The sequence below is a fragment of the Mustelus asterias genome, chromosome 29, assembly GCF_964213995.1.
Source record: "Mustelus asterias chromosome 29, sMusAst1.hap1.1, whole genome shotgun sequence".
Classification (NCBI taxonomy): domain Eukaryota; kingdom Metazoa; phylum Chordata; class Chondrichthyes; order Carcharhiniformes; family Triakidae; genus Mustelus; species Mustelus asterias.
This window is the reverse complement of record NC_135829.1, coordinates 23,893,854-24,414,839: the sequence shown is the minus strand read 5'-3', so window position 1 is coordinate 24,414,839 and position 520,986 is coordinate 23,893,854. Positions and strand designations below refer to the sequence as shown.

At 48.0% G+C, this 520,986-nt stretch overlaps 1 protein-coding gene and 1 pseudogene across 7 annotated transcripts; one reads left to right on the top strand and one right to left on the bottom strand.

Moving 5' to 3' along the window:
* The first annotated feature begins 52,398 nt into the window (after nt 1-52,398).
* On the top strand, nt 52,399-52,604 carry LOC144480609 (U2 spliceosomal RNA; annotated as a pseudogene).
* Nucleotides 52,605-79,883: 27,279 nt separating this feature from the next.
* LOC144480588 (talin-2) lies at nt 79,884-490,806 on the bottom strand. 7 transcript variants are annotated; one of them, XM_078200210.1, is made up of 58 exons: nt 490,675-490,806; nt 363,866-363,912; nt 304,565-304,736; nt 303,172-303,269; nt 289,670-289,799; nt 288,555-288,707; nt 287,068-287,210; nt 284,071-284,198; nt 283,061-283,124; nt 279,762-279,866; nt 271,155-271,310; nt 269,413-269,514; nt 268,401-268,477; nt 267,361-267,541; nt 266,913-267,026; nt 262,027-262,135; nt 261,339-261,547; nt 260,733-260,831; nt 251,654-251,821; nt 250,638-250,932; nt 249,036-249,202; nt 235,081-235,209; nt 232,520-232,633; nt 230,049-230,162; nt 228,379-228,513; nt 228,135-228,263; nt 219,810-219,912; nt 208,829-209,037; nt 197,474-197,593; nt 189,892-190,089; nt 181,586-181,725; nt 180,360-180,453; nt 178,452-178,541; nt 178,224-178,346; nt 176,039-176,182; nt 175,776-175,937; nt 174,042-174,182; nt 167,903-168,084; nt 164,365-164,497; nt 162,864-162,965; nt 161,489-161,659; nt 141,207-141,353; nt 139,265-139,366; nt 138,031-138,150; nt 131,963-132,109; nt 128,843-129,009; nt 124,759-124,942; nt 123,408-123,533; nt 122,739-122,855; nt 116,893-117,078; nt 116,016-116,123; nt 115,604-115,709; nt 96,212-96,336; nt 95,094-95,219; nt 94,927-94,989; nt 89,905-90,087; nt 88,516-88,641; nt 79,884-81,593 (listed from the first exon to the last, which is right to left on the bottom strand). In XM_078200210.1, the coding sequence occupies exons 3-58, from the start codon at nt 304,698-304,700 to the stop codon at nt 81,465-81,467; spliced, it is 7,629 nt and encodes a 2,542-aa protein (XP_078056336.1). In that variant the 5' UTR covers nt 304,701-304,736; nt 363,866-363,912; nt 490,675-490,806; the 3' UTR covers nt 79,884-81,464. The 7 variants fall into 7 exon arrangements, with proteins under 7 accessions (XP_078056336.1, XP_078056342.1, XP_078056340.1 ...); XM_078200216.1 differs by having other exon boundaries at nt 261,339-261,544; XM_078200214.1 differs by lacking the exon at nt 490,675-490,806 and adding an exon at nt 489,416-489,432.
* Nucleotides 490,807-520,986: the final 30,180 nt, after the last annotated feature.

Sequence of the window (520,986 nt, the reverse complement as noted above, 5' to 3'; positions counted from 1 at the left end):
CTTAAATAAAACAAATGTCATGTTATTTGGTCCACCCAAAGATGGAATCCAAGATATGCATTTCTCCATATTTAATCTTTGACATTAGTGAGTTTCTTCATAATGTTGAATTCCAATATATCAACGCTGGATTTGACCCGTAATCAATAACTAACAAGCTTTATACCGCTTGGTTTCTTCTTTAGACATGGCATCATCATTCTGTGATGTCCTAGGATGGGGTTAACCAGGATGGGAGTAACACACTTTAAATAGGGTTGTTGATTCAAATTTAATCCAGAACTATTCTACTTAATGTCAAAACTGCCATTTAAAAGAACCCCAGGAGCTTGACTTTCAATCTTAAATTCCACATTATTCTTACTAATAATACGTTTCTCAAATTCCACAGTATCCCTTGTTCTGATCTTAGAGTCATACAGTGCAGGAAAGGCCCTTCGGCCCATTGACAATATCTATCACTAAAGGCGTGCTAATCCCATTTTCCTGCAATTGTTCCATATCCTTGAATTTTATGATGTTTCAAGTTCTCATCCAAATATTTTTTAAAGGTTGTAAGGTTTCCTGCCTCCACTACCTTCCCAGGCAGTGCATTCCAGATTCCCACCACCCTCTGAGTGAAAAAATGTTTTCTCAAATCCCCTCTGAATCTCATGCCCCTCACGCTAAAACTATGCTCCCTCGTGATTGACCCCTCAACCAAGGGGAACAGCTGCTCCCTACTCATCCTGTCCAGACCCCTTATCTTGGGGGAGACTCGTAACTTTTAAAAAGAAATTTGAACTCCCAGTCACTAACTGAAAGAATTAGACCACAGGAGTTTCCATTTTGAACAAAAGATTGTTACTTATAGAATCATAGAATACCTACAGTGCAGAAGGAGGCCATTCGGCCCATCAAGTCTGCACTGAGCACAATCCACCCAGGCCCTATCCCTGCAAACCCATGTATTTACCCTGCTACTCCCCTGACACTAGGGTCAATTTAGCATGGCCAGTCAACCTAATCCGCACATCTTTGGACGGTGGGAGAAAACTGGAGCACCTGGAGGAAACCCATGCAGACATGGGGAGAACGTGTAGACTCGCACAGACAGTGACCCAAGGCCAGAATTGAACCCAGGTCCCTGGCGCTGTGAGGCAACAGTGCTAACCACTGTGTCACCGTGCCACCCACTGTACTGTACAAGAGTTAAACATAACAAGTACAACTAACATAACATCAAGTGAGCTCGGTCTTTTCTCCTTGGAGAGACGTAGGGTGAGAGGAGACCTAAGATAGGTATATAAGATGTTGAGAGGCATAGATCGGGTGGCCTCTCAGAGGCTTTTTCCCAGGGTGGAAATGGCTGCTACGAGAGGATACAGGTTGAAGGCTGGGGTGTAGGTGCAGGGGAAATGTTAGGGGGAAGTTTTTCACTTAGAGGGTGGTGGGCGAGTGGAATCAGCTGCTGTCAGTGGTGGTGGAGGCAAACTCAATAGGGTCTTTTAAGAGACTCCTGGATGAGTACATGGGACTTAATAGGATTGAGGGTTATAGGTAGGCCGAGAAGGTAGGGACATGTTCGGCACAACTTGTGGGGCCGAAGGGCCTGTTTTGTGCTGTAGTTTTTCTATGTTTCTTCTATGTTTCTATAACATCCGACTCCCCAGGGTCAGATTGCAAGGTGGGGGACATACCCAATGATATGCTGGGCAATCCTGCTCGGAACCTCACAGCTAGGTATTTGCATGGCAATTGTCCAGAAGCGCAAACTTTCCCTGAGCAATTGTCCTGAACTATCTGAAAATGTGATTTAAATCATAAACTTTGGCTGGTTCCCACAGGGTTACACCAAATTCTACCCAGACAAAGTTAGAAGAGTGAAGATCCCTCCTAATATCTGGCTAACTTTTGTAAAAACCCAGATGGCCCCCACCATGCGACTCCCCTAACCTCCCAACTGACCGACCGCCATGGTATTCCCCCGAACCCGCAACCCCCATGGGATTCACCCTAACCACACAGACTCCTCACTCTGTTCCCCCTTCTGCCCCCCCCCCCCCCCCCCCCACCCCGTAGGCCTGACTCTCACCCTCTAACCCAACTGGACACCTCCCCAATCCTTTTCTGTCCCCACTCAGCCTGATCCCACGCCTACCCTGCAGGCCCAAACTCACTCCCTGACTTGACCACACACCTGGCATGACCCCACCTCTGGCCCAGCCCCCGTTTCCTCCCTCTCGTGACCTGACCCATCCAACAAGATATCCACTGACCTACGAATCCCCACCCATATTCTGACTCCAACAAACCTCTGTTTCTAATCCCCATTGTATGGGCCCCTAAGCCCAAAACCCCACTAACCCTGACCTCCGACCCAACCACCAACCCCCTACCCCCTATCAACATGACTGAAAGATGGTGTGTTCCCTCCTTGGTGCCAGAGGCCAGGACATCATTGAACGGCTGCAGGGCATCCTAAAGAGGAAGGGTGATAAGGCAGAGATCATGATACATGTCGGCACCAATGACAAAGATAGAAAGACAGGTGAGGTCTTGCTTCAAGAGTTCAGGGATCTAATCAGTAGACTGAAAAGCAACGTCTCTCGAGTTTTAATCTCTGGATTAGTCCCAGTGCCATGTGCTAGTGAGCTCAGAAATCGGAGAGCAGTGCAGATTAATGCGTGGCTTAAGATTTGGCGCAGGAGGGTGGGTTTTAGATTCCTGGATCACTGGGCTATTTCTGGGGAAGGTGGGACCTGTACAGGTGGGACGGTCTACATCTGAACCAGAATGGGACTAACATCCTTGTGGGACATTTTGCTAATGCTGTTGGGAGGAGTTGAAACTAATTTAGCAAGGGGAGGGAGCACAGACTGTTAGCAGAATAAGGACATAGCTTCATACATTAAAAAATCAAGTCAGAAGGGGAGTAGCTGCTTAAAGTTTCAAGGGAGTAAGGCCAGGCTGGATGGCCTCTACTTTAATGCCATAAGTGTTGCAGGTAAAATGAATGAGTTAAGGCTGATGATTGACATGTGGAATTGGGATATCGTAGCCATCACAGAGACATGCTTGAGGGAGGGGTTAAATTGGCAGCTTAACATTCCGGAATATAGAATATTCAGGCGAGTTACTGCAGTAAGGCGAGATGATATCTTGGAGGGGGCATTGAATGAAGCTTTGTGGATAGAATTTAGGAATAAAAAAGGGGCAGCCACATTGTTCGGTGATAATTATAGACCTCCAGATAGTCAGCGGGAAATTGAGGAGCAAATATGTGCACAATTCATGGAGGTGTGTAAAAATATTAACAATTAGGCGATTTCAACTTTCCCAAACATGAAAGTATAAAGAAACTTAAGCAAGGAGTCAGGCGGGCTAAAAGGGTCACAAAGAATCATTGGCCAGCAGGATTAAGGAAAATCCCGAGGCTTTTTATACATATATAAAGAGCAAGAGGGTAGCCAGGGAGTGGGTCGGCCCACTCAAGGGCAGGGGTGGGAATCTATGTGTGGAGCCAGAGGAAATGGGCGAGGTATTAAATGAGTACTTTGCGTCAGTATTCCCCAAAGAGAAGGACTTGGTGGATGATGAGTCTGGGGAAGGGTGTGTAGATAGTTTGAGTCATGTTGAGATCAAAAAGGAGGAGGTATTGGGGTTCTTGAGAAACATTAAGGTGGTCAAGTCCCCAGGGCCTGATGGGATATATCCAACAATACTGAGAGGGGCAAGGGAGGAAATTGCTGGGGCCTTGAGAGAAATCTTTGTATCCTCACTGCCTACAGGGGAGGTCATGATGTGGAGATGCCGGCGTTGGACTGGGGTAAACACAGTAAGAGTTTTAACAGCACCAGGTTAAATCCAACAGGTTTATTTGGTAGCAAATACCATTAGCTTTCGGAGCGCTGCTCCTACCAAATAAACCTGTTGGACTTTAACCTGGTGTTGTTAAAACTCTTACAGGGGAGGTCCCAGAGTATTGGAGAATAGCCAATGTTGTCCCTTTGTTTAAGAAGGGTAACAAGGATAATCGAGATAATTACAGACCTGTGAGTCTTACATCAGTGGTAGGGAAATTATTGGAGAGGATTCTTCGAGACAGGATTTACTCCCACATGAAAATAAGTGGACGTATTAGCGAGAGGCAACATAATTCTGTGAAGGGGAGGTCGTGTCTCACTAACTTGATCTAGTTTTTCGAGGAAGTGACAAAGATGATTGATGAGGGTGGGGCAGTGGACTTCAGTAAGTCCATGTTTGACAAGGTCCCTCATGGCAGACTGGTACAGAACATGAAGTCGCAGAGGATCAAAGGTGAGCTGGCAAAGTGGATACAGAACTGGCTCGGTCATAGAAGAAAGAGGATAGCAGTGGAAGGGTGCGTTTCTGAATGGAGGGCTGTGACAAGTGGCGTTCCTCAGGGATCAGTGCTGGGACTTTGCTGTTTGTAATATACATAAACGATTTGGAGGAAAATGTAACTGATTTGATTAGTAAGTTTACGGACGACACAAAGGTTGGTGGAATTGCGGATAGCGATGAGGACTGTCAGAGAATACAGCAGGATATAGCACGGTTGGGGACTTGGGCGGAGAGATGGAGTTTAATCCGGACAAATGTGAGGTAATGCATTTTGGAAGGCCTAATACATTGGGAAATATACAGTAAATAGCAGAACCCGTAAGAGTATTGATAGGCAGAGGGATCTGGGTGTACAGGTACACAGGTCACTGAAAATGGCAATGCAGGTGAAGAAGGTAGTCAAGAAGGCATACGGCATGCTTGCATTCATCAGCCGGGGTATTGAGTTTAAAAATTGGCAAGTCATGTTGCAGCTTTATAGAACCTTAGTTTGGCCACACTTAGAATATAGTGTTCATTTCTGGTCGCCACACTACCAGAAGGATGTGGAGGCTTTGGAGAGGGTACAGAAAAGGTTTACCAGGATGTTGCCTGGTATGGAGGGCATTAGCTATGAGGAAGATTGGAGAAGCTTGGTTTGTTCTCACTGGAACCACGGAGGTTGAGAGGCGACTTGATGGAAGTCTACAAGATTATGGGGGGCATGGACAGAGTGGATAGTCAGAAGCTTTTTCCCAGGGTGGAAGAGCCAATTACTAGGGGGCACAGGTGCAAGGGGCAAGGGGCAAGGTTTAAAGGAGATGTACGAGGCAAGTTTTTTACACAGATGGTGGTGGGTGCCTGGAACTCGCTGCCAGGGTAAGTAGTGGAAGCAGATACATAGTGACTTTAAAGGGCATCGGGACAAATACATGAATAACAAAGAACAAAGAACAATACAGCACAGGAACGACACAAAGCCCTTTGGCCCTCCAAACCTGCGCTGCTCATGTGCCCAACTAGACCATTCATTTGTATCCCTCTATTCCCAGTCTGTTCATGTGGTTATCTAGATAAGTCTTAAACGATCCCAGCGTGTCCGCCTCAATCACCTTGCTTAGCAGTGCATTCCAGGCCCCCACCATCCTCTGTGTAAAATACGTCCCCCTGACATCTGTGTTGAAACTTGCCCCCCTCACCTTGAACCCGTGACCCCTTGTGTTCGACACCTCCGGCCTGGTAAAAAGCTTCCACTGTTCACTCTATCTATGCCCTTCATAATTTTATACACCTCTATTAGGTCGCCCCTCATCTTCCGTCTTTCCAGGGAGAACAACCCCAGTTTACCCAATCTCTCCTCATAGCTAAGACCCTCCATACCAGGCAACATCCTGGTAAACCTTTTCTGTACTCTCTCCAAAGCCTCCACATCCTTCTGGTAGTGTGGCGACCAGAACTGGACGCAGTATTCCAAATGTGGCCTAACCAACGTTCTATACAGCTGCAACATCATATGCCAACTTTTATCTTCTATGCCCCGTCCAATAAAGGCAAGCATGCCATATGCCTTCTTGACCACCCTCTCCACCTATGCTGCCACCTTTAAGGATCTGTGGACTTGTACACTCAGGTCCCTCTGTGTGTCTATACTCCTGATGGTTCTGCCATTTATTGTATAGCTCCCCCTTACATTAGATCTACCGAAATGCATCGCTTCGCATTTATCTGGATTAAATTCCATCTGCCATTTCTCCGCCCAATGTTCCAGCCTATCTATATCCTGCTGTATTCTCTGACAATGTTCATCACTATCCGCAACTCCAGCAATCTTTGTCTCATCCGCAAACTTACTGATCACACCAGCTACATCTTCCTCCAAATCATTTATATATATCACAAACACAGAGGTCCCAGTACAGAGCCCTGCGGAACACCACTAGTCATGATGTGGAGTTGCCGGCGTTGGACTGGGGTAAACACAGTAAGAGACTGAGGTAAACACAGTCGGACTGGGGTAAACCCAGTAAGATTTCCACTCCATCTGATGAAGGAGCAGCGCTCCGAAAGCTAATGGCATTTGCTACCAAATAAACCTGTTGGACTTTAACCTGGTGTTGTTAAACTTCTTACTGTGTTTACCCCAGTCCAACGCCGGCATCTCCACATCAACATCACTAGTCACAGACCTCCAACCGGAAAAAGACCCCTCCACTGTTACCTTCTGTCTTCTATGGCTAAGTAAGAAGTTTAACAACACCAGGTTAAAGTCCAACAGGTTTATTTGGCAGCAAAAGCCACACAAGCTTTCGGAGCCCCAAGCCCCTTCTTCAGGTGAGTGGGAATTCTGTTCACAAACAGGGCATGTAAAGACACAAACTCAATTTACATGAATAATGGTTGGAATGCGAATACTTACAGCTAATCAAGTCTTTAAGATACAAACAATGTGAGTGGAGAGAGCATCAAGACAGGCTAAAGAGATGTGTATTGCCTCCAGACAGGACAGCCAGTGAAACTCTGCAGGTCCAGGCAGGCTGTGGGGATTACAAATAGTGTGACATGAACCCAATATCCCGGTTGAGGCCGTCCTCATGTGTGCGGAACTTGGCTATCAGTTTCTGCTCAGCAACTCTGCGCCGTCGTGTGTTGTGAAGGCTGCCTTGGAGAATGCTTACCCGAATATCAGAGGCCGAATGCCCGTGACCGCTGAAGTGCTCCCCAACAGGAAGAGAACAGTCTTGCCTGGTGATTGTCGAGTGGTGTTCATTCATCCATTGTCGCAGCGTCTGCATGGTTTCCCCAATGTACCATGCCTCGGGACATCCTTTCCTGCAGCGTATCAGGTAGACAACGTTGGCCGAGTTGCAAGAGTATGTACCGTGTACCTGGTGGATGGTGTTCTCACGTGAGTTGATGGCATCTGTGTCGATGATCCGGCACGTCTTGCAGAGGTTGCTGTGGCAGGGTTGTGTGGTGTCGTGGTCACTGTTCTCCTGAAGGCTGGGTAGTTTGCTGCGGACAATGGTCTGTTTGAGGTTGTGCGGTTGTTTGAAGGCAAGAAGTGGGGGTGTGAGGATGGCCTTGGCGAGATGTTCGTCTTCATCAATGACATGTTGAAGGCTCCGGAGGAGATGCCGTAGCTTCTCCGCTCCGGGGAAGTACTGGACGACGAAGGGTACTCTGTCCACCGTGTCCCGTGTTTGTCTTCTGAGGAGGTCGATGGCTAAGCCAGTTCTCCAGCCATCTAGCTAGCTCACCTTTTATCCCGTGAGATTTAACCTTTTGCACCATCCTGCCATGAGGGACCTTGTCAAACGCTTCACTAAAATCCATATAGACGCCCTTCCGTCGTCAATCATTTTTGTCACCTCCTCCAAAAACTCAACCAAATTTGTGAGGCATGACCTCCCTCGTACAAAACCATGCTGTCTATCGCTAATGAGATTATTCAGTTCTAAATGCGCATATATCCTATCTCTAAGAATCTTGTCCAACAATTTACTTACCACGGACGTCAAGCTCACTGGCCTATAATTACCCGGGTTATCCTTGCTACCCTTCTTAAATAACGGGACCACATTTGCTATCCTCCAATCCTCTGGGACCTCACCTGTGTCCAGTGAAGAGACAAAGATTTCTGTTAGAGGCCCAGCAATTTCATCTCTTGCCTCCCTGAGGAGTCTAGGATAGATGCCATCTGGCCCTGGGGATTTGTCTGTCTTAATGTTTCCTAAAAAACCTAACACTTCCTCCCTTGTAATTGAGATTTTTTCTAACGGGTCAACACATCTCTCTGAGACATTACCAGTCAACATGTCCCTCTCCTTTGTGAATACTGATGCAAAGTATTCGTTTAGGATCTCACCTACTTCCTTTGGTTCTAAGCATAATTTCCCTCCTTTGTCCCCTGAGAGGTCCGATTCTTTCCCTAACAACCCTCTTGTTCCTAACGTATGTATAAAATGCCTTAGGATTCTCCTTAATCCTGTCTGCCAAGGACATTTCATGACCCCTTTTTGCCCTTCTAACTCCCTGTTTGAGTTCTTTTCTACTTTCTCTGTATTCCTCCAGTGCTCCATCTGTTTTTAGCTGCCTGGACCTCATGTATGCCTCTTTTTTCTTTTTGATTAGACCCACAATTTCACTGGTTATCCACGGCTCCCAAATCCTACCTTTCCTATCCTCCCTCTTTACAGGCACATGCCTGTCCTGTAGTCCTATCAACTGCTCCTTAAAAGATTCCCACATGCCAGATGTGGATTTACTCTCGAACAGCCTCTCCCAATCAACAGCCACCAAATCCTGCCTAATCCGGCTGTAGTTAGCCTGCCCCCAATTCATCACCTTACCCATAGGACAACATTCATCTTTTTCCATAAAGTTTACAGAATTGTGGTCACTATTTGCCACATATTCCCCGACTGAAACTTTGATGACCTGACCGGGCTCATTCTCCAGTACTAGAACAAAGAACAAGAACAAAGAACAATACAGCACAGGAACAGGCCCTTCGGCCCTCCAAGCCCGCGCCGCTCCCCGGTCCAGGATTGAATCCTGAATCCAGGATCCCCGCCCAATTTTCCAGCCTATCTACATCCTAATATCCTATCCACTGAGCTGTCCCTCACAGCTACGATGCTTTGTTCATCACAACCTATTAACTCACCCCCACCCCCCCATTCCAGACCATGTGATCTCCAGGGAGAGGCGAAAACCCAGAGTGAAAACCCCAGGGCCAATATGGGGAAAAAAAAAATCTGGGAAATTCCTCTCCGACCCCCTGAGGCGATCGAAACGAGTTCAGGAGATCACACTGGCCCTGATCAGAAAATGCTTCCCAACCCTATTCATTTCCACTTCTGCTTTACGAACACCATCTGAATTCCCTGCCCCTGAGACGGGTTCCCAACTATCCGCAGTCTCGCTCTGTACTGGCACCAGCAAGATGATCATAGAATGAAGCCTTGAAACGAGAAACAAAGAACAATTAGCCCGCGCCGCTCCCGAGTCCAAACTAGACCACTCTTTTGTATCCCTCCATTCCCACTCCGTTCATATAGCTGTCTAGATAAGTCTTAAACGTTCCCAGTGTGTCCGCCTCCACCACCTTGCCCGGCAACACATTCCAGGCCCCCACGACCCTCTGTGTAAAATATGTCCTTCTGATATCTGTGTTAAACCTCCCCCCCTTCACCTTGAACCTATGACCCCTCGTGAACGTCACCACCGACCCGGGGAAAAGCTTCCCACCGTTCATCCTATCTATGCCTTTCATAATTTTATACACCTCTATTAAGTCTCCCCTCATCCTCCGTCTTTCCAAGGAGAACAACCCCAGTTTCCCCAATCTCTCCTCATAACCAAGCCCCTCCATACCAGGCAACATCCTGGTAAACCTCCTCTGTACTCTCTCCAAAGCCTCCACGTCCTTCTGGTAGTGTGGCGACCAGAACTGGACGCAGTATTCCAAATGCGGCCGAACCAACGTTCTATACATCTGCAACATCAGACCCCAACTTTTATACTCTATGCCCCGTCCTATAAAGGCAAGCATGCCATATGCCTTCTTCACCAACTTCTCCACCTGTGACGTCACCTTCAAGGATCTGTGGACTTGCACACCCAAGTCCCTCTGCGTCACTACACCCTTTATGGTTCTTCCATTTATCGTGTAGCTCCTCCCTACATTATTCCCACCAAAATGCATCACTTCGCATTTATCAGGATTGAACTCCATCTGCCATTTCTTTGCCCAAATTTCCAGCCTATCTATATCCTTCTGTAGCCTCTGACAATGTTCCTCACTATCTGCAAGTCCTGCCAGTTTTGTGTCGTCCGCAAACTTACTGATCACCCCAGTTACTCCTTCTTCCAGATCATTTATATAAATCACAAACAGCAGAGGTCCCAATACAGAGCCCTGCGGAACACCACTAGTCACAGGCCTCCAGCCGGAAAAAGACCCTTCCACTACCACCCTCTGTCTTCTATGACCAAGCCAGTTCTCCACCCATCTAGCCACCTCCCCCTTTATCCCATGAGATCCAACCTTTTTCACTAGCCTACCATGAGGGACTTTGTCAAACGCTTTACTAAAGTCCATATAGACGACATCCACGGCCCTTCCTTCGTCAACCATTCTGGTCACTTCTTCAAAAAACACCACCAGGTTAGTGAGGCATGACCTCCCTCTCACAAAACCATGCTGACTATCGTTAATGAGTTTATTCCTTTCTAAATGCGCATACATCCTATCTCTAAGATTCTTCTCCAACAACTTCCCCACCACGGACGTCAAGCTCACCGGCCTATAATTACCCGGGTTATCCTTCCTACCCTTCTTAAATAACGGGACCACATTAGCTATCCTCCAATCCTCTGGGACCTCACCTGCGTCCAGTGACGAGACAAAGATTTGCGTCAGAGGCCCAACGATTTCACCTCTCGTCTCCCTGAGCAGCCTTGGATAGATTCCATCAGGCCCTGGGGATTTGTCAGTCTTTATATTCTCTAACAAATCTAACACTTCCTCCTTTGTAATGGAGATTTTCTCCAACGGTTCAACACTCCCCTCCGAGACACTCCCAGTCAACACATCCCTCTCCTTTGTGAATACCGACGCAAAGTATTCATTTAGGATCTCCCCTACTTCTTTGGGCTCCAAGCATAAGTCCCCACTTTTGTCCCTGAGAGGTCCGATTTTTTCCCTAACAACCCTTTTGTTCCTAACGTATGAATAAAATGCCTTGGGATTCTCCTTAATCCTGTCTGCCAAGAACATTTCGTGACCCCTTTTCGCTCTTCTAATTCCCCGTTTGAGTACTTTCCTACTTTCTTTGTACTCCTCCAGAGCTCCCTCCGTTTTTAGCTGCTTGGACCTAACATACGCCTCTCTTTTCTTTTTGACCAGTCCCTCCATTTCCCTGGTTATCCACGGTTCTCTAATCCTACCCTTCCTATCCTTTTTTACAGGCACATGCTTGTCCTGTAGCCCTAACAACCGTTCCTTAAAAGACTGCCACATACCAGATGTGGATTTACCCTCAAACAGCCTCTCCCAATCAAGAGCTGCCAATTTCTGCCTGATCCCACTAAAGTTAGCCTTCCCCCAAGACAACACCTTACCCTTGGGACACCACTCATCCTTTTCCATCACTATCCTAAAGCTAACAGAATTGTGGTCACTATTTGCCACATGTTCCCCTACCAAAACTTTGAAGACCTGACCGGGCTCATTCCCCAGTACCAGGTCCAGTATAGCCCCCTCTCTAGTCGGACTGTCTACATATTGTTCCAACGAACCCTCCTGTACACATTTTACAAATTCCTCCCCATCCAGAGTCCCTGCCCTCAGCGATTTCCAGTCTATACCAGGGAAATTGAAGTCTCCCACTACAACAACCCTATTTTTCCTGCACCTATCCAGTATCTCCTGATTCTTCCACTTCCCTTGGGCTGTTGGGGGGCCTGTAGTACACCCCCAACATAGTGACTGCGCCTTTCCTGTTTCTAAGCTCCACCCAGAGTGACTCGTTACACGACCCCTCTGAATTGTCCTCCCTCTGCACCGCTGTAATATGCTCTCCAACTAATACCGCTACTCCCCCACCTCTTTTGGCCTCTCCTCTGTCTCGCCTAAAACACTTGTACCCTGGAATATTCAGCTGCCAGTCCTGTCCCTCTTTCAACCAAGTCTCTGTCACCGCAACCACATCTAAATTCCTCGTGAGCATTAAGGCCCCAAGTTCGTCTGTCTTACCTGCTACGCTCCTTGCATTGAAGTATAAGCACTCCAGACCTCCAGGCCCAGTGAGGTCATCCTCCCCCAGAGTGCTCTTCTTCTTTGCCAGCCTTGTCCCAGCCCCAAGCTCGTCCCCAGCCTCCACATACTAGGAGCAGTATAGCCCCTCTCTAGTTGGACTGTCAACATATTGTTCCAAAGAACCTTCCTGTACGCATTTTATAAATTCTTCCCTGTCCAGGCCCCCAGCCCTAAGCGATTTCCAGTCTATACAAGGGAAATTAAAGTCTCCCACTACAACAACCCTATTTTTTCTGCACCTGTCTAGAATCTCCTTACATATTCGTTCCTCAACTTCCCGTGGGCTGTTGGGAGGCCTGTAGTATACCCCCAGCATAGTGACTGCGCCCTTCCTGTTTCTGAGCTCCACCCACAGTGACTCGTTACCTGACCCTTCCAAATTGTCCACCCTCTGTACCGCTGTAATATGCTCCCTAACCAGCATTGCGACTCCCCGACCACTCCTAGCCCCTCCTCTGTCTCGCCTAAAACACTTATACCCCGGAATATTCAGCTACCAGTCCTGTCCTTCTTTTAACCAAGTCTCCGTCACTGCAACCACATCCAAGTTCTGCGCAAGCATTAAGGCTCTAAGCTCGTCTGTCTTGCCCATGACGCTCCTTGCATTGAAGCAGATGCACTCCAGACTTCCAGGCCCACTGAGGTCATCCTCCCCCAGAATGCTCTTCCCCTTAGATAGCCTTGTCTTGGCCCCAACCTCGTCCCCAGCCCTTATGCTATTGACCTATTGTTCTGATCTCCACCCTCCTGCCACATTAGTTTAAACCCACCCGAACCACACTAGCAAAACTCCCAGCTCGGATATTCGTGCCCCTCCAGTTTAGGTGTAACCCGTCCTTCTTGTACAGGTGCCATCCTCTCTTGAAGACTTCCCAGTGATCCACGAATTTGAAACCCTCCCTCCTGCACCAGTCCTTTAGCCACACGTTCAGCTGTACAATCTCCCTGTTCCTAGCCTCAATAGAGGGTTATTGTCCCCAGAAGGGTAGAGGGTTTAGTTTAGATGGGCAGCATGGCTGGTGCTGGCTTGGAGGGCCGAAGGGCCTGTTCCTGTGCTGTAATTTTCTTTGTTCTTTGTTCTTATTAACTGGGACAGACATAGTATTTAGTGCTTGGATGGAGTGGGTTTCTTGAAATGTGTACGGGAATATTTTTTAGGTCAATATGTGGAAGATCCAATAAGGGAAGGAACAATGCTGGACCTTATTCTGGGGAATTAACCTGGACAGGTGGTTAAGGTGGTTTGGCAGGGGTGGCGGGGGGGGGGGGGCGGGGGGTGGGGGTGGGGGGGCACGGGGGTGGTGTGTGTTTTAGTGATAGCGATTACAACATGGTACAATTTAAACTTGTTATGGGTAAAGAAATAGAGTGGTCACAAGAACAAGTTTTGGAAATGAGGGGAGAGCGGAGTTTAATAAAATAAGGCAAGATCTGGCCAAAGTAGACTGGAAACAACTACTAGTGGGGAAGTCTACAGATGAGCAGTGGAGAGTATTTAAAAAGGAAATAGGGTGGGTACAGGCCCAGCAAGTTCCCCCCAGGGTGAAAGGAAGGAGTAACAAGCCCAGAGAACCATGGATGACCAGAGATCTACAGGATACAATGAAAAGGAAAAGCAAGGCAGGTACAAGGGGGGCGAATTAGCAGAGGGGTTTAATGAAGTACAGAAAGTGCGGGGTGGAAAATCCCAAGATATTCTATAAACATATCCATGAGAAGGGGATAACCAGGGAAAGAGTAGGGCCCATTTGGGAGCAAGGGGGCAATCTGTGGGTGGAGCCAGAGGACATTGGTAGAGTGTTGAATGAATGCTTCACTTCCGTCTTCACCCAAGAGAATGAAGATGAAGATATGGAGTTCAGGGAGAGAGACTGTGAGGTTCTTGAGCAAATTGATACAGGGAAGGACACGATATTGGAAGTGTTGGAAGGTTTAAAAGTGGACCAATCTCCAGGTCTGGATTGTGTCCCAGGCTACTGTGGGAGGCAAGAGAGGAGATTGCAGGAGCTCTGACCCAGAGTTTAATTCCTCACTGGCCACGGGGGAAATGCCAAAGGACTAGAGAACATCTACACAATTTAAGAAGGATTTCAGAGATAAACCGGGGAACTGCAGACCATTAAAGCTCACATCAGTGATAGAGAAACTAATTCAGAAAATTCTGAAAGAGAGTATCTATCTCCACTTGGAGAGGCAAGGCTTGATCAGGGATAATCAGCGTGGCTTCATCAGAGGGAGGTCATGCGTAACAAATTTGATTGAATTTTTTGAAGAGATGACCAGGTGTGTAGATGAGGATAGCACAGTTGATGTGGTTTATATGGGTTTCAGCAAAGCCTTTGACAAGGTCCCACATGGGAGACTTGTAAAGAAGGCAAATGCACATGGGATACAGGGTAAATTTGATAAACTGGAATTAAAATTGGCTCAGTTGGAGGAGACACTGGGTGATGACAGAAGGCTGCTTTAGTGATTGGAAAACAGTATCCAGTGGCGTACCACAGGGATCTGTGCTAGGACTCTATTATTCGTCATTTATATGGCATAGATGAATATGTGGGGGCAGGATTAGTAAGTTCGCGGATGACACAAAGATCAGCCGAGTGGTTAACAGTGAGGTTGAGTATCTTGGGCATATTGTTATAGATGGAACGGTCAAATGGGCAGATAAATGGCAGATGGAATTTAACCTTGAAAAGTGTGAGGTGATACACTTCGGAAGGAGTAATTTACCAAGGAGGTATTCAATGAATGGCATGACACTTGGAAGTTCTGAAGGACAAAGGGATCTTTGCGTGTTTATCCACAGATCTCTGAAGACAGAAGGGCATGTTAGTAAGGTGGTGAAAAAGGCATATGGGACACTTGCCTTTATCAATTGAAGCATAGATTCCAAAAGCAGGGAAGTCATGTTGGAGTTGTATAGAACTTTGGTGAGGCCACAGCTGGAGTACTGTGTGCAGTTCAGGTCGTCACGTTATAGGAAGGATGTGATTGCACTGGAGGGGTGCAGAGGAGATTCGCCAGGATGCTGCCTGGGATGGAATATTTAAGTTATGAAGAGAGGCTGAATAGGCTTGGGTTGTTTTCTCTGGAGCAGGGAAGATGAGGGGCGACCTGATCGAGGTGTACAAGATTATGAGGGACATGGACAGAATGGGTAAAGCGCTTGTTCCCCTTAGTTAAAGGATCAGTCATGAGGGGACATGGGTTCAAAATGAGGGGCAGGAGGTTTAGGGGGATGTGAGGAAAAGCCTTTTTACCCAGAGGATGGTGACAGTCTGGAATGCGCTGCCTGGGGTGGTGGTAGAGGTGGTTCATAGAATAGAATCCTTACAATGCAGAAGAGGCCATTTGGCCCATCGAGTCTGCACCAAAACTCTCACAGAGTATCTCACCCAGGTTATCGCCCCCGCCCTATCCTTTAACTCCACACATTTCCCATGGCTAATCCATCTAACCTACACATCTTGGGACTCTAAGGGGCAATCCACCCAACCCGTACATCTTTGCCTGTGGGAGGAAACTGGAGCACCCGGAGGAAACCCACACAGACACAGGGAGAATGTGCAAACTCCACACAGCTAGTGACTCAAGCCGGGAATCGAACCCGGGTCCCTGGTGCTGTGAGCCTGGGTAAGATGCTCTGTCGGAGATTTGGTGCAGACTTGATGGACCAAATGGCCTTCTTCTATACTGTGGGGATTCTATGATTCTAAATCGTTCTCCAGTTTTTCTGCTTCTAAATTAACCTTTGTTCATTGCATTCAGGGATAAATCTTCCCTCTCCACAAACACTTTACCAATTAATAAACCATTTTAACTTTTCAACAAATACAGTAAAAGTCATCATGAAATCTTAAGGTAACAAATCCCCATGTGCTCTCTCAGTCTGTGGATTCAAAATCCCAAAGTCCAGCTTTATTATGTTCCTGGTGATCTTCAAAGTTCTAGAAAATGCAGGTCCACTTCCCCAGCCTCTCTTCACAGTCCTGAGATCCCAGGAATAAGTCTGGTGAACCTTTGCTGCTCTCCCCCTATGGCAAGAATATCCTTCTAAGGTAAGGGTACCAAAACTGCACACAGTGCCCCAGGTGCGGTCTAACCAACTTTCTATGCAATTGAAGCAAGACTTTGCTACTCCTGTACTCAGTTCTTCTTGCACTAAATGCTAACATACCACTAACCTTCCTAATTGCTTGCTGCATCTGCATGTTAGCTTTCAGTGACTTATTGTTGAGGACACCCAGGTCCCTTTGTACATATATACCTTCGAATCTCTCACCATGCCTGACAACTTGAGAATGACCCATTTATCCCACCGCTGTTTTCTGCCTGTCAACCAATCCTTAATCCATGCCAGTATATTACCTTCTATCCCACGAGCTTTAATTTTGCTAACCAACCTCCTATGGGGATCTGGATCAAAAGCCTTTTTAAAATTTAAATATACTAAGTCCACTGACTCCCCTTTATCAATTCTGTGAGTAACATCCTGAAAAAACTCCAACAGCTTCGTCAAACTTGATCTCCCATTCATAAATCAATGTTGACTATGTGCAATTAAATCATTATTATCAAAGTGTCTGTTTATCACATTCTTTATAACAGAGTCCAGCACTTTCCCTATATTGATGTTAGACAAACAGGTTCCAGTTTGCTGTTTTCTCTCTCCCTCCCTTCTTAAATAGTGGGCTAACATTTTCCACCTTCCAATCTTTAGAATCTTTAGAATTTTGGAAGATGATCGCCAATGCATCCACTATCTCCAAACAATGTTTTCAACACTGTAGAATATCAAATCCCAGGGATTTATCAACCTTCAGTCCCATTAATTTCTCCAATACCACCTTCTTACTAATGCTAATTTCCTTCAATTCCTCATTCTTCCAAAGTCCTTGGGTTTCTAATATTGGGAGAATTCTTGTAGCTGCCTCAGTGAAGACAGTCACAAAGTCTGTTGCGGACAGGAGGGGGATTAATTTAAATAGCTCTTATTACTGACTATTATCTTATTATCTCACTACTTGTCTGCAAGGAGAAAGGTGCTTTTTGATTTCCCTGGTTATAAGTATTTTCCCCAACTCTTTAATTTGGAGCAATGCAATCACCAATCAATAACTTGCACAACAAACTGGAGATAAGATAAAATAAAAGGGTTGGTTTATTTCACACACATACAGCACACAGGAAAGGAGTTTTGTACATGTTGTACTCAAACAATAAGAAGGAAAAAGAAAGAAAGTGGTTCAGGGCCGGACCACAATAAAAATACACGTTATGGTTTACATGAGTCCAGAATCCAGAATCAAAAGTCTAATGGAGGGTTTCTTCCAAGGGCACGTTCGTTGTCTGTCCTAGGGTGATCTGTCTTTCCATAAGTGAAGACACCAATAGTTCACAGATGAAGGTCAGGCAATTGTACCTCGACAGAGCTCCTTCTGATGTTATCTGTTTGATGGTAAGATGTAGGCAGCACAAGCTGTTGCCTGGAGTCCTGTTCTCTTTGGAGCTTAAGATAAGATCCAACAGCTTTTAATTAAAGGAATTCAGGCAGCTCAAGTCTCAGTCATGTGACAGTGTGGTTTCAGGTTGACTGGCTGGCTGAAACACAGAGCAAAATGGAGAGCCATTAATTCCATATTGGATCTTTAGGAGTCACAAACAGCTGCCTTTGTCCTTGCAGATACAGTGGTGGCCAGAATTCTTCTATAGAAATGCAAAGAAGCTTTGTGCAGTTCCAGGGAGGGGCATCAGTGCCTTTTTTAAGGATAATGAGCTACTGGTTTGCCTGAAGGTCTGAAATTCCTCTGGTACGAGTCATGGCTAATGGGGTAAATTCTTGACCATGTTTAAAATTAGAATTGCTGATTTTACAGAGTAACCCAGTTGATGAAGATATGTATTTATTTTCCTTCCCGACTCAACTGGGACACAAATGAATAATTTAGCTTCTCTGCCATTTCTCCTGACTCTGTTTGCAATGGAATAAGCAAAATACTGCGGGTGCTGGAATCTGAAACAAGAACAGAGGATCCGGGAAAAACTCAGCAGGTCTGGCAGCATCCATAAGGAGAGAAAGCAGAATTAATATTTCAAGTTCTTCGGCTGTTCGTCAGAACCAAAGAGAGGGAGAATGTGTCCGAGCTGTTGCAACAAAATGTAGCAACGTGAAGAATAAAAATCAGATGGCTTGCTGGGAGGGGGAGGGGGGTTTACAGCAATACAAATAGATGAACAAAAGACTTTCAGGATTACTTTCCCAGGTGTGAAAGAGTCCACTCTAACATCTCTATCACCCAGTCACTCTTCAAAACCCTGAGCAACTAGTATTGTTTCAGACATTCTGCATGGACCTTTTCCGTACTGTCCTGCCCAGAACCACACAACATATTCTGAACTTTAAACTCATCTTATATTTTAAAAACTGGACACAAAAAGGCTGGAAAAGAGGCCACCTGACTTCTTTTGTGGATTAGAACCATTCCCCGACTCAAAGGGAACAAAAGAACATTCCAGACTGATGTGGGGCCATGTCCTTCCCTGAAATCAATCTGTAATAATTTAATTGTGGTGAACCATTGTTGGTTCCCACCAGGAGTGCTGAGCCATGGTCTGGCCAATACAATGAGTCTGTAGATATGTTACTGTTGGGGTTAGGGTTGGGCTGTTCTACCTGTTAATATAGTCCTTATGGTACACCCCAGTCGGCTCCGCCTCCTGGGAGAGGTATAAAGGTCACTGCTCTGCCTGGTGACCCTTTAGTCTGGGATCGTGTACTGTATATGGTAGCTCTGTTATTGTTGGCAATAAAAGCCTTTATTTCCCGAGTACATCCAGCCTCTCGTGTGTTATATCGCGCATCAATTTTATTGCCAACAAGTAAATTCTTTTTTTTTTGAAAAAAAACGACAAAGAAAACATGGAGCAAATGCTTAAACCCGAACGGCTTACGTTGGACCCACGAGCGGCGGGAGCATCGAACACTTTCGACCACTGGTTGAAGTGTTTGCAAGATTACCTCGACACCTCCACAGCGGTCACCGACGACGCCGACAGACTCTGGGTCCTCCACGCGAGGGTAAGCGACGCTGTATACCTAGCGATCCATGGGGCCACCGACTACAAAGGGGCCCTCGAGCTTCTCAAGAAGCGATACAACAAACCGCCGAATGAGATGCATGCTCGATACCTTCTAGCCACTCGACGGCGGCAGCCCGGCGAAACGACGGAACAGTACACGTGCGAGCTTCAGCAGCTAGCCAGAGCCTGCAACTGCAAGTCAGTGTCGGCAGACCAGTACATGAACGACCTTGCTCGAGATGCGTTCGTGGCGGGAATCGGCTCGTTGTACATCTGCCTTCGGCTGTTGGAGCAAGGTAACCTCAATCTCACTAAAACCATAGAGTTAGCTGATGCTCTAGAAACGGCCTCCAAAAGTCTGGCGATGTACCCCGACGACCACGTGGAGACAGCGTGGCAGAGGCAGTCGCAGACTCCACTTCATTCAGCGGGACCGATAAACTGCGCGATTGCGCTCCCAGCCTCGGACCTGACGACGGCAGCAGCTCCAGGTGGCCCGCAATCTGATTGACCATGTCAGATATGCGCGGGAGGGGATACGCATCCAGCTGCGTGTATCTGTTAATGGTCTGACTATAGTCTATGACCATCCGGGGTTTGTTCCCATTCTTAACCACCACGACTTGCGCTCTCCAAGGACTAGCGCTAGGTTGGATGATCCCTTCCTTGAGGAGCCGCTGAACTTCAGATCGAATGAAGATCCGATCCTCAGCGCTGTAACGCCTGCTCTTTGTTGCGATGGGCTTGCAGCCTGGCACGAGATTCTGGAATAGGGAGGGTGTGGTAATCCTAAGCGTTGAGAGACTACATGTGGAGCGTGTTGGGCAATTTAGAGGCTGCGGGTCTCCCACTGAAAGCGGAGGGAGTGGCCCATCGTACTACAGGGTTACACACAGTGGGTTCCCAATTACGCGGACAAAGCCGTCCGCTCATCAAGTCTACCTCTTTTCCCCTAGCAACAGAGGCTCGCTCAGCCTTTGCAAGAATAAAAGCCGACATCGCAAAAGCCACGATGCACGCTATCGATGAGTCCATCCCCTTCCAGGTGGAGAGTGATGCATCTGATTTTGCCCTGGCCACCACACTTAACCAGGCGGGCAGGCCCGTCGCCTTTTTCTCTCGCACCCTCCAAGGCCCTGAAATTCGACATTCGGCGGTGGAAAAGGAGGCCCAGGCCATTGTGGAGGCCGTCCGGCATTGGCGCCATTACTTGGCGGGAAAACGGTTCACTCTGCTCACGGACCAGCGGTCCGTGGCGTTCATGTTCAACAACACGTTACAGGGTAAGATCAAGAATGATAAGATCTTGAGGTGGAGAATCGAACTCTCCACCTACAATTATGATATCATGTATCGTCCAGGGAAGCTCAACGAGCCCTCGGATGCCCTGTCGCGTGGAACATGCGCTAGTATGCAGGAGAACCGATTGCAGGCTCTCCACAATGACCTCTGCCATCCGGGGGTCACTCGGCTCTTCCACTTCATAAAAGCCCGGAATCTACCCTACTCAGTGGAGGATGTCAGGTCCATAACCAGAAGCTGCCGGGTATGCGCGGAATGCAAACCGCACTTCTACCGACCTGACAGGGCACACCTCGTTAAGGCCACTCGTCCCTTCGAAAGACTGAGTGTGGACTTTAAGGGCCCCCTTCCCTCGACAGATCGGAACGTGTACTTCCTCAATGGGGTTGATGAGTTCTCACGATTCCCTTTTGTCATTCCCTGTTCTGATATGTCCGCTGCCACGGTTATCAAGGCATTTTGTGATCTTTTCACCCTGTTCGGTTACCCCTGTTATATCCACAGCGATAGGGGCTCGTCGTTCATGAGCGATGACTTGAGGCAATACCTGCTCTCATATGGGATTGCCTCTAGTAGAACCACGAGCTACAACCCAAGGGGTAACAGACAGGTCGAACGAGAGAATGCTACAGTCTGGAAGGCTGTCTTACTGGCGTTGAGGTCTAAAGGTCTTCCAGTCTCCCGTTGGCAAGAAGTACCCCCTGTTCTTATGAGGAGAACAGGATATGGGGCTCGACTCATCGATCAACAGTTCCGACGCGCCACAGCGAAAAACCACACCGACCTCCTCAGAAGACAAACACGGGACACGGTGGACAGAGTACCCTTTGTCGTCCAGTACTTCCCCGGAGCGGAGAAGCTACGGCATCTCCTCCGGAGCCTTCAACATGTCATTGATGAAGACGAACATCTCGCCAAGGCCATCCCCACACCCTTCAAACAACCATGCAACCTCAAACAGACCATTGTCCGCACAAACTACCCAGCCTTCAGGAGAACAGTGACCACAACACCACACAACCCTGCCACAGCAACCTCTGCAAGACGTGCCGGATCATCGACATGGATGCCATCATCTCACGTGAGAACACCATCTACCAGGTACACGGTACCTACTCTTGCAACTCGGCCAACGTTGTCTACCTGATACGCTGCAGGAAAGGATGTCCCGAGGCATGGTACATTGGGGAAACCATGTAGACGCTACGACAACGGATGAATGAACACCGCTCGACAATCACCAGGCAAAACTGTTCTCTTCCTGTGGGGGAGCACTTCAGCAGTCACGGGCATTCGGCCTTGGATCTTCGGGTGGGCGTTCTCCAGGGCGGCCTTCGCGACACATGGCGGCGCAGAGTCGCTGGGCGGAGACTGATGGCCAGGTTCCGCACACATGAGGACGGCCTGAACCGGGATGTTGGATTTATGTCACATTATCGGTAACCCCCACAGCTTGCCTCCTGGGCTTGTAGAATCTCACTCGCTGTTCTGTCTGGAGACAATACACATCTCTTTAACCTGTGTTGAATGCTCCCTCCACCCACATTATCTGTACCTTTAAGACCTGGCTGGCTGTAGAGATTTGCATTCTAATTAGTATTTTGTAACTTGATTTCTGTGTCTGTGCACTGTTGGAGAACAGATATTCACTCCATCTGACGAAGGAGCTGTGCTCCGAAAGCTTATGGTATTTGCTACCAAATAAACCTGTTGGACTTTAACCTGGTGTTGTGAGACTTCTTACTCTAGTTTTGGTGTCAGATAAGGACACCAAAACTGCACCCAATACTCCAGGTGTGGCCTCACCAATGCCCTGTGCAATTGCAGTAAAGCATCTCTATTCCTATACTCAAATCCTTTTGCTAAGCAGAACAACATGCCATTTGCCTTCTTTACTGCCTGCTGTACCAAGACACTTAGTTTATGTGACTGATGCATGAGGACACCAAGGTCTCTTTGAGTATCCACCTCTCTCAATTTACACCCATTCAAATAATAATCTGCATTCCTATTATTGCTACCAAAGTGGATAACCTCACATTTATCCACATTACACTGCATCTGCCATGCGTATGCCCACTCAATCAGCCTGTCCAAATCACGCTGAAACATCTCTGCATCCTCTTCACAGTTCACCCTTGCACTCAACTTTGTATCATCTGCAAATTTGGAGATAATACATTTAGTTCCCTCTTCCAAATCATGAATATAATAATCTGAACAGTTGGGGTCCTAGCACAGATCCCTGCGGAACCCCACTAGTCACTGCCTGCCAATCAGAAAAAGACCCATTTATGCCAACTCTTTGCTTCCTAAATGCTGATCAACTTTCTATTCATCTCAAGACATTACCCACAATCCCATGTGCTTTAACTTTAGATAGTAGTCTCTTATGTGAGACCTTGTTGAAAGCCTTCTGAAAATCCAAATAAACCACATCCATCAGTTTTCCTTGGTCAACTCTACTAGTTACATCCTCAAAGAATTCCAATAAATTCATCAAGCATGATTTCCCCTGTGTAAATCCATGTTGACTTTGTCTGATTATATCACTGCCTTCCAAATGCTGAGCTATGAAATCCTTAATAACGGACTCTAGACTTCAGGACAATACCAAATGAATGGCCAGGAGGGCAGATAAATGGCAAATGGAATTCAATTCAGAGAAGTGTGAAGTGTTGCATTTAGGGAGGTCAAACAAGGCAAAGGATTACACAATAAATCGCCAGAGTGTGGCGACTAGGCAATTTTCATAGTAAACTTTAAATGGGAGAATACTGAGGGGTTCAGACAGACGTTCGTGTGAATGTCCACAGATCCATGAAGGTAGCAGGCCAGGTCGGTAAGGAGGTTAAGAAGGCATTTAGAATCCTTTCAATTAATAGCTGAGGTATAGGATATAAGAACAGAGAGGTTATGCTGTAACAATATCAAACATTAGTTAGGCCACAACCTGAGCACTGTGTGCAGTTCTGGTCACCTCATTATGGAAAGGATGTAGTTGCATTAGTGAGGGTATAGAGGAGATTGACAAGAATGTGGCCAGGACTGGATAATTGTAGATATGAAGAAAGACTAGATAGTCTGGGATTGTTCTCCCTGGAACAGTGGAGATGGGAGATTTGATTGAAATTATGAGGGGCCTGGATAGAGTGGATGGGAAGAGTCTATTTACTTTAGCAGAGAGCTCAGTGACGAGGGGGTATAGATTTAAAGGGTTTGCTAGAATGATTAGGAGGGAGATGAAGAAAATTATTTTCACCCAGGTGTTGTGGGGGTCTGGAACTGTCCACCACCACTGTCTGAAAAGGATAGTAGAGCAGAAACCCTCAACTCATTTAAAGGGTGTCTGGATATGCATCTGAAGTTTTTAAAAAATTTTATTTATTAGTATCACAAAAAGGTTTACATTAACACTGCAATGAAGTTATTGTGAAAATCCCCTAGTCGCCACACTCTGGCACCTGTTCAGGTACACTGAGAGAGAATTTAGCATGACCAATGCACTTAACCAGCACGTCTTTCGGACTGTGGGAGGAAACCAGAGCACCCGGAAGAAACCCACGCAGCCACAGGGAGAATGTGCAGACTTCACACAGACAGTGACCCAACCCGGGAATTGAACCCGGGTCCCTGGCCCTGTGAGGCAGCAGTGCTGACCACTGTGCCACCATGCTGCCATTGGCATTGTCCTGTAAGCTGCAGGACTATGGACCAAATACTGGAAAGCGGGATTAGGCTGAGTGGCTTGTTTTCCAGCACAGACACGATTGGCCAAGTGGCCTCTTTCTGTGGATTCCATGATGCTAAATTACATCTAAAATGACTGAAGGCCCTGGGTATTGCAAAGGCCCTGATAACATTCCAGCAGGAGAACTGAAGACTTGTCCTTCAGAACAAGCCATGCCCCTTCCCAAAATGTACCATTACAACATTGTCATCTCCCTGACAATTACTATCACTGAAATCCCCTCTAGCTCAACACCATCCAGGACAAAGCGGCACTTGAGCGGCACCCCATCCACAAACAAAACTCCACCGGCAATGCAGCAGTGTGTACAATCTACAACATGCACTGCAGGGCAGCACAGTGGCATAGTGGTTAGCACTGCTGCTTCACAGCTCCAGGGACCTGGGTTCGATTCCCGGCTTGGGTCACTGTCTGTGTGGCGTTTGCACATTCTCCTCGTGTCTGCGTGGGTTTCCTCCGGGTGCTCCGGTTTCCTCCCACAGTCCAAAGATGTGCGGGTTAGTTTGATTGGCCACGCTAAAATTGCCCCTTAGTGTCCTGAGATGCGTAGGTTAGAGGGATTAGTGGGTAAATATGTAGGGATATCAGGGTAGGGCCTGGGTGAGATTGTGGTCGGTGCAGGCTCGATGGGCCGAATGGCCTCTTTCTGTGCTGTAGAGTTTCTATGATTCTATGAAACCCTGCTCAGGCAGCACCTTCCAAACCCACGACCGCTACAATCTAGACGGACAAGAGCAGCAGACAAATGGGAGCATCACCAACTGGAGGTTCTCCTTCAAACCCTCACCACCCTGATTTGGAAATACATCGCTGTTCCTTCACTGTTGCTGGGTCAAAATTCTGGAACTCCCTCCGTAACAGTGCTGTGGGTGTACCTACGCCACTGCAGTGGTTCAAGAAGGCAGCTCACCACCACCTTAAGAAAAATTAGGGATGGACTATAAATACTGCCCTCGTCAGCAACATCCAATACTGTGAATGAATTAAAAAAGAGATGAAAATCTCTCTGATGTTTTACAACCTCAGGACAGTTTAACAAGAAGTGAAGCTATAGAACTGACCAGGCAGGCTGAGGAGCAGAGGCAAAACAATGTCCTTGTAAGAGCTGTGAGGCCGAATAGCCCATTGAACTCATTCCGTTGGTGGGTTATAAAACTGAGAGTATAGAATCACAGAATCTCTACAGTGCAGAAGGAGGCCATTTGGCCCATTGAATCTGCACCAACCATAAATCCACCCAGGCCCTATTCCTGTAAACCCACACATTTACCCCGCTTATCCCCCTGACACGAAGGTCAATTTAGCATGGCCAATCAACCTAACCCGCACGTCCTTGGACTGTGGAAGGAAACCGGAACACCCGGAGGGAACCCACGCAGACACGGGGAGAACGTGCAGACTCCGCACAGATAGTGACCCTGGCCAGGAATCAAACTCAGGTGCCTGACACTGTGAGGCAGCAGTGCTAACCACTGTGCTACCGTGCCGCCCTAACAAGGCAGCAACCAGGAAAGTGCCCTGAAAAGGCAGCAACTTTTCCAATGTCCAAACTGTAGCAGGAAGGTCCACAGACCCAGAGAATACTCTGCCCAAATCACACAGTGACATGGCTGTGTCCAGATGGTAGTCATGATGTGGAGATGCCAGCGTTGGACTGGGGTAAACACAGTAAGAAGTTTAACAACACCAGGTTAAAGTCCAACAGGTTTATTTGGTAGCAAAAGCTACACAAGCTTTCGAGGCTCTGAGCCCCTTCTTCAGGTGAGTGGGAATTCTGTTCACAAACAGAACTTATAAAGACACAGACTCAATTTACATGAATAATGGTTGGAATGCGAATACTTACAACTAATCCAGTCTTTAAGAAACAAAACAATGGGAGTGGAGAGAGCATCAAGACAGGCTAAAAAGATGTGTATTGTCTCCAGACAAGACAGCCAGTGAAACTCTGCAGGTCCACGCAACTGTGGGAGTTACAAATAGTGTGACATGAACCCAATATCCCGGTTGAGGCCGTCCTTGTGTGTGCGGAACTTGGCTATCAGTTTCTGCTCAGCGACTCTGCGCTGTCGTGTGTCGCGTTGGCAAGAAGTACCCCCTGATGCCCACCACTCCATACGCTCACTCCTGTGTACGGCCAAGGCCATCCCCACACCCCCACTTCTTGCCTTCAAACAACCACGCAACCTCAAACAGACCATTGTCCGCAGCAAACTACCCAGCCTTCAGGAGAACAGTGACCACAACACCACATAACCCTGCCACAGCAACCTCTGCAAGACGTGCTGGATCATCGACACGGATGCCATCATCTCACGTGAGAACACCATCTACCAGGTACACGGTACCTACTCTTGCAACTCGGGCAACGTTGTCTACCTGATACGCTGCAGGAAAGGATCTCCCGAGGCATGGTACATTGGGGAAACCATGCAGACGCTACAACAATGGATGAATGAACACCGCTCGACAATCACCAGGCAAAACTGTTCTCTTCCTGTGGGGGAGCACTTCAGCAGTCACGGGCATTCGGCCTTGGATCTTCGGGTGGACGTTCTCCAGGGCGGCCTTCGCGACACACGGCGGCGCAGAGTCGCTGGGCGGAGACTGATGGCCAGGTTCCGCACACATGAGGACGGCCTGAACCGGGATGTTGGATTTATGTCACATTATCGGTAACCCCCACAGCTTGCCTCCTGGGCTTGTAGAATCTCACTCGCTGTTCTGTCTGGAGACAATACACATCTCTTTAACCTGTGTTGAATGCTCCCTCCACCCACATTATCTGTACCTTTAAGACCTGGCTGGCTGTAGAGATTAGCATTCTAATTAGTATTCTGTGACTTGATTTCTGTGTCTGTGCACTGTTGGAGAACAGATATTCACTCCATCTGAAGAAGGAGCTGTGCTCCGAAAGCTTATGGTATTTGCTACCAAATAAACCTGTTGGACTTTAACCTGGTGTTGTGAGACTTCTTACTGTGCTTACCCCAGTCCAACGCCGGCATCTCCACACCAAAACTAGAACCAGAGGGCACAACCTCAGACTAAAGGGACGATCCTTTAAAACAGAGATCAGGAGGAATTTCTTCAGCCAGAGAGTGGTAAATCTGTGGAACTCTTTGCTGCAGAAGGATGTCTTTGCTATAGAGGAAGTACAGCAAAGGTTTACTAGGCTGGTTCCTGGGATGGCAGGTCTGTCATATGAGCAGAGACTAAGTCAGTTAGGATTGTATTCACTGGAGTGAGAGAGGATCTCACAGAACCTTATAAAATTCTAACAGGATTAGAAAGGGTGGATTCAGACAGAATGTTCTTAATGGTGGGGGAGTCCAGAACTAGGGGTCGTAGTTTGAGGATAAGGGTTAAACCTTTTAGGACTGAGATGAGGAGAAATTTCTTCACCCGAATGGTGGTAAATCTGTGAAATTCGCTATCACAGAAAGTAGTTGAGGCCAAAATGTTGTGTGATTTCAAGAAGGAATAAGATATAATTCTTAGGGCTAAAGGGATCAAGGGATATGGAGGGAAGGTGGGATCGGAATATTGAATTTGATGATCAGCCATGATCATAATGAATGGCGGGGCAGGCTCAAAGGGATTAATTAACCTCAGGCTAAGGGGATGACCCTTTAAAACAGAGATGAGGAGGAATTGCTTCAGCCAGAGAGTGGTGAATCTGTGGAACTTTTTGCCGCAGAAGGCAGTGGAGGCCAAGTCATTGAGTGTCTTTAAGACAGAGATAGATAGGTTCTTGATTAGTAAGGGGATCAGGGGTTATGGGGAAAAGGCAGGAGAATGGGGAAGAGAAAAATATCAGCCACGATTGAATGGCAGAGCAGACTCGAAGGGCCGAGTGGCCTAATTCTGCTCCTATGTCTTATGGTCTTATGGTCTTATGAACATAAATTGAAACTTTACAAAATGTGTGCCCCAGAATCCCAGTCACACTGACCTTTTCAACCTTCACCTTTTTGGTTAATAAAGAAAATGGCTACCCATCAGGAAGGCTACCTGATCTATGCTTATGAGTGGTTAACACTCTGTCTTGTTTGCATCAGAAGGTCATGTGCACATAGTCCCACACCAGAGACCTGAGCACAAAATCTGGATTGACACTCCAGTCCAGTACTGATGGAGTGCTACACTGTTAGATGTACCATATTTCAGATGAGATGCTAAAATAAGGTGTTGTCTGCTCTCAAGTTTTGATTTGATTTATTATTGTTACATGTCTTGGAATACAGTGAAAAATATTGTTTATTGCGCAATATACAGACAAAACATATCGTTCATAGAGTACATAGGGGTGAGATGGAAAGGAGAGAGTGCAGAATGTAGTGCTACAATCAGAGCTAGGGTGGAGAGAAAGATCAACTTAATATATGGTAGGCCCATTCAAAAGTCTGATGGCAGCAGGGAAGAAGCTTTTCTTGAGTCGGTTGGTATGTTATCTCAGACATGTTTTTTGATTGTCACCGCATCCACCATCTTAAATATTCACTCCCTCCACCGGAGGGATGGACAGTAACAGCCGTGTGTACCATCTACAAGATGCACTGCAGGAACTCATTAATGCTCCTTCGACAGCACTTCCTGAAACTGTGGCCACTCTCATCCAGAAGGACGAGGTCAGTAAAGCCATGAGAACACTCACTCACCATCCTGACTTGGAAATATATCGGCCATTCCTTCACTGTCGCTGGGTCAAAATCCTGGAACTCCCTCCCTAACAGCATTGTGGATGTACCTACACTATAGGGACTGCAGCAATTCAAGAAGGCAACTTACCACCACCTTCTCAAGGGCAATAAATGTTGTCCTTGCCCATGATGCTCAGAAGAATTAAGGGATGAATTTTTAAAAAAATGAATTGGATATAGCTTAGAATAGATCTCAAATTGCCTCAGATTTAGATAATGTGGGAATGAGATGCAGCTGGAAGGTTTTTTTTTAATGATGTTGAAATCAGAATGAGGCCAATATTCAGAAATAAAATCAAAGCCATCATGCTCTCCCTGAAACCCTGCACTGATTTATATACTCTGGAATGCAGGAGACAACTTGGAGTCTGAGCTGAGAATACAGATGATTAAGTGAAGGTGCATCATGTTACAGTAAATGAGCTCAGCTCACTAAGATTGGGACTGAACTGGACACCTCAGCACATTGCACACCCACAGCCCCCACACTTCAAGCAGCAAGGAATAGTCGAGCTTAAACAGAGGGAAGAACTTGAATTCCGTTTCATGTGTTTTTTTGAAAGACCTATGCAGATAAAAGGGATTATGTTTCTAAAGGCAGTCTCTGGGCAGGCCCAGTATTTTGCTGGATGCAATCAAACTCCTGCTTTTCCCGGGGCTGTAACTTGTAGAAAATTTCACCTTTGTGATAAATTAAGATGTTCCCTAAATTAGCCGGAGCTGCAACTGGAAGACAAATTTAGAAAGGCTTCTCCATGCTGACTCAGAAACATCGAGTGTTCTCAAATGCCAGCACTCCTCTCCTTCTCTCTCACTTTTCTTTCTCTTTCTCTCTTTCTCTTTCCTTCACTCTTTCTCCTCTTCTCTCTTTCCCCTCTTCTCTCTTTCCCCTTCCCTCTCTCTGTTTCCCTTCTCTTTATCTTCTTTTCTCTCCGTCCCCTTCTCTCTCTTTCCCCTTTTATCCCCCTTCCCTTTCTCACTCCTCCGTGTCCCCTCTCTCCAATCACCCCTCTCCCTTCTTTCTCTCTACCTTTCTCTCTCTTTTTCTCCCTCTCTCTTCCCTTCTCCGTCTCTCCTTTTTTGTCTCTCTCTCTCCCCTTCTCTTCCCTTCCCTCCCCTTCTCGTCCTTTCTCTCTCTTTCTTTTTCTCCTTCCCTCTCTTTCTTTTCCCTTCCCTCTCTCTCTTCTTTCTTTATCCTCATGCTCTCCTTTTTTCTCCCCTTCTCTATCTCTCCTCCTTTCTCTCTTCCCCCCTTCCCTCTCTGTGACTTAACACACAAAAGGCTGAAGCCCGCAACTAAATTTCCAAAGACTGATGCAGAAAGTACGGTTAAGCGATTTGATCTCTATAAAGACAATGAGAGCGAAAGAGCAAGGGGACTGCGGCTAATTAGATAACTCTGAAAGAATCAGTTCAGAATGGATGGGCTGAATGGTCTGCTTCTGAGCTGCTTGATTCGATGACATGTGCAGCATGTGAAGAGTTAGATTACTCTTGTTACTTTCCTCTATTTATCTTGCTCGCTACAAATGTTGTTAAGCTAAAATAAAATCAGCAAATGCTGGAAATCCTCAGCAGGTCAGGGCAGCATCTATCTAGAAAGTTAATGTCTCAGGTTGATGACCTTCCATAGTATCCCTACAGTGCAGAAAGAGGCCATTCAGCCCATCCATCATGCACCAAGAACAATCCCACCCAGCCCCTACCCCGTAACCCTATTTACCCTATTGATCCCCCTGACACTAAGGGGCAATTTATCATGGTCAATCAGCCTATCCCACACATCTTTGGAGTGTGGGAGGAAACCGGAGCACCCGGAGGAAACTCACGCAGACACCAAGAGAACTTGCAAACGGACAGTGGTCCAAGCCGGGAATTGAACCTGGCGCTGTGAGGCAGCAGTGCTAACCACTGTGCCACCGTGCCACATCATTCATTCTCTTTACTGATGCTGCCTGACCTGCTGAGTATTTTCACCATTTTCTGTTTTTATTTCAAATTTCTAACATCTGCAATAACCAGGGCTTTAGAACCAGTGACGATCAATTCCTGACCCTTAACCATTGTCATGTTATAAATGAGAATGGTCCAGGATAACTCGCCCTCTGGTTTTCCTGGTAATTCTTGTGAACCAATTCAACAGCATCCATTCCTCTCACTTCTAGAGAACCCAGGTTCTATCACTCCATGGTCCGACTCGGTATCTACCCTCTTCACCACTGTGGCTGTGTCAAAATGACATACAGATTGCATTGCTGCAACTCACTGCGAAAGCAGCTCCCAACCATACACCTTGAGGGAGAATATGTTAATGCAGTGTGTGGTTAGGATGAGGAATAAACTACCTGAGCATGTGTTGGAGTAAGATTTGATCAAGGGAGAGAAAGAAATTGCAGGGTTTCAGGTCAGAGGCAGGGGAGTGGGAGCAGTTGAGTTGCTGTTATTGAGATTAGACACAATGGCCTCCCTCTGGACTGTGTTCTATGTTTCTAAATGGACAAGAGCAGCATTGTGGTGGTATTTAGCATGGCCAATCCACCTAACCTGCACTTCTTTGGAGTGTGGGAGGAAACCGGAGCACCCGGAGGAAACCCACACAGACAGTGACCCGAGGCTGGAATTGAACCCAGGTCCCTGGCGCTGTGAGGCAACAGTGCTAACCACTGTGCCACCATCCCGCTGGAGAACCAGGGGTCAACTTTTTAAAAATAGGGAGTCACTCATTTAAGACAGAGATCAGGAGAATTTTCTTTCTCAGAGGGTTGCGTGTCTCTGGAGCTCTCTTCCTCAAAAGGCAGTGGAAGCAGAGACTTTGAATATTTTCAAGGCAGAGCTAGATAGATTCTTGATTAACAAAGGGATGAAAGGTTATCAGGGGGTCAGCGGGATGCAGATTTATGGTTACTATCAGATTATCCATGATCTTATTGAATGGAGGAGCAGGAGACCCAGTGGCCTACTCTGCTCCTAATCTGTATGTTGGTATGGAGCACTTTGTATAGTTTTAACGTGCTGATTTGAAAAATATATATAATTGTGTTAGAGGCTGTCAGAGAAGATTCTCTCAACATATTCCTTAGATGAGGGGCTTATGAAGAAAGGTTGAGCAGGTTGGAGTTTAGAAGAATGAAATGTAACTTTATTGAAACACACAAGATCTTGAGGGGATTTGATGGGGCAGATACTGGGCAGATGTCTCCACTTGGGGGAGGGACTAGATCCAGGACTAGATGCATTTTGGTAGAACTAACGTAGGGGGGAGCTATACGATAACTGGCAGAACCATAAAGGGTGTAGATACGCAGAGGGACCTGGGTGTGCAAGTCCACTAGATCCTTGAAGGTGATGTCACAGGTGGAGAAGGTAGTGAATAAGGCATATGGCATGCTTGCCTTTATAGGACGGGGCATAGAGTATAAAAGTTGGGGTCTGATGTTGCAGTTGTATAGAACGTTGGTTCGGCCACATTTGGAATACTGCACCCAGTTCTGGTCGCCGCACTACCAGAAGGACGTGGAGGCTTTGGAGAGAGTGCAGAGGAGGTTTACCAGGATGTTGCCTGGTATGGAAGGGCTTAGTTATGAGGAGAGATTGGGTAAACTGGGGTTGTTCTCACTGGAAAGACGGAGGATGAGGGGTGACCTAATAGAGGTGTATAAAATTATGAAAGGCATAGATAGGGTGAACGGTGGGAAGCTTTTTCCCAGGTCGGTGGTGATGTTCACGAGGGGTCATAGGTTCAAGGTGAGGGGGGCGAGGTTTAACACGGATATCAGAAGGACGTGTTTTACACAGAGGGTGGTGGGGGCCTGGAATGTGCTGCCGGGCAAGGTGGTGGAGGCGGACACACTTGGAACGTTTAAGACTTATCTAGATAGCCACATGAATGGAGTGGGAATGGAGGGATACAAAAGAATGGTCTAGTTTGGACCAGGGAGCGGTGCGGGCTTGGAGGGCCGAAGGGCCTGTTCCTGTGCTGTATTGTTCTTTGTTCTTTGTTCAGGGGACACAGTTTTAACAAGAAGAGATGTAGAGATGAAGAGAATATTCATCTCTCAGAGGATCATTAGGCTGTTGCATTCTCTTCCCCAGAGGGCAGTGCAGGCTGCTCATTGACTTTATTCAAGATTGTGTTAGACAGGTTTATGATAGACAAAGGAGTCGTGAGGGGCAGACGGCAAAGTGGAGTTAAGCCCATAACCAGATCAGCCATGATCTTATTGAATGGTGGAACAGGGTTAGAGTCATAGAATCGTAGAGGTTTACAGCATGAAAACAGACCCTTCGGCCCAACTAGTCCATGCCACCCTTTTTTTTAAACCACTAAACTTGTCCCAATTGCCCGTGTTTGGCCCATATCCCTCAATAGTCATATTACTCATGTAAATGTCCAAACGCTTTTTAAAAGACAAAATTGTACCCGCCTCTACTACTGCCTCTGACAGCTTGTTCCAGGCACTCTGGCCTACTCCTGCTCTTGTCCAATATTAACGGCAGTGATAAGGTCAACATGATCTCATGGTCCTGTTGGGGTTTTCACGATAAAGGCTCCCTCAAGACAAGGGGCTGATATTTATGATACTTGGTCAAAAGAAAACAAGTGGGTGGGGCCTAAACACGCTGGTAAAGCCTCCTACACCGAGTTTATTAAAGGGTGCCCCAATCAGACAAAGAAATAACCTCCCGCCCACCCCACCACGGGGTACTCAGCGGTACCCCCCTCAACTCCCACCCACCCCGCGATCAACGGCAGCATCTCCTCTATCTACCCCCCCATCTGTGATCAATGCTGGCACCCCCTGCAATCAACATTGGCACCCCACCCCTGAACCTCCCCTCCCCCCACCAACAGTCAACACCAGCATCTTCTCATCTCCCTCTCTCCTCCCCACTACACACACACACACACACACACACACACATATGTCCTCTCCCCATCCTCCATCCATGAGATTCCCACTAGGGTCCGCCCTGGCATTGTTCCCAGCACAGATTGGCATTGCCAGGTTAGAATACGCATGGTGCCAACCTGGTAGTGCCAACCTGTGCCAGGGAGCTGTGACAAGTAACTGACCAGGCATGTCTCTCTCCCTTTGGGGGCTATACTCACCTTTTGATACACACACGTTTCCAGATTCTCTCTGGATTTTTGGCCCATGTTGCCGTTCTCTCTGACAAAAACATGGGTAAAAATTGCCCCCAAGGAATTTGGATATAAAAGAGAGGAGTTTTACCCTTTAACCTCTGGGTCATTTACCTCTGGTAAAACTGGTTTACTTTGCCGATGCCATTGACAAAACTCCCTACAGCCACTCCCTGATCTGACAAATCCCACAGCCACTGCTTCCTCACCCCAGAACCCGTTTCCATAATGCCCGTCTGCTTTGTCGCCACTTCCAACCCTTTGAAGCAACACACAAAATCTGGCCTTGGCTCCCACTCCCCAAATGCTGCCAGAGCCACACCAGCCAGGCCTGAATCTGATCGGGGAGGCTCATGGAAATCAATTCCTCAGCCAGTAGGATTCTGAACTTAAATGTCCAATGATTGGTTGAACAGCATAACTATTTTTTACTATCCTTGCTTGAGGGTTCAAACCTGGCTCTAAAGAGACCAACAACTGTTATTTGTCATTTATGTTAATGATTTGGATGAGAATATAGGAGGCATGGTTCATAAGTTTGCAGATGACATCAAGATTGGTGGCATAGTGGACAGTGAAGGAAGTTATCTCCAATTGCAACGGGATCTTGATCAATTGGGCCAGTGGATTGACGAATGGCAGATGGAGTTTAATTTAGATAAATGCGAGGTGATGCATTTTGGTAGATTGAACCAGGGCAGGACTTACTCAGTTAATGGTAGGGCATTGGGGAGAGCTACAGAACAAAGACATCTAGGGGTGATGCGCTATCAATAAGGCGAAAGACTACCGATATGCCAATATATGTGTAGGCTTTTATTCACAACAGAATCAGGAGCAGATCCCAACATATAACCAACCTAGACTGAACAAGGGGGAGGAGACAGCCACCTTTATACTAGGTGCCGAGGGGAGGAACCAAACTGGAAGGGGATGTGTCCAGGTATGACAAGCACACACAACGGTGGTCCATATAGGACAAAGGCACAACTGAGGTCCACCACAAGGGGTACATGTTCATAGTTCCTTGAAAGTGGAGTCACAGGTGGACAGAGTGGTGAAGAAGCCATTCGACATGTTTGGTTTCATCGGTCAGAACATTGAATACAGGAGTTGAAATGTTTTGTTGAAGTTGTACAAGACATTGGTAAGGCCACACTTGGAATACTGTGTGCAATTCCAGTCACCCAATTATAGAAAGGATATTATTAAACTAGAAAGAGTGCAGAAAAGATTTACTAGGATGCTACCAGGACTTGATGGATTGAGGTATAAGGAGAGGCTGGATAGACTGGGACTTTTTTCTCTGGAGCGTAGGAGGCTGAGGGGTGATCTTATAGAAATCTGTAAAATAATGAGGAGCACAGATCAGCTAGATAGTCAATATCTTTTTCCAAAGGTAGGGGAGTCTAAAACTAGAGGACATAGGTTTAAGGTGAGAGGGGAGAGATACAAAAGTGTCCAGAGGGGCAATTCTTTCACACAGAGGGTGGTGAGTGTCTGGAACAAGCTGCCAGAGGTAGTAGTAGAGGCGGGTACAGTTTTATCTTTTAAGAAGCATTTAGATAGTTACATGGGTACGATAAGTATAGAGGGATATGGGCCAAATGCGGGCAATTGGGATTAGCTTAGGGGTTTTTAAAAAAAGTGTGGCATGGACAAATTGGGCCAAAGGGCCTGTTTCCATGCTGTAAACCTCTATGATGCTATGACTCTATAACTCTCTGCTTTGCCAGTCACTGAGCTATTCTTTATGTGGCGGCCTCAGTAATGGTGCCCGCACATTCGGTGAAGGTAATATCCCAGGCTGACTTTTTGCATAATTCACCTAAAGATGCTGAGGCCTTGCAGCCTGCAGTCAGTTAACTGAACACAGAGCAGGGATTGAGCCCAGGGTTGTATCGGTCATTACGGTTTAATGCAGCGCATTACAATCGTTAAACAGGAGGCTTGTTAATCCTCAGCCTCACATTCCTCAAATAAGAGTGAGAGGGGAAATTCTCACAGCCCAGCTGGGCACACGGCTCATTCATAGTTGGAGCAAGGCTATTGTTACGAGCTCTGTAGAGACCCATAACTTTTAAAGAGAAATTCAAGCTTCCAATTATTAGCTAAAAATGGATACACAAGATATATGCAAAAGGACACCATTAGCTAGAATCATAGAGCAATACAGCACGGAAACAGGCCCTTCAGCCCCACCGGTCCATGCTGACCATGGTGCCCTCCCAGCTAGTCCCAATTGCCCACGTTTGGCCCATATCCCTCTAATGCTTTCCCATCCATGTACTTATCCAAATGCTTTTTAAATGTCGCTACTGTACCTGCCTCAACCACACTGGGCGGCACGGTAGCACAGTGGTTAGCATTGCTGCCTCACAGCTCCAGGGACCTGGGTTCGATTCCCAGCTTGGGTCACTGTCTGTGTGGAGTTTGCACATTCTCCTCGTGTCTGCATTGGGTTTCCTCCGGGTGCTCCTGTTTCCTCCCACAGTTCAAAGATGTGCGGGTTAGGTTGCTTGGCCATGCTAAAATTGCCCCTTAGTGTCCTGAGAGTGTAGGTTAGAGGGATTAGCGGGTAAATGTGTAGTGATATGGGGGTAGGGCCTGGGTGGGATTGTGGTCGGTGCAGACTCGATGGGCCGAATGGCCTATTTCTGCACTGTAGGGTTTCTATGATTTCTATGATTCTCTGACAGCTCACTTCATACACGCGCCACCCTCTGTGTGAAGAAGTTGCCCCTCAGGTCCCTTTTAAATCTTTCCCCTCTCACCTTAAACTTATAGAACATAGAACAGAGAAAGAAATACAGCACAAACAGGCCCTTTGGCCCACAAGTTGCGCCGGTCATGTCCCTACCTAGGCTTATATATAGGCTTACCTATAACCCTCAATCCTATTAAGTTCCATGTACATGTTCCATGTAAGAGAAGGTGTTACAGGCTAATAGGCTGGAGGAAGTAGATGTTCAGAGGGAGGATGTACTAGCAGTTTTGAATAAACTGAAGGTCAATAAGTCCCCTGGGCCTGATTAAATATATCCTAGGATTCTTTGGGAGGCAAGGGATGAGATTGCAGAGCCTTTGGCTTTGATCTTTGGGTCCTCATTGTCCACGGGGATGGTGCCAGAGGACTGGAGAGTGGCGAATGTTGTTCCTCTGTTTAAGAAAGGGAATAGAAATGACCCTGGTAATTATAGGCCGGTTAGTCTTACTTCGGTGGTTGATAAGTTGATGGAAAAGGTCCTTAGGGATGGGATTAACGACCATTTAGAAAGATGAGGATTAATCCGGGATAGTCAGCACGGATTCGTGAAGGGCAAGTCTTGCCTCACAAATTTGATTGAATTTTTTGAGGAGGTAACTAAGTGTGTTGATGAAGGTAGGGCAGTTGATGTCATATACATGGATTTTAGTAAGGTGTTTGATAAGGTCCCCCATGGTCGGCTTTTGATGAAAGTAAGGAGGTGTGGGATAGAGGGAAAGTTGGCTGATTGGATAGGTAACTGGCTATCTGATCAAAGACAGAGGGTGGTGGTGGATGGAAAATTTTCGGACTGAAGGCAGGTTGCTAGCAGAGTGCCACAGGGATCAGTGCTTGGTCCTCTGCTATTTGTGATTTTTATGAATGACTTAGAGGAGGGGGCTGAAGGGTGGATCAGTAAATTTGCTGATGACACCAAGATTGGTGGAGTAGTGGATGAGGTGGAGGGCTGTTGTAGACTGCAAAGAGACATAGATAGGATGCAAAGCTGGGGTGAAAAATGGCAAATGGAGTTTAACCCTGATAAATGTGAGGTGATCCATTTTGGTAGGACTAATTTAAATGTGGATTACAGAGTCAAAAGTAGGGTTCTGAAGACTGTGGAGGAACAGAGAGAGCTTGGGGTCCATATCCACAGATCTCTGAAGGTTGCCACTCAAGTGGATAGAGCTGTGAAGAAGGCCTATAGTGTGTTAGCGTTTATTATCTGGGGGTTGGAGTTTAAGAGCCGTGGGGTTATGCTGCAACTGTACAGGACCTTGGTGAGACCACATTTGGAATATTGTGTGCAGTTCTGGTCACCTCACTATAAGAAGGATGTGGAAGTGCTGGAAAGAGTGCAGAGGAGATTTACCAGGATGCTGCCTGGTTTGGAGGGTAGGTCTTACGAGGAAAGGTTGAGGGAGCTAGGGCTGTTCTCTCTGGAGCGGAGGAGGTTGAGGGGAGACTTAATAGAGGTTTATAAAATGATGAAGGGGATAGATAGAGTGAACGTTCAAAGACTATTTCCTCGGGTGGATGGAGCTATTACAAGGGGGCATAACTATAGGGTTCATGGTGGGAGATATAGGAAGGATGTCCGAGGTAGGTTCTTTACTCAGAGAGTGGTTGGGGTGTGAAATGGACTGCCTGCAGTGAAAGTGGAGTCAGACACTTTAGGAACATTTAAGTGGTTATTGGATAGGCACATGGAGCACACCAGGAGGGAAGTGGCAGGTTACAGAGGGACATAGATAGGCTGCAGAGCTGGGCTGAGAGGTGACAAATGGAGTTTAATGCGGAAAAGTGTGAGGTGATTCACTTTGGAAGGAGTAACAGGAATACAGAGTACTGGGCTAATGGTAAGTTACTTGGTAGTGTGGATGAACAGAGGGATCTGGGTGTCCATGTGCATAGATCCCTGAAAGTTGGCACCCAGGTTGATAGGGTTGTTAAGAAGGCGTACGGTGTGTTAGCTTTTATTGGTAGAGGGATTGAGTTTCGGAGCCAGGAGGTCATGCTGCAACTGTACAAAACTCTGGTGCGGCTGCATTTGGAGTACTGCGTACAGTTCAGGTCGCTGTATTATAGGAAAGATGTGGAAGTGTTGGAAAGGGTGCAGAGGAGATTTACCAGGATGTTGCCTGGTATGGTGGGAAAATCATATGAGGAAAGGCTGAGGGGCTTGAGGTTGTTTTCGTTAGAGAGATGAAGGTTAAGAGGTGACTTAATAGAGGCATACAAGATGATCAGAGGATTAGATAGGGTGGATAGTGAGAGCCTTTTTCCTCGGACGGTGTTGGCTAGCACGAGGGGACATAGCTTTAAATTGAGGGGTGAGAGATATAGGACAGATGTAAGAGGTAGGTTCTTTGCTCAGAGAGTAGTAAGAGCGTGGAATGCCCTGCCTGCAACAGTAGTGGAGTCGTCAACATTAAGAGCATTCAAATGGTTATTGGATAAACATATGGATGATATTGGAATAGTGTCGATTAGAGGGGCTTTAGATTGGTTCCACTGGTCGGCGCAGCATCGAGGGCCGAAGGGCCTGTACTGCGCTGTAATGTTCTATGTTCTATGTTCTATAGGGAGTGGGATAGCTTGATCTTGGTTTCAGATAAAGCTCGGCACAACATCGAGGGCCGAAGGGCCTGTTCTGTGCTGTACTGTTCTATGTTCTATATGTTCTATGTACTCATCCAGAGGTCTCTTAAAAGACCCTATCGAGTTTGCCTCTATCACCACTGATGGCAGCCGATTCCACTCACCCACCACCCTCTGAGTGAAAAACATCTCCTCTGTACCTACTCCCCAGCACCTTAAACCTGTGTCCTCTCGTAGCAGCCATTTCAGCCCTGGGAAAAAGCCTCCGAGAATCCACCCGATCTATACCTCTCAACATCTTGTACACCTCTATCAGGTCACCTCTCATCCTTCGTCTCTCCAAGGAGAAAAGACCGAACTCCCTCAACCTATCCTCATAAGGCATGCCAACCAATCCAGGCAACATTCTTGTAAATCTTCTCTGCACCCTTTCAATAATTTCCACATCCCTCCTGTAATGAGGCACCAGAACTGAGCACAGTACTCCAAGTGGGGTCTGACGAGGCTCTTATAAAGCTGCATCATTATCTCCCGACTCCTAAACTCAATCCCTCGATTGATGAAGGCCAGCACACCATACGCCTTCTTAACCACCTCCTCTACCTGTGAAGCCGATTTAAGAGTCCTATGGACCCGGATCCCAAGGTCCTTCTGATCCTCTACACTGCTAATAATCTTACCCTTGATATTATACTCCTTCATCCCATTTGACCTGCCAAAATGGACCACTACACATTTATCCGGGTTGAAGTCCATCTGCCACTTCTCTGCCCAGTCTTGCATCCTATCTATGTCACGCTGCAGCTTCTCACATCCCTCCAAACTATCCACAACACCACCAACCTTCTTGTCGTCGGCAAACCTACCAACCCATCCCTCCACTTCCTCATCCAAGTCATTTATGAAAATGACAAACAGCAAGGGTCCCAGAACAGATCCCTGGGGCACTCCACTGGTGACTGACCTTCATTCAGAAAAAGACCCATCTACAACCACTCTCTGCCTTCTGCAGGCAAGCCAGTTCTCAATCCACAAGGCAACAGCCCCTTGGATCCCATGCCCTCTCACTTTCTCGAGAAATCTTGCGTGGGGGACCTTATCGAACGCCTTGCTGAAGTCCATGTAAACCACATCTAATGCTTTTCCTTCGTCAATGTGTTTAGTCACATTTTCAAAGAACTCCACCAGGCTCGTAAGGCACGATTTGCCTTTGACAAAGCTGTGCTGACTACTTTTGAGCACACTAAACTTCTCTAAATGTTCATAAATCCTGTCCCTCAGGATCGTCTCCATCAACTTACCAACCACTGAGGTTAGACTCACCGGTCGGTAATTTCCTGGGCTATCCCTATTCCCTTTCTTGAATATAGGAACCACATCCGCAATCCTCCAATCCACCGGAACCTCTCCCGTCTCCATCCACGATGCAAAGATCATCGCCAGAGGCTCTGCAATCTCTTCCCTTGCCTCCCACAGTAACCTGGGGTACATCCCATCCGGTCCCGGCGGCTTATCTATCTTGATGCTATTCAAAATTTCCAACACATCCTCTTTCTTAATGTCCGCATACTCAATCTTTTCAGTCCACCTCAATCCTGTCGTACAACCACCAAGGTCTTTTTCCACCGTGAATACCGAGGTAAAATATTCATTAAGCACCTCTGCTATTTCTTCCGGTTCTGTACAGACTTTCTCACCTTCACATTTTATAGGTCCTGTTCCTTCACATCTCATCCTTTTACTCTTCACATATTTATAGAACGCCTTTGGGTTCTCCTGAATCCTACCTGCCAAGGCCTTCTCGTGTCCCCTTCTGGCTCTTCTAACTTCTTTCTTAAGTCCCTTCCTAAACGCCATACTTACCTAGATCCCTATCATCGCCTAGCTCTCTGAACCTTTTGTACGCTTTCCTTTTCTTTTTGACTAGGTTCAGCGCAGCTTTTGTGCACCACGGTTCCCATAACTTAGCTAAACCTCCCTGCCTCATCGGAACGTTATCATGCAGAACTCCAGACAAACATTCCGTGAAAATCCGCCACCTTACTTCGGTATTTTTCCTCGAGAATACCTCCTTCCAATTTATGCCTCTAATCTCCTGCCTGATGGCTTCATATTTCCCCTTACTCCAGGTAAACACTTTCCTGGCTTGCCTGATCCTATCTCTTTCCAATACAAGCATAAAGGAGATAGAGTTATGATCACTATCCCCAAGATGCTCCCCCACTGAGAGATCCGACACCTGTCCAGGCTCATTAGCCAGTACCAGATCGAGTACAGCCTCTCCTCTTGTAGGCTTATCCACGTGCTGTGTCAGGAAACCCTCCTCAACACACCTAACAAACTCCTCCCCATCCAAACCCCTTATCCTAGGGATATTCCAATCGATGTTTGGGAAATTAAAGCCTCCCATCACGACAACCCTGTTATTACTACATCTCTCCAGGATCTGTTTCCCTATCTGCTCCTCAACATCCCTGTTACTATTGGGCAGCCTGTAGAAAACACCTAGCAAAGTTATCGACCCCTTCCCGCTCCAAACTTCCACCCACAGAGACTCCGTAGACAATCCCTCCACGGCTTGCACCTTCTCTACAGCTGTGACACTATCCCTGATCAGCAGTGCGACTCCCCCCCCTCTTTTGCCTCCCTCTCTGTCCTTTCTGAAACATCTGAAACCCAGCACCTGAAGTATCCAGTCCTGTCCCTGTCCCCAAGTCTCCGTAATGGCCACCACATCACACTTCCAAGCATCGATCCACACTCTAAGCTTATCCACTTTATTCACGACACTCCCGGCGTTAAAATAGACACATCTCAATCTTTGGTCTGAGCTCTCCCCTTCTCCATCACCCGTCTATTCTCCCTCTTACAATGTGTACAATTCTCTATTTGCGGGCTAACTTCCTCACTCTCAGTCACCTCATCACGATTCCCTCCCCCCAACCTTTCTAGTTTAAAGTCTCCCCAGTAGCCTTAGCCAACCTTCCTGCCAGGATATTGGTCCCCCTGGGATTCAAGTGCCACCCGTCGTTTTTGTACAAGTCACACCTGCCCCTAAAGAGGTCCCAATGATCCAGGAACCTGAATCCCTGCCCCCTGCTCCAGTCCCTCAGCCACGCATTCATCCTCCACCTCACTCCATTGCTGCTCTCACTTTCCCGTGGCACAAGCAGCAATCCTGAGATTACTACCTTTGCGTTCCTCCTTCCCAACTGTCTACCTAACTCCCTATATTCTCTTTTCATGACCCCTTCCATCTTCCTACCAATGTCAGCGGTACCAATATGTACCACGACCTCTGGCTCCTCTCCCTCCCACCTCAGGATATCTGGGACGCGATCAGAGACATCCCGGATCCCGGCACCAGGGAGGCAGACCACCATCCGAGACTCCCGTCTGCCTCCGCAAAAACGCCTGTCCGACCCCCTTACTGTTGAGTCCCTGATTAATACTGCCTTCCTCCTCTTTTCCTTAGCCCTCTGAGTTACAGGGCCGGACTCTACTCCAGAGACATGGCCACTGCTGCTTCCCCCAGGCGGGCTGTACCCCCCAACAGTACTCAGACAGGAGTACTTATTGTGAAGGGGCACATCCACCGGGGTGCTCTCTATCACCCGAGCTTTCCCCTTCCTGGACGTTACCCACTTGTCTGCCTCCCGTGGCCCCGGTGTGACCACCTGCTGATAGCTCCTGTCTATCACCTCCTCATTTTCCCTAACCAGACGAAGATGCCCTCTAGTTTTCAATTCCGCTTCCCTGGGAAAAAGACAATAGGCGGGATTTTCCGGCCTCGCTCGAGCAAGACCGGAAATTCTTGCCCGAGGTCAACGGACATTTCCCATCCAGGCCTTATTCCCGTAACCTCACATATTTACCTTGCTAATCCCCCTGACACTAGGGTCAATTTAGCATAGCCAATCAACCTAACCCGCACATCTTTGGAATGTGGGAGGAAACCGGAGCACCCGGAGAAAATCCACACAGACACAGGGAGAACATGCACAGATAATGACCCGAGGCCGGAATTAAACCCGGGTCCCTGGCGCTGTGAGACAGCAGTGCTAACCACTGTGCCACTGTGCTGCCGTGTTAAAAGATTTGCAAGGGGTACATTTTTCACATAGAGAGTGGTGAATGCCTGGAACATGCTGCTGGAAGAGGTGGTGGAAGCAGATTCTATAACAGCATTCAAGAGGCATCTGGATAGATAAATGAATAGAGGGATATAGACCATGTAAAAGCAAGAAAATATTAGATTAGAGAGTTGGCACAGACTTGGTGGGCCGAAGGGCCTGCTCCTGTGCTATACTGTTCTTTGTTCTTGTCACCCCTCATTCCCCCATGTTCCAAGGAATAATGCTTGGTCTTGCCAACTGTTCCCTGTCACTCAGGGCCACTAGTCCTGGCAACATCCTCATAAATCTTCTCTGCACGCTTTCCAGTTTATCAATGTCTTTCCTATAACAGGGTGACCAAAACTGTACACAATACTCCAAGTGCGGCCTCACCAATGACTTATACAACTGTAACATAATGTCCCAACTCCGGTACTCAATGCCCTGACTGATGAAGGCCAGTGTGCTAAATACCTTCTTCACCACTCTGTCTACCTGTGACGCCGCTTTCAACTTGTACTCCTCAGTCCTTCTGTTCCTCAAGACTTCCCAGTTCCCTCCCATTCACTGTTTAAATCCTACCCTGATTTGACTTTCCAAAATGCAACACCTCACACCAATCTGTATTAAAATCCACTTGCCAATCCTCGACCCGCTTCCCTAACTGATCAAGTTCCCCTTGTAATTTTTGATAATCTTCTTCCCTATCAACTATACCTCCTAATTTAGTATCACCCACAAACTTACTAACCATGTCTTGTTTACTCACATCCAAATCATATAAATAACAAATAACAAGGATGCCGGCACACCATTAGTCACAGGCCTCCAGTCTGAGAAACAACCTTCAACCATCACCCTCTGCTTCCTGCCATCAAGGCAATTTTGAATCCAATTTGGCTCTCACTGGATCCCATGTACCCTAACCGCCCCCCCCCCCCCCCCCCAGACTAGCCTGCCATGTGGGACTTCATCAAAGGCCTTGCTAAAGTCCATACAAACAACATTTACTGCTCTACCCTCATCCATCTTCTTGGTTACCTCTTCGAAAAACAGTAAAAGATTCAGCAGACATGCACAAAGCCTTGCTGACTATTCCTAATCAGACCTTGACTATCCAAATGTTGGTAGATCCAGTCCCTCAGAATCCCATCCAGTAACTCACCCAACATTGATGTCAGGCTCACCGGCCTGTAATTCCCTACTTTGTCTTTGCTACCCTTCTGAAACAACAGAACATTAGTCACCCTCACTAGTGGAAAGAGATAAAGCAAATATCTCTGCAAGGGCCTCCACAATTTGTTCCCGAGCCTCCCACAAGATCCGAGGATGCACTTGATCGGGCCCAGGGGATTTATGCACCTTAATGCACTTTAAGGCTACAAATAACTCCTCCCTAGTAATATGCATGTTGCCCAAGACATCACCACTTCTTTCCCTTATTTCTTTAGCACCCATGATGTTCTCTGCAGTAAACACTGAGGAGAAATATTCATTAAAAATCTCACCCATCTCGTGTGGCTTCACACACAGACAGCCATGCTGATCTTTAAGGGGACCTATTCTCTCTCTAGCCACCCTTTTACTCTTAATATAGCTGTAGAACCTCTTGGGATTTTCCTGCCAGATTCATATCACACCCTCTTTTTGTCCTCCTGATTTTCCACTTTTTATAGTCATCGAGGGATTTATTTGTTCCCGATTGCCTTCTTTGATACCTTCTTTTGATACCGTCTACGATACCTTCTTTTTCCCAACCAGAGCCTCAATGTCTCTCATCAGCCAGGGATCCCTAAACTTGCCAGCCTTTCCCTTCACCCTAACAGGCTCTCTGTCCCTCTCATCCACCATGTTGTTTATCGTTAAGGGGTCTAATCATGGAGAATTCAAACACCCTTTCTGTTTCTGTCTTGTCAGAATTAGCAACTTCAGTGGATATTTCAAGACTGGATTCACACAATACAGACAGATCGGTATTTATATAATGGCTTCTGCAAATGCTGGTGAGCTCAGTACATGGGTATCTTAATGTTACAATAAGATAGAATCTGTATTCAGACAACTGTTACTTTCTGCATTGCTCTCTCTCATTCTCCCGACCTCTCTGTTACTCTGCATCTCTTCCTCTCTCTCTCTATCCCTCACATCCACCATGTTGTTTATCATTCAGGGGTCTAATCACGGAGAATGCAAACACTCTTTCTGTTTCTGTCTTGGCAGAATTGGCAACATTGGTGGATATAAAAAAACAAAGAACAAAGAACAATACAGCACAGGAACAGGCCCTTTGGCCCTCCAAGCCCGTGCCGCTCCCTGGTCCAAACTAGACCATTCTTTTGTATCCCTCCATTCCCACTCGGTTCATATGGCTGTCTAGATAAGTCTTAAACGTTCCCAGTGTGTCCGCCTCCACCACCTTGCCTGGCAGCGCATTCCAGGCCCCCACCACCCTCTGTGTAAAATATGTCCTTCTGATATCTGTGTTAAACCTCCCCTCCTTCACCTTGAACCTATGACCCCTCGTGAACGTCACCACCGACCTGGGGAAAAGCTTCCCACTGTTCACCCTATCTATGCCTTTCATAATTTTATACACCTCTCTTAAGTCTCCCCTCATCCTCCGTCTTTCCAGGGAGAACAACCCCAGTTTACCCAATCTCTCCTCATAACTAAGCCCCTCCATACCAGGCAACATCCTGGTAAACCTCCTCTGTACTCTCTCCAAAGCCTCCACGTCCTTCTGGTAGTGTGGCGACCAGAACTGGACGCAGTATTCCAAATGCGGCCGAACCAACGTTCTATACATCTGCAACATCAGACCCCAACTTTTATACTCTATGCCCCGTCCTATAAAGGCAAGCATGCCATATGCCTTCTTCACCACCTTCTCCACCTGTGACATCACCTTCAAGGATCTAGTGGACTTGCACACCCAGGTCCCTCTGCATATCTACACCCTTTATGGTTCTGCCATTTATCGTATAGCTCCTCCCTACATTATTTCTACCAAAATGCATCACTTCGCATTTATCAGGATTGAACTCCATCTGCCATTTCTTTGCCCAAATTTCCAGCCTATCTATATCCTTCTGTAGCTTCTGACAATGCTCCTCACTATCTGCAAGTCCTGCCAATTTTGTGTTGTCTGCAAACTTACTGATCACCCCAGTTACACCTTCTTCCAGATCGTTTATATAAATCACAAACAGCAGAGGTCCCAATACAGAGCCCTGCGGAACACCACTAGTCACAGGCCTCCAGCCGGAAAAAGACCCTTCCACTACCACCCTCTGTCTTCTGTGACCAAGCCAGTTTTCCACCCATCTAGCCACCTCCCCCTTTATCCCATGAGATCCAACCTTTTTCACCAGCCTACCATGAGGGACTTTGTCAAACGCTTTACTAAAGTCCATATAGATGACATCCACGGCCCTTCCCTCGTCAACCATTCTAGTCACTTCTTCAAAAAACTCCACCAGGTTAGTGAGGCATGACCTCCCTCTCACAAAACCATGCTGACTATCGTTAATGAGTTTATTCCTTTCTAAATGCGCATACATCCTCTCTCTAAGAATCTTCTCCAACAACTTCCCCACCACGGACATCAAGCTCACCGGCCTATAATTACCCGGGTTATCCTTCCTACCCTTCTTAAATAACGGGACCACATTAGCTATCCTCCAATCCTCTGGGACCTCACCTGCGTCCAGTGACGAGACAAAGATTTGTGTCAGAGGCCCAGCGATTTCATCCCTCGTCTCCCTGAGCAGCCTTGGATAGATTCCATCAGGCCCTGGGGATTTGTCAGTCTTTATATTCTCTAACAAACCTAACACTTCCTCCTTTGTAATGGAGATTTTCTCCAACGGTTCAACACTCCCCTCCGAGACACTCCCAGTCAACACATCCGTCTCCTTTGTGAATACCGATGCAAAGTATTCATTTAGGATCTCCCCTACTTCTTTGGGCTCCAAGCATAATTCCCCACTTTTGTCCCTGAGAGGTCCGATTTTTTCCCTGACAACCCTTTTGTTCCTAACGTATGAATAAAATGCCTTGGGATTCTCCTTAATCCTGTCTGCCAAGGACATTTCGTGACCCCTTTTTGCCCTTCTAATTCCCCGTTTGAGTTCTTTCCTACTTTCTTTGTACTCCTCCAGAGCTCCCTCCGTTTTTAGCTGCCTGGACCTAACATACGCCTCTCTTTTCTTTTTGACCAGTCCCTCAATTTCCCTGGTTATCCACCGTTCTCTAATCCTACCCTTCCTATCCCTCTTTTTTACAGGCACATGCCTGTCCTGTAGCCCTAACAACTGTTCCTTAAAAGACTCCCACATGCCAGATGTGGATTTACCCTCAAACAGCCTCTCCCAATCAAGAGCTGCCAATTTTTGCCTAATCCCACTAAAGTTAGCCTTCCCCCAATCCAACACCTTACCCTTGGGACACCACTCAATCTTTTCCATCACTATCCTAAAGCTAACAGAATTGTGGTCACTATTTGCCACATGTTCCCCTACCGAAACTTTGAAGACCTGACCGGGCTCATTCCCCAGTACTAGGTCCAGTATAGCCCCCTCTCGAGTCGGGCTATCTACATATTGTTCCAAAGAACCCTCCTGTACGCATTTTACAAATTCCTCCCCATTCAGAGTCCCAGCTCTCAGCAATTTCCCGTCTGTACCAGGGAAATTGAAGTCTCCCACTACAACAACCCTATTTTTCCTGCACCTATCCAGTATCTCAAGTTATTTCAAGACTGGATTCACACAATACAGACAGAACGCTGGTGAGCTCAGTACACGTGCTACCTGAATGTTACAATAAGATAGAATCTGTATTCAGACAACTGTCACCCCACAGGGTCCAAACTTCACCGTGTTAATTTGATTTGATTTGATTGATTTGTATTGGGATGCAGTGAAAAGTATTGTTTCTTGTGCGCTATACAGACAAAACATTCCGTACATAGAGTACACAGGGGAGAAGGAGAGGAAAGGGTGCAGAATATAGTGTTGCAGTTACCGATAGTGTGTAGAGAAAGATCAGCTTTATATATGGTAGGTCCATTTGAAAAGTTGACGTTCTGACTAAGCACTAAAGCTTTCCACAAAGCAAGGCTCACAAATTCAACACCAGTTTCCTTTGCCCGCTCTCCCATCATGCTGGTTGCTAGCGGAGTGCCACAGGGATCGGTGCTTGGTCCTCTGTTATTTGTGATTTTTATTAATGACTTAGAGGAGGAGGCTGAAGGGTGGATCAGTAAATTTGCTGATGACACCAAGATTGGTGGAGTAGTGGATGAGATGGAGGGCTGTTGTAGGCTGCAAAGAGACATAGATAGGATGCAAAGCTGGGCTGAAAAATGGCAGATGGAGTTGAACCCTGATAAATGTGAGGGTGATTCATTTGGTAGGACAAATTTAAATGTGGATTACAGGGTCAAAGGTAGGGTTCTGAAGAATGTGGAGGAACAGAGAGATCTTGGGGTCCATATCCACAGATCTCTGAAGGTTGCCACTCAAGTGGATAGAGCTGTGAAGAAGGCCTATAGTGTGTTAGCTTTTATTAACAGGGGGTTGGAGTTTAGAAACATAGAAACATAGAAAACTACAGCACGAAACAGGCCCTTCGGCCCCACAAGTTGCGCCAAACATATCCCTACCTTTTAGGCCTACCTATAACCCTCTATCCTATTAAGTCCCATGTACTCATCCAGGAGTCTCTTGAAAGACCCTATTGAGTTTGCCTCCACCACCACTGACGGCAGCCGAATCCACTCGCCCACCACCCTCTGTGTGAAAAACTTCCCCCGAACATTTCCCCAGTACCTACCCCCCAGCACCTTAAACCTGTGTCCTCTCGTAGCAGCATTCTCCACCCTGGGAAAAAGCCTCTGAGAGTCCACCCGATCTATGCCTCTCAACATCTTATATACCTCTATTAGGTCTCCTCTCACCCTACATCTCTCCAAGGAGAAAAGACTGAGCTCCCTCAGCCTATCCTCATAAGGCATGCCACTCAATCCAGGCAACATCCTTGTAAATCTCCTCTGCACCCTTTCAATCTTTTCCACATCCTTCCTGTAATGAGGCGACCAGAACTGAGCACAGTACTCCAAGTGGGGTCTGACGAGGGTCTTATATAGCTGCATCATTATCCCCGGACTCCTAAACTCAATCCCTCGATTGATAAAGGCCAGAACACCATACGCCTTCTTAACCACCTCCTCCACCTGCGGGGCCGATTTTAGAGTCCTATGGACCTGGACCCCAAGGTCCTTCTGATCCTCCACCGTACAAAGAGTCTTTCCCTTTATATTGTACTCCTTCATCCCATTTGACCTGCCAAAATGGACCACTATGCATTTATCTGGGTTGAAGAGCCGTGGGGTTATGCTGCAACTGTACAGGACCTTGGTGAGACCACATTTGGAATATTGTGTGCAGTTCTGGTCACCTCACTAGAAGAAGGATGTGGAAGCGCTGGAAGGAGTGCAAAGGAGATTTACCAGGATGCTGCCTGGTTTGGAAGGTAGGTCTTATGAGGAGAGGTTGAGGGAGCTGGGGCTGTTCTCTTTGGAGCGGAGGAGGTTGAGGGGAGACTTAATAGAGGTTTATAAAATGATGAAGGGTATAGATAGAGTGAACGTTCAAAGACTATTTCCTCGGGTGGATGGAGCTATTACAAGGGGGCATAACTATGGGGTTCATGGTGGGAGATATAGGAAGGATGTCCAAGGTAGGTTCTTTACTCAGAGAGTGGTTGGGGTGTGGAATGGACTGCCTGCAGTGATGGTGGAGTCAGACACTTTAGGAACATTTAAACGGTTATTGGATAGGCACCAGGATGATAGGGAGTGGGATAATTTGATCTTGGTTTCAGATAAAGCTTGGCACAACATCGTGGGCCGAAGGGCCTGTTCTGTGCTGTACTGTTCTATGTTCTATGAATATACTGCCCTGGACTCTTGACATTACATTTTTAAAAGCAGTAAGAAGTCTTACAACATCAGGTGAATGATGAAGGAGCAGTGTTCCGAAAGCTCGTGATTCCAAATAAACCTGTTGAACTCCAACCTGGTGTTGTGAGACTTCTTACTGTGCCCACTCCAGTCGAACACCAGCATCTCCACATCATGACTTTTAAAAGCCTCCTATTTGCCAGTCGTTCCTTTCCCTTCAAACAGATTCATCCAATCAATCTCTGTTAGATCCTGCTTAATGCTTCCAAAATTAACCATGCTCCAATTTAGGATCTTAACCTGTGGACCCCTCCTATCTTTTTCCATAACTATTTTAAAACTAACAGTGTTATGGTCACTGGACCCAAAGTGCTCCCCGACTAACACTTCAGTCACTTGTCCTACCTCGTGTCCTAAGAGGAGGTTGAGTGTTGCACCTTCCCAAGTAGGGCCCTTTATATATTGATCCAGGAAACTTTCTTGGACACATTTAACAAATTCCACCGTGCCCAGGCCCTTTGCACTCTGAGTGGCCCAGTCAATACTGGGGAAATTTAGATCTCCCACTCCCTATTATTCTGACAACTATCTGCAATCTCTCTATACATCTGCTCCTCCAGTTCCCACTGGCTATTGGGGGGTCTATTATACAGTCCCAATACAGTGATCATCCCTTTGTTGTTTCTACGTTCTGTCCATATGGCCTCATTTGATGAACCCCCAAGAATATCTTTATTTATTTATTAGTCACAAGCAAGTCTTACATTAACGCTGCAATGAAGTTACTGTGAAGTTCCCCTATCGTCTTTAAAACTAAAACACATTTTTATTTTGTAGGCAACTTATACTTTAAACAACTGAACAGAATGTGCCCCTTCTTCTGAACACTCCAGTTCTCTTTGGTTATTCGGTCTCTTAAGTAGACAGCTAATTTTCCTGGAACCAATCCCAAGCGATTTGCAACTCCCAATTGTTTTACTTCTGTTCTCTTCCCTTCCCAATACTATCTTCCACAGTTGTCCTCAGGATTCTCCCTCCAGCTAGATGACCCTCCTGCCTTTTAGAACTCCTCACAAACTCAGCCTTCAAACTGAGTGCAATCTCCCACCCGCATTGCTCATGGTGAATGATAGGGCCAGCATTTACTCTGCTTTAGGTGCAGGCCTGGCTGCTTCCATCTCTTTTTTCTCCCCTCCTCTCAATTGGCTGCAGGCTCCACAAATCCAAACTGCAGCTCACATTTCTGTGTGTATTATTTCTAGGTTTTTAGGAAGCCCGTAGCCTGATCTCAAAATGGCCACCTCTACCCTGTTTTCAATGACAATGGGAAACATATTAACATTGCTAGTTAGATGCAAGGCTATTCAACTACCTCTGATCATAACCACTTTCCATCTTAGAAATAAAGGGATAGTTTCCAGCCTAACTGTCTACAATTTGATACCTACAACATCTTTCTCAGACATTGAAGACTGATGGCCTGATATTCTGTACTGAGGAGTGTAGTTCAAGTCAGGATCTTTCCAAACTCACCTCGGTAAAATGGCTCTTGAATGTCACAGATTTTGCTCAACAAGTGTGGTGCGGGATAGAGTAAGGCCCGGCAAAAAGCAGCGTGTAGGCAGCCACAGGGTGGATCGGTCAATAGGCTAGTCAGTACTGTCTGTGTGAGGGTCTATCTCAGGCTGTTGGCTGGCAGGATCCTTACAGATCTTTGAGTTCATTTACAATATTTCAATGACCCTCACCAAGAGTGATCTCGGACAATGTCCTTTACAATGCAGAGAAGGGAGGCTCAGTGAGTCTGCACATTCAGCAATGCCACTGAGTGCAATACTGGTCATCGCTTCTCGGCCTTTTGGCTAAGATCAAGTGTAGTATGGTCGGCATCCCATGGTCGGCCGCACTTGGTCGAGGTCATTAGGTTACACTGAAGCTTCATATGTTTCATATGAAGCAATTTTTTAAAGCGGCATCTCGGCCTTTTGGCTAGGATGCAAATGAGCTCAAGTCTTGGAGGAGGAACCTCCCCCTTCTCCAATCAGCTTGGCTCATGTAGATCAGGCCCAGGACAGGGTGGTTTGGTCGCTCGCCCTGTCTTGTCAGCCTGGATCTGAAATGTCTCAACTTGTTGAGACTCTGAATTGGATTTGATTTGATTGAATTGGAAAAGTATTTAAAAAAACTGGTCACTGACTGGTCATGGATGAGAGGGGTGTGGAGGGATATGGTCCAAGTGCAGGTCAGTGGGACTAGGCATAAAATGGTTCGGCACAGACAAGAAGGGCTAAAAGGCCTGTTTCTGAGCTGTAATTTTCTATGGTTCTATGGACAGGAACACTTAATAATCAGTGCAGAAAAAAAACACAACATTGTCTCCTCCACAGTAATGAAATGTCTTTTATAGCCCATCTGTACAGTACCTGCTGCACTATTGAAAAGCTCCCTAACTGCATGGTCCGCACTGACACATTGGAAAAAACTGAACTACCACCTAATCACATCTGCGGCACTTGGCCCATAGCTCTGAATGTTATGATGTGCCAAGTACACATCCAGATACATTGTAAAGGATGTGAGGCATCCCGCCTCTACCACCCTCCCAGGCAGCGCATTCCAGACCGTCATTACCCTCTGGGTAAAAAAGCTCTTCCTCACATCCCCCCCTAAACCTCCTGCTCCTCATCTTGAACCTTTGTCCCCTTGTGACTGACCCTTCAAATAAGGGGAATGGCTGTTCCTTACTCACTCTGTCCATATTTCTCATAAACATGTACACATCGATCAGATTGCCCCTCAGTCTTCTCTGCTCCAATGAAAACAAGCCAAGCTTATCTCCTCTGCATCCCCTCCAGTGCAATCACATCCTTTCCATAATGTGGCAATCAGAACTGCACACAGTACTCCAAGTTTTGTACAACTCCAACGACTTCCCTGCTTTTGTAATCTATATCTTGATTGATAAAGGCAAGTGTTCCATATGCCTTTTCACCACCCTACTAGCATGCATTTCCACTTTCAGAGATCTGTAGACAAACACATCAAGGTCCCTTTGTTCCACAGAACTCCCTAGTGTCAAGCCATTCATTGAATACTTCCTTGTCAAATTACTCCTTCCAAAGTGTATCACCTCACACTTTTCAGGGTTAAATTCCATCTGCCAGTTATCTGCCCATTTGACCATTCCATCTATATCTTCTTGTAACCCACTGTTAACCACTCCACCTCACTGTTAATCACCCATCCAATCTTTGTGTCATCCGCAAACTTACTAATCCTATCCCCCCCCCCCGACATAGTCATCAATGTCATTTATATAAATGATGAATAACAGGGGACCCAACACAGATCCCTGTGGTACGCCACTGGACACTGGCTTCCAGTCACTAAAGCAGCCTTCTGTCATCACCCTCTGTCTCCTACAACTGAGCCAATTTTGAATCCACTTTATCAAATTACCCTGTATCCCATGTGAATTCACTTTCTTTATAAGTCTCCCATGTAGGACCTTGTCAAAGACTTTGCTGAAACCCATATAAACTACATCGACTGCACTACCCTCATCTACACACTTGATCACATCCTCAAAAAATTCAATCAAAGAACAAAGACAAAGGAAAGTACAATACAGGAACAGGCCCCTCGGCCCTCCAAGTCTGTGCCATCATGACGCTCTAACTAAAATAAAACCTTCTGCCTTTACTCGGTGCGTCTCCCTCTGTTCCTTCCCTATTCATGTACCCATCCAGATGCCTCTTAAATGTTGCTAATGTGCCTGCTTCCACCATCTCCTCTGGCAGCACGTTCCACGCATCCACCACTCTCTGCATGAAAAACATCCCCCACATATCTCCCTTAAACTTTCCCCCTCTCACCTTGAACCTGTGCCCCCTTATAATTGACATTTCCACCCTTGGGAAAAGCCTCTGACTATCCATCTTGTCTATGCCTCTCATCATTTTGTCGACCTCTATGAGGTCTCCCCTTTTCCAGTGAAAACAATCCTAGTTTATTCAACCTCTCAACTGCCAAGTAGGGTGGTGGAGGCAGGCACGCTGGCATCATTTAAGACTTACCTGGATAGTCACATGAGCAGTCTGGGAATGGAGGGATACAAACGAATGGTCTAGTTGGACCAATGAGCGGCACAGGCATGGAGGGCCGAAGGGCCTGTTTCCTGTGCTGTACTGTTCTTTGTTTTTTGTTCTTTGTTCTCGCCTCATAGCCAACACCCTCGAGACCAGACAACATCCTGGTGAACCTTCTTTGCACTCTCTCCAAAGCTTCCACATCTTTCTGATAATGTGGTGACTAGAACTGCACGCAATACTCCAAATGCGGCCTCACCAGGTTTTATATAGCTGCAACTTGATTTCCCAACTCTTGTACTCAATGGCCCGGCTGATGAAGGCAAGCATGCCATATGCCTTCTTAATCACCCTGGCCACCTGTGTTGCCACTTTTAGGGAACTGTGGACCTGCACGCCCAGATCCCTCTGTATGTTAATGTTCCTAAGGGTTCTGCCATTTACAGTATAATTCACACCTAAATTTGATCCTCCAAAATGCATCACCTTGCATTTGTCGGGTTAAACTCCATCTGCCATTTCTGTGCAGAAATCTCCAATCTATCTATATCCTGTTGTTTTTAACCACAAATCTGTTATAGCTTTTGGTTCCATAGACTTAAAGAAAGCTGTATGAAGCTGGGTTGGGAGAGAGAAAGAGGAGAGGGGAGGTGGGGTGGGGGGGCGGGGGCGGAGGGGGGACTGTGGGAGAGCCAGGTCATCGACATAAACAAAGAGGAAAAGAAGTGAAGGAGAAAACAGGGAGTCAGCGAAAGAGAGAGGAGCAGAGATAGAGTGATATCTGTTACCGTGAGTGTGCCTCGGCACCCCTTGGGTTCTTACTCTAGAAGAGATCTTGCTGGAGGCAATAGTCTTTGTTTGAGATTACTTTCTTTACATCTTGAACACTATATACGGTTGCAGAATATCAGGACATAGCTATAGCTCCTCACTATGGTGCTTCACACTGATTTTCCCTCAGTGTCATCACTAGGATGTAGTTCTTTCTGCATACTTTACTCCACATCTCCCTCTAAGTCTTTATCCCATACTATTATTTACACATCCTCCTGCATTCCTCTCCCCAAAGTCACTGCTTTCAAAGGGATAGACTGCTTGGTGATTTCAGCTGTCACCCTGAATGGGTGAGGTGCTAGTTCCCTCTGAGCTGGCTGGAAATCCATTTGCTCTGAGGTTGGTTCTTGGAGGTTGTCACTCCTGGTGTCCCTCATTCTGGTTCTGTAGATGTGACATTCTCCTGCTGTTCAGGATATGCAGATCATCTGCTAATGGTTTCCTGTTCATCAAAATCAGGGCAGTTCTGGTTCCTTTGAATGATTGTGACTGCGTCTTAATCAGACACGATCTTGGTTTCTGTAGCTTCGCTGTGACAATACCTTCTCGATGCTGCTATCCAATCCAACACCATCCCTCCCTTTTCAGAGTGGGAAGATTATGAGCCCTGTGTCTTTGGTTGAAAACACAGGTTTAACTTCCTCTATAGCCTTTCTTTTTTCTGGTCTTCCACCTTAACATTTGACATCAATGTGTGGGGAAGGAAAACAAATTGGGTTCTTAGCCTGTGGCCCATCAGAAACCCATGTGGGGCAAACCACTCTGCAACAGTGTAGACCAGAACTAGCTCAATCTCTTCATTTTATTCTTAGCAGTTGATGCAACCTCCTCTCTCAGCTTCTGCATGGGACCAAGAGGAATGTAGACAAATCCGTACTATGATGTGGAGGATTGGAAAAATGCCCTGGTGAACTGTACCCATTGTCAGAGATGGCAATGTCTGATGTTAACTCCAATAATATGGTGAAAACAATAAGTCTGAAACTTGTCTTTTAGCTTAAGCAAGTTTATTCTCAGAGCTGCAGTAGTGTGTTAGCCTCCTTTTCTTCCCCCAAACCCAACTCTTTCTTTCAGCTGTGTCCATTCATACACTTTCTGAACTGAATGAACCTGGGTCCAATTATAGTTGAGCCAATGATCATTGTCTGTCTTTAACAATGCAATTGGCTTAACAATGTCTTTGCCAGTTGTTGTTACATTGACAGATTTCCCTCTTTCTTGTAAATTAAGGCTTTAGAAATAAAATAAATTCAAGAAAATGTTATTTTTAACCCAGAAAAATGGTAACAAATGAGTGTGATGTAACATTGTAGAACCCACATTTCTTTTACCATATTTATTTATACACATAGTTACAAAGCAGGATTAGTTTTCCATTGCGTTCATAGAATCATAGAAACCCTACAGTGCAGAAGGAGGCCATTTGGCCCATCGAGTCTGCACCGACCACAATCTCACCCAGGCCCTACCCCCATATCCCTACATATTTACTAACTAATCCCTCTAACCTACGCATCTCATGACTCTAAGAGGCAATCTTTAGCATGGCCAATCAACCTGAACCGCTCATCTTTGGACTATAACATCTTTGTTGTTATAACACAAAGCACCTCTCACAATACATTGATGAATTTCTTGCAGCAGGCTTTTCTTTTGCGCAAACCAGTCCGACAATTGGTAACTTGTGTCAACTTATCGTATCTTCGAGATCTTCCTCCTCGCTAAAATTTCTTTATGCTAGCCAGGTCTAATCCTAGCCTTTTCTCAGTCACACTTTTCACTGTGTGGACATTATCCCACGGGGATTGTTTATTGCTCATAGGAGTTGTTAGGGCATGGAGCGTTAGGTTGCCAACTCTGATTGGGTGTATTCAAAGAACAAAGAACAGTAAGCACAGGAACAGGCTCTTCGGCCCACCAAGCCTGCGCTGACACATGACGCCTTTCTAAACTAAAGACCTTTTGCCCCTACGTGGTCCGTATCCCTCTATTCCCTGCCTATTCATGTATCTGTCAAGATGCCTCTTAAGCATTGCTATTGTATCTGCTTCTACCACCTCCTCTGGCAGTGCATTCCAGGCACTTATCACCCTATTGTTGAAGTCCAAGTTACGGAAAGGCCTGAGATTCTAATTCTGTTATCCTGCATCCAACTGATCAAGCTTTTTTTGGAGGGAAAGGGTTAAGGTTAATTCAAGGCAATCCAGCCTCAGTCTGTAAAAACACTCCAAAAATCTATTTCTATATTTATATCTATTTCCTTCCAAAAACTGGAACATAGCAACATGCAAACAGTGGCCTGTGCACAGCTACACACAGTCTGCTTGGACCCAGGCGAGCCAATGAGTACAGAAAAAAGCCAAATATGGTATTCATTAAAACAGAGGCTCACAGAAATTCAGAAGCTCAGCGTACTTGGGCCAAGTACCATTTCGAAATGTCAGCTGGGTCAGGAGGGAGGGAAGGAGGAAGGAGGATGCCGGTGGGTGAGGCAGCTCGAAGGGTAAGGGGTGCAGGATGGTGGGAAGGTGCTGCTAGGAGGGTTAAAGAGGGGGGTCCTTAACTGAGGGGGGAGAAAGCCACAGGAGAGGGGATGTGAGCAAGAACTGCAGGAAAAGGAGGAGGAAAATGGTGGTCAGAATTCAAGCTTCATTGCTGCCTCAAAATAAATTTGTAGAATCATATGTGGGCTGCATGGTGGCACAGTGGTTAGCATTGCTGCCCCACAGCGCCAGGGACCCGGGTTCAATTCTGGCCTCGGGTCACTGTCTGTGTGGAATTTGTATGTTTTCCCTGTGTCTGCATGGGTTTCCTCCGGGTGCTCCGGTTTCCTCCCACAGTCCAAAGATGTGCGGGTTAGGTTGATTGGCCATGTTAAATTGACCCTAGTGTCAGGGGATTAGCAGGGTAATTATGTGGGGTTATAGTGCCTGGATGGGATTGTGGTCGGTGCAGATTCGATGGGCTGAATGGCCTCCTTCCGCACTGTAGGGATTCAATGATTCTCTATAAGGTTCATTATACAGAATGAGGCCATTTGGCCCATTGGCTCTGTGCAACCAACAAAGCGCTATCCCACCTTCCTGCACTGGTTCTATAGCCCTGCAGGTCCCTGCTCCACAAAACACAGGCAGTGATTTAAAAAATGTTACGAGGGATTTTGCACCTGCGATTCTATCAGGTAAGTGAGTTCCGGGTCGCCACCACTCTCTGGGTGAAAAACTGCTTCCTTGTCCCCCTTGAACGCTTCGACCAATCACTTAACCCCTGGTTTTTGACCCCTCTGCTGATAGGTTGACCCTATTTGCTCTAACCAGGCCCCTGACAATTAAATTATTTCTCAGCCTTCCCTGCTCCAAAGTTTCATCTGCTACATCTGATATGATGGTGGGAATTCTCCGGCCGTTTGAATCCGGTGGGATTCGCTGGTCCCGCTGCAGTGAACGGAGATTTCATTGAGCACCAATTTCTCCGTCCTCGCTCACGGCGACAGCGGGGCGTGCATGGCTGGAAAATCCTGACTGATTTTACTGGTCGTAGCCGGGTTATTGCGGAGGTTGTACAGAGAAGAATGAGACAGAAAAAATATCTTAAAAGGGGATTTTTTTATCCTTTCATGGGATATGGGCATCCAGCATTTACTGCCCATCTCTAATCGCCCCTTGCAAAGGTGGCAGTGAGCTGCCTTTTGAACTGCTGCATGTGGTGTAGGTACACCCACAGTGCTATTAGGGAGGGAGTTCCAGGATTTTGACCCAGTGACAGTGAAGGAGAATCAAAGACAAAGGAGGAAGAAAATAATTTCGAGACGCAACATAACAATATTTCTACAACATGAAAATACTTCACAGGAACAATAATAAACAACATCTGTCACCAAAACACAGAAGGAGATAGCCGACAGGTGACCAAATATTTGGTCAGAGGGGTAGGTTTTAAGGAGGATCTTAAAGGAAGAGAAAGGTAGAGAGGAGGAAAGTTTTAGGGAGGAAATTCCAGAGCTCGGGCTCCAGGCAGATGAAAGCCCAGCAGACTGGGTGACCACTTTGCGGAACATCTTCACTCAGCCTCCAGGGAGGATCCCCAGCTGGCCTTTCGCTGCCATTTAAACTCAGCATCTTGCTCTCATGCACACGTGCGTCATTGTCCTGCTGCAATGTTCCAGTGAAGCCCAACACAAACTGGATCAGCAGCATCTCATAGAATCTTGGAATCATACAGCGCAGAAGAGGCCCATCGAGTCTTCACCAACATAGGGAGAAACACCTGACCTCCCACCTAATCCCATTTACTAGCACGTGGCCCATAGCTTTGAATGTTATGATGTGCCAAGTGCTCATCCAGGTACTTTCTAAAGGATGTGAGGCATCCCGCCTCCACCACCCTCCCAGACAGCACATTCCAGGCAGTCACCACCCTCTAGGTAAAAAAGGTTTTCCTCACATCCCCCCTAAACCTCCTGCCCCTCACCTTGAACCTATGTCCCCTCATAACTGACCCTTCAAATCAGGGAAACAGCTGCTCCTTATCTACTCTGTCCATGCCCCTCATAATCCTGTACACCTCAACCAGGTCGCCCCTCAGTCACCTCTGCTCCAACGAAAACAACCCAAGCCTATCCAACATCTCTTCATAACTTAGATGTTCCATCCCAGGCTGCATCCTGGTGAATCTCTTCTGCACCTCCTCCAGTGCAATCACATCCTTCCGATAATGTGGTGACCAGAACTGCACACAGTGCTCCAGCTGTGGCCTCACCAAAGTTCTACACAACTCCAACATGACTTCCCTGCTTTTGTAATCTATGCCTCGATTGATAAAGGCAAGTGTCAAATATGCATTTTTCACCACCTTACTTCTGTCTTCAGCGATCTATGGACAAACATACCAACTTCCTAGTGTCATGCTGTTCATTGAGTACTTTCGTGTCAAATTACTCCTTCCAAAGTGTATCACCTCACACTTTTCAGGGTTAAATTCCATTTGCCACTTATCTACCCAGTTGACCATCCTGTCTATATCTTCTTGTAGCCCAAGACACACAGCCTCACTGTTAACAACCCAGCCAACCTTTGTGACATCCACAAATTTACTAATCCTACCCCCCACATAGTCATCTGTGTTGTTTATATAAATGACAAATAATAGGGGGCCCAACACAGATCCTTGTGGTATGCCACTGGACACTGGCTTCCGGTCACTAAAGCAGCCTTCTCTCATCACCCTCTATCTCCTACAACTGAGCCAATTTTGAATCCACTTTATCAAATTACCCTGTATCCCATGTACATCCCATGTGCCTTTTTTGCAAGTCTCACATGTGGGACCTTGTCAAAGGCTTTGCTGAAATCCATATAAACCACACCAACCACACTACCCTCATCTACACACCTGGTCACCTCCTCAAAAAATTCAATCAAATTTGTTAGGCATGACCTCCCTCTGATGAAGCCATACTGACTATCCCTGACCAAGCTTTGCCTCTCCTTGATGCTCTCCTTCAGAAGTTTCTCCAATAGTTTCCCCACCACTGACGTGAGACTCACTGGTCTGTAGTTCCCTGGTTTATCTCTACAACCCTTCTTAAATAGTGGAACAACATTAGCTGTTCTCCAGTCGTCTGGCCCCTCTCTTGTCCCTCCCTATGTCAATTTACTCAAGAAACTCGCAGTCTTCCTGAATTCCATACCATAATTCCATAGTCCTCATTCTCTTGGGTGAAGTCAATGTGAAGTATTCATTCAACACTCTACCAATATCCTCTGGCTCCACCCACAGATTGCCTCCTTGGTCCCTAGTGGGCCCTACTCTTTCCCTGGTTTTCCTCTTCCCATTGATATATTTATAGAATATTTGGGATTTTCTCGACTTTTACCAGCCAGAGCACCTTGCAGCCCTCGCACAGCCCCTGCTCCCCCTCCCACACCATGCCATCTGTCTTTTGTTCTTAAAAGTTGCTAATTTTGTTGCAATCCCTCACAGTCACAGATTAATATCTTCAACATTCTCTTTCCCTTCAGTTCTGATAAAGAGCCAAAAGGACTCGTAACGTTAACTCTCTGTCCTAACGGATACTGTAAGAAGTCTAACAACACCAGGTTAAAGTCCAACAGGTTTATTTGGTAGTAAACGCCACTAGCTTTCGGAGCGCTTGCTGCTCCTTCGTCAGGTGGAATGGGAGATCCACATCCACATCATGACTTACGGATGCTGCCAGACTTGTAGCGTTTCCCAGTATCCTCTGTTCTTGACCAGTAAGATAATCTGATTCAATGTCAGAGCTCAGCAGACAACTTTGTCACTGTGGGGATGTCTTTCCTCTGTGATGTAGTCGCAATTGAGAACTTACCAAAAGGCGGGTGAGTGCAGGATATTTCATGGCCCAAGAGGTGTATGTTACTGTCTAATGACACAACCTGATGACGGGGTGGCACGGTGGCACAGTGGTTAAGCACTGCTGCCCCACAGCGCCAGGGACCCGGGTTCAATTCTGGCCTTGCTGAGTGTCTGTGTGGGTTTCCTCCGGGTGCTCTGGTTTCCTCCCACATTGTGAAGATGTGTGGGTTAGGTTGATTGGCCATGCTAAATTGACTCTTAAAAAGGAAAGTAGAGAGAAAATAGGGAATTATAGATCGGTAAACCTGACATGGATAGTGGGGAAAATTCTAGAATCCTTCAAAAATTTTATAGCAAATCACTTGGAAAACAATGGCAGGATTGGACAGAGTCAGCATGGGTTTATGAAAAGGAAGTCACACTTGACAAATTTACTGGAATTATTTGGGGATGTAGCCACTAGAGTTAGGGGAGCCAGTGGATGTGGTTTATTTGGGCTTTCAGAAGACCTTTGATAAGGTCCTAAATAAGAGGTTAGTGTATGAAATTAATGCTCCTGGGATTGGGGGTAGTGTATTGAGATGGACAGAAAACTGGTTGGCAGACAAAACGTAGGAGCAAACGGGTCTTTTTCCAAGTGGCAGGCAGTGACAGCAGGGGTAACACAGGGAGCATTGCTGGGATCCCAGCTATTCACAAAGTATATTAGGGAACTAAATGTAATATCTCCAAATTTGCAGATGACACAAAGCTGGGTGGGAGGGTGAGCTGTGAGGAGGATGCAGAGATCCTTCAGTGTGATTTGGACAGGTTGAGTGAGTGGGCAACTGTATGGCAGATGCAGTATGATGTGGATAAATGTGAGGTTATCCACTTTGGCAGCAAAAACAGGAAGGCAAATAATGATCTGAATGGCTACAGATGGAGAGAGGAGAATGTGCAATGAGACCTGGGTGTCCTCATACACCAGTCACAGCGAGAAGATTTGAGTACAGGAGCAGGGATGTCTTGCTGCAGTTATACAGGGCCTTGGTGAGGCCACACCTAGAATATTGTGTGCAGTTTTGGTGTCCTTATCTGAGAAAGGATGTTCTTGCCATAGAGGGAGTGTAGAGACGGTTTACCAGGCTGAATCCTGGGATGACAGCACTGATGTGTGAGGAGTGATTAAGTCAGTTAGGATTGTATTTGCTGGAGTTCAGAGGAATGGCGGAGGTGGGTGGGGTCTCATAGAGATCTATAAAATTCTAACAGGGCTAGACAGAGTAGATGCAGGAATGATGTTCCTAATGGTGGGGGTGTCCAGAACCAGGGGCCACAGTCTGAGGATACAGGGTTGACCATTTGGGACAGAGATGAGGAGAAATTTCTTCACCCAGAGAGTGGTCAGCCTGTGGAATTCACTACTGCAGAAAGCAGTTGAGACCAAAACATTGAACGTTTTTAAGAGGCAGTTAGATATAGCACTTGGGGTGAAGGGGATCAAAGGATATGAGAGGGGAAGGCGGGATCAGGCTATTGAGTTGGATGATCAGCCACAATCATGATGAAGGCGGAGCTGGTTGAAAGGGTCAAATGGTCTCCTCCTGCTCCTATTCTCTATGTTTCTATGTCTGTTTCTATGATACTACCTGCTTACACTACCTGATGGCGGAGCCTGTTGACATTACCTGATGACAGTTCCTGATTATGCTATCTGATGGTGTTATCTGATTACATTACCTGGGTACATTACCTGGCAACAGTATGTGCTGACACTGCCTGATGATGCTGCCCGCCGAGTGGGCCAAGGTTCATCTGGAGGCCAAAGAACTTCACTGGAGGCCAAGGCCCTTCACTGGAGGCCAAGGCTCTTCACTGGAGGCCAAGGTCCTTCACTGAAGGTCAGGGCTCTTCACTGGATGTCAAGGCCCTTCACTGGAGGTCAGGGCCCTTCACTGGAGGCCAAGGCCCTTCACTGGATGGCAAGGCCCTTCACTGGAGGTCAAGTCCTTCACTGGAGCCCAAGGAACTTCACTGGATGCCAAGGCCCTTCACTGGAGGCCAAGGCCCTTCACTGGATGTCAAGGCCCTTCACTGGAGGTCAGGGCCCTTCACTGGATGCCAAGGCCCTTCACTGGAGGTCAGGGCCCTTCACTGGATGTCAGGGTCCTTCACTGGAGGCCAAGGCCCTTCACTGGAGGTCAAGGCCCTTCACTGGATGCCAAGGCCCTTCACTGGAGGTCAGGGCCCTTCACTGGAGGTCAAGGCCCTTCACTGGAGGTCAAGGCCCTTCACTGGAGGTCAAGGCCCTTCACTGGAGGTCAAGGTCCTTCACTGGACGTCAGAGCCCATCATTGGTGGTCAGGGCCCTTCACTGGAGGTCAAGGCCCTTCACTGGAGGTCAAGGCCCTTCACTGGAGGTCAAGGCCCTTCACTGGAGGTCAGGGCCCTTCACTGGATGTCAGGGTCCTTCACTGGAGGCCAAGTCCCTTCACTGGTGGTCAAGGCACTTCACTGGATGCCAAGGCCCTTCACTGGAGGTCAAGACCCTTCACTGGAGGTCAAGGCCCTTCACTGGAGGTCAAGGCCCTTCACTGGAGGTCAAGGTCCTTCACTGGACGTCAGAGCCCATCACTGGAGGTCAGGGCCCTTCACTGGAGGCCAGGGCCCTTCACTGAAGGTCAAGACCCTTCACTGGATGCCAAGGCCCTTCACTGGAGGTCAGGGCCCTTCACTGGAGGCCAAAGCCATTCACTGGAGGTCAGGGCCCTTCACTGGAGGCCAAGCATCTTCACTGGAAGTCAGGGCCCTTCACTGGAGGCCAAAGTATTTGAAGATGTGTCGAGTGGACAGCACAGGGAAATTGCTGTTTGAGAAAAGGAGAAGCTGTAAACCCCTGAACCATATGGAAACACAGAGTCAGCAATACAGTAAATTGGACTCTTGCTGTGCTATAACTATCGCTTGGTTAGAAATCCATTGGCTCTGGAATTGTTGGGTGCTTGTATGGCTGCGCAGTAATTGTGAAGGTATCATCCAGACTGTTCGCAAGCTCTCTCCATTAAGATATTTTTAAAATGTAGAGGGAGTGCGCATTGTAATAAACAGCCCTGACACAAGACAGAACATTTCGAGGAATCATTACCCTCGAGTGAATGTTAATCTGGAGCTTGTGTCTCACCTGACAGTTATACTGACCCATTGACACAGATGCACATAGCTACAATCATAGAATTCCTACAGTACTGAAGGCCATTCAGCCCATCGTGGTAGTGCCTGCATTGTGAATGAGCAGCCAGTTAGTTCTACTGCCCCTACTCTTTCTTCATTGCCCTCATGTTTATCCAATTCCCTTTTGAAAGTTGCCACTGAATCTGATCCCACTGCCCTCTCAAGTCACAACACAATGGATAAAATACCTTCCCTCATCTTCCCTCCTGGTTCCTTTTGTCTATTCTCTTCCAAATGATGTCTTTGAGTTATTCGCTTTCACTGGACAGAGTTTTTCCGTATTTACTCTCTCAAACCCCCTCATGATTTGGCACTGGTCAGCACTGCTGCCTCACAACGGCAGGGACCCGGGTTCGATTCCCGGCTCAGGCTGTTGTCTGTGTGGTGTTTGCACGTTCTCCCCGTGTCTGCTTGGGTTTCCTCCGGGTGCTCCGGTTTCCTCCCACACTCCAAAGCTGTGCGGGTTATGTTGAGTGGCCATGCTAAATTGACCCTTAGTGTCAGGGGGACTAGCAGGGGATAGGACCTGGGTGGGATTGTTGTTGGTGCAGACTTAATGGGCCAAGTGGCCTCCTTCTGCATTGTAGGGATTCTATGATTTGAAGGGGGTTTGGAAGGGGGTCTGGTGGGCTCACAGGAATTTCCCAGACACTTCATTCTCTAAAGAGGCAGTTCCGTGGTGCCGAGTGTCAGTTAGCAGCCAATGGCAGTGGTGTGTGTAGACACTGTGCTGATTCTCCAGTTGTCACTTCAGTATCAAGGTGGGAGAATGAATGGTCTTTGAGAAGTCCTGCAGCAGCTACTAACTGAACGCTGGCTGCCCCTCTGTGGTGAACACAGACATATTTATACAGAGCATTTAGTAAAACAAAATGTCCCAAGGCAACCAGCGAGAGTGATAACCCATAAAAGACATTCCTGACACAGAGCCACATTCGGTCGGGTTACTGAACACTTGGTCAAAGACATGAAGCACAGCCTTAAACGGAAGGAAAGTTAGTAGCAGAGACGTTTAGGAAGGAAATTCCAGAACTTAAAGCCTTGACAGCTGCCAATGGTCAAAACTGGGCGGGGGGGCGGGGGGGGGGTGGTGCACAAGAGGCTGGAACGAGGGGCAGATGGACAGAGGAGGGGAGAAGACATGGAGAATTTGTAAAGGAATAAGAATTTTAAGATTGAAGATTGAAGTTGGATTGTGTTCGGGGAAGACACACACTGAGCACAACATAACAAGCTGAAGAGCCGTTGCCTGGTTACAGCGCAGGCCCTATCCCCGAAACCCCATTTATCTTAGCGAGTCCCCCTGACACTAAGGGGCAATATATCATGGCCAATTAACCTAACCTGCGCATCTTTGGACTGTGGGAGGAAACCGGAGCACCCGGAGGCAACCCACGCAGACACGGGGAGAATGTTATAGCCTAGTATTGTAGGTACAGCTCGTGGGTGGCACGGTGGCACAGTGGTTGGCACTGCTGCCTCACAATGCCAGGGACATGTGTTCAATTCCCGGCTTGGGTAACTGTCTGTGCAGAGTCTGCACGTTCTCCCTGTGTCTGCGTGGGTTTCCTCCGGTTTCCTCCCACAGTCCGAAAGACGTGCTGGTTGGGTGCATTGACCATGCTAAATTCTCCCTCAGTGTACCGGAACAGGCACCGGAGTGTGGTGACTCAGAGATTTTCACAGTAACTTCATTGCAGTGTTAGTGCAAGCCTACTTGTAACTAATACACTTTTAACTTTACAATAGAAAGCACAGTGCTGCTAAGTTCCTCATTCAAATATAGTTCAGGAGTTCTCCACTGCCTTTTGTAATTGTTCAGAGTCATGTCCAGCCAGACACCAGTGGGCGTTCCAATCATAACGATATTCCTGAATGCCAGGATTGGCTCATGTGTCACAGGGAGAGTTTCAGCCAGAGTTTTTATTCTGTCAGTTTCTCTGGTTATGGAGTGGCTCCATCCAGTGGAGCAGTGTGGAAGTGTAAGAAGTTACCATTTAATGAACTTTGTATCTGGGCATGTCCTGTGGTTAGGATTGCGATAATACCGGGCCATTCATGCTTAATGTTAAAGTTCCTCAAGTGAAACAATTTGCCCATGCGAGAAAAGCTTTAATTTCTAAAAGATTTTTAGGAGTGTTCATAGAACCATTGAATCACTGTACAGTGCAAAAAGAGGCCATTCGGCCCATTGAGTCTGCACTGACTCTCTGAAAGAGCATCCCACCAAAACCCCCCTTCCCCTCCCTTCCCATCACCGTAACCCCACCCATGGTCATTCCACCTAACCTACAGATCTTTGGACTGGGGGAGGAAACCGGAGCATCCGGAGGAAACCCACGCAGGCAAGGGGAGAACATGTAAACTCCACACTGACTGTCACCCGAAGCTGGAATTGAACCTGGGTCCCTGGCGTTGTGAGGCAACAGTGCTAACCACTAGGCTGCCGTGCCACCCATGACTGCATTTGTAAACACTCTCACTTCAGCCCACTCCAGAGATTTGAACACAAAATCTAAGCTAACGCTCCAGTGCAGGACTGATGGAATGCTACTCTGTTGGAGATGCTCTCTTTTGGGTAATATGTTAACCAGGTGATGACTGATCTCTCAGGTAGTTGTGAAAATTCCCATGGCACTATTCAAAGAGCAGGGCAGTTTTCCCTAATATCCTCCTGTCCAATCTCTATCCCTCAATCAACATCATAGAATCATAGAATCCTACAGTGCAGAAAGAGGCCATTCGGCCCATCGAGACTGCACCGACCACAATCCCACCCAGGCCCTATCTCCATATCCCCACGTCCCCACATATTTACCCACTAATCCCTCTAGCCTATGCATCCCGGGACACTAAGGGCAATTTAGAATGGCCAATCAACCTAGCCCGCACATCTTTGGACTGTGGGAGGAAACCGGAGCACCCGGAGGAAACCCACGCAGACACGGGGAGAATGTGCAAACTCCACACAGACAGTGAACCGAGCCGGGATTGCAAAGATGTGCGGGTTAGGTTGATTGGCCATGCTAAAATTTCCCTTTAGTGTCCTGAGAAGCGTAGGTTAGAGGGATTAGCGGGTAAATATGTAGGGATATGGGGGTAGGGCCTGAATGGGATTGTGGTCGGTGCAGACTCGATGGGCCGAATGGCCTCTTTCTGCACTGTAGGGTTTCTATATTCGAACCCAGGTCCCTGTAGCTGTGAAGCAGTAGTGCTAACCACTGTGCTACCGTGCCGCCCATCATAAAAACAGATTACCTCATCATTAATGCATCACCATTTGTGGGATCTTGCTGTGCACCAATTGTTTCCTACACTACCATAGTGAAGACACTGCAAGGTTACAAGGTGCTTTGAGTGGTCTTATGGTTAAGAAAGGTATTATTTAAAACAAGTATTTCTTTTTATTTTCTGTACACATTCCCTTCAAAAGGGAATTGGAGAATGTTTGAAATAGGGAGAGGTATTAATCTTGTAGCAAACTGACACAACGGGCTTCTGTGAGTTATCATTCTGTGATTTTTGCAGTTGGGGATCAGGACTCGGATTTTTACCTCCGGATTATTATTGATTAACAGGAAGTTCTCTGTCAGATTTAGAATAGAACTAGAAGATAATGGGACAAATCACCAGCTCCAATTCTGTCCTCTCGGGAAAGAAATCTGCCGTCCTTACCCAGTCTGGCCTACATGTGACTCCAGAGCCACAGCAATGTGGTTGACTCTCAACTGCTCTCGGGCAATTACGGGTGGGCAATAACTGCTGGCCAACCAGTGACACCCATGTCCCATGAATGAATAAAAAAAAATCAACATCCAACGTCTTATAAGCTGCAGCCTGACTTTTCTAGACAGGCTAAATATCTGAATATCTGAAAAATACAACAATTAGCAAAAGGAAGGAGACATTCACATTGACCAAACAGAACGATACCTGAACTTGCTGCTCTTTGACAATAGACATCAATAAATGAAACACAAAGTTCAGCGTTTTGTTATCATCAGACAAGTGCAAGCAGGCAGTGTAAGAATGTTGGGAGGAATAGCAATGTATCATGGGTGAAAAGTATTGTTTCTTGCGCGCCATACAGACAAAACATACCATTCACACAGAAGGAAACGAGAGAGTGCAGAATGTAGTGTTACAGTCATAGCTAGGGTGTAGAGAAAGGTGAATGCAAAGTAAGTCCATTCAAAAGTCTGACAGCAGCAGGGAAGAAGCTGTTCTTGAGTCGGTTGGTACGTGACCTCAGACTTTTGTATCTTTTTCCCGAAGGAAGAAGGTGGAAGAGAGAATGTGGGTGCGTGGGTCCTTAATTATGCTGGCTGCTTCGCCAAGGCAGCAGGAAGTGCAGACAGATTCAATGGACGGGAGGCTGGTTTGCGTGATGGATTGGGCTACATTCATGATCTTTTGTAGTTCCTTGCGGTCTTGGACAGAGCAGGAGCCATACCAAGCGGTGATACAACCAGAAAGAATGCTTTCTATGGTGCATCTGTAAAAGTTGGTGAGAGTCGTAGCTGACATGCCAAATTTCCTTAGTCTTCTGAGAAAGCTGGTGGGCTTTCTTAACTGTAGTGTCAGCATGGGGGAAACCAGGATACATTGTTGGTGATCTGGACACCTAAAAACTTGAAGCTCTCGACCCTTTGTACTTTGTCTCCATTGATGGAGACAGGGGCATGTCCTCCTTTATGCTTCCTGAAGTCGATAACAATCTCCTTCGTTTTGTTGACATTGAGGGAGATCATTATCCTAGAGTTGAAATGTCTAATACTCGGGGGGCATGCATTTAAGGTGAGGAGGAAAAGTTTAAAGGAGATGTGAGGGGCAAGTATTTTACACAGAGAGTGGTAGGTGTCTGGAACGCACTGCCAAGAATGGTGATGGAGGCAGATACGATAGGAGCATTTGAGGGGCTTTTAGAGAAGCAAAGAAATATACAAGGAGTAGAGGGATATGGACTAAGGGCAGGCAGAAGGGATTACTCTCCACACCTTAGCAACCACCCTCGCAATTGCTCTCCTGCCCTAAGAAATGCCCACCCTATCTATCAAAGAGCTACCTGTGGCTTGCGCTCCATGGTTTGGCCACTCTGTTATTGTATCCTTCACCAAGAGCTCGGGCACTTCAGATGCTGCCAATGAGTAGGGAGAAAGCAGTAAGATGCACATTTCACAAGCTCTGGACATCAGTAAATGAGTTACAGCTGATGAATTATTTTTAATACTGTTGTAATGTGGAAAATGTGACAAGTTTCGACAAACTGCAATATGATAATGTTCACATGGAATTATTTACTCAAGAGGCTGAATCGGCTTTCAGTTTAAAGATGGCACCTCTGACAGTGCAGCACTCCCTCATTACTGCACTGGCAGTGTCAGCTAGGTCCTGTGCTCCAGTCTCTGTCATGGGATTGAAACACTTGACCAATTCAGAGGCAGAGGTGTTACCCATTGACCCTCGCCTGACACTACCTGAAGGTTGAACAAGGGCGGCATGGTGGCACAGTGGTTAGCACTGCTGCTTCACAGCGCCAGGGACCCGGGTTCAATTCCGGCTTTGGGTAAACAAAGAACAAAGAAAATTACAGCACAGGAATAGGCCCTTCGGCCCTCCAAGCCTGCACCAACCATGCTGCCCCAGTGAACTAATACCTCCTACCCTTCTGGGGACTATATCCCTCTATTCCCACTCTATTCATGTATTTGCCAAGACGCCCCTTAAAAGTCACTATCGTATCTGCTTCCACTACCTTCCCGACAGCGAGTTCCAGGCACCCACCACCCACTGTGTAAAAAAAACTTACCTCGCACACCTCCTTTAAACATTGCCCCTCGCACCTTAAACCTATGCCCCCTAGTAATTGACTCTGCAACCCTGGGAAAAAGCTTCTGACTATCCATTCTGTCCATGCCCCTCATAATCTTGTAGACTTCTATCAGGTCGCCCCTCAACCTCCATGGTTCCAGTGAGAACAAACCAAGTTTCTCCAAGCTCTCCTCATAGCTAATGCCCTCCATACCAGGCAACATCCTGGTAAATCTTTTCTGTACCCTCTCCAAAGCCTCCACATCCTTCTGGTAGTGTGGCGACCAGAATTAAACACTATATTCCAAGTGCGGCCTAACTAAGGTTTTATAAAGCTGCAACATGACTTGCCAATTTTTAAACTCAATGCTCCGGCCGATGAAGGCAAGCATGCCTCATGCCTTCTTGGCTACCTTCTCCACCTGCGTTGCCACTTTCAATGACCAGTGTACCTGTACACCCAGACTCGTCTGCCTATCAATACTCTTCAGGATTCTGCCATTTACAGTATATTTCCCATCTGTATTAGACCTTCCAAAATGCATTACTTCACATTTGTCTGGATTAAACTCTATCTGCCACCTCTTCGTCCATGTCTCCAACCAAACTATATCGTGCTGTATCCTCTGATGGTCCTCATCGCTATCTGCAATTCCACCAACCTTTGTGTCATCCGCAACATTACTAGTCAAAACAGTTACATTTTCCCCAAAATCATATATATATATATATATTACAAACAGCAAAGGTCCCAGCACTGATCCCTGAGGAATGCCCCTAGTCACAGCTCTCCATTCAGAATCGCACTCTTCGACTGCTACTCTCTGTTTTCTATGACCGAGCCAGTCTTGTATCCATCTTGGTGACTGTGTGGAGTTTGCACATTCTCCCTGTGTCCGTGTGGGTTTCCCCCAGGTGTTCGGGTTTCCTCCCACACTCCAACGATGTGCGGGTTAGGTGAATTGGCCAGGATTAATGTGGGGGTTATGGGGTTAGGGTGGGGGATTGGGCCTAGGTAGGGTGCTCTTTCAGAGAGGCGGTGCAGACTCGATGGGCCGGATGGCCTCTTTCTGCACTGTAGGAAGTCTATGATTCTATAATTCTGTGAAGGTTAGGTATGGAAGCAAAAACAAGTCACAACACAAATGTGTGTTGGGTCGGGGTGGACAGTCTAAATTGTCTCTCCTCTGACACAAGGGAAAGAAGGCTTTGGATTCGATGGCACCTTTCACAACCAGCAGACATCTCAACATGTTTTACAGCAAATCAAATAATGATGTGTAGTCACTTTAATTTTGGAAATACAGCAGCCAGTTGGTGCACAGTAAGATCCCACAAACAGTGATGTGATAATGATTAGATTATGTGTTTCAGTGAAATTGGTTCAGGGATAAATATTGCCTTGGATACCGGGGATAACTCTCTGTAATGTGGGATTTTTTTACATCCATCTGAGAGAATGTGACCAGGTAGAACCTTGGTTTAATGGCACACAAAAGATGACAACTCTGACAATGCAGCACCCACTCAGTACTGCAATGGAGTGGAGACTTCATGTTACAATTATGAAGTTTATAAGATTATGTTTTAAAATTTTATCTCCTGGTTTGTCAGATTATATTTTGGGACTGTAGCTTTAAATGTAGGGTCATGTGACCTGGAATCTGTCTGCCTGCAATCCTGGGTGCTTTAGTTGTTAGAGATCAAAGGAAGACTCGGATCATTTTATTGAAAAGTGGTGCAAGGCACTTACACTTAATACCAACAGATATTGATTATACCACGAATAGTCTGTAAGTCTCCCAAAGTCCCAGAAAGATGTGTAAAGGGTGATAATATAAACTATCCTTTTACGTCTAAGATGAAAGTGAGTTGGGATTAAAAATAACTGTTAAAATTTCTTCTTAAATCGAAAGCTGTGTTTCCCATTGCCATGGGAAGCCATTTTGAGATCAGGTTACGGACTTCCCCATAAATCTGGGAATATTACAGACAGAAGGTGTTTCAGTTTGGACTACAGCCATCTGAGAGATGGAAAGAGCAGGAAATACAGTCAGCCAAGTAGGGAAAACTCTTATCTTTCACCATGCAGAATGTGGGTGGAAGCATGCACTCAGATTAAAGACCAAGTTTGCGAGGAGTTAAAGGAGGTTGGAAGATTTGCCTAGCTTGGAGCGAGAGGAAGGGATCTATCGCATCACTCTTACAGTAAAAGATGGTTCTCAGATTAGAGGTTACCTGAATGGTAACCAGGAAGGTAACCAGAAAGGAAAAACCCATTGGGGCGAGGGAGCAACTGTAAACTATAATTCTGTGGAGACAGATAAGTAATAAAGAACCATTTATTTCGACAGTTTAAAGTAAAAATTGCCGACAAAAGAAAATAATGTTTAGTCAAGAATGTTTTTTAGTTATTTGTTACAGTAAATGTTTTGAAAACCTGAAATTTTGATGTTATGCTGTCAGCTGTTAATTGGGAGTTTGAATTTCTCTTTAAAAGTTGTTGGGATCGTAATACTTGATTTTTATAAACTAGCCAGTCAAATGGCTCAAATGTTATTTAACAAATCACAGCTGAACAATCAAATAACATTTTAGATAGTTCACATAATCACAAAATGACACAGTGCAGAATAGGTCCGTTGGCCCATCGAGTCTGCCCTGACACATGGGAAACACCTGACCTCCCACCTAATGCCATTTACCAGCACTTGGCCCATAGCCCTGAATGTTATAATGTGCCAAGTGCTCATCCAGGTACTTTTTAAAGGATGTGAGGCAACCTGCCTCTACCACCTCCCAGGTAGCACATTCCAGACTGTCACCATCCTCTGGGTAACCTTTAAGCCTTCTATCCCTCACCTTGAATCTATGTCCCCTCTTGACTGACCCTTCAACTAAGGGGAACAGCTGTTCCTTATCCATTCTGTCCATGCCTCTCATAATCTTGTACACCTCAATCAGGTCGCCCCTCAGTCTTCTCTTCACCAACAAAAACAACCCAAGCCTACCCAACCTTTCTTCATAACTTAAATGTTCCGTCCCAGGCAGCATCCTGGTGAATCTCCTCTGCGCCATCTCCAGTGCAATCACATCCTTCCGATAATGTAGTGATCAGAACTGCACACAGTATTCTAGCTGTAGCCTCACCAAGGTTCTATGCAACTCCAACATGACTTAATCAGATGCAGTCACAGTTATTTGTGATTTGTAATTATTTGAAATTATTTGTGATTTATTTGTAATTTGTCGCATGAGGAACGGTTGGGGACTCTGGGTCTGTACTCGTTGGAGTTTAGAAGGATGAAGGGGGATCTTATTGAAACTTGCAGGATACTGCGAGGCCTGGATAGGGTGGATGTGGAGAGGACATTTCCACTAGTAGAAAAAACTAGAACCAGGGGGCACAACCTCAGGCTAAAAGGACGATCCTTTAAAACAGAGATGAGGAGGAATTTCTTCAGCCAGAGAGTGGTGAATCTGTGGAACTCTGCTGCAGAAGGCTGTGGAGGCCTGGTCATTGAGTGTCTTAGATAGATAGGTTCTTGATTAATAAGGGGAAAAGGGGTTATGGGGAAAAGGCAGGAGAATGGGGCTGAGAAAAATATCGGCCATGATTGAATGGTGGAGCAGACTCGATGGGCTGAGTGGCCTAATTCTGCTCCTATGTTTTATGGTCAACCACCTGTCTGGCTTCATTCTCCAGAATTAGGTCCAGCACAGCTGCTTCCCTTGTTTACATATTGGCCTAAGAAGTTCTCCTGCACACATTTCAAGAAATCCTTGTTCTTGAGTTTTCACACCATGCTTTAGTAACAAAATGAACATTTTTGTGACAGTCGGTGCCTGGGTTTAACCAGTGACAATAAAGAGAGGACCAAAGGGACCCAATGCCTGCAAATCAGAATTCACTTCAACAACTTGTATTTATATCATGTTTTTACTGAGGCAAAGTTTCCAGAGGTGTTCCACAGGAACCAGAGATAATATTTCCAAGTTTGCTGATGACATAAAACTTGGTGGGACTGAGTGGTGAGGAGGACGTTAACAGGCTTCAACGTGATTTAGACAAGTTGAGTGAGTGGGTGAACACATGACAGATGCAGCATAATGTGGATAAATGTTTAAAGGGAATATTAGGGGGGGCTTCTTCACGCAGAGAGTGGTGGGAGTGTGGAATGAGCTGCCGGATAAAGTGGTAAACTTTTAACATTTAAGAAAAACTTGGACGGGTTCATGGATGAGAGGGGTGTGGAGGGATATGGCCCAAGTGCAGGTCAGTGGGACTAGGCATAAAATGGTTCGGCACAGACAAGAAGGGCCAAAGGGCCTGTTTCTGAGCTGTAATTTTCTATGGTTCTATGTAAAGTTATCAATTTCGGACAGAGAAACAGATGGTGATAGACTGGGAAAGGTTGACGTACAAAGGGATCTGGGTGTCCTTGTACACCAGTCACTGAACGCAAGCATGCAGGTAAAGCAAGCAGTTAGGAATGCAAATAGTATGTTGGCCTTCATTGCAAGAGGACTTGAGTACAGGAGCAAGGATGTCTTACTGCTCTACAGGGCCTTGTTGAGATCACAGCTAGAATCTTGTGTGCAGTTTTGGTCTCCTTATCTAAGAAAGGATATAAAAATAATATACAGTAGAGGTTTACCAGGATGTTGTCTGGTATGGAGAGTATTAGCTATGAAGAGAGGTTGGATAAACTCGGTTTGTTCTCAATGGAATGATAGAGGTTAAGGGGTGACCTGATAGATGTTTACAAGATCATGAGGGGCATGGACAGAGTGGATAATCAGAAGCTTTTTCCCAGGGTGGAAGAGTCAATTACTAGAGGGCACAGGTTTAAGGTGCGTGGGACTAAATTTAGAAGAAATGCGCGAGGCAAGTTTTTTTTTTACACAGAGGCTGGTAAGTGTCTGGAAGTCATGATGTGGAGATGCTGGCGTTGGACTGGGGTGAATACAGTAAGAGTTTTAACAGCACCAAGTTAAAGTCCAACAGGTTTATTTGGTAGCAAATACCATTAGCTTTCGGAGCGCTGCTCCTTCGTCAGATGGAGTGGAAATGTGCTCTCAAACAGGGCACAGAGACACAAAAATCAAGTTACAGAATACTGATTAGAATGCGAATCCCTACAACCAGCCAGATCTTAAAGATACAGACAATGTGGGTGGAGGGAGCATTAAGCACAGGTTAAAGAGATGTGAATTGTCTCCAGACAGGACAGCCTGCAAGTCCAGGAGGCAAGCTGTGGGGGTTACTGACACACGACAGTTACTGACTCACGACACACGACAGCGCAGAGTCGCTGAGCAGAAACTGATAGCCAAGTTCCGCACATATGAGGACGGCCTAAACTGGGATGTTGGATTTATGTCACATTATCAGTAACCCCCACAGCTTGCCACCTGGACTTGCAGGCTGTCCTGTCTGGAGACAATACACATCTCTTTAACCTGTGCTTAATACTCCCTCCACCCACATTGTCTGTATCTTTAAGATCTGGCTGGTTGTAGGGATTCACATTCTAATCAGTATTCTGTAACTTGATTTTTATGTCTCTGTGCCCTGTTTGAGAGCACATTTCCACTTCATCTGACGAAGGAGCAGCACTCCGAAAGCTAATGGTATTTGCTACCAAATAAACCTGTTGGACTTTAACCTGAAGTGTCTGGAACGCACTGCCCGGGGAGGTGGTGGGAGCAGGTACGATAGCGGCATTTAAGGGGCAACTGGACGAATACATGAATAGGATAGGAATGGAAGGATACGGATTCTAAGTGTATGCGGTTTTAGTTTAGGCAGGCATCATGATCGACGCAGGCTTGGAGGGCCGAAGGGCCTGTTCCTGTGCTGTACTGTTCTTTGTTCTCTTTATACTTGTCACAGAGAGAGTGCAATGAAGGTTCACCAGACTGATCCCTGGGGTGGTGGGATTGTCGTATGAAGAGAGATTGAGTTGACTGGGCCTGTGTTTGCTGGGGTTTAGAAGAATGAGAGGGGATCTAATTGAAATGTACAAATTTCCAGACTTTAAATCTGTCAAGGGATATGGGGAGAGCGTGGGAGTATGGCATTGAGATATAAGATTGGCCATGATTATATCGAGTGGTGGAGCAGGCTCAAAGGGCCAAATGGTCTGCTCCTGATTTTATTTCCTTTGTTTCTATGTTATCAACATGCAAAGAGATGTGGTGACCAAAAGCTTAGTCAAGAGACCCATTTTAAGGAACATCTTAATGGAGGAAAGGGGAGAAGAGCTTTGGATTAGACTGCAACAGGAGTAAGCCATCAACCTTCAACATCCTAGGAATTTACCAGAAACTGAACTGGCTTATTCATATGAATGCTGTGGATATAGGAACGGGTCCGAGGCTGGGAATTCTATAAAGAGCAACTCACCTCCTGACCCATCCCAGTGCCTGTCCACAAGGCACAAGTCAGGAGTGTGATGGAATACTCTCCACTTGCCTGGATGGGTGCAGCTCCAATAAGATTTTAAAAAAACTCAACACCATCCAGGACAAAGCAGCCCGCTTGATTGGCACCTCATCCACAAACATTCATTCCCTCTACCACCAATGAACAGTGGCAGCAGTTTACATATTTTTTATTTGTTCCTGGGATGTGGGTGTCGCTGGCTGGGCCATCATTTATTGCTTATCCCTGAGGGCATTTAAGAGTCAACCACGTTGCTATGAGCCCAGAGTCATATGTAGGCCAGACCAGGTAAGGACGGCAGATTTCCTTCCCTAAAGAACATTAGTGAAGCAGATGGGTTTTTCCAACAATCGACAATGGTTTCATGGTCACTGGATCTTTAATTCCAGGTTTTTACTGAATTCAAATTCCACCATCTGCTGTGGTGGGATTTGAATCTGGGTCCCCAGAGGTGTTATCCTGGGTCTCTGGATTACTAGTCCAGTGAAAATATCATTACATCACTGCCTTCCCGTACCACCTACCTGCACTGCTGTAACTCACTAGATGCCCTTCGGCAGCACCTTCCAAACCTATGACCTCTACTATCTAAAAGGACAAGGGCAACAGACAACCAGGAACAGCACCCAAGTTCTCCCCCAAGTCACTCACCATCCTGGATTTGGAAATATATCACCGTTCCTTCACTGTCACTGGGTCAAAATCCTGGAATACCCTTCCTAATAGCACTGTGGGTGTACCTATAGCACACAGACTGCAGTGGTTCAAGAAGGTAGCTCACCACTACCTTCTCAAGAGACAATTTGGAATGGGTAATTAAATGCTGATCTAGTCAGTGACACCCACATCCCATGAACAAATAAAAATGAGCCCCTCAATCCTGTCCAACTATTCAGTAAGATTATGGTTGATCTGCGAGCTAGCCTCATGTATTCCACAAGAATTTTAGTATTTTTAGTTAACAAACTCTATTAATCTTAGACTTAAAATTAAGAATTGCTTGAGCATCAATTGTCACTTGGGAATGAAATTCCAGACTTCTACAGACACCGTGTACCAAATCCGGCACCCTCGGGATTTCAGATTTTCCCAGATTTTGGACGTCCAACCTGTACAGTAGCTGAATCTAATAACGACCGAGGCAAGTACTGAACAGATCGGGATCCAGGTTAGTCTGTAATTGCTGCTTCTATTCCTTGGCCCCCAGACCCTAACTTGTCAGAGGTCTGGAACTGCAAAGGAAGGGGTTGGTCCCAGGGCCCATTCACCCTCCCACTGCTGCAGACACTGATAGTCACCCTGTGACTGGAGGAACACCATTGCATTCGCCAGCGACACTACATTCCATTTTCCCCCCTTCGCCATCTACTCAGTCACATTTGATCGGTGCCTGGTTGCAAAGGACCAAGACCAAGGAAATCCCAGGAAAATGATTTCCCCTGGAGACAGGGAGAATGATAACAGGAACAAAAGGCAGAAGCACAACTTTCTGAAAGAGAAACAAACTGAACAATAGAGACATGAAGGAAGAGGAGCAGGAAAAATCTGAACAGGAGGATAATTACGAAGCACAGATCCTGAACAGTAGACCCCAAAACTAGAACAGAATCCAAAACCAGCACAGACTCCAAAACCAGCACAGACTCCAAAACCAGCACAGACTCCAAAACCAGCACAGACTCCAAAACCAGCACAGACTCTGAAACTAGAACAGACTCTGAAACTAGAACAGACTCTGAAACTAGAACAGACCCTGAAACTGGAAGACTCTGAAACTAGAACAGCACGTCATTTCAACACATTTGGTTTTCTGGATTTGAGGTACTCTACCTGTACTGTCCTTTGTGAATTGAAGTGCTTTTTAATTTCACTTTAATTTTCTTCCCCTTAGTCTTAGACTTTGCAAAGTAGTTGAATTACTTTATCTCTACCGTATCCTGTTGCTCTTATTAACCTGAAAACATTGATCAAGTCACAACTGAACTGTCTAAATTCCAGCGAATATAATCAGGCACAGAATTGCAGAGTGTGGGGCCCAGATAGCTGAAAGCATGGCCACCAATGGTGGAGAAATTAAAATCGAAGATGCTCAAACGGCCAGAATTGACGGAGGGCAGAGAGCTAGGGACACGGGTTCGATTCCCGGCTTGGATCACTGTCTGTGTGGAGTTTGCACATTCTCCCCATGTCTGCGTGGGTTTCCTCCAGTGCTCTGGTTTCCACCCACAGTCCAAAGATGTGCGGGTTAGGTTGATTGACTATGCTAAATTGCCCCTTAGTGTCAGGGGGACTAGCTGGGGTAAATGCGTGGGGTTATGGGGTTAGGGCCTGGGTGTGATTGTGTTGGGTGCAGACTTGATGGGCCGAGAGGCCTCCTTCTGCAGTGTAGGGATTCTATGTTGGGAGATTTGCACAGCAGCAGCAGGTAGGATTTGAAAATCGAGGCATTGTGGATGTCGTACAGGGGTGGTGGGTGAGTGGGATTCAGCACAGTAGATTTTAGAATGAGGTGAGTTTAGCGAGCGTAATTGATTCTGGAGCGAAGTTCCTATTCACGTGAACTTGCAGAAAATCCCGTGAGAGCTTTGACTTCCTTTGAAACCTTTTATTTGTGAATACAAAAAATAGTTTTTGTGGCCGATAAATTAGCAGTTTATGTTACATACAGTAATACATTCTGTCATGGCAGTTACACATGATGCTTCATTTAAACTTTGGGTGATAGGAAGTCAGGCAAGCTAACAGGAGCTTGCGTTAACCAACAATCTATTTTGCACGTGCACCTTTTCTATTTTGAACATACCATCTTAAAAACAGTTCAAACATGAAGGCCAGTATTAGAATATTACTCGCATAACTTCAATACATTAAGTTTCATTTTACTTTTCAAAAAAAAAATTCAAATGTCTCAGTGGTTTTGCAAAACAGACAGCTACATCAGGAACTTTCCAATACTCGTTTATAGACTAACAGGTCACCAGGAACCAGGCTGGGAGATGCAAGTCTGCCTTACTGAGGATTCAATGCATCTTGATGCAGGCCTGTGGAATGCAAATTTCCAAACGGAGAGGGGAGTCGAATCTGTTTTCAGCAGCCCGGGTGGTACAAATCCAAAAGGAAACCATACAAGGCAATTCTGGGGAAGCGCTGTTTCAATCAGTAACTCCCCCAGGCATTAAGACTTTGGGAACACTACTTAAATAGACATGTGAGGCAGGCAGTGGAGCTGGGTTTCGTCGAGTGGATTCAGTGAGACCAACAAAGGAAGAGTAACATAGCCAATAGAAAGGCAAATTAAACAAACAAATGCCAAAAGCAATTGTGCAGCTAATATGGCAAAATGTGAGAAACAGATGGGCCTGTGAAGAGGAACACTGGGGTGGGGAAGGACATCCATCAGCAGAAAATATTACAAGTATTTGGAAACTAAAGGCAGGGTCCCCTTTGAAATTTCCTTGCACCCTTTAATCGTGCCTTTTAGTGCGTGTCGATATTGAGGTTTGTGGAGCAGTCAGGTTTGTAAACACAACGTGGATTTTTTTTCTTTGTTCATGATTTAATTTTTGTTCAGAAACAGGTGATAGGGCAATAGTGAGTGAATGATCTATAACCATAACCCAGAACAGAACACAATCCCAGGTAAACTTACACAGCTTTCAGATGGGTTGGTGTTCATTCCCAAAGGGAAAGACACTGTTGCTCTGCACTCAGTCTTGGAGCAGGAAGGAACTCTTCGCAAACACACTGGATGAATCCTGCATACTTCAAAAAAAAAACAATCCTCTGCTCAGCCGACAGCTCCCCCCTCTATCAATCCTGGGTGCATTCACTCGATCGTCCCATCTTCCTACATCAACCTAGCTGGACAGACTCAGATCCTCTGTAACAATTCTGTACATGAACTTCTTCTTGTTGCACAGAGTGTCGTGTGGTCTGACCCCATTAATCTTTGTCTGTAAACTTCCCTGATATGTATTTAGTGCATGCAAGCCTTGGGAATACAGGAAGCCAATACTAAACTAACATATTCTGGACTATGATCTATAATTGGATAAATCCAAGTTCCACCTCTGTGGTATACAAAATGATCAGCTTTCCAATTGGAAGTAGCTCAAATTTTGAAAGGACTGAGAGATCCGTTTGATGCACAACCTGTTTGGTTAAAATCGTCCCGAGGATTAGCTTTCATCTTCCCGCAGTTCCGACGGCAGAAATTTGTACTGTTGCTGCCGAATCTGTGCCAGCTTCTTGCGAGCTTCTTCCAGCTCCTTCTCCTTCCTCAGCATTTCCTCTTGCGCTGCAATGATCTGCAGAAAAGCCAAAGATAGTCAACTGACTTCTACGCCAAAGTAAAGAGGTTTACAACAGCTCGCATCTACATCGTAAACGTAGTAAAAGCCTCCTGAGGAACGGCACCGGAACACTGGACGGCACAGTGGTTAGCATTGCTGCCTCACAGTGCCAGGGACCCGGGTTCAATTGCAGCCTCGGCTCACTGTTTGTGTGGAGTTTGCATATTCTCCCCATATCTGCGTGGGTTTCCTCCGGGTGCTCCGGTTTCCTCCCACACTCCAAAGATGTGCAGGTTAGGTGGATTGGCCATGCTAAATTGCCCCTTAGTGTCCCAAGATGTGTAGATTAGGGGGATTAGTGGGGTAGATACTTGGGGTTACGGGGAACAGGTCTGGGTGGGATTGCCTCTTAGTGTCAGGGGGATTACGTGGGGTTACAAGGATAGGGGCTGGGTGGGATTGTTGTCGGTGCAGACTCAATGGGCCGCATGGCCTCCTTCTGCACTGTAGGTATTCTATGATTCAACATAGTGCAACGGACAGTATATTAAATAATGAACAACTACATCGGGAGATATTTGGTTAGGTGGCCAATAGTTTGGTCAGAGGCAGGTTTGAAGGAGTGTCTTAACAGAGGAAAGAAAGTAACAGAGGCAGTGAGGAAAATTTCCGAGGATTTAGGGTCCAGGTAGCTAAAGAATGGTGGAGCGGGAAAAACCGAGGATGTTCAAGAGGCCAGAGTACTAGGTACAAGGACAACTGCGAGGCTATGGGCGGGATTTGAAATTAAAGATGAGACTTACAATTGAAGCATTCTTAACTGGGGGTCAATGGAGGTCAGCAGGAGCATTGACAATGGCAAGCTGTCCAATTACTGAGAGAATTAAAACTATTTTACACCCGATGTAATCTTAACCTCGCCTCACAGGTTTGTACAGTCAGGAGAATGCAAAGATCAAAAGGAAAAGGGGCTTCAGTAACCTGGGATCCAGTTGCTAAGGGACAAATTCTCTCCCTCTCTCTGGTGCCTGTAACCTTCTGGTGTTTGAGGCTGACTTGCCCTAGCGCCTGTGAATTCGGAGTCACTGTGCCAAATTTGTCAGAAGGTGGCAATTATTATCCAGAAAGGTTACTGGCCGTGGACTAAATGCAATCTGCAAACAGGTAACAGTACTGGATGCTCCTCAAAATTCAAAGCTTACACACATTAGGGAAACAGCAGTCAAAACAGCTGTTTATAGCGAAGAGGTAAACTGGTAAAGTTTATTTATTAGTCACAAGTAAGGCTTACACTAACACTGCAATGAAGTTACTGTGAAAATCCCCTAGTCGCCACACTCCGGCGCCTGTTCGGGTACAAAGAGGGAGAATTTAGCACGGCCAATGCACCTAACCAGCACGTCTTTCGGACTGTGGGAGGAAACCAGAGCACCCGGAGGAAACCCATGCAGACACGGGGAGAACGTGCAAACTCCACACAGACAGTGACCCAAGGTCGGCAATCGAACCCGGGTCCCTGGCGCTGTGAGGCAGCAGTGCTAACCACTGTGCTGCCGTGCCACGCAAACTGGACATGTCATTAGATCAAAGTCGATCTGTATCTCAAATTCACTTTCCTGCCTTTGTTCCAGATCCTTTCCAAAACCTCTGCACAATGCGAAGCAGCAGATCTCAGGCCCAAAAATACCGACTGACCCTCACTCTTTGGATTTCCAGCACTCCCCAAGTTAAACTGCTTTCCAATTTCATTCTGGGATGAGCTGAGCCGGATTTAAGATTGTTCTCCCCTTTTTCCCACTCGCTCATAGGGAAAATGGCTTCTCTATTTTATCCGAGTTTTATTAGATTAAGCAGCCCAGCTCGACCACCCTCAGCCTGTGAAACTCAGGACAAATCAGGTTTATGCAAGCTGTCTCCTGATAGAATTTGCCAAGCACTGCATCTTTTCTGGAACAGTTTCTGCTGTTAAGTGGCAGTCAACACCACAGAAATAATGAAGATCTTTTATAAATATCTAACACACTAACTAGATAGAACTATAGATTCTCCATATTAAATCAGTAGAGTCTGCAGCCAGAACAGAGATGGACTAAATTGTCCCTGAATGTGGAACGTTTGCGAGAAAATGGACTTCTTCTTAAAATTTTTCAGAATTAAATGAACACCGAAATGTCTGTGGATGCCACAACAGGAGATTCAGAGTATGAGAAAGAACCCACTTAGCATGAAGATTTCTCACACTGATGGACACAAAATCTCTCCTCACCATATTTCTTCCTCTGCCCCAAATGTCTGGAAGGAATGTCTTTATAAAGAGGATAAGTACTTGAAGGCATAGAATTTTCCGGATAGTCTGAACTTCAAAAGGACATTCGTGGATTGGGAAGATTAAGTTCATTACAGAGAAGTGTGAGGGGACAGATTTTGACAGGAAGAATATGGAGAGACCGTATAAAATAGTCTAAGACACTAGTTAGGCCTCATCTGGAGACTGCATCCAGTTCTGGGCACCATACAAGGATGCAAAGGCACTGGAGAGAGTACAGAGGAGATTCACGAGAACGATTCCAGGGATAAACAACTGTAGCTATGGGGATAGATTGGAGAGGTTGGGGCTGTTTTTCTTGGAGAAGCGAAGACTGAGAGGAGACTGTATAGAGATATTCAAGATCCTGAGGGGTATGGACAGGGAAAATAATGAGAAATTGTTCATATTTAAGAGAGCATCAAGAACTTGAGGGAACAGATTCAAAATAATTGGTAAAACGAATAGAAGTGATTGAGGAAAAATGTTTTCACCCAGAGGGTAATTGGAGTCTGGAACAAACTTCCTGAGAGGGTGGTGAAGGTTATTCTAATTGCGGTATTTAAAAGGGAATTGGATCGCTACCTGAAAAGAGAGAAAGTGCAGGGTTTACGGCGATAAGGCAAGGGAATGGGATTGGGTTGAGTGCTCTTTCAGAGAGCCAGTGCAGACTCAATGGGCCAAATGGCCTCCTCCTGCATTGTAATGATTCTGTGACAATGAGAAGAGAACAGGGAGTTTGGACGAATTGGATAGCATAGCCAAAGATGTGCGGGTTAGGTGGATTGGCCATGCTAAATTGACCCTAGTGTCCGGGGGATTAGCAGGGTAAATGTGTGAGGTTATGGGAAAAGGGTCTGGGTGCGATTGTGATCAGTGCAGACTCGATGGGCCAATGGTCTCCTTCTGCACTGTAGGGATTCTATCGATTCTATTCTATTGAGCTCTTTCAAAGAGCCAGCACACGCACAATGGGCTGAATGGCCTCCCTTTGTCCACATTAATCTATGATTGTAAGTAATATTTCGGGGACAGGGTTTGGATGAACTTGTATCTTAAATTATTACTTTAAATATCTCTATAGACATTAAATTGATGAAACTGTTCAGAAACGTGGGTCAGAGCTTCAAAGTTGCTCAGCAGGAGTTTACTGAAGTTGCAACATGAAAAGTTGTTCCTCATTCCTGGAACCTCCCTCGTGTTCCCCATGGCCACAGAATCCAGAGAAACATTCCTCACAATGAAGTGCACGCTCCCAGAAATCTAACACCCTCGCAGTTTTCCCAGAGGAAAAATTCACAGGGGCTATCACATGTCACTTAATTGGGAATTTCAGATCCTCCCTGACATTCGGAGCGAGCGGAATTCCTGGCCGGGATTCAAGATGAAAAAAAAACCTAGCTTCAGGTCCCGCAGGTCAACTTAACTCGAGTGAAAGGCAAGGCCTGCACTCGGAACAAGTCACTCAGTGTCAGAGTCACTCCCAAACACAGCAAAGATAGAGAAACAACAGAAACAGGGATACAGTCCTCATAGAGCAGAAATCAAATCAACTGCAGTGTGTGTCCCGTTTGCTGTATTCACTAGTAAAATCTAGTTTTCATAAAATAGAATCATAGAATCCCTACAGTGCAGAAGGAGGCCAGTTGCACCAACAACAATCCCACCCAGGTACTATCCCCGTAACCCCACATATATTTACCATCCTAATCCCCCTGACACTAAGGGGCAATTCAGCATGGCCCATCAACCTAACCCACACATCTTTGGACTGTGGGAGGAAACCGGAGCACCCGGAGGAAACCCACGCAGACACGGGGAGAATGTGCAAACTCCACACAGACGGTGACCCAAGCTGGGAATTGAACCCGGGTCCCTGGCGCTCTGAGGCAGCAGCGCTAACCACTGTGCCACCATGCTGCCCATGGAAGTTATTAAAAACATATCAATATTAATAGTCGGGAGGAAAACAATGAGCATTTATATAGTGTCTTTATCACACACCAAGCTCCTTTTGGACAACTTAGTACAGATAACTAAAAACGTGGTCAAAGAGGTTGGTTTTAAGGAATGTCTTGAAGGAAGCAGCTTTGATGAGGGGTGGTTTAGGGAGGGAATTCCAGAGATTAGTGCTCAAACAGCTGAAGATACAAAGCCAGAGTGATTTAAATGGAGCATGTTGAAGAGGTCGGAATGAGGTCAGCGCAGTTTGGGAGGGTTATGGAGCCAAGGGAGGTTATACAGATAGGGAGGGCTCAGATCACGGAAACAGAGATGAGAATTTTAAAATGGAAGCATTGCTAGTTTGGGAGCCAATGTAGGTCTCAGCGAGCAGAGGGGTAATGAATGAACACTTTTGGGGGCAACATTACTCAAGAACTCATCTGCACAGCGGCACTGCTGTCTCACAGCGCCAGGGACCCGGGTTCAATTCCCTGCTTGGGTCACTGTCTGTGCAGAGTCTGCACATTCTCCCTGTGTCTGCGTGGGTTTCCTCCGGGTGCTCCGGTTTCCTCCCACAGTCCGAAAAACATGCTGGTTAGGTGCATTGGCCGTGCTAAATTCTCCCTCAGTGTATCCGAACAGGCGCGACTAGGGGATTTTCACAGTAACTTCATTGCATTGTTAATGTAAACCTATATGAGACACGAATAAATATATTTTAACAACAGCATAAATTAATAGAGGTTTACAGCATGGAAACAGGCCCTTCAGCCCAACTTGTCCATGCCACCCTTTTTTTTTTAACCATTAAGCTAGTCCCAATTGCCCGCGTTTGGCCCATATCCCTCTATACCCATCGTACCCATGTAACTGTCTAAATGCTTTTAAAAGATAAAATTGTACTCACTGCTACTACTACCTCTAACATAGAACATTACAGCGCAGTACAGGCCCTTCAGCCCTCGATGTTGCGCCGACCTGTGAAACCAATCTAAAGCCCATCTAATCTACACTATTCCAATATCATCCATGTTTGTCCAATGACCATTTAAATGCCCTTAATGTTGGTGAGACAACTGCTGTTGCAGTAAGGGCATTCCACGTCCTTTCTACTCTCTGAGTAAAGAACCTACCTCTGACATCTGTCCTATATCTATCACCCCTCAATTTAAAGCTATGTCCCGTCGTGCTAGCCAACACCATCCGAGGAAAAAGGCTCTCACTGTTCACCCCATCTAATCCTCTGATAGATTAGGATAAATCCTCTGGCAGCTCGTTCCAGACACTCACCACCCTCTGTGTGAAAGTATTGTCCCTCTGGATCCTTTTGTATCCTTCCCCTCTCACTTAAACCTATGCCCTCTAGTTTTAGACTCCTCTCCCTTTGGGAAAAGATATTGACTATCTAGCTGCTCTATGCCCCTTATTATTTTATAGACCTCTATAAGATCACCCCCAAGTCTCCTACGCTCCAGGGAAAAAGGTCCTAATCTATCCAGCCTCTCCTTATAACTCAAACCATCAAGCCCGGTAGCATCCTAGTAAATCTTTTCAGCACTCTTTCTGGTTTAATTACATCCTTTCTATAATAGGGTGACCAGAACTGCACACAGTATACCAAGTGTGGTCTTACCAATGTCTTGTACAACTTCAACAAGACATCCCAACTCCTGCATTCAATGTTCTGACCAATGAAACCAAGCATGCTGAATGCCTTCTTCACCACTCTGTCCATCTGTGGCTCCACTTTCAAGGAGCTATGAACATGTACCCCTAGATCCCTTTGTTCTATAACTCTCCCCAACGCTTTACCATTAACTGAGTAAGTCCTGCCCTGGTTTTATCTATCAAAATGCATCACCTTGCATTTATCTAAATTAAACTCCATCTGCTGTTTGTCAGCCCACTAGCCCAATTGATCAAGATCCCATTGCAATCCAAGATAACCTTCTTTACTATCCACCATGCCACCAATCTGCAAACTTACTAACCATGCCTCCTAAATTCTCATCCAAATCATTAATATAAATGAAAAACAACAGTGGACCCAACACTGATCCCTGAGGCACACCGCTGGTCACAAGCCTCAAGTTTGAAAAACAACCCTCTGCAGCCACCCTCCGTCTTCTGATATCAAGCCAATTTTGTATCCATTTGGCTACCTCACCCTGGATCCCGTGAGATTTAACCTTATGCACCAACCTACCATTTACCAACCTTGTTAAAGTCCATGGAGACAACATCAACTGCATTGCCCTCATCTACCTTCTTGGTTACCCCTTCAGAAAATGCAATCAAATTTGAGACATGATTTTCCACTCACAAAGCCATGCTGACTGTCCCTAATCAGTCCTTCCCTCTCTAAATGCCTGTAGATCCTGTCTCTCTGAATACCTTCTAACAACTTACCCACTACAGATTTGAGGCTCACCAGCCTGTAGTTCCCAGGCTTTTCCCTGCAGCCCTTCTTAAACAAAGGCACAACATTTGCTACCCTCTAATCTTCAGCACCCCACCTGTGACTATCGATGATTCAAATATCTCTGCTGGGGGACCCACAATTTCCTCCCGAGCCTCCCACAATGTCCTGGGATTTGCTTAATCAGTTCCCGGGGATTTATCTACCTTGATGCGCTTTAAGACTTCCAGCACCACCTTCTCTGTAATATGAACATTATTAATACAAACCTGAGCAATTCCTCCAACGAATCGCGTTTTCACCACAATATTTTCCTCATCTGGTTTGTTGAATGCGGCCTTTTGAGCTGCTCTGACGAGATTGTCTGAGGCCCGTTTCACAGCATTTCCTGCAGTCTGGAAAACAAACAGGACAAAATATCGTCAGGCAGGATGTCTCCGGGGTCACCACCATCAGGCTGGCTGTCTCCGGGGTCACTGCCGTCAGGCCGTCCCGAGGTCACTGCCGTCAGGCTGTCTGTCTTGGGGTCACCGTCGTCAGGCCATCCCCGGGGTCACTGCCCTCAGGCCGTCCCCGGGGTCACCGTCATCAGGCTGTCCCCGGGGTCACCATCGTCAGGCCATCCCCGGGGTCTCTGCCATCAGGCCATCCCCGGGGTCACCGTCGTCAGGCCATCCCCGGGGTCACCGTCGTCAGGCCATCCCCGGGGTCACTGCCCTCAGGCCATCCCCGGGGTCACCGTCGTCAGGCCATCCCCGGGGTCACCGTCGTCAGGCCATCCCCGGGGTCACTGCCCTCAGGCCATCCCCGGGGTCACCGTCATCAGGCCATCCCCGGGGTCACCGTCATCAGGCCGTCCCTGGGGTCACCGTCATCAGGCTGTTCCCGGGGTCACCGCCGTCAGGCCATCCCCGGGGTCACCGTTGTCAGGCTGTCTGTCTTGGGATCACCGTCGTCAGGCTGTCTGTCCCCGGGGTCACCGCCGTCAGGCTGTCCCCGGGGTCACCGCCGTCAGGCCGTCCCCGGGGTCACCGCCGTCAGGCTGTCTGTCCCCGGGGTCACCGCCGTCAGGCTATCCCGGGGTCACCGCCATCAGGCTGTCTGTCCCCGGGGTCACCGTCGTCAGGCTGTCCCCGGGGTCACCGCCGTCAGGCCGTCCCCGGGGTCACCGCCGTCAGGCTGTCTGTCCCCGGGGTCACCGCCGTCAGGCTATCCCGGGGTCACCGCCATCAGGCTGTCTGTCCCCGGGGTCACCGTCGTCAGGCTGTCCCCAGGGTCACCACCATCAGGCTGTCTGTCTTGGGGCCACTGAAATGTATACACCAACATCATGCTGAGCAGAGCATATATAAACTGCATTCATTGTGGACCCAAATGTATGGATTTCATTTTTGATGAGACTTTGTAGAAATGGAATTGTCATCAGGCTGTTCCCGGTTGTCAGGTTGTCTGTCCCCAGGGTCACCGCCATCAGGTTCCCTCAATAACACTGGACTGAAACTGGCAATATCTGACACTCGCTGTCATTTGGATGATGGGATTGTATCCTTTCAGAATGAAGCATTATTTTTGTTTCAAGTCTCAGGAGGGGCCAGATCAGCTCTGAAATAGTGATCGAGTTGAAGCTGCCTCAGTAGTTTTGGAGAATTGTCCTGTACCTGAAGTCTCCGCATGGCCTCCGAGTCGGTGTCTGCCTTCACTTTACACGCGACCAGGAGTTGTGCTGTGGACGCTGCCACTTGCTTCGCCGAGGAAATGAGTTTCTCCTCACTGGCGTGTCCTTGGACTGATGCGTTTGCTGCCTCACACAAGTTGCTTGTTGCAGCTGCAACCATCCGGGCCTGGAGGGAGCGAGAGAGAGAGAGAGAGAGAGTGAGAGCTCACATCGCAGTGATAGTCTTCCAGCAAGGAGCTGGCTGGATCTCACTATCGCCCAGACAATCAATAACTATCCAGCGTTTAGAATCTTCTTGCATTGCTGAATTTAAGAATACGCCCACATCATTGAACTGTTCCTTAGATTTATCCCATCACTTTTTCAGATCGGATCTCCCAAAACTGAGATAAATGGGCATCTAACACGCGTCAAATTATCGCTCTCTCTGTAGTTTACCAAGCTGCATTAATACAATGGAATACGCAGCAAGCCCACGCGGCACAGCTTTGGTTCAGTGGGTAGCATGATTCCCTCGAAATCCAAAGATCTTCAGTTCAAATCCCACTCCAGAGACTTGAGCACCAATCCCAGACTGACACTCCCCCTGCAATAATGAAGGGGTGTTGCACTGTTCGAGGTGCTGTTTTACAAAAGTCTGGCCCCCATTTCCCCTCCCCCCCCCTCTCCCCAGCACTGGATGTAAAAGATCCCACGGCACTATTACTTTGGAGAAGAGGCAGGGGAGCTCTCTCGGGTGCCCTGATCAATATCTATCCCTCAACCAATATCACAAAAGGAGATGGTCCGGTCATTATCACAGTGCTGTTTGTGGGAGATTGCTGTGCACAAATTGGCTGAATATTTCCTACATTACAACAGTCACTGTATTCAAAAGTACTTCATTGACGGTGAGGTGGAATGGAACATCTTGGGCCTGTGAAAAACACAATACAAACAGTTTGCTTTCTAACAATAACACAAGGAATGAGAAAAGACCGAAGAGGTTGTCAGCCTGCTCCACCATTCAATATGGTCATGGCTGATTGTAGGCTTTAGCACCACGTTCCTGCGCACTCCCCATATCCCTCAATTCCCCGAGATACCAACAACCTATCCCAGCCTTAAATATAGTCAGCGACAGAGCAGCCATTAACCCTCTGGGGTTGAGAATTGTAAAGGTTCACAACTCTTCGAAGAAAATAATTTCTCCTCATCTCACTCCTAAATAATCAGCCCCTTATCCTGAGACCGTGCCCCCGTGTTTTAGATTGCCTGACACTGCAGAGTAACACTGAGACGCAGAGCTTACTCTGCAGAGTAACACTGAGACACAGAGCTTACTCTGCAGAGTAACACAGACACAGAGCTTACTCCACAGAGTAACACACTGAGACACAGAGCTTACTCTGCAGAGTAACACACTGAGACACAGAGCTTACTCTGCAGAGTAACACTGAGACACAGAGCTTACTCTGCAGAGTAACACAGACACAGAGCTTACTCTACAGAGTAACACACTGAGACACAGAGCTTACTCTGCAGAGTAACACACTGAGACACAGAGTTTACTCTGCAGAGTAACAGACACAGAGCTTACTCTGCAGAGTAACACAGACACAGAGCTTACTCTGCAGAGTAACACAGACACAGAGCTTACTCTGCAGAGTAACAGACACAGAGCTTACTCTGCAGAGTAACACAGACGCAGAGCTTACTCTGCAGAGTCACAGACACAGAGCTTACTCTGCAGAGTAACACACTGAGACATAGAGCTTACTCTGCAGAGTAACACAGACACAGAGCTTACTCTGCAGAGCAACACACTGAGACACAGAGCTTACTCTGCAGAGTAACACAGACACAGAGCTTACTCTGCAGAGTAACACACTGAGACACAGAGCTTACTCTGCAGAGTAACACACTGAGACACAGAGCTTACTCTGCAGAGTAACACAGACACAGAACTTACTCTGCAGAGTCACAGACACAGAGCTTACTCTGTAGAGTAACACAGACACAGAGCTTACTCTGCAGAGTAACACTGAGACACAGAGCTTACTCTGCAGAGTAACACACTGAGACACAGAGCTTACTCTGCAGAGTAACAGACACAGAGCTTACTCTGCAGAGTAACACTGAGACACAGAGCTTACTCTGCAGAGTAACACAGACACAGAGTTTACTCTGCAGAATAACACACTGAGACACAGAGCTTACTCTGCAGAATAACACACTGAGACACAGAGTTTACTCTGCAGAGTAACACACAGACACAGAGCTTACTCTGCAGAGTAACACTGAGACACAGAGCTTACTCTACAGAGTAACACTGAGACACAGAGCTTACTCTGCAGAGTAACACAGATGCAATTTACTCCGCAGAGCAACACACATACGCAGAGCTTACTCTGCAGAGTAACACACTGAGACACAGAGTTTACTCTGCAGAGTAACACAGACACAGAGCTTACTCTGCAGAGCAACACACTGAGACACAGAGCTTACTCTGCAGAGTAACACTGAGACACAGAGCTTACTCTGCAGAGTAACACAGACACAGAGCTTACTCTGCAGAGCAACACACTGAGACACAGAGCTTACTCTGCAGAGTAACACACTGAGACACAGAGCTTACTCTGCAGAGTAACACACAGATACAGAGCTTACTCTGCAGGGTAACACAGATGCAGAGTTTACTCTGCAGAGCAACACACTGAGACACAGAGCTTACTCTGCAGAGGAACTCAGAAAGAAGTTTAACAACACCAGGCAAAGTCCAACAGGTTTATTTGGTAGCAAAGGCCACACCTTTTGTGGCTTTTGCTACCAAATAAACCTGTTGGACTTTTAACCTGGTGTTGTTAAACTTCTTACTGTGTTTACCCTAGTCCAACCCCGGCATTTCCACATCATGAGGAACTCAAACACAGAGCTTACTCTGCAGAGTAACACTGAGACACAGAGCTTACTCTGCAGAGTAACACACTGAGACACAGAGCTTACTCTGCAGAGTAACAGACACAGAGCTTACTCTGCAGAGTAACACTGAGACACAGAGCTTACTCTGCAGAGTAACACAGACACAGAGTTTACTCTGCAGAATAACACACTGAGACACAGAGCTTACTCTGCAGAATAACACACTGAGACACAGAGTTTACTCTGCAGAGTAACACACAGACACAGAGCTTACTCTGCAGAGTAACACTGAGACACAGAGCTTACTCTACAGAGTAACACTGAGACACAGAGCTTACTCTGCAGAGTAACACAGATGCAATTTACTCCGCAGAGCAACACACATACGCAGAGCTTACTCTGCAGAGTAACACACTGAGACACAGAGTTTACTCTGCAGAGTAACACAGACACAGAGCTTACTCTGCAGAGCAACACACTGAGACACAGAGCTTACTCTGCAGAGTAACACTGAGACACAGAGCTTACTCTGCAGAGTAACACAGACACAGAGCTTACTCTGCAGAGCAACACACTGAGACACAGAGCTTACTCTGCAGAGTAACACACTGAGACACAGAGCTTACTCTGCAGAGTAACACACAGATACAGAGCTTACTCTGCAGGGTAACACAGATGCAGAGTTTACTCTGCAGAGCAACACACTGAGACACAGAGCTTACTCTGCAGAGGAACTCAGAAAGAAGTTTAACAACACCAGGCAAAGTCCAACAGGTTTATTTGGTAGCAAAGGCCACACCTTTTGTGGCTTTTGCTACCAAATAAACCTGTTGGACTTTTAACCTGGTGTTGTTAAACTTCTTACTGTGTTTACCCTAGTCCAACCCCGGCATTTCCACATCATGAGGAACTCAAACACAGAGCTTACTCTGCAGAGTAACACTGAGACACAGAGCTTACTCTGCAGAGTAACACTGAGACACAGAGCTTACTCTGCAGAGTAACACTGAGACACAGAGCTTACTCTGCAGAGTAACACACAAATACAGAGCTTACTCTGCAGAGTAATACACAAATACAGAGCTTACTCTGCAGAGTAACACACAAATACAGAGCTTACTCTGCAGAGTAACACTGATACATGAAGCTTCATAGAACCCCTACAGTGCAGAAAGAGGCTGGAAAAGTGGCAGTTACTGTAACAATCTCAAACAACAATGAGACAGTACAGGAATGAGATAGAGAATCTGGTGAGGCAACAATAATCTCTCCCTCAATGTCAACAAAACAAAGGAGATTGTCATCAACTTCAGGAAGCGTAAAGGAGAACATGCCCCTGTCTACATCAATGAGGACGAAGTAGAAAGGGTCAAGAGCTTCAGGTTTTTAAGTGTCCAGATCCCCAATAAACCTGCCCTGGTCCTTCCATGCCGACACTGTAGTTAAGGAAGCCCACCAACACCTCTACTTTCTCAGAAGACTAAGGAAATTTGGCATGTCAGCCAAGACTCTCACCACCTTTTCCAGATGCACCATAGAAAGCATTCTTTCTGGTTGTATCACAGCTTGGTATGGCTCCTGCTCTGCCCAAGACCACAAGGAACTACAAAATGTCGTGAATGTAGCCCAATTCATCACGCAAACCAGCCTCCCATTTATTGACTCTGTCTATACTTTCCACTGCCTCGGCAAAGCAGCCAGCATAATTAAGGACCCCACGCACCCCGGACATTCTCTCTTCCACCTTCTTCTGTCGGGAAAAAGATACAAAAGTCTGAGGTCACGTACCAACCAACTCAAGAACAGCTTCTTCCCTGCTGCTGTCAGACGTTTGAATGGACCTACCTTGCATTAAGTTGATCTTTCTCTACACCCGAGCTATGTTTGCAACACTACATTTTGCACTCTTTCCTTTCCTTCTCTATTTTCGGTACACTCTGTAGAGTGCGCAAATAACAATACTTTTCAAGGTGTACTAATACATGTGACAATAATAAATCAAATCAAATCAAATCAAAATCAATCATCTGATTGACAGCAGCTTAACATGAATGACACAAAGGCTCTTAATTCCCAATCTGTAATCCTTAAAACAAACACCTACTGCAGATATAAGACCTTGAGACCACTGTCCATCATCCACTGCATTCGCAAGGATGGCCCCAACCTGTTGATGGAGAAAAACACCCATTAGAGTTGTGGCAGAGAGGGTAAGAAGTCACTGAAATGTAGCTCAGATGCATTTTGGCCAGTAACAACTCTCCGGCTCACCTTTCCTTGGGCAACAAGCTCTCGCTGTGCAGCAGAGGCAGACTTTACCAGCGCACTGGTAGCAGCCGCAATCGATTTAGCAGCTTCCAGAATCTGTTCTTCAAAGTCAAGGGTCTCGTCCGCTTGCTACAGGGAAAGTAAAGACATTGTTAAAGGGTATAACGTAGCCCAGACACAACGCCCCAGACACAACGCCCCAGACACAACGCCCCAGACTCAATGTCCCAGACACAATGTCCCAGGCGCAACGTCCCAGACACATCAGGCAAGATTCTCCGGCCTCCTAGCCGCGTGTATTCTGCCGGCGGGAGTTGGCACGTTGTTTGCTAGCGGATGGTTTCCCTTGTCCCGCCGCTGTCAATGGGACTTCCAAATGATGTCACCCCACGCCGGCGGGGAACCCGTGGGCGGGGGTGCGCTGCCGAGGGGCTGGAGAATCCCGCCGCCGTGAACGGCCGGAGAATTCCAGACAATGTCCCAGACACAACATCTCGGGCAAGGTGCCCCATGCAAAGCACCCTTTGCACCTCACAAAGCTTATTGTACTGAACTAAAAACCTATCTTCCAACCAGAAAAAAACGCCAGTCCGTGACAGTTATTTTGCCACTTAATTCCCGTGTAAGCTATTGCAAAATTAAATGGAGCCTGGCGGTATAACGTGCAAAGCGGTTTCGCAGGAATCAGTGACCAATTACATTAGGTTTTCTTCTGTTCCAGAACCAATTCTTTTAATCCGTTATTGTTTTGCCTCCTATCGTAATAGCTCTTTAGCCTGTGATAAAATTTTGTACCCAGGAGACAGGGCAGGACACTATAGCAATATGTTTGATATATAGTTGACTTGAGTAACAACCTAATATATCAAACATATCACACAGCGTTCTGCAGGAAACATCCAGCTTGGATTCACTTCAAAAAGACAATAGTTCTTGGCCAATCCCCCAGACCAGCCAATAAGAGGAGAGCAATGGTTGAGACTACCTGAGATTGCTATAGCAACTAGAAGCATGGATGGTCTGGAGGTTCCTACTATGCTATGCAGGTTTAGATGGATCAGGATGAGGAAGCCGGTGCACGCAGCACTGGACTGCTCTCTGAGCCACTCTGTCTCACTCACCCTTGGTTTGGCTCTGGGTTTCAGCTGCTCCAGTTTCTTGGCTGCAGCCTCAATGGATGCTGCAGCTCCCAGCAGCTCTGCCTCCGCGATGACCGTCGGATCTTCTGGATCCACCCATTCCGTGCCTGAGGAAGTCAAAGTATTCCCTGTAAGCTCCCTGGGTGAATTCTCCAGCTCAATAATTAAACTGACTAATGAGAGGGAGATGCTGGGAGGGGGGGGGGGGGAAAGCAATGGGACATTGACTGAGGACAGGACAAGTCTCCTGTCTTCACTCAAAGATATTTCCACATCAGCTTGGGGAATGCAAAAGAGTGTTTCAAGCCTAGGCTGCAGAACTGTGGAAGATGTAATGGCTGACAGAAATACAAGCAGTGGCCAAGAATTCAATGGGAATGGGAGCTCTGATGTTTGGGCTTTATAAATAGAGATAAATCAAAGCAAGGAAATGTGTACAACCTTCACTAATCATTAGTTAGGCTTCAGTTGTAATACCATGACTGCTAATATCTGGAAGGGTAGCAGACACATGGGAACACCACCACCTGCAAGTTCTCCTTCAATCCACACACCATCCTGGCTTGGAAATATATCACTATTCCTTCACTGTTGCTGGGTCTAAATCGTGGAACTTCCTCCCTAACAGCACCGTGGGTGTACCTACACCACATGGACTGCGGTGGTTCAAGAAAGCAGCTCACCACCACCTTCTTAAAGGACAATTAAGAATGGGCAATAAATGCTGGACTAGCCAGCGACATCCACACCTCGTAAAATGGTTACTAAAGAAACAGTGCTCAATTTTGGGCAACACACCTTAGGATGTCAAGTTTCAGGGGAGATTTACTAGAATGGTGACGACCTTTCATCAGAATGACCCAAAACATTAACTGTTTCCGTCCACAGATGCTGCCCGACCTTCTGATTATTTCCAGCATTTTTAGTTTTTATTTCAGATTTCAAACATCGGCAGAATTTTACTTTTGTTTGATTGGAATGGTATCCGAGATAGGGAACTTAATTAGAGAATTGCTCTGATCTGGAACTCACTGCCTGAAAGTTTCCAAAGTAACTTCCAAATTAGAATGGAGAAATAACTGCAAAGGAAAAGGTGGACCTCAATCTCCTTTTTAAATTCATCCCATCCTTGACTGAGGTCGAAGCTCAAATGCAAAAGCTGCCTGACCAATCACCCGCCCGCCAACTATAAAAACAGAGGTAAAATTGCACTGAATTGGACCCTCAATGCGCTAAACTGCCGTCCCAGCAACAAGCACAATTCCAACTTTCGTGCACAATGACAGAGGGATATGCGGCCGGTGTCTTTTAATGTAATGTAAAATTCTGGCCAATATTTCTATGTTTGGGTGGAAATTAGAAATAGTAAGGAGAAAAAGTCACTGATAGGCGTAGTCTATAGGCCACCAAATAATATCATGGTGGGGCGAGAAATAAACAAAGAAATAACTGATGCATGTAAAACTGGTACAGCAATTATCATGGGGGATTTTAATTTACATATCAATTGGTCAAACCAGATCGGTCAAGGGAGCCTTGAGGAGGAGTTCATAGAATGTGTCCGCGATAACTTCCTTGAACAGTATGTAATGGAACCTACGAGGGAGCAAGCTATCCTAGATCTGGTCCTGTGTAATGATGTGGAGATGCCGGCGTTGGACTGGGGTAAACACAGTAAGGAGTCTAACAACGCCAGGTTAAAGTCTAACAGGTTTATTTGGTAGCAAACACCACTAGCTTTCGGAGCGCTGCTCCTTCGTCAGGTGAGTGGGAGATCTCCCACTCACCTGATGAAGGAGCAGCGCTCCGAAAGCTAGTGGCGTTTGCTATCAAATAAACCTGTTGGACTTTAACCTGGTCCTGTGTAATGATGATGTGGACATGCCGGCGTTGGACTGTGTTTACCCTGTGTAATGAGACAGGAATAATTAATGATCTTACAGTTAGGCATCCTCTCGGAAGAAACGATCACAGTATGGTTGAATTTAAAATACAGATGGAGCGTGAGAAGGTAAAATCCAATACCAGTGTCTTGTGCTTAAACAAAGGAGACTACAAAGGGATGAGGGAGGAGTTGGCTAAGGTAGACTGGGAGCAAAAACTTTATGGTGGGACAATTGAGGAACAGTGGAGGACTTTCAAAGTGATCTTTCACAGTGCTCAGCAAAACTATATACCAGTGATAAGGAAGGACTGTAGAAAAAGAGATAATCAGCCATGGATATCTAAGGAAATAAACGAGGGTATCAAATTGAAAGAAAATGCATTCAAAGTGGCAAAGATAGTGGGAAACTAGAGGATTGGGAAATCTTTAAAGATCAACAGAAAGCCACAAAAAAAGCTATAAAGAAAAGTAAGATGGATTATGAGAGTAAACTAGCTCAGACTTAAAAACAGATAGCAAAAGTTTCTACAAATATATAAAATGAAAAGGAGTGGCTAAAGTAAACATTGGTCCTTTAGAGGATGAGAAGGGGATGTAATAAAAATGGCTGAGGCATTGTTTCGGTCTTCACAGTGGAAGACACAAATAACATGCCAAAAATTGATGACAGGAAGGCTAGGGCAAGTGAGGATCTAGAAACTATCATTATCACGAAAGAGGTAGTGTTGGGCAAGCTAATGGGGTTAAAGGTAGACAAGTCTCCTGGCCCTGATGTAATGCATCCCAGGGTACTAAAAGAGATGGGGGGAAATAGCAAATGCACTCGTGGTAATTTACCAAAATTCGCTGGACTCTGGGGTGGTTCCCGCAGATTGGAAAATAGCAAATGTGACGCCACTGTTTAAAAAAGGAGGTAGACAAAAAGCGGGTAACTATAGGCCGGTTAGCTTAACTTCTGTAGTAGGGAAAATGCTTGAATCTATCATCAAGGAAGAAATAGCAAGACATCTGGATATAAATTGTCCCATTGATAAGACGCAGCATAGGTTCATGAAGGGTAGGTCATGTTTGATTAATTTGGTGGAATTCTTTGACATGTGCAGTGGACAATGGGGAACCTGTGGATGTGATGTATCTGGATTTCCAGAAGGCATTTGAAAAGGTGCCGCACCAAAGACTGCTGCATAAGATAAAGGTGTTACAGGTAATGTATTAGCATGGATAGAGGATTGGTTAACTAACAGAAAGCAAAGAGTGGGGTGAATGGGTGTTTTTCTGGTTGACTAGTGGTGTATCTCAGGGGTCAGTGTTGGGACCGCAATTGTTTACGATTTACATAGATGATTTGGAGTTGGGGACCAAGTGTAGTGTGTCAAAATTTGCAGATGACACTAAGATGGGTGGCAGAGCAAAGTGTGCAGAAGCCGCTGAAAGTCTGCAAAGGGTTATAGATAATCTAAGTGAATGGGCAAGGGTCTGGCAGATGGAGTACAATGTTGGCAAATGTGAGGTCATCCATTTTGGTAGGAATAACAGCAAAATGGACTATTATTTAAATGGTAACAAATTGTAGCATGCTGCTGTGCAGAGGGACCTGGGTGTCCTTGTGCAAGAATCACAAGGAGTTGGTTTGCAGGTGCAGCAGGTAATTAAGAAGGCAAATGGAATTTTGTCCTTCATTGCTAGAGGGATGGAGTTTAAAAACAGCGAGGTTCTGTTGCAGCTGTATAAGGTGCTGGGTGAGGCCACACCTGGAGTACTGTGTACAGTTTTGATCTCCTTACTTGAGAAAGGATACACTGGCACTGGAGGGGATGCAGAGGAGATTCACTAAGTTAATTCCGGAGCTGAGAGGGTTGGCTTATGAGGAGAGACTGAGTAGACTGGGGCTATACTCATTGGAATTCAGAAGAATGAGGGGAGATCTTATCGAAACATATAAGGGAATAGATAATAGATAAGCAGGGGAGTTGTTTCCACTGGCAGGTGAAACTAGAACTAGGGGGCATGGCCTCAAAATAAGGGGGAGCAGATTTAGGACTGAGTTGAGGAGGAACTTCTTCACACAAAGGATTATGAATCTGTGGAATTCCCTGCCCAGTGAAGCAGTTGAGGCTACCTCATTGAATGTTTTTAAGGCAAGGATAGATACATTTTTGAACAGTAAAGGAATTAAGGGTTATGGTGAGTGGGTGGGTAAGGGGAGCTGAGTCCACGAAAAGATCAGCCATGATCTTACTGAATGGCGGTACAGGCTCAAGGGGCCAGATGGCCTACTCCTGCTCCTAGTTCTTATGTTAAGAATCAATTGGCCTTGGTGGGGTTGGGGGGTGCAATACAGATTCAACTAAATGATTTAAAGATTTAAGTGACGAGGGCAGGGTGAATAATCTTGGTTTGTATTGGGTGTAGAAGATTGAACAATAATCTAATCGAAATGGTTAAAATGAGGAATTTGATGTGGGTGACAGGGAGAAAATCTCTCTCCGGGGGAATGACGAACGTTTTGGCAGAGAGGAATCAAAGGGTAGGAATTAGTGGGTCCATTTCAAATTAGCATGCAGTAACTAGTGGGGTGCCACAGGGATCAGTGCTGGGACCCCAGCTATTCACAATATATATTAATGATTTGGATGAGGGAACAAAATGTAACATCTCAAAGTTTGCATATGATACCAAGTTGGGTGGGAGGGTGAACTATGACAAGGACACAGAGATCCTTCAGAATGATCTGGACAGGTTGAATAAGTGGGCAAATCAATGGCAGATGCAGTATAATTTGGTTAAATGTGAGGATATTCACTTTGGAAGCAAAAACAAGAAGGCAGATTACTACCTGAATGGCTGTAAATTGGGAGAGGGGAGTGTGCAGCGGGACCTGGGTGTCCTTGTGCACCAGTCACTGAAGGTAAGCATGCAGGTGCAGCAGGCGGTAAAGAAGGCAAATGGCATGTTGGCCTTCATTGCGAGAGGATGAGTACGGGAGCAGGGATGTGTTGTTGCAATTATACAGGGCCTTGGTGAGGCCACACCTAGAGTATTGTGTGCAGTTTTGGTCTCCTTCTCTGAGGAAGGATGTTCTTGCTCTCGAGGGAGTGCAGCGAAGGTTTACCAGGCTGATTCCGGGGATGGAGGGACTGATGTATGAGGAGTGATTGACTAGGTTAAGATTGTTTTCGCGAATGACGAATGAGAGGGGATCTCACAGAGACTTATAAAATTCTGACAGGACTAGACAGAGTAGATGCAGGGAAGATGTTCCCGATGGTGGGGGACTCCAGAACCAGGGGTCACAGTCTGAGGATACAGGGACGGAGATGAGGAGACATTTCTTCACCCAAAGAATGGTGAGCCTGTGGAATTCATTACCACAGGAAGTAGTTGACGCCAAAACATTGAATGTATTCAAGAGGCGGCTGGATATAGCACTTGGGGCAAATGGGATCAAAGGTTATGGGGAGAAAGCAGGATTAGGCTACTGAAGTGGATGATCAGCCATGATCGTGATGAATGGTGGAGCAGGCTCGAAGGGCCAGATGGCCTCCTCCTGCTCCTGTCTTCTATGTTTCTGTGTAACAAAGGGGCACAATCTTAAAATTTGGGTTTGACCAGTTAGGGTTAAAATCAGAAAACTCGATTTCACATAAAGGAGCAATGGAAAGCTGAAAATTCTCTCCTTGCAAACGCTGTGGATGCTGGGATAGCCTGTGAGCTAAAGTTAGCGAATGATGTGGAGCTGTGGCAGATAAATGACACTGAGATGCAGATCGGAATGAGTGAATTGAATGGCAGAACAGGCTGGTGGGGCTGAATGGCCTCCGTTTGTTCCCATGTTCTTGCATAGTCAGAAAGTTCGGGGCTTTGCTTCCCAATCTGTGCTGAATTCGGCAATCCCAGCTCGGCTGCTGAGGAAGGACGAGTAGATTGTGTTGGGTATACGGAGGGGGCAGGAAATGGGGGCATGCAGTATAAACATTGGCCTCAGTGTCTCTGAGGTAGAGAGTGAACACATAATACAGAGATGGACCCTGGTCCCGATTAGAATTCGGATGGTCCTGCCGGAAACTCAGCACACATGGAGCAGTTGAACCAGGAGCACTCCTCGTCACAATGGATGTCTCGGCACTCTACACCAACATCCCTCACGATGATGGCATTGCTGCAACTGCCTCAGTACTCAACGCCCACAACTGCCAGTTTCCAGATGCAATTTTACAACTCATCCGCTTCATTCTGGACCATAACGTCTTCACCTTCAACAACCAGTTCTTCATCCAGACACACGGAACAGCCATGGGGACCAAATTCGCACCTCAATATGCCAACATCTTCATGCACAGGTTCGAACAAGACTTCTTCACCGCACAGGACCTTCAACCGATGCTATACACTAGATACATCGATGACATTTTCTTCCTTTGGACTCATGGTGAACAATCACTGAAACAACTATATGATGACATCAACAAGTTCCATCCCACCATCAGACTCACCATGGACTACTCTCCGGAATCGGTTGCATTCTTGGACACACGCATCTCCATTAAGGACGGTCACCTCAGCACCTCACTATACCGCAAGCCCACGGATAACCTCACGATGCTCCACTTCTCCAGCTTCCACCCGAAACACGTAAAAGAAGCCATCCCCTACGGACAAGCTCTCCGTATACACAGGATCTGCTCGGATGAGGAGGATCGCAACAGACACCTCCAGACACTGAAAGATGCCCTCATAAGAACAGGATATGGCGCTCGACTCATCGATCGACAGTTCCGACGCGCCACAGTGAAAATCCGCACCGACCTCCTCAGAAGACAAACATGGGACACAGTGGACAGAGTACCCTTCGTCGTCCAGTACTTCCCCGGAGCGGAGAAGCTACGACATCTCCTCCGGAGCCTTCAACATGTCATCGATGAAGACGAACATCTCGCCAAGGCCATCCCCACACACCCACTTCTTGCCTTCAAACAACCACGCAATCTCAAACAGACCATTGTCCGCAGCAAACTATCCAGCCTTCAGGAGGACAGTGGCCATGACACCACACAATCCTCCCTCAGCAACCTCTGCAAGATGTGCCGGATCATCGACACAGATGCCATCATCTCACGTGAGAACACCATCTACCAGGTACACGGTACCTACTCTTGCAACTCGGCCAACGTTGTCTACCTGATACGCTGCAGGAAAGGATGTCCCGAGGCATGGTACATTGGGGAAACCATGCAGACGCTACGACAATGGATGAATGAACACCGCTCGACAATCACCAGACAAGACTGTTCTCTTCCCGTTGGGGAGCACTTCAGCGGTCACGGGCATTCAGCCTCTGATCTTCGGGTAAGCGTTCTCCAAGGCGGCCTTCACGACACACGACACCGCAGGGTCGCTGAGCAGAAACTGATAGCCAAGTTCCGCACACATGAAGACGGCCTCAACCGGGATCTTGGGTTCACGTCACACATCTGTAACCCCCACAACTTGCCTGGACTTGCAACATCTCACTAGCTGTCCTGTCTGGAGACAATACACATCTCTTTAACCTGTGCTTAATGCTCTCTCCACTCACATTGTCTGTACCTTTAAGACTTGATTAGCTGTATTAGCATTGATTAGCTTGATTAGCATTCCAATCATTATTCTGTAAATTGAGTTTGTGTCTCTGTATGCCCTGTTTGTGAGCACATCTCCCACTCCACCTGACGAAGGAGCAGCACGCTCCGATAGATCGTGGCATTTGCTACCAAATAAACCTGTTGGACTTTAACCTGGTGTTGTTAGACCTCTTACTGTGTTTACCCCAGTCCAACGCCGGCATCTCCACATCATGACTACCATGGACACCGCAAACCGCCGGCTCCAAATGGAGAGGATCTCCAAGAAGATCGCGCATATCGACAGAGACATCAAGTTTCTACAAAGATGCAAGAAAGCAGACAAGATACCGAAAAGACTACAGATCACGAACCCACTCAGGTCAACCTATAACACAGACTACGCTGAGAGACTTTGCCGTCGAACCTCTCTCACCCTCCTCAACCACCTCATACACCAACTCTACAGCAAACGCCGCAGCCTGGAAACCAAGATAGAGTCCACATTCTCAACTTGCGCTCAGGACGCAGACCAGCGGCGAAACTCTGCCAAGCAGACGAGACAAAGGAACTACGCCATCTACATGCACACCAAGAACAGGAAACTTGTCCAAAGATGTGCGGGTTAGGTTGATTGGCCAGGTTAAAAATTGTCCCTTAGTGTCCTGAGATGTGTAGGTTAGAGGGATTAGTGGGTAAAATGTGTGGGGGTAGGGCCTGGTTGGGATTGTGGTCGGTGCAGACTCGATGGGCCGAATGGCCTCCTTCTGCACTGTAGGGTTTCTATGATTTCTATGAGTCTATGACTTGAGAAACTCGGCATCACCACCAGCAGCAACCAAGCCTCCCCCGGTACCACAGTAGAAAACAGTGCCACTACAGGGAAGTCGATTGTCAACTTGTCGGACTATACACTTCAACCAGATGAAATCGAAGTTCTCGGCCGAGGGCTCAATTTTGCTCCACCACCAAAATAGACCCCATCAGTCTCGCAGCAGACACAGAGGAATTCATCAGGCGAATGAGGCTGCATGAGTTCTTCCACAAACCCCAAGAGGCCAGCAGCGAACACAATGAGACAGCCAATGAATCGGAACAGCCGACAGAGAGATCCGCAGTGCATCTGAAGAGGAAAGAGTCGAATTGGACTCCTCCGGAAGGCCGCTGCCCTCGACTTGACATGTATGCCCAAGCCATCAGGAGGTGCGTCAACACCAAATTCATCAACCGCACTCACAAGACAGCCCCGAACATCACCCAAGCACAACGCAACACCATTCGCGCTCTCAAGACCAACCGCAACATTGTCATCAAACCAACAAAGGAGGGGCCATCGTCATACTGAACAGAACGGATTACTGCAAAGAAGTGTACCGACAACTGAACAACGAGGAACACTACATACAGTTACTGCAGATCCGACCAAAGAACACACCTGTCAACTCAACACACCGATCAAGACCTTTGATCCGGACCTTCAGAACACCCTCCGTGCTCTCATCTCACGTACTCCCCACGTTGGAGATCTCTACTGCCTCCCGAAGATACACAAGGCAAACACACCTGGCCGTCCCATCGTATCGGGCAATGGGACCCTGTGCGAGAACCTCTCTGGCTCTGTCGAGGGCATCCTGAAACCCATTGTACAAAGAACCCCCAGCTTTTGTTGCGACACGAAGGACTTCCTACAGAAACTCAGCACACATGGAGCAGTTGAACCAGGAGCACTCCTCGTCACAATGGATGTCTCGGCACTTTACACCAGCATCCCCCACGATGATGGCATTGCTGCAACGGCCTCAGTACTCAACGCCCACAACTGCCAGTTTCCAGATGCAATTTTACAACTCATCCGCTTCATCCTGGACCACAATGTCTTCACCTTCAACAACCAGTTCTTCATCCAGACACACGGAACAGCCATGGGGACCAAATTCGCACCTCAATATGCCAACATCTTCATGCACAGGTTCGAACAAGACTTCTTCACCGCACAGGACCTTCAACCGATGCTATACACTAGATACATTGATGACATTTTCTTCCTTTGGACTCATGGTGAACAATCACTGAAACAACTATATGATGACATCAACAAGTTCCATCCCACCATCAGACTCACCATGGACTACTCTCCGGAATCGGTTGCATTCTTGGACACACACATCTCCATTAAGGTCGGTCACCTCAGCACCTCACTGTACCGCAAGCCCACAGATAACCTCATGATGCTCCACTTCTCCAGCTTCCACCCTAAACACGTTAAAGAATCCATCCCATACGGACAAGCCCTCCGTATACACAGGATCTGCTCGGATGAGGAGGATCGCAACAGACACCTCCAGACACTGAAAGATGCCCTCATAAGAACAGGATATGGCGCTCGACTCATCGATCGACAGTTCTGACGCGCCACAGTGAAAAACCGCACCGACCTCCTCAGAAGACAAACACGGGACACGGTGGACAGAGTACCCTTCGTCGTCTAGTACTTCCCCGGAGCGGAGAAGCTACGACATCGCCTCCGGAGCCTTCAACATGTCATCGATGAAGACGAACATCTCGCCAAGGTCATCCCCACTTCTTGACTTCAAACAGCCGCACAACCTCAAACAGACCATTGTCCGCAGCAAACTACCCAGCCTTCAGGAGAACAGTGACCACGACACCACACAACCCTGCCACAGCAACCTCTGCAAGACGTGCCGGATTATTGACATGGATGCCATCATCTCACGTGAGAACACCATCCACCAGGTAAACGGTACATACACTTGCAACTCGGCCAACATTGTCTACCTGATACACTGCAGGAAAGGATGTCCTGAGGCATGGTACATTGGGGAAACCATGCAGACGCTATGTCAACGGATCAATGAACACCACTCGACAATCACCAGGCAAGACTGTTCTCTTCCCGTTGGGGAGCACTTCAGCGGTCACGGGCATTCAGCCTCTGATCTTCGGGTAAGCGTTCTCCAAGGCGGCCTTCACGACACACGACACCGCAGGGTCGCTGAGCAGAAACTGATAGCCATGTTCCACACACATGAGGACGGCCTCAACCGGGATCTTGGGTTCACGTCACACTATCTGTAACTCCCACAACTTGCCTGGACTTGCAAAATCTCAATCGCTGTCCTATCTGGAGACAATACACATCTCTTTAACCTGTGCTTAACACTCTCTCCACTCACACTGTCTGTACCTTTAAGGCTTGATTAGCTGTATTAGCATTGATTAGCTTGATTAGCATTCCAATCATTATTCTGTAAATTGAGTTTGTGTCTCTGTATGCCCTGTTTGTGAGCGCATCTCCCACTCCACCTGACGAAGGAGCAGCACGTTGCGAAAGCTAGTGGCATTTGGTACCAAATAAACCTGTTGGACTTTAACCTGGTGTTGTTAGACATCTTACTGTGGAAACTGAGAAGCCATGACAGTCCGGGCAGGAAAGGATTTGACTTAGAATCTAATGGGCAAGAACCAGTGTAACTGTGCTGCCTACAGTTGTTGAATAGCAAAAACGGTCAGGGGGGAAAAAAGAACAGAAATGAGGATTAATGGGCAACAAAAGACAGCAAAGAGATATTGATGGCTTTGATCATATTAAAATCAAAGCTCTTTGTGCTATGTATTTTCAGACTGTCTATCCTACAATGCACCATAGGCTCCATCACATTGCATTGCATGTAAAATACTCAGTGGCGGAGAAATGTAAAGTCATTTTTCTCCATTTATTATCAAATTCAGGCTTTAACATCTGTGTGATGCCTGGATTTGCAGTGAGGTTGTCCATTACACAATCAGAAGGTAATATCGATAATTTGATTGGGAACGGGGGGCGGGGGGGGGGGGGGAGTGATGTGGAGAATAAGAGGCATTTGGGGATTCAGGATTATGATGTCAAGGCAGCACCTCAAATGGACAAGGCGATTAAAAAAGCGAAAGACATACTGGCTTTCTAACAAGAGGGAAAGAATTGAAAAATCCAGATGTAATGGGGAATCTATTTGAACCTTAGTCCAGTGACAGTACAGGGTGCAGATCTGAGTTCAGGACTCTGTTGAGCTGGTGATTAGGAATATTATCTGTCACGAGAAAATACGACGACCGAGCTGGGAAAACTGCCCCCTTCATCAGGAGAGAGGAAATGATGGAGTGAGAATAAAATAGAGAGTTATTCAAAATGATCAAAGGATGGGAGAAAGATAGGAACAGACTGAGGGGCCAATCCTCTGGCCCCGTGCGCCCCGATCTAAATCGCATCATGGTGGAGAATCCAGCGAGATGGCCAAACGCGATTCGCGCCGGGCAGAAAGCTTTTTGGGATTCTCCGCCTCCCCCTACCCGCATGGCAACGTAATCTGCTTTAGACCCAGTGAGGGTGTGAACTAGATTAGCATACTGAAATCTTCATTTAAATATGCATTTCCAGGTTTTAGCCTGATTCACCGGTTCCCGTATTCACTGACCCACCAGCGCGACAGGAAGCCAGCGGGAATCGCGACAGGTCTCCACAGAGACCAGGCATGATGGCCATATTGGGGGCTCAGAGGCCATTGTTGCCCCCTGGCTGGGCAGTGTCCTGACATTACCTCCTGACACTGGCAAACAGTTGGCAAACACTGGCAAACACTATGATGGGGGAAGGGGTGGCACACCTTCATGGTGGGTGGTGGTGATCTGGACATTTTGTGAAGGAGTGGGTGCCCCTCCAGGGTCAAGGGTTGGGGTGCTCCCCAGGTCTGCGTGGTTTGCGATGTCCGTGGGTGGGAGTCGGATGGGGGAAGAGGGGGACCTTCAAATTTACTTCGAGATTGGGGCACTTTGAGGAGCCGGTCTTGCCGGTACCTTTCAATCCCACACATCTTTTTCCAAGGGGAATATCTCCCCCCAGGCTCCAAAAAAATGACTCAAGTTTGGGAGAATTGTGATGTGGATCCGGTGGAATATTCTCACCGCTTTTCCTGCCGGAGATGACACTTGGGTCATTTTTTGGGAGAATTCGGGTCCTGAATCTATCAGAAGAGGGGATATAGACCCAAGATTAAACAGATGTTTAGGACAGAGAGCTAATGAGCAGGAAAGAGATTGGGGATGAATGGATCATATCCAGGCTGGCAAACCAGGAACAGTGCTGGGGCCTCAACTCATTACCTTCAACTTACAACTGGGATGAAGGGACTGACTGTATTGTAGCCAAATCTGCTGACAATCAAAATATAGGTCGAAAGGTGAGTTGTGAGGAGGAAAGAGTCTGCAAAGGGATACAGATCGGTTAAGTGAGTGGGTGAATAATTGGCAGATGGATTATAATGTGGGAAAATATGAGGCTGCTCACTTTGGCAAGAAGAACAGAAACTGAGAGTATTATTTAAATGGAGAGGCTGCAGAATACTGCAGTATAGGAGGATCTGTGTGTCCTTGTACACGAATCATAAAAAGTTAGCACGCAGCAAGTAATTAAGGTAAATGGAACATTGGCCTTTGTTGCAAGGGGCTCTTAAAAGGTTCAAGAACAAGAGGGCACACATTTAAAGTGATTTGCAAGAGAAGCAAATGTAATGTGAGGGAAAAAAAAGAGTGGTTGGGGTCTGGAATGCGCTGCCTGGAAGTGTGGGGGAGGCAAGTTCAAGAGGCCATTAGATGATTATTTGAATAGAAACAATGTACAGGGAAAAGGCATGGGAACGGCATTAAGTCATGATGCTTGTTTGGAGAGCTGGTGCAGACACGATGGGCTGAATGGTCTCCTTCTACCCCTAACAATTCTGTGATAGAAGTAGGTAAGTCTTGGTACAGCTGTATAGGGAATTGGTAAGACTGTGTCTGGAGTATAGTGTACAGTTTTGGTCTCCTTACTTAAGGAAGGATATACTAGCATTGGGAGCTGTTCAGGGAAGATTTACTGGGCTGATTCCTGGGATGACGGGATTGTTTTACATAGAACATAGAACATTACAGTGCAGTACAGGCCCTTCGGCCCTCGATGTTGCGCCGACCAGTGAAACCAATCTAAAGCCCATCTAATCTACACTATTCCAATATCATCCATATGTTTATCCAATGACCATTTAAATGCCCTTAATGTTGGGGAGTCCACTACTGTTGCAGGCAGGGCATTCCACGCCCTTACTACTCTCTGATTAAAGAACCTACCTCTAACATCTGTCCTATATCTATCACCCCTCAATTTAAAGCTATGTCCCCTTTATGAGGAAAGACTGAGCAGGTTGGCCCTGTACCCACTGGAGTTGAGAAAAATTAACAGGTAAGATCCTGAGGGGGCGTGACAGGGTAGATGTTGAGAGGATGATTCCCCTCGTGGGGGAATCTAGAACGAGGGGACACAGTTTCAAAATAAGGGGCCTCCCACTTGAGACAGAGATGAGGAGGAATGTTTTTTTCAGTGGGTCATTAGTCTGTGCAATTCTCTCCCTCAGACAGCAGTGGAGGCTTCGGTCACTGAATATATTCAGGATGACAAATTTTTGATTGACAAGTGAAACAAGAGTTATGGGGGTGGGGGTGGGGCAGGGGGGGAGGGGAAGAGGGCAGACAGAAAAGTGGAGTCGAGGCACAATCAGATCGGCTTTGGTCTCAGCAGATGATGGAGCAGGCCTGAGGGGCCGAATGGCCCACGTTTGTATGTCCGCAGGAACTTTTTCATACAGAGGGTTGTGGGACAGTGGATCCTAGCAGAGATTATGTCAACAGGTTAGATGGTTGGCTGAATGAAATGAGAGGTTAAATGAATATGGAAATAGAGCAAGTGGGATTGGGACTACCGCTCCATTGGAGGGTAAACACCTCCATGACTGGTTGGACTTGTTGCAATCTTTGGGACTTCCGAAACAATGAGAAAAATCATGCAGGTGAGATCTCTTCAGAATGATTCACAAGAGCTTTGTGGATCGGTCACAGGGAATGTTTTTCTGTGGAATTACCAAGAAAATACAGCACAGGGGCGGCACGGTAGAACAGTGGTTAGCACTGCTGCTTCACAGCTCCAGGGACCTGGGTTCGATTCCCAGCTTGGGTCACTGTCTGTGTGGAGTTTGCACATTCTCCTCGTGTCTGCGTGGGTTTCCTCCAGGTGCTCTGGTTTCCTCCCACAGTCCAAAGATGTGCGGGTTAGGTTGATTGGCCATTCTAAAATTGCCCCTTAGTGTCCTGAGATGCGTAGGTTAGAGGGATTAGTGGGTAAATTCGTAGGGATATGGGGGTAGAGCCTGGGTGGGATTGTGGTCGGTGCAGACTCGATGGGCCGAATGGCCTCTTTCTGTACTGTGGGGTTTCTATGATTCTATGATGATTCTGTGATTCAGAAACAGGCCATATTAGTGTTTATGTTCCATACAAAGGCCTCCTCCCACCCCTTTTCACCAGCTCACCCTATCAGCAATCCTTTCTCCTTTGGGGTTATTTAGCTTCCCTCTAAACATAGCAGCTCTGTTCTCATCAACCACTACCTGTGGGCGCAGTGAGAAGTCTCACAACGCCAGCTTAAAATCCAACTGGTTTATTTAGAATCATGAGCTTTTGGAGCGCTGCTCCTTCATTATGGATTTACAAAAGGGAAATCATGCCTGATGAATCTATTGGAATTTTGAGGATGTAACTAGTAGAATTGACCGAGGAGAACTAGTAGATGTAGTTTATTTAGACTTTAAGAAGGCTTTTGATAAGGTCTCACATAACAGGCTACTATGTAAAGTTAAAGTAAATGGGATTGCAGGTAATGTCTTGATAAAAAGCTGGTTAGCAGATAGAAAGCAAAGAGTTGGCATAAATGAGTCATTTTCTGATTAGTAGGCAGTGACTAGTGGGGTTCTACAGGGATCTGTGCTCGGACCCCAACTGTTCACATTATATATTAATGATTTGAAAGAGGGAACTAAATGAATTATCTCCAAATTTGCAGATGATATAACGTTGGGTGCGAGGGTGAGCTGTGAGGAGGATGCAGAGATGCTTCAGAATGATTTGGACAGGCTGAGTGTGTGGGCATACACATAGCAGATGCAGTATAATGTGGATAAATGTGAGATTATCGCTTTGGTAGCAATAATAAGACGACAGATTATTACTTGAATGGGTGTAAATTGAGAGAGGTGGATATTCAGTGAGAACTTGGTGTCCTCGTATATCAGTCGCTGAAAGTAAGCGCGCAGGTACAACAGGCAGTAAAGAAGGCAATGATATGTTGGCCTTCATAGCGAGAGGATTTGAGTACAGGCCCTGTACAATTGATGTTTTACTGTAATTGTACAGGGCCATGGAGAGGCCACACCTGGAGCATTGTGTGCAGTTTTGGCATCCTTATCTGAGGAAGGATCGCTTGCTATAGAGGGAGTACAGCGAAGGTTTACCAGGCTGATTCCTGGGATGGCAGGTCTGTCGTCTGAGGAGGGACTAAGTCGGTTAGGATTATATTCACTGGAGTCCAGAACAATGAGAGGGGATCTCATAGAAACTTATAAAATTCTAACAGGGTTCGACAGGGTAAATTCAGAAAGAATGTTCCCAAAGGTGGGGGGGGGGGGGGGGGGGGGGCGGAGTCCAGAACTAGGGGTCATAATTTGAGGATTTGAGGTGAGGAGAAATTTCTTTACCCAGAGAGTGGTGAATGTGTGGAATTCACTACCACAGGAAGTAATTGAGGCCAAAATGTTTTGTGATTTTGAGAAGTAGATATAGCTCTTGGGGCGAAAGGGATCAAGGGATATGGGGGGGAAGGAGGGGGGGAACGGGAGATTGAATTTGATGAGGACCATGATCAAAATGAATGGCGGATCAGGCTCGAGGAGCCGAATGAACAGTGATAAGTTAGAAGTCAAATGTGGTTTCATAGAATCATAGAAACCCTACAGTGCAGAAACAGGCCATTCGGCCCATCAAGTCTGCACCAACCACAATCCCACTCCCATATCCCAACACATTTACCCACTAATCCCTCTAACCTACGCATCTCAGGACACTAAGGGGCAATTTTAGCATGGCCAATCAACCTAACCCGCACATCTTTGGACTGTGGGAGGAAACCGGAGCACCTGGAGGAAACCCACGCAGACACGAGGAGAATGTGCAAACTCCACACAGACAGTGACCCAAGCCGGGAATCGAACCCAGGTCCCTGGAGCTGTGAAGCAGCAGTGCTAACCACTGTGCTACCGTGCCACCCCATGTTCTTTTCATGTTTAAAGATTGTTGAATGGTTAAGAGTTAAACTGTTTCATGTTCAAGTTATACATAAACTGTGTTATGATTAAAGCTCATTTTGATAAAAAGATCCCTCATTTGTCAGTGAAACCGTCCATGAGACGAAGCATCCCTTCCTCACAGTTATGTCAAAATGGAGAAATTGTTGGGGTCTGGTCTGGCTTCATGATATAACTTGGGGGTTTCTGACCTGGCATCCTAACCCTTAAACTGTCAATGCTATTGCTGTAATCCACCAGCAATCAATAGATATCTTACGAAGCAACTTCAAGAACCTTGCCTCGAATAGTAAGTGAGGCAGCTCAGGGTGAAAAGAGACAGAATTGGATTTGCTCCTGATGTGATGTGTAGAGTTAAAAATCATCACATTATTAAATTGTGAAGTCGAAATGGGACAGGAAGGGTCATAAAAAAATCATGCAGAATCGGGATTTTGGCAGAACAAGTTTTGAAAGGATGAGTAATCGTGGGATTTAAAAAGAGTGAGGGGGAAAATGGGACTGTCTGAAGATAAGATTGTTGACATTGCAGAGATAGTTGAAAACAATGACAGACCAGACAGGGAAATCGCCTGAAATGGACGAAATGGTAAGTGAACAGAGAGAAAGACACAAATTAATAAAACTAAGTATGAGGGAGAAGCAGAGACTTCAGATACAGATAATCTATTGACTATCTTACCTCTGCATCTACTTCCTGTCAACATCGCCATTATCATTTCCTGTGTCGATGTTTATAATGGGAGGTGCCTGTGTAAACTTGTGGAGTGAATACTGACACCACTGGGTCACTGAATGATTCAGAAGCAGGGAGATTTTAATCTACAGGCTCTCCTAATTTACAGCAAACGGTTTCCTGACTACAGCAGAGGTACTCCAGTCAAAATGCAGTGAGTGAAATGGTGTGTATAAGATCAATCCCAGTCACTTAGAGGATGTTGTTCTCCAGGCGCGATGGACGGGAGAATTAGCTCCATTAGCTCCAAGGACGGCATGGTGGCACAGTGGTTGGCACTGCTGCCTCACACTGCCAGGGACCCGGGTTCAATTCAGGCCTCGGGTCACTGTCTGTGTGGAGTTTGCACGTTTTCACCGTGTCTGCGTGGGTTTCCTCCAGGTGCTCCGGTTTCCTCCCACACTCCAAAGATGTGCGGGTTAGGTTGATTGGCCATGCTAAGTTGACCCTAGTGTCAGGGGGAATAGTCGGGTAAATGAGGGGAATAGGGTCTGGGTGGGATTGTGGTTGGTGCAGACTCGATGGGCTGAATGGCCTCCTTATGCACTGTAGGGATTCTATGATTCTTCCCAGGACATGTGGTGTTATAAACACTGTGATAATCTTGGCCCCCATCCCAGCGAGGGGACTAGAGTAACACCACTGGCCAGAAGGCATAACTGCAGCACCATGAGTGCACATAGCCAAGCGTCCATTATAAATGTGGACACACAAATTTTTACTGAAGGCATAAAATATAAGGACAGACGTAGGGCATTCCGAATATAAACTGAAGCATATCTGTGAGCCCTAGTTCATCTCCCAGCCTGTAATCTCACTTCACCTGAAGGTTAGAGTTGATTTGCATGGACAACACAGTAGAGGATGTCCAATCTTCAGAAGGATAAGTTGGTAAATCTGTACAAATAGCATATGGGATCGTGGGTTTAATAAGCTGGTATGTAGAGTACAAAAGTAAATCGAGACAAATCAATTGTCAGGCTGTAGTTAAAATACTTGGGTCCAATCTTCAGCACCCCAGTTTGGAAAGTGAAGTATTGGATGCAGAATGAGAGGCTTCAGTGATGGGGAAGGATTTCATTAAGTGGAACTCTTTTAATTTGAACAAAGGAGATTAATTAAGGCAGCAGCTTGGGGTGACATGGTGGCACAGTGGTTAGCACTGCTGCCTCATAGCGCCAGGCACCTGGGTTCAATTCTGGCCTTGGGTGACAGTGTGGAGTTTGCATGTTCTCCCCGTGTCTGCATGGGTTTCCTCCGGGTGCTCTGGTTTCCTCCCACAGTCCAAGGATGTGCGGGTTAGGTGGATTGGCCATGTTAAATCGCCCCTTAGCGTCAGGGGGACGAGCTAGGGTAAATTTGTGGGGATGTGGCCTGGGTGGGATTGTGGTTGGTGCAGACCTGATGGGCCGAATGGCCTCCTTCTGCACTGCAGGTATTTCTAAAAAAAGGTGTTCAAAGTAATGAAAGGTTTTGATGGGGATAAATCAGGTATAATCATTTCCACTGGTTAGTGAGTCAGTAACTGGAAGGCATTAATTTAAGGTTATGACCAAAAGATTGCGGGGAGAGGCTGGAATAATAAATATCTTATTGTTGAAACTTGAAATATCCACTCAGAATCTGAGAGAAAAGCAAATTCCAGAATACCATTTCAAATTATGTGAATAACCATTGAAAAAGAAAATGCAAAAGGAATGGGGACAAAGGGATAGCTCTAATAGAACGCTGGCATAGATGGGCTGAATAGCCTCCTCCTGTAGTTCTTTGCAATGACAGTTTTTGAGGTTATCTGTTTCTGAGATCAACATCACATCTCCCAGGGGAACTGCTAAAGAATCTGGGAGTAAGGGGTGATTCTGGATCAGATGCTGGGAAGCTGGAGAGGCTGTGTGGACTATCACTGTGATGCTGCACTTTCATACTGACCTTTCATGGCTTCTGCTGCTTGGATCAGTTCAGTGACGGCAGCTGCCACGCGTTTGGAGTATCCGGATAGCTGCAGTTTCTGCTCAGCCGTGGGCTTCTGAACAATCTGTTTGGAAACAAAATGTGACATTCCAAAACGACCCAATGTTAAAAATGAACATGCACTGTGACAGCAACAGAAGATTCTTCATGTTTCCCAGAAAAGTTGGAAAATGCAATAAGTATCAAACAAAGTCACCACGGACTAGAATGATTATTGATTTCCAAATGCTCTGGATGTGAGAGAGGAATTGTTGGCAATCTGAGGCCCTATCATAATACTTCCAAAGATCTTCCCTCTCACCTGTTATTCACATGTAGTTTAATTCCACATATAACCAAAAGCTGTCTGCTAATATGAAGAGCCACTCACCACAAGGACATGTTCCAGCAATTCCATGTAGCCCACAGTGCACTCAGTAGCAAAGTGCAAGGCTCTGCTTCGTACCTCTTCACTCACTTCCGAATGGTATGCTGCTTGCTGCCCACACAAACACAAAGAACAAAGAAAATTACAGCACAGGAACAGGCCCTTCGGCCCTCCAAGCCTGCACCGACCATGCTGCCCGACTGAACTAAAACCCGCTACCCTTCCCAGGACCATATCCCTCTATCCCCAACTTATTCATGTATTTGTCAAGGCGCCCCTTAAAAGTCAATATCGAACCTGCTTCCACTAAAAAACTTGCCTCGCACACCTCCTTTAAACCTTGCCCCTCGCACCTTAAACCTATGCCCCCCGTAATTGACTCTTGTACCATAGGAAAAAGCTTCTGACTATCCACACATTCAAATTTCAGTGCTATGTGCCCACAAGACAAGACTTCAATGGCTAAAAGCAAATTACTGCGGATGCTGGAATGTGAAACCAAAAGAGAAAATGCTGGAAAATCTCAGCAGGTCTGGAAGGAGAGAAAAGAGCTGATGTTTCGAGTCCAGATGACCCTTTGTCAAAGCCAAAAGGCACAGACAGTGGGAGATATTTACACTGCAGAGTGAGGGAATGAAAGATGAGTCATAGCCATAGAAACCAGGGGAAAAGGCTGCTAATAGCTGTCCACGGAGAGAATAAAGGGTGTGAATGGCCAAACGGCAGAGAATCTGTAAACTGTGACAGATGAAGATGTTTGGGGTGGGGGGGGGGGGAAAGAGGAGGAGGAGTGGGGGGGGGGGGGGGGGGGTGCGAGGAGGGGGAGATGGGACAAAGACTTCAATGGCAGCTGGGTGACCGAACAGAAATCGACACATACCTTACAGGCTGTCAACATGTCAATGATTGCCTTGCGGCTGAGATTGGCTGTTGCGATCACGTCATCCTGACGACAAGAGTTTCCTGCTGCCACGGCCTTCGCGGTTGCTGTTGTGATGCCCTTTGTCATTCGAATGAATTCCTCTGGAGTGTAGGTCTTCGCTGGTACCTCCTTCGATTGGAAAACCTATAATTGGTATCAAAGCCAAGATAAGGGATTCAGATCATTAAAAGACATACAGTGAATCACAGAATGGTTACGGCACATTTGAGCCTTTGCAATTTAGTTAGATTCACTCGCTGTCATGTCTCTATTAGTACTGTCGTGGTTATATTACTGGCTAGACCAGCATTTATTGCCCATCCCTAATTTCCATTGAGAAGGTGGTGGCGAGCTGCCATCTTGAATCGCTGCAGTACCTGAGGTGTAGGTATGCCCACAGTGCTGTTAGGGGGGGAAGTTCCAGGATTTTGACCCAGCGGCAGTGAAGGAATGACCAATATATTTCCAAGTCAGGATGGTGAGAGCCTTGGATGGGAATTTGCAGGTGGTGATTCCCATATATCTACTGCCCTTCTCCTACACGGTAGAGATCGCAGGTTTGGAAGGTGCTGCCTAAGGACCCTTGGTGAGTTCCTGCAATGCATCTTGTAGATGGTACATATGGTTGCCATTGCGCATTGGTGGTGGAGGGAGTGAATGTTTGTAGATGTGGTTGCTTTGTCATGGACGGTATCAAGTTTCTTGAGTGTTGTTGGAGCTGCACCCATTTAGACAAGTGGGGAGTAGTCCAGCACACTCCTAACTTGTGCTTTGAAGATGGTGGACAGCCTTTGGGGGAAGTCAGGAGGTCAATTGCCGCAGAATTCCTAGCCTCTGACCTGCTTTTGTAACCACACACTATTTTATATGGCTAGTCAGTTTCTGGTCAATGGTAACCCACATCATGTTGAAAGTGGAGGATTCAGCAATGTTGACGCCATTGAATGTCAAGGGGTGATAGTTACATTATCTTGTTGGAGATGGCCATTGCCTGGCTTGTGTAGCACGAATATTACTTGCCACTTGTCAGCCCAAACCTAGATATCATCCAGATCCTGATTCATTTGGACATGGATTGCTTCAGTATCTGAGGAGTCGCGAATGATGCTGAACATTGTGCCACCATCGGCAAACATCCTCATTTCTGACCCTATGATGGAGGGAAGGTCATTGATGGAGCAGCTGAAGCTGGTCGAGCCTAAGACACTACCGTGGAATTCCTACAGAGATATCCTGGAGCTGAGATGATTAACCTCCAATCACCACAATCATCTCCCTTTGTGCCAGGTGTGACTCCAACCGGCAGAGAGTTTTCTCCCCGATTCCCATTGATTTCAGTTTTGCTAGGGCTAGTTGCTTGGCAAAGTCAAATGTGACCTTGATGTCAAGGGCTGTCACTCTCACTCCACCTCTGGCATTCAGCCCTTTTGTCCATGTCTGAACCAAGCTTGTGATGAGGTCAGGAGCTGACTGGCCCAGGCGGAAGCTAAACTGAGCATCAGTGAGCAGATTATTGCTAAGTGTTGCTTGATAGCGCTGTTGATGCCCCCATCCATTGTGATGGAAATACCCCAATAAATAGGAAAATTCTTGTATATTTAGGATATTATACTTTAGAAAATGGATATAGGTTAACATTTTACCCAGAGAATGGGCAACACCAGCCTTAGAACGAGACGTTAGTTCATTCATACCATCTCCCGCAAACCACCTTGTTCCTTTTTTGGAAATAACGAAAAGTTCAGTTGCCTTATTCACCAGCAAAAGAGTTTGGTTCCATAACCCTTATCTATTAGCAAGACATTCCTCAAACTTAGTTCAGTGAGTCTGAACTGGACATGATCAGATAACCCATTACAAAAATAAATAATATAGGAATAGAGCAAATGGGAGGGAAGAAAGCAACTTTTTAAAATCTCTATTTCTCTATTAAAAGTTTGAAATCACTTTATAAAAATATAGAATACAGTAATCAGGAGTCAGAACACATCAGCACACATTGACACATTTACGGGCGGCACGGTGGCACAGTGGTTAGCACTGCTGCTTCACAGCTCCAGGGACCTGGGTTCGATTCCCGGCTTGGGTCACTGTCTGTGTGGAGTTTGCACATTCTCCTCGTGTCTGCGTGGGTTTCCTCCGGGTGCTCCGGTTTCCTCCCACAGTCCAAAGATGTGCGGGTTAGGTTAATTGGCCATGCTAAAATTGCCCCTTGGTGTTCTGAGATGCGTAGGTTAGAGGGATTAGTGGGTAAAATATATGTAGGGATATGGGGGAGGATTGTGGTCGGTGCAGACTCGATGGGCCGCATGGCCTCTTTCTGTACTGTAGGGTTTCTATGATTCTATGACAGTTCTCTGCTCGCAAAGACAATGAGTCAGATTCTCTGACCTCGCTCATAGCTGGGATTCCCCAGTCTCTCTGCAGTGAACAGAGATTTGCCCAGCGTGAAATTCTCTGTTCTCTCTGGCAGTGGGGCGTGAACGACCGGAGAATTCCGGACAATAACATAACAACAGCTTCAACAATTAAACAAGAAATGGATTATACAAAGACTGACACAAAGGGAGGAGTTTAATCAAAGGTACAGTACCCAAAGTTGTCAATGATGCAATCCAGTTTTGAATCGTATAAACATATAGGTTTCTCTCTAAGAAATCAGAAGCATTGTAGAAGGTGTATTTTGAACCCTCCGATACTTGTTCGGTTGTAAGGGGACTGGATCTCTTAAAAGCTTTTCGTGTCCTGTTTCTCAATCGAAACACTTGGGGATCTAAGGTAAAACAAACCAAAAGAGAAAATGCTGGAAAATGTCAGCAGGCCTGGCAGCATCTGTAAGAAGAGAAAAGAGCTGACGTTTCGAGTCCAGATGACCCTTTGTTGAAGCTTTGACAAAGGGTCATCTGGACTCGAAACGTCAGCTCTTTTCTCTCCTTACAGATGCTGCCAGACCTGCTGACATTTTCCAACATTTTATCTTTTGGTTTCAGATTCCAGCATCCACAGTAATTTGCTTTTATTAAGGTAAAATAAATGCTGCTGCATAAGATATAGGTGCACGGTGTTACGGTTTATGTATTAGCATAGACAGGGGGTTGGTTAACTAACAGAAAGCAAAGAGTAGGGGTAAATGGGTGTTTTTCTGGTTGGTGATCAGTGACTAGTGGTTGTGGACCGCAAAGGTACTGTACCTTTGATTAAACTCCTCCCTTTGTGTCAGTCTTTGTATAATCCATTTCTTGTTTAATTGTTGAAGCTGTTGTTATGTTATTGTCTGGAATTCTCCGGCCGTTCACGCCCCACTGCCAGCGAGAACAGAGAATTTCACGCTAGGCAAATCTCTGTTCACTGCAGAGGGACTGGGGAATCCCAGCTATGACAGTGTTGGGACCGCAATGGTTTATGATTTACAGAGATGATTTGAAGTCGGGGACCAAGTGTAGTGTGTCAAAATTCGCAGATGATAATAAGATGAATGGCAGAGCAAAATGTGCAGAGGACTCTGAAAGACTGCAAAGGGATATAGATAGTCTAAGTGAGTGGGCAAGGGTCTGGCAGATGGAGTACAATGTTGGTAAATGTGAGTTCATCCATTTTGATAGGAATAACAGCAAAATGGACTATTATTTAAATGGTAAAAAATTGCAGCATGCGACTGTGCAGAGGGACCTGGGTGTCCTTGTGCATGAATCACAAAACGTTGCTTTGCAGGTGCAGCAGGTAATTAAGGCGGCAAATGGAATTTTGTCCTTCATTGCTAGAGGGATGGAGCTTAAAAACAGCAAGGTTATGTTGCAGGTGTATAAGGTGCTGGTGAGGCCACACCTGGAGTGAACAGTGCACAGTTTTGGACTTTTTCTTGAGAAAGGATATACTGGCACTGGAGCAGATGCAGCGGAGATTCACTAGGTTGATTCCGGAGCTGAGAGGGTTGGCTTATGAGGAGAGACTGACTAGGCTGGGGCTATACTCATTGGAATTCAAAAGAATGAGGGGAGATCTTATAGAAGCATACAAGATTATGAAGGGAATAGATAAGATAGAAGCAGGGAAGTTGTTTCCACTGGCGGGTGAAACTAGAACTAGAGGGCATAGCCTCAAAATAAGGGGAAACAGATTTAGGACTGAGTTGAGGAGGAACTTCTTCACCCAAAGGGTTGTGAATCTGTGGAATTCCCTGCCCAGTGAAGCAGCTGAGGCTACCTCATTGAATGTTTTTTAGGCAAGGATAGATACATTTTTGAACAGTAAAGGAATTAAGGGTTATGGTGAGCGGGCGGGTAAGTGGAGCTGAGTCCACAAAAAGATCAGCCATGATCTTATTGAATGGCGGAGCAGGCTCCAGGGGCCAGATGGCCTACTCCTGCTCCGAGTTCTTAGGTTCTTATTACATTGAATGATGGATATCCAGAACTGATTTTAGCTGTAGCACTAAAGTCTTTTCCAATGGATTCTCTATTAGAACTAAGACAACATTTTCCTAACCTTTGATAATCATTGATGCCGCAATGTACATATTCATTTTAAGTATATTGCAGGTTAAAGCTTTTTTAATAAATTGCAAATAAGTTAGCAATGTATAATGTCTCTTGTTTTACTGTGAGCAGTTTTGAGAACCCACCTCTCTTGTATTTTCTGAAAACGGGAAGATACAAATTTTTGAAAAGAGATTCCCCAGACCCTTATAATATTCGGGGCAATTATAACCTGACCATTACATCATGTAACTTAACAGGCTAAATAGAATCATAGAATCCCTACAGTGCAGAAGGAGGCCATTCGGCCCATCGATTCTGTACTGACAACAGCCCCACCTAGGCCCTATTCCTGTAATCCCACACATCTAGCCCAATAATCCCTCTAACCTACGCATCCCAGGACATTAAAGGGCAATTTAGCATGGCCAATGCACTAACCCGCACAGTTTTGGACTGTGGGAGGAAACAGGAGCACCCGGAGGAAACCCAGGCAGACAAGGGGAGAACTCCACACAGATAGTGACCCAAGCCGGGAGTCGGACCCAGGTCCCTGGAGCTGTGAGGCAACAGTGCTTTAACCACTGTGCCACCCTAGAAGAAGGTAATATGTTGCGATAGTCATCTTCCTTGTGGAAATAGTCATTCACTTTCAGACCCAAAGTAAGTATCTGTGTGAAGTGGCCGTTTTGAATGGAAGGGCGGGTGATTATTGAGAAATTGCTCCTGATCTAGGGTAGTTTCTATTGGGGCTCACGGTTATAATTCATTTCACCAGCTCGTCACTGATAATCGAGAGTAGGCTGATGGACGGTAACTGGCCGGGTTGGATTTGTCCTGTTCCTTGTGGACAGGACATACCTGTGCAATTTTCCACGTTGTCAGTTAGATGCCACTGCCGTAACTGTACTGGAACAGCTTGGCTAGAGACACAGCAAGTTCTGGAGCAATAACCTTTGTAAGTTGCATAGATATTGCACCTTTAACAGAGTAAAAGGACCCAAGCTGCTTCACAGGAGTGTTACCTGGCAACGTCAAGAAGTATTAGGGACGGCTGACTAAAATCTTGGTCAAAGAGATAAGTTTTAAAGAAGTTTCTGAAAGGAGGAGAGGGAGGCTGAGAACTTAGGGAGAGAATTCCAGAGCTTAGGAGCTCAGCAGCTGGAGTGGTTAAACTTGGGAATATGCCAGAAGCTGAGAGAAATAGAAAGTTGGGAAGTGAATCAGAGAAGATCACCAACAATAAATGTAGGACATTGCAGGTTTGCCGAGAATGGGGATCTATAGATTTGAATCAGGCCGTTGATTCAGTTGACTATCCTCACATACCGCCAGCTCCTGTTTGATGCTCTCTATTGTACCCTCGAGTGCCCTGGTGCCACGGGTCGCCTCATCCTCCACAGCTTTCACTGTTTTCAGTAGGGACGTGACGTTCGTAACCATCACCTGCAGGGGGGAGCCGGTGTGAGCGGAAGGGGAGTGGGGGAAGAGAAAAATGCCTTGTTATTCCATTGTAATAGAAACAGGAGACCATTCAGCCCCTTGAGCCTGCTTCACCCCCAGCAATATCAGGGCTGATCTGCATCTTAATTTCGTCTCCCCACCTCTTGTCCCTTCCCCTGCAAATATCCATCAATCTTCACTTCAAAACTTTCATTTCACCTCAACATCTGACCCCAGCTTCCAAATAGCATCTTGTCCATTCCCCTGTGAGTGAAGACAGACTGGCTGCAATTTGAAGGTTCTGTACCCCACCCCCTCTCCCACCCTGTACCCCACCCCCCCCACCCCTGTACTCCACCCCCCTCCCACCCCTGTACCCCACCCCCCTCCCACCCCTGTACTCCACCCCCCCCACCCCTGTACTCCACCCCCCTCCCACCCCTGTACCCCACCCCCCTCCCACCACTGTACTCCCCCACTCCCACTCCTGCCCTGTACCCCCCCATCCATTCCCAGTCCTGCCCCAGCCCCGTGCCCCCGCTCTCTCCGCTGCACCTTGGCCGCACTCTTCAGTTGGTACATGGATGGATCATCGGCAGGCTTTCCGGCTGCACATTTAGTCGCGCTGATGAGGTCAGTCAGAGCTTTCGCGACGTCCTTAACGGCGTTGATTAGCACCACCTGGAAAACAGCACGAACAGCCCTCACTCACTCAAGCACTGAACTCAGTCTGCAAACACAGCAAGCTCGAATGGTGCAGAGGTGTTAAAACGTACGGGCTGGGCTGAGATCGGAAAGATCCCAGCTCCTCCCCTGCTCTGCCCCCATTTAGCAGCAACTAATTTCCCCTGAGCTGCGGAAACTTCCCCGCGTGTGCTATGGTGGGGGGTTGGGGTGGGATATGGTGGGGGGTTCAGTGGTCACTGAGGGGAGTTCATGTGGTCAGTGCCAAGGGTTCCACTGAGTCTCCGGGGCAGTGGATGGGTGGGGGGAGTGTGGGGGTCCCGTGGGATGGTCATGTGGGTCAGTATTATAGTTACCATGTCTGGATAACTATTATTGTCAAATAATCTGAACCATGTGGAATGTGCGACTGAAATCACCTTCGCGGATGGTTCTCAGTGTGGGGGAATTGCCCAACAGAAATCTGCAACCCCCGGGGCAATTACCATGCAACACTTAACGGGGAACTTCCCGAGGGGGGAATGGGTGAGGAGGGGGAGTTCCCAAGTGTATTTCTGGGGCACTCCCTGATATAAACCCCCCCACCAAGAAAACAGAAGTTAATGGCCAAAAGAAATGATTGCCAGCAACTGACTCTCCAGTTGCTACACCATTCAACTCAAAAGAGCTGCACTTATGTAGCGCCTTTCTCAACCTCTGGACGGGCTTTACCACAAATGAAGAGGTTTTTAATTGTGCTGATGCAGGAAATACAGCAGCCACTTTGAGCACAGCAAGATCCCACAGGTGTGCTAATGAGCAGGAAATCTGCTTTTGTGACGTTCTTTGAGGGATAAATAGTCAGGGATAACTCCCCCACTCTTCAGAATTCTGTCACGGGATCTTTTACAGGATCTTGTATAATCCACCTGAGAGGGCAAATGATCGGCCTCTGGTACAACTATGGCAGGCAGTAAGAATGGGCAGAGCCTTGTGGCACCACTAAAGCTATAGTCTCTGGTGACAGACGAGTGGCTTGTTCCAGGAAACTAATGACAGAAACAGACAAACACATGTGCTTTATCTGTCTCATGTGTCCTTAAACATGGAAAAGCCACTAAGTCTACATCTGAACAACACACTTACAATTGAGTAAATTGCAAGTGGCAGGAATCACTCCCCTGTGTGCCTGATGCGCATCAGACTAATCCTACGCCTCTTGCTTGTGAACTATGTTCCTTACCTGGGTTTCGGGATCATTGGAGCCCAGGCTGGCAGCTCCCTGTTTCACCACCTCAGCCAGCTGGGTTATGGTACTAACAGAGGACTGTGCTGCCTGAGCTAGCTTCTCTTGGCTCGACGCAGCCCCAGACACCAGGAACTTGGTGTCTTCGACCAAAGCCTTTGCTGTCTTCAGGATGTTCTCCCTGTGTGAAGAAAACACATCGGAGAATGAAACAGAAAATGCTGGAAAATCTCAGCAAGTCTGACAGCACCTATGGAGAGAGAGAATAGAGCCAACGTTTCGAGTCAGAGCTCTGATGAAGGGTCATCCAGACTCGAAACGTTGGCTCTAGTATCTCGCCACAGATGCTGTCAGACTTGCTGAGATTTTCCAGCACCTTCTCTTTTTGTTTGAGATTCCAGCATCCGCAGTATTTAGCCTTTATCTTAGAAAAGAAACAGGTCGGCGAAGAAAATGAAGGAACCACAGGAGACATGTCTGCATTCAGTGAAGCAAAGTCATTAGGTTCATAAAAGGAATGAGCATTTTCAAAGCCGACAGCCTTGTACTGTTAAAGCATCTTAACCAATAAATATAGGTCTATTCTAAGTTAAACATCTGAAACAGCTCATCAGCTATTCCCATAATAAATTCCAATGTAAATATGTCACAGTGAGCTCTTCAACAAACTATTGCCAGAAAATGTACCGAGCAATAACTCAATTGTTTCTCGATTCCAGCCAAAAGCATTCTGTTTGACCCCTCAAGGACAGTCTTTCAAGCAATGCAGTATTTGTCTGAATCAAAACTGCTATCCCTCTTCCTTTCCTCCTTACCTGTCATTCCTGAATATCCAATTATAGAATATCCTACAGTGCAGAAGGAGGCCATTTGGCCCATCGAGTCTGCCCCGACAACAATCCCACCCAGGCCCTATCCCCATAACCCCATGCATTTACCCTCGCTAGTCCCCCTGACACTAAGGGTCAATTTAGCACGGCCAATCCACCTAACCTGCACACCATCATAGAATCATAGAAACCCTACAGTACAGAAAGAGGCCATTCGGCCCATCAAGTCTGCACCGACCACAATCCCACCCAGGCCCTACTCTCATATCCCTACATATTTACCCAACTAATCCCTCTCACCTATGCATCTCAGGACACTAAGGGCAATTTTTAGCATGGCCAATCAACCTAACCCGCACATCTTTGGAGTGTGGGAGGAAACCGGAGCACCCGGAGGAAACCCACGCAGACACGGGGAAAACGTGCAAACCTCGTACAGACAGTGGCCCGAGGCCGTAATTGAACCCGGGTCCCTGGCGCTGTGAAGCAGCAGTGCTAGCCACATTATACCCAGGAAAAGTAAATATTCAATCATCCCTGTGCCTGTATTTGGCACTGCATCAGTCGCCATGGGGCTGGTATTCCACCAACCTTCTGAACCACACTTGATGCATTTACACATATGCACTCCAAGGGTCACTTTGCCTTTATCTTTTCTATGATCGCAGCTAATTCTGTATCTCTAACTATAATTGATTCACCTATTCTTCCATGCACCTTCTACTTATTAATACAACATCTTGGTGCCCAAATCGCCGTCAAATTAGGTTAAATGCTTAAATTTAAGTTTATTATTCATTAGTCACAAGTAAGGCTTACATTAACACTGCAATGAAGTTACTGTGAAATTCCCCTAGTCGCCACACTCCGGCGCCTGTTCGGGTCAATGCACCCTAGCCAGCACGTCTTTGAGACTGTGGGAGGAAACCCACACAGTCACGGGGAGAATGTGCAAACTCCACACACCTGAAGAAGGGGCTCAGAGCCTCGAAAGCTTGTGTGGCTTTTGCTACCAAATAAACCTGTTGGACTTTAACCTGGTGTTGTTAAACTTCTTACTGTGCAAACTCCACACAGACAGTGACCCAAGCCGGGAATCGAACCCAGGTCCCTGGTGCTGTGCGGCAGCAGTGCTAACCACTGTGCTACCATGCCGCCCTCTTTCCCTTAGCACGAGTTAACCACCCCCCCACCCGCAAGGATTTTAGCCCCAACTCTATTCAGGTACAACATACCCAATTTGCAGAGCCTCTCCTGCCAAAGAGTTCACCCCAGTGCTCCAGGAATCTCAAACCCTCGCTCCTGCGCTGTATCTCCAGCCACATTATTAACCTGTCACATTCTGCTATTTCTACTCTCACTGGCCCAGGGCATTGGGAGTATTCAGAGATTACTACCTTCGACATGCTGCTGCCTCACAGCGCCAGGGGCCCGGGCTCGATTCCCGGCTTGGGTCACTATCTGTGCGGAGTTATACGTTCTTCTCGTCTCTACGTGGGTTTCCTCTGGGTGCTCCGGTTTCCTCCCACAGTCCAAGGATGTGCAGGTTAGGTGGATTGGCCATGCTAAATTGCCCCTTAGTGTCCGTAGATGTGTAAATCAGGGGGATTAACAGGGTAAATACTTGGGTTATGGGAAAGGGCGTGGGTGCTCTGTCAGAGTCAGTGCAGACTCGATGGGCCGAAATGCCTCCCTCTATACTGTAGGGATTCTATGATCTATGATCCTATCTTTGAACTTTCTCATCCTCCTTAAACTCTGACTTACAGGACCTCAACTCTCTTACTTCAGATGTTGCTGGTTCCAAGATGGACAATATCTCCACCTCTTAGAGGGATTAGTGGGTAAATATGTGGGGGTAGGGCCTGGGTGGGATTGTGGTCGGTGCAGACTCGATGGGCCGAATGGCCTCCTTCTGCACTGTAGGGTTTCTATGATTTCTCTTCCCCTTCCATTTTCAGTGTTCTGCACTCCCTCCAAGATGTTCCTTACCCTGGCACCGTGAGGAAGACATACTGGTCTCACGTTGGCAGGAGCAGAACCTCAGTTATTGCACGTTGCCACACTGAAGTCCTTTCCTCATGGTGCCAGGCTCACATTGCCCTCCTGCAAGCTGTCGGCACTCTGACAGGTATTCAATGCCAGTTGATTCCTGCAGCTATAGCAGAATCTATTACATCCATGATCTTCCCAATCTTCCTCAGCTCAAATCAAAACCACTGAGTCCTGATTTCAATCCAACCCGAGACAGGCAGGAAAATGGCGGCTTCATAGAATCCCTACAGTGCAGAAGGAGGCCATTCGGCCCATCAAGTCTGCACTGACCACAATCCCACCCAGCCCCATCCTCATAACCTTATTTATTTACCCTCCTAACCCCCTGACACGAGGGTCAATTTAGCATGGCCAATCAACCTAACCAGCACATCTTTAAAGTTTTGTTTTAAGTTTTAAAGTTTATTTATTAGTCACAAGTAGGCTTACATTAACACTGCAATGAAGTTACTGTGAAAATCCCCGAGTCGCCACACTCCGGTGCCTGCTCAGGTACACTGAGGGGTAATTTAGCATAGCCTATCCATCTAACCTGCACATCTTTGGACTGTGAGAGGAAACCAGAGCACCTGGAGGAAACCCACGCAGACATGGGGAGAATGTGCAAACTCCACACAGACAGTGACCCAAGCCGGGATTCGAACCCGGTCCCTGGCGCTGTGAAGCGGCAGTGCTAACCACTGTGCTACCGTGCCGCTCCCTCCGGCCCCTGCCCCATCAGAGATGTTGAACTCTCTTTAACCTGGGTCTTTACTAATTTCAATGGAGCTTAAATTAAGACAGGTTTCTGAGCCACCGGGTGGTGAGCTTCAAATTGGTGATGAAGAAATGGAAACGTTATATTTCCAAAGCTGAGAGGTGGTGCTTATTACAAAAGCTGCTCCCAGGCGACACTCCTGCACAGTGCTAAATCGAAACAAACCTGCAGAGTTTCCACCCCTCCCTTTCTCACTCTGTAGGCACTCTCCTCCAGCCCTATTTCCTCATGAAGCATTCTCTGGCTGACTCCAACCTGTTTTGCCATGACAGGGTCTTCAGCTGTCTTAACCCCACACTCTCCGTCATGAAACACCATTGCATTGTAAACTCATTCCCTCCTTCCTCATCAAAGCAGCCAGCATTTTGTCCAAGCTTTCTACCATTTTCCACAGCTGCTGCCATAAAATGAGTGGGTTGGAGGGGCTGAACCAACTAACCTGTGGTCCGCAAACGATTCGTCATTTTCTGCGTTGAGAGTGCCAGCTGTGGCGAACATGATTGTGGTGTCCAGATCACCGATGATGCCAGACACAGCACTGGCTGCAGTAATACAGGCCTGCGTCCCTCTGTTCCCCGCTTGTAGGGCAGACAGAACCAATGAAACCTGGGGAGAAAACAAGATCCATTTAGAACGAGGCAGCCAGAGTCTCGCTCGGACAGGCTTGACTGAGAAACTACACAGTGCAAACTAGTTCCTGCTTCGCTAGATCCATAATGTGGAATTGGGAAAACAATGAAGAGAAACTGAACCAATCATTACTCCTGGTTCAGGCTACCTCAGAGGCTCCGATTACTAACTGGAATTAATATCATAGAATCATAGAAGTCCTAGTGCAGAAGGAGGCCATTCGACCCATGGAGTCTGCACCGACAACAATCCCACCCTATCCCAGCATAGTTACCCTGCTAATCCCTCTAACCTATCACATCCTGGGACACTAAGGGTTAATTTAGCATGTCCAATCAACCCAATCTGCACACCTTTGTACTGTGGGAGGAAACTGGAGCACCCAGAAGAAACCCACACAGACACAGGGAGAATGTGCAAACTCCACACAGACAGTGACCCAAGTCGGGTATCGAACCCAGGTCCCTGGAGCTGTGAGGCAGCAGTGCTAACCACTGTGCTACCGTGCCACCCCTGTCTTGGACTCCTTTATGGGTCTTGTTGCAACATCAAATCTGATGAGGTAATATTAAAGATAACAGATAGGATGGATGAGAGAGAAATGGTTCACACACAAAGATGTTTGAAATTCCCTTCTGCAAATGGCAATTAGAATCACAGAATCATCACAGAATCCCTACAGTGCAGAAGGAGGCCATTCGACCCATCGAGTCTGCACCGACCACAATCCCACCCAGGCCCTATCCCCATAACCCCACTTATTTACCCTGCTAATCCCTAGACACTTGGGGTGAATTTAGCATGACCAATCAACCTAACCTACACATCTTTGGAGTGTGGGAGGAAACCGGAGCACCCGGAGGAAACCCACGCAGACACGGGGAAAGCGTGCAAACTCCACACAGACAGTGACCCAAGGCCAGAATTGAACCCGGGTTCCTGGAGCTGTGAAGCAGCAGTGCTAACCAGTGTGCCACCGTGCCGCAGAAGATAATTGATGGAAGATAAAAGCTTAAAGTTTTTTTTAAAGTTTATTTATTAGTGTCACAAGTAGGCTTACATTAACACTGCAATGCAGTTACTGTGAAAATCTCCTTGTTGCCACACTCGGGCGCCTCTTTGCGTACACTGAGGGAGAAGTTAGCATGGCAAATGCACCTAACCAGCATGTCTTTTGGACTGTGGGAGGAAACAGGAGCACCCGGAGGAAACCGACGCAGGCATGGGGAGAACTCTGCGCAGACTCTACGCCTAAGGCTGGAATCAAAGCCAGGTCCCTGACGCTGTGACGCAGCAGTGTTAATCACTGTGCTGCCCGATCCGTTATTACTTTTACATCTGATATGAAGGACTTTTGGGACTTTTGCTACAAATGGCAGAGATACAGAGTTAGGTCAGGGGTCAGGTGTGATCTCACTGAATAGTGCAACAGGATGGAGGGCAATTTGTCCTCCTTCCCGCCCTCTGCTCCTGTGTAACTAGCCAACACTTAATTCACTCCAGTTTTTGTAGCTGTGTTTTACAGTTCATATGGGCTCAGGGTTATGTATAGCGTTGATACACAACAGCAATATTCTGAGGGACAAACCTCTACGATCAGAGTTTATCACTCAGCAGATGGGCCAGGCTCCCTCTCATTGTGACATCTCAGAATGGAGACAGCATTGCAAATTGCTAAAAATGGTACAATATCAATCAGGACGGCAATCAAAGAGAAGGACGGCACGGTGGCACAGTGGTTAGCACTACTGCCTCAACAGCGCCAGGGACCTGGGCTCAATTCTGGCCTTGAACAGTGCGGAGTCTGCACGCTCTCCTGTGTCTGCGTGGGTTTCCTCCGGGTTCCTCCCACAGTCCAAACATGCGCAGCTTAGATTGATTGGCCATGCTAAATTGTGGCTTTTGTGTGGCTTTTGCTACCAAATAAACCTGTTGGACTTTAACCTGGTGTTGTTAAACTTCTTCCTGTGTTTACCCCAGTCCAACGCTGGCATCTCCACATCATGCTAAATTGCCCAGTGTCAGCGGGATTAGCAGGGTAAATATGTGGGGTTACATGGATAGGGCCTGGGTGGGATTGTTGTCCGTGCAGGCTTGATGGGCTGAATGCACTGTAGGGGTTTTATGATGATTCTACGATCCAATCCAAATCATTTTATAACGTATTCAAACTGTTCTAGCTTACTGGAGAAATGATCTTTCTTGTCAGGCTGGGTAAAGCTTGTGTCAAAGGTTTTTTCTGCAAGGTTAATTTTGCTGGCCAGCTTTTCTTTATACTGAAGGTGAATGCAATCGCCTAGTGGTATTATCACTAGGTTATTAATCCAGATACTCACCTAATGTTCTGGAGACCCTGGCTTGAAACCCGCCACGGCAGATGGTGGAAGTGAATTCAATGAAAGATATCTGGAATTAAGAATCTACTGATGACTATGAAACCATTGTCGATTGTCGGAAAAGCCCATCTTCCCTTGTGGGGAAGGAGGAAGACCTCCTCATGAACCTGCTCCTGGCCCTGGCAAAGCTTGCCATCTACAAGTCCAGGCAGTGGGCGACCGAGGGGGCCGTCCGACCCGACTGTCTGCCACTACCACGGCTACAGTCGCGGTCGGGTGTTCCTGGAGAGGGAGCATGCGGTGTCCGAGGGCACCGTTAATGCCTTCCGTGCCCGCTGGGCACCGCAGGGACTCGGGTGCATTACTGACTTTAGGGCAGGAAATCTGCCATCCTTACCTGGTCTGGCCTACATGTGACTCCAGAGCCACAGCAATGTGGTTGACTCTCAACTGCCCTCAGGCAACTAGGGATGGGCAATAAATGCTGGCCAGCCAGCGACACCCATGTCTCAGAAATTAATTTTTAAAAAGTATTAGCTGACAGTCTGTTCCTTCCAGGAACACAAGGATTGGAGACCCTGCTACTCTCTCACCTTCTCAGTCACAGCCCGGGCACACTCAATGAGCTCTCTCTTTGTAAAGCTGTCGGTGGGACTGATTTGAACCGCACCGGCTTTCTGGACCAGGAAGATGCAGCCGTGGCCAAGATCCTGCACTCGCGTCTTAATCTGGAATCCAATCTGCAGAGAAACGGTAGCAGGTTATTCACTGAAAGCTGATCAAAGAGCTGTGATCACACAGACAGCAGTTCACACAACACTGAGGGTGAGGATTGTTAGCTTGGGAATGGAAAACAGTGAGGTTTATCCAACTCTGCTCAGTGCACTTCTGCCTTGAGTTAATTGTATGTTCATTCGATTTAATTATTTGTAGGTTGGGGGCATTAATTAGGGCTACACTTAAGCACATATAAAGAGACACTGATTGAAGCTGAGGTGTGGTTGAGGTAGGAGGCATATGCGGATACACTTGGCAGAGGTCCCCAGTGGAGGTCCCTCTTCGGAGGGATCCTCCCTCACTATCTTGGGGACCTAGGGTGGAGGGTGGTGCACACAGCAGTTCCATACAATAAAAGGTTAAATTGGTTCACAGACTCTCAAGTGACCTGCCCTTTTTGTGGGGAAGGAGGAAGACCTCCTCATGAACCTGCTCCTGGCCCTGGCAAAGCTTCCAACTACAAGTCCAGGCAGTGGGCAACCGAGGGGGCCGTCTGACCCGACTGTCTACCACTACCATGGAGAGGGAGCATGCGGTGTCCGAGGGCACCGTTAATGCCTTCCGTGCCCGCTGGGCACCGCACGGACTGGGGTGCATGACTGATCCCTTTAATCACATTTTGATTTGATGTTTTAAGTTTCCTTTCCACTTTGCCTTTTGCTTCGGGCGGTTGCCCTCCTTCTGGGAGCTGCCCCTTTTAATTTATCCCCTCGTTAATTTGAATTAGTTTACTTGATTTGCCAAAAAGATTGGTAGGAGGCAAATGTTTGTAATATTTCACTCTGAAAATAAATGGAAAGTATCACCCGTTACCAACTGGGATTAGACACCTTACAGTCTTCCTGAATGGAACGTGGTCAAAATGTAGAGGGTGCCTGAATGACAATGAAGCTGCGAAATTGTCATTAAAAACTCAAACTTATCAATAATGGCCGGAACCTCCTTGCCGGGGGGGGGCGGTCTTTACAACAGTTGAGTGACTATTACTGTAACCCTGGTGGAAACATCCAAAGTTTGTGATTTTAAATGCATTTTCAGATGCTCCCAGCAGAGGGCAATTGTCCAGAGGAAGTTACCATCTTTGGACAATTGCTGTGCAAATGCTTACCGATAAAACTCTGTGTACATATTTCAGAGGAGGTGCTGGGAGTCTTAAAATGCATTAAGGTAGATAAATCTCCAGGACCTGATGAAGTGTATCCCAGGACGCTGTGGGAGGCTAGGGAGGAAATTGCGGGTCCCCTAGCAGATATTTGAATCATTGACAGCCACAGGAGAAGTGCCTGAAGATTGGAGGGTGGCAAATGGCATGTCTTTGTTTCAGAAGGGCTGAGGGAAAAGCCTGGGAACTACAGGCCGGTGAGCCTAATGTCTGTAATGGGTAAGTTGGTAGAAGGTATTTTGAGTGACAGGATCTACAGGCATTAAGAGAGGCAAGGACTGATTGGGGACAGTCAGCATGGCTTTGAGAGTGGAAAATCACGTCTCACGAATTTGATTGAGTTTTTTGAAGGGGTAACCAAGAAGGTAGATGAGGGCAGTGCAGTCGACGCTGTTTACATGGACTTTAGCAAGGCCTTTGACAAGGTACCACATGCTAGGTTGTTGTATAAGGTTAAATCTCACAGGATCCAGGGTGAGGTATCTAAGTGGATACAAAATTGGCTTGATGACAGAAGACAGAGGGTGGTTGTAGAGGGTTGCTTTTCAAACTGGAGGTCTGTGACCAGCGGTGTGCCTCAGGAATCGGTGCTGGGTCCACTGTTATTTGTCATTTATATTAATGATTTGAATGAGAATTTAGGGGGCATGGTTAGTAAGTTTGCAGATGACACCAAGATTGGTGGCACAGTGGACAGTGAAGGTGGTTATCTCGGATTGCAACAGGATCTTGATCAATTGGGCCAGTGGGCTGACGAATGGCAGATGGAGTTTAATTTAGATCAATGCGAGGTGATGCATTTTGGTAGATCGAATCAGGGAAGGACTTATTCAGTTAATGGTAGGGCATTGGGGAGAGTTGTAGAACAAAGAGATCTAGGGGAGGTTCATAGCTTCTTGAAAGTGGAGTCACAGGTGGACAGAGTGGTGAAGAAGGCATTTGGCATGCTTGGTTTTGTTGGTCAGAACATTGAATGTAGGAGTTGGGACATCTTGTTGAAGATTATAGATCAGAAGGAGGTCATTCGGCCCATCAGGTCTGCACCAATCACAATCCCACCCAGGCCCTATCCCCATAACCACATGTATTTACCCTTGCTAGTCCCCCTGACACTAAGGGACAATTTAATATTGCAAATCCACCTAACTCACAATCTTTGGACTGGGCGGAAACTGGAACACCCGGAGGAAACCCACGCAGACACGGGGAGAACATGCAGACTCTGCATAGACAGTGACCCAAGCAGCAGTTGAACCCAGGCCCCTGGCGTGTGGGGCAGCAGTGCTAACCACTGTGCCACCTCAGGAAGTTGTACAAGATATTGGTAAGGCTACACTTGGAATACTGTGTACAATTCTGGTCACCCCACTATAGAAAGGATATTATTAAACTAGAAAGAGTGCAGAAAAGATTTTTTAGGATGCTATGGACTTGATGGTTTGAGTTATAAGGAGAGGCTAAATAGACTGGGACTTTTTCCCCTGGAGCGTAGGAGGCTTAGGGGTGATCTTACAGAGGTCTATAAAATAATGAGAGGTACAGATCAGCCAGATAGTCAACATCTTTTCCTAAAGGTAGGGGCATCTAAAACGAGAGGGCATAGGTTTAATGTGAAACGAGAGACTCAAAAATGTCCAGAGGGGCAATTCTTTCACTCAGAGGGTGGTGAGTGAGTGGAACAAGCTGCCAGAGGTAGTAGTAGAGGCGGGTACAATTTTGTCTTTTAAAAAGAATTTAGACAGTTACATGGGTAAGATGGATATAGAGGGATGTGGGCCAAATGCGGGCCACTGGGATGAGCCTAATGGTAAAAACTGGGCGGCATGGACAACATGCAGGGCTTGTTTCCATGCTGTCAACCTCTATGACTCTATGAGAGTGATTTCACAATACACCCCAACGCAGCACAGAAACAGACCATTTGGCCCAACAGATATATGCCAGTATTCCTGGTCAAAGAACAAAGAACAATACAGCACAGGAACAGGCCCTTCGGCCCTCCAAGCCCGCGCCGCTCCCCGGTCCAGGATTGAATCCTGAATCCAGGATCCCCGCCCAATTTTCCAGCCTATCTATATACCAATATCCTATCCACCGAGCTGTCCCCCACAGCTACGATGCTTTGTTCATTACAACCTATTAACTCACCCCCACCCCCCCATTCCAGACCATGTGATCTCCAGGGAGAGGCGAAAACCCAGAGTGAAAAACCCCAGGGCCAATATGGGGAAAAAAAAATCTGGGAAATTCCTCTCCGACCCCCTGAGGCGATCGAAACGAGTCCAGGAGATCACAACGGCCCTGATCGGAAAATGCTTCCCAACCCTAGTCATTTCCACTTCCACGAGAAACAAGGAACAATTAGCCCGCGCCGCTCCCTGGTCCAAACTAGACCACTCTTTTGTATCCCTCCATTCCCACTCCGTTCATATAGCTGTCTAGATAAGTCTTAAACGTTCCCAGTGTGTCCGCCTCCACCACCTTGCCTGGCAACACATTCCAGGCCCCCACGACCCTCTGTGTGAAATATGTCCTTCTGATATCTGTGTTAAACCTCCCCCCCTTCACCTTGAACCTATGACCCCTCGTGAACGTCACCACCGACCCGGGGAAAAGCTTCCCACCGTTCACCCTATCTATGCCTTTCATAATTTTATACACCTCTATTAAGTCTCCCCTCATCCTCCGTCTTTCCAAGGAGAACAACCCCAGTTTCCCCAATCTCTCCTCATAACCAAGCCCCTCCATACCAGGCAACATCCTGGTAAACCTCCTCTGTACTCTCTCCAAAGCCTCCACGTCCTTCTGGTAGTGTGGCGACCAGAACTGGACGCAGTATTCCAAATGCGGCCGAACCAACGTTCTATACATCTGCAACATCAGACCCCAACTTTTATACTCTATGCCCCGTCCTATAAAGGCAAGCATGCCATATGCCTTCTTCACCACCTTCTCCACCTGTGACGTCACCTTCAAAGATCTGTGGACTTGCACACCCAGGTCCCTCTGCGTCTCCACACCCTTTATGGTTCTTCCATTTATCGTGTAGCTCCTCCTTACATTATTCCCACCAAAATGCATCACTTCGCATTTATCAGGATTGAACTCCATCTGCCATTTCCTTGCCCAAATTTCCAGCCTATCTATATCCTTCTGTAGCCTCTGACAATGTTCCTCACTATCTGCAAGTCCTGCCAGTTTTGTGTCGTCCGCAAACTTACTGATCACCGCAGTTACTCCTTCTTCCAGATCATTTATATAAATCACAAACAGCAGAGGTCCCAATACAGAGCCCTGCGGTACACCACTAGTCACAGGCCTCCAGCCGGAAAAAGACCCTTCCACTACCACCCTCTGTCTTCTATGACCAAGCCAGTTCTCCACCCATCTAGCCACCTCCCCCTTTATCCCATGGGATCCAACCTTTTTCACTAGCCTACCATGAGGGACTTTGTCAAACGCTTTACTAAAGTCCATATAGACAACATCCACGGCCCTTCCTTCGTCAACCATTTTGGTCACTTCTTCAAAAAACACCACCAGGTTAGTGAGGCATGACCTCCCTCTCACAAAACCATGTTGTACAAGATATTGGTAAGGCTACACTTGGAATACTGTGTACAATTCTGGTCACCCCACTATAGAAAGGATATTATTAAACTAGAAAGAGTGCAGAAAAGATTTTTTAGGATGCTATGGACTTGATGGTTTGAGTTATAGGTCAAAGGCTTTGTGGGGAAGTACCGATGGATTTGAGCTGAAACATGCAGAAGAATAGTAATTCAGAGATCTGGACTGATGATCTGGTCACATGAGTTCAAATCCCACCCTGGCAGTTAAGAGAATTTCTATCCAGTTCATTAAATAAATCTGAACCAAAAAGTAAGTTGCAACAATGGTGATCATGAAAGTACTAAATTGTCATAAAATCCATCTGATTTTGAGACCAACATCAAGGCGGCAGCTCACCACAACCTTCTTCACATAAACGTTGGTTAGGCCACATTGGGAATACTGCATCCAATCCTGGTCACCACACTGCCAGAAGGACGTGGAGGCTTTGGAGGGAGTGCAGAAAAGGTTTACCTGGATGTTGCCTGGTATGGAGGGTATTAGCTATGAGGAGGGATTGAATAAACTGGGATTGTTCTCCCTGGAAAGACGGAGGCTGCGGCCGATAGAACTTTATAAAATTATGAGGGGTATAGATAAGGTGAACAGTTGTAAGCTTTTTCTCAGGGCAGAAATGACAATTACAAGGAGGCACAAGTTCAAGGTAAGGGGGAAAAGGTTCATTTGAGATGTGCGGGGAGAGTTTTTTTTTACACAGAGGGTGATGGGGGCCTGGAATGCACTGCCAAGCGAGGTGGTTGAGACAGATACGTTAGTGACATTTAAGACTTATCTGGATAGACACATGAACAGGCGGTTGGTCTAAATAGGACAATGTGATCGGCGCAGGCTTGGAGGGCCGAAGGACCTGTTCCTGTGTTGAACTGTTCTTTGTTTCTTTGTGTTACAGGAGGCTGTTGGAAATTGAGCAGCTGAATGAACCTGGTTGACATTACGTTTCCCCCTGTGGATCAGATTTGTTCCAGCAGCAGATACAGCAACAGTTCCAGGAGAGTGAAGACCAACAACTGCTTCCCAGGGACAGCTGATGATGATGCAAAATATCAGCCTGACTAACGCGTCCCTACGGCAGATTAACCAATGACCTACCTCCTCAGTGTCCGCTGTGGCTGTAGCAAGTCGTCCTTGGTGAGCGAGGTGACCATAGTCAGTGGTCACCTGAGAGGCCAGGCCCCCCAGTTCTTCAGGGCTAGTGACAGATTTGGACATCTGTGGAGACAGCGAGTGAGGGGAGTCAATCAGCAAACTGAGTTGTCAGAAAGAGTTTTCAATAAGGCAGCTTGATTCGCAAAGGGGCTCCAACACCAACCGAATTTTAGCCAGGGGTGAAATCGCCACGCACATTGGACAAAAATCACTTTGCAAAGACACACACGTTAATCAGACTGAACTCTTATTAACATTTGAGAAGCTTGATTTCAGTCGACAGGTTTGTAATGCTGTAATAAACTTGTAATGCTAAAAATGTTACTTGCGACCATTATAGTCGTGTGCGTGTGTGTACGTGCGCAGCCTGTATATACGTGTGACTTGGTGTGCGCTTGTGCATGTGTGTGGCTTGATGTGCACCTGTGTAAATGTATGTGGTGTGTGCATGAATACGAGTAGGGTCTGGTGTACACTTGTGTCCATGTGTGTGGCATGGTGTGCTCCTGTATATGTGTGAGAGAGAGACATGGGAGGCGAATTTTCCCATTTTGTCCGCCATGGGAATCGGAGCGGGCGAGGGGCGGACCATGGAAAGGTCTGTTGACGTCGGATGGGATTTTGCGGTTTCGGGAAAAGCACGGCCAGAGAACCCTGCCCATGGTGTGGCCTGTGTGTGCCTGTATATGTGTGTGGCTGTATGTGTGTGTGCAGTGCATGGCTGTATACGTGTGTGGTGTGTGGCTGTATATCTGTGTGGCTGTGTGTGTGTGTGTGTGTGGCTGTATATGTGTGTTGTGTGTGGTGGTATGTGTGTGTGTGGCTGTGTGTGTGTGGCTGTGTGTGTGTGTGGCTGTGTGTGTGTGTGTGTGGCTGTGTGTGTGTGTGGCTGTGTGTGGCTGTGTGTGTGTGTGTGGGGGGGGGGGGGGGGGGGCATGTGCCTGTGTATGTGTGTGGTGTGTGGCTGTTTGTGTGTGGGGTGTGTGCCTGTATATGTACAGGGTCTGGTGTGTGCCTACGTGGTATGTGTGGTATGGTGTAGCTTGTATACATGTGTGAGATGTACACTTTTCTATGTGTGTGCACCTGTGTACATCCTGCACTGCAGCAGGCCAATCCGCGCGCGGTTCACAAAGCCGGTGTGACACTCCCATCAGGCTGTCCATGTCTTACTCACCATCTCCTGAGCCGTGACTGCAATGGCCTTGGAATATTTGACCATTGTGGTTTGATAATCCACAAAACTTCCTTCAGGCTCAGGGGGGGTGCCCTCATCAAGCTGCAAGACAGAACATGGAGGAAATAGGATAGCGTCAGCAAGGAATCCAATTATTAACACCCACTGACTGGCTAACAATGAGCTAGTAACAGGGAGTGAGAATGGTCTTTATCTGCTCGACACGATCGTTGGGACTAAAGGCAACAGAAAGAGGATCGAGTGTGGTGACCATTTTCTTGGTGTCGGCCTGAGGCTAATGGCCTGGGGCAGTTCCTGCCACAAGGCAATTGAATTTTCACTGCGCGCTCAAAGGCGGGGAGTGTGACAGAACGCGATGTGTCTTCATACTGTGAACACGCTGCTCAGGGAAAAAGGAAAAATCTCCACACCATGCACACACTGTCTGAAACAACAGCAGATGGAGTGAGTGACGCATCGAAACAGGACGCTGGGTGGATTCTATTTAGCACACTGATGAAGCAACAGGACAATGTGCTGACATTGCTGTTTATCGGCCGGCTGGAATTTGGAAAGTGCGGTTGGGATGACAGGAATATTACACAGTGCTGCTGGCCTCAATGCCACACTCCACTTACAACACCATTCTAATTACAACCCAAATCGCACTGAGTTACAATTAAAAGATCATTTGCAATTTCAGAGCCATGTTCAACCTGGAGCTGATCCCTCATTATGTCACGGAATATTGGAACACGTATTCAGTCTGATTTCTATACTTGGATTTCCAAATCTCTCTACGTCTCTGGTTTTGAGCTCCTCACCAATTAGATCTATCTCAGGCACCTTGGTGATATCCATCATCAAGGTCACTTGCTTTCCCCTCAAATACTGGCCTGTCTCTGCCCCTTATCTGTGCCTCTGATATCCCAGATGTGTTCTTCCCATCCTCCACTCTCCGAAGCCACTCACACCAAATCCCATTCCAATATCATTCCTCTACTCACTGACCCACACTGGCTCCCAGACCAGAAAAGATTCTCATCCTTGTTTTCAAATCCTCCATGGCTTCGCCCCTCCCTATCACTGTAACCTCCTCCAGCCCCACAATTCTCTGGAGAGTTCTGCACCACGGTGGCACAGTGGGTTAGCACTGCTGCCTCACGGTGCCAGGGACCCAGGTTCGATTCCCAGCTCGGGTCACTGTCTGTGCGGAGTCTGCACATTCTCCCCATGTCTACGTGGGTTTCCTCCAGGTGCTCCGGTTTCCACCCACAGTCCAAAAGACGTGCTGGTTAGGTGCATTGGCCGTGCTAAATTCTCCCTCAGTGTACCCGAACAGGTGCCAGAGTGTGGTGACCAGGGGAATTTCACTAACGTCATTGCAATGTTACTGTAAGCCTACTTGTGGCACGAATAAATAAACTTTAAACAACACTGATCTCTTCAACATCCCCAATGTCAGCTGTTCCATCATGAGTGGTTTTATCTTCAGTTTCCCTGGACCCACACTCTGGAATTCCAACCCTCAATCTCTTTTCTCTAAATATCTCGCCGCTCCTTTAAGACTCTCTTTATCTCTTTGACCGTATACTTTTGGTCATCTCTGAAACGTGGCTCAGAGTCTAATTGTGTCTGATGTCAAAATCAAATTGCTGCGGATGCTGGAATCTGAAACCAAAAGAGAAAATGCTGGAAAATCTCAGCAGGTCTGGCGGCATCTGTAAGGAGAGAAAAGAGCTGACGTTTTGATCCTTTGCCAAAGCTTTTTCCAATATTTTCTCTTTTGGTTTCTATCTGATGTTGTTCTTGAGGAGCACCTTGGGGAGTTTTCTATATTAAACTGCTAGATAGATGCAAGTTCAGGTTGCTAAAAGTTGGTCACTGAAAGTGGTGAATAAGAAGAACAATTTGTGCAGAAAAGGACATGAAAAGGACTCACTCTGTTCATTGCATCAGCGATGGCATCGACCATACCTCCCACCATCCCGATATCACTGGCAGCTTCATTCAGGGTCACCATGATGTCATCCACAGCTTCCTTCATTAGCTGAGCAGCCTCGGTAATGGCATCGTGCGTGTGTGCAGCCTGCAGAGTGATTGGTACACAACCGCGTTACTACTTGGGAGACACTGGCTCCAACATAAAATATCATATATTGCACAGCTAAATCCACTTGGCAAAATGCAACACACCAGGATGATAAGACTCACTCGGGTCATATCAGGGGCCTTCCACATTAGCACAAGTTCACACTATTCAACAGTAAGACAACCCACTCAAAAACACCTTCTTCCCTGCTGCCATCAGACTTTTGAAAGGACCTACCTTATATTAAGCTGATCTTTCTCTTCACCCTATCGATAACTGAAACAGTACATTTCTTTCCTTCTCCCTATAGACTCTATGAATAGTATGCTTTGTCTGTATAGCTCACAAGAAACAATACTTTTCACTTATACTAATACATGTGACAGTGGGCGGCACGGTGGCACAGTGGTTAGCACTGCTACCTCACGTTGCTAGGGACCTGGGTTTGATTCCCAGCTTGGGTCACTGTCTGTGCAGAGTTTGCATGTTCTCCCTGTGTCTGCGCAAGTTTCCTCCGGTTTCGTCCCACAGTCCGAAAGACGTGCTGGTTAGGTGCATTGACCATGCTAAATTGACCATGTTAAATTCCCCCTCAGTGTTACCCGAACAGGTGCTGGAGTGTGGCGACCAGGGGATTTTCACAGTAACTTCATTGCAGTGTTAACATAAACCTATTTGTGACAATAATAAATAAACCTAAAACCTAATAATAAATCAAATCAAATCAATTCAACTCAATTTAATAATGTCACTGGGTGAGCAGTGCTCCATATGTGGGACATCTAAGGAACCTGGTTCATCGCAATCCAGTCTCAATCTCTTAGCAAAGCACAAAACAACATAACAATGTTCGGTTATACTCACCGCAGGCAGGTCTCGCTGGTATCATGAATATCTAGTTTGTAGTTTACATGTTTTAGAATATAATCTGCAGTTCTGGGAACTGAGGTATTAAATGCAGATAAATGGGGACATCTAAATGAGAAATTAATAAGCAACCCTGAAATACATTGAACAAACCTGGACCTAATTACAATTAAAAGTGTATGTTGTGCCAGCAGACTGGGCACATCACGCCCACAGACTGGGCACGTCGTGCCCACAAACTGGGCACACGTCATGGCCACAGACTGGACACATCATGTCCACAGACTGGGCACACATCATGCCCACAGACTGGGCACACATCATGCCCACAGACTGGGCACACGCCATGCCCACAGACTGGGCACGTCAGCGGGGTTTAGTAGGTTGTGTGAAGTTAGAACATAGAAAGAACATAGAAAAACTACAGCAAACAGGCCCTTCGGCCCCACAAGTTGTGCCGAACACATCCCTACCTTCTAGGCCTACCTATAACCCTCCATCCTATTAAGTCCCATGTACTCATCCAGGAGTCTCTTAAAAGTCCCTATTGAGTTTGCCTCCACCACCACTGACGGCAGCCAATTCCACTCGCCCACCACCCTCTGTGTGAAAAGCTTCCCCCTAACATTTCCCCTGTACCTACCCCCCAGCACCTTAAACCTGTGTCCTCTCGTAGCAGCCATTTTCACCCTGGGAAAAAGCCAGGTACTGTGCATTTAAGAAATGTATTTGCCATGTTTCTGTGCACTCTTTTCCATTTTATTAGTGCCAATGGGTCAATATGTGGCAGCCCTGTATTGTTACTGCAGCTGCATAATTGCTAGAATGTTTGTTTTGATCTAGACTAATGCTGTTCTGTTTTTCTCAGTGTTCCCCTGGGGTTTTGCAGAATAGGGCTTGATTAGGATGATTAACAGGGAACAAATCATGTGACTGCGTGGAGCTAGGTTTACACAGAGAAATCAACTCAGTTACCTTTTGGAGCTCTGGAAGGAAGAAGTAGCCCTGAGTCTGTGAAGCCTGGAGACTGGGATCTGCCAGAGACTAGGTTTATTTCTCTGAAGTTCTGCTCCTTGAGGATATATATTTCTTGGACAGTCTGCTGTATGAGAGTCAGATGACAGGTGTCTGTCTGGATCTCTGTCCAGAGGTGTTAAAAGGCTGGAAATCTAGCATCCACGATAGTACATTTGTTTTTGATGTTAACTAATTCTGAAGGAGAGAGTTATGTCTATGGAATGTTGTGAAATTGGAACAAAAGAGATAGCTAGCTGTTAAGAATTATACTTTGTCATGTTTAAGTATTTTATTTGGTAAAAGTTATGCTAATTATTGTGTTATATTTTAACTGTGTTCTTAAATGGCGTTTTTTTTATTAAAAGCTTCCTAGTGGGTCACTTGAATCATACCTGGAGTGAAACACCTTCATAGAAATAGAAACCCTACAGTGCAGAAAGAGGCCACTATGCTCACCCGAATGCCAAAATCAAAAGTAAAAGATAGATTCTAGGCTAACTTCATAAAATACCTCAGAGTTTCTGATCTGGTCCCTAACAGTTGTGATTAAAAGGAGGTTTCTGTGCCCATGTTTGACCTGATGCCATGAGACTTTATATTGAGGACTCCCATGGCCACTCTCTCCCGACTGTATACCACTGTGCCGCCACTCCACCTCTGCTGGGTCTGTCCTGCCGGTGGGACAGGACATATCCAGGGATGGAAATGGTGGTGTCCCAGGTGTTATCTGTAAGGTATGATTCCGTGAGAATGACTATGTTGACTGGTCTGTGAGACAGCTCTCCCAATTTTGGCACTAGCCCCCAGATGTTGGTAAGGAGGACTTGCAGGGGCGTCAGGGCTGAGTTTGCCTTTGTCTTCTGTGGTTTTTCATCAGGTTTTATTCCTTTTTGACTTTTCTGTGGTGGTTTGGCAGAAGTGAATGGCCACTTCAGGGGCAGATGCTGGAAATCCAAAATTAGCAACAGAAAATGCTAGAACTCAGTAGGTCAGACGGCATCTGTGGAAAAGCCACAACCTGAAATGTTGACGAGGTTTTTTTCTCTCCGCAGATGCTGCCTGAGTTGCTGGCTAATTCTAGCATTTTCTGATTTTATATCGACCCATTTTTCCAGTTCTGTCTCTGACTTCATTGCCCCTCGAGAGCTTTCCTTCATGGTCTCCAACCTCACTGCTCCTCCACCCCATCCAGTTTCCTTCTCCCTCTTTCCCAAGTCCCTACCTCACTCATCAATACAGCCTGTTTCTGCTCCCATCTCCATTCCTGGAAGGGTGATCGGAAAATTCAATTCTCTGATAAGAGTGAGATGAGGAAAATAGGAACAGGAATGGGTCCTTCAGTCCCTTGAGCCTGCGCCACTTTTCAATTTGAGCAAGGCTGGCTGAATTTTAACCCCAGCTTCCCATTTGAGGTGCTTTGGGACTCCCTGAGGTTATGAAAGGCACTACAGAAATGCAGCCAGGGACCAGAGGTGCTGAAATCATGTTACCTGTGCACAGGAACACAAAAATGAGGAGCTTTGGCCCATCAGACCTGCTGTGCCATCCGATAAGAGCGTGCTGAACTGATTGCAATCTCAATCCCCTCCCACCCTATAATCCTCGATTCCTTTGTCAATCAAAAATCTACCTCATTTGGCCTTGAATAGATTCAATGACCCAGCTCCCACTGCTCTCTGAGGAAGAGGATCCATCGCGACCATCTGGGGAAAATGTCTCTCCTTACCTCAGTCTGAAATGGGAGAAGCCAATGTTTAAGCGTTGTTCCCATGGGGAACATCCTCTCAGTATCCACCCTGCCAGACCCTGATCAGTTTCAATAAGATCATTCTCATTCCTCTAAACCCCAATGGGTATAGGCCCAACTAGCTCAACCTTTCCCCGAAAGATAAGTCCTTCATTCCAGGACTCAGATGAGTGAACCTTCTCTGAATTACTAATGATACTAATAATATTTTCTTAAATAAGCAGACCAAAACTGGACAGGTGTGGTCATACTAGCACCCTGTACAACTGTAGCGAAACATCTAGACTTATATACTCGATTCAAAGAACAAAGAATACAGCACAGGAACAGGCCCTTTGGCCCTCCAAGCCCGCGCCGCTCCCTGGTCCAAACTAGACCATTCTTTTGTATCCCTCCATTCCCACTCCATTCATGTGGCTGTCTAGATAAGTCTTAAACATTCCCAGTGTGTCCGCCTCCACCACCTTGCTTGGCAGCGCATTTCAGGCCCCCACCACCCTCTGTGTACAATACGTCCTTCTGATATCCGTGTTAAACCGCTCCCCCCCCTCCCCACCTTCACCTTGAATCTATGACCCCTCGTGAACGTCACCACCGACCTGGGAAAAAGCTTCCCACCGTTCATCCTATCTATGCCTTTCATAATTTTATACACCTCTATTAGGTCACCCCTCATCCTCCGTCTTTCCAGTGAGAACAACCCCAGATTACCCAATCTCTCCTCATAACTAAGCCCCTCCATACCAGGCAACATCCTGGTAAACCTCCTCTGCACTCTCTCTAAAGCCTCCACGTCCTTCTGGTAGTGTGGCGAACAGAACTGGGCGCAGTATTCCAAATGCAGCCGAACCAACGTTCTATACAACTGCAACATCAGACCCCAACTTTTATACTCTATGCCCCGTCCTACAAAGGCAAGCATGCCATATGCCTTATTCACTACCTTCTCCACCTGTGATGTCACCTTCAAGGACCTGTGGACTTGCACACCCAGGTCCCTCTGCGTATCTACACCCTTTATGGTTCTGCCATTTATCGTATAGCTCCCCCCTACGTTAGTTCTACCAAAATGCATCACTTCGCATTGATCTGGATTGAACTCCATCTGCCATTTCTTTGCCCAAATTTCCAGCCTATCTATATCCTTCTGTAGCCTCTGACAATGTTCCTCACTATCTGCAAGTCCAGCCATTTTCGTGTCGTCCGCAAACTTACTGATCACCCCAGTTACACCTTCTTCCAGATCGTTTATATAAATCACAAACAGCAGAGGTCCCAATACAAAGCCCTGCGGAACACCACTAGTCACAGGCCTCCAGCCGGAAAAAGACCCTTCCACTACCACCCTCTGTCTTCTGTGACCAAGCCAGTTCTCTACCCATCTAGCCACCTCCCCCTTTATCCCATGAGATCCAACCTTTTGCACCAACCTACCATGAGGGACTTTGTCAAACGCTTTACTAAAGTCCATATAGACGACATCCACGGCCCTTCCCTCATCAACCATTCCAGTCACTTCTTCAAAAAACTCCACCAGGTTAGTGAGGTATGACCTCCCTCTCACAAAACCATGCTGACTATCGTTAATGAGTTTATTCCTTTCTAAATGCGCATACATCCTATCTCTAAGAATCCTCTCCAACAACTTCCCTACCACAGACGTCAAGCTCACCGGCCTATAATTTCCCAGGTTATCCTTCCTACCTTCTTAAATAACGGGACCACATTAGCTTTCCTCCAATCCTCTGGGACCTCACCTGTCTCCAGTGACGAGACAAAGATTTGCGTCAGAGGCCCAGCGATTTCATCTCTCGTCTCCCTGAGCAGCCTTGGATAGATTCCATCAGGCCCTGGGGATTTGTCAGTCTTTATATTCCCTAAAAAACCTAACACTTCCTCCCTTGTAATGGAGATTTTCTCTAACGGGCCAACACTCCCCTCCAAGACACTCCCAGTCAACACATCCCTCTCCTTTGTTAATACCGACGCAAAGTATTCATTTAGGATCTCCCCTACTTCTTTGGGCTCTAAGCATAATTCCACACTTTTGTCCCTGAGAGGTCCAATTTTTTCCCTAACAACCCTTTTGTTTCTAACGAAAGTGAGAGGGCATGGGATCCAAGGGGCTGTTGCCTTGTGGATCCAGAACTGGCTTGCCTGCAGAAGGCAGAGAGTGGCTGTGGAGGGGTCTTTCTCTGCATGGAGGTCAGTGACCAGTGGAGTGCCCCAGGGATCTGTTCTGGGACCCTTGCTGTTTGTCATTTTCATAAATGACCTGGATGAGGAAGTGGAGGGATGGGTTGGTAAGTTTGCTGACGACACCAAGGTAGGTGGTGTTGTGGATAGTTTGGAGGGATGTCAGAAGTTGCAGCGAGACATAGATAGAATGCAGGACTGGGCGGAGAAGTGGCAGATGGACTTCAACCCGGATAAGTGTGTGGTGATCCATTTTGGCAGATCCAATGGGATGGAGCAGCAGTATAAAATGAAGGGTACCATTCTTAGCAGTGTAGAGGATCAGAGGGACCTTGGGGTCCGGGTCCATAGGACTCTTAAATCGGCCTCGCAGGTGGAGGATGCGGTCAAGAAGGCGTATGGCGTACTAGCCTTCATTAATCGAGGGATTGAGTTTAGGAGTCGGGAGATAATGCTGCAGCTTTATAGGACCCTGGTTAGACCCCACTTGGAGTACTGCGCGCAGTTCTGGTCACCTCATTACAGGAAAGATGTTGAAGCCATTGAAAGGGTGCAGAGGAGATTTACAAGGATGTTGCCTGGATTGGGGGGCATGCCTTATGAGGATAGGTTGAGGGAGCTTGGTCTCTTCTCCCTGGAGAGACGAAGGATGAGAGGTGACCTGATAGAGGTTTACAAGATGTTGAGGGGTCTGGATAGGGTGGACTCTCAGAGGCTATTTCCAAGGGCTGAAATGGTTGCTACGAGAGGACACAGGTTTAAGGTGCTGGGGGGTAGGTACAGGGGGGATGTCAGGGGTAAGTTTTTCACTCAGAGGGTGGTGGGTGAGTGGAATAGGCTGACGTCGGTGGTGGTGGAGGCAAACTCGTTGGGGTCTTTTAAGAGACTTCTGGATGAGTACATGGGATTTAATGGGATTGAGGGCTATAGATAGGCCTAGAGGTGGGGATGTGATCGGCGCAACTTGTGGGCCGAAGGGCCTGTTTGTGCTGTGGCTTTCTATGTTCTATGTTCTATGTATGAATAAATTCCTCTTTCAATAAACACCAACATTCCAATAAAAGCAAAATACTGCCGATGCTGGAATCTGAAACAAAAACAAAAACAGAAAATGCTGAAAAATCTCAGCAGGTCTGACAGAATAGAGCCAACGTTTCGAGTCTGGATGTCCCTTCATCAGAACATTCTGTTGGCCTTCCTAATCACTTGCTGTACCTGCATCCTCGGTGGGGGGGGCGGGGGGGGGGGCGGGGGGGGGGGCGATTCTCCAAAACTTAGCTCTGTGGGCTGGGAGAATCATGTGTCGGCTGATTCGTGGGATTTGCACATGCATTCCCGCCACATGTGCATCTCCCAGCGCGGGATATCCGGCGCCATCTGATAAGCGCTGTAAACCGACGGGAACACCAGGTAAGTTATTTTAATTTAATTTAACTGTAATTTAAATGTGTTTAGCAGGCCCAGGACTGAATTCTCCAGGCCCGCTAGCATCTCCCACCCCGCCAGGAGTAAAGTTATTTATTGGTCACAAGTACGGCTCACATTAACACTGCAATGAAGTTACTGTGAAATTCCTCTAGTCGCCACAGTCCAGCGCTCGTTCGGGTCAATGCACCCTAACTAGCAGGTCTTTCAGACTGTGGGAGGAAACCGGAGCATCCGGAGGAAACCCACGCAGACACGGGGAGAACATGCAAACTCCACACAGACAGTGACCCAAGCTGGGAATTGAACTCTGGTCGCTGGCGCTGTGAGGCAGCAGTGCTGACCACTGTGCTACTGTGCCGTTCACTCCAGCGGGGTTCAGACTAGCTTCCCACTTTCAGGGAACTACGACCCTGCTGGAGTGAAGAGGGGGTAAACGGGGCCCTCCAGTGGGTTGGGCGACAGTGGGGAGGTAGCCCCTGGCAGTGCCCAAAGGGCAAAGTACCGATGACCAGGGGGCACCTTGGCACCACTCGTCAGGCATGGGGCAGTGCCAAGGGGTGGGGCCTAGGGATGATCAGGGTGGAGGTCCCGCTGCCACTCTGCCACTGCAATCGATCGAGGGGCTGGAGGGAGGCCAGTGATTGAGGTGGGCTGTGGGGACGGGATCCTGCCTCTGGAGGGGAGGGTGGGGGGGGGGGGGGGGGGGGGGGGCGGGGGGGAGGTTCGGGTTGGCCCGCGGATGGCTGGGAGGGGCTGCGATCAGGCTGTGGGGGGGGGCAGCACTGCGGGGATCCCAGTGATCGAGCTGCGGAGCGATCTGGAGGATGACAGTTTGGGGCCACTGCGCATTCGCAGAGGCCCTGAAATGTAATGATAATCACAGTGGTGGCCTCTGCATTGCACAGAGAGTGGGAGATTCTAGTGCGAACCCCCACAGGAAAAACCAGCGTGAATTACTCCAGTTTTCCCACAAATTCGACACTAAGAACTTTTTTGGGAGGATCCCAGCCCTAATCCTTTGTGATTTATATTGCAGCATACCTTCTTTACTGCCGGGTTCTGCCTTCTCTCACCATTTAAACAGTATACAACTTGTCTATTCTTCCCACCAAAGTGGACAAGTTCACATTTACCCACATTATACCCCAGCTGCCAACTTCTTGCTCACTCACTTCACCCATCTAAATCTTTCTGGAGATGTTGTGTCCTCTTGGCAACTTACTTTCCTGCATATCATGGTGTCATCAGCAAATTCGGCTGCCAAAACTTCAGCCCCTTCATCCAAGTCATTGATACAGATTGTAAATAGATGAGGCCCCAAGCTCTGATCCCTGTGACATGCCACTTGTAAAAATTTGCTAACTCGATAATCACCCATTTTTCCCTACTCTTTCCTTCCTGTTGGCTAACCAATCCTGTATGCATGCTAACATGTTACCAACTACACTACAAGCTCTTATTTTGAACAGTAACCTGTGATGTGGCACCTGGCTGAATGTCTTTTGGAAATCCAAGGACACCACATCCACACGTTCCCCTTTATCCACTTTGCTTGTTAGTTCCTCAAAGAGTTTTAATAAATTAGTCTCTTCATGTGTTGACTCTGTCAGATTGTATCATGATTTCTAAGTGTCCTGCTACTAGCTCCTTGATAATGGATTCCAGCATATTCCCCTTGACCAACATTAGGCTAATTGGCCGATAGCTTCCTGCTTTCCGTCTCCCTCCTTTCTTGAATAGAGATTTTACAAGAGTGATTTTGACGTTTTCAAGAATTTCAGGAAATTTGGAAGATTACCACTAGTGAATCATCGAATCATACAGTGCAGAAGAGGCCTCTTCAGCCCATCGAGTCTGCACTAACACGCAAGAAACACCTGACCTCCCACCTATCCCATCTACCAGCACTTGGCCCCTAGCCCTGAATGTTATGATGTGTCAAGTGCTCATCCAGGTACATTTTAAAGGATGTGAGGAGACCTGCCTCTACCACCCTCCCAGGCAGCACATTCCAGACTGTCATCCCCCTGAGTGAAAAAGCTTTTCCTCACATCCCCCTAAATCTCCTGCCCATCAGCTTGGACCCATGTCCCCTCAATAAGTCATGCAGATATCTGAGCACAAGTTGTCAGAGGGCCATCGTTTATCCTTCAGCAATCTCAAATCATCTGAAATGCCGCATCACAAAGCATTTTGGATCTTTTTGTTTGCATCACCCGACTGGAAATAATTAAAGACAGGAAGGATTGACTTGGCTATTTGTAACTCTCCCACATCGTGCTGCCTCATCACTGCCTGTGGTTAGTGTAATGACATAACGTCCTCATTGTAATGCTGACAATAGTGGGACACAGTTAATCCCGCAATAATGGCAGGCAGCGTGCTTCCACAAAGCAAACACTAAGCTGGAGCAGTCACAGGGCTTAACTCAGAAATGATGCCGAGAAGCTGCTCTCTGAGCTAGCAGCCTCAACACGGAGATCAGACATCCCCAACGTAGATTACTGATAACTCTGAGCCACGCTCTCACCAAATAACCCCCACTGCGCTCTCACCCCCCCGACACTCTCACCCGCATACCCCCCCCCCCCCTCCGACCCCGGCACTCTCACCCCACACTTTCACCTTCACCCTCAAGACCCCCCCTGGCACTCGCACACTCGACCAGTTGCCCCTGACTTTCTCACTCACTCAAGGCACCCCCCTCACCAATCCCCAGCACACACACATCCCTGGCACTGTCAGCAGCTGCAGCTATCCAAAACCATTGGAAGATTTAAGCAAGAGGAACAAAGTTGTTACTGAACCGTGAAAAAGTTCCAGCCAGACCAGAATTAGCCGGAGGCCAGGAAGCACCATTCAATCAACACTAAGAACACATTAGGAGCCAGCCAAGCAAATGTGAGCAGAGATACGGGGTAGAGAATAACCACACAAATGCAGCACACTCTGATATTCCCGTTCGGAGATCGCTTCCTGGCCCTTTCTCGCCTCCACGGTTGATAACATGCATAACCCGAACAACACACACTATCTCACATGGATATTAATTTGATTTAGTGTTTCTGTATAAAAATATCCCGAGCCAGCTTCAGCCATGATATGCAAGTTCGAAATACAGCAGTTTGTAAATCCATAAAGGCTTTCCTGGTGTTCACCACACTAGTTAGGGAAATCCTGAGGGGTTTGTGCGTATAACAGTATTTATTAACCTGTTTAGTGGCAACCCTGGGACACCTAGATAACAAAGACATTCTATGTCAGACTCCTATTTATTGACTACAGCTCAGCCTTCAACACCATTATTCCCACAAAACTCATCTCCAAACTCTGTGGCCTGGGACTCAGCACCTCCCTCTGCGACTGGATCCTAAACTTCCTAACGCACAGACCACAATCCATAAGGACAACACCTCCTCCATGATCATGCTCAACACTGGTGACCCTTCTGGTGTTCTCAGCCGCCTACTATATTCCTTATACACCTATGAATGTGGCCAAATTCCCCTCCAAGTCGATTTTCACATTTGCTGATGATACTGCCGTAGTGGGTCGGATTTTAAACAATGACGAGACAGAGCACAGGAATGAGATAGGGAATCTGGTGAACTGGTGCGGCAACAATAATCTCTCCCTCAATGTCAACAAAACAAAAGAGATAGTCATCAACTTCAGGAAACGTAGTGGAGGACATGCCCCTGTCTACATCAATGGGGCTGAAGTGAAAATGATTGAGAGCTTCAAGTTTCTGGGTATCCAGATCACCAAAAAACCTGTTCTGGTCCCTCCTCGCCAACGCTATAATTAAGAATACCGAACACCTCTACTTCTCTGGAGGCTAAGGAAATTTGGTATGTCTGCGACAACTCTCACCAACTTTTACAGATGCACCATAGAAAGCATTCTTTCCGGATGTATCACAGCTTGGTATGGCTCCTGCTCTGCCCAAGACCGCAAGGAACTACAAAAGGGTCATGAACGAAGCCAGGTCCATCACGCAAACCAGCCTCCCATCCATTGACTCTATCTACACTTCCCACTGCCTCAGGAAAGCAGCCAGTGTAATCAAGGACCCCACGCACCCCGGACATTCTCTCTTCCACCTTCTTCCGTCGGGAAAAAGGTACAAAGGTCTGAGGTCACGTACCAACCGACTCAAGAACAGCTTCTTCCCTGCTGCTGCTCAGACTTTTGAATGGACTTACCTCGCATTAAGTTGATCTTTCTCTACACCCTAGCTATGACTGTAACACTTCATTCTGCACTCTCTCCTTTCCTTCTGTATGAACGGTATGCTTTGTCTGTGTAGCATGCAAGAAACAATACTTTTCACTGTATAATAATACGTGACAATAATAAATCAAATCAGATCAAAATGGGAACCAAGATATGAACATTCACCAGAACATTCACATCATTCCTGCTCACAGTAATATTAAACAGAGAGGTTTAGCTTTAAAAATCATTGAGGGAAACACACACACAGTTAGTAAGAACACACATCGAGTTAGTAAGGCATTCATGGAAAAACTTGCAGCATACAGTAAGCCCGAATTTCCTAACAAAGTTCTGAGCTGCCGCTTTGGTACAATTCTCAGAGGCCACCAGACAGGGAGGAAACAAGAAAGATTATAAAGAGTGAGCACAAACCACCTCAAAACATTCATAATCAGTGTCCTGCCCACTGCCAAATGAATAATCCCACACACAGGAACACGGCAGGAAGAGCTGCATTAGACACACTGATTATGAGCCAAACTTAATATGACAAAAATACAATTCAAAGAGAATTTAAAAACAATAGCATACACACCAAGTGTTCATAAAAGGAAATCAGAAGTTAACTGTACAAAACGTTAATCAAACCCAATAATGATATACTCCACAAGTCCTGGTCTGGGAGCTGGTTAGTGGATGGATTTTTGGTTATTGAGTTAGTGAGTAGGAGCGAGCCATCATTTTGCCTAACTGACTGTTGTGAATCGTTTCTCCCAACACAACAACACAGGTGTGCTGATTAGGTTGACTGGCTAAAATTGCCCCTTAGTGCTCCTGGTCGCGTAGGTTAGAAGGATTAACAGGGTAAATATGTGGGGTTACGGGGATAGGGTGGGATTGTGGTCGGTGCAGACCCGATGGGCCGAAATGGCCTCCTTCTGCACTGTGGGGTATCCATGATTTCCATAAACACAACGGAATTGAAAAGTTAAAAAAAATGAAAGAAATTTATGTAATACTGTATCCTCACGGGAACTCCGGCACAAAGGGGAGCTCAGGACAGAGAGTTAGCCTCCTGTTGGTGAGGTAGGATTAACTCCAAAATCTCCACTGACTGTGATACAAACAGAGCTGCCATTCTGAATCGTTCACCTGAATTGGGATATAGTGGCACGGTGGCACAGCCTCATAGCGCCAGGGACCCGGGTTCAATTCCGGCCTTGGGTGACTGTGTAGAGTTTGCATGTTCTCCCCGTGTCTGCGTGGGTTTCCTCCGGGTGCTCCGGTTTCCTCCCACAGTCCGAAGATGCGTGGGTTAGGTTGATTGGCCATGCTAAATTGACCCTAATGTCAAGATGATTAGCAGTGTAAACGTGTGGGGTTATGGGAATAGAGCGTGGGTGGGTTGTGGTCGGCACAGACCCGATGGGCCGAATGGCCTCCTTCTGTACTGTAGGGATTCTATGAATGCAGAGCCAAAGCAGATTGCTGGCTGCGGGAATGTCAGCCCTGCTGCTGTATCAGTCCAACATTGACTGCTGACTGACTTTAGTGCCTGAAAACCGGTTGTCAGAACGCTAAGAAAAGGAGGTTTATTATTAATCTCAGTGGGAAAGGCTGCAGACTCAAAACTTACAAAACCTCCAGAGAAACAATGACATTGCTTCTTGCAAGATGCAATGGAATATCAAGCACAGGCTGACTGGAACAGTTCAACAGTTAAGTTCATGTTCTTATCTTAAATTGTCCCAATTTATCAGTAAGGGGTCTAACAACACCAGGTTTATCTTAAACCTGTTGGACTTTAACCTGGTGTTGTCAGACTCCTTACTGTGTTTACCACAGTCCAACGCTGGCATCTCCACATCAAGTTATCAGTGACAGGCTATTGAATTTGCCAGTTCTACAACCTGTGCCTGACTTTGCTAAACTCAGAGGATCAAACTGCTGTGAGGAAAGTGTCAGGAAGTGACCAGCGCAAAGCAATCCCACTGCAAATTCACACAAAGCAGCTGCCTAACAGGTGGAAAACAACACATACTCACAATCACTCCACTACGATCACAGCAAAGGGCAGTCATTTATACCGAGCCAAGTCGATAACACCTGGAGGACTTCTGGTTTCATTTAAAATAAGTGATGACATTCACAGCTCATTCTGCACCTGTGCTGCCGAGATTCCCTTTCAGAACCAGGCTGGTAAGGCAGGTTTACTCAGACTGGTAAGGCGAGTTTACCCAGGCTGGTAAGGTGAGTTTACCTAGACTGGTAAGGCGAGTTTACCCAGGCTGGTAAGGTGAGTTTACCTAGACTGGTAAGGCGAGTTTACCCAGGCTGGTAAGGTGAGTTTACCCAGGCTGGTAAGGTGAGTTTACCCAGACTGGTAAGGCGGGTTTACCCAGACTGGTAAGGTGAGTTTACCCAGGCTGGGAAGGCAGGTTTACCCAGGTTGGTAAGGCGGGTTTACCCAGACTGGTAAGGTGAGTTTACCTAGACTGGTAAGGCGGGTTTACCCAGGTTGGTAAGGCGGGTTTACCCAGACTGGTAAGGCGGGTTTACCCAGACTGGTAAGGTGAGTTTACCTAGACTGGTAAGGCGGGTTTACCCAGGTTGGTAAGGCGGGTTTACCCAGACTGGTAAGGCGGGTTTACCCAGGTTGGTAAGGCGGGTTTACCCAGGCTGGTAAGGCGGGTTTACCCAGACTGGTAAGGTGAGTTTACCTAGACTGGTAAGGCGGGTTTACCCAGGTTGGTAAGGCGGGTTTACCCAGACTGGTAAGGTGAGTTTACCTAGACTGGTAAGGCGGGTTTACCCAGGTTGGTAAGGCGGGTTTACCCAGACTGGTAATGCGAGTTTACCCAGACTGGTAATGCGAGTTTACCCAGGTTGGTAAGGTGAGTTTACCCAGGCTGGTAATGCGAGTTTACCCAGGCTGGTAAGGCGGGTTTACCCAGGTTGGTAATGCGAGTTTACCCAGGCTGGTAAGGCGGGTTTACCCAGGCTGGTAAGGCGGGTTTACCCAGGTTGGTAAGGTGAGTTTACCTAGACTGGTAAGGTGAGTTTACCCAGGCTGGTAAGGTGAGTTTACCCAGGCTGGTAAGGTGAGTTTACCCAGGCTGGTAAGGTGAGTTTACCCAGGCTGGTAAGGTGAGTTTACCCAGACTGGTAAGGTGAGTTTACCTAGACTGGTAAGGTGAGTTTACCCAGACTGGTAAGGTGAGTTTACCCAGGTTGGTAAGGTGAGTTTACCCAGACTGGTAAGGTGAGTTTACCCAGGCTGGTAAGGTGAGTTTACCCAGACTGGTAAGGTGAGTTTACCTAGACTGGTAAGGTGAGTTTACCCAGACTGGTAAGGTGAGTTTACCCAGGTTGGTAAGGTGAGTTTACCCAGACTGGTAAGGTGAGTTTACCCAGGCTGGTAAGGTGAGTTTACCCAGACTGGTAAGGTGAGTTTACCCAGGCTGGTAAGGTGAGTTTACCCAGACTGGTAAGGTGAGTTTACCCAGGCTGGTAAGGTGAGTTTACCCAGGCTGGTAAGGTGAGTTTACCCAGGTTGGTAAGGTGAGTTTACCCAGACTGGTAAGGTGAGTTTACCCAGGTTGGTAAGGTGAGTTTACCCAGGTTGGTAAGGTGAGTTTACCCAGACTGGTAAGGCGGGTTTACCCAGGTTGGTAAGGTGAGTTTACCCAGACTGGTAAGGCTAGTTTACCCATGCTGGTAAGGCGGGTTTACCCAGGCTGGTAACGCGAGTTTACCTAGACTGGTAAGGTGAGTTTACCCAGACTGGTAAGGTGAGTTTACCCAGACTGGTAAGGCGAGTTTACCCAGACTGGTAAGGCGAGTTTACCCAGGCTGGTAAGGTGAGTTTACCCAGACTGGTAAGGTGAGTTTACCCAGACTGGTAAGGTGAGTTTACCCAGGCTGGTAAGGCGGGTTTACCCAGGCTGGTAAGGTGAGTTTACCCAGACTGGTAAGGCGAGTTTACCCAGACTGGTAAGGCGAGTTTACCCAGGCTGGTAAGGCGAGTTTACCCAGGCTGGTAAGGTGACTTTACACAGACTGGTAAGGTGGGTTTACCCAGACTGGTAAGGCGGGTTTACCCAGGTCTTAAAAGGTACAGATAATGTGGTTGGAGGGAACATTAAACACAGGTTAAAGAGATGTGTATTGTCTCCAGACAGAACAGCTGGTGAGATTATGCAAGACCAGGGGCAAGCTATGGGGGTTACTGATAATGTGACATAAATCCAACATCCCGGTTTAGGCCGTCCTCATGTGTGCGGAACACGCATCTCCATTAAGGACGGTCGCCTCAGCACCTCACTGTACCGCAAGCCCACGGATAACCTCATGATGCTCCACTTCTCCAGCTTCCACCCTAAACACGTTAAAGAAGCCATCCCCTACGGACAAGCCCTCCGTATACACAGGATCTGCTCGGATGAGGAGGATCGCAACAGACACCTCCAGACGATGAAAGATGCCCTCATAAGAACAGGATATGGCGCTCGACTCATCGATCAACAGTTCCGACGCGCCACAGCGAAAAACCGCACCGACCTCCTCAGAAGACAAACATGGGACACGGTGGACAGAGTACCCTTCGTCGTCCAGTACTTCCCCGGAGCGGAGAAGCTACGACATCGCCTCCGGAGCCTTCAACATGTCATTGATGAAGACGAACATCTCGCCAAGGCCATCCCCACACCCCCACTTCTTGCCTTCAAACAACCATGCAACCTCAAACAGACCATTGTCCGCAGCAAACTATCCAGCCTTCAGGAGAACAGTGACCACAACACAACACAACCCTGCCACAGCAACCTCTGCAAGACGTGCCGGATCATCGACACGGATGCCATCATCTCACGTGAGAACACCATCTACCAGGTACACGGTACCTACTCTTGCAACTCGGCCAACGTTGTCTACCTGATACGCTGCAGGAAAGGATGTCCCGAGGCATGGTACATTGGGGAAACCATGCAGACGCTACGACAATGGATGAATGAACACCGCTCGACAATCACCAGGCAAGACTGTTCTCTTCCTGTGGGGGAGCACTTCAGCAATCACGGGCATTCAGCCTTGGATCTTCAGGTAAGCGTTCTCCAAGGCGGCCTTCGCGACACACGACGGCGCAGAGTCGCTGAGCAGAAACTGATAGCCAAGTTCCGCACACATGAGGACGGCCTAAACCGGGATGTTGGATTTATGTCACATTATCAGTAACCCCCACAGCTTGCCCCTGGTCTTGCATAATCTCACCAGCTGTTCTGTCTGGTGAAAATACACATCTCTTTAACCTGTGTTTAATGTTCCCTCCAACCACATTATCTGTACCTTTTAAGACCTGGCTGGCTGTAGAGATTTGCATTCTAATTAGTATTCTGTAACTTGATTTCTGTGTCTGTGCACTTTCGGAGAACAGAGACCACTCCATCTGACTAAGGAGCAGCAAGCTCGGAAAGCTTATGGTATTTGCTACCAAATAAACCTGTTGGACTTTAACCTGATGTTGTGAGACTTCTTACTGTGCTTACCCCAGTCCAACGCCAGCATCTCCACATCAAGGCTAGTTTACCCAGACTGGTAAGGTGAGTTTACCCAGACTGGTAAGGCGAGTTTGCCCAGACGGGTAAGGTGAGTTTACACAGTAAGAAGTTTAACAACACCAGGTTAAAGTCCAACAGGTTTATTTGGTAGCAAAAGCCACACAAGCTTTCGGAGCCCCAAGCCCCTTCTTCAGGTGAGTGGGAATTCTGTTCACAAACAGAGCATATAAAGACACAGACTCAATTTACATGAATAATGGTTGGAATGCGAATACTTACAACTAATCAAGTCTTTAAGAAACAAAACAACGTGACTGGAGAGAGCATCAAGACAGGCTAAAAAGATGTGTATTGTCTCCAGACAAGACAGCCAGTGAAACTCTGTGGGAGTTACAAATAGTGTGACATGAACCCAATATCCCGGTTGAGGCCGTCCTCGTGTGTGCGGAACTTGGCTATCAGTTTCTGCTCAGCAACTCTGCGCCGTCGTGTGTCGCGAAGGCCGCCTTGGAGAACGCTTACCCGAATATCAGAGGCCGAATGCCCGTGACCGCTGAAGTGCTCCCCAACAGGAAGAGAACAGTCTTGCCTGGTGATTGTCGAGCGGTGTTCATTCATCCGTTGTCGCAGCGTCTGCATAGTTTCCCCAATGTACCATGCCTCGGGACATCCTTTCTTGCAGCGTATCAGGTAGACAACGTTGGCCGAGTTGCAAGAGTATGTACCGTGTACCTGGTGGATGGTTTCTACAAAGTTTCTACAAAGATGCAAGACCAAGAAGATCGCGCATATCGACACAGACATCAAGTTTCTACAAAGATGCAAGAAATTTCCAAGAAGATCGCGCATGTCGACACAGACATCAAATTTCTACAAAGATGCAAGAAATTTCCATCCACCAGGTACACGGTACATACTCTTGCAACTCGGCCAACGTTGTCTCCCAGACTGGTAAGGCAAGTTTACCAAGACTGGTAAGGTGAGTTTACCGAGACTGGTAAGGCGAGTTTACCGAGACTGGTAAGGCGAGTTTACCCAGACTGGTAAGGCAAGTTTACCCAGACTGGTAAGGCAAGTTTACCCAGACTGGTAAGGCAAGTTTACCGAGACTGGTAAGGCTAGTTTACCCAGGCTGGTAAGGCTAGTTTACCCAGACTGGTAAGGCAAGTTTACCCAGACTGGTAAGGCAAGTTTACCCAGACTGGTAAGGCAAGTTTACCCAGACTGGTAAGGCAAGTTTACCCAGACTGGTAAGGCAAGTTTACCCAGGCTGGTAAGGCTAGTTTACCCAGACTGACAAGGTGAGTTTACCCAGACTGACAAGGTGAGTTTACCCAGACTGGTAAGGCGGGTTTACCCAGACTGGTAAGGCGGGTTTACCCAGACTGGTAAGGCGAGTTTACCCAGTCTGGTAAGGCTAGTTTATCCAGACTGGTAAGGCGAGTTTACCCAGACTGGCCAGGCGGGTTTACCCAGACTGGTAAGGCTAGTTTACCCAAATTGGTAAGGCAAGTTTACCCAGGCTGTTAAGGGTAGTTTACCCAGATTGGTAAGGGTAGCTTACCCAGACTGGTAAAATGGACAGTTTTCTTGCTCTTTCTTGTTTTTTCCTCCTGAAAGTGGCAACTCAGGTGGACAAGGTGGTCAAGAAGGTGTATGGCATGCTGGCCTTGATCGGTCGGGGCGCTGTGTATTGGAATTGGAAAATCATGTTGCAGCAATATAAGACTTTGGTTCGGCAGCATTTGGAGTATTGTGTACAATTCTGCTCGCCACACTACCGGAAGGATATTGATGCATTGGAAAGGGTGCAGAAGAGATTTACCAGGATGTTTCTTGGTTTGGAGGATATGGACTATGAAGAAAGGTTGAACAAACTTGGATTGTTTTCATTGGAGCGTCGGAGGATGAGGGAGGACCCTGATAAGGTTTACAAGATTATGACGGGCTTGGATAGAGCAGATAGTCAGTCTTTTTCCCAGGGTCGAAGGGTCAATTACTCAGGGGCACAGGTTGAGAGTGAGAGGGGGAAAGTTTAAAAGAGATGTAAGGGGCAAGTTTTTCATACAGAGGGTGGTGAATGCCTGGAACGCGCTGCCGGAGGAGGTGGTGGAATCAGAGTCAATAGTAACGTTCAAGAGGCATCTGGATAGATACATGAATAGGCAGCGAATAGAGGGATATGGACCACATAGAGGCAAGAAAATATTAGATTGGAGAGGCATCTGTGTCGGCACAGACTTGGTGGGCCGAATGGCCTGTTCCTGTGCTGTAGTGTTCTTTGTTCTTTTTCTTGTAAGTTGGGGCCTTTACACAGTTAAAGCAGCCAAAATGTTATCTTATAGTTTGCTGGTCACCAAAGCTGATCCATTCCTCTATGTGGAGTGAACCTGGCTCCCTCTGTGCCTCAGCCCTCCACCCCTCGCTGGCCCTCTCGTGCAGTGAAGATGGTGGCCCACCCACCCCCACCCAGGGGATGTCACCATGAGAGCAGCTCATTGGCTAATTCAGTCTCTGCTCATCTCTCATTACCTCAGCTACGTCTCTCCAGCCAGCATCTCCCTCACTGATAATCAGGAATGGGATATTCCCATTCCAAAATATTCCAGAATGGGATCTCATTCTGCCCCCATTCCTCGCTGGCAGCTCACTCGGATCTTCTAACAGCAGCTGCCAACTCTGATTGGGTGATTTGATCACATGGTCATCGCCAGGACCACTTACCATTGGCCACCCAAAGTACCCATTAACCCCAGCACCCATGTCAAATGGAGTTAAATCGCTCTTCATTACCCGGTGAGATTAAACGGTTTTCTTCCAGATCTGTCCGATAACCAGTACAGAAACAAAAACAAAACTCCTATTTTATTTCATGCCCCAATGATTTTTGTCCCAGTGACTGTCGTGGGGTCTCCTGGAGACTTGGCAACCCTGGCTGCAGTGTGCAGATAAACATACTGTCCTAATCTTCTGGAATCTGAACATCTCAGGTTAAAAAGCTGACGTAAAGTTATAGAAAAAGCAAAAAAGAAATCCTCCAAGTTAAATGAAAACTTGAGATAGTGTCAATATTTTGAAAAACTGTCCTCTGTGACACACCGTACCTTTGGATTGCCACCGCCTTCCTTGGCCGCATAGAGCATTTGCAACGCAGACTCTGCCAGAGTCTTGGTTTGGTCCAACACGGTCATCTGCTGCTGATGGTCAAGGAGCTTGGACGCCACCCCAATGGAGGCCAGGGTCAATGGTTCAAAGTAACTGGCCAGCTGAGTGACCTAGAGATGATAGAGTGAGAGAGAAATAAATATTCCTGCAAAGAGCAATTCCTCATTGGAAACAAGAGCACAAGGAGCTGGAACAAAGACCATCATTGATCCACTGATTCCACACGGGGACAACCTCAAGACATCAAGGATCTAGATCCGAGAGCCACACTTGGAATATTGTGCACAGTTCTGGTCACCCTATTATAGAAAGGATATTATTAAACTAGAAAGAGTGCAGAAAAGATTTACTAGGATGCTACTGGGATTTGATGGTTTGAGTTATAAAGAGAGGCTGAATAGACTGGGACTTTTTTCTCTGGAGCGTAGGAGGCTGAGGGGTGATCTTATAGAGGTCTATAAAATAATGAGGGACATAGATCAGCGAGACAGTCAATATCTTTTCCCAAAGGTAGAGGAGAATAAAACTAGAGGGTATAGGTTTAAAGTGCGAGGAGAGAGATACAAAAGTGTCCAGAGGCAATTATTTCACACACAGGGTGGTGAGTGTCTGGAACAAGCTGCCAGAGGTAGTAGTAGAGGCGGGTACAATCTTGTCTTGCCATGTAATTTGGACAGTTACATGGATAAGATGGGTATAGAGGGATATGGGCCAAATGCGGGCAATTGGGACTAGTTTAGTGGTAAATAAAAGGGCAGCATGGACAAGTTGGGCGAAAGGCCTGTTTCCATGCTGTAAACCTTTATGACTCTATGACAAGGGACCGATCATTTAGGACTGAGATGAGAAGAAATTACTTCACAGCAACCATAGAAAGGTCACAGCGCAGAAGAATTTGGCCCATCTTATCCATACCAGCCTGAGGACATCCAGGTGCCCTTGCTAATCCCATCTTCCTGCAACCGACCCATAGCCCTGTAGCTTACAGCACTTAAGGTTCAGATCCAGATCCTTTTTAAAAGAGTTTCAGGTCTCTGCCTCCACCACCATCTCAGGCAGCGAACTCCAGACATCCACTACTCTGTGTGTAAAAAAACATTCTTCCTCACGTCCCCTCTACACCTTCACTCAAAGGGTTGTGAATCTTTGGAATTCTCTACTCCACTCCATGACTGACCTTATTTAAGACAGATGTTTGATCTCTCAATGCATCAAGAGAATTGGGGAGTGGGCGGGAGAGAGACGTTCAGGTCAAAGATCATTCGTATAGCAGGTATGGCAGGCTCGAGGGGCCGAATGGCTCCTGTTTCTTACCTTGTGGCCAAGCTGAGCAGCCTCGCCTCGAGCAGCTGTGGTTATTGGGTCAATCAGGTGCCCTATTTCCTGCACAGTCGAGCTCATCTGTTCCTGCAAAGCCTGATGGACAGAGAACAATCCAGAAAAAAATCTTTAAAATAGGGAGCAGAAAAAAAGCCGCACAAATTCCAAATAGCAAAGTCTCCCCCCCACCCGCCCCTCAATCGCAAACTTCCTGAGCTCAGACGGGTTGTTTATAATCCTCAACATCCTGAGTTGAAACTTTAAACTCCAAATCTCACCATGGCTGCAGACCTGCACCTTCATAATGGCCCATTCCCCGGCCTCTGTCTGTCTGCTGCCAGTGTGAAGTACTACAGCGTTACAGATGCAATGTAATGCCAGAGGACCGGGACTCTGGGTAACCTCATGCAACAGAGACAAGTGGCTGTGTTTGTCTCCAGTGTGTTAGCATAAACTAAATGACATTACACCCTCTTGAGAAAGAGTGCCTAGCTACTGTCCTTGTCCGTTTTCTCCAAAGCGCCTGCGATGGATGTCACTGCATTTGGAGAGCTATCATTTGGAAGTGCAGTACAAGTCGGGGAAGGTGTAGATCGACAACATGGACTGCACTCAGAGAATGTGAAATGGGCGGCACGGTGGCATTGTGGTTAGTACTCACAGCGCCAGGGACCCGGTTCAGTTCCAGCCTCGGGTCACTGTCCGTGTGGAGCTTGCACGTTCTCCCCGTGTCTGTGTGGGTTTCCTCCGGTTGCTCCGGTTTTCTCCCACACTCCAAAGACGTGCGGGTTAGGTTGACTGGCCATGCTAAATTGCCCCTTAGTGTCAGAGGGATTAGCAGGGTAAATATGTGGGGTTATGGGAATAGGGCCTGGGTGGGATTGTGGTCCGTGCAGACATGATGGGCCAAATGGCCTCCTTCTGCACTGTAACGATTCTATGAATCATTGATTCTATTCAGTGAGAAGCAACAACTCAAAATGTTGCTCGACTCATCAGACCGGCAGGGATACTGAATCAGGCAGTCGAGCACCTTGCTCAGATCAAGCAAACTACACAACGAGATGCAACTCTCCAAGTGCTGCACATAGCTTATGATGAAAAGATGGCCAGGTAATGGCACTGTCTAACCACTCTGAGTAAATCCATTCTTTCTAACCAGCCCTTCAATTCATCGAATCAGAGTGGTTTAGGTGCCTCACAGACACACAAGACAAGAGTACCAAAATGTGGGATCTGGAACATCAGGACCGTCATGGACACGCTCGCAAGTGAACACCCAGAGCACCACCCACAAACTGGCAACATGACATTGACCTCACTGCTCTGAGAGAGACCCAGCGAGCTGGGGAGGGGGTGGCGCAAGGGCAGTTTCTTCTAGAAAGAGAAATCAGATGAGAGTTCTGTGGATGCCAATTACCTGGGATGGTTCCCTCGGCTATAGGAGAATATGGAGGCTGCACTCTGCTCTCTGCACAGACATTTTGTACTTTACCTCCAGTGAAATGTCATCTCTGGTTGGCAGATTCTGACTGACTGCTGCGAGGGAAGCTTGTTCTATCTCACGGATACACTTGTTGATGTTGTCGATCGAACAGTCACATTCTCGCTGGCCAGGAGCTTTGTCCCTTGGGCAGAAAGACAGACAATAATAGCTCATTCACACCTCCCAATATACACCTTCCTCAAGCTGCACCTTCAACACTGGCCAAGCTCCTCACAGTAAGAAGTTTAACAACACCAGGTTAAAGTCCAACAGGTTTATTTGGTAGCAAAAGCCACAAAAGATGTGGCTTTTGCTACCAAATAAACCTGTTGGACTTTAACCTGGTGTTGTTAAACTTCTTACTGTGTTTACCCCAGTCCAACGCCGGCATCTCCACATCACAAGCTCCTCACGACAGGGCCTGGGTTTTGGTTTGGACACACACAGCTTAACACAAATCAGAGTATTGCATTGTCAGAGGGGATTATTAATTACTGGTGCAGTACAAAGTCTAGACAGCTTTAAATTATGATAGGTACTAACTGGGTAAATGTAGCTTCTCTCCTGCCCATCTCAATGCATCAAAGGTGCTTCAATGAAAACCATTTTCACCTCTCCATTTAATCCCTACAGTGCAGAAGGAGGCCATTCAGCCCATTGGTTATAAAGGGTTTCATAGAATCCAACAGTGCAGAAGGAGGCTATTTGGCCCTTCGAGTCTGGACCGACCACAATCCCACCCAGGCCCTATCCCCGTCACCCGACATATTTACCCTGCTAATCCCCTACCACTAGGGTCGATTTAGCATGGCCAATCAACCTAACATCTTTGGAGTGTGGGAGGAAACTGGAGCATCTGGAGGAAACCCACGCAGACACGGGGAGAACGTGCAAACTCCACACAGACAGTGACCTCAGGCTGGAATTGAACCCGGGTCTCTGGCACCGTGAGGTAGCAATGCTAATCACTGTGCCACCGTGCCGCCTCCTGTGCACTAATTCTCCAAAAGAGCATCTTACCCAGCAACCGTCCCCATTCTATCCTGCATCCCCGCGCATTTACCACGGCCAAGCCACCTAACCCGCACATCTTTGGACTGTGGGAGGAAACCGGGATACAGGTTTCCTTTTCTTCCCTTGCCTCCCGCAATAGCTGGGGCCTTAACAGATATCTTGACATCCTCTTTGACAACAGGTGAGGTTCCAGAGGAGTGGAGAATAGCCAATATTGTTCCCTTGTTTAAGAAAGGAAGCAGGGATAATCCAAGAAATTATAGGCCAGTGAGCCTGACTTCAGTGATGGGGAAGCTTTTGGAGAAGATACTGAGGAACAGGATAAATGCACATTGGGAAAAAAATGGACTAGTTAGTGACAGGCAGCATGGTTTTGAACGGGGAAGGTCATTTCTCACCAACTTGATTGAGTTTTTTGAAAAGGTGACAAAGAAAATTGATGAAGGAAGGGCTGTGGATGTAGTTTATATGGACTTTAGTGAGGCATTTGAGAAGGTCCCACATGGCAGACCGGTACAAAAACTGAAATCACGTGGGATTCGGGGTGCGCTGGCTGGAGGGATACAGAACTGGCTTGGTTATAGAAGACAGAGAGTGGCGGTGGAAGGATATTTTACAGAATGGAGCTCTGTAGCTAGTGGTGATCCGCAGGGATCAGTGCTGGGACCTCTGTTGTTTGTAGTGTATATAAATGATCTGGAGGAAAATGTGGGTGGTCTGATTAGTAAGCTTACAGATGACATGAAGATTGGTGGAGTTGCTGATAGTGCCAAGGATTGTCAGAGGATACAACAGGATATAGATAGATTGGAAACTTGGGCACAGAAATGTCAGGTGGAGTTTTATCCGGACAAATGCGAGATGATGCCATTTGAAGGATCAAATTTAGATATGAATTATACTGTAAATGGCAGAACCGTTGGGAATAGTAACATCCAGAGGGATCTGGGCGTGCAGGTCCACAGTTCCCTAAAAGTGGCAACACAGGTGGCCAAGGTGATTCAGAAGGCATATGGCATGCTTGCCTTAATCAGCTGGGGTTTTGAGTATAAGAGTTGTGAAATCATGTTGCAGCTATATAAAATCTTGGTTAGGCTGCATTTGGAGTATTGCGTGCAGTGCTGGTCACCACACTACCAGGAGAACGTGGAAGGTTTGCAGCGAGTGCAAAGAAGGTTCACCAGGATGTTGTCTGGTCTCGAGGGTGTCGGATATGAGGAGAGGTTGAATAAACTCGGATTGTTTTCACTGGAAAGACGGTGGCTGAGGGGAGACCTAATAGAGGTCTACAAAATTATGAAAGGCATAGACAGGGTGGATAGTCAGAGGCTTTTTCCCAGGGTGGAAGTATCAATTACAAGGGGGCACAGGTTCAAGGTGAGGGGAGGAAAGTTTAAGGGAGACGTGGGGGGGATGTTTTTCATGTAGAGAGTGGTGGGTGCCTGGAACGCACTGCCAGAGGAGGTGGTGGAAGTAGGCACATTAGCAACATTTAAGGATGGGTACATGAATAGGGAGAGAGTAGAAGGATATGGACCGAGGAAGAGCAGAAGGATTTTTTTTAGTTTAGTTAGGACATCATGATTGGCACAGGCTTGGAGGGCTGAAGGGCCTGTTCCTGTGCTGTACTTTTCTTTGTTCTTTGTTCACCTGGAGGAAACCCACGCAGACATGGGGAGAATGTGCAACCTCCACACAGACAGTCACCTGAGGCTGGAATCGAACCCGGGTCCCTGGCGCTGTGAGGCAGCAGTGCTAAGCACTGTGCCACCGTGCCACCCCTCTGCTACGTACATACTGGGTTGTAGATTTACGATACAGGTAATACAAGGTGCTGGAGGGCAGTGTGAATGAACAGGGAGTGCTCCAAAACTCACTTAGCACACAAACAATTCTTCAGTTATACTTTCAATCACAGCAGCATCAAGCTAGGATGTCAAACGTCGAGTTCATTGCTGGACTGGACATTATTTTATCCAAGGGTCGGGGGCAGAACAGTCTCTCTTGTTTTCCCTTTTGTATGAGGTGGGAAGTGGCAGAGCCGAGTGTGAGAGGAAGAACCACCAAAGCTCGACACAAGACACTAACTTTCAAATATAGCTGGAAGCTACTCTGGAAACCATAGATTAGGAAACACGGATACAATTTTCATCCACAAGCAAATAAAGCAGGGCGGCATGGTGGTACAGTGGTTAGCACTGCTGCCTCACAGCGCCAGGGACCCAGGTTCAATTCCCAGCTTGGGTCACTGTGTGGAGTTTGCACATTCTCCTCGTGTTTGCGTGGGTTTCCTCCAGGTGCTCCAGGTTCCTCCCAATCACGATGTCTGAAAGACGTATTGGGTTAGGTGCATTGGCCATGCTAAATTCTCCCTCAGTGTACCCAAACAGGCGCTGGAGTGTGGCGACTAGGGGATTTTCACAGTAACTTCATTGCAGGGTTAATGTAAGCCTACATGTGACACTAATAAATAAACTTAAAATTTATAAAATTCTAAGCCAAATATTCCACAAAATAACCAATACTAACTCACCTGATAGAGGTAATGAGGCTCTTAATGGAGTCGGACACAGTACGGGAATGTCCTGCCAGGATGGACCAGGTTGGTGGGTCTTTTGGGTTGATTGCTAGCGATCGGGCGCTCTTGATGAGTGAGGATGAGCTGTCCAGCATGGATCGGGCAGCTGCAAGGATTGGTTCCTGGGCCTGGGCACCCTGCAGGAGGTAACAGGGAGTGTTAAAGACAGTTTTGGGATATAAGTCGACTGTAACAATAGAGAAACCTCATTCAGATCCTGTTGACTGCGTTGCAATGGTGAATCAATCATTCTACAAAATTCCCTGCTGCCCTGAGAACATTTCCCTCTATCAATGCTCGGACATTATCCCACATGGATTTTAGTCCGGCTCACACAGTTTGCCATCCAATAATACTGATCTACAGTTATCATGAAGGGCCACAGTCTGAGAGAGTCACCAATAAACCCAACAAGGAATTCAGTTCAAACCTCTACCCAGAAAGTGATGAGAATGTGGAATTGACTCCCACATGATATAATCAAAGTGAACAGCTCAGACATGTTTAAATTCGATAAACTGCAAGGGAGGAAGGAACAGAAGATCATGCTGATGGGGTGAGATGAGGATGAGTGTGAGGAGACGTTGTGAGGAGCATTAACACTGGCATGGCTTAACCGCAGTAAGAGTTTGAACAACACCAGGTTAAAGTCCAACAGGTTTATTTGGTAGCAAATACCATTAGCTTTCGGAGCGCTGCTCCTTCGTCAGATGGAGTTCAGCAAATTTGAAAATCGAATTGGAGGGGAATTTGGCTGCACAGTCATAGGTGTATAAGGAGTATAGTAAGGGGCTGAGAACACAACCTTGTGAGGCACCGGTGTTAAGGATGATCGTGGAGGAGGCGCTGTTGCCTATCTTTACTGATTGTGCTCTGAAAGTTAGGAAGTTCAGGATCCAGTCGCAGAGGGAGAAGCCGAGGCCCAGGCCATGGAGTTTGGAGATGCGTTTTGTGGGAATAATGGTGTTGAAGGCTGAGCTGTAGTCAATAAATAGGAGTCTGACATAGGTGTCTTTGCTATCTAGGTGTTCCAGGGTTGAGTGCAGGGCCAGGGAAACGGTTTCTGCTGTGGACCTGTTGCGGCGGTCGGTGAACTGTAGTGGATCCAGGTAGTCTGGGAGGCTGGAATTTATTTGTGCCATGACTAACCTTTCGAAGCATTTCATAATGGTGGATGCCACAGCCACTGGCCGATAGTCATTAAGACACGCTGCTTGGTTTTTCTTAGGTACCAGGGTGATGGTCGTCTTCTTAAAGCAGGTAGGGACCTCAGATTGTTGTCTGTGACGATGTCTGTGAATACCCCCGTCAGCTGATCCACGCAGGATCTGAGTGCTCGTCCAGGCCAGTCGCTTCCCGGGACGTTCGAGAAAGTTGCTCCGACATCTGCAATGGTGACTGCAGATACAGGTTCATCCAGGGCTTCCAGGGTGGATGGCAAGCCCTCGCTGACTTCGTGCTCAACAGGGGCGTAGAATGAGCTCATCAGGGAGGGGTGTGTTGGAGCTGGAGATTTTACATGCCTTCATCTTGTAGCCTGTTATGTCTTGCAGATGTTGCCATAGTCGGCGGGGGTCTGTGTGGCTAGCCTGGGACTCCAGCTTGGTCCGGTACGCTCTCTTTGCATCTTTGATGGATCTCCTTAGATCATATCTGGCTTTCTTGTATCGGTCAGGGTCGCCTGACTCGAATGCCTCAGACCTTCAGCAAGCAGTGGATATCGCTGAAATGTGTACGTTATATGTGGATGTCAGGGAAGGTCAGTAGGCAGTGATTAGGGAGGCAAATGGAATGTGTTGTTTATTGCAAGTGCAACCGAATACAAAAGCATGGATGTTTTTCTACAAGGATGTTGGTGAGACTACATCTGGAGTACTGTGTATAGTTTTGGCCTCCTTACTTAAGAATGTAACTACATTAGAAACAGTTCAGAGAAGATAAGCTCCTCCCCCCACCATGGACAACGGGAAGCCCCCCCCCTCGCGCGTGTGTGTGTGTGTGTGTGTGTATGCGCGCGCAGCGTGCACAAGTGTGCGTGCACAAGTGCGTGCGTATACGTGCTCAAATGCATGTGTGCGCGCGCACAAAGTGTGCGTGCGTATGCAGGTGTGTGTGCATTTGTGTGCGCAAGTATGTGTGCATGCACGCAAGTGTGTGCACGCGTGCAAGTGCGCGCCCATGCACAAGTGTGTGTGCATGCATGTGTACGTGTAAGGAAGCTGGTTCATAAGTTCATTCTTGATGGAGAATCCAGCTCCTGAACTCTGCGCTCATCTGATTTCTCTTTCTAGGAGAAACTGCCCTTGCGCCGCCGGGTCTCTCTCAGAGCAGTCAGGTCAATGTCATGTTGCCAGTTTGTGGGTGATGCTCTGGCTGTTCATTGCAAGTGTGTCCATGAAGGTCGTGATGTTCCAGACCACATACTTTAGTACTTTTGTCTTGTGTGTTTGTGCCACAGAAGGTGATCCCTCTGGACACAGCGATTCTGTCGAGAGCAGCGAGGCAGACTATCTTTCGGGGATCTTTTCTGGCCCCCTGCCCAATCAGGGTTGAGCAGAGTGAATCCTGACGAGGGTAACTCAATCACAACTGCCGCAAGTGCCTCATCTGAGTAGCTGCCAGACAATGACTAGAAGCTTCCAGACAACACAACCCTGCTCCCTGCAGAATCTGCTGGTTGTTGAAGTACTTGGGAGATGTGCTTGGAATGAAAGGTGCCTTTGTGCGTGACGTTTCTCAGTGTGGAGAAACCATGCACACCAGCGCCCACACAAATCCTGACCTAACAAAACCTTGGTCCAGTGGCAAGGAACCCAAGATAATTGGACATTTTGTTCTGCTGCAGCCTTAGTGCCACTGAGATATTCCAAATGGCATGTTGAGGGTTCCTAACAGGTCTCCATGGTAACCAAAGCAGCCCAGGACATTGGAGTGCCACCGTACATCACTCTGTTTGATTACCACCTTTCTAACTCAATGCCTGGGTTCTGCAGCAAGGACGAAGGGGTGAAAGAGGAAAGGATATCACAGAATTAGACCAGAAAAGCAGGATAAGATAACAAAGTTTCAAAAAACAGAAGATCGTGCACTCAGTTACAAGTGCAATAAACCTTCTGAGCTCCTCCAGCTTCAAGCTTTTAATATCATTGCAACTAATTAATGCATTGATTTTCATTTACTACACACACACACACACTTGCGCCGCACACGCGCGCACACACGCAAACACGCGTGCACAGCGTGTGTGCATGTCAGTGGGTGCGCGCACACATGCCGCACGTGCCCACTCATACACCCTGCGTGTACACACACCTGATTGGCTGTGACTGTGGAGCTGGCAGGGTCGGTGTTCCCTGATTGGCTGTGACTGTCGAGCTGGCAGGGTCGGTGTTCCCTGATTGGCTGTGACTGTCGAGCTGGCAGGGTCGGTGTTCCCTGATTGGCTGTGACTGTCGAGCTGGCAGGGTCGGTGTTCCCTGATTGGCTGTGACTGTCGAGCTGGCAGGGTCGGTGTTCCCTGATTGGCTGTGACTGTCGAGCTGGCAGGGTCGGTGTTCCCTGATTGGCTGTGACTGTGGAGCTGGCAGGGTCTGGGTTACCCGAGTTCAGGAAGGGGAGCACGAGGGTCATCACGGGGATGAGTGAGGGACACCTGATCAGAAATCCACTCCGTCCCCCTTGCTGTCCAGTGACCCAGGAACTGTTCCTTGTATTTTAACCCTTCGAGCCCCAGTCTGATTCTGGCTTTCCCACCAAGGTCAGTGTATCCTTCTGAGGATGTGAGGCCCAGAACTGTTCACAGTAATCACAGGAGTAACCAGGGATCTGTGTAGCTCAAACATGACCCCCTTGTATCCCTGCCCTCTCAATACAAAGCCCAGCCTTCCATTCAGACATCCTGATTAGATCCTGTACCCGTCCATGACATCTTAATGATCCCTGTATCTGGATCTCCATTGTTTCCAGCTCATCACCGTAACACCTTGACGTTGTGAGACAGCAGTGCTAACCCACTGTACTACTGTGCCTCTCTCTTCACCTCCTCTTCAGAAGGCATTCCTACATTCAGAGAGCAGTGAAACTTTGGAATTCTCTACCCCAGGGGGCTTTAGAAGCTCAGTCATTCAGTATATTCAAGACAGATTTCTAGATACGCGTGATTGAGTTCCAGTCGATGATCAGCCATGTTCTCACTGAATGGTGGGGCAGGCTGGAGGGGCTGAGTGGCCTGCTCCAGTGGGCACTCTTCTCAATGATCACACAGCCTCTCTTCATTCCAGCCTCCGCATCCTCTGCTCTGCTCACAGACACACCAATTGCTGGCCCTAATAGAGTATCAACACCCAAATGCCTCATACACTCATTCTGAACACATAAAAATTCATTCATGCCAAGTGGGTGGGAACACGGAGAAGGTTGCCCATCTCTAACTGCCCTCAAGAGGGTGATGGTGAGCTGTCTGCTTCAACTGTTGCAGCCCGTATGGTACAGGTGCACCCATAATGCTGATAAGGAAAGAGTTCTAGGATTTCTACTCAGAGACAATGAAGGAACGGCGATATATTTCCAAGTCAGGATGGTGTACGGCCTGTAGAGGAACCTGCAGGTGGTGGTGTTCCCATGTGTCTGCTGCCCCTGTCCTGTTACATGGGAGAGGCTATAGGTTTGGAAGGTGTTGATGAGTTTCTGCAGTGCAACTTGTATTTGGTACACACTGTGCGTCGATGGTGGAGGGAGTAAATGTTTAAGGTGCTGGATGGTGCGCCAGTCAAGCCCTGGATGGTGTCGAGCTTCTTGAGTGTTGGAGCTGCACCCATCCAGGCAAGTGGGGTGTATTCTAATACATTCCTGACCTTCGCTCTGTAGATACTGGATCTCTTCTTGTCCACCTGATCCTCAGGAGGGTAACTTCCTTTCACCTCTCTGTTAACTCCTGCCCACTCGATGACTATCCACCACCGGCCATTCTGTTTCAGCCTCAAATGCTTTGCTTAGGATAGATCTTGTCCCATTAGACAAATGCCAGTGACAAGGATAGCCACCCCGTTCCACTGTACACAACCGAGATTCTTAAACTGGACAATCAAATCAAATCCACAGACACGGAGCGGCACGGTAGCACAGTGGTTAGCACTGCTGCTTCACAGCTCCAGGGTCCCGGGTTCGATTCCCGGCTCGGGTCACTGTCTGTGTGGAGTTTGCACATTCTCCTCGTGTCTGCGTGGGTTTCCTCCGGGTGCTCCGGTTTCCTCCCACATCCAAAGATGTGCAGGTTAGGTTGATTGGCCAGGTTAAAAAAAAAAAATTGCCCCTTAGAATCCTGGGATGCGTAGATTAGTGGGTAAATATGTGGGGGTAGGGCCTGGGTGGGATTGTGGTCGGTGCAGACTCGATGGGCCGAATGGCCTCCTTCTGCACTGTAGGGTTTCTATGATTCTATGATTCTATGATTCAATATTTCAGTGAATGAGAGGTGAATCTATGGAACACACTCTGAGGGAGATGGTGGAGTGAAGTAGTGTTGACCTAACTGAACACAATTTAAATTAATTTAAATGCAGCTTAGTAGGATTGAACATGATCAATGTACGGGTTATGGGGACAGGGCAGGGGAGAGCCTGGGTAAGATGCTCGTGAGCAGGGTCAACACTGAATTGATGGCCGAATGGCCTCTTTCTGCACAGTAAGAGTTTTAACAACACTAGGTTAAACTTTTACTGTGTTTACCCCAGTCCAACGCTGACATCTCCACATCATCTCTTTCTGCACTGCAGGGATTTTATGGTTCCATGGATTCTAAGTGAACTGCTTTCAGAAAATAATATTTTGGAATCTAGTTTATGAGTAATTTGAGACACGATGCTTGTTTCGAGTAGAATAACTCAAGAGCAGCAGGTGACTTTGGGCCTATGGTTCCCAGAGTTCCGGCACATTCCATCACCTCAGCTCTGGGCCTGTAGACTCATTGATTGAGATTGATCCTTGTGATTGGTCAACAGCTTCATTACCATTGGATAATGTGACGTTAGAACCTTGCTCTGTGCTAATTTAACAATTCCCAGCCTGCTGTGTACAGATGTTTGAGATTATTTACCTCAGCGCCTATCTGTGCAGGGATGCTGACAAACTCCGGGTTGGAGGCAAATGCCGTCAGATTTTCCACTGCCTCGATTAAAGGAGAAGTGGCAGACCTGCATTTATCTCGATTCTCTTCAGAAAAGTCACCATCAAGAGCCTAAAGACAAAAGAACACGAGAAGTAAATCTTTCACCGGGTGGGTAATGACAGAGATACACACACATACGCTGGAACGACAGATACACACACACACACACACAGTCATGACAGATACACACACACACTGTAACGACAGGTATACACACACACACTGTAACGACAGGTATACACACACACACACACACAGTCATGACCGATACACACACTGTAACGTCAGATACACACACACACTGTAACGACAGATACACACACACATACACTGTAACGATACACACACACACACACACAGTAACGACAGATACACACACACACACTGTAACGACAGATACACACACACACACATACACTGTAACGATACACACACACACACACACACACTGTAATGACAGATACACACACACACTGTAACGATAGATACACACACACACACACAGTCATGACCGATACACACACACACACACACTGTAACGACAGATACACACACACACTGTAACGACAGATACACACACACACACACACACACTGTAACGATACACACAGTCATGACAGATACACACACACACACTGTAACGACAGATACACACACACACACACACAGTCATGACAGATACACACACTGTAACGACAGATACACACACACACTAACGACAGATACACACACACACACTGTAACGATACACACATACACACAGTCATGACAGATACACACACACACACACTGTAACAACAGATACACACACACACACACACACACTGTAATGACAGATACACACACATACACTGTAACGATACACACACAGTCATGACAGATACACACACACACACAGTCATGACCGATACACACACACACACTGTAACGACAGATACACACACACACACATACACTGTAACGATACACACACACACAGTCATGACAGATACACACACACACTGTAACGGCAGATATACACACACACACAGTCATGACCAATACACACACACTGTAACGACAGATACACACACACACACACACTGTAACGACAGATACACACACACACACTGTAACGACAGATACACACACACACACACACACACAGTAATGACAGATATAAATATACACATACACAGTAATGGTTGAACAATGAAAGATCCTCCTGAAAGCTCATTGCTTGGTCAAAGGTAAGAATATAGATCAAATACATCTTGAGCTATTGTGTTTTGAGCAGAGTACAAGTGTCCATTCATCAGGCGTTCCTGTTCCACATTGGACAGCAGGGTTTCACTCTCTCCCCTATAGAGAGATGCATCAAGAGACAACTCCCGTGTGGGAGACTGTTCTAGCCACGTTCTGGACCAAGGGAGGCTTCAGCTTCCCAGGAAATAAAAGAGAAAGTAATTTCAAATCAGAATCCAACTCGCTAAGAAAGCAATAGAAGGGCGAATTGAACTGGGGATATTTGGCCATTAAAAACACTACATTTCACCTAAACATTCAACTTATAAAGAAATATCTGCGATAGGATGAGGAACATTGTTTCATGTTAAACTCTTCACACATTGGAAGCCAGAGAGGCTCCTCACAAACTCCTCATTAACACACAGTGGGCGTTACCTTGATTGTCTTCACAAGGTTGGCAGTGCTATTGGCAACTTCCTTTGCCGACTGTACAAAGTGCCTCTTGGCGACAGGATTGGCGGTTTTGGAGGAGGCGATCCGGCACGCGTTACACAACGCAGAGGTATGTTTGGCGACGATGGTAGCAGCAGATAGTACCTGCACAGCGGGAGTCACACATCAGCACAGACATTATCCGCAATGACAGTCATTCAGAGTTATAAAGGAGCAATAGCTGAAGGTTTATCCAAACACCTCACCTGTGATGGGCTGCTTGCCGGATCCACCAGATTCTGACATGCCATCTGGATCGCTTGGTTAGCCCGAGCAAATTGGATGGGATCCACCAGCCCCTGGTGCCCAGCCTGGCTGTTGGGATCTGATATCCCAACCAGGTAACCAGCCTGCATGAACAGAAATGTAATTAAGAAGAGGGAATGGTGGTATCCAAGACTCACAGTTTGGGTTAAAAAGAGTTCTCAAGTGGGATAAAGGCAAAATACTGCAGATGTTGGAATCTGAAACAAAAACAGAAAAATGCTGGAAAATCTCAGCAGGTCTGGCAGCATCTGTGGAGAGAGAATAGAGCCAACGTTTCAAGTCTGGATGACCCTTCATCAGAGCTGAGAGGAAGGAAAGAGTCAGCAGATGAGGGTAGAGCAGAGATAATATAAATCTCTGCTGACTCGCTTTCCTCAGCTCTGACGAAGGGTCATCCAGACTCGAAACGTTGGTTCTATTCTCTCTCCACAGATGCTGCCAGACCTGCTGAGATTTTCCACCACTTTTCTATTCTTAAGTGGGAATTCCTCTCAGACTCTGTGAGTTACGTTTTTGGGTTGAAATAAATTCAGCTCTTGTATTTTAAGTGACTCACAGGGGTAAGTTCCAATTTCCTGAATCTCCGCGAGGGGCGAACGTAGCCCAAGCGAGCTGCTAAACTCTCCCAAGTACAATAGATGGAGGTTTCAAAACCAAATCTATCAAAACAACATTCCATCCTCATCAGTCACAGGTCAGTTATCAAAGGAAATGGGACAAAGCCAAGACATCCCATTGCAGGAATGGGATAATGAAAGGAACGGGAGGTGGTCTGTACTTCAGCGAGTTGCCAACTTGTGTGCTGAATGCCAATTGGCTGAATTCCTTCAAGAGGGAGTTAGGTGTGTTTCGTAGCTGGGACAGAAATCATCTCAAACAAGGGGCTAGTACCGTAGAACATTCAGCAGGGCCTGAATGGACTAGTTGCAATAACTTAAGGAGCGGGGTGGGGTGAGGAATTTCCCATCCCACGTGAGAGGCCCCGGCTTTTTGTCTGGTTTCCCACCTCTGCCAGGAGGCGAGACTGTTTTGGACCAGGTGGAGAGTGCATGTATTGTAAAACATGATGCTACCAGTTGTGTGAGGGAGGCTGAATAGATCAGTGGGTCTCCTGTCCCTCATTTCTTGGAAAAGATTAAGGGGAAAGAATTAATGGGAACCTGAGGAGCAACTTTTTTTACACAGAGGGTGGTACGTGTGTGGAATGAGCTGCCGGAGGAAGTGGTTGAGGCAGGGACATTGGCAACATTTGAAAGGCATTTGGATACATGGATAGGAAAGGTTTAGAGGGATATGGGCCAAATGCAGGCAAATGGGGTTAGCTTAGATGGACATTTTGGTCAGCATGGAGCAGTTTGGGCCGAAGGGCCTGTCTCCATGCCATAGATTCTATGATTCCACTTGATGTACATTGCTGGGCCAGCGTTACTGGAATATAACAAATGGCTCGATGCAGATTGAAGCCAAGTAAATTTTCGCAGGACCAGCACTTCAGAAGTAGATTTTTCTGAAGCCACAAAGTGGATTTTCCAAGAAGGGAGAAATTTTAAAAGATTCTTGTAAATAATAGAAATCATAGAAACCCTACAGTGCAGAAGGAGGCCATTCGGCCCATCGAGTCTGCACCGACCACAATCCCACCCAGGCCCTACCCCGCATATTTACCAACTAATCCCTCTAACCTACGCATCTCAGGACTCTAAGGGGCAATTTTTAACCTGGCCAATCAACCTAACCCACACATCTTTGGACTGTGGGAGGAAACCGGAGCACCTGGAGGAAACCCACGCAGACACGAGGAGAATGTGCAAACTCCACACAGACAGTGACCTGAGCCGGGACTTTTTGATTCTGGACATTTCTGTCCAGAATAATAAACTTTTTGCGGTAGAAAAACACATATTAATGAATTTTTCATCACATTACCAATGCGAAAGACCAGTTGACTCATCTTAGTACAAGAGGTTGCTCAAGCCCTGCCCAATGTTATATCCAATTGGCTTTGGAGCGATTCCTGGATTTCCCCTCAATTCCAGGTTTCATTGGAAGTTCCTCTCACAAAGGTGGGGACGAGAGCTACACTGCCCTCAGGGCTGAGGGTGAGCTTGGTAAATTGTTGCTCACCTGAGCTGCTGCTTCCGTTAGGCCACACAATGCCTTGGAGGCAACACCAACAGAATCTCCGAATGCTGGAAGGTCACCGGTCTTCGCTTTTTGAGAGATTCCCGTCATAGCCTCCCCGAGAACCTGGAGCAGTGGCGAGCACGCAAAGAAAATGGTGCTGTTAGAGAGGGCACACTGTGTCACAAAGCAAACTCTCCCAAATCGCTCCCAAAGAAACCTTAACCTTACCTTGGAATTCTCCATCACGCTCTCAATGCAGTCAAAGTAGGAGAGGTCGCTGACGGGGTCATTGGGATTATCGAGCATGCCTTTGACAGTCTGCAAACAGTTTCAAAATTACACACTGCTGAATTTTAACCAGGTTTTAACAACCAACGCCAGAACTAATTAACTAACTGACTCTCAGAAATTCTGGGCAAATTCTAGCTTGCACCCACAGAGAGTGAAGCAATATATTACTCGGCAGTTAATTAAAAGCAATCACAGCTTGTTTTTCATAGATTTGGAAAATGAAGGATTCTGTTAACTCCCAGGAGTAAAAAAAAAATCCAACAAAAGTGCGACAGAAATGTCCAGAATCAAACATTTCTTACCATCTGTCTGTGCACTGGGTGGGTAGATTTCAGATTTTCTTAGTTAATAGAACAATACAGCACGCAACAAGCCATCAACCCATTGTGTCAGTGTCACAGTACCACCATATCACTGCCTCCCCTTCAAAAATGTTTAGCATAAACTCCTTGCTTTTGCATCCTGCTTTTTGAACAGCACGGTGGCACAGCAGTTAGCACTGCTGCCTCACAGCGCCAGGGACCCAGGTTCAGTTCCAGCCTCGGGTGACTGTGCGGAGTTTGCACATTCTCCCCGTGTCTGCGTGGGTTTCCTCCGGATGTTCCGGTTTCCTCCCACACTCCAAAGATGTGCCACCGAATGAAACAGGAAGATTCACCACCACCATATCTCATGTTGCTGCTGCCATTCGGCCCTTCTCCTGTACTGCAGACTTCATTGTCCAATGGATATTCCATTGTCACGGGCAACATTCACTGCCTCTGGATTAACATCCAAAATGTAATCTCCATCTCGTTCGTTCATTATGGTGACTAGTTAGCCACTGTGATTTTGATGGTTGTTAAATTGACCATCTAAAATCCATCTCAGCCTCTTAGCATGCTGCATGTCAGAAACATCTTGCCTCCAGAATCTTGAGACATTTTTTGCTGCATCTAAAGCTCTTTAACTAAACTTGGAATTTTGCAAATTTATAAGACGATAAGATATAGGAGCAGAATTAAACCATTTGGCCCATTGAGTCTGCTCCGCCATTCAATCATGGCTGATACGTTTCTCAACCCCATTCACCCACCTTTTCCCCCCGTAACCTTTGATCTCCTTACCAACCAAGAACCTATCTATCTCTATTTTAAATTAACTCAATGACTTGGCCTCCACAGCCTTCTGTGGCAATGAATTTCACAGATTCACCACCCTGTGGCTGAAGAAATTCCTCCTCATCTCGGTTCCAAAGGGTCGTCGTCCCTTTACTCTGAGGCTGTGCCCTTGGATCCTAGTCTCTCCCACTCATGGGAACATCTTCCCCACGTCCACTCTATCCAATAACACTTTATGTTATTAAATTTACTCCAGACAGGTAGGTTCCTGGTGCCAAGTTAATTGGCCCTCCACTTTCACAGGAACGGTGTGTGGGTTAGGTGGATTGGCCATGCTAAATTGCCCCTTAGTGTCAGGATAGGGTAAGTGCATGGGGTTATGGGGATAGGGTCTGGGTGGGATTGTTATTGAACAAAGAAAAAAAACAAAGAACAGTACAGCACAGAAACAGGCCCTTCGGCCCTACAAGCCTGCGCCGATCATGATGCCTGCCTAAACTAAAACCGTATACACTTACGGAGTCCGTATCCTTCCATTCCCATCCTATTCATGTATTCGTCTAGATGCCCCTTAAATGCCGCTATCGTACCTGCTCCTACCACCTCCTTGGGCAGCGCGTATTGGTGCAGACTCGATGGGCCAAATGGCCTCCGTCTGCACTCAAGGGATTCTATGATTTTATGATTCTCTGAATGTGAACAAGCAAGATGGACGTGCTGTCAGAAGTTGGCTTCATCCTGTTACCTCAAGCTCTCGGAGAGCGTTGTCACATTCCTTCTGGCCAGGGGCCTGCTGGGTGCAGAGTGTAATCAGCTGGTTGATACTCTCAGTAACAGCTCTGTAAGACATTGGATACACTGGCTGTTAAATCAACACTTCAATAACTCTTCAACTCCTTCTGATTCATTGACTTAATTAGAAGATTTGAAGAAGGGCTTACACCTTTCATGCCCTCAGAGCGTCCCAAAGCGATTCACAGCCGGTGATGTACTTTCGAAATGCAGCCCTGTTGTAATGTTGGAAACGTGGCAGCCATTTTTGTACACAGCAAGCTCCCAATAAAGCAATGTAATAATGGTCAGATAATCTGTTTCTTTGAGTGGTGTTGGTTGACGGACAAATATTGGCCAGGTCACCTCTACTTTCTCAGAAGACTAAGGAAATTTGGCATGTCCGCTACGACTCTCAGCAACCTTTACAGATGCACCATAGAAAACATTCTTTCTGGTTGTATCACAGCTTGGTATGGCTCCTGCTCCGCCCAATACCGCAAGAAACTACAAAGTGTCGTGCATGAAGCCCAATCCATCACGCAGACCACCCTCCATCCATTGAATCTGTCTACCCTTCCCGCTGTCTCAGGAAAGCAGCCAACATAATTAAGGACCCCACGCACCGTGGACATTCTCTCTTTCACCTTCTTCCATCGGGAAAAAGATACAAAAGTCTGAGGGCAATTGACTCAAGAACAGCCTTTTCTCTGCTGCCATCAGACTTTTGAATGGACCTACCTCGTATTAACTTAATCTTTCTCTCCACCCTAACTATGACTGTAACACTACATTCTGCACTCTCTCCTTTCCTTCTCTGTGAATGGTATGCTTTGTCTGTATAGCGTGCAAGAAACAATACTTTTCACTATATACCAATACATGTGACAATAATAAATCAAATCAAATCAGGGAGGACATCCCTATTCTTCTTCCAAATTGTGACTGCGGAATCATTAACATCCACCTGAGGAAGCCGACAGCTTAACATTTTGCTCTGAAAGATGTCGCCAGGGACAGTGCAGGGCTCCCTCGGTACGGCACAGGAGGATTAACCTGGATTGGGTGCTCATGTCTCTGGAGTGGGACTTGAATACACGACCCTCTGTCTCAGAAACTACCCACCGAGCCACAGCCGACAGGGTGCTCAGACACTGGCCAACGTGAGGTTCCAGTATTGGTTAAGTACACAGTACTTACCGGGCAGCAGCTGCCAGGAGATTCTTGGCGTTGGGCGCAGCAGAATCAACAGATAGTGACTTGGCAGCGAGCAACAATTTGCTGGAAGCCATGGAGATATTCTTCAAGTTACCAATGACCTGGATCTGACCCTCCTTTGTCTGCGTGAAAACAAGCAAAACATTTCATGGTTTACGCTGTTGTTCTGAATCAGCTTTCTGTCTCTGACAATAACCCACTGTTCTATTCACACACAGTACGAGGCTGTGTCAAACTGCCCATTCTGTAGAAGCAGCCACAGAATGATAGAATCATACAGCACTGATGGCAGCCATTTGACCCATTGCATCTGTACTAGCCCTCTGAAAGAGCTTGCCAATCATTTCCCCACTACTGCTCTTTCCCCATGCCATATATGTTTAAGTAGCGATTCAATTCACTTTTGAAAGTTATTAATGACTCACATCCATCACCTACCTGTGGCTTATTACTGGACGTGTAGTACTGAGGCCTGAGCTAATGACCCAGTAACAAGAGTTCAAATTGTACCTCAACAATGGGCAAACTCAATATCAATTAATTAATAGATCCATAAAGCTAGTCTCAGCAGTGGTGACCCTGAAAGGATCACTGATTGTCATAAAAACCCATAAGACCATAAGAAATAGGAGCAGAATTAGGCCACTCGGCCCATCGAACCTGCTTCGCCATTCAATCATGGCTGATATTTTTCTCATCCCCATTCTCCTGCCTTTTCCCCATAACCCCTGATCCCCTTATTAATCAAGAACCTATCTATCTCTGTCTTAAAGACACTCAATGACCCGGCCTCCACAGCCTACTGCGGCAAAGAGTTCCATAGAATCACCACTCTCTGGCTGAAGAAACTCCTCCTCATCTCTGTTTTAAAGGATTGTCCCTTTAGCCTGAGGTCGTGCCCTCTGGTTCTAGTTTTTCCTACTGGTGGAAACACCCTCTCCACATCCATTCTATCCAGGCCTCGCAGTATCCTGTAAGTTTCAATAAGATCCCCCCTCATCCTTCTAAACTCCGAGTACAGACCCAGAGTCCTCAACCGTTCCTCATGCGACAAGCTCTTCATTCCAGGGATCATTCTTGTGAACCTCCTCTGGGCCCTTTCCAAGGCCAGCACATCCTTCCTTAGATGCGGGGCCCAAAACTGCTCACAATACTCCAAATGGGGTCTGACCAGAGCCTTATACAGCCTCAGAAGTACATCCCTGCAGGGCTAGAGGATGTATTCTAGTCCTCTCGACATGAATGCTAACATTGCATTTGCCTTCCTAACTGCCGACTGAACCTGCATGTTAACCCATCTGGTTCATTAATGTCCTTTTGGGAAGGAAATCTGCCGACCTTACCCGGTCTGGCCTACATGTGACTCCAGACTCACAGCAATGTGGTTAACTCTTAACTGCTCTCTGAAATGGCCAGCAAGCCACTCAGTTGTGAAGAAGGTGGCTCAATGCAACTTTCTTAAAGGCCATTAGGAACGAGCAATAACATTCTGCACCCTAATGTAAAAACTGGACACAACACTTCAGCTGACTTCAAATGTAAACAGAAAAGGCTCCACCAGCAACTACTTGCAATGTCAGAAACCTTTACAACATTGTGCAGCCTCGATGGACTAGATCATACCCACAACAGCTGGCCTCAATGGTAATCAGGAGCAGAGTTGGTCCCACAGATTCTCATGGTAGCCAGCCATCATCTTCAGAAAGTGACACGAACAGAGCCAGGGGATAGGGGTGCTTGTATCTAGAACCACTCAATGGCTAATTTCATGATCTGGTTCTCATGGGCGGCATGGTGGCACAGCGGTTAGCACTGCTGCCTCACAGCTCCAGAGACCCGGGTTCGATTCCCTGCTTGGGTCACTGCCTGTGCAGAGTCTGCACGTTCTCCCCGTGTCTGCATGGGTTTCCTCCGGGTGCTCCGGTTTCCTCCCACAGTCCAAAGATGTGCAGGTTAGGTTGATTGGTCATGCTATATTCTCCTTCCATGTACCCGAACAGGCGCCAGACTGTGGCAACCCAGGGATTTTCACAGTAACTTCATTGCAGTGTTAATGTAAGTCTTACTTGTGACTCTAATAATTAAACTTTAACTTTAAAATTTTCAAGTCACCAGGAAGGTGCCCGAGGCCAGAATTTTACGTTGTGCAAATGCACTCCTGACCTGGAAGCACATGAAATCGCTCAGGAAGACTTTGTCACACACTCGCACGCTATTTCAGTCAGTGGGCAAGCGTCAGAGTCAAAAGTGTAACCGCCAACAATCAAGCAGGCAACTTAGCCCATTGAGGGGCTAGCTAAATGCAATTTTACACGGCTTTTAAAGTCGGTGGGTGGCTGATTGGCCAGACGGACTTTACATTTCAGCTGTAACCTCGATTCAGTGAGGGGTGAACTGCCAGGCCTCAAATAAATTTTTTTTAAATGTCTGTACATTGAGGTTCTGTGGAAGGGTCATCGAGGCCCGAAACTTTAACTGTGTTTCTCTCTCCACAGATGCTGCCAGATTTGCTGAGTTTATCCAGCATTAGAGTCAGAGAGGATTACAGCATGGAAACAGGCCCTTCGGCCCAACCTGTCCATGCCGCTCTTTTTTTAAAAAACCACTAAGCTAATCCCAATTGCCCGCATTTGGCCCATATCCCTCTATACCCATCGTACCCATGAAACTATCTAAATGCTTTTTAAAAGACAAAATTGTACCCGCCTCTACTACTACCTCTGGCAGCTTGTTCCAGACACTCACCACCCTCTGTGTGAAATAATTGCCCCTCTGGACACTTTTATATCTCTCCCCTCTCACCTTAAACCTATGCCCTCTAGTTTTAGACTCCCCTACCTTTGGGAAAAGATATTGACTATCTAGCTGATCTATGCCCCTCATTATTTTATGGACCTCTATAAGATCACCCCTCAGCCTCCTACGCTCCAGAGAAAAAAGTCCCAGTCTATCCAGCCTCTCCTTATAACTCAATCCATCAAGTCCCGGTAGCATCCTAGTAAATCTTTTCTGCACTCTTTCTAGTTTAATAATATCCTTTCTATAATAGGGTGACCAGAATTGCACACAGTATTCCAAGTGTGGCCTTACCAATGTCTTGTATAACTTCAACAAGACGTCTCAACTCCTGTATTCAATGTTCTGACTGATGAAACCAAGCATGCCGAATGCCTTCTTCACCACTCTGTCCACCTGTGACTCCACTTTCAAGGAGCTATGAACATGTACCCCTAGATCTCTTTGTTCTGTAACTCTCCCCAACGCCCTACCATTAACTGAGTAAGTCCTGCCCTGGTTCAATCGACCAAAATGCATCACCTCCCATTTGTCTAAATTAAACTCCATCTGCCATTCATCAGCCCACTGGCCCAATTGATCAAAATCCTGTTGCAATTGGAGATAACTTTCTTCACTGTCCACAATGCCACCAATCTTGGTGTCATCTGCAAACTTATTAACCATGCCTCCTATATTCTCATCCAAATCATTAATATGAATGACAAATAACAGTGGACCCAGCACTGATCCCTGAGGCACACCGCTGGTCACAGGCCTCCAGTTTGAAAAACAACCCTCTACAACCACCCTCTGGCTTCTGTCAAGAAGCCAATTTTGTATCCATTTAGATACCTCACCCTGGATCCCGTGAGATTTAACTTTATGCAACAACCTACCATGCGGTGCCTTGTCAAAGGCCTTGCTAAAGTCCATTCTCGGTTTCCTTTTCAGATTTCCAGCATCTGCAGTATTTTGTTTTTATTTGACTGAGATTTGTGTTGGATTGTGCTGCCGAGTCACTCTTTGCAGCATTTATCCGTCACTGTTTATTTATTTTTACAGCTCCTGAGAGAGTTCTGTGGCAGCTGTCCCCCCGAGGGAGTGCATGAGAAGCGGCAGCCCACACTCTCCCTTTTCTCTGCCCCACACAGCGTTCCACACGGGCAGCACATTGATTGGCTAGCCGCTGTGAAATTGCCCAGGCTGGAAGCTTGTTTCGAGCCCATTTCTGGCCCAAGGGGTAAAATATTGAGGCTGGAATTCCCGCTGGAAATATCACCGCAAAAACCTGAAACGAGGTTTCAGCATCTTGACTGGGAGGGGGATGGGTAATGTGTGAGGGTAGCATGTGGGGGTGGTGTGTGGGGGAGGAACATAGAAGGGAAATTAGTCACAAGTTCCTGCTCACATTATCCAGCCAGTGAACAGTGTTGGAAAAGTGCCGACAAAGACAAGATCAAAGAATAAATTCCATTTCATCGAATCCTACAGTACAGAAGGAGGCCATTCAGCCCATCGAGTCTGCACTGCCCACAATCCCACGCAAGCCCTCTCCCCATAGTCCTATGCATTTACTCTAGCTAGTCCCCCTGACACTAAGGGGCAATTTAGCATGGCCAATCTACCTAACCGGCACATCGTTGGACTTTGTGTTACATTCCACATGATCCACAGGACCAAGTACCTCACATCCAATAAATTCAACTTTGCCAATGTCGTCTCTGTTATACTAAAGAACAAAGAACAGTACAGCACAGGAAGCAGGCCCTTCGGCCCTCCAGGCCTATGCCGCTCATTGGTCCAACTAGACCATTCATTTGTATCCCTCCATTCCCAGAATGCTCATGTGACTATCCAGGTAAGTCTTATACGATGTCAGCGTGTCTGCCTCCACCACCCTACTTGGCAGCGCATTCCAGGCCCCCACCACTCTCTGTGTAAAAAACGTCCCTCTGATATCTGAGTTATATCTCGCCCCTCTCACCTTGAGCCCGTGACCCCTCGTGATCGTCACCTCCGACCTGGGAAAAAGCTTCCCACTGTTCACCCTATTTATACCCTTCATAATTTTGTACACCTCTATTAGGTCTCCCCTCATTCTCCGTCTTTCCAGGGAGAACAAGCCCAGTCTACCCAATCTCTCCTCATAGCTAAGACCCTCCAGGCAACAACCTTCTCTGCACTCTCTCTAAAGCCTCCACGTCCTTCTGGTAGTGCGGCAACCAGAACTGGATGCAGTACTCCAAATGTGGCCTAACCAGCGTTCTATACAGTTGCAACATCAGACTCCAGCTTTTATACTCCATACCCCGTCCTATAAAGGCAAGCATACCTTATGCCTTCTTCACCACCTTCTCCACCTGTGCTGCCACCTTCAAGGATTTGTGGACTTGCACACCTAGGTCCCTCTGTGTTTCTATACTCTTGATGGCTCTGCCATTTATTGTATAACTCCCCCCTACATTAGTTCTTCCAAAATGCATCACTTCGCATTTATCTGGATTAAATTCCATCTGCCATTTCTCCGCCCAATTTTCCAGGCTATCTATATCCTGCTGTATTGTCCGACAATGTTCATCGCTATCCGCAAGTCCAGCCGTCTTCGTGTCATCCGCAAACTTGCTGATAACACCAGTTACAGCTTCTTCCAAATCATTTATATATATCACAAATAGCAGAGGTCCCAGTACAGAGCTATGCAGAACACCAGCCGGAAAAAGACCCTTCGACTGCTACCCTCTGTCTCCTGTGGCCAAGCCAGTTCTCTACCCATCTAGCCACCTCTCCTTGTATCCCATGAGCCTTAACCTTCTCAACCAACCTGCCATGTGGGACTTTGTCAAATGCCTTACTGAAATCCATATAGACGACATCCACGGCCCTTCCTTCATCAACCGTTTTTGTCACTTCCTCAAAAAACTCCACCAAATTTGTAATGTACGACCTCCCTCTTACAAAACCATGCTGACTGTCACTAATGAGATTGTTCCGTTCTAAATGCGCATACATCCTGTCTCTAAGAATCCTCTCCAACAACTTCCCTACCACGGACGTCAAGCTCACTGGCCTATAATTACCCGGGTTATCCCTGCTACCTTTCTTAAATAACGGTACCACATTCGCTATCCTCCAATCCTCAGGGACCTCACCCGTGTCCAATGAAGAGACAAAGATTTCCATCAGAGGCCCAGCAATTACATCTCTTGTCTCCCTGAGCATAGAACATAGAACATTACAGTGCAGTACAGTCCCTTCGGCCCTCGATGTTGCGCCGACCAGTGGAACCAATCTAAAGCCCCTCTAATCTACACTATTCCAATATCATCCATATGTTTATCCAATAACCATTTGAATGCTCTTAATGTTGACGAGGCCACTACTGCTGCAGGCAGGGCATTCCACGCCTTTACTACTCTCTGAGTAAAGAACCTACCTCTAACATCTGTCCTATATCTCTCACCCCTCAATTTAAAGCTATGTCCCCTCGTGCTTGCCAACACCATCCGAGGAAAAAGGCTCTCACTATCCACCCTATCTAATCCTCTGATCATCTTGTATGCCTCTATTAAGTCACCTCTTAACCTTCTCTCTAACGAAAACAACCTCAAGCCCCTGAGCAGTCTAGGATAGATGCCATCAGGCCTTGGGGATACTGTTACATGTCAGCCGATGTCACGGAATGTTCCAACACAGAAACAGACCACTCAGCCCATCAAATCCTCAACATTGCAATCCCATTCTCCTGCTTATTCCCTATATCCTTTAATATTCCTATTATCACCACATCAGCCAGATGAGCAGTTAGAAGCAGTTGCAGATGTGAGTCGGCAGTGAGAGTGCTCATGCTTCCCAATCCAGTAGCTTACCGCTTTGGAAATCTAACCCTGACAATCAGATTCACAGCGATGTAGTGAAAGGCAGTGATTAAATTCAGAGTCGTACTGAGTCAATGATAGCACAGGACCCTGGAAATCTGCTCAGTCCTTACCACAAGACAAAGGCTGGTCACAGGATCACAAAGGAGGCCATTCGGCCCAATGTGTCTACACCGGCTCTCCAAATGAGCATCAAGACTCAATGCCATCCCCCTGCCTTTTCCCTGTTCCCCAGCACATTGTTTCTATTCAAATAATCATCTAATGCCCTCTCGGATGCCTCAATTGAACCTGCCTCCACCACACTCCCAGGCCGTGCATTCTCGGCCCCAATCACTCGCTGGGTGAAAAAGCTTTTCTCACATCGCACTTGTTTATTTTGCAAAACAGTTTAAATTTGTGTCCCTCTCATTCTTCTATGAGTGCGAGCAGTTTCTCCCGGTCTACTCTGTCCAGTCCCGCATGATTGTGAACATGAAGGTTGTCGTTGCATATTGCCATTCTGTTCCTGAAGGAGTGAAGATAGTTGGAATGGAGATCAATGTCCATTTATATAGCACCTTTCACATCCCAGAAGGACCCATCGAAATTGACACCCAGTGAAATATTTTCAAAGTGTAATCACTGTTGTAATATAGGAAACAAAGCAGTCAATTTGAACACAGAAAGATCCCACATGCAGTAGTGTGATAATGGACAGATATTGGTTTTCAGTACTGACTGTGGGACAAATATTGCCAAGACGCCGGGGAGAATTCCCCGACTTTTCTTGGAAATAGTGCCATGAAATCTTTTACATCCACCCGAGATGGCACCTCTGATAGTGCAGTATGCCCTCAGAACGGCACAGGAACGGGGTCAGCCTGGATAATGCAACAAATTCTCAATAATGAGGCACTGGACTCAGGGAGTGAGCTCGCTCCCACTGACTCGCGCCTGACATTGTTAAAAGAAAAAAGTTGTGGATTTGAACCTTCCGAAATGTCCCTCCCCACACTCTACTCTGCCTCCATCCTCAGTGACTCAATAGAACATAGAAAGCCACAGCACAAACAGGCCCTTCGGCCCACAAGTTGCGCCGATCACATCCCCACCTCTAGGCCTATCTATAGCCCTCAATCCCATTAAATCCCATGTACTCATCCAGAAGTCTCTTAAAAGACCCCAACGAGTTTGCCTCCACCACCACCGACGTCAGCCGATTCCACTCACCCACCACCCTCTGAGTGAAAAACTTACCCCTGACATCTCCTCTGTACCTACCCCCCAGCACCTTAAACCTGTGTCCTCTCGTAGCAACCATTTCAGCCCTTGGAAATAGCCTCTGAGAGTCTACCCTATCCAGACCTCTCAACATCTTGTAAACCTCTATCAGGTCAATGTTCTATATCTCATCCCAAGTGATCAATGAAATAGCAGAGGGGACAGAGTGACAGGAATACTGAGTGCGTGTAGTCCTTGGGCTGGGAAACCCACATCTGAAGGCCATTAGTTGGGTTTTTATGATGCTAAGGCAATTTTATCTGCCAATTCAAATGTGACTACTTTTTAACCCAATTTTCTAGTTTGCCAGAGTGGGATTTGATCCCATGCCCCCCAGAGTGTGGGTTCCGTACTGGAATCACTAGGCCTTACCTGAGCCTGTCCGGCCATTTCGATGCCCGCGTCCAGAAACTCATCAAAGTCTTCACTGAATTTGCCAGAGGCAGCGGCCAATTGCCTGCTGGTTCCCCGAGACGCATGGACAACCTCCCCCGCTGACTGGTTCAGACCAGCGGCAGCTTGATTCAACTCGCTCTGTGCTTCCTGGAAACTCTTGGTGCTCGCTGGCAACTGTGGAAGAGATTGATAAAGAGAGAGAGAGAGAGAGAGATGCATTAATCCAACCAGGACATTTATCAGCTTCAACATCTCATACAATCCCTACAAAGCCATTCAGCCTATTAAGACTGCACTGCCTCTAACCAAGGCCCAACCCCCCCATTCCTGTCACCCCTTGCATTTACCATTGCCAATGCACCTAACCCGCACATCTTTGGACTGTGTGAGGAAATCGGAGCATCCGGAGGAAACCCACGCAGACACGGGGAGAACGTGCAGACTCCACACAGACAGTAACCCAAGCCGGGAATCGAACGCGGGTCCCTGACGCTGTGAGGCAGCCGTGCTAACCACTGTGCCACATCTGATGTTCACACTCATGCACGGAGACAAACATGCACAGGCTCACACTCACACACAGACACAGGCTCACACTCACACAGACTCACACACAGACACAGGCTCACACTCACACACAGACACAGGCTCACACTCACACACAGACACAGGCTCACACTCACACACAGACACAGGCTCACACACGCACACAGACACAGGCTCACACTCACACACAGACACAGGCTCACACTCACACACAGACACAGGCTCACACTCAGACACAGGCTCACACTCAGACACAGACACAGGCTCACACTCAGACACAGACACAGGCTCACACTCAGACACAGACACAGGCTCACACTCAAACACAGGCTCACACTCACACAGACAGAGGCTCACACTCATGCACAGACACAGGCTCACACTCACGCACAGACACAGGCTCACACTCACGCAGAGACACAGGCTCACACTCACACAGACACAGGCTCACACTCGCACAGACACAGGCTCACACTCGCACAGACACAGGCTCACACTCACGCACAGACACAGGCTCACACTCACGCACAGACACAGGCTCACACTCACGCACAGACACAGGCTCACACTCACGCACAGACACAGGCTCACACTCACACACAGACACAGGCTCACACTCACACACAGACACAGGCTCACACTCACACACAGGCTCACACTCACACACAGGCTCACACTCACACACAGACACAGGCTCACACTCACACACAGACACAGGCTCACACTCACACACAGACACAGGCTCACACTCACACACAGACACAGGCTCACACACACACAGACACAGGCTCACACTCTCACACAGACACAGGCTCACACTCACGCACAGACACAGGCTCACACTCACGCACAGACACAGGCTCACACTCACGCACAGACACAGGCTCACACTCACGCACAGACACAGGCTCACACTCACGCACAGACACAGGCTCACACTCACGCACAGACACAGGCTCACACTCACGCACAGACACAGGCTCACACTCACGCTCAGACACAGGCTCACATTCACGCACAGACACAGGCTCACACTCACACACAGACACAGGCTCACACTCACACACAGGCTCACACTCACACACAGACTCACACACAGACACAGGCTCACACTCACACACAGACACAGGCTCACACTCACACAGGCTCACACTCACGCACACACACAGGCTGTCACTCACGCACAGACACAGGCTCACACTCACGCACAGACACAGGCTCACACTCACGCACAGACACAGGCTCACACTCACGCACAGACACAGGCTCACACTCACGCACAGACACAGGCTCACACTCACACACAGACACAGGCTCACACTCACACACAGACACAGGCTCACACTCACGCACAGACACAGGCTCACACACACACATAGACACAGGCTCACACTCACACAGACACAGGCTCACACTCACACAGACACAGGCTCAGACTCACACACAGACACAGGCTCACACTCTCACACAGACACAGGCTCACACTCACGCACAGACACAGGCTCACACTCAGGCACAGACACAGGCTCACACTCAGGCACATACACAGGCTCACACTCAGGCACATACACAGGCTCACACTCAGGCACAGGCTCACGCACAGACACAGGCTGTCGCTCACGCACAGACACAGGCTCACACTCGCACAGACACAGGCTCACACTCACGCACAGACACAGGCTCACACTCACGCACAGACACAGGCTCACACTCACGCACAGACACAGGCTCACACTCACACAGACAAAGGCTCACACTCACACAGACTCACACTCACACAGACACAGGCTCACACTCAGACACAGGCTCACACTCAGACACAGACATAGGCTCACACTCACACACAGACACAGGCTCACACTCACACACAGACACAGGCTCACACTCACACACAGACACAGGCTCACACTCACGCACAGACACAGGCTCACACTCACACAGACAAAGGCTCACACTCACACAGACTCACACTCACACACAGACACAGGCTCACACTCACACACAGACACAGGCTCACACACAGACACAGGCTCACACTCACGCACGCACACAGGCTCACACTCACACAGACACAGGCTCACACTCACACAGACACAGGCTCACACTCACACAGACACAGACTCACCCTCACACAGACACAGGCTCACACTCACACTCAGACACAGGCTCACACTCACACACAGACACAGGCTCACACTCACGCACAGACACAGGCTCACACTCTCACACAGACACAGGCTCACACTCACGCACAGACACAGGCTCACACTCAGGCACAGACACAGGCTCACACTCAGGCACATACACAGGCTCACACTCAGGCACATACACAGGCTCACACTCAGGCACAGGCTCACGCACAGACACAGGCTGTCGCTCACGCACAGACACAGGCTCACACTCGCACAGACACAGGCTCACACTCACGCACAGACACAGGCTCACACTCACGCACAGACACAGGCTCACACTCACGCACAGACACAGGCTCACACTCACACAGACAAAGGCTCACACTCACACAGACTCACACTCACACAGACACAGGCTCACACTCAGACACAGGCTCACACTCAGACACAGACATAGGCTCACACTCAGACACAGACACAGGCTCACACTCACGCACAGACACAGGCTCACACTCGCACAGACACAGGCTCACACTCACGCACAGACACAGGCTCACACTCACGCACAGACACAGGCTCACACTCACACAGACAAAGGCTCACACTCACACAGACTCACACTCACACAGACCCAGGCTCACACTCAGACCCAGGCTCACACTCAGACACAGACATAGGCTCACACTCACACACAGACACAGGCTCACACTCACACACAGACACAGGCTCACACTCACACACAGACACAGGCTCACACTCACACACAGACACAGGCTCACACTCACGCACAGACACAGGCTCACACTCACACAGACAAAGGCTCACACTCACACAGACTCACACTCACACACAGACACAGGCTCACACTCACACACAGACACAGGCTCACACACAGACACAGACTCACACTCACACAGACACAGGCTCACACTCACACAGACACAGGCTCACACTCACACTGACACAGACTCACCCTCACACAGACACAGGCTCACACTCACACTCAGACACAGGCTCACACTCACACACAGACACAGGCTCACACTCACGCACAGACACAGGCTCACACTCACGCACAGACTCACACTCACGCACAGACACAGACTCACACTCACACAGACACAGGCTCACACTCAGACACAGGCTCACACTCACACACAGACACAGACTCACACTCACACAGACACAGGCTCACACTCAGACACAGGCTCATACTCACACAGACACAGGCTCACACTCACGCTCAGACACAGGCTCACACTCACACAGACACAGGCTCACACTCACACACAGACACAGGCTCACACTCACACAGACACAGGCTCACACTCACACACAGACACAGGCTCACACTCACACACAGGCTCACACACACACAGACACAGGCTCACATTCACTCACAGACACAGGCTCACACTCACACACAGACACAGGCTCACACTCACACACAGACACAGGCTCACACTCACACACAGACACAGGCTCACACTCACACACAGACACAGGCTCACACTCACACACAGGCTCACACTCACACACAGACACAGGCTCACACTCACGCACAGACACAGGCTCACACTCACACTCACGCACAGACTCACACTCACGCACAGACACAGGCTCACACTCACACACAGACACAGGCTCACACTCTCACACAGACACAGGCTCACACTCTCACACAGACACAGGCTCACACACAGGCTCACACTCACACACAGACACAGGCTCACACTCACACACAGACACAGGCTCACACTCTCACACAGACACAGGCTCACACTCACACACAGACACAGGCTCACACTCACGCACAGACACAGGCTCACACTCACGCACAGACACAGGCTCACACTCACGCACAGACACAGGCTCACACTCACGCACAGACACAGGCTCACACTCACGCACAGACACAGGCTCACACTCACACAGACACAGGCTCACACTCACGCACAGACACAGGCTCACACTCACACACAGACACAGGCTCACACTCACACACAGACACAGGCTCACACTCACACACAGACACAGGCTCACACTCACGCACAGACACAGGCTCACACTCACGCACAGACACAGGCTCACACTCACGCACAGACACAGTCTCACACTCACACAGACACAGGCTCACACTCACGCACAGACACAGGCTCACACTCACGCACAGACACAGGCTCACACTCACGCACAGACACAGGCTCACACTCACGCACAGACACAGGCTCACACTCACGCACAGACACAGGCTCACACTCACACACAGACACAGGCTCACACTCACACACAGACACAGGCTCACACAGACACAGGCTCACACTCACACAGACTCACACTCACACAGACTCACACTCACACAGACTCACACTCACACAGACTCACACTCACACAGACTCACACTCACACAGACTCACACTCACACAGACTCACACTCACACTCACACAGACTCACACTCACACAGACTCACACTCACACAGGCTCACACTCAGACACAGGCTCACACTCAGACACAGGCTCACACTCAGACACAGGCTCACACTCACGCACAGACACAGGCTCACACTCACGCACAGACACAGGCTCACACTCACGCACAGACACAGGCTCACACTCGCGCACAGACACAGGCTCACACTCACACACAGACACAGGCTCACACTCACACACAGACACAGGCTCACACTCACACAGACACAGGCTCACACTCACACACAGGCTCACACTCACACACAGACACAGGCTCACACTCACAGGCAAGGATACACACAGCTCACTTAGCAATCTTTGCCAGGTGTGTCAGACAGTTTGGATCTTATTATACACACGCTGCAGTGAGATATCATTCAACACCCACAGAGTGACAGACAGCCCTGCTGGAAATCAATTCCCTGCTGAAAATCGGCCCTGCTGGAAATCAATTACGCTACGACAACGGATAAATGAACACCGCTCGACAATCGCCAGGCAAGAGTGTTCTCTTCCTGTGGGGGAGCACTTCAGCGGTCATGGGCATTCGGCCTCTGATCTTCGGGTAAGCGTCCTCCAAGGCGGCCTTCACGACACACGACAGCACAGAGTCGCTGAGCAGAAACTGATAGCCAAGTTCCGCACACATGAGGACGGCCTCAACCGGGATCTTGGGTTCATGTCACACTATCTGTAGCCCCCACAACTTGCCTCGGTTTGCAAAATCTCACCAACTTTCCTGGCTGGAGACAATACACATCTCTTCAACCTGTGCTGAACCCTCTTTTCCACCCACATTAGAGTCATAGAGGATTACAGCATGGAAACAGGCCCCTCGGACCAACTTGTCCATGCCGCCCTTTTTTGAAAAAACCACTAAGCTAATCCCAATTGCCCGCATTTGGCCCATATCCCTCTATACCCATCGTACCCATGTAACTATCTAAATACTTTTTAAAAGATAAAATTGTACCCGCCTCTACTACTACCTCTGGCAGCTTGTTCCAGACACTCACCACCCTCTGTGTGAAAAAATTGCCCCTCTGGACACTTCTGTATCTCTCCCCCCTCACCTTAAACCTATGCCCTCTAGTTTTAGACTCCCCTACCTTTGGGAAAAGATATTGACTATCTAGCTGATCTGTGCCCCTCATTATTTTATAGACCTCTATAAGGTCAGCCCTCAGCCTCCTACGCTCCAGAGAAAAAAGTCCCAATCTATTCAGCCTCTCCTTATAACTCAATCCATCAAGTCCCGGTAGCATCCGAGTAAATCTCTTCTGCACTCTTTCTAGTTTAATAATATCCTTTCTATAATAGGGTGACCAGAATTGTACACAGTATTCCAAGTGTGGCCTTACCAATGTCTTGTACAACTTCAACAAGACGTCCCAACTCCTGTATTCAATGTTCTGACCGATGAAACCAAGCATGCCGAATGCCTTCTTCACCACTCTGTCCACCTGTGACTCCGCTTTCAAGGAGCTATGAACATGTACCCCTAGATCCCTTTGTTCTGTAACTCTCCCCAACACCCTACCATTAACTGAGTAAGTCCTGCCCTGGTTCAATCTACTAAAATGCATCATCTCGCATTTGTCTAAATTAAACTCCATCTGCCATTCGTCAGCCCACTGGCCCAATTGATCAAGATCCCATTGCAATTGGAGATAACTTTCTTCACGGTCCACTATGCCACCAATCTTGGTGTCATCTGCCAACTTACTAACCATGCTTCCTCTATTCTCATCCAAATCATTAATATAAATGACAAATAACAGTGGGCCCAGCACTGATCCCTGAGGCACACTGCTGGTCACATTGTCTGTACCTTTAAGACTTGATTACCTGTAAAGACTCGCATTCCAACCATTATTTTGTAAATTGAGTTTGTGTCTTTATATGCCCTGTTTGTGAACAGAACTCCCACTCACCTGATGAAGGAGCAGCGCTCCGAAAGCTAGTGGCTTGTGCCACCAAATAAACCTGTTGGGCTTTAACTTGGTGTTGAGAGACTCCTTACTGTGTTTACCCCAGTCCAACGCTGGCACCTCCACATCATGGAAATCAATTTGACAGGGATGGGAGGGTGGAGCAGGTGTAGTGACAGTACTGGTAAATGGACCTGATTTGGTCCATATTGAATGTGATTCTGACCCTGTGTTTGACGCATGGCCACGCGTTTGGTGCAGACACAAGGTCACTCAGCACAGTTAATCCCACACATTCAGCGCACACAGAACTGAAGCTTTCAGATTGCTGTAAACCGGTATGCAGGTGGATTTTACTGATGCTGAGTGAATGTAAGTCTCTGGTCTGGATAATTTCCCAGGTCTTTGCAGTTTGCGTGCTTTTTAAAAAGGTTGTACTCAGAATAGCTTGGCATCATGGTTCATTTTGAAAATCTTACCGAGTCAACCAGCAGCTTTTTACTGGATTCTCCGATGCTTTTCAAAGCCATATCCACATCCTTCTGCCCCGGCAAACAGTTCACACAGTTGTTCAGTGAGTGAGACACGGATTTCGCCACCTTTAAAAAGGAAGGGAACAATGCTGATACAACCATATTGACTAGAATTCACAGACACTGGCTCAATCAGTCCCATTCACACACACGCACTGGCTCAATCAGTCCATTCACTCACAGACACTGGCTCAATCAGTCCCATTCACTCACAGACACTGGCTCAATCAGTCCATTCACACACACGCACTGGCTCAATCAGTCCATTCACTCACAGACACTGGCTCAATCAGTCCATTCACACACAGACACTGGCTCAATCAGTCCATTCACACACACGCACTGGCTCAATCAGTCCATTCACACACACGCACTGGCTCAATCAGTCCATTCACTCACAGACACTGGCTCAATCAGTCCATTCACACACAGACACTGGCTCAATCAGTCCATTCACACACACGCACTGGCTCAATCAGTCCATTCACACACAGACACTGGCTCAATCAGTCCATTCACACACAGACACTGGCTCAATCAGTCCATTCACTCACAGACACTGGCTCAATCAGTCCATTCACACACACGCACTGGCTCAATCAGTCCCATTCACTCACAGACACTGGCTCAATCAGTCCATTCACTCACAGACACTGGCTCAATCAGTCCATTCACTCACAGACACCGGCTCATTCAGTCCATTCACACACGCACTGGCTCAATCAGTCCATTCACACACGCACTGGCTCAATCAGTCCATTCACACACACGCACTGGCTCAATCAGTCCATTCACACACACGCACTGGCTCAATCAGTCCATTCACTCACAGACACTGGCTCAATCAGTCCATTCACACACGCACTGGCTCAATCAGTCCATTCACACACACGCACTGGCTCAATCAGTCCATTCACACACACGCACTGGCTCAATCAGTCCATTCACTCACAGACACTGGCTCAATCAGTCCATTCACACACAGACACTGGCTCAATCAGTCCATTCACACACACGCACTGGCTCAATCAGTCCCATTCACACACAGACACTGGCTCAATCAGTCCCATTCACACACAGACACTGGCTCAATCAGTCCATTCACACACAGACACTGGCTCAATCAGTCCATTCACACACACGCACTGGCTCAATCAGTCCATTCACACACACGCACTGGCTCAATCAGTCCATTCACTCACAGACACTGGCTCAATCAGTCCATTCACACACGCACTGGCTCAATCAGTCCATTCACACACACGCACTGGCTCAATCAGTCCATTCACACACACGCACTGGCTCAATCAGTCCATTCACTCACAGACACTGGCTCAATCAGTCCATTCACACACAGACACTGGCTCAATCAGTCCATTCACACACAGACACTGGCTCAATCAGTCCATTCACACACAGACACTGGCTCAATCAGTCCCATTCCCACACAGACACTGGCTCAATCAGTCCATTCACACACAGACACTGGCTCAATCAGTCCATTCACACACAGACACTGGCTCAATCAGTCCATTCACACACAGACACTGGCTCAATCAGTCCATTCACACACAGACACTGGCTCAATCAGTCCCATTCACACACAGACACTGGCTCAATCAGTCCATTCACACACAGACACTGGCTCAATCAGTCCCATTCACACACACGCACTGGCTCAATCAGTCCCATTCACTCACACGCACTGGCTCAATCAGTCCATTCACACACAGACACTGGCTCAATCAGACCCATTCACAGACAGACACTGGCTCAATCAGTCCCAGTCACTCACACGCACTGGCTCAATCAGTCCCATTCACACACTGACACTGGCTCAATCAGTCCCAGTCACTCACACGCACTGGCTCAATCAGTCCCATTCACACACAGACACTGGCTCAATCAGTCCCAGTCACTCACACGCACTGGCTCAATCAGTCCCATTCACACACAGACACTGGCTCAATCAGTCCATTCACACACACGCACTGGCTCAATCAGTCCATTCACACACAGACACTGGCTCAATCAGTCCATTCACACACAGACACTGGCTCAATCAGTCCATTCACACACACGCACTGGCTCAATCAGTCCATTCACACACAGACACTGGCTCAATCAGTCCATTCACTCACAGACACTGGCTCAATCAGTCCATTCACACACACGCACTGGCTCAATCAGTCCATTAACACACACGCACTGGCTCAATCAGTCCATTCACACACAGACACTGGCTCAATCAGTCCATTCACTCACAGACACTGGCTCAATCAATCCATTCACACACAGACACTGGCTCAATCAGTCCATTCACACACACACGCTCTGGCTCAATCAGTCCATTCACTCACAGACACTGGCTCAATCAGTCCCATTCACACACACGCACTGGCTCAATCAGTCCCATTCACTCACACGCACTGGCTCAATCAGTCCATTCACACACAGACACTGGCTCAATCAGACCCATTCACAGACAGACACTGGCTCAATCAGTCCCAGTCACTCACACGCACTGGCTCAATCAGTCCCATTCACACACAGACACTGGCTCAATCAGTCCCAGTCACTCACACGCACTGGCTCAATCAGTCCCATTCACACACAGACACTGGCTCAATTAGTCCCAGTCACTCACACGCACTGGCTCAATCAGTCCATTCACACACAGACACTGGCTCAATCAGTCCATTCACACACACGCACTGGCTCAATCAGTCCATTCACACACAGACACTGGCTCAATCAGTCCATTCACACACAGACACTGGCTCAATCAGTCCATTCACACACAGACACTGGCTCAATCAGTCCATTCACACACACGCACTGGCTCAATCAGTCCATTCACACACAGACACTGGCTCAATCAGTCCATTCACACACAGACACTGGCTCAATCAGTCCCATTCACACACAGACACTGGCTCAATCAGTCCATTCACACACACGCACTGGCTCAATCAGTCCATTCACACACAGACACTGGCTCAATCAGTCCATTCACTCACAGACACTGGCTCAATCAGTCCATTCACTCACAGACACTGGCTCAATCAGTCCATTCACTCACAGACACTGGCTCAATCAGTCCTATTCACACACAGACACTGGCTCAATCAGTCCATTCACTCACAGACACTGGCTCAATCAGTCCTATTCACACACAGACACTGGCTCAATCAGTCCATTCACACACAGACACTGGCTCAATCAGTCCATTCACACACACACGCTCTGGCTCAATCAGTCCATTCACACACACGCACTGGCTCAATCAGTCCATTCACACACACGCACTGGCTCAATCAGTCCATTCACTCACAGACACTGGCTCAATCAGTCCTATTCACACACAGACACTGGCTCAATCAGTCCATTCACTCACAGACACTGGCTCAATCAGTCCATTCACTCACAGACACTGGCTCAATCAGTCCTATTCACACACAGACACTGGCTCAATCAGTCCATTCACACACACGCACTGGCTCAATCAGTCCATTCACTCACAGACACTGGCTCAATCAGTCCTATTCACACACAGACACTGGCTCAATCAGTCCTATTCACACACACACACTGGCTCAATCAGTCCCATTCACACACAGACACTGGCTCAATCAGTCCATTCACACACACGCACTGGCTCAATCAGTCCATTCACACACACGCACTGGCTCAATCAGTCCATTCACACACACGCACTGGCTCAATCAGTCCATTCACACACACACGCACTGGCTCAATCAGTCCATTCACTCACAGACACTGGCTCAATCAGTCCATTCACACACACGCACTGGCTCAATCAGTCCATTCACACACACGCACTGGCTCAATCAGTCCATTCACACACACGCACTGGCTCAATCAGTCCATTCACACACAGACACTGGCTCAATCAGTCCATTCACACACACGCACTGGCTCAATCAGTCCATTCACACACACGCACTGGCTCAATCAGTCCATTCACACACACACGCACTGGCTCAATCAGTCCATTCACTCACAGACACTGGCTCAATCAGTCCATTCACACACACGCACTGGCTCAATCAGTCCATTCACACACACGCACTGGCTCAATCAGTCCATTCACACACACGCACTGGCTCAATCAGTCCATTCACACACGCACTGGCTCAATCAGTCCATTCACTCACAGACACTGGCTCAATCAGACCCATTCACACACAGACACTGGCTCAATCAGTCCATTCACACACAGACACTGGCTCAATCAGTCCCATTCACACACAGACACTGGCTCAATCAGTCCATTCACTCACAGACACTGGCTCAATCAGTCCATTCACACACACGCACTGGCTCAATCAGTCCCATTCACACACACGCACTGGCTCAATCAGTCCCAGTCACTCACACGCATTGGCTCAATCAGTCCCATTCACTCACACGCACTGGCTCAATCAGTCCCATTCACACACAGACACTGGCTCAATCAGTCCCAGTCACACACACGCACTGGCTCAATCAGTCCCATTCACTCACACGCACTGGCTCAATCAGTCCATTCACACACAGACACTGGCTCAATCAGTCCCATTCACACACAGACACTGGCTCAATCAGTCCCATTCACACACACGCACTGGCTCAATCAGTCCCATTCACACACAGACACTGGCTCAATCAGTCCATTCACACACAGACACTGGCTCAATCAGTCCATTCACACACAGACACTGGCTCAATCAGTCCATTCACACACAGACCCTGGCTCAATCAGTCCATTCACACACAGACACTGGCTCAATCAGTCCCATTCACACACACGCACTGGCTCAATCAGTCCATTCACACACAGACACTGGCTCAATCAGTCCATTCACACACAGACACTGGCTCAATCAGTCCATTCACACACACGCATTGGCTCAATCAGTCCATTCACTCACAGACACTGGCTCAATCAGTCCATTCACTCACAGACACTGGTTCAATCAGTCCATTCACACACAGACACTGGCTCAATCAGTCCATTCACTCACAGACACTGGCTCAATCAGTCCATTCACACACAGACACTGGCTCAATCAGTCCATTCACACACAGACACTGGCTCAATCAGTCCCATTCACACACAGACACTGGCTCAATCAGTCCATTCACACACAGACACTGGCTCAATCAGTCCATTCACACACAGACACTGGCTCAATCAGTCCATTCACACACAGACACTGGCTCAATCAGTCCATTCACACACAGACACTGGCTCAATCAGTCCCATTCACACACAGACACTGGCTCAATCAGTCCATTCACACACAGACACTGGCTCAATCAGTCCATTCACTCACAGACACTGGCTCAATCAGTCCATTCACACACAGACACTGGCTCAATCAGTCCATTCACTCACAGACACTGGCTCAATCAGTCCATTCACACACAGACACTGGCTCAATCAGTCCATTCACACACAGACACTGGCTCAATCAGTCCATTCACACACAGACACTGGCTCAATCAGTCCATTCACACACAGACACTGGCTCAACGAGTCCCATTCACACACAGACACTGGCTCAATCAGTCCATTCACACACAGACACTGGCTCAACGAGTCCCATTCACACACAGACACTGGCTCAATCAGTCCCATTCACACACACGCACTGGCTCAATCAGTCCATTCACACACAGACACAGGATCAATCAGTCCCATTCACACACAGACACTGGCTCAATCAGTCCCATTCACACACACGCACTGGCTCAATCAGTCCCATTCACACACACGCACTGGCTCAATCAGTCAATTCACACACAGACACAGGATCAATCAGCCCCATTCACACACAGACACTGGCTCAATCAGTCCCATTCACACACAGACACTGGCTCAATCACTCCCAGTCACTCACACGCACTGGCTCAATCAGTCCCATTCACTCACACGCACTGGCTCAATCAGTCCCATTCACTCACACGCACTGGCTCAATCAGTCCCATTCACACACAGACACTGGCTCAATCAGTCCCAGTCACTCACACGCACTGGCTCAATCAATCCATTCACTCACACGCACTGGCTCAATCAGTCCATTCACACACAGACACTGGCTCAATCAGTCCATTCACACACAGACACTGGCTCAATCTGTCCATTCACTCACAGACACTGGCTCAATCAGTCCATTCACACACAGACACTGGCTCAATCAGTCCATTCACACACAGACACTGGCTCAATCAGTCCATTCACACACAGACACAGGCTCAATCAGTCCCATTCACACACAGACACTGGCTCAATCAGTCCATTCACTCACAGACACTGGCTCAATCAGTCCATTCACACACAGACACAGGCTCAATCAGTCCCATTCACACACAGACACTGGCTCAATCAGTCCCATTCACACACAGACACTGGCTCAATCAGTCCATTCACACACAGACACTGGCTCAATCAGTCCATTCACTCACAGACACTGGCTCAATCAGTCCATTCACTCACAGACACTGGCTCAATCAGTCCCATTCACACACAGACACTGGCTCAATCAGTCCATTCACACACACGCACTGGCTCAATCAGTCCCAGTCACTCACACGCACTGGCTCAATCAATCCCATTCACTCACACGCACTGGCTCAGTCAGTCCATTCACTCACAGACACTGGCTCAATCAGTCCCATTCACACACAGACACTGGCTCAATCAGTCCATTCACACACAGACACTGGCTCAATCAGTCCATTCACACACAGACACTGGCTCAATCAGTCCATTCACACACAGACACTGGCTCAATCAGTCCCATTCACTCACAGACACTGGCTCAATCAGTCCCATTCACTCACAGACACTGGCTCAATCAGTCCATTCACTCACACGCACTGGCTCAATCAGTCCATTCACTCACAGACACTGGCTCGATCAGTCCATTCACACACAGACACTGGCTCAATCAGTCCCATTCACTCACAGACACTGGCTCAATCAGTCCATTCACACACAGACACTGGCTCAATCAGTCCCATTCACACACAGACACTGGCTCAATCAGTCCATTCACACACAGACACTGGCTCAATCAGTCCATTCACACACAGACACTGGCTCAATCAGTCCATTCACACACAGACACTGGCTCAATCAGTCCATTCACACACAGACATTGGTTCAATCAGTCCCATTCCCACACACGCACTGGCTCAATCAGTCCCATTCACACACACGCACTGGCTCAATCAGTCCCATTCACACACAGACACTGGCTCAATCAGTCCATTCACACACACGCACTGGCTCAATCAGTCCATTCACACACAGACACTGGCTCAATCAGTCCATTCACTCACAGACACTGGCTCAATCAGTCCCATTCCCACACACGCACTGGCTCAATCAGTCCCATTCACACACAGACACTGGCTCAATCAGTCCATTCACACACAGACACTGGCTCAATCAGTCCATTCACTCACAGACACTGGCTCAATCAGTCCATTCACACACACGCACTGGCTCAATCAGTCCATTCACACACAGACACTGGCTCAATCAGTCCATTCACACACACGCACTGGCTCAATCAGTCCATTCACACACACGCACTGGCTCAATCAGTCCATTCACACACAGACACTGGCTCAATCAGTCCATTCACACACAGACACTGGCTCAATCAGTCCATTCACACACAGACACTGGCTCAATCAGTCCATTCACTCACACGCACTGGCTCAATCAGTCCATTCACACACAGACACTGGCTCAATCAGTCCATTCACACACAGACACTGGCTCAATCAGTCCATTCACACACAGACACTGGCTCAATCAGTCCCATTCACACACAGACACTGGCTCAATCAGTCCATTCACTCACAGACACTGGCTCAATCAGTCCATTCACACACAGACACTGGCTCAATCAGTCCATTCACACACGCACTGGCTCAATCAGTCCATTCACACACGCACTGGCTCAATCAGTCCATTCACACACGCACTGGCTCAATCAGTCCATTCACACACAGACACTGGCTCAATCAGTCCATTCACACACGCACTGGCTCAATCAGTCCATTCACACACGCACTGGCTCAATCAGTCCATTCACTCACAGACACTGGCTCAATCAGTCCATTCACTCATAGACACTGGCTCAATCAGTCCATTCACACACAGACACTGGCTCAATCAGTCCATTCACACACATGCACTGGCTCAATCAGTCCCATTCACTCACACGCACTGGCTCAATCAGTCCATTCACTCACAGACACTGGCTCAATCAGTCCATTCACTCACAGACACAGGCTCAATCAGTCCATTCACACACAGACACTGGCTCAATCAGTCCATTCACACACATGCACTGGCTCAATCAGTCCCAGTCACACACACGCACTGGCTCAATCAGTCCCATTCACACACAGACACTGGCTCAATCAGCCCCATTCACACACAGACACTGGCTCAATCAGTCCATTCACTGATTTGATTTATTGTAAGAATTCTCACAACACCGAGTTAAAGTCCAACAGGTTTGTTTGGTAGCAAAAGCCACTAGCTTTTGAAAGCTAGTGGCTTTTGCTACCAAATAAACCTGTTGGACTTTAACCTGGTGATGTGAGACTTCTTACTGTGCTTACCCCAGTCCAACGCCGGCATCTCCACATCTTGATTTATTGTCACATGCATTAGTAAACAGTGAAAAGTATTGTTTCTTGCATGCTATACTGACAAAGCATACCGTTCATAGAAAAAGAAACGAGAGAGTGCTGAATGTAGTGTCACAGTCATAGCTAGGGTGTAGAGAAAGATCAACTTAATGCAAGGTAGGTCCTTTGAAAAGTCTGATGGCAGCAGGGACGAAGCTGTTTTTGAGTCGATAGGTAAGTGATCTCAGACTTTTGTATCTTTTTCCCGGCGGAAGAGAGAATGTCCGGGGTGTGTGGGGTCATTAATTATGCTGGCTGCTTTTCCGAGGCAGCGGGAAGTGTCGACAGAGTCAATGGATGGGATGCTGGTTGCTATGATGGACTGGGCTTCATTCACAGATTATTGTATGATTGTTGATTGGTTCAATCACAGTCCGATTCACTGGATTATTGTATGATTAAAAGGCTGCGGGAAAGTCACCCTAGTCCCAGATGACCATAGGCTGTTCTCCCCTTTGAGCGGCGGAGAGAACTGACTGGTGGTGATTTAACCCGAGGGTCACCATACCTCAGGGCGAGGGGCAAGGTTGAGAAGGCTGGATAACCTCAGCCGGTACAGGAATCGAACCTGTGCTTAACGTGTCCCTTGTGGCTAAAACGATCAAGGGGTATGGAGAGAAAGCGGGAGTGGGATACTGAAAGTGCATGATCAACCATGATCATATTGAATGGTGGTGCAGGCTCGAAGGGCCGAATGGCCTACTCCTGCACCTATTTTCTATGTTGGCATCGCCCCGTATCACAAACTGGCACTGAGCTCTGTGGCATGGCAGTAACCGACACCAAAGCGACGTCCCTCTGAGCAGGAGGATAAACTGCATGATGGGAGGTGTCAATGGCAGCTGAAGATATGTGTGGACGTTGGGGGGTGGGGGGGCGGGGGGGGGTTGGTGGGGGTGGGGGGGGGGTTGGTGGGGGTGGGGGAGGTTGGTGGGGGTGGAGGTGGTGCGAACACACCTTTATTTGATCTTATTAGATGTCCAAGACATTTCACAACACCATTATTAAACCAAACACAGCCACACCTTAGACTGGGTGACCAAAATATTGGATAAGTTGGAAAATTTGAACTAGTTATGGGGAACAAGGAAATGGCAGAGGAGGTGAACAGATATTTTGCATCAGTCTTTATGGTGGAAGATACTTTGAACATCCCATTAATACCCAAGAATGTGCATCACCAGAGAAGTAGTATTAGACAAACTAATGGGGCTAAGTCCCCTGGCTCTGATGGCTTGTATCCAAGGAGCCTAAAAGAAGTAGCTACAGAGATAGTGGATGCTTTATCTGTAATTTTCCAAAAATCCCTGTAGTCTGGAGAAATACAGCAGCATTCGAAAACTGCCAATGTGACACCCCTATTCAAAAAGGGGAGGAGGTAAAGTGGGTAACTATTGGCCCATTAGCCTAACATCTATTGTTGGAAAAATGTTGGGACCAATTATTAAGGCATTAATAGCAACACATTTGGAAAGTCATAATCTAATCAAGCAGAGTCAGCAAGGCTTCATGACAGTGAAACCGTGTCCGACTAACTTATTAAGAGTTTTTTCAAGGAAGTCTCAACCTGAGTGGAGGTACTCAAAGTACTCTTCCACTGCTACTCTCTGCTTTCTATGCCCAAGCCAGTTTTATATCCATCTTACCAGCTTACGTCGGATTCCATATGACTTCACCTTCTCTATCAGCCTGCAATGAGGAACCTTATCGAAGGCTTTACTAAAGTCCATGTACACAACATCTGCTGCCCTGACCTGGTGAATTTTTTTTGTCACTTCCTCAAAGAACTCAATCAAGTTTGTGAGACACGGCCTCCCCTTCACAAAACCATGCTGCCTATCGCTAATTAACCTATTCTCTTCCAGATGTGAGTACATCTGTTCTGAAGAATCTACTCCAATAATTTCCCCACCACTGATGTGAGGCTCACAGGCTGTAATTCCCTGGATTGTCTCTTCTGCCCTTCTTAAACAGAGGAACAACGTTAGCTACTCTCCAATCCTCTGGTACCTCACCCGTGACTAAAGAGGAGACAAAGATTTTGGCCAAGGCCTCAGCAATCTCTTCCCTCATCTCTCTTAGTATTCTGGGAGTGACCCTATCTGTGGACTTGTCTACCTTAATGTTTTACAAAACCTCCAATATCTCCTCCCTTTTTATCTCAACTGGAAGGTTTATACAATATCATGGCTTTTTTTCCTTGTTTGTAACTGTAAAAGTTATTGCGAATTCTCTTTCTCTGTGTTAACTATATTCTTAATTAAACTTTGTTTGGTAAAAGCTCCCTAGCGGGTCATTTGAATCATACCTGGAGTGAAACATCTCATGCTCATCCGTGCCAAAATTCAAAGTGCAAAACTTATGACGTAGGCTGACTTCATAAAAGACTTGGGAGTTTCTGGCCTGAATTGTAACAGAGGGTAGCGGGCGAAGGTCATCCAGCACTATTGGGAATGTCAGCCTGGATGGCTGCTCAAACCTCTGGAGTGGGATTTGAACTCACAAACCTCGGACTCGGAGATGACACATTGGGATTTAGTATAACACACATATCGATGCTTTAATACAGGCCGAGGAACTGACCTGTGCCAGCCTCTGCTGACTCTCTGCATCTCCAGGTGAGGCCAGTGCGTTCTTGGCTTCCTGGATCAGCACGGCAGATCCATCCATCACATCCCGCGCCGTATCCAGCATGGAATTCTGAGCTGGAGAGTTATCGGTCGAGGCTGCCACCCCACGGGCAGCTGACGCCAGCGTTTTGAGAGCTTGCGCAGTTTCTCGTGCAGCGATACCTGAGAACAGAACAGAGTCTCGTCACACCGAACCGTACTGGCGCAATCCCATCACACCGAACCGTACTGGCACAATCCCATCACACCAAACCGTACTGGCACAATCCCATCACACCGAACCGTACTGGCACAATCCCATCACACCGAACCGTACTAGCACAATCCCGTCACACTGAACCGTACTGGCACAATCCCATCACACCGAACCGTACTGGCACAATCCCATCACACCGAACCGTACTGGCACAATCCCATCACACCGAACCGTACTGGCACAATCCCATCACACCGAACCGTACTGGCACAATCCCATCACACCGAACCGTACTAGCACAATCCCGTCACACTGAACCGTACTGGCACAATCCCATCACACCGAACCGTACTGGCACAATCCCATCACACTGAACCGTACTGGCACAATCCCATCACACCGAACCGTACTGGCACAATCCCATCACACCGAACCGTACTGGCACAATCCCATCACACTGAACCGTACTGGCACAATCCCATCACACTGAACCGTACTGGCACAATCCCATCACACTGAACCGTACTGGCACAATCCCATCACACCGAACCGTACTGGCACAATCCCATCACACCGAACCGTACTGGCACAATCCCATCACACCGAACCGTACTGGCACAATCCCATCACACTGAACCGTACTGGCACAATCCCATCACACCGAACCGTACTGGCACAATCCTTGGAGAGACGTAGGATGAGGTCAGGAGCTGAGTGACCCTGGCGAAACCCAAACTGGGCGCCACTGAGCAGGTGATTACTGAGCAGGTGCTGCTTTACTGCACTGTGATGACCCCTTCCATCACTTTACTGATGATCAAGAGTAGACTGATTGGGCGGCAATTGGCCGGGTTGGATTTGTGCTGCTTTTTGTGTACAGGACATACCTGGGCAATTTTCTAGATGGATGCCGGTCTTGTAGCTGTATTGGAACAGCTTGGCTAGGGGCGCAACAAGTTCTGGAGCACAGGCCTTCAGTGCTATTATCAGAATATTGTCAGGGCCCATTGCCTTTGCAGTATCCAGCACCTTCAGCCATTTCTTGGAGTGAATCAAATTGGCTGAAAACTGGCATCTGTGATGCTGGGGACCACTGGAGGAGGCCGAAATGGATCATCCACTCGGCATTATTGGCTGAAGATTGCTGCGAATGCTTCAGCCTTATCTTTTGCACTGATGTGCTGGGCTCCTCCATCATTGAGGATGGGGATATTTGTGGAGCCTCCTCCTCCAGTGAGTTGCTTAATTGTCCACCACCCTTCACGACAGGATATGGTAGGCTTGCAGATCTGATCCATTGGTTGTGGAATTGCTTAGCTCTGTCTACTGCATGTTAACGCTGTAGTTTCAAATGTGAGCAGTCCTGTGTTGTAGCTTCACCAGGCTGACACTTTATTTTTAGGTTTACCAGGTGCTGCTCCTGGCATGCCCTCCTGCACTCTCCATTGAACCAGGCTTGATCCCCTGGCTTGATGGTAATAGTCGAGGGGTATGGTAGAGGGGGTTGAGGATATGCCAGGCCATGAGGTTACAGATTGTGGTCGAGTACAATTCTGCTGCTAATGGCCCACAGTGTCTCATGGATGTGTAGTTTGAAGTTGCTCGATCTGTTCTGAATCGATCTCATTTAGTCCAATGGCAGTGAAACACAACATGATGGATAAAGAAGGGACTTCATCTCCACAAGGACAGTGCAGTGATCATTCCTAAACTACCCTAGAAATGATACCGAAGGTATCGGAAGAATTGTAAATGAATCTGTCAGAGGTCTAGATTAGAGACCATAAGACATAGGAGCAGAATCAGGCCACTCGGCCCATCGAGTCTGCTCCGCCATTCAATCATGGCTGATATTTTTCTCATCCCCATTCTCCTGCCTTTTCCCCATAACCCCGATCCCCTTATTAATCAAGAACCTATCTATCTCTGTCTTAAAGACACTCAATGACCTGGCCTCCACAGCCTTCTGCGGCCAAGAGTTCCACAGATTCACCACTCTCTGGCTGAAGAAATTCCTCCTCATCTCTGTTTTAAAGGATCATCCCTTTAGCCTGAGGTTGTTCCCTCTGGTTCTAGTTTTTCCTACTGGTGGAAACATCCTCTCCACTTCCTCTCTATCCAGGCCTCGCAGTATCCTGTAAGTTTCAATAAGATCCCCCCTCATCCTTCTAAACTCCAACGAGTACAGACCCAGAGTCCTCAACTGTTCTTCATACAACAAGCTCTTCATTCCAGGGATCATTCTTGTGAACCTCCTCTGAATCCATTCCAAGACCAGCGCATCCTTCCTTAGACATGGGGCCCAAAACTGCGCACAATACTCCAAATGGGGTCTGACCAGAGCCTTATACAGCCTCAGAAGTACATCCCTGCTCTTGTATTCTAGCCCTCTCGACACGAATGCTAACATTGCATTTGCCTTCCTAACTGCTGACTGAACCTGAACATTAAGAGAATCTTGGACAAGGACTCCCAAGTCTCTTTGTGCTTCTTATTTCCTAAGCATTTCCCCATTTAGAAAATAGTCTATGCCTCCATTCCTCCTTCCAAAGTGCATAACCTCACACTTTTCCACATTGTATTCCATTTGCCACTTCTTTGCCCACTCTCCTAACCTGTCCAAGTCCTTCTATAGACCTCCTGCTTCCTCTCCATATCTTTGTATCATCTGCAAACTTAGCAACAGTGCCTTCAGTTCCTTCCTCCAAATCATTAAGGTATAGTGAAAAGTTGTGGTCCCAGCACCGACCTGAGGCACAACCACTAGTGTGTGGCTGCCATCCTGAAAAAGACCCCTTTATCCCCATTCTGCCTTCTGCCAGTCAGCCAGCCAATCCGCTATCCACACCAGGATCTTACCCTTAACAACACGGGCTCTTGACTTATTTAACAGTCTCCTGTGCGGCACCTTGTCAAAGGCCTTTTGGAAATCTAAATAAATCACATCCACAGAAAGCATTGTATCTGTGAGCTCCGAGCAGCGTGAACTAGATTTATCACCATGTGCACTTTGCTTCTCATTGTAAACATTTGCTGCTTCTGTTATGGTTAATACAATCGAGGGCACTCCTTCCATGTTATCGTTGATTACTTATCACGTTTCGCTTTCCAAATTTGGAAAGTCCTGCCAAAGAATGAATTGGAACAGGAAACAATAAATCAAACTGAAAAATAATGGACTCTGTAAAAATGACTGGACTCGGAGGGCTGTATTATTGAAGAATATTGTTGGAAACATGGTCTCATTTTGGCACAGTAATGACCCACAAACAGCAATGTGACAATAACAAGATCATTAAAGCTAAAGTTTATTTATTCAGTGGCATAATTAGGCTTACATTAACACCGCAATGAAGTTACTGTGAAAATCACCAAGTCGCCACACTTCGGCGCCTGTACACTGAGGGAGAACTTAGCATGGCCAATGCACCTAACCAGCCCATCTTTCGGACTGTGGGAGGAAACCAGATCACCCGGAGGAAACCCACGCAGACACGGGGAGAACGTGCAAACCCCATTCTAATGAACACACTGCCCCATTGCACTAGATACTTGCTGTAAATGGACACACATATTTCTCTGCCCTTGGGGTGACATCTGAAATAAAAGTGAATCTGACTGGATATTTTGCCATTGATTTGGGAAATTATACCCGGGAGAAAGGTTTTCACATCGAGTTTTAAATCTTACACGAAGTACTTTGTACCTCCCTCTCCTCACTGCTGTCCCCCTGTCTCAATCCAGCCAATCAGCACTCACGGAGTGAGGCCATCCATTTTGATTGAGAAAAGACGCTTTGGACTATTTCCTGCCTCGCGATGCTCCAGGAGTTGTGGAGACAGAAAGGGATTGAGCTGTTCGTGTCGAAACATCACTTGAATCTTTGTGGTAGCTTTCTCTACCTGCCTGGTAGTTCTCACAATCTCAGCATTACAGGATTGTTATCGCACAGAAAGCTGCCATTCGGCCCATTGTGTCTGCACCAGGCAAAGAGTAACATGACTTAGATTTAAGGCCTTTATCTTAATGGGGCTGGAGTACAAACAGAACAAAGTGATGCTTCAGTTGCACAAAACCTTGGCCAGGTCCCATCTCAATAACCAATGCTGCATCTCAGACACAGACATATTTGCCTCTGAGTGGTTGTGCTTCACACTCAACAGCACAATCCCAGGCTCAAAGGGATAAATTATAAGGACAGGCTGGCACAAACTTGACTTATAGCTGATTGATTTTAGGATGTTATGGGTGATTTAATTGAAGGGTTTAAAATGATAAAAGGATTTTATGAAAGGTCACATACAGAGAACACATTTCCTCTAGCGACAGAATCCACAATAAAAGGTCAAAATCTAAAGATTCGAACAAAGTCATTAAGACACAAAGCCTTGAAGCTTTTCCTTTTCACATTCCATGCCCCATTCCCACTATTTTTCGCTGTGGCCCTGTTTGATTCTAGCCCTTGATTTCTCTACTTGCCCCTTTTCTTGTTCCTCCTTCTGTATTTCGTTCTTGTCCTTGAATCCCCCCCACCCCCAACACCTGTACCCATCTGTACGGTGCCCATTATACTGAACTGTACCCATCTGTACGGTGCCCATTATACTGAACTGTACCCATCTGTACGGTGCCCATTATACTGAACTGTACCCATCTGTACGGTGCCCATTATACTGAACTGTACCCATCTGTACAGTGCCCATTATACTGAACTGTACCCATCTGTACGGTGCCCATTATACTGAACTGTACCCATCTGTACACTGCCCATTATACTGAACTGTACCCATCTGTACGGTGCCCATTATACTGAACTGTACCCATCTGTACACTGCCCATTATATTTAACTGTACCCATCTGTACAGTGTCCATTATACTGAACTGTACCCACCTGTACGGTGTCCATTATACTGAACTGTACCCACCTGTATGGTGTCCATTATACTGAACTGTACCCACCTGTACGGTGTCCATTATACTGAACTGTACCCACCTGTATGGTGTCCATTATACTGAACTGTACCCACCTGTACGGTGCCCATTATACTGAACTGTACCCACCTGTATGGGGTCCATTATACTGAACTGTACCCACCTGTATGGGGTCCATTATACTGAACTGTACCCACCTGTATGGTGTCCATTATATTTAACTGTACCCACCTGTACGGTGCCCATTATACTGAACTGTACCCACCTGTACAGTGCCCATTATACTGAACTGTACCCACCTGTATGGTGTCCATTATATTTAACTGTACCCACCTGTACAGTGTCCATTATACTGAACTGTACCCACCTGTATGGTGTCCATTATATTTAACTGTACCCACCTGTACGGTGCCCATTATACTGAACTGTACCCACCTGTACGGTGCCCATTATACTGAACTGTACCCATCTGTACGGTGCCCATTATACTGAACTGTACCCATCTGTACGGTGCCCATTATACTGAACTGTACCCATCTGTACGGTGCCCATTATACTGAACTGTACCCATCTGTACGGTGTCCATTATACTGAACTGTACCCACCTGTATGGTGTCCATTATACTGAACTGTACCCATCTGTACGGTGTCCATTATACTGAACTGTACCCACCTGTACAGTGTCCATTATACTGAACTGTACCCACCTGTATGGTGTCCATTATACTGAACTGTACCCACCTGTACGGTGCCCATTATACTGAACTGTACCCATCTGTACGGTGCCCATTATACTGAACTGTACCCATCTGTACAGTGTCCATTATACTGAACTGTACCCACCTGTATGGTGTCCATTATACTGAACTGTACCCACCTGTACGGTGTCCATTATACTGAACTGTACCCACCTGTATGGTGTCCATTATACTGAACTGTACCCACCTGTACGGTGCCCATTATACTGAACTGTACCCATCTGTACGGTGCCCATTATACTGAACTGTACCCATCTGTACGGTGCCCATTATACTGAACTGTACCCATCTGTACACTGCCCATTATACTGAACTGTACCCATCTGTACGGTGCCCATTATACTGAACTGTACCCACCTGTACAGTGTCCATTATACTGAACTGTACCCACCTGTATGGTGCCCATTATACTGAACTGTACCCACCTGTACGGTGCCCATTATACTGAACTGTACCCACCTGTACGGTGCCCATTATACTGAACTGTACCCACCTGTACGGTGCCCATTATACTGAACTGTACCCACCTGTACGGTGCCCATTATACTGAACTGTACCCACCTGTACGGTGCCCATTATACTGAACTGTACCCACCTGTATGGGGTCCATTATACTGAACTGTACCCACCTGTATGGGGTCCATTATACTGAACTGTACCCACCTGTACAGTGTCCATTATACTGAACTGTACCCACCTGTATGGTGTCCATTATATTTAACTGTACCCACCTGTACAGTGTCCATTATACTGAACTGTACCCACCTGTACAGTGCCCATTATACTGAACTGTACCCACCTGTACAGTGTCCATTATACTGAACTGTACCCACCTGTACAGTGTCCATTATACTGAACTGTACCCACCTGTACGGTGCCCATTATACTGAACTGTACCCACCTGTACGGTGCCCATTATACTGAACTGTACCCACCTGTACGGTGCCCATTATACTGAACTGTACCCACCTGTACGGTGCCCATTATACTGAACTGTACCCACCTGTACAGTGCCCATTATACTGAACTGTACCCACCTGTACGGTGCCCATTATACTGAACTGTACCCACCTGTACGGTGCCCATTATACTGAACTGTACCCACCTGTATGGTGTCCATTATACTGAACTGTACCCACCTGTACAGTGTCCATTATACTGAACTGTACCCACCTGGAGGGTGCCCATTATACTGAACTGTACCCACCTTACGGTGCCCATTATACTGAACTGTACCCACCTGTACGGTGCCCATTATACTGAACTGTACCCACCTGTATGGTGTCCATTATACTGAACTGTACCCACCTGTACAGTGTCCATTATACTGAACTGTACCCACCTGTACGGTGCCCATTATACTGAACTGTACCCACCTGTATAGTGTCCATTATACTGAACTGTACCCACCTGTACGGTGCCCATTATACTGAACTGTACCCATCTGTACGGTGCCCATTATACTGAACTGTACCCATCTGTACGGTGCCCATTATACTGAACTGTACCCACCTGTACGGTGCCCATTATACTGAACTGTACCCACCTGTACGGTGCCCATTATACTGAACTGTACCCATCTGTACGGTGCCCATTATACTGAACTGTACCCACCTGTATGGTGTCCATTATACTGAACTGTACCCACCTGTACGGTGTCCATTATACTGAACTGTACCCACCTGTACGGTGCCCATTATACTGAACTGTACCCACCTGTACGGTGCCCATTATACTGAACTGTACCCACCTGTATGGTGTCCATTATACTGAACTGTACCCACCTGTACGGTGTCCATTATACTGAACTGTACCCACCTGTACAGTGTCCATTACACTGAACTGTACCCATCTGTACGGTGTCCATTATACTGAACTGTACCCACCTGTATGGTGTCCATTATACTGAACTGTACCCACCTGTATGGTGTCCATTATACTGAACTGTACCCACCTGTACAGTGCCCATTATACTGAACTGTACCCACCTGTATGGGGTCCATTATACTGAACTGTACCCACCTGTATGGTGTCCATTATACTGAACTGTACCCATCTGTACAGTGCCCATTATACTGAACTGTACCCACCTGTACAGTGTCCATTATACTGAACTGTACCCACCTGTATAGTGTCCATTATACTGAACTGTACCCACCTGTACGGTGCCCATTATACTGAACTGTACCCACCTGTACGGTGCCCATTATACTGAACTGTACCCACCTGTACAGTGTCCATTATACTGAACTGTACCCACCTGTACAGTGTCCATTATACTGAACTGTACCCATCTGTACGGTGTCCATTATACTGAACTGTACCCACCTGTATAGTGTCCATTATACTGAACTGTACCCACCTGTACAGTGCCCATTATACAGAACTGTACCCACCTGTACGGTGCCCATTATACTGAACTGTACCCACCTGTACGGTGCCCATTATACTGAACTGTACCCACCTGTACGGTGCCCATTATACTGAACTGTACCCACCTGTACGGTGCCCATTATACTGAACTGTACCCACCTGTACGGTGCCCATTATACTGAACTGTACCCACCTGTATGGTGTCCATTATACTGAACTGTACCCACCTGGAGGGTGCCCATTATACTGAACTGTACCCACCTTACGGTGCCCATTATACTGAACTGTACCCACCTGTACGGTGCCCATTATACTGAACTGTACCCACCTGTACGGTGCCCATTATACTGAACTGTACCCACCTGTACAGTGTCCATTATACTGAACTGTACCCATCTGTACGGTGCCCATTATACTGAACTGTACCCACCTGTACAGTGTCCATTATACTGAACTGTACCCATCTGTACGGTGCCCATTATACTGAACTGTACCCACCTGTACAGTGTCCATTACACTGAACTGTACCCATCTGTACAGTGTCCATTATACTGAACTGTACCCATCTGTACAGTGCCCATTATACTGAACTGTACCCACCTGTACAGTGTCCATTATACTGAACTGTACCCATCTGTACGGTGCCCATTATACTGAACTGTACCCACCTGTACAGTGTCCATTATACTGAACTGTACCCATCTGTACGGTGCCCATTATACTGAACTGTACCCACCTGTACAGTGTCCATTATACTGAACTGTACCCATCTGTACGGTGCCCATTATACTGAACTGTACCCACCTGTACAGTGTCCATTACACTGAACTGTACCCATCTGTACAGTGTCCATTATACTGAACTGTACCCATCTGTACGGTGCCCATTATACTGAACTGTACCCACCTGTACAGTGTCCATTATACTGAACTGTACCCACCTGTACAGTGTCCATTATACTGAACTGTACCCACCTGTACAGTGTCCATTACACTGAACTGTACCCATCTGTACAGTGTCCATTATACTGAACTGTACCCATCTGTACGGTGCCCATTATACTGAACTGTACCCATCTGTACAGTGTCCATTATACTGAACTGTACCCATCTGTACAGTGTCCATTATACTGAACTGTACCCATCTGTACGGTGCCCATTATACTGAACTGTACCCACCTGTACAGTGTCCATTACACTGAACTGTACCCATCTGTACAGTGTCCATTATACTGAACTGTACCCATCTGTACGGTGCCCATTATACTGAACTGTACCCATCTGTACAGTGTCCATTATACTGAACTGTACCCATCTGTACAGTGTCCATTATACTGAACTGTACCCATCTGTATGGTGTCCATTATACTGAACTGTACCCATCTGTACAGTGTCCATTATACTGAACTGTACCCACCTGTATGGTGTCCATTATACTGAACTGTACCCACCTGTATGGTGTCCATTATACTGAACTGTACCCACCTGTACAGTGCCCATTATACTGAACTGTACCCACCTGTATGGGGTCCATTATACTGAACTGTACCCACCTGTATGGTGTCCATTATATTTAACTGTACCCACCTGTACAGTGTCCATTATACTGAACTGTACCCATCTGTATAGTGTCCATTATACTGAACTGTACCCACCTGTACAGTGTCCATTATACTGAACTGTACCCACCTGTATAGTGTCCATTATACTGAACTGTACCCACCTGTACAGTGCCCATTATACTGAACTGTACCCACCGGTACAGTGTCCATTATACTGAACTGTACCCACCTGTACAGTGCCCATTATACTGAACTGTACCCACCCGTATGGGGTCCATTATACTGAACTGTACCCATCTGTACAGTGTCCATTATACTGAACTGTACCCATCTGTATGGTGTCCATTATACTGAACTGTACCCATCTGTACAGTGTCCATTATACTGAACTGTACCCACCTGTATGGTGTCCATTATACTGAACTGTACCCACCTGTATGGTGTCCATTATACTGAACTGTACCCACCTGTACAGTGCCCATTATACTGAACTGTACCCACCTGTATGGGGTCCATTATACTGAACTGTACCCACCTGTATGGTGTCCATTATATTTAACTGTACCCACCTGTACAGTGTCCATTATACTGAACTGTACCCACCTGTATAGTGTCCATTATACTGAACTGTACCCACCTGTACAGTGTCCATTATACTGAACTGTACCCACCTGTACAGTGTCCATTATACTGAACTGTACCCACCTGTACAGTGCCCATTATACTGAACTGTACCCACCTGTACGGTGCCCATTATACTGAACTGTACCCACCTGTACGGTGCCCATTATACTGAACTGTACCCACCTGTACGGTGCCCATTATACTGAACTGTACCCACCTGTACGGTGCCCATTATACTGAACTGTACCCACCTGTACGGTGCCCATTATACTGAACTGTACCCACCTGTACGGTGCCCATTATACTGAACTGTACCCACCTGTACAGTGTCCATTATACTGAACTGTACCCATCTGTACGGTGCCCATTATACTGAACTGTACCCACCTGTACAGTGTCCATTATACTGAACTGTACCCATCTGTACAGTGTCCATTATATTTAACTGTACCCACCTGTACAGTGTCCATTATATTTAACTGTACCCACCTGTATAGTGTTCGTTGCCTTGAGCTGCACAGGTTAGAAGCTGCGCCATTGAGGAACCAACAGCCTTTGATGTGCATCCCAGATCCTGAGCACATTTCTCCAGCTGAAAAGTTAGCAGGAGAAGAGTCCATTACTGTACACATCCAACATTGAAAAATCACCCAAACTGATCTCATCTTCAACCACGTTCATTCCTTCCAAATTTCAAACATCCATTTCATAAACTTGCTTCAGTCTACCATTGCCACTCCAACTCAGTCTTCGCTTAGAGTATTATATTCATTCTCAAGATGTGGGAATTGTCTGCAAGGCCGACAGGATCTCGCTCTGAACAGACAGCAGCAGAGGAAATAAGGTGCCTTGTTTGCCACTAGCTACTCACTCACTCATAGAATCACTACAGTGGAGAATGGGGCCATTCGGCCCATTGTATCTGCACCAACCCAGGCTTACATGTATTTATCCCTCTAATCCTCCTAATCTTGGAACTGTAAGGGGAAACGTACCATGGCCAATCAACCTAACCAGCACATGTTTGGACACTAAGGGGAAATTTAGCATGGCCAATCCACCTAAGGCAGTAATGTGGTACACACGATGCTGTGCATTGATCTTGATTCGTGGGACTTGAGGATGGAGATGAGAATATTGGTGGGAAACATTTCATGGAGTCAGTTCCATCGGATTTTCAGGGCTCTTATGCAAGTAAATGGTGTTGAAGTGATGATGCTTCCACCCCAATCTGTCATGTAACTGCAAAGGGCTATAAATAACTCCTGACTTTGAGGCGGCACGGTGGCACAGCGGTTAGCACTGCTGCCTCACAGCGCCAGGGGCCCGGGTTCAATTCCCGGTTTGGGTCACTGTGTGGAGTTTGCACGTTCTCCCTGTGTCTGCGTGGGTTTCTTCCGGTGCTCCGGTTTCCTCCCACTGCCCGAAAGACGTGCTGGTTAGGCGCATTGGCCATGCTAAATTCTCCCTCAGTGTACCCGAACAGCTGGAGTGTGGCGACTAGGGGACTTTCACAGTAATTTCATTGCAGTGTTAATGTAAGCCTACTTGTGACTAATAAATAAATAAACTTTAGGTGTGTATTTTGATTTCTATTGGTTTAGTTAAGCAACTGACTGGATGAAAGAAATGCTGTGATTTTATCCACCAGACCGAGTTAGTGCCTTGGTCTAATCCCCTTAATCCTTGAACCGACACACTTGAGACACCCAGGGTCCCTCATTATCCTTGTTTGCAAATGCATTTTGTTAACATTGCATATAGTAACACTGGAGGCCGTCCAAAGGAGATTCACCAGGCTAATTCCTGGGATGAGAGGGTTGTCCTATTAAGAGAGACTAAATAGTCTGGCTCTGTATTCCTTGGAGATTAGAAGAGTGAGGGGTGACCTTATTCAGACATGTAAGATCCTGAGGGGGCTTGAGAGGGTAGATGGTGAGATGTCTCTAGTGGGAGAGTGTTGAACGAGGGGACATAGCTACAAGATAATAGCTTATTATCCAGAGCGGGCAGAGAGGGGAGCGATTTTGGAGGGGAGAGCTGGAAGTTAAGCTGAGTTTATTTTCACTTACTTTTTTGGAGCTTTTTTTTTTAAAAAAGCAGCAGGAAACTGGAAACCGGAAGTCGGCCATGGGGAGACCTGGGTAATTTTGTTGTACCCAATAAATCTGAACAGTGAGGAAACCCGAGATGCTACACGTGTGGAATCTCCCACCCTCCCCCCTCCTCTAACCTTAAAAAAAGACCCGGAGTGAGAGCAGGTAAGCTCCTTTCTTTTTCTTGTTGTATCAGCAAGTTATCTGGAGGGAATGGAAGGGAAGGCAGTGCATTGTTCCTCTTGCAGAATGTTTGGGGTGAGGGACGCTGTCAGTGTCCCTGCTGATTTCACCTGTGGGAAGTGGACCCATCTGCAGCTCCTCAAAAACCGTGTTAGGGAACTGGAGCTGGAGCTGGACGAACTTCGGATCATTCGGGAGGCAGAGGAGTACATAGATAGAAGCTTCAGGGATGTAGTTACTCCGAAGAATGAAGATAGATGGGTGACGGTGAGAGGGGCTGGGAGGAAACAGTACCAATAACCAAATGCAACATGCACATGAAGGGGTTCTTAATTTGATTGCCATCGAGCTTGGACTGTTAAATGTTTTTCTTTCCCACAGGTAAGCTGCTTTAGTTTATATGTTAATACAAAACAAGTTAAATCATGCTTCCAGTTGTGGTCGTTCCCCTCGGCAACAAGTATTCCGCTTTGGATACAGTTGAGGGAGACGACCTACCAGTGGTAAGCCACAGTGACCGGATCTCCAGCACTGAGTCGGTCCCTGTGGCTCAGAAGGGAAAGGGGGAGAGCAGGAGAGCAATAGTTATTGGGGACTCGATAGTTAGAGGGACAGATAGGAGGTTCTGTGGCAGCTAAAGAGACTCACGGATGGTATGTTGCCTCCCGGGTGCCAGGGTCCGTGACGTCTCGGACCGTGTTTTCAGAAGCCTTAAGGGGGAGGGGGAACAGTCACAAGTCATGGTACACATCAGTACCAACGAGATAGGTAAGAGAAGGGACAGGGATTTAAAACAGGAATTTAGGGAGCTCGGGTGGAAGCTGAGAGCCAAGACAAACCATGTTGTCATCTCTGGTTTGTTGCCGGTGCCACATGATAGCGAGTTGAGGAACAGGGAGAGAGTGCAGATAAACACGTGGCTGCAGGGATGGTGTAGGAGGGAGGGTTTCAGCTACATGGATAATTGGAGCACATTCTGGGGAAGGTGGGACCTGTACAAACAGGACGGGGTGCACCTGAACCAGAGGGGCACCAACATTCTGGGAGGAAAATTTGCTGCGGCTCTTCGGGGGATTTAAACTAAGTTGTAAGGGGGATGGGAAAAGGAGCTGTAGTCCAGAAGCTAGTGTTGAGAGTCGTGAGGTACTGAGGAAGGTATCAAGGTCGTAGGAGTGTACTGGCAGACAGGAAGGTGGGTTGAAGTGTGTCTACTTCAATGCAAGGAGCATCCGGAATAAGGTAGATGAACTTGGAGCGTGGATTGGTACTTGGGACTACGATGTTGTGGACATCACGGAGACATGGTTAGAACAAGAATAGGAATGGTTGTTGGAAGTTCCAGGGTATAGATGTTTCAGTAAGAGTAGGGAAGGTGGTAAAAGAGGTGGTGGAGTAGCATTGTTAATCAAGGATAGTTTAGCGGCTGCTGAAAGGCAGTTCCAGGGGGATCTGCCTACTGAGGTAATATGGGCTGAAGTTAGAAATAGGAAAGGAGTGGTCACGTTGTTAGGAGTTTTTTATTGGCCCCCAAATAGTTATAGAGATGTGGAGGAAGAAATTGCAAAGCAGATTATGGATAGGCATGGAGGTCCCAGGATAGTTGTCGTGGGTGACTTTAACTTTCCAAATATTGATTGGAACCTTTACACATCGAATAGTCCGGATGGGGCATTTTTGTACAGTGTGCGCAGGAGGGTTTCCTGACACAATATGTGGATAGGCCGACAAGAGGTGAGGCCACATTGGATTTGGTACTGGGAAATGAACCGGGCCAAGTGTTAGATTTGGTTGTGAGGGAGCACTTTGGAGAAAGTGACCATAATTCGGTGTCTTTCATTATTGCAATGGAGAGGGAGAGGGCCATACGGCAGGGCAAGGTTTATAATTGGGGGAGAGGTAATTATGATCCGATTAGGTAAGAATTAGGGAGCATAAGATGGGAACAGAAACTGTCAGGGAAAGGCACAAATGAAAAGTGGAGCTTGTTAAAGGAACAAATACTGAGTGTCCTTGATAGGTATGTTCCTGTCAGGCAGGGAGGAAATGGCCGAGTGAGGGAACCATGGTTCACAAAAGAGGTTGAATGTCTTGTCAAGAGGAAAAAGGAAGTGTATGTAAGGATGAGAAAACAAGGTTCATTTGGGTCGATTGAGGGTTACAAGGTAGCAAGGAATGAGCTAAAAAAAGAGCTTAGGAGAGCCAGGAGGGGGCACGAGAAGTCCTTGGCGGGTCGGATCAAGGAAAACCCCAAGGCTTTTTACTCTTATGTGAGAAATAAAAGAATGACCAGGGTGAGGTTAGGGCCGGTCAAGGACAGTAGTGGGAACTTGTGCATGGAGTCAGAAGAGATAGGAGGTGATGAATGAATACTTTTCTTCAGTGTTCACCAAGGAGAGGGGCCATGTTTTTGAGGAAGAGAAGGTGTTACAGGCTGATAGGCTGGAGGAGGTAGATGTTCTGAGGGAAGATGTATTAGCGATTTTGAAAAACCTGAGGGTCGATAAGTCCCCTGGGCCTGATGAGATATATCCTAGGATTCTTTGGGAGTCAAGGGATGAGATTGCAGAACCTTTGGCTTTGATCTTTGGGTCCTCACTGTCCACGGGGATAGTGCCAAAGGACTGGAGAGTGGCGAATGTTGTTCCTCTGTTCAAGAAAGGAAATAGGAATGACCCTGGAAATTATAGGCCAGTTAGCATTACTTTGGTGGTCAGTAAGTTAATGGAAAAAGTCCTGAGGGATAGGATTTATGATCATTTAGAAAGATGCAGCTTAATCCGGGATAGTCAACACGGATTCGTGAAGGGTAAGTCTTGCCTCACAAATTTGATTGAATTCTTTGAGGAGGTAACTAAGTGTGTCGATGAAGGTAGAGCAGTTGATGTCGTATACATGGATTTTAGTAAGGCGTTTGATAAGGTTCCCCATGGTTGGCTTGTGAAGAAAGTAAGGAGGTGTGGGATAAAGGGAAAGTTGGCCGATTGGATAAGTAACTGGCTATCTCATAGAAGACAGAGGGTGGTGGTGGATGGAAAATTTTCAGACTGGAGACCAGTTACCAGCAGTGTACCACAGGGATCAGTGCTGGGTCTTCTACTATTTGTGATTTTTATCAATGACTTGGAGGAGGGGGCTTGAAGGGTGGATCAGTAAATTTGCTGATGACACCAAGATTGGTGGAGTAGTGGATGAGGTGGGAGGGGTGTTGTAGGCTGCAAAGAGACATTGATAGGATGCAGAGCTGGGCCGAAAAATGGCAGATGGAGTTTAACCCCGATGAGTGCGAGGTGATTCATTTTGGTAGGACAAATTTGAATGCGGATTACAGGGTCAACAGTAGGGTTCTGAGGAATGTAGAGGAACAGAGAGATCTTGGAGTTCATATCCACAGATCTCTGAAGGTTGCCACTCAAGTGGATAGAGCCGTGAAGAAGGCCTATAGTGTGTTAGCGTTTATTAACAGGGGGTTTGAGTTTAAGAGCAGTGGGGTTATGCTGCAACTGTACAGGACCTTGGTGAGACCACATTTGGAATATTGTGTGCGGTTCTGGTTCCACTAAAATCCACTATAAGAAGGATGTGGAAGCATTGGAGAGAGTGCAAAGGAGATTTACCAGCATGCTGCCTGGTTTGGAGGGTAGGTCTTATGAGGAAAGGTTGAGGGAGCTAGGGCTTTTCTCTTTAGAGCGGAGGAGGTAGAAAGGCGACTTAATAGAAGTTTATAAGATGATGAGGGGGATAGATAGAGTGGACGTTCAGAGACTATTTCCTCGGGTGGATGTAGCTGTTACTAGGGGGCATAACTATAAGGTTCACGGTGGGAGATATAGGAGGGATGTCCGAGGTAGGTTCTTTACTCAGAGAGTGGTTGGAGTGTGGAATGGACTGCCTGCTGTGATAGTGGAGTCGGACACTTTAGGAACTTTCAAGCGGTTATTGGGTAGACACATGGAGCACACCAGAATGACAGGGAGTGGGATAGCTTGATCTTGGTTTTGGACAAAGCTCGGCACAACATCGAGGGCCGAAGCGCCTGTACTGTTCTATGTTCTATGTTTCTATAAAGGGCCAGTCATTTAAAACTGAGGTGCATAGAAATTTCTTCCCGCAGAGGGTGGTGAATCTCTGGAATTCTCTGCCCCAAAGGATGGTGGAGGTTGGTTCATTAGGAATATTTAAAGTGGAGGTGGATAAATATTTGATAGGTCGAGGAATAGAGGGGAAAAGGCACAGAAACGGAGCTGGGGCTGGCACAGATCAGCCAGGCTGGTATTGAATGGTGGGGCAGGCTTGAAGGGCCTGGTGGCCCACTCCTGCTTCTACTTCTTGTGTTCCTGTGTTAATGTAACTTAGATTACAACCTTCAGAACATTAGACATAACGGAACAGCATCAACCTGCTGGAGCAAGTTAAAAGAAACTATTTTTCCAATAGACACTACGGGGTGTTACGGGTGAGGTACAAAACATAAACTTTCATACAACAAGAAGCTGCTTTTAGATAGCCCCTGTTGGAGAATACATTTGGCTTTGCAACAGATTTGTTCAAAGCCAGGTATCCGAAGATTGTACATCTGGACTGAACAACTGGACTTCAGCCCGTATTGGAGCAGGGCTGATAGAGCTCTGGTTAATGCTGTGTCGAGTCCAGTTAGAATGATAGAATCCCTATAGTGCGGAAGGAGGCCATTCGGCCCATCGAGTCTGCACGGACCACAATTCCACCCAGGCCCTGTATCCCCACATATTTACCCTGCTCATCTACCTGACACTAGGGTCAATTTAGCATGGCCAATAAACCTAACCTGCACGTATTTGGAGTGTGGGAAGAAATCGGAGCACCCGGAGGAAACCCACGCAGACACGGGGAGAACGTGCAAACTCCACACAGACAGTTACCTGAGACCAGGACTGAACCCGGGTCCCGGGCGCTGTGAGGCAGCAGTGTTAACCACTGTGCCGCCCCAGTAGTTCACATAGACAAATATATATACTTATATATATATATATATATATATACACACACACACATATACGACAGCAGAGCTGTGTGTGTGTGCTCTGCTCCAGGCGAAAGTGAAACCTGGATTACATGACACACTTCCCTTCTGGTGATGACGTGCGCTATCCCTTAAAGACACATTACAACAATTGATGTCTCATGAGTTAATCAGCATCTTTCATTTCGTAAAACGTCCCACAGTGCTTCAAACAATCACACTGACAGTCTGACCATCCACAACCCTTTCAAATTAAGATAATTAACTGCATCATCTTTTCATTTTGTTCTATTTTTAACACTTTGTCACAAGCAGCGATTATTCTAAGAACTGCACCCAATCAGGTGGACACAATTTGGATGCATTCTTGAACAACGATAAAAACTCCCTCCAAAACAGCCGGCCCTCAACTCAGTGCTCACACCGAGGGGTGGCACGGTAGCACAGTGGTTCGCACTGCTGCCTCACAGCGCCAGGGACCTGGGTTCAATCCCCGGCTTGTGTCACTGTCTGTGTGACGTTTGCACATTCTCCCCGTGTCTGCATGTGTTTCCTCCGGGTGCTCCGGTTTCCTCCCATACTTCAAAGATGTGCGGGTTAGGCGGACCGGCCATGATAAATTGGCCCTTAGTGTCAGGGGGACTAGCAGGGTAAATACGTGGAGGTATGAAGATGGGGTCTGAGTGGGATTGTGGTCAGTGCAGACTCGATGGGCCGAATGGCCTCCTCCTGCACTGTAGGGATTCTATGATTAACCATTTCACCCCCCGGCAGGACTCAGGACCAAAGGAGATTGGGGTGAATCATCCAGAGATAGTTCAGGGATATAGAGTCAGAGGTTTACAGCACGGAAACAGGCCCTTCGGCCCAACTTGTCCATGCCGCTCCCTTTCTTTAACCCCTAAACCCGCGTTTGGCCCATATCCCTCTATACCCATCTTACCCATGTAACTGTCCAAATGCTTTTTAAAAGGCAAAATTGTACCCGCCTCTACTACTACCTCTGGAAGCTTGTTCCAGACATTCACCACCCTCTGTGTGAAACAATTTCCCCACTGGACACTTTTGTATCTCTCCACTCTCACCATAAACCTATGCCCTCTAGTTTTAGACTCCCTGACCTTTGGGAAAAGATATTGACTATCTAGCTGATAGACCTCTATAAGATCACCCCTAAGCCTTCTATGCTCCAGAGGAAAAAGTCCCAGTCCATCCAGCCTCTCCAGTTAAGAGAATCACTGGTGGGGCGCCAGAGGACCAGGTGGGATGAAGGTGACCAAGTCTGTGCTGATGTTAGTCTTGCTCTGTGATAGCTCTGGGTTGGTTTTTTTGGGTTACGGTTACAAACAGAAACCACCGGCTTGTTTGAAGCAGAACACTCAGACTCCAAGAGCAGTGAACTGGACAAAACAAACCAGCCTGGTTTCTTCTCCCACAATTCTGGGCACAAGCCCGATTCTTAAAAACACATTCCAAAGGGGGTCTCAACCTCCAGTTGAGACGACGAGAATGGTTGGAAAAGGAAGTTCCTCTTACCGTCTCCCCTGGCAGCGGTTTCAGTTGGCCATCAGCCACTGCCATCTTGGCATCTTGGAGTTCATTCCTCAGAGTCTGTACTGAGTGTAAAGCAGAGTCGATTTCCATCGGTCCACACGCTTCATGAGCCTGTGTTCAAGAGAATCGCAAACTAATGCTTTAGATCATTTTTGGTCTGGTCTCTTCCACTCGCTCACACGCCAGAGATAAACAGCAGGATGTCGCTATTCCACCCATTACTGACCTTCTGTACGGAGGTTCGGAGCTCGGCTAGACTTGTGGCAAGGTTCTTGGCGCACTGGCCCAGCTGCATGGCAGCAGCCTGGTCAGTGACAGTCGGAACTGCAGCTTTAGCAGAAGAAACCATCTTACTTCCAGGCTGGAGAAACACAAGGGCAAGATTCAAAAACTGACATTTCTATAGAGCCTCAGACAACCTCACCAAGCCCGAAGGTTTTACAAGGAATGACGCACCACGCTGGAATGTAGGAAATGTTGCAGCCAATTTGCACAGCAAGATCCCAGCAACAGCAATGTGATAGTGATTAGATACCTGGTCTCAGCGACAGTGAGTATTGGCCAGGACACCACTACGCCATTGGATAATTTACATCCAGCTCACAGGATTGATGTGGCCTCATGTTTCATCGGGAAGATGTCACCTACGACAGTGCCGCACTCCCTCAGTACTGCCTCTGACAGTGCGGCACTCCCTCAGTACTGACCCTCTGACAGTGCCGCACTCTCTCAGTACTGACCCTCTGACAGTGCGGTACTCCCTCAGTACTGACCCTCTGACAGTGCGGCACTCCCTCAGTACTGACCCTCTGACAGTGCGGCACTCCCTCAGTACTGACCCTCTGACAGTGCGGCACTCCCTCAGTACTGACCCTCTGACAGTGCGGCACTCCCTCAGTACTGACCCTCTGACAGTGCGGCACTCCCTCAGTACTGACCCTCTGACAATGCGGCACTCCCTCAGTACTGACCCTCTGACAATGCGGCACTCCCTCAGTACTGACCCTCTTACAGTGCGGCACTCCCTCAGGACTGACCCTCTGACAGTGCAGCACTCCCTCAGCACTGACCCTCTGACAGTGCCGCACTCCCTCAGTACTGCCCCTCTGACAGTGCAGCACTCCCTCAGTACTGACCCTCTGACAGTGCCGCACTCCCTCAGTACTGACCCTCTGACAGTGCAGCACTCCCTCAGTACTGACCCTCTGACAGTGCAGCACTCCCCCAGTACTGACCCTCTGACAGTGCAGCACTCCCCCAGTACTGACCCTCTGACAGTGCAGCACTCCCTCAGAGAGAGTGGTGGGTGCCTGGAACATGCTGTCAGAGGTGGTGAGCAGGCCCGCACATGAACAACATTTAAGAGGTACCCAGTCTGGATGGGTACACGAATAGGGAGGGAATAGAGGGACTGAGGAAGGGTAGATGGTTTTACTTTAGTTTATTTAGGATATCGTGATCGGCACCGGCTTGGAGAGCTCAAGGGCCTGTTCCTGTATTGTACTTTTCTTTGTTCTTTGTGATATAGAGAGAGCGAGGGAGAGACCTAGAGTGAGCCAGAGGGGGAGGAGAAAGAGAGTGAGCAAGAAGGGGTGGAGAGAGAGACAGCGGACGGAGGGAGAGGGATGGCGGACAGAGGGGGCGGAGAGAGAGAGAGAGCGGGCGGAGGGGGCGGACAGAGAGAAAACGGGTGCTGGGAGATACGAAGAGAGAGAGAGCGGGCAGAGGGAGCGGAGAGAGAGAGAGAGAGAGGGAGCGGGCAGAGGGGGCGGAGAGAGAGAGAGAGAGGGAGCGTGCGGAGGGGGCTGGGAGGGATGAAGAGAGAGGGAGAGAGAGAGAAAGATAGAGAGAGAGAGAGAGGGACAGACAGGAAGAAAGAGGCAGACAGAGACATACCTGAAGGAAGTTTTGGCTGGCAATAATCAGAGCGAGTTGGGCACTCAGATTCTCCGGCTCAGCTTGACTTGCTCGGACACCTTGTACCAGCTGCGGGATATAGTCAGCGACAGCCTGAGAGCAGGAAACACAATGTGTGAGGAAACATCCTTCACACCGCCCCAGCCCCGCCGCCCCAGCCCCCAGTCCCGCCGCCCCAGTCCCGCCGCCCCAGCCCCCAGTCCCGCCGCCCCAGCCCCGCCGCCCCAGCCCCGCCGCCCCAGCCCCGCCGCCCCAGCCCCGCCGCCCCAGCCCCGCCGCCCCAGCCCCCAGTCCCGCCGCCCCAGTCCCCAGTCCCGCCGCCCCAGCCCCGCCGCCCCAGCCCCGCCGCCACAGTCCCGCCGCCCCACCGCCCCAGCCCCGCCGCCCCAGCCCCGCCGCCCCACTCCCGCCGCCCCAGTCCCGCCGCCCCAGCCTCGCCGCCCCAGCCCCGCCGCCCAGCCCCGCCGCCCCCAGCCCCGCCGCCCCAGCCCCGCCGCCCCCAGCCCCGCCGCCCCAGCCCCGCCGCCCCAGTCCAGCCACCCCAGCCCCGCCGCCCCAGCCCCGCCGCCCCAGTCCCGCCGCCCCCAGCCCCGCCGGCCCCAGCCTCGCCGCCCCAGTCCCATCGCCCCAGCCTCGCCGCCCCAGCCCCGCCCCCCCAGCCCCGCCCCCCCAGCCCCGCCCCCCCAGCCCCGCCGCCCCAGCCCCGCCGCCCCAGCCCCGCCGCAACAATGCTTCCTCCAGCTCCTCAACGCTGACTGGTTCCCCTCCACACTCACTGCCTCCCCTCACGCTCTCTCCCTCCCCCTGGACACTCCCTCCCTCCTCCCGCGACCCTCACGCCCTCTCCTCCCCGACGCTCCCTCCCTCCCCCTGGACACTCCCTCCCTCCTCCCGCGACCCTCACGCCCTCTCCTCCCCGACGCTCCCTCCCTCCGTTCCCCCGGCGCTCCCTCACTCCCTCTCCCCCTCGACCCTCACTCCCTCCCCCCCTCGACCCATACTCCCTCAACTCTCACACCCTCCCCTCCCCGATGCTCCCTCCCCTCCCCCGGCTCTCCCTCACTCCCTCCTCCCCTCGACCCTCACAGCCTCCCCTCTCCGACGCTCCCTCCCTCCCCTCCCCCGGCGCTCCCTCACTCCCTCCCCCCCTCGACCCTCATTCCCTCCCCCCTCGACCCTCACTCCCTCCCCCCTGACCCTCACTCCCTCCCCCCTCGACCCTCACTCCCTCCCCCCTCGACCCTCACTCCCTCCCCCCTCGACCCTCGCTCACTCCCCCTTGACCCTCGCTCCCTCCCCCCTCGACCCTCACGCCCTCCCCTCCCCGACACTCCCTCCCTCCCCTCCCCCAGCTCTCCCTCACTCCCTTTCCCCCTCGACCCTCACTCCCTCCCTTGACCCTCTCCCTCCCCCTCGACCCTCACCCCCTTCCCCCCTCCCTCCCCCTTGACTCTCACTCCCTCCCCCCTCGACCCTCACTCCCTCCCCCCTCGACCCTCACTCCCTCCCCCCTCGACCCTCACTCCCTCCCCCTTGACCCTCACTCCCTACCCCCCTCGACCCTCACTCCCTACCCCCCTCGACCCTCATTCCCTACCCCCCTCAACCCTCATTCCCTACCCCCTCAACCCTTATTCCCTCGACCCTCACCCCCTCCCCCCTCACTCCCTCGATGCTCTCTCTCTCTCCTCCACTGACACAGTGGTTGATGTGCACCACCCTACACATTTTTACCTCTCTTCAGCTCTGAAGAGTCATCCAGACTCGAAGGATAAATCTTTCCCTCTCTGCAGTTGCTGCCGGACCAGCTGAGTTGTTCCTATATTTGGTGTTTTTAGTTCAGATCTCCAGAATCTGCAGTATTTTGTTTTAAGTGGACCATTTGCGTGGGTTTCCTCCGGGTGCTCCGGTTTCCTTCCACACTCCAAAGATGTGCAGGTTAGATGGATTGGCCGTGCTAAATTACCCCTTAGTGTCAGGAGGATTGCCCCTTGGTGTTGCAAGATGTACAGGTTAGATGGTTTAGCCATGAGAAATGTGTGGGGTTACAGGGATGGGGCGAGGGGGGGGGGCCCTGGATAAGATACTCTGTCAGAGAGTCAGTGCAGACTCGATGGGCCGAATGGCCTCTTCTGCACAGCAGGGATTCAATGGGTTACACGATTAATTCACCAATTTCTGTTCCATTCCAGGACCCTCCAGCCAAAAGATTGAGCAAATTTTCATCCAATTAAATTTGGACCTTGATTTGGAACCGTGAGCCAGGGGTGAAAGGTCAGAGCCACATATCCCCCTGTTTGCCAGGGGTTGGTGAGCGGGGATGGTGAAAGTTTGAACGGGATTTGATCAGGAAATGTTCTCAATATTTATTCCTGTTAAAGAGCTACCCAGAAGAGAAACCAGCCTAGCTTCCGGCCAAACCCTTTGAAACTTTTCAGCTCAGTATTTACCTTACAGCTTTGGACCAATTGTTGATGTGCTGCTGTGTTCTTATTGGATGACGATGCATTCTGGGATGCGGCGATGGTTTGCGTCGCTGCGGCTGCTGCTTGCTTGGCTGCATTCTAATTTAGGACAGAGTCAACAGGGATACATTTCAAACAAGGTGGACATCAAATATATTTACTCCCGTAAGTATCACTGGGCAATTGGTCTGGACATTAACAAATTAAACTGGTTTCATAGACAATGCACTGAGTTTATTCAGCAAGTAGTTTGAGCCACACAGACTCTCAGCATCATTTCTTGAGCATCTTTTGCATGTTGTCATTTGCAGATGGCTTCCTCACAGACTCTGGTGGCACAGTGGTTAGCACAGCTACCTCACAGTACCAGGGACCCAGGTTTGATTCCCGGCTTGGGTCACTGTCATGTGGAGTCTGCACGTTCTCCCCGTGTCTGCGTGGGTTTCCTCCAGGTGCTCCGGTTTCCTCCCACAGTCCGAAAGGTGTGCTGGTTAGATGCATTGGCCGTGATAAACTCCCCCTCAGTGTGCCCGAACAGGCGCCGGAGTGTGGCGACTGGGGGATTTTCACAGTAACTTCATTGCAGTGTTAATGTAAGCCTACTTGAGACACTAATAAATAAACTTTAAACTTAAGACTTCTCCCTCCCCAACCCGTTTTACTCAGTTTTCTCGTGCCATCATAGGAACAACAGGAGGTTATATATCGTTCCACCATTTGTATCTTAACAGAAAGACAGCAGCTCGGTTAAGAGTTGGCTTTTAAGGAGCAAAGGGAGGTGGCGAGGTTTCAGCAGAAAATTGCAGACCCTGGACTGAGGCGGCTGGTGGTGGAATGATGCGAGTGGGGGATGGTGCGAGAGGTTAAAATAACTTGGCACAAAAACCAAATAGCCTCAAATTCTGTAGTGGAGGCTCCGTGTAGCTGACTCGTCGATGTGTAATAAAATGGGAGCAGGGAGCTGCTACATGTCATAGAAACAAAGAAAATAGGAGCAGGAGGAGGCCATTCGGCCCTTCAAGTCTGCTCCGCTATTTATTACAATCATGGCTGATCATCCAACTCAGTAACCTGTTCCCGTCTTCTCCCCTCATATCAAAGAGCAAAGAACAAAGAAAATTACAGCACAGGATCAGGCCCTTCGGCCCTCCAAGCCTGTACCGATCATGCTGCCCGACTGAACTAAAACCCCCTACCCTTCCGGGGACCATATCCCTCTATTCCCATCCTATTCATGTATTTGTCAAGACGCCCCTTAATAGTCATTACCGTATCCGCTTCCACTATCTCCCCCGGCAACGAGTTCCAGGCATCCACTACTCTCTGTGTAAAAAATCTGCCTCGTACATCTCCTTTAAACCTTTGATCCCTTTAGCCCCAAAGCTACATCTAACTCCTTCTTGAAAACATATAACGTTTTGGCCTCAACTACTTTCTGTGGTAGTGAATGCCACAGGCTGACCACTCTTTGGGTGAAGAAATGCCTCCTCATCTCAGTCCTAAATGGTCTCCCCTTAATCGTGAGACTGTGATCCCTGGGTCTGGACTCCCCACGATTGGGAACAGCCTTCCTGCATCGGCCCAGTCCAGTCCTGTTAGAGTTTTATAGGTTTCTATGAGATTCCCCCTCATTCTCCTAAATTCTAGCGAATACAATCCTAACCAACTCAATCTCTCCTCATATATCGGCCTCTTCATTCCCAGAATCAGCCTGGTGAACCTTCGCTGCACTTTTTTTGAGAGCAAGAACATCCTTCCTTGGATAAGGAGACCAAAACTGCACACGGTATTCCAGATATGTCTTCACCAAGGCCCTGAATAACTGCAGCAATACATCCCTGCTCCTGCACTCAAATTCTCTTGCTCTGAAGGCCAACATACCATTTGGTGTTCGCCCGCTGTGGAATGGTCAGCTCAAAGAATGCTAATAAGTTTCCCACAGGCAGGTCCATTGAGAGTTCTCTCTCTGCTGTAATGATTTATCTAAATTTAGATCCAGCTTTAGTATAAGCCCGCCTGTGATCAGGTCACAGGTCAACACATTCCTTACATTCCCAGCCTGATATTCCGATCAAAGTCACACTGGCCAAGTTCTATCAACCCCAGAGGTTTCACACTCATTTCGCATCAACTTGTCGGGGGTGAGCAACCCCACATTTCATTAAAAATATTCTGCATAAGAAATCCTTTCCCCAACAAGGGGGCATAGCTTTAGGGTGAGAGGTGGGAGATTCAGAGGGGGATTAGCAAAAACATTTTCCACTCAGAGGATGGTGGGAATTTGGAATGCACTGCCTGGGAAGGCAGTGGAGTCCGAAAACCTTTAAAAAATATTTGGATGAGCACTTGAAACATCAGGACATTCAAGGATATGGGACAAGTGCAAGGGAATGGGATTAGTGCACCTTTAGTGGTAGTTATTGTCAGTACAGATTCGATGGGCCAAAGGGCCTTTTCTGAGCACAGTTTGCAGGCTGTGAAATATCGTTTGATTACTGGAATGTAGCTAAAATAAAAGTTTATCTGAAAGAAGTGTCATCCCTTACCTCCAGCCGATTAATCAACTTCTTTTTGATGGCATTCTGAGCGGCTGAATTGGTGACAACTCGCAAACCCTCTGCTGCTTCCCGAAGCTTCTGCTGCTGGTCCTGGTTCTCGGGATTAGCAGCTGCACCCTGTAGAGGAGGAGCAAAGAGATTCCAGAGGGTTAGCCGCTGAGCACAAGGGGTTCGCTGGTTAGGACAGAGATTACTGAGATCCGCCCCGCCCCAATCTTCACCTGGTTAGGGGACAAAATAAAGCAATCTCAGAGATTCCTCAACTTGGCCAGGGATCACACCCGAAACAACCTGACATTGCGAATGAGGCAGAACATCTCAGGTGTGCGTAGCAACAGGGTTTGAACAGGTAAGAGCCTGTACCACTCAACAGTTCATTGACATTTGCTGCCTGCCTGCCTGTCCACACTGAAGGCTAGCCACTTGCTCAGGTACCAAGGGTATTGAAACCTTTGGAAAAGGACCACCTTATACCAGGGAAAGGAAATCCTACAGCAACAACTTACATAAAGAGAGGACAAAATATCCCAAGGTGCTTGACTGCAGTGTTACAGAGCAAAGATGTGCGGGTTAGGTTGATTGGCCATGTTCAATTGCCTGTTGTCAGGGAGATTAGGAGGGTAAATATGTGGGGTTATGGAGATAGGACCTGGGTGGGATTGTTGTCAGTGCAGGCTCGATGGGCCAAATGGCCTCCTTCAGCACTGTAGATTCTATGGTAAAATAAAACACTGAGGCGATATCGGGACAGAAGCCTGGGTGAAAGAGGTCAGCTTTATAGAGTGTTCTTTGAAAGTGAGGAAGAGCGAGGCGGAGATTCAGGGAGGGTATGAGAGAAGTTCAGGTCCGGCTAACTGAAGGCAAGTCCACCAATGGTAGAGCTATTAAAATTAGGGATGCACAAAAGGCCACAGAGAGATGCCTCAGAAGCTTGCGGTCTGGAGCAGATTGCAGAGAGGGGGAGGATGAGGTCTGGAGCAGATTGCAGAGAGGGGGAGGATGAGGTCTGGAGCAGATTGCAGAGAGGGGGAGGATGAGGTCTGGAGCAGATTGCAGAGGATGAGGCATTGGGGGGATTTCAAAACAAGACCCAGAATTATAAAATGAAGACGTTGTTTGACTGGGAGTCAGTGTAGGTCAGTGAGGCAGGGGTGAGAGGGTAAAGTTGAGAGTGCAATCTGGAGAGTTGCGTGCAGCAACAGAGATTACAATGCCCATTTTCCAGATGGCAAGGTCTGGTTCTCACCCAGTACAGAGCTGGCAGCCAGCCAGAGAGTGACGGAGATGCGAAGGGCAGAGCTCCAAACCTTATCTTGTTTCTGAGGCTGCAGCACTCCAGATAGACAGATTCCCACATTCCTAACATGACAACCATGATTAAACGCACACTCGAGAGACCCTGAATTAAACTACTTCAACAGATTCATCTGTACCATGCTGAGCACTCAAAGCTGAAATCGGCACCATTTCTGTCACTATCTTCACTTATATAGGATCTCGCCACCTTTTACAGATGCACCATAGAAAGCATTCTTTCTGGTTGTATCACAGGTTGGTATGGCTCCTGCTCTGCCCAAGACCGCAAGAAACTACAAAGGGTCATGAATGTAGCCCAATCCATCGTGCAAACCAGCCTCCCATCCATTGACTCCATCTTCCCGCTGCCTCGGAAAAGCAGCCAGCATCATTAAGGATCCCACCACTCCGGACATTCTCTCTTCCACCTTCTTCCGTCGGGAAACAAATCAAAAGTCTGGGGTCACATACTAACCGACTCAAGAACAGCTTCTTCCCTGCTGCCATCAGAGTTTTGAATGGACCTTCCTTGCATTAAGTTGATCTTTCTCTATACCCTAGCTATGACTGTAACACGACATTCTGCACTCTCTCCTTTCCTCCTCTATGAACGGTATGCTTTGCCTATATAGCGCGCAAGAAACAGTACTTTTCACTGTATACTAACGCATGTGACAATAATAAATCAAATCAAATCAGTGTGTCGAAACGCTCCCACAAACAGCAACGGGATAATGAGCAAATAGTTTAGTGATCTCATTCAATCCGTGAGCATTCAAATGGTTATTGGATAAACATATGGATGATATTGGAATAGTGTAGATTAGAGGGGCTTTAGATTGGTTCCACTGGTCGGCGCAACATCGAGGGCCGAAGGGCCTGTACTGCGCTGTAATGTTCTATGTTCTAATCCTAACCATTCTCTACGGTTCCTTCGATCAATATTTTCTGGCTTCAATAACCAGAAACTAGGGCCCCTAAATTCCCAGCTATGCACCCCCCGCAAAGATGTGCTGGGGTTCTCACCACCACTTCATACCCGCCAACCCCTCACACGCCGCCGCCGCTGCACCCCGCACCCACCCCCCCATGCCCACCAGGCGGCAGTCGGGAACAGTCACAGACAGTCCGGTCTGGAGATGATGCACCCGGGCTGAAGTGGATAACGTTACAGAGGGTGGTCATGGCTATGGCATGTTCTGAGGGCGTGAAAAGGTCTGCAAGGATACAAAGTTATTTCGTTCTCAGAATGCAGAGGATATGTTGCCGAAAGCTCAGCTCAGGGCTGAATCGTTTAGTTCAGTCTGGCAGAGTGAGCTGGGATCGCAGGCTGTAACCAGATCCATTCCCGACCAATAGGATCAAAGCTTTCTCTTCCCACCTTCCCCCCCTCCCGCGACAGACAGCATGTGTCCAGTGTGCGCAGACTGGGGGAATTCAGCCATGGGCTCAGGGTCAGTCACAGGTGATGCCACACTCTTCGATAGACAGTGGTCTTTGAAGGCTGGAAATTGCCGCCCTGTCTTCGGGACAGAGTTGTACTGTCCATAAGACATAGGAGCGGAAGTAAGGCCATTCGGTCCACCTAACCCCAGGGATACCCAAGCTCTGACAAATGGGCATGCAGGCCCGAAACGGTGGCTCTATTCCCTCTCCGCGGATGCTGTCAGACCTGCTGAGATTTTCCAGCGTTTCAGATTCCAGCATCTGCAGTAATTTGCTTTAACCAGCAATACTCCTGACCCCAGGGGCAAACCCTGGCCCAGCGCCAATAGGCTAAAGGTTAGGTGTGCTGTAAAAGTCAAACAAAAACAGACAACATAAGCTGGAATTAAGAATTTAAAAGTATCCATTAGCTGAATTAAAGCTTCCTGGTTTGATCCCCTTGAGTGAGTGGGAAAAACACAATCAATATTCACCACAGAACATCATCTCAACTCCAGTCAGGGATGACAGAGAAAAAGTCCGGATAATTGGGGAGGACCAGCAACAGAATTTCAGGAAAGTCTCCAATATTTGGGTAAGGGGTTTAGGTCAGGAGGGTGAGCCAGAGTAAGATGCTCTGCCAGAGTCGGTACAAACTCAATGGGCTGAATGGCCTCTTCTGCACTGTAGGGATTCTATGGTTTTCTACTTCTGGAAGGATAAATTGGCTCATTTTCCGCATTTGTTCTATCTGAATTGCTAACAAAGCATTGTATCAGCAAATCGGCTGCCAAAATAAACAACCCTCTGATAAAGCTTGGAGAATATCTCAAACTTCTCCCAAAAGTAAACTGCTCTAACCACATAAACCTTTGCAACTTTAAACAGAAACCTTGCAATGATTGATTTTGCTGCAAAGTGGGGCAGTTTAGTTCAGCAGGTTCCCTTGTGGACAAACACAAGACCAGGCAGCCCTGGGGAAGCACAACTTTCAGAACAAATCCGACACTCAGTTTGGTTTAAATCTCTCTGAAACACACAGAGTGACAAAATTAAATACCAGAGAAAGGTGCAGTTCCCTCTCGAGTGTTCAAGGGAAGGTTTAAGGTGGTGAAGCCCAGGACAGTGAGTATCCTTCCCGCCTTCCAGCACAGTTTGATCATTGTGGAGGAGAGGGAGTGGCCAAAATTACTGGCTCACAGGACAGATGGTGGTCATGGAAACCGTCCAGCCTTCCCTGGCCAGCCATCCGGAGCTCAATGTGTCACTGCTTGTTCCATGATTCCAGGAGCCACCGTCACCACATCAGAGAATGGTGGCTGATCATTCTTTACCCAAGTGTTAAATCTATCTCACCATTGCTGTGTATTCATGTTTGCTCCTAGTTGGAACAAGGTCACTTTCATAGGCCGATCATGTGATGTATTGATGATGTAATTGGCTGTTTGTATGGGCAAATGGGCAATCTATCCTAACAGCCTGTACAGTAAACATCCTTCCAACAAAACTCTTATTTGTCTGTATCTTCCTGGTCTGCAAGTCTACCCTTTGAAAAACACCATAATGGTGTCTTACCGTATGTACACTGTATTAACATTTTAAACAGGAGTTAGGACCAAAGGCTGAATATATACAAACCTTCGAAAGTGGCCATACAGGTTTAGTTTATTTACTAATGTCACAAGTAGGTTTATATTAACACTGCAGTGAAGTTACTGTGAAAATCCCTGAGTTGTCACACTCTGGCACCTGTTCGGGTACGCTGAGGGAGAATTTAGCCCGGCCAATGCACCTAACCAGCATGTCTTTCATACTGTGGGAGGAAACCGGAGCATCCGGAGGAAACCCACGCAGACACGGGGAGAACGCTCAGACTCCGCACAGACAGTGACCCAAGCCAGGAATCGAACCCAGGTCCCTGACTCTGTGAGGCAGCAGTGCTAACCACTGTGCTGCCATGCCGCCTATGATAAGGCAGTTCAAAAGCACATTGGAACCTCGGCTTTATTAATTCAGTAATAAAAATAAGAAAGATCTGGTAAAATGTGCACAATTACTAGTTAGGCCTAAACTGGAGTCGCGCATGAAATTTGGGGCACTTTATTTTGGGAGGGATGTCAAGGCTACAAGAGGGATTGACTGAAATGGGACCGGAGATGAGGAATTTCAGTGAAGGTGGAGGGGCTGGGATTCTCCTTTGAGCAGAGAGGTGTTGATGAGATTTAACAGAGACTTTCAACACCACGTTTTGATGGAGTAAATGCAGAGTAAATGCTGTCCAAAGATGTGCGGGTTAGTTTGATTGGCCATGCTAAAAATTGCCCTTAGTGTCCTGTAGGTTAGAGGGATTAGCTGGTAAATCTGTAGGGATATGGTGGTAGGGCCTGGGTGGGATTGTGGTCGGTGCAGACTCGATGGGCCGAATGGCCTCTTTCTGTACTGTAGGATTTCTATGATAGAATGATAGCAAGTGTTGCAAGTGAGAGAAGGATCAGTTACCAGTGGACACAAATTTAAGAAAATCACCAAAAAAAAATCAGGGACAGGATAAAGACTTAAAAAAAGTCTCAGCGAGTTGTTGTGAACTGGAAGGCGCTGCCTGAAAGGGCGGTGGAAGCAGAGTGAATCGGAACTTTCAAAAAAGATTCTGATAAATACCTGAAAGGAAGAACATTGCAGGACCCTGGGGAAAGCTGAATGGTTATTGGTTAGCTCTTTCAGAGAATGTGATTGGTCCAAACGGCTGTCCTGCTCCTTCCCAGAACCCCACCAATAGTTCTTCTTCAAAGAGCAAGCCAATCCTTCTGAAAGTTATGATGGAATCTGCTTCCTCCACCTTTCAGACAGTGCTATCGAGCTCACAACAACTTGCTGAGTCATCCTACTCCTGTTCTAAATGTGTAACTTTCTTTCTTTCCCCGGTCTCATCTGATTCTTTTGCCAATTCTTGTACACTTGTGTCCTCTGGTTTCCAACCTTCCGGTTTCGGTGAACTGCTCCTTCCTACTTGCTCTATCAAAATTCCTCATGATTTTCAACTCCTCAATTAAATCTTCCCTTGTCAACAAAACAAAGGAGATTGTCATCGACTTCAGGAAGCCTAGTGGAGGACATGCCCCTGTCTACATCAATGGTGACGAAGTAGAACTGGTCGAGAGCTTCACGTTTTTAGGTGTCTATATAACCTAGAATATGTCCTGGTCTCCCCATGCAGACACTATAGTTAAGAAAGCCCATCAACGCCTCTACTTTCTCAGAAGACTAAGGAAATTTGGCATATCCGCGACAACTCTCACTAACATTTACAGATACACCATAGGAAGCATTCTTTCTGGTTGTATCACAGCTTGGTATGGCTCCTGCTCTGCCCAAGACCGCAAGAAACTACAAAGGGTCATGAACAAAGTCCAGTCCATCACTCAAACCAGCCTCCCACTCACTGACACTGTCTACACTTCCCACTGCCTCAGAAAAGCAGCCAGCATAATCAAGGACCCCACGCACCCCGGACATTCTCTCTTCCACCTTCTTCCGTCAGGAAAAAGACACAAAAGTCTGAGGTTATATCCCAACCTACACAAGAACAGCTTCTTCCCTGCTGCCTTCAGACCTTTGAATGGACCTACCTTGCATTACACCCGAGCTATGACTGTAACACTACATTCTGAAGCCTCTTGTTTCCTTTTCTATGAATGGTATGCTTTGTCTGCACAGCGCTCAAGAAACAATGGTTTTCACTGTATACTAATGACAATAATAAATCAAATTAACCTTCTCTGCTCGAAGGAGAACACCCCAGCTTCTCCAGATTCACTGGAGTTCCTTAACCCTGGCCCCATTCCACTAAATCTGCTCTGCACTTCTCCCCAAGGCCAACTTCCTCTGAGAGTACCCAGAATTAGACACAATGTCCAGCTGAGGCCTAACCAGTGTTCCATAAAAGTTCATCACAACTAACTTGCTTTTGTTCTCTATTTATAAAGCCCAGGATCCCAGAAGTTTTTTTTAAACAGGGTTCTCAACTTGTTCTCCCACCTTTGAATGTTAAAGTTTCCATCACGACACACGACAGCGCAGAGTCGCTGAGCAGAAACTGATAGCCAAGTTCCGCACACATGAGGACGGCCTAAACCGGGATGTTGGATTTATGTCACATTATCAGTAACCCCCACAGCTTGCCCCTGGTCTTGCATAATCTCACCAGCTATTCTGTCTGGTGACAATACACATCTTTTTAACCTGTGTTTAATGTTCCCTCCAACCACATTATCTGTACCTTTTAAGACCTGGCTGACTGTAGAGATTTGCATTCTAATTAGTATTCTGTAACTTGATTTCTGTGTCTGTGCACTGTTGGAGAACAGAGACCACTCCATCTGAAGAAGGAGCTGTGCTCTGAAAGCTTATGGTATTTGCTACCAAATAAACCTGTTGGACTTTAACCTGGTGTTGTGAGACTTCTTACATTCTTCCAATCCAGAGTTGGCATTTTAAACAACAACCTGCAGGTGGCACGGTAGCACAGTGGTTAGCACTGCTGCCTCACAGCGCCAGGGACCCGGGTTCGATTCCCGGCTTGGGTCACCGTCTGTGTGGAGTCTGTACGTTCTCCTCATGTCTGCGTGGGTTTCCTCCGGGTGCTCCGGTTTCCTCCCACAGTCCAAAGATAAAGAACAAAAGAACAAAGAAAATTACAGCACAGGAACAGGCCCTTCGGCCCTCCAAGCCTGCACCGACCATGCTGCCCGACTGAACTAAAACCCCCCACCCTTCCGGGGACCATATCCCTCTATTCCCATTCTATTCATATATTTGATGCCCCTTAAAAGTCACTATCGTATCTGCTTCCACTACCTCCCTGGCACCCACAACTCTCTGTGTAAAAAACCTGCTTCGTACATCTCCTTTAAACCTCGCCCCTCGCAGCTTAAACCTATGCCCCCTGGTAATTGACTCTTCCACCCTGGGAAAAAGCTTCTGACTATCCACTCTGTCCATGCCCCTCATAATCTTGTAGATTTCTATCAGGTCGCCCCTCAACCTCCGTTGCTCCAGTGAGAACAAACCAAGTTTCTCCAACCTCTCCTCATAGCTAATGCCTTCCATACCAGGCAACATCATAGAAATCATAGAAACCCTACAGTACAGAAAGAGGCCATTCGGCCCATCGAGTCTGCACTGACCACAATCCCACCCAGGCCCTATCCCCATATCCCTACATATTTACCCGCTAATCCCTCTAACCTACGCATCTCAGGACACTTAAGGGCAATTTTTAGCACGGCCAATCAACCTAACTCGCACATCTTTGGACTGTGGGAGGAAACCGGAGCACCCGGAGGAAACCCATGCAGACACGGGGAGAATGTGCAAACTCCACACAGACAGTGACCCAAGCTGGGAATTGAACCCAGGTCCCTGGAGCTGTGCTACCGTGCCGCCCCAACATCATGGTAAATCTTTTCTGTACCCCCTCCAAAGCCTCCACATCCTTCTGGTAGCGTGGCAACCAGAATTGAACGTTATATTCCAAGTGCAGCCTCACTCAGGTTCCATAAAGCTGCAACATGACTTGTTAATTTTTAAACTCATTGCCCTGGCCGATGGAGGCAAGCATGCCATAAGCCTTCTTGACTACCTTCTCCACCTGCATTGCCACTTTCAGTGACCTGTGTACCTGTACACCCAGATCCTTCTGCCTATCAATACTCTTAAGGGTTCTGCCATTTACATGTGCAGGTTAGGTTGATTGGCCTTGATTGGCCATGCCAAATTGTCCCTTGGTGTCAGGGGGATTAGCAGATTAAATACGTGGGGTTACCGGAATAGGGCCTGGGTGGGATTGTTGTCAGATCCGGCTCGATGGGCCGAATGGCCTCCTTCTGCACTGTAGGGATTCTATGAAGCCTTAGTCACCATTTTGGTGGGAGGTGATGGTTTCCTGTATAATTCATACACAAGCTTTCTTTTCCCAGGCTTCCCTGTAGATGTGGAATTTCTCATTCCACCCCGAGCTTAGTCGGGACTCTGGTGTTCCGGTTGCATTGCTCACATTGTCCATCACAGCCTCATCGGATTTCTGATATTCACAGACAAACACAGCTCTTAGTGGTAGCTTGGGTTGGGGGAGGGGTTGAGGGTAACAGATCAGAAATAAAGTGGTGCGCATGGAAGTTTGAAATTCCCAGCGTTGCGTTTAAATCCCTCCATGGCCTCTCCATTCCCTATCTCTGTAATCTCCTCCAGCCTCCACCCATTCCCTATCTCTGTAATCTCCTCCAGTCCCCACTTATTCCCCATCTCTGTAATCTCCTCCAACCCCCACCCATTCCCTATCTCTGTAATCTCCTCTCGCTCCCACCCATTCCCTATCTCTGTAATCTCCTCTCGCTCCCACCCATTCCCTATCTCTGTAATCTCCTCTCGCTCCCACCCATTCCCTATCTCTGTAATCTCCTCTCGCTCCCATCCATTCCCTCTCTGTAATCACCTCCAACCCCCACCCATTCCCTATCTCTGTAATCTCCTCCAACCCCCACCCATTCCCCATCTCTGTAATCTCCTCTCGCTCCCACCCATTCCCTATCTCTGTAATCTTCTCCAGCCCCCATCCATTCCCTATCTCTGTAATCTTCTCCAGCCCCCATCCATTCCCCATCTCTGTAATTTCCTCCAGCCCCCATCCATTCCCCATCTCTGTAATCTTCTCCAGCCCCCATCCATTCCCTATCTCTGTAATCTTCTCCAGCCCCACCCATCGCCTATCTCTGTAATCTCCTCCAGCCCCACAACACTCTCAGATCTCTGAACTCCTCTAATTCTGGCCAATCCCAATTACAGACTGCAGCTCAGCTTTCAACACCATTATTTCTATGCGATTCATCTCCAAACTTCTGGGGCTTGGCTCCTCCCTCTGCAACTGGATCCTCAACTTCCTAACTCACAGACCACAGTCCGTAAGGATAGGCAACAACATCTCCTCCATGAAGTAATACTTTTCACTGTATACCAATACATGTGACAATAATAAATCAAATCAAAACCAATTAGCATTGTTCCAGCACTGGTGGCCTGGGCCCTATGCAATGGAATTCCTTCCCTAAACCTCCCCACACTCTCTGGTTTTGAGATGCTCCTTCTAACCTACTTTTTTGGTAAAGTGGCTCACTTTCTCAAAGGACAATTGAGGATGGGCAAAAACGTGCTGGCCTTGACACACACAAAGAAATGAAATAACCATATAACCAAAGCATGTGGCCTACCATCCCATGTGGCTCTGTGTCTGATTATTGCTTTGGTGAAGGAACTTGGTTTTCCTATGTTCAAGGTGCTAAATGAATGCAGCTTGTTGCCGTGGTGAATAGGCTTCAGGCCTTCAGCATGCTGCCTCAGGCTGGGGAGGGGGGGGGGGGTGCGTTGGCAGGGTGGTGTAGACAAAGAGCACAACCTGGCATCTTATCTGTCGAGTTCAGGAGGGCAAGGGACAATTCCATCGAGATGTTTCCATTATCAAAAGGATTTGACAGGGTCGGCACAGAGAAACTATTTCAATTGGGGGGAGGATTAAGAGCAATGGAGCATGGCCTTAAAGTCAGTAATTAAGAACAGAGAATTCTGCTATTATTCAGTAGGCCGGGCAACATCTGTGGAGAGAAATGGAATTCACGTTTTCGGTCTGGCTTTAATTTCACATTTCCAGCAGATGCATATTTTGCTTTCATCTTTATCATGTCTGAACTATGTTAGAGGTTGTGGGTTTTAAACAAAGAAGAAGATGATGTGTTTTGCACACGAAATAACAACACAGATTCGCTGCAGGGGCTATAAAATTAAAACAGGAGCCTATGAAACACCTCAATGACATAACCATCAAATCATGTGACCAGCTCTTAAAGCAATCATCCAACCACTTAAATATATAACAATCTTAAACTCAGAAGTCCAAAGAAGTCCAGGTTAGGTTGATTGGGCATGATAAATTGCTCCTTGGTGTCAGGGGGATTAGCAGGGTAAATACTTGAGGTTGCGGGGATAGGACCTGCTGGGATTGTTGTCGGTGCAGACTCGATGGACCGAATGGCCTCTTTCTGTGCTGTAGGGTTTCTAAGATTCTAAATTGCCCCTTCGTGTCCCAGAATGTGTAGGTTAGAAGGATTAGCAGGGTAAATATGTGGGGTTACGGGGGTAAAAATATGTGGGGTTATGAGGATAGGACCTGGTGGGATTGTTGTCGGTGCAGACTCGATGGGCTGAATGGCCTCCTTCTGCACTGTGGGGATTCTGTGATTCTAGAACTTGACCAATCAGGATTGAAAGCACACAATGCGCAATGGGAATCGGAATCCTTTTCTCCAGCAGGGCCGAGAATTGGAGCTTGTAAGAATGCGGTCAGGAGATTGTTTTGTTAGATTGAGGGATATGGAGTCAGTTGTGGTACAGCTCAACCATGATCCGATTGAATCAGAGAGCAGGCGTGAAGGGGCTGAATGGCCTCCCCACTGTCAAATGGTGCTGTGATGAAGAATGAGTTTGAGAGCAGCTGCAACCCAGCAGTCGCTCAGCAGGTATGAGTGAGAGAAATGAGCACTGATGAACATTCCCTGAAGGGCAGCCTGTAAGTGGGGTGAGGCTGCAGGTGGGACAGCACCGGAGGGGGACATGCCCATCCCATCTACATTCCAAACTGCAGCTTCTGATGAGATCTCTTTCTTTTAAATTACCCTTTTTATACCAGAGGCTTCGCAATAGGAGCGGTTCAAATATCAGCACTAATTAAAGAATTCAGCTCAAGGCAAATGATTCAGTCAGTCTCTCCAATCGTCACACCCTAACGACTGTCAGACTGTCTCTCTGTTTGCTACCCATCGCAGAAAGCACCGCACATCTGTCACTCATCCAGATGTTCAAAAGCCTCCTGAACAACAGAAGCAGTGATGCTTTAACCAACCTCACATCTGGTCCCACAGTTCCCTCATTTATTATTCAATCGACTGCAATAGGGTCTGCTGTATCCTAAATGGAATGAGCAGTGACAGCTCTTAATCAGGTGCCGGGGGGGGGAATTTCAAAGATTTACTGCAGAAATCATCCCTGACATCTTTCTAAATCTGACAGATAAGAATCGCAGAAAATCTGTAATCAACGTTCAGTTTTGACTCGGAATTCCATAGAATCCCTACAGTGCAGAAGGAGGCCATTCAGACCATTGAGCCTGCACTGACAACAATCCCACACAGGCTCCATCCCCATAACCCCATGTGTTTACCCTGGCTAGTCCTCCTGACACTAAGGGGCAATTTAGCATGGCCAATCCACCTAACCCGCACATCTTTGGACTGTGGTAGGAAACTGGAGCACTCGGAGGAAACCCACACAGACACGGGGAGAATGTGCAAATTCCACACAGACAGTGACCCAAGCCGGGAATTGAACCCGGGCCCCTGGCACTGTGAGGCAGCAGTGCTAACCACTGTGCCACCCCAATTTGTTGGATATGTTGAACATGGTGCCAATCTCCTGCTCCCCGGGGAGGGCTGGGAGGGGCACCAAGAGTCAGGCATTGGCCAGCCGATAGGGTGACAGCTTCTCCTGCCTTCTCTTCTTCAGAACATGGAGTAAACTAATTTTTGCGCCAATCCAGCAGATTTCAAGGTTATTTTTCTGAGCGCCAGCCAGCCCATTCATTGCAGATTTATTGAATTCAATTTCAAACGTTGCCTTGGGCTTTAAGCTGACACACTCTGACTTTGCAGGTCTAGTGTCACATGTACTCAGTCAAATTTGGAAAATAAGTCATCTGGCCTTTGAATTGTATTTTTTAGCCTGACAGAGTTTTGTCTTTAGTTTTGAAATGGCTGCTTTTGATTGGATCAGGAGACTTAGTGAGGTCCAACTTCAGAGACAGCTGCACATCTTCACCAACAGCACTGAGGAGATACATTCCCAGCATGCAGTTCTGTAGGAGACTGAAAACTCGCTGTTCACCAACCCAAGGTCAACCACACTTAACACAGGGCAGAAACACTGAGAAACATCATGAGGATTGATGCTCACCCAGCCACGCCTCAATGACACGGTAGCACAGTGGTTAGCACTGCTGCCTCACAGCGCCAGGGACCCAGGTTCAATTCCGGCCTTGGGTCACTGTCTGTGTGGAGTTTGCATGTTCTCCCCGTGTCTGCGTGGGTTTCCTCCGGGTGCTCCGGTTTCCTCCCACAGTGCAAAGAGTGTTAGGTGGATTGAGTCATAGAGTCATAGAGATTTACAGCATGGAAACAGGCCCTTCAGCCCAACTTGTCCACGCCACCCTTTTTTTTTAAACCTCTAAACTAATCCCAATTGCCCGCATTTCATAGAAACCCTACAATGCAGAAGGAGGCCATTCGGCCCATTGAGTCTGCACCGACCACAATCCCACCCAGACCCTACCCCCCTTTTCCCTACATATTTACCCGCTAATCCCTCTAACCTACGCATCCCAGGACACTAAGGGATTTTTTTTAGCATGGCCAATCAACCTAACCTGCACATCTTTGGACTGTGGGAGGAAACCGGAGCACCCGGAGGAAACCCACGCAGACACGGGGAGAACGTGCAGACTCCACACAGACAGTGTGGAGCGCTCCTCCCTCACAACCCGGTATTCCCACTGTCCCTTATTATTTGTGCCCAAATGAAACAATGCCCTTCGCCAGTGTATCCTGCCAATATAACTGACGTACCATTCACAGAGAGGTTGAGGGAGAAAATTCCAGAGCTTGGGGCCCAGGCAATTGAAAACACGGCCACCACTGGCGGGGTGATTAAAACAGGGAACTCTCCATAAGCCAGAATTCGAGGAGCGCAGAGATCGGGGAGGGTTGAGGCCATGGAGGCATTTCAAATTCAGGATGAGAACTTTCAACTAAAGATGTTGCTGTGCCAGGAGCCAGTGTAGATCAGTGAGCGCAGGGTGATGGAACAATGGGACTCAATGAGGGTTCGGATAGGGGTAGCCGAGTTTCACAGAATGTGGCAGATCAGCTGGAGGTGTTGGGACTGTCAAGCCTGGGGTAAAGAGTCCACATGAGTCTGAGCCAGGATATCAATTCGCTTTGTCACGGGAATAAAACTTGGCAAAAGACATGGACTCACCAGGTTTCCCACTCACTCAGGACATAAGGTTTTTAAACAGACAGGAAAGAGTTAAATAAAGGAAATACAGACAGAAGAGTATTCAATACCTTTGCAGCCTCCACCATTCTCGCTGTGGAATCGGCCAGGAGTTTGGCAGCGGCAAGCAGCTTCTTCGAGTTATCCACATCGCTCTCCGCCTCTGCATCCGATCTCATGGCATTCACCAAATCCGAGGTGGCCTGGGCGAGGACTCGAGCCTGCCGCACCATCTCACCTGTGGGTCACAGACGGCAAGTCACTCACTCAACTCTCCCCAACCAATCAAACCCATGGAGCTCACCACTTCCAAACCATGTGAACAACCCATGTGTTAACCACACCGCCCCCTCATGGTTGCTGATGAGCTGCTGCATTGTCTCCAGAAAACACCATGACCCCTTGTTCAACACCACCCAGGGTTACAGTGACTCAGCCACCCCCTCCTGGATTCACATTGCCTTCCAATCTGGTCCGTTGGGATGCTGAATCCAAGATATTCCCACAGAAAAGACCCCAAGAGGATTCCTAATTATCCTCTTGTGGCCATCCACACCCATCTTTGACATGGAGTTCCTCCCACTTTACCAAAGACTTTAATAGTTTCTAAATACAGCAGGACACGGGATTTTGCCCCATCAAATTGAGATAGCACTGTCCTGTAGAAAGGTCAGCCAAGTGTTAGCCACTTTGAAAGCGACTAGATTATTCTAATTAAACTTTCCCGCCTCCAGTTATTGCTGGAGGTGGATTGGGACAGTGGTCAAAATGATGAATGCTGAAACCTCCCCAATCTTCAATGACCCTTTATTTAAAAAAAATACTTCTCAGGTCAATGGCCTCAATTGTTCCCCCTGTTTCTCTCCCCTGAGTATTTTCAGTTTATATTTCAGAATTCCACCATCTGCAGCATTTATTGATAGGATTGAGGCTGAATCTTTCGATAGAAACCCTCGCCTCACACGTGCGACATGGCAACACAGTGGTTAGCACTGCTGCCTCACAGCGCCAGGGACCTGGGTTGGATTCCCGGGGGGGCACGGTGGCACAGTGGTTAGCACTGCTGCCTCACAGCGCCAGGGACCTGGGTTGGATTCCCGGGGACACGGTGGCACAGTGGTTAGCACTGCTGCCTCACAGCGCCAGGGACCTGGGTTCGATTCCCAGCTTGTGTCACTGTCTGTGTGGAGTTTGCACATTCTCCCCGTGTCTGCATGGGTTTCCTTCAGGTGCTCCGGTTTCCTCCCACAGTCCAAAGATGTGCAGGTTAGGTGCATTGGCCATGCTAAATTGCCCCTCCCAGGATGCACAGGTTAGACGGATTAGCAGGGTAAATATGTGGGGTCACGGCAATAGGGCCTTGGTGGGATTGTGGTCGGTGCAGACTCGATGAGCCAAATGGTCTCCTTCTGCACTGTAGGGATTCTATGATGATCTATGATTGTATGAAAGCTAGGTAAGTTACACCAGAAGCCCAGTCCTGAGGGACAGATACAAACTCAGCACTTGTGAAAAGCTGGGCCTTTCTCAGGCCTCCAATGCAGCCTGCAACCAGACCCAACCATCAATGTTCGGGGGCTCCTTGTCCAAAAAGTTTGGAAATCACTTCAACGTTCTTGCTCAGATCTCTTTCTCCGACATTGCGGATGCTTCTGGAAGCTGCTCCCACGTACCTGCATCACCCATTGAGCTGAAGATGCTCTCAGTAACGGTCATGATGGTGTCAGTAGCCTGGTCGTAGCGTCCAATGGGCTCCCCTCGGCTGGCATACTGACGCACATGCTGGAGGAGGTCGTTGAGGGCTTGGCTCACCACGCTGGCTGCAGCACTGACCTGTTTCAGGAGCTCAGTGTCATCCGTGGCTGCCTGGCAAGCTTTGACACAACCCTCCACCGAACGGTCTACCAGCTTCCCCGCCTCGACCAGCTGCTCCTGGCACACAGGGGAGCTGATGGTTGGACTGACAACCTGCATCAGACCACATGAGACGCTCATCAGGGGGGCAGAGGAACATCAAAGCAAACGGCTTTCAATGCGTCTCGAGTTACATTCAACGCAAGTTACCCAAATTCATCAGATATCAGCCAATCTTACAATACAGAGCAGGCCATTCACCACATCCCACCTCTTTGAAAGAACTATCCCAATTAATTTCATTAACGTATTTGCTCCCATAGCCCTGAAAATCTCCACCATTCAATGAATTTATCTATCAGTAGCAGCAGGTGATGAAGAACAATGTAATATTTGAGAAAAGGAAACCATAGAGTCACATCAGTCACTCATGATCAGTTAGAACACAATGAGATAGACAGCAAAGCTCCCCGTACTGTGACCCAACCTCACAAGAGTGCCTTAGCCCGTACGAGGGAGCAATCCTTCCAGTTCCACCAGTAGCACCATTCCAGCCTGCCCGAATAACACTGCCAATCTAGGCTGTTGCTCCAGGCCCTTGGCAAACGGTCCGAGATTTCCCCCAACTTGGCTTTCATCCATTCCAATTGGGCTGGCTCGGCCTGAGCATCCAGAAATCAGAGAAAAAGAGCCGACTGCAACACGCATTTGTAGCCCTGGGCAATCACAACAAAGACTGGAGCAAAATCAGAGCTCGGTGGCCGATGCAGTGTTCCTGTGGAACCATTGCCGAGTCCTGGGATCATCCCTCCTCCAGTTCCTGCCCTCCACTCACCTTTGCACAGGCAACCAGCTGGGACGTGGAGAGGGCACACTGTGTGGCTGCAGCAATCACCCGGTTTTGCAGGACAGTGTCTTCAGCCACCTGGGCCACATTCTTTGCTTTGAGAACCAACATGGCGGCTGCGTTCGCCACGGCCTTGGCCAAGCTCATTAGCACGTCCTGTCAGAGAGAGAGAGACAACAAGATGGTGGCTCAGTATTACCGACAGGAATTCACCTGCGGCTCAGTATTACTGACTGTCCACTGTGGCTGAGTATTACTGACCGTCCACTGTAGCTCAGTATTACCACAGGAGTTCACTGTGGCTCAGTATTACCAACAGGAATTCACCCGCGGCTCAGTATTACTGACTGTCCACTGTGGCTGAGTATTACTGACCGTCCACTGTAGCTCAGTATTACCACAGGAGTTCACTGTGGCTCAGTATTACTGACCATCCACTGTGGCTGAGTATTACTGACCGTCCACTGTGGCTCAGTATTACCACAGGAGTTCACTGTGGCTCAGTATTACTGACCATCCACTGTGGCTCAGTATTACTGACCATCCACTGTGGCTCAGTATTACTGACCGTCCACTGTGGCTCAGTATTACCACAGGAGTTCACTGTGGCTCAGTATTACTGATGAGAGTTCACCCCAATACAGAAATAGGCTGGCTTCAATTTGCTTTTCCATCTTGTCTCACCTGACACATTCACACAAACCAGCCTCCCATCCATTGACTCTGTCTACACTTCCCGCTGCCTCGGCAAAGCAGCCAGCATAATTAAGGACCCCACGCACCCCGGACATTCTCTCTTCCACCTTCTTCTGTCATGAAAAAGATACAAAAGTCTGAGGTCACGTACCAACCGATTCAAGAACAGCTTCTTTCCTGCTGCTGTCAGACTTTTGAATGGACCTACTTTGCATTAAGCTGATTTTTCTCTACACCCTAGCTATGACTGTAACACTACATTCTGCACTCTCTCATTTCCTTCTCTATGAGCGGTATGCTTTGTCTGTATAGCGCGCAAGAAACAATACTTTTCACTGTTTACTAATACATGTGACAATAATAAATCAAATCAAAATGAAAAGACAAATGATAGAATTATGTAGATATTAAGAAAGAGGATGTGTTGAAGCTTCTGAAAAGCATCAAGTTAGATAAGTCGCCGGGACCGGATGGGATGTACCCGAGGCTACTGTGGGAGGCGAGGGAGGAGATACCTGAGCCTCTGGCGATGATCTTTGCGTCATCAATGGAGACGGGAGAGGTTCCGGAGGATTGGAGGATTGCGGATGTTGTTCCTTTATTCAAGAAAGGGAGTAGAGATGGCCCTGGAAATTATAGACCAGTGAGTCTAACCTCAGTGGTTGGTAAGTTGATGGAGAAGATCCTGAGAGGCAGGATTTATGAATATTTGGAGAGGTATAATATGATTAAGAATAGTCAGCATGGCTTTGTCAAAGGCAGATCATGCCTTACGAGCCTGAATGAATTTTTTGAGGATGTGACTAAACACATTGATGAAGGAAGAACAGTAGATGTAGTATATATGGACTTCAGCAAGGCATTTGATAAGGTGCCCCATGCAAGGCTTATTGAGAAAGTGAGGGGGCATGGGATCCAAGGGGACATTGCTTTGTGGATCCAGAACTGGCTGCCCACAGAAGGCAAAGAGTGGTTATAGATGGGTCATATTCTGCATGGAGGTCGGTCACCAGTGGAGTGCCCCAGGGATCTGTTCTGGGACCCTTATTCTTTGTGATTTTTATAAATGACCCTGGATGAGGAAGTGGAGGGATGGGTTGGTAAGTTTGCTGATGACACAAAGGTCGGAGGTGCTGTGGATAGTGTGAAGGGATGTCAGAAGTTGCAGCGAGACATTGATAGGATGCAAGACTGGGCGGAGAAGTGGCAGATAGAGTTCAACCCAGATAAGTGTGAGGTGGTTCATTTTGGCTGGTCAAATAGGATGGCGGAATATAAAATTAATGGTAGGACTCTTGGCAGAGTGGAAGATCAGAAGGATCTTGGGGTCCGAGTTCATAGGTCGCTCAAAGCAGCTGTGCAGGTTGAGGCTGTGGTTCAGAAGGCGTATGGTGTACTGGCCTTCATCAATCGAGGAATTGAGTTGAGGAGTCATGAGATAATGCTGCAGCTATATAAGACCTTGGTCAGACCACACTTGGAGTACTGTGCTCAGTTCTGGTCGCCACATTACAGGAAGGATGTGGAAGCCATAGAAAGGGTGCAGAGGAGATTTACAAGGATGTTGCCTGGGTTGAGGAGCATGCCTTATGAGGATAGGTTGAGTGAGCTCGGCCTTTTCTCCTTGGAGAGCCGAAGGATGAGGGGTGACCTGATAGAGGTGTATAAGATGTTGAGAGGTATTGATCGAGTGGATAGTCAGAGGCTTTTTCCCAGGGCTGAAATGGTTGCCACAAGAGGACACAGGTTTAAGGTGCTGGGGAGTAGGTACAGAGGAGATGTCAGGGATAAGTTTTTCACTCAGAGGGTGGTGGGAGCGTGGAATGGGCTGCCAGCAACGGTGGTGGAGGCGGATTCAATAGGGTCTTTTAAGAGGCTTTTAGATAAGTACATGGAACTTAGTAAGATAGAGGGTTATAGGTAAGCCTAGTAATCGCTAAGGTAGGGACATATTCGGCACACCTTTGTGGACTGAAGGGCCTATATTGTGCTGTAATTTTTCTATGTTTCTATGTTTCTAAATACTGGCTGTCTGTTGGAAGGAGTTAAATCTGCAGATATTAAATGGTTTAAATTTCAACTCAGAAATCAATGACTGTATTATAAACCACAACCAATTACTAGTTAACAATTACCTAGCATCAGCACTCACTAATTACTGATTCCTAGTCAACAACACTGAGCACTAACAATAGTTTGTACTTAATTAGTGTCTTTAGCGTAATAAAATAATTCAAGGTGCCTCACAGGAAAGTTAGAAAGTAGAATTTGGCACTGGGGGTTAGAGAGCAGAATTTGGCACCGGGGTTTAGAGAGTAGAATTTGGCACCGGGGTTTAGAGAGCAGAATTTGGCATCGGGGTTTAGAGAGCAGAATTTGGCACCGGGGGTGAGAGAGCAGAATTTGGCACTGAGATTTGGGGGGTCTTGAGGAATCCACCTTGCCTGTGACCCCCTCGTCCTGTGTGACCACAGGCGGAGCAGCCTCCCCGCAGTGGGACAAAGTAAGCCAGCACTCTGAAGGCCACGTCAGAATGACAGCGAAGACAATCCAAGACAACAGGGACAACTGGTCAGCATGCTGCCTCCATCCCTGCTGCAGATGCTGGGGTCACATTGGGGAAGTGGTGGGAGCACAATGTTGAGACGCTTTGATTTCACAGGCCCATGATGCACCATGATTGTAAATCTAATGACACTTCCTGTAAATATATTCCATGTCACTTTAATCAGGTCAGCTGTAATTTATTTGTGATTTAGTCCTCAAATCAGTGCCTGTCCCCATCTTTAGAGGAACATCCCAGGTTGGGTCTATCTCACCCAGAATTATACCTGTACAGGGGAGGGAAGGTATTTGCCTGGGCCCTTGTCACCCATGTGTAAGGACTACACTGAACCTTCCATTTCACCCGCTCACTATTACACACTCACCTGTCCAATGCCCTAGCATTATCACGATTACACATTCACCAGTCGCAAAGCCCTAACATTGCCACTATTACACACCTGTATCCCCTCCAAAAACACTCAGCACTCCTTCAAACATCACTGCTGAACCCTCACCCCCCCACTGCTCCCTTCGACCCTCACTATCCCTTCCTATCACCAATCCTCTCCTTATGCCCCATAGCACTCATCAGCTGACACCATAAACCCCTCCCCCCACCCTCACCATGCCCGTTCACACCTGCACAACCCTCTCCTTGCTGCCCGCTCTCCAGCACAGCCCTTCCCACCCTCCTGCTCCAAACTATCTCATCAATCCATGACTCCTACACCATGTCTCTCCTCCCCTTACTGCCCCCAACATCCCCCGTTCCCCTCGAGGCTGCTAGACCCATCCCAACTCTTTGTTATTCCTCTAATCCTGATCTAATCTCCACACGCTCCCTCCCCCCCCTCAACCCCCCCCCACAACCCCAGCACAGACCCTCTCTGTCCAACAGTCCCTCCAGCACCTCAAAGATCCACATCCTGGAAGCTGCAGGGAGAGACTGATGTTCCAGCCAATGCTGCATGTGGCGTTCTGGGGTTCACAGCTGCTGGAGGCCTCCATCCTAAGGTTGCCCCAGGCCTTCCTGAGGTAAGTGCCGACATTCGCACCTCACATTGATCCAAACGTGTTCTGGAATGGTGTGAAAGCCCGCTGGCGTTGGGGGTGACGGGATGGGAGGGGGGGGGGGGGGGGGGGGAATTCCGGCTGGGCCTTCATTTACATCCCGTTGACAGGATTGAAAATGGTTTCACGCTAGCCTCTGGTGGGAAAGGCGACCCCCCCATGGCGGGTGGAGCACACATTCCTCCCATCACATTACACCGGTGAGAAACCAATTATTCAGCTCCTGCCATCCCCCGACCTCAAACCCCTCACCCCCCCTCCCCCCCCCATTAATGTGGGGCATATGGGTTTGAAAGGAAAATTTGGAATGAAGCCACATTCAGGCAGATGTCAAAATATATCTGACCAAAGAGAGAGGATTTAAGGAGGACAGTGAACTTGGGAGATGGATGACACGAGTTGGCTGTTTTATTATATTCAGGTGCTGACTGGAGATTTAATTGTGCGCCTGTACATGGGGGCAGTCCATCCGCACTTGCTGGGCACCGTGGAAACTGGGGTGATTTATCGACTCCTTTAGAATCATAGGATCATAGAAACCCTACAGCACAGAAAGAGGCCATTCGGCCCATCGAGTCTGCACCGACCACAATCCCACCCAGGTCCTACCCCCATACCCCTACATATTTTACCCACTAATCCCTCTAACCTACGCATCTCAGGACACTAAGGGCAATTTTATCATGGCCAATCAATCTAACCCGCACATCTTTGGAGTGTGGGAGGAAACCCACGCAGACACGAGGAGAATGTGCAAACTCCACACAGACAGTGACCCGAGCCGGGAATCGAACCCGGGTCCCTGGAGCTGTGAAGCAGCAGTGCTAACTACTGTTACCGTGCCGCCATAAACCCCTCCCTCTGTGACATTTAGTCACAATGTCATGTTTTATCTTTCCTTTGCAACTTATTTTTGTTTGATGCAGTATCTCTTTAAGGGGCAGTTATTTTGATTGATCCCATGGCTTGTTTAATTCAGTGTATTGATTTTTCATAGGAACAGGCCTTCCATACCTGCCGGGCACTGCTGGGACTGGGGTGCTTTACTGACCCCCGAGACCACATCTTCCTGTACACTTTTAAAAACTTCCTTGGTGTTTTTGTTCTTTGGTTACAATGCTCCTTGAACACGGGGTTATCCACTTTTATTAGTTGACTCAATCTTTTTTAATTTGTCCCCTTTATTTGTTTTAACTCAAGAGTAGATATAGGAGCAGAAAGGCCATGCTACTCTGTACCTATCCCATTCACCCATCTCCCTGACTGGCTCACAGTTAAAGCAGTGCCTTTGTCTTAAAATCCTCATCCTTGCCTGGCCTGTGGGGATTCGATGATTCTCTGCTATGACATGGGCGTCGCTGGCTGGGCCAGCATTTATTGCCCATCCCTAATTGCCCAAGGGTAGTTGAGAGTCAACCACATTGCTGTGGCTCTGGAGTTACATGTAGGCCAGACCGGGTAAGGACGGCAGATTTCCTTCCCTAAAGGACATTAATGAACCAGGATGTTTGCCAGGATGTTGCCTGGTCTGGAGGGTATTAGCTATGAGGAGAGGTTTGATAAACTCGGTTTGTTCTCACTGGAATGACAGAGGTTGAGGGGTGACCTGATAGAGGTTTACAAGATTATGAGTGGCATGGACAGAGTGGATAGTCAGGTGCTGTTTCCTAGGGTGGAAGAGTCAAGTACTCGGGGACACAGGTTTAAGATGCGTGGGGAAAAGTTTAGAGATGTGCGAGGCAAGTTTTTTTTTTACACAGAGGGTGATGAATGTCTGGATCGCACTGCCCGGGGAGGTGGTGGGAGCGGGTACGATAGCGGCATTTAAGGGGCAACCAGACGAATACAGGAACAGGGTGGGAATGGAAGGATACGGACAGTGTAAGTGCATACGGTTTTAGTTTAGGCAGGCATCATGATCGGCGCAGGCTTGAAGGGCCGAAGGGCCTGTCCCTGTGCTATACTGTTCTTTGTTCTTACTTTCAAATCCCTCCATAGTCTCACCCCACCCGATTATTGTCAATTGTCAGAAAAACCCACCTGGTTCACTAATGTCCTTTAGGGAAGTAGGCTTGACAAAGTTGAGGTGTGTGATATGTAATGTATCTTTGTGAATACAGGCTTGCAAACTAGACTCCAGATCAAGCCTCGACTGCCTGCCTGTCGGGACGGTAACAATGGAGAGGGTCAGGGAAGAATTTCCCAGCTTAGGGTCCTGACGGTAGACTCACCGATGGTGCAGCGATTACAAACGAGAATGCAAAAGAGGCCAGAATATTTTTTATTCATTGGTGGGACTGCACTGTGGCACAGTGGTTAGCACTGTTGCCTCACAGCGCCAGGGATCCGGGTTCAATTCCGGGCTCGGCTGACTGTCCGTGTGGAGTTTGCACGTTCTCCCCGTGGGTTTCCTCCGGGTGCTCCGGTTTCCTCCCACACTCCAAAGATGTGTGGGTTAGGTTGTTTGGCCATGATAAATTGCTCCTTAGGTGTCGGGGATTAACAGGTTAAATACGTGGGGTTACAGGGATAGGGCCTGAGTGGGATTGTTGAGATGCAGGCAAGATAGGCCGAATGGGCTCCTTCTGCACTGTGGGGATTCGATGATTCTCTGCTATGACATGGGCGTCGCTGGCTGGGCCAGCATTTATTGCCCATTCTTCGTTGCCTGAGGGCAGTTGAGAGTCAACCACATTGCTGTGAGTCTGGAGTCACATGGAGGCCAAACCAGGCAGATTTCCTTCCCGAAAGGACATCAATGGCCAGGTGGGTTTTTCTGACAATCGACAATGGTTTAATGGTCATCAATAGATTGTTAATTCCAGAAACTTTTTATTGAATTCAAATTCCATCATCTACCGTGGCGGGATTCGAACCCGGGTCTCCAGAACATTAGCGGAGTTTCTGGATTGATAATCTAGCGATAATAACACTAGGTCTTCACCTTCCAGGGGAGGGGCACAGATATCTGAGATGTTGGAGGAGATTAAAGGTCAGGAGGGCGGCGACGATGGAGGAATTTGGAAGTAAGGACGAGGATTTTAACACAGAGGCACTGCTTTAACTGTGAGCCAGTCAGGGTGATGGGTGAATGGGATAGGTACAAAGTAGCATGGCCTTTACCCAGGGTAGAACATCGGAAGCCGCCCAGGAGTGAGGTGGAATTAAGAAAAGGCCAGATGACGGTTTCAGCTGAGAGCAGGAGGAGAGCAGGGTGAGGTTACAGGGGTAGGGGGAGGGCAGAGTGAGGTTACAGGGGCAGGGGGAGAGCAGGGTGAGGTTACAGGGGCAGGGGGAGAGCAGGGTGAGGTTACAGGGGCAGGGGGAGAGCAGAGTGAGGTTACAGAGGCAGGGGGAGAGCAGGGTGAGGTTACAGGGGCAGGGGGAGAGCAGGGTGAGGTTACAGAGGCAGGGGGAGAGCAGGGTGAGGTTACAGGGGTAGGGGGAGAGCAGGGTGAGGTTACAGGGGTAGGGGGAGAGCAGGGTGAGGTTAGGGAGGCAGGGGGAGAGCAGGGTGAGGTTACAGGGGTAGGGGGAGAGCAGGGTGAGGTTACAGGGGCAGGGGGAGAGCAGGGTGAGGTTACAGAGGCAGGGGGAGAGCAGGGTGAGGTTACAGGGGCAGGGGGAGAGCAGGGTGAGGTTACAGAGGCAGGGGGAGAGCAGGGTGAGGTTACAGAGGCAGGGGGAGAGCAGGGTGAGGTTACAGAGGCAGGGGGAGAGCAGGGTGAGGTTAGGGAGGCAGGGGGAGAGCAGGGTGAGGTTACAGAGGCAGGGGGAGAGCAGGGTGAGGTTACAGGGGCAGGGGGAGAGCAGGGTGAGGTTACAGAGGCAGGGGGAGAGCAGGGTGAGGTTACAGGGGCAGGGGGAGAGCAGGGTGAGGTTACAGAGGCAGGGGGAGAGCAGGGTGAGGTTAGGGAGGCAGGGGGAGAGCAGGGTGAGGTTACAGAGGCAGGGGGAGAGCAGGGTGAGGTTACAGGGGCAGGGGGAGAGCAGGGTGAGGTTACAGAGGCAGGGGGAGAGCAGGGTGAGGTTAGGGAGGCAGGGGGAGAGCAGAGTGAGGTTACAGGGGCAGGGGGAGAGCAGGGTGAGGTTACAGAGGCAGGGGAGAGCAGGGTGAGGTTAGGGAGGCAGGGGGAGAGCAGGGTGAGGTTACAGAGGCAGGGGGAGAGCAGGGTGAGATTAGGGAGGCAGGGGGAGAGCAGGGTGAGGTTACAGAGGCAGGGGGAGAGCAGGGTGAGGTTACAGAGGCAGGGGGAGAGCAGGGTGAGGTTACAGAGGCAGGGGGAGAGCAGGGTGAGGTTACAGAGGCAGGGGGAGAGCAGGGTGAGGTTAGGGAGGTAGAAACAGGCAGTCTTAGCAACAATGCAGATGTGGAATTTCAATGATCGCTAAATCATAACACAGCAATATTGCTACTGTGTCCGAAAATTCAGCATTAACATTCCCTCACTAATGGGTTATCAATGAGAATAACGAGAATTAACATTCTCATATAACGGCAATGCCTCACATTTCTCAATCTGTGAGATTTAAACTAATGATTGGAAGCTTTTGGACCAAACATGAAACGTAGAACATGAAGCAATCTGATACCAGAGAGACAGAAAAAACTCAAACTTTTCAAAAACTAACATGTTTTGGGCCGGCAGATATGATGGGATCCTGCTCGAGGAAGCAGGAACACTCAGACAGTGCCCCTTCATCCCCACAGAAAGCGGCACGGCTTCCTGTTCAAACAGCCTCCTCTTCCTACCTGAAACCGCTCGTCCATTTCGCTCTCTCCAATGTGCCGCAGAAGGTCACCGCTGGCCTGCCCAATGCTTCCAGCTGCTGTCAGCACCGTCTGCCGTGTCTGCGGGCAAAACACACACCCGCTTTAGATAAAATGTACCTGCTTGAAACTGGCTCAGTGTCAACCGCGATGCACTGGGAAGCTCCCTGTTGAAGGGACAGCACAATAATTCCCAATACCCTGCTCTGAAGAGTTCGGCAAGAGTTTGCACCCACTGTGCAGTGACTGAGTCACACAACACAACCATTTTACACTGCCTTAAATGGAGGTAGAAGCAGATTGAATCAGAACTTTCAAAAGGGGAATTGGATGAATACTTGGACAGGAGCGATGGCCTATATGGAATAGATTCCACTTTCAATCAGCCAGCGCACACACAGTGGGCAGAAGATTCCATTCCACTCTCCCAACTTGATGTTGGTCTCTGAACCTTTTGATTCCGAAGCAGGATGAACAGACGTTCAACAGGAAACATTTCCTGCTGCCCTTCTCCCTGACCTCCACGCCACCGCCACCCCCCTCCCCTCCCCCCACCCCCCACCCCACCACACCAATTCCCCAGCTCACCTCCCCTGACGAAGGTTCGACTGCCTTCAGCAGATCAGACACGGCACCAGCCAATGTTCTAGCAGCACGCAGGAGGTCTTGTCCACTTCCTACATCATCGTCCATCAGGGCAGCCAGCATCTTCACCCCTTTGGACATTTCCGTTAGATTGGAAGATATGGTAGTGATGGCACAGCCCACGGCAGTGTAATCAGTGTCTGCGGGATCTCCTGGAGGGAAACATCAACTTTTACACACCCATTCTAGTATTCTGCTCAAAGCCTCACTGAAATGTCTCCAACCAGACATCCCTCCTCCCTCCAAGGCTCATGTTCTCCTCCTCCATGCCACAGCCATTCCTATTTGCTCCCAGCCCTATATAAAGAGGCAGCACCCTGGTCTGATTTCCCCTCTCCATTATCAGTGGGTGCAATGCACAGTACTACACAGACCCCCTCCCCACCCCACACCCAAGAACCTCGAGATGTTACGTGTACACATCCCCACGTTTCTACAGGAGTTAGATAACCACCACTGAACATCAAACCAATACAAAGCCATGGAAATATGAATGCTGGTCTCCAACTACACCAAGCAGCATCCTGCATGGCTCAGGATGGGGACACTGGAGGAGTGGTTCAGCTGACAGTCAAGTGGCAGTTGGTTTGGAAGATCCGGATTTTGTGCTCACACAACCTTCCCGACTCACCAGCTGTGAGATTGACCACGGACGCAGTCCCTGCAGTGATCGCATCCACCTGTGAATGAATCTCGTGCTTCGACTCATCCACCTTGTTCCGGACCCAGACCTTGGACGCCTGAGGGAAAGAGAAGGGAAAAGCAATTGTCAGAAAGCAAACCGTTCCCCTTCCTATAGTGTGTATTACAGAGAACATTAGCAAAACATTCACTACTCCAACCCATTCTCAAGTATATTGAGTCAAGCTCCCTTTACAATAACTGGATTATCTCTTTCCAATCGGACATGCCCCCTGGTCACAGACTTCTCACTCATTCTTTCTCCAGGAATATTTTCCAAGCTTTCAACCTGACAAACACACAAAGAACAAAGAACAATACAGCACAGGAACAGGCCCTTCGGCCCTCCAAGCCCACGCCGCTCCCTGGTCCAAACTAGACCATTCTTTTGTACCCCTCCATTCCCACTCCGTTCATATGGCTGTCTAGATAAGTCTTAAACGTTCCCAGTGTGTCCGCCTCCACCACCTTGCCTGGCAGCGCATTCCAGGCCCCCACCACCCTCTGTGTAAAATATGTCCTTCTGATATCCGTGTTAAACCTCCCCCCCTCACCTTGAACCTATGACCCCTCGTGAACGTCACCACCGACCTGGGGAAAAGCTTCCCACCGTTCACCCTATCTATGCCTTTCATAATTTTATACACCTCTATTAAGTCTCCCCTCATCCTCCGTCTTTCCAGGGAGAACAACCCCAGTTTACCCAATCTCTCCTCATAACTAAGCCCCTCCATACCAGGCAACATCCTGGTAAACCTCCTCTGTACTCTCTCCAAAGCCTCCACATCTTTCTGGTAGTGTGGCGACCAGAACTGGACGCAGTATTCCAAATGCGGCCGAACCAACGTTCTATACAACTGCAACATCAGACCCCAACTTTTATACTCTATGCCCCGTCCTATAAAGGCAAGCATGCCATATGCCTTCTTCATCACCTTCTCCACCTGTGACGTCACCTTCAAGGATCTGTGGACTTGCACACCCAGATCCCTCTGCGTATCTACACCCTTTATGGTTCTGCCATTTATCGTATAGCTCCTCCCTACATTATTTCTACCAAAATGCATCACTTCGCATTTATCAGGATTGAACTCCATCTGCCATTTCTTTGCCCAAATTTCCAGCCTATCTATATCCTTCTGTAGCTTCTGACAATGCTCCTCACTATCTGCAAGTCCTGCCAATTTTGTGTCGTCCACAAACTTACTGATCACCCCAGTTACACCTTCTTCCAGATTGTTTATCTAAATCACAAACAGCAGAGGTCCCAATACACAGCCCTGCGGAACACCACTAGTCACAGGCCTCCAGCCGGAAAAAGACCCTTCCACTACCACCCTCTGTCTTCTGTGACCAAGCCAGTTCTCCACCCATCTAGCCACCTCCCCCTTTATCCCATGAGATCCAACCTTTTTCACCAGCCTACCATGAGGGACTTTGTCAAATGCTTTACTAAAGTCCATATAGACGACATCCACGGCCCTTCCCTCGTCAACCATTCTGGTCACTTCTTCAAAAAACTCCACCAGGTTAGTGAGGCATGACCTCCCTCTCACAAAACCATGCTGACTATCGTTAATGAGTTTATTCCTTTCTAAATGCGCATACATCCTCTCTCTAAGAATCTTCTCCAACAACTTCCCCACCACGGACGTCAAGCTCACCGGCCTATAATTACCCGGGTTATCCTTCCTACCCTTCTTAAATAACGGGACCTCACCTGCGTCCAGTGATGAGACAAAGATTTGCGTCAGAGGCCCAGCGATTTCATCTCTCGTCTCCCTGAGCAGCCTTGGATAGATTCCATCAGGCCCTGGGGATTTGTCAGTCTTTATATTCTCTAACAAACCTAACACTTCCTCCCTTGTCATGGAGATTTTCTCCAACGGTTCAACACTCCCCTCCGAGACACTCCCAGTCAACACATCCCTCTCCTTTGTGAATACCGACGCAAAGTATTCATTTAGGATCTCCCCTACTTCTTTGGGCTCCAAGCATAATTCCCCACTTTTGTCCCTGAGAGGTCGATTTTTTCCCTGACAACCCTTTTGTTCCTAACGTATGAATAAAATGCCTTGGGATTTTCCTTAATCCTGTCTGCCAAGGACATTTCGTGACCCCTTTTTGCCCTTCTAATTCCCCGTTTGAGTTCTTTCCTACTTTCTTTGTACTCCTCCAGAGCTCCCTCCGTTTTTAGCTGCCTGGACCTAACATACGCCTCTCTTTTCTTTTTGACCAGTCCCTCAATTTCCCTGGTTATCCACGGTTCTCGAATCCTACCCTTCCTATCCTTCTTTTTTACAGGCACATGCTTGTCCTGTAGCCCTAACAACTGTTCCTTAAAAGACTCCCACATGCCAGATGTGGATTTATCCTCAATCAGCCTCTCCCAATCAAGAGCTGCCAATTCAACTTCCCGGTTACATCCCATCCAAGATGCCTGGGAATGTCGACTTCCCGGTTAGTGCAACTATCGGCATCTTTCGAGTGAGAAGGTACTGATACTGTCACCCTGCATTGATAAGTCTGGTATCTCCTTTTCCAGGACTTGTGAAGCAAGTCCCATTCTCAAACCTCACTGATTGAATTACTTGGAGTCTTTTCTCAGTGTTTTCATTCATTTACAGGATGTGGGCGTCGCTGGCTGGGCCAACATTTATTGCCCATCCCTAATTGCCCCTTGAGATGGTGGTGGTGAGCTACCTTCTTAGAACCATAGCACCACAGAAATGTTACCGCACAGGAGGGCCATTTGGCCCATCTTGTCCATGCCTGCCCAAGGATACCCAACTGCCCCTTCTAATCCCACCTTCCTGCACCCGGCCCATAGCCCTGTAGCTTACAGCACTTAAGATGCAGATCCAGGTACTTTTTAACAGAGTTTAGGGTCTCTCTGCCTCCACGACCAACTTGGGCAGTGAATTCCAGACACCTACCACCCTCTGCATGAAAATAGTTCTTCCTCATGTCCCGTCTACACCTAGTATAACTTATAGAACATAGAACATAGAAAAACTACAGCACAAGCAGGCCCTTCGGCCCACAAGTTGCGCCGGTCGTGTCCCTACCTACCTAGGCTTATAAATAGACTTACCTATAACCCGCAATCCTATTAAGTCCCATGTACTCATCCAGAAGTCTCTTAAAAGACCCTATCGAGTTTGCCTCCACCACCACTGACAGCAGCCGATTTCACTCACCCACCACCCTCTGAGTGAAACACTTACCCCTGACATCTCCTCTGTTCCTACTCCCCAGCACCTTAAACCTGTGTCCTCTCGTAGCAGCCATTTCAGCCCTGGGAAAAAGCCTCTGAGAATCCACCCGATCTATACCTCTCAACATCTTGTACACCTCTATCAGGTCACCTCTCATCCTTCGTCTCTCCAAGGAGAAAAGACCGAGCTCCCTCAACCTATCCTCATAAGGCATGCCACCCAATCCAGGCAACATCCTTGTAAATCTCCTCTGCACCCTTTCTATGGCTTCAACATCCTTTCTGTAATCAATGATTCATATCTTGAATCTATGTCCCCTGGTTCTAGAATTCTCCACCAAGGGAAACAATTTTATCCTGTCCACTCTATTTGTTCCCCTCATAATTTTGTACACTTCTATTAAGACACCCTTCTTTGTTCCAGGGAAAATAATGCCTACCTATCGAATCTCTCCTCATAGTTACACTTAATAGCCCTGGCAACATACTGATAAACCTCCTCTGCACTCTCTCCAGAACAATTATGTCCTTTCTGTAATATGGTGACCAGAACTGCACACAAGACTCCAGTTGTGATCTCACCAGTGTTTTATACAATTCCAACATTATATCTTTGCTTTTATATTCTATATCTTTGCCAGTGAAGGAGAGCATTCCATATGCCTTCTGTACAAGCTTGTCTATTTGAACTGCTGCCTTTAGGGACCTGTGTACTGGTACGCCAAGATCTCTCACTTCATCGACCCCTCTTCATGTATTCCCATTTATTGTGTATTCCCTAGAACAGTTTGACCTCCCTAAATGCATCACCTCACACTTATCTATGTTAAAATCCATCTGCCACTTTACCTCCCGCTCCACCAACCCATCAATATCGTTTTGGAGATTATAGCTATCCTCTACACTATCCACAACTTGGCCAATCTTTGTGTCATCTGCAAGATGTGTGTGTCATCTGGAGAGAGGTTTTCAAGTTTTTCCTTTTTATTTGTTTTTATTTTAATTGTTTGGGGGATGTGGGCATCACTGGCTGGCCAGCATTTATTGCCCGTCCCTAATTTTAAGAGTCAGCCACATTGCTGTGGCTCTGGAGTCACATGTAGGCCAGACTGGGTAAGGATGGCAGATTTCCTTCCCTAAAGGGCATCAGTGAACCAGATGGGTTTCTCCGACAATTGTTTCATGGTCATCAGTAGATTTTTAACTTCCAGATTTCAATTGGATTTAAATTTCACCATCTGCTGTGGTGGGATTGGAATCCGGGTCCCCAGAGCATTACCCTGGGTCTCTGGACCACTAGTCCATTGACAATACCATCTTCCCTGGTGTTGGTGACCACTGTGACCTCTTTATGGATACCAACAGGTTAGAATTCCCATTGAAATCCATGGCTTTGTAAAGAGGATGGGTGATATGCAAGATCAGTTTCCCCCCCCCAGGGGAGAGTAACAAGCTGTAAATCCACTGGTAATGTTCATTATAAATACAATTGAACAGAGAAAACAAATCACTGAACAGAAATTCAGACCCAACATGTTGCTATTATGAAAAGTTGAGAGAACAATGAACGTTTTAATCAAGGTGTGAGATGGAGAAACCTCAGCAGCCATCAAACTCACCATGTCTTGGCCCAGAGGGGGTAAATTATCAATCTCAGTGAGATCAGACTGGGCTTGTTGAACCGCCTGCATACTGGAGTTAATGGTTCCCATTAATGCTTGCTGTGCTGATGTCTGTTATGCAGAGCAAATTAGCAAAGCAGGTTAGAATAATGCAATACATTTCTTTCAAAACTAAAAGATGTGTATTAATCAACTTAAATCTGTGCATGAATCAACGGAGAAAACATTTTAAAAAAATAATTCAACACTCTTGAATTAAAAAAATGATAAAAGAGACTAAATCTAAAAGCAAATTAAAGAGTTTTAAAGAAATTGGTGCAATAGTTTTATTTTGGCGTTAATATTTTGATGCCAAACATGACTCAGTACAAACTGTGAAGTAAATCCTTATTGGTAGAAAAGTGAATATTGGGCACTTGTCCAGAAATGTAATTCCGACTCCTACCAGTGGGGGCATGTGGCCCCGGTGCATCTGCCCACTCAGGATCTGCTGCTGTGGAGCTGGCATTGTGCCCGTGTTAAAGCTCTCCGGCCCGCCCGCGCCTGGCCTCATCACAGCTGGCAGTGCCACCGACGCATGCTCGATCTTCCCGGTCTTATTAAATTGCTGCTGCAAGATGGTGGATCTGTGGGGCAGGGCAGAGGAGCAGAGTTGTTCATCAAGACTCACACTGGGGGCATCTGAGCCAACGTCAGAGAAAAAGCCCTTTATTTACATAGCGCCTCTCACCGGCTCAGGGCGTTCCCAAAACATTTCACAGCCAATGGCGCACTGTGCAGTTACTGCGTAACGTAGGTGACAGAGCAGCCAATTAGCACGCTCCCACAAACAGCAATCTGATAATGACCAGATGATCTTGCGATGTTGACTGAGGGATAAATGTTGATCAATATTGACAGCTTACCAGCACCTTCCCAAGTGCAGAAGAGGCCCTTCGGCCCATCAAGTGTGCACTGACACGCAAGACACACACAACCTCCCACCTAATCCCATTCCCAGGATGGGTCATAAATGTCGGCTGGAGCAGTGATGCCCACATCCCATTAAAGAAAGTGAAGCAAAAATGGACATTGGTGATAACATCCTGCTTTCCTTTGAAATAGTGCCATTGGATTCCCAGCGGAGAAGGAAGACAGAACCTCGGTTTGACCTCTCTCTCTTCAGAAAGACGCCACACTCCTTCTGCGCTGCTTTGGGATATCAGCTTGGGTGATGTGCTCAGGCTCCAGAGCGGGCCTTCAGACTCGGAGACGAGATTGCGACTGACTGAGCCGCGGCTGACACTCTCGCTGGGGGGAAACCAGGAATTCTGGAACTAAAGATGCATGAAGAATGGTTCATGGCAGCTTTAACATCGATGGGTAGCTGAGATTTCAGTGTATTCAGGACAATGATAGGTGGGCTAAATCTACACTTTGGTCAGGAGGAAGGTCTGGATTATCCTATTTATGGTTTCAGCAAAGCAAACAGTTTGGAATGTTTACTTCTTTGGGGAAACGGATTCTTCCAACATTGTTGACTCTTCATCTCCTTCGAGTCCAAACCGATCCTTACTTTGCTTCTACAATGAAACCAAAGAGAGAATGGATTAGAAACACAAAAACCTCACAAAGACAGGACACCAAGTCTGTGCAGCCGTCAGTCACAACATTATTCTTAAAATAATACCGGGAGTTGTCTGAGCCGCTCTCAGAATTACACAGAGCACAGAAACATGCCCCTTCAGCCCTATCAAACAATCTGTGGTAGCGTTTGGCTTGATCATAATCAACGTCACCCAGTGGCTAACAGCTGGAAAGTGGTGGAGGGTGATGGGCCAGCTAACCACTGGAGAACGAGGCAAGGTATTCCAGCTTGCTGATGGCCCACCCATTTCGACTTCGATCCAGCTGTTTAAGTGCTGGGCCAGAGCAGGGAGCTGATTGGAGAGCTTCCAAACACGGAGTTGTGGGAAAACTGGGTGCAGGTCTGAGAGGCAACTACATGGTCACAGGCTTTAGAAAGCAGAGTGGGCTTGGCATGGGACTGATAGCTCACAAGGGCAGAAAGTGAGGAAGCTACGGGGGAGGCAGGAGGGTGACTCAGAAAAAGGAGGGTGGCACAGTGGTTAGCACTGCTGCCTCACAGCGCCAGAGACCCAGGTTCAATTCCGGCCTCAGGTGACCGTCTGTGTGGAGTCTGCACGTTCTCCCCGTTTCTGCGTGGGTTTCCTCTGGGTGCTCCGGTTTCCTCCCACACTTCAAAGATGTGTGGGTTAGGTGGATTGACCACGATAAATTGCCCCTTAGTTTCAGGGGGACTAGCAGGGTAAATATGTGGGCTTATGGGGATAGGGCCTGGGTGGAATTGTTGTTGGTGCAGGCTCGATGGGCTGAATGGCCTCTTTCTGCACTGTAGGGATTCAATGATTCTATTCTATTCTATGAGAATGATGAGCTTGGATTGGCAAAATGACATTTTTGCTCCGATTTCCAACAGAATATTCAGTCGACTCACCTTCTTGAGAATGATGTCGATATAGCCAGCAATTAGCTGAGAGATCTGCTCCCCCTCTGTGGTCTGAACAGAATAGTAGCTCTCCTGATATTCTCCAAAGTCCTGCAGATGGAGAGAGAACCGGGTGAACATCCAATAATGGAAAGTACTTCGAAGAGTACCTACAACTCAAACTGGCTGTTTCCCACTCCCTGTCACCTTCCCACACGCTAGCTGAGTGAAAGGGGAAATGAGGTAACCCATTCCCCATATCACCTTCACACTGAGGAGGCCACACCACCAACTGGTCCCTCCCCTTGTTCCCCAAAAATTGTTTGCATTAATTCAGGGGACGAAACCTTCACCTAACCAGCTCTCAGCACGAGTTGGCACAAACCACCCGAGGTGAAACGCTGAAGTGAAAATCTATTCCTGCTCACTGCTCCTTTTAACCAAGTCCCAAAAGCCAGATTCTGTTAGTGTGCGCTCCCCACCATGCCCAGACATGGAACTGGGGGCAGACTCAGGAACAGCCCTGCTCTCCAGGGCGGCACGGTAGCACAGTGGTTAGCACCGCTGCTTCACAGCTCCAGGGACCCGGGTTCAATTCCCGCCTCGGGTCACTGTCTGTGTGGAGTTTGCACATTCTCCTCATGTCTGCGTGGGTTTCCTCCAGGTGCTCCGGTTTCCTCCCACAGTCCAAAGATGTGCGGGTTAGGTTGATTGGCCATGATAAAATTGCCCCTTAGTTTCCTGAGATGCGTAGGTTAGAGGGATTAGTGGATAAAATATGTAGGGATATGGGGGTAGGGCCTGGGTGGGATTGTGGTCGGTGCAAACTCGATGGGCAGAATGGCCTCTTTCTGCACTCTAGGGTTTCTATGATTTCCAATCACAGACAAACCTCCCACAACAGCTCCGATATCAGCTCCTACGTCACACCTGGTCATGGACAGCGACTGGGTGGATGTCCCTAAGTAACGGGGAGCCTTGCAAAAGCACACAAAGCATTCTGTTTGGCCTATGCAAATTGGTGTCCCTGTGGATAGGGGTAATGTTAATATGCTTGATAGTGGAAATAATATACAATCAAAGAGGGGGGGGCAGGGGGAGGGGACGGCACGGCGAGATGGCCTAGTGGTATTATTGCTAGACTATTCATCCAGAAACTCAGCTAATGTTCTGGGGACCCCGGTTCGAATCCCGCCACGGCAGATGGTGGAATTTGAATTCTTGAAACAATATCTGGAATTAAGAATCTACCGATGACCATGAAACCATTGTCAATTGTTGGAAAAACCCATCTGGTTCACTAATGCCCTTTAGGGAAGGAAATCTGCCACCCTTACCTGGTCTGGCCTTCATGCGACTCCAGAGCCACAGCAATGCGGTTGACTCTCAACTGCCCTCGGGCAACTCGGGATGGGCAATAAATGCTGGCCAGCCAGCGACGCCCATGTCCCATGGATGAATATATAAAAATAATCAAGGTGAGGACACAATTATTGGATCTTGGCAGTGGCTGGAGCTGATCAAACTCTCCTGGAGTCGGCGATTCCCCCTGACGCTGGGACTGAGTGTGGCCATTCTCAAAGCCAGGATTTGATAGCCCCTCCTGTGCAGTGGGATATCCCCTGACGGGTCAGAAAACCCTGACCCAGGAGTTTCTCAACTTTCAACATCTTTGTCCAAACAAATCAAGCAACAAGACAACATAGAACCGCAGAAACATAGGCTGTTTCCAACCCTTTCCAATCTCCTACCAGAGTGAAGCTCTTTGGAGAGGCAGCCCAGCGCTTCACGGTTGTGAGTGGCCACTCCTGCATCACCTCTTTGGTCTTTTCATCAACTCGCATAACTGAGTCCTTGGTAATCCCCAGAAGCCGGGGAACCAATTTGTTCTTCCCCTTCATTTTTTCCTGAGGAAGGAAACACCATTTATCAGGAACAATTCATCGAGGAAACCCCCAGCACCAAAGTGCTTCTGAAACCAATCTATCTCCAATCGATTTCCTTCCACTGCAGTGTTCAGTTTTTGATGTTTAATGATACACTTTGGTCTGAATCTTCCAAATCTCTGGTCAGAACCCTTGATCAGCCAATACAGACCCAGTTACCTTCCTCCGATATTCCTGGCCAATTCTCCGATGGAAGATCCTCGGGAAACCTCGGAGGGCGCATAGAAACTAGAAGCAGGAGTAGGCCATTCGGCCCTTCAAGCTTGTTCCGGCTTCATTTTGACCATGGCTGATCATCAAATTCAATATCCTGATCCCTGATGCTGGGCAGAACTTGTGCAGAAACCAGATCCATTATATTTTGGTAAGTGTTCACTAACAAACTGGAAAACACTTGGTGCATTAAACAGCTTTACAATGTGGCAGTGATCTGGGTGGGTGAGGTGAGTGGGTAAGAGGGTACGGGGGCAGCTGGGTAAGGCGATGGGGTCAGATCAGCTCAACTTGAGGGGGGGTGGGGAAGATGGGGGGAGGAGTCAGGTTGAGGGGGAAGTTTTGGGGGACGAGTCAGGAATGAGTCGGTTAGTGGGGACTGGTTAGGGCAGGTCGGGGTGAGGGAGGTGTTGCGGGGAGGGTGGAGGAGACCTGAACTCATGAGGTGGAACTGGGTGGAGGGGCTTAGTCAGGTTGGGTCGGCTCGGTGGATGGGAGTTGCGGGGGGCGTAGTCAGGTCAGGTCGGGGGTATGGGGAGTTGGGGGGGGGGTCAGAGCTGGTTGTTAGGGAGTCAAGAGAGAGTCAGGGCAGTCCATATACTGTTGTAATTCAGACAAATGCCAGTTTCCAGTCAGTAACACCCTTTATGGTGCACCAGAGGAAAAGGTCACTCCTGCGGCCTAGAGACAGGTAGTCTTCACCTGGGGACAATCAGGCTTAAAATCCTCTGCAGACTGCTCCCCATTGGGAGAATCCCCGCTCACTCAATAAGGCAGCTCATCCCCTGTGGCCTTGTGGTTCTGACAGGAGTTCAATTGGGAATTTCCTGTCTAAGATTCCAGGACAGTAAATCAGGACTAACTCTAACTCAGAGTTGGACACTTCCTCGCCGGGCCCGGGGAGCAGGGAAACTGTCCACTGGCCGTTCAGACTCCTCGGGCAATTCTCACGGAGGGCAGGGAATATTGGGAACACAAAGGGTAGAATATCTGGGGCGGGGGGGGGGGTTACGTTCAGTCTCAGGCTCTCTGGAAACTGGAAGGTTCGGGTCATTGTGCTGAAGAGAAACATACCGACTCTGAGAAAAATAGCAGCAAAACTGTCAACGACAAATCTGACTTTAACAAATGGTCAGGAGGCCGAGGGACACTCGGCACACAGTCCATGACAGCACAATCAGACACTGCCAGTGGATAATGACAGCACAATCAGACACTGCCAGTGGATAATGACAGCACAATCAGACACTGCCAGTGGATAATGACAGCACAATCAGACTCTGCCAGTGGATAATGACAGCACAATCAGACACTGCCAGTGGATAATGACAGCACAATCAGACACTGCCAGTGGATAATGACAGCACAATCAGACACTGCCAGTGGATAATGACAGCACAATCAGACACTGCCAGTGGATAATGACAGCACAATCAGACACTGCCAGTGGATAATGACAGCACAATCAGACACTGCCAGTGGATAATGACAGCACAATCAGACTCTGCCAGTGGATAATGACAGCACAATCAGACACTGCCAGTGGATAATGACAGCACAATCAGACACTGCCAGTGGATAATGACAGCACAATCAGACACTGCCAGTGGATAATGACAGCACAATCAGACACTGCCAGTGGATAATGACAGCACAATCAGACACTGCCAGTGGATAATGACAGCACAATCAGACACTGCCAGTGGATAATGACAGCACAATCAGACACTGCCAGCGGATAATGACAGCACAATCAGACACTGCCAGCGGATAATGACAGCACAATCAGACACTGCCAGCGGATAATGACAGCACAATCAGACACTGCCAGCGGATAATGACAGCACAATCAGACACTGCCAGCGGATAATGACAGCACAATCAGACACTGCCAGTGGATAATGACAGCACAATCAGACACTGCCAGCGGATAATGACAGCACAATCAGACACTGCCAGCGGATAATGACAGCACAATCAGACACTGCCAGCGGATAATGACAGCACAATCAGACACTGCCAGTGGATAATGACAGCACAATCAGACACTGCCAGTGGATAATGACAGCACAATCAGACACTGCCAGCGGATAATGACAGCACAATCAGACACTGCCAGCGGATAATGACAGCACAATCAGACACTGCCAGTGGATAATGACAGCACAATCAGACACTGCCAGCGGATAATGACAGCACAATCAGACACTGCCAGCGGATAATGACAGCACGATCAGACACTGCCAGTGGATAATGACAGCACAATCAGACACTGCCAGTGGATAATGACAGCACGATCAGACACTGCCAGCGGAAAACGACAGTGCGATCAGACACTGCCAGCAGATAACGACAGTGCCAGCGGATAATGATAACGTGATCAGACACTGCCAGTGGATAACGACGGTGCGATGAGACCTTGCCAGTGGGTAATGACAGTGCGATCGGACACTGCCAGTAGATAAGGACAATGTGATCAGACACTGCCAGTGGATAAGGACAATGCGATCAGACACTGCCAGTGGATAGCAATGGTGCGATCAGACACTGCCAGTGGATAACGACAGTGCAATCAGACACTGCCAGTGGATAACGACAGTGTGATCAGACACTGCCAGTGGATAACGACAGTGTGATCAGACACTGCGAGCAGATAACGACAGTGCGATCAGACATTGCCAGCGAATAAGGACAATGCGATCAGACACTGCCAATGGATAATGACAGTGCGATCAGGCACTGCCGGTGGATAAGGACAATGTGATCAGACTTCTCTATCAGCTCTGAGTGACCAAGTTGAGACACAGAAACATGCCGGTCAGGGGGATTGGCCGTGGTAAATGCGTGGCGTCACGGGGAGAAGGTGATGCACCTCAATGAGCACCCGGAAACAAGGCTTTAGAACTGAAGGCTTTAATACATTAACAATGAAACTACTAACACAAATTCACCCGTTCAGACTGAAGGGGTCCTGCCGGAGCAGGGGGTCTTATACCCTGCCACCGGAGGCGGGACCCCACTGGAGTGTGCCATGATAACACTTGGGACAGGTAAACACCCTATCCCAACAACATAGTACAACCCCCATAACAACAACAATAAGAACCCCAGTGGTGAACCAACGATGGTTCACCACATTCACCCCTCCTTTAGGAACCAAAGGTGGCGGGGTGGATGAAAACAGACAATGACAAAAAAAATAACAGGATTCACAAGTCCAGACGGTCTGGAGGACCACACCGACGCTGCGATCTTCTCAACACCGGTTGCGAAACCGGAGCAGGTGCTTGCGGTGGCTCTCTCAAAGCAACATCTGGCTGTCCCCTCAAAGACTCCCGGGCCGGCCGGCCCTGATGAGGCGATGGTGTAGGGGATCCTGGAACGTTTGGTGGTGGTGGTGGTGGTGATGATGGTGGCGCCGATCTCCGAGTCTCAGGCAAGCTGTACATGGGAGTAAAAGTGTTATGCACTGGTCCCGGTGCTGACCGCGCCACGTCTGGGGAAGTAATGAGGAGTAGTGGATCTGTGACTGGGGGAATAGGAGCGACAGGAGTTGCTACGTCCCCTGCGGGCGCCAGGTCTCTAATGGAGACAGTGTCCTCTCGCCCGTCAGGATATGCCACATAGGCATACTGAGGGTTGGCGTGGAGGAGTTGGACCGGTTCGACCAAGGGGTCGGACTTGCGAGCCCTCACATGGCGCCGCAGAAGGACGGGTCCTGGGTACGTCAACCAGGCTGGCAATGAGGTCCCCGAGGACGACTTCCGAGGGAATGAGAACATCCTCTCGTGGGGAGTAGCATTGGTTGCCGTACACAGGAGGGAGCGGATAGAATGGAGCGCAGTTGGAAGGACCTCCTGCCACCGGGAGACTGGAAGGCCCTTGGATTTCAGTGCCAGTAGGACAGCCTTCCAGACTGTAGCATTCTCCCTTTCCACCTGTCCGTTACCCCTAGGGTTGTAGCTCGTGGTTCTACTAGAGGCAATCCCGAATGAGAGCAGGAATTGCCTCAAGTCGTTGCTCATGAACGACGAGCCCCTGTCGCTATGAATATAGCAGGGGTACCCGAACAGGGTAAAAAGCTCACTGAATGCCTTGATGACGGTGGCAGTCGACGTGTCCGCACAGGGGAAAACAAACGGAAACCGGGAAAATTCGTCTATTATGTTAAGAAAATAGACATTCCGATCCGTTGAGGGAAGGGGGCCCTTAAAATCTACACTCAGCCTCTCAAAAGGGCGAGTGGCCTTGACCAAATGTGCCCGGTCTGGTCGATAAAAGTGTGGTTTGCATTCTGCGCAAATCCGACAACTTCTAGTAACTGACCTGACCTCCTCCACCGAGTAGGGTAGGTTGCGGGCTTTTATGAAGTGGTAGAGTCTGGTGACTCCAGGATGACACAGATCATTGTGGAGAGCCTTCAAGCGGTCCTCCTGCATGATGGCGCATGTTCCGCGCGAGAGGGCATCCGAGGGCTCATTGAGCTTCCCTGGACGATACATAATATCGTAATTATAGGTGGAGAGCTCAATTCTCCACCGCAAGATCTTATCGTTCTTGATCTTGCCCCTCTGCGTGTTACTGAACATAAACGCCACGGATCGTTGATCCGTGATCAGGGTGAACCGCTTACCTGCCAGGTAATGGCGCCAGTGTCTGACTGCCTCCACAATGGCCTGAGCCTCCTTTTCCACCGCTGAGTGCCGAATCTCTGGGCCTTGAAGGGTGCGGGAAAAAAACGCGACGGGCCTGCCTGCCTGGTTTAGTGTGGCGGCTAGGGCGAAGTCCGATGCATCACTCTCCACCTGGAAAGGGATGGATTCATCCACCGCGTGCATCGTGGCTTTCGAGATGTCGCTTTTCAAAACCTTGAAGGCCAATTGGGCCTCCGGCGTAAGTGGGAAGGTCGTGGACTTAATGAGCGGACGAGCTTTGTCCGCGTAGTTGGGGACCCACTGTGCATAATACGAAAAGAACCCGAGGCATCTCCTCAGTGCTTTCGTGCTAGCGGGCAAGGGAAGTTCAGTGAGTGGGCGCATACGGTCTGGATCAGGGCCAATGACCCCGTTTTCCACCACGTATCCGAGGATGGCTAACCTACGCGTACGGAATACGCACTTCTCCCTGTTATAGGTCAGATTCAGGCAAGATGCAGTGCGTAGAAAGTGTTGGAGATTCGTGTCGTGGTCCTGCTGGTCATGGCCGCAGATGGTGACGTTATCCAGGTACGGGAAGGTAGCCCGCAACCCGTTCTGGTCCACCATTCGGTCCATAGCACGCTGGAAGACCGAGACCCCATTGGTGACACCAAATGGAACCCTGAGGAATTGGTATAGACGACCATCCGCCTCAAAAGCCGTATATTGTCGGTCCTCTGGGCGGATGGGGAGTTGATGGTAGGCGGACTTAAGGTCTATGGTAGAAAACACTCGGTACTGCGCAATCTGATTGACCATATCAGAAATGCGCGGGAGAGGATACGCATCCAGCTGCGTGTATCTATTAATGGTCTGATTATAGTCGATGACCATCCGAGGTTTGTTCCCGCTTTTGACTACCACGACCTGCGCTCTCCACGGACTAGCACTGGCCTGTATGATCCCTTCCTTGAGGAGCCGCTGAACCTCAGATCTAATAAAGATCCGGTCCTCAGCGCTGTAACGCCTACTTTTAGTAGCGATGGGCTTGCAGCCAGGTACCAGATTTTTAAAAAGGGATGGTGTCGTGATCTTCAGGGTGGATAGATTGCACGCGGGGCGTTTTGGGCAATTTGGAGGCTGCGGCTGGCTCCCTACGGCCAGTGAAGGGAGTGGCCCACCGTACTGTAGGATCACACTCTTCATGTGGACCATAAAATTTAGTCCGAGGAGAATTGGCGCGCAAAGGTGAGGTAACACAAGGAGCCTGTATTGCTCGTAAACTGTGCCCTGTACCTCAAGAGTTACCATACATTGTCCTTGGATCGGTACAGACCGGGACTGTGATGCCATGGAAATGGTCTGCTTGGCAGGGAGAACCCGGAGTCCACACCTTTTAGCAGTTTCAGGGTGTATGAAACTTTCGGTGCTCCCACTGTCAAACAGACAATTTACAGTTCTGCCACTAACCTTTACCTCCATCATAGAATGTTCCAGTCTGAAATGCCTGGTCTGATCCAGAGAGATCGACGCCACCGTTGGCCCCTGGGCGTCACTGCATGCTGCCGATGTGGATGCTGAGGACCCCTGCTGGTCGCTGCTGCATGCTGCCGATGTGGATGCTGAGGACCCCTGCTGGTCGCTCCTAGTCGTCGTGGACCATGATGGCCGCCCCCATGAATCGCATGTGGCCGAGGGCTCCAAGCGCAGCGACTCCTGGTGGTCTTCCTCCTCCTCTGTTTGCCACGATGGCGCCGTCCTGAGATCGCACGTGGTCGGACCTCGTGGGTACTGCGACGCCGAAGGAGATTGTCTCCGTTCTGGAGGGTTACAAGCTGCACTGCCGTTTTTACGTTTGGACCTGCAGACTTTGCTGTAGTGGCCTTTTTTACCGCACTGGCTGCAGATTGCCGTTCTTGCCGGACACTGCTGCCGTGGATGCTTAGCCCCACCGCAAAAATAGCATCGCTGGCCCCCTGGAGCTGCCGCCGTCGTCGAATCGATCTGGGAGCGCGGGTTCGCGGGGCGAGGAGGGAGCAGAGCTTGCTCCAACCACGTTGACTGCACGTGGTCCTCGGGGTACAGCGCCAAGCTCTTCGACGCCGCCTCCAACCTCACGGCCATCCCCATTGCCTGGGTCAAGTTGAGTTTCCCCTTTTCTAATAATTTAAGTCTGATGTACGAGGACCCTACCCCTGCTACGAACGCGTCTCGGGCGAGGTCTTGCATGTACTGCTCGGCGGAGACATCCTTACAGTCACAACCCCTGGCAAGCTGCAGGAGTTCATTGGCGTAGTCTTCTATGGTCTCGCCCGACTGCCGACGTCGTGTAGCGAGGAGATAACGAGCGTGAATCTCGTTGGGTGGCGTAATGTACCTATTCTTTCGGAGCTCGACGGCACCCTGGTAAGTGGAAGCTGCACGAATGGCTAGGTAAATCGTGTCGCTTACCCTTGCGTGGAGGACCTGGAGTCTATCAGTGTCTGTAGTGATAGCTACCGAGGCTGCCAGGTAGTCCTCGAAGCACTTCCACCAATGTTCGAACGTGTTAGCTGCACCGACCGCACGTGGGTCCAGTGTCAGACGATCCGGTTTTAGGATCTGTTCCATATTCTCAGTTAATGTATTAAATTGATGCACCTCAATGAGCACCCGGAAACAAGGCTTTAGAACTGAAGGCTTTAATACATTAACAATGAAACTACTAACACAAATTCACCCGTTCAGACTGAAGGGGTCCTGCCGGAGCAGGGGGTCTTATACCCTGCCACCGGAGGCGGGACCCCACTGGAGTGTGCCATGATAACACTTGGGACAGGTAAACACCCTATCCCAACAACATAGTACAACCCCCATAACAACAACAATAACAACCCCAGTGGTGAACCAACGATGGTTCACCACAGAAGGGAGGACAGCCTGGGTAAGATGCTCTTTTGGAGAGTCAGCATTGACTCGATGGGCCGGATGGCCTCTTCCTGCACTGTAGGGATTGTATGGAGGCTTGTGAGGATGAGTGATGTGGGGAAAGGCGGAATGAGATTTAGCAGAGAGATTGACGAAGCACAGATTGAAGGAAGTCCATCGCCCAGCACGGACATCCCTGACCATCAAGTAAAATATTAAAATCAACGCCATTAAATAAGGCAGCTCAGTACAAGGCAAGGTCATGAATTAAATTGATGTTTACTATTGCTGACACACACACTTGTTTTTGAACAACTGACAATGGTTACAACTCAGAACTGGGCCCGTTTAATGTTTTCACCAAGTTGCTCAAACTAGACCTCAGTGTCAGCAATCAGTTAAAAAATGAGATTGTTTCTGAATTCGTATCCGATCACTGGTTATTCTCGGGAGAGGGAGATTCACAGCCAACAGCGGCTCTCCCTGTTCCAGCTCCCAACAAATCAATTAAAAAGCATCAAGTCCAGGAATGATAGTTTCAAATGTCGCTCAGGAAAGCGTCACTCACACAAATACAAACCACACCAATTCACTGTCTGAAGGCAAGTAAAATTTGGAACAGTGTGTAAACTGGGGTAAGAGGAGAAATTCTTACCTTCACCAGAAAGAATGACACCCCATAGGTTCGGAGGGAGCGAGCCAACTTCACGTATTTAACTTTTGCTTCAATTTCACTCATTTCCCCACAATTCTTGTGTTCCTAACGCAAGAAACCACAAAAAAAAAAGTTATTTCCTCGTCTGAAGTGTTATTTTTGTTCAATACCCGTTCTCCTGTGGCTGTTTCTGGTCACTTTCCAGCTCTCTACCTCTCCCCTCTTGACTCACAGAACCATAGAACTCCTGCAATGCGGAAGGACGCCATTCGGCCCATCAGGCCTGCAGCGACAACATTCCCAACCAGGCCCTATCCCTGTATTTAACCCTCGTATTTACCCTGCTTAATCCCACCGACACTAAGGGGCAATTTAGCATGGCCAATCAACATAACCCACACATCTTTGGAGTGTGGGAGGAAACAGGAGCACCCGGAGGAAACCCACGCAGACAACGTGCAAACTCCACACAGTCGCCCGAGGCTAGAATCGAACCCGGGTCCCTGGAGCTGTGTGGCAGCAGTGCTAACCACTGTGCCGCCCCTAAAGAGGGAGACAAGTGAGTGAAAGGACATTTGTGAACCAGATGGGTTATTACAACAATCGACAATGAATCATAGAATCCCTACAGTGCAGAAGGAGACCATTCGGCCCATCAAGTCTGCACAGACCACAACCCCACTTTATACCCGTAACCACACATATTTACCCTGCTAATCCCCCTGACACTAGTCAATTTAGCATGACCAAAAACCTAACCCGCACATCTTTAGTCTGTGGGAGGAAACCGGAGCACCCGGAGAAAACCCACGCAGAGACGGGGAGAACATGCAGACTCCACACAGACAGTGACCTGAGGCTGGAATTGAACCCGGGTCCCTGGCGCTGTGAGGCAGCAGCACTAACCACTGTGCTGCTTAGTTTCATAGGCATCAGTAGATTCTTAATTCCAGATTTTTATTGAATTCCACTTTTTGCCGTGGTGGGATTGGAACCCAGGTCATTCCCTGAGTCTCTGGATTACTAGTCCAGTGACAATACTACTATGCCTCCCATTAAATATGGACATGTATTTGGGAAGGAAGTGTTTAGAAAGATGCGGAAATGGGATTACAGTGGATAATTACAGGGTGAAATACTAGCACTGGCACAGATATGATGGGCTGAATGGCCTCCTTCAATGCTAAAATTGTTTCCAGATTTCGTTCTGCTCAATATTTCTCCTCTCCTGATGAGTTTCCTTGTCCCCTTGTCTCCTGATCTCCAGCTGTGGTTCCGATAATGGGGAGTTCTGCCGCCTCATCATGTCTTTGTTAAAGTTGAAAACAGTTGCATCTTATTCAGTGTAAACAATCTGCATTTATATAGCACCTTTAATTTAGCCAAATGTCCCAGAGCGTTATAAAATCATGGAATCCTACAGTGCAGAAGGAGGCCATTCAACCCATCTAGTCTGCACTGACCACAATCCACCCAACACCCTATCCCCATAACCCCATGCATTTACCCTAGCTAGTCCCCTTCCCACTAAGGGGCAATTTAGCATGGCCAATTCACCGAACCTGCACATCTTTGGACTGTGGGACGAAACCGGAGCACCAGGAGGAAACCCACGCAGGCACGGGGAGAACGTGCAAACTCCACACAGACAGTGACCTGAGAATCGAACCGAGGTCCCTGGCGCTGTGAAGCAGCAGTGCTAACCACTGTGCCACCTTACCACCCTAACAAACTGAGCTTGATTTAAGGGAATATTACGATAAGTGAGAGTCAAAGTGGGAGGTTCGAAAAGGAGGCCCTTACAGGGCAGAGAAGCTGTGAGGCAGAAGGTTTCGAGAGGGGGGGGGGGGTGGCGGCTCCATAGTTTATAGAGTCTTGGCTGCTGAAGGAAGGGCTACCAATGGCATGGCGGACAGGACACTTAACCCTGGGAATGAACAAGAGGCCAGAGATTCAGAAGAGTACACAGGTTTCTGTGGGTTATACAATCGAAAGAGGTTCGAGAGGTGGGAAGCATGAATTTACTCACAGTAAATGGGCATCGCTGGCTAGACCAGCATTTATTGCCCATCCCTAATTGCCCTTGAGAAGGTGGTGGTGAGCTGTCTCTTGAATCGCTGCAGTCTCTGAGGTGTAGGCACACTCACAGTTGGGGAGGGGAACTCCCAGGCGGTGGTGTTTCCAGATGTCTGCTGCCCTACTTGCTGGTAGAGGTCATGGGTTTGGAAGGTGCTGTTGAAGGAACCTTGGTGAGTTCCTGCAGTGCATCTTGTAGATGGTACACACAGCTGCCACTGTGTTGTAAAGGAGGGAGTGAGTGTTTGTGGATGTGGTGCCAATCAGGCAGGGTTGCTTTGTCCTGGATGCTGTCAAGCTCCTCGAGTGTTGTTGGAGCTGCACCCATCCAGGCAAGTGGGGAGTATTACATCACACTCCTGACTTGTAGATGGTGGACAGGCTTTGGGAAGTCAGGAGGTGAGTCACTGTCTTCATTACTGCTGAATGGGCTTTGACAAAGGAACCATCTCAGAGAGATCTTTTCCGTTATATTGTGATTGGGAAGCTTGTGAGGCCCTGAATAACTATTTCTTATATAATTTTGTTTATTTGTATCCAGCTGGGGTGGATAGAATTTGGGGTTTCACGAGTGAATATAAAGAGACAAATCGAAAGGTCTGAGTCCTTTGATCTCTCGGCCGTATCCTTGACATCTCTCAGCGGGACTAGGTCACCGTCTCCGAGATCCTGGAGTGTGCTCACTCCTGATGGAAAACACTCATTGCTAAACCAGTGATGGATAGTGGTTGTTTACCACAGGAATCTTCTGTACAGTGAACTGACCAGTGGATCCCGACCTCCTCAGCGTCCGTTTCTCTGTTACAGGTGAGATGTGAAGCTGGTGGACATTGACACTGGGAGCAGGTCACTGACAGCCGTGACCTCTGTTTGGAGCAGCACTGGAGGCGGCCAGCACCTGGATGAGAAGAGGGCCCCAGGGAAAAGGGTGGGGCCAGAGTGGGCAATACGAACACAGAGTGGACAACCATGTCACAAGACATCATCGAATGAGAGGGAAGGGAGCCACAACTGTAACTGTGGTGTAGCTGAGTTAGGAGGCGTACACTTGTAATGTTTCACTCTGTAAATTTATTTACAGAGTAAAGACTGCCTCCTGGACTATCCGTGACCAATTGGTGTTCCAGATATCAACCTCCGGTATTTTTTAAACTCTGTTTTAGCCTGAACGTAGAACCTGAACCAATGAACTATTTTCTACCGTGTTTAGGCAGCTTTCGTACCTGGAAAATCTTCTTCTCTGCGTTCCTCTGCTTAATGTACTCCTTTGGCAAGAACTCCTTCAGACTGGAACGCAGAGTGAAAGAGAAAGCATCAGTGCCACCAATCCCAGTCACACATCACACCGACCCCCAGGTCACAGCCCCACCCCCCGCACAGATCAAGGGTCCCCACTCCATTCCACTTCCCCCACACCCACAGTCACCTCCCCCCACACCTACAGCCCCGTCCCCCCACACTCACAGCCCCGTCCCCCCACACCCACAGTCACCTCCCCCCACACCTACAGCCACGCTTCCCCCACACCCACAGTCACGTCCCCCCCACACCCACAGCCACGTTCCCCCAACCCCCACAGTCACGTCCCCCCACACCCAGTCACCTCCCCCCACACCCACAGTCACCTCCCCCCCACACCCACAGTCACGTCCCCCCCACACCCACAGTCACGTCCCCCCCACACCCACAGCCACGTTCCCCCAACCCCCACAGTCACGTCCCCCCACACCCAGTCACCTCCCCCCACACCCACAGTCACCTCCCCCCCACACCCACAGTCACGTCCCCCCCACACCCACAGTCACGTCCCCCCCACACCCACAGTCACCTCCCCCCACACCCACAGTCACCTCCCCCCCACACCCACAGTCACCTTCCCCCACACCCACAGTCACCTTCCCCCACACCCACAGTCACGTCCCCCCACCCCCACAGTCACGTCCCCCCCACACCCACAGTCATGTTCCCCCCACACCCACAGTCACCTCCCCCCACACCCACGTCCCCCCACACCCACAGTCACCTTCCCCCACACCCACAGTCACGTCCCCCCACCCCCACAGTCACGTCCCCCCCACACCCACAGTCACGTTCCCCCCACACCCACAGTCACGTCCCCCCCACACCCACAGTCACGTCCCCCCACACCCACAGTCACGTCCCCCCCACACCCACAGTCACGTCCCCCCCACACCCAACATGCAGAACACTGTCAGGTAATGTGGGAACTCACTCGAGAAATCCAGGTTTGTGCTTGTGTTCCACATGGGGTCCAAACTGGATCTGAGCCTGAATGCCCCCGAATTCACACGCTTTATCAAAGGAAACCGGGTGTGATCCATTGAGAATATCATCCCGAGCCTTTAGACAACAAAATACCGTGAGGCACAAAACACCACGAGACCCAAAACAAATTCTCCGACTTCAACTTTACTTAAAGAATAAAGACACAATCACAGAGAGAGATGGAGAGAGACAGAGACTCTGACGTACACAAGCCCACACACATACACGCATTCACACACATGCACACGCACATGTACATGCACACATGCATACACATGCAAGCATACACGTACACAGACACATGCACACTCACGTACTCATGTACATACACGTGTACACATGCATGCACAAACACACAACAAAGTCAGCTGTCCCACAATGTAAAAGCAGAAGGTGCCATTTCCAACTGTAACAGACCCAACTCCATCAGTCCACATCCCATCAGCAATCAATCGTACAGCTTCCGGATTCACATGGAGCATTTGAATTCACCCCATGTGCCTGCTCTGGGACACTGGGATCCACTCCTTGCTGACTGAAGTTATGACAGACACACAGATTTGGACATCTTGTGTATTACCCGTGAGGTCAGACAGGTTTTTTGAGGAAGTGACAAAAACGGTTAACGAAGGAAGGGCCGTGGATGTCGTCTATATGGATTTCAGTAAGGCATTTGACAAAGTCCCTCATGGCAGGTTGGTTGAGAAGGTTAAGGCTCATGGAATACAAGGAGAGGTGGCTAGATGGGTGGAGAACTGGCTTGGCCACAGGAGACAGAGGGTAGCAGTTGAAGGGTCTTTTTCCGGCTGGAGGTCTGTGACCAGTGGTGTTCCGCAGGGCTCTGTACTGGAACCTCTGCCATTTGTGATATATATAAATGATTTGGAAGAAGGTGTAACTGGTGTTATCAGCAAGTTTGCGGATGACATGAAGATGGCTGGACTTGCGGAGAGCGATGAACATTGTCGGACAATACAGCAGGATATAGATAGCCTGGAAAATTGGGCGGAGAAATGGCAGATGGAATTTAATCCAGATAAATGCGAAGTGATGCATTTTGGAAGAACTAATGTAGGGGGGAGTTACACAATAAATGGCAGAGCCATCAAGAGTATAGAAACACAGAGGGACCTAGGTGTGCAAGTCCACAAATCCTTGAAGGTGGCAGCACAAGTGGAGAAGGTGGTGAAGAAGGCATCTAGAACAAAACATAGAACAGTACAGCACAGAACAGGCCCTTCGGCCCATGTTGTTGTGCCGAGCTCTGTCTGAAACCCAGATCAAGCTATTTCCTCCCTATCATCCCGAAGTACTCCATGTGCCTATCCAATAGCTTCTTAAATGTCCCTAAAGTTTCTGACTCCACTATCACTGCAGGCAGTCCATTCCACACCCCAACCACTCTCTGAGTAAAAAACCTACCTCGGACATCCTTCCTATATCTCCCACCATGAACCCTATAGTTATGCCCCCTAGTTACCACTCCATTCACCCGAGGAAATAGTCTTTGAACGTTCACTCTATCTATCCCCCTCATCATCTTATAAACCTCTATCAAATCTCCTCTCAACCTCCTCCGCTCCAAAGAGAAAAGCCCAAGTTCCCTCAACCTTTCCTCATAAGACCTACCCTCCAAACCAGGCAGCATCCTGGTAAATCTCCTTTGCACTCTTTCCAGTGTCTCCACATCCTTCTTATAGTGAGGTGACCAGAACTGCACACAATATTCCAAATGTGGTCTCACCAAGGTCCTGTCCAGTTGCAGCATAACCCCACGGCTCTTAAACTCAAACGCCCTGTTAATGAACGCCAACACACTATAGGCCTTCTTCAAGCATATGGTATGCTTGCCTTTATAGGACGGGGTATAGAGTATAAAAGCTGGAGTCTGATGTTGCAGCTGTATAGAACGCTGGTTAGGCCACATTTGGAGTACTGCGTCCAGTTCTGGTCGCCGCACTACCAGAAGTACGTGGAGTGCAGAGAAGGTTTACCAGGATGTTGCCTGGTGTGGAGGATCTTAGCTATGAGGAGAGATTGGGTAAACTGGGCTTGTTCTCCCTGGAAAGACGGAGAATGAAGGGAGACCTGATAGTGGTGTACAAAATTATGAAGGGGATAGATAGGGTGAACAGTGGGAAGCTTTTTCCCAGGTCGGAGGTGACGATCATGAGGGGTCACGGGCTCAAGGTGAGACGGGCGAGGTATAACTCAGATATCAGAGGGACGTTTTTTACACAGAGGGTGGTGGGGGCCTGGAATGCGCTGCCAAGTAGGGTGGTGGAGGCAGACACGCTGGCATCGTTTAAGACTTACCTGGATAATCACATGAGCAGTCTGGGAATGGAGGGATACAAACGAATGGTCTAGTTGGACCAATGAGCGGCACAGGCTTGGAGCCCCGAAGGGGCTGTTTCCTGTGCTGTACTGTTCTTTGTTCTTTGATCATAGACAATCTTTGGGGTCTTGACCAAGGATAGAGCAGGTCACTGACACGACTCGTCCGCCTCCCTCGCCTCCCTCACTTCCCCACCTCTCAAACTATCCAGATGGGGGTGTTTACTCAAAGAACATAAGGAGGGGGTTTACCAGAAAAAAATAATTGAAACTAAGACCAGTTTGTTTAATTGAATTTTTTTTTTGCAGTGGGTGCTGGAACTTCTAACTCTCTAAGCTGGTGGAGAGGCCTAGATACTGGCTGAAGCCTGAACTGGGACAGGATCCTAGTGAGGTATATCATGGCGCACAGAGGGGCCCGTGTACACCACCCACCATTCCGGATCTTTCTCTGCTCGCATCCACGCATAAAATGGGCCACAATCTGATAGGGATTGTAGGTCATGAACTCTATGCAGGAATTCCCCAAATTGCCAGTTCCCTCATCGAGCTCCACCCTGCATCTCCCCACAAGACAACTCCTCCATCAGTGAATGGAATGCTGTACCTGTACATACAGCAGATTAAGCTGCACTGGGTCTCGAGAGTCCACATTCTGGTCAGAGTAAAAAAACTTGCGTCTTAACAGCAGCGTTTCATTTTCATCAACTCCTTGTTCTCGGAAGGTTCGACTGTGATCCAACCAGTTCACTGTTGGAGAGACAAATATAGCCAAAATCCATCAGCATCCTCATCCTCCCCGTCTGGGAGTCCCAATCACCCACCCGCAAAACCACACCCACCCCACGCACTGGGTACAGCCCATCCAGAACATTACAGGCAGCACCTTCATGATCACACAATGACTCACAGAGAGGAGGCCATTGGGCCCATTGTGCCTATGCCAGCCCCTTAAAAGAGCAGTCCAACTGCTGGAGTTTCCAGAAAACAATCCAATGGAAATTGGCGTGATCGAGAGATTCCCATCCATTTACACAGCTCCAACACATCACATCTCCTGAAAATAAAGCTCCAGGAGGATCCTGGGAAATACCTGGGTGGCACAGTGGTTAGCACTGCTGTCTCACAGCGCCAGGAGCCCGGGTTCGATTCCCAGCTTAAGAACATCAGAACTAGGAGCAGGAGTAGGCCATCTGGCCCTTCGAGCCTGCTCCGCCATTCAATAAGATCATGGCTGATCTTTTTGTGGACTCAGCTCCACTTACCCGTCCGCTCACCATAACCCTTAATTCCTTTACTGTTCAAAAATTTATCTATCCTTGCCTTAAAAACATTCAATGAGGTAGCCTTAACTGCTTCACTGGGCAGGGAATTCCACAGATTCACAACCCTTTGTGTGAAGAAGTTCCTTCTCAACTCAGTCCTAAATCTGCTCCCCCCTATTTTGAGGCCATGCCCCCTAGTTCTTGTTTCATCCGCCAGTGGAAACAACTTCCCTGCTTCTATCTTATCTATTCCCTTCATAATCTCATATGTTTCCATAAGATCTCCCCTCATTTAAACAGTGGCTTGGGTCACTGTCTGAGCGGAGTTTGCATGTTCACCCCGTGTCTGCGTGGATTTCTTCCCACAGTCCAAAGATGTGTGGGTTAGGGGGATTAGTGGGATTTGAAGAGTAAAGGAATTAAGGGTTATGGTGAGTGGGTGGGTAAGTGGAGCTGAGTCCACGAAAAGATCAGCCATGATCTTACTGAATGGCGGAGCAGGCTCGAGGGACCAGATGGCCTACCCCTGCTCCTAGTTCTTATGTTCTTAAATATGTGGGCTTACAGGGATGGAGCCTGGGTAAGATAAAAAGGTGGGTTGGTGCAGACTTGAAGGGCTGAATGCCTCCTTCTGCACTGTAGGGATTCTATGGTAGAAATGTGTGAATCAGAAGGGACTCTGGGATTTGAGTATTCTTTTATTTGATTTCATGTTTAATTTCCCATGTGAAGATGTTGCTTTCTCAGGAATATTTGAAATTTATTGCAGATCCTATCACTGAGCGATGTTGATGCGGAGAGTCTCCATTCTAAACTGAGACAGGCTTACAATCATCATCAGTATGAAGCTTGGCTTTTAACTTCTCCATCTTTTTCTCATCGCGTAACAACGTTCTGTCTTTCTTCAGCGTAGCTGTCCCATCCTCCTTCTTCTCTTCAACCACATCTTGGATCAAAGAATATTCTTCATAATTCGTGATGCCTGAAATGAGAGAAATGTAACCAGGCGTTTATTGGGGCAAAAGTTTTCCACAGCAAACTGAGCTGAAGGCCCGTTGCCACGAACGATGTCACGAGGTGGATATGCTGCGGCTACACTGTGTCAGCTGTGAATCAGAGGGTAACTTCGCTGCCTTCCAGTCACAAAGCTTTGGGTTTGCATCACTCCAGAGACTTGAGCACTTTACCTTGGCTGGCCCTGCCGGGGGCACCTGCCCTGCCGAGGGCGCCTGCCCTGCTGGGGGCACCTGCCCTGCCGAGTGCTGCCCTGCCAGGGGCGCCCGCCCTGCCGAGTGCCACCCTGCCGGGGGCGCCTGCCTTGCCGGGGGCACCTGCCCTGCTAAGTGCCACCCTGCCGAGTGCCACCCTGCCGAGTGCCACCCTGCCGGGGGCGCACGCCCTGCCGAGTGCCACCCTGCCGAGTGCCACCCTGCCGAGTGCCACCTTGCCAGGGGCACCCGCCCTGCCAGACTCTCAGTCAATTTAAACAGCCTATCACTGTTATTTTACAGCCAGGCTGAAAACAACCAATGGGGATCAGGGAGAAAATCTTTTCCATTCTGCGTGAAAGAATCGACGCAGACATGGTTAGAATGCCCAACATGAACAGAACAAGCTGAAAACAGGTAGCAGTCAGTCTGTGAGGATGCCCAGGGATTTTCCTCTCCCCACACCTGCTTCTGGGTGTTTCCAGCTTCTTCTGATTCTGATTGGTTGTATTTCCTGTTTTCCACAAGTCTTGCCAAGGCTCTGAGTGGCGTACATCAGCACCGAGAATAAAACTCTGGGAGAATGTGAGTCCAGTGACTCCAAGCACTGGGTCAAAAAGATGGAGTTCGTCATTGTGAAACCTCTCACACAATAAACACCATCACAACACAATCCAATCGCAGCTCTTTCCCCGAACATGGCTGCTTTCTAACTGGTTAAATGACAGGCACCAACCTATCCGACTGCAGATGGGGACCAGCAGTTCACCAACAGTTTTGGAGTCGTCAATCATCACAGTCTTTACTGCTCCATCCAACATCCTTACTTTCTGCGGCCGCTGCTTTTTCTTATACTCCAGAATGTCCTAAAGAGGAGAGCACAGGACAAGTTCAATCACACAGGCCATTCGGTCCATCATTCACACCTGAATCCTGTTCCAAAAACTCAGGCTCTTGAAGCAAGCACGTGAACAAGAACTATAACTGGATTTCAATGCAAGAAGACATGAGGTCATCCACTTTTGACCAATAAAAGATAGAACAGGGGATTTTATAAATGGTAAAGAGGTCCAAAGAAATTTGAGGCTCAGGTCTAGAGGCGTAGACTGCGTTCTAGAGGTGTAGGCTACTTTCCAGAGGCGTAGGCTACTTTCCAGAGGCGTAGGCTACTTTCCAGAGGCGTAGGCTACTTTCCAGAGGCGTAGGCTACTTTCCAGAGGCGTAGGCTACTTTCCAGAGGCGTAGGCTACTTTCCAGAGGCGTAGGCTACTTTCCAGAGGCGTAGGCTACTTTCCAGAGGCGTAGGCTACTTTCCAGAGGCGTAGGCCACTTTCCAGAGGCGTAGGCCACTTTCCAGAGGCGTAGGCCACTTTCCAGAGGCGTAGGCTACTTTCCAGAGGCGTAGGCTACTTTCCAGAGGCGTAGGCTACTTTCCAGAGGTGTAGGCTACTTTCCAGAGGCGTAGGCTACTTTCCAGAGGCGTAGGCCACTTTCCAGAGGCGTAGGCTACTTTCCAGAGGCGTAGGCTACTTTCCAGAGGCGTAGGCCACTTTCCAGAGGCGTAGGCCACTTTCCAGAGGCGTAGGCTACTTTCCAGAGGCGTAGGCTACTTCCCAGAGGCGTAGACTACATTTTAGAGGCATAGACTATTTTCTAAATGGCGAGATAATTCAGAAACCGGAAGCACAAAGGGACTTGGGAGTCCTAGTTCAGGATTCTCTTCAGGTTAACTTGCAGGTTGAGTTGGTAGTTAGGAAGGCAAATGCAGTGTAAGCATTCATTTCGAAAGGACTAGAATACAAAAGCAGGGATGTACTGCTCTGTTCAGACCACATTGAGAATATTGTGGGCTACCGTATCTAAGAATATTTGGGCCCCGTATCTAAGGAAGGATATACTGGCCTTGGAGAGGGTCCAGAGGCGGTTCACAAGAAGGATCCCAGGAATGAAAAGCTTGATGTATAAGGAGCGTTTGAGGACTCTGGGTCTGTACTCGATGGAGTTTAGAAGGGTGAAGGGGGAATCTCATTGAAACTTACAGAATACTGAGAGGTCTAGATAGCGTGGATGGAGATTGGGGGGGGTGGGGGGGGGGGGGGGGGGGGGGGGGGAGATGGGCTTATAGGTACGCAGATCATTAAAATATCCTGAACAGGTACAGAAACTAATCAAGAAGATTAATGGAATGTTGGCCTTTATATCGAGAGGATTAGATCACGAGAGGGTAGAAATACTGTTTCAACTATACTGAGCTGGTTAGACCATCCTGGAGTTACTGTGAACGGCAACAGACACCTTGGGAAGGTTCCCGGAGAGAGCTGAGTGTAGATTTACTGGATTGATGCATGGATTCAGGGTTAAGTTACACAATACATTGCATTGCCCAGAGTTTGGAGGTTAAGGGAATATTTGATTAACATTTTCAAGATATTAAAGGCAGCAGATAGATTTCCCCTGGTTGGGGTAATCTAAGTGATAGGCTGGGTAACAGGGAAGGCCAATGGAACGTTGGCCTTTATTTCGAAGGGAATGGAGTATAAAAATAGGGAAGTCTTGCTAAAACCATACAAGGCACTGGTTAAGAACATAAGAACAAGGAGCAGGAGGAGGCCACCTGGTCCCTCGAGCCTGCTCCGCCATTCAATAAGATCATGGATGATCTTTTCGTGGACTCAGCTCCACTTACTCGCCTGCTCACCCTTAATTCCTTTACTGTTCAAAAATTTACCTATCCTTGCCTTAAAAACATTCAATGAGGTAGCCTCAACTGCTTCACTGGGCAGGGAATTCCACAGATTCACAACCCTTTGGGTGAAGAAGTTCCTCCTCAACTCAGCCCTAAATCTGCTCCCCCTTATTTTGAGGCTATGCCCCCTCGTTCTAGTTTCACCCACCAGTGGAAACAACTTCCCTGCTTCTATCTTATCTATTCCCTTCATAATCTTATAAGATCTCCCCTCATTCTTCTGAATTCCAGTGAGTATAGCCCCAGTCTACTCAGTCTCTCCTCATAAGCCAACCCTCTCAACTCCGGAATCAACCTAGTGAATCTCCTCTGCACCCCCTCCAGTGCCAGTGTATCCATTCTCAAGGATCCTTTAGGCTATACCTGGAATACTGTGAACAGTTTTGGTCCCCTTATCTAAGGAAAGATTTACTGGTAATTTGAATCATTGACTCTCCAACTACAATTACCCGGGAGATTCGATGGAATCCTTTATAATTTGGAAAAATCTGGATTGAATCTCTTCACCTTTCTGCACCAGTGGAAATACTCATCATATCATTATGTTCCATCCTAACAACTTCATCTGGAATGATCCAAAAAGCACAGGATCTGTGAAGTTGGAGAGTAATGATCTGCGTTGATGTTTAACCCTCTGCCTCAGATATTTTTGTTTGAAGCAGCTTTTTAAAGCAGCCCCATGTTCCACCATTAGTCACATCACTTCCCTGAAATCTATCCCATACTTACTTGACTCACTGTCGTCATGGTAACAATACATTGGCCCTCATGACTTCAGCCTACGGTCAGTCAGAGCAACAAGAAAATGTTCAGCTGAGTGACAACAAACACCTCCAGCACCGAAGGTGAATAACAAACATGTGGCACATCTGTAGCAATGCCAGGCTGCACCGGGAGCTGGGGACTGGCATAGGGCTCCATCAGGGGGGGCATGGCAACATGGAGAAGTCATGATGTGGCGATGCCGGTGTTGGACTGGGGTAAACACAGTAAGAAGTTTAACAACACCAGGTTAAAGTCCAACAGGTTTACTTGGTAGCAAAAGCCACACAAGCTTTCGGAGCTCTAAGCCCCTTCTTCAGGTGAGTGACCTATACTCACCTGAAGAAGGGGCTTAGAGCTCCGAAAGCTTGTGTGACTTTTGCTACCAAATAAACCTGTTGGACTTTAACCTGGTGTTGTTAAACTTCTTAACATGGAGAAGCCCACCTTTCACCCAAATCCTCCGCAGGAAACTCAGGGATCTCCAGTGTCTTTCTTTATTTGTATTAGTGTCACAAGTAGGCTCACATTAACACTGCAATGAAGTCACTGTGAAAATCCCCTAGTCGCCACACTCTGGCACCTGTTCAGGTACACTGAGGGAGAATTTAGCATGGCCAATGCACCTAACCAGCATGTCTTTCAGACTGTGGGAGGAAACTGGAGCACCCGGAGGAAACCCACGGAGACACGGGGAGAACGTGCATACTCCACACAGACAGTGACCCAAGCCACTGTTTGAATGAGGGGAGATCTTATAGAAACATATAAGATTATGAAGGGAATAGATAACATAGAAGCAAGGAGGTTGTTTCCACTGGCAGGTGAAACCAGAACCAGGGGGCATGGCCTCAAAATAAGGGGGAGATGATTTCGGATTGAGTTGAGGAGGAACTTCTTCACACAAAGGGTTGTGAATCTGTGGAATTCCCTGCCCAGTGAAGCAGTTGAGGCTACCTCATTGAATGTTTTTAAGACAAGAATAGATAATTTTTTCTACAGTAAAGTAATTAAGGGTGAGCGGGCGGGTAAGTGGCGCTGAGTCCACAAAAAAAATCATCCATGATCTTATTGAATGGCGGAGCAGGCTCAAGGGGCCAGATGGCCTACTCCTGCTCCTAGTTCTTATGATATGTTCTTAAGCTGGGAATCAAACCTGGGTCCCTGGCGCTGTGAGGCAGCAGTGCTAACCACTGTGCCACCGTGCCGCTATCCATTACTGCCTCACCCACTACTCCAGATAGCACACACCAGCCAGTGCCAGTGCACAATTAGGTGGCACCCCAACCCTCCCCGTTCCTCCTCCTCCCCTTCCCCACCAGAAAGGATCCTGGTAATGAAGCAGTGTGATCCTTCAAATCCTTGAAGGACCAAGGTGGACTGCGATGGTTCAAGGAGGCAGCTCACCGCCACCTTCTCAAGGGTAATTAGGGATGGACAATACAGCACCCATATCCCGTGAAAGATGAAAGAGAAAGAGATCCAGTCACCGTGATCCCCACTGGGAGCAACAACAAAGAGAAGAGCAGACATGCCCACCTTTGAAGAGCGTTCTTAGTTCGGGAAGTTAGCAGGGATGTCAGTGCGGGCAGTGCAATGTTCCTCCTGTGGGATGTTTGAGGTGAGGGACACCAGTGTCCCGGCTGAGTACACCTGTAGGAAGTGCACCCAATTCCAGCTCCTTGAAGACCGTGTGAGGGATCTGGAGCTGGAACTGGATGAACTCAGGATCATTCAGGAGGCAGAGGCAGCTATAGATAGAAGCTACAGGGAGGTAGCTACTCCTAGAAATGATGATACATGGGTGACAGCTAGAAGGGGTAAGAAGCAGTCAGAGCAGCGATCCCCTGGATCCCCTGTTCCTCTGTATAACAAGTATTCAGTTTTGGATACTGTTGGGGAGGGGTCTTAACAGGGGTAAGCCATGGGGTACAGGGCTCTGCCACAGAATCTGTCCTTGTTGCTCAGAAGGGAAGGGGGGGAGAGGACAAAGAACAAAGAACAATACAGCACAGGAACAGGCCCTTCGGCCCTCCAAGCCCGTGCCGCTCCCTGGTCCAAACTAGACCATTCTTTTGTATCCCTCCATTCCCACTCCGTTCATGTGGCTATCTAGATAAGTCTTAAACGTTCCCAGTGTGTCCGCCTCCACCACCTTGCCCGGCAGCGCATTCCAGGCCCCCACCACCCTCTGTGTAAAATACGTCCTTCTGATATCCGTGCTAAACCTCCCCCCCCCTCCCCACCTTGAACCTATGACCCCTCGTGAACGTCACCACCGACCTGGGAAAAAGCTTCCCACCGTTCACCCTATCTATGCCTTTCATAATTTTATACACACCTCTATTAGGTCACCCCTCATCCTCCGTCTTTCCAGTGAGAACAACCCCAGTTTACCCAATCTCTCCTCATAACTAAGCCCCTCCATACCAGGCAACATCCTGGTAAACCTCCTCTGCACTCTCTCTAGAGCCTCCACGTCCTTCTGGTAGTGTGGCAACCAGAACTGGGCGCAGTATTCGAAATGCGGCCGAACCAACGTTCTATACAACTGCAACATCAGACACCAACTTTTATACTTATGCCCCGTCCTACAAAGGCAAGCATGCCATATGCCTTATTCACTACCTTCTCCACCTGTGACGTCACCTTCAAGGATCTGTGGACTTGCACACCCAGGTCCCTCTGCGTATCTACACCCTTTATGATTCTGCCATTTATCGTATAGCTCCCCCCCTACGTTAGTTCTACCAAAATGCATCACTTCGCATTTATCTGGATTGAACTCCATCTGCCATTTCTTTGCCCAAATTTCCAGCCTATCTATATCCTTCTGTAGCCTCTGACAATGTTCCTCACTATCTGCAAGTCCAGCCATTTTCGTGTCGTCTGCAAACTTACTGATCACCCCAGTTACACCTTCTTCCAGATCGTTTATATAAATCACAAACAGCAGAGGTCCCAATACAGAGCCCTGCGGAACACCACTAGTCACAGGCATCCAGCCGGAAAAAGACCCTTCCACTACCACCCTCTGTCTTCTGTGACCAAGAGGAGTAGAGCATTAGTCATTGGGGACTCCATAGTTAGGGGGATAGATAGGAGATTCTGTGGGAGCGAGAGAGACTCGCGGTTGGTGTGTTGCCTCCCAGGTGCCGGAGTCCATGATGTCTCGGATCGTGTTTTCGGGATCCTTAAGGGGGAGGGGGACCAGCCCCAAGTTGTGGTTCACATCGGCACCCAAGACACAGGTAGGAAAAGGGATGGGGATGCAAGGCAGAAATTCAGGGAGTTAGGGTGGAAGCTTAGAGCTAGAACAAATAGAGTTGTTATCTCTGGTTTGTTACCCGTGCCACGTGCTAGCGAGGAGAGGAATAAGGAGAGAGAGCAGTTGAACACGTGGCTACAGGGATGGTGCAGGAGGGAGGGATTCAGATACCTGGACAATTGGGGCTCTTTCTGGGGTCGGTGGGACCTCTACAAACAGGATGGTCTGCATCTGAACCAGAGGGGTACCAATATCCTGGGGGGGAAATTTGCGAATGCTCTTCAGGAGGGTTTAAACTAATTCAGCAGGGGGATGGGAACCTGAATTGTAGCTCCAGTGTACAGGAGGTTGAGAGTAGTGAGGTCATGGATAAGGTGTCAAGGTCGCAGGAGTGTTCTGGCAGGCAGGAAGGTGGTTTGAAGTGTGTATACTTCAACGCCAGGAGCATCCGGAATAAGGTAGGTGAACTTGCAGCATGGGTTGGTAGCTGGGATTTCGTTGTTGTGGCCATCTCGGAGACATGGATAGAGCAGGGACGGGAATGGTTGTTGCAGGTTCCAGGGTTTAGATGTTTCAGTAAGAGCAGGGAAGGTGGTAAAAGAAGTGGAGGTGTGGCATTGTTAGTCAAGAACAGTATTACGGTGGCAGAAAGGACGTTTGATGAGGACTCGTCTACTGAGGTAGTATGGGCTGAGGTTAGAAACAGGAAAGGTGAGGTCACCCTGTTGGGAGCTTTCTATAGGCCTCCGAAAAGTTCCAGAGATGTAGAGGAAAGGATTGAAAAGGTGATTCTGGATAGGAGCGAAAGTAACAGGGTAGTTGTTATGGGGGACTTTAACTTTACAAATATTGACTGGAAAAGCTATAGTTCGAGTACTTTAGATGGGTCAGTTTTTGTCCAATGTGTGCAGGAGGGTTTCCTGTCACAGTATGTAGATAGGCCAACAAGAGGCGAGGCCACATTGGATTTGGTACTGGGTAATGAACCAGACCAGGTGTTAGATTTGGAGGTAGGTGAGAACTTTGGTGATAGTGACCACAATTCGGTTACGTTTACTTTAGTGATGGAGATAGGTATATACTGAAGAGCAAGAGTTATAGCTGGGGGAAAGGAAATTATGATGCGACGAGACGAGATTTAGGATGCATAGGTTGGGGAAGGAAACTCCAGGAGATGGGCACAATTGAAATGTGGAGCTTGTTCAAGGAACAGCTACTGGGTGTCCTTGATAAGTATGTACCTGTCAGGCAGGGAGGAAGGGAGGCAGGGAACCGTGGTTTACTAAAGAAGTTGAGTGTCTTGTGAAGAGGAAGAAGGAGACTTATCTAAAGATGAGATGTGAAGGCTCAGTTAGGGAGGTTGAGTGTTACAAGTTAGCCAGGAAGGACCTCAAGAGAGAGCTAAGAAGAGCCAGGAGGGGACATGAGAAGTCTTTGGCAGGGAGGATCAAGGAAAACCCTAAAGCTTTCTATAGGTATGTCAGGAACAAAAGAATGACTAGGGTAAGATTCGGGCCAGTCAAGGACAGTAGTGGGAAGTTGTGCGTGGAGTCTGAAGAGATAGGAGAGGTGCTAAATGAATATTTTTCGTCAGTATTCAAGCAGGAAAAAGACAATGTTGTCGAGGAGAAAACTGAGATACAGGCTATTGGACTAGACGGGACTGAGGTTAAGAAGGAGGAGGTGTTAGCAATTCTGGAAAGTGTGAAAATAGATAAGTCCCCTGGGCCGGATGGGATTTATCCTAGGTTTCTCTGGGAGGCTAGGGAGGAGATTGCAGAGCCTTTGGCTTTGATCTTTATGTCGTCATTGTCTACAGGAATAGTGCCAGAAGACTGGAGGATAGCAAATGTTGTCCCCTTGTTCAAGAAGGGGAGTAGAGACAACCCTGGTAATTATAGACCAGTGAGCCTTACTTCTGTTGTGGGCAAAGTTTTGGAAAGGATTATAAGAGTTAGGATTTATAATCATCTAGAAAGGAATAATTTGATTAGGGATAGTCAACACGGTTTTGTGAAGGGTAGGTCGTGCCTCACAAACCTTATTGAGTTCTTTGAGAAGGTGATCAAAGAGGTGGATGATGCAGTTGATGTGGTGTATATGGATTTCAGTAAAGCGTTTGATAAAGTTCCCCACGGTAAGCTATTGCAGAAAATACGGACACATGGGATTGAGGGTGATTTAGTGGTTTGGATCAGGAATTGGCTAGCTGTAAGAAGACAGAGGGTGGTGGTTGATTGGAAATATTCATCCTGGAGTTCAGTTACTAGTGGTGTACCGCAAGGATCTGTTTTGGGGCCACTGCTGTTTGTCATTTTTATAAATGACCTGGATGAGGGCGTAGAAGGATGGGTTAGTAAATTTGCGGATGACACTAAAGTCGGTGGAGTTGTGGACAGTGCGGAAGGATGTTGCAGGTTACAGAGGGACATAGATAAGCTGCAGAGCTGGGCTGAGAGGTGGCAAATGGAGTTTAATGCGGAAGGAGTAACAGGATTACAGAATACTGGGCTAATGGTAAGATACTTGGTAGTGTGAATGAGCAGAGAAATCTCTGTGTCCATGTGCATAGATCCCTGAAAGTTGGCACTCAGGTTGATAGGATTGTTAAGAAGGCGTACAGTGTGTTAGCTTTTATTGGTAGAGGGATTGAGTTTCGGAGCCAGGAGGTCATGTTGCAGCTGTACAAAACTCTGATGCGGCCGCACTTGGAGTATTGCGTACAGTTCTGGTCACCGCATTATAAGAAGGATGTGGAAGCATTGGAAAGGGTGCAGAGGAGATTTACCAGGATATTGCCTGGTACGGTGGGAAGGTCTTATGAGGAAAGGCTGAGGGACTTGAGGTTGTTTTCGTTAGAGAGAAGAAGGTTAAGAGGTGACTTAATAGAGGCATACAAGATGATCAGAGGATTAGATAGGGTGGATAGAGAGAGCCTTTTTCCTCGGATGGTGTTGGCTAGCACGAGGGGACATAGCTTTAAATTGAGGGGTGATAGATATAGGACAGATGTCAGAGGTAGGTTCTTTACTCAGAGAGTAGTAAGGGCGAGGAATGCCCTGCCTGCAGCAGTAGTGGACTCGTCAACATTAAGAGCATTCAAATGGTCATTGGATAAACATATGGATGATATTGGAATAGTGTAGATTAGATGGGCTTTAGATTGGTTTCACTGGTCGGCGCAACGTCGAGGGCCGAAGGGCCTGTACTGCGCTGTAATGTTCTATGTTCTAAGTAGCCCCGTTTATAATGTACAAGGAACTGTGAGTTCACAGGCAGCATCTTATGAATAATCTCTGGATTATTCCCTCAGCCACGTGTACATTGGAGTCGGGTTGAGCAGGTCGGGGAGATAAACATGTGTCTGGAGGAGTGGGGTAGGGAAGGAGAACTTCCATTGCTCGAGACATTGGCACCAGTACTGGGAACAGAAGGATTTGTACATTCGGAATGGGCTGACCCTGAACCAGACCTAGATCAGGGTTCCAATGGATGGATAAATAGGGAGAGGGGGGGATCCGGCGGCGAGGGGAGGTGGGGGGGGGGGGCAGATCCGGCAGCGCTGGGGGGGTAGGGGATCTGGCGCCAAAGGGGGTGGAGGGATCGGTGCCGCCGAAGAGGGGGGAAGGGACCCAGCGGCGAGGTTGGGGGGGGGGGGGGGGCGGGGGGAGATCTGGCACCGAAGGGTGGAGGTATCTGGCGGCGAGGCGGGGGGATCTGGGGGCGAGGGGCGGTGGGGGGAGATCTGGCACCGAAGGAGGGGGTTCTAGCGGCGAAGATGCTGTCAGTAACAGTCTGAAAACAAAATGAAAGGAAGGAGAGTTGAAAGTCGGTGAGAAGCTGTGTGTCAGGCAGGACAATTAAAGCAAAAACTCAGAGATATAAAATGATTAAACCGTAGAGAGAAATGAGAAACATGTGAGTGAATTATTCACGTCAGGAAGGCTGTCCAGCCAAAAGAAGCATTTTCACACAAACACACAGGACAAACAGGGGGAACAACCGCCACAGATTTAACTTAGTGATTTTTTATGAACGTGCAAGATTTGGGTGTTGTTGATATTTTACTCCCGAGCTCTGACTGCCCTCCAGGAGGTGGTGAGTCACAACAAGTGTCACCCGAACCATTTCCCAGGCGAGTGAAGAATCACTCAGTCGCCGACAAGGCGAATGTCACATTTCGGGCAGACTGGTTAAAGATTTCCTTCCCGAACTCACATTAGTGATCCTGACAGGACTTTACCATCAGGGTAAAGTGGTCACCATGGCTTTTTATTCCAGATCTATTTCATTAACTGACTCTAATTCCCCCCCGGCTACTGTGTGGTAACATTTACCGATACTATCATACCCCTAAATGGTGCATGGAGTTCGGCCGCAGGTTGACCATGCTCTGAGTGGACGGTTCAAGGGGCTAAACAGCCATCTCCTGCTCCTATTGTCATCGTAAGAAGGCCAATGGTCCCGACTGAGAAGGCTGGCATTAGTAACTGATCATTTTTGACTAACAGCAGTCCGGCTGTTTCGACAGGTAACTTGTTAAAAATAAGTTTTTTCCATTTGGATGACGATTTTTGCGGACAGCAGGAATTCCACGTTCCTGATCCAAATAACCAATCGTTTCTGTGGCTGGTTACACCCGAATCCAATTCAACGTCAGCCCTGGAGCCCGTTTCCAAGGTGATACACAGCGATATATTCCGGGAACCACACATATTTTGATCCGACCCTTTGAGGAACTCCTGGCCAAAGGTCAAACCCCTGCATCAACACCAAACAGAACCTCAACCTTCAGCTTGGAGCGGTGGCGAACTCACTGCATCATTGTCATTCAATTCCATCCCGCGAGGATCGCTGACTCGAGGTTACAGTTCGATTGGAACATTTCTCATCAATAATGTCCGTCACTCTCGAACCAATCACTCCACACACCAGCAATCTCCTGCTATCTGCTGCCTATCAGTCTGTTACAGCACTGTGACTGTTCTTAACAAATACCCCGGCATTCATAGAGTTTGAAATGATTTTTTAACACATTCTCCTCTTCTTTTAAACATTGTTAGCATTTTTCCAAAATATCTCTTTCAAAATATTAAATCTTCCTCCTGCAAATCCAAAATTTATTTCTTTAGCCTAAGTGGCCAACCTTCCTAACCTGCTTCCAAGTAACTCACTCCCTCACTCACTCCTTTCCTCACTCCTCCCTCCCAAACCATTAAACATCCACTTGCTCACCGCACCTCCCCAAACCATTAAACACGCACTCACTCCCTCCATCCCTCCTTCACTCCCTCTCTCCCAAACCATTAAACACGCACTCCCTCCCTCACTCCATCCATCCCTCCTTCACTCCCTCTCTCCCAAACCATTAAACACCCACTCACTCCCTCACTTCATCCCTCCTTCACTCCCTCTCTCCCAAACCATTAAACACGCAGTCACTCCCTCACTCTATCCATCTCTCCATAACTCCCTTCCTCACAAACCATTAAACACGCACTCCCTCCCTCCCTTAAACACCCTCCCATTAACTGACAGCCTCTCTCATCCTCAACATGCTTTGTCTGTTCCTGCTTCCTCACACATGTTCCTTGTCAGGAGAGAATTCTTTGTTCATTAAACTGCAAAGAAATTGTGGAAAGTTTTGTAAAGTTACTGGGCGAGGTTCCACGCAGTGACTCACAACATCTGGCAGCTTTACTCAAATTCAACCCTTTACACATCTTAGTGTCTCTCAGCCGGAACTGCTTCTCCCAAAGTTTGTGCAGCTCTGCTGGGAGAACGATGGTGAGAATGCGAGGCTCTGGAATGGGGGGCTGACTGGAGATTTAATTCAGATGGATAATGAGGGGCCTGAACCAGTGGGTAGAAAGGATCTGTTTCCATTAACTGAGCAGTCAGTAACCAGAGCCAGATCTCGCGGTCTCCCGAACGCCGACCCTTGCCGAGGTTTCCCAGCGGTGAGGGGTGCATTCAGCACGAAACCCCGCTTACAACAGAGCGAGCAGAAGGTCACGCCACTGGCCAATGGCAGGCCACCTCTGCTGCGGCAGCGTATTGCATGGAAAATGCCGTGGGGATTGTAGGATAGCTCAGGGTGGACATGGGGCTTTGAAGTGAGATTACCCAAAGATCTTCAGCACCAGAATTTCTCCATCCCATGTCTGGGTGTGTGTTAGTTTATTGATAAAGACTGATTGTGGCAATTAGCAAGTGTTGCAAAGTTGGTCTTTGTAAAATTAAAGCAAAAAATTATAAAATTGCACCGCCCCTTTAAAAGGTAGTTTTTTTTTAAAGAGAGTGAGAGAGACAGTAACTGCTTTCTGCCACAGCTAAGAGTGTTTAGCTCAAAGCCTTCACCTGAATAGAAAAGATACTGAAAGAAGCCAGAAATTCCAGAAAGAAGGCAGAAGATTTCAGAAGATAAAACCTGGTTGTATTTTGAGAGTGACTAAAAAATTCTATTTTTTTTGTTAATAAGTGGGAATTGTATTTATCTCGACAGCGTTCTATCAGAATAGTGTTATATTCGGCTTGTTAATGGTTTAATTAATGTGTTCACTGTTAGTTAGATAAGTAAAGTGTTACTTGTTGATTTTATAGAGAGTCTAAGAGCAGATTGTACTATCTCTCTCACACTTTTAACAGATCATAAAATAAGATATTCCTCTGAGTGGTTAGGTGTTAGCGCTCAGAGAGAGGATCAACCTCTGCTTCAGAACTGTCAGCAACTCTGTTATTATATCACATGCAAGTTCAGGATGGCAGAGGTTGAATGGGATTGGATTTGACCTTCTTGTGTCTTGCAATTTCTATGTTCACTCAAATGTGAAATGACTTGAGGGGGATAAAATGATCCAATGAGTTGCTGGCTTCTGGAATGTTCTACCTGAGGGGAAGATGGGAAGCAGATTCAACCGTAACTTTAAAAAGGGAGTTGGATAAATACTTGAAAAAGGAAAAATGTTGCGGGGCCTTGAGGCAAGAGCAGGTGGAACCAATTGGATTGTGCTTTCAAAGCGCCGGCACGGCCATGATGGAGCGAATGGCCTCCTTCTGTGTTCTATCACTCTATGATTCTATGTAAGGAAGACCAATAGCAAAACAGAAAATTCTAATAAAAGGCACTGAGGATAAACTGAACCAAGTTTCACACTGAAATGGCCACATGGATCCCCACCGCGTTCTCCCATCACCTTGTGATTGTTACAAACTCAACCCTGTCCCATCAGTGAAACTGCTCCCATTTCCACTCACATTAATCAAACATTATGTCAAACACTCACGAGGTAGAATGTTTAAAAGGAGGGTGATACTCAGAGAGTCAAAGTATCAAACAGCACAGAAAGAGGCTCTTCGGCCCATCGCGTCTGCTCCTGCTATCAAGTACCTATCTGTTCTGATCCTCAGGGAGATGAGAACTCGGCCAGAACTCACGCGATCATTGCTGCCACGGACTTACCCCATTGCGAAGCATGTAATAATCCAGAGTGCGGCCAGACTCCAGCCAAATCCCCTTCCTGGGATCATCATCAGACAGGAACAATCCATAATCAGAGGCTGCAAAACAGGAATGGAGAGTAACTGTTCTGCCTTCAATCAGCTCTTGGATCTAAGCATTTGGGATAGCTCAGTCGAAGGTGAAAAAATCAAATGTAAAAAACATCTTTGAATTTGAACATTTCCTCTTTCTCCCCCAGCAGGAATCAGATTCCAAAACCCAGCTCCAATCACAAGGCAGCCTGAAACTGACAGATGGCCCGTTCTCCTCTCTATCTCCCCCTTTCCTCCCCATCTTCCTGTGCCCATCCTGCACCTCCCCAGGCCCATTCCTCTACTCCCTGCCCGCTCCTTCTCCCCCTGCCCCGCTCCCTCCTCCCCCTGCCCCGCTCCCTCCTCTCCCTGCCCCGCTCTCTCCTCTCCCTCCTCCCCCCGCCCCGCTCCCTCCTCCCCCTGCCCCGCTCCCTCCTCCCCCTGCCCCGCTCCCTCCTCCCCCTGCCCCGCTCCCTCCTCCCCCGCTCCCTCTTCCCCTTCCCCACTCACTCCTCCGCCCCCTGCCTTGCTCCTCCACCCCTTGCCCGGCCCCTCCACTCCCCTCCCCTCCCTCCTTCCTCCTCCTCCCCCTGCCCCGCTCCCTTCTCCCCCTGCCCTGCTTCACAAAGTTCCTCAGAATTGTCCTTGAGCAGCGCGTGGGTTCAGGCCTGAGGGCCCTGACGGTTGGTGGTGAATAATGCTCTCTGAAGATATCTTATTCCAACTCCACGACAGCTGATTCACTCTCAGGTACTTATCCCAGTTTGGGTCATTTGTCTTCACACTGGTCTACATGGGCTCCAGATCACTAACACCTCCATTTTCAAATTCTCACCCTTCTCTTCAAATTCCTGCACGCCCTCACACCACGGAATCAGGAACAGTGCAGCACTGGCCCTTCGGCCCAGCAACCAGAATCTACTGGAATCTCCTCCCGTCCCACAGCTCTGGGAGAGATCTACGAGTATTCCCAGTTTCCTCTCTTCCACCAGTGACAGCCGTGCCAAGGCCCCAGTTCCGGAATTCCCTTCCCTCACCTCTCCCTCTTCAAAAATGTTCCTTAACAAACTACCTGTACCCTACCGTCCCCAAAATGGCACGCTGTGCGGTGTCAAAGTTTACCTGCTGGGCCTCTGGTCACGTGTCTGGGATCATGTGACAACATTAAAGTGTGTAATGCCAGCCGTTACTATAGTGATGCATAGGTAAACACGTTCACTTTTGCCCCTGGCACTTTATTCGAAGGAGTTTCTTTATTAAAATGAGATTGAGTAAGAGTCCTGTGTAAGAGAAGTTAAATAGTCAGTGCCCTGGGGTCTCACCTTGCCCAGTCTGAGCCTCGGGCACCCGCTCTCGGATTATGCGGCAGGCATCGTAAACCACCGTGGAAGGTTCAAATTGCATCGTCTTGACAACATTGCATTGGCGGACACAGATCTTCAGCGACAGGGCCACCATGGCAGCAAGCAGAGAGAGACCAGCCCCTCACCACACCTGGAGAAGAGAAAACCCAGAGAGTTCCTTCACTGGACAACACAAACCCATTCAGAATTCACTCACTGGACCTCAGCAGCACTAGCAACAGCACAAAACCAGAGGAAATAGCAACAGGAGTAGGCCATTCAGCCCTTCGGGTCTGCTCTGTCATTTACTAAGATCATGGCTGATTTAACACTCAGTCATTGCCCATCCCTAATTGCCCTCGAGAAGGTGGTGGCGAGCTGCCAACTGCTGCAGTGTGTATTGTATAGGTACACCCAGGGCGGCACGGTGGCACAGTGATTAGCACCCTTCGTCACAGCGCCAGGGACCCGGGTTCATTTCCCAGCTTGGGTCACTGTCTGTGTGGAGTTTGCACATTCTCTGGGTGGGTTTCCTCCGGGTGCTCCGGTTTCCTCCCACAGTTTGAAAGACGTGCTGGTTCGGGTGCATTGACCCGAATAAATGCCGGAGTGTGGCGACTGGGGGAATTTCACAGTAACTTCATTGCAGTGTTAATGTAAACCTACTTGTGATACTAATAAATAAACTTAAAACAAGGCGGCAGCTCACCATCACCTTCTCAAGGGCAACTAGGAATGGGCAATAAATGCTGACCAGCCAGCGACGCCCATGTCCCACGAATGAATAAAAAAGACATCGTGCTGTGAGGGAGGGAGTTTCAGAATTTTGTTCCACTGACGGTGAAGGAACGGCCATATATTTCCAAGTCAGGATGGTGAGTGATCTGGACGGGTTTCCAACTTTCCCATAGAATCCCTACAATGCAGAAGGAGGCCCTTCAACCCATCGAGACTGTACTGACCATCCAAAAGAGCATCTGACACAGGCCCACTCCCCACCCCGTCCTGTCCCTGTAACCCTCACATTTCCCATGTCTAATCCACTTAATCGCCACATCTCTGGACACTAAGGGTCAATTTAGCATGGCCAATCCAACTAACCTACACATCTTTGGTTTGTGGGAGGAAACCAGAGCACCCAGAGGAAACCCACGCAGACACGGGGAGAACGTGCAGACTCCATACAGAGTCACCTGAGGTTGGAATTGGGACCCTGGCGTTGTGAGGCAGCCGTGCTAACCACCATGCCACCGTCTCAGTTACCATGATGTGGTTACCAGTTACCATGAACAGCCCAGCCCTGCCTCCTCCGGCCTCTTGGTGTTAAAGCCTATGGTTCCTTCACCAACTCTGCTTTGGAACTCGGGCTGAAATCTGTGCCCCAGAGGGGTGGGATCTTTAACAAGGATCTCGCTTGGTGGCGCGCAAAGGCTGGGAGGCCCTGGAAGGTCAAACTGAACAAGGCCATTGAGGGAGCAGCGAACAAAGGCCTCAGGGCCAGAGGCAGGGAAATAAACAGGACTCTCTCCATGTCTGGGCAGAAGGACTGCCGCTTTGTCAGAAAATTCATCCTGGTTAATTACTGACACAATACCCTGAATAAAACAGAAAATCATGTCAAATACAGTGATAAAGGTTGATACTGATCCTTCAGGAAAGAGACTCACCGGACTGTCAGGAATGTTGCTGCGCTGGATTGATGTAAACTGCTGTAATCTATTGTCTGCATTCATCAAATCATATCATTTCTCAAAAGCTGAGCGTGGCGTGTCAGAAGGCAGAGAGAGTGAATGAATCAGTGTGACAGTGAATGTTGCTGATTCAGCATTTCCATCACTGAACTTCACTGAGTGACAGAGGCTGGAGAAAGCAGCAATATCACACACACTGACATCTCCAGTCAGCTACTAAACACCCTGACCACTTCACGGTGACCCGCGTGTGAATGGGGTGGGAGCTTCGTCATTCAAAAACAGGCTCAGAAATACTTCTCATTCCAGATTAGACGCCAGAGGAACAGGCTGATCGTTTCACTACAACACAAGTCACTTTGCACAAAAACCTTCCAAAATGAATTTAAAATCAATGCACAACCTCCGGTCTCAGTGAGGAGAACTCTCACCTCCGGGTCAGAGGTCGTGGGTTCAGCTCCAACTGCAGAGACTTAAGCATTGGATCCAGGCAGACATTTACAGCATACTACTGAGGGAACACCACACTGTCAGAGGGTCAGTACTGAGGGAGTGCCGCACTGTCGGAGGGTCAGTACTGAGAGAGTGCGGCACTGTCAGAGGGTCAGTACTGAGGGAGTGCGGCACTGTCAGAGGGTCAGCACTGGGGGAGTGCTGCACTGTCAGAGGGTCAGTACTGAGGGAGTGCCGCACTGTAAGAGGATCAGTACTGAGGGAGTGCCGCACTGTCGGAGGGTCAGTACTGAGAGAGTGTGGCACTGTAAGAGGGTCAGTACTGAGGGAGTGCCGCACTGTCAGAGGGTCAGTACTGAGGGAGTGCGGCACTGTCAGAGGGTCAGTACTGAGGGAGTGCCGCACTGTCAGAGGGTCAGTACTGAGGAAGTGCCGCACTGTCAGAGGGTCAGTACTGAGGGAGTGCCGCACTGTCAGAGGGTCAGTACTGAGGGAGTGCGGCACTGTCAGAGGGTCAGTACTGAGGGAGTGCCGCACTGTCAGAGGGTCAGTACTGAGGAAGTGCCGCACTGTCAGAGGGTCAATACTGAGGGAGTGCTCATGATAAGTTCTCAAAATAACCCTGTTGTGTGATTGGTAAACAGAGCCACATCAGTGCCTGGGGTGGCCGCCGGTACTTGTGACAATAGCCAGACTTCTATCTGCTCGAGTTCTGTAAGGATTCTCCACCTATCGATGGTGAGTACCTGTGTCACATTTTCAGACAGGCTTACCTTTGATGAAATGGATCAACAGTACAGTGTTTTCATTCATTAATTTACAGGATGCGGGCATTACTGGTCAGCCAGCATTTCATTTCCCCTCACACTGTGGCGGTGAGCTAACTTCTTGAACCACTGCAGTCTGTAAGTGGTAGGTACACCCACAGTGCGGATAGGGAAGGAGTGCCAGAATGTTGACCCAGCGCAGTGAAGGAAAGGCGATATATTTCCATGTCAGGATTCTGAGTTACTTGGAGTGGAACCTCCAGATGATGGTGTTCCCATGTATCTGCTGTCCTTCTAGACAGCAGTGGTTGTTGGTTTGGAAGGTGCTGTCAAAGGAACCTTGGTGAGTCGCTGCAGTGCATCTTGTAGATGGTACATACGGCTGCCATTGTGCGTTGGTGGCGGAGAGAATGGATGTTTGTGGATGGGATAGCAACCAAGTGGGGCTGCTTTGTCCTGGATAATGCCAAGTTTCTTGAGTGTTGTTGGAGCTGCACCCATCCAGGCAAGTGGAGAATATTCCATCACACTCCCAACTTATGCCTTGGAGATGTTGTGGAGATGCCGGCGTTGGACTGGGGTAAACACAGCAAGAAGTCTCACAACACCAGGTTAAAGTCCAACAGGTTTATTTGGTAGCAAAAGCCACTAGCTTTCGGAGCGCTGTCCCTTCATCAGGTGAGTGGGAGTTCTGTTCACAAACAGGGCATATAAAGACACAAACTCAATTTACAAAATAATGGTTGGAATGCGAGTCTTTACAGGTAATCAAGTCTTAAAGGTACAGACAATGTGAGTGGAGAGAGGGTTAAGCACAGGCTAAAGAGATGTATGTGTATTGTCTCCAGCCAGGACAGTTAGTGAGATTCTGCAAGCCCAGGCAAGTGGTGGGGGTTACAGATAGTATGACATGAACCCAGATCCTGGTTGAGGCCGTCCTCATGTGTGCGGAACTTGGCTATCAGTCTCTGCTCAGCGACTCTGCGTTGTCGTGTGTCGTGAAGGCCGCCTTGGAGAACGCTTACCCGAAGATCAGAGGCTGAATGCCCGTAACTGCTGAAGTGTTCCCCAACAGGAAGAGAACACTCTTGCCTGGTGATTGTCGAGCGGTGTCCATTCATCTGTTGTCGTAGCGTCTGCATGGACTCCCCAATATACCATGCCTCGGGACATCCTTTCCTGCAGCGTATCAGGTAGACAACGCTGGCCGAGTTGCAAGTGTATGTACCGTGTACCTGGACACAGGATCTGCTCGGATGAGGAGGATCGCAACAGAGACCTCCAGGCGATGAAAGATGCCCTCATAAGAACAGGATATGGCACTCGACTCATCGATCGACAGTTCTGATGCGCCACAACGAAAAACCGCACCGACCTCCTCAGAAGACACGACGGACAGACTACCCTTCGTCGTCCAGTACTTCCCCAGAGCGGAGAAGCTACGACATCTTCTCCGGAGCCTTCAACATGTCATTGATGAAGATAAACATCTCGCCAAGGCCATCCCCACACCCCCAATTCTTGCCTTCAAACAACCGCACAACCTCAAACAGACCACTGTCCGCAGCAAACTATCCAGCCTTCAGGAGAACAGTGACCACAACACCACACAACCCTGCCACAGCAACCTCTGCAAGATGAGCCGGATCATCAACACGGATGCCATCATCTCACGTGAGAACACCATCCACCAGGTACACGGTACATACACTTGCAACTCGGTCAACGTTGTCTACCTGATACGCTGCAGGAAAGGATGTCCCGAGGCATGGTACATTGGGGAGACCATGCAGACATTACGACAACGGATGAATGAACACCGCTCGACAATCACCAGGCAAGAGTGTTCTCTTCCTGTTGGGGAACACTTCAGCGGTCACGGGCATTCGGCCTCTGATTTTATGGGTCAGCGTTCTCCAAGGCAGCCTTCACGACACATAATGCAGACTCGCTGAGCAGAGACTGATAGCCAAGTTCCACACACATGAGGACGCCCTCAACCGGGATCTTGGGTTCATATCACACAATCCTCACGACTTGCCTGGGCTTGCAAAATCTCACTAACTGTCCTGGCTGGAGACAATACACATCTCTTTGACATGTGCTTAACGCTCTCTCCACTCACATTGTCTGTACCTTTAAGACTTGATTACCTGTAAAGACTCGCATTCCAACCATTATTTTGTAAATTGAGTTTGTGTCTTTCTCTGCCCTGTTTGTGAACAGAACTCCCACTCACCTGATGAAGGGGGAGCGCTCCGAAAGCTAATGGCTTGGGCTACCAAATAAACCTGTTGGACTTTAACCTGGTGTTGTGAGACTTCTTATTGTAGATGTTGGACAGGTTTTGGAGAGTCAGGAGGTGAGTTACTCGCCACAGAATTCCCAGCCTCTGACCTGCTCTGGTTGTATCAGTATTCATACGGATGGGTCCGGTTCAGTTTCTGGTCAATGGTGGTGTATGTCCCCCTCACTGTGTGGGTCCTGGGAAGGACTGAAGAATTAAGAAGTAAAGGAATGTGGATGGCCACACACACGCCTCAGGCAGAAACTGCCTTTGTGCCTCGAGGCTAGGATTTGAAATAATTAGTGTCAAACTCACACATGTCTGAGTGTAAGACAGGCCAGTGTTTGCAATCAGGAATATAAAAGGATTGAAATAACAATTAGGGTTCTTATCGATTGGCTCTTTTGAACATAGTTCCTGCAGACTTGGAGCCCACATGCAATTTCACAAGTTGCATCTGGAGCTAACACAGGCTAACACAGTGCATGGCTTTTGCAAAGCAGACCGGATCTATAAAAACATTGGGTCCAAAATAAAAGCAAAATACTGTGGATGCTGGAAAACTACAACAAAAACAGAAACTGCTGGAAAAACTCAGCAGGTCTGGCAGTGTCTGTGGAGAGAGAAACCGAGTTAACGTTTCGAGTGCTCTCTCTCTCTCTCTCTCCACAGATGCTGCCAGACCTGCTGAGTTTATCCAACACTTACTGTTTTTATTTTATAAATGTTGGCTTCAAAACTGGTTGTGAAGTGTGAAAAACAGAGAAGCAGTGAAAAATGTGATAGGGATTGTAACCGGCTGTGGTAAAGACAGAAACATTGAACCTAAGCTTCCTGGATCCTCATGGTCAGAAGTCTCATAACACCAGGTTGAAGTCCAACAGGTTCATTTAGAATCACGAGCTTTCGGAGCGCTGGACCACTCACCTGATGAAGGAGCAGCGCTCTGAAAGCTCGTGCTACCAAATAAACCTGTTGGACTTTAACCTGGTGTTGTGAGACTTCTTACTGTGCTTACCCCAGTCCAACGCCGGCATCTCCACATCATGGATATTCATGGATAGGGACAAGTAAGACTTGTTGCTCCTTCAGCGACTACATCACAAGTTAACAGATGTGTACGGCAGGCAGTTCCTCTAACGTGCTGAACCAGCTTTATCACCAGGGCCTTTGTTACTCTGAACACATGCTGGCCATTTCTTACTGAGCAACCGTAGTGCAGCTAGTTCACTTAGTATGACTTAGTATCGTTGACAGAATCTTTCCCAACACTGATCCTGACATTTCCTGACCAGTCTTGCCAGGGAGTGAGACACATTTAATTACCAGGGAGCTGGATGGACTGGTGTTAAATTCTGGACTGTTGCCACAACTTAATGAGGGGTTTCAACAGCCAATGTGGAAAGGCAATATTCTCTCTAATGTTTATATCCTCAACCAAAACCTCATCCTTGACCTTGTGCCTTTAAGATGCCAGTTAATGATAGGGCCACAGACTGAAGCCTTGGTTCAAGCAGCAACAGCTCAAGACTATCAATACGCACAGATCCAAAGGCCTAGACTTTAATGACCATTTCCATGTGGACAGTTGCACAAGACCTGAAAGTTGCTCATGTATCTGAACACGCAAAGGGTCTAAACTGCTGTATGTGAACACGCAAAGCACCTAAACTGCTGTATCTGAACACGCAAAGCACCTAAACTGCTGTATCTGAACACGCAAAGTGTCTAAACTGCTGTATCTGAACACGCAAAGCATCTAAACTGCTGTATCTGAACACGCAAAGCATCTAAACTGCTGTATCTGAACACGCAAAGCATCTAAACTGCTGTATCAGAACACGCAAACCGTCTAAACCGCTGTATCTGAACACGCAAAGCGTCTATACTGCTGTATCTGAACACGCAAAGCATCTAAACTGCTGTATCTGAACACGCAAAGCGTCTAAACTGCTGTATCTGAACACGCAAAGCACCTAAACTGCTGTATCTGAACACGCAAAGCACCTAAACTGCTGTATCTGAACACGCAAAGCATCTAAACTGCTGTATCTGAACACGCAAAGCGTCTAAACTGCTGTATCTGAACACGCAAAGAATCTAAACTGCTGTATCTGAACACGCAAAGCATCTAAACTGCTGTATCTGAACACGCAAAGCATCTAAACTGCTGTATCTGAACACGCAAAGTGTCTAAACTGCTGTATCTGAACACGCAAAGCACCTAAACTGCTGTATCTGAACACGCAAAGCACCTAAACTGCTGTATCTGAACACGCAAAGCACCTAAACTGCTGTATCTGAACACGCAAAGCACCTAAACTGCTGTATCTGAACACGCAAAGCACCTAAACTGCTGTATCTGAACACGCAAAGCATCTAAACTGCTGTATCTGAACACGCAAAGTGTCTAAACTGCTGTATCTGAACACGCAAAGCGTCTAAACTGCTGTATCTAAACACGCAAAGCATCTAAACTGCTGTATCTGAACACGCAAAGTGTCTAAACTGCTGTATCTGAACACGCAAAGCACCTAAACTGCTGTATCTGAACACGCAAAGCATCTAAACTGCTGTATCTGAACACGCAAAGTGTCTAAACTGCTGTATCTGAACACGCAAAGCGTCTATACTGCTGTACCTAAACACGCAAAGCGTCTAAACTGCTGTATCTGAACACGCAAAGTGTCTAAACTGCTGTATCTGAATTAAGTTGCCACTGAGCTGGAAAGGAGGAGTCCGATTAGCCTGATCCTGCCTTCCACATGGCACATGGCAGATGGAGTTTAATCCGGACAAATGTGAGGTAATGCATTTTGGAAGGTTTAATACAGACAGGAAATATACAGTAAATGGCAGAACCCTTAAGAGTATTGATAGGCAGAGGGATCTGGGTGTACAGATACACAGGTCACTGAAAGTGGCAATGCAGGTGGAGAAGGTAGTCAAGAAGGCATACGGCATGCTTGCATTCATCGGCCGGGGTATTGAGTTTAAAAATTGGCAAGTCATGTTGCAGCTTTACAGAACCTTAGTTAGGCTGCACTTGGAATATAGTGTTCAATTCTGGTCGCCACACTACCAGAAGGATGTAGAGGCTTTGGAGAGGGTACAGAAAAGATTTACCAGGATGTTGCCTGGTATGGAGGGCATTAGCTATGAGAAGAGGCTGGAGAAACTTGGTTTGTTCTCACTGGAACGACGGAGGTTGAGGGGCGACCTGATAGAAGTCTACAAGATTATGAGAGGCATGGACAGAGTAGATAGTCAGAAGCTTTTCCCAGTGTGGAAGAGTCAATTACTGGGGGGGCACAGGTTTAAGGTGCGAGGGGCAATGTTTAAAGGAGATGTACGAGGCAGATTTTTTACACAGAGAGTAGTGGGTGCCTGGAGCTCGTTGCTGGGGGAAGTAGTGGAAGCGGATACGTTAGTGAATTTTAAGGGGCGTCTTGACAAATACATGAATAGGATGGGAATAGAGGGATATGGTCCCTGGAAGCGTAGGGGGTTTTAGTTCAGTCAGGCAGCATGGTCGGTGCAGGCTTGGAGGGCCAAAGGGCCTGTTCCTGTGCTGTAATTTTCTTTGTTCTTTGTTCCCCCCATATCCCATGATCCCTTTAACAACAAGAGCTATATCCAATTGCTTCTAGATATCACACAATGTTTTGGCCACAACTGTAGGCTGATCCATCCGGTTTCAATTCTTTTTGTTTTCTTTGCAGCAGTTGGATACATCTGAATGTCGCGTTCAGCCATTTAAGAGGGTATTTAAAAGCCAACAACATTGCTGTAGGTCAGACCGGGTAAGGACAGCAGATTTCCTTCCCTAAAGAACATTAGGGAACCAGATGGGTTTCCCAGACACGGTAGCACAGTGGGGGCAGCACGGTAGCACAGTGGGGGCAGCACGGTAGCACAGTGGTTAGCACGGTAGCACAGTGGTTAGCACTGCTGCTTCACAGCTCCAGGGACCTGCGTTCAATTCCCGGCTTGGGTCACTGTCTGTGTGGAGTTTGCATATTCTCCTTGTGTCTGCGTGGGTTTCCTCCGGGTGCTCCGGTTTCCTCCCACAGTCCAAAGATGTGCGGGTTAGGTTGATTGACCATTCTAAATTGCCCCTTAGTGTCCTGAGATGCGTAGGTTAGAGGGATTAGCAGGATAAATGTATGGGCTTGTAGGGATAGGGCCTGGGGTGGGATTGTGGTCGGTGCAGACTCGATGGGCCGAATGGCCTCTTTCTGTGCTGTAGGGTTTCTATTCTATGATTTCTATGACAATCGACAATGGTTTCATGGTCAAAAATTAAGACATTAAATTCCAACATCTGCCGCAGTGGGATTTGAACCTGGGTCCCCAGAGCATGACCCTAGGTCTCTGGATTACGAGTGAAGGATAAAACCATTTGACCACTGCCTCCCCTCAAGTAGTGTTGATCCCTAGAGCCATGTTGTAGGTGAACTAGAAGCTAACAACCGTTGCTTTCGCCAGCAAGACTAACTCCTAACTTGGGAGATAGAAAGAAATGATTCCATTTTCAAACACACTCAGTTAGAATTTGCTTGTAAAACATGTTTCTAATTTCATTATTTGCACAATCGTTAATAACTGACTCAGTTTTCCTTCTTATCTGTTAATGTGTTGTTGAATTTAGATTTTCTCAGTAAAGCACAATAAAAAACAAACACTGGATTCAAAATCTGAATTTTAGGCAAACTAAAAACTGTACAAATGAATGGCTCACTTGGAAATAATTTTACTGGAATTGTTGAATGAGAGAAGTCCAAAGTTCACTTTCTATCATCCCACTAACCACATAATACAATGATTCTTGACCAAACGTAGTTGGTCAGACCTCAAACAATGGTGAAACAGAGTTCAGGAATGAGATAGAGAATCTGGTGAATTGGTGTGGCAACAATAATCTCTCCCTCAATGCCAGTAAAATGAAGGAGATTGTCATCGACTTCAGGAAACGTAGAGGAGAACATGCTCCTGTCTACATCAATGGGGATGAAGTAGAAAGGGTCGAGAGCTTCAAGGTTTTAGGTGTCCAGATCACCAACCTGTCCTGGTCCCACCATGCTGACACTATAGTTAAGAAAGCCCACCAATGCCTCTACTTTCTCAAAAGACTAAGGAAATTTGGCATGTCAGCTACCACTCTCACCAACTTTTACAGATGCACCATAGAAAGCATTCTTTCTGGTTGTACCACAGCTTGGTATGGCCCCTGCTCTGCCCAAGACCACAAGAAACTACAAAAGGTCGTGTAGCCCAATCCATCACACAAACCAGCCTCCCATCCATTCACTCGGTCTACACTTCCCACTGCCTTGGCAAAGCAGCCAGCATAATTAAGGACCCCATGCACTCCAGACATACTCTCTTCCACCTTCTTCCGTCGGGAAAAAGATACAAAAGGCTGAGGTCACGTTGGGTGGAAATTAGAAATACTAAGGAGAAAAAGTCACTGATAGGCGTAGTCTATTGGCCACCAAATAATAACATCATGGTGGGGCGAGAAATAAACAGAGAAATAACTGATGCATGTAAAAATGGTCTAGCAATTATCATGGGGGATTTTAATCTACATAGCAATTGGTCAAACCAGGTCGGTCAAGGCAGCCTTGAGGAGGAGTTCATAGAATGTATCCATGATAGCTTCCTTGAACAGTATGTAATGGAACCTACGAGGGAGCAAGCTATCCTAGATCTGGTCCTGTGTAATGAGACAGGAATAATTAATGATCTCACAGTTAGGGATCCTCTCGGAAGAAATGATCACAGTATGGTTGAATTTAAAATACAGATGGAGCGTGAGAAGGTAAAATCCAATACCAGTGTCTTGTGCTTAAACCAAGGAGATTATAAAGGGATGAGGGAGGAGTTGGCTAAGGTAGACTGGGAGCAAAAACTTTATGGTGGGACAATTGAGGAACAGTGGAGGACTTTCAAAGTGATCTTTCACAGTGCTCAGCAAAAGTATATACCAGTGATAAGGAAGGACTGTAGAAAAAGAGATAATCAGCCATGGATATCTAAGGAAATAAAGGAGGGGATCAAATTGAAAGAAAATGCACACAAAGTGGCAAAGATTAGTGGGAACCTCGAGGATTGGGAAATCTTTAAAGATCAACAGAAAGCCACGAAAAAAGCTCTAAAGATAAGATGGATTATGAGAGTGAACTAGCTCAGAATATAAAAACAGATAGCAAAAGTTTCTACAAATATATAAAATGAAAAAGAGTGGCTAAAATAAACATTGGTGCTTTAGAGGATGAGAAGGAGGATGTAATAACTGGAAATGAGAAAATGGCTGAGGCAGTGAACAGGTATTTTGTGTCGGTCTTCACAGAAGAAGACACAAATAACAGGCCAAAAATTAATGACAGGAAGGCTAGGGCAGGTGAGGATCTAGAAACTATCATTGGGCAAGCTAATGGGGCTAAAAGTAGACAAGTCTCCTGGTCCTGATGGAATGCATCCTAGGGTACTAAAAGAGATGGCGGGGGAAATAGCAAATGCACTCGTGGTAATTTACCAAAATTCGCTGGACTCTGGGGTGGTTCCCGCAGATTGGAAAACAGCAAATGTGACGCCACTGTTTAAAAAAGTAGGTAGACAAAAGGTGGGTAATTATCGGCCGGTTAGCTTAACTTCTGCAGTAGAGAAAATGCTTGAATTTATCATCAAGGCAGAAATAGCAAGACATTTGGATATAATTTGTCCCACTGGTAAGACGCAGCATGGGTTCATGAAGGGCAGGTCATGTTTGACTAATTTGGTGGAATTCTTTGAGAACATTACATGTACAGTGGACAATGGGGAACCTGTGGATGTGGTGTATCTGGATTCCCAGAAGGCATTTGACAAGGTGCCGCACCAAAGACTGCTGCATCAGATAAAGGTGCATGGTGTTACGGGTAATGTATTAGCATGGATAGAGGATTGGTTAACTAACAGAAAGCAAAGAGTGGGGGTAAATGGGTGTTTTTCTGGTTGGCGATCAGTGGTTACTGGTGTGCCTCAGGGATCAGTGTTGGGACCGCAATTGTTTACGATTTACATAGATAATTTGGAGTTGGGGACCAAGTGTAGTGTGTCAAAATTCACAGATGACACTAAGATGAGCGGCAGAGCAAAGTGTGCAGAGGACGCTGAAAGTCTGAAAAGGGATATAGATAGTCTAAGTGGGTGGGCGAGGGTCTGGCAGATGGAGTACAATGTTGGTAAATGTGAGGTCATCCATTTTAGTAGGAATAACAGCAAAATGGACTATTATTTAAATGGTAAAAAATTGCAGCATGCTGCTGTGCAGAGGGACCTGGGTGTCCTTGTGCAGGAATCACACAGAGTTGGTTTGCAGGTGCAGCGGGTAATTAAGAAGGCAAATGGAATTTTGTCCTTCATTGCGAGAGGGATGGAGTTTAAAAACAGCGAGATTATGTTGCAGCTGTATAAGGTGCTGGTGAGGCCACACCTGGAGTACTGTGTACAGTTTTGGTCTCCTTATTTGAGAAAGGATATACTGGCACTGGAGGGGGTGCAGAGGAGATTCATTAGGTTGATTCCGGAATTGAGAGGGTTGGCTTATGAGGAGAGACTGAGTAGACTGGGGCTATACTCATTGGAATTCAGAAGAATGAGGGGAGATCTTATAGAAACATATAAGATTATGAAGGGAATAGATAAGATAGAAGCAGGGAAGTTGTTTCCACTGGCGGGTGAAACTAGAACTAGAGGGCATAACCTCAAAATAAGGGGGAGCAGGTTTAGGACTGAGTTGAGGAGGAACTTCTTCACACAAAGAGTTGTGAATCTGTGGAATTCCCTGCCCAGTGAAGCAGTTGAGACTGCCTCATTGAATGTTTTTAAGGCAAGGATAGATAAATGTTTGAACAGTAAAGGAATTAAGGGTTATGGTGAGTGGGTGGGTCAGTGGAGCTGAGTCCACGAAAAGATCAGCCATGATCTTATTGAATGGCGGAGCAGGCTCAAGGAGCCAGATGGCCTATTCCTGCTCCTAGTTCTTATGTTACCATGTACCAACCGACTCAAGAAGAGCTTCTTCCTTGCTGCTGTCAGACTTTTGAATGGACTTACCTTGCATTAAGTTGATCTTTCTCTACACCCGAGCTATGACTCTAATAGTACATTGTGCACTCTCTCATTTCCTTCTCTATGAATGGTATGTTTTGTCAGTCTAGCACACAAGAAACAATACTTTTCACTGTATGTTAATACTTGTGACAATAATAAGTCAAATCAAATCAAAAGCACAGCGGTCCATCTCTATCAATGACCCAAGCACGAGAGGCCGATTTTCCTGCAGCAACTTGCAGATTCAGAGGAATTTTAATAACGGCACGCGGGACTTGGATCCAGAAAGCCTGCCTCCATTCCCACAAATCCTTTCTTATCTGGGTGGCATGGTGGAGTATTGGGGGCAGGGCTCAAGTCCCACATCTGGAAAACCGTACAAAAACAGAAAATGCTGGAAAATCTCAGCAGGTCTAACAGCATATGTGGGTAGAGAGAATAGAGCCAAAGTTTCGAGTCTGGATGACCCTTCATCAGAGCTGAGACCAAACAGAATCAGCAGAGATTTATACTATTAGCAGGAGGAAGGGAGAAATTGGATAATTGGATAAAGACAATGTAAATGAAGATACAGAAGGCTCAGAAGGTGTTCTGCCATTCTCACATTCTGATAACTTAATGTACACTCTTAGCACCTTCTCAGCCTTTTGTATCCTCATTTACATTCCCTTTGTCCAATTCCCCCTTCCCCTCACCTCAATAGTATAAATATCTGCTGATTCTCCTTGCTCTTAGCTCTGACGAAGGGTCATCTAGACTTGAAACGTTGGCTCTATTCTCTCTCCACAGACGCTGTCAGACCTACTGAAATTTTCCAGCATTTTCTGTTTTTGTTTCAGATTCCAGCATCCGCAGTATCTTGCCTTTACCTGGAAAACCATAGCTCAGCAAGTTAATTAATAGGGGCAGCACGGTCGCACAACAGTTAGCACTGCTGTACAGTGGTCAGCATTGCTGCCTCACAGATCTAGGGACCCAGGTTTGATTCCCGGCTTGGGTCACTGTGTGGAGTTTGCACATTCTCCCCATGTCTGTGTGGGTTTCCTCTGGGTGCTCCGGTTTCAAAGAACAAAGAACAATACAGCACAGCAACAGGCCCTTTGGCACTCCAAGCCCGCACCGCTCCCTGGTCCAAACTAGACCATTCTTTTGTATCCCTCCATTCCCACAGTCCAAAAGACATGCTGGTTAGTTGGATTGGCTATGCTAAATTCTCCCTCAGTGTACCCAAACAGGCACCGGAGTGTGGCGACCAGGGGATTTTCATAGTAATTTCATTGCAGTGTTAATGTGAGCCTACTTGTGACACTCGTAAATAAACATTAAACTTTAATTGGAATTCAGTGCTGATTCAAACAGATTATCCCAAAGTTTGCGAGTTAAGAATCTTTTGTGAAGATGTAAGCGCTCATGAAGGGTGAATCAAGTGTGTAGATAATAAGTGTCAAGTTTGTAAATGGCCACCCCCTTACCATTTTAGTTCAAACCTTCCCAAACCACTTGAGTAAAGATTCCCCCTAAAGAATCTAAAGAACATGCTGCATATGCCTGCTGCGCCTTTCATTTTGAACATGGTTGATCATCCAATTCAATAGCCTGATCCCACCTCCCCGCCGATATCCTTTTGATCCCCTTCACCCCAAATGCTAAATCTAACTGCTTCTTGAAAACATGCAATGTTTTGGCCTTAATGACTTGCTGAGGTAGCGAATCCCGGACTGGACACTCTCTGGGTGCAGAAATTTCTCCTCATTTCTGGCCGAAACCCTGTATTCTCAGACTGGAGTGTATATGGGATGGTTTTCTGGACCAATGGGTTGAGGAACAAATCAGACAGCAGACCATTCTAGACTGGGTATTGTGTAATGAGAAAGGAATTATTGGCAATCTAGTTGAGCGAGACCCCTTGGGGGTGATCGATCACAACAATGATAGAATTTTCCATCAAGGTGAAGAGTGACGTAGTTGATTCTGAGACGAGGGCCCTGAATTTGAATAAAGGAACCTACAATGATATGAGGCGTGAGTTAGCTATGATTGGGAAACGTTACCTATAGGGATGACAGTGCATAGGCAATGATAAACATTCAAGGAGCGCATAGGTGAACTGCAACAATTGTTAGTTCCTGTACGGCACAGAAGTAAAACTGGAAAGGGGCCAAACCATGGATTATGAGGGAAATTAGAGAGAGTATTATATCAAAGGGATTGGCATACAAATTGGACAAGAAAAACAACATGACTGACAGCTGTATCCTGTTATACAGTACAGTTAGCTGTATCCTGTTATACAGTGCTGTTAGCTGTTTCCTGTTACACAGTACTGTTAGCTGTATCCTGTTATACAGTACTGTTAGCTGAATCCTGTCATACAGTACAGTTAGCTGTATCCTGTTATACAGTACTGTTAGCTCAGTCCTGTTATACAGTACTGTTAGCTGTATCCTGTTATACAATACTGTTAGCTGTTTCCTGTTATACAGTACAGTTAGCTGTATCCTGTTATACAGTACAGTTCGCTGTATCCTGTTATACAGTACAGTTAGCTGTATCCTGTTATACAGTACTGTTAGCTCAGTCCTGTTATACAGTACTGTTAGCTGTATCCTGTTATACAGTACTGTTAGCTGTTTCCTGTTATACAGTACAGTTAGCTGTATCCTGTTATACAGTACTGTTAGCTGTATCCTGTTATACAGTACAGTTAGCTCTATCCTGTTATACAGTACTGTTAGCTCTATCCTGTTATACAGTACAGTTAGATGTATCCTGTTATACAATACAGTTAGATGTATCCTGTTATAAAGTACAGTTAGCTGTATCCTGTTATACAGTACAGTTAGCTGTTTCCTGTTATACAGTACAGTTAGCTGTATCCTGTTATACAGTACAGATAGCTGTATCCTGTTATACAGTACAGTTAGCTGTATCCTGTTATACAGTGCTGTTAGCTGTATCCTGTTATACAGTGCTGTTAGCTGTATCCTGTTATACAGTACAGTTAGCTCTATCCTGTTATACAGTACAGTTAGCTGTATCCTGTTATACAGTACAGTTAGCTCTATCCTGTTATACAGTACAGTTAGCTCTATCCTGTTATACAGTACAGTTAGCTGTATCCTGTTATACAGTGCAGTTAGCTGTATCCTGTTATACAGTACAGTTAGCTGTATCCTGTTATACAGTACAGTTAGCTGTATCCTGTTATACAGTACCGTTAGCTGTATCCTGTTATACAGTACAGTTAGCTGAATCCTGTTATACAGTGCTGTTAGCTCTATCCTGTTATACAGTACAGTTAGCTGTATCCTGTTATACAGTACTGGTAGCTGTATCCTGTTATACAGTACAGTTAGCTGTATCCTGTTATACAGTACAGTTAGCTGTATCCTGTTATACAGTAGTTAGCTCTATCCTGTTATACAGTACAGTTAGCTGTATCCTGTTATACAGTAGTTAGCTGTATCCTGTGATACAGTACAGTTAGCTGTGTCCTGTTATACAGTACAGTTAGCTGTATCCTGTTATACAGTAGTTAGCTGTATCCTGTTATACAGTAGTTAGCTGTATCCTGCTATACATTACTGTTAGCTGTATCCTGTTATACAGTACAGTTAGCTCTATCCTGTTATACAGTACAGTTAGCTCTATCCTGTTATACAGTACAGTTAGCTGTATCCTGTTATACAGTACAGTTAGCTCTATCCTGTTATATAGTGCAGTTAGCTGTATCCTGTTATACAGTACAGTTAGCTGTATCCTGTTATACAGTGCTGTTAGCTGTATCCTGTTAAACAGTACAGTTAGCTGTATCCTGTTATACAGTGCTGTTAGCTGTATCCTGTTATATAGTGCAGTTAGCTGTATCCTGTTATACAGTACAGTTAGCTGTATCCTGTTATACAGTGCTGTTAGCTGTATCCTGTTATATAGTGCAGTTAGCTGTATCCTGTTATACAGTACAGTTAGCTGTATCCTGTTATACAGTACAGTTAGCTGTATCCTGTTATACAGTAGTTAGCTGTATCCTGTTATACAGTGCTGTTAGCTCTATCCTGTTATACAGTACAGTTAGCTGTATCCTGTTATACAGTACTGTTAGCTGTTTCCTGTTATACAGTACAGTTAGCTGTATCCTGTTATACAGTGCTGTTAGCTGTATCCTGTTATATAGTGCAGTTAGCTGTATCCTGTTATACAGTACAGTTAGCTGTATCCTGTTATACAGTACAGTTAGCTGTATCCTGTTATACAGTGCTGTTAGCTGTATCCTGTTATATAGTGCAGTTAGCTGTATCCTGTTATACAGTACAGTTAGCTGTATCCTGTTATATAGTGCTGTTAGCTGTATCCTGTTATACAGTGCTGTTAGCTGTATCCTGTTATATAGTGCAGTTAGCTGTATCCTGTTATACAGTACAGTTAGCTGTATCCTGTTATACAGTGCTGTTAGCTGTATCCTGTTATACAGTACAGTTAGCTGTATCCTGTTATACAGTGCTGTTAGCTGTATCCTGTTATATAGTGCAGTTAGCTGTATCCTGTTATACAGTACAGTTAGCTGTATCCTGTTATACAGTGCTGTTAGCTGTATCCTGTTATATAGTGCAGTTAGCTGTATCCTGTTATACAGTACAGTTAGCTGTATCCTGTTATACAGTACAGTTAGCTGTATCCTGTTATACAGTGCTGTTAGCTGTATCCTGTTATACAGTACAGTTAGCTGTATCCTGTTATACAGTACTGTTAGCTGTTTCCTGTTATACAGTACAGTTAGCTGTATCCTGTTATACAGTGCTGTTAGCTGTATCCTGTTATATAGTGCAGTTAGCTGTATCCTGTTATACTGTACAGTTAGCTGTATCCTGTTATACAGTGCTGTTAGCTGTATCCTGTTATACAGTACAGTTAGCTGTATCCTGTTATACTGTACAGTTAGCTGTATCCTGTTATACTGTACAGTTAGCTGTATCCTGTTATACAGTGCTGTTAGCTGTATCCTGTTATACAGTACAGTTAGCTGTATCCTGTTATACTGTACAGTTAGCTGTATCCTGTTATACAGTACAGTTAGCTGTATCCTGTTATACAGTACAGTTAGCTGTATCCTGTTATACAGTGCTGTTAGCTGTATCCTGTTATACAGTGCTGTTAGCTGTATCCTGTTATACAGTACAGTTAGCTGTATCCTGTTATACTGTACAGTTAGCTGTATCCTGTTATACAGTGCTGTTAGCTGTATCCTGTTATATAGTGCAGTTAGCTGTATCCTGTTATACAGTGCTGTTAGCTGTATCCTGTTATACAGTGCTGTTAGCTGTATCCTGTTATACAGTACAGTTAGCTGTATCCTGTTATACAGTGCTGTTAGCTGTATCCTGTTATATAGTGCAGTAAGCTGTATCCTGTTATACAGTACAGTTAGCTGTATCCTGTTATACAGTGCTGTTAGCTGTATCCTGTTATATAGTGCAGTTAGCTGTATCCTGTTATACAGTACAGTTAGCTGTATCCTGTTATACAGTACAGTTAGCTGTATCCTGTTATACAGTGCTGTTAGCTGTATCCTGTTATACAGTGCTGTTAGCTCTATCCTGTTATACAGTACAAATAGCTGTATCCTGTTATACAGTACTGTTAGCTGTATCCTGTTATACAGTACAGTTAGCTGTTTCCTGTTATACAGTACAGTTAGCTGTATCCTGTTATACAGTGCTGTTAGCTGTATCCTGTTATATAGTGCAGTTAGCTGTATCCTGTTATACAGTACAGTTAGCTGTATCCTGTTATACAGTACAGTTAGCTGTATCCTGTTATACAGTGCTGTTAGCTGTATCCTGTTATATAGTGCAGTTAGCTGTATCCTGTTATACAGTACAGTTAGCTGTATCCTGTTATATAGTGCTGTTAGCTGTATCCTGTTATACAGTGCTGTTAGCTGTATCCTGTTATATAGTGCAGTTAGCTGTATCCTGTTATACAGTACAGTTAGCTGTATCCTGTTATACAGTGCTGTTAGCTGTATCCTGTTATACAGTACAGTTAGCTGTATCCTGTTATACAGTGCTGTTAGCTGTATCCTGTTATATAGTGCAGTTAGCTGTATCCTGTTATACAGTACAGTTAGCTGTATCCTGTTATACAGTGCTGTTAGCTGTATCCTGTTATATAGTGCAGTTAGCTGTATCCTGTTATACAGTACAGTTAGCTGTATCCTGTTATACAGTACAGTTAGCTGTATCCTGTTATACAGTGCTGTTAGCTGTATCCTGTTATACAGTACAGTTAGCTGTATCCTGTTATACAGTACTGTTAGCTGTTTCCTGTTATACAGTACAGTTAGCTGTATCCTGTTATACAGTGCTGTTAGCTGTATCCTGTTATATAGTGCAGTTAGCTGTATCCTGTTATACTGTACAGTTAGCTGTATCCTGTTATACAGTGCTGTTAGCTGTATCCTGTTATACAGTACAGTTAGCTGTATCCTGTTATACTGTACAGTTAGCTGTATCCTGTTATACTGTACAGTTAGCTGTATCCTGTTATACAGTGCTGTTAGCTGTATCCTGTTATACAGTATAGTTAGCTGTATCCTGTTATACTGTACAGTTAGCTGTATCCTGTTATACAGTACAGTTAGCTGTATCCTGTTATACAGTACAGTTAGCTCTATCCTGTTATACAGTGCTGTTAGCTGTATCCTGTTATACAGTGCTGTTAGCTGTATCCTGTTATACAGTACAGTTAGCTGTATCCTGTTATACTGTACAGTTAGCTGTATCCTGTTATACAGTGCTGTTAGCTGTATCCTGTTATATAGTGCAGTTAGCTGTATCCTGTTATACAGTAGTTAGCTGTATCCTGTTATACAGTGCTGTTAGCTGTATCCTGTTATACAGTACAGTTAGCTGTATCCTGTTATACAGTGCTGTTAGCTGTATCCTGTTATATAGTGCAGTAAGCTGTATCCTGTTATACAGTACAGTTAGCTGTATCCTGTTATACAGTGCTGTTAGCTGTATCCTGTTATATAGTGCAGTTAGCTGTATCCTGTTATACAGTACAGTTAGCTGTATCCTGTTATACAGTACAGTTAGCTGTATCCTGTTATACAGTACAGTTAGCTGTATCCTGTTATACAGTGCTGTTAGCTCTATCCTGTTATACAGTACAAATAGCTGTATCCTGTTATACAGTACTGTTAGCTGTATCCTGTTATACAGTACAGTTAGCTCTATCCTGTTATACAGTAGTTAGCTGTATCCTGTTATACAGTACAGTTAGCTGTGTCCTGTTATACAGTACAGTTAGCTGTATCCTGTTATACAGTACAGTTAGCTGTATCCTGTTATACAGTGCAGTTAGCTGTATCCTGCTATACATTACTGTTAGCTGTATCCTGTTATACAGTACTGTTAGCTGTATCCTGTTATACAGTACAGTTAGCTGTATCCTGTTATACAGTAGTTAGCTGTATCCTGTTATACAGTACAGTTAGCTGTGTCCTGTTATACAGTACAGTTAGCTGTATCCTGTTATACAGTACAGTTAGCTGTATCCTGTTATACAGTAGTTAGCTGTATCCTGCTATACATTACTGTTAGCTGTATCCTGTTATACAGTAGTTAGCTCTATCCTGTTATACAGTACAGTTAGCTGTATCCTGTTATACAGTAGTTAGCTCTATCCTGTTATACAGTACAGTTAGCTGTATCCTGTTATACAGTACAGTTAGCTGTATCCTGTTATACAGTGCAGTTAGCTGTATCCTGTTATACAGTGCAGTTAGCTGTATCCTGTTATACAGTACAGTTAGATGTATCCTGTTATACAGTACAGTTAGCTGTTTCCTGTTATACAGTAGTTAGCTCTATCCTGTTATACAGTACAGTTAGCTGTATCCTGTTATACAGTACAGTTAGCTGTTTCCTGTTATACAGTACTGTTAGCTGTATCCTGTTATACAGTAGTTAGCTGTATCCTGTTATACAGTACAGTTAGCTGTATCCTGTTATACAGTACTGTTAACTGTATCCTGTTATACAGTACAGTTAGCTGTATCCTGTTATACGGTACAGTTAGCTGTATCCTGTTATACAGTACAGTTAGCTGTATCCTGTTATACAGTAGTTAGCTGTATCCTGTTATACAGTACAGTTAGCTGTGCCCTGTTATACAGTACAGTTAGCTGTATCCTGTTATACAGTACAGTTAGCTGTATCCTGTTATACAGTAGTTAGCTCTATCCTGTTATACAGTACAGTTAGCTGTATCCTGTTATACAGTAGTTAGCTCTATCCTGTTATACAGTACAGTTAGCTGTATCCTGTTATACAGTACAGTTAGCTGTATCCTGTTATACAGTACCGTTAGCTGTATCCTGTTATACAGTAGTTAGCTCTATCCTGTTATACAGTACAGTTAGCTGTATCCTGTTATACAGTACTGTTAGCTGAATCCTGTTATACAGTACAGTTAGCTGTATCCTGTTATACAGTACAGTTAGCTCTATCCTGTTATACAGTACAGTTAGCTGTATCCTGTTATACAGTACAGTTAGCTGTATCCTGTTATACAGTACTGTTAGCTGTATCCTGTTATACAGTACAGTTAGCTGTATCCTGTTATACAGTAGTTAGCTGTATCCTGTTATACAGTACAGTTAGCTGTATCCTGTTATACAGTACAGTTAGCTGTATCCTGTTATACAGTAGTTAGCTGTATCCTGTTATACAGTACTGTTAGCTGTATCCTGTTATACAGTACAGTTAGATGTATCCTGTTATACAGTACAGTTAGATGTATCCTGTTATACAGTACAGTTAGCTGTATCCTGTTATACAGTGCTGTTAGCTGTATCCTGTTATACAGTACAGTTAGCTGTATCCTGTTGTACAGTACAGTTAGCTGCATCCTGTTATACAGTACAGTTAGCTGTATCCTGTTATACAGTGCTGTTAGCTGTATCCTGTTATACAGTGCTGTTAGCTGTATCCTGTTATACAGTGCTGTTAGCTGTATCCTGTTATACAGTACAGTTAGCTCTATCCTGTTATACAGTAGTTAGCTGTTTCCTGTTATACAGTACAGTTAGCTCTATCCTGTTATACAGTACAGTTAGCTGTATCCTGTTATACAGTGCTGTTAGCTGTATACTGTTATACAGTACTGTTAGCTGTATCCTGTTATACAGTACAGTTAGCTCTATCCTGTTATACAGTACAGTTAGCTGTATCCTGTTATACAGTACAGTTAGCTGTATCCTGTTATACAGTACTGTTAGCTGTATCCTGTTATACAGTACAGTTAGCTCTATCCTGTTATACAGTACAGTTAGCTGTATCCTGTTATACAGTGCAGGTAGCTGTATCCTGTTATACAGTGCAGTTAGCTGTATCCTGTTATACAGTACAGTTAGCTGTATCCTGTTATACAGTACAGTTAGCTGTATCCTGTTATACTGTACAGTTAGCTGTATCCTGTTATACAGTACAGTTAGCTCTATCCTGTTATACAGTGCAGTTAGCTGTATCGTGTTATACAGTGCTGTTAGCTGTATCCTGTTATATAGTGCAGTTAGCTGTATCCTGTTATACAGTACAGTTAGCTGTATCCTGTTATACAGTGCTGTTAGCTGTATCCTGTTATACAGTACAGTTAGCTCTATCCTGTTATATAGTGCAGTTAGCTGTACCCTGTTATACAGTGCTGTTAGCTGTATCCTGTTATACAGTACAGTTAGCTGTATCCTGTTATACAGTGCTGTTAGCTGTATCCTGTTATACAGTGCAGTTAGCTGTATCCTGTTATACAGTACAGTTAGCTGTATCCTGTTATACAGTGCTGTTAGCTGTATCCTGTTATACAGTGCAGTTAGCTGTATCCTGTTATACAGTACAGTTAGCTGTATCCTGTTATACAGTACAGTTAGCTGTATCCTGTTATACAGTGCTGTTAGCTGTATCCTGTTATACAGTACAGTTAGCTGTATCCTGTTATACAGTACAGTTAGCTGTATCCTGTTATACAGTACAGTTAGCTGTATCCTGTTATACAGTACAGTTAGCTGTATCCTGTTATACAGTACAGTTAGCTCTATCCTGTTATACAGTGCAGTTAGCTGTATCCTGTTATACAGTGCTGTTAGCTGTATCCTGTTATATAGTGCAGTTAGCTGTATCCTGTTATACAGTACAGTTAGCTGTATCCTGTTATACAGTGCTGTTAGCTGTATCCTGTTATACAGTACAGTTAGCTCTATCCTGTTATATAGTGCAGTTAGCTGTACCCTGTTATATAGTGCTGTTAGCTGTATCCTGTTATACAGTACAGTTAGCTGTATCCTGTTATACAGTGCTGTTAGCTGTATCCTGTTATACAGTGCAGTTAGCTGTATCCTGTTATACAGTACAGTTAGCTGTATCCTGTTATACAGTGCAGTTTGCTCTATCCTGTTATATAGTGCAGTTAGCTGTATCCTGTTATACTGTACAGTTAGCTGTATCCTGTTATACAGTGCTGTTAGCTGTATCCTGTTATACAGTGCAGTTAGCTGTATCCTGTTATCCAGTACAGTTAGCTGTATCCTGTTATACAGTGCAGTTAGCTGTATCCTGTTATACAGTGCAGTTTGCTCTATCCTGTTATACAGTGCTGTTAGCTGTATCCTGTTATATAGTGCAGTTAGCTGTATCCTGTTATACAGTACAGTTAGCTGTATCCTGTTATACAGTACAGTTAGCTGTATCCTGTTATACAGTACAGTTAGCTGTATCCTGTTATACAGTGCAGTTTGCTCTATCCTGTTATACAGTGCTGTTAGCTGTATCCTGTTATATAGTGCAGTTAGCTGTATCCTGTTATACAGTACAGTTAGCTGTATCCTGTTATACAGTGCTGTTAGCTGTATCCTGTTATACAGTGCAGTTAGCTGTATCCTGTTATACAGTACAGTTAGCTGTATCCTGTTATACAGTGCAGTTAGCTGTATCCTGTTATACAGTACAGTTAGCTGTATCTTGTTATACAGTACAGTTAGCTGTATCCTGTTATACAGTACTGTTAGCTGTATCCTGTTATACAGTACAGTTAGCTGTATCCTGTTATACAGTAGTTAGCTCTTTCCTGTTATACAGTACAGTTAGCTGTATCCTGTTATACAGTACAGTTAGCTCTATCCTGTTATACAGTACAGTTAGCTCTATCCTGTTATACAGTACAGTTAGCTCTATCCTGTTATACAGTACAGTTAGCTCTATCCTGTTATACAGTACTGTTAGTTGTATCCTGTTATACAGTACAGTTTGCTGTATCCTGTTATACAGTACAGTTAGCTGTATCCTGTTATACAGTACAGTTAGCTGTATCCTGTTATACAGTACAGTTAGCTGTATCCTGTTATACAGTGCAGTTAGCTGTATCCTGTTATACAGTACAGTTAGCTGTATCCTGTTATACAGTAGTTAGCTGGATCCTGTTATACAGTACAGTTAGCTGTATCCTGTTATACAGTGCAGTTAGCTGTATCCTGTTATACAGTACAGTTAGCTGTATCCTGTTATACAGTACAGTTAGCTGTATCCTGTTATACAGTGCTGTTAGCTGTATCCTGTTATACAGTACAGTTAGCTGTATCCTGTTATACAGTGCTGTTAGCTGTATCCTGTTATACAGTGCTGTTAGCTGTATCCTGTTATACAGTACAGTTAGCTCTATCCTGTTATACAGTACAGTTAGCTGTATCCTGTTATACAGTGCTGTTAGCTGTATCCTGTTATACAGTACAGTTAGCTCTATCCTGTTATACAGTACAGTTAGCTGTATCCTGTTATACAGTACTGTTAGCTGTATCCTGTTATACAGTACAGTTAGCTGTCTCCTGTTATACAGTCCTGTTAGCTGTATCCTGTTATACAGTACAGTTAGCTCTATCCTGTTATACAGTACAGTTAGCTGTATCCTGTTATACAGTACAGTTAGCTGTATCCTGTTATACAGTACTGTTAGCTGTATCCTGTTATACAGTGCAGGTAGCTGTATCCTGTTATACAGTACAGTTAGCTGTATCCTGTTATACAGTACAGTTAGCTGTATCCTGTTATACAGTGCAGTTAGCTGTATCCTGTTATACAGTACTGTTAGCTGTATCCTGTTGTACAGTACAGTTAGCTGTATCCTGTTATACAGTACTGTTAGCTGTATCCTGTTATACAGTACAGTTAGCTCTATCCTGTTATACAGTACAGTTAGCTGTATCCTGTTATACAGTACAGTTAGCTGTATCCTGTTATACAGTACTGTTAGCTGTATCCTGTTATACAGTACAGTTAGCTGTATCCTGTTATACAGTACAGTTAGCTGTATCCTGTTATACAGTACAGTTAGCTCTATCCTGTTATACAGTACAGTTAGCTGTATCCTGTTATACAGTACAGTTAGCTGTATCCTGTTATACAGTACTGTTAGCTGTATCCTGTTATACAGTACAGTTAGCTGTATCCTGTTATACAGTACAGTTAGCTGTATCCTGTTATACAGTACAGTTAGCTGTATCCTGTTATACAGTGCAGTTAGCTGTATCCTGTTATACAGTACAGTTAGCTGTATCCTGTTATACAGTACTGTTAGCTGTATCCTGTTATACAGTACAGTTAGCTGTATCCTGTTATACAGTACTGTTAGCTGTATCCTGTTATACAGTGCAGTTAGCTGTATCCGGTTATACAGTAGTTTGCTCTATCCTGTTATACAGTACAGTTAGCTGTATCCTGTTATATAGTACAGTTAGCTGTATCCTGTTATACAGTGCAGGTAGCTGTATCCTGTTATACAGTACAGTTAGCTGTATCCTGTTATACAGTACAGTTAGCTGTATCCTGTTATATAGTACAGTTAGCTGTATCCTGTTATACAGTGCAGGTAGCTGTATCCTGTTATACAGTACAGTTAGCTGTATCCTGTTATATAGTACAGTTAGCTGTATTCTGTTATACAGTGCAGGTAGCTGTATCCTGTTATACAGTACAGTTAGCTGTATCCTGTTATATAGTACAGTTAGCTGTATCCTGTTATACAGTGCAGGTAGCTGTATCCTGTTATACAGTACAGTTAGCTGTATCCTGTTATACAGTACAGTTAGCTGTATCCTGTTATACAGTGCAGGTAGCTGTATCCTGTTATACAGTACAGTTAGCTGTATCCTGTTATATAGTGCAGTTAGCTGTATCCTGTTATACAGTAGTTTGCTCTATCCTGTTATACAGTACAGTTAGCTGTATCCTGTTATACAGTGCAGGTAGCTGTTTCCTGTTATACAGTACAGTTAGCTCTATCCTGTATACAGTAGTTAGCTGTATCCTGTTATACAGTAGTTAGCTGTATCCTGTTATACAGTACAGTTAGCTGTATCCTGTTATACAGTACAGTTAGCTGTATCCTGTTATGCAGTGCAGTTTGCTCTATCCTGTTATACAGTACAGTTAGCTCCATCCTGTTATACAGTACAGTTAGCTGTATCCTGTTATACAGTAGTTAGCTGGATCCTGTTATACAGTACAGTTAGCTGTATCCTGTTATACAGTGCAGTTAGCTGTATCCTGTTATACAGTACAGTTAGCTGTATCCTGTTATACAGTACAGTTAGCTGTATCCTGTTATACAGTGCTGTTAGCTGTATCCTGTTATACAGTGCTGTTAGCTGTATCCTGTTATACAGTACAGTTAGCTCTATCCTGTTATACAGTACAGTTAGCTGTATCCTGTTATACAGTGCTGTTAGCTGTATCCTGTTATACAGTACAGTTAGCTGTATCCTGTTATACAGTACAGTTAGCTGTATCCTGTTATACAGTACTGTTAGCTGTATCCTGTTATACAGTACAGTTAGCTGTCTCCTGTTATACAGTCCTGTTAGCTGTATCCTGTTATATAGTACAGTTAGCTCTATCCTGTTATACAGTACAGTTAGCTGTATCCTGTTATACAGTACAGTTAGCTGTATCCTGTTATACAGTACTGTTAGCTGTATCCTGTTATACAGTGCAGGTAGCTGTATCCTGTTATACAGTACAGTTAGCTGTATCCTGTTATATAGTACAGTTAGCTGTATCCTGTTATACAGTGCAGTTTGCTCTATCCTGTTATACAGTACTGTTAGCTGTATCCTGTTATACAGTACAGTTAGCTGTATCCTGTTATACAGTACTGTTAGCTCTATCCTGTTATACAGTACAGTTAGCTGTATCCTGTTATACAGTACTGTTAGCTGTATCCTGTTATACAGTACAGTTAGCTGTCTCCTGTTATACAGTCCTGTTAGCTGTATCCTGTTATACAGTACAGTTAGCTCTATCCTGTTATACAGTACTGTTAGCTCTATCCTGTTATACAGTACAGTTAGCTGTATCCTGTTATACAGTACTGTTAGCTGTATCCTGTTATACAGTGCAGGTAGCTGTATCCTGTTATACAGTACAGTTAGCTGTATCCTGTTATACAGTACAGTTAGCTGTATCCTGTTATACAGTACTGTTAGCTGTATCCTGTTATACAGTACTGTTAGCTGTATCCTGTTATACAGTACTGTTAGCTCTATCCTGTTATACAGTACTGTTAGCTGTATCCTGTTATACAGTACAGTTAGCTGTATCCTGTTATACAGTACAGTTAGCTGTATCCTGTTATACAGTACAGTTAGCTGCAGTCCAATCTATGATTTTAATCTTTGTCAAATAGACATTTAATTTATGCAAGTCAGTCAAATAGCTAAATTTTGGCGACTGTTATCTAACCAAACGTCCACTCTGGACACTGCTCTCATTCTCAGAGGGGTTCAGTTTGACTGCAATACTGATACTCTTTATGTGCAGATCAGGGCTGGAGTTCAGTTCGTGCCGCAACCCATCAACAACCTTTCACGTCCCCACGTTGGCACAACAGGCCTGCACAAAGCTCAAGCAGGAGCTTCCATTCAAACTAGACAGCCAGAAACACTGAACATCCACCGACCGTTAACAAGCCTGAAATTATCACTGGACATGAAATGGTTTTGTTCCTTTCGGAGATGAAGAGTGCTGTAGTTGTGGGGGACACGCAAAACAAATGTCAAAGATTAAAACCGGAATGGGAATGGACTCTGTGAATGACAGGAGCAGCTACAGCGGGACCAATGCACACTGACCAGCATCACCAGCTCTGATTGGACATGGTCCTGGAGGTATCACATGACCTCTACCCTCACCCACCTCTCCTACCCACTCCATTGTTCATCTATCATATTGGCATGGGCGGCACAGTAGTTAGCACTGCTGCCTCACAGCGCCAGAGACCCAGGCTTGATTCCAGCCTTGGGTCATTGTCTGTGTGGAGTTTGCACGTTCTCCCCGTGTCTGCGTGGGTTCCCTCCAGGTGCTCCGGTTTCCTCCCACAGTCCGAAAGATGTGCAGGGTAGGTGGAATGGCCATGCTAAATTGTCCCTTAGTGTCCTGAGGTGCGTAGGTTAGGTGGAATGGCCATGCTACATTGTCCCTTAGTGTCCTGAGGTGTGTAGTTAGGTGGATTGGCCATGCTAAATTGTCCCTTCATGTCTCAAGGTGTGTGGAGTAGGGGTATTCGTGGGGTAAGTATGTGGGGTTATGGGATAGCGCCTGGGTGGGATGCTCTGTCGGCGGGTTAGTGCAGACCCAATGGGCCGAATGGTCTCTTATTGAACTGTAGGGATTCTGTGGTTCTGTGCCCACTTTCACAGCAGTGGAGAACGTGGCCCATCCATGGTGAGAATAACACAGCTGTAAAGTCTCACACACCAAGTATACGCTAAAGCATGAATTCTGGACTGTTAAAGTGATGGGTTATACACCGGATTGACTTATACGCCCTGAGCTATGATAAATACAAATAACTGTTGATGGAGGAAAAGCAGAGTGCGATGGAACGCAGAGACAAGAGGGAGCCTGGTGTCAAGTCGGTGGTGGGTGAGAATAAGTCAGCAACTCCGACAGCCTGGACTGATAGCAGATAAAAATAATGTGAAAATAATGCCAAAACTATCAGAGAAGGTGCAAAGGAACCACACAGCCACCAGAGTACAAAGCAATGAAAAGGAACGGGGCCACCTCCTCTCAACATGATAGAGGTATTAAAGATGATAAAATCACTTGGTAAGCTAGAAATAGATATACAGAAGATACTTTCACTTGTGGAAGAGCAAAGCTGGGAGCCATAAATAGAAGAATTGTTAATAAATTCAACATGGCGTTCAAAAACAGTTCGACAAAATCTAGTTGCTTTACGGCATTTTCCACATAATTCTGTGAATTAGGATTATAACAAAGACCCACACAACAGGATTCTCTCACACACACACTCCGAGATATATATATTACATATATTAACACACACACCCCAAGATAGAGATATACATGTATACACACATGCCAAAATATATACACACACTCGCTCAGATTCCCACACACACGTGCAGATTCTCACACACACAAACAAGCAGATTCTCACACACACGCTCAGATTCTCTCTCACACACACACAGATTCACACACACACACACTCAGATTCACACACACACTCACTCAGATTCTCACACACACTCAGATTCACACACACACACTCAGATTCACACACACACTCAGATTCACACACACACGCTCAGATTCTCACACACACACGCTCAGATTCTCACACACACACGCTCAGACACACACACGCTCAGATTCTCACACACACACGCTCAGATTCTCACACACACACGCTCAGATTCTCACACACAGATTCTCACACACAGAGATTCACACACACAGAGATTCACACACACAGAGATTCACACACACAGAGATTCACACACACAGAGATTCACACACACAGAGATTCACACACACAGAGATTCACACACACACACAGATTCACACACACACAGATTCACACACACACAGATTCACACACACACTCAGATTCACACACACACTCAGATTCACACACACACTCAGATTCACACACACACACACATGCTCAGATTCTCACACACACACACAGATTCACACACACAGATTCACACACACACACTCAGATTCACACACACACACTCAGATTCACACACACACTCAGATTCTCACACACACACACGCTCAGATTCACACACACACACATGCTCAGATTCACACACACACACATGCTCAGATTCTCACACACACACATGCTCAGATTCACGCACACACACACGCTCAGATTCTCACACACACACACGCTCAGATTCACACACACACACTCAGATTCTCACACACACACACGCTCAGATTCTCACACACACGCTCAGATTCACACACACACACTCAGATTCTCACACACACACGCTCAGATTCTCACACACACGCTCAGATTCACACACACACACACTCAGATTCTCACACACACACGCTCAGATTCTCACACACACACGCTCAGATTCTCACACACGCTCAGATTCTCACACACGCTCAGATTCTCACACACACACTCAGATTCACACACACACACACTCAGATTCACACACACACATGCTCAGATTCTCACACACACGCTCAGATTCACACACACACACACTCAGATTCTCACACACACACGCTCAGATTCTCACACGCACGCGCTCAGATTCTCACACGCGCACGCTCAGATTCTCACACGCGCACGCTCAGATTCTCACACGCACACGCTCAGATTCTCACACGCACACGCTCAGATTCTCTCACAGACACACACGCTCTGAGATTCTCCCCCACACACACACACGCTCTTAGATTCACACACACACACCCGCTCTGAGATTCACACACACACACACGCTCTGAGATTCACACACACACACACGCTCTGAGATTCACACACGCACACACGCTCTGAGATTCACACACACACACCCACTCTGAGATTCACACACACACACACGCTCTGAGATTCACACACACGCTCTGAGATTCACACACACGCTCTGAGATTCACACACACGCTCTGAGATTCACACACACGCTCTGAGATTCTCACACACACACTCAGATTCTCACACACACGCTCTGAGATTCACACACACACACACGCTCTGAGATTCACACACACTCAGATTCTCACACACACACGCGCTCTGAGATTCACACACACGCTCTGAGATTCTCACACACACACTCAGATTCTCACACACATGCTCTGAGATTCACACACACACACACGCTCTGAGATTCACACACACACACTGAGATTCTCACACGCACATTGAGATTCACATGCACTAACACTCCGAGATTCACGGACACGTACCTTGAATATCTGACTATTCTGGAGGCCTCTGTCTCACTAAAGCCTGAGGCTGGAGTATTCTCTGCCACAAATCGTCCATTTGCTCTACCTGCTGGTCACCATGGCAACAGCACACATCCTGTTCCACCAGTTTCTCTCCCCCACCCCGATGCTGACAGTAATAAATCTAACACAATTCATGTCCACAAGGTCTTCAGACCGAACCCTTCCTCACTTTTCCTGGCCTCAGTACCTTGCGGATGTTTCTGGAGTGTGTGCTCACAAACTCTGTGTGCTTTGTGGAAATGGATTCCGTTCCTTCATTAGTTTGAACTTCTCCATTCTGTTATTTAACTTCAAACTCTTGCACTTTGCTTTTCTGTCTCCCCGATCCTAAACCATTAAATCCCACCCTGGCTTTGTCGTTCTGTGCACTCCCACCCACTCCCGAGTGCAGAATTTCCACCACAGCCTCACTGGCTTCAGAATAATCTTCAGATAAATCTTCACATAAATCTGTCATCACGTTTTTTTCGAGCGGTCAATCACGACAATCTCTCTCACTCTCCACGGCTTTTCCAAAGACCTTTCCGTTTAAATCCACTGAGGGGGGTGCTGCACTGTCAGAGGTGACACCTTTCGGATCAGATTGAACGCGTGGCCCTGTCTGCCCCCCCGAACTTAAAAAGAGTGGTGTCACCTCCGACCCTGAAGCAGCCCCTCAGCTCTTCACTGGAGGGTTAGCCTGGACCCTGTACTCAAATTGTCAATTGAACCCACAACCATTGGCACAGTTGGGCTGACCTGGGTAAATTTATATTTATTAATGACTGATATTGCACATTGAAACGAAAGACGATTAACAGCAATTCAAAGAAGGCAAGTACTAATCCGGCAGAGGCAGCTGAGGGACTTCACTGGTGCATTCTGGGAGAAGTCGGACCAGCAACATTTACCAAGAAGTGGGAAACAGAAGATCTGGGTGTCAAGGTGCGGGAAACCCGAAACACTACATTAGTGTTTCCCCTCCCTCCCTCCTCCTCTAACCAAAAGAAAAGGCCACTGTGAGAAGGTAACAGTGAAGGTAAGAGTTTTATAATTTTTTTCAAATAATTTAATTGGTGCTTGAAATGTCGGTCAGTGGGGTTAAGTGTTGCACTTGTGAGATGTGGGAGATCCGCGACGCTTCCAGCGTCTTGGACGACTATGTCTGCAGGCAGTGCACCCAACTGCAGCTCCTTACAGACCGCATGGATAGGTTGGAGCAGCAGCTGGATGCACTTAGGAGCATGAAGGAGGCGGAAAGCATCACAGATAGGAGCTTTAGAGACGTGGTCACACCCAAGGTGCAGGCAGATAGATGGGTGACCGCAGGAAGGGGCAGGCAGTCAGCGCAGGAATCCCCTGTGGTCATCCCCCTCTCTAACAAGTATACCATTTTGGATACTGTTGGGGGAGATGGGCTATCAGGGGACACCAGCAGCAGCAGCCAAAGCAGTGATACCACGGCTGACTCTGTTGTTAAGCAGGGAGGGACAAAGGACTACAGCAATAGTTATAGGGCACTCTATAGTTAGGGGTACAGATAGGTGCTTCTGTGGACGTGACAGAGACTCCAGGATGGTATGTTGCCTCCCTGGTGCCAGGGAATCTATCCAAATCTTCATTTTGTTTGTAAAAAAATAGGAGTTTTCTTATTAAAACAGTCAAATTATGTCCATCACTGATAGAAAAATTTCCTCCTGGCTGGGCTAAGGAGACACAATGATCGAATTCACTTCGCTGAATCATATGTTGCTGTTTCCTGAACGGGCAGAAAGCATTCTGAAGGGAGAGGGTGAACAGCCAGAGGTCGTGGTACATATTGGTACTAACGACATAGGTAGGAAGAGTGAAGGTCCTGCAGCAGCAGTTTAGGGAGTTAGGTAGAAGGTTAAAAAGCAGGACCTCGAGGGTTGTAATCTCAGGATTACTCCCTATGCCACATGCCAGTGAGGCTAGAAATAGGACGATAGTACAGCTCAACAGGTGGCTAAACAGCTGGTGTAGGAGGGAGGGTTTCAGATATCTGGACCATTGGTCTCTTCCGGGGCAGATGGGACCTGCACAAGAAGGACGGGTTGCATCTAAACAGGAGGGGCACAAATATTCTGGCCGGGAGGTTCGCTCGTGTCACACGAGAGGATTTAAACTAGTTTGGCAGGGGGGTGGGAACCAAAGCAAAGGTGAATTAGCTGAAGGGGAATGAGAGAGTAGGGCCAGTAAGACTCAGAGAAACAGCAGGCAGGGTGGGATTGCTAATCAAAGAGGGTCTGGTGGACTGAAGCGCATTTGTTTCAATGCGAGAAGTGTAACAGGTAAGGCAGATGAACTTAGAGCTTGGATTAGTACTAGAAACTATGATGTAGTTGCCATTACAGAGACTTGGTTAAGGGAAGGACAGGATTGGCAGCTTAACATTCCAGGATATAGATGTTTCAGGCTGGATAGAGGGGGATGTAAAAGGGGTGGGGGAGTTGCACTACTGGTTAGGGAGAATCTCACAGCTGTACTCCGGGAAGACACCTCGGAGGGCTCATACAATGAGGCAATATGGGTAGAGCTCAGGAATAGGAACGGTGTAGTCACAATGTTGGGGGTTTACTGTAGGCCACCCAACTGCCAGCGGGAGATTGAGTAACAGATGTGTAGGCAGATTTTGGCACGGTGTAAAAGTAACAGGGTTGTTGTGGTGGGAGATTTTAATTTCCCCTATATTGACTGGGACTCACTTAGTGCTAGGGGTGTGGATGGGGCAGAGTTTGTAAGGAGCATCCAGGAGGGCTTCTTGAAACAGTATGTAGCTAGTCCAATTAGGGAAGGGGCCATACTCGACCTGATATTGGGGAATGAGCCCGGCCAGGTGGTCGATGTTTCAGTAGGGGAGCAGTTCGGGAACAGTGACCACAATTCAGTAAGCTTTAAGGTACTGATGGATAAAGGTAAGTGTAGTCCTCAAGTTAAGGTGCTAAATTGGGGGAAGGCTAATTACAACAATATTAGGCAGGAACTGAAGAACGTAGATTGGGGGCAGATGTTTGAGGGCAAATCAACATCTGGCATGTGGGAGGCTTTCAAGTGTAAGTTGATAGGGATTCAGGACCGGCACATTCCAGTAAGGATGAAGGATAAGTATGGCAAGTTTTGGGAACCTTGGATAACGAGAGATATTGTGAGCCTAGTCAAAGAGAAAAAGGAAGCATTTGTCAAAGCTAGGAGGCTGGGAACACACGAAGCAAGTGTGGAATACAAGGAAAGTAGAAAGAAACTTAAGCAAGGAGTAAGAAGGGCTAAAAGGGGTCATGAAAAAGCACTGGCCAGCAGGATTAAGGAAAATCCCAAGGCTTTTTACACATATATAAAGAGCAAGAGGGTAGCCAGGGAGAGGGTTGGCCCACTCAAGGAGAAGGGAGGGAATCTATGTGTGGAGCCAGAGGAAATGGGCGAGGTATTAAATGAGTACTTTGCCTCAGTATTCATCAAAGAGAAGGACTTGGTGGATGATGAGTCTGGGAAAGGATGTGTAGATAGTTCGAGTCATGTTGAGATCAAAAAGGAGGAGGTATTGGGATTCTTGAGAAACATCAAGGGCCTGATGGGATATCCCAGAATACTGAGAGGCAAGAGAGGAAATTGCTGGGGCCTTGAGAGAAATCTTTGTATCCTCACTGGCTACAGGGGAGGTCCCAGAGGATTGGAGAATAGCCAATGTTGTTCCTTTGTTTAAGAAGGGTAGCAAGAATAATCCAGGTAATTACAGGCCGGTGAGCCTTACATCAGTGGTAGGGAAATTATTGGTGAGGATTCTTCGAGACAGGATTTATTCCCACTTGGAAATAAGTGGACGTATTAGTGAGAGGCAACATGGCTTTGTGAAGGGGAGGTCGTATCTCACGAACTTGATCGAGTTTTTCGAGGAAGTGAGGAAGGTGATTGATGAGGGTAGGGCAGTGGATGTTGTCTACATGGACTTCAGTAAGGCCTTTGACAAGGTCCCTCATGGCAGACTGGTGCAGAAGGTGAGGTCGCATGGGATCAGAGGTGAGAAATCATAGAAATCATAGAAACCCTACAGTGCAGAAGGAGGCCATTCGGCCCATCGAGTCTGCACCGACCACAATCCCACCCAGGCCCTACCCCCACATATTTACCCACTAATCTATGCATCCCAGGATTCTAAGGGGCAATTTTTAACCTGGCCAATCAACCTAACCTGCACATCTTTGGATGTGGGAGGAAACCGGAGCACCCGGAGGAAACCCACGCAGACACGAGGAGAATGTGCAAACTCCACACAGAGCTGGCAAGGTGGATACAAAACTGGCTCGGTCAAAGAAGACAGAGGGTAGCAGTGGAAGGGTGCGTTTCTGAATGGAGGGCTGTGACAAGTGGTGTTCCTCAGGGATCAGTGCTGGGAGCTTTGCTTTTGTAATATAAATGATTTGGAGGAAAATGTAACTGGATTGATCAGTAAGTTTGCGGACGACACAAAGGTTGGTGGATTTGCGGATAGCGATGAGGACCATCAGAGGATACAGCAGGATATAGATCAGTTGGAGACTTGGGCGGAGAGATGGCAGATGGAGTTTAATCCGGATAAATGTGAGGTAATGCATTTTGGAAGGTCTAACACAGATAGGAAATATACAGTAAATGGCAGAACCCTGAGGAGTATTGATAGGCAAAGGGATCTGGGTGTACAGGTACACAGGTCACTGAAAGTGGCAATGCAGGTGGAGAAGGTAGTCAAGAAGGCATACGGAATGCTTGCCTTCATCGGCCGGGGTATTGAGTTTAAAAATTGGCAAGTCATGTTGACGCTTTATAGAACCTTGGTTAGGCCGCACTTGGAATATAGTGTTCAATTCTGGTCGCCACACTACCAGAGGGATGTGGAGGCTTTGGAGAGGGTACAGAAAAGATTTACCAGGATGTTGCCTGGTATGGAGGGCATTAGCTATGAGGAGAGGTTGGAGAAACTTGGTTTGTTCTCACTGGAGCGACAGTGGTTGAGGGGAGACCTGATAGAAGTCTACAAGATTATGAGAGGCATGGACAGAGTGGATAGTCAGAAGCTTTTTCCCAGGGTGGAAGAATCAATTACTAGGGGGCACAGGTTTAAGGTGCAAGGGGCAAAGTTCAAAAGGGATGTACGAGGCAGATTTTTTACACAGAGAGTGGTGGGTGCCTGGAACTCGTTGCCGGGGGAGGTAGTGGAAGTGGATACAGTAGTGACTTTTAAGGGGCGAATTGACAAGTACATGAATGAAATGGGAATAGAGGGATATGGTCCCCGGAAGGGTAGGGGGTTTTAGTTAAGTCGGGCAGCATGGTCGGTGCAGGCTTGGCGGGCCGAAGGGCCTGTGTAATTTTCTTTGTTCTAATATTATAAGTAGAGTGAGTACACCTGACTAATACAGAGGAGGCTTGGAGCAGACGTGGAGAGTGAAGAGATTGTCACAATCGACAATTACATCAGGATTCTTTGCTACAACTGTGCCAAAGAGGAATGGCTTTAGTGAAAGTCTTCAGAAGAAGAGCAGGAGAGTTCACACTGGGGTCGTGGGTTAGAATTTATCCTTAAACAACATCACATATTCATTCATGGGACACGGGCGTCGCTGGCTGACCAGCATTTTATTGTCCATCCCTAGTTGCTCAATGGCAATTGCTGTTGCTCTGGAGACGCATGTAAGCCAGACCGGGTAAGGACAGCAGATTTCTTTCCCTGAAGGACATTAATGACCCAGAGGGATTTTTCCAACAATCGACAATGGTTTCATGGTCATCAATAGATTCTTAGTTCTTTTAGATTTTTTTTATTGAATTCAAATTTGGGTGGCATGGTGGCACAGTGGTTAGCACTGCTGCCTCACAGCGCCAGGGACCCGGATTCAATTCCCGGCTTGGGTGACTGTCGGTGTGGAGGCTGCACGTTCTCCCAGTGTCTGCGTGGATTTCCTCCGGGTGCTCCGGTTTCCTCCCACTGTCCAAAGATGTGCGGATTAGATTGATTGGCTATGCTAAATTGCCTCTTAATGTCAGGGGGCTTAAGAGGGTAAATACGTGGGGTTACGGGGGGGGGGATCTGGGTGGGATTGTTGTTGATGCAGACTCGATGGGCCAAATGGCCTCATTCTGCACTGTAGATTCTATGATTCTATGACAATGGTTTCACGGTCATCAGTAGATTCTTAATTCCAGATATGGTTTATTGAATTCCAATTGCACCATCTGCTGTGGCAGGATTCAAACCCGGGCCCCCAGAACATTCGCTGAGCTTCTGGATTAGTCTAGCGATAATATCACGAGGCCATCACCAACCAGTTATCTGGTTGCTATCACGTTGCTGTTTGTGGGATCCTGATTTGCTGCATTCCTGACATTCCAACAGTATCTACTCTTCAAAAGTACCTCACTGTCTGTCGCGTTTCCACACATTCTCAGGCAGCAGCTACAGAAATGCAACTCTTTACTTTTATACCCTTTATCTAATCAGACAGCACTGTGGGCTGTGTTTAAAGTTCAAAGTTTATTTACTCTTTTCACAAGCAGGCTTACATTAACACTGCAATGAAGTTACTGTGAAAACCCCCCGAATCGCCACACTCCAGCGCCTGTTCGGGTCAACGCACCTAACCAGCAGGTCTTTTGGACTGTGGGAGGAAACCGAAGCATCCGGAGGAAACCCACACAGACACGGGGAGAATGTGCAGACTCTGCACAGACAGTCACCCAAGCTGGGAGTTGAACCCGGGTCCCTGGTGCTGTGAGGCAGCAGTGCTAACCACTGTGCCACCGTGCCACCTGTACTAACCTCGGTAGGATTTTGATCTACAATAACCTCCTGATCTACAATAACCTCAGCCCATATCTTGCAGCGTTACCTTCCCTCTCCTGTGATATAAAACCAATTTCACAACAATGTTTTATATTCCAAACGCCCATATATTTCAGTTTAACATGCAGAACTTTGACAAAAGCTTTATGAAAACATAAATGACCAGTTTCATCACAATCTTCAGCTTCTTTATTCCTGAAAGCTGCTCCTCAGATTGACCTTTATAAACCACCGTTTATTTCCTAACTGGTATACAGCTAGCCCTCAGCCAATGTTTTCTAACAATGTACCCTGACACTGATATCAGTCGCTGGGTCTGTACTCACTGGATCAGAGTGTCAACTCAATGGACTCCACGAATCATATTTCTATCAGGATCGCCTCCTGGTGTGACAGACTCCTTCAGGCTGACAGCCACCGGTTCCCAAGCCTCATTCAAGACCCTGACATGCACACGAGTTGGCCCAGGTGATTGGCTGCTCTTCAGTGACTCCAGCTTGCCAAGTACCTCAGTTACGCTGACCTTAGAGTCATGCTGGATATTTGATGTGTTGCAATAACTGGATTGGTTTAGCATTAACCCCTTCAGTCACTGCCTCCAGAAAATGTTACTTCACACCTTGAGTTAGTTTTTACTCATCAACTTGTTAAAGAACCTGTTGATCTTTTTTGGATTCTGGCAAACTCCTCAAAGCCTCCTCTGCTGCAATGAAACTGGAGGTGTGTTTTGGTATGTGACTATGTTCTGTCCTTAGTGTTTTACTAACTTCTAAATTATTTCCACACTCACTCTACAAAGAATCATAGAAAAGTTACAGTACAAAAGGAGGCCATTCAGCCCATTTTGTCCATGCCAGCCCAAGGACAGCCAGGTGCCCTTTCTAGTCCCACTCTCCTGCACCCAACCCATAGCCCTGTCACTAACAGCACTGAAAGTGCAGATCCAGGTACTTTTTAAAAGAGTTTAGGATCTCTGTCTCAGACACCGACCAGCTTCTGCATAAAAATATTCTTCCTCAGTCCCCTCGACACCTACTGCCACTTATCTTGAATCTATGTCCCCTGGTTCCAGAATTCTCCACCAAGGGAAACAATTTTATGCTGTTCACTCTATCTCTTCCCCTCATAGTATTGTCCTCTTCTCTCAAGTCATCCCCCCCCCGCCAGCCTTAGAAACCATAGAAACCCTACAGTGCAGAAGGAGGCCATTCGGCCCATCGAGTCTGCACTGACCACAATCCCACCCAGGCCCTACCCCCACATTTTTACCCGCTAATCCCTCTAACCTACGCAATTTAGGATTCTAAGGGGCAATTTTTAACCTGGCCAATCAACCTAACTCGCACATCTTTGGACTGTGGGAGGAAACCGGAGCACCCGGAGAAAACCCACGCAGACACGAGGAGAATGTGCAAACTCCACACAGACAGTGACCCGAGCCGGGAATCGAACCCGGGATCCTGGAGCTGTGAGGCAGCAGTGCTAACCACTGTGCTACTGTGCCGCCCCCAGCGCTACCGTGCCGCCCCCTTCTTTGTTCCAAGAAAAATAACCCCAACCAATCCAATCTCTCCTCATAGATACACCTTTAGCCCTGGCTTGTAAACCTCCTCCGCACTCTCTCCAGAACAATTATGTCCTTCCTGTAATATGGTGACCAGAACTGCACACGATGCTCCAGTTGTGACGTCACCAGTGTTTTATACAATTCCAACATTAAAGCCTTACTTTTATATTCTATACCTCTGCCAATGAAGGAGAGCATTCCATATGCCTTCTTTACAACCCTATCTACTTGAACTGCGGCACGGTGGCAAGCACTGTGACCTCACAGCGCCTGGGACCGAGGTTTAATTCCAGCCTGAGGTGACTGTCTGTGTGGAGTTTGCACGTCCTCCCCATGTCTGCGTGGGTTTCCTCCGGGTGCTCCGGTTTCTTCCCAAACTCCAAAGATGTGCGAGTTAGGCAATCAACCTATGTTAAATGAATCCTAGAGTTGGGGATTAGCAGGGTAAATATGTGGGGTTATGGGAATAGGGGTCTGGGTGAGATTATGGCCGTTGCAGACTCAATGGACCGAATGGCCTCCTTCTGCACTGTAGGGATTCTATGATTCTAATTCATCAGGAATAATTATATTTGCAGAAAATTAGAGTCCATGTTTGTAAAACTATATTTTCCATACCAGAGAGGCTGTTTCGTGGTAATTCTCAGATTACTAATTACTCAATTGTACCCGAAAGCTGTGTTTACTGAGGAGCTCGAGGGCAAGTACAGCTACCACATGCCCAACATGTATTTAAATTCGGGGTTAAATGGTGAGGTTTTTTTACAAACAGAAACTGTGACGGGCTCGGGAATCAACTTCAGATTTCTGCGGGTATTGGCACGTGTGTGAATTCTGGAAGTTACTGCTGATTTTCTCTATAGTAACACAGAGCCTCACCGATACTCTTCAAACAAGTGACAGACAGTCCACATCACAATCAGCAGGGCAGGAATCTAACACGGTGTTTGATCACTGTCTTCATCGTTCCTGGAATTAAGAGGTTAAGGGGAAATCGAATTGATGTATTCAAGGAAGGTGTCGAAGATTACGGAGGATTTGTCAAAGTCAATGAAGAGGAGGTAGCGGAAAAGGTGGGTAAGAGATATTCAAACTGGTAAAACAGTCAAATATCTAGAAGGAGGTGAGGAGAATTTTGACGTGCAAAAAATACAGACGCAAAAAAAACATGCATAAAAAAGACACGCAAAAAACAGGTTAAAACGTTATAAGTTTAGAAGTTTATTTATTAGTGTCACAAGTAGGCTTACATTAACACTGCAATGAAGTTACTGTGAAAATCCTCTAGTCGCCATACTCCGATGCCTGTTCGGGTACACTGAGGGAGAATTTAGCATGGCCAATGCATCCAACCAGCACGTCTTTCAGACTGTGGGAGGAAACCCACGCAGACACAGGGGGAACATGCAAACAACACACAGACAGTGACCCAAAGCCGAGAATCGAACCCAGGCCCCTGGCGTTGTGTGGCAGCAGTGCTAACCATTGTGCCACCTGCACACGCAAAAACAAATACACAGTTTCAGCATTAACTTTCATAACAGAATTGGGTAGGAACTTGAAAGGAAGTAATTTGCATGGGGGGGGGGGGGGGGAGGGGCGGGGGTGGTGGGGTGAGGGGACACCAATTGGACTTTGCAAGAGCTAGCACAGATGCAATGGGTCAAATGGCCTCTTGCTATGCTGTATGATTCCGATTCAACCTCTCCTGTTTTGATGCTCTGGGTTGTGCAGTTAGACTTTTCTCTTCCTATTTTGTAATTCTGTCCAATCTAACACATCTCATTAAGGTTCCCTTCCCTCCAAATACTGTGATCAAACCATTCACTGAAAATACCTTTTGGATCCTCTCTCTGTCTCTCCCGATTCTATTTTGGTCTCCACATTGGCCTAATCAGCAGCCCTTAAAAGGGACCGTCGAAGGTTGTGGAAAACATGATTAAGTCATTTTTTTGGACGGTATATTTATGTGGCGCTGGCAAGGAGAGGCAGGAGCGTGTGCTGGTTAATTCAAGCCAGACTACTTCATTTTGATTTGCCACAGGGACAATTTGCAAAGTAAAAAAAGCTTCAACTGCGGCCAATTCCGTCCTGATGGAACATCCCACAGATCGTCACACTCAATTTATCCTCATCAGCTGGGGTGGGGCGCGTTTCCCTGAACCTGGAGCATACTTTCCTGTTGCTTGTTGCCAATGGACAAGTGCCAGGAGTGAAGAAACAGTGAGAGTGTGATTCTGGTAGATCAATGGTTTCAGTACTAGGCTAACAGTGAGACAGAGAGTTCAAATCCAGCCAAGGCCCAATGGGAAAATGGACAGAGGAAAGCTGGTATCAGGAGACCTGTCCGATGGTCAGAAATTTCCAACTGATTAACCGAGGGAGGAGCTCACCTGGTCAGAATCTATATGTGACTCCAGCCCAGGTTAAATAGCTGACACAACATCCAACAAACAAGGATTACACACTCCAACTATTGGCAAGGCTGTTGGTGTCAGCTGTGGCTCAGTGCGTCACACCCTCACCCCTTGGGTCAGAGGTTATGAGTTCAACTTCCAACCCAGGTACTTGAACACTGGAAACTCTGATGCAGTACTGAGGGGGTGCCACACAGTCAGAGGGTCACTGCTGAGGAAGCGCCGCACTGTCAGAGAGGGTCAGTAGTGAGGGAGTGTCGCACTGTCAGAGGGGGTCAGTGTCATAGAAGCCCTACAGTGCAGAAGGAGACCATTCAGCCCATTGAGTCTGCACCGACCACAATCCCACTCAGGCCCCATTCCCACAACCCCTCATATTTACCTGTTACTCCCTCTAACCTATGCATCCCTGGACACTAAGAGGCAATTTGGCACGGCCAATCAACCTAACCCGCACATCTTTGGAGTGTCTGTGTGGGTTTCCTCCGGAGCACTCAGTGGAAACCCACACAGACACACAATCACCCAAGCAGGGAATTGAACCTGGGTCCCTGGAGCTGTGAGGCAGCAGTGCTAACCACTGTGAGGCAGCAGTGCTAACCACTGTGCCAACGTGCCGCCCGTAGAGAGGGAGTGCCGCACTGTCAGAGGGTCAGTACTGGGGGAGTGCTGCACTGTCAGAGGGTCAGTGCTGAGGGAGTGCTGCACTGTCAGAGGGTCAGTACTGGGAGAGTGCCGCACTGTCAGAGGGTCAGTACTGGGGGAGTGTCGCACTGTCAGAGGGTCAGTACTGGGGGAGTGCCGCACTTTCAGAGGGTCAGTACTGAGGGAGTGCCGCACTGTCAGAGGGTCAGTACTGAGGGAGTGTCGCACTGTCAGAGGGTCAGTACTGAGGGAGTGTCGCACTGTCAGAGGGTCAGTACTGGGGGAGTGCCGCACTTTCAGAGGGTCAGTACTGAGGGAGTGCTGCACTGTCAGAGGGTCAGTACTGGGGGAGTGCTGCACTGTCAGAGGGTCAGTACTGGGGGAGTGCCGCACTGTCAGAGGGTCAGTACTGGGGGAGTGCCGCACTGTCAGAGGGTCAGTACTGGGGGAGTGCCGCACTGTCAGAGGGTCAGTACTGGGGGAGTGCCGCACTTTCAGAGGGTCAGTACTGAGGGAGTGCCGCACTGTCAGAGGGTCAGTACTGAGGGAGGGCCGCACTGTCAGAGGGTCAGTACTGAGGGAGTGTCGCACTGTCAGAGGGTCAGTACTGAGGGAGTGCCGCACTTTCAGAGGGTCAGTACTGAGGGAGTGCTACACTGTCCAAGCTGCTGTTTTTCAAGAAGTGAATTTAAAAGATCCCAGCGTCCTATTTAAAGCAGTGCAGGGGCCTTCTCCCCAACGTCCTGCCCATTTTGTTTCTTCAACCTGCATCACTAAACACAAATGATCTCTTCATGTGCAAGTTAGATGGCTTAGCCATGGGAAATGTGTGGGGTAATGGGGATAGGGTGAGGGAATGGGCCTTGGGTAAGGGGCTCTGTCAGAGAGAGTCGGCGCAGACTCAATGGATCGAATGGCCTCCTTCTGCATTGCAGGGATTCCACTCTACGATTTGTCTCATTGCGGTTTTGGGATCTTGCTGTGCAGAAACCGGCAGCCAATTTTCTTACATTTCAACAGCGACAACACTTCAAAAGTGCTTCATTAGCTGTAAAGTATCCTAAGGCCGGAAAAGGTGCTACTTAAATGCACATCTTCCTGTTTCAGGACAGCTGGTGCGTGTGGAGTTCAATGTAAAGGGTCAGTGACCCCCGGACCCCGGTGGAATGGGTTTGGGGGTCAGTCAGAACTGTCAACTCCACATCCCCTCTGCTAATTAGCAACAGCATTTCAAAAATGTGTGAATAGCATAACTTCAGATAATCAAATAGTTTGCACTGGTGACACTAAATATAGATGTTATTTTTAACTCCTAAATTTGACAGCTCTGCATCACCTAACCAAAAAACATCAAACCAGGCCAGGCTCAGAGAGCAGAGTGAACACCCCTTTCCGCAAAGATTTGTTAGAGAATTAAAAAGTACACAACGTAGGGAAAAAACATTTCGACACATTGAGCGGATTTAGGAACTCTACCTCACCCGCCACGGAATCAACGCGGGGGAATTCTCCATTGACCTCGGGCAGGAATTTCCGGTCTCGCTCGAGCATAGAATCATAGAATCTATAGTCCAGAAAGGGGGCAATTTGGCCCATCAAGCCTGCGCCGACAACAGTCCCACCCAGGTCCGATCGCCGTAACCCTCCTAATCCCCCTGACACACTATGGGGCAATTTAGCATGGCCAATCAACCTTAACTCGCACATCTTTGCACTGTGGGAGGAAACCAGAGCACCCAGAGGAAATCCACGCAGACACGGGGAGAACATGCAAACTCCACACAGACAGTGACCCAAGCCAGGAATCAAACCCAGGTCCCTGGAGCTGTGAGACAGCTGCGCCACCGTGCCATCCCATAAGGCCATAAAATCCCACCCAGTTTTCTGTACTCATTCATGGAACATGGGCATCGCTGGCTGGCCAGCATTTATTGCCCATCCCCAGTTGCCCTAGGAGGGCAGTTGAGAGTCAACCATATTACTGTGACTCTGGAGTCACATGTAGGCCAGACCAGGTAAGGAAGGAAAAGGAAGATTTCCTTCCCTAAAGGGACATTAGTGAACCAGATGGTTTTTCGAACAATCAGCAATAGTTTCATGGTCATCAGTAGATTTTTAATTCCAGATATTTTTTTACTGAATTCAAATTCCACCATCTGCCATGGCGGGATTCGAACCCGGATCCCCAGAACATTAACTGAGTTTCTGGATTATTAGTCTAGCGATAATACCACTAGGCCATTGCCTCCCCACAGGAGATTTCACACATTTCACACAACATTAATGAAACCTAATGAACACAGCAATTCTCAAAACTTGAGGGCTGAATAAAAGTGGGGGTGGGCGAGGGGTTGGGCACCCTATTCCATGTGGAATATCTGGAATTTTATTTGGAGTTGAAAGCCGATGTCAGAAATGGTGACCATTTCTAAAAAAGTAAAGCCCCATCTGGTTCACTAATGTCCTTTAGGGAAGGGAATCTGCCGTCCTTACCGGGTCTGGCCTACATGTGACTCCAGAGCCACAGTAATGTGAGCGATGGCATCCATCTGTCTTGGGAAACGATGGACTGCACCCAGGGTCTGGGGTATATAGGGCAGCATGGTGGCACAGTGCTGCCTCACAGCACCAGGGTTCAATTCTGACCTCAGGTGACTGTGTGTGGAGTTTGCACGTTCTCCCCGCTTCTGCATGGGGTTTCCTCTGGGTGTTCCAGTTTCCTCCCACACTCCAAAGATGTACGAGTTCGGTGGATTAGCCATGCTAAATTGCTCATTAGTGTCAGGGGGCTGAGCAGGGTATATGTATATATGGGGTTGTTGTCAGTTCAGGCTCGATGGACCAAGCCTCCTTCTTCACTGCAGGGATTCTATGAACTCGGGGAATGAAGAGGTGTCGGGATAGTGTAGGCAGAATGAGGAGCAGCCATGATCTTATTGAATGGCAGAGCAGGCTTGAAGGGCTGACTGGCCTCCTACTGCTCCCATAATTGTCACAGAGGTAAAGACACATTACAATGCAGCTAGTTGTTGTGATCTGGAGTCCAGCGCCTGCAAGGGTGAAGAACGCTGCAAAGTGAAGTATCCTTCAATGGCACCTTCCAAACACACAAAGTTCTGAGAGAAACAAGTCTTAGTGAGGAGCTGAAGGAAATCAGCATTAGTAGAGAAATGGTTTTGAGGAAATTGATGGGATTGAAGTTAGATAAATCTCCGGGTGCTGATAATCTTCATCCCAGAGTACTTAAGGAAGTGGCCCTAAAAATAGTAGATCCATTGGTGGTTATTTTCCAAAATTCTTTGGACTCTGGACGGGTTCCTACAGATTGGAGGGTAGCTAATGTAAGCCCACTATTCAAAAAGGGAGGTAGAGAGAAAACAGGGAACTATAGACCAGTGAGCCTAACGTCGGTACTGGGGAAGTTGCTAGAGTCCATTATCAAGGATTTAATAACTCGGCATTTGGAAGGCAGTGGTATAATCTGACAAAGTCAGCATGGAGTTACAAAAGGGAAATCATGCTTGACAAATCTATTGGAATATTTGAGGATGTAATTGGTAGGGTTGACGAAGGAGAGCCAACGAATGTGGTTTATTTAGCCTTTCAGAAGGCTTTTGACAAGATCTCACATAGCAGATTACTATGTAAAGTTAAAGCACATGGGATTGCAGGTAATGTCTTGAGATGGATAGAAAGCTGGTTAGCAGATAGGAAGCAAAGAGTTGGCATAAATTTTCTGATTGGCAGTCAGTGACTAGTAGGGTTCCGCAGGGATCTGTGCTCGGACCCCAACAGTTCATATTATATATTCATGATTTGGAAAAGGGAACTAAATGTATTATCTTCAAATTTGCAGATGATACAAAGTTGGGTGGGAGGGTGAGCTGTGAGGAGGATGCAGAGATGCTTCAGCATGATTTGGACAGGCTGTGTGTGTGGGTATCTGCATGGCAGATGCTCTATAATGTGGATAAATGTGAGGTTATCCACTTTGGTAGCAATAATAGGAAGACAGATTATTACTTGAATGGGTGTAAATTGAGAGAGGTGAATACTCAACGAGACCTTGGAGTCCTCGTGCATCAGCCACTGAAAGTAAGCGCGCGGGTACAGCAGGCAGTAAAGAAGGCAATGGTATGTTGGCCTTCATAGCGAGAGGATTTGAATATAGGGATAGGGATGTTTTGCTGCAATTGTACAGGGCGTTGGTGAGGCCACACCTGGAGCAGCGTGTGCAGTTTTGGTGTCCTTATCTGAGGAAGGATGTCCTTGCTACTACAGAGGGAATGCAGCGAAGGTTTACCAGGCTGATTCCTGGGATGGCAGGTCTGTCATACGAGGAGAGACAAAGTCGGTTAGGATTATATTCACTGGAATTTAGGGGGTCACTAGAGTGAGGGGGGGGTCTCATAGAAACTTTTAAAATTCTAACAGGGTTAGACAGAGTAGGTTCAGAAAGAATGTTGCCAATGGTGGGGTGTCTGGAACACAGGGTCATAGTTTAAGGATAAGGGGTAAACCTTTTAGAACTGAGGCGAGGAGAAATTTCTTCACCCAGAGGGTGGTGAATGTGTGGAATTCACTAGCACAGAAAGTAATTGAGGCCAAAACATTGTCTGATTTCAAGAAGGAATTGGATATAGCTCTTGGGGCCGAAGGGATCAAGGGATATTGGGGTGGGGGAGAAATCAGGATATTGGATTTGATGATCAGCCATGATCAAAATGAATGGCGGAGCAGGCTCGAAGGGCTGAATGGCCTACTCCTGTTTCCAATTTCTATAACCACTTCCATCCAGAAGGGCAACGGCAGCAGGCACATCAGAACACCACCACCTGCAAGTTTCTCTCCAAGCCACTCGCCTCCCTGACTTGGAAATATATCGCTGTTCCTTCGCAGTTGCTGGGTCAAAATCCTGGAATGCCTTCTCTAACAGCACTGTGGGTGTACCTACACCACATGGACTGCAGCGGTCCAAGACAAATCGCTCACCACCACCTTCAAGGAGCAATTAGGGATGGGCAATAAATGCTGATCCAGCCAGCAATGCCCACATCCCGTGAAAGAATAAAAAATACTTTCAAAAGAGAATTCGGTCTAAAACGATGGGGTAAATGATGGGTAAAATTCTGTTGGGCAGCGAGAGAAGGAGCAGATGGCTCCTTTCACAGGGCCGGCACAGAGGCAAGGGGGCGAATGGACTTGTTCTGCTCGGTGAGGTTCTCTGATTTTATGACAATTCTACACTACTCGACTGCAGCAAACCTCACCACTAATCCGGTGCTTCACCGAAGCTCAGCCGTGTTATTTATTACCATTTCCCCATCCCGGCAGCAGCAAAGATATCAAACGCCTCCACTGAGCTGAGAGCAAATAGATTCAACCCAATAGAAGGCAGATTGGACCCGTTCCGATACTCTGCACAAATACACACGGACTCCACTCATGAAGCATTCTGCTGTTGAGTACACGAATGCTTTGTACAAATACTAAAGCTCTCTGCATGTCATTGCTGTGGCCTGACACAGTTATTTGACTGATTTTGTCTGGGCGATTAGAATTCCCTACTCTCTCGGGCACAAGGTTATGGGGATTTTCTGACCGCAATCGTCCCAAAGCTGGAAAATCCCGTCCAAGGTCAATGGACCTTTGCAGGGTCCGTGTCCCGCCCACTATGATTCCCATGGAGGGCGGGACAGGAAAACTTCACCCTCTGAGTTCAAGTCCCACTCCAGCACACACCTCCATAGTGCATTACTGCCGGAGTGCTGCACTGCCAGAGGTGCCATCTCTCAAATGAGACATTAAATTGAGACCTTGTCTGTCCTCTCAAGGTGGATGTAAAAGATGCCATACCCCTACTTCAGAGAAGAGCAGGGGAGTTATACTCAGTGAGGCCAATATTAACCCCCCAATCAAAATCGCTACAACAGGTGATCTGGTCATTATCATATTGCGGACTGTGGGAGTTTGCTGAGCACAAATTGATTGCCGTGTTTCCCACATTCCAACAGTAACCACGATGAGGGCGGCACGGTGGCACAGTGGTTAGCACTGCTGCTTCATAGCACCAGGGACCCGGGTTCGATTCCCGGCTTGGGTCACTGTCTGTGCAGAGTCTGCACGTTCTCCCTGTGTCTGTGTGGGTTTCCTCCGGGGGCTCTAGTTTCCTCCCACAGTCCGAAAGACAAAGAACAAAGAACAATACAGCACAGGAACAGGCCCTTCGGCCCTCCAAGCCCGCGCCGCTCCCTGGTCCAAACTAGACCATTCTTTTGTATCCCTCCATTCCCACTCCGTTCGTATGGCTGTCTAGATAAGTCTTAAACGTTCCCAGTGTGTCCGCCTCCACCACCTTGCCTGGCAGCGCATTCCAGGCCCCCACCACCCTCTGTGTAAAATATGTCCGTCTGATATCTGTGTTAAACCTCCCCCCCTTCACCTTGAACCTATGACCCCTCGTGAACGTCACCACCGACCTGGGGAAAAGCTTCCCACCGTTCACCCTATCTATGCCTTTCATAATTTTATACACCTCTATTAAGTCTCCCCTCATCCTCCGTCTTTCCAGGGAGAACAACCCCAGTTTCCCCAATCTCTCCTCATAACCAAGCCCCTCCATACCAGGTAACATCCTGGTAAACCTCCTCTGTACTCTCTCCAAAGCCTCCACGTCCTTCTGGTAGTGTGGCGACCAGAACTGGACGCAGTATTCCAAATGCAGCCGAACCAACGTTCTATACATCTGCAACATCAGACCCCAACTTTTATACTCTATGCCCCGTCCCATAAAGGCAAGCATGCCATATGCCTTCTTCACCGCCTTCTCCACCTGTGGCGTCACTTTCAAGGATCTGTGGACTTGCACACCCAGGTCCCTCTGCGTATCTACACCCTTTATGGTTCTGCCATTTATCATATAGCTCCTCCCTACATTATTTCTACCAAAATGCATCACTTCGCATTTATCAGGATTGAACTCCATCTGCCATTTCTTTGCCCAAATTTCCAGCCTATCTATATCCTTCTGTAGCTTCTGACAATGCTCCTCACTATCTGCAAGTCCTGCCAATTTTGTGTCGTCCGCAAACTTACTGATCACCCCAGTTACACCTTCTTCCAGATCATTTATATAAATGACAAACAGCAGAGGTCCCAATACAGAGCCCTGCGGAACACCACCATTCACAGGCCTCCAGCTGGAAAAAGACCCTTCCACTACCACCCTCTGTCTTCTGTGACCAAGCCAGTTCTCCACCCATCTAGCCACCTCCCCCTTTATCCCATGAGATCCAACCTTTTTCACCAGCCTACCATGAGGGACTTTGTCAAATGCTTTACTAAAGTCCATATAGACGACATCCATGGCCCTTCCCTCGTCAACCATTTTGGTCACTTCTTCAAAAAACTCCACCAGGTTAGTGAGGCATGACCTCCCTCTCACAAAACCATGCTGACTATCATTAATGAGTTTATTCCTTTCTTAATGCGCATACATCCTATCTCTAAGAATCTTCTCCATCAACTTCCCCACCACGGACGTCAAGCTCACCGGCCTATAATTACCCTGGTTATCCTTCCTACCCTTCTTAAATAACGGGACCACATTGGCTATCCTCCAATCCTCTGGGACCTCACCTGCGTCCAGTGACGAGACAAAGATTTGCGTCAGAGGTCCAGCGATTTCATCTCTCGTCTCCCTGAGCAGCCTTGGATAGATTCCATCAGGCCCTGGGGATTTGTCAGTCTTTAAATTCTCTAACAAACCTAACACTTCCTCCTTTGTAATGGAGATTTTCTCCAACGGTTCAACACTCCCCTCCGAGACACTCCCAGTCAACACATCCCTCTCCTTTGTGAATACCGACGCAAAGTATTCATTTAGGATCTCCCCTACTTCTTTGGGCTCCAAGCATAATTCCCCACTTTTGTCCCCGAGAGGTCCGATTTTTTCCCTGACAACCCTTTTGTTCCTAACCTATGAATAAAATGCCTTGGGATTCTCCTTAATCCTGTCTGCCAAGAACATTTCGTGACCCCTTTTTGCTCTTCTAATTCCCCGTTTGAGTTCTTTCCTACTTTCTTTGTACTCCTCCAGAGCTCCCTCCGTTTTTAGTTGCCTGGACCTACCATACGCCTCTCTTTTCTTTTTGACCAGTCCCTCAATTTCCCTGGTTATCCACGGTTCTTGAATCCTACCCTTCCTATCCTTCTTTTTAACAGGCACATGCCTGTCCTGTAGCCCTAACAACTGTTCCTTAAAAGACTCCCACATGCCAGATGTGGATTTACCCTCAAACAGCCTCTCACAATCAAGAGCTGCCAATTTCTGCCTAATCCCACTAAAGTTAGCCTTCCCCCAATCCAACACCTTACCCTTGGGACACCACTCATCCTTTTCCATCACTATCCTAAAGCGAACAGAATTGTGGTCACTATTTGCCACATGTTCCCCTATCGAAACTTTGAAGACCTGACCGGGCTCATTCCCCAGTACGAGGTCCAGTATAGCCCGCTCTCTAGTCGGGCTATCTACATATTGTTCCAAAGAACCCTCCTGTACGCATTTTACAAATTCCTCCCCATTCAGAGTCCCAGCTCTCAGCGCTTTCCAGTCTATACCAGGGAAATTGAAGTCTCCCACTACAACAACCCTATTTTTCCTGCACCTATCCAGTATCTCCTTACATATCCGTTCTTCCACTTCCCTTGGGCTGTTGGGGGGCCTGTAGTACACCCCCAACATAGTGACTGCGCCCTTCCTGTTTCTAAGCTCCACCCAGAGTGACTCGTTACACGACCCCTCTGAATTGTCCAGACGTGCTGGTTAGGTGCACTGGCCTTGCTAAATTCTCCCTCAGGAGGAATTTCTTCAGCCAGAGAGTGGTGAATCTGTGGAACTCTTTGCTGCAGAAGGCTGTGGAGGCCAGGTCATTGAGTATCTTTAAGACAGAGACAGATAGGTTCTTGATTAATAAGGGGTTCAGGGGTTATGGGGAAAAGGCAGGAGAATGGGGATGAGAAAAATATCAGCCATGATTGAATGGCGGAGCAGACACGATGGGCCGAGTGGCCTCATTCAGCTCCTATGTCTTATGGTCTTATGTACCTGAAAAGGTGCCGGAGTATGGCAACTAGGGGATTTTCACAGTCACTTCATTGCAGTGTTAATGTAAGCCTACTTATGACACTAATAAATAAAGTTTAAACGCTTCAGAATTGTTTCACTGGCTGTAGATGAGATGTTCAGACTGCGAAAGGCACTATATAAATGCAAGGGTTTCTCCCTTGTCAACAAACACCAAGACTGTTGTCAACACTGCATAGTTATTACTGTATACAATTAAATTCAACCGAGACTGGAATGAAAGTCAATGCCCCCTCTATGATTGTGCCCTCGAGTGCCCTTTACACAGTGAAAGGTGAATGCTTCCTCTCTCAGAATCAGGGCGAGAACACAATCTTGGGATATGTGGATGTTTGACGCCACATTAAACACTGATCCCAAGCGAATCACAACTTCCGGTCTCTTTGTTTCAGACAGATTCGGACTTACTGCTGTCCAATCACATTGCCTCAGCTATATTCAGACAACCCAATGAAGCAAGGTGCTGAGGCTATCAAATTCACAGCAAGAATACTGAGCCTGTAACCCTGCAAAACACCAACCATCCAGCCTCTCTCTGTCTCTCCCCCATCCCGGCTACTTTGTTTTCTGTTTTAAATCATATTCACTCCTCATTCTTCCACAAACCTTGGCAGAATTTATCAAGTTTTAAACTGAAGCTAGAGTCATAGAGCAATACAGCACGGAAACAGACCCTTCGGCCCAACTGGTCCATGCCAACCATGGTGCCCTCCCAGCTAGTCCCAATTGCCCGCGTTTGGCCCATGTCCCTCTAATCCTTTCCTATCCATGTACTGATCCAAATGCTTTTAAAATGTTGCTATTGAACCTGCCTCAACCACTTTCTCTGGCAGCTCATTCCATACACGCACTGCCCTCTGCGTGAAGTTGCCCCTCAGGTCCTTTTTAAATCTTTCCCCTCTCACCTTTAACCTATGACCTCTAGTTTTCAATTCCCCTACCCTGGGAAAAGGACTAAGGGCGGGATTTTCCGGCCCCGTTCGCCCCGAAACCGGAAAATCCCACCCAAGGTTAACGGACCTTTCCATGGTCTGCCCCTCGCCCGCTACGATTCCTGTGCCGGGCGCGATGGGAAAATTTGCCTCTATGTGCATTCATCCTATCGATGCCCCTCATGATTTTGTACACCTCAATAAGGTCACCCCTCATTCTTCGACGTTCCAAGGAATGAAACCTTGGCCTGGCCATCTGCTCTCTACAACTCAGGCCCACTACTCCTGGCAGCATCCTCGTGAATCTTCTTTGCACTCGTTCCAGTTTATCAATACCTTAAGATTGGCGAACACAGGTAAATCTAGAGTAACTTGCTCAACAATACTGGACCATCTTCAAAAGCTGACAATTAATTTTGCTGTACTGTGCACTATACCGAAAACTCCAATCGGACTAAGGTAAAGGGGGAACAGTGGGAAAGTAGTAACAAGGCTGAGCAAAGTAAGATTTAATGATCATATTTGGACTGTTGTAGACACAGATACCTGACAACATTGCAGCGTCAAAGAATACCAATGCACACCTTCAAGAGGTAATCTGCATTTACAACCTCAGAATGGTCCAAAGTGTTTTAGTCAGTGAATATGTTTGAAGTCTTGTGATGTAGAAAACACAGCAGCCAAAATGCGCACAGCAAGGTCACACAAAGTGTGCCATGATGATAACCAAACATCACAGCGGCACAGTGGGTTAGCACTGCTGCCTCACAGCACCAGGGACCCAGCTTCAATTCCCAGCTTGGGTCACTGTCTGTGTGGAGTCTGCATGTTCTCCCCGTATCTGTGTGGGTTTCCTCCGGGTGCTCCGGTTTCCCCTCTCAGTCTGAAAGACTTGCTGGTTAGGGTGCATTGGCCATGCTAAATTCTCCCTCAGTGCACCCGAACAGGCGCCGGAGTGTGGTGACTAGGGGATTTTCACAGTAACTTCATTGCAGTGTTAATGCAAGTCTACTTGTGACACCAATAAATTTTTTAAAATCTGTTGTTTAGAGAAATTAGTTGAGGAATAATTGAGAGCTTCTGGCGTCCCATGTCTCAAGCAAAAACCTAATTAAATATGGACATTCACAGCCATCCGGGGAATTCACACATCCCTTTGTTCAAGGAAGGATCAACCAAAAAAGGACTATAGAATTCAAGCTGGCCTGACACTCTGAAACACCCTGGGCAAAGGGGGACAGCAAAACTCAATGGCTGGAATTTTCCAAACTCACTCACCCCGTAACCAGAAAATCCCACCCAAGGTCAACAGACCTTTCCATAGTTCACCCCTCGCCCACTCAGATTCCAGTGGTGGGTGGGATGGTAAAATTCACCCCAATGTGTGGAAGACCGATGTGGCTGGGTCAACCTTTCATTGTGTTATGATAGTTTCCCTCATCTAAACTAGACTGGGTGAATCTCAAACTGTCAAACAACAACACAGGATCTCTGGAACAAACATACACACCAGCCTTCTGGTTAGCAAAAGGACTGAGTTAAAGTTTATTCATTAGTCACAAGTAAGGCTTACATTAACAGTGCAATGAAGTTACTGTGAAATTCCCCTAGTCACCACAGTCCAGCGCCTGTTCAGGTAAATGCACCTAACCAGCTTGTGGAAGTCACATGATGAGGGAATCATTTTTGAATTCTGATTTTAAAAATCAGCAAAACGCTGCTTGCAGACAGAGACTTCGACTGAAAACCATCAAATTAACTACAAGTTATCCGAGCAGCCAAGGTAATAAACAGCAAAACCTTGAAAGTGAGAGATTCAAACAGAGATGGACTCCCCAACCGGTTCCAAATTCCATTTTGCCCGAGAACCAACTTACCGGAAATTCAACTGCAAGAAACCTCAGTTTACAGAGAATTTTTCATTTGATCAGACCTTCATCTCAACTAAAGGATCTGTGAATCTACAGGCCTGTCACGCAAGAGACTGAGATAATTAGAAGCAGTGATAGTCTATTACTGTCATCTGCATCTTTTGCGAGAGAGACGGAGAGGCGGTGGTGTAATGGTAATGACAATGGACTGGTAATCCAGAGGCTCAGCTAATGATCTGGAGATACAGGTTCAAATCCCACAACAGCAGCTGGTGGAATTTAAATTCAGTTAATAAAATCTGGAATTAAAAAGCTAGTCTCAGTAACAGCGGCCTTGAAGCCATTGTTGTAAAAACCCACCTGGATCACGCAGTAACGACAAATGCAGCTGCAGGAATCGGGAGCTGTCTCACAGACAAGACAAGTAACAGCCTGATGTATTCACACTCCCAGCATCATAACCTCTCAGACACTGCCATCACCATCCCTGGCTATGTCCTGTTCCACCAACAGGACAGCTCCTGGACAGACACAGTAAGGTCGGGAAGGAGTTGCCCTGGGAATCCTCAACATTGACTCTGGACCCCATTAAGTCTCATGGCACCAGGTCAAACATAGGCAAGGATTCCTCCCGATTACCACGTACTGTCCCTCCTCAGCTGCTGAATTAGTACTCCTCCATGTTGAACATCACTTGGAGGAAGCACCGAGGGTGGCAAGGGCCACAGAATATACTCCAGGTGGGGCTTCAATGTCCATCACCAAGGCAAGTCTGTCACGCCACCACAGACCGAGCTGGTCGGGTCCAAAAGGGCACGGCTGCTAGACTGGAACTGCGGCTGGTAGGGATGGAACCAACAAGATGGAAAAACATCTGTTGCAAGAAACTACAAAAGGTTGTGAATGTCGCCCAATCCATCACGCAAACCAGCCTCCCATCCATTGACTCTGTCTACACTTCCCGCTGCCTCGGAAAAACTGCCAGCATAATCAAGGACCCCATGCACCCGGACATTCTCTCTTCCACCTTCTTCCGTCGGGAAAAAGATACAAAAGTCTGAGGTCACGTACCAACCGACTCAAGAACAGCTTCTTCCCTGCTGCTGTCAGACTTTTGAATGGACCTACCTCACATTAAGTTGATCTTTCTCCACACCCTAGCTATGACTAACATTACATTCTGCACTCTCTCCTTTCCTTCTCTATGAATGGTATGCTTTGTCTGTATAGCGTGTAAGAAACAATACTTTTCACTGTGTACTAATACATGTTACAATAATAAATCAAATCAAAAAACATACTTAGCCTCATCTTCACTAACCTGCCTGCCGCAGATACACCTGTCCATGACACTGCGTGGAGACAAAGTCTCATCTTCACGTTGAGGATACCTTCATCATGTTGTGTGCCACCACCACTGTGCTAAATGAGTTAGACTTGGTACAGATCTAGCAACTCAAGACCGGACATCCTTGCGGCGCTGTGGGCCATCAACAGCAGCAGAACTGTGCTCATATACAATCTATCACCTCATGGCCCAGCATATCCCTCATTCTGCCATTCCCACCAAGCCAGGGGATCAACCCAGGTTCAATGGAGAGTGCGGGAAGGCATTGCCAGGAGCAGCACCAGGGATACTTAATAATGAGGTGTCAGCCTGGTGAAGCGACCAAACAGCTTCATGTCAAACAGCATCTGATGAGCAGAGTTAAGCAATTCCACAACCAACAGATTAGATCTAAGCTCTGCAGTCCTGTCACATCCTGTCATGAATGATGTTGACAATTAAAGAGCTCACTGGAGGAAGCTCCACAAATATCCCCATCGTCAATGATGGAGGAGCCCAGCACTTCAGTGTAAAAGATAAGGCTGAAGCAATCTTCAGCCACAAGTGCTGAGTGGATGATCCATTTTCCGGCCATATTCCAGCAATCGAACTGAAGACTTGTGCTCCACAACTTGCTGCTCCCCAAGCCAACCTCTTCCAGTACAGTTACAACATTGGCATCTACCCAATAATATGGAAAATTGCCCATATATGCCCTGTGCACAAAAAAATAGGACAAATCCAACCCAGCCAATTACCCCATCAGTCTCCTCTCGATCATCAGTGAAGTGATGGAAGGGGTCATCAACAGTGCTATCAAGCAGCACCTGCTCAGCAATAACCTGCTCACTGACGTCCAGTTTGGGTTTCGCCAGGGTCACTCAGCTCCTGACCTCATTACAGCCTTGGTTCAAACATGGACAAAAGAGCTGAATTCCAGAGGTGAGATGAGAGTGACAGCCCTTGACATCAAGGCCGCATTCGACAGATTGTGGCATCAAGGAGCCCTAGCGAAACTGGAATCAATGGGAATTGGGGGCAAACTCTCCACTGGTTGGAGTCATACCGAGCACAAGGAGATGACTGTGGTTTTTGAAGGTCAATCATCTCAGCTCCAGGACATCTCTGCAGGAGTCCCTCAGGGTAGTGTCCTCGGCCCAACCATCTTCAGCTGCTTCATCAATGACCTTCCCTAGTGGAGATGTTCGCTGATGATTGCACAATGCTCAGCACCAACCCGACTCCTCAGATACTGAAGCCATCCATGTTCAAATGCAACAAGACTTGGACAATATCTAGGTTTGGGCTGACAAATGTCAAGTAACATTTGTGCCACACAAGTGCCAGGCAATGACCATCTCCAACAAGAGAGGATCTAACCTCAGTGGCACAGTGGTTAGCATTGTTACTTCACAGCGCCAGGAACCCGGGTTCAATTCCAGCCTCAGCTGATTGCCTGTGTGGAGTTTGCACGTTCTCCCCATGTCTGCCTGGGTTTCCTCCGGGTGCTCTGGTTTCCCCCCACAGTCCAAAGATGTGCAGGTTAGGTTAATTGGCCATGCTAAACTGATCCTTAGTTTGTCTACATCAATGGGGATGAAGTAGAAAGGGTTGAGAGCTTCAAGTTTTTAGGTGTCCAGATCACCAACCTGTCCTGGTCCCTCCATGCTGATGCTATAGTTAAGAAAGCCCACCAACCCCTCTACTTTCTCAAGAGACTAAGAAAATTTGGCATGTCCGTTATGACTTTCACCACCTTTTACAGAAAGCATTCTTTCTGGTTGTATCACAGCTTGGTATGGCTCCTGCTCTGTCCAAGACCGCAAGAAACTACAAAGGGTCATGAACGAAGCCCAGTCCATCACTCAAACCAGCCTCCCATCCATTTACTCTGTCTACACTTCCCACTGCCTCGGAAAAGCAGCCAGCATAATTAAGGACCCCACACACCCCGAACATTCTTTCTTCCACCTTCTTCCATCAGGAAAAAGATACAAAAGTCTGAGGTCACGTACCAACCGACTCAAGAACAGCTTCTTCCCTGCTGCTGTCAGACTTTTGAATGGAATTACCTTGCATTAAGTTGATCTTTCTCTACACCCTAGCTACGACTGTAACACTATATTCTGCACTCTCTCCTTTCCTTCTCTGTGAACGGTATGCTTTGTATAGCACGCAAGAAACAATACTTTTCACTGTATCCCAATACATGCGACAATAATAAATCAAATCAAAGGGAATGGGGAGAATCTGGGACTCACTTCCACAGCGAGTGAGATCATTAATCAGAGATCATTGAGTCCCTACAGTGCAGAAAGAGGCCATTCAGCCCATCGAGCCTGAAATGACGACAACAGTCCCACCCATCCCCATAACTGCACATACTTACCCTGCTAATCCCCCTGACATGAAGGGACGATTTAGCATGGCCAATCACCCTAACCTGCACATCTTTGGAGTGTGGGAGGAAACCGGAGCACCCGGAGGAAACCCACGCAGACACAGGGAGAACGTGCAAACTCCACACGGACAGTGACCCGAGCCGGGAATCGAACCTGGGTCCCTGGCGCTGTGAAGCAGCAGCGCTAACCACTGTGCCACCCGAGTGGGTGAAATGAGAAGTGAATGGACAGTTACGATGATTGATTGATCAGGAAAAATGCGACAAGATCCAAGATGAGCAGAGACTGGTTGGGCCGAATGGCCTGTTTCTGCGCCGTATATCTAACTGCTGGGTGGTTGAGGGAGATTTTAATGATGATTCACACTGAGCATGTGGCCAGTCATCACTCTTAGGCCTTGCATGAAGATTATTCAATTCCTAAAAATCTCCCCAACAAAGGTGGGGAACCAATGGAGATGTGGCCTTGCAGGCAGAGTATTGAATGTGAAGGGTAGATTAGAAAGAAGTCTCACCTCAATCCGGAGACGTTAATCCTTTGGCTTCTGTCCTGAGATCACAGCTGGAAGAAATGTTGAAAAAAGGCAGTGATTAATGATTTTATCCAGTGATTATTGATTGCTGTAAAACACGGTTTCTGCAACACTCAAGCAGGGAATTTGTGGAAATTATTATATCCTCGATGCAACTGCAATATTCCTAAATATCTCAGCCCAGAAAACAGAGAATGTGATAGGCCCTGGCTTCAATGGAGCAGGTCCAGCGATGCATCAGCTGGAATGTAGGGACCCAGAGAGGGAGAAGGTGAGGGAGAAGGCGAGGGACAGAGAGGGAGAAGGTGGGGGACCAGAGAGGGAGAAGGTGGGGGACCAGAGAGGGAGAAGGTGGGGGACCAGAGAGGGAGAAGGTGGGGGACCAGAGAGGGAGAAGGTGGGGGACCAGAGAGGGAGAAGGTGGGGGACCAGAGAGGGAGAAGGTGGGGGACCAGAGAGGGAGAAGGTGGGGGACCAGAGAGGGAGAAGGTGGGGGGCCAGCGAGGGAGAAGGTGGGGGACCAGCGAGGGAGAAGGTGGGGGACAGAGAGGGAGAAGGTGAGGGACAGAGAGGGAGAAGGTGAGGGACAGAGAGGGAGAAGGTGAGGGACAGAGAGGGAGAAGGTGAGGGACAGAGAGGGAGAAGGTGAGGGACAGAGAGGGAGAAGGTGAGGGACAGAGAGGGAGAAGGTGAGGGACAGAGAGGGAGAAGGCGGGGGACCAGAGAGGGAGAAGGTGAGGGACAGAGAGGGAGAAGGTGAGGGACAGAGAGGGAGAAGGTGAGGGACAGAGAGGGAGAAGGTGAGGGACAGAGAGGGAGAAGGAGGGGGACAGAGAGGGAGGAGATGAGGCAGAGATGAGGCAGGGTAGGAGGAGGTTCATGTGGAGTTTAAATGCTGGGGTGGACCCGTTGGGCCGAATGGCCTGTCTTGTGCTGAATTTTTTTTGTTCGTGTTTTACAGAAGAGGCAAACCCTTACCCAAGTGATTGGGGGATTTCCAGCTCTACGCTTCAGCAGCTGCTCAAGGATCCAAAGAGCCGGCTATTCGGCCCCTCTACCTGCTTCCCCATTCAATACAACCATGACCCATCTGATTGTGACCTCAACTCCATTCTCCTGCCTTCCCCACTCAACCCTCGACCCACTCATCATCAAAACTCTGTCTAACTCAGCCCTGAGTATATCCAATGACCCCGGCCTCCACTGCTCTCTGGGAAAAGAATTCCACAGACCAACCACCCTCAGAGAAAAACATTCTTCTCATCTCGGACTGAAATAGGAGAAATTTAATTTTTAATCTTTGTCCCTTCGTTCTAGTCTTTCCCACGAGGGGAAACATCCTTTCAACATTCACGCTATCAAATCCTTTCAAAAGCTTCTACGAATTATTGAATCCTGATAGTGCAGAGGAGGCCATTCGGCCCATCAAGCCTATACCAATAACAATCCCCCACAAGCCCTATTCCCGTAACTTCATATATTTACCCTGTTAATTCCCCTGACACTAAGGGTTAATTTATCAATGCCAATCCACCTAACCTGCACATCTTTGGACTGTGGGAGGAAACCAGAGCACCCGGAGGAAACCAACACAGACATGGGGAGAACAGAGGGTGGTGGTTGATAGTAAATATTCATCATGGAGTGCGGTTACAAGTGGTGTACCTCAGGGATCTGTTTTGGGGCCACTGCTGTTTGTAATATTTATTAATGATCTGGATGAGGGTATAGTTGGGTGGATTAGCAAATTTGCTGATGACACCAAAGTCGGTGGTGTGGTAGACAGTGAGGAAGGGTGTCGTAGTTTGCAGGAAGACTTAGACAGGTTGCAAAGTTGGGCCGAGAGGTGGCGGATGGAGTTTAATGCGGAGAAGTGTGAGGTAATTCACTTTGGTAGGAATAACAGATGTGTTGAGTATAGGGCTAACGGGAGGACTTTGAATAGTGTGGAGGAGCAGAGGGATCTAGGTGTATGTGTGCATAGATCCCTGAAAGTTGGGAATCAAGTAGATAAGGTTGTTAAGAAGGCATATGGTGTCTTGGCGTTTATTGGTAGGGGGATTGAATTTAGGAGTCGTAGCGTTATGTTGCAACTGTACACAACTCTGGTGCGGCCGCACTTGGAGTACTGTGTGCAGTTCTGGTCCCCACATTACAGGAAGGATGTGGAGGCTTTGGAGAGGGTGCAGAGGAGGTTTACCAGGATGTTGCCTGGTATGGAGGGGAGATCCTATGAGGAGAGGCTGAGGGATTTGGGATTGTTTTCGCTGGAAAGGCGGCGGCTAAGAGGGGATCTTATTGAAACATATAAGATGATTAGAGGTTTAGATAGGGTGGATAGTGATAGCCTTTTTCCTCTGATGGAGAAATCCAGCACGAGGGGGCATGGCTTTAAATTGAGGGGGGGTAGTTATAGAACCGATGTCAGGGGTAGGTTCTTTACCCAGAGGGTGGTGAGGGATTGGAATGCCCTGCCAGCATCAGTAGTAAATGCGCCTAGTTTGGGGGCGTTTAAGAGATCCGTAGATAGGTTCATGGACGAAAAGAAATTGGTTTAGGTTGGAGGGTCACAGTTTTTTTTTAACTGGTCGGTGCAACATCGTGGGCCGAAGGGCCTGTTCTGCGCTGTAATGTTCTATGTTCTATGTTCTATGTTCTACGTGCAAACTCCACACAGACAGTGGCCCAAGGCTGGAATTGAACCCGGGTCACTGGCGCTGTGCCACCCTCTATGTTTCAATATGATCACCAATCTTCTAAACTCCAGTGGACACAGGCTCAAACTTCTCAATCTTTCCTCATAAGGTACCCTTCATCCCAGGAATCGATCCAGTCTCAACATTCCCAGAGCTGTTGCTGATGTAAGTAAATCCTTTCCTAAATAAGGTGACCAAAACTCCACACCGTATTCCAGATGTGGTCTAAGGCCTTTCAATGTTTATTCATCATCCCAGCTGTTCAGTAGGTTTGCTGCTCAGATACTTATTTTCTTTATTCTTTCCTGGGATGTGGGTGTCACTGGCATGACCAGCGTTTATTACCCCTTGAACTGAGTGTCTCACTCACCCATTTCAGGGGTGGTTAAGAGCCAACCCCATTGCTGTGCATCTGGAGTCAAGTGTAGGCCAGACCAGGTAAGGCGCAGCATGGTGGCACAGTGGTTAGCACTGCTACCTCACAGCGCCAGGGACCCGGGTTCAATTCCAGCCTCAGGTCACTGTCTGTGTGGAGTTTGCATGTTCTCACCGTGTCTACGTGGGTTTCCTCCGGGTGCTCTGGTTTCCTCCCACAGACCGAAAGACGTGCTAGTTAGGTGGATTGGCCGTGCTAAATGTGAGCGATTACAGGTGTAGGGTGGGGGGTGGTGGGCCTGGGTAAGATGCTCTCTCAGAGAGTCAGTGCCAACTCGATAGGCCGAATGGCCTCTTCTACACTGTTAAAATCCTATGATTTCCTTCCCTAAAGGACATTAGTGAACCAGATGGGTTTTTGTGACAGGTGATGATTGTTTCAAGGTCACCATCACAGACTAGCTTTCAATTCCAGATTTTATTAATGGAATTTAAATTCCTCCAGCTGCTGTGGTGGGATTTGAACCCATGTCCCCAGAGTATCAGCCTGGGCCTCTGGAATCCAGAGACATTCCCGTTGTATCAAAAGCAGCAAGCTGCTGGTTGGAAATATCAGGAAAGCTAACACCCAGCCAACAGCGATTTATAAGCAGCAGCCGGTACAGATTAGTGGACGTCTCCAACATGCGTTCATCTTCCTAGCGCTGTCTTTGTGCCAGATGTGAATGCAACACGTTATAAATCCAGAGAATTTTCCAAAATTGCTTTCCTCTCGAGGTTTCATCACTGCTCCCGCATGCACAAGACATCCAGAAATCGCTCTCTTCCACAGCCTGACCCGTCAAACATGGGGAATCCCAAAGTATTAACCCTTCCCCTTCCCTCAGCAAATCAGTGTGGTGGATCAGGCACTGCTCTGTGCTACACTCAATACTCCCCACACAGCACAGAAAGCAGCCCAAAGCAAACACGTTTCAGTCATTGCTGCATTGTCAGTCTGAACTTGTATGGCATGTGAAACCCAAGACCCCAATCCCCGAGGGAAAGGGAGGGAAAGGGAGGGGGAGGAGGGAGGGAGGGGGGAGGAGGGAGGGAGGGGGGGGGGGGGGGAGGGGGAGGAGGGAATGGGAGGGGGGAGGGGGGCCGGGAGGAGGGCGGGGAGGAGGGGAGGAAGGAAGGGAGGGATGTCGCACCTTCCATAACTACCGGACATTTCAAAGTGCTTTACAGCGAACAGCGACACTTGAATTGCAGTTTTTGTTGGAATATAAAAATCCTCGCAACCAATCAGCACACAGTTAGGATCAGCAAGCAGCAACGAGCAGAGTTTCAGTGAGATTGTTGAGGACATTCTCCCAGAGCTCAAACCAGCACACTCCTCCCTCACCCGACAAAGCTTGGCCACATTAACAGTTGAATTCATTTGTTGTGCAAAGTGGATGGAACGACAATGCACCAAATGTCAGTCACTGGCTGTGACATGTGGAGGTGCTTTTTAAATTCCACTGCATCCATTCCCATGTTTCAGTGATTGTTCACCATGAGTCCAAAGGAAGAAAATGTCATCAATGTATCTAGTGTATAGCATCGGTTGAAGGTCCCGTGCGGTGAAGAAGTCTTGTTCGAACCTGTGCATGAAGATGTTGGCATATTGAGGTGCGAATTTGGTCCCCATGGCTGTTCCGTGTGTCTGGATGAAGAACTGGTTGTTGAAGGTGAAGACATTGTGGTCCAGGATGAAGCGGATGAGTTGTAAAATTGCATCTGGAAACTGGCAGTTGACGGCATTGAGTACTGAGGCCGTTGCAGCAATGCCATTATCGTGGGGGATGCTGGTGTAGAGTGTAGAGTACCGGTGAGCAATCACTGAAACAACTAAATGATGACATCAACAAGTTCCATCCCACCATCAGACTCACCATGGACTACTCTCCGGAATCGGTTGCATTCTTGGACACGCGCATCTCCATTAAGGACGGTCGCCTCAGCATCTCACTATACCGCAAGCCCACGGATAACCTCATGATGCTCCACTTCTCCAGCTTCCACCCTAAACACGTAAAAGAATCCATCCCCTACGGACAAGCCCTCCGTATACACAGGATCTGCTCGGATGAGGAGGATCGCAACAGACACCTCCAGACGCTGAAAGATGCCCTCATAAGAACAGGATATGGCGCTCGACTCATCGATCAACAGTTCCGACGTGCCACAACGAAAAACCGCACCGACCTCCTCAGAAGACAAACACGGGACACGGTGGACAGAGTACCCTTCGTCGTCCAGTACTTCCCCGGAGCGGAGAAGCTACGGCATCTCCTCCGGAGCCTTCAACATGTCATTGATGAAGACGAACATCTCGCCAAGGCCATCCCCACACCCCCCACTTCTTGCCTTCAAACAACCATGCAACCTCAAACAGACCATTGTCCGCAGCAAACTACCCAGCCTTCAGGAGAACAGTGACCATGACACCACACAACCCTGCCACAGCAACCTCTGCAAGACGTGCCGGATCATCGACACGGATGCCATCATCTCACGTGAGAACACCATCCACCAGGTACACGGTACATACTCTTGCAACTCGGCCAACGTTGTCTACCTGATACGCTGCAGGAAAGGATGTCCCGAGGCATGGTACATTGGGGAAACCATGCAGACGCTGCGACAACGGATGAATGAACACCGCTCGACAATCACCAGGCAAGACTGTTCTCTTCCTGTGGGGGAGCACTTCAGCAGTCACGGGCATTCAGCCTTGGATCTTCAGGTAAGCGTTCTCCAAGGCGGCCTTCACGACACACGACAGCACAGAGTCGCTGAGCAGAAACTGATAGCCAAGTTCCGCACACATGAGGACGGCCTAAACCGGGATGTTGGATTTATGTCACATTATCAGTAACCCCCACAGCTTGCCCCTGGTCTTGCATAATCTCACCAGCTGTTCTGTCTGGAGACAATACACATCTCTTTAACCTGTGTTTAATGTTCCCTCCTACCACATTATCTGTACCTTTTAAGACCTGGCTGACTGTAGAGATTTGCATTCTAATTAGTATTCTGTAACTTGATTTCTGTGTCTGTGCACTGTTGGAGAACAGAGACCACTCCATCTGACGAAGGAGCAGCAAGCTCCAAAAGCTTATGGTATTTGCTACCAAATAAACCTGTTGGACTTTAACCTGGTGTTGTGAGACTTCTTACTGTGCTGACCTGTCGTGCCCAGTCTCACGCTTCCTCGAATGGACGCCGCCCATGGTAACTAATAAGAGCTAGTCCGGACACAAGATCAGTGCAAACATCAAACTGGTACTGTCCCAGCCTCAATTCAGATTGGTACAGCCCAGCCTTTGGCCTGTGGTAATGCTGGAGGTAACAAAACATCCCACGAGCGACGTAAAGACTCGGAAAAGGCACTCCCGAGAGTGTTTCAAAACAGCCACAGGCTGGAATAATATCCCCCCCGCCGACCCCTACGTCAAATTCAAATCACACTTTGCACCATTCTGAGATTGCACCAATGTACACCTGGTTTCACAAGGAGCATACCTGGCGATGTGAACTCTGTGGGGAACTCAGCATTGAGTACACACAACCAAGTGCAACGTGAAGAGGGCGGGGGCGGGGTGGGTGGTGGCGGGCAGGTCAAGACAGCACAAACTGGAAGTTGTACGCAAACACCGAGTGGGGTGCAAAGGGAGGGGGGAATAAAGACAGTGGCGCGGATAATGGAAAAACATGTTAAAAGAAGTGAGGACTCTGCCGCAGCTGAGATCGTTTAGTTTGAGCTCAATTGACATGCTTGGACTCAGGCTCGTCAAACAATTGTGCCCACTCAAGCAACACTAATGTGTGTGAGTGCCAATGGCTGCTGCTCTGCACTTCAACTCTTGTGCACAGACTTCCAATCGAGCGAGTGCGACAGTTTTGTAGAAACATTGGGTGACTGGGCAAGCTCAAACATCCCCATGGAAAGGTGACCATGGAGAAATGACTGAAGGATGCATTCCTAATTCCCTGCTCGATGTTAAAATACCGATTGATAAGTAACCCTCATGGTCCAAGCAGAGCACAGATTCTATGCTGCATACAGCACTTGGGGCGAATGGGATCAAAGGTTATGGGGAGAAAGCAGGATCAGGCTATTGAGTTGGACGATCAGCCATGATCGTAATGAATGGCGGATCAGGCTCAAAGGGCCAAATGGCCTCCTTCTGCTCCCAGCTTCTACATTTCTACAAGTGCTGGAGTGTAGGTTAGGACGATGGCTTAACTTGGGATACAGGCGATTGGCCAAAACTGTTGCCACTCAGTCACGTGATGTGGGGTTTTGCTCAACCATCAGGTGAACAAAGCACTAGGCATTGTGGGGCCAGGACTCTGCAGCAAGTTGTAAGCAGCCTCGAGAGGCAGCTCCAGGCGATAATCTGACAAAGAGTGGGGCTTAGCAGAGCCTCACATCCCTCTCTTTGAGGCTGCAGTGAGGAGAGCACCAATAAGATGGAGTCTGGTGATCTCACTATCTGCCTCATTGCTTATCGGCCAGAGAGAAGAAGAAGAAAAGTGTCAGTGGCCCTAGGCCTGACATTGCAACTGGCTCTTGGGTGGAGCAGACCATAGAGATTCTGTATCGCAGAGAGCACACAGCGAGAATGAGGGAACTCTGTGATATCAGCCCAGGAGCCAGGACATTCTGATCAGTTCTATCGAGATACAGGGACAGCTGCTGTGTCCAGTGCCTGTGAAGGTAGAGCATCAGTGTGCGGGGAAACTTGTACATGCACAGGGAGGAGGCCCTGCACCAAGAACTCTGCCAGTATCTTGTGCAGGAACCAAGCTTTCATTTCAGACTGACAGGAACATAGCTCATCATAAGCAGGAGCCACCAACAGGGTGACATGGGTGGGAGTTTATTTACACTAATTAACATTTTGTACAAGTGATTAACACCCGTACCCATGTGGTGTCCATCTTAACCTTTCTAACCCTGCCGCTATGTCTTGCTGTACCCGCAGCATGCACAGCGGAGGTGGAGGCAGCCTGCGATCAGACATGCTCTGTTGTCTGTGAGGATTTTAGCGGGTGTCCTCTGGAGGGCTGCGACCTGGGAGTCCCTGGCCTGCTTTCGGGCTCTTGCTGTGTGGCAGTGCCACCCTCCTCAGCCTGTGGAGCTGAAGGGTTACAGGAAGAGGAGATCAGGATGGGCCAGATACTCCCACAGTCACCGGGGTGGTCGGCCCTGGGTTGTGGACCTGCTCACCCTCCCCCCGATGGGTGCCCGAGGGCCCCTAGCAGCCTCCAGCTGGAGTGAGCTCGAGAAGCCCCCAGCTTGAGCCTGATATCCCTAAACTTAGAGGAGAGCGTGGAGTCCCAACAGGAAAACCAAAACAGAAACTGTGATTCAGCGAGGACAGTGTTAGGGTACCAGGTCTGAAATGCCAAGGTATATAGTGAAGCCGGAATGGATCCCAGTAAGTTTCTATACTGCCAGTAGTGTGAGGATAAGGTGTTTCATTCCAGGTGTGATTCTACTGAAACTGGGAATTAATCAAAACAAACTTTATTTAATAACACAGTTTAACTATAACAAATGGTTTGCTTAACTTTTAACAATTGAACAATTCTTAAACATGACAAGATACAAGTCCTAACCTATCACTATGAGTTCCAACTCAAACAACATTCCTCTTATAAACTTAAACCTGCTCTTTATAATTAGTTAGGAAAACACAGGAATACTTGCTGCGACTTAAGTCACCAGACTTTGGAGCTTTCAGAAAGTCTCGAGAGAGATAGAGAAACACTGTTTTCCTCAAGCAGCCCAGGCAGCAACTGCTTGTATTTTTTTAAAATGAAACTTAAACAGTATTTCTTCCCTGCAAGTTTAGTTCCTCCCATTAACCACATGACTCTGTATACCAAGTTTGAAATCCCAAGACAAAACAAAAGGTCCATTAACTCTACATAGTTACACATTCCTATATAAAATCAGTTATTATCTATCCTGCATTCTCCTCATCTGCTACATGTTTTCCAAACAAATCCACTCATAACAAAACACTGCCTCTTCAAGCAGCCCCCAGTATCATCACAACAGGTGATCTGGTTCACATGAGAACCTTCAGGGACAACCCCAGATGGGTCTCTGGAATCATGAGGGAGAAAATGGGACCAGGATTTTACAAGGTCAAAGTTCAGGATAAAACCATAGAACCCTAGAACATTACAGCACAGCAACAGGCCTTTTGGCCCTTCTTGCCTGTGCCAAACCATTTTTGTGCCTAGTCTCACTGACCTGCACCTGGACCATATCCCTCCACACCCCTCTCATCCATGTACCTGTCCAAGTTTTTCTTAAATGTTAAAAGTGAACCCGCATTTACCACTTCATCCGGCAGCTCATTCCACACTCCCACCACTCTCTGCGTGAAGAAGCCCCCCCTAATATTCCCTTTAAACATTTCCCCCCTCACCCTTAACCCATGTCCTCTAGTTATTTTCTCCCCTAGCCTCAGTGGAAAAAGCCTGCTTGCATTCACTCTTTCTGTATCCATCATAATTTTATACACCTCTATCAAATTTCCCCTCATTCTTCTACGCTCCAGGGAATAAAGTCCTAACCTATTCAACCTTTCTCTGTAACTCCGTTTCTCAAGTCCCGGCAACATCCTTGTAAACCTTCTCTGCACTCTTTCAACCTTATTAATATCCTTCCTGTAATTAAGTGACCAAAACTGCACACAATACTCTAAATTCGGCCTCATCAATGTCTTATACAACCTCACCATAACATTGCAACTCCTATACTCAATACTTTGATTTATAAAGGCCAATGTACCAAAAGCACTCTTTACGACCCTATCTACCTGTGATGCCATTTTTAGGGAATTACGTATCTGTATTCCCAGATCCCTCTGTTCTACTGCACTCTTCAGTGTCCTACCATTTACCTTGTATGTTCTACCTTGGTTTGTCCTTCCAAAGTGCAATACCTCACACTTGTCTGCATTAAACTCTATCTGCCATTTTTCAGCCCATTTTTCTAGATGGTCCAAATCCCTCTGCAAACTTTGAAAACCTTCCTCACTGTGCACTACACCTCCAATCTTTGTATCATCAGCATATTTGCTGATCCAATTTACCACATTATCATCCAGATCATTGATATAGATGACAAACAACAATGGACCCAGCACTGATCCCTGTGGCACACCACTAGTCACAGGCCTCCACTCAGAGAAGCAATCCTCCACTACCACTCTCTGGCTTCTTCCATTGAGAAGTTTAACAACACCAGGTTAAAGTCCAACAGGTTTATTTGGTAGCAAAAGCCACACAAGCTTTCAGAGCTCCAAGCCCCTTCTTCAGGTGAGTCTTACTTTTTGAGCCTTTTTTAAACAACGGAACAACATGAGCTATCCTCCACTCACCTGAAAAAGAAGGGGCTTGGAGCTCCGAAAGCTTGTGTGGCTTTTGCTACCAAATAAACCTGTTGGACTTTAACCTGGTGTTGTTAAACTTCTTACTGTATTTACCCCAGTCCAACGCCAGCATCTCCACATCACGTTCTTCCATTGAGCCAATGTCTAATCCAATTTACGACCTCTCCATGTATACAAAAAACAAAGAACAATACAGCACAGGAACAGGCCCTTCGGCCCTCCAAGCCTGCGCCACTCATGTGCCCACTAGACCATTCTAACTATCCCACTATACCTAGCGACTGAACCTTCCTGACTAACCGCCCATGCGGGACCTTGTCAAAGGCCTCACTGAAGTCCATGTAGACAACATCCACTGCCTTCCCTTCATCCACTTTCCTGGTAATCTCCTCGAAAAACTCTAATAGATTGGTTAAACATGACCTACCACGCACAAAGCCATGTTGACTCTCCCTAATAAGTCCCTGTCTATCCAAATATTTGTAGATCCTATCTCTTAATACTCCTTCCAATAATTTACCTACTACTGACGTCAAACTTACCGGCCTATAATTTCCCGCATTACTTTTTGAGCCTTTTTTAAACAACAGAACAACATGAGCTATCCTCCAATCATCCGGCACCTCACCCGTGGATACCGACATTTTAAATATATCTGCCAGGGCCCCTGCAATTTGAACACTAGTCTCCTTCAAGGTCCAAGGGAATACCCTGTCCGGTCCTGGGGATTTATCTACTCTGATTTGCCTCAAGACAGCAAGCACCTCCTCCCCTTTAATCTGAATAGGTTCCATGATCTCCCTGCTTGTTTGCCTTATTTCCATAGACTCCATGCCAGTTTCCTTAGTAAATACGGATGCAAAAAACCCATTTAATATCTCCCCCATTTCTTTTGGTTCCATACATAGCCGACCACTCTGATCTTCAAGAGGACCAATTTTATCCCTTACTATCCTTTTGCTCTTAATATACCTGTAGAAGCTCTTAGGATTATCCTTCACCTTGTCTGCCAAAACAACCTCATGTCTTCTTTTAGCTCTCCTGATTTCTTTCTTAAGTAGTTTCTTGCACTTTTTATACTCCTCAAGCCTCTTATTTGCTCCCTGTTGCCGATACATGTCATACATCTCTCTCTTCTTCTTTATCAGAATTCCAATATCCCTCAAGAACCAAGGTTCCTTATTCTTATTCACTTTGCCTTTAATCCTGACAGGAACATACAAACTCTGCACTCTCAAAATTTCTCCTTTGAAGGCCTCCCACTTACCATTCACATCCTTGCCAGAGAACAGCCTGTCCCAATCCACGCTTTTTAGATCCTTTCTCATTTCTTCAAATTTGGCCTTTTTCCAGTTTAGAACCTCAACCCGAGGACCAGATCTATCTTTATCCATGATCAAGTTGAAACTAATGGCGTTATTATCACTGGAACCAAAGTGTTCCCCTACACACACTTCCGTCACTTGTCCTAACTAGTTTCCTAATAGGAGATCTAATATTGCATCCTGTCTAGTTGGTACCTCTATATATTGATTTAGAAAATTTTCCTGAACACATTTTACAAACTCTATCCCGTCTAGACCTTTAACAGTATGGGAGTCCCAATCTACATATGGAAAATTAAAATCCCCAACTATCACAACTTTATGTTTCCTGCAGTTGTCTGCTATCTCTCTGCAGATTTGCTCCTCCAATTCTCGCTGACTATTGGGTGGTCTATAATACACCCCCATTAATGGGGTCACACCTTTCCTGTTTCTCAGCTCCACCCATATGGCCTCTGTAGACAAGCCCTCGGTAGACAAGCCCCCGGTAAGACAAATCTTAAAGAAACACTCGGAGCATCTCAGAGCCAGGAGGTTCCTGCCTGAGGAGGAAGATAGTCGCTGCCAATGCCACCCCTCAACTCAAAACTCACTCTGCATTAGCCCCTCCGCATAGTGATGGTATGGACTCCAAGATGGAGGCGGAAGAAGTGGGTCTCTGGGCTGAAGCAGAACCAGAGGAGGAACCCGCATTTGTAACTCAGCAACACTCCCTCTGGAAAAGCAAGTCCCCTGTTTGTTTACACCACCTGACCCAGCCCCGCCTTTGACGGACCTCTGACTGAGCGCGAGTAACAGAAAGGACGTCCTCACAGTGGGGGTATTGGGAGTGACACGGACCTAAGGGGGAGGGATGTTATGACAGCCATGGGAGTGGGGATCATCAATAGATCTCCCCGTGGGGGAGCTGCCTTATTAAGTGAGTGGAGGCTCACCCAATGGGAAGCGGTCAGTTTTTGTTCATGAGAGACATGGACAGAGTGGATAGGGAGCAGCTGTTCCCCTTCATTGAAGGGTCAGTCACGAGGGGACACAAGTTCAAGGTGAGGGGCAGGAGGTTTAGGGGGGATGTGAGGAAAGATGTTTTTACCCAGAGGGTGGTGATGGTCTGGAATGCGCTGTCTGAGAGGGTGGTGGAGGCGGGTTGCCTCACATCCTTTAGAAAGTACTTGGATGAGCACTTGGCACATCATAACATTCAGGCCTAACCTGCAACTTGTTACTCGACCCAGATGGGGATTGCAGGCCCCGATGTGAAGACTATCCAGCTGTAAGCCACAGCTGTAAGCCCTGCTCTTTGGTGCAGAATAGAGTGTGTTGTTGACGGCAAACCGGCATGTGGCTCAATTACTACAGCCTCCTTCTGACCTCCCTCTGTGCAGTCACACCAAACTCAGATACAGCACACAAAACACAAGGCTCCATTCCCATCTCTCAGTTACTTCATAGAAACATCGAATCATACGGCGCAGAACAGGCCCTTCGGCCCATCGAGTCTGCACCAGCACGTGAGAAACACCTGACCACCCACCCAATCCCATCTACCAGCACTTGGCCCATTGCCCTGAATGTTATGATGTGCCAAGTGATCATCCAGGTACTTTTTAAAGCATGTGAGGCATCCCGCCTCCTCCACCCTCCCAGGCAGCGCATTCCAGACCCTCACCACCCTCTGGGTAAAAAGGTTTTTCCTCACATCCCCCCTAAACCTCCTGCCCCTCACATTGGACACATGTTCCCTGGTGACTGTCCCTTCAACTAAGGGGAACAGCTGCTCCTTATCCACTCTGTCCATGCCCCTCATAATCTTGTACACCTCAATCAGGTCACCCCTCAGTCTTCTCTGCTCCAACGAAAACAACCCAAGCCTACCCAACCTCTCTCCATAATTTAAATGCTCCATCCCAGGCAGCATCCTGGTGAATTTCCTCCACACCCCCTCCAGTGCAATCACATCCTTCCTATAATGTGGCAACCAGAACACTCTCAGTGCTCCAGCTGTGGCCTCACCAAAGTTCCATATAACTCCAACATGACTTCCGAAGCTTTGGGAATCTTTGCCTCGATTGATAAAGGCAAGTGTCCCATATCTTTTCCCAAAGGTAGGGAAGTCTAAAACTAGAGGGCATAGATTTAAGGTGAGAGGGGAGAGATACAAAAGTGCCCAGAGGGGCAATTTTTTTCATACACAGGGTGGTGAGTGTCTGGAACAAGCTGCCAGAGGTAGTAATAGAGGCAGGTAGAATTTTATCTTTTAAAAAGCATTTAGGTAGTTACATGGGTACGATGGGTATAGAGGGATATGGGCCAAATGCAGGCAATTGGGATTAGCTTAGAGGTTTTAAAAAAAAATGACGGCATGGACAAGTTGGGCCGAAGGGCCTGTTTCCACGCTGTAAACCTCTATGACTATGTGCTTTTTTCACTACCCTATTAACGTGCCCTTCTGCTTTCAGAGATCTGTGGACAAACACGCCAAAGTCCCTTTGTTCCTCAGAACTTCTCAGTGTCCTACCATTCATTGAATACTTCCTTGTCAAATTACTCCTTCCAAATTCAGGGTTAAATTCCATCTGCCACTCATCTGCCCATCTCATCTATATCTTCTTGTAGCCCAAGATTAACCACCCGGCCAATCTTTGTGTCATCCGTAAACTTACGAATCCTACCTCCCCACAGTCATTAATGTCATTTATATAAATAATGAATAATAGGGGGCCCAGCACAGATCCCTGTGGTACGCCACTAGACACTGGCTTCCAGCCACGAAAGCAGCCTTCTGTCATCACCCTCTGTCTCCTAAAACTGAGCCAATTTTGAATCCACTTTTATCATTTTACCCATATCCCACATGCGCTTGTCTTCTTTATAAGTTTCCATATGGGACCTTTTCAAAGGCTTTGCTGAAATCCATATAAACTACAGCGACTACAGTATCCTCGTCCACACACCTGGTCACCTCCTCAAAAAATTCCATCAAATTTGTTAGGCATGACCTCCCTCTGACAAAGCCATACTGACTATCCCTGATCAAGCTTTGCCTCCCCAAATGGAAATAGATTCTCTCCTTCAGAATTTCCTCCAATAGTTTTCCCTACCACTGGCGTGAGACTCACTGGTCTGTAGTTCCCTCATTTAATTGCTACAATCCTTCTTAAATAACAGAACCACGTTAGCTGTTCTCCAGTCCTCTGGCACCTCCCCTGAGCGAGTTTTAGCAACACCAGGTTAAAGTCCAACAGGTTTATTTGGTAGCAAATACCATTAGCTTTCGGAGCACTGCTCCTTCGACGAAGGAGTGCTCCTTCGTCAAAGGAGCAGCGCTCCGAAAGCTAATGGTATTTGCTACCAAATAAACCTGTTGGACTTTAACCTGGTGTTGTTAAAACTCTTACTGTATTTACCCCAGTCCAACGCCGGCATCTCCACATCATGACCTCCCCCGTGGCCAGAGAGTGGGATGAAAGATCTGGGTCAGAGCCCCTGCAATCTCCTCCCTTGCCTCCTGCAGCAGCCTTCCAAACAAATGCGTTCTTCAACCGAGAGGAGGTGAAACTACAAACAGCTGTGTTGTAATCGCGAGTCAGCGAAGAACCATCTTCCCCCCACCCCCATTCTGTCTCCTGTCTTGCCTTTCCCACAGGCAGAGGGGGAGGAGTGGATCAGGGAGTTTCTAGTCACGCTGTTCCAGACATCATGAGCACAGCTCACTGGCACAGCTGGGCTTTTTTGTGCTTGTCACTCTCAGAAGCTGGTGAGCAGTAATTAGCAATTTTAAAATTCCTGAATTTAAAAAAAGCAAAGCCGGCTTGCAGCTCATTCAAAAGCCAAACTTACATGTGTCAAACTAGCCGAGTCGGCTCCGAGAAGCAGCACTGCACACTTTGCAATCATCACTTTCACTGCCTTTGGCTGAATGACAACATTCTCCCGGCTCCTTTGCATAGGAGAGAAGGCAAAACCGCCATTGAGAAAATCTTCAAGCACCATTACCTTATTTGGCAGGGGGGGTCGCTGTGAAGGCTCAGCGAGCCAGAGTTAAATCCAGCAGCCAGAGTTAAATCCAGTGGGCTGGCCACTTGGTGAGAGAGAGCGTAGCTGTTCACAGCGAGCAATAAAGCAGGGATTAGTCACACCGCACCAGACCTGCTAACCTCCACCAATAATAAAACCAGACACACACACACACACGATAGGGACAAGACGCTGAGGCAATGGGTACATCATTAATTCAGACATAAAAATTATATAGATGCCCAAAATATAAAAATAGACCCCAGACCATAGATTAAACTGAAGACAAACTCCCACTAAAAATGCAATGACACAAGTTTCCAAAATGCCTGCACATGTAACGAACGTTAACTGCTGTGTATAGCGTGCCTTCCTCAGTATCTCCAGACATTTATCCGCTTCCCAACATTGCCTCAATCCCACTTTCTTTCCCAATAATCCTGCAAATTCATCCTCTTCAAGTTTGAGAATTTGATTTTTCACTCAGAGGGTGGTGGGAATCTGGAATGTGCTGCCTGGGAAGGTAGTGGAGACCGCAAATCTTACAACCTTTAAAAAAATATACTTGGATGAACGCTTGAAATATCAAAACTTTCAAGGATATGGGACAGGTGCTGGGAAATGGGATGGGCACGGCTTTAGTGGTAGTGACTGCCGGTGCAGATTCGATGGGCTGAAGGGCCCTTTCTGTGCTGTATGACTCTACAGTGGGATTTTCCAGCCGCGCTCACCCCAAGACTGGAGAATCCAGCCTGAGGTCCACGGACCTTTGCATGCTCCATGTCCCACCTGCTATGATTCCCATAGCGAGTGGGACGAGAAAATTCAGCCCTATAACTCTATTGCCCAATTACTTCAAGAGTTCCCACGGAATCTGTTTCCATCACCTTTTCAGGTATTGGATTCAAGAGCATAAAATCATAGGATCGTAGAATCCCTACAGTGCAGGAGGCGGCCATTTGGCCCATCGAGTCTGCAACGACCACAATCCCACCCAGGCCTGATCCCTGTAACCCCACATATTTACCCTACTAATCTCCCTGACACGACGGGGCAATTTAGCACGGCCAATGCACCTAACCAGCACGTCTTTCAGACTGTGGGAGGAAACCGGAGTACCTGGAGGAAACCCACGCAGACAAAGGGAGAACATGCAAACTCCACACAGACAGTGACCCACGCTGGGAATTGAACCCAAGATCTTAACAGCTTGTTGGGAAAAGAAATTGCTCATTCCCCACTCCAGCTCTTTCTCCAATTATTTAAAAGGTCTGGTCCCCTCGCAGAACAACAATCCCAGTTTCTTTAATCTCTTCATGTGTCTGAACTGGAGAGACAGGGACTGTAGCTGACATAAAAGGGAATGTCAAAGTCTTCTATAAATACATAAATAATACAAGGAGGAGTGGGGCCAATGAGGGGCTAAAAAAAGAGATTTACACAGAGACAGGGGGCAAAGCTGAGGTAATAAATGAAGGTGCTGCTCCCAGGGTATGGTCATTCAGACACTAGACAGGGTTAAAATTGATAAGGAGAAGGTTTTAGATAGGCTGGCTGTACTTTACAGTTGATAAGACACCAGGACTGGGTGAGATGTTTCCAAGACTACTGAAGGAAGAGTGGAAATTGTGGAGACACTGACTATAATTCTCCAGTCTTCCTTTGATTCAGGGCTGGTGCCGGAGGACTGGAGAATTGCAAATGTTACAGCCTTGCTCAGAGAAAGACTGTGAAGTCCAGCAACCACAACAAGGCAGTCAGTTGGTAGAAACACACAAATAGTAATTGTAGGCCATTCGGCCCTTCAAGTCTGCTCCGCCATTCATTATGATCATCCAACTCAATAGCCTGATCCTGCCTTCCCCCCATATCCTTCGATCCCCTTCACCTCAAGTGCTATATCTAACTGCCTCTTAAAAACACTCAGTGTTTTTGCCTCAACTGCTTTCTGTGGTAGTGAATTCCACAGGCTAATCACACTCTGGGTGAAGCAATTTCTCCTCATCTCCATCCTAAATGGTCTACCCGGAATCCTGTGACCCCTGGTTCTGGATCCCCCACCCTTAGGAACATCCTTCCTGTATCTACCCTGTCTAACCCTGTTAGAATTTTATGGGTTTCACTGTGATCTCCCCATTTTTCCGGTCTTGTGTCCAAGTCGGAATGTCGTGGGTTGAAGTTTCAATCCGGAGCTTTACTCTGGTCACAGTTCTGCGCTGCCTTGTCAGTGATGACTTCTTTCACACAAAACATTAACTTGCAGCTCAATCAAGGTGGATATAAAAGATCCGATAACATGATTTCAAAGAATAGGAGTGTTCTCCCTGGTGCCCTGTCAATCAGGGTCAAATACAGCACAGAAGGAGACCATTCAGCTCATCGAGTTCATGTCAGTTCTCCATGAAGGAATCCACTCACTCCCATTCCCCTGCTCTATTCCTGCTGCCAGCCTGTTTATTTCCTCCAAGGACCCATCCACCATCACCAAAACACGATCTGGGTCATCCTCACATTGTGCTTTTTTAATGCCGTTATTTACCCATATTTATTTTAACTCGAAGGTCAGATCCCTCCATTTGCCCACACACACCGCACGTCAATGGAAAACACACATTTCTGCATTTTCTTCCCTCAAAAATGTGTCACTTCACATTTCTCCATCTGTCCAATCCACTGCCTAAGTGTTTCTGAAATCTTTCACAATCTCACTTGCAAACCTTCCACTTCAGTCTCATTGTAAAAAACTGTATACATTTTAATCTGTATTCCTAAATCATATTGGCCGGGTGGTTAATAGCGAGGCGGAAATCTTAGAAACCCTACAGCACAGAAAAAGAGGCCATTCGGCCCATCGAGTCTGCACCGACCACAATCCCACCCAGGCCCTACCCCCATATCCCAACATATTTACCCACTAATTCCTCTAACCTACGCATCCCAGGACACGAAGGGCAATTTTAGAATGGCCAATCAACCTAACCCGCACATCTTTGGACTGTGGGAGGGAACCGGAGCACCCGGAGGAAACCCACGCAGACACGAGGAGAATGTGCAAACTCCACACAGACAGTGACCCAAGCCGGGAATTGAACCCAGGTCCCTGGAGCTGCGAAGCAGCAGTGCTAACCACTGTGCTACCGTGCCACGGAGTGTCTTGGGCTACAAGAAGATATAGACGGAATGGTCAAATGGGCAGATGGAATTTAACCCTGAAAATCTGAAGTGATACACTTTTGAAGGAATAATTTGGCAAGGAAATGTTCAATGAAAGATAGGATATTAGGAAGTTCTGAGGAACAAAGGGACCTGGTGTGTTTGTCCACAGATCTCTGAAAGCGGAAGGGCATGATAGTAAGGTGGTGAAAAAGGCATAGGGGACACTTGCCTTTATCAATCAAGCACAGAGTACAACAGCAGGGGAGTCATGTTGGAGTTGTGTAGAACTTTGGTGAGGCCACAGCTGGAGCACTGTGTGCAGTTCTGGCCGCCACATTATAGGAAGGATGTGATTTCACTGGAAGGGGTGCGGAGGAGATTCACCAGGATGCTGCCTGGGATGGAACATTTAAGTTATGGAGAGAGGTTGGAAAGGCTTGGGTTGTTTTCGTTGGAGCAGAGAAGACTGAGGGGTGACCTGATTGAGGTGTTCAAGATTATGAGGGGCGTAGACAGAGTGGATAAGGAGCAGCTATTCCCCTTAATTGATGTGGGAAACTAGGGAGCAATCCAGTCTCCCTGACAACTTTGTCTGCAGGAAGTGTCCAGTTGCAGCTCCTCACAAACCGCATTGTTCGGTTGGAGCAGCAGGTGGATGCACTGTGGAGCACACAGGAGGCAGAGAGTGTGATAGACACTAGTTACAGGGAGGTTGTCACACCACAGGTTCAGACAGGTAGATGGGTGACTGCCAGGAGAGGCAGGCAGGTAGTGCAGGAGTCTCCTGTGTCTATTCCCCTTTCAAGCAGGTATATCATTTTGGATGCTGTTGAGGGGGATAGCCTGTCAGGGGGAGATACCAGCAGTAGCCAGGCCTGTGACACCACAGCTGGTTCTGCTGTGGGACAGGGTCGGGCAAAGAGCAAGCGAGCAGTAGTAATAGGGGACTCGCTAGTTAGAGGCACAGACAGGCGTTTCTGTGGCCACAATCGAGACTCCAGGATGGTGTTGCCTCCCTGGTGCCAGGGTCAAGGACGTCTCTGAGCGATTGCAGGACATTCTTAAGGGGGAGGGTGAGCAGCCAGAGGTCGTTGTACATATTGGTACCAATGACATAGGTGGGAAAAGGGATGAGGTCCTGAAATGTGAATATAGAGAGTTAGGCAGAAGGCTAACGTGCAGGACCTCGAAGGTAGTAATTTCAGGACTATTACCGGTACCACGTGCTAGTGAGAGTAGGAATAGGAAGGTGAGGCAGATGAATGCCTGGCTTGAGAGCTGGTGCAGGGGGCAGGGATTTAGATTTTTGGATCATTCGGATCTTTTCTGGGGAAGGGCTGATCTGTTCAAGAGGGATGGGTTACATTTGAACTGGAGGGGGACTAACATCCTGGCAGGGAAATTTGCTCGAGCCACTTGGGAGGGTTTAAGCTAGTTTGGCAGGGGGGTGGGATCCAAAGCAGTAGGGAGACAGAAGAGAAGTTTGAGGACAGCACAGAAGTTAAAGAGAACACATTAATTAGTAAAGACAGTGTCAGTAATCCTAGTACCAGACAGATCAGGCAAAAGCAAGACAGAGAGCAAGGGAAGTCCAGATTAAACTGCATTTATTTCAATGCAAGAGGCCTGACGGGCAAGGCAGATGAACTCAGGGCATGGATGGGTACTTGGGACTGGGATATTATAGCAATTACTGAAACATGGCTAAGGGAGGGACAGGACTGGCAGCTCAATGTTCCAGGGTACAGATGCTATAGGAAAGATAGAACAGGAGGTAAGAGAGGAGAGGGAGTTGCACTTTTGATTAGGGAAAGCATCACGGCCGTACTGAGAGGGGATATATCCGAGGGTTCGGCCACTGAGTCTATATGGGTAGAACTGAGAAATAAGAAGGGGGAAATCACTTTGATAGGGTTGTACTATAGGCCCCCAAATAGTCAGCGGGAAATTGAGGAGCAAATATGTAAGGAGATTACAGATAGCTCCAAGAAAAATAGGGCGGTAATAGTCAGAGATTTTAACTTTCCCAACATTGACTGGGACAGCCAGAGTATTAGAGGGTTGGATGGAGAGAAATTTGTTGAGTGTATTCAGGAGGAATTTCTCATTCAGTTTGTGGATGGCCCGACTAGAGAGGGGGCAAAACTTGACCTCCTCTTGGGAAATAAGGAAGGGAAGGTGACAGAAGTGTTAGTGAGGGATCACTTTGGGACCAGTGACCATAATTCTATTGGTTTTAAGATCGCTATGGAGAATGATAGGTCTGGCCCAAAAGTTAAAATTCTAAATTGGGGCAAGGCCAATTTTGATGGTATCAGGCAGGAACTTTCAAAAGTTAATTGGGGGAGTCTGTGGGAAGGCAAAGGGACGTCTGGCAAGTGGGAGGCTTTCAAAAGAGTGTTAACCAGGGTTCAGGGTAAGCACATTCCTCTTAGAGTGAAGGGCAAGGCTGGCAGAAATTGGGAACCCTGGATGACTCGGGATATTGAGGCCCTGGTCAAGAAGAAGAAAGAGGCACATGATATGCTTAGGCAGCTGGGATCAAGTGAATCTCTTAAAGAGTATAGGGGGTGTAGGAGTAGAGTTAAGAGAGAAATCAGGAGGGCAAAAAGGAGACACAAAATTGTTTTGGCAGATAAGGCAAAGGAGAATCCAAAGAGCTTCTACAAATACATAAAGGGCTAAAGAGTAACAAGGGAGAGAGTAGGGCCTCTTAAGGATCAACAAGGTCATCTATGTGCGGATCCACAAGAGACGGGCGAGATCCTAAATGAGTATTTCTCATCAGTATTAACTGTTGAGAAAAGCATGGATGTTAGGGAACTTGGGGAAATAAATAGTGATGTCTTGACGAGTGTACATATTACAGAGAAGGAGGTGCTGGAAGTCTTAAAGCACGTCAAGATAGATAAATCCCCGGGACCTGATGAAGTATATCTCAGGACATTGTGGGAGGCTAGGGAGGAAATTGCGGGTCCCCTAGCCGAGATATTTGAATCATCGATAGTCACAGGTGAGGTGCCTGAAGATTGGAGAGCGGCAAATGTTGTGCCTTTGTTTAAAAAGGGCTGCAGGGAAAAGCCTGGGAACTACAGGCCAGTGAGTCTCACATCTGTGGTGGGTAAATTGTTGGAAGGTATTTTGAGAGACAGGATCTACAGGCATTTAGAGATGCAAGGACTGATTAGGGACAGTAAGCATGGCTTTGTGAGTGGAAAATCATGTCTCACAAATTTGATTGAGTTTTTTGAAACGGTAACCAAGAAGGTAGATGAGGTCAGTGCAGTTGATGTTGTCGACATGGACTTTAGCAAGGCCTTTGACAAGGTACCGCATGGTAGGTTGTTGCATAAAGTTAAATCTCACGGGATCCAGGGTGAGGTATCTAAATGGATACAAAATTGGCTTCTTGTAGAGAGTTGTTTTTCAAACTGGAGGCCTGTGACCAGCAGTGTGCCTCAGGGATCAGTGCTGGGTCCACTGTTATTTATCATTTATATTAATGATTTGGATGAGAATATAGGGGGCATGGTTAGTAAGTTTGCAGATGACACTAAGATTGGTGGCATAGTGGACAGTGAAGAAAGTTGTCTCCAATTGCAACGGGATCTTGATCAATTGGGCCGGTGGGCTGACGAATGGCAGATGGAGTTTAATTTAGACAAATGTGAGGTGATGCATTTTGGTCGATTGAACCAGGGCAGGACTTACTCAGTTAATGGTAGGGCGTTGGGGAGAGTTACAGAAGAAAGAGATCTAGGGATACATGTTCATAGCTCCTTGAAAAGTGGAGTCACAGGTGGACAGAGTGGTGAAGAAGGTATTCGGCATGCTTGGTTTCATCGGTCAGAACATTGAATACAGGAGTTGGAATGTTTTGTTGAAGTTGTACAAGACATTGGTAAGGCCACACTTGGAATACTGTGTGCAATTCTGGTCACCCTATTATAGAAAGGATATTATTAAACTAGAAAGAGTGCAGAAAAGATTTACTAGGATGCTACCGGGACTTGATGGTTTGAGTTATAAGGAGAGGCTGAATAGACTGGGACTTTTTTCTCTGCAGGGTAGGAGGCTGAGGGGTGACCTTATAGAAGTCTATAAAATAATGAGGGACATAGACAAGCTAGATAGTCAATATCATTTCCCAAAGGTAGGGGAGTCTAAAATTAGAGGGCATAGGTTTAAGGTGAGAGGGGAGAGATACAAAAGTGTCCAGAGGGGCAATTTTTTCACACAGAGGGTGGCGTGTGTCTGGAACAAGCTGCCAGAGGTAGTAGTAGAGGTGGGTACAATTTTATCTTTTAAAAAGCATTTAGATAGTTACATGGGTACGATGGGTATAGAGGGATATGGGCCAAATGAGGGCAATTGGGATTAGCCTAGGGGTTTAAAAAAAAAATTCGGCATGGACAAGTTGGGCCGAAGGGCCTGTTTCCATGCTGTAAACCTCTATGACTCTGTGAAGAGTTAGTCATGCAGGGACACAGGTTCAAGGCGAGGGTCAGAAGGTGTAGGGAGGATGTGAGGAAAAACCTTTTTACCCAGAGGGTGGTGATGGTCTGGAATGCGCTGCCTGGGAGGGTGGTGGAGGCGGGTTGCCTCACATCCTTTAAAAAGTACCTGGATGAGCACTTGGCACATCATAACATTCAGCGCGAGGGGCCAAGTGCTGGTGGATGGGATTAGGTGGGAGGTCAGGTGTTTCTCATGTTGGTGCAGACTCAATGGGCCAAAGGGCCTCTTCTGTACTGTATAATTCTATGATTCTATGATATAAATATACCCTGACAATATGCTAGCCCCCTGGTCGAACACTCCCAACAGTCCGAGCACTGCCCATTCACACAAATTCTGAATTGCCTCCAAACTAAAATCCTTTTATGGAGATCCTGCATTATCAAACTCTTCGGGTGTTTGAGGAAAGCTAACTCTTTAAGGGGACAGAGATTACTGAAGAGGCTGGAAGGGGATTCGATTGACGAACTCTGCTCTCAAAAAGAATTTTGATGAAACTAGTGTCAAAAACAATCGGAATCACCCTGGTCTCTCCCCGGGTAGAAGGCTACAATCCCAGCGGCACAGGACAAGTCCGCTCCTGAACTCGTCTGTCCCTTCTCTCTAAGAACTTTTAGCAGGAGTTCGATACGTGCGTGAGTCATTCAGGTTCATAGAATCCTTACAGTGCAGAAGGAGACCATTTGGCCCATTGAGTCTGCATCGACCACAATCCCACCCAGGCCCTATCCCCATAACCCCACATATTTACCCTGCTAATCCCCCTGACACTAATGGACAATTTAGCATGGCCAATCAACCTAGCCAGCACACCGGACTATGGGAGGAAACTGGTGCACCCAGAGGAAACCCACGCAGACATGGGAGAACATACAGACTCCACACAGACAGTGGCCCGAGGCCAGAATTGAACCTAGGTCCTTGGTGCTGTGAGGCAGCAGTGCCACCGTGCCATCCCTCGAACTGATTCACCAGCTAATTATTTTAATGAATTGTAACAGTTTTTAATACATATTTTTAAGTTAGATCTTTGCAATAGTTTAATTTTCACTTCTTATGTTATCATTTAAACTTTAAAAATATTTTATTTAATAGTCACAAGTAGGTTTACATTAACACTGCAATGAAGTTACTGTGAAAATCCCCTAGTCGCCACATTCCAGTAGCTGTTCGGGTACACTGAGGGAGAATTTAGTATGGACAATTCATCTAACCAGCACATCTTTCAGACTGTGGGAGGAAACCGGAACACCCGGAGGAAACACATGCAGACACGGGGAGAACGTGCAAACTCCACCCAGGCAGTGACCCAAGCCGGGAATAGAACCCAGTCCCTGGCGCTGTGAGGCAGCAGTGCTAACCACTGTGCCACCGTGTCCCCGGGAATCGAACCCGGGTCCCTGGCGCTGTGAGGCAGCAGTGCTAACCACTGTGCCACCGTGTCCCCGGGAATCGAACCTGGGTCCCTGGCGCTGTGAGGCAGCAGTGCTAACCACTGTGCCACCCTCGATGCGACTTTTAACAAATGGGCAATGTACCCTAACTGAATTTCTGCTTCAGACAATGAAGTGATTAATTGAATTAATAGATTCTCATTGATACAAAGTAAATTTAACAAACCCCGTGAGGGACATTACTAAAGTCTCCTGGAAATACAGACAGTGCAATAAATGGAATACACTGCGATATTTATTCTTTGACCACATTGTGCTGATATCTTTGACACCATGTATCTCAACATAGGCACAAAGAACAATCAACAGTACAGCACAGGAACAGCCCTTCGGCCCACCAAGCCTGCGCCAACACATGACACAAATCTAACCCAAATCACAGATTCCACAATCTATAATTTTCTTGGAGTCAGGTCAGATTTTTAAAGAGTTGTGGTTCACGCACCCTTACAGGAATCATGAACCCAAGCATACATGAGTGGACCTGAAGTTCAAAAGTTCCCCCTCATGTCAAGTTAAACCCACCTTCATGCTCCATCGCTCCCCCAATGCCAAGCTCTGCCCTTTCACCCACCTCCTGTGGCCCCTCATGTCCTCTTAATCAAACAATGGCACTTCCATGCTCATTGACCCACCATACACTTTCTGGAACAAATAAACACTGGAGTGTATACTAGGATGTCTGAAAAAAGTCTTTGTAAAAAAGTAATCCATTCATAACTTTCTTCTATGTTTGAAAAGTAAAATCTTCACTACAAGCTAATAAAAGTGCAGATCATCCAGGCTCTTTAAAGGAACCAAAAACTACAAGCCACAAACCTTTGAAGCCACTTAAACTATGTAAACAAACATTCTAAAATTGACTAGAGATCAGAGGGCCTGAGCTATCAAACAAACAATGTTTTCTCTCAGGAGCAGCTTTTTCAACAAATGTAATGGTTGCCTGGGCTCTCAGCCAAGCTGCATTACACACATTCACACAAACAAACCTCAGGTGTGGGGCCACTTAATTGTTTCAATAGGTGGTGGGGCGAGAGGGTCAAACATGAGCTTCTCTGCCCAGCACTCAACTCTGGTGGCGGTGGGGTCCCAGTCCCATCCTTCCCACCTCCAAACTCAGCACCAGCGACAGCAAAAGATTCCTGGCACTCTCACTCTGACAGGGAACTGGGATCACTGACTGGACGCTTCATCAGCACTGGCCAGTTTTTGGATTTCTCAATCCCGATTCAGAAAGGATTTCATGCACATGCTCAACAGCCTCTCGTTTCTCATCCTCAAACACGTACTTCCCCAGATATGAATCAGAAATCCTCTGGTATTGAAGAACACCGGATAACACTGGCTGCCAGGAATGAATCACACACTACCTGGCTGATAGTGGATCAGAGTTGAAATAACTCCCACAAGGCAGGTGTCCCTTCACAGAACGTAAACTTATCTACAATAGTTAGTGATGTTCAGACAGATACTTCCCAGTAACCCAGACACTCCATATTATATACCTCCGCAGGGCCCCCGGATTGGACAGCATTAACTGCCCCAACCAAATAAACAAAATCAAACTAACTCCGGGACTACTCAAAAAGGGGCAGCTTCCTAAAAGGAGGGGGAACCGCTCGAAACAAAAAACAAAAGAAAGGAAGCTTAATCAAATTAAAATGTGATTAAAGGGGTCAATAATACACCCCCGTCCCTGCGGTGCCCAGCGGGCACGGAAGGCATCAACTGTGCCCCCTGGACACCCCATGCTCCCATGCCAGGGACACCCAGCCGCGAATATAGCCACGGTGGAGGGGCAGACAGTCAGGGTGGGCGACCCCCTCGATCGCCCGCTGCCTGGATCTGTAGATGGCACACCTTGCCAGGCCCAGGTCCACGAAGAGGTCCTCCTCCCCTCCACACCAGATGCCCTTAGATCAGGAGCATGGGACTGAAGTGCAAACAGAACATCAATAAAAGGTTTTTCAGAAAACTGAAAAGGTTGTGCTGCCTGTAACACTGAACATAGACATGGTCCATGGACTCCTCAAGAGTGCAAAAAGGGAGCCCGTGAACCAGAAGAACCTACAATTGTACAGCACTGCTGCGTGCAGCACCCTCCACCCCAGGTCCCCGAGATAGTGGGGGGAGATCCCACCGTAGAGGGGCCTCCACTGTGGACATCCGCCGCCCGGCGGCAACAAGGTCTGCTAAGGTGTGTCCGGGCAACAGGCGAGGACGCGATAGTGGAAGGTGTGCAGCAGCAGCCCATACAGGAAACGCCTCAGTGCGGTAGCAAAGGGCACGGAGGGCATTTCCATGAGGTGGCACAAACTGTGGGGCGCCTGACCTGGGAGGGGCAGTCTAGGCTTGGGGACAATGTGAAATTCCATCCCAGCAGGGGCACGCTCGGGCAGGATCCTAATGCACAGTTGCGCCTCTGAGACCACACGTGCCCTCGGGTCCGAGGGGTTCAATCAGGGAGCTCGTATTCTAACAGATTCACCCCGTGGACCTCGTTAAAGTTCACAAGAGCGAACAGGACAAACAGTCTCCCATTTGCAGAAAGGAATCCATTGAAAGTTAGAGTGGTGTCACTCTGCTCCCCATTGGACGTGAATTTTCAGCACAAAACTGCCCCGACTCTGGCACCAATCAGCATCGGTTGCAGACCACATGATGCCCGATAAAGAGAAAGCAGAAATAACACAGCTCACACATTCACAGTCACTAACTCCTGTTTGTGTCCGAGGAATTGATCTGAAAGGACTGAGGCCTGTACCGGGGCAAGCAGCGGGCACACCTGGGGGCAAGCAGCGGGCACACCTGGGGGCAAGCAGCGGGCACACCCGGGGGCAAGCAGCGGGCACACCCGGGGGCAAGCAGCGGGCACACCCGGGGGGGCAGCAGCGGGCACACCGGGGGCAGCAACGGGGGCAGCAACGGGCACACCCGGGGGGGCAGCAACGGGCACACCCGGGGGGGGGCAGCAACGGGCACACCCGGGGGGGGCAGCAACGGGCACACCCGGGGGGGGCAGCAACGGGCACACCCGGGGGGGGCAGCAACGGGCACACCCGGGGGGGGCAGCAACGGGCACACCCGGGGGGGGCAGCAACGGGCACACCCGGGGGGGGCAGCAACGGGCACACCCGGGGGGGGCAGCAACGGGCACACCCGGGGGGGGGAGCAACGGGCACACCCGGGGGGGCAGCAACGGGCACACCCGGGGGGGGCAGCAACGGGCACACCCGGGGGGGGCAGCAACGGACACACCCGGGGGGGCAGCAACGGGCACACCCGGGGGGGCAGCAACGGGCACACCCGGGGGGGGCAGCAACGGGCACACCCGGGGGGGGCAGCAACGGGCACACCCGGGGGGGGCAGCAACGGGCACACCCGGGGGGGGCAGCAACGGGCACACCCGGGGGGGGCAGCAACGGGCACACCCGGGGGGGGCAGCAACGGGCACACCCGGGGGGGCAGCAACGGGCACACCCGGGGGGGGCAGCAACGGGCACACCCGGGGGGGGCAGCAACGGGCACACCCGGGGGGGGCAGCAACGGGCACACCCGGGGGGGGCAGCAACGGGCACACCCGGGGGGGGCAGCAACGGGCACACCCGGGGGGGGCAGCAACGGGCACACCCGGGGGGGGCAGCAACGGGCACACCCGGGGGGGCAGCAACGGGCACACCCGGGGGGGGGCAGCAACGGGCACACCGGGGGGGGCAGCAACGGGCACACCCGGGGGGGGCAGCAACGGGCACACCCGGGGGGGGCAGCAACGGGCACACCCGGGGGGGGCAGCAACGGGCACACCCGGGGGGGGCAGCAACGGGCACACCCGGGGGGGGCAGCAACGGGCACACCCGGGGGGGGGCAGCAACGGGCACACCCGGGGGGGGCAGCAACGGGCACACCCGGGGGGGGGCAGCAACGGGCACACCCGGGGGGGGGCAGCAACGGGCACACCCGGGGGGGGGCAGCAACGGGCACACCCGGGGGGGGGCAGCAACGGGCACACCCGGGGGGGGGCAGCAACGGGCACACCCGGGGGGGGGCAGCAACGGGCACACCCGGGGGGGGCAGCAACGGGCACACCCGGGGGGGGCAGCAACGGGCACACCCGGGGGGGGCAGCAACGGGCACACCCGGGGGGGGCAGCAACGGGCACACCCGGGGGGGGCAGCAACGGGCACACCCGGGGGGGGCAGCAACGGGCACACCCGGGGGGGGCAGCAACGGGCACACCCGGGGGGGGCAGCAACGGGCACACCCGGGGGGGGCAGCAACGGGCACACCCGGGGGGGGCAGCAACGGGCACACCCGGGGGGGGCAGCAACGGGCACACCCGGGGGGGGCAGCAACGGGCACACCCGGGGGGGGCAGCAACGGGCACACCCGGGGGGGGCAGCAACGGGCACACCCGGGGGGGGCAGCAACGGGCACACCCGGGGGGGCAGCAACGGGCACACCCGGGGGGGCAGCAACGGGCACACCCGGGGGGGGCAGCAACGGGCACACCCGGGGGGGGCAGCAACGGGCACACCCGGGGGGGCAGCAACGGGCACACCCGGGGGGGCAGCAACGGGCACACCCGGGGGGCAGCAACGGGCACACCCGGGGGGGGCAGCAACGGGCACACCCGGGGGGGGCAGCAACGGGCACACCCGGGGGGGCAGCAACGGGCACACCCGGGGGGGCAGCAACGGGCACACCCGGGGGGGGGCAGCAACGGGCACACCCGGGGGGGGCAGCAACGGGCACACCCGGGGGGGCAGCAACGGGCACACCCGGGGGGGGCAGCAACGGGCACACCCGGGGGGGGCAGCAACGGGCACACCCGGGGGGGGCAGCAACGGGCACACCCGGGGGGGGCAGCAACGGGCACACCCGGGGGGGGGCAGCAACGGGCACACCCGGGGGGGGGCAGCAACGGGCACACCCGGGGGGGGGCAGCAACGGGCACACCCGGGGGGGGGCAGCAACGGGCACACCCGGGGGGGGGCAGCAACGGGCACACCCGGGGGGGGGCAGCAACGGGCACACCCGGGGGGGGGCAGCAACGGGCACACCCGGGGGGGGGCAGCAACGGGCACACCCGGGGGGGGGGCAGCAACGGGCACACCCGGGGGGGGGCAGCAACGGGCACACCCGGGGGGGGGGCAGCAACGGGCACACCCGGGGGGGGGGCAGCAACGGGCACACCCGGGGGGGGGCAGCAACGGGCACACCCGGGGGGGGCAGCAACGGGCACACCCGGGGGGGGCAGCAACGGGCACACCCGGGGGGGGCAGCAACGGGCACACCCGGGGGGGGCAGCAACGGGCACACCCGGGGGGGGCAGCAACGGGCACACCCGGGGGGGGCAGCAACGGGCACACCCGGGGGGGGCAGCAACGGGCACACCCGGGGGGGGCAGCAACGGGCACACCCGGGGGGGGCAGCAACGGGCACACCCGGGGGGGGCAGCAACGGGCACACCCGGGGGGGGCAGCAACGGGCACACCCGGGGGGGGCAGCAACGGGCACACCCGGGGGGGGCAGCAACGGGCACACCCGGGGGGGGCAGCAACGGGCACACCCGGGGGGGGCAGCAACGGGCACACCCGGGGGGGGCAGCAACGGGCACACCCGGGGGGGGCAGCAACGGGCACACCCGGGGGGGGCAGCAACGGGCACACCCGGGGGGGGCAGCAACGGGCACACCCGGGGGGGGCAGCAACGGGCACACCCGGGGGGGCAGCAACGGGCACACCCGGGGGGGCAGCAACGGGCACACCCGGGGGGGGCAGCAACGGGCACACCCGGGGGGGGCAGCAACGGGCACACCCGGGGGGGGCAGCAACGGGCACACCCGGGGGGGCAGCAACGGGCACACCCGGGGGGGCAGCAACGGGCACACCCGGGGGGGGCAGCAACGGGCACACCCGGGGGGGGCAGCAACGGGCACACCCGGGGGGGGCAGCAACGGGCACACCCGGGGGGGGCAGCAACGGGCACACCCGGGGGGGGCAGCAACGGGCACACCCGGGGGGGGCAGCAACGGGCACACCCGGGGGGGGCAGCAACGGGCACACCCGGGGGGGGCAGCAACGGGCACACCCGGGGGGGGCAGCAACGGGCACACCCGGGGGGGGCAGCAACGGGCACACCCGGGGGGGCAGCAACGGGCACACCCGGGGGGGGCAGCAACGGGCACACCCGGGGGGGCAGCAACGGGCACACCCGGGGGGGGCAGCAACGGGCACACCCGGGGGGGGCAGCAACGGGCACACCCGGGGGGGGCAGCAACGGGCACACCCGGGGGGGGCAGCAACGGGCACACCCGGGGGGGGCAGCAACGGGCACACCCGGGGGGGCAGCAACGGGCACACCCGGGGGGGGCAGCAACGGGCACACCCGGGGGGGGCAGCAACGGGCACACCCGGGGGGGGGCAGCAACGGGCACACCGGGGGGGGCAGCAACGGGCACACCCGGGGGGGGGCAGCAACGGGCACACCCGGGGGGGGCAGCAACGGGCACACCCGGGGGGGGCAGCAACGGGCACACCCGGGGGGGGCAGCAACGGGCACACCCGGGGGGGGCAGCAACGGGCACACCCGGGGGGGGCAGCAACGGGCACACCCGGGGGGGGGCAGCAACGGGCACACCCGGGGGGGGCAGCAACGGGCACACCCGGGGGGGGCAGCAACGGGCACACCCGGGGGGGGCAGCAACGGGCACACCCGGGGGGGGCAGCAACGGGCACACCCGGGGGGGGCAGCAACGGGCACACCCGGGGGGGGCAGCAACGGGCACACCCGGGGGGGCAGCAACGGGCACACCCGGGGGGGGCAGCAACGGGCACACCCGGGGGGGCAGCAACGGGCACACCCGGGGGGGGCAGCAACGGGCACACCCGGGGGGGGCAGCAACGGGCACACCTGGGGGGGGCAGCAACGGGCACACCCGGGGGGGGCAGCAACGGGCACACCCGGGGGGGGGCAGCAACGGGCACACCCGGGGGGGGCAGCAACGGGCACACCCGGGGGGGGCAGCAACGGGCACACCCCGGGGGGCAGCAACGGGCACACCCGGGGGGGCAGCAACGGGCACACCCGGGGGGGCAGCAACGGGCACACCCGGGGGGGGCAGCAACGGGCACACCCGGGGGGGGCAGCAACGGGCACACCCGGGGGGGCAGCAACGGGCACACCCGGGGGGGCAGCAACGGGCACACCCGGGGGGGCAGCAACGGGCACACCCGGGGGGGCAGCAACGGGCACACCCGGGGGGGGCAGCAACGGGCACACCCGGGGGGGCAGCAACGGGCACACCCGGGGGGGCAGCAACGGGCACACCCGGGGGGGCAGCAACGGGCACACCCGGGGGGGCAGCAACGGGCACACCCGGGGGGGCAGCAACGGGCACACCCGGGGGGGGGCAGCAACGGGTACACCCGGGGGGGGCAGCAGCGCTGGGTTCTGTGAGTGAGTAAAGCTGACACTGGATGTGCTAAATAATACAAGTATTGGCAAGCCTGACCTCGTAAGAAGTCTAACAACACCAGGTCAAAGTCCAACAGGTTTATTTGGTCGCAAAAGCCACGAGCTTTTGGAACAGGCTGTCCCTTGGTCAGGTGGGTGGAAGGCAATCCTGACCTCGCTCAGTTCCACACTCAAAAATAAACTCTCGGAAAACCTGCGATTTCTAATGTAGAAATCTCAATCAATGCTTCTAAATTCAAAGCAAAATAAAGGCAGAAAATCAATCTCAATCTTCAAGTCAAACATTTCCTGTCAGAAAGAAAACCCAATGAGATGAAGGAGTCAAGGGGTCTGGGGTTGTTGGGATGAGCTGGGAATCTTCCTACTCAGTGATCTTCCCCCGCCCGACCCCAGCTCAAACTGACAGGGCCAACTGGTACTTGGCGAGAAGCCAGATACAAAGGCTTTTCTTCTCTCCCTCCTTCCTTCCCTCTATTCCCAATATATCCAAGTGCTCAGGATTCCTGGACGGTTTTGATTCTGTCAGAGTTGAAGGGCACACGCTGAAACATGAGGGGGTGAGTGGAGAGAGAATCCGTCAGTTCCTCCGTACGGTGACTAGTGTCTTGTGGAATGACTGTCAGCGAACCAGGGCACCTTCCTGTCGGAGATTCAAACATTAGCTCAAACTCGGGATTTCACTCACAAGAACAGCTGGCTCAGCCAGGGCTGGTCATTTTTACTGCACTGGCCACCTGTTGGTCCAGAATCCCGCTGAACCGGGCCGCATGGTTAATTCCATCTCTTTTTATGTAGATGGGCAGCTTTTCCCGATCATGTTCTCATTCAAGTGATCTGTGTGTGTACAATAAAAATAGCAAGACTTCCGATAACATCTTGGCCAACGGTGGGGGGAGGCCCAGATTAGCAACACTGGGACTAAACGCCAATTCTCAAAATAAACCTGTTCCATGCAGTGCTTGGAGAGCAACCAGTAACACGAGAGGGCAGAGTCTGAGCTCAAGATGCAGAGTGGGCAAGTGCAGAGTCAGATTTGGGGCACCCCGGGGGACCCGGGTACCCCCCTCCCCCGTACATCTCACTGCACTCCCAGCACCTCCGTACCCAGATCATAGAATCCTACAGTGCAGACTTTTGAATGGACCTACCTTGCATTAAATTGATCTTTCTCTACACCCTAGCTATGACTGTAACGCTACATTCTGTACTCTCTCCTTTCCTTCTCTATGAACAGTATGCTTTGTCTGTGTAGCATGCAAGAAACAATACTTTTCACTGTATACTAATACATATGAAAATATTATATCAAAAATCAAGAACGAGGCCATTCGGCCCATCATGTCCGCAACAACCACAATCCCACCCAGGCTCTATCCTCATAACCTCATGCATTTACCCTACCTAGTCCCCCTGACACGAAGGGACAATTTATCATGGCCAATCCACCTAACTTGCACACCTTTGGAGTGTGGGAGGAAACCGGAGCACCCGGAGGAAACCCACGCAGACACGGGGAGAATGTACAAACTCCACACAGACATCGACCCGAGGCCGGAATCGAACCCAGGTCCTTAGTGCTGTGAGGCAGCAGCGCTAACCACTGTGCCACCGTGCCGCCTGAGAGTTAAATTCCACAGCTTCTGGTCGTGTGCAGCTGCAATGAAAGACGGGAGTAGCATTTGAGGATTTGGGAAGCAGTGAACTCCGGAGACCTGCCCTGTGCCCATCCATCAATTCTCACTGGCTCAGCACTGCTGTGCTACACCCAGCCTCCCAGTTCCTGCTCCCTCTCAAACCCATCGAGCAAATCAATCAGGTATTTAAACACCAACGGTGACAGTGCGTTAGAGTGAGCAAAATGCTGCAATCCCAAGGGTAGGTCGGAGTGTTCTCCTCGGCTAAATATCTAACCCTCGTCAACACCACTGAGGCAGTCTGACCTGGAATTTCCATCAGCTTGCTCGGGTTTTTTTGACACGTGCCTCACATAATTGTGATGGTAAATTATGGTCTGTACAATACAATCTGCTGCAATATATTGGGCTGGTTTCAACAACATTCAACTCTAAGCAGGCCCCGCCCCACAACACTGCCCCCCCCGCCCCCCACAACACTGCCCCCCCCACAACACTGCCCCCCCCCCCACAACACTGCCCCCCCCCACCACAACACTGCCCCCCCCGCCCCCCACAACACTGCCCCCCCCCCACAACACTGCCCCCCCCACCACAACACTGCCCCCCCCCCACAACACTGCCCCCCCCCACAACACTGCCCCCCCCGCCCCCCACAACACTGCCCCCCCCGCCCCCCACAACACTGCCCCCCCCCCCACAACACTGCCCCCCCAACACTGCCCCCCCCCCACAACACTGCCCCCCCCCACAACACTGCCCCCCCCCACAACACTGCCCCCCCCCACAACACTGCCCCCCCCCACAACTCTGCCCCCCCACAACACTGCCCCCCCCCACAACACTGCCCCCCCCCACAACACTGCCCCCCCCCAACAACACTGCCCCCCCAACAACACTGCCCCCCCCCAACAACACTGCCCCCCCCCAACAACACTGCCCCCCCCACGCCCCACGACAATGGCCCCATCCCACGCCCCACGACAATGGCCCCCCACGACAATGGCCCCCCCACACCCCACGACAAACGACAATGGCCCCCCCCCGCACCCCACAACAATGCCCCCCCCCCGCACCCCACGACAACGGCCCCCCCCCGCACCCCACGACAACGGCCCCCCCGCACCCCACGACAACGCCCCCCCCGCACCCCACGACAACGGCCCCCCCCGCACCCCACGACAACGGCCCCCCCGCACCCCACGACAACGGCCCCCCCCGCACCCCACGACAACGGCCCCCCCGCACCCCACGACAACGGCCCCCCCCGCACCCCACGACAATGGCCCCCCCCCCCCCGCACCCCACGACAAAACATTTAAGAGGTATTCAAGAGGCGGCTAAATGTCGCACTTGGGGCGAAGAGGACCAAAGGTTATGGGGAGAAAGCAGGATTAGGCTATGAATAATCAGCCATGATTGTAATGCATGATGGAGCAGGTTGGAAGGGCCAAATGGCCTCCTCCTGCTCCTATCTTCCATGTTTCTTAAAGCAATCACCACCAGGAAGTCCCACTCAGATCATTCATTTACAAATCTTCAGGCAGATTCCAAACATCAAACTGAAGGACAGGTAACATCCCAGACACAGCTGCAAGGCGGGAAATGAAATGGAGGGATGAACTCAAAAATATTACAATCAGGAAAGTGGCACTCAGTAATTGTTGGAGTTTATGGTTTACAAATCCTCCAATCCTGATCAACTTAATCCTCAATTCTTAAAAGAAGCACCATTGACCAGAAACTCAACTGGACCCACCACATAAACACCGTGGCTACCAGAGCAGGTCAGAGGCTACGAACACTGCGTTGAGTAACTCACCTCCTGACTTCCCAAAGCCGTCCATCATCTACAAGGCACAAGTCAGGAGTGTGATAGAATATTCTCCACTTGCCTCGATGGGTGCAACTCCAACAACACTCAAGAAGCTTTGACACCATCCAAGACAAAGCAACCCACTTGATTGGCACCACATCTACAAACATCCACAATCCCTCCAACATCGACGCTCAGTAGCAGCAGTGTGTATCATCTACAAGATGCACTGCAGCAATTCACCAAAGATCCTTAGACAGCACCTTCCAAACCCACAACCACCTCCATCTAGGACAAGGGCAGCAGATATATGGGAACACCACCAAGTTCCCTCCAAGTCACTCACAATCCCGATTTGGAAACATATCGCCGTTCCTTTGCAGTCACTGGGTCAAAATCCTGGAATTCCCTCCTGAACGGCATTGTGGGTCAACCCACAGAACATGGACTGCAGCGATTCAAGAAGGCAGCTCACCACCACCTTCTCAAGGGCAACTAGGGATGGGCAATAAATCAGAATCCCTGCAGTGCAGAAGGAGGCCATTCGGCCCAATGAGTCTGTACCGACCACAATCCCAACCAGGCCCTATCCCCATAACCCCACACATTTACCCTGCGAATCTCCCTGATGCTAAGGGGCAATTTAGCATAAGAACATAAGAACATAAGAAATAGGAGCAGGAGAAGGCCATCTAGCCCCTCGAGCCTGCCCCGCCATTCAATAAGATCATGGCTGATCTGACGTGGATCAGTACCACTTACCCGCCTGATCCACATAACCCTTAATTCCCTTACCGATCAGGAATCCATCCATCCGCGCTTTAAACATATTCAGCGAGGTAGCCTCCACCACCTCAGTGGGCAGAGAATTCCAGAGATTCACCACCCTCTGGGAGAAGAAGTTCCTTCTCAACTCTGTCTTAAACCGACCCCCCTTTATTTTGAGGCTGTGTCCTCTAGTTTTAACTTCCTTACTAAGTGGAAAGAATCTCTCCGCCTCCACCCTATCCAGCCCCCGCATTATCTTATAAGTCTCCATAAGATCCCCCCTCATCCTTCTAAACTCCAACGAGTACAAACCCAATCTCCTCAGCCTCTCCTCATAATCCAAACCCCTCATCTCCGGTATCAACCTGGTGAACCTTCTCTGCACTCCCTCCAATGCCAATATATCCTTCCTCATATAAGGGGACCAATACTGCACACAGTATTCCAGCTGCGGCCTCACCAATGCCCTGTACAGGTGCATCAAGACATCCCTGCTTTTATATTCTATCCCCCTCGCGATATAGGCCAACATCCCATTTGCCTTCTTGATCACCTGTTGTACCTGCAGACTGGGCTTTTGCGTCTCATGCACAAGGACCCCCAGGTCCCTTTGCACGGTAGCATGTTTTAATTTGTTTCCATTGAGATAGTAATCCCATTTGTTATTATTTCCTCCAAAGTGTATAACCTCTAAGCATGACTAATCAACCTAACCCACACATCTTTGGACTGTGGGAGGAAACCGGAGCACCCAGCGGAAATCCGGGGAGAATGTGCAAACTCCACACAGACAGTGACCCGAGGCCAGAATTGAACCTAACAGCAGTGCTAACCACCGTGCCCCCCTGGCCAGCCAGCGACATCGATGTCCCATGATGAATGAAAAGGAAAGGTGGCTAATGAGGAAGTAGATACATTGGTTTTAATTTTTCAAAATCGCCTTCGATTCAGGGGTATCCCAGCTGGATGGTGACAAATCGAGGGATCTCGTCCAGGTCAACAACTTCTGGGGAACCTCACCTAGGACCTGGCTATAACACAAAGAATAAACACAATCTGGGGCAGACGTCCCAGACCAAAAATGATCCAGTTTCTCTATCTCTCGGGCAATAGTAATCCAGTTTCACTATCTCTCGGCCAATAGTAATCCAGTTTCACTAGCTCTCGGCCAATAGCAATCCAGTTTCACTAGCTCTCGGCCAATAGCAATCCAGTTTCACTATCTCTCGGCCAATAGCAATCCAGTTTCACTATCTCTCAGCCAATAGTCATCCAGTTCCATCATCTCTCAGCCAATTGTCATTAATTCACGGGAACCTTTGAAAGTTTGAAGGAGCAGCTGGAGGGCTGACCGTATAAAACTGCAGTTCCAGTTACTGTCTTTGTGTCGAATCGTTTCTCTCCGAGTTCCCACAGCAGCTGGTGAGATCAGCACTGCCCCCCACCCCCCTCGCCTCCTCTGCTGTCTCTTGTTCTATCTTTGGGCTTTGCCAAAGCGTTGGAACTCTCTCCCCTCACCAATCCAATCTGAAGCAGATGGAGAGAGCAGGCAATCTACATAAAACAGCCCATTTGTGAGACCATCCCAACAGCAATCTCCAACCCAACCAGCGAGGGAGAAAAAACTGTCCAAACAGGAGTGGCAGCTGCAGGCTCCCCACTTACCCCGGCCTGGAGAGTGACCTCGGAGCAGCAGAAACCATCTACAATGGAAGCCACATCTTGAAAAACAGTCATCGAAAAAGGGACTGTCACAGTCCTCATTTCCTCCGGAGATCTTCCCTCCACAACCCTCAGCCTCCCGCCCCTCCACTGCTCTCCCCCCCGCCCCTCAGCCTCCGTGCCCCACCATGTTTGTCTCAATAACTACTGGTCAGGAAATACACCTTCTGCTCTCCTTGGAAATTGAAAAAACACAATGCCAACTCACCACCGATTCACCCCCCCAACGGAAACAATCTCACACACTTCACCCTTTGTCAGATTTCATAGTCTTGAAAACCCTCGATGACCATTTCCTGTTTCACTAAACAAGATCCATTTCCAGCCACCCTCATCTCCCGGTTGGTGAATCCTCACTGTCTCCTTCACCAAGGATCCACTATCTGGAGCATAATGCGGGTGCCCAGCCTGATTCCCAACTGGTGCCCAACAAGTGCCTTGTGCAAATTGGCAAGCTGTCATTGACCCAATGCTTTATTGGTCAGAGAGATAAATGCCGAGTCAGTCATAGAGGTTTACAGCATAGAAACAGGCCCTTCGGCCCAACTTGTCCATGCTGCCCTTGTTTTTTAAACCACTAAACTAATCCCAATTGCCCGCGTTTGGCCCATATCCCTCTATACCCGTCTTACCCATGTAACTGTCGAAACGTTTTTTAAAAGACAAAATTGTACCCGCCTCTACTACTACCTCTGGCAGCTTGTTCCAGACACTCACCACCCTGTGTGTGAAAAAACTGCCCCTCTGGACCACTAGTTTTAGACTCCCCTACCTTTGGGAAAAGACACTGACTATCTAGCTGATCTGTGCCCCTCATTATTTTATAGACCTCTATAAGATCACCCCTCAACCTCCTATACTCCAGAGAAAAAGTCCCAGTCTATCCAGCCTCTCCTTGTAACTCAATCCATCAGGTCCCAGTAGCATCCTAGTAAATCTTTTCTACACTCTTTCTCGTTTAATAACATCCAAAAGTCAAAAGGCAAACTTTAGCAGAGACTTAGTGTGAAAGGAGATGGCTTGCTATGTAGGGACAGAAAGATAAACACCTCCCACATACCCAGATCTACTTACACCTAAGACAAAGTAACTGGGTGCCAGGCCACCATTAGACCAGGGGATAGGCCAAGATCCGGAGAGATTGATGTAGATTGGGAGGCCAATCTTTTTAATTGGGCTATTCAACTATAGCGATGGCTAATATAACAGTAGTTAGTACTGCTGCCTCACAGCGCCAGAGACCCGGGTTCAATTCCCGTTTTGGGTTATTGTCTGTGCGAAGTCTGCACTTTCTCCCCATATCTGCATGGGTTTCCCCTGGGTGCTCCGATTTCCTCCCACAGTCCAAAGACGTGTGGGTTAGGTGGATTCACCATGGTAAATGTGCAGTCGTATGGGGAGGGGGCGAACCTGGGTAAGATACGCTGTCAGAGAAAGGTGGTGCAAAATCATTGGGCTAAATGGCCTCCATCTGCATTGTTGGGATTCTAGGATTTCGAGGAAATAATTGGGTTAAAATCAGTCTCCATAAACTTAGCTGTGAACAGAAAACAGGGACAAAAACAGAAAATGCTAGAAAATCTCAGCAGGTCTGACAGCGTCTATGGGGAGCGAATAGAGCCAACATTTCGGGTCTAGATGACCCTTCGTCAGAGCTCTGATCGAGTCTGGTCCGGGTATGATGAGAATCATATCAGCCATGATTGAATGACAGAGCAGACTCGATGGGCCGAATGGCCTAATTCTGCTCCTATATCCGATTGTCCGGGACTCCTGTCCAGGAGGGGAGAAAAGGGAAGGGGAGGCCCGGGGAAATGGGCAGAGGGGAGTTGATGTGATGCCGGGGAGGGGGGGGGGCGGTTGTTTGGGGGTGAATCCCCCACTATCTAACCTCAGTGGTTGGTAAGCTGATGGAGAAGATCCTGAGGGACAAGATTTATGAGCATTTAGAGAAGTTTAGTATGCTCAAGAATACTCAGCATGGCTTTGTCAAAGGCAGATCGTGCCTTACGAGCCTGGTGGAGTTCTTCGAAAATGTGACTAAACACATTGACGAAGGGAAGGCGGTAGATGTGGTTTATATGGATTTCAGCAAGGCGTTCGATAAGGTCCCCCATGCAAGGCTTCTCGAAAAAGAGAGAGGGCATGGGATCCAAGGGGCTGCTGCCCTGTGGATCCAGAACTGGCTTGCCCAAAGGAGGCAGAGAGTGGGTACAGATGGGTCTTTTTCTAATTGGAGGTCGATCACCAGTGGTGTGCCCCAGGGATCTGTACTGGGACCCTTGCTGTTAGTCATTTTCATAAATGACCTGGATGAGGAAGTGGAGGGATGGGTTGGTAAGTTTGCCGACGACACGAAGGTTGGTGGGGTTGTGGATAGTCTGGAGGGATGTCAGAAGTTACAGAGGGACATAGATAGGATGCAAGACTGGGCGGAGAAGTGGCAGATGGACTTCAACCCAGATAAATGCATAGTGGTCCATTTTGGCAGGTCAAATGGGATGAAGGAGTACAATATAAAGGGAAAGACTCTTAGTACGGTAGAGGATCAGAAGGACCTTGGGGTCCGGGTCCATAGGACTCTAAAATCGGCCCCGCAGGTGGAGGAGGTGGTTAAGAAGGCATATGGTGTGCTGGCCTTTATCAATAGAGGGATTGAGTTTAGGAGTCCGGGGATAATGATGCAGCTATACAAGACCCTCGTCAGACCCCACTTGGAGTACTGTGCTCAGTTCTGGTCGCCTCATTACAGGAAGGATGTGGAAAAGATTGAAAGGATGCAGAGGAGATTTACAAGGATGTTGCCTGGATTGAGTGGCATGCCTTATGAGGATAGGCTGAGGGAGCTCGGTCTTTTCTCCTTGGAGAGGCGTAAGATGAGAGGAGACCTAATAGAGGTATATAAGATGTTGAGAGGCATAGATCGGGTGGACTCTCAGAGGCTTTTTCCCAGGGTGGAAATGTCTGCTACGAGAGGACACAGGTTTAAGGTGCTGGGGGGTAGGTACAGGAGAAATGTTAGGGGGAAGTTTTTCACACAGAGGGTGGTGGGCGAGTGGAATCGGCTGCCGTCAGTGGCGGTGGAGGCAAACTCAATAGGGTCTTTTAAGAGACTCCTGGATGAGTACATGGGACTTAATAGGATGGAGGGTTATAGGTAGGCCTAAAAGATAGGGATATGTTCAGCACAACTTGTGGGGCCAAAGGGCCTGTTTTGTGCTGTAGTTTTTCTATGTTTCTATCAATTTCCTGGGGGTTACCGTTGACCAAATGTTGAGCTGAACTAGCTATACGAATATTGCAACCACCAAAGCAGATCAGAGGCGAGGAATCCCGTGGAGAGTAATTCACTCCTCCTGACTCCCCAATCTACAAGGCACAAGTCAGGAGTGTGATGGAGTACTTGCCACTGTCACTGGATCAAACTCCTGAAACTCCCTCCCTAACAGCACAGTGTGTATACCTACACCGCATGGACTGCAGCAGTTCAAGAGGACAGCTCACCACCACCTTCTCATGGGCAATAAATGCTGGACTACCCAACGACGCCTGCATCCTGTGGAAGAATTATAAAAAGCCCTTGTTTTAATAATGAGCTCCTGGTCCTGGGGTCTGGGGCAGACCGTCTGGCAAACTGGGAAATACCTGGAGTTGGATAGAATTGGAGAATGGTTTGGTGTAGGAGACCACAATTCAGCCTATTGTCCCTGTGCCAATTCTTTGACTGAAGTCTCTCATTTTCCCCTTCAAATGCTTATCCAATTCCTTTTGACAGTTGAGATTGAATTTGCTTCCATGGCTCTTTCAGGCAGCACATTCCTGATGACAATGACTCACCGTGTTAAATAAACTCCTGTCTCGTGTTTGATGGGCAATTACCTTCAATCTGTGCCCTCTGGTTACCAATTCCTGCTGCCACTGGGCCAATTTCTCATCACTTACACAATCAAAGCCGCTTATGAATTTGAACAAACCGATTAAATCTCTCCTGGACCTTGTCTGCTCGAAGCAGATATCCCACCCTCTCTGGTCCTATCATTTAACGGTGATCTTTCACTCAGGAAGTAGCTAACTCTCCACTGCAAACTACACCAAGATCCCGACATCTTCCCTCAAGCGTGGTGCCTGGAACTGAACCCAATGCTGCAGCCAGGGCCTAACCAGCGGTTTATAGAAACGTTTAGCAATAACTTCCTTGCTTTTCAACTCGATGCCTCCAAGTGTTCTGCCACTTTCGAAGGTTTGCATTCATTTATCCCCAGCTCACACTGCTTTGCTTACACCTTTTCTCCTCATTCGTCCTTCCAAAGTGTATCTCTTCACATTGGTGAATTCTACCTCCCATGCGTATTTTAATTCCATTCAATTCAATTCACTCGTGGGACATGGGCGTCACTGACTGGCCAGCATTTCTTGATGTGGAGATGCCGGCGTTGGACTGGGGTAAACAGAGTAAGAAGCCTAACAACACCAGGTTAAAGTCCAACAGGTTTATTTGGTAGCAAACGCCACTAGCTTTCGGAGCGCTGCTCCTTCGTCAGGTGGACTCCACCACTCCACCTGATGAAGGGGCAGCGCTCCGAAAGCTAGTGGCGTTTGCTACCAAATAAACCTGTTGGACTTTAACCTGGTGTTAGACTTCTTACAGCATTTCTTGCCCATGATGTTAAGGGTAAGATCCTGGCATGGATAGAGGATTGGCTGAATGGCAGAAGGCAGAGAATGGGGATAAAGGGGTCTTTTTCAGGATGGCAGCCGGTGACTAGTGGTGTGCCTCAGGGGTCGGTGCTGGGACCACAACTTTTTACAATATACTATAACGATTTGGAGGAAGGAACTGAAGGCACTGTTGCTAAGTTTGCAGATGATACAAAGATATGTAGAGGGGCAGGTAGTATTGAGAAAGCAGGGGGGCTGCAGAAGGTTAGGAGAGTGGGCAAAGAAATGGTAGCTGGAATACAATGTGGAAAAGCGTCAGATTATGCACTTTGGAAGGAGGAATGGAGGCATAGACTATTTTCTAAATGGGAAAATGCTTAGGAAATCAGAAACACAAAAGGACTTGGGAGTCATTGCTCAAGATTCTCTTAAGGTTAACGTGCAGGTTCAGTCGGCAGTCAGGAAGGCAAATGCAACGTTAGCATTCATGTCGAGAGGGCGAGAATACAAGAGCAGGGATGTACTTCTGAGGCTGTATAAGGCTCTGGTCAGACCCCATTTCAAGTATTGTGAGCAGTTTTGGACCCCATATCTATCATCATAGATCATCATAGAAACCCTACAGTACAGAAAGAGGCCATTCGGCCCATCGAGTCTGCACCGACCACAATCCCACGCAGGCCCTACCCCCATATCCCTACATATTTTACCCACTAATCCCTCTAACCTACGCATCTCAGGACACTAAGGGGCAATTTTAGCATGGCCAATCAACCTAACCCGCACATCTTTGGACTGTGGGAGGAAACCGGAGCACCCAGAGGAAACCCACGCAGACACGAGGAGACTGTGCAAACTCCACACAGTGACCCAAGCCAGGAATCGAACCCAGGTCCCTGGAGCGGTGAAGCAGCAGTGCTAACCACTGTGCTACCGTGCCGCCACTAAGGAAGGATGCGCTGGCCTTGGAAGGGGCCCAGAGGAGGTTCACAAGAATGATCCCTGGAATGAAGAGCTTGTCATATGAGGAACGGTTGAGGACTCTGGGTCTGAACTCGTTGGAGTTTAGAAGGATGATGGGGGATTTTATTGAAACTTATGGGATAGTGCGAGGCCTGGATAGAGTGGATGTGGAGAGGATGTTTCCACTAGTAGGAAAAACTAGAATCAGAGGGCACGACCTCAGGCTGAAGTGATGTCCTTTAAAACAGAGATGAGGAGGAGTTTCTTCAGCCAGAGAGTGGTGAATCTGTGGAACTCTTTGCCGCAGAAAGCTGTGGAGGCCAGGTCATTGAGTGTCTTTAAGACAGAGACAGATAGGTTCTTGATTGATAAGGGGATCAGGGGTTATGGGGGAAAAGGCTGGAAAATGGGGATGAGAAAAAAAAAATTCAGCCATGATTGAATGGTGGAGCAGACTCAATGGGCCGAGTGGCCTAATTCTGCTCCTATGTCTTATGGTCTTATCCCGAGTTGCCCGAGGACAGTTGAGAGTCAACCACAATACTGTGGCTCTGGACTCACATGTCGGCCAGACCGGCTAAGGATGGCAAATTTCTTTCCCTAAAGGACATTAGTGAGCCAGATGAGTTTTTCCCGATAATCCACAATGGTTTCATGGTCATCAGTAGCTTCTTAATTCTAGATACTTTTTATTGAATTCAAATTCCACCATCTGCCGTGGCGGGATTCGAACCCAGGTCCCCTGAGTTTCTGGATTAATAGTCTGGCAATAAGACCACTTGGCCATCACCTACCTTGGCGTACGGCCATTTTGTCAGTCAATGTCCTTCCGAAACCGGTTACTCTCCTGTTTACAGCATTTGCTAGTTGTGTGTCATCTGGAAACTTTGCCGTGTATTCTGTTCTCTCAGGATCATGGTCAACTTGTTCCATTACTCTCAAACTTGTCCTTACCTTAACTGCCAATCAGAGTTCAGCACTGTCCAGCTAGGAGGGGCTAAGAGAGCCACGTCTGATTGTATTGGCCCAGCCTGTGCTGACCTTGTGTGAACACGAGGGGAGTTTGCCCAGTGATAACACAATGTTGACACAACAAGCACACTGTGCAGCGACAGTGAAAAGGCTGGCGAACCTTACACACTTCCTCAAGCCTTGGCACATCTTGCTCATGTTGACTCAACAATGATGATGAGTCAATTTCTGATGCACACTCTCCATATCCATTCACCACACATTCCAGAATAAACACTGACTGCCCAAATTATTTCCCTCAACATGTAAAGAACAATAAGACACAAATCCAGAGTGTTATCGGAATGTTCCCCACTTTCCTGTGGGAGTTGTTGCAGGGGACTTCTCTCATTCCCAGGACATTTCTGCAGGAGTTCCTCAGGGGAGTGTCCGAGGCCCAACCATCTTCAGCACTTCATCAATGACCTTCCCTCTGTCATAAGGTCAGCAGTGGGGATGTTCGCTAACGATTGCACCATGTTCAGCACCATTCGCCACTCCTCAGATACTGAAGCAGTCCATGTCCAAATGCAGCAAGACACGGACACGATCCCAGCTTGGGTTGACAAGTGGGAAATAGCAATCGCACCACACAAATACCAGGCAATGGCCATCACCAATAAGAGAGAATCTAACCATTGCCCCTTGACGTTCAAAGAACAAAGAACAAAGAACAGTACAGCACAGGAAACCGGCCCTTCGGCCCTCCAAGCCTGTGCCGCTCCTTGGTCCAACGAGACCAATCGTTTGTATCCCTCCATTCCCAGGCTGCTCATGTGACTATCCAGGTAAGTCTTAAACGATGTCAGCGTGCCTGCCTCCACCACCCTACTTGGCAGCGCATTCCAGGCCCCCACCACCCTCTGTGTAAAAAACGTCCCTCTGATATCTGAGTTATACTTCGCCCCTCTCACCTTGAGCCCATGACCCCTCGTGATCGTCACCCCCGACCTGGGAAAAAGCTTCCCACCGTTCACCCTATCTATCCCCTTCATAATCTTGTACACCTCTATTAGATCTCCCCTCATTCTCCGTCTTTCCAGGGAGAACAAGCCCAGTTTACCCAATCTCTCCTCATAGCTCAGACCCTCCATACCAGGCAACATCCTGGTAAACCTTCTCTGCACTCTCTCTAATGCCTCCACATCCTTCGGGTAGTGCGGCGACCAGAACTGGACGCAGTACTCCAAATGTGGCCTAACCAGCGTTCTATACAGCTGCATCATCAGACTCCAGCTTTTATACTCTATACCCCGTCCTATAAAGGCAAGCATACCATATGCCTTCTTCACCACCTTCTCCACCTGTGTTGCCACCTTCAAGGATTTGTGGTCTTGCACACCGAGGTTCCTCTGTGTTTCTATACTCCTGATGACTCTGCCATTTATTGTATAACTCCTCCCTACATTATTTCTTCCAAAATGCATCACTTTGCATTTATCCGGATTAAACTCCATCTGCCACCTCTCCGCCCAATTTTCCAGCCTATCTATATCCTGCTGTATTGCCCGACAATGCTCTTCGCTATCCGCAAGTCCAGCCATCTTCGTGTCATCCGCAAACTTGCTGATTACACCAGTTACACCTTCTTCCAAATCATTTATATATATCACAAATAGCAGAGGTCCCAGTACAGAGCCCTGCGGAACACCACTGGTCACAGACCTCCAGCCGGAAAAAGACCCTTCGACCACTACCCTCTGTCTCCTGTGGCCAAGCCAGTTCTCCACCCATCTAGCCACCTCTCCTTGTATCCCATGAGCCTTAACCTTCTTAACCATCACCATCACCGAATCCCCCATTATCAACATTTTAGGGGTTACTATTGACTGGAAACTAAGTGGATGAGTCACATGGACAGAAAGGATCGAGCATGTGGACATAAAGAAAGAGGATGTGTTGGAACGATTGAATGGCATCAAGGTTGGTAAGTCGCCGGGACCGGATGGGATGTACCCCAGGTTACTGTGGGAGGCGAGGGAGGAGATTGCGGAGCCTTTGGCGATGATCTTTGCATCGTCGATGGAGACGGGAGAGGTTCCGGAGGATTGGAGGATTGCAGATGTGGTCCCTATATTCAAGAAAGGGAACAGGGACAGCCCGGGAAATTACCGACCGGTGAGTCTAACCTCAGTGGTTGGTAAGTTGATGGAGAGGATCCTGAGAGACAGGATTTATGATCATCTAGAGAAGTTTAGTATGATCAAAAGTAGTCAGCACGGCTTTGTCAAGGGCAGGTCGTGCCTTACGAGCCTGGTTGAGTTCTTTGAAAATGTGACCAAACACATTGACGAAGGAAGAGCGGTGGATGTGGTCTATATGGACTTCAGCAAGGCGTTCGATAAGGTCCCCCATGCAAGACTTCTTGAGAAAGTGAGAGGGCATGGGATCCAAGGGGCTGTTGCCTTGTGGATCCAGAACTGGCTTGCCTGCAGAAGGCAGAGAGTGGCTGTGGAGGGGTCTTTCTCTGCATGGAGGTCAGTGACCAGTGGAGTGCCCCAGGGATCTGTTCTGGGACCCTTGCTGTTTGTCATTTTCATAAATGACCTGGATGAGGAAGTGGAGGGATGGGTTGGTAAGTTTGCTGACGACACGAAGGTTGGTGTTGTTGTGGATAGTTTGGACGGATGTCAGAAGCTGCAGCGTGACATAGATAGGATGCAAGACTGGGCGGAGAAGTGGCAGATGGACTTCAACCCGGATAAGTGTGTGGTGATCCATTTTGGCAGATCCAATGGGATGAAGCAGCAGTATAATATGAAGGGTACCATTCTTAGCAGTGTAGAGGATCAGAAGGACCTTGGGGTCCGGGTCCATAGGACTCTTAAATCGGCCTCGCAGGTGGAGGATGCGGTCAAGAAGGCGTACGGCGTACTGGCCTTCATTAATCGAGGGATTGAGTTTAGGAGTCGGGAGATAATGCTGCAGCTTTATAGGACCCTGGTTAGACCCCACTTGGAGTACTGCGCGCAGTTCTGGTCACCTCATTACAGGAAAGATGTTGAAGCCATTGAAAGGGTGCAGAGGAGATTTACAAGGATGTTGCCTGGATTGGGGGGCATGCCTTATGAGGATAGGTTGAGGGAGCTTGGTCTCTTCTCCCTGGAGAGACGAAGGATGAGAGGTGACCTGATAGAGGTTTACAAGATGTTGAGAAGTCTGGATAGGGTAGACTCTCAGAGGCTATTTCCAAGGGCTGAAATGGTTGCTACGAGAGGACACAGGTTTAAGGTGCTGGGGGGTAGGTACAGAGGAGATATCAGGGGTAAGTTTTTCACTCAGAGGGTGGTGGGTGAGTGGAATCGGCTGACGTCGGTGGTGGTGGAGGCAAACTCGTTGGGGTCTTTTAAGAGACTTCTGGATGAGTACATGGGATTTAATGGGATTGAGGGCTATAGATAGGCCTAGAGGTAGGGATGTGATCGGCGCAACTTGTGGGCCGAAGGGCCTGTTTGTGCTGTGGCTTTCTATGTTCTATGACTACTGTGCCTCCAAGAGGCTGTCAGCGGTTGGATATTCTGCGGAGTAACTCACCTTCTGACTGCCCAGAATTTGCCCACCATCTGCAAGGCACAAGTCAGGAGTGTGATGGAATACTCTCCACTTATAGAACATAGAACAGTACAGCACAGAACAGGCCCTTCAGCCCACGATGTTGTGCCGAGCTTTATCTGAAACCAAGATCAAGCTATCCCACTCCCTATCATCCTGGTGTGCTCCATGTGCCTATCCAATAACCGCTTAAATGTTCCTAAAGTGTCTGACTCCACTATCACTGCAGGCAGTCCATTCCACACCCCAACCACTCTCTGCGTAAAGAACCTACCTCTGATATCCTTCCTGTATCTCCCACCACGAACCCTATAGTTATGCCCCCTTGTAATAGCTCCATCCACCCGAGGAAATAGTCTTTGAACGTTCACTCTATCTATCCCCTTCATCATTTTATAAACCTCTATTAAGTCTCCCCTCAGCCGCCTCCGCTCCAGAGAGAACAGCCCTAGCTCCCGCAACCTTTCCTCATAAGACCTACCCTCCAAACCAGGCAGCATCCTGGTAAATCTCCTCTGCACTCTTTCCAGCGCTTCCACATCCTTCTTATAGTGAGGTGACCAGAACTGCACACAATATTCCATATGTGGTCTCACCAAGGTCCTGTACAGTTGCAGCATAACCCCACGGCTCTTAAACTCCAACCCCCTGTTAATAAAAGCTAACACACTATAGGCCTTCTTCACAGCTCTATCCACTTGAGTGGCAACCTTCAGAGATCTGTGGATATGGACCCCAAGATCTCTCTGTTCCTCCACAGTCTTCAGAACCCTACCTTTGACCCTGTAATCCACATTTAAATTAGTCCTACCAAAATGAATCACCTCACATTTATCAGGGTTAAACTCCATTTGCCATTTTTCAGCCCAGCTTTGCATCCTATCTATGTCTCTTTGCAGCCTACAACAGCCCTCCACCATATCCACTACTCCACCAATCTTGGTGTCATCAGCAAATTTACTGATCCACCCTTCAGCCCCCTCCTCTAAGTCATTAATAAAAATCACAAAGAGCAGAGGACCTGTGGCACTCTGGTGGCAACCTGCCTCCAATCCGAAAATTTTCCATCCACCACCACCCTCTGTCTTCGATCAGACAGCCAGTTACCTATCCAATCGGCCAACTTTCCCTCTATCCCACACCTCCTCACTTTCATCATAAGCCGACCATGGGGGACCTTATCAAACGCCTTACTAAAATCCATGTATATGACATCAACTGCCCTACCTTCATCAACACACTTAGTTACCTCCTCAAAAAATTCTATCAAATTTGTGAGGCACGACTTGCCCTTCACGAATCCGTGCTGACTATCCCGGATTAATCCGCATCTTTCTAAATGGTCGTAAATCCCATCCCCAAGGACCTTTTCCATCAATTTACCAACCACCGAAGTAAGACTAACCGGTCTATAATTACCAAGGTCATTTCTATTCCCTTTCTTAAACAGAGAACAACATTCGCCATTCTCCAGTCCTCTGGCACCATCCCCGTGGACAGCGAGGACCCAAAGATCAAAGCCAAAGGCTCTGCAATCTCATCCCTTGCCTCCCAAAGAATCCTAGGATACATTTCATCAGGCCCAGGGGACTTATCGACCTTCAGTTTATTCAAAACTGCCAGGACATCCTCCCTCCGAACATCTATTTCCTCCAGCCTATTAGCCTGTAACACCTTCCCTTCCTCAAAAACATGGCGCCTCTCCTTGGTGAACACTGAAGAAAAGTATTCATTCATCACCTCGCCTATCTTTACTGACTCCATACACAAGTTCCCACTACTGTCCTTGACCGGCCCTAAACTCACCCTGGTCATTCTTTTATTCCTCACATAAGAGTAAAAAGCCTTGGGGTTTTCCTTGATCCGACCCGCCAAGGACTTCTCATGTCCCCTTCTAGCTCTCCTAAGCCCCTTTTTCAGCTCATTCCTTGCTAACTTGTAACCCTCAATCGAGCCATCTGAACCTTGTTTCCTCATCCCTACATAAGCTTCCCTCTTCCTTTTTACAAGACATTCCACCTCTTTCGTGAACCATGGTTCCCTCACTCGGCCATTTCCTCCCTGCCTGACAGGGACATACCTATCAAGGACACCTAGTATTTGTTCCTTGAAAAAGTTCCACTTTTCATTAGTTCCTTTCCCTGACAGTTTCTGTTCCCAACTTATGCCCCCTAATTCTTGCCTAATCGCATCATAATTACCTCTCCCCCAATTGTAAACCTTGCCCTGCCGTACGGCCCTATCCCTCTCCATTGCAATAACAAAAGACACCGAATTGTGGTCACTATCTCCAAAGTGCTCTCCCACAACCAAATCTAACACTTGGCCCGGTTCATTTCCCAGTACCAAATCCAATGTGGCCTCACCTCTTGTCGGCCTATCCACATATTGTGTCAGGAAACCCTCCTGCACACACTGCACAAAAACTGCCCCATCCGAACTATTTGACCTACAAAGGTTCCAATCAATATTTGGAAAGTTAAAGTCCCCCATGACAACTACCCTGTGACCCCCACACATATCCATAATCTGCTTAGCAATTTCTTCCTCCACATCTCTATTACTATTTGGGGGCCTATAGTAAACTCCTAACAACGTGACCGCTCCTTTCCTATTTCTAACCTCAGCCTATATTACCTCAGTGTGCAGATCCCCCTCGAAGTGCCTTTCCGCAGCCGTTAAACTATCCTTGATTAACAATGCCACTCCTCCACCTCTTTTACCAGCTTCCCTACACTTACTGAAACATCTATACCCCGGAATGTCCAACAACCATTCCTGTCCTTGTTCTACCCACGTCTCCGTAATGGCCACAACATCGTAGTCCCAAGTACCAATCCATGCCCCAAGTTCATCTACCTTGTTCCGGATGCTCCTTGCATTGAAGTAGACACACTTCAACCCACCTTCCTGTCTACCGGTACCCACCCTTGACCCTAATACCTTCCCCAATACCTCACCACCCTCTCTGACTTCTGGACTACAACTCCTTTTCCCACTCCCCTGACAAATTAGTTTAAACCCCCCTGAAGAGCCGAATCAAATTTCCCTCCTAGGATATTGGTGCCCCTCTGGTTCAGGTGCACCCCGTCCTGTTTGTACAGGTCCCACCTTCCCCAGAATGTGTTCCAATTATCCACGTATCTGAAACCCTCCCTCCTACACCATCCCTGCAACCACATGTTTAACTGCACTCTCTCCCTGTTCCTCAACTCGCTATCACGTGGCACCGGCAACGTACCAGAGATGACCACATGTTTTGTCTTGGCTCTCAGCTTCCAGCCCAGCTCCAGAAATTCCTGCTTTAACTCCCCGTCCCTTCTCTTACCTATGTCGCTGGTACCAATGTGTACCACGACTTGTGACTGTTTCCCCTCCCCCTTCAGAATCCGGAAAACGTCCGGAAAACTGAGACGTCACGGACCTTGGCATCCGGTAGGCAACATACCATCCGTGAGTCTCTTTTGCTGCCACAGAACCTCCTTTCTATCCCTCTGGATCAGTTAGAATTCCAGTAACACTCAAGATGCTCAACACCATCCAGGATGAAGCAGCCCCACTTGATCAGCACCCAATCCACCACATTAAACATCCACTCGTTCTGCCAGTCAGACAGACAGAGAGTACTAAATACAAAGTTTACCATGGCAACATGCCAAGCCCCTTCGACAAGTTGACTGGGGGAGTCTGCTGGCAGGAAAAGGGACAGCTGGTAAGCAGGAGGCTTTCAAAGAGTGTTAACCAGGGTTCAGGAAAAGCACACTCTTTTCAGAGTGAAGGGCGAGGCTGGTAGAAGTAGGGAACCCTGGATGACTCGGGATATTGAGGCCCTGGTCAAGGATGAGGAGGAGGCATATGACATGCATAGGCAGCTGGGATCAAGTAGATCCCTTGAAGAGTGTAGTGGGTGTAGGAGTAGAGTTAAGAGAGAAATCAGGAGGGCAAAAAGGGGACTAGAGATTGCTATTGTAGATAAGGCAAAAGAGAATCTAAAGAGCTTTTACAAATACAAAGGGCAAAAGAGTAACAAGGAAGAGAGTAGAGCCTCTTGAGGATCAACAAGGTCATCTATGTGCGGATCCACAAGAGATGGGTGAGATCCTAAATGAATATTTCTCATCAGTATCTACTGTTGAGAAAGGCATGGATGTTAGGGAACTTGGGGGAATAAATAGTGATGTCTTGAGGAGTGTACATATAACAGAGGAGGTGGTGCTGGAAGTCTTAAAGTGCATCAAGATAGATGAATCCCCTGGACCTGAAGAAGTGTATCCCAGGACATTGTGGGAGGCTAGGGAGGAAATTGTGGGTCCCCGAGCAGAGATATTTGAATCGTCGACAGTCACAAGTGAGATGCCTGAAGATTGGAGAGTGGCAAATGGCGTGCCTTTCTTTAAGAAGTACTGCAGGGAAAAGCCTGGGAACTACAGGCCAGTGAGCCTCACATCTGTAGTGGGTTAGTTGTTGGAAGGTATTTTGAGAGACAGGATCTACAGGCATTAAGAGAGGCAAGGACTGATTAGGAACAGTCAGCATGGCTTTGAGTGGAAAACCACGTCTCACGAATTTGATTGCTTTTTCTGAAGAGGTAACCAAGAAGGTAGATGAGGGCAGTGCAGTTGATGTTGTCTACATGGACTTTAGCAACAAGGCCTTTGACAAGGTACCACATGCTAGGTTGTGGCATAAGGTTAAATCTCATGGGATCCAGGGTGAGATAGCCAATTGGATACAAAATTGGCTTGATGACAGAAGACAAAGGGTGGTTGTAGAGGGTTGCTTTTCAAACTGGAGGCCTGTGACCAGCAGTGTGCCTCAAGGATCGGTGCTGGGTCCACTGTTATTTGTCATTTATATTAACGAATTGAACGAGAATTTAGGAGGCATGGTTAGTAGGTTTGCAGATGACACCAAGATTGGTGGCATAGTGGACAGTGAAGAAGAGAATCTCGGACTGCAACAGGATCTTGATCAATTGGGCCAGTGGGCTGATGAATGGCAGATGGAGTTTAATTTAGATAAATGCGAGGTGATGCATTTTGGTAGATTGAACTAGGGCAGGATTTACACAGCTAATGGTAGAGCGTTGGGGAGAGTTACAGAACAAAGAGATCGAGGGGTACATGTTCATAGGTCTTTGAAAGTGAAGTCACAGATGGACAGAGTGGTGAAGAAGGCATTCGGCATGCTTGGTTTCATTGGTCAGAACATTGAATACAGGAGTTGGGATGTCTTATTGAAGTTGTACAAGACATTGGTAAGACCACACTTGGAATACTGTGTACAGTTCTGGTCACCCTATTATAGAAAGGAGATTATTAAACTAGAAAGAGTGCAGAAAAGATTTACTAGGATGCTACCGGGACTTGATGGTTTGAGTTATAAAGGAGAGGCTGAATAGACTGGGAATTTTTTTCTCTGGAGCGTAGGAGACTTTGAGATAATCTTATAGAACTCTACAAAATAATGAGGGGTATAGATCAGCTGGATAGTCAACATCTTTTCCCAAAGATAGGGGAGTCTAAAACTAGAGGGCATTGGTTTAAGGCGAGAGGGGAGAGATACAAAAGGGTCCAGAAGGGGAATTTTTTCACAAAGGGTGGCAAGTGTCTGGAACAAGCTGCCAGAAGTAGTAGTAGAGGCGGGTACAATTTTGCCTTTTAAAAAGCATTTAGATAGTTACATGGGTAAGATGGGTATAGAGGGATATGGGCCAAACACGGGCAATTGGGGCTAGCTTAATGGTTAACTTAGCGGCCTGGACAGGTTCAGCCGAAGGGCCTGTTTCCATGCTGTAAACGTCTTTGACTCTATAACTCTATGACAGCATCTTCGAAATCCGTGACCTACACCACCTAGAAAAACAAGGGCAGTAGATGAATGGGAATTACTACCTGCTGCAAGTGCCCTCCAAGTTACTCACCATCCTAACTTGGAACTATATCACCATTCCTCCCCTTTCTCTGGGTCATAATCCTGGAACTCCCTCCCTAACAGCACTGCGGATGTACCTACACCTCTTGGCCTTCAGCATTTCAAGATGGAAGCTCACCTTCAGCTTCTCAAGGGTAATTAGGGATGTTCAATAAATGTTGGCCTTGCCAGCGATGCCTACATCAAGAATTGCCCATCAGGATAAAGCAGTGCTCCGGATTGGTGCAAAAGTCAATATCCTCCACCAGAACGGTATGATTGAGACGTGTACAACCCACAGGATGCAATGTAACTCGCCGAGGTTATCTGAACAGAACCACCTTTCCACTGTGACCTCTGCCACCAAGACTGGAAACAATAGGATGCGAATGACATTGCCTCCAGTTAAGCGGTGTTCTTTCTGCCACTGAAATCTCCATTGTGCTGGGTTAATATTCCAGAATTCCCTAATTACATCATGAGGTGAACCTCCTCCATCATGAACTGCAGCCCATCAAGAAGGTCACCATCACCATGGCAACAGAGATGGACAATAAAAGCAGCCTTGCCAGACGTGCTTTCACACGGCGGGGAAAAAAAAAGGTTTGATGTTCTTATCGTGCCTGAATATTAAGGAGCCGCTCTCCTCTGACACTCGCCCGGAACTTGATCAAGAATTAAAATGTCTGCATCGCTTCAGTGAACATCAGGATTTGGACAATGAAGAAAAGGTTGAACAAACGTGGTTTTCATTGGAGCGTCGGAGGATGAGGGGGGACCTGATGGAGGTTTACAAGATTATGACAGGCTTGGACAGAGTGGATAGTCAGAGTCTTTTTCCCAGGGTTGAAGGGTCAATTCCTCGGGGGCACAGGTTGAGAGTGAGAGGGGGAAAGTTTGAAAGAGATGTAAGGGCAGTTTTTTCACACAGAGGATGGTGAATGCCTGGAACGCGCTGCCGGAGGAGGTGGTGGAAACAGATTCTATAACAATGTTCAAGAGGCATCTGGATAGATACATGAATAGGCAGCAAATAGAGGGATATGGACCACATAGAGGCAAGAAAATATTAGATTAGAGAGGCATCTGTGTCGGCACAGACTTGGTGGGCCGAAGGGCCTGTTCTTGTGCTGTACTGTTCTTTGTACATCCACAGTTTTGGAGAAGTTTGAAAAGCAAATGTAACTCAACATAACAACTCAACAGTGCTGAAGGAGGCCATTCAGCCCATCGAGTCTGTGCCAACCACAATCCCACCCAGGCTTACAGTCCAAAGATGTGCGGGTTAGATGATTGGCCATGCTAAAAATTGCCCTTAGTGTCCTGGGATGCGTAGGTTAGAGGGATTAGTGGGTAAAATATGAAGGGATATGGGGGTAGGGCCTGGGTGGGATTGTGGTCGGTGCAGACTCGATGGGCCAAATGGCCTCTTTCTGTGCTGTAGGGTTTCTAAGATTCTAAGACATTCACACTGCAATGAAGTTACTGTGAAATTCCCCTCGTCGCCACACTCCGGTGCCTATTCGGGTACATTGAGGGGGAATGGTCAAGGCACCTAACCAGCACGCCTTTCAGATTGTGGGAGGAAACCGGAGCACCCGGAGGAAACCCACGCAGACACGGGGAGAACATGCAGACTCCACACAGACAGTGACCGAAACCTGAAATCGAACCTGGATCCCTGGCGCTGTGAGGCCGCAGTGCTAACCACTGTGCCAAAGAAACAATACTTTTTGCTGTATCCGAATAAATGTGACAATAATGAATCAAATCAAAGCATGCTTACCCTATACTGTCTACTTCCGTATGATCCTGGCACTCAATTCTGAACTCCAGAACTACAGCAAGTTACTGTTCCTGGGGAAATAGATACTATAGATCGTAGAATACTACAATTCAGAAGGAGGCCATTTGACCCATCAAGTCTGTACCAACTATAATCCCACCCAGGCCCTATCCCCATAACTCCATGTATTTACCCTAGCTAGTTCCCCCAGACGCGAAGGGTCAATTTAGCATGGCCAATCCACCGAACCCACACACCTTTGGACAGATGGGACACTTCCAGACAGAACAGCGGCAATGCTGCATTGTAGGAGATGCCATCTTTTGTCGAATTAAGACCTAATCTGCCTGTTTAGATAGGTGAGATCCCACAGCACTATATCCAGAGGCTAATAGGGCTCGCTTCCCGTCAACATTCAAACACAATGAGGATCCTTCATTCATTCCGATAGTTAGAGGTGGGATCTTACTGTGTAGAAAATACCAGCCCCATTTCTCTTCAGAATAATATTGCTATTCTTCTAAAGGAAGTTATTTGGATGTAAAGTGCTGCGGGACATCCTGAGGCTGAGAAAGATATGTTTATCCACTTAACATCTCTTAAAGCCCTCTCCCTGTAAAACCCAGACTGATATTAATTACATTCCAAAACTAGATGAGCAAAAAAAACTTGGATTTGATATCCGGAAATATTATAATGTTTAATGAAACGATATTTCAGGCAGCTTTTATTAATGAACACGTTTCCTGCCTAGGCCCACACATTGTTTATCGGCTAAACTTGCCTGAATCAGACTCGCTCCCTTTAGCAACAAATAATAATGAATAACATCCAAGGACTCCGAGATTCTGACCTTCAAGCAGCAACTTAATCTCCAAACATTACTTGAAGAGGACACCAGCAAACACACAAATTAATATAACCAGTTAGGAATGGTCCTTTTCGAACCTGTTACACTCCGGCACAGTGGTTAGCACTGCTCCTCACAGCGCTAGGGACCTGGGTTCCATTCCCAGCTTGGGTGACTTTGTGTGGAGTTTGCACATTCTCCCCGTCTGCGTGGGTTTCCTCCGAGCGCTCCGGTTTCCTCCCACAGTCCGAAAGACATGTTGGTTAGGGTGCATTGACCCAAACAGGCGCTGGAGTGCGGTGACACGGGGATATTCACAGTAACTTCATTGCAGTGTTAATGTAAGCCTTACTTGTGACTAATAAATAAACTTTACTTTAAAAACAGAATCACACAGTGCCGGGAGAATTACACCCATCAGGAATATCCTGGAGTCTCAGGAATTGAAGATCAGGCTCCAGAACATGACTGCGAAGAAACCCCAGGAGACTATAACAGTGTTACACAAGAAATGTGCTTTGCATTTTCTCAATTAAATACAAGAATATCAGAGCTGATCAAAAGGTCTTTGTCTGAGCAACAGTTAAGAATCATCCAATTAGATCAAGAACAGCCTATCCAAATGACATGGGAAGGATGGGCATGTTGGACAGCCAATGCTTCAGGAGGGTGGGGGAAAGGGGATGGGAGGCAGCGGGTCATGTGATCAAGTTGGGGAGGCAGTGGAATTATCACTGGACTAGCAATCCAGAGAGCCAGGTTAATGCTCTGGGGACCCGGGTTCGATTCCCACCACGGCAATGTGGTCGACTCTCCAATGCCCTCGGGCAACTAGGGATGGGCAATAAACACTGGCCCAGCCAGCAGCGCCCACATCCCGTAAAAATGAATAAATTAAATCTCCAGGAGTACATCCAACCAGAGTCCATAGAATCCCTACAGTGCAGGAGGAGGCCATTCGGCCCACCAGCTCAGCATGTTACCCAGGCTCACACCACCCCAACGGGTCCCTGGCACTGTGAAGCAGCAGTGTCAACCACTGTGCCACCGTATTGACAATCACGGGTCGAGAGCTTTTCATTTCACAACAGAGAACAAGAAGCACGAACACTTTCCCATTTCTCACAAATACAGCCACAATTCACGATCCGTACCGTCTGTTCAAATGATCTCACATCTCCCTCAAAGGTATTTCACTACAATGTGCTTAAACCCGGCCCATTCTACTCAAGAAAAGACTTCCTCCCCTCCTCGGTATAGAGGGATGTGGGCCAAATGCAGGCAATTGGGACTAGCTTAGTGGTTAAGAAAAGGGTGACATGGACAAGTTGGGCCGAAGGGCCTGTTTCTATGCTGTAAACCTCTATGATTCTGTGCCTCTTTCTCCTATCCCAGCCTGCTGTCCAAGGACTGTGGCCAGTTCTCCTGCTCTGCTGGTGAATCCACGAGCCGGCTTCAAGTTTTACATTAGTACAAGCAAGTCATTTCTTCCGCTTTCCACCCCCAAAAGCATTAGACAGGAGGATTCAAATAAAGTATTGTTCAGTAATTCTCAAAGCACACAAAGCTACTTAAAACAGCAATCCTTTACGCAATGACTAATTAGCACAAAGACTTCATCAGGAACACCACTGCAGAGGATCAACCACATTGCTGTGGATCTGGACTCTCACTCTAGGGTGGTACGGTGCCACAGTGGCTAGCACTGCTGCCTCACAATACTTAGCACTGCTGCCTCACAACGCTAGGGACCCAGGTTTGATTCCCAGCTTGGGTCACTGTCTGTGCTGAATCTGCACGTGCTCTACGTGGATTTCCTCCAGTTTCCTCCTACAGTCCGAAAGATGTGCTGGTTAGGTGCATTGGCCATGCTAAATTCTCCCTCAGTGTACGCGAACAGGAGCCAGAGTGCAGCGAACAGGGGACTTGCACAGTAACTTCACTGCAGTGTAAACGTAAGCCTACCTGTGACACGAATAACAAAATAGTAAATAAATATTGATCACATGAGGCAAGAACAGCACATAGCCTTCACTGACAGACGTTAGTGAATGATATGGGTTCTTACGACAATCAATGATAGTTTCACGATTACCATTACTGATAAGTAATGAGTTGCTATAGTGGGATTTGAACCCATGTCCCCAGACCTTGGGTATCTGGATTACTGATCCAATGACATTACCACTACACCACTGTCTCCCCTTTGGCAAGAGCATCGAACAATGAGGAGAAGTCGGTCGAACAAAGACAGGCAAGGTGCAAATCAAGCACAACCTCACTCAGTGACCAAAACTGACCCAGAAAGTTTTGTTGTCTGATTAATTTTGCTTGTTGAAAGAAATTAATTTTCTATTTGAAAGAAAACCCTTTCCCAAAAAAAGGGCGACAAAAGTTATATTAGTAATTGGCTGCAAACTATAAAATCATTGCCAACTTGCGATACTTCAAGTGTATGCTTTGTAATCTCAGATGTAACGGTAAAAGGAACACCAACACCTTTCCTGAACAAACATTTCCACTGTGAGCAACTTCCCCGCTGTCGATTTCCCAACACAACCCCAGTGAATACACTTACCCATCACATCAAGGAGGGGCCGGACTTGCACAGACTGTTTGAACAGCAGCCTAACGGCTGTCCTCAAAACCAGGTAATAACAGGACAGCCACCGATAGAATCTTTCACAGAATTCAGCAGATCAACAATCTGTACAGAGCCTCCAACAGCCCAAACTGGGACAGGTGGGAGCTTTAACAAATGGGCATTTGGTCAAACAAAACTGCCCCAGTCTGTGGGCGGGACTTTACGGCCTTGCTTGTCCCGAAACGGCAAAATCCCGCCCAAGGTCAATGGATCTTTCCATGGCCCACCCCTCGCCCACTCCGGTTCCAGTGGTGAGCAGGGCAGTAAAATTCCAGTCTATGTGTCACCTTTTCACCCAATCCCAAAGCTCTTTTACTCCAAACGCAGATCCAATTCATCAAACTCATTAAAATATATTTTTATTGAAGATCCTTCCCCATTTTACAAACACTCGACAAACCCTCAGGAATTGGTAGATTACAGCATAATCATTGCTCCCCATATATAAATGGAGAGAGACAAACTTCACATAGATACCCGAGGCTGGAATTGAACCCGGGTCACTGTGAGGCAGCGGTGCTAACCACTGTGCCACCCTCTTTGAATACAGATTATTCATTACAAACAACATCTCCAAAGATGCAAACAATGAAAAGATGTTTCAGAGACTGGGCAGTACGACGGCACAGTGGTTAGCACAGCGCCAAGGATCCGGCTTCAATATTGATTCAAGAGCCCCCTCACTGACCAAGCCGCCATATTGAAGGCTCACCCCCAGCTCCCTGCCATCGAGGACTTTCATGACTTTACTCAGCACTTTGTCCCAAAGCTTAACCCAGAAATCTTCCAGGGACAGAATATGGAGTCTGCAGTCCAAGGTTTATGGGCTGTACATCGGGATTTTAAAAAAGGGTAAAAAGATGAGAAGTGCCAGAGCTCACGGAAACACAGCTGTTCCCGCGCTCACACCACGATCCCTTCCTTATTTACACCTTTTGCCTCAGTGGTTTTCTTTGGCCACCTGCCAAGTTTGAAGATCATCCACTTAAATTTGTTAACAATCTTTTTTTTTATTCATTTGTCAGATATGGGCGTCACTGGCTGGCCAGCATTTATTGCCCATCCCTAGTTGCCCTCGGAGGGCAGTTGAGTGTCAACCACATTGCTGAGGCTCTGGAGCCACATGTAGGCCAGACCAGGTAAGAACAGCAGATTTCCTTCCCTAAAGGACATTAGTGAACCAGATGGGTTTTTCCGACAATCGACAATGGTTTCATGGCCATCAGTAGATTCTTAATTCCAGATATTATTTGTTGAATTCAAATTCCACCATCTGCCGTGGCGGGATTCGAACCCGGGTCCTCAGAACATTAGCTGAGTTTCCGGATTAATAGTCTAGCGATAATACCACTAGGCCATCGCTTCCCCTTTTAATTTGAGGCCCTCTTTGCCATCGTGGGTGGGTGTAAAGATTCCACAGTACAGTGCGAGTGGTCGCCCTAGTCTTCAGGCCAATGTTCAACCCTCAATCACATTGCTGCCTGTGGGATCTTGCTTGGCACAAATTGGCTGCTGCGTTTGCTTCATGACTACTTCTTCAAAAGTACAGAACTGGCCGGAATGTACTTTGGGGCCTGAAGTCATCAGAGACACTGAGTATCCTTCCTCTTCCTTTTATCAGTTTGAATTTATCCGGATTAAATTCTTCAATCTCAGTCGGAATTTTGATCTCTTCTGTTTGGTCTTTTCCAACAAGAACCACATCAACATTCTTCAAGGCAGGTTGCTGAGATTCATTTTCCCACGGTAAGGATACAGGAGATTTCAGAGTTGTATTTCACAGCGCAGTGTATTAGCTTGGGTTTTAAGACACAAAGCATTAAGACAATGTTCTGTTATACACTCCAGTGTTTCAGTAAAGTGATTAGCTTTTGGATGCTCTTTCAGAGGACTGCTGCACACTCGATGGGCTGAATGGCCTCCTTCTGCACTGCAGGGGTTCTATGGTCCTCTGGTGAAATCATAACAGAACTTTATGAATCTAAAACCATTGGCTGACAGGAGACAAATGGATGGTATGTTTTATACTGGTTAGAGAATGAGCCACAAGAACTGCTTACAATCTGTTCCACAAACACATCCTAGCTCTCTCCTCACCAACATCCTGCTTTAATATAAAATGGACTGCAGCGATTCGAGAAGCAGCTCACCATCTCCTTCTCAAGAGCAATTAGGGATGGGCAATAAATGCTGGCCTCGCCAGCGATGCCCACATCCCATGAAAGAATAAAAATATCTTTAAAATGAGAAAACGCCCAGAATGTTTCATAGGGGAAGTATGAAACAACATTAGTCCATAGAATCCCTGCAGTGCAGAAGGCCATTCGGCCCATCAAGTCTGTACCAACCACAATCCCACCCAGGCCCTATTCCTGTAACCCCACACATATACCCTGCTAATCCCCCTGACATTCGGGTCAATTTTAGCATGGCCAATCAGCCTAACCCGCACACCTTACGTCACTGAATCATAGGAGGAGATATTGGGACAAATGATCAAAAATTTGATCAAAGAGATAGGTTTTATGAAGGATCTTAAAAGGAGAAAAAAGCCGACAGAGAGGACGAGGAAGGGAATTCCAAATTTCCACTGAACCTAACCGCCAATCGGCTACACGGAAACATCCTTTCCAATTGTTGAACATTACAGGTGACACGGTAGCACAATAGTTAGACCTGCTGCCTCACAGCGCCAGGGACCTGGGTTCAATTCCCAGCCTCGGGTCACTGTCTGTGTGGAGTTTGCACATTCTCCCCTGTGTCTGTGTGGGTTTCCTCCGGGTGCTCCAGTTTCCTCCCACAGTTCAAAGATGTGCGGGTCAGGTTGATTGGCCATGCTAAATTGTCCCTTAGGGGGACTGGCAGGATAAATACATGGGGCTACGGGTTAGGGGCTGGGTGGGATTGTGCTCAGTGCAGACACGATGGGTCGAATGGCCTCCTTCTGCACTGTAGGGCTTCTATGTTACTCTGATTTGACTGTCCAATCGCAGTCTGACCCATCCTCCTGAACGGAACCTCATTCCCAGCCAATTCCCATACTGTGGAGAAGATTGCTGACCTTGGTAATATCTTCCTCATTCCGCACTGAAGGCACATCGAGCTTCTTCCTGTTTTTCCCACGGGCTCCCAAAGGAGCTTCTACTCTTTCAGTAACAAGGGCCTGTCCATAGACCTCACCACCTATACAATCATTCCCAGTTCTATTTCTGTTCAAATTGGAAGGAGTTACAGTTTGTCCTGTTGTATCATTCCACAATGAAAAGAATTGTTTACACAATCCATGTTGACATGAAATTTAATCTGGTCTGAAATATGAGATGCCCGTTCATCATTGAAAACAGAAACCAGCTGCCATTTCAGAGAAAATACAGGTAACTGAGCCAAGAGCCAATCATCTCCCAGCTACTTGACCCATCAGCGACAGGAACACAACTTCCTGCTTCATGTTAAACTGCAAAGTTCATCATCCCATGCAAGACTTCTTGAGAAAGTGAGAGGGCATGGGATCCAAGGGGCTGTTGCCTTGTGGATCCAGAACTGGCTTGCCTGCAGAAGGCAGAGAGTGGCTGTGGAAGGGTCTTTCTCTGCATGGAGGTCAGTGACCAGTGGAGTGCCCCAGGGATCTGTTCTGGGACCCTTGCTGTTTGTCATTTTCATAAATGACCTGGATGAGGAAGTGGAGGGATGGGTTGGTAAGTTTGCTGACGACACCAAGGTAGGTGGTGTTGTGGATAGTTTGGAGGGATGTCAGAAGTTGCAGCGAGACATAGATGGAATGCAAGACTGGGCGGAGAAGTGGCAGATGGACTTCAACCCGGATAAGTGTGTAGTGATTCCATTTTGGTAGATCCAATGGGATGAAGCAGCAGTATAATATGAAGGGTACCATTCTTAGCAGTGTAGAGGATCAGAAGGACCTTGGGGTCCGGGTCCATAGGACTCTTAAATCGGCCTCGCAGGTGGAGGATGCGGTCAAGAAGGCGTACGGCGTACTGGCCTTCATTAATCGAGGGATTGAGTTTAGGAGTCGGGAGATAATGCTGCAGCTTTATAGGACCCTGGTTAGACCCCACTTGGAGTACTGCGCGCAGTTCTGGTCACCTCATTACAGGAAAGATGTTGAAGCCATTGAAAGGGTGCAGAGGAGATTTACAAGGATGTTGCCTGGATTGGGGGGCATGCCTTATGAGGATAGGTTGAGGGAGCTTGGTCTCTTCTCCCTGGAGAGACGAAGGATGAGAGGTGACCTGATAGAGGTTTACAAGATGTTGAGAGGTCTGGATAGGGTAGACTCTCAGAGGCTATTTCCAAGGGCTGAAATGGTTGCTACGAGAGGACACAGGTTTAAGGTGCTGGGGGGTAGGTACAGAGGAGATGTCAGGGGTAAGTTTTTCACTCAGAGGGTGGTGGGTGAGTGGAATCGGCTGATGTCGGTGGTGGTGGAGGCAAACTCGTTGGGGTCTTTTAAGAGACTTCTGGATGAGTACATGGGATTTAATGGGATTGAGGGCTATAGATAGGCCGAGAGGTGGGGATGTGATCGGCGCAACTTGTGGGCCGAAGGGCCTGTTTGTGCTGTGGCTTTCTATGTTCTATGTTCTATGTTCTATCCACTGAGAATGGCAACATTGCACAAAGTTCAAGACAAAGGAAGGAGAGTAAGTTATTGAGTGATGGAGGAAGCCGCTGATCTGAGCCATGTTGAGTGGAGGTTCGATCCCACACAACAGCTTTAGCTTCCCAGTGACAATACAAGAAAATTGCTACCTTAGTTCATCCTCAACATGAAGTTTCATGTCAGGCATTGCTACAACCAAAGGTTTGCCCAGGTATGTCCTGTTCACATAAAGCAGGACAAATCTGGACAATTCCCACCCTATCAGTCTACTCTCGATCATCAGTGAAGTGATGGAAGAGGTCACCAACAATGCTATCAAGCAACACCTGCTCAGCAATAACCTGGTGACAAGTCTCACAACACCAAGTTAAAGTCCAACAGGTTTATTTGGTAGCAAAAGCCACAAGCTTTCAGAGCCCCAAGCCCCTTCTTCAGGCGAGTGAGGACTCGTGTTCACAAACAGGGCATATAAAGACACAAACTCAATTTACAAGATAATGGTTGGAATGCGAGTCTTTACAGGTAAACAAGTCTTAAAGGTACAGACAATGTGAGTGGAGAGAGCATTAGGCACCGGTTAAAAAGATGTGTATTGCTTCCAGCCGGGACAGTTAGTGAGATTTTGCAAGCCCAGGCAAGTTGTGGGGATTACAGATAGTGTGACATGAACCCAAGATCCCGGTTGAGGCCGTCCTCATGTGTGCGGAGCTTGGCTATCAGTTTCTGTTCAGCGATTCTGCATTGTCGCTGAGCAGAGACTGATAGCCAAACTCTGCACACATGAGGACGGCCTCAACCGGGATCTTGGGTTCATGTCACACTATCTGTAACCCCCATGACCTGCCTGGACTTGCAAAATCTCACTAACTTTCCTGTCTGGAAACAATACACATCTCTTTAACCGGTGCCTAATGCTCTCTCCACTCACATTGTCTGTACCTTTAAGACTTGATTACCTGTAAAGACTCGCATTCCAACCATTATCTTGTAAATTGAGTGTATGTCTTTATATGCCCTGTTTGTGAACACGAGTCCTCACTCACCTGACGAAGGAGCAGCGCCCCAAAAGCTAGTGGCTTGTGCTACCAAATAAACCTGTTGGACTTTAACCTGGTGTTAGACTTCTTACTGTGTTTACCCCAGTCCAACACCGGCATCTCCACATCAGCAATAACCTGCTCAGTGATGCCCAGTTTGTGTTCTGACAGAGTCACTCAGCTCCTGAAATCATTACAACCTTGAATCAAACTTGGCAAAAGAGCTAAATTCCAGATGTGAGCTGAAAGTGGTGCCCTAGATATCCAGGGAACATCTGACTAAGTGTGGCAAAACTCAGGTCAATGGGAATTGGGGGAAACTCTTCACTGGCTGGAGTCATACCTGGCACAAAGGAAGATGGTTGTGGTATCGCAGTCCCAGGACATCTCTGCAGGAGTTCTTCAGGGTAGTGCCTAGGCCCAACCACCTTCAGCTGCTTCATCAATGACCTTCCATCCATCATAAAGGTCAGAAGTGGGGATGTTCGCAAATAACCTGTGTTCACTCTAAGCCACTTGCCTGCACAGCTGCACAACAGTGCTTCAAATGTCACGCACACCCTAATAGTTAAATGAGGTTCACTGCAACTCTCTCCCACAAGCAAAGAACTGGCAGACATGACCACAGCAGGAAATTAACAGATCACCAAGCCCAATTGGATTAAACAGGTGAGATTAACATTCAGAATCCACCCATGTCAGTTACTGGTGCCTATTACTCACCACTTGGCTTTCCTGCGGCCTTTAGTACAGAATTTGTGTATTGTTGAGAAAATAGACATGCTGGTGAAGCTTTACATCATGCACTCATCAGGACAGACACAGGAATGCCAAATTTCAAAGAGAACAATTTATATTGCATGAGAACATGGCGCTTATTGGTTGGCAATTCCACTCTGATTGGTCGAGCTGTTGTCATGGCAAAGGTACCAGAGAATTATTGCCTCCCATGGTACTCGGCACAACATCGTGGGCCGAAGGGCCTGTTCTGTGCTGTTCTATGTTCTATGGTTTTGTTTAATTCAACAAAGGCACAATGACTGGACATGTTCCTTTTGGCTGCAGAATACAGGAAAATAGACGTAGATTCTAGCAGACACAAGAGACATGTTCAGGTGCTGCGACTTTTTAAGAGTTAAACACAAGTGTGGGGGGAAAATAGTTCCCTGGTGCATTCTCCATGGCAACGCTTCGACCAAAGTCAAATTGCCAACCAGTCAGCACCCTTTTCGCAGACAGTATAAACTGCTACTCCCTTTGAAATTTGGCATTCTTGTGTCTGCGCTGATGAGTACAAGACAAAAAGATTAAACGGCATGCCTCTTTTCTGAGCAATACTCAAATTCTGTACTAACCACATGATAATTCATAGATTTTGAATCCAAAAAAAAAAAAGTAGGTGGAATTAATGCCATTAATTTCCCAAAAAACGACCCCGACAGTCAGTCATTCTCTCTCCTGGGATTCCGCGCCCTTGTCTCCACAATCAGTTCCTCAGTTCCCAAGTGTAGCTTCCACCTTCAACATTGGCCCAATTTGCAGTGACACAATGCCTGCAGTTCATTAGAGCCAAACCTCTCTCTCCAAATTCACAGAGACACTTTACCTCTGTCGATGTGAAGAAACTACTTCCCTCACCGTTCATCAGTTTTAAGTGAAGGAAAGACTCAACGAGCTGAACATAGAACAGTACAGCACAGAACAGGCCCTTCGGCCCACGATGTTGTGCCGAGCTTTATCTGAAACCAAGATCAAGCTATCCCACTCCCTATCATCCTGGTGTGCTCCATGTGCCTATCCAATAACCGCTTAAATGTTCCTAAAGTGTCTGACTCCACTATCACTGCAGGCAGTCCATTCCACACCCCAACCACTCTCTGCGTAAAGAACCTACCTCTGATATCCTTCCTATATCTCCCACCATGAACCCTATAGTTATGCCCCCTTGTAATAGCTCCATCCACCCGAGGAAATAGTCTTTGAACGTTCACTCTATCTATCCCCTTCATCATTTTATAAACCTCTATTAAGTCTCCCCTCAGCCTCCTCCACTCCAGAGAGAACAGCCCTAGCTCCCTCAACCTTTCCTCATAAGACCTACCCTCCAAACCAGGCAGCATCCTGGTAAATCTCCTCTGCACTCTTTCCAGCGCTTCCACATCCTTCTTATAGTGAGGTGACCAGAACTGCACACAATATTCCAAATGTGGTCTCACCAAGGTCCTGTACAGTTGCAGCATAACCCCACGGCTCTTAAACTCCAACCCCCTGTTAATAAAAGCTAACACACTATAGGCCTTCTTCACAGCTCTCTCCACTTGAGTGGCAACCTTCAGAGATCTGTGGATATGGACCCCAAGATCTCTCTGTTCCTCCACAGTCTTCAGAACCCTATCTTTGACCCTGTAATCCACATTTAAATTAGTCCTACCAAAATGAATCACCTCACATTTATCAGGGTTAAACTCCATTTACCATTTTTCAGCCCAGCTTTGCATCCTATCTATGTCTCTTTGCAGCCTACAACAGCCCTCCACCTCATCCACTACTCCACCAATCTTGGTGTCATCAGCAAATTTACTGATCCACCCTTCAGCCCCCTCCTCTAAGTCATTAATAAAAATCACAAAGAGCAGAGGACCAAGCACTGATCCCTGCGGCACTCCGCTAGCAACCTGCCTCCAATCCGAAAATTTTCCATCGACCACCACCCTCTGTCTTCGATCAGACAGCCAGTTACCTATCCAATCGGCCAACTTTCCCTCTATCCCACACCTCCTCACTTTCATCATAAGCCGACCATGGGGGACCTTATCAAACGCCTTACTAAAATCCATGTATATGACATCAACTGCCCTACCTTCATCAACACACTTAGTTACCTCCTCAAAAAATTCTATCAAATTTGTGAGGCACGACTTGCCCTTCACAAATCCGTGCTGACTATCCCGGATTAATCCGCATCTTTCTAAATGGTCGTAAATCCCATCTCTAAGGACCTTTTCCATCAATTTACCAACCACCGAAGTAAGACTAACCGGTCTATAATTACCAGGGTCATTTCTATTCCCTTTCTTAAATAGAGGAACAACATTCGCCATTCTCCAGTCCTCTGGCACCATCCCCGTGGACAGTGAGGATCCAAAGATCAAAGCCAAAGGCTCTGCAATCTCATCCCTTGCCTCCCAAAGAATCCTAGGATACATTTCATCAGGCCCAGGGGACTTATTGACCTTCAGTTTATTCAAAACTGCCAGGACATCCTCCCTCCGAACATCTATTTCCTCCAGCCTATTAGCCTGTAACACCTTCCCTTCCTCAAAAACATGGCGCCTCTCCTTGGTGAACACTGAAGAAAAGTATTCATTCATCACCTCGCCTATCTTTACTGACTCCATACACAAGTTCCCACTACTGTCCTTGACCGGCCCTAAACTCACCCTGGTCATTCTTTTATTCCTCACATAAGAGTAAAAAGCCTTGGGGTTTTCCTTGATCCGACCCGCCAAGGACTTCTCGTGTCCCCTCCTAGCTCTCCTAAGCCCCTTTTTCAGCTCATTCCTTGCTAACTTGTAACCCTCAATCGAGCCATCTGAACCTTGTTTCCTCATCCCTACATAAGCTTCCCTCTTCCTTTTCACAAGACATTCCCCTCTTTCGTGAACCATGGTTCCCTCACTCGGCCATTTCCTCCCTGCCTGACAGGGTGATGCGCGACAATCAAGCACGTGGAACAAGGCTTCAGTATTGAAGGCTTTTATTGTCAAACAATGGAACTAACTAACACGAATACACCAGTTCAGACTGAAGGGGTCCTGCCGGAGCAGAGGGTCTTATACCTCTCCTCCAGAGGCGGGGCTCCACCGGGATGTGCCATAATAACATTTGCAACAGGTAAACACCCTAACCCAACAACATTATACAACCCCCACAGTGACAACACCCTAACCCAACAGTAACATAAGAACAACCCCCAGTGGTAACCAACGATGGTTCACCACATTCACCCCTCCTTTAAAAACAAAGGCCAGCGGGGTGCAAAAAAACAGGTCATATGTACAAAATTCACAAGTCCAGACGTCTGGAGGACCGCACCGTCGCTGTGATCTCCTCAACACCGGTTGCGAAACCGGAGCAGGTGCTTGCGGTGGCGTTCTCTCCAAAACAGCGTCCGGCTGTCCCCTCAAGGACTCCCGGGCCGGTTGGCCCTGGTGAGGCGATGGTGCAGGGGATCCTGGAACCTTCGGTGGTGGCGCCGATCTCCGAGTCTCAGGCAAGCTGTACATGGGAGTATAACTGTTATGCACTGGTCCCGGTGCTGACCGCGCCACGTCTGGGGAAGAAATGAGTAGTAGGGGATTCGTGACAGGGGGTATGGCAGCGACAGGAGTTGCTACGTCCCCTGCGGGCGCCAGGTCTCGAATGGAGACAGTGTCCTCTCGCCCGTCAGGATATGCCACATAGGCATACTGAGGGTTAGCGTGGAGGAGTTGGACCGGTTCGACCAAGGGGTCGGACCTGCGAGCCCTCACATGTCGCCGCAGAAGGACGGGTCCTGGGTACGTCAACCAGGCTGGTAATGAGATCCCCGAGGACGACTTCCGAGGGAATGAGAACATCCTCTCGTGGGGAGTAGCATTGGTTGCCGTACACAGGAGGGAGCGGATAGAATGGAGCGCATTTGGAAGGACCTCCTGCCAACGGGAGACTGGAAGGCCCCTGGATTTCAGTGCCAGTAGGACAGCCTTCCAGACTGTAGCATTCTCCCTTTCCACCTGTCCGTTACCCCTAGGGTTGTAGCTCGTGGTTCTACTAGAGGCAATCCCGAATGAGAGCAGGAATTGCCTCAAGTCGTTGCTCATGAACGACGAGCCCCTGTCGCTATGAATGTAGCAGGGGTACCCGAACAGGGTAAAAAGCTCACTGAATGCCTTAATGACGGTGGCAGTCGACGTGTCCGCACAGGGGACAACAAACGGGAACCGGGAGTACTCGTCTATTATGTTGAGGAAATAGACGTTCCGGTCCGTTGAGGGAAGGGGGCCCTTAAAATCCACACTCAGCCTCTCAGAAGGGCGAGTGGCCTTGACCAATTGTGCCCGGTCTGGTCGATAAAAGTGCGGTTTGCATTCTGCGCAAATCCGACAGCTTCTCGTCACTGACCTGACATCCTCCACCGAGTAGGGCAGGTTGCGGGCTTTGACGAAATGGTAGAGTCAGGTGACTCCAGGATGACACAGGTCATTGTGGAGGGCCTTCAAGCGGTCCTCCTGCATGATGGCGCATGTTCCGCGCGAGAGGGCATCCGAGGGCTCATTGAGCTTCCCTGGACGATACATAATATCGTAATTATAGGTGGAGAGCTCAATTCTCCACCGCAAGATCTTATCGTTCTTGATCTTGCCCCTCTGCGTGTTACTGAACATAAACGCCACGGATCGTTGATCCGTGATCAGAGTGAACCGCTTCCCCGCCAGGTAATAGCGCCAGTGTCTGACTGCCTCCACGATGGCCTGAGCCTCCTTCTCCACCGCCGAGTGCCGAATTTCGGGGCCTTGAAGGGTGCGGGAAAAGAACGCGACGGGCCTGCCTGCCTGGTTTAGTGTGGCGGCTAGGGCGAAATCAGATGCATCACTCTCCACCTGGAAAGGGATGGATTCATCCACCGCGTGCATCGTGGCTTTCGAAATGTCGCTTTTCAAAGCCTTGAAAGCCAATTGGGCCTCCGGTGCGAGTGGGAAGGTCGTGGACTTGATGAGCGGACGAGCTTTGTCCGCGTAGTTGGGGACCCACTGCGCATAGTACGAAAAGAACCCGAGGCATCTCCTCAGTGCTTTCGTGCTAGCGGGCAAGGGAAGTTCAGTAAGGGGGCGCATACGGTCTGGATCAGGGCCAATGACCCCGTTTTCCACCACGTATCCGAGGATGGCTAACCTGCGCGTACGGAATACGCACTTCTCCCTGTTATTGGTCAGATTCAGGCGAGATGCAGTGCGCAGAAAGTGTTGGAGATTCGTGTCATGGTCCTGCTGGTCATGGCCGCAGATGGTGACGTTATCCAGGTACGGGAAGGTAGCCCGCAACCCGTTCTGGTCCACCATTCGGTCCATAGCACGCTGGAAGACCGAGACCCCATTGGTGACACCAAATGGAACCCTGAGGAAATGGTATAGACGACCATCCGCTTCAAAAGCCGTATATTGTCGGTCCTCTGGGCGGATGGGGAGTTGATGGTAGGCGGACTTAAGGTCTATGGTAGAGAACACTCGGTACTGCGCAATCTGATTGACCATATCAGAAATGCGCGGGAGAGGATACGCATCCAGCTGCGTATAACGGTTAATGGTCTGACTGTAGTCGATGACCATCCGAGGTTTGTTCCCGCTTTTGACTACCACGACCTGCGCTCTCCACGGACTAGCACTGGCCTGTATGATCCCTTCCTTGAGGAGCCGCTGAACCTCAGATCTAATAAAGATCCGGTCTTCAGCGCTGTAACGCCTACTCTTAGTAGCGATGTGCTTGCAGCCTGGTACCAGATTTTTAAATAGGGATGGTGTAGTGATTTTCAGAGTGGAAAGATTGCATGCGGGGCGCTTTGGGCAATTTGGAGGCTGCGGCTGATTCCCTACTGCCAGTGAAGGGAGTGGCCCACCGTACTGTAGGATCACACTCTTCATGTGGACCATAAAGTTTAGTCCGAGGAGAATTGGCGCGCAAAGGTGAGGTAACACAAGGAGCCTGTATTGCTCGTAAATTGTGCCCCGTACCTCTAGAGTTACCATACATCGTCCTTGGATCGGTACAGACCGGGACCGTGATGCCATGGAAATTGTCTGCTTGGCAGGTAGAACCCGGAGTCCACACCTTTTAGCAGTGTCAGGGTGTATGAAACTCTCGGTGCTCCCACTGTCAAACAGACAATTCACAGTACGACCATTTACCTTGATATCCATCATTGAATTCTCAAGCCTGTGGTGCTTTGTCTGGTCCAGGGAAATCGACGCCACCGTTGGCCCCTGGGCGTCACTGCATGCCGCCGATGTTGATGCTGAGGACCCCTGCTGGTCGCTCCTAGTCGTCGTGGACCATGATGGCCGCCCCCATGAATCGCACGTGGGCGAGGGCGCCAAACGCAGCGACTCCTGGTGGTCTTTCTCCTCCTCCGTCAGCCACGATGGCGCCGTCCTGGATTCGCACGTGGTCGGACCTCGTGGGTACTGCGACGCCGAAGGAGATTGTCTCCGCTCTGGAGGGTTACAAGCTGCACTGCCGTTTTTGGACTTCGACCTGCAAACTTTACCGTAGTGGCCTTTTTTACCGCACTGGCTGCAGATTGCCGTTCTTGCCGGACACTGTTGCCGTGGATGCTTGGCCCCACCGCAAAAATAGCATCGCTGGCCGCCTGGAGCTGCTGCCGTCGTCGGATCGATCTGGGAGCGCGAGTTTGCGGGGCGAGGAGGGATTTGAGCTTGCTCTTGCCACGTTGACTCCACGTGGTCCTCGGGGTACAGCGCCAAGCTTTTCGACGCCGCTTCCAGCATCTCAGCCATCTCCATCGCTTGGGTCAAGTCGAGGTTCCCTTTTTCCAGTAATTTAAGCCGGATGTACGAGGACCCTACCCCTGCTACGAACGCGTCTCGGGCAAGGTCGTACATGTATTGTTCGGCTGATACGTCTTTACAATCGCAACCCCTGGCAAGCTGCAGGAGCTCATTGGCGTAGTCCTCCATGGTTTCGCCCGACTGCCGACGTCATGTAGCGAGGAGGTAACGAGCGTGTATCTCGTTGGGTGGTTTCGTGTATCGTTTCTTCAAGAGCTCGACGGCCCTCGGGTAAGTGGTAGCCGCACGAATCGCGAGATAAATCGTGTCGCTTACCCTTGCGTGGAGGACTTGGAGTTTGTCGCTGTCTGTAGTAATAGCTACAGAGGCAGCCAGGTAGTCTTCGAAACACTTCCACCAGTGGTCGAAGGTGTTAGCGGCACCGACCGCACGTGGGTCCAACGCCAGACGATCTGGTTTCAAGATCTGTTCCATACTCTTTTTTTTTACAGCTGAGAGTTTTCTGTTTGACAATAAAATTGATGCGCGACAATCAAGCACGTGGAACAAGGCTTCAGTATTGAAGGCTTTTATTGTCAAACAATGGAACTAACTAACACGAATACACCAGTTCAGACTGAAGGGGTCCTGCCGGAGCAGAGGGTCTTATACCTCTCCTCCGGAGGCGGGGCCCCACCGGGATGTGCCATAATAACATTTGCAACAGGTAAACACCCTAACCCAACAACATTATACAACCCCCACAGTGACAACACCCTAACCCAACAGTAACATAAGAACAACCCCCAGTGGTAACCAACGATGGTTCACCACACAGGGACATACCTATCAAGGACATCCAGTATTTGTTCCTTGAAAAAGTTCCACTTTTCATTAGTTCCTTTCTCTGACAGTTTCTGTTCCCAACTTATGCCCCCTAATTCTTTTCTAAGTTGCCTTTTCCACATCTTCTATCAATAAAGAAAAGGGCAAACCTCTTTCTATTTCAAGTTTGTCAAAATGAAACAACAGACCTTTGTCTTGTCTTATCGGCACCAATTCAATTTTTCTTCCCTCCAGATGACGAAAAGTACAGGCTACAATATAAAAACTAACAAATACTTCTCTCATCTTATTATACTGGACTTCAAACCGAGAGGCTGAGAGTTCAAAAACTGACATGGTAAACTTACAATGGAATTCAGTAAACTTGGCCACTTGCGCACTAGCATGTGACCCTGTCAGTGGTCTGGAGGGATAGGGGATTACTTCATCTTGCTCCGTACCTATGCTAACTTTTCCACAATATCTACTGTTTTCAAGCGTTTTTGTTTCTCGTGGTGGTGCACATACACACATTACTTTGATATTGGTGCACAGAACAAAATTCATTCTAGATGGGAAAGATTAGAGAAAAACCAAGAGAGAAAATGCTGGAGAATCTCAGCAGGTCTGGCAGCATCTGCAAGTTTCAAGTCCAGATGACCCTTTGTCATTTTATCCAAGATTAGAGAGAATATTGCTGACGACAGCAGTGTTCACTCCAATTCATTACCTCTCGGTAGTGAAGCAGTCCATGCCCGCATGCAGCAAGACCTGGGCAATATACAAGCTTAGGCTGATAAGTGGCGAGTATCATCTGTGCCACGCAAATACCAGGCAACTGACAACATGACGCCAAGAGAGACGACATCAGAGAGGTCAGGTTGCATTGCACGAAGGGTGGCATCTACAGACTGGCAAGAGGATGTGGGTCTCTGAAAACTGGCAGGGTGCAATAGAATTGACAAACTTAAGGTAACAGAGTCACACAACACAGAGAAGGCCCTTCAGCCCATTGAGTCTGCACCAACAATATCTTTAAAGTTTATCTATTAGTCACAAGTAGGCTTATATTAACACTGCAATGAAGTTACTGTGAAAATCCCCTCGTTGCCACACTCCAACGCCTGTTCGGGTACACTCAGGGAGAATTTAGCACAGCCAATGCACCTAACCAGCAGGTCTTTCGGACTGTGGGAGGAAACCCATGCAGACACGGGGAGAATGTTCAAACTCCGCAGAGACCACTAAAGTCGCACTAATTCCATTTTCCTGCACTTGCCCCATATCCTTGAATATGATGGTATTTGAAATGCTCATCCAAATATTTTTATAAGGTTTCCAGCCTCCCATACCTTCCCAGGCAGTGCATTCCCACCACCCTGAGTGGAAAAATGTTAATTGAAAGCCCCTCTGAATCTCCTGCCCCTCACCCTCAAACTATGCCCCCTTGTGATTGACCCCTCAACTTCAGCGGCTTCCTATTCACACGGTCCAGACCCCTCATAATCTGATACACCTCAATCATGTCCCCCCTCAGCCTTCTCTGCTCTTGAGAAAACTATCCAAGCCTATCGAGTCTCTCCTTATAGCTCAAATACTCCATCCCAGGCAGCATCCTGCTGAATTTCCTCTGCACTCCCTCCAGAGCCCTCACATCCTTCCTATAGTGAGGTGACCAGAACTGGCAGGGTTTGAGGGGCTGGGGTTTGGCCTCAAGGGACTTGGCAGCTTTTTAATCGGCGGGGGGGGGGGGGGGGAAATGAATAGCAGACCTGTCAGCGACCTGACAAATCAACTTCAGGAAGCACAGTGGAGGACATGCCAGAGTCTACAGGGACGAAGTGGGAATGGTCGAGGGTTTCAAGTTTCTAGGTGTCCAGATCACCAACAACCTGCCCTGATCCCTCCATGCCGACGCTATAGTTAAGTGTGGTGATATAAACAGGACCTAGTTTTAAGGCTGATAAAATTGGATATCCTAAATTAAAGAATTAGGCACATTGAAATCAAACACAGTCACACCTCAGGCAGGCCAATTGTACAATACACAAATGTGTCTGGGCCTGACCCATCAACCACCCATCAAAGGTCGTTACACTCTACTTGAGACTTAGCAGGAGATCATGGCACCTCATTGAAATGCATCGGTCTATTGTTAGAAGCCCAGATCGGGCCAGACTTTCTGTCACCAAGAGATCCTGTAGAAACCTCACCTGATAACAAGTTTAACAACATGGAGATGGACACCTGGGGGGCGGACCCTGGTGTCCTGTCAGGCAGACATCAAGAAACCCACTGGGTATTGGAACCCCCTCCTGGGACCTCATTGGCCAGAAGCCAGAGAAGTTTCTGGAAAGGCAAGCAGGCTGGGGATAAAGGGACACACTCAGAGGCACACAGGCGCGAAGACTCGACAGGGGAGACAGCCGTGACCATTCGGAAGACTGACCAGACAAGGAAGGAAGGAAGAAGCGGCCATCGAGACTCACCTTTGTGACAACAGACCAGAGGGACTCAGAGAATCGGGCCTGCAGTTTAACCAAGCCATCTTTACGGGTAGTACACTTGAATCTGCTGGGGTATCCTCTTGTTTTATGTGGGTAATTTAAGGGTTAATAGTATTAATAAACTTGTTGAATCTTTACTTGTGTTTGTCCTTTGTCCACCTTGCAAATAAGGGCACCGGGGTAAAACCTTGGAGTAAGTAAACTGGTTGAAAGTATCTGAGAATTAACAGGTACAACATAAGAAAGCCCACCAACTTTCTCAGGGGGCTAAGGAAATTCAACATGACCACTACGACTCTCCCCAACTTTTACAGATGCACCATAGAAAGCATTCTTCCTGGTTGTATCACAGCTTGGTATGGGCTCCTGCTCTGCCCAAGACCGCAAGAAACTACAAAGGGTCGTGAATGTAGCCCAATCCATCACGCAAACCAGCCTCCCATCCATTGACTCTGTCTACACTTCCCGCTGCCTCGGGAAAGCAATCAGCATAATTAAGGACCCCACGCACCCCGGACATTCTCTCTTCCACCTTCTTCCATCGGGAAAAAGATACAAAAGTCTGAGGTCACTTACCAACCGACTCAAGAACAGCTTCTTCCCTGCTGCTGTCAGACTTTTGAATGGACCTACTTCGCATTAAGTTGATCTTTTTCTACACCCTAGCTATGACTGTAACACTGCATTCTGCACCCTCTCCTTTCCTTCTCTATAAACAGTATGCTTTATGTAGCGCACAAAAAACCATACTTTTCACCGTATAATACATGTTACAATAATAAATCAAATCAAAAATCGCAGTCCCATTTCCGGGAATTCTATTGTTAAGGCAAAGGACTGATTGTTACCTTTTGTCCTTGTTCAGCAATGCTTCAGCAAAGAGTTGTTCCCTGAGCAGCCAGTGTTGGCCCTGTATTATCCGCACAGGAGATAGATTGCTGTGTGACCCCTCATTCTTTCACATCTGCTGCAGCTGATTCGGACGGGAGACGGCTGCTGGAAGATTGATGTCAGAAACCTGGGCCACACCCATTCATCAGTTGCCCCAGAGAGAGGCTCGTGATATTTCTAAATTCTGTCAGGAGTTCACTGCTGTGTTACGAATGTCACAGGAACCATGTCTGATGGCTCTGGAATGCACCTTACCCATACTAGTGAGTCAACAGCCTCAAAACTCCTCACTCAAGGGTGGGGCACGGAAAGAACAACATGTGACCACATCTGTTGTACATTTATATCCCTTCAAGCGTATTTATTCTATCATTTCATTCTTGTTTTAACAACTAAAATCATTTCTTTCTAATGGTTCCTCCATTCAGATGGTTAGTAATGTCAAAGTATTCTCATTGCAAAGCAGCCAGTTTTCAGTTAGTAAAAGTTCATCTATTAGTATCACAAGAAAGCTTAAATTAACACCACAATGAAGTTACTGTGAAAATCCCCTAGTCGCCACACTCCGGCGCCTGTTCGGGTCCACTGAGGGAGAATTTAGCACAGCCAATGCACCTAACCAGCACATCTTTCGGACTGTGGGAGGAAACCGGGGCACCCGGAGGAAACCCACGCAGACACGGGGAGAATGTGCAAACTCCACACAGACAGTGACCCAAGCCGGGAATCGAACCTGGGTCCCTGGCGCTGTGAGGCAGCAGGGGCGGCACGGTAGCATAGTGGTTAGCACTGCTGCTTCACAGCTTCAGGGACCTGAGTTCGATTCCCGGCTTGGGTCACTGTCTGTGCGGAGTTTGCACATTCTCCGTGTGACTGCGTGGGTTTCCTCCGGGTGCTCCGGTTTCCTCCCACAGTCCAAAGATGTGCAGGTTAGGTTGATTGGCCAAGCTAAATTGCCCCTTAGTGTCCCGGGATGCATAGGTTAGAGGGATTAGCAGGTAAAATATGTAGGGATACGGGGATAGGGCCTGGGTGGGATTATTGTCGGTACAGACTCGATGGGCCGAATGGCCTTTTTCTGCACTGTAGGGTTTCTATGGTGCCAACCACTGTGCCACAGTGCCTCTGAAGTCTGTAAATACCCCACAGTCTATCCTACACTGATCATTCCCTTTAATAAGGGATTAGCAGGTAAAATATGTAGGGATACGGGGATAGGGCCTGGGTGGGATTGTGGTCGGTGCAGACTCGATGGGCTGAATGGCCTCTTTCTGTACTGTAGGGTTTCTATGATTCTATGATATCCTCCCCAGTCTAATCCTCATTCCCTTTAGTTATTCATTCATGGGACATGGGCATTGCTGCCCATCCCTAATTGCCCTTGAACTGAAGGGTTTGATCGGCCATTTCAGAGGGCATCTTCAGAGTCAGCCACATTGCTGTGGTTCTGGAGTCACATGTAGGCCAGACTGGGTAAGGACGGCAGATTTCCTTCCCTGAAGGGCATTAGTGAACCAGATGGGTTTTTACGACAATCGACAATGGTTTCATGGTCATCAGTAGACTTTTATTTCCAGATTTTTATTAAATTCAAATTTTACCACCTGCGGAGGTGGAATTCGAACCCAGATCTCCAAATATTACCCTGGCTCTCTCTGGATTACTAGTCCAGTGACAATACCATTGCACTCTTGCCTCCTCCTAGTCTAATCCCACTCTCTTGATTGTTCCTAATAACATTGTCTTTATTTTCAAACTACCTAATTTCCTTCGAAAATTAAATATAGTGAGGTACTGCATTTTGGAAGGTCCAATACAGATGGGAAATATACAGTAAATGGCTCCCTTAATACTCCCTTAAGAGTATTAATGGCAGAGAGATCTGGGTGTACAGATACACAGGTCATTGAGAGTGGCAACGCAGGTGGAGAAGGTAGTGAAAAAGGCATATGGCATGCTTGCCTTCATCGGTCGGGGCATTGAGTTTAAAAATTGGCAAGTCATGTTGCAGCTTTATAGAACCTTAGTTAGGCCGCACTTGGAATACAGTGTTCAATTCTAGTCGCCACACTACCAGAAGGATGTGGAGACTTGAAAGGGTACAGAAAAGATTTACCAGAATGTTGCCCGGTATGGAGGGCATTAGCTATGAGGAGAGGTTGGAGAAACTTTGTATTCACTGGAACAACACAGGTTGAGGGGCGACCTGATAGAATTTTACAAGATTATGAGAGGCATGGACAGAGTGGATAGTCAGAAACTTTTTCCCAGAGTGGAAGAGTCAATTACAAGGGGGCACAGGTTTAAGATGCGAGGGACAAGGTTTAAGGGAGATGTACGAGGCAAGCTTTTTACACAGAGGGTGGTGGGTGCCTGGAACCCGCTGCCAGGGGAGGTAGTGGAAGCAGATACGATAATGACTTTTAAGGGCGTCTTGACAAACACATAAATAGGATGGGAATCGAGGGATACGGTCCCCAGAAGGGTGGGGGGTTTTAGTTCAGTCAGGCAGCATGGTCGGTGCAGGCTTGGAGGGCCGAAGGGCCTGTTCCTGTGCTGTAATTTTCTTTGTGATGTTTAACCAGTTTGCAACACTGAATTCCACACTTTAACCATCCTGGGAACGTTCTTCTCTGACTTTCCCTTCATCTTTTTCTGGTCGTTTTAAATGTCCTCCATTCCTCACCATTTCACACAGGAAACATTGTCCACATTCATCTGGATGGCATGGGTTAATCCAGCTAATTCCAGACAGATAGTGAACAGGTTCTATTGGTCTTTTAATCATCAGCCTCTACATCTTTCCCTCGGATTTCAGTTAGTTATCCTATGTTACTGTGCTAGATCATTTTAGTTTATTAAAGAGGGTTAAAATTTTGCTTCTGTTGTTTGTAAGATTCAATGCCGGCCTCGAGTCACTGTCTCTGTGGAGTTTGCACGTTCCTCCCGTGTCTGCGTGGGTTTCCTCCGGGTGCTCCGGTTCCCTCCCACAGTCCAAAGATGTGCCGGTCAGATCATAGAAATCATAGAAACCCTACAGTGCAGGAGGCCATTCGGCCCATCGAGTCTGCACCGACCACAATCCCACCCAGGCCCTATCCCCACATATTTACCCACTAATCCCTCTAACCTACGCATCTCAGGACTCTAAGGGGCAATTTTTAACCTGGCCAATCAACCTAACCCGCACATCTTTGGACTGTGGGAGGAAACCAGAGCACCCGGAGGAAACCCACGCAGACACGAGGAGAATGTGCAAACTCCACACAGACAGTGACCCGGGCCGGGAATCGAATCCAGGACCCTGGAGCTGTGAAGCAGCAGTGCTAACCACTGTGCTACCGTGCCGCCCACGGTATGGATTGGCCATGGTCAATGTGTGGGGTTACAGGGATGGGCGGCCTTGGGAGAGTCAGTGCAGACTCAATGGGCTGAAAGGTCTCTTTGGTTCAAGATACAATCAGGAAAGACACTGCCACTGCTTTCGGAACACTTTGCTTTTTGAAGAGTTGATTGGAATGAAGCATTCATTCTCACATTTGGTCCTTTTTCTCTCCAGTATTTGGTCCAAGAGACCATTCCTGACCTTCGAGCCACACAAATCACCTCAACCCATCAGCACAAGGCTGACCTTGTGCACACGAGAGCTTGGGGCATCAGACTCAACTTGCTGTCATCTGCTATTCCCTTTTCTAAAGCTTGCTCCATCCTTGCTTCATACGAGACAATCGAACCATTATTAAATGGACAAACTTGGCAGATCATCAAAATCTATCAATACTCAGAAAATGCAACAGCAAATATTTATTCTCAGGATGCGAGTGTCATTGGCAAGTCCATCATTTCTTGCCCATTCCAAGCTGCCCTGACCTTTTGGGCCACTTTTAAAAATTCTTTCACACGATCTGACTAGGACAGCATTTACTGCCCATCCCTAATTGCCCGTGAGGTGGTGGTGGTGAGCTGCCTTCCTGAACCGCTGTAGTCCACGTAGTGTATGTACACCCACAGTGCTGTTAGGGAGGGAGCTTCTGGATTTTGATCCAGCGACAGTGAAGGAACAGTGATATATTTCCAAGTCAGGATGGTGAGTGGCTTGGAGGGGAACTTGCAGGTGTTGGTGTTCCCATGTGTCTACTGCCCTTGTCTTTCTAGGTGGTAGAGGGCACAGGTTTGGAATGTGCTGTCGATGGAGCCTTGGTGAGCCGCTGCACCGCATTTTGCAGATGGTACACACGACTGCCACATGTGGCGTGAATGTCACTTGCCGCTCATCAGCCCAAACCTGAATGTTGTCCAGATCTTGCTGCATTTGGACCTGGACTGCTTCAGTATCTGAGGAGCTGTGAATGGAGCTGAACACTGAATATCCCCACTCCTGACCTCATGGTCACTGATGAAGCAGTTGAAGATGGTTGAGCCTCGGACACTATCCTGAGAAACCCCTGCAGCTAAGACCAACCACCTTCTTACGTACCAGATATAACTCCAACCAGCAACCCCCCGATTCCCACTCACTCCAGTTTTCCTCAGGCTCCTTGAAGCCACACTCGGTCAAAGGCATGTCAAGGGCAGTCACTCTCACCTCAGTAGGGAATTAACAATCAATGAAATTAGTGTAGGCCAGACCAGGTAAGGATGTCAGATTTCCTTCCCTAAATGACATCAGTGAACCAGATGGATTTTTATGACAATCGACAACAGTTTCATGGTCTCCAGTAGACTATTAATTCATGGTCATCTGCCGTGGTGGGATTCGAACCCGGGTCCTCAGAATATTACCCTGGCTCCGTGGATTACTAGTCCAGTGACTATCCCACGACACTACTGCCTCCCCTGGAGTTCTGTGAAAGTTGTCAGTCAAAGGGTCAATTCTAACTGGCTCATCATTGTTACTGTAAGTTAATACTGAGCAGATCTTACCAGCTATGTACATTAGAGTGCAGAGTGTATACTTTAGGCTCAGATTCAGAATCAGAGTTTGCGTACCTTATTTGGTTTCACTTCAACATGAAGGGGAGATTCAAGGTTCAATATTTACATTGTTCCACATTCAGTTTACGCTGAAATGAGTGACAACTCATTTATGGAGAAGCATTTTCACCTGGTTACAATGCTTCCATTAGAAAACTCCAAGCGCACAGCTGAGAGAGGAATCACCAACGCCTTGGATTCTCATCTATAAATATTGGGTCCCATTGTAACTGTAAATATCAATCAATGTTTAAATCAGTCAGAATGCCCTCGCTAATATTTGGCCACCAGTGAGAACATCCACTTGCGGTGTAGGGTAATCCGTCTGGGATTCGGAGCTGCAGTTATGATAAGCTCTTTGACAAATTGGCAGTGAGATCTTTATCAAAGGTTTCCGCTCAATGACACTGAAGATTCATTCAAGGGATAAATCTCCAGTTCAGCTCAGCTGGACCATAGCCTGAACCATAAACATCTCCTCTGGGAGCCACAATTACTCCTATAATCTGTACAGAGAAACAGCAACCAAGGAGCTAACAGAGAGAGAGAGAGAGCTGCAAGCAGCCACCCGGAGAGTGTATAGAGAGGGGGCATAGGTTTAAAGTGCGAGAGGCAAGGTTTTTTTTAAACACAGAGGGTGGTGGGTGCCTGGAACTCGCTGCTGGGGGAGATTGTGGAAGCAGGTATGATAGTGACTTTTAAGGGGCATCTTGACAAATACATGAATAGGATAGGAATAGAAGGACATGGTCCCTGGAAGGGTAGGGGTTTTAGTTCAGTCAGGCAGCATGGTCAGTGTAGGCCTGAAGGGCCTGTTCCTGTGTTGTAATTTTCTTTGTAACAGAAAGAACTCTCATTCCCAATCGCACCTTACACATTCTCATGTCATCCCAAGCATGTTACAGCCAATGAGGTACTTTGACTGAAGCGGAAAGGTGGGAAATGCACCAGTTTGTGCAGGGCAAGCTCCCACAACAATCACTTAACCAGAAACCCGGTTTGACAGTAAAAAGAAGCATTTTGAACAAGTGTCCAGTCACTCATAAGACCAATCAATGTTTCTTCGGCGTACAAAGGTTACTCAGTCAATTAAATATTCGCTGATATGAAAAACTGCACACTCCAAAAAGTAAATACAACTTGAAAAGTTTTACTGAACCGAGGTGATTGGCCAAATCTCCCAACGTGAGCCCGGAGTGGAGTCCGATCCCGAACTGGATCAACGTGGACCCGGAGTGGAGTCCGAAACAGAACTGGATCAACGTGGACCCGGAGTGGAGTCCGATCCAGAACTGGATCAACGTGGACCCGGAGTGGAGTCCGATCCAGAACTGGATCAACGTGGACCCGGAGTGGAGTCTGATCCAGAACTGGATCAACGTGGACCCGGAGTGGAGTCTGATCCAGAACTGGATCAACCTGGACCCGGAGTGGAGTCTGATCCAGAACTGGGTCAACGTGGACCCGGAGTGGAGTCTGATCCAGAACTGGGTCAACGTGGACCCAGAGTGGAGTCTAATCCAGAACTGGATCAACGTGGACCCCGAGTGGAGTCTGATCCAGAACTGGATCAACGTGGACCCAGACCTTGAACCAATGGAAACCAGTCACATGGGGATAACTCAGTCACGTTAAGAACTCCCCGATATCTCGGGCTGGTTGGAGATTGATCTCATGTTGACATTACCTGACTGCCAACATCTCAGCCACTCTCTCCAACGGGTGAGTTGTAGCTGGAGAAGGTTGCTGGGTGGGGGAGGGGTTCAGCAGGTTCCTGATGCCGAGTCAGTGGACGTGGTATATATGGATTTTAGTAAGGCGTTTGATAAGGTTCACCATGGTAGGCTTCTGCAGAAAATGCAGATGTATGGGATTGGGGGTGATCTAGGAAATTGGATCAGGAATTGGCTAGCGGATAGGAAACAGAGGGTGGTGGTTGATAGTAAATATTCATCATGGAGTGCGGTTACAAGTGGTGTACCTCAGGGATCTGTTTTGGGGCCACTGCTGTTTGTAATATTTATTAATGATCTGGATGAGGGTATAGTTGGGTGGATTAGCAAATTTGCTGATGACACCAAAGTCGGTGGTGTGGTAGACAGTGAGGAAGGGTGTCGTAGTTTGCAGGAAGACTTAGACAGGTTGCAAAGTTGGGCCGAGAGGTGGCGGATGGAGTTTAATGCGGAGAAGTGTGAGGTAATTCACTTTGGTAGGAATAACAGATGTGTTGAGTATAGGGCTAACGGGAGGACTTTGAATAGTGTGGAGGAGCAGAGGGATCTAGGTGTATGTGTGCATAGATCCCTGAAAGTTGGGAATCAAGTAGATAAGGTTGTTAAGAAGGCATATGGTGTCTTGGCGTTTATTGGTAGGGGGATTGAATTTAGGAGTCGTAGCGTTATGTTGCAACTGTACACAACTCTGGTGCGGCCGCACTTGGAGTACTGTGTGCAGTTCTGGTCCCCACATTACAGGAAGGATGTGGAGGCTTTGGAGAGGGTGCAGAGGAGGTTTACCAGGATGTTGCCTGGTATGGAGGGGAGATCCTATGAGGAGAGGCTGAGGGATTTGGGATTGTTTTCGCTGGAAAGGCGGCGGCTAAGAGGGGATCTTATTGAAACATATAAGATGATTAGAGGTTTAGATAGGGTGGATAGTGATAGCCTTTTTCCTCTGATGGAGAAATCCAGCACGAGGGGGCATGGCTTTAAATTGAGGGGGGGTAGTTATAGAACCGATGTCAGGGGTAGGTTCTTTACCCAGAGGGTGGTGAGGGATTGGAATGCCCTGCCAGCATCAGTTGTAAATGCGCCTAGTTTGGGGGCGTTTAAGAGATCCGTAGATAGGTTCATGGACGAAAAGAAATTGGTTTAGGTTGGAGGGTCACAGTTTTTTTTTTTAACTGGTCGGTGCAACATCGTGGGCCGAAGGGCCTGTTCTGCGCTGTAATGTTCTATGTTCTATGTTCTATGAGTCCCTCAATCGGGCACTCAGTGCCACTGAGCGAGTGCGCCCAGTTGGTAAGCACTGGGGTAGAGTTTGCATTTTGTGCTGTGGGCACAGATTGCACAGACAGAGGCAGTGCGGCAAGGTCAGTAAGCTGACATCAATTACCCATGAAGGGCCTCAATTGAAGGCTGTCCACAGGCCTTTGGCCTGGATTGAATCGGGCTGGAGGGCAGTGACACCCCCCCACTCTGCTCCTCGATTAACTGTGCCCCATGCACAATCCGCCTCAGAGGAGGTTGTTGATTTCTGCCCAATGATCCTGCTCCCTTAATCCATCTCACTGAAAATTCTTATCCTCAGATTCTAATCCTTCAATAGCCTCACCCCTCCCTAAATCCCAAACTCCTCCAGCCTACCACCCTCCAAGATCTCTGTTTCTCCCTTTGCCAAAGCACTCATCTTCAACCCCCTATAACCAACTAAGTCTCTCCACCACACAGTGGCACAGTGGTTAGCACTGCTGCCTCACGACTCCAGGGATCTGGGTTCAATTCTAGGCATGGGTCACTGTCTGTGCGGAGTTTGCACATTCTCCCCGTGTCTGTGTGGGTTCCCTCCGGGTGCTCCAGTTTCCTCCCAACATTCCAAAGATGTGCGGGTTAGGTTGATTGGCCATGGCAAATTGCCCTTGTGTGTCAGGGGGTTTAGTAGAGGAAATCTATGCGGTTACAGGAGTAGGGCCTGGGTAGGATTGTTGTCAGTGCAGGCTCGATGGGCTGAATGGCCTCCTTCTGCACTGTAGAGATTCTATGAACTTTTTATAATTCTATGAACTTTCTAAAACCTACCTCACTATTGGTCAGTTCCCCTAATGTCTCCTTTTGTATCAACATTTTATCTGATCACAACCAGACAACATTTTTCGACAGAGGTTGTTCCTGTTATTTAGCACACTAATCCATGATTTCCTTGCCTTTTTCAATTTGATTGGTGAAACTATTCAGGTGTAATTGTAGTAAAGAATTGGTCCCAGGAAGTGCCAATTCCTTGACCCAGAGCATTCTGGGATTGGTTGGGAGCGTTGCCATGTTGTTGCTATGAGCACTCAAGGCAAAACTACTTGGTTTGAGTTTCCGAGTGTTCGGGTTTGGCATCAGTCAGATTGGTGTCTTTGCACAAACGTTTTTGAGTTGCTACTCTTTGCACCCAGTCAATGCTGGCTGCAATCAGTAAGGCTGTCGTTAAGACTGCAAAATGAACGAGTAAGTGTGCGTGTAAAATAAAGCTTCTCGGGATTTTATCCCTTGCTGTTACAGACACCCTCCCTCCAGTCCTACACTTGGCCAAAGGTCTAACTCTGAAGATATTACTGCTCTGGTTTTCAGAGGTGGTTTTTTGCTCGTTAAAGGTAACCAGCACGCCAACAGAATACCCAGTCTTTTCAATAAGTCATTAAACTGTGGCCCTGTGCACCTCTCAGGTGAATATCAAAGCTCCCATGGCATGATACGAGGAAGAATTGGAGGGTTCACCCAGGGCTGCTGGATAATAGTGGGCAGCACCGTGGCACAGTGGTTAGCAATGCTGCCTCACAGCACCAGGAACCCGGGTTCCATTCCTGGCTTGGGTCACTGTCTGTGTGGAGTCTGCACATTCTCCCCGTGTCTGTGTGGGTTTCCTCCGGATGCTCTGGTATCCTCCCACAGTCTGAAAGACGTGCTGGTTAGGTGCACTGGCCATGCTAAATTCACCCTCAATGTACTTGAACAGGCGCCGGAGTGTGGCGACTAGGGGATTTTCACAGTAGCTTCATTGCAGTGTTAATGTCAGCCTTACTTGTGACTAATAAATAAACTTTATTTTAATATTTCTCTCTCTGCCAATGTCACTGAAACAGATTTGTCTGTCGCACTGCCGTTTTGTGGGATCTTGCTGTGCATGAACTGGTTGCCTTTCACAACATCACTTCATTGGCTATGAAGCACATTGGGGTTTCTGAAGTGAGGGAAGATACTCGAAATGCAAATCTCTTTTCTGCTCTTAATGGACCTATCTCGCATGAAGCTGATCTTTCTCTACACCCCAACTATCATTGTAACAGGACATTCTACACCCTCTCTTTTCCTTCTCTTAACGTACTCTATGTACAGTACAGTTGGGGTGGCACAGTGGTTACCACCGCTGCCTCACAGTGCCATGGACCCGGATTCAATTCCCGGCTTGGGTCACTGTCTGTGTGGAATCTGCACATTCTCCCCGTAACTGCGTGGGTTTCCTCCGGGTGCTCCGGTTTCCTCCCACAGTCCAAAGGTATGTTGGTTCGGTGCATTGGCCACGCTAAATTCTCCCTTAGTGTACCTGAACAGGTGCCGGAGTGTGATGACGGGGGGATTTTCACAGTAACTTCATTGCGGTGTTAATGTAAGCCTACTTGTGACACTAATAAATGAACTTTAAACTTGAAAACAGTATGCTTTGTATGTATAGTGCGCAAGAAACAATACTTTTCACTGTATGCGAATATATGTGACAATAATAAATCAAATCAAAAATTAAGAGCTCTTTCATACCAACTCAAGTCTTTCAGATTGAGAAGACAATCATCGCAGAGAAATCGCTGCGAAGTCTATCATGGGATCTCACATACTGACAACAGCCAACAGCAGCCTCTTAACTCACATTCAATTCCCCCTCCAGAACATTCCACAAGCCTTGCTGCTTCACACGTTTCTGCACTGCTCCATACTCACACTGTAAAACTCAGTCAGAGAGCTGGAATCTCTCCCTGGACACAACACAAGAAGTCTCACAACACCAGGTTAAAGTCCAACAGGTTTATTTGGTAGCACAAGCCACAAGCTTTCGGAGCGCTGCTCCTTCGTCAGGTGAGTGAGAGTTCTGATCACAAACAGGGCAGATAAAGACACAAGCTCAATTTACAAGATAATGGTTGGAATGCGAGTCTTTACAGGTAATCAAGTCTTAAAGGTACAGACAATGTGAGTGGAGAGAGGGTTAAGCACAGGCTAAAGAGATGTGTATTGTCTCCAGCCGGGAGTGTTCTCTTCCCATCGGGGAGCACTTCAGCAGTTACGGCCATTCAGCCTCTGATCTTCGGGTAAGCGTTCTCCAAGACGGCCTTCACGACAACGCAGAATCGCTGAGCAGAAACTGATAATCAAGTTCCGCACACATGAGGACGGCCTCAACCGGGATCTTGGGTTCATGTCACACTGTCTGTAACCCCCACGACTTGCCTGGGCTTGCAAAATCTCACTAACTGTCCTGTCTGGAGACAATACACATCTCTTTAACCTGTGCTTAACCCTCTCTCCACTCACTTTGTCTGTGCCTTTAAGACTTGATTACCTATTAAGACTCGCATTCCAACCATTATTTTGTAAATTGAGCTTGTGTCTTTATCTGCCCTGTTTGTGAACAGAACTCCCACTTACCTGACGAAGGAGCAGCGCTCCGAAAGCTAGTGGCTTGTGCTACCAAATAAACCTGTTGGACTTTAACCTGGTGTTGTGAGACTTCTTACTGTGTTTACCCCAGTCCAACGCCGGCATCTCCACATCATCACAACACAAGACCCAGCTCCATTGCAGCAGAGCTGCCACACCTGTAGCAGCTGGCAAACAGAGAAATACATGCTTCAGAAAGATAAGACGGCAGAGAGACAGCCTCAGGTCACTGGCAGCAGAAACACCAAACTCCTGCCAAGTAGCGCAAGGCCCTCCGATAATACATTCTCCTTTTACACATCCCAATCATTGCAAACCTATGGACAGAGCCCAGAACTCAAACCACTCAGAGGGGGGCTGGGAAAACATTACAGCAGAGTTAGTAATTTTGGGAGAGTTACACAGTTAACACTGCATGACCCACGGACAGCCCATTTCAGCAACATCCAGAGAGGGGGTGGAGGGGGAATGTGCCACAGATAACATGCCCATCAGTCCCGTGACTTCCTGACTCCAGCACAGCTGCCTGATGCTCTGGCTGCTTCGTCGCAGTGAAATGAGGGAACGGGAATGAACAATGAGACAGAATGTCTGAGCACGTTATGGACTGAGTGAGTGGAGAAAGGGACGGGGAGCTCAAATCTGTCAGTGTTCTCTGCAGAATATCTTTCCTTGACTTGCAGAGATGAAGCATTCCATATTGATAGTGTCAGAGGCAGCGGACAGAATAAAGTTTGACGTTAAATCAAGTCGATGTCAGCTGTTGCTGGATGGAGGAATGTCTGTCCGCACAGCGCTGACGACACAGTCTTATTGTTGGTGCGGAAGAAAGAAAATCTTCCATTGACATCGTGCCTTTCACAACCTTAAAATGTCACAAGGCACTTTACAGCCAGACAAGTACAATAGTCTCTCTCTCAATGTCACTAAAACGAAGGAGATTGTCATCGACTTCAGGAAGCGTAGTGGAGAACATGCCCCTGTCTACATCGGCAGGGACGAAGTAGAAATGGTCGAGAGCTTCAAGTTTTTAGGTGTCCAGATCTCGAACAACCTGTCCTGGTCCCCCCATGCCGACACTATCGTTAAGAAAGCCCACCAACGCCTCTACTTTTTCAGGAGGCTAAGGAAATTCAGCATGTCCGCTACAACTCTCACCAATATCACTGCTTGGTACGGCTCCTGCTCTGACCAAGACCACAAGAAACTACAAAGGGTTGTGAACGTAGCCCAATCCATCACGCAAACCAGCCTCCCATTCTTTGACTCCATCTACACTTCCCGCTGCCTCGGAAAAGCAGCCTTAAGGACCCCACACACCCCAGACATTCTCTCTTCCACCTTCTTCCATTGGGAAAAAAGATACAAAAGTCTGAAGTCATGTACCAACCGACTCAAGAACAGCTTCTTCCCTGCTACTGTCAGACTTTTGAATGGACCTCTCATATATTAAGATGATCTTTCCCTACACCATAGCTATAAATGCAACAGTATATTCTGCACTCTCTCCTTTCCTTCTCCCCATGTACTCTATGAACAGTATGCTTTGTCTGTATAGCAGTGAAGAAACAATACTTTTCATTGTATAACAATAAATCAAATGTATTTGAGGTGGAGTTGACCATTACACTGGGAGAACTAATTCTTCACAATCGCAGCATTGCATCTTTCACATCTGCCTGACAGGGGAAAGTAGGACCTCAGTTTAAGGCCTCATCCTCCGACAGTGCAGCACTCTAAGTATTGCACTGGAGTGTCGACCTGGGGTGCTCGAAGATTTAACCTTCAGAAAGGAGTGTTTGTTACTCACTGAGCCAGGACTGACACTGGTCTGTTCAGTAAGAAGCCCAGGATCAAACTGAGAATCCAAAGAATAAGGGTGTCAAGATTTTCATTCTTTGCAAAAGGGAGTGATAACAATATTAGATTCCCAACCTACTCCAGTAGAATAACTGGGCGGCACGGTAGCACAGTGGTTAGCACTGCTGCTTCACAGTTCCAGGGACGTGGGTTCGATTCCCGGCTTGGGTCACTGTCTGTGTGGAGTTTGCACATTCTCCTCGTGTCTGCGTGGGTTTCCTCCGGGTGCTCTGGTTTCCTCCCACAGTCCAAAGATGTGCAGGTTAGGTTGATTGGCCATGCTAAATTTCCCCTTAGTGTCCTGAGATGGGTAAGTTAGAGGGATTAGCGGGTAAATATGTAGGGATAAGAGGGTAGGGCCTGGGTGGAATTGTGGTCGGTGCAGACTCGATGGGTCGAATGGCCTCTTTCTGCACTGTAGGGTTTCTATGATTTCTATGAATAACGCAACAGTATTTTACAACAATGTACTGATAACAGAAATATTGCTTATGAATGTCTTTCACAAGCAGCTTTACTGTATTTTATTACAGATGTTGTACCTGATAAGACAGCTATGTATTGAACTGTCTGCTTTAGTTCAAGGCAAATGGAGCCCTTTGAAGAGGAGGGGTTGGAACCTTCTACAGAATCTGCCCAGAGACAAACCATTAACACCCGTTTATTGTAGACACAAATATAGATGTTAATACCTACACCTGACCCACACTCATACACTACATACCCACACAGACACTTATCCCACACCAACACCCTACATCCCCACACCCTTACCCCACAAACGCTCACACCCACTTGCACCAGCAATCACACTCACCCCTGTTCTATGTAGAACATAGAACATTACAGCGCAGTACAGGCCCTTCGGCCCTCAATGTTGCGCCGACCTGTGAAACCAATCTAAAGCCCATCTAACCTACACTAGATAGATACCCTACAGTGCAGAAAGAGGCCCTTCGGCCCATCGAGTCTGCACCGACCACAATCCCACCCAGGCCCTATCCCCATATCCCTACATATTTTACCCACGAATCCCTCTAACCTACACATCTCATGACTCTAAGGGGCAATTTTAGCAACTATTCCAATATCATCCATATGTTTATCCAATTACCCTTTAAAATGTGTTGATATAACATTGTAAAAATGTTCCAAAGCTCTTCACAGGGGCAACATCAACAACATGCAAGACAGAAACACATGATGAGATATTAGGGCTGATTCGAGAAAGCATCTTAAAGTGGGGGAGAAAGAGAGGCAGGCAGAGAGTGAGTGGCAGAGAGAGAGAGAGAGAGAGAGTGGGTGGCAGAGAGAGAGAGAGAGTGTGGGTGGGTGGCAGAGAGAGAGAGAGAGAGAGAGATTTTGGGAGAGAATTCCAAAGTTTTGGACCTCAGCAGCTGAAGACATGATCCTCTGGCTATTAGATAATTAAGAATGGAAGCAGGAGAGAGCAGCTCCAGCCCCCAGCTGGGCGACAGCAGGGAGGGGGATGGGGTGGTCACCATGTCAGAGGCTGCAGGCAGAATGGAAGCCAAAGCTTTCCTTTGTCACACAGAATGTGACTGGTGTATTCATGCTGGCTGGAAATCTGATTGGAGGAATTCAAACAGCAGCACAGACTTGGGAAGCAAGAATCCAGCCAATGGCCTTGGATAATAGAGGGAAGGTCACAGGAGTCGAGGGTTGTTTCTCTGAGGAGATGGGAGAGAGGGAGAGTACCTGAAAGATGGGCATTAAGAATATAAGCTAAGGTATGGAGCCAGGTCTCACAGATAAGGTGTAGAGCGGGAATGAGAGGAGGCAAGAGAAAGAGAGCGAGGGAGGAAGATGTGAGTTTAGGGCTTGGGCAGGAGTGAGGCCCAGAGGGAGTTAAACCTGCCCGTGCAGGGCATAGACAGATCGGGAGAAACTGCTCCCCCTGATAAAAGGATCAAAACCGAGAGGCACAGATTTAAGATGATTTGCAAAATAAGCAAATATGATAAGAGAAAAATCTTTTTCACCCAACGAGCGGTTGGGATCTGGAATGTTCCGCCTGGAAGAGTGACCGGGGGGGCAGATTCTATCGAGGCATTCAAGAGGCCATTGGATGATTATTTGAATAGAAACAATGTGCAGAGGAATGGCATTAATGGGGGCACAGTGGGCTGGGAGACTCGGGTGCAGCCGATTGGCGTGACCACGTGCTGGGCACCCGGGCCTCTGCACATCTCCCAACGCCAGACTTCCAGCACCATCCGCTCTGCGCCCGAAATCGGTGCGGAGCTGCCCCATGTATGCAGCAGGTAATTTTAATATAATTCAAATCTTGTTAGCGGGCCTGGGACTGAAGTCTCCAGACCCGCTAGCCTCTCTCCTCTCACTGCCCCCCCCCCCCCCCCCCCCCCACCCCCCACCACCCACTTGCCCCCAACGAGGAGTATTTCACTCCAGCAGGGTTTACAATAGCTCCCCACTTTCGAGGAGCTGGCGGCCCGACCCCGCTGCAGTGAAGGGGGGACCAATCAAGGCCCTTCAGAGTGTCAGGCGCCCAGGGGAGATACCCTCTGGCATTGCCACCTTGGCAGTGCCAGCCTGGGTCCCCGGCACTGCCCAAGGGGGAAAGTGCCAATGCCCCAGGGGCACTTTGGCACTGCTCATTGGGCATTGAGCAGTGCCAGGGGGGCGGGGGCCCTGCTGCCACTCTGCATAGGGATTAGTGGGGGGAGGGGAGGGAAGCCAGCGATCGGGGGGCCGGCAGGGGCCACTGCGCATCCTTGGTTCTGACAGATGGGCACATGCGCAGTGGCTCACTCTGCACTACGCTGCCGGCCTCTCCAGCGGGAATAGGCCCCGCTCCCTGATTTGCAGCGGGATTCACGCTGAGGCACTCTGCTCTGCAGAGTGTGGGAGATTCATCCTGAAACTCCTGCCGAATAAACCAGCGGGATTTACTCCAGCTTTTAAGCAAATTCGACACGACAAATTTTTTTGGAGAATCCCACCCATGATGCTTGTTTGGGAAGCTGGGACAGACAGTGGGCCGAATGGCCTCCTTCTGAACCGTAACAATTCTGTGCACTCGTCCCCAGAATCTCTCAATTCTCAGCAGGAATTTGTGGAACATCTGAATGTAATGCTGAGGTTTTAAACTGTTGGCTGCAGGTTTTACTGGATATTAATGGACTGAATAAAACTCACTGCACGCGTCTGTCTCCCACAGGTCACAGGGTGAGCAGAATTCTGTGTCCAAAATAGCCTGTCACCTGGAACAATTTATCCTCCTTTTAGAAATATCAATGAAGGAAATGCGCAGATAAAAAGCAGGTCACAAATGAAAAATAATGCATCAGATCGAGTTGTCAGCACTTCAAAGGGAGTGAAATCAGCTCTTCAGAAATAATAATAAGAGGTAGGTATTGGAAACTCAGAAGCAAACAGCTCCGGGAGGAAGGGACTATTTTCAAACCACACCCTCACAAACCCTCAGCTCCAGCATTTCAGAAACAAACTCTCCAAGGACAGTCAATTCTCAAACAGCCCAAATTCAAAAGCATAGACACAAACTGATTCCAGATTTAACATCGCGGGAGCTGCTTCCACCGTCTTACTGGTGGTCCTGAACCCTGTCATGCGGTAAGAGAGCTCCAGGTATCTTTCACCCCAGGCTCCCCTCCTGCTGCGACCCTCTGGTTAGTTAACAGCTGCCATCAGTGCCCACAGCTCCAACCAAACCACAACTGGAAACATGGATAACCCTGCCTGACGGTGACGCTTGCCAGTGACCTGGGCTGTTCTCAGGCAGGGAAAAGTGAAGCATTTTAAAAGTAGGCTCTTTTCAAAACTCAGGAAATCTTGAAAGGTTTCAGGCTCTTTCGCTTTGGCCCAACACCCCTCCCCCCACCTTGCACTGCACACTGCACCCACCACCCTTCCCCCATTGCACCCCCACCCCCCCAAACACACACACACTGCACCCTACTCCAGACACACGCTGCACCCACCCCAACCCCCCCCGACACACACTGCACCCCACCCTTTCCCTGCTGCACCCCACCACCCTCCCAACACACGACGCCCCCACCCCACCCTTGCCCCACTGCACCCCACCCAGGACAAAGGGAATATTAATGTGGTCTTTTTGTCTGTGACATAGAAACCCTACAGTGCAGAAGGAGGCCTTTCGGCCCATTGAGTCTGCACTGACCACAATCCCACCCAGGTCCTATTCCTGTAACCCCACATACTTACCCTGCAAATCCCCCTGACACTGAGGGTCAATTTAGCATGGCCAATCACCCTAACCTGCACATCTTTGAAGTGTGGGAGGAAACCGGAGGAAACCCACGCAGACACAGGGAGAACGTACAAACTCCACACAGACAGTGACCCAAGCCGGGAATTGAACCCGGGTCCCCTGGCGCTGTGAGGCTGCAGTGCCAACCACTGTGCCACCCTACCCTCTGTCGTCTCCCCCAACCACTGGCTCTCTATCCAGCCCCCACATTTCCCTTCCCCCACCCCGCTTCAACACAACAGTATAAACCTCCTGCTATGTTCCATTGTTTTTAGCTCTGACAAAGGGTCATCCAGACTCGAAACGTTGGCTCGATTCTCTCCCCACGGAGGATGTCGGACCTGCTGAGATTTTCCAGCATTTTCTGTCTGTGTTCCTGTTGCGATTGGCTGGCGACAAGTGCACACAACGATCAAAATGCAACCACGACACCAACCCATTGATTGGCGCTCTCTCCCCCTGGTGATGACATTTTAGGTGTAATCAAAGCCCAACAATACATGAACGTGTCAGCAGATTCCCCTGTTGTAACATCCAGATTTCCTTCCTAAACGCTACATGGTTGCTCCTGGCAACACATCTCCTCTTTGGCCCATTTCTCCCAGTCAAACAATTTTATACTCAAATCATCAAACTGCATCTTGCACCTGCCAGCCAGAGAGGCCCGATAGTCTTCCTCCCCGCTTTCAGTAAGATTGTGACTCCATTCCACAAATTCCTCAATATCTTACTGCCCAAAAAATCTCGGCCTTGAATATATTCATGCCTGAATATCCATGGTCCTCGATGGTAAAGAATTCCCAAGGATCATAACTCGAGTGAAGATAGTCCTTCTTCAAAATGGCCTTGGGTGGCATAGTGGCACAGTGGTTAGCACTGCTGCCTCATAGATGGCCTTGGATGGCACCATAACACTGCTGCCTCAGTGATTTTCTATGGTTCTATAATGAGGGGAGATTTGATAGAGGTGTATCAGATTTTGATGGGTATAGATAGAGTGAATGCAGGCAGGCTTTTTCCACTGAGGCATGGGTTAAGAGTGAGGGGGGAAAAGTTTAAAGGGATTATTAGGGGGGGGCTTCTTCACGCAGAGAGTGGTGGGAGTGTGGAATGAGCTGTCGGATAAAGTGATAAATGCTTTTAACATTTAAGAAAAACTTCATAGAAATCATAGAAACCCTACAGTACAGAAAGAGGCCATTCGGCCCATCGAGTCTGCACCGACCACAATCCCACCCAGGCCCTATCCCCATATCCCTACATATTTTACCCACTAATCCCTCTAATCTACGCATCCCAGGACACTAAGGGGCAATTTTAGCATGGCCAATCAACCTAACCCGCACATCTTTGGACTGTGGGAGGAAAGCGGAGCACCCGGAGGAAACCCATGCAGACACGAGGAGAATGTGCAAACTCCACACAGACAGTGACCCAAGCCGGGAATCGAACCCAGGTCCCTGGGTTCACTTGGCACACTTGGACGGGTTCATGGATGAGAGGGGTGTGGAGGGATATGGTCCAAGTGCAGGTCGGTGGGACGAGGCAAAAAATGATTCGGCACAGACAAGAAGGGCCAAAAGGGCTGTTTCTGAGCTGTAATTTTCTATGGTTCACAGTGCCAGGGACCCGGGTTTGATTCCCGGCTTGGGTCACTGCCAATGGTGATGTACAAGAGGCCAGAATTAAGACAGTACAGATCTCAGAGGGTCAAGGGGCAAGAGGAGAGGCCTTGGAGATTCGGGTGGAATAGTCTTCATTGACCAACAGTACATCAGAGAGAAGGGAATTTAGCCCAGATTGCCCATGCAATCACAGTGTCCACACATCACTGGCTTTCAGACCGCCCGAGGTCAGAAATGGTGCTACCGAAATGAAAAGTATTTATTTTTTATTGCATAAAATCTCGAAAGCAAATCTCTCGGATTTTTGGCTGGAGGTTCACTGATTCTTACATGAAGCCAGTTTTACTCTCTGCTGGAAGATAGCTGTTCCATAAGAATAGAGAATCACTTCCAAAAGCAATCCGTTAAAGCAAAGGTTTAAAGCGACTCACTGAGGGAAATGAAATGGAGCGGAATAGTCTCCAAGCAAAACTCCAGCTAACCCAGCATGGCTCCATGAGTGTATTCATTACCCACGGGTCTGGAGATGCCACTGTTAGACTGGGGTGGACAAGAGGTCACATGATGCCAGGTTACAGTCCAACAGTTCTGTACTTATCCATTGCTATTCCTGATTACCTGTTAGTGTCGGGCTATCGTCACTCTGTGGCTGCGCACCTCACTCCACTTCACCTGACAAAGGAGCTCCGAAAGCTTGTGATTTCAAATAAACCTGTCGCACTATAACCTGGCGTCGTGTGAACTCTCATATTACCCGCTGCGACAGAGTGACAGAGAGAAGGTCAAAGGGCTGAGAGAAAGGGGGAAGAGAAGGGGATCCCCGAGGGAGAAGGGGGTGAGAAGGGAATGAATCAGCTGGAGCAGCAGAAAGTGTCTGTGGTCTGAGTCTCGCCAAGAAATTCTGTCGATACTTTCATAACCACTAATAGTTCAACTCATGCAGTGGGGCGGCACAGTGATTAGCACTGCTGCCTCACCGCGCCAGGGACCCGGGTTCCATTCCTGGGGGCACGGTGGCACAGTGATTAGCACTGCTGCCTCACCGCGCCAGGGACCCGGGTTCCATTCCTGGGGGCACGGTGGCACAGTGATTAGCACTGCTGCCTCACCGCGCCAGGGACCCGGGTTCCATTCCTGGGGGCACGGTGGCACAGTGATTAGCACTGCTGCCTCACCGCGCCAGGGACCCGGGTTCCATTCCTGGGGGCACGGTGGCACAGTGATTAGCACTGCTGCCTCACCGCGCCAGGGACCCGGGTTCCATTCCTGGGGGCACGGTGGCACAGTGATTAGCACTGCTGCCTCACCGCGCCAGGGACCCGGGTTCGATTCCCAGGGGCACGGCAGCACAGTGGTTAGCACTGCTGCCTCACCGCGCCAGGGACCCGGATTCGATTCCCGGGGGCACAGCGGGTAGCACTGCTGCCTCACAGTGCCAGGGATCCGGGTTCGATTCCCGGGGGCACAGCGGTTAGCACTGCTGCCTCATCTCGCCAGGGACCCAGGTTCCATTCCTGGGGGCACGGTGGCACAGTGGTTAGCACTGCTGCCTCATCTCGCCAGGGATCCGGGTTCGATTCCCGGTTTGGGTGACTTTGTGTGGAGTCTGCATGTTCTCCCCGTGTCTGCATGGGTTTCCTCCGGGTGCTCCGGTTTCCTCCCACAGTCCAAAAGACGTGCTGGTTAGGTGCATTGGCCATGTTAAATTCTCCCTCAGTGTACCCGAACAGGCGTTTGAGTGTGGTAACTAGGGGACTTTCAGAGTAACTTCATTGCAGTGTGAATGTAAGCCTATTTGTGACTAATAAATCAACTTTACTTTTTTACTTTACTGGTTATTCTGCAGACACCATATTTTCCCCGAGTTGAAGTGATTTTTCTCGCTTTCTCTCTGAAAGGGAGCTGCACATTTGTCCTGCTGCTGTTCTGGTCACTCTCTGACCTTTCAGCCAGCATTTCTCTGCTGTCTCTGCAATCTTCTCCAGCCCCATGTCCAATATCACCTCAAAAGTTAATGTTGTCAATGAAGTGGCAACCAAGTGCATGTTCTCATTGTGATTTACAAGAAGCGCTTTCCACCTGTGTGGGGATAACTACGTGGAAAGGAAAAGTAGTCAGCACTGATAGTTAATGTATAAACCCACGAGAGCGAAACTGGCTTCTTCCTTTGCTGGATAGTTATTCATCCACGGCTTATTCACTTCAGGGTGTGGGGTCTTTAAATCGATTGTTTGGTACGGCCGTTCACCCGTGTTAACTGGGAATTGTGCCCATCCTGCAAAGCCATGAGGGAACATCACCCACAATCTATGTGCCCAGATCACCAACAACCTGCCCTGGTCCCCCCATGCCGACACTATTGTTAAGAAAGCCCACCAACACCTCTAATTTCGCAGAAGACTAAGGAAATTTGGCATGTCCGCTACAACTCTCACTAACTTTTACAGATGCACCATGAGAAGCATCCTTTCCGGATGTATCACAGCTTGGTATGGGCTCCTGTTCTGACCAAGACTGCAAGAAACTACAAAGGGTCATGAACGAAGCCAGGTCCATCACGCAAACCAGCCTCCCATCCATTGACTCTGTCTACACTTCCCACTGCCTCAGGAAAGCAGCCAGCATAATTAAGGACCCCACGCACCCCGGACATTCTCTCTTCCACCTTCTTCCGTCGGGAAAAAGAAACAAAAGTCTGAGGTCACTTACCAACCGACTCAAGAACAGCTTCTTCCCTGCTGCTGTCAGACTTTTGAATGGACCTACCTTATATGGAAGCTGATCTTTCTCTGCACTCGCGCTATGATTGCAACGCTATGGGTGGGAGTTTAGGCCTTGCCCATCCTGAAACTGTAAAATCCCACCTGAAGTCAACGGACCTTCCCATGCTCCGCCTCTTGCGCGTTCCAATTCCCGAGGCAGGCGGGCCAGTAAAATTCCAGCTTATATGCTGTACCCTCTCTTTTTCTTCTCCCCTATTTTATGAACGCACTCTATGAACGGTATGCTTTGTCTGTATAGCGTGCAAGGAACAATACTTTCCACTGTATCCCAATACATGTGACAATAATAAATCAAACCAAATCCCCTGCAAACTCTCTATTCCTCCAATTATTGCCCATCGTAACCAATCCTGGCAGCCCCACTGTCAATCATTCCAGCTCTGGAATTCTGCACATTAATCCTCTCCAGCTCTCTCTCCTCCTTCAGGTGCACCTCAGAACTCGCTCTTCTCCCAGCACCTCTTCCTTCTGTTCTCCAGCAGTGTTTACCCGACTCCGCTCTGGTGAAGCAGCTTGTCTGAATTAAAGGCAATATGTTAATCGCAAGCTGTCACTGTGACAGTCACAATGTTAAGAACACAAGCAGCACTGCGACGCTGCACTGATAGGAACATAGGAGTAGGCCATTCAGCCCATCGAGCCTGCTCCATCATTCCTTACAATATGGCTGATGGGACACTTCAATGCCTTTCCCCCACACTATCCCCATTACCCCTTGTGTTCTTGTGAATCAGAAATCTCTCCATCTCTACTTTAAACACACTCAGTGACTGACTTTCCACAGCCCTCTGTGGTAGAGAACTCCAAAGATTCACAAAGACATCTAGAAACAAAGCAGGTGCAGGAGTAGGCCATTCGGCCCTTCAAGCCTGCTCCACCATTCAACATCATATTCGATCATGCAATCTCAGTATCGCACTCCTACTTTCTCTCCATACCCTTGATCCCTTTAGCCACATCCAGCTCCCTCTTGAACCTATCTAACCAACTGGCCCCAACAGCCTTCTGTGGGAGAGAATTCCACAGGTTCACAACTCTCCAAGTGAAAAGGTTCTTCCTCATCTCAGTCCTGAATGACTTACCCCTTATTCTTAGACTGTGACCCGTCGATCTGGACTTCTCCAATATTGGGCACATTCTTTCTGCATTTAGCCTGTCCAGTTCCATCAGGATTTTATATGTTTCAATGAGATCCCCTCTCATTTTCTAAATTCCAGTGCCCAGTTGATCTAGTGTCTACATGCGTCAGCCCTGCCATTCCAGGAATTGGTCTGGTGAACCTTCGTTGGACTTCCTCAATAGCAAGAATGCCCTTCCTCAGACTAAGAGACCAAAACTGCACACAATACTAGAGGTGTGGCCTCACCAAGACCCTGTATAACCTCATATTTCTCACCATCTTGGTCCTAAGTGGCATTCCCTGTTATTTTGATATTATGCCTCATGGTTCTAGACTCCCCAACCAGGGAAAACATCCACTCTGCGTCTAACGTTTGATAAGGTTCCCCATGGTAGGCTATTGCAGAAAATACGGAGGCATGGGATTGAGGGTGATTTTGTGGTTTGGATCAGAAATTGGCTAGCTGTAAGAAGACAGAGGGTGGTGGTTGATGGGAAATGTTCATCCTGGAGTTCAGTTACTAGTGGTGTACCACAAGGATCTGTTTTGGGGCCACTGCTGTTTGTCATTTTTATAAATGACCTGGAGGAGGGCGTAGAAGGATGGGTTAGTAAATTTGCGGATCACACTAAAGTCGGTGGAGTTGTGGACAGTGCGGAAGGATGTTGCAGGTTACAGAGGGACATAGATAAGCTGCAGAGCTGGGCTGAGAGGTGGCAAATGGAGTTCAATGCGGAAAAGTGTGAGGTGATTCACTTTGGAAGGAGTAACAAGAATATAGAGTACTGGACTAATGGTAAGATACTTGGTAGTGTGGATGAGCAGAGAGATCTCGGTGTCCTTGTGCATAGATCCCTGAGAGTTGGTACCCAGGTTGATAGGGTTGTTAAGAAGGCGTACGGTGTGTTAGCTTTTATTGGTAGAGGGATTGAGTTTGAGCCATGATGTCATGTTGCAGCTGTACAAAACTCTGGTGCTTGGAGTATTGCGTACAGTTCTGGCCGCCGCATTATAGGAAGGATGTGGATGTATTGGAAAGGGTGCAGAGGAGATTTGCCAGTATGTTGCCTGGTATGGTGGGAAGGTCTTATGAGGAAAGGCTGAGTGACTTGAGGCTGTTTTCATGAGAGAGAAGAAGAAGGTTAAGAGGTGACTTAATAGAGGCATACAAGATGATTAGAGGATTAGATAGGGTGGACAGTGAGAGCCTTTTTCCTCAGATGGTGATGGCTGGCACGAGGGGACATAGCTTTAAATTGAGGGGTGATAGATATAGGACTGATGTCAGAGGTAGGTTCTTTACTCAGAGTAGTAAGGGCGTGGAATGCCCTGCCTGCAACAGTAGTGGACTCGTCAACATTAAGGGCATTTAAAGGTTCATTGGATAAACATATGGATGATATTGGAATAGTGGAAGTTAGATGGGTTTTAGATTGGTTTCACAGGTCGACGCAACATCGAGGTCCGAAGGGCCTGTACTGTGCTGTAATGTTCTATGTTCTAACCTGCCTATCCCTGTAAATATTTTATAGACTTCAATGTGATCACCTCTCATTCTTCGAAACTCGAGAGACTACAGACCCTGTTTGCCCAATCTCTCTTCATAGGACAGTCCCTCCAATCTGGGAACAATGCAGCCGGTGGTCTCACCGCTCAGCTTTACATTATAAAAATGTAATAAATCTAATACTTTATCTGTGAAAAGTTTTTCTTCATTCAGGAAGGAGCTGAGGTCTACTCTCTTTGACATGATAATTAAAACAATGTCCCGAGCTTGGTGATGAGGGTGGGGCCTGCCTTGTTGCAAAGCTCCCAGCGTACACTTTCCAGAGCAAGTTCATTCAGTTCCAAGCCAACATCTGTTCCGCATTATAAAATCATCCCATCAACAAGGGAGAACAACATCTTCCAACCACAGTTTCACAAGAGAAAAATAAAGTCTTCTGTCTTCTTGAAGCACAAAGCTTCCCTCCCTCCCCACACTCAGCAGTCGAGCGGCAGAGATGAACTATTCCTTGCCAAGTTTCTTGATTCTAAAAACACTTCATGTCAAATATGTGATGTCAAGGACTCCGAGTGATTGGAGATTGGGATGTGAGAGAGAGAGAAAGAAATGCAATCAGGGAATCACACACACTAGATTCTGTATGAGGTGGAAGAAAGGGAATGATTTCGGTTTTAAGGCATTCGTAATGTGGATGAAATCCCGAGTGTGTACAAATGAGCTACTGGAATAAATCAAAAGCTGCTGGAATTAAAATCGAGAATGCTGGAGACACAGAGTCAGGCAGTTTCTACAGAGTGGATTCACGGACTTTTGACATAGGGTCCACCTCCAGAGACCCCCCCCCCTGTGCTCTCTCTACTGTTCCTGCCCACGCTGTGTCCCCCCCACCCCCCGTTGGTTGAGGTTTCCTGCAAGGAGTAGGGATTGGGAAAAGTTGCTCAGAAAACAAATGTGATGGCAGCATTATTCTGCGCAGTGCCAATCCACAATGAACACATATCCCGACTGGTTGAACACTCAGATTGCCTCTCGTCGAGGCCCACTGAACTGCTGGAATAGATAACTATCTGGCAGTGAGTCAACACAAGTACTTGACCCTTCCACAGCCACTCACCGTACCCAGTACATATCACACAACACCATACTCACCGTACCCAGTACATATCACACAACACCGTACTCACCGTACCCAGTACATATCCCACAACACCGTACTCACCGTACCCAGTACATATCACACAACACCGTACTCACCGTACCCAGTACATATCACACAACACCATACTCACCGTACCCAGTACATATCACACAACACCATACTCACCGTACCCAGTACATATCACACAACACCATACTCACCGTACCCAGTACATATCCCACAACACCGTACTCACCGTACCCAGTACATATCACACAACACCATACTCACCGTACCCAGTACATATCACACAACACCATACTCACCGTACCCAGTACATATCACACAACACCATACTCACCGTACCCAGTACATATCCCACAACACCGTACTCACCGTACCCAGTACATATCACACAACACCATACTCACCGTACCCAGTACATATCACACAACACCATACTCACCGTACCCAGTACATATCACACAACACCATACTCACCGTACCCAGTACATATCACACAACACCGTACTCACCGTACCCAGTACATATCACACAACACCGTACTCACCGTACCCAGTACATATCACACAACACCATACTCACCGTACCCAGTACATATCACACAACACCATACTCACCGTACCCAGTACATATCACACAACACCATACTCACCGTACCCAGTACATATCACACAACACCATACTCACCGTACCCAGTACATATCCCACAACACCGTACTCACCGTACCCAGTACATATCACACAACACCATACTCACCGTACCCAGTACATATCACACAACACCATACTCACCGTACCCAGTACATATCACACAACACCATACTCACCGTACCCAGTACATATCACACAACACCATACTCACCGTACCCAGTACATATCACACAACACCATACTCACCGTACCCAGTACATATCACACAACACCGTACTCACCGTACCCAGTACATATCCCACAACACCATACTCACCGTACCCAGTACATATCACACAACAGACCAAGCAAAGAAAGAAATTTCCAACGCTGCCTTTCCAGAGATTTCAAACCTCTTTCGCCAGCTCCCCAATGCTGTTCAACCAATCAGAAACCCTGCCGTACTCTCCACATTATCTATCACCTATAAATGAGAAGGATAATCTATCCCCCGACACCGCTCAAAGCTGATAGCCAATCAATTTCCCTGAGACAACAGGCAATGGGATGAAATTGAATGAAGGTTACACGGTTTACAATCTGTCAACTCCAAGCAGATCAGCAACAATCGATTCGGAGCCAAGATCAGATCAGACAATCTTCACCATCTCTATTTTTATTGGCCCACTGCCAGATCTCCGACAGGACTCCGAATCCAGAGGAGAAGCAGGGACGGGGTTAATGAACACCCCTGGAGATCACATGTGGCTGTGTCTGGACAGCTGGATAGGTACATAGATCAGAAGCTCAAAGTGTGAACACAGTGTGAGTGATTCCTGATAGTAATTTGCTGTATCAATCACCACCCACAGATTCATCCTGACTTCCTGAGAAAGGATAAAAGTGAAAGCTTTGAAAAGACAACACATCATAGCAGTTAATTCCACAGCGATCTGAACACAGAACTGAACCACTCGCCAAATGCCAGGCTCAATCCTTCTGGTACCAAGTCTCTCCCAGTGCCAACTTCAATGCAGCCAACAAAGAGCAGATTGTGCCCACATAGAATCATACCATGCAGAAGAGTCCCTTCAGCCCATTGCGCCTGTACCAACATGGGAGAAACACTGGAACTCCCACCTAATCCCATCTGCCAGCACTTGGCCCATAGCCTGGAATGTTATGATGTGCCAAGTGCTCATCCAGCTACTTTTTAAAGGATGTGAGGCAACTCACCTCCACCACCCTCCCAGGCAGCGCATTCCAGACCGTCACCACCCTCTGGGTAAAAATGTTTTTCCTCACATCCCCCCAAAAATTCCTATCCACCTTGAACCCATGCCCTTTGTATCTGACCCTTCAACTAAGGGGAACAGCTGCTCCTGCATCGAGTCTGCACCGACCACAATCCCACCCAGGCCCTACCCCCATACCCCTATATATTTTACCCACTAATCCCTCTAACCTACGCATCTCAGGACACTAAGGGCAATTTTAGCATGGCCAATCAAACTAACCCGCACATCTTCGGACCTTGAATTTTTCTTGAATTTTTCCAAGTGCCCTGCTATAACATCTTTAATAATGGCTTCTAATATTTTCCCCATGATAAAAACATAGAAAATAGGAGCATGAGGAGGCCATTCGGCCCTTTGAGCCTGCTCCACCATTCATGATCATCATGGTTGATCATCTCAGTGACCTGTTCCCATTTTCCCCCCCATATCTTTCGATCCCTTTAGCCCCAAGAGCTCCTAACTCCTTCTTGAAAACATGTAATGTTTTGGTTTCAACTACTTTCTGTGGCAGTGAATTCCACAGGCTGACCACTCTCTAGGTGAAGAAATGTCTCGCCATTTCAGTCCTAAAGGATCTACCATGTGTCCTCAGACTGTGACCCATGGTTCTGGACTCCCCCACCATCGGGAACATTCTTCCTGCTTCTACCCTGACTAGCCCCGTTAGAATTTTATCGGTTTCTATAAGAATCCCCCCCCCCCCCCCATTCTCCTGAACCCCAATGAATACAATCCAACCTGACTCAACCTCTCCTCATACATAGTCCTGTCATCCCAGGAATCAGTCTGATAAGCTTTCTCTGCACTCCCTCTATAGCAAGAACATCTTTCCTCAGATAAGGAGACTAAAACTGCACACAGTATCCCAGGTGTGGCCTCAAAAAGGCCCTGTATAATTGCAGCAAGGCATCCTGTTCCTGCACTCAAATCCTCTCTCTATGAGGGCCAACATGCCATTTGCCTTCTTCACTGCCTGCTGCACCTGCATGCTTACCTTCAGCGACTGGTGTACGAGGGCACCCAGGTCTTGTTGTACATTCCCCTCTCCTGGTGAATCGTAGAATTTCTGCTGTGCAGAAAGAGGCCATTCGGCCCATCAAGCCCGCACCGACAACAATCCCACCCAGGCCCTATCCCCATAACCCCATGTATTTAATCTACTAATTTCCCTGACACTAAGGAACAACTGAGCATGGCCAATCCACCTAACCTGCACATGTTTGGACAGGAGGAAGAAACCAGAGCAGCCAAAGAAAACCCGCATAGACATGGGGAGACTGTGCAGACTCCACACAAAGTTACCAGAGGCTGGAATTGAATCATGGTCCCTGACACTATGAGGCAATAATGCTAATTACTGTGCCACTGTGCCGCCCACTATAGCTGGGGTCCCAGCACTGATCCCTGTGGTACCCACTAGTCACTGCCTGCATCTGGAAACAGACGCATTTAATCCTACACTTTGTTCCTGTCTGCCAGCCAATTTTCTATCCATCTCAGTACACTACCCCCAATCCCAAAGGGTTTTAACTTTACACGCTAATCTCTTATGAGAGACTTTGTCAAAAGCCTTCCGAAAGTCCAAATAAACCACATCTACTAGCTCCCCCTGATCAACTCTGCTAGTTACATCCTCGAACAATTCCAGTAGATTTGTCAAGCATGATTTCCCCTCCATAAACCGATGCTGCCTCTCTCCAATCCTGTCAGTGTTTTCCAGGTGTTTTTCTATAAAATCCTCAATAATGGATTCTAGAATTTTCCCCACTACCAACGACAGGCTGACTGGTCTATAATTCCCTGTTTTCTCTCTACCTCCCTTGTTCAATAGTGGGGTTATATTAACTACCCTCCAGTCTGTAGGAACCATTCCAGAGTTTGTAGAATCTGTCTATAGACTGGCCTGTAGTTTCCTGTCTCCCTCCCTTTCTGAATAAAGGAGTTAGCATTTAATATCTTCCAATCTAATGGCATCTTCCCCAAATCCAAGGAATTTTAGAAAATTAAAGCCAATGCATCAGCGAGCTCACTAGACATTTCCTTTCAGACCTAGAAAGAAGTCCATCAGGACGTGGAATCTGTCAGCCCAAAGCCCCAACAATTTATCAATCTCACTTACTTCCTGGTGACTGCAATTTCCCCGAGTTCCTCCCTCCCTTCAATTCCCTGATTTACAGCTATTTCTGGGATGTTATTTGTATCCTCTACAGTGAGGATCGATGTAAAATACATGTTCAATTTATCTGCCAATCTCATTATATTCCGTCATGAATTGCCCAGACGCACTGACTATCGGGCCACTCACTTTTCTTATTTAAATATCTCTAGAAACTCTTGCTATCCGTCTTCATAGTTCTAGCCATCGTTCTCTCGTACCCTAATTTTTCCCTCTTCTTGTCATTATTTGCTGTTCTTTATATACAGGGAAGGCGATGGCCTACTGGTATTAACGCTCGACTTTCAATCAGAAACTCAGCTAATCATAGAAACCCTACAGTGCAGAAGGAGGCCATTCGGCCCATCGAGTCTGTACCGACCACAATCCCACCCTACCCCCACATATTTACCCGCTAACCTACGCATCTCAGGACTCTAAGGGGCAATTTTTAACCTGGCCAATCAACCTAACCTGCACATCTCATTCTAAATCTAATGTTCTGCGGACTCAGGTTCAAATCCCACCATGGCAGATGGTGGAATTTGAATTGAATAAAAAAGATCTGGAATTAAGAATCTGCTGATGATTTTGAAACCATTGTCGATTGTCAGAAAAACCCATCTGGTTCACTAATGTCCTTTGGGGAAGGAAATCTGCCACCCTTACATGGTTTGACTGACATGTGACTCCAGACTCACAGCAATGTGGTTGACTCTCAACTGTCCTCAGGCAACTAGGGATGGGCAATAAATGCTGGCCAGCCAGCGACGCCCATATCCTATGAATGACTAAAAAAATATTCTGTCCAATCTTCTGAATTACCAAATATCTTTGCACAAACTTTAAGTCTGATGCTACCTTTCACTTTTTTAGTTAACCACGATGATCGATCCTCCTCATGGATGTTTGCTATTTTGTTGGGACGTATCTATTCCGTTTATTCTGAAATACCCTCTTGACCTATCCCTTAACCTCATTCCCAGTTCACTTTAACTTGCTCTTCTCACATTCCCACATTATTGCTCTTAAGTTTAAAAATACTCAGTCTTGGACCCCCCTCTTCTCTCCTTTAACCGACTGTAAAATTCAATCATCTTATGATCTTCTCAATTCAGCAATGAGCCAACCTCCACAAATTCAACACTCCTCTTGTAATGAAGGAGGTCAAAACTCAACAAGGCCAGGTGGACAAAGCGTGTTTCCCAAGTGCCTCCAGCAGAGTGAAACACCCCGAGACACTTCAGAGGAACATCATTTGACACCAAATCACATCAGGAGATACAAGGACAGCTGACCAAACGCTTGGTGGGAGGTCAGTTTGAAAGAGGGGTGAAGCAAGGTCGCTCATGGTGGATTTCAACAAAGAGATCAGAATGAAACAAGCACAGATCTGAGAGGGTTGCATTAATGTTCCCTCTCAGTGGTCTGACCATGTAGCAACATAAAGGTCTCTGCACGAACCCTTCAATTTACCACTCAATCAAAGTTAAAGGGACCACTCACTCAAACAAAATCAGGTTAAAGTCCAGCAGGTTTATTTGGAATCATGAGCTTTTGGAGCACTGCTCCTTCATCAGGCGAGTCAAGGACTTCCTCACCTGAGGAAGGAGCAGTGCTCCGAAAGCTCGTGATTCCAAATAAACCTGTTGGACTTTAACCTGGTGTTGTGAGACTTCTTACTGTGCCCAACCCCAGTCCAACGCTGGCATCTCCACATCTTAAAACAAAATCGCCTGCCAACTTCCAAAAAAAACCCAGAGAGAACATTGTTTGCTGGGCTGGGAAATGACAGCGATGGTGAGGGGTTAAGACACTGAGGGTTTGGCACATAGCGATGGGAATTTTAACTCGGAGTTGATGGGAATTTTAACTCGGAGCCAGTGCAGATGAACAATCAAAGGATAGACAGGACATGGTGTGAATTAGGATCAGGGCAGAAGAGTTCGGGATATTCCATGGGGGATTAGGACATTCTAAATCTGAACAAGGGTTTCCATCAATGCTTAATCCCAAGCAGATGGCATTGTTTGCCTGTTGTAATGTGCTTTCTCACATGGTTACACTTCCAGTGTTGCCTCGCACAAGACATTCTGAGTGGGTTTTAATGCTTATGGCGGGAATCTTGCCTGCCGGTGGGAGCCCCTCAATGCCTCCTCCAAGGTGGCATTAAGTGTCTATCAGGCATTAATTGCTTGTTCAAGGGCCTCAATTAGCGTCCAGGCCTTCATGCCCTGGGTTTAAATTGGCAGAAAAGTGTCCACCCGCCCACTTCCAAACTCACCTCTGGTGAAGTGGGTCATTGAATTCTACTCTCTTTCCCTTAACTCTTTAGATGCTTGCTATATACAACAACAACAACAACTTGGATTTATTCTGACAAGGGGGCGACACGGAGGCACAGTGGTCAGCACTGCAGCCTCAGAGCGCCAGGGACCTGGGTTCAATTCCCGGCTTGGGTCACTGTCTGTGTGGAGTCTGCACGTTCTTCATGTCTGCGTGGGTTTCTTCCAGGTGCTCCTGTTTTCTCCCACACTCCAAACATATGCAGGTTATTTTCATTGGCCATGCTAAATTGCCCCTTAGTATCCCGGTTTGCATAGGTTAGAGGGATTAGCGGGGAAAATATGTGGGTTACGGGGTTAAGGCCTAAGTGGGATTGTTGTCAGTGCAGGCTCGATGGGCTGAATGGCCTCCTTCTGCACAGTAGGGTTTGTATGATCCTATGAACTTGTATTTAGCAGCTTTACCATGTTGAATGGCCGTTCACAAGAGTGCTATCAAATAGAATTTGACACCGGCTTCTGGGGCAGAGATCCAAAAGTTTGATCAGAGAGCAGCTGGAAGGGAGATGGGGAGGCAGAAAGGCTTCGAGAGGGAATTCCGAATTTCCACGCGCCTTAACCAGCAATAGGGAAGTGAATCGAATCAGAAATGCTCAACAGTCCAGAGCACTCAAGAGGTTGTGAGGCTGGAGGAGTTTGCAGAGATAGCGAATGAGGGAGGCCATGGAAGGATTTAGAAATAGGAGTAAGAATTTTAAAATAAAGGAGTGGCTTAACTGGGAGCCAATGTAGGTCAGAGAGCAGAGGGGTGAAAGGTTAATGCACTGGTTAATCGGTTATGAATAGAATTTCAATTAACTTCAAGAGTACATATGGAAGAAGATGAGACACCATTCAGGAGTGCTGCAGTTAAATGTCCCAAAGTAAGAAAGGACATTATCAAAGCAAACAGAAATTCAAAAATCCAATAAATATTCCCCATTATACAGAATTCCCAATGTCCGGGTACTTTTACATTTCGAAACATGTCACTACGACTCTCACCAATTTTTACAGATGCATCATAGAAAGCATCCTTTCTGCTTGTATCATAGTTTGGTATGGCTTCTGCTCTGTCCAAGACACAAGGAACTACAAAGGGTCGTGAATGAAGCCCAGTCCATCACTCAAACCAGCCTCCCATCCATTGACACTTCTCGCTGCCTCGGAAAAGCAGCCAGCATAATCAAGGACGCCATGCATCCCAGACATACTTTCTTCCACCTTCTTCTGTCGGGAAAAAGATACAAAAGTCTGAAAACACTTACCAAACGGCTCAAGAACAGCCTCTTCCCTGCTGCCATCAGACTTTGAATGGTGGTATCACATATTAAGCTGATCTTTCTCTACATCCTATTGGTAACTGCAACACCACATCCTGCATGCTCTCCTTTCCTTCTCCCCTATGTACTCTATGAACAGTACGATTTTTCTGTATCGTGCGCAAGAAACAGTACTTTGCACTTGATCCCAATTCATGTAACAATAATAAATCATATCAAATCAATTGTTAAGAAAAGAAAAACTTGCATTTCATACAATCATAGAATCCCTACAATGCAGAAGGAGGCCATTTGGCCCATCGAGCCTGCACCAGCAGCAATCCTACCCAGGCCCTATCTCCGTAACCCCATGTATTTACCCTGCTAATCCCTCTGACACTAAGCCACAATTTAGCATGGCCAATCCACCTAACCCACACGTCTTTTGGACTGAGAGATGAAACCGGAGAAACCCACGCACACATGGGGAGAACATTCAGACTGCACACAGGCAGTCACCCAAGGCCGGAATTGAACCCGGGTCTCTGGCGCAGTGAGGCAGCGGTGCTAACCACCGTGCCGTTATGCAGCACCTTTCGCAACCTCTGGACAAGGAAGTTATTTTGGAGGTGTAGTCACTGCTATTGTGTAGGGAACGCAACCAACAACTTGTGCACAGCAAGCTCCCACAAACAGAAACATGATCAGTTAATCCATTTTTAGCTTTGTCAATTGAGGAATAAATATAGGCCAGGACGCCTGGGAGGGAGGGCAGGTGGGAGCTCGGTTTAATATTTCACCCCAAAGGTTAACCAGCCTCTGGGTTGGAGGAGAAGATCTCCTGGCCTTTTTCAAGAAGAGAAAATTAATTTTCCTGGTGCTACTAAACATTTATTTCTCAATCTTCACCACAGAAACTCGGTTCACTGATCACATCCCTTGCCTGCTCTTTGTGAAATCTCATTCTCCACGTTTGGAGTCCTGATTTTGCTATCCGTTTTACAGGGATTGACATCAAAATTAGCCGTGAAGTTTAGACGGACATTGAAATAGTTGAGGGACAGTGACCAAGGGGTTGAGAAACGTATCAGCCATAACTGAATGGTGGGGCAGACTGGATGGGCCGAATGGCCTAATTCTGCTCCTATATCTTATGGTCTAAGTTCTGAGTTCTGACACACTCACCATAAGATACAGGAGCAGAATTGGGCCATTCGGCCCATCGAGTCTGCTCCGCCATTCAATCATGGTGACATGATTCTCATCCACATTTTCCTGCCTTCTCCCCACAACCCTTGATCTCCTTATTGATCAAGAACCTATCTATCTCCGTCTTAAAGACAGTGACCTGGCCTCCACAGCCCTCTGTGGCAATGAGTTCCACTGATTCACCACCTGAAGAAATTCCTCCTCATATACCCTAATGGCTGTAAATTGGGAGAGGGGAGTGTGCAGCGGGACCTGGGTGTCCTTGTGCACCAGTCGCTGCAGGTAAGCATGCAGGGGCAGCAGGCAGTAAAGGCGGCAAATGGCATGTTGGTTTTCATTGCGAGAGGTTTTGAGTACGGGAGCAGGGATGTGTTGTTGCAATTACAGTAAGAAGTCTCACAACATCAGGTTAAAGTCTAACGGGTTTATTTGCTACCAAATAAACCTGTTGGACTTTAACCTGGTGTTGTGAGACTTCTTACTGTGTTCACCCCAGTCCAACGCCGGCATCTCCACATCATTGTTGCAATTATACAGGGCCTTGGTGAGGCCACATCTAGAGTATTGTGTGCAGTTTTGGTCTCCTTTTCGGAGGAAGGATGTTCTTGCTCTCGAGGGAGTGCAGTGAAGGTTTACCAGGCTGATTCCGGGGATGGCGAATGTGTGAGAAGGAGATTGACTAGGTTAGGATTGTTTTTGCTGGAGTTCAGACGAATGAGGGGGATATCTCATAGAGACTTATAAAATTCTAACAGGACTAGACAGGGTAGATGCAGGGAGGATGTTCCCGATGGTCAGGGAGTCCAGAACCAGGGGTCACAGTCTGAGGATTCAGGGTAGACCATTTAGGACGGAGGTGAGGAGACATTTCTTCACCCAAAGAGCGGTGAGCCTGTGGAATTCATTACCACAGGAAGTAGTTGATGCCAAAACATTGAATGTATTCAAGAGGCGGCTGGATATAGCACTTGGGGCGAATGGTATCAAAGGTTATGGGGAGAAAGCAGGATTAGGCTATTGAGTTGGACGATCAGCCATGACTGTGATGAATGGGGGAGCAGACTTGAAGGGCCGAATGGCCTCCTCCTGCTCCTATCTGTTTCTATCTCAGTTTTAAAGGAGCGTCTCTTCACTCGGAGGTTGTGCCCTCGAGTTCTCGTCTCTCTCACTCGTGAAAACATCCTCTCTACATCCGTCCACTCCATCGAGTATTGACCCACCAATGGCTGCCCAGGACACCATCAAGAACTGGCTTGTATTCAGATAGCCGCATCTTCTAAATCGGTTCAAGGGGCAGATTGGAGGGGTGGGCGGGGAGGGGGGGGGGGGGGGGTCGTGGTTTCATTGAAAGACTGCAGCTGCAGCAGTGCAGAACTCCCTCGGCACTGGGCCCAGGGACTCGGCCTGGATTGTACGCCCAAATCCCTGCAGTTAGACAAGGAAAGGAAGAAACAATCCCTCTGAGATACTGTAGATTGCAAAACAATTAGTGGGGGAAGGGCACTCCAGCATTCCCCACAGCGCGGAGAACAGATGTGTGATGCTTTTCCTCTCTCTGTGGCCGATTTAGGAACATGCCACAGGAGATTTGTGGACCGCGCATCAAGTTTAAATCTTCTTCCCACGAATTTGCAGAAGTTCCAAGTGGTTGGCAGAAAAAGACCTTGATGCTAGGTTCACCCTCCCAGTGAAGAAACTGCCCGCTGCAAACAGATTCATTCTAAACAGGACAAACCAGCAAATCACAAAGGTGAAGGACATTCCTGAACAGACACAGTTCTGCGGAGCTCATTCATGTCTGTGTGCGCCACTCTGGACAGCCAGCTCAAAAGCTTTGCCCCTTTCATGCCATGGTTAGTTATACTGTGGGCAAAATCCATTCTCTGGCAAGAGGAGGGCTTGCGGTTCACCTGGAACTATCATCAGGAATGTTGCAGAACCACCCTGGGGTGTTCACACTTGCTGCAGCAACGCCAAGTAAAGACCAGAAGAACCTGAAAGTTTAGTCTAGCCGCTTTGTAACCACAAGAATGATGTGAAAGAATACTGCGCTGGATTATACTTTCATTCACAAAGCAGGCGGGATGATCAGAGGACGAGGTAGCACTGAACCAAGATACATGGCCCATTGCACCTTCTCTGTCTCTTGAATAAAGTTCTCCAATTCGCCTCAGTCCCCTGCTCCATCCCTGCAGTTGTTTCATTTCTGTAGCTATTGAATCTGTTTCCACCATCTTTTCAAGCAGAATGTGCCAGATCACAAACCACGCCTTAAAAATATTGTTCACATTACTCTGGATTCTATTGTCAATTATCTTAAATCCATGACCTCAGGTTATCAAATCTCCTGCCAGCAAATACTCCATAAAAAATACCTTTGGATTTTTGAACACCGATTAAATCTCCCCTAAAAACTCTCTCTCCACACAGAACCCCACATTCATATTCACCAGCCACCTGTCCTGGTCCCCGCCATGCCAACACTATAGTTAAGAAAGCTCACCAACGCCTCTACTTTCTCAGGAGGCTAAGGAAATTTGACATGTCCGCTATGTCTCTCACCAACTTTTACAGATGCCCCATTGAAAGCATCCTTTCTAGCGGCATGGTGGCACAGTGGTTAGCACTGCTGCCTCACAGCTCCAGGCACCCAGGTTCAATTCCCGGCTTGGACCACTGTCTGTGCGGAGTCTGCATGTTCTCCCCGTGTCTGCATGGGTTTCCTCCCACAGTCCAAAAGGCATGCTGGTTAGGCGCACTGGTCATGCTAAATTCTGTGTGTGTGCCCAAACAGGTGCCGGAGTGTGGCCTCTTTTAAGGGATTAGGGGATTTTCACAGTAACTTCATTGCAGTGTTAATGTAAGCCTACTTGTGACACTAGTAAAAAATAATACAACAAAAATGTATCACAGCTTGGTATGGCTCCTGCTCTGTCCCAGACCGCAAGAAACTACAAAGGGTTGTGCATGCAGCCCAGTCCATCATTCAAACCAGCCTCCCATCCATTGACTCCATCTACACTTCCTGCTGCCTTGGAAAAGCAGCCGGCATAATCAAGGACCCAACGCAACCTGGACATTCTCTCTTCCACCATCTTCTGTGAGGAAAAAGATACAAAAGTCTGAGGTCACGTATCAACCAACTCAAGAACAGCTTCTTCCCTGCTGCCGTCAGACTTTTGAATGGAACTACCTTATAGTAAGCAGATCTTTCTCGACACCCTAGCTATGACTGTGACACGACATTCTGCACTCCTTTCCTTCTCCCTCTGTACTCTATGAACGGTATGCTATGTCTGTATAGTGCGCAAGAAACAATACTTTTCACTGAATCCCAATACATGTGACAATAATAAAACCAAATCAAAAAATATTCTCCAGTCTCTCCATGTAGCTAATCCTTGGGACCTTTCGTATGAGTCTCCTCTGTACAATATCTCTCCAAGGTCTTGACGTCCTTCTTAACAGGCTATGCCCAGAATTGGACCCTTCTGATGAAAGGTGACTGACCGCCGATCGTGTCGGACCTGTTGAGCTTTTCCAGCATATTCTGTTCTTACTTCAGATTTGTGGTATTTTGCTTCCAAATCGTGTCTAGTTCAGTCAGAACCACAACCATTTTAGATTCTAACTGCCAAAGATCCTCATCCCTGCCTATCCCAGTGACAATGACCCTGCCTGATAGATTACATATCGGCACCCTTGGCCAAATGCCAAGGACCAAAACTGTTCTCCAACCAGATTCCGATGTTGCGGATAGCACTCAACTCAGAGGGGGAAGGTTGTGGGTTCAAATTCCACTGCAGGAACCCGGAGTTCAGTGCTGAGGGTGTGCTGCACTGTCAGAGATGCTGCCTTTCACACCAAATGTTAAACTGGCTTGCTGCTGGCTTACACGGATCCCATGAACACACGATTATTTCATGCTGAAATATTATCTGCCGATAGGTATTGCAGCATATTGTAGTAATCTGCACACTGATCCGTTATATTCTGATTTAAGAATACAATGTGCAAAGTCAAGGCAAACCTGGGCTGAAATGGGCTGCAATCGTCTCCACATCTCATTCTCTGGATCCCTCTGTTAAACAGTGTGTCTCCACTACCTCAGTTAACACACAGGGCATAAGGACAGAGCATGCCATTCTGCCCACTGTCTCCCTTTGAAGGATTCTCCTCTGGGCGGCACGGTAGCACAGTGGCTAGCACTGTTGCTTCACAGCTCCAGGGACCTGGGTTCGAATCCTGGCTTCGGTCACTGACTGTGTGGAGTTTGCACATTCTCCTCGTGTCTACGTGGGTTTCCTCCGGGTGCTCCGGTTTCCTCCCACAGTCCAAAGATGTGCGGGCTAGGTTGATTGGCTGTGCTAAATTGCCCCTTAGTGTCCTGGGATGCATAGGTTAGAGGGTAAATATGTAGGGATATGTGGATAGGGCCTGGGTGGGATTGTGGTTGGTGCAGACTCGATGAGCCGAATGGACTCTTTCTGCACTGTAGGATTCTATGATTCTTCCCCACTTGTGGGAGGTGAGTGCATAATTTCTAGGATGGGCTCCCGCCTGCCTCAGCCTCTCCACAATTTCATACCATTCCTGCCCCAATTCAGGCCCCTAAATGGCCATTTTTCAGGCTGGTGAGAAAAGTACCAAGGTATAGAGTCATAGAGGTTTACAGCATGGAAACAGGCTCTTCAGCCCAAACTGTCCATACCGCCTTTTTTTTTAAAACCCCTAAGCTAATCCCAATTGCCTGCGTTTGGCCCATATCCCTCTATACCCATCTTACCAATGTAACTGTCCAAATGCTTTTTAAAAGACAAAATTGTACCCGCCTCTACTACTACCTCTGGCAGCTCGTTCCAGCCACTCACCACCCTGTGTGAAAAAATTGCCCCTCTGGACCCTCTCACCTTAAACCTATGCCCTCTAGTTTTAGACTCCCCTACCCTTGGGAAAATATATTGACTATCTAGCTGATCTATGCCCCTCATTATTTTATAGACCTCAAAAGATCACCCCTCAGCCTCCTACGCTCCAGAGAACAAAGAACAATACAGCACAGGAACAGGCCCTTCGGCCCTCCAAGCCCGCGCTGCTCCCTGGTCCAAACTAGACCATTCTTTTGTATCCCTCCATTCCCACTCCGTTCATATGGCTGTCTAGATAAGTCTTAAACGTTCCCAGTGTGTCCGCCTCCACCACCTTGCCTGGCAGCGCATTCCAGGCCCCCACCACCCTCTGTGTAAAATATGTCCGTCTGATATCTGTGTTAAACCTCCCCCCCTTCACCTTGAACCTATGACCCCTCGTCAACGTCACCACCGACCTGGGGAAAAGCTTCCCACCGTTCACCCTATCTATGCCTTTCATAATTTTATACACCTCTATTAGGTCACCCCTCATCCTCCGTCTTTCCAGGGAGAACAACCCCAGAGGAAAAAGGTCCCAGTTTATCCAGCCTCTCCTTATAACTCAAACCATCAGGTCCCCGTAGCATCCTAGTAAATCTCTTCTGCACTCTTTCTAGTTTAATAATATCCTTTCTATAGTAGGGTGACCAGAACTGTACACAGTATTCCAAGTGTGGCCGTACCAATGTCTTGTACAACGTCAACAAGACGCTCCAACTCCTGTATTCAATGTTCTGGCCAATGAAATCAAGCATGCTGAATGTCTTCTTCACTACTCTGTCCACCTGTGACTCCACTTTCAAGGAGCTATGAACATGTACCCCTAGATCTCTTTGTTCTGTAACTCTCCCCAACGTCCTACCATTAACTGAGTAAGTCCTGCCCCGGTTCAATCTACCAAAATGCATCACCTCGCATTTATCTAAATTAAACTCCATCTGCCATTCGTCAGCTCACTGGCCCAATTGATCAAGATCCCATTGCAATCCGAGGAAGGCCAAAATTAAATTGGGTTAAGGTGCTTCCATTAGCAGCCCCCTTTTAACATCAGGTGCTCCCTCCATAAGATCCTATCACCACAGTCCCCCTCTGTGCACACCACACCCTGCAGGCCTCACCTATCCTCCCCACCCTGAGAACCCCAAACTTACCTGATCCTGGACTCCGGGGACTTGGATTCTGGGGAGTGCTTGCAGTTTCGGTGCGGTCGACTGCAGCTTCTGGCGCTGCAGGGGAGCAAGTGCTGTTGGCCAATCAGAATCCGTGTTGGGGCTTCGTTTTCACCCCCCCCGCAACCATGAGGGGTGGAAATCCCACCTCAGCCAATGAACGCTCGATGGATTGGCATCTACGTGATCCCCAACAATTCTCTGGACGGCAGGAAGGGTAACCCCACCATCTGAAAAGTCCTGGCCCCTAACTCTGAAACACACTAACTCTCTCACTGAGCTCCATCCCTGCCTTATCCAAACTGAACATGCCAACAAAACCACTCCCTTCAAATGACTGAATCTCCCATCGAAACCCAAGGGACTCCAGCTCCTCCAACATCCACAACACTCTTAATATCCCGGTCTCTACTTGTCCCAAACATTTACCATCTCACTAAAACAATTCTGCCAAATAGTTGCCTCTGACAGTTCCAGTTATTGTTATCTGGCCCAGATTTCATGGTGTTTTCTCAAACATTGTGATTTAATATTTTGTGGCCCACATTGAAGTCTTTCCTTCACTGTGGTGATCGGCCTTCTTCTTTGAAGGCCGTGTGGCTCAGACCTTTCCAATATTTCCTCACAGCTCATCTACTTCACATCAGGAATTATCATCGGCATTCTTCACACATTGACCAGCCACCCAGAATCCCTGAGGTCTGGTCACTCCGGTCCACTTCACCAAACACAAGCCACATGTCTCCCACTCGGTGTAATAGCCACCACCCACAAGGCACATGTGTGATGGAATACACTCCGTTTGATGAGTTCAGCTTCAACAACACTCAAGAAGCTCAACACCATCCAGGACAAAGCAGCCTGGCATGTTACCCACTAGCTTAAACATCCACTCCCTCCACCAGTGGCAGCCGTGTGTGCCACCTACAAGATGCACTGTAGAAGCTCAAGGTTCCTTTGACAACACCTTATAAATGCACAAACTCTACAGTCCAGAAGGGCAAGAGCAGCAGATACATGGGGACACCACCACCTTGAGGTTCCCCTCCAAGTCACTCACCATCCGGACTTAGAAATATATCGGCCGTCCCTTCACTGTCGCTCCCTCCCTAGCCGCATTGTGAGTGTAACGACACCTCCAGGGACTTCAGCAATTCAAGAAGGCAGCTCACCACCACCTTGTCAATGGCAATTAGGGATGGGAATTAAATGCTGGCCTAGCCAGCGACATCCACATCCCATGATTGAATTAATAAAATATGTCCCAAAAGAAATTGCCAGAAATACTCAGCAAGTCTGTGGAGAGAGAAAGAGTTGACATTCCAGGTCAGTAAACAACTTGTGCCAAGTTCTGATGAAACCTGAAGGTTAACACAGCTTCTCTCTCCACAGATGCTGCCAGACATGCTGAGTATTGTCAGCATTTTCGGTCTTTAGTTCCAATTGCTAGCATCCAGGATATTTTGCTTCATCGTTACCGATTGTTCAGGAGTTATTTCTACAGGCTGGAAAGCCAGATTGCGAGAAGCTTCCTCAGGTGCCCTGTCCTCAAACTCAAGCTTGTCCACAGAGTGGAAAGCACAGGCTCAAAATCAAATGAAGGGCTGAAAGGAAAGAGGCTCTTCACAGGATGGCCAACATGTTGAATGGAACACAAGAACTAGGAGCTGGAGTAGGCCATCAGGCCCCTCGAGCCTGCTCCGCCATTCAATAAGATCATGGCTGATCTTTTCGTGGACTCAGTTCCACTCACCCGCCTGCTCACCATAACCCTTAATTCCTTTACTGATCAAAAATCTGTTTATCTCTGCCTTAAAAACATTCAACAAGATAGCCTCAACTGCTTCACTAGGCATAGAATTCTACAGATTCACAACCGTGTGTGTGAAGAAGTTCCTCCTCAACTCAGACCTAAATCTGCTCCCTCTTATTTTGAGGCCATGCCCCCTAGTTCTAATTTCACCCGCCAGTGGAAAAAACCTCCCTGCTTCCATCTTATCTATTCCCTTCATAATGTTACTGTTCGAGGAAGCTATCGCGGATACATTCTATGAACTCTTCCTCAAGGCTGCCTCAATTGACCTGGTTTGACTAATCGACATGTAGATTAAAATCCCCCATGATAATTGCTGTACCAGTTTTACATGCATCAGTTATTTCTTTGTTTATTTCTCACCCCACCATGATGTCATTATTTGGTGGCCTCTAGACTACGCCTATCAGTGACTTTTTCTCCTTTACTATTTCTAATTTCCACCCAAATGGATTCAACCTTTTTCTCCATAGAACCTATATCATCTCTCTCTATCACCCTGGTGGAGCTGAGCAAGAAATTGGTGTCTGAAACTCTGGAATTATTTAAGTGGTTGGAGGTTCTCACTGGGAGTAATGACATAGATTAGATCAAATGGCACTCCTCCAAATTCTGAGCCAACCCTCCTTTGAAAGGGCTATTACCCAGATATCCCAATCGCAATGGGGGTAACTCTTGTCACCCACAAATCTGGTGGTTCTGTGTCTGTTTGGGTCCGCCAGTGCTTTTCCCACTAAACACCGTATCGAGGTACCCCTCCAGCCCTCATTAACCTGACAGAAATAGCCAATCCTTATCCACCTATACCCTTTATACACCTATGACTGTGCGGCCACATTCTCCTCCAACTCGATTTTCAAGTTGGCTGATGACGCCACCGTAGTGGGTCGGATCTCAAACAATGACGAGACAGAGTACAGGAAAGAAATAGAGAATCTGGTGAACTGGTGCGGCAACAATAATCTCTCCCTCAATGTCAACAAAATGAAGGAGATTGTCATCAACTTCAGGAAGCGTAGTAGAGGACATGCCCCTATCTATATCAGTGGGGAAGAGTAGAAATGGTCGAGAGCTTCATGTTTTAGGTGTCCAGATCACCAACCTGTCCTGATCCCCTCATGCCGACACTATAGTTAAGAAAGCCCACCAACACCTCTACTTTCTCAGAAGACTAAGGAAATTTGGCATGTCCGCTACCACTCTCACCAACATTTACAGATGCACATAGAAAGCATTCTTTCTGGTTGTATCACAGCTTGGTATGGCTCCTGCTCTGCCCAAGACCACAAGAAACTACAAAGGGTCGTGAATGAAGCCCAGTCCATCACGCAAACCAGCCTCCCATCCACTGAGTCTGTCTACACTTCCCGCTGCTTCAGCAAAGCAGCCAGCATAATTAAGGACCCCACGCACATGGACATTCTCTCTTCCACCTCCTTCCATCGGGAAAAAGATACAAAATTCTGAGATCACGTACCAACTGACTCAAGAACAGCTTCTTCCCTGATGCCATCAGACTTTGGATGGACCTACTTCGCATTAAGCTGATCTTTCTCTACACCTTAGCTATGATTGTAACACTACATTCTGCACCCTCATTTCCTTCTCTATGAACAGTATGTTTTGTCTGTATAGCGTGCAAGAAACAATACTTTTCACTGTATCGCAATACATCTGACCATAATAAATCAAGTCAAAATTGTACAGACAACGTGAGAGATTGCAATCTCACCCAATAGTCACTGACACAAACACCTTATTAAGAAACTTGTCGAGTGGCCAGCCAGAAATAAATGCAAAATTCAAAAATAAATGACCCATTGTGCTCAGAACCAATCATAGAGAATCTACAACCCAAAGCTGTTCGAGAGCAATCTGAAGATTCATCCAAGTGTTAGAAATTTCTCCGAGGCTAACATGAGATTGCCAGTCACAGCTCCTATATGGCACGGTAGCACAGTGGTTAGCACTGCTGCCTCACAGCGCCAGGGACCCAGATTCGATTCCCAGCTTGGATCATTGTCTGTGCAGAGTTTGCACATTTTCCCCCGTGTCTGCGTGGGTTTCCTCCGGGTGCTCCAGTTTCCTCCCACAGTCTGAAACACAAGCTGGTTAGGTGCATTGACCTGAACAGGCACCAGAGTGTGGCGACTAGAGGAATTTCACAGTAACTTCATTGCAGTGTTAATGTAAGCCTTACTTGTGACTAATAAACTTTTAAAACTTATACCCATTTGTCTGGTCTGATCTGAAGAGGGCTTGTTGCATCCCCCCCCCCCCGTCCTGAGCTGATGTGGCCTCAATGAGGGGTCGATGAGTGTGTGGGCGAGAGGCTCGTGTCACAAACAGTCACCAGAAAATGATACAGAATCAGTGCAGGAGAATGGCACGATCTCACTGCTACAATACAAAAAGGGTTTCATCGTATGGAATGTGACCCAGTTTAAACTGGAAACTTTGGACTGAAATGTGTAAAAGCAGCAGCATCAAATTCTGTTCATCGTACACACAGAATTCTTTCTTCTCCAACAATTCTGTAAAGTAATCTCCTCGGACAAACAGCATTTTAATATTGCTGCCGTTGATCATTGAATGCTGGAATCAGACTGCCTACCGATGGGTCAAATATTGATCCACCAACCAGAATCCTGCTTTGATTGTCCAATAGGAGGAGAGAGAATGTGGATCAACTGAGCTTCAACCTTCCTGTTGGGATTCAGGGATTCCATTAGCCACAAGGGCATACATACCTCCTATCCCATTCCCATCTCCACAATGCCAAAACCTCATCCCTCTCTCCCTCCAGTGGGGAAACCAGCCCTCAGGAGGGGGATCCTGACCATGCAAGGGCTGCAGCGTAGGCTGGTGAGCACAATGCTGTGCTCAAAGAGGTAAAGGGACAGTTTGGAGAAAGCTGGCATGCTTGCCTTTCATTTGGAAGGTTTGAAGTGTGACTGGATTGAGAGGTATTTAAGGAGAGAAATTATTTCCTCTAATGAAGGAAACCAGAAAAAAGAAGCACAATCTTAAAGTTCTCTTTAAAAACTGAATATATCATACAGCCTCAGAATCGTTACATTGCAGAAGGAGACCATTCAGCCCATCTGCACCGACTCACCAAACAAGAATCAGGACTCAATGCCATCCCCCTGCCTTTTCCCCATGCCCCTGCACATTGTTTCTATTCAAATAATCATCCAACACCCTCTTGAATGCCTCGATTGAACCTGCCGCCACCACACTTCCAGGGAGAGTATTTCAGACCCCAACCACTCGCTGGGTGAAAAAGCTTTTGTCACATCTGCTTCTTTTGCAAATCAGTTTAAATCTGTGCCGTCTCATTCTTGATCCTTTTGCGAGGGGGCACAGTTTCTCCCTGTCTACTATGTCCAGCCCAGGACATGTCTATCAAATCTCCTCTTAGCCTTCGCCTCTCCAAGGAGAACAGTCCCAACCTCTCCAATCTATCCTCAGAACTGTAATTTCACAAAATGGTGTGACAACAATCATCTCTCCCTCAATGTCAGTAAAATGGAGGAGATCGTAAGGAATAGAAGAGACACAATTACCCCGATCTATAGCAACAGTGATGAAGTAGAAATGGTTGAGAACTTCAAGTTTCTAGGTGTTCAGATCACCAACAACCTGGCCTGCTCCCTCCACACCGCTATAGTTAAGGATGCCCACTCATGCCTCTACTTTCTCAGGAGGCTGAGGAAATTCAGTATGTCCACTACGACTCCCACCACAGAAAGCATCCTTTCTGATTGTACCACAGCTTGGTCTGGCTCCTGCTCACTGACCATGCAGTGCAACAGTCGGACAAAGGATGCACAGGATTTTGAAAAATATTCAAGATTGAATGATTACAAGGAGCTGTTATATACTTTCTTAATCAAACATAAACCTTTGAAGAACTTGAGCGGCGCAGCTTGCATTTTCTCTTCTTCCAGGTAAGAAGCCCAGTTCCAGGTTTTCTTCTTGCCAGGAATAGCCAGGGCTTGTTTTAATAGACCGCAAGAAACTACAAAGGGTCGTGAACAAAGCCCAGTCCATCACGCAAACCAGCCTCCCATCCATTGACTCTGTCTACACTTCCCGCTGCCTCGGAAAAGCAGCCAGCATAATCAAGGACCCCACGCAGCCCGGACATTCTCTCTTCCACCTTCTTCCGTCGGGAAAAAGGTACAAAAGTCTGAAAATACATACCAACCAACTAAAGAACAGCTTCTTCCCTCTCAATTTAGACCTTTGAATTGACCTACCATATATTAGGGTGACAAGAAAGATCAGTTTATCTGTAACCGTAACACTACATTCTGCACCCTCTTCTTTCCTTCTCCGCTATGTACTCTATGAACAGTATATTTTGTCTGTATAGCACACAAGAAACAATGCTTTTCACTGTATGTTAACACACCTGACAATAATAAATCAAATCTCTTACGAAAAAAACTTGCATTTATAGAACACATTCAGCACAATGATATCAGGGAAAAAGAATTTTCCCCTCACCAAAATCCCTAAAAAGCTGTGGATGCCAGAGGAAGAATCAAAACCCTCAAAGTGGTGCTGGCTGGGCTGTGTTTCAATAGAGCAGGAGCAGGGAAATGGAGTTAAGATCCAGATCAGCAACGATCCAATGGGATGAACAGGCAATGGGATTGTAACATTCCTGAACAGATACATGTGAACTGGAGTTCCCGGGGGGGAGGTGGCGAGTACGTTCCCCTAGTGAAAGGCTCGGTGTCATTATTCACTTAGTGTTCAAAGAGAACCCAGACCCCTCTGTACCCATTGGGGAGGAGGCAGCTGGAATGGGGAAGGGGGAATGGGGGGTCAGTCCTCTCTGCTGCCAGCGCTGGGGCCGGCTGGGGAGGTCCCGCAGCTGGAAATGCCAGGCTGAGTGAGCCGTCCCCGCACACAGCTGCTGTACAAGCCTCACCCACAGCGGAGAGTAAAGACAGCGAATGGCAGCGCGATTTTAACCCGGGAGGGTCTCAGTCTTTAACCCGGGGGCGGTGGTTTGAACAGGATGATGTTAGCCCAATTTCACCCCCCACCCCCTCTCTACACACACAATGCGGTAATTACAGGATATAAACTTCACTCAATTCCCCCTCTTGCATCTGGTGCTGAGGAAGAAAAAAGGCGTCTCAAATATTCCCAGAAAAGATGCACTGGGAAATATGGCGGCTCCTTAAACACATTGCTATGGAGAGGTTAGAGAGAGAGAGATAAATCACATCGTGCAGAGAGGGGGAAGCAGAGAAGGAGCAGATACGCAGACACAGAGAGCAGCACATACAGACACAGGGAGAGAGAGAGAGAGAGCAAGAGACACAGACACAGAGGGAGCAGGGAGAGAGAGCAGCACATACAGACACAGGGAGAGAGAGAGAGCAAGAGACACAGACACAGAGGGAGAGAGAGCAAGAGACACAGACACAGAGGGAGCAGGGAGAGAGAGCAGCACATACAGACACAGGGAGAGAGAGAGAGCAAGAGACACAGACACAGAGGGAGAGAGAGCAAGAGACAGACACAGAGGGAGAGAGAGCAAGAGACACAGACACAGAGGGAGAGAGAGCAAGAGAGACAGACGGGGGGAGAGAGAGCAAGAGACACAGAGACAGAGCGAGCAGGGAGAGAGAGCAGCACATACAGACACAGGGAGAGAGAGAGAGAGCAAGAGACACAGAGAGAGAGAGCAAGAGAGACAGACGGGGGGAGAGAGAGCAAGAGACACAGAGACAGAGCGAGCAGGGAGAGTGAGCAAAGGACACAGAGGGAGAGAGAGAGCAGACACACAGGGAGAGCCGCGACTATGCACTCACACAGCAATCTGTATTTCCCAAAGCTTCAATGTGCTGCCGGCATCAAAGGAGAAAATCGTGTTCTCAATGCAGCACAGTATAGCACAGAATGAGAGCTCACTGATATCCGAATGGCAATGTCAGCTCGCACTCAGAGACTGGCTGCACCAGTTCCCCCAGACACATAAACCCACTCACACCCCCAAGTAACAAACCCATACCCCCCACACTCACAAACTATATTCCCACACTGACAATTCCACCTTCCCCACACTGTAAGCTGCAATAAGGACTAGCGCGCACACTGGGCACAGAGCAGCAATGTTCACTCTCACACGCCCTGGGCACAGAGCAGCAAAGCTCACTCTCACACACACACTGGGCACAGAGCAGCAATGTTCACACACACACTGGGCACAGAGCAGCAATGTTCACACACACACTGGGCACAGAGCAGCAAAGCTCACTCTCACACACACTGGGCACAGAGCAGCAAAGCTCACTCTCACACACACTGGGCACAGAGCAGCAAAGCTCACTCACACACACAGTGGGCAGAGCAGCAATGCTCACAAACTGTGCACTCACACACACACAGACTGGGTGCTGGGCAGCAATGATGTGGAGATGCCGGCGTTGGACTGGGGTAAACACAGTAAGAGTTTTAACAACGCCAGGTTAAAGTCCAACAGGTTTATTTGGTAGCTTATTTGAAAGCTAATGGCATTTGCCACCAAATAAACCTGTTGGACTTTAACCTGGTGTTGTTAAAACTCTCACTCACACACACAGACTGGGTGCTGGGCAGCAATGCTCACACACTGCACTCACACAGACTGGGTGCTGGGCAGCAATGCTCACACACACTGCACTCACACAGACTGGGTGCTGGGCAGCAATGCTCACACACACTGCACTCACACAGACTGGGTGCTGGGCAGCAATGCTCACACACTGTGCACACACACACACAGACTGGGTGCTGGGCAGCAATGCTCACACACTGTGCACACACACACACAGACTGGGTGCTGGGCAGCAATGCTCACACACACTGCACTCACACAGACTGGGTGCTGGGCAGCAATGCTCACACTGTACACTCACACACAGACTGGGCACAGAGCAGCAATGCTCACACACACTGCACTCACACAGACTGGGTGCTGGGCAGCAATGCTCACACACTGTGCACTCGCTCACACACAGACTGGGCACAGAGCAGCAATGCACACACACACAGACTGGGTGCTGGGCAGCCCGCACTCACTGAGATTTACCTGTAACATTGCCAGAGGTTGGCAGCTTCCACAGCAACAACAGCACAAACCCTCCTCAGCCCCAAATACAAAGATTCAGGAGCACTATGGCCGGAAAAGCGTCATCATTCCGGGACTACACATTTTTGCGGTGAAAGGTCACCTTCCCAAATCCTAAATAGTGGATGTGGATCCTGGGAAACCCAATCCCGGATCCTGCAAGTGGAGTTTCAGAGTGAAACCCGAGACTGGGCTCAGAGCAGAGTCAGGAGCGGAGAGAGAGGCAGCTGTCTGAAAATACACCGCACATAACACCCCCCTCCCCCCCATCCAAAATCCCCTCCCCTCCATCTAAACCCCTGTCCAAAATACATCCCCCTGTCCAAATCCTCAACTCCCCCAAACCCCCACCGCACAGTGCCAGGAGTGAGAGGCAGCTGTCCAAAATACCCACATAACCACCGCCCCCCCCCCTACTGTCCAACCCTCCCAACCAAACCCCCTCCCCACCTAAACCCCTGTCCAAAATACACCTCCACTGTCCAAACCACCAACTCCCCCACCCCACTGCACAGAGCCAGGACAGGCAGCACTTAGGCAGCTGTCCAAAATACCCACATAACCACCCCCCGCTACTGTCCAACCCTCCCATCCAAACCCCCTTCCCACCTAAACCCCTGACCAAAATACACCCCCACTGTCAAACCCCCCCCCCCCCCAATTTGGCCTTCTGTACTGAATGGCACAGTGGTTAGCACTGTTGCCTTGCAGTGACAAGGACCCGGGTTCAATTCCGGCCTCGGGTCACCGTGTGGGGTTTGCACGTTCTCCCCCTGTCTGCGTGGGTTTCCTCCGGGCGCTCCGGTTTTCTCTCTCAGTCCAAAGATGTGCGGGTTAGGTGGATTGGCCATGCTAAATTGCCCCTTAATGTCAGGCAGACTAGCTAGGGTAAATGCATGGGGGTTATGGTGATCGGGCCTGGGTGCGATTGTGGTTAGTGCAGACTCGATGGGCTGAATGGCCTCCTGCACGAAAGGATTCTAGAATCTAACCCCCTGAACAAAGTACACAGCCCAACCCCTCCTATCCAAATCCCACCGCATCCCGTTCACTGCACAGAGCGAGAGATAGCATGGAGCCAGCTATTTGAAAATACACCCCCCATCCAAACCCACCCCATCCAAACCCCCCCATCCAAACACCCCCATCCAAACACCCCCATCCAAACCCTGCCCATCCAAATCCGCCCATCCAAACCCCCCCATCCAAACCCCCCCATCCAAACCCCCCCATCCAAACCCCCCCATCCAAACCCCCCCATCCAAACCCCCCCATCCAAACCCCCCCATCCAAACCCACCCCATCCAAACCCCCCCATCCAAACTCCCCCATCCAAACCCCCCCATCCAAACCCACCCCATCCAAACCCCCCCATCCAAACTCCCCCATCCAAACCCCCCCATCCAAACCCCCCCATCCAAACCCCCCCATCCAAACCCCCCATCCAAACCCCCCCATCCAAACGCCCACATCCAAATCCGCCCCATCCAAACCCCCCCATCCAAACCCTCCCATCCAAACCCCCCATCCAAACCCCCCATCCAAACCCCCCCATCCAAACACCCCCCCCACCCAAACCCCCCCATCCAAACCCCCCCATTCAAACCCCCCCATCCAAACGCCCACATCCAAATCCGCCCCATCCAAACCCCCCCATCCAAACCCCCCCATCCAAACACCCCCATCCAAACACCCCCATCCAAACCCCCCATCCAAACTCCCCCATCCAAATCCGCCCAATCCATACACCCCCATCCAAACCCCCCATCCAAACACCCCCCATCCAAAGCCTGCCCATTCAAATCCCCCATCCAAACCCCCCCATCCAAACACCCCCATCCAAACCCCCCATCCAAACCCCCCCCATCCAAACACTCCCCCACCCAAACCCCCCATCCAAACCCCCCATCCAAACACCCCCCATCCAAACCCCGCGTTTAAACTCCCCCGTCCAAACACCCCCCACCCAAACCCCCCATCCAAATCCCCCATCCAACGCCCCCCCCATCCAAACACACCCCATCCAAACCCCCCCATCCAAACCCCCATCCAAACTCCCCCATCCAAACACCCCCATCCAAACCCCCCCATCCAAACCCTCCATCCAAACCCCCCCATCCAAACCCCCCCATCCAAACCCCCCCATCCAAACCCCCCCATCCAAACCCCCCCATCCAAACCCCCCCATCCAAACCCCACCATCCAAATCCGCCCCATCCAAACCCCCCCATCCAAACCCCCCCATCCAAACGCCCCCCATCCAAACCCCCCCATCCAAACCACCCCATCCAAACACCCCCCCACCCAAACACCCCCATCCAAACCCCCCCATCGAAAATCTGCCCATCCAAACCCCCCATCCAAACTCCTCCATCCAAACCCCCCCCATCCAAACCCCCCATCCAAACTCCCCCATCCAAACTCCCCCATACAAACCCCCCATCCAAACACCCCCATCCAAACCCCCATCCAAACCCCCCCATCCAAAACCCCCCCCATCCAAACACCCCCCCACCCAAACCCCCCCCATCCAAACCCCCCCATCCAAACTCCCCCATTCAAACCCCCCTCACCCAAACCACCCCATCCAAACCCCCCACTCAAACTCCCCCATCCAAACACCCCCCACCCAAACCCCCCCATCCAAACTCCCCATCCAAACCCCCCATTCAACCCCCCCATCCAAAGCCTGCCCATCCAAATCCGCCCCATCCAAACACCCCCATCTAAACACCCCCATTCAACCCCCCCATCCAAACACCCCCATCCAAACCCACCCCATCCAAAACCCCCATCCAAATCCCCCATCCAAACACCCCCCACCCAAACCCCCCCATCCAAGCACCCCATCCAAACACCCCCCCACCCAATCCCCCCCATCCAAACCCCCCCATCCAAACACCCCCCCACCCAAACCCCCCCATCCAACCCCCCCACCCAAACCCCCCATCCAAACCCCCCCCATCCAAACACCCCCCATCCAAACTCCCCCATCCAAACACCCCCCATCGAAACCGCCCCATCCGAACACCCCCCCATCCAGACCCCCCATCCAAACCCCCCCATCCAAACCTCCCCATCCAAACCCCCCATTCAACCCCCCATCCAAACCCCGCCATCCAAACCCCCTCCATCCAAAACCCCCCATCCAACCACCCTATCTAAACACTCCCCGTCCAAACCAAACCATCTAAACCCCCCCATCCAACCCCCCCAATCCAAACCCCCCCATCTAAACCCCCCCCATCCAAACCAAACCATCCAAACCCACCCATCTAAACCCCCCCCATCCAAACCCCCCAATCCAACCCCCCCAAACCCCCAATCCAACCCCCCCCAACCCCCCAATCCAACCCTCCCATCCAAACCCCCCCATCCAAACCCTCATCCACCCCCTCATCCGACCCCCCCATTCAAACCCCCCCATCCAAAACCCCCCATCCAAACCCCCTCCATCCAAAACCCCCCATCCAACCACCCCTTCTAAACACCCCCCATCCAAACCAAACCATCCAAATGCCCCCCATCCAAACCCCCCCATCCAAACCCCGCATCCAAACTCCCCCATCCAACCACCCCATCTAAACACCCCCCACCCAAACCAAACCATCCAAACCCCCACCATCCTACCTCCTCAATCCAAACCCCCCCCATCTAAATCCCCTCCATCTAAACCTGCCATCTAAACCCCCCATCCAAACCCCCCATCCAAACCCCCCTATCTAAACCCCCTCCATCCAAACCCCCCCATCCAACCAAACCATCAAAATCCACCCATACAAACCGCCCCCCCCATTCAAACCCCCCATCCAAAACCCCCCATTCAAACCCCTCATCCAAACCCCCTCCATCCAAAACCCCCCATCCAAACCAAACCATCCAAATGCCCCTCATCGAAGCCCCCCAATCCAAACCCCCCCATCTAAACCCCCTCCATCCGAACCCCTCCATCCAAACACCCCCCATCCATAAAAAACATCCAAACCCCCCCATCCAAACCCCCATCCAACGCCCCCCCATCCAAATCCCACCTCCAAATCCCCTCCATTCAAACCCTCCGATCCAAACCCTCCCCATCCAAACACCCCCATATAAACCCCCCTCATCCAAACCCACCCCATCCAAACCATCCAATCCAAACTCCATCCATACCCCCCATCCAACCCACCCATTTAACCCCCCCATCCAAATCCCCCCCATCCAAACCCTCGACATCCAAATCCTCTCATCCAAACTCCCCCCATCTAAACCCCCCCATCCAACGGCCCCCCATCCAAACCATCCCCATCCATTCCCCCCCCCCATCCAACGCCCCCCATCCAAACCATCCCCATCCAATCCCCCCCATCCAACGCCCCCCATCCAAACCATCCCCATCCAAACTCCCCCCATCCAAACCCCCCCATCCAATGCCCCCCATCCAAAACCCCCCATCCAATCCCCCCCATCCAACGCCCCCCATCCAAACCATCCCCATCCAAACTCCCCCCATCCAAACTCCCCCCATCCAATGCCCCCCATCCAAGCACCCCCACCCAACACCCCCATCCAAACTCCCCTCCATTCAGACCATCCCCATCCAAACCCCCCCACCCTCATCCAAACCCCCACATACCCCTCATCCACCTCACATAAACCCCCTGTACAAAATGCACCCCACCAACCGCCTTGTACAAACCCCCCTCACTGCTGTACCCCAGCACTGACTCCCCCGTCCAAAGCCCCGCTCACTGCTGTACCCCAGCACTGACCCCGCTGTCCAAACCCCCCCTCACTGCTGTATCCCAGTACTAACCACCCCGCCCCCCCCGTCCAAACCCCCACTCACTGCTGTACCCCAGCACTAACTCCCCCGTTCAAATCCCCTCTTACTGCTGTACCCCAGCACTAAACCCTCCCACCCATCCAAACCCCGGCTCACTGAACTCCCCCCCGACATAGAACATAGAACGTAGAACAGTACAGCACGGAACAGGCCCTTCGGCCCAAGTTGTTGTGCTGAGCTTTGTCTGAAACCCAGATCAAGCTATTTCCTCCCTATCATCCCGAAGTACTCCATGTGCCTATCCAATAGCTTCTTAAATGTTCCTAAAGTTTCTGACTCCACTATCCCTGCAGGCAGTCCATTCCACACCCCAACCACTCTCTGAGTAAAGAACCTACCTCAGATATCCTTCCTATATCTCCCACCATGAACCCTATAGTTATGCCCCCTAGTTACCACTCCATTCACCCGAGGAAATAGTCTTTGAACGTTCACTCTATCTATCCCCCTCATCATCTTATAAACCTCTATCAAGTCTCCTCTCAACCTCCTCCGCTCCAAAGAGAAAAGCCCAAGTTCCCTCAACCTTTCCTCATAAGACCTACCCTCCAAACCAGGCAGCATCCTGGTAAATCTCCTTTGCACTCTTTCAAGTGTCTCCACATCCTTCTTATAGTGAGGTGACCAGAACTGCACACAATATTCCAAATGTGGTCTCACCAAGGTCCTGTCCAGTTGCAGCATAACCCCATGGCTCTTAAACTCCAACCCCCTGTTAATGAACGCCAACATACTATAGGCCTTCTTCACGGCTCTATCCACTTGAGTGGCAACCTTCAGAGATCTGTGGATATGGACCCCAAGATCTCTCTGTTCCTCCACATTCTTCAGAACCCTACCTTTGACCCTGTAATCCACATTTAAATTTGTCCTACCAAAATGAATCACCTCGCATTTGTCAGGGTTAAACTCCATTTGCCATTTTTCAGCCCAGCTCTGCATCCTATCTATATCTCTTTGCAGCCTACAACAGCCCTCCACCTCATCCACTACTCCACCAATCTTGGTGTCATCAGCAAATTTACTGATGCACCCTTCAGCCCCCTCCTCCAAGTCATTTATAAAAATGACAAATAGCAGAGGACCAAGCACTGATCCCTGTGGCACTCCGCTGGTAACCGGTTTCCAGTCCGAAAATTTTCCATCCCCCACCACCCTCTGTCTTCTGTTAGATAGCCAGTTACCTATCCAATCGGCCAAACTTCCCTCTATCCCACACATCCTTACTTTCTTCATCAGCCGACCATGGGGGACTTTATCAAACGCCTTACTAAAATCCATGTATATGACATCAACTGCACTACCTTCATCTACACACTTAGTTACCTCCTCAAAAAATTCTATCAAATTTGTGAGGCAAGACTTGCCCTTCACAAATCCGTGCTGACTATCCCGGATTAAGCTGCATCTTTCTAAATGGTCGTAAATCCTATCCCTGAGGACCTTTTCCATCAACTTACCGACCACCGAAGTAAGACTAACCGGCCTATAATTACCAGGGTCATTTCTATTCCCTTTCTTAAACAGAGGAACCACATCCGCCACTCTCCAGTCCTCTGGCACCACCCCCGTGGACAGTGAGGACGCAAAGATCAATGCCAAAGGCTCTGCTATCTCATCCCTTGCCTCCCAAAGACTCCTAGGATATATTTCATCAGGCCCAGGGGACTTATCACCTTTCAGTTTATTCAAAATTGCTAGTACATCTTCCCTCCGAACATCTACTTCCTCCAGCCTATCAGCCTGTGACACCCTCTCTTCCTCAAAAACATGGCCCCTCTCCTTGGTGAACACCGAAGAAAAGTATTCATTCATCACCTCTCCTATCTCTTCTGACTCCATGCACAAATTCCCACTGCCGTCCTTGACCAGCCCCAACCTCACCCTGGTCATTCTTTTATTCCTCACATAAGAGTAAAAAGCCTTGGGGTTTTCCTTGATCCGACCCGCCAAGGACTTCTCATGCCCCCTCCTAGCTCTCCTAAGCCCCTTTTTCAGCTCATTTCTTGCTAACTTGTAACCCTCCATCGAGCCAACTGAACCTTGTTTTCTCAACCTTACATATGCTTCCTTCTTCCTCTTGACAAGACATTCCACCTCTTTTGTGAACCATGGTTCCCTCACTTGGCCATTTCCTCTCTGCCTGGCAGGAACATACCTATCAAGGACACGCAGTATTTGTTCCTTGAAAAAGTTCCACTTTTCATTAGTGCCTTTCCCTGACAATTTTTGTTCCCATCCTATGCTTCCTAATTCCCATTGCAATAACAAAAGACACCGAATTGTGGTCACAAAGTGCTCTCCCACAACCAAATCCAACACTTGGCCCGGTTCATTTCCCATTACCAAATCCAATGTGGCCCCACCTCTTGTCGGCTTATCCACATATTGTGTCAGGAACCCCTCCTGCACACACTGCACAAAAACTGCCCCATCCAAACTATTCGACCTTTCAAGGCTCCAATCCCCACTCTACTGGGACTTGATGGTTTGAGTTATCAAGAGAGGCTGGAGAGACTGGGACTTTTTCCCCTGAAGCGTAGGAGGCTGCGGGGTGATCTTTAGAGGTCTATAAAATAATGAGGGGCACGGATCAGCTGGATAGTCAACATCTTTTCCCAAAGGTAGGGGAGTCTAAAACTAGAGGGCATAGGTTTAAGGTGAGAGGGGAGAGATACAAAAGTGTTCAGAGGGGCAATTCTTTCACACAGAGGGTGGTGAGTGTCTGGAACAAGCTGCCAGAGGTAGTAGTAGAAGCGGGTACAATTTTGTCTTTTAAGAAGCTTTTAGACAGTTACATGGGTAAGATGGGTATAGAGGGATATGGGCCAAACACAGACAATTGGGATTAGCTTAGGGGTTAAAAAAAGGGGTGCCATGGACAAGTTGGGCCGAAAGCCAGTTTCCATGCTGTAAACCTCTGTCACTCTATGACACTGCTGTATCCAGCATGAACCCCCTGTCCAAAACACCCCACCTTCACTGCTGTACCCTCTCCGCACGCCCCCCCCACCCCCAGTATAACCGCCATCCTCACTGCTGTATCCCACCACTAACTCTCCCCCGTCCAAACCTCCCCCCTCACTGCTCTACCACAGCACAAACCCTCCCCCGTCCAAACAACCCCCCTCACTGCTGTACCCCAGCACTGACGCCCCCGTCCAAACCCCCCCCTCACTGCTGTACCCCAGCACTGACTCCCCGTCCAAACCCCCCTCTCATTGCTGCACCCCAGCACAGGCCCCCCCTGTCCAAACCCCCCCCTCACTGCTGCACCCCAGCAGAGCACCCCCCGTCCGAACCCCCCCTCACTGCTGTACCCCAGCACTAACCCCCCCGTCCAAACCCCCCCTCACTGCTGTACCCCAGCACTAACCACCCCCGTCCAAACCCCCCTCACTGCTGTACCCCAGCACTAACCCCCGCCGTCCAAACCCCCCCTCACTGCTGTACCCCAGCACTGACCCCGCTGTCCAAACCCCCGCTCACTGCTGTACCCCAGCACTAACCCCCCTGTCCAAACCCCCACTCACTGCTGTACCCCAGCACTAACCCCCCCCGTCCAAACCCCCCCTCACTGCTGTACCCCAGCACTAACCCCCCCCGTCCAAACCCCCACTCACTGCTGTACCCCAGCACTAACCCCCCCCCGTCCAAACCCCCCGTCACTGCTGTACCCCAGCACTAACCCCCCCCATCCAAACCCCCCCTCACTGCTGTACCCCAGCACTGCCCCCCCATCCAAACCCCCCCTCACTGCTGTACCCCAACACTGCCCCCCCGTCCAAACCCCCCCTCACTGCTGTACCCCAGCACTGCCCCCCCCGTCCAAACCCCCCCTCACTGCTGTACCCCAGCACTGCCCCCCCCGTCCAAACCCCCCCTCACTGCTGTACCCCAGCACTAACCCCCCCCGTCCAAACCCCCACTCACTGCTGTACCCCAGCACTAACCCCCCCCGTCCAAACCCCCCCTCACTGCTGTACCCCAGCACTAACCCCCCCGTCCAAACCCCCCCTCACTGCTGTACCCCAGCACTAACCCCCCCCGTCCAAACCCCCCCCTCACTGCTGTACCCCAGCACTAACCCCCCCCGTCCAAACCCCCCCTCACTGCTGTACCCCAGCACTAACCCCCCCCATCCAAACCCCCCCTCACTGCTGTACCCCAGCACTAACCCCCCCCCGTCCAAACCCCCCCTCACTGCTGTACCCCAGCACTAACCCCCCTGTCCAAACCCCCCCTCACTGCTGTACCCCAGCACTAACCCCCCCGTCCAAACCCCCCCTCACTGCTGTACCCCAGCACTGACCCCCCCATCCAAACCCCCCTCACAGCTGTACCCCAGCACTGACTCCCCGTCCAAACCCCCCCTCACTGCTGTACCCCAGCACTAACCCTCCCCCCGTCCAAACCCCCCCCTCACTGCTGTACCCCAGCACTGACCCCCCGTCCAAACCCCCCCTCACTGCTGTACCCCAGCACTGACCCCCGCGTCCAAACCCCCCCTCACTGCTGTACCCCAGCACTGACCCCCCCATCCAAACGCCCCCTCACTGCTGTACCCCAGCACTAACCCCCCCTCACTGCTGTACCCCAGCCCTAACCCCCCCCGTCCAAACCCCCCCTCACTGCTGTACCCCAGCACTGACCCCCCTGTCCAAACCCCCCCTCACTGCTGTACCCCAGCACTGACCCCCCCCGTCCAAACCCCCCCTCACTGCTGTACCCCAGCACTGACCCCCCCGTCCAAACCCCCCCTCACTGCTGTACCCCAGCACTGACCCCCCCATCCAAACCCCCCCCTCACTGCTGTACCCCAGCACTAACTCCCCCCATCCAAAACCCCCCTCACTGCTGTACCCCAGCACTGACCCCCCCATCCAAACCCCCCCCTCACTGCTGTACCCCAGCACTAACCCTCCCCCTGTTCAAACCCTCCCTCACAGCTGTATCCCAGCACTATCCCTCCCCCCCCATCCAAACATCGCTCTCTTCACTGCTGTACCCCAGCACTAACCCCCCCTCACTGCTGTACCCCAGCACTAACCCCCCCTCACTGCTGTACCCCAGCACTAACCCCCCCCGTCCAAACCCCCCCTCACTGCTGTACCCCAGCACTGACCCCCCCCGTCCAAACCCCCCCTCACTGCTGTACCCCAGCACTGACCCCCCCCGTCCAAACCCCCCCTCACTGCTGTACCCCAGCACTAACCCCCCCCTCACTGCTGTACCCTAGCAGTAACAGCCCCCCATCCAAACCTCCCCCCTCACTGCTGTACCCCAGCACTAACCCCCCCCCCCCCCGTCCAAACCCCCCCTCACTGCTGTACCCCAGCACTAACCCCCCGCCCCCCTGTCCAAACCCTCCCCCGGTGTTACATTATTATTGGATCATCTCTCTAAAAGGGAATGAATATCCTAAACTCGTGGCAGAATGCTGATGTCAAACTGATCAGAGCAAAGCTGCCCGCAACCTGGTGTGAGAATTAATCAGACAACATTGAATTAAAACAATCACCTGAGCTTCGGATACAGGCAGAAGGAACAGTGCAGATAATGCTTAGTAAATCACCATGACCAGCTCTGAGACACACACAACGTACGGAGCCGTTAGAACAGGAATAAATCCAGAAATGACTGAAAAATCCAGTTAGATTGCAAGAGCATCACGATGTTCGGGCCCGGCAACAACATTGATAATTTGGACATCATTAGTTTTATGGAACTGTTAAAAATTAATTATTCATATCGCATACAACTTGCACTGAATTTCAATGTGGTTTCAGTCACAATTTTAATCTTGAAGAGAATCATGTTGCTGAGTGTAAAGGAGCACAGGGTTTCTAAAATTCCACCTCACTACCTGTACAAACGTGTTCCTAACAGTGACAGCCACTCTATTCACAGCCAGGTTCGACAGGAAGATGGCTTTGTCAGTATCAGACCGTGATTGGACACTTCCATTCATAGCGTGCATATTTAAGAATTCAGCAAAGTGGTGGCTGCTGTATGGAATATAAAAATATGTCAGGAGCAGGATGTATACACAGACACCTCGAATATACCCAGACACCTCGAATATACCCAGACTCCTCGAATATACAGACACCTCGAATATACACAGACACCTCGAATATACACAGACACCTCGAATATACCCAGACTCCTCGAATATACAGACACCTCGAATATACCCAGACTCCTCGAATATCCACAGACACCTCGAATATACCCAGACTCCTCAAATATACACAGACTCCTCGAATATACAGACACCTCGAATATACAGACACCTCGAATATACACAGACACCTCAAATATACACAGACTCCTCGAATATACACAGACACCTCGAATATACACAGACACCTCGAATATACACAGACACCTCAAATATACACAGACTCCTCGAATATACAGACACCTCGAATATACAGACACCTCGAATATACACAGACACCTCGAATATACAGATACCTCGAATATACACAGACACCTCGCCTCGAATATACACAGACACCTTGAATATACACAGACACCTCGAATATACACAAACACCTCGAATATACACAGACACCTCGCCTCGAATATACACAGACACCTCGAATATACACAGACACCTCGAATATACACACAACATCGAATATACACAGACACCCTGAATATACAGACACCTCAAATATACACACAACATCAAATATACACAGACACCTCGAATATACACAGACACCTCGAATATACAGACACCTTGAATATACAGATACCTCGGATATACACACAACATCGAATATACACAGACACCTCGAATATACACAGACACCTCGAATATACAGACACCTTGAATATACAGATACCTCGGATATACACAGACACCTCAAATATACACAGACTCCTCGAATATACACAGACACCTCGAATATACACAGACACCTCAAATATACACAGACTCCTCGAATATACAGACACCTCGAATATACACAGACACCTCGAATATACAGACACCTCGAATATACACAGACACCTCAAATATACACAGACCCCTCGAATATACACAGACACCTCGAATATACAGACACCTCAAATATACAGACACCTCAAATATACACAGACACCTCGAATATACACAGACACCCTGAATATACACAGACACCCTAAATATACACAGACACCTTGAATATGCACAGACACCTCGAATATACACAGACACCCTGAATACACACAGACACCCAATATATAGACACCTCGAATATACACAGACACCCTGAATACACACAGACACCCAAAATATAGACACCTCGAATATACAGACACCCAGAATATACACAGACACCCTGAATATACATAGACACCCTGAATATACACAGACACCTTGAATATACACAGACACCTCGGATATACACAGACACCTCGAATATACACAAACAACCTGAATATACACAGACACCTCAAATATACACAGACACCCTGAATATACGCAGATACCCAGAATATACACAGAAACCCTGAACATACACAGGCACCTCGAATATACACAGATACCTCGAATATACACAGACACCTCGAATATACACAGACACCTCGAATATACAGACACCTTGAATATACAGATACCTCGGATATACACAGACACCTCAAATATACACAGACTCCTCGAATATACACAGACACCTCGAATATACACAGACACCTCAAATATACACAGACTCCTCGAATATACAGACACCTCGAATATACACAGACACCTCGAATATACAGACACCTCGAATATACACAGACACCTCAAATATACACAGACCCCTCGAATATACACAGACACCTCGAATATACAGACACCTCAAATATACAGACACCTCAAATATACACAGACACCTCGAATATACACAGACACCCTGAATATACACAGACACCCTAAATATACACAGACACCTTGAATATGCACAGACACCTCGAATATACACAGACACCCTGAATACACACAGACACCCAATATATAGACACCTCGAATATACACAGACACCCTGAATACACACAGACACCCAAAATATAGACACCTCGAATATACAGACACCCAGAATATACACAGACACCCTGAATATACATAGACACCCTGAATATACACAGACACCTTGAATATACACAGACACCTCGGATATACACAGACACCTCGAATATACACAAACAACCTGAATATACACAGACACCTCAAATATACACAGACACCCTGAATATACGCAGATACCCAGAATATACACAGAAACCCTGAACATACACAGGCACCTCGAATATACACAGATACCTCGAATATACACAGACACCTCGAATATACACAGACACCCTGAATATACGCAGATACCCAGAATATACACAGAAACCCTGAACATACACAGACACCTCGAATATACAGACACGCCGAACATACACAGACACCCTGAATATGCAGACACCTCAAATATACACAGACGCCTTGAATATTCACAGACAGCTCAAATATACACAGAAACTCTGAATATGCACACACATCCAGAATGTACAGAACACCTGGAATATACAGATATAGATATTTCTGGGGCAGCACAGTAGTTAGCACTGCTGCCTCACAGTGCCAGGGACCCGCATTCAATTCCAGCCTCGGGTCATCGTCTGTGCGGAGTCTGCACGTTCTGCCCGTGTCTGTGTAGGTTTCCTCCAGGTGCTCAGGTTTCCTCCCACAGTCCAAAGATGTGCAGGTTTGGAGGACTGGCCATGTGAAATTGCGCCTTAGTGTTGGGGGATTAACGGGGTAAATACGTGGGGTTATGTTTGAGGTGGGATAGTTGTCAGTGCATGCTCGATGGGTCAAATGGCGTTCTCTGAACTGTAGGGATTCTATGATACACCGACACCCAGAATATACACAGCCACTGTGATGACACTGTACCTTTAAGAAATGTATTTATACCAAGTTTCTTGTGAGGGGTATGTTTTAAATTCAGCTCTGGTTTACATGGTGCCAATTTGTCTGCAGACCTGGCAGCTCCATGCTAAGAATGCAGGAGAATAATTGGTTTTAGAATATGGGGTGTTTGTTTTTATCTGAGTTAATGCATTTTTGTTTATTTTGGTTTTTCTTCTGGGGTTTCAGGATGGGTTTTTGTAGATTGATTGACACAGGTAGGGTGAATGGGCAGGGCTAAGCTTGCAGGAAAGAGAGGGCGGGATTTTCTGACTGCACTTGCCCCAAGACCGGAAAATCCTGCCCAAAGTCAACAGACCTTTGCATGGTCTGTGTCCTGCCCACTACAATTCCTGTCTCTCTCTCGCTGCCCACTCTCTTTCTCTCCAGAGGTGTTCAAAGGCTCTAGGACTGTTAACAAGTAAAAACATCTAAGCCTGTGTGTTGCTAACTGATTTTGAAGAGGAGTCTAAGTCTATAAAAGGAATATTGCTTGAATTGGAACTAATAGAGATAGGTTCGCAGTTAAGATTTGTATATTGTCATGTTTGAGGATATTAATTGGTCAAAGTTAAGCTAATTAATTTGTTATAGTTAAATTGAATTGCTAAATAAAATTTGGTTTGATAAAAGCTTCCTAGTGTGTCAATAGAATCACACCTGGAGGATAGGAAAGGTAGGATTCGAGAGCCGTGGATAACCAGGGAAATTGAGGATCTGATCAAAAAGAAAAGAGAGGCGTACGTTAGGTCCAGGCAACTGAAAACAGATGGAGCTCTGGAGGAATACAGAGGGAGTAGGAAAGAACTCAAACGGGGAGTTAGAAGGGCAAAAAGAGGTCACAAAATGTTCTTGGCAGACAGGATTAAGGAGAATCCTAAGGCATTTTATTCATACGTTAGGAACAAAAGGGTTGTCAGGGAAAAAGTCGGACCTCTCAGGGACAAAGGAGGGGAATTATGCTTAGAACCCAAGGGAATAGGGGAGATCCTAAATGAATGCTTTGCATTGGTATTCACAAAGGAGAGGGACTTGTTGACTGGGAGTGTCTCAGAGAGAGGTGTTAACCCGTTAGAGAGAATCTCCATTACAAGGGAGGAAGTGTTAGGTTTTTTAGGTAACATTAAAATTGACAAATCCCCAGGGCCTGGTGGCATCTAAGCTAGACTGCTCAGGGAGACAAGAGATGTAATTGCTGGGCCTCTGACGGAAATCTTTTCTCTTCGTTGGACACAGGTGAGGTCCCTGAGGATTGGAGGATAGTGAATGTGGTACCGTTATTTAAGAAGGGTAGCAGGGATAACCCGGGTAATTATAGGCCAGTGAGCTTGACGTCCTTGGTGGGGAAGTTGTTGGAGAGGATTCTTAGAGACAGGATGTATGCGCATTTAGAACGGAACAATCTCACTAGTGACAGACAGCATGGTTTTGTAAGAGGGAGGTCGTGCCTTACAAATTTGGTGGAGTTTTTTGAGGAAGTGACAAAAACGGTTGACGAAGGAAGGACCTTGGATGTCGTCTATATGGATTTCAGTAAGGCATTTGACAAAGTCCCTCATGGCAGGTTGGTTAAGAAGGTTAAGGCTCATGGGATACAAGGAGAGGTGGCTAGATGGGTGGAGAACTGGCTTGGCCACAGGAGACAGAGGGTAGGAGTCGAAGGGTCTTTTTCCAGCTGGAGGTCTGTGACCAGTGGTGTTCCGCAGGGCTCTGTACCGGGACCTCTGCTATTTGTGATATATATAAATGATTTGGAAGAAGGTGTAACTGGTGTTATCAGCAAGTTTGCGGATGACACGAAGATGGCTGGACTTGCGGATAGCGATGAACATTGTCGGACAATACAGCAGGATATAGATAGCCTGGAAAATTGGGCGGAGAAATGGCAGATGCAATTTAATCCAGATAAATGCAAAGCGATGCATTTTGGAAGAACTAATGTAAGGGGGAGTTATTCAATAAATGGCAGAGCCATCAGGAGTATAGAAACACAGAGGGACCTAGGTGTGCAAGTCCACAAATCCTCGAAGGTGGCAGCACAGGTGGAGAAGGTGGTGAAGAAGGCATATGGTATGCTTGCCTTTATAGGATGGGGTATAGAGTATAAAAGCTGGAGTCTGATGATGCAGCTGTATAGAACGCTGGTGAGGCCACATTTGGAGTACTGCGTCCAGTTCTGGTCGCTGCACTACCAGAAGGACGTGGAGGCTTTAGAGAGAGTGCAGAGAAGGTTTACCAGGATGTTCCCTGGTATGGAGGGTCTTAGCTATGAGGAGAGATTGGGTAGACTGGGGTTGTTCTCCCTGGAAAGACGGAGAATGAGGGGAGATCTAATAGAGGTGTACAAGATTATGAAGGGTATAGACAGGGTGAACAGTGGGAAGCTTTTTCCCAGGTCGGAGGTGACGATCATGAGGGGTCACGGGCTCAAGGTGAGAGAGGCGAGGTATAACTCAGATATCAGAGGGACGTTTTTTACACAGAGAGTGGTGGGGGCCTGGAATGTGCTGCCAAGTAGGGTGGTGGAGGCAGACATGCTGACATCGTTTAAGACTTACCTGGATAGTCACATGAGCAGTCTGGGAATGGAGGGATACAAATGAATGGTCTAGTTGGACCAAGGAGAGGCACAGGCTTGGAGGGCCGAAGGGCCTGTTCCCTGTGCTGTACTGTTCTTTGTTCTTTGTTCTTTGTTCTTTGTAAGACCGGAAAATCCTGCCCAAAGTCAACAGAGCTTTGCATGGTCTACGTCCCGCCTGCTACAATTCCTGTCTCTCTCTCGCTTGCCCACTCTCTATCTCTCCAGAGGTGTTCAAAGACTCTAGGACTGTTCACAGGTAAAAACATCTAAGCCTGTGTGTTGCTAACTGATTTTGAAGAGGAGTCTAAGTCTATAAAAGGAATATTGCTTGAATTGGAACTAATGGAGATAGGTTCGCAGTTAAGATTTGTATCTTTTCATGTTTGAGGATATTAATTGGTCAAAGTTAAGCTAATTAATTTGTTATAGTTAAATTGAATTGCTAAATAAAATTTGGTTTGATAAAAGCTTCCTAGTGTGTCAATAGAATCACACCTGGAGTGAAACAGCTTATCCTCACATGAATGCTAAAATGGAATAAAATTATGGCGTCTAATCGGGCTTCATAACATGCTTTGGGGTTTCTGCTCTGGTCCCTAATGAAACTGGGGGCTTATCCGGGATTAAAACTATTAGGCAGTGGGTGTTGAGGACCAGTTGTTTTTTTCAGGTGCTGCATTCGGTTAGTTTAAATAGGGGGAGCCCTTGTGGTAAAATGGCTGTTTCAATGCTAAAAGTTTCCTGGGTGTGGAGGAAATCACTTGGAGTGGTTTACAAAAGTTGCTGAAAGCAAAACTTTTAGAATTGGCGAACAAGCTGTGGTTGATTTTACCCGTCGGGGCAAAAGGAAAGTGGGGACAATTGCAGCGATGGCTCAGCATTTAAAATGGCCAAAAACACGTCCTGCCTTGAAATGAGCTGGAGTTCAAATATAAATGAAACGGTTTGAATTAGAGGGAAAAACAGAGAGAAAATGAAGTGAAACAGTTTGAATTGTGCTTAAAACAAAGAGAAAAAGAACAATCCTGGCAGAACAAAGAGAGAGAGAGAGTGGAAAGGGAGAGAGTTTTTGAACTTGGGAAACTGAAACTGGAAAGACAACATCAACTTAAACTGAGGAAGGCAAAACTAAAAGTTGGGAATAGCGATGAGGACAGTGAGGGAGAATGAGCCCATTACAGTCAAAGGCCTGGCGGGGATCTGTTTCAATATGTTCAAGTGCTGCCAAGGTTTGACAAGAAGGATGTGGAAGCTTTTTTCATTTCATTTCAGAAAGTAGCTTAACAAGTGGCCACAGAGCATGTGGGTATTACTGATTCACACAAAGTTGGTAGGTAGAGCGAGTGAGGTGTTTGCATCACTATCAGAGGAGGGATTATGATGAGGTGTAAAAAGCCATTTTAAGTGCATATGAACTGGTGCCAGAAGCTTCCAGACAGAGACAAATCTAAGGGAGGAACCAGGCCAAACATATATAGAATTTGAAAGAATTGAACAAAGTAGCTTTGACAGGTGGATAAGAGCATTGAAAATAGACCATATGTATAACGCTCTTAGGGAAACAATTATTTTGGAGGAGTTTAAAAATTAACTTCCCGAAGTAGTGACAACTCATGTGGAAGAGCAAAGGGTTAAAACTGCTAGATTGGCAGCAGAAATGGCAGATGATTATCAGTTCGTTCATAAGTCAAAGTTTGCGTTTCGACATCAATTTCAATCTGTGAGGGAAAAGAGAAATCCTCAGGTAAAGGAGGTAAAGGAGATCTCGTTGGATATAATAAAGATAGTTTACCTCAGGTTAAAAAGAAAACACATGAATAGGAACATAGGAATTAGGAGCAGAAGTCGATAAATTCAACCCTTCGAGCCTGCTCTGCCATTCAATCAGATCATGGCTGATCTCTCCCTGGTCTCAACCTGTTCTCCATATTATGAGAAATATATCTATCTCCTTCTTGAAACCATTCAATGATTCAGACTCCACTGCGCTCTGGGGCAGCGAGTTCCACAAATTCACCACCCTCTGCGAGAAGTAATTCCTCCTCATCTCACTTTAAAATCTGACTCTCAACCTATACCTGTGACCTCTTGTTCCAGATTGTTCCACAAGGGGAAACATTTGGTCGACATTTACTTTATCAATCCCTTTTAGAATTTTATATACCTCAATCAGATCCGATCTCATCCTTCTAAACTCCAGTGAGTACAAGCCCAAACTGTTTAATCTCTCCTCATACGTCAACCCTTTCATCCCCGGAATCAATCTAGTGAACCTCCTCTGAACTGCCTCCAATGCCGCAACATCCTTCCTCAAATAAGGGGACCAAAACTGGACACAATCCTCCAGGTGTGGTCTCACCAACACCCTACACAATTGCAACAACACTTCTCTACTTTTATACTCCAATCCCTTTGGAATAAATGCCAACATTCCACTTGCCTTTTTTAATATATGCTGCATTTGCATAGCGACTTTCTGTGATTCATGAACAAGGACACCCAGATCCCTCTGCATTTTGAATCTGCTTTCCATTTAGATAATAATTTGCCTTTCTATTTCTCCGGCCAAAATGGATAACCTCACACTTATCCACATTAAAATCCGCCTGCTAGATTTTGGCCCATTCTCCTAGCCTGTTTATATCCATCTGTAAAATCATTATACCCTCTTCACTGCCTGCTTTCCGACCTATTTTAGCATCATCCACAAATTTTGCTATGTTACTCTCTGTCGCTCTGTGTGCAGATCATTTCTCTCGATTGTAAGCAGTTGAGATACGAGACCTGACCCCTGTGGCACCCTGCGAGTTACATAGAATGTGGAAGGGAAATAAAATAAGAGAAATAAAAAGCCTCAGACGTTTTCACTGTAATAAAGTTGGACACACAAAGTCGCAGTGTTGGTGGCTTAAGAAAAGCACTGGGAAGACAGATGTGGTAAAACAGGATAAACCAGTGGGGTTTGTTAGAGTGGTAAAGAAAAAAGTTGAAGCGAAAGAGGTGCAAAAGAATGTACAACCTGGTCAGGAGTTGATTGAATGTTAAGCGAGTGCCAGATCTCTTTAAAGAATTTACTTGTGTGGGTAAGGTTCACTCACGTTGATATAGAAATTAAGATTTTAAGAGATATGGGAGCAGGTCAATCTTTAATCGTGAAAGATGAGGAGATATTTGGAAGGAGTATTGCCAGGAAAGGTGGTAATATGTGGAATTCAGGGTGATAAGAGTAGTGTTACATTATATAAGGTAAGGTTGGAGAGTTCGGTGAAAAGTGGTGGTAGCTGTTACAGAGAAATTACCTTTATCTTGGGTACAGTTTATCTTGGGTAATGATATCGCCGGATCACAGGAGGGAGTGATGTCTACTATGGTTGAAAAACCAGTGGAAACATCATACAATTGATGCAGGAAGCATATCCTGGAATATTTCCTGGCTGTGTGATAACTAGGTCACAAAGCCACAGGTTGAGACAGGAAAAGGAATTAAAGAGCAAAGATAAGGAGACTGTGGTTCAATTATCAGAAACAATCTTTAATCAGATGGTTGATAACGAACAAGGACAGGTAGAGGATGAAGCGGATATCTTTAGTTCAGGAATTACAACAGAGAGATGTAGAGGTAAAACAGTTGTATCAGAAAGCAAACACAGAAGAAGAATCTGAGTGTATACCAGAGCGTTTTTACATTAAAAGTGATATTTTAATGAGGAAGTGGAGACTTTATATATTCAGGCAGATGGAAAATGGACAAAAGTTCATCAAGTGGCATTACCAGTGGGTTATAGAAAAGAGGTGTCGCGGGTAGCACGAAGTACCAAATCTCAAACAAAAAGAAAACATTTTTATTGGCCCAGATTGCATAAGGATGTCGTTGAATTTTGCCATATATGTCACACATGTCAGGTAATAGGAAAACCTCAAACCATCAAACCGTGATCAAACCAGCGCCCTTGACAGCCATTCCAACATTTGAGGAACCTTTTACAAGGATCCTAATTGATTGCATGGGACCCCTGCCTGAAACCAAAAGTGGGAATCAATATTTGTTGACCATAATGGATGTGTCGACTAGATTTCCAGAAGCCATTCTAGGCGAGATCTGAAACTGGCTCAGTAATAGGACACTAAGGGTGGTGGGAGAAGGCTGTTTGAGTGACTGGAGGCCAATGTCCAGTGAGGTGCCACAAGGTTCAGTGTTGGGACCCTTATTGTTTGTTATAGACGATGATAATGTGGGGGGAATGATAAGCAACTTTGCAGATGATACCAAGATTGAAAAGGTGGTTTGTAATGAAGGTTACAGGAAGATATTGATGGGCTGGTCAGATGGGCAGAGCAATGGCAGATGGTATTTAACCCTGATAAGTGTGAGGTGATGTACTTTGGAAGAAGAAACAAAACAAGGGAGTATTTAATGAATGGCAGAACACTGGGAAGCTCAGAGTAACAGATGGGTCTTGGGGTATTTATTCACAGAACTCTGAAGTTGGCAGAGCAGGTGAACAGGGTAGCGAAGAAGACATTTGGGACACTTGCTTTTATCAGTGGCATAGAGTATAAGAGCAAGGAGGTAATGTTGGAGCTGAACAGAACATTGTTGAGGCCACAGCTGGAGTACTGTGTGCAGATCTACTCACCTCACTATAGGAAGGATGTGATAGCAGTAGAGGGGGTATAGAGGAGATTCACCAGGATGTTGCCTGGGATGGAGCACTTGAGCTATAAGGAGAGACTGGATAGAATCCTAGGATCATAGAATTCCTACAGTGCAGAAGGAAGCCATTCGGCCCATCGTGTCTGCACTGACTCTTACCCAGGCCCTATCCCCATAACCATATCCCCATAATCACACATATTTTACCCCATTAATCCCCCTAACCTCTGTATATATTGGGACACTAAGGAGCAATTTAGCATGGCCAATCCACCTAACCTGCATATCTTCAGACTGTGGGAGGAAACAGGAGCACCCGGAGAAAACCCACGCACACACTGGGAGAACGTGCAAAGTCTTGGCTTAATTTCTTTAGAGCAGAGAAGGTTGAGGGGGGACATAATTAGGTGTATAAGATTATGAGGGGTTTGGACAGGGTGAGTAGGGAGCAGCTGTTCCCCTTGATTGAGGGGTCAGTCACGAAGGGGCATAGTTTTAGGGTGAGGGGGCGGGAGATTCAGAGGGGATTTGAGAATTTGTTTTGAGGGTGGTGGGAATCTGGAATGCGCTGCCTGGGAAGGTAGTGGAGACCAGAAACCTTACAACCTTTAAAATATATTTGGAGGAACACTTGAAATATCAGAACATTCAAGGATATGAGACAATTGCAGGAAAATGAGGTTGTGAAGTGAACAAAGAACAAAGAACAAAGAACAATACAGCACAGGAACAGGCCCTTCGGCCCTCCAAGCCCGCGCCGCTCCCCGGTCCAGGATTGAATCCTGAATCCAGGATCCCCGCCCAATTTTCCAGCCTATCTACATACCAATATCCTATCCACCGAGCTGTCCCTCACAGCTACGATGCTTTGTTCATCACAACCTATTAACTCACCCCCACCCCCCCATTCCAGACCATGTGATCTCCAGGGAGAGGTGAAAACCCAGAGTGAAAACCCCAGGGCCAATATGGGGAAAAAAAAATCTGGGAAATTCCTCTCCGACCCCCTGAGGCGATCGAAACGAGTCCAGGAGATCACACTGGCCCTGATCGGAAAATGCTTCCCAACCCTAGTCATTTCCCTAGTCATAGAATGAAGCCTTGAAACGAGAAACAAGGAACAATTAGCCCGCGCCGCTCCCTGGTCCAAACTAGACCACTCTTTTGTATCCCTCCATTCCCACTCCGTTCATATAGCTGTCTAGATAAGTCTTAAACGTTCCCAGCGTGTCCGCCTCCACCACCTTGCCCAGCAACACATTCCAGGCCCCCACGACCCTCTGTGTGAAATATGTCCTTCTGATATCTGTGTTAAACCTCCCCCCCTTCACCTTGAACCTATGACCCCCTCGTGAACGTCACCACCGACCCGGGGAAAAGCTTCCCACCGTTCACCCTATCTATGCCTTTCATAATTTTATATACCTCTATTAAGTCTCCCCTCATCCTCCGTCTTTCCAAGGAGAACAACCCCAGTTTCCCCAATCTCTCCTCATAACCAAGCCCCTCCATACCAGGCAACATCCTGGTAAACCTCCTCTGTACTCTCTCCAAAGCCTCCACATCCTTCTGGTAGTGTGGCGACCAGAACTGGACGCAGTATTCCAAATGCGGCCGAACCAACGTTCTATACATCTGCAACATCAGACCCCAACTCTTATACTCTATGCCCCGTCCTATAAAGGCAAGCATGCCATATGCCTTCTTCACCACCTTCTCCACCTGTGACGTCACCTTCAAAGATCTGTGGACTTGCACACCCAGGTCCCTCTGCGTCTCTACACCCTTTATGGTTCTTCCATTTATCGTGTAGCTCCTCCCTACATTATTCCCACCAAAATGCATCACTTCGCATTTATCAGGATTGAAGTTTATTTATTAGTCACAAGTAAGGCTTACATTAACGCTGCAATGAAGTTACTGTGAAATTCCCCTATTCGCCACACTCCGGCGCCTGTTCGGGTCAATGCACCTAACCAGCACGTCTTTCAGAATGTGGGAGGAAACCGGAGCACCTGGAGGAAACCCACGCAGACACGGGGAGAAGGTGCAAACTCCACACAGACAGTGATCCAAGCCGGGAATCAAACCCGGGTCCCTGGCACTGTGAGGCAGGAGTGCCAACCACTGTGCCATTGTGCCGCCCACGGTTGTGAATCGTATTGGTCGTAAGCTGGATACTCACTGTTGCGTGAAGAGCCAACTCATGGGGCGTGAACCAGCCCACTCCTCCACCACCCAGCAGGCCCCCGACCCTGGTCACCCTGGCATCCAAAACCTGTCTCTGCCAGTCACTGGAAATGGAGTTAGGGAGGATCAGGTACCTGAGCAGCAGCTCCCTGACGACAGCCGCTACTCCAGACGGGAGAGGGCTACAGCGCAAGGCGGCCGTGTCCCAGACTTTGAGCAGGTCCTGGTAAAAGACGGGCAAAGCCTGCAAGGGGCTCCAAACACCCCTCAGGTCTACGAACAGGAGCTGCACGTCATACACAGCTCAGGCCATGCACCTGGCAGAAGAAATACATTGCTGGGACGCAGCATTGAGGAGGGGAATCGACAAAAAGGTATCGCTGCAGGGTCTGAAGGCGGAAGGTCGCCACTTGGGTGCGAAGGCACGCCAGCGCCTGACCGCTCTCCCTAACCCGGAGACTCTGAACCTCAGCAGCGACCCAGTGCAGTCTCTTGTCCCAGAAAAACTGCACAAGTGTTCTCTGGATGTTTGTCATAAAATCAGACGGATGGAAAAAACACATCACTGACACTGGGCCAAGGCTTTATAATCCCTGATTTTTACAAAATCAAATTCAATCTACCATGGCAGGATTTGAACCCAGGTCCCTGAAGAATTACCCTGCCTCTCAGAGATCACTTATCCAGTGACAATACCACCACACCACTGCCTCCCCAAGCTAACGTTGTTCAGTGAGGAAGTGTGCACATTGTGTAGCTGAGAATATGGAAAATTGGGAGAAGTGCTGATTGAACACTCCAAGAAGGTGAATAAATGTGATTGGGAGCTGGCAAGGACTGAATGTCCCACACCTGGAGTGACAGCTGTGAAGAATTATAATGATTACATTTCCAACCATCAGTTCAACAAAGCCAAGTGTCAGAGACTGTACATTTATCAATAAAACGTTCCAAATTTAATTGATCTTGATTTGCACGAAGAATCAAAGTGCCAGCCAAGGATGAGGAAGGCTGGGGGGATTTGAACTCAGTCAGTGGGAAATTGAGAGAACAGAGTGACTCTCAGCCCCGAGGAAGCACAGCTGGAGCCGGATGAGATCACAGCTTTAGCGTCTCGTACTGTTCAGTCGCTGGGATCGATGAACATGAGGCAGAGCAGATGTTGTGGACTGTCAAATGGGACTAGGCTGTAAGATCAGGATTCCCCAGGGACAAAGTGCTCAGCTCTTTCCACTTAGCTGCCTGCGATAATCCACTTCCATCTCCCCTATTCTGCTGATCCCATTAACGGCAGGGTCATCCCAGAAGAAGACCTGTTTTCCGGATCGTTCCTGTCCTCTGGAATCACTAATGTTCCCCCTGGAGAAACAGCTGGTAAACGTTCTGCCAAAGAGACCAGTCTTTACACAGAGGCCTCTGCAGGAGGCGTGGGACAGATAACAACAGGAACATAGCAGAGGAACATGACCTTATCTCACCCACCATTCAAACATCCGCACACACATGCGCACACAGACATGCACAGACACACACACCCGCATATGTACACGTAAACATACATACATACACATATATGCACACAGATACATGCGCAGGCATGCACACACGGACACACACATGCACATACACACATGCAGACACGCACACACTTACGCACACAGACACACGTGCAGACAGAGAGACACATACACACACATATGCACACACACAGACATGCACCACACACAGATACACTCAGACACGCACACACAGACACATACACATACGTATGCATACACGCATAGACATGCACACAGACACACACACACAGACACACAGACATGCACACACATGCACACACAGACACACACGCACGCACAGACACACACGCACGCACAGACACACACGCACGCACAGACACACACGCACACAGACACACACACACACAGACACACACGCACACACAGACACACACGCACGCACAGACACACACGCACGCACAGACACACACACACACACACACACACACGCACACACAGACACACAAGCACACACAGACACACACGCACGCACAGACACACACACACACGCACAGACACACACATGCACACACAGACACACACTCGAGGGGCAGGGAGAAATTCTGACTGATATTTATTCTCTTTTGCCAATGGACATTGTAATAATTGAGGGCAAATCGATGAGGCTGAAGAACAAAAGATTCTATTGGCAATGAACAGATAATGATATTTACAACAGAGTCAGACAGAATAACTACCAGACTGTACGCTGCTCCCCCGCTGAACCCTCCCGAGCCGGGGTACGTGCCATCACATTCGATTGTCTGAGCTTCCCGTCTCGACAATCCATAGGATCCGGCCTGACCATGTAGTCCTCATGTTTTCAATTGCCTGGACCCCAAGCTCTGGAATTTTCTCCCTCAGCCTCTCTGTGAATGGTACGTCAGTTACATTGGCAGGATACACTGGCGAAGGGCATTGTTTCATTTGGGCACAAATAATAAAGGGACAGTGGGAATACCGGGTTGTGAGAGAGGAGCGCTCCACACTGTCTGTGTGGAGTCTGCACGTTCTCCCTGTGTCTGCGTGGGTTTCCTCCGGGTGCTCTGGTTTCCTCCCGCAGTCCAAAGATGTGCGGGTTAGGTTGATTGGCCATGCTAAAAAAAAATTGCCCCTTAGTGTCCTGGGACGCGTAGGTTAGAGGGATTAGTGGGTAAATATGTAGGGAAAAGTGGGGTAGGGCCTGGGTGGGATTGTGGTCGGTGCAGACTTGATGGGCCGAATGGCCTCCTTCTGCATTGTAGGGTTTCTATGAAATGCGGGCAATTGGGATTAGTTTAGGGGTTTATAAAAAAGGGCGGCATGGACAAGTTGGGCTCAAGGACCTGTTTCCATGCTGTAAATCTCTATGACTCTATAAATCTCTATGAAACGTCCCCTTAAAGAGGCCACGCTACCACCCTGCTTCCCCACCCCCAACCGCTGAAACCACCTCAGGAGGAAACAAAAATAAATCATTAATATAAGCAACAACTTTCTAAAAGATCAGGGAAACCCCTGAGGGAACTTATCACAGGTTTAATCGATTCTGCGACTTCCAAACTCGAGCAGAATGTCTGAACTCTGAACAAGATTGCCTGGAGATGAAAATTCTGCTCGGGTTGAGGTGAAAGATGAACTCATCGACCCAGAGTCTAGTTCCTCCTGGTAGCTGCTGTATTCTCCGTTACAGAAGCCACTGGTTTCTCCATATTTACTCCCGGGATCTCTGTAACCAAACCTGGAGAATCTAAATTTTCTGCTGGATTCTCTTGTTGATCCCTTGTATCAGGCGCTACTCTCGTCCTCAGGTGGTCGACATGTTTCTTGATACGACATCCTTGTATCGCTATGATACGGGACATGGTGGCACAGTGGTTAGCACTGCTGCCTCAAAGTTCCAGGGACCCGGTTCGATTCCTGGCTTGGGTCACTGTCTGTGTGGCGTCTGCAAGGTCTCCCCGTGTCTGCGTGGGTTTCCTCCGGGTGCTCCTGTTTCCTCCCACACTCCAAAGATGTACAGGTTTGGTTGATTGGCCATGTTAAATTGCCCCTTAGTGTTAGGGGGACATGCAGGGTAAATACATGGGGTTACGGGGATAGGGGCTGTGTGGGACTGCGGTCGGTGCCGGCTCGATGGGCTGAATGGCCTCCTTCTGCACTGCACTGATTCTTTAGGAAACCTGTCCTGTCCTTTCCACAATCTTACCAGCCCCCCCATGCTGGTCCTGCTGTGAAATATTTGATTATGACTAAATCCTCAACTCGGAAAACTCTGTCCTTCTTCCAAAGTCATGATTTTCTTTCTGAGAGGCTTGCGTAGCCTCCACCCTCCCCACAAAACCTGGGAATATCAAATCCAAACATGTCCTTAAACGGCATCCCATTAGTCACTCGGCTGGTGAGACCCTGTGGTCACATTTGGCGTTGTGTTATAAGATAGCGAAAAGCAATGCACTAGTTTTGGGGCCTGTTGACTTGTTTCTTCATTGAAGCTTTGAAAGTTTGTACAACACATTCCACTAATACATTGGATGTTGGGTGGTAAGATGCTGACTTAACATGGTGAATGCTATTTGATTTGACAAATTTCTGCATCTCCTCCGCTGTGAAGGATGTGCCATTATCTGAGAGTAAAACTCCGAGAAACATGAACGGCAAAGATTTTTCTCAATTTATCATTGATGACAGACTTCATCAACTGGACATCCAGCCACTTTGAGCGTGCGTCCACTAATATTAGAAACATATAACCCAGAAAGGGTCCTACAAAGTCAATATGTATTCTTGCCCAGGATCTGCCTGGCCACTCGCAAGGATGCATATTCCATCTGTCTTATATATTGACACTCTAGTGTCAAACACATATTTTTTGTGCTGCCATACTTTGAAAATGACCCTGTTCACTGATTCAATGTTTAACATTAGCAGAAACTTCCTGCTGGTTACCACATACCGTCCCCCTTCAGCTGGTGAATCAGTGCTCCTCCATGTTGAACAATACTGAGGGTGGCAAGGGCACAAAATGTGCTCTGTGTGGGGGAATTCAATGTCCACCACCAAGAGTGGCTCGACAGCAGCACTACTGATCGAGCTGGTTGGGTCCTAAAGGACAAACTGCTAGACTGGGACAGCGGCAGGTGGTGAAGGAACCAACAAGCGGGAAAAATATATTTGATCTCATCCTTACCAATCTGCCGGCCGCAGATGCATCTGTCCATGACAGTGTCGGTAAGAGTGAGCACCGCACAGCCTGCGTGGAGATTAAGTTCCATCCACATATTGTGTTGTGTGGCACTATCACCGTGCTAAATGGGACAGACTTCGAACCGATCCAGCAACAGAATTGTACTCCAGCACAATCTGCAACCTCATGGCCCGGCATATCCCCAACTCAATCATTACCATCAAACCAGGGGATCAACCCTGGTTCAATGTAAACTGCAAAGGGCATGCCAGGAGCAGCACCAGGCATACTTAAAACTGAGGTCTCAACCTGGTGAAGCTACAAGACAGGACTACTTGCATGCATAACAACATAAGCAGCAAATAATAGACAAAGCGAAGCAATCCCACAACCAATAGATCAGACCTAAGCTCTATAGCCTTGCCACATCCAGTCCATTTTCAAATACAGCAAGATCTGGACAACATCGAGGCTTGGGCTGACAGGTGATAAGTAACATTCGCATCACACAAATGCCAGACAGTGATCATCTCCACCAACAGAGAAGCTAACCATCGTCCACTACTGTCACTGAATCCTTCATGGTCAACATTGACCAGAAATTGAACTGGACCCAGCCATATAAATACTGTGGCTACAAGAGCAGGTCAAAGGCTAGGAATCCTGTGGTGAGTAACTCACCTGACTCCCCAAAGCCTAGCCACCATCTACAAGGCACAAGTCAAGAGTGATGGAATACTCTCCACTTGCCTGGATGGGTGCAGCTCCAACAACAAGAAGCTCAATGCCACCCCAGGACAAAGCAGTCCACTTGATTGGCACCCCTTCCACAAATGCTCACTCCCGACACCACCGACGCACAGTGGCAGCCATGTGCACCATCTACAAGATGCACTGCGGAAATCTTAGGCAGCACCTTCCAACCCATGACCACTACCATCTAGAAGGACAAGGGCAGCAGATATCTGGGGAACACCACCACCTGGAGGTTCCCCTCCAAGCTACAGACTATCCTGAGTTGGAAATATATTGCTGTTCCTTCACTGTCGCTGGGTCAAAAACCTGGAACTCCCTCCCTAACAGCACTGTGGGTGTACCTACACCTCAGAGACTGCAGCGGTTCAGTACTTATCTCAACATGGGGGATATGCAAGAGATCAGAACGGGGGAATTTAGAAATCTCAGGGGGTTGTGGACTGGAGGAGATTACGGAGATAGCGAAGGGCAAGGGATTTGAAACCAAGGATAACAATTTTAAAATGGAGGCGTGGCTGTGTTGTGACCCTATGAAAGTCAACAAGCAAGAATTACAAATTCTTTCTTCAACTTTCATTGCATTTAATTTATATTTTGAAGGCAGATCTTAGCTGGCAGGGAAACACAGAGACAGGTATTTATTCAGAGTTGTTTTGCCTATGTTGTAGATTCAAAAATAACTACGACACACAAAAGGTACATTTATTTTTCTCAGTGAAAAGGTTGCAAGATGTCTGTAAAAGAATATACTTCAGCTTGTTTTTTCTAAATGACTTGAAAACAAGTGAGATGGTGAATCTAAGAAGCTCTTTGTGAAGTCTCACATGAAAGACACGATTATCTATTTATTTTTACACTAAAGAGGCAAGTTCAGAGAAAGATAAACAAGCAGTGAAAATGAGATACAGATTATTATTCCCCGTGAGTGCTGTTTTGTGCTGAAACTACCAGACTGGATAAGGATGGTGAAAATGTACGGGTGAGGGGCTGTTAAATCCAAAGGTACAGTTCCTCGAACTGTAAATGGGAAGGTTCAGGAATTTAGGATAAGCGCATTTCACGAGTCTCCATAACGATAACTGGGGATTGTTGGAGGTACCTCAAACTCTAAAGAGCACATGGAATTTAAAAATAGACCTATTAATTACTTGCATTAGATGAACATTCACTTAAAAGTAGAGTTTTGTTCAACTATATGTACCATATATATTGTAAACTAATGCATCTCTGTTTGGGGCGGCACGGTGGTTGGCACTGCTGCCTAATGGCGCCAGGCACCTGGGTTCAATTCCAGCCTCGGGTGACTGTGCGGACTTTGCACATTCTCCCCGTGTCTGTGTGGGTTTCCTCCGGATGCTCCGGTTTCCTCCCACAGTCCGAAGATGTGCGGGTTAGGTGGATTGGCCATGGTAAATTGCCCCTTGGTGTCAGGGGGACTAGCTAGGGTAAATATATGGGGTTCCGGGGATAGAGTCCTGGTGGGATTGTTGTCAGTGCAGGCTTGATGGGCCGAATGGCCTCCTTCTGTTCTGTAGGGATTCTATTCTCTGATTAGTCTCGTTACGTATAGTGATGCCATCAGAGACATTTGTGGGTTTTTCCCTCTC

Coding starts and splice junctions, on each gene's coding strand:
- LOC144480588 (XM_078200210.1), bottom strand. CDS start 304,700: ATGGTGGCCCTGTCGCTGAAGATCTGTGTCCGCCAATGCAATGTTGTC. Junction 232,634..235,080: donor AGTTGATTAATCGGCTGGAG/GTAAGGGATGAC, acceptor GTCCTAAATTAG/AATGCAGCCAAGCAAGCAGC. Junction 141,354..161,488: donor AAGGCGGTGGCAATCCAAAG/GTACGGTGTGTC, acceptor ATCACTCTGCAG/GCTGCACACACGCACGATGC.